At 42.9% G+C, this 547,624-nt stretch overlaps 1 protein-coding gene and 1 pseudogene across 3 annotated transcripts; both read left to right on the forward strand.

Moving 5' to 3' along the window:
• Nucleotides 1–83,316: 83,316 nt before the first annotated feature.
• Nucleotides 83,317–150,508, forward strand: LOC145342457 (WW domain-containing oxidoreductase-like; annotated as a pseudogene).
• Nucleotides 150,509–165,446: 14,938 nt separating this feature from the next.
• Nucleotides 165,447–432,933, forward strand: mid2 (midline 2). 3 transcript variants are annotated; one of them, XM_080187569.1, is made up of 10 exons: nt 165,447–165,599; nt 307,307–308,022; nt 374,292–374,387; nt 383,979–384,086; nt 392,696–392,844; nt 396,875–397,002; nt 402,273–402,416; nt 417,366–417,527; nt 429,471–429,678; nt 431,765–432,933. In XM_080187569.1, exons 2-10 carry the CDS (start codon nt 307,363–307,365, stop codon nt 432,168–432,170), a joined length of 2,061 nt encoding a protein of 686 aa, XP_080043695.1. In that variant the 5' UTR covers nt 165,447–165,599; nt 307,307–307,362; the 3' UTR covers nt 432,171–432,933. The 3 variants fall into 3 exon arrangements, with proteins under 3 accessions (XP_080043695.1, XP_080043694.1, XP_080043696.1); XM_080187568.1 differs by lacking the exon at nt 165,447–165,599 and adding an exon at nt 288,526–288,674; XM_080187570.1 differs by lacking the exon at nt 165,447–165,599 and adding an exon at nt 288,526–288,674 and having other exon boundaries at nt 307,307–307,908.
• The last annotated feature ends 114,691 nt before the right edge of the window (nt 432,934–547,624 follow it).

Genomic DNA, 547,624 nt, shown 5'->3' on the forward strand with positions numbered 1-547,624 from the left:
CATCCTCTGTGTGAAGAAACTGCTCCTCGGGACTCTTTTGTATTGCTCCCCTCTCACCTTAAACATACGCCCTCCCTTTTAGACTCCCCTACCTTTGGGAAAAGATGTTGACACCTCTACAGTCCAAACCAAAGCACACAATCTCTCTGATATATCTTCCAAATCATACTGGACATACAGCATCTAATATCTTACGGAAAAGTCCAGTGGCTCATCATTTGACTCAGTTTCTGGATCTCCTCTGACATTTCTTCAAGGCTTTTGACAGGGTACCGCACTGTAGGTTGTTGCAAAAGATTAAATCTCACGGAGTCCAGGGTGAGATAGCCAAATGGATACAAAATTGGCTTGATGACAGAAGACAGAGTGTATTTGTAGAGGGTTGTTTTACAAACTGGAGACCTGCGACCAGTGATGGACCTCAGGGATTGGTGCTGGGTCCTCTATTATTTGTCATTTATGTTAGTGATTTGGATGAGAATTTAGGAGGCATGGTTAGTAAGTTTACAGATGACACCAAGATTGGTAGTGCAGCGGAGAGTGAAGAAGTTTATCTCGGATTGCATCGGGATATTGATCAATTGGGTCAATGGGCTGATGAGTGACAGATGGAGTTTAATTTAGATAAATGCAAGATGATATATTTTGATAGATTGAACCAGGGCAGGACTTCACTCAATTAATAGTGGGGTGTTGTGGACAGTTATCGAACAAAAAGATCTAAGGGTACAGTTTCATAGTTACTTGAAAGTCACAGATGGACAGGTTGGTGAAGAAGGCATTCAGCGTGCTTGGCTTCATTGGTTAGAACATTGAATACAAGAGTTGTGACATCTTGTTGAAGTTTTTCAAGATATGGTAAGGCCACACTTGGAATACTGTGTACAGTTCTGGTCACCCTATTGTAGAAAGAATATCATTAAGCTAGAAAGAGTTCAGAAAAGATTTACTAGGATGCTACTGGGACTTGACAGTTTGAGTTACAAGGAGAGACTGGACAGACTGGGATGTTTTTCCCTGGAGCATAAGAGGCACAGGGATGATCTTATGGAGGTCTATAAAATAATGAGGGGCATTGATAAGATAGATAGTTAACATTTTTTCACAAAGGTAGGGAATAGAGGACATTGGTTTAAGGTGAGAGGGCAGAAAGACAAAAGGATCCAGAGGGACAATATTTTCATATACAGGGTGGTGAATTGCCAGAGGTGGAAGAAGCAGGTACAATTTAGTCTTTTAAAAAACATTTAGATGGTTACATGAGTAAGATGGGTATCGAAGGATATGGACCAAATGCAGGCAATTAGGACTAGCTTAGATTTAAAACAAGGGCGGCATGGACAAGTTGGGGCGAAGGGCCTGTTTCCATGCTGTAAACCTCTATGACTACTGCCTGAAACTAGCTTCACCGTATTCCAGAAGCCGCATGTGTGGTTGTGAAATGCCCTCATCAGATATTGCCTATCCTTGTCTCAGTGTATTAACCCCTTAGCTGCCAGTGTTGCTACCTGGGGCAGAGAGATGATGTGATAGTACTTTAGGAGGCGGGTAAGATGGTGGACCCTGTACAGACAGGGAAGGCAAACAGTGGCCTGCTTGCTAAGCATTGTTTTGGTCATGGGCTTGCAAAATGAAATCAAGCAAACAGTGTTAGTCGTAATTTTACACTTACTTAAGGAGAACTGTGCCACAATGTCAAAGCGAGGCAAAACTGGAGGCCCTGAGCTTTCAATTCTAATCCTGTATGAGGATAAGGTTTTCCTGCTCTTCTCACCTGAAGTCGCCAAGTCAATTGCAGAGGCGAGATTGAAGGAAGGTGTGGGTCTGGTGAGAGAGCAGATGGCTGAAGCTGGGACACTAGGGGACAAATTCAAGGCTCTAAGTAATACTGCCCAAAACACAGTGAGCAAAATATGGAGTAAAGAAGTTGTACTTACACTATGGAAGATGTGGTAGTCCCAAGGTTCCGCTTACAAAAGACTGCTGAAAGAGAGCTGCAGTGAGAAAAAAGGCTGAGGTTTTAAAAAAAATCAAAGGTCAAGAAGGAACCTGAAGAGAAAAGTAAAAAAAATGAAAAAAAGGAAGTCTGCAGAGTTTTTAAAAAAGAATTTCTAGGGTTGGCAGCTCCAGACTTTAGAAGGAGAGCATACCTGCTGAAGCTTGCTGAGTGCGGGACAATCAAAGACAGGGAGAAAACAATCCCTTTAAACATAGAAATATAGAAACAAAGAAGATAGGAGCAGGAGGAGGCCATTTTGCTCTTTGAGCTTACTCTGCCATCATCACAATCATGGCTGATCATCCAACTCATTAGCTTAATCCTGCTTTCGATTTGATTTGATTTGATTTATTGTCACATGTGTTAACATACAGTGAAAAGTGTTGTTTCTCGTGCACTATACAGACAGAGCATACTGTTCATAGAGAAGGAAACAAGAGAGTGCAGAATGCAATGTTACAGTCATAGGTTGGGTGTAGAGAAAGTTCAACTTAATGCAAGGTAAATCCATTCAAAATTCTGATGGCAGCAGGGAAGAAACTGTTTTTGAATCAGTTGGTATGTGACCTCAGACTTTAGTATCTTTTTCCCGAAGGAAGAAGGTGAAAGAGGGAATGTCCAGGGTGTGTGGTGTCCTTAATTATGCTGGCTGCTTTGCTGAGACAATGGGAAGTGTAGACAGTGTCAATGGGCAGGAGGCTGATTTGCGTGACAGATTCGGCTACATTCATAACTTTTTGCCATTCCTTACAGCCTTGGACAGAGCAGGAGTCATGCCAAGCTGTGATACAACCAGAAAGAATGCTTTCTATGGTGCATCTGTAATTTTGGTGAGAGTCATAGCTCACACGTCAAATTTACTTAGTCTTCTAAGAAAGTAGAGGTGTTGGTAGGTTTTCTTAACCATAACGGCAGCATGGGCGGACCAGGGCAGATTGTGGCTGATCCAGACACCTAAAAACTTGAAGCTTTCGACCCTTTCTACTTCATCCCCATTGCTGTAGATAGGGCCATAATCTTTGATCCCATTCGTCCAAAGTGCTATATCTTGCCACCTCTTGAATATATTCAATTTTTTGGCATCAACTACTTCCTGTGGTAATGAATTCCACAGGCTCACCACTCTTTGAGTGAAGAAGTGTTGGGCAAAGAGCAAGTGAGCAGCAGTAGTAGGGGACTCGCTGGTTAGAGGCACAAATAGATGTTTCTGTGGCTGCGATCGAGACTCCAGGATGGTGTGTTGTCTTTCTGGTGCCAGGATCAAGGATGTCTCTGAGCGGCTGCAGGACATTCTTAAGGGGAGGGTGGGCAGCCAGAAGTCATTGTACATGTTGGTACCAATGAGATAGGTAGGAAAAAGGATGAGGCCCTGAAGTGTGAATATAGAGAGCTAGGCAGAAGGTTAAAGTACAGGACCTCGAAGGTAGTAATTTCTGGACTACTACCAGTACCATGTGTTACTGAGAGTAGGAAGAGGAAGATTAGGCAGATGAATGCATGGCTTGAGAGCTGGTGCAAAGGGCAGGGATTTAGATTTTTGGATCATTGGGACCTCTTCTGGGGAAGGAATGACCTGTTTAAGAGAGACTGGCTACACCTGAACTGGAGAGGGACTAATATCCTGGCAGGGAGATTTGCTAGAGCTACTCAGGAGGGTTTAAACTAGTTTGGCAGGACTCAAAGCTGTAGGGAGACAGAAAAGAAGGTTGAGGACTGCACAGAAGTTAAAGAAAGCACATTAAATAATAAAGGCATTGACAGCAATCCGAGTACTAGACAGATCAGGCAAAAGCAAGACAGGGAACAAGGGAAGTCCAGATTAAACTGCATTTATTTCAATGCAAGAGGCAAGGCAGATTAACTCAGGGTATGGATGGATACTGGGATATTATAGCAATTACTGAAATATGGCTAAGGGAAGGACAAGACTGGGAGCTCAGTGTTCCAGGGTTTAGATGCTATAGAAAAAATAGAACAGGAGATAAGAGGGAAGGGGGAGTTACACTCTTGATTCAGGAAAATATTATGGCAGTACTGAGGGGGATATATCTGAGAGTTTTCCCATTGAGTCTATATGGGTAGAACTGAGAAATAAGAAGGGGGAAATCAGTTTGATAGGGCTGTACTATAGGCCCCCAAATAGTTGGCAGGAAATTGAGGAGCAAATATATAGAAGTCTTAAAGTGCATCAAGGTAGATAAATCTCTGGGACCTGGTGAAGTGTATTCCAAGATATTGTGGGAGGCCAGTGAGGAAATTGCATATCCCTGAGGAGAATTATTTGAATCTTTGATAGTCACAGGTGAAGTGCCTGAAGATTGGAGGGTGGCAAATGTTGTACCTTTGTTTAAGAAAAGCTGCAGGGAAACACCTGGAAACTATAGATTGGTAAGCCTCACATCTGTGGTGGATAAGTTATTAGATGGTATTCTGAGAGACAGGATCTACAGGCATTTAGGGATGCAAGGACTGATTAGGGACAGTCAGCATGGCTTTGTGAGTGGAAAATCATGTCTTACAAAATTGATTGAATTTTTTGAAGGGGCAACTAAGGATAGATGAGGGCAGTGCAGTTGATGTTATCTACATGGACTTCAGCAAGGCCTTTGACAAGGTACCACATGATAGATTGTTGTATAAGGTTAAACCTCAGAGGATCCAAGGTGAGGTAGCCAAATGGATACAAAATTGGCTGGATGTCAGAAGATAGAGAGTGGCTGTAGAGGGTTGTTTTTCAAATTGGAGGCCTGTGAACAGTAGTGTCCCTCAGGGATCGGTGCTGGGTCTATTGTTATTTGTCATTTATATTAATGATTTGGATGAGAATTTAGTAGGCATGGTTAGTAAATTTGCAAATGACACCAAGAGTGGGGACAGTGAAGAAAGTTATCTAGGATTGCAATCAGATCTTGATCAATTGGGTCAGTGGGTTGACGAGTGGCAGATGGAGTTTAATTTCTAAAGATGCAAGATGATACATTTTGGTAGCTCGAAACACGGCAGGACTTACTCCGTTAATGGTAGGGCTTTGGGGAGAGTAATAGAATAAAGGGATCTAGGGGTACAGGTTAATAGATCGTTGAAAGTGGAGTCACAGATGAACAGTGTGGACATGAAGAAAGCATTCGGCATGGTTGGTTTCATTGGTCAGAACATTGAATATAGGTGTTGGGATGTCTTGTTGAAGTTGTACAAGACATTGGTAAGGTCACACTTGGAATACTGTGTACAGTTCTGGTTCGCCCTATTATAGAAAGGATATTATTAAACAAGAAAGAGTGCAGGAAAGATTTACTAGCATGCTAATGGGACTTGATGGTTTGAGTTATAAGGAGAGGCTGGTTAGATTGGGACTTTTTTCTCTGGAGTATAGGAGGCTTAGGCGTGATCTTATAGACATCCGTAAAATAATGAGAGGCATCGATAAGCTAGACAGTCAATATCTTTTCCCAAAGGTAGGGGAATCTAAAACTAGGGGGCAAATGTTTAGGGAGAGAGGGGAGAGATACAAAAGAGTCCAAAGGGGCAATTTTTTTACACAGAGGGTGGTGAGTTTCTGGAACAAGCTGCCAGAGATAGTAGTAGAGGAGGGTACAAAGTTGTCTTTTAAAAAGCATTTAGACAATTACATGGGTAAGATGGATATAGAGAGATATGGGCCAAACGCGAGCGACTGGGACTAGCATAGCAGTTAAAAAAAGGGTGGCATAGACAAGTTGGGCCGAAGGGCCTGTTTCCATGCTGTAAACCTCTATGACTCTAAGAAATGTCTCCTCACCTCCTTCCTAAATGGTCTATCCTGAATCCTTAGACTGTGACCCCTGGTTCTCAACTCCCCCATTGTAGTGTTTTTTTTAAAACAAGAAGTAGTTAAACATTTAGCAAGCTTGAAGAGGAGTGGAACAGTTGTTCCCCAGTGGTTACAAAAAAGCATGCAAATATTGGAGAAAAAAATGTACCTGCCAAAGTTTAAAAAAGAAACCTTCAGTGTTTGCAGGCAGCAATTGCTGCTTTTTTATTTTTAAACAAAAAAAGTTGAAACTTTAGAAAACTTACCAGAAACAAAAGAGTTCCATGACTGCCCAGATCTCAAAAAGCACAGTAAACATACAAATAAAGAAAATACACCAGTGGTGTAATGGCATTGTCACTGGTTTGGTAATCTAGAGTCTCAGGGTGATATTCTGAGAATCTGGGTTCAAATCTCACTGTGGCAGACCTTGAAACTGGAGTTCAATTTTAAAAGAATCTGGAACTAAAATTTTAATGATGACCATGACACCACTGTTGTTAAATCCCATCTGGCTCACTAATGTCCTTTAGAGAAGGCCATCCTTACTGATGATTTTTAACTGCCCTCTGAAATTGCCTGGCAAGCCATGCAGTTTCAGGGTAATTAGGAACGGGCAATAAGTGCTGGTTTTGGTACATGGCCACGTCCTCTGAAAAAATTTTAAAAAGCTGCAGTGACAGCCTGATGTTTAAAAAAAGCAATAGCTGTCTTAAAGTGGCAACATACTTAAAGTAGTAACTACAAGAAAAATCTAATAGCCATGGACAGAAAATTAGAAATTAGATTTGTGATAAGGAAATAGCTAGACACATAAGTAGTCTAGCACACTTCCAAAACACCGCAGAGGGCAACATGAGACTCCAGAGAGAGGGCAAAAAGGAAATAATCAATGGAAAGAATAGTTGACTCACCTTCAAGATCAATTGCAAAAGGAATGTGTGAGCATTTAGCTACATGAAGAAATGAAGACTGTCTTAAGCAGCAGAATGGAAGCATAACTCAAGACATTTGAGGTGACTACTGTATTAGAAGACAGCTCGAGATGACACATTCAAGCTTTGCAAAGAAAAGGAAACACTTGAAAGACTTTCACACGTTATGAGAATTTCTCAGGTCAAAGTTTATTGCTTTGGAAAATTACGAAGAGAGGGACAATGAATTCAACGTCACTCTGAGCAAAGCGAAGAGCTAGTTGACAGAGCACATTAGTAATGTTCCATATCCCAGGGAGAAGCCGGAAGCTACAAGAAACGGACCAATAAGCTGAAGAAGCAGTTGAATGAAAAAGAGGAGGGACATTAAAGTCATGGATCTTTCCAAGCTGTGAACAGATAATGAAGCCATAAAACAATTTCAGAACTGAAATAAGTCCGTCTTCGCCAGAGGCAGACCTGACTAACATTGAAACCAAAATGAAGGATGAGGACTAAATTTTGTTGCAGACAGAGAAAAAAAGAGGTGGAAATTATATTGGAAAATGTAAATCTGACGCTGAAACACAAGAATCTAACAGAAGGAAAAGCACTGGGCGGCATGCTGAGAACCATTGAGATGAATGAAAAGACTCATAAGCTTGCAAAATGATTTGAAAAAGCAGCAAACAGGTGTTAAGCTACAATTGTGAGACAAGTGAAAATGAATATTCCAATTACGAAATATGTGGGATCAGCAAGAACATGGTGGGCAACATGGGAGAAGAAAATCCAATTCCGCTGTAGGAATGAACGGAGCGCATATTCTTTTTAGAAGGAACAAGATGAACACACAATCCCTCCCCCCACGCCAAAAAAGCAGATGAGTTGTTAAAGAGAAAGAAAACTCAGGATGCAAAAGGCAAATCAAAAGCCACAGAGTGTTCCACATGTAATGGACAGCGATGGGAAGAACTGGCAAGAGTCAAAACCTTCTGAATTTACAAAGTCAAAGATTTGAAATGGGGAGTATTGCTAGCAAGTATGAAGATGTGATACTCCACTAGAATATTAAAAGGAAGAAAACTGGGGGTGATTCTGCCAAAAACATTCAAAGTGTTGAATTTGTGTGAAAACTGGAGTAAATCCCACATGTTTTTTTAGCAGAAGTATCAAAATGAGTCTCCCACACTCTGTGCACTGCAGATATTCACGCAAAAAAATCAGAGGGTGGTGCCTATTCCTGCTGGAGAGGGCAGCAGCATAGCACTGAGTGGGTCACTGCGCATGCAGAGATAAGTCAGCGCCGAACCCCATACTGCAGTAGCCCCATACAGTCAGCTCCCAATCACTGATCAACTTGATTTCTGGCTAGCCCCATGATCCCTGCGTTACTGTCCCTCTGACTCCACCAACCCCCCCCCCATGACCTGATCGCTAGCCCCCGGACGTGGTGGGGCCAGCCTCGACACATCCCCCATCACTTCCAGCCCACCTCAATCTCTGTCCTCATGGCTCCACAGTCCTCATCTCCCCCCCCAACCACTTCCAGTAATCCTGATCTTTTCCACCCCGCCCACCAGCAGCTCCAATACCCCCAAACCAATGCACGGTGGAAGTGGAACCCACAACCCCCACCAATCTACTCCCAGGGACCCTGTCCCTATATACTCAACCTCCATTTAGCCCCTTGACACTGCTGGGTGAACAATGCCAAGATGCCCCCGGACTTTGCCCCTTGGGCAATGCCATGGGGCTAGGCTAGCATTGCATAGCTGGCAATGCCCAAAGAGCACCCCCTGAACTCTTGGGGGATGTCAATGCCACCCCCCCCCCCCCCACCCCAACCACCCCCACGCACCCTCTTCCCTATCACTCTAGGAGTGAAACACTCTTGGTGGGGTGAGAGACTTCAGTCTCAGGTCAGCTAATCAAATGTAAATTATATTGAGATGATTATTTAAACAATTTATGCAGTTCTACACCGATTTTTTGCACGAAGCTGGCGACGTCAGAAATCAGGTGCCCGAAGACTCGCGGAGGCCATGCCGCCCAACGGGAAGCCCACTATATGGGCTCCGCTTGAGTCTCCTGGCCCGTTGCACAGCACAGTGAACTGGGAGAATCGTCCCCATTTCCTTTTGAGATGTTGTGATACGTGCCTGTTTGCCATTTTAATGTAAAGATACTTAACAGAGCAAGAGTTCACATGGAACTGGACAATAGTGTCACTATGGTGAGATGTATAGAGTCACATCAGAAGAGACTCAGAGAAAACAGTCTAGAACAGACCTCTGTATATAAGCAGGCAGCCTGCATGGTGAAAAGTTCTGTGCGTGATAGTAAATGAGAACTGTGAATAGCTAAAGATGAAAGCAATAAATTGTTCATATTTAAGCATACAAGTCCCAAGCTTTCCTTTTTGAGTCATCTAAAGAACTCATAACATATGATGGTAACAAACAACACCCACATTAGGAGCCCTTGCCCGGGCCATCTATGGAGGCAAACAAGCTTTAACTAAACAGCTCCACTATGTTAAGATCTTCAAAACATGTCATGGTGAATTGAATGCTATTCGTGATCAGTGACAAGAAACTACAGACGCGTCTGATAAACATTCACGCTTACATTAAATAAAGTCTGATCCTATAACCTGTTAAATAATGCTACAAATCTGCGCAAGATGCAGACGTTGCTGGATGACTCGATGCTGCCTCATGCCAGGTGGCCGTGGCTGTGACCTCATTCTGTGTCACGCTCAACGAGTTGAGATGCCAGACATCCCTCTCTCCAGCATTGATTCGGTGAAATGCTCACTCCCTTCGGGCTTTGAGGCTGGAAACAACCTTCGGCTTAGATTTGCATGATTGTCATTTTAAACATGTTCCCACATGGTTGGAGCATGAGTCAAAAGGCCATCCACTTCTGGGTACAGGTCTCGCCCACCGTGTATGAATATTTTATTGAACTCAATGAGTGACTGGGCAAAACAACTGAATAACTACAAAGGGACTGAGGAAGCGAGGGGGATTGAATATAAAAGTAGGGAGGTCTTGCTGCAGCTGTATAGGGCATTGGTGAGGCCGCAGCTGGAGTACTGTGTGCAGTTTTGGGCGCCGCACCTGCGCAAGGATATTTTGGCCCTGGAGGGAGTGCAGAGGAGGTTTACTAGGCTGATACCGGAGTTGAGGGGATTGAGCTATGAGGAGAGGCTGAATAAACTAGGCTTGTACTCGTTAGAGTTTAGAAGAATGAGGGGAGATCTCATTGAGACGTATAAGATGATGAATGGGTTGGATAGGATAGAGGTGGAGAGACTCTTCCCGCTCAAAAAAGACAGTAGGACTAGGGGGCACAGCCTCAAGATAAAGGGGAGGCGGTTTAGAACGGAGTTGAGGAGGAACTTCTTCACTCAAAGGGTGGTGAATCTCTGGAATTCTCTGCCCGTTGAAGTGGTGGAGGCTGCCTCGCTAAATATTTTTAAGAAGCGGGTTGATGGGTTCTTGATAAGAGAGGGGATTAAGGGTTATGGGGAGAGGGCGGGAAAGTGGAACTGAGCCACAACAGATCAGCCATGATCTTATTGAATGGCGGGGCAGGCTCGAAGGGCTAGATGGCCTACTCCTGCTCCTATTTCTTATGTTCTTATGTTCTTATGAAGAGTCCTTTCAAGAATTGAGAACTGTCAGGTTTCAAGTCAAAGCCAACACCTTATAATAACTATTTCCACTTTTTTGTGAGAATGTTATAATGGAAGGTTGTTGTCTTTTGTATGGAAACCTATGTATCATGGAAGTGGGAAACACATTTTCTAAGGGTGACAATTTGGAGAGAATTCTAATTTATTTATGATATTATAATGGAAGCTCCATGTCCATTTTGCACACATAAATTGTGATACGTACAGAGAGTAGTACTTAAACTGCTAGTCATAACTTTTTGTTGCATTCACCTATCCTGTCGATTAACAGAACAACAGATTGAATGTCACCCAATCCAAAATTTCCGTCAGATTAGAAAAAATGAGATTTAAGAGTATTGATTTTCAAAGTTCTTTCACAACGTAATTGAGCATCAGAAAATTGTAGGTCTGCAGCCAATGATTTTGCAACTCACTCACATTACATAGGCACCCATGTATTATGAAAATTCATTCTCCTAAAAGCTTATTTAAAAAGTATTTTTAATTTTGTCCATGTGATCATTCCTCATGCATAAGTTTTGATGATGAATGTGAAGCTTCATAAAAAAGTCAAACTTGATGAATATTTTTTCCTTCTTTGGCACTGGCTGTCTGCAATCAATTCTGTTGAATGTTGTGAGTTCCTCAAATCACCAACTTCAAGGACTTCCAAAGAAGGTAGTCTATTGTTATGCTCAACAGCTAAACATAACACGTGTGGTGTGCCCGAGATCCCGGGGATAACTCCCGTACTCCACATGACGTCTTATGGAACCACATCATCACCTTCTCACTTGACACTCGATGTATAAACTCTCCTGCTGTTGCCTTTGCTGAAACCAGTTAACTCAGCACAGATTTGGGGTCAAATCTAGAACATTGCAGGTGTTTTCTTAAATCATGAAAAGGTAGAAAAAGGGATTGTTTTGGTGTTGATGTACTGTACCTATTCCTGAAAAATATGCTATATTCTTATTTGTGCTTGAACCCAATGTTCCACTTTCCAGTATTGTGGCAGCACAGTGGTTAGTACTGCCTCACATTGCCAGGGACCCAGGCTCAATTCCTGGTTTGTGTCACCGTCTGTGCAGAGTTTGCACATTCTCCCCATCTCTGCATGGGTTTTCTCCAGGTGCTTCGGTTTCCTTCCACATTCCAAAGACATGCAGATTAGGTGAATTGGCCATCCCAAATTCTTCCTCAGTGCATCTGAACAGGCACAGGGGTGTGGCGTCTAGGGGATTTCCACAGTTACTTCATTGCAGTGTAAAACTACTTGTGACTAATAAATAAACTTTTGTCTTGTGTGAAAGCAAAGTTGAGACATTCCGGATTTGTGGATTAAATAAAAATGATACAAAGTGGACATGTATATTACACAATACAGGCAAAAAATTAGTCTGTGTGTCATTATTTTGTGTGCAGGGAATCATGATTCATGACATGCTCATATTTTTGAGGTACAGGTAGGCAAATTTGGTGCTGACTCATTATTTAAATGATGATAGTGTGTAGCCAAGAAGGTGCTGTGCTGTGTGCCTGAATATACAGCAGGGGTATTCCAAGCTGTGTGTGATAACAGCTTGTGATGCAGCCTGTCTTCTCTTCTTAAAGGTAGTCTTGTCCCTTGTGGAGGGAAGCTGCACTGAATTACAGCGGGCTATTGCCAAATACTATTACTGTAACTTAAACAAGAAAAGGACCTTTCTCCTTACTACGGACATTGGGATGCCACCCCCCCCCCCGGGCCCCCCCCACCATCTCCCCCCTACCTCCCACCTACCCTAATTGGCAGCAAGTTCCCCCCATCACCTCCCTGACGTGGGTTGCTGGCATTGGGGCATCAGGGCCCTACTGACAGATCCACTGCTGAACCCTGACATGCACCGCTCCCCATCATGACCCCTGAAATGTCCCACCATTATGATCCACCCCTGCTTGGTCCCTGTCATATCCCCCACTCAGGCCTCACCCACTTAGCACTGTCCAGGCACACACTGACAATGCCCAACTGGCATTGCTGGGGTGCCCAACTGGCACTGCCAGGATGCCTGGTGGCCACAGCCAGGGTGCCCAAGGGCACTGTCTGGTGGGAACTACTGGATGTACACCACAAGGTCATGCTCAGGGGCTTCAGTGACTTCTGAACACCCCTGTGCCCGCCCCCCCGCCCTGCCCAAAGTGGCCATCATGCCAGGTCTCCGCTAGCGAAGACCAGTAGACATTCTCACAGTTAATGCTCTGCGACTGAAGGCTGGAGGATTCCGTGCGCTGGGAATTAAACAGGCTATACATTCTTAAACACGCTTCTCGGCCTCATGCTCCTTCTGGGCACTGTGCACCATTGGAAAGGGGTTAGGCGAATTCAAACTGTTTGGCACTAGGCGCCAAACCGATTTTTAGGTCCAGGTGCTTTTCTCTAATTCTGGCATAATCTACGCCAGGCATAGCGAGTTTGGATAATCACACCCCACACCCTCCACCCCCTCATCAACCAACTGGCCTGATGTCATGACAGTGCCGGGGCAGATGCTTCCGGAACAAACAAGGGACACCCAGGTGGCCCCCATTATCAGTATGAGACAGTGTCCAGACCAGGTTGGGTTTGGCTGCAGGTATACCATGCCCCACTGTGTGTGAATCCAGTTTCTGATGGTGTTATGGGTTTGAATATTGTGGCCTATGTAAGAAAAGGTACAAATATCAAACATGGTGCATGGTCTGTTAGAGTCCATCACATTAAGAATATTTGGACCAGGCACAAAGTGCATTCTCATCATAGGAGTTTGTTCCATTCTTCTCTTCAATCATAATATCACAATAATGTGGGTTCTTAATTTGAAGATAAAGACACACACAGATAGAGATAACAATGAAACAATGGAAAGTATATCTAACTCCTTCTGCTGCAATTGGTGGACTGAATAAAAGTCATATGACTACTACATCACATTCTGTCAAGGTCATAGAATCCCTACAGTACAGAAGGAGGCCAATCAGCCCATCAAGTCTGCATCAACTCTGACAGACTATCTTACCCAGGCCCTTCTCCCCACCCTATCCCCATATCTCTGCACATTTATCATGGTTAAACCACTAACCTGCACATCTAGGGACACTAAGGTGCAATTTAGCATTATCAATCCACTTAACCTGCATATCTTTGAGAGGAAACTGGAGCACCTGGAGGAAACCCACACAAATACGGGGAGAATGTGCAACCTCTAGACAGTCACCCAAGGCTGGAATTGGACCCAGGTCCCTGACGCTGTGAGGCAGCGGGGCCGACTCCATATATCACATCAGTTTAACAATCAAGACCTTTTATAGTTAGCTGATGGGGAAGGGAATACCGTCTTTAAAATTTCCTTATAGCACCTAAAGAGGGGCAGCAGTACAACAAAAAGAATCATAGTACCATTTAGTGTATCATAGGACAGGTTCTCAGTGTCATGATGATATGTTTTAGATGCTTAGCTAGATCTGAATAGGTCTTCAGTACTTAGTAGCAAGGGTGTTCAGAGTAATAGTTATATCTCTGGAAGAGGATGCTTCACGACAACACTTGGAACCAAACTCTGACCAGTCCCAAAATCTTTAGTATATACTTGATCACCTACTTAGAATGTTTACTCAGACTTTATTGAATCATGGGCTGGAATTCTACCACCGTGCCCATCATAGAATCGGTGTGGGCAAGGGTCCAACAATGGAAATCTCTGTTGACCTCGGCTGGAAATTTCTGGTCTTGCCCAAGCGAGGCCGTAAATTCCTGTCCATTATGTTTATTTTACACACTCTGCTTCACCTCCAACTTCCCTGCCAAATGTAGAAACACCAGGTCCAAACTGACATGAATACATTGACCCATGAGCAGCTTAGCAGGAGCTACTCCAGTGATTATAGGATCATAGAATCCTACAATGCAGAAGGAGGCCATTTGACCCATTGAGTCAGCACTGACCACAATCCCACCCAAGCCCTATCCCCATAACTCCATGCATTTACCCTAGCTAGTCCCCGTGACAGTAACGGGCAATTTAGCACGGCCAATCCACCTAACCGGTACATCTTTGGATTGTGGAAGGAAATTGGAGCACCTGGAGAAAACCCATGCAGACACAGGAAAATGTGCAAACTCCACACAGACAGCGACCCAAGCTGGGAATCAAACCTGGGTCCCTGGTGCATTGTGTCACCATGCTGCCCCCATGTGGGGTTGTGCTATAAATAATAAGAAAATGCGTTAATTTGATCTGTAGGGATGCTGATGGTTGCTTATTCATGGCTGCTTGAAACATTTGCACAGCCTTCTCAGCCAATTCATTTGAGGAAGGGTGATAAGGTGCAGTACGTATATGCTTAGTGCCATCATCCCCTTCCTTTGCAAACACGGAGACAAAATATTCCTTTAAAACCTTTCACACAGCCTCTGCATCTACGCACAAGTTCCCTTCCTCATCTCTGATATGTTGACATTTTGGCGGTAAACTGAAATCATTAGCAAGAATAATTTTCAACCAAAAAGGTCCAGCATCTTGGTCTTGGGTTGTGAGACTGCAAAACAGAAGAGTTATTCGCAGACACCAAGATCATATTTGTTCATGGTATGACCCAGAGTTAGGAAAAGTGTCAGAGTCAGCAACTACTACTGATCAGATCAGAAGGTAATGTTGCTGTGGATGTTCACCAGGAAGTAACCAGTTGACTCTGCTGGGGGAGTGTAAGACGAACATTTATATACAGATTCTCAGACTGACTCTTCACCTACAATTCCAGATCAACTGTTACAAAATTCACCAGTGCTATCGCGAAGATCACAACACTACCGCAAAACCCCGGACAGACTTTCATGCAGTTAAGATGTTATTTCTGTTGCATTTCTAGCCTGATGAGGGACTGAAATTTAAGTTGGGGGGGGGGGTGCGCGGGGGGGTGGTGGTGGTTGTGGGGGGAGGGGTAAGGCGTAGTTGTGGGGGGGAGAGGTAGGAAGGAGGCCGGGGGGGCATGCAGGGAATGCTGTAGGGTGCCATTTTGAGTAATGAGTGTTCTTATAAGCCTATGTAGTTGTTTTACTGGCATCTGTTGATCATCTGCAGGTTTTCAGTCCACAAGGGGTGTTCTGCAAGGAAGACCTGTTTTACTTGTGCTCCTGTTTTCATAATTATTACTGTTCTGCTGAGTTAGTTATTGTTAAACTTTGGAATTTATTTGTATAAAGAAGATCATCCTTTAAACAATGCATTTGACTCCCTTACCACACAAAACGTCATTAGTCTCAATGATAGTAAACACATCAGAACCATGCCTTACCACTGAGCAGCAAATGGACTAGCTGAAAGACCCATCCAAACTTTCAAGTCAGGAGGAATCTTGGCAACCAATCTCACACTTCTTTCTTATGTACTATACTGCTCCACGTGCAATCATGGGAGTTCCACCAACAGAGCTGCTAATGAAATGTTGTATAGAACATAGAACATAGAACACTACAGCACAAACAGGCCCTTCGGCCCACGAGTTGTGCCAATCACATCAACACCTACCAACCTACAGACCTATCTATAACCCTCAATCTCATTAAACCCCATATACTCATCCAGAAGTCTTTTAAAAGACCCCAGCGAGTTCGCCTCCACCACCACTGACGGCAGCCGATTCCATTCACTCACCACCCTCTGAGTGAAAAACTTACCCCTAACATCACTTCTGAACCTCCCTCCCCGCACCTTAAATCTGTGTCCTCTCGTAGCAACCATTTCAACCTGGGGAAATAGCCTCTGAGAGTCCACCCTATCTATTCCTCTCAACATTTTGTAAACTTCTATCAGGTCGCCTCTCAACCTTCGTCTCTCCAGGGAAAAGAGTCCCAGCTCCCTCAACCTAACTTCATAAGGCATGCCTCCCAGTCCAGGCAACATCCTTGTAAATCTCCTCTGTACCCTCTCAATAGCTTCTACATCTTTCCTATAGTGAGGCGACCAGAACTGCGCACAATACTCTAAATGAGGTCTGACAAGGGTCTTATAAAGTTGCAGCATTACCTCCCGACTCCTAAACTCAATCCCTCGATTAACGAAGGCCAGTACACCATACGCCTTCTTGACCACCTCCTCCACCTGCGAGGCCGATTTAAGAGTCCTGTGGACCCGGACCCCAAGATCCTTCTGCTCTTCAACACTACTCAGACTTCTGCCCTTGATAGTGTACTCGTTCATCCCGTTGGTTCTGCCAAAATGGACGACTACACATTTATCTGCGTTGAAGTCCATCTGCCACTTCTCCGCCCAGTCCTGCATCCTATCTATGTCCTGCTGCAACTTTTGCCATCCTTCCAGACCATCCACAACACGACCAACCTTCGTGTCATCAGCGAACTTACTTACCCAGAACAAGACTGGATCTCACATTCCTATATGTGATGGTGAGGATAGAGACTGGCTAAGGTAACCTGAAAACAAGCCATGATTCATATCTCAGAGCATGGAAAATTTAGGTAAATTAAGCCATATATGTGAGAAACTTCAGTAGTTGACCAAGTTGGATCCCTGGAATTATTGTCTCTGAGACCAGACCCTTTTTTTAGTAAGTAGATATGGAGGGACAGATCTTTCATTAACATGTGGACCACTTGAGGAACAGAGAGATGCTCCAGCAGTCAGTGCTGCTATCAAGAAATGTTTCAAACGCTAACGTACCTGATCGACCTGTTGTAGACATAATTGATATTTTCATGAAAGCAGCTAGTGATGAAACACCTGTGTCGGAAGAGGTACCCATTTTTGCAGCTCTTGTTTAAGTTGATCCTATGGAATCATCTTTGATTACAGAGTTCCAAAAAACAGAAACACCCTCAAATATTCCATTTCTAATTGGTAGACTTTTGTATATTTTGTATATTTTGTATAGGGCATTGGTGAGGCCGCAGCTGGAGTACTGTGTGCAGTTTTGGGCGCCGTACTTACGCAAGGATATTTTGGCCTTGGAGGGAGTGCAGAGGAGGTTTACTAGGCTGATGCCGGAGTTGAGGGGGTTGAGCTATGAGGAGAGGCTGAATAGATTAGGCTTGTACTCGTTAGAGTTTAGAAGAATGAGGGGAGATCTCATTGAGACGTATAAGATGATGAATGGGATGGATAGGATAGAGGTGGAGAGACTCTTCCCGCTCAGAAAGGATAGTAGGACTAGGGGGCATAGCCTCAAGATAAAGGGGGGGCGGTTTAGAACAGAGTTGAGGAGGAACTTCTTCACTCAAAGGGTGGTGAATCTCTGGAATTCTCTGCCCGTTGAAGTGGTGGAGGCTGCCTCACTAAATATTTTTAAGACGCGGGTTGATGGGTTTTTGATGAGAGAGGGGATTAAGGGTTATGGGGAGAGGGCGGGAATGTGGAACTGAGCCATGACAGATCAGCCATGATCTTATTGAATGGCGGGGCAGGCTCGAAGGGCTAGTTGGCCTACTCCTGCTCCTATTTCTTGTGTTCTTATGTTCTTATGTATATTTGTTTATTTAGAACTTAGGACTAAGTAAATTGGTTAATGAGGGTTGTATAAAAGAGTTAAGAGGATGGAATGTCATGATTGTTCCTTTAAGGGCAATGTTAGTGGGAATAGGTCATGTGATCAGTACAACCAATCGAGAGCTGGAACGGGGAATCACTCTGGGGGGAGGGATTTCTTTAGCAGTAGAGTGTACTATGGACTAGCTGCAAACATACAGTTCATGATGCACTCTTGTAAAGGAAGTTCTTTTGTTCAATTGAAGAAGCCTCCGAGAGGACATCTTTACAATTTTACTGACTTATATCCCTGCTCTGCTTCTCTAAATTCTCACTCTCTCACTGATTCTGGACTGGAACAATTTTGGCATTAGGATACATTCATTAAAACAATATGAAACTGGTGTAAATGAATAATTTATGTGAATCTCCCAAACATTCCTGATCATCTCCAATTTCTATTGTTGCACTGACCCTTTAAATACAGCTATGATCATTAGCACAGAGCTGTTTGGTGAATGAAATATGGAGGTTAAAGTTAATTGGTTTAATTGAATTGAGGTTCTGGTCTCTCAGTTGACCTTTGTGTTTCTCCAATGTACTTCCACTTTCCCACTCTCACTCAGAAGCTACCTTCACATTAATAACAAGCTCTGCAAGTCAATCGGATATTTTAGCTCCAACCCAAGATAAATTCCAGTTAATGCTTGCACAAGAAAATTTTCTAAAAGGCATCACTGGGTGAGTTTTTCCATTCCTTTTTCTGAGATGATCAGGACAATTCCAGTACTTTAACTATCATGGTTGATTCTTAAATGCCCTCTGAAATGGAGGCAGTTAAGGATAGGCAATAAATGCTGGGCTAGCCAGCGACACCCACATCCCTTAAAATGAATAAATTAAAAAAGGTTAGAATAGTTCAAATAGCAAAACATGGATCTATACTATATGGGTGGGATTTTATGGTCTTGCTCATCCTGAAACCATAAAATCCCACCCGAAGCCAATGGGCCTTTCCGTCTCTGTTTCTTGCTCACTCCGATTACCGTGGTGGGCAGGACAGTAAAATTTAGGCCACAGTCTGTAAAACTCAGTTACACTTCATGGCTGGGATTTTCCACCCTTTTTTTGTTCATTCCTGGGACACATGCATCACTAGCTGGTCAGTATTTATTGCCTATCCCTAGTTGCCCTTGAAGAGTAGCTGAAAGTCAACCACATTGCTGTGGCTCTGGAGTCACATGTAGGCAGACCAGGTAAAGATGGCAGTTTCCTTTCCTGAAGGACATTAGTGAACCAGATAGGTTTTTTTGACAATCGTTCATTGTTTCACAATCATCAGTAGATTCTTAATTCCAGATATTTTTTGTTGAATTCAAATTCCACCATCTGCCATGGTGGGGTTCAAACCCGGGTCCCCATTTCATTAACTAAATTTCTGGATTAATAGTATAGCGATAATACCACTCGGCCATTATCTCCCTATGGCAAGTGGGAATGGCTGCACAGATAGGGACAATCCAGTAAGGATAACCATACATTTTAATATAAGTAGCCAGCTTTGCTGCTTTAGTATCTGCCCCCAAATTAGGATTCCTCATCTCCTCTGCTGACATGATTTCTCATCCATAGAGTTTACAAAAACAGTTTTTGTAACAAAGGAACCTGGCAATCAGAGTCAACAAGCAGTTAAGTACAGACCCCAGCGGGGAGAGAATCCTGCCATCTAGCACTGCCTTCGTGGGGAGGGAGGGTAGGGGGCTTCCACTGAGGAAGTTTGGGGTTGAGGATGGTATCCTGGGGGGGGGGCTCCATGGAAGTGGTTCTCTGGGTGGGGAGGGTCCATGGAAATGGTTCTCTGGGTGGGAGGGAGGCCCATGCTATCAGGGGGATCCTTTTATTATTTTTACATCAGGGTGCCCCCTCCTATCCCCTGTCACACCCTCAGTTTCTTGAAAGCCAAGGTTTGTGGCAAGGTGGGCACATTCAGAGCCCAGTCTACCAGCGTGACATTGTGTGACCCACCTCCAGCAATTTCTTTCCAAAGCGTTTAGAAATTCAGAAGGAAAAGCTGGCAGCGGGGCTGAACATTGCTTATGAAAAGAAAACCGGAAATTTCAACCCGTATTTGAGCCAATGAATAATAGCAAGAGGAGTATAATGTGAACCATTTACTAGATCCAAAGGAGAGATGAATTGTTAAAAGCATGTTAGTTAAGTTAATGAGGGGAAGCAGTAATATGTACCATACAGAACAATGGTCCAGAAAATTAATGAAAATATAAGGCAGGTCAACATGAAGGGTGCAGACCACCTCACTGGTGTCTGTTGTAATGATGGTCAATCCCCAACCTTTGTACGTACCCGTTCCATTCACCATCCCTGGAAGCCCTGGGGCTACACCCACTCCAGTTTACCAGCATCTGCTGTCAGTGCAAAAATGGGAGCCATGCTTAAGATTTGAAATTGTTAAGCTTACTGAGACGTTAAATCTACTTCTCTTGACAGATGCAGTGCCTGACTTGCTAAGTGTTCCCAGCATCTTCTGTTGTTCCAGATTTCCAGCATCTATATTATTTTGTTTTAAGTATTTAGAAGTCACTATTTGCATGTGTATTATTCAGAGTGAGTGAATAGTATGGCTTTGAGTGCACACCTTTCCCTGGAGTTCCCTTTTTTCAAGAAAGAGCTGGTGCTAGGCTTAGACTTATACTTGGAAACACAGCTTGATGTGACATGGCTTTTAAGCCCTTAAGGACATATAATCAAGCTGAGTGAGACTGCATAACTAATGCAGGGGTAAAGTTGCAGAGTGTTGCAGTTTTAATGCGTCACCTCTTCAACTTTGCTCACATACAACGATCAAATAAAAACTTGTTACTGTTGATTTAGGAGAATGTATGTCGAGGACCAAGTACAGAATCATGCAGTCAAATGTTTTCTTAGATCAGTTATATAAATTTTGAAAAATGGCTGTTAAAAATTTATGACATAACAAAGCGATTGGGTGAAATCAGATGTGATATTAGGATGTGAACATAATAAGAAATTTCTGTTAGTTTTTTTTTCTATGCTATCGTAATAGAGATTTTAACCAAATGATGGGCTGCATAGGATATTGAGTGGGCCAGACGAGTGGTCCTCCTTCGTCTCGATGGGTCATGAGTTTGAAATCAGGCTTGTTCATGAACTTTGATCCTTGAATAATATTGAATGCATTTAATACACGCCAAATATTTCATAACAAAGTTATAGAAAATGCTTAATGGCTCTCATGATCAGTGTGTGCAATCAACACACACCTCACTTCATGTGCCCTTGCTTTATGTGCATATCACTTTAGTCATACCAGTAGGAAATAAAACTACATGGATGGAAATCAGTGTAATGTGCAAGAATGTGGGGAACAGTCAATAAAATGTCTCCTGGGCCGCAATCAAAGCCTATTAATCTATTTTAAAAATAGCACTGTTTAAAATAGCAGATAATGGATTTTATACAACTACATTAACCTGTTCGCATAATAACATCAGACAATACATTTGGTCTCATGTGCCATAAGATTCTGATGTTGCTGTTTTGTAAAGACTTCATTAATGGTTTACACCAGTTATCAAGTTGTTTTGAATGTTTTAGAATGCTTATGACAGAGCAATTGGCTCGTGTGTACCAGTTTGCGTTTACAGGATCACAAATGTCAGTGGAGCTGACACTATTACTTGGCCCTTATTTTGCATTAAAAAATCAGCCAGACCGCTGCCACTTTAGGATTTTAGCTTTATTGATTGATTATGTAATATGCCACAGAAGTTCCCAGGCAAAAAATCTAATGTATTAGGTAATTGTTAATACAAAGAAATCATCAGTCTTTTCAAGGCTAGAAGTCCACATCTCTGTTCTCTACAGTAAAGCTACAATGCCTCCAATATACTGTTTCCAGAATCATCCTCCCCACCTGAAGTTGCTTTTTCTCATTTAAGTTTCACGATTTACACGTTTCAGTACCATCTACCTCCTTGATTCCAACTTCCTATGGATAGGGAGTTGGTACAGGGCTGTGGGAGAGGTGGGAAAGGAAGTGTCATACTAACAGCTGTAGTGAGATCATTAATTTTATATCTGTATTGTAACCAGGCCCTTGGTGCAATGTCGACAACATTTGAATATTACTTACATGGAAATATCCATCATGAATCACACACCAGTGTCACTGAGGAGGGATGGCAAACATGCTGTCCTCTCACGACCTAATCTATGACTGAAAAGCAAACTTGTGAGTTTCTGGAGAATTATTTAATGCTTTTTGATTAAACTTTTTTTTGTTCTTCAAAAATACTACATCTGGTTTCTGCGTTTTGCCTAACATAGTGGGGCCTCTGGCACCAGGTGGCAATGTTAGGGGAGATCACTGAGCAAGAGAACTGGTCAACCCCTATGGATCCCTCAAAGTTTGCTGCAGTGTCTTTGACAAGCTGAGGGGTGAAAAAGGAGGATGATGTGGGACTAAGCGGCCAACTTAATAGCATAGCAGAACCTGAAACGTCAGCCAGGGGTGGCCTAAGTGAAGAGGAATCTTTGGTGCAGGAAGAAGAGGCTGAGATATCTGACTTGGAACAACAACTGGAGGATGCTGTCGATCACATGATGCCTGGAGACATGATTCTACATGGCTGACCATCACACAGCCCGGGTGCTATTGGAAGTGCAGTGAGAAGTCTCATAACACCAGGTTAAAGTCCAACCAGTTTATATGATATCAAACCACAAGCTTTTGGAGTTTGCCCCTTCGTGAGGTGAGGGGCAAACCCCGAAAGCTTGTGGGTTTACTATCAAATGAACTGGTTGGACTTTAACTTGGTGTTGTGAGACTTCTTACTGCTTTACCCAAGTCCAACAGCGGCATCTCCACATTATGATGCTATTGGAAGTGCCAGGTCAAGAGATGCAAAGGTTATCTCGAGTAAATGCTGGATATCATCACAACCTGTACCATTTGCCTAAATCAATGATGCATGAAGAGACTGCTGCCACCAGTGTGGACTCTAATATTGTAGTTGTCATAGCTCAGTCGAACCTGCTCATCAGACAATTGTTCAATAAACAGTCACTGTGTGATATGTTCAGTTGCCAGAATAATAACTAATTTGTTCAGCAAGGCATCCAGCAGCAAGTGGTGATGTTGGGGTAAAACACTGAGCAGAGGAACTGAGCAGAGGGCCCCTGTGGGCCCTTCCTTGCAGGCAGTGTAGTCTTTGACAGGCTGAGGGACGGAGCCAGTTGCTGTGAGGGGCAGAGAAAGCAACATTGCCAATCACAAGCATTGGATTTGTCCATGTGACTGGGACCTAGCGCAGCTAGAAGATGTTGAGAGTGACTGAGAATCCAGGAACGGAATTCTAAACCTGTCAAACCAATGGGCAGCATCCCTGAGGCTGAGAAGCCTCATGAGAGAGTGAGTGAGAACAGACTATGGCCAGGGGTTGGTCAGCAGGACAAACCTGAACAAGCCTAGTATGCATTGAGGAGTCGATGTCCTAAACAAGACCAAGATCTGAAACAAAGGCAGTGAATATTCCCTGAAAATAGTTCGTTTCTTAGATTTTTGCTTTCTCTTTAGAGTAGATACAGCTTTGATGCCAGTGAAATAAATATACCCTGTTTTATAACCTTTGCGCAGTCCATGTGCTTAAATCATGTTACACTAAATACATTGTTTCAGATATTACCTGATGATCTCTCAGTCTCTTGATTGAACTTGTCTTTTGATCTTCGTAATAGTCAGTCTCTTGTGGTATGATCTTCCTTCTATCTATTTTCCATGCATCTCTCCATTACTATTTCAGGCAACCCATTATCTCAAATTTCTCTCTTTCTGTTAATAATCTCTTTTCCCTTGATTGTTTGGGACCTTCCCATTTTATTTTGCTCATTTCTGTTTTGCAGTCAGCTAAAAATCTGTGAAGATTTTCTGGTCCAATTTTAATCTTTCATTTTTATTTTAATAACTAAACCTGACACACACATTCCAGTATTTTTCTCCCACTTGTCTTGATTTTGATCACATACTGAAGCTTGAAAAATATTCCCCAGCCTCACCGCCTAGCTGCCTACTTGGATTGGAATTAGTTATGCTCCCTAGTTGAAATACTAGTTGAGTGGAATCAAGTATTTTGCACACAATTGTCTGTGAACAGTAATAAATTTAAAGAAATCAAATAAATTCAAGTGAATGCAGATCCCAATAGAATTCTGGGACAGGCCGTCAAAACATTATTTGAAATCAGCCTTTAAATTGCAGAACCTCCGACCGAGATCAGAGTCTTCGAGAATACAGTGGTGTTTGATCTGTCTCTTACACTGCTGGAAACCATTGCTGCCAACTATCCATGTGCTTAAATTTTGAACTTCTTTCATTCTGCCTCTTTTTCATTTTGACACAGACAGGGAAAAGCTTTGATTTTCAGAATTCCAGAAGGTCTAAACTTTGAAAAAATAATTTATATCTTTCAGGAAGTTCTGCAAGTGTGAGTAATTCTCAAATGATAGGCAGGACTTGGCCTTACATTTTGCTTCTGATGCCAAGGCTGGTATGACCATGCCCCCATTACCTTGGTACATAGATGTTCCACTCTCAGCAACCTAACATGCTTTGAACAAGCTTCCTCTGACTTTTGTATCGATTTCGCAATTCCTCACCACAGCCGAATCAAATGATGGTGGGAAATTGAGGGGATGTGGAGTTGGTCACAGTATTGGTTTACCTAAATTAGAAAGAAATTGCTGACAACAAATGAATTGTTGGAATGCTGTTTTTTACAAGTTACTCTGGCCTTCAAAGTTCTTGCAAACAAGTTCGCCTTAATACTGATTTTTATCCTGTGATCAAAAAGCATGGGTGGAATTTTCCCAAAGCTTGGTGCTACAGTCTTCTGACATCCTGTCAATATTTTTGACAGCTGGGAGCTTTGCACTGGTAGGGGTTGTGGTAGAGCCAAAGTGGGTTGGTGAAGCCAGGCTCAGGGCATTCGGGCACCATTGCGCAGGGTGTCCCAATCTGACTGTGAAACAGTGAACCACGAGATCTGCCCCCTACCCTATGGACATTGGATCCCTCCCAACATCATTGGCACTGCTATCCTCCATGCTAACACAGGTCACTGGTATCAGGGCATCAGTCCCCCTGATGAGTCCCTTGGCAAATCCCCATCATGTCCCTCCATCACAAGCCCCTCTGTATCCCACCCCTGCACATTCCCCATACAACTCCCCTTTGCATGACTCTTCCCCTTGCAGAGATCCCCCCTTGTAGAACTCCCCTCCCCCACATATGCCATCCGTCATTGTGCACACCCCTTCTCACCTGTCGTAACCTTACTGCCATTCAGGTTTCACCCCTACTTAGATACTGCCAGGGTACCAAGTGGGCATTGCCAGGGTTGCAGGTGGGCACTACCAGGATGACACTGCCCATCCAGGCCCCCAATGATCTAGGAGCTTCAATGGCCTCCAATTCTCTGGATTGGTGAAGGAGCCTGGTTTCCGATCCTGTAGAGCAGTAATGATTCTTGCCAGTCTGACATCTTGCTGGCAATGGGTGGAAGCAGCATGAGGGTGAAAGCAGCCTTGCCAGACTCAGTCACTATGTTTAAATGTAATCAATCCTATGCTAATAGGTTTTGCACCCCTTCTGGGTGCAAGCTATTCTCACCAGCAAAACAGCACCAGGTGCGAATTGGATTTTTGGCCTCACACACGATCTTCCCGGCTCACCATGCTGATCAACCGGCACGGTGAACTGATAAGATCGTGCCCCATTTGTTTGTATTTTTCCAATGTAGATTTCTATCTGGCTTAGTGTGGACAGATACAGGGTAAATCTAATGTGCCCTACTTAGTTCCAACGTCAGGAAACCATCCCAACCACATCAATGAGACATTTTCTATTTCTTATACAAGACAGCAGAGTAAAATTGCCACTTAATACAGAATCAGGATAGATTTGTGCTGTGGGCCCATCTGCACTAAAATAGATTGAGTTCATTTCAAAACAGACCTTCTCTAAATTTCCCATCCCGAGCATATTGAATTCAAAATCCTCATTCCCATTTAGAAGTTAACTCATGGCATTGCTTCATCTTCCGCAGCTTCCTCCAGCCTTACAATTCAGTAATCATTCTCAGTTCTTCCAACCTTAACCTATATTTATATAGACAACACAGGTGGAAGTGCATTCAGGATCATGACCTTACATTCCAGAATTCACTTTCTAAATCCTTTACCTTTCTACATTTCGTCCCACTATTAAAAGCTTCCACTTGGTGCCAGAGAAATAACATTTTTTAGATATTTCTAATGTGGGAAAAAAAGTCAAGCCAACACAAGGAGCTTGCTACCAATGATCAGGCCCACACAAGGCAGAGGAAGTCTTACGCAGTGATTTTTCATTTAATTTGATTTATTATTGTCACACTTAATGCTATACAAAGAAAAGCATTGTTTCTTATGCACTGTACAAGCAAAGCATACTGTTCAGAGAGTACATGGGGAGAAGGAAAAGAGAGGGTGCAGAATGTAATGTTATAGTCATAGCTAAAGTGTAGAGAAAAATCAATTTAATATAAGGTTGGTCCATTCAAAAGTCTGATGGCAGTGATAGTGGAGCCTTTATTTTCTGCATCCTTTCAATAAATCTTAATTGAGGTGAGTGCAAGTTAAGATGGCCCTTTCTGCAGTGGTTTAGGCTAAATTAGCATGAAACTGTAAGGTTTGTGAGACAAGTAGGAAAAATCAATATTCTCTGTACTTAGATCGTAGGAACTTGTTAAATATTCATACTCTTCTTGCTTTAATTTACAGGCATCTCCTGCAGCTCCCTATTAAAAAAATGTTTGCCTATTCCAGCCAGTGACAATCTGTCAAAAATGTTTCTCAAGAAACAGTCTGACACGGAAAAGGTTTCTCTTGTTTTTTTCAGCAATCATGAAACCTTGTCAAATCCTGGCAGTTAGAGACCCAATATAAAAATCTGTTAAAAATGAATAATTGATCATATTTTCCATGTATTCCCTCCGTGCTTCCTAAGTTCCATTGAAACAGAGGGAATAAGATGTTTTTTTTTTAGTAAGGAACCTTAAGCAACCTGATAAGATGTATTGGACGCTAAATATACATGCAAAAGTGATTTTAATCAACTGTTGTTGAATTAGTTGGACTAAATTGCAGTTGTAAATGCGCCTAGTTTGGGGGCGTTTAAGAGATTGGTGGATAGGTTTATGGACGAAAAAGGAGTGGTTTAGATTAGTGGGTCAATGTTTTTTTTTTAAAAATAAGACTGGTCGGCGCAACATTGTGGGCCGAAGGGCCTGTTCCGCGCTGTAATGTTCTATGTTCTATGTTCTATGTTCTAAATTCTATTTTATATTCTCAAATAACTCTGTGTTATTTCTCTTTTTCAAAATGGGTAATTTATGAAGATCATCTCACCCTTAGGAAAGGTACGTAGCTAATGAGACACAATGTAGTAAGATAAGAAATTCAATTTTAACTTAAATAAATTAGAATAATACTGGCATCAGCAATATCAGATAAAATAAAATGTTAATTTGCATTGTGCATGCATTATGCCATTTCAGCTCTTCTCGCTTTAAAATATATGGAATAAAGATTTTCTTTATCCTGGCAAACTTTTGCTTTATGATTCCGATCTGTAAAACTTAGCTCTAGCCTCTCAAACCTCGTAATGTCCTTCTGTGCATGGGTGATCTCCCAGTACTCCCAGAGTCAACTGCCTGAAGCATTAGCTCCATGAATGAGACATCTACTGGAGAGAGAGGGAGAGAGACTGTAAAGGAAAGCTGTTTCTTTTGTCTCTCTGTGGATCCTGCGGTCCAGCCTTTTCCCTGTTGAAGGGTTAAATTCTCTGCTCTTAGTAAGAGGCTCTCCATTGTCTGCTGAAAGGATGGGGTCATTGGTAAGTGACTCTTATTCAGATTAGCTTGGAGGCTTTATCCCAGATGTATCTGATAATCTGTGCAGTGCTATTTATAGAGGGCTATTCTGCGTTGCATTCAGACCTGATTTATCTGTAGCCAAAACTATGACTGCCTAACCAAGAGATAGCTTAAGAGAATATAAAAGGTAGCAATGTAACTAAGTATGTGAGCGTAATTGTGAAAGTATGAATAGAATGCGTGGCAGTGAGTGATGGTTGAAGTTTGAAAGTATCTTTCATGACATAATAAAGGAAGTGTGAAAGACTGTGTACGAATGTTAGTGGGAAAGTATGGGAGTACACAGTTACATACATAGAGGAAAACGAGAGCAACTCTTAGCTGATTTTATGAGCACAAATGTGCATAGCATGTGAAGTATGAGGTTCTCCGTAAAATGCTTGAAGACGTTGTATGTTGCCAGATACAATCCTTAAGATAATCTCATGTGCATTTTAACCTTGTGATTGCTGACTTTTTGTGGAATTAGCTGTTATTTTGTTCTCATCATGAATGCACCAATTAGTGAGCTGTGATCATTTGTGTAAATGGAAATGCTTAATGTGTTCACATGGTATTCTTGTGTTCAATATTTTAAAGAAGCCACTGATTCATCTAAAATAAATAGTGTATCCATAAAAATAACAAAGAAGTTTGACACAAAACCATCGAGAAAATTCTACCCAAAAGTACAACTAAGGGCCGAATTCTTCAACCTCACCTGCTGCTGGGATTCTCCGGTCCCACTGCAGTGAATGGAGTTTTGGTTGAGCGCCAAGTTCTCCGTTCTCGCTGGTAGGAATGGCGGGGCATAAACAGCCAGAGAATTCCAACCTAAGAGTAATTTTGGGTGAGAAAACCGAGGCAATTTGTGCCAGAATGTCCAGCATGAATCAAAACGCAATCGTCCCACACTTCGTCATTTCGTGGGAGTGGGGTGAGTTTTCCATCGGTTCGCAGAGGTGTGGAGCCTAAACACACCAACAAATCCAGCTTCACAGAGATCGGGTGCCGTTTTTAAAGGGCTGCCCGATCTCAAACTGAAACTGAAGAACCCCCCTTGCTCCCCCTTCCACATTGGAAACCACCCCTCCCATTGATGACATGTTCCTGGATTACACTGGGGTGCAGGGGCTGGAAGAATCCCAAAGGGGCTTTACACTAGCACTGAAAATACTAGGGCTCTCCCCTGCAATTCATTGGCACCATGCGACCTGAGCACGATCTATGCTTGAGCAGGCAGGACCAGAAAATTGCCGCCATTAAGGAGTTACCGACTGAGATGCTACACCCAAACTCTGAAGTCACCAAATTCACACTGGTTGTTTGATTATTTACAACCATTCACAACTGGATGTGATACGATTGAAGTGCTTAGACCTGATCTGTTGTGGAATCGCTTAGCTTGGTCTTCTGTTTGCTGCTTATGCCTGGCTGCTAGCCCAGATCTGCGGCAGATAGTGAGGGAACCAAAAAGGAAGTACATAACTGACGTCGTACTCACCAATCTGATTGCTGCAGATGCATCTGTCCATAACAGTATCGGTAGGAGTGTCTACTGCATTGTTCTTGTGGAGATGAAGTCCCACCTTCACATTGAGGCTACCCTCTAGTGTGGCACTATAACTGTGCCAAGTTGGATAGGTTTTGAACAGACCTAACAACTCAACACTAGACATCCATGGGGCACTGTGAGCCAACAGCAGGTTGATTGGTATGGCGAGCCAGTAAGAAGGGCCCAGGGGCACAAAATCAGGATCACACTCAGTCTCTCACGTCTCATGATCTTATTGGCACTAATTTGCTGGCAAAATCAACTTCATGTCCACAAAGGGGGCAAAGCCAATTTCAATATTCATGACATTATTTAAATATTATCAATGAGTACCGAACACTATTGTCTGGGTTCACTTGTACTCACCCCCTCACCAGTTGAGAGCGACATAAGGAAATGACAAGAACAGCAATCAAAGGGGTTGGTGGAACTCTGCAGGGATGGCAATCAGGGGATGGGTGAACAATGCCAGGCGTGCTGATCAGGGGGTGGGTGGAAATCTGCAGGGGCAGTGATTGGGAGGGTGGGGGTTGATGTCCAGGGTAGCAATCAGTGAGGGCATTGAATACTGCAGGGGCAGCAATTAGGGGAGCTGTGAAGGAGGATGATGTTGGGGTGGCAATCAGAGGGGTGGATGGAATAATGCTGGGACAGCGATTAAGGGGTCTGTAGGGGAAAGCAATGTCTGCGATGGCAATCGGAGGGATTGGTGGAACTCTGCAGGGGTAGTGGTTTTGGGGATGGGGGCAATGTCTGGGGTGGCAATCAGGGGGAGGGTGTTGCTGAGTGGAGGGGGGTGGAACACTGCAGGTGTGGCGATTGAGGGGGCTGTGGGGGTTTAGTGTGGTGTCCGGGGTGGCAATGAGAGGGGTTGGTGGAATTCTGCAGGGTGTTGTTCTAGGGAGCAGATGTCCAAGGGGTGGAGAATCTGGGTGGGGTTAGGGGTAACTTTCTGCAGTAGAGGGAGTAGAGGGGGGTGGAACTCTACAGGAGTGGAGATCAGGAGGGTGGGGTGGACCTACGTAAGGGATGTGATCAGGCGGGGGGAGCGCTGATGGTGAGCAATATCTAGGGCAGCAAATGGAGGGTGGGGGTTCTCTTTTCCAGGGCAGTGATCGGGGGTGAGGCTACAGGGACGTTGTTTGGGCAGCGATTGAAGGGGGTGGGTGGAACTCTGTAGGGGCAGCAATTGTGGGGGGTGAGGGGGGTACTAGCGCAGGAAGCAATCGGCGGCAGGTCCCATTATCCTTGGGGGGGTAGGGCCGGCCAGCAGGAGACTTCCCAGTATACTGGGAGATTGGGGTGTCTGTGTAATGGCTCCGCTGGAGTTCAGCAGCCGACTTCACTGGCAAGATTAGGCTCCACCCCTCCCCCTATTGGTGAGAATCGCATCATGGCTCTTTCCATTTAGTAAGTGCCGTACAATTGTGTCTGGGAACTCGCCTAAAAATTGGAGCGATTCTCTCCTGTTTTTGTACTCATTCAGCACTTAGAATATTTTCATAAAATTTCACCCTAGGTGTTATCCTGATGAAGCTTCAACACAGAATATCTAGTGTACCAGTAGCTATTTCCTCAGAACTTAGCCAGCTCAGTCTGCAGTGGTGCTACTGCACAACTCTTGGAGATGGACATTGAAGTACCCCACCAGAGTACGGTTCTGCGCCTCCAAGTGGCTCATCAACATGAAGGAGTGCTGATTCATCAGCTAAGGAGGGGTCTGTACATGGTAATCAGCAGGCGGTACCTTGCCCATGTTTGATCTGATGTCATGAGACTTCATGGAGCCTGGATTCGATGTTGAGGTCTCCAAGGGCAGCTCGCTGCCCACTATATACACTGTGCCATCCGCCACCTCTGCTGTGTCTGTCCTCCAGGACATACCAAGTGATGGATGTGTCTAGGGCACTGTCTGCAGGGTATGATTCAGTGGGTATGACCATGGCAAGCTGTTCCTTGACTAGTCTATGATACATCTCTGCCAATTTTGGCACAAGCATCCAAACTGGTACAATATATTTGTTAGGATGCTATTGTAGTGTTGTAAGCAACTCTAGGCACTCCATTATAAGGAGGATATTGCATTTGAGAAAAGAGTATTCATATTTAATATGAGATATGGACCTACAAATCAGGCAGCGCTGCCTCAGAACATGACTGAAAATCAAATGAAAAGCAGTTGTAAAATGATATTTTACAGCTATATTCAAGGTCCTGATTTTGACTTCAGATCCTTTCAGAAATCCCTGTGACACACTCCCAGACCTTGATTTTATTCCACTAAAATAAATACAATGCAAGTTTTCCACTACATTTTCTCAAAGGCTTGTTCCTGCTTAAAGTAAAAAATAAAGTCTGTGAAGCTTTGAGAAATTCTACTGCATTAGGTACAATCAGTCCACTGTCAAATTTTATTAACAACAACAAGTATTTATGTAGTACCTTGAACTCATAAAATATCCCAAGGTTCTTTACAGCAGCATTATCTCACAAAATTTCACACTGAGCCACGTAAAATCATATTAAGGCAGATGAACAAAATTTTTGTCAGGGAGATAGGTTCAAAGCAGCATCAAAAAGGATGACAGAGATGGAAAGGATTAGAGAGGGAATTCCAGAGCATATGATCTTGGCAGTTGAAGACAGGGCTGGATAGTGTAAAGACAGATAGTAAGAGTTTCTATAGATACCTAAATAAGAAAAGGATAAATGACGTGAGCATTGGTGCTATGGAACGTATGTCTGGGGAATTGATAATGGAAACTAAGGCTATGGCAGTGAATTGAACAGGTATTTTTCATCAGGGTCCACTATACAGGACATAAGTAACATCCCAGAAATAGCTGTGAATCAGGAAAATGAGCAAATTGTTTGAACTGCAGGCTGATAAATCCCTGGGTCCCAAAGGTCTTGAAAGTAGTGGCTAATGAGGTAGTCAATGCATTAGTTTTAATTTTCCAAAATTCCCTAGATTTGGGGCAATTTCTATGAGATTGGAAGAGAACAAATGTAATTTCTTTCTTCAAAAAAGGAAGGAAATGGAAAGCAGGAAACTATAGGTCAGTTTATTAGATTTCTTTGAAAGAGTTTCACATGCTGTGGATAAAGGGGAAACCAGAGGATTACTTTACTTCAATTTCCAGAAAGCGTTTGATAAGGTGCCATATTGAAGGTTATTGTAAATAGAGGCTCATGGGTAACATATTAGCATGGATTGACGATTGGCTAGTTAACAAGAAACAGAGAGTTAGCAGACATCTGTCTTTTACTGATTGGCAGGATGTGATGAGCGATGTGCCACAGGGATCAGTTCTGGGGCCCCAACTTTTCACAATTCATGTAAATGACTTAGGTGAAGGAATTGAAGGCATGGTTGCTATGTTTCTGGACAACACAAAGATAGGTAGGGAAGTAAATTATGCAGAGGACATAAGGAGGCTACAAGGGACATAAATAGATTGTGAGTGGGCAAAAGTTTGTCAAATGTGGACGAATGTGAAATTGTCCATTTTAGCAGCAGTAAAAAGGCTTATTATCAAAATGGTAAAAATTGCAAAACATTGATGTGCAGAGGAATCTGAGTGTCCTAGTGAATGGATCACAAAAAGCTAATATGCAAGTGTAGCAAGTTATTAGGGAAGCTAATAGAATGTTATTGTTTATTGTGAGGAAAATTGATCACAAAAATATGAAGGTTATGCTTCAGTTATACAGGGCATTGGTGCCCTTATTTGAGGAAAGATGTAAATAAATCAGAAGCAGTTCAGAAAAGGTTTAACAAACTAATATCAGGAATAGGCAGGTTGTCTAATGGTTGGAAAGATCAGGCTTGTATCCGCTAGAGCTTAGAAGAGTAAGAGGCAACTTGATCAAAACCTTTAAGATGCTGAAGGTTATTAACAGAATGGATGCAGAAAGGATTGTTCTTCTTGTCAGAGAATCTAGAACTAGGGATCACTGTTTAAAAATTAGGAGTTACTCATTTAAAATGGAGATGAGGAGAAAGATTTTCTCCCAGAGGATCTTGAGTCTCTGGAACTTTCTTGCTCAAAAGGCAGCAGAAGTAAAGTCTTTGAACATTTTTAAGTCAAAGCTAGATAGATTCTTGATGAAGAAGGAGCAAGAAAGATTATTGGGGATAGGTAGGAATGTGGAGCTGAGATTACAATCAGATCAACCTTGATCTTTTGAATGGTGGAGCAGGCTCGAGGGGCTGAGTGGCCTACTCTTGTCCCTAATTCATATGTACACATGTTCATAATCTGATGGTGAAGTGATTGAAATCTGGGGTGCTCTAAAATTGGGGGAGTGCAGATATCTAAGAGGATTTTGGGAGTAGATGAAATTACCGAGAAAGGAAAGTGCAAAGACATTGAACAATTTGAAACCAAGGATAAGAATTTTTAAATTGAGGCTTTCTTCAACAAGAAATCAGTGAAAGTCTGTGAGCTCAGGGATGGGAGAACGTAGTTAATTGCAAGTTAGTACGCACAGAGCAGTGTTTTGGATGACCCTCAGCAGATGCTGGTCCATGAGAATAGTCAAGTCTAGAGGTATTAAATGCATAGATAAGAGTTTCAGCAGTTCAGCATATGCTGAGGCAGATTCAGTCTTAATAATGGTGTAGTAATATGGTCAGTAGATTAACTCAGGGTCAGATATGAGATCAAGATTGCAACAGTCTAGTTCAGTCTCAGACAATTGCCAGGCGATGGCTGGAGTTGGTTGTGACAAAACAGTATTGGTAGGAATTGATGGCTTCGGTCTTTACAATATTTAGATGGAAAAGATGTCTGCTCATTCGATACTAGCTGTCGAATAATCTTGTTGGAGACATTGGAAGAGCTGAAAGTGGTGGTGGTGAAGGGGAGCTGGAAGTTGCCAGCACACTTTTGGAAACTAAAGTTGGAATTTTCTGATTTTTTTTTTAAATGAAATCCGTGCGCTGTACCGATGGCTTTTCCTGCCATATCTTTAACTACTAAGTAAAAAATGAAAGGGCAGATCTGATGGCAGCAGAGCCCATCCCACCAGCAATTTAGGCTCAAGAAACACTTGTAGAACAAATGTAGAAATAGAAAAAAGAAACGTCCTCCAAGGTATTGTCCAGGTATGTCCCTCTTTCGTCTAGGGGGCTGTACTCATCTGTGCAGCTCTGGCAGGTTCTGTTTGCTAAGTGCACTTCTTGGGGGATCTGCTGTGATTCACGTTGGCCTCATGCCGATATGAATGGACAGCCCAACGTGAGGGGACTATCAGGCATTTATGCATTGGAAATTAGATGTAAATAAGGATCCTGAGTCAGAAATCCTATTACATCATTAGGGGAGGTTGGTAGGGAGTGGTAGCTTGGAATAGGGCAGAGAGATCAAGCAGGGAAATCCAGTCGGCATAAAAGCCATTTTATAATCCTGCTCAATTCTCTGCCCCTAACCGTCGAAAACAGGTGCCGAAAATCCCCCCCAAGCCTATGTTTTCTGATCACATCACAAAAGGGCAGCATGTAGATGGAAACCATAGATCCTGGGGCTACATCAATGATAACTTTGAGGGAGCAGGAAGAAAAATCATTGTGGGTTATTCTTTGCCTACATTTGTATAGATAAGAATGGAACAAGGTACATGCAGTTCTAGCTAATTCGACAACGTTAGAGAAGCATTGAAGGAAGGTGAGTTACTGGGTCATAGGCTGGAGGTGGGTTAATGGAATAAGATGGGATAGTTTACCTCAGTTACTATCACATTGGGTATAATTTGTGACTTTGATAAAATTTAATTCAGTATTGTGGCAAGATCCTGATTGGAAGCAATTCTGATAGTTGTAGGTGTGGAGTTGCCGACATTGGACTAGGGTAGGTACAGTAAGAGGTCTCACAACACCAGGTTAAAGTCCAACAGGTTTATTTGGTAGCCTGATGAAGGAACAGCGCTTCGAAAGCTTATGCTACCAAATAAACCTATTGGACTTTAACCTGGTGTTGTGAGGCTACTTATGATAGTTAAAGGAGAAACAATGAAGCGGCAAAGGTATTTTGAGATAACAATGTAATTAATTAGGATACAAATTATTGGCGGGGATTTTCTATTCTCATTTGTGTTGGAAGGGTTTAGCAACAGGAACAGAAAGAGAAGGCCAAAACTTTTACATTGGCGTAAATGTATGATGTGATTGTCCCTATTCTTATGTCAGTGTCAAGGCATGTTTCCCAATGTTCAACATCAGGAACATCAGTTAAAAATATTAACGTATAATTACCAGGTCCCTATATCTGAATCATCCCCCATCAGAAAATTCGTATGCGTCCATGTGACTGCACAATAGCATAAACTGCTGAGTGCAATGCAGAATGGGGGGTGGATTATGCCCAGACATTGCCACCTGACAGTGCCACTGGCACTTTCCCTGGCACCACCCCAGCACTGTCTGGGCAGTTCCCAGGCAATTCCTGGGTAGAGTCACGTGTAGTGTCCAATCAATGCCAAGGAGCAGTGCAAGTTGAGGGGGCATCGGTGAAATCCTTTACACTGGGACGGCCTTTAAAAAAGGGCCCAATCCTCCAGTGACTAAGTTGTTGGCAGGTTGAACAATACCGAGGCCATCGGCCAGCAATATGTCATGGGACCAGCTCCTTTAAGGTTTTTCTTTAAAGTCCCAAACTCTGCGACTGAGAAAGCCACCATTGCTGTCGATGGATTCAGCTCTGCTTCTCCCACATGCTAATGGTCTTTGCTAATTTCCGGAAACACCTCACCTATTACCTCTATTGCTAAATACTCATTTCAAATCCAATTCACGACAAAGGGCCCGATTTACCATTTTCATTCTAAGTGCTGGGCGGACTTGAAACTCTGACTTTTAGACCCGTTCTCAGGCGTCCCTATACGCACTCCGCCTGCAAAAATATCAGTGATTCCGAGTCGTGCTGCAGAATCCTGTGGGAGGGGGTTAACATGCCCAAAATCCTGCAGCTCTGATCGGCACTTCCGAACGCACATCTGCTGAAAAAAAATGCTAGAATGCTGCTCCCCTGCCAACCCCTCCCTGGCTGGCTAATGCCCCACCCCAAGCCACCCACAGATGATGTCCCTCCCACAGATACTGCCTCACCCCCACAAAATTAATGACCCCCTTATTCCCACACTACCAAAAACAACCGTGGGTCCCTCCCACTTCCCTCCCCCCACTGATCTCAGGCAGAGTGGCAGTGGACACCCTCCCCCCTACTGATCACAGGCAGAGAGATCCAGCCTCCCCCCCCCCCCCCCCAGTCGATATCAGGCAGAGTGATCCACCTTACCCCCACTTCAGACCCTCCCGCACAAGGCTCCCATCTCCTCTGGAATCCAATGGCTGTATGACACTTCCCTCTCTCTCCCCTGTCTCTAGTTATTGAGGCACTGATCCAACCCACACTCCCTCCCCATCATCACCACACCTGCAAGTGCTCACTTGCCTTCCCCTCAATGCTAACAAGCAAACTGTATGTAATTTGCTGGAATGTTCTGCCAAACTGCCTGTAGCCGATCTGCCCTAACAAGGGGCAGCTCCATTAAAAACTCAAGAATGGACAGGCAGGTGGGCATTCCTACTCAAAATGTGCGCACGACTAGCAGCCCCCCCACCCCCACCACCAATTTTCTAAAGGTGACCTGGGCAGGCTGCTGAATGCAGCAGAGATTAGACGGGATATCCTCTTTCCCTCCCAAGAGGGTGCAGACCCTGGGAGCTGATGAAAATACAGCCTGGGAAGATGTTGCCGCCTTGGTCAGTGCCACAGCATTCCTCCCCTCCCACCCCCCACAAATCGCAAAGCAGTGCTGGAAAAAGTCAATGACCTCATCCGGGCCACGAGGGTGAATGCTGAACCCCATCTTGCATCCTCCCCAAATCTCCCCCAGACCTTCCTGTCCCCAGCACCCTGCATATTTCCTGAAGTGATCTCAGAGGCCCAGCATGTAGTCTGGGGCCTAGTGAATCCTCATCTCCTACATGCCAGAGGCCTTGGACATTCCCTCCTCCACCCAATGTACATTATCAGATGTGTCAAGCTCACTAGAAAGTAACCCACTAGGCTGCCCATTTGATTTGTAACCCCTATTCACACCACTAACTGGACACACCAATGTGTTGGTATCTGGGATGTTAAGTTGTGAGGTGGAAGCTGACACCAAAACGGTACCACGCTTCGAGGTCCCTGACTGCCAAGCAGCTCCTTCCTATTCCCCCACAAAACTCCCACTGCACTTGGCATCTAAGGGCCATCACCTGACACTCTGCAGGAGTCACACCATAACTTATTTCATAGCTCCTCTGTCTCCACGGGAGAAGACCACCATAACATCTGTGAGAGGCAAAAACAGGGGATGGTGAGCCAGACTTCTGGGTCCTCACTCCCTTTGAGGAACAGGTGCTGGAGCTCTCAAGAGAAGGAGAGATGAAGGCTGTTAGCGACAGCATGGTTAGGCTGCCGTCAAGATGTGAGCACCTGTCATTCCTCCACTCACTTTGAGGCAACTTCTCAGGGGTATGTGTTCCAGGTGCGAGGGGCAAAGTTTAAAGGAGATGTATGAGGCATTTTTATTTGCACAGAGAAGGTCATGGCTGCCTGGAACTCACTGCTGGGGGAGGTCACAGACACAGATACGATATTGACCTTTAAGGAGCATCTTTACAGCTATGTGAACGAGTGGAAATAGAGGCATATGGTTCCTGGAAGACTACAGGTTCCAAATCAAATGGGCAGCCTGGTTGCTACCTGGTTGGCGGGCTGAAGAACCTGTTCCTGTGATGTAATTTTCTTGGTGCTTTGTTCTATATTCAATGGAGAAATAGGAATCATGTGCTTGGCATTCTGGATTCCTCTCCCTCCCTTGCACTTAATCTTGTGTCCTGTGTTGCAGGGACAAACCTGGACATCCCGGGGCCTACTGGACTCCAGGCCCTCACCCATCCTGGTCAAGACAGCTTGGATGAGCCCTCTGAGGATATGGGTGAAGAGACCTCCAAGGGTGGTACCGTTTTGGTGTCAGCTTCCACCTCACAACTTAACATCCCAGATACTGACACATTGGTGTGTCCAGTTAGTGGTGAGGCTTCTGGGTTACTTGTTGGTGAGCATGACACATCTGATAATGTACATTGGGTGGAGGAGGGAACATCCGAGGCCTCTGGCATGTAGGGCCTGCCGGAAATGAAGATTCACCTAGACCCGGGCTACATGCTGGGCCTCTGAGATCACTTCTCCCTCAGCTGCTGAAGATGCAGCAACAGAGCCAGGGAATGTAGGAGGGGCTGACGGCCACACTGGACCAACTGCAAGGCTGTTGGGAGGAGTCCCAAAGCTTTCAGGCACACTAGCTATTGCCTGTCTTGCGTGTTCCCAGGCCAACACTGCAAGGGTGGCATCCAAGGTTCGGCAAAGGAACCTTACCATGAGTGGCAGACTCCGAGCGATGGCCACATCACAGCAGGCCACAGCAGAGTTCTGGAGGGCCATGGCTGAGTCACAGCGGGCCACAGCTGAGAGACTGGACAGGCTTCTTGAAATTCTGTGGCCCATGGCTGAGAGGCTCGAGAGCTTGCAGGAGACCAAGCGGGACAGCACTGAAACACTGCGGGCTATGGCAGCAGCCCTTGAGAACGTGGCCCAGTCACAGAGGGTCATGGCTGAGGTGTTGCAGAGCATGGCCCTGTCTCAGGGGGCACTTACTGTGGCCATTGAGAGGTAGCTCCCAACTCAAGTGGCCATCGCAGGTGGTCCTCCAGGACTGGCAGGGGCAGATGATGTCGGAACTTCTGGAACTCACTGCAGAAGCACCACCATCCCATGCAGTGACCCAGGGCCCACAGGAACCCCAAGAGAGAAGGAAAGACTCAAGCCATGCCGGGGCCTTCCAGCCAGGAGACTGTGGCTGTGGTTACACCTTCTGATGTAACGGGATGAAGAGGGTGCCACGGAAACATCCCAGACACCTGGAAGCAGGCCAGGGGCCTCAAGGTCCAGAGCAACCACAGGCAAAGGGACATGGTAGGCAGCTGGCCCTCCTCCATCTCTGTACACACTGGGGAGTCACTGAGATGTGGTGGTAGGCCACATAAGATTAGGAAGCTGTAGTTGCAGTAAGTTGGCGCAGGTGAAGGGCTGTACTCGTTAGAAAGATATTTAAGCACCTTAACATTTTCCGTTCACAAGTTTTTAATGTTAGAGCATCTTATTTAAACACTTTTTTAGTGCAATTGAATGTTATTGCACCACCCACTTGTTACTTATTTGTCTCAGACTTGTCTTGAATACAAATCCTCTTCTGTTGATGATCACCTGAGGGATGTTTCAAGTTGATGGCAGCTGGGGGGCTTCTCAATGCTGTGTCACTGAGAAAAGGAGGCCATTAGTTCCCCAGACCCCACAAGTGATTTTCTCCCATCCCCCACCCCACTCGCCCCAGGGTCCTATGAGGGGGTTACAGATGCCTTACCCACTGCACAGACGTGGGCCTAGGTTCTGATGTCCATGCAGAGCTCAGGTAGGAGTCAGACAGGGCATCATCATAATGATGCTTACTGAGTCATCATCACCCTCCTGCCTGCCAGAGAAACTCACTAACACAGAGTACCCAGGCCCATCACTCTGGTATGACAATATTGCAGGAGACGAAGAAATTTTGGCCGTGGGTGAGGGAGAGGACAGGGATGGAACCCACGGATACAAACCCCTAGCTACTGGCCCACCTGGTGATCAGGGCCTCCCTTGCTGCCTTCATGTGCCTCATTTGAGGTGCCAGCCCTCCAGCACCTGGTTGGTGTTCCTCAGTTCCCTTCTTCCTTCTCCTCCTTTTCCTCTTCCTCCTGCTGGTCATCCTCTCCAGCGACATCCGACTGGTCAGCCTCCGCATCCTCTTCCTCCTCTTCCTCCAATAGGTCACCTCACTGTGGAGTCAGATTGTGCACGGCACAGTACACGATCGCCATGCAGGTAGAGATCATTAGGTTGTAATGTACGGCCCCGCCAGAGCGGTCCAGGCACCGGAATCGCGTTTTGAGGAGCTCAATGCCCCTCTTCACTATTGCGCGGGCGGCTACATGGACCTCATTGTAGTGGTCTCCGCCTCAGACACAGGCTCCGCACAGGCATCATCAGCCATGTCCAAAGCAGGTAACCCATATCACCCACGAGCCAGCCCCGCAGCCTGGGCACCTCCTCTAGACCTCCGGGATGTCCAAGACAATGAAGGTGTCGTACACACTAACTGGGTGTCTTGCACAGAAGTGCATAATGTTCATATTATGGTCACACACCAGTTGGACATTCAGGGAATGGAACCCCTTTCTGTTGATGAATCTCTGTGGATTCTCTAAGGGGGCCTTGAGGGTGGTGTGTGTACAATCGATGGCCCCCTGAACCTTCGGCATCCCCGCAATTACTGTGAACCCTGCAGCCTGGGCTTCCTGATGGGCCTGGTCCAGGTTAAATTTAGTGTACTGCCCAGCCCGGGCGTACAGGCCTTCTGGGCCCTGCTTGATACGGGTGTGCACGGCTGACTGGGAGATGCCACAGACATCTCCGCTAGGAGTCTGGAAGGAGACAGTTACATGAAAGTTCAGATCGGCCATCAATTTGACAGCCACTAAGAGTGGGTGCCCCCCCCCACAACAGGTGGGACAGGTGTGGCGCTGTCTCCTTTCAGAGGCGGAGACGTCGGTGGCACATGGTGCCTGACATCAGTTCAAATAACACTCGGACAGGGAACTGCTGGGGTCTCTGCTCCCTCTTCCCCTGTGCGCTGGCCCCCCCACCCTGGGTGAATTCCAGCCACTACCTGCCTCTGGTGGTCGTCTCCCTCTACTCCTGCAAATGGTAATGCCCAGGCCTCCTGTACCCTCAATTCTTCCTCTAGCTCCTCCTCCTCAGCTCCAGCAGCAACCAAAAGAACAGCGAGATCAATTGGTTACATTGCAAAAGCCACCTGATCACTCTGAAGTTTGGGGAGTTGGAGGGTGGAGAGATGGAGAGGAACACACGTAGAGGTTAAGGAACGTTGCTTTCCCCTAACACACCAACAGTCACTGTCCATATTCCCACCAATTCCCCCAGCCACATGCTCCCCACAATCACAGCCCCCCCAATTCCCCCAGCCACATGCTCCCCACAATCACAGCCCCCCCAATTCCCCCAGCCACATACTCCCCACAATCACAGCCCCCCCAATTCCCCCAGCCACATGCTCCCTACAATCACAGCCCCCCCAATTCCCCCAGCCACATACTCCCCACAATCACAGCTTCCCCAATTCCCCCAGCCACACACTCCCCACAATCACAGCCCCCCAATTCCCCCAGCCACATACTCCCCACAATCACAGCCCCCCAATTCCCCCAGCCACACGCTCCCCACAATCACAGCCCCCCAATTCCCCCAGCCACACACTCCCCACAATCACAGCCCCCCCAATTCCCCTAGCGACATACTCCCCACAATCACAGCCCCCCCAATTCCCCCAGCCACATGCTCCCCACAATCACAGCCCCCCAATTCCCCCAGCCACATGCTCCCCACAATCACAGCCCCCCAATTCCCCCAGCCACATACTCCCCACAATCACAGCCCCCCAATTCCCCCAGCCACACACTCCCCACAATCACAGCCCCCCCAATTCCCCCAGCCACATACTCCCCACAATCACAGCCCCCCAATTCCCCCAGCCACACACTCCCCACAATCACAGCCCCCCCAATTCCCCCAGCCACACACTCCCCACAATCACAGCCCCCCCAATTCCCCCAGCCACATACTCCCCACAATCACAGCCCCCCAATTCCCCCAGCCACATGCTCCCCACAATCACAGCCCCCCAATTCCCCCAGCCACATACTCCCCACAATCACAGCCCCCCCAATTCCCCCAGCCACATACTCCCCACAATCACAGCCCCCCCAATTCCCCCAGCCACATGCTCCCCACAATCACAGCCCCCCAATTCCCCCAGCCACATACTCCCCACAATCACAGCCCCCCAATTCCCCCAGCCACATGCTCCCCACAATCACAGCCACCTGAAAAGTTGAGAGGCTGCAGCAGTGCAATTTGCAAGGGCTTTGTGCACATCCTTCAGCTGGAAGTGAGCTGAGTGCACTAGGACTCAGCAGCACCACAAGATCCGAGGTCAGTGCTGAGACCTGGGTCTGTGCTGCAAGTCAGACATCGGAGATCCTGCTGAGCAACAACACCCCACACACTAGCAGAGCCGCCACCAACCCAAGAAAGAAAATTGTCATAACAAAAGGACATGAAAGTGAGTACCAGAGAGCTGTTGGATGCTACACACTTCCCTCCTCACAAACACCCCACTGATGGTGTGTCCGAAACGGACTTTTGTGGAGCCTGTCTGTTTCATGCCGATTCCTTATTGGCAAACATGGTGGCAAATGGGGAAGTGCCGATAAAGTTGTGTGTGCAGCCCATTAATTCAATTTAAATGCATTCAAATTGCTGTTGTGCCCGTTTCAGGCATGGTCCCGATCGAGTCCATTTTTGGACCACGGCAAAAGGGGAACCAGAGTGGAGCTGGGTGCAGATTGCACTACTCGCCTCATGTCCAAAGCTACCAATTTTCCGTGGCTGAAAATGGATGCAACTTGATGGTAAAATTGGGCCCAAAGTGTTGCAATATTTCTTAAATGTTGAAGACATGGGGAGATTTAAAAGGTCTTAAGGGGATTTTAAAGTTTCAAAGTAATGTGCCAAGGAGAGTGAAGTAACTGGAAGGTCCTGGATCTGAAAGATTGGATGATAATGCCACAATATCGCTTAATGATATATAACGAGAGAAACTGAGGGATTGGTTAGTTCAATTGATTCAAAATAACACCAACAGTACAAGTTCCAGCTGAGATAGACCTGAGACCTGCCTCCTTGTCCTATCCTTGAGAGTGGTAGGCAATGGCAAACAGACCAAAAATGCTAAGATAATAGTTTAGGATGAAGCATCAGTGGACAACAAGCAATTAAGGAATCTGCCTTTTGGCAGAGCACGCATGAATGATCAAAAAGAGAAATTATATGCTAACATAGAGATTAACGAGCTGATATTTATTTCACTTTTGCATATTTAATTTGGAGGGAATTCTGTGCCTTTGTGATGAATGGTTTGACAAAGGGCTTCCTTGGAGCATATCCCCTCATTCCTCAACATTTCAAACAGAAAGCTTAGCTGTTTTTATACTGGGCTCAATAGGACACTGCTGCTAATAATTCCTGATATGTGTATATCAATAGCTGGAAGGAGCCTCAGAGTAAACATGCCTGATTTGCTGGAGGTAAGACGTGACCTACGTATGACAAAAAAAGTTTCATTGTAATGATACATAGGCCAGCCAACCACCAGCTTTTTTTTTTCATTTTGTCTCCACTGTGAATTTGCTTTACATGTTGAATTGAAAGGTGAAGCATGAGTTTATTACAGTGAGGCAGATTGCTTTTCTCAGTCTATACCTACCAAAATGACAGACTGAAAATCCATTGAAATGTAAAGTGCTTGAATTGCTTTCCTAGTGAAAGATAGGATGGCATGAGAAAAATGACAAAATTATAAAACCTGAGCAACACCTGACAAATCTGCAGCATGACAGATGGGCTGAAGGTTTCTTCTGGGCTGCCTCAGGAAAAATCACAAATTTGTTTTCAAAGATTTTGACTTGCCCCAGTGACCAAGAATCCTCAGCATAAAAATGCACTCAAATTGATTATTCATCAGCAAGATATACTAAATTGAAATGTTGCCCCAGTACAGCAGGGGGTGTCCTTCCCTTGCATGACAAGACAAGGGCTTGTCTTTCTTACTGCACCTTATCCTTTAATATGTGCAGCTACCTTGAGTGGAATATGTTAGCTTCTCGTTAGTGTGTCTCATACTTCCAATCTGGCACCCAGGTGAAGAATCTATTTCAAGATTACAGCCTGATTATCAATTCTCTGAGATAAATGCTAATCATTGCAGATTTGCAAAGAAAACCTTTTTAGAACAGTCAATAAGAGTAAAGGTTTTTAGTAATAGGAGCTGAAATAGTTGGGTCAAAGAGTTCTTCACCTGTCAAAATTGTTAAAGAAAGAAAGGTAACTCTCAAGAGAATCATATCATGACAAATCATTTTGGAACACTACCTTTTAGATATTTGTTCCTGTATGTTTTACTGGAAAATATTGCAACAATCAGGCTGCAGTAAAGTTCAGGGAAACAATTTTATCCTACATTATGTAGCAATGATAGCACTGAACAGTTCCACATCAGCATAAGACAATAATGCTCATTCTGCATTGGCCCATCAAGCAGTCCCAAGGAACATATATAACGTCGATTTAAAGTAGAGGATGACATCTACTCAGAGTCACAAATTTCTGCCATGGGTCTTCATGTGACTGAAGAGGCTGATTCTCGGCCTGCAGATCTTTGAGCACATAGCCCAAGATGTGCGCAAGATAGTGGGATCTGGAATGCAAGATGTACTTCCTTTACTTCACTGCTGCCACACTCACTCCTTTATCATTAAAACCTTCTGACTCAAAGAGTGATGCAGCCTCATACACAGAAGGGCAAATTTTCCCGTTCCGTCCACCATGGGAAATGGAGCAGACCACGAAAAGGTCCATTGACTTCGGGCAGAGTTTTCTGATTTCGGGGCGACGTGAAGGAAAATCCTCTCCAAGTTGTAGCAAGCTCCTCCCAATTATTAGTGTCAATGCTGCCAAATTTCAGCGGGAGCTTCAGAGTGCCTTTGCAGCATTTCCTTTGTCCTTCCCTGGAATGCTGGCCATTCTAAGAGTTGAGAAAACAGGACTAGGAAAGTTCTGTTTCAGCAATCTGTGCACAGTGTCCAGTCTAACAAAGTTGATTTTGTCGGAGTTCTGCTTGGGGAGCGGGCCTCAGGAAGGACACTAGTGTTTGCTTGATGGTCATTGTAACCAGAGAGTACGGTGGAGACAATGCTGATGGGATTTCCATCATGCCCTAAGGTGTAGCTAACACACCGTCTAGGTGTCAATGCAGAATAGTAACATGGTGACAACATGTATTCTGTGCACAAGGACTTTTGTTGAGGTCTTTGTTGTCATTCACTTACTGCTGTAGTTTGTAAAAGACTGAGCTGGCATCGCTGATCCAATGCTGGATTTTCTTGTCATTCGTGGCCTATTGGGAGAAGCAACTGTCAGAGTTGGGGAAGTGTTCAATATTTTTCAGAATCTTTTCTTCAACATTTATGGGAGCTGGAATATTTGGCTGACCAGGTGTGAGTTTTGTTTTGGCAACATTCAAGGAGGATGGGTTTCTAGTGAGAGAGATTGAGAGTGGTTTGCAAATCTGGCATAGTTGGGCAGCGTCGCCAAAAAGGCACATGCCAAAAAGAAGTTACTACATTACAATCAGGAGCAGAATTCTGATCTGATATTGCCATCACCTAGGCTGAGAGCAACTCCTCTGCACCAAACTAAGATTAGCACAGTCAGGGAATAAAGTCTAACACCTCAATTCCCTCTAGAATTAAGTAAGATACATGGCAGTGTATTTAACTAGTTTTGAAAACTCTCAAGAGAAAGTTAGCGATGAAGACTGATTTAATCTTCAGTGATGATCCCGTAATTATAAAATATACCTGTTGCTTGCATTATGGTTGACTGTCATATAGCATTCAAATCTGCCATTTATTGCACTCCTGAGGCAGATGTTTCAAATTATATTAAAAAAGCAATGGATTTAAAACTCACTTTTGAAGTCTCTGGTTGCTAGGTTGATATCTATTTAAAGATCTCAGAGGACTAAATTAATTAGCGCTTGTCTAGATCATGCTGATTATCACAGTGTGTCTCCTTATGAATCGTAGAACAGAATTCAGACAGACCCCATGAGGCCATTCAGCCCATTGAGTCTGCACTGAAACTCTGACAGAGTATTTTACACAGGTTCTCTCCCATCTTATATCCATAATCCCATACATTTACCATGTCTAATCCATCTAAACTATACATCTTGGGACACTAAAGGGAAGTCTAGCATGGCCAATCCTTCTTTAGAATGTGGGAGGAAACTTGAGCACCCAGAGGAAAACCACGCAGAATAGGGAGAACGTGCAAACTCCACACAGACAATCACCCGAGGCTAGAATTGAACCCAGGTCTCTGGTGCTGCAAGGGAGCTGTGCTAACCACAGAGCCACCGTGCCACTTGTATGATGTTGATCGTTATAAAACAGGACCAAATTTAAAGGAAGATGCAAGCAAATGAATCCAGAAACAAAACCAGATGCAGTGGGTGGCACAGTGATTAGCTTTGCTGCCTCACAGCACCAGGGTCCCAGGTTCAATTCTGACCTCGGGTCACTATCTATGTGGAGTTTGCACGTTCTCCCCGTGGCTGCATGGGTTTCCTCTGGGTGCTCCGGATTTCTTCCACAGTCCAAAAATGTGAGGGTTAGGTTAATTGACCCTGGTATCAGGGAGATTTGCAGGAATAGAGCCAGGATAGGATTGTGGTCAGTATAGACTTGATGGGCCAAATGGCCCCCATCTGTACTGTAGATTCTATTCCACTTTACACCGTCACCACAACACTCAAAACCAATGAATAAAAATCTACCAAAGTTCCAACTAGAAAAGGGAAAATTCTTAATGAATTGAGAAATATCTAGGAACTCAGGTAAATATGTTTGGACTTTGGAAAAATCCATTAAAATCCTAATAGGATTCTGATATCTCTGAGTAGGAATGTTGCAATACAAAAGTAAATACATCTTCAGAGCTATATCTGAATATGATATTTCATAGAATCATAGAATCTCTACAGTACAGAAAGAGGCCATTTGGCTCATTGAGTCTGCACTGACCACAATCCCACCCAGGCCCTGCATCCATATCCCTACGTATTTACCCACTAATCCCTCTAACCTACACATCTCAGAACACTAAGGGGCAATTTTTTTTAGCATGGCTAATCAACCTAACCCGCACATCTTTGGACTGTGGGAAGAAACCAAAGCACCCGGAGAAAACCCACACAGACTCAAGGAGAATGTGCAAACTCCACACAGACAGTGACCCAAGCCAGGAATCGAACCGAGGTCCCTGGAGCTGTGAAGCAACAGTGCTAACCACTGTGCTACCGCGCCGCTACCGTAAATTTGTTAATTTTTTTTCCTGGGCCTTTTAAAGGAATGTGGTTTGATTTTAATATTTCCTTCAGGACTATTGTAACCGTAATGATATATTTACCTTGATGATATCTTAGCCAGGAAAGAGCAAGACGGCAAAATTCAACTCCCAACGCTGTTTCTTCATCACTCTGGGTATTGCTTTCTGTGCAAAGTGATTTTAGTGTAAAGTACACGCACTTCAGGTGAGGACCACACTGGGTACCATTTTAATGAAGGTGTTAGTGTGGGATTTAGGAACAATGTCTGCCATAGGTAGCAGATTGTGGGAAAGTCAATGGGTAATGGGATAACACTGATTTGACACCAGCACCGCCATTTTGAAGCTCAAAGTTTGAGTTGTGAGGACCCAGATGGATGACCTCAAACAGTTCTGGCCCTAGAGAGTTTGCTTCAGGCTGGACAACCTCGGCTTATGTGGCAGCAGAATGAGTTAGCTGGCTGCCAGGTGACGACAAGGGCACTTCTGGGTTAACATTGATGCCAGGATGAATGTTGTTTTCCACTGAGAGGAGAGAAGGATCAAAGTCAATTGAACTGTCGCCCTGCTGGTGCCTCAGCAATCTGAGCAATGTGTCGGAGGACAGATTTCTTCAAACCCCTTTGTACAGTACAGCAGTTGGAGTCCACTTGGCAGCAAGCTGCTCTTGCGTGGCAAGAAGCTGAGCTGACATGACTTCAGTGCAAGCTTCCACTGCAGCACTCAGCCATTGGGTAGCTTCTGCCTGTGCTGTAACAGAAGCTGAGACAATCAACCATCAAAAGCTGTTTCATAGTTGGATCGACAAATGTGATAATGGAGCTGGGCTCTGTGCAAAACACTGTGCCAAGTTGTTTCCAGAATCCTCCATGCTCACTGACAGTGACAACAGGCTATCTAGCATATCTGCCAATATACCATTTTCCTGAGCATATCTATCAGCCTTTTTCTGTAAACTGTCCCATCAAATTCCTTGTATGAATGCCTGCAGCAGATCTTATGAGCAGCCATGCCCTGTTTTTAATCCGGTTCCTGCAATACCCTATTCCCCTGCCTTGGCTGTAAGCCATTTGTCCTCAAAGACTCACCTTGTGGAGATCCCACCCCTCTACCAGCCTCTAAAGCACCTGCAGTTCAAATATCTGTGAATGTGAGATCGAGTGATGGGGTTTCATCATCATCTGTCTTTTTCTTGTTGCTCCCACGTAACTGTCTGGCCAGGCTGCAGTTCCTGGGTATCTGAAAGTAGAAAGGCACAGGGATACAATTGAAGTGAGTGGAGGTGAGGATGTGGGGGCAGAATTAAAAGACTCATACATATACTATCAGCAGTTTTTAAATCAGAACAGAATGTGGGATTTGAGGAAAGTGGGTTGTGAGAAGGAGGATTCCATAGGAGCGTACCATCATTCTTGATACTTGGAGAGCCCCACTGGTCATGTCCTCAGTTGTTTCATATGTTGGTTGTGTGAGTAACAATGGTCCAACTGCAGAGGTTTACTTTAAACTGTTCTATTAACACTATATGCTCAATATACATGGTGAGCTACTGGGTAGGCACTTTAAATCTTGAGTACAGTCTATTCCAGCTGCCCCAGAGTCTCTACCTCATGGCAATTAATGTCACTGGTACATTGTGATACACATCATTACCTCATCTCCAACAGGATGGAAACCAACCATCTCCCCTTGGTATTCACTCCCCACTTGCCTGGATGAGTGCAGCTCCAATAACACTCAAGATGCTTGACATCATTCAGGTCAAAGCAACCCATTTGATTGGCACCCCATGCATTGCCTCCGATATCCATTCCCTACACCACTGAATCACAGTGGCAGTAGTATAAGCTGTCTGCAAGATTTTTTGCAGGGATTCACCAAAATTCCTTTGACAGCAGCTTCCAAATACATGAACACTATCACCTAGAAGGATAAGGGCAGCAGTCACTTGGGAACACCACTACCTGTTCCCCTCTAAGCTATGTACAATCCTGACTTGTAACCATATCGCTCATTCTTCAAGTTACTGAAGCAAAATCCTAGAGCTTCATCCCTATAGCACTGTGAGTAAACCAATACCACAAGGCTCAAGATGTTGAACCTTCCCAGGGCAATTAGGGATTGACAATAAAAATGTTGATCTAACCAGTGATACCCACATTCCACAAAAGAATATTTATAAAATTGACTGCATGGCAATCTGTTCACTTTGCCTTTTGAGAGTTTGGCTGGACAGCTCCCTGGTCCCCTGTGCAAAAAGGGGATTTTGGCCTCCTGAATCATGACCTCCACAGTTGTGTTGTGCAAATTTGGAACCCAGTCTCTGCTATGTTGTACCATTTCTGTGCCTTTCCCAGAACAAATTCGCTTAGGCGATGAATTCCAGGCACAAAAACAGAAAATGCTGGGAAATCACAGCAGGTCTGACAGCATCTGTGGAGAGAAAGTAGAGCCAACTTCTCGAGTTCTGGTTTGGGTCACTGACATGGGGAGAACATGCAAACTCCACACAGACAGTGGATTTCCTTCAAGTGTTCCGTTTTCCTTCCACAGTCTGAAAGATGAACGGGGGGGTTAGATGGATTGGCCATGCTGAATTGCCCCTTAGTGTCAGGGGACTAGCTAGGGTAGGTGCATTGGGTCATGGGGACAGAGCCTTTGTGGGATTGGGGTCAGTGCAGATTCAATGGGCCAAATGGCTGCCTTCTGCACTGTATTATTCTGTACAAATCTGGATGACCCTTTGTCAGAACTAAGAGCAAAGAAAATCAGAAAAGATTCATACTATCTGGGTGGGGGTGCTGTAATAGGATAAAGGAAATGTAAATGAGGATAAAGATAGCTCAGAGATGTGCTAAAAGTGTCCATTAAGAGGTTAGAATGTGTGAATGGCAAAACAGAGGTACAGATGTTTAAGACAGTTGGCCTGAAAGGGCAGGGGGAGATTTTGGGGGGAGTGGGGTTGTGGGGGGCAGAGGGGCAAGAAAGAGAATGGGAGAAATGGAAGTGAGAAAGATGGGTGATAAAAATAGATGAATGAAATGAAAAGAAAGAAATAAAATAAATGGAAATGGGGTGAAGGTGGAAGGGAGAGTTGATGCTCTGAAGTTGTTGAACTCAACGTTCAGTACGGAAGGCTGTAAAGTGCCCAATTGGAAAATAAGATGCTGTTCTTCCAGTTTGCATTCGGATTCACTCGAAAACTATGCAAAACACCAAAGGCAGATTCGGACTGGGGTTGGAATCAGAATGGGATGGAAGTTTGGGGAAGTGGAGCTGAGCCGAGGGTGACGGAATCAGAGATGGGGTGGAGTAGGGTGATGTTGGAAGCGGATGGGGGCAGAATTGGACTGGGGATCTGGGCTCAGAGTTGGAATGGGGTGTCAGAGTCTGAATGGGGGTAGACATGGAGGACGGAGCTGGGGTAGCAGGGAGACAGAGTAGGGTGGGGTTGGAGTCAGACTCAGAAGAAGGTGTTATAATCAGACGTGAAGGAAGAGGCCAGAGTGGGACCGGGAGAAAGCACACAAGGTTGGGATTAGTGTCTGATCCAAAGAAGATGTCTGAGAAGTTAGAGATTTAAATGGTTTTTTTGATGGTTCCCAGCCCAAGGCAATTTGCCGAAGGAAGGTTTGGCCTTCTGGGCAACTACCGGATAAACCCCTGCCTGGGAACCTCAGAGACGAATTCCTCTGAGTGTTATTGGGATAGTCCCAAATCCAATGCTGGGGAACTGGGTAGTTGTGGACCATAGACTAACCCTATGATATCAATTTGGTGTTAAAATTCCATTTTGCTCCATGCATATTGACAGAGGAATTGGTGCTGTGATATTAATATGCAAGTGCTTTGGCAAGTGCACAACAAATTTATATCAGAAAGCATCTATCTGGAAGAAGATCAGGAAAAATGATTGCTTTAGTATAGAAAAATCACAATTTCCACTTTTCAATTCACAAGGTATCTTTGAAGCATTTTTGTTGATTTGCTGATAAGACAAAACAGAACAGTTTGATTTTAAAAGAAATAATTCTGTTGCCAAGCACACAGGAACTTTGTTTCCCCAAACACAATGCACTTCCCTAAATAATTTTGATGTTTTAAAAAAGTGGGTTCATCAGCCAACAAACCAACAGTCTTTTGATTATTTTCCAAAGTGTATTAAGCCTTTTCACAATGGGTGTAAAATCTTGCTTTATAAAGCAGCTACCACTGTTGAGTCACTATATTCCTCCTAAAGTACAATATACAGTTACTTGCTGCAGAAGTCCTTTGTCGTCACCTGTGCATAATAAGTTGGTTTAACCTTTAATATCTGCCTTTTGATTTCAAGTGATCATTGTTGATTAGTGCAAATTGTGCACAGCTCTGGCATATCATAAAATGCTTAAAGATCATAGGATTTTTTTAAACCTGAAATGTGTTATTCAGGAACTTGAGGCTGGATTTTGTGAATGAAATAGGAAGCCTGAGTCAAGAAAGTCCCAGACACCACAAACTTGTCTCCATTAAGGAGGCACCAATCCACTTTTGTTCTGGTGAGGCATGGGCAGGACAGAGTTGAGTGATGAATTGACTGTGACTCTTTGGGGGCAGGGGGGTGGAAGGGGCCAATGATTAAGGTGGGGGGAGCCCCTGAGACATACATAGTGGCTGGGGGAGTGGAGAAGCTTTATTGCTGTTCTAGTCGGGGCGCCCTTTAAACATGGTGCCCCGAATTCCATGCAGCCAGGTTTTGCTGGTGTGTTTCCACTCTACACTCTTGCATGACAGCATGAAAAAGGCCCAGTTACTTCTTTGTGATGGAATATGTTAATAACTGGAAAGAAAACCAACCTGTTTCTCTGGAGAGAAACATTTTCCCACAGAAACAATACTCTGCCACCTTTGTGCAGATTTCACCCATACTTTTGATAGAAAAACTGCTCAACTTACAACCTCTTTAAGGTCTCAATCAACCACAATTGTATTAATATCAGAGCTTTCATCCACTTCCCATCTCTGAGAAACAACACTAAAAGAAAGATTAACTTACTATAAGGCAATAAATATATCAATCAAACAAACTTGTACTCCCTTCTATGATGTGGAGTTGGACTGGGGTAGGCACAGTACATAGTCTCACAGCACTAGGTTAAAATCCAACAGGTTTATTTGGTAGCATGAGCTTTCAGAGCGTTGCTCCTTCTTCAAGTGAGTGGGAGTCGTGTTCACAAACAGGGCATATATAGACACAAACTCAATTACGAGATAATGGTTGGAATCTGAGTCATTACAGGTAATCAAGTCTTTACAGGTGCAGACAATGTGAATGGAGAGAGGGTTGCGCACAGGTTAAAGAGGTGTGAATTGTCTCCAGCCAGGACAGCTAGTGAGGTTTTGCAAACCCAGGCAAGTCATGGGGGTTACAGATAGTGTGGCATGAACCCAAGATTCCGGTTGAGGCCGTCCTCGTGTGTGCGGAACTTGGTTATCGGTTTCTGCTCAGTGATTCTGCATTGTCATGTGTCGTGAAAGCCACCTTAGAGAACACTTATCCAAGAACAGAGGCTGAATGCCCTTGACTGCTGAAATGTTCCCAACAGGAAGGGAACATTGCTGCCTGGTCATTGTTGAGGGGTGTTCATTCATCCATTGTTGTAGCGTCTGCATGGTCTCACCAATGTACCATGTCTCGAGACATCCTTTTCTGTGACATATCAGGTAGACAGCTTCTACAGTTGTATTAACATTGGCTGCTGAACAGAGTGAATTAGCCATTCTTAGAGCTCAGCCAACTATTCAGGATGTGTTGTTTGCAACTATATAAACAGATGCAGGCTGAATGGACATTTGTTTTTCCAGATAGCCTCATCATTAGTGTTTGGTTGAGCTCTAAGAACAGATAATACACTTACCACTGCAGGAAATTTTGACATAACTGCAAGGAGAATGATAGGTTTGTTTTATTGACATACATATTATCTTGTAATAACTTGATCTTTCTTTGAAGAGATTTTCAATGCCAGTGCATTTATTCACACAGATGATGAGGTGTGATGTGGATGACAATGTTTTGTCATTGGTACAAAATTGATTGACAGGTTTATGGGAAGGTCGGAGGGTAACATATTTCAAAGGCAATGTTAAATGGATATCTTAATTTTGGTTTTCAACTCAAGACTAGAGTTCCTCCAAGATTTGCGACTCTTCTGAGATGCCATGAAGCATGCCTATTGACAAAATGGCCAGGGTGGGAATGCAGCTTTATAGCTACACCCTCATTTGACACCAGCAAAAAATTCTGGAAATAGGGTGTGAGAATCATGTACTTTGGTCCCATTCACAAGATTGAAGATAATAAGAAGTTGATGACAGCTTTGAAATGAAGTTGACTAAGTAACAGGAAAAAGAAAATAGTGGTGAATGATTGTTTTTCACACTGAAGGAAAGTACGTGGCAGGGTTTAAAATTTGGATTTAAAATTCTTCAGTCTTTTACATTGGTTAGTTTTGGGTGAATTATGCTTTGTTTCCAAAAGCTTTCCCACACTGGGTTAAATTGTCTGGCCTGTAGCTATTAGATATACCCTTACAACCTTTCCTGAATAAGACTGTGATCTTTTCAATACTCCAGTTGTCTACTACAATCTCGGTGTCTCAGGGGGATTGTAATATCATGGCCAGTATCTCTGCAATTTTGACCCTTACTTCCCTTAATATTCTCTGATGCAACCCATCCATTTTTGAGGAATTCTCAATTTTAAGTACAGTCAATCTTTCCAATACCTTGTCTTTATCAATTTTTAATCTGGTGCCTCACCTGTTTCACCTTTCATCAGGACTTCGATAGCACTTTCCTTAATAAAGAAAGCAAAATATTCATTTGGTGCATTAACCATGCCTTGGTCTTCATGTATGAATCCTCATTTGGTCCCCAATTGGCTTTACGCCTTTTACCTCATTTTTACTTTGTGTCTGTTAGCTGCCAGTCTCTTTTCATACTTCCTCTGTTTCATTTTATCTTGTTTCACTTCTCTCTGGGCGTTCAATATTTGGTCTGATTCTCCTTTGTATCATTAGTATGACATCTATCATATGCACCCTTCCCCTGTTTCATCTTACTCCTTATCCCTTCATAATTCAGAGACCTGTGTCAAATATTTCTTCCCCATATGGGAATGTACCAAACTATCTCCTCTTTAAAGGCATCACCTTGGTTTGCTTTGCCCAATAATCTTTTATCTTAATTTACCTGAATCGGATCTGTTTTCATCCCATCAGAATTGGTCCTCTTCTAAGTAATTATTTTTACTCTGGATTGCTCCTTGTCATTTCCCACAGCTAACATAAATCACTATGAATTCTGCCCCCTAAATGTTCCCCTATGACACTTGCTCCACTTAATCACATCTTCATTCCCCAGATCCAACAAAACTTTGTTCCTTACTGGACTGGAAACATAGTGATTGAGAGAATTCCCCTCAATACACTTATACATGTTTGCATTATTACCAACAGAATAATACTATATAAAATGTGTTATGACTGTTTGTGATACCAACAATTTGTAAATATGTGCACATCAATCAACTTCACTCATGTAGCAGCTTTTACTGTTCTGTTCTGTGGTACTGATATTCCTGCAGAATACTCAGTGTTCTCCCAGGAACTTCCACTCATTCTCTGTTTCCAAAGCTGCCCTTTACAAAATGTTCTTGGTAGCATCTGATCTGAACCCAGGAGAAGTTAGCAGTAACTTGTGTAAATCAGACTGCCATTCCCCTCAAATTCAGTATCAGAACTGTTTCTATTCAATGGAAAGATTATTATATCATTAATATAATGTATGGAAATCATTTAGTTCCACCTTTTTGTAAGTTATCATAGAACCCTATAGTGCAGAAAGAGGCCCTGCAGCCCATCAAGTCTGCATCGACCACAATCCCACCCAGGCCCTACCCCCACATCTCGATATATTTCCCCTAACCTACACATCCCAGGACATTAAGGGGCAATTTTAGCATGGCCAATCAACCTAACCCACACATCTTTGGACTGTGGGAGGAAACCGGAGCACCTGGAGGAAACCCATGCAGACACGAGGAGAATGTGCAAACTTCACACAGACGGTGACCCAAGCTGGGAATCGACCCTAGGTCCCGGGAGCTGTGAAGCAGCAGTGCTAACCACTGTGCTACCATGCCGCCCATGGTTCTACAGCCTGCAATATACAGAGTGGTTTGTGAAACACATTTTCAATGTAGTAATGTCAAAATTACAATTCTTGGCCTGCTTTAGTATAAAATGATAAAATTCGGTTTAGTTTATCATTGGAAAGTTCTTGTGGCAAAAAACTGCAGCAGGCGACGGTGCAGAGGGACCTCGGGGTCCTTGTGCATGAGTCGTAAAAACCCAGCTTGCAGGTGCAGCAGGTGGTCAGGAAGGCGAATGGGATGCTGGCCTTTATAGCGAGGGGGATTGAATATAAAAGTAGGGAGGTCTTGCTGCAGCTGTATAGGGCATTGGTGAGGCCGCAGCTGGAGTACTGTGTGCAGTTTTGGGCGCCGCACCTGCGCAAAGATATTTTGGCCTTGGAGGGAGTGCAGAGGAGGTTTACTAGGCTGATACCGGAGTTGAGGGGGTTGAGCTATGAGGAGAGGCTGAATAAACTAGGCTTGTACTCGTTAGAGTTTAGAAGAATGAGGGGAGATCTCATTGAGACATATAAGATGATGAATGGGATGGATAGGATAGAGGTGGAGAGACTCTTCCCGCTCAAAAAAGACAGTAGGACTAGGGGGCACAGCCTCAAGATAAAGCGGGGGCGGTTTAGAACGGAGTTGAGGAGGAACTTCTTCACTGAAAGGGTGGTGAATCTCTGGAATTCTCTGCCCATTGAAGTGGTGGAGGCTGCCTCGCTAAATATTTTTAGGACGCGGGTTGATGGGTTTTTGATAAGAGAGGGGATTAAGGGTTATGGGGAGAGGGTGGGAATGTGGAACTGAGCCACGACAGATCAGCCATGATCTTATTGAATGGCGGGGCAGGCTCGAAGGGCTAGATGGCCTACTCCTGCTCCTATTTCTTATGTTCTTATGTTCTTGTGAAATTATAGTTTTCTGCCTATTTAGTATGTCGTGCAGTCTGCTGTGTGCATTTTCCCTCAGCAAGTAGATTTGCATCCATCACCTAGAATTTTTGCCACACAATTCCCTGCAACATTAACTCAGTTGGAATGTGCAGGGATTGACAATTCAGTGATCCAAGTCCCAAGTAACTCAGGAATAGTGCACAACGCTGGGGATTAGAAGGTACACAAGCCAAGAATCAATACAATAATTGTGATAAGTCATAGGTGCTAGAGAATGTTATAAGATGAATGGGCTGTGGGGTGGTGTGGTGTCCATTCAGCAATGTGCACAGCTCATGGTGCGGTTGGTAGAAAGTTTTGCATTCACTGACCTTGACCAGTTATATAAGTTTATTGACTTTTTTGCACCACCGCATCTGCACCCTCAGGACTTGCGTGCCTGCAATGACCTGGGTGACTATCATTGAGAAGTTTCTCCAGAGAGCCTCTTAAACTCCCTCTGGTTAGGTTACATCTTTCCTCTTCTTTATATCCTCCACAGGGCAACCAGTGAAGCTTGGAGAATTTCTCTCTCCTGTATCACAATTGACGCTACTTTCGGCTCAGAATCCCTTTCACCAACACTTCCTCCACCTGCTCCAGCCAGAATACACCTCCTATTTAAGTGATGCAGGCTAGCTTGAAGCGCTGCTAGTCTCAAATGAGTTTGGATCTCTTGCTGAGGCTTGTCAGGATGTTTAGTGCCAACTGCATAAAGCAATCATGTAATTAAGTAAGCAGCACAGGTTTATATGGTGTCTGTATCCAAAGGATATCGAAGTGTCAATCGCACATCTGGATCAACTCAGTCATTTTCAGGGACTCTCACATATTTTTCCACTGCGTTTCACAAAAAGTCACCACTTGCACTATTGGAATTTAAACAGTAACGCAAGCTCATGATTCCCATGATTACAAACCATAAGGGCTTTTTAGATTCAGCTACTTTATAACATCCTTCAAATATCTGATTGAGTAACTGTGGAATATCCAATATCTTCAATATTTTGAGCATTCAGTACTCTCCATTAAACTTGCTCAGAGCGGTTCACAATCTTCTCCGTAACATTAAGGGAAAATCAATATCTTCAATATAATTCACCGAGGAGAGTTCAATATTGGTTATTTTCTCTTTGCTCACCACTCCCATAATTGGAAAGATCTCATTCTTTTTCTGATCAGTCCAGATGTTTGGCTGAATCAGTGTTTTTTTTTAACTAATTGCCTTCAGTTGATCCTTCAGGAAAATTTCAACTTAAGGGTCAACACTTCAAGCAAATCCAAGACTTTTATTTACTTCATCCCTTAGCAACAGATTCCAAACAGGAAGAATAATTTCACTGACTCAGCTTTTATAAATAGGCTAAAATCTAATCATGCAATGTATTGATCTTACAAAGTTAGGCAACATCCACCATCTTGAATTCAGGAGATGAAGCTGTATTTAACCCTTTGATTGCCAGGTTGCTGTTTGAAACACAAAAATGAAACAGGACTAAAATATTTCATTTTGTGTTTTTTTAATTTAGTAAACAGTCCAAAGGTGTGAGGGTTAGGTTGATTGCCCATGTTAAATTGTCCCCTAGTGTCACGGGTCCTAGCTCGGGTAAATGCATGGGGTTGTAGGGATACGACCTAGGTAGGATTGTGGTTAGTGCAGATTCAATGGGCCAAATGGTCTCCTTCTGCACTGTAGATACTATGAAATCTTGGGTGGGACTTCCTGCTGGGGTAAGGAACCAACATGAGGAACATTTCCAGGACCAAACCCCATGCAGGTGAAGGCAGCCTCCCAATTGTGGCACAGATGAGATTCTAAATGGCTGGACAATGGGCTGGGTGTCCATTGGCAGCTACATGGGTTAGAATGAAGGTGGGACTGAGTAAGTTTGGGCCCAATTAAAGAGCTATTGCTGTATTTAACTTCAAAGATGCAAACAGAAAGTACTCAGAAGCGTGGCAAAGCCTTCAGTGCTTTGTCAGATGCTGACATGGACATCCTCCTTGAGGCACTGAGGGAGAGGAAGAATGCCCTTTCTCAGGAGGATGGGAGGAGAAGGCACTTTCCCAAAACAAGTTGGGATCGAGGTGCAGTAGTGATTGGAAACATGAGCAGATAAAGTGGGGTGAGGAAGAACTGGTCCAGTTTTTCAGGTGAGGTGAGTACAATGCCAGACCCACATGACAAGCCTCTCAGTATTCAATCTCCAGCAAATCCTCCAGCTGAGGAGCACATGCTGGCCCTAAACATGTGAGTAACATGTGCCCAAGTACATATTGATCCCTTAACAAGTTTCAAAACCAAACTGCTGTGAACGACTTGCCAGCAGTGAAACATGCAGCTCCACCCAGCACCTCCATGATGGGAATAACCACTGCAAGTATCTCAGCTGCAAGTGGAGACAATTAAGCATTTGTCTCCCCCATAGTCGAGGCCACAAAAGGGGTTGCTGCATACAAGTAGCTAAGAGTAGAGGCCACTGCCCTGAGTAGAGCACAGAGTGGTTTACTGGGATTTCCCTCACCTGTAATTTCTCTATCTTTTAACATTATGGAAATATTAACATGACATCAGACAAGGGATCTTCCATTCTTTAGTGGTGAAGCAGGAAAAGAGAAACAAAGCAATGAAGAGAAACAAGTGTCTTTTAATGGGGATAGTGAAACATCTAAACATATAACTATTCGCAAAAGGAGTGGATCTATCCCAGGTTGTATCTCAAAATGAGTTCTAGCCCATGCTGCCCTCCTGGGTTAGGATTGATAAGTGCCTGGATCAGGTGATCCCTGACACTGAGGGCATCCTGTTGAGAGCTTTGAACCTTGACTGGGTCCAACAGCTTTGCCATGCAACTGGGGCACTTCTGTGTTCTGCATCTTTCTCCTGCTGTTCTTCTTCTTCCATTGATGAGCCCTGACATTCCAGGGCCTCACCCTCTTCAAAGTCCATGTCTCTCTGGAGAGTCATATTTCAGAGAATGCAGCAGATCACTGCAGTACATGAGGCTGCAATCTGACCGGTCCAGACATCGGAACCATACCCACAGAAGCCTGATGGTCTGCCTGTGTCTTTGTGAACAGATAATTTTGGTTATTGTAACTCTATCTCAGAGTGGTGTAAAGGAGTGAGTAGCATTTCTTTAGGGGGTAATTCCTATTATCTAGGCCTTTTACTCAGCCAACCATAGCACCCATAAATTCCCACGGCCACCCCAATCTACGTCCAGGAGCAGCGGGCCTGTCCACAGCTAAAGTTGTGCCGTTTGAAGCACTTTGTCCTGAGGGAGTTGCGACAAGTCAGGAAATTTCACAACTTGAGCTACTTGCCTTGGGAGCGAAAATCAGGCCCCAGGTGCCCTCAGGACTGCTAGATACTGTTCAAACCTGCGTATAATTATCTCTTAAAACTGCAGCCATCTGAATTTCTAAAATTTTCAAATTTAACTGCTGCAAGAACATAACAATGAAGGCATATTTTGAACAGCAGAATTGAAATTTTAGCCAGGCAGTGGAATGTTGTTTATTTATTTGCGCTTATCAAGATGAAGAACAGTAGTGTAAAAGATGGGAATATTTTTCATCTTGAGCGTTGGTTATTGACATTCCCAGGACAGATGTTACATAGCTAGCTGCAGAGTTAAGTTCCTTTTGCACTGCTCTAATGATGAACCTGAGCCAAGAAGAAATTCCCTTTTGCAGCAAAGTGACATTTCCTTATTTTTCACAGTAGCAATCCTGTAGCCTCTGAGTAACGCTGGGAAATCTGTTTTGTTTGAGCATGGAAATGAGGCAAACAAGCTGGGTATCATTTCCACCATGACGATTTCAGTTGTAAGTGGGACAATTTATATTATCTCCACATCGGTTTGGAGAGAAGCAAAATAAAATGGTCATTATTACTTCATGAAGGTACAGTCCCTTTATTACTGAACTTGAGAGTTCAGTATAGACCCAATACACAACCATATGTGGCCTCTCAATAAAGGATGTATGGCACAGACAGGAAAATCCATTCATTACAAACTGCTAGCAGCTAAGTGAAGATACACCACAGATGGCAGGAAGAAGCAGCATAAAACATGGCAGTCAGTTCCCTCAAACCATTATTTAATCATCATAAGTAGAAATTAGAGCAGACGTCACATACTAAAAGAATATCTTTAATAACGCACTATGGCTTGCAGCCTTTAATCTAGATTGAGGCAGTCACTTTATTATGTCTGCCGGTGCTGAAGCAGACACAATATTAACAGGAAATTGAATTGCACATGACTGCATTATCAACATGTGGCAACATTAAACTATCACCCCTTCACTGTTCAAAGGTAAATTGTATTGTTGGTCATTAAATTTAAACATTTTATAACTTTAAATATACAGGAGAAATATAGGGAGGAATTTTTACAATGTAATGAGTATATTGACCACAAAAGTATTTCTCTTTTAAACCCTATGATTGATTTTGCTTCAACTTTCATATATGCAAAAGGCCTCATACTTGCTTCAGGCATGGATAAAATGTATGTCTTAGACTGTAAGATGTAGGAGCAGAATTAGGCCATTCAGCCCATCGAGTCTGCTCCGCTATTCAATCATGGCTGATATGATTTTCATTCCCATTCTCCTGCCTTGATCAAGATCATATTTATCTTTGTCTTAAAGACACTCAATGACCTGGCCTCCACAGACCTCTGCAGCAATGAGCTCCACAGATTCACCACCCTCTGGCTGAAGAAATTCCTCCTCATCCCAGTTTTAAAGGAACATTCCTTCACTCTGAGGTTGGGCCCTCGTGTTCTAGTCTCTCCCACTAGTGGAAACATCCTCTCTACACCCACTCTGTCTCATCCTCTTAGTATTCTGTGAGTTTCAATTAGATCCTTCCTCATCCTTTTAAACTCCGTTGAGTAAAGTCCCAGACTCCTCAACCGCTCTCATATGACAAACCTTCATTTCTGGGATCGTTCTTGTGAACCTCCTCTGGATTCCCTCCAAGGCCAGCACATCTTCCTTTGGTATGGGGCCCAAATGCTCACTGTATGCCACATGGGGTCTGACCAGAGCCTTATACAGCCTTAGCAGTACATCCCTGCTCTTGCATTCTAGCCTTCTAGAAATGAATGCTAACATTGAATTTGCCTTCATAACTGCCAACTGAACCTGCATGGTAACCTTAAGAGAGTGTTGCCTTTACCCAATTTGGTAGGCAGTGCATTTTCAAGCACCATGTTTGGGCTATGAGTTTAAGTGTCAGCACCTTTAAAGTGTAGGTGGGATCCTGAGTTCACTCTTTGTCCGTGAGATCACCGGTGGGAGCTCAACATGCGGTGAAACCCAAAAGTTGTGGATTTCACCAATGATATCGCGACTTCCGATTTTCGCCATCCCTCACTGGCAACGTAATTGATTCATGCCTAAAATGGACATGAACCTATTTATATACATTTTAATGCATTTGAATATGATTAACCCACCCCCTTGTCATATATTGATCCCACGCTGCATACTCACACCTCATCGATGTGACATCGCATTACAACAAGTTCGCCCAGACGTGAACCAGTTGTAGGGATCTTCTTGGAATGTAAAGGTGAGTATAGTCCCTAGGGAAGAGAGACATGGCTGGGCAATGCCCTGGCAATACCCTTAGTGCCAAATTTACATGGTCAACCCGTGCCAGGGAGCAGTGCCTGGGTGGACCCTAGAGAGAGCCTCATTGAGGAGAGGGAGGATTCATTTGTATGTGGTGATGGTCAGCAGTGGACATGGGAGCTTGGGATCCCAGCAATGACTGTCTGTGGGGAAGGGGGGATGTTGTTGTAGGGGGGGAGCAGAGATGGGGGAGAGGTGCCGTCTACGATCATGAGGGTGGATAAGAGATGCTGACTCCTATCACAGGCTGGGAAAGAGATGCTGACTCTGTTTAGGGTGGGGGAGAGCCCCTTAGATCTCCATGGTGGGCTGGGGGGAAAGATCATGCACATCCCTTGGTGTCACAGTCTCAGTGCAGTTGGGCTTTGTTGACACATTGAGGTTCCACCGCACACACATGACCGTGTGAAACATGCCCAGCTGTTTTCTTTTGGCAGTGTGTAGTAAGACCTGGAGAGAAAGTCATCCTGTTTCTGGAGAGCAACCCTTTCAGGCCAGAACCAACACGGTGCTAAACTCTGACAAGTTCATCCCTGTGTGAGAGCTTTGAAGGGAGAAATGTCAGATTGGCACCAAGACCATAAGAAACTACAAAGGCTCATTAACGTAGCCCAACCGATCACGCAAACCAGTCTTCCATCCATTTACTCTGTCTACATTTCCCGCTACCTCAGAGAAGCAGCCAGCATAATTAAGGACCCCAAACACTGTGGACATTTTTTCTTCCACCTTCTTTCGTCGGGAAAAAGATACGAAAGTTTGAGATCACGAAACAACTGACTCAAGAACAGCTTCTTCCCTGCTGCAGTCAGACTTTTGAATGGATTTACCTTGCATTAAGTTGATCTTTCTCTTTACCCTAGCTATGACTATATCAATACATTCTGCACACTCTCGTTTTCTTCTCTATGAACGGTATACTTTGTCTGTATAGCACGCAAGAAACAATAGTTTTCACTGTATGTTAATACATGTGACGACAATAAATCAAATCAGATTGAATGGAGCAGAAATTTCAGGCATTTAGAATAAAGTAGGGAAAAAAGTATTCAAAAAGCAATCATTTTTTTAAACATTACGTGATTCTCCAGTGTAGCATAATGGGCTATACAAATGACTATTTCACTCTGGCGGCCTTCCGCCACGGTACTATGTTAAATTTAAGTGATTTGTAACCCAAGTGAGGAACAGGTCGCAGAAAGTGCATCTGAGAAAATCACAGGCCAGATCCCCTGAGATGTTAACCGGGCGAGTTCTACTCTTTACTGGGAGCATGAAACCATGAAATCCCACCTCCTTCCCCCGCACTCCCCCTGAACCCCTACTACATCCCCATCATCCCAACCTTTGAAACTGCCTCTGACTATAACTTGAAGTATATTAAACTGGTAGCCATGCGTAAATGGAAAAGAAGGGATGCTTCAGCAGCAAATAAAATGCCACCCTGATCTGGTCAACCTTGCTTTATAAGGCTGAATGCTATTACATCAGCAGGGGCCACAAGAGGGAATTTTTATCTCTGCTGGACCTGACCCTGGGGTGCTTGATTCAAACATTGACACAAACATTTTCTGATTGGCTTTGTCCTGCTTATTTTAATGTCGATTATTTTAAATGCTTTAATGTCAGCATTTAAAGAAAAATGATCAGAAAATCAAAAGTGCAAAATACTTATCCATCGGCATTGATATCCTCACCTTGTCAAACCCAAAACCTCACTCAAAATCCATCAAGATGCAGGATGAAAATTAATTTCCCTTTCTACTTGCGAATGGTGCAATGATTATGGTTTACATTTAAAACCCTGTATTTTGCTCTCCGACAGTTTCAATAATTGTATTTTGTTTCATTGTTTACATTTAATCCAATGGATGGGAGTCTTCCTGACATTCTATCCTCCATGTCAGCCTTTAATTAATTATCCATTATTTGAAACCTTTCAAAATTACTTGGAACTACACACAATGAAATGTAATACAATATACTATCAGCAGCTTCTCAAATTAATTAAATGACCACCACTTCTCGCCAGCCCCCACCCACTCAATACGCACATGTACAAACTGAACACATAAATCAGATGAATGCAGTTAGCCAAAAAATTTGAGCTCCCGCACAGAACAACATAACCTCAATAAAGTCCTACTACCACAATGGGTCGGTTTTTCACACCTAGAAGTTAAGAAAAAAATCTGAACTTGAAAAATCTTAATTTTTATAGAATTAACATCCTGTCAATCTCCTGTGGTATTATAGATGGTGGCTGAGATTTTCTTCGAATGGTGTAGGCCACAATGTTGGGACCGTGACAGCAGGACTGTGGCAGCAACTTTCCATCAATGGCCTCTTGTAAACATTTCTCTCCATGCAGCAAGCACAATAAGAGGGCCAGTGGCCCCACAGCTTTGTTAGTACCACCAAGGGACCCTTACTGAGGATACAAGGAGAAAGAGAGAGTGTAACCATTTTGAGTGGACACTGCAAGGAATTTACAATATTTATTTTCTCTGCTGGGACCAGGCAGCCAGGCTTTGGCAATCAGAAGGGAACCACTGGTAGACTCAATGTGCCATGGAGGGCCCCACGTTGGACTTTGGAGCCCCCTAATGTGATGGCTCATTCCCACCTCCGAGGGGAGCCACTAGGAGGCTACTTCCATACCGTCCAAGGTCTCCCCACTCGGTGAGGTCTGATCACTGAAAATGGTCCTCAATTGGGCCTTTAATTGCCCAACTGTCTGCAGTGAATAGGGGGCCTTACTGGCTACCATCACTGTGGCTGATAAAATGGCTGAGCAGCAGTGTTGTGTCAAGGAGCCTTCCTGTATTGGCTTTCTGGCATTTTACTGGCCCGCTCCAACACTTAGCCTGCCACCTGCTTGCCACTAAACTTTCACCTAGTATTTCACAAACTGATACTTTCTTTCTTGACTCTGACTCTGCCTTTTTGTTGCTGATTTCCTTTCAATGCTGCTCCTCTCCTGCTCTCTGCCTCTCCTCAATTCTTCTTTGTGCTTGTCTCTCCCCTTCTGTTTCTTGTTCTCCTTATTTTCATTTCAGGCAGTGTTCATTGTAACGGTGTGCGTGGCACAGAAAGGAGACACAAATGGCTGCAGATGGATTTGGGGAGAATGTTTCCTGTTGCCATTCCTTTCTCATCACTGTCCTCCAATCACAGACCAACTGGATCACTCCCATTATACCCCCTGCTCCATCATCTCTCCAGAGCTTTCTCCATACCCTACAGCCGTGCACTCTGTGCATTGACAATGTTCCCACTGCACAGCAAGCCATGGATTATTAGAAACAAGTTAACGGTAATGATGATTGATGATTTTGCTAAGAAATTTCTAAGAGCACAGTATCTCAACCTGAATGTCTAGGCATCTATTCACTTTTCCCACCAATCTCTCAAAAGGAGTATCCAGGAGATTGCAAGGCCCCTCAATGGAAATTTTACCTGAAGAAAGTTTTCAAGACCTTTCCTCTAATTTCTCTTTACCTGGTTTGAAAAACAGCATGATCTAAAATTGTTAGAATCTAAAGAAAAACCACGCAGCTGACTTAACAGTACACAGGGGAGAATTTGTATTGGATACGCTCAGACTGAACAGTCTAAATTCGTCCCCATTAGTCCAAGATCAGTCTTTTGGGAGAGACCGAGGCCTCCAAATCAAAACCTAGTAAAAGTACTAAAAGATGCAAAATTCAATGAAATGGATAATTTAAGTCATTGTTTTTAAAATTTCCTTCATGGGATGTGGACATCACTGGCTGGACCAGTATTTATTGCCCATTCCTAACTGTCCTTGAAAAGGTGAGGTTGAACCACCTTCTAGAACCACTGTAGTCCATATGGTGGAGGCATACCCAGCAATAGTGAAGGATCAGTGATATGTTTCAAGTCAGGATGATGAGTGGCATGAAGGGGAACTGCAAGGTGGTGGTGTTCACATGTACCTGCCATTGTGTTCTTTTAGATGGTAGTGGTTGTGGATTTGGAAGGCAATCTCTAAGGGACCTTGGTAACCTCTTTTGTGCATCTTGTAGATCATACATTCTGCCTCTACTGTGCATTGGTGATAGAGTGAATGAATGTTTGTGGACAGGGTACGAATCAAACAGGTTGCTTTGTTCTTAATGATGTCGAGCTTCTTGGGAGTTATTGGAGCTGCACTTATCCAAGCAAGTGGGGAATATTCCATCACATTCCTGGCTTGTGCCTTTTAGATGGTGGTCAGGCTTTGGGGAGTTAGGAGATTAGTTGCTCTCTCCAGAAATTCAAGCCTCTGACCTGCACTTGTTGCCACAGTATTTATATGACTGCGCCTATTCAGTTGCTGATTGTAGATTTCCTTCCCGAAAAACAGTATTAAACCACATGTGTTTTTATGACAATGATTTCATAGTTATTATTGGACTTTTAATTCCAGATTTTCATTGAATTCAAATGTTACCATCTTCCATGATGGGATTCGAACCTGGGTCCAGTCCTCAGAGCATTAGCCTAGATCTCTGGATTACAAGTCCAGTGACAGTACCACTATAACATTGTCTCCCTTGAAATGACTGAGAGTAGACTGATGGGGTAATAATTGGCTGAGTTGGATTTGTCCTGCTTTTTGTGTACAGGGCATACATGGGCAATTTTCTACATTTCTGAGTTGATGTCCGTGTTGTAGTTCCACTGGCTAGGAGCGCAGCAAGTTCTGGAACACAGGTCTTCAGGATTATTACTGGAATATGATCCAGGTACACAACTGTTGCAATATCAATGCATTCAGCTGTTTCCTGATATCACATGGAGTGAACGCAATTGGCTGAAGACTGGCATTTGAGATGCTGTGGTCCTCCAAAAGAGGCCGAGATGGCTCACCCACTCGACACTTATATTTTCATGGAATAAATGAAAAATGGAAAATCAAATATTTTACTGGAGTGAAAATGCTCAGAAAGCATTTTTAATTATCTCTTGTGAAAATATTGCAGGAACATATGGCAACTGCTTTATATGGGCAATTTCAGTTATCGTTATGGATATTAGAGGTCCGATTTTTCTTTGGTTGCAGATACACATTTCGGTGCATGAATGGATACATTTCCTCTTATTGGAGGAAATGGCACATTCCACTGCATACACAACCCTGTGCCATTTTATTTTAGCCTTTGTGCAGGTCGGGAATCCAAAATACACACGCGTCCCCACTGAGGTTGGGTATTTTATTTCAAATGGAGCAATAATATTAGTTTCCTACTACCCACCATTTTTTTAGGTGGTGCGAGGGTTTTGGAAGCACATTAGAAGCTCGTCAGTTTTGAGCGGTCATGAAGTAAATGGAAAGCCAGCGAAGGAACGTGCAATATTCTGAAATCATATTGTAAAGTGTTTTCACACCTGCAAATGTCACATTAGCAGGTGCTGAACTGTAAAACACGTGTGTCTTTAATGCAAAGACTCATCATAGAAACATGGACCAGAATATTATGATCTTTGATAGCACACACACCATGAGGGGAATTTTTCTATTCTGCTCGCTATGGGAATCCTGGGGGGTAGGGGAACTATGTAAAAGTCTGTTGACTTCAGGCAGGATTTTCCAGTTTTGGGGTGAGCATGTCTGGAAAATCCACCCCATGGGTCCCAGCAGCAGAGTAAATCCAATGGGGAATCCCATTGACGATAGCAGAAGATGCTGCTGTCAGCCAATGGCTGACCACATTCTGTTTCATGAGTTTTAATAACAAGTTGACTATTACATTGACCAGCCTAATGTGTTTGTTCACATAGGTTTTTTTTTCATGGAGGAAGAACCATAATGCAGTGACAAATATTGCAGAATGTTCTGTCAGTCAGTGCTGTCATCTTTTCTACAATGATTTAATAAAGAACTGGGTTTGATACTTCAGGCAGAGTTTTACCAGTTTGCCCCCACTCCCACCATTGATGAGTAGAGCAAGCCGGTAAAATCGTGTGAGAGCTGAGAAATCAGGACTAAGCCCAATTTCTCAGCTCTCGTGATCTTACAGGAGCCAGATTTCTGGCGCAGTCAGCCTCTAACCCATATCTGGTGAGAGGCGGAATAAATTATTTAAATCTATTTTAATGATGGTTTACATGGCGTTAGCAAACTCGGCACTCAATCATCTGGGCTCGCTTGCCTTTATGGCCTCAGCGGGTGACGTTCTCTCTGGCAAGGAAAACATCTGCTCTCCATGAACAGGGAACAGTTGTGTTGGCCTCACTGGTAGAATCAGAGGCCATTGAAGCCCCCCAGGGAGGCTGAGGACAAAGGGGTTGCTGCTTGGGCAGTGGCAGACTGGCACTGCCAGCCTCATACCTATTGGGCACTTTGATACTGCCCACCTTGCAGTGCTGGAGGCGGGGCCTCAGGGTGGGCTGGTGGGGGCGGGCCCAGGCCTGGGAAGCCCAAGCAGTGGTGCAGGTAGGGGCAGGGCGTGGGGTCCCCCGCCACTCTGCCTGCGATCGATGGGGGTGGGGGCGTGATCAATCTAGGCAATGGGGCGGCAGTGGGGGCTACATTTCCATGCAATGTGGGGCTCACAATCGACTGAGTCCTCATAGTTGTGGGGGCAGCTGTGTTCAGGCTGGTTGCAACAGCAGTGGCTTGACAACACTCTCTGTCAGACATCTGCTGTCGCTATTGCGCATGTCTATACATGCACAATAGCTCCCTCTACAGGCTAGCAGTGAATTAAGTCCTGCTTACTGCTTGTAGCAGCTACAAACAGTCCAGCTGATGTTTTTCATGTGCTATGTGTACAAGATTGGGCATAAAAACTTGCTGCAACTCTCCCATTTTCACAATAGCTGCATTCGTAATCAAAGATGAAATAGCGAGGCATCTTGAGAAGAATTGTTTGATAGAGCAGGTGCAGCACGGATTCATTAAGGGGAAGTCGTGTCTGACGAATTTATTGGAATTCTGAGGATGTGTCTAGGGCAGTGGATAGAGGGGAACCGGTGGATGTAGTGTTTCTCGATTTTCAGAAGGCGTTTGATAAGGTGCTGCACAAAAGGTTGTTACAGAAGGTTAGGGGGCATGGAGTTGGGGGTAAGGTATTAGCATGGATAGGGGATTGGCTGTCAAATAGGAGGCAGAGAGTGGGTCTCAATGGGTGCTATTCAGATTGGCGGTTGGTGACTAGTGGAGTGCCCCAGGGATTGGTGCTGGGGCCTCAGCTATTTACCATTTATATAGATGATCTGGAGAAGGGAGCCGAGTGTAAGGTTTCAAAATTTGCCAATGACACAAAGATAAGTGAAACAGCAAATTGTGTGGAGGGTGTAGAAAGTCTGCAGAGAGATCTAGACAGGCTGAGCGAGTGGGCGAGGACCTGGCAGATGGAATACAATGTTGGCAAGTGTGAGGTTATCCACTTTGGTAGGAATAATAGTAGGAAGGACTACTACTTAGAGGGCGAAAAGCTGCAGCATGCTACGGTGCAGAGGGACCTGGGGGTCCTTGTGCATGAGTCGCAAAAACCCAGCCTACAGGTGCAGCAGGTGGTCAGGAAGGCAAATGGGATGCTGGCCTTCATAGCAAGGGGGATTGAATATAAAAGTGGGGAGGTCTTGCTGCAACTGTACAGGGCACTGGTGAGGCCGCAGCTGGAGTACTGTGTGCAGTTTTGGTCGCCGCACTTGCGCAAGGATATTTTGGCCTTGGAGGGAGTGCAGAGGAGGTTTACTAGGCTGATACCGGAGTTGAGGGGGTTGAGCTATGAGGAGAGGCTGAATAGACTGGGCTTGTACTCGTTAGAGTTTAGAAGGATGAGGGGGGATCTTATTGAGATGTATAAGATGATGAAAGGGATGGATAGGGTAGAGGTGGAGAGGTTCTTCCCACTCAGAAAGGACAGTAGGACTAGAGGGCACAGCTTCAAGATAAGGTGGGACGGTTTAGAACGGAGTTGAGGAGGAACTTCTTCACTCAAAGGGTGGTGAATCTCTGGAATTCTCTGCCCGTGGTGGAGGCTACCTCACTAAATATATTTAAGACGCGGGTAGATAGGTTTTTGGTAGGCAAGGGGATTAAGGGTTATGGGGAGAAAGCGGGAAAGTGGAACTGAGCCGCTTCAGATCAGCCATGATCTTATTGAATGGCGGGGCAGGCTCGAAGGGCTAGATGGCCTACTCCTGCTCCTATTTCTTATGTTCTTATGTTCATTCTCATGAAATTCTGCCCTTTAAAAATCTAACTACGTTCTCCTTTACATTCTGGTTTTGATACTTAGGAAAAAAAACAAGGGATGTAAGGTATTTTCTAATGTTATGATTTGGAGTCTGAGGACTGTACATAATGCATACTGGCTAAGCAGCTAAAGAGGATTCATGGGGGGGCATGAAGTGGCATGGGGTGGCATGGCTGATTTGTGGGGGCATAAAGGATACATGGAGCATCTGTATGGCATAATCTGAAAGGGTATGGAGGATACATGGGGTTATTGAGGTAGTATGGTATTGCATAGGTTATCTGAGTGATGACACGAGGTGAGGGGGCATGGGCATAGTGGCTTGAGCTGACTGATTCGTAATGGGCATATGTGGGGGGAGGGTGAGGTGTGAAGATAGGGGGCCTTTAAGCACTGTCAGGAACTGGAATACTGTAGTGGAGAACCAAGGTGGGCCTTCTAATCTGCCCACCTTCCGACCCACACTCCTCACACTCTCCAGCACACCTGGCTAATTGCACTGCAAACTCCATACCCTCTGTGAAAAGACAAAAATGGTGTGTGATATCACACATGGGCCAGGCATGCAGTTTGTGAGACCTGAAAGTGAGCATGTTGAGATTTCCCAAGCCCAAAGGAAAATCTGGCACAAGAGTAATAAACAGGGAGTAAAGGTTTGTAATTAAGAAATGCGTGCAGATTTAACATTACAGATAAAATAGAGACCGGCAGAGTAAACAAAATTAAATCCTCTGTCTCCCAACTGCATTTCCCCACAAGTTTTTTCATAAAGTAAATGCACTATTTTGTTTGGTTACTGTCAGTGAAATCCCAACACGTCTCCATAATTGCAATCTGATCCATGTTGGAACAGAGGACAAGTCAGATTACAGCAAGTATTGTTCACAAATCAGAGAATTTATGATATTTTGTGGGGTCTGTGCCTTGGTGGGCATTTTTACTTTGTATTATAGTTGATGTTGTTTGTCAGTGTATTACATGAAGCTAGTGCACTCTGACTTTTTCACCATTTTATTGATTACTGTGCTTATGTAGTCGTTGCAAAGGTTGCAGAATAAAACAGTCAATGTACATGAACAAAATGCAGCTATGGAATTTAAAATGGTAGAACGTTGCTTTCCAACTGTCAATCCTGGGGCTTTAAAATCACAAAGCCATGACTGTACGCAGTCTATGTTCAAGAGATATTAGTTGGTCTTTGCTTCATGCCCTAACATGAGCCATTGGCAAAAGAAATGCTCCCTGTGGTCACCCCCTGCTCTGAGAATCTATGGAGTGTAAGGAAACATCACCTGGCAAGACAGATGGCACTCTTCTATGACTGAAGGCTCAGCTCAATTTGTTAGTGCACAGCATATGGGACAAGCCTGATCAACACCTGATACCCAAGATTAAAGTAGCTGCTTCAGTGTTATTGGTTAAAAATGTATTCAGGAGTATAAATGGCAACACTGACATTTTCAGAATTTATACTTCTGTTGCTATAGTGATCAATGAAGAAAATGTGTGCTCTAATCTTTGAATGCCATGTCACTTTTCTTGATGACTGGGGCAACTCTCTGAGAATTATAGTCTTCTCCACAACAGAAAGAGTGAAGTATGGTGACGTTTCGGGTTCTGTAGTACAGTCAGACTAACTAGCCAATAAGTCACTAGAAACCAAACTTCCTTTGTTGTTTAAAGTTTTATTGAGGACAAAATTTTAAAGCATTGAGATTACCATTTGGGCCTTCATCTTATTTCTAGAGCTTCAACAGTTTGTGTCAATCATTGAAACCCGAGCTTTCAATGTTCCCCATTTCCATTGCTAAGAATCAGGATTCTGTGAGGCAACCTGTAGTCCAGATGATCTGAGATGAACAATATTGTTCTTATCATCCCAGATGAGGTTATACAACTCTCTGCATGCTTATTTATCAATCTTCTTAGACATTTGGCAGAAGAAAGGACATGGTATAACCTTATTAGAATGGCTTTAATTTTAAAATGAAAGCCCACTCGGGAATACATAAAATCTACTCACCCAGCCCTACCAGAAAATTTTCACATTGACTTTGCATTCAATTGCATTCGCAATGATCCGTATATAATTTAACATCAAAAGGCATAATTTGGAATGAGCTTTGATTACATAAATAATGACCATTCATCACCAAAAGTGCACAAATGCCATCTTTAAACATCATGATTACTATTGATCACTCCTACTTTTAGCAGTCAAATGATGTGACGGGGCTCTCAATCCGTCTCCCCTCACTCTGCTCTCACTTCTTTCCCTCCCTCCTAAAACTATGATAGAGTTCCCTCATTTTTCATCCCACCAGCCTTTACATTCAAATAATCATCCAGCATGATGGTACCACCAAACACAACCACCCCTCACCAACCACCATCCACTACCCTCCCCCACGACTCTTGTGATGTGGAAATTCAGCGACCCTTCCCGTGGTCCACTGGCTCATTCATATGCAAGAAGTATGTCCAACTGCAGCTCCTGTTAGACCGTTTGACAGCACTGGAGCTCTGGAGCTGTGGATGGAATCACTTTGGAGCACCCACGATGCTGAGGAAGTCATGGATGTTTTCAATTTCAGACCCAAATCTCCGTACTCTGTGTCCTGCAGAGGTCACAATCATGAATATCATTAAACGCTTGAGGGGGTTGGGGCCTATTCACGCCAAAGAGCCTGAAATTGGCAGGATGAGCGGGAACCCATGAATGCGCATATCTCTGGGAGAAAACCTCCCAACATCCAGATCACTGCCAACCAACCCTCACAGACATCGCTGGCCTCATTGCTGGCCCCCACAACCCCCCTAACAGATATTGCTGCTGCCACCCACCCCCCCCCCCTCCCTCATACAGACATCACTGCCCCCCTCCACACAGACATCTCTGGCCTCATTTATGGCCCCCACGGCCCCCTGACAGACATCCCCTCCCCATACAGACAACAATGCCCCTCCATACAGAAATTGCTGCCCCTCTCCTCACTCCCCTACCACACACACACACACACACACACACACACACACACACACACACACACACACACACACACACACACACACACACACACACACACACACACAGACATTTCTGGCCTCCACACTCCCCCCACAGACATCACTGGTCCCCACAACCCTCCGCAGACATCACAGCTCTCCATGCAGACATCGCTGCCCCCACCCCCCATACAGACATCACTGGTCACATCGCTGGTCCCCACAACCCCCACACAGACATCGCTGGCCCCCACCCCCACACAGACATCGCTGGCCCCCACCCCCACACAGACATCGCTGGCCCCCCTCTTTCCCCACACAGACATGGCTGCCTGCTCACCCCATGCCCCCATGGATCCAGATAATGCAGGTACCCATCCCTCCATCCCTTGAGCATACTGACCTCACTGCTGCCCTGCAGAGAGCCAGCTTTGTGCTGATATGCACAATCCCAGCTTGCGAGCATTCCCTCTCTTGAATGGGAGCCCTGAGTATTGCATCCCCCCTGCACCCCTGACATGGCAGCCAATCAGCACCCAGAGGGAAGCAGCTTTCAAAATTTCTCACAAGTATTTGTTGCTAACGGGCCCTGACTGCACCCGCACATCCCTAATAAACCAGAGCTGTACATAAGCTGCAGGAGTGGACACACAGCCAGTCATATCACAAAGGTGTCTAAACCTGCACCCAGATTCACAAAGGCGGACTAGGAGCATCTGCTAGATGCCATGGGGGAGAGGCGTGAGCGGATCATCCCCGGCCGGGGCCCTCACTCAAGGGGAGCATCCGCCAGGGGAGGATGTGGCAGAAGTGGTGAATGCCAGGAGCCTGACACTGTGCTCTGGCCCAAAGTGTCGGAAAAAAATGTACGACCTTCTTGTTGCAGGAGGTGGTGCCTACACAGTGTGTGAACCAGGCCAACACAGCAAGGGTGGCGACTGCAGTGGAAAGTCTGGCTCAGGGTTCCATCCTCAAGGGTGACAGTGCCCAAGCCATCCTGGAGACACAATAGACCATGGGCAAGGGCAGTTGCCAGAATCCAGGAGGTGCAGCGTTCCATGGCCGTGGGTGTTGGGGACATGTGAGAGACACTGCTGGCCACGGCTGGGACACTCACTGGCATTCTGGAGACACAGCAGGCCGTGCTGTGAACCTCAACAACTTAGCCCAGGCTCAGAAGGCTACTGCTGAGGGGTTCCAGAGCCTGACTCGCTCACAGAATGTCTCAGAGGGCCAAGGCTAAGGGATCACAGATCATGGGGGAGACACATCTGGGCCTCCAGGGCTGGCAGAGCCAGATGATAGTGGAGCTTCTGGAGTTCATTCCAGCTACCCTGGTGGCCCATGGAGTGTCCCCTGGGCCTCTGGGCATCCCAAAGGAGGAGGAAGGGCTCAAGCCCATGCCAGGGCCTTCCACTGAGGAGATGCTGGAAGTCCTAAGACTTTCCAATTTCCCCTTTCCTCGCACTAGGGCAGCTCAGAGATGAACAGGGTGGCACAGAAATAGTGGCATCTGCAAGTCAGCTAGGGCCCTCCAGGTCCCGGCCACCCAGGGGACATCCACCAAGGCATCCCCAGCAACAGGGCGTGCACCACCTCCGAAGTGCATCCTGGGGTAGCACCTAGAAGAAGCAGTAAACCGTACAAAGTTAGAAAGTTGTAATTTGCTGAGAGGGCACGGGTGAAGGTCACCAGTAGTCAGGGTTTATTCATCAATAATGTTAAGAACACAATAAACTTTATTTGCACCTCACAGCTGTGGCTAACGTGTCTCTGATTTCTGCCCCTCCTCAGAGCTGAGTGGTTCGCATTCCCACACAGAGGTGCTGTCTGTTGTATCTTGGAGACTCAGCCACATGTTTCAGAGTGCCTGCCCTACCTTCTCCAACATCCAACAGACCCTTGGTGCAAGTTTCTCCTCCCACCCTACTGGCCAAAAAACATGTGTCTCCAACCTAAAAGTGATTGCAACTGTGACACATTCTGTGGTCTTGGTGTCTCTTGGATCGCTGTCATTTTCTTTCTACAGGCCATGGTTATCTACTATGTGCCCTAAATAACTGATAGATGATTCACAAAATTCATACGTTTCTTTCTTGCCAATAAGCTTGTGCTTCTCTGGACACTTCAGTGTTTGTTCTAAGTTTTACTCAATGTAGATATTCATTTTGCCCATAATTAGAATGTTGACACTATTCAGCCATTTAGGATTTGATCTATGGATTTTTGGACTAAGGGTGGCTCAATATTATTCCGAATAGTAGGTGTTTATTCAACAATGATCACTTGTGAGTAACAATCATGAGCAGTTGTGATTTAGCTGCCATTTTCCCTTGCAATCTGTATTAATCTCAACATCTGGGCGTAATTGTTAAAATAAGGAGGGAGTAAATGTGTATTTTCGATCTTTTCATATTTAGCATTTTCTTCTTGTAGTTAAAAGTAACTTATGATCCTATGAATCGGTTCTTCCACATTCCAAAAAAAATTACAATATTTTGGAACCAGGGTTCCATTTTGGGATCTTCCTATTCAGTTATAACACAATCGGTAATCGTAAAAACTGACGGAGAGACTGGGAGAATGGATTAGAGTCTTTACAGGAAGCAGAGTGGGAGGAAGTGTAACTGAAATAGCCACAGGAATCAGTTATCTTATAATAGAACATAGAACATAGAACATAGAACATTACAGCGCAGAACAGGCCCTTCGGCCCACGATGTTGCGCCGACCAGTTTTTTAAAAAAAAACTGACCCACTAATCTAAACCAATCCCTTTTCGTCCATAAACCTATCCACAGATCTCTTAAACGCCCCCAAACTAGGTGCATTTACAACCGCAGCAGGCAGGGCATTCCAATCCCTCACCACCCTCTGGGTAAAGAACCTACCCCTGACATCCGTCCTATAACTACCCCCCCTTAATTTAAAGCCATGCCCCCTCGTGCTAGCTTTCTCCATCCGAGGAAAAAGGCTATCACTATCCACCCTATCTAAACCTCTAATCATCTTATATGTTTCAATAAGATCCCCTCTTAGCCTCCTTCTTTCCAGCGAAAACAACCCCAAATCCCTCAGTCTCTCCTCATAGGACCTCCCCTCCATACCAGGCAACATCCTGGTAAACCTCCTCTGCACCCTCTCCAAAGCCTCCACATCCTTCCTGTAATGTGGGGACCAGAACTGCACACAGTACTCCAAGTGCGGCCGCACCAGAGTTGTGTACAGTTGCAACATGACGCTGCGACTCCTAAATTCAATCCCCCTACCAATAAACACCAAGACACCGTATGCCTTCTTAACAACCTTATCTACTTGATTCCCAACTTTCAGGGATCTATGTACACATACACCTAGATCCCTCTGCTCCTCCACACTATTCAAAGTCCTCCCGTTAGCCCTATACTCAACACATCTGTTATTCCTACCGAAATGAATTACCTCACACTTCTCTGCATTAAACTCCATCCGCCACCTCGCGGCCCAGCTCTGCAACCTGTCTAAGTCACCCTGCAAACTATGACGTTACTTGACAGTCTATCTTCACAGATGGAAATAGAGAAGTTGAAGAAAGAAAAAGTCAATGATGAACAATGTGAAGGCAATGAAAGAACAGAAATTGGAAGCAAAGTTAATGAAACTTTCCAGTTTAAGATGAGAGCAGGAAATAGTATCAATACAGAAAAAGAGCTGAGGGAGGGACCCTGAGTAAAACTAAAACAAAAAAAAATCACATTTTCCAGGAAAAGGCAGACATAGTTAGGACCCATAAAATTTGTTTGTAACACGCAGAACGTTTTTCACTCTTCATACTTTCCGAGATTATATCTCTTGCCTTTCCTAAAAAATGGAGTGACATTGACAGTTTTCCTATCCAAGGAGACAACTCCTGAGTGAAGAGAATTCGGAAGATCATAACTTATAGAACATAGAACAGTGCAGCACAGTACAGGCCCTTCGGCCCTCGATGTTGTTCAAGGCTTTGTCCAAAACCAAGATCAAGCTATCCCACTCCCTATCATTCTGGTGTGCTCCATGTGCCTATCCAATAACCGCTTGAAAGTTCCTAAAGTGTCCGACTCCACTATCACAGCAGGCAGTGCATTCCACACCCCAACCACTCTCTGAGTAATGAAGCTACCTCGGACATCCCTCCTATATCTCCCACCATGAACCTTTCCTCACCAACTTCTTTGAAAGTCCTGGATGGAAACCATTGAGTCCTGGTTTTCATCTGTCTTTAATAACGTTAGTTTATCCACCATTGTTCTTTACTACAGTGAACTCAGTTAGCTTCTTCCTTAGATTTATTTTTATCATTCTTTGCAACTCTGTTATTTTATCAATATCCTTTTCTGTGAAGACTGATGCAATGTAACTATTGAGTAAGCTGCCAGTTTTTGATTTCCAACTACAGTATCACTGCATCTTTATTAAGGATGACATTATTTTCAGCAATCTTCTTTTCCTTATTATATTTATAAAAAGAACTTTAGTTGATAATCCTCAAAAGTTTTACTTGTATTCAGTTTCCAAACTCCATGTATTTACTTGTATTCAATTTCCAATCTCAATTTTACAATCTTCAAACTCCGTGGCCTGGGCCTCAGTACCTCCCTCTGTGACTGGATCCTGAACTTCCTAATTCACAGACCACAGTCTGTAAGGAAAGGCAACAACACCTCCTCCATGATCATCCTTAGCATTGGTGCTCCAGAAGGCTGTGTTCTCTGTCCCCTACTATACTCCTTATGCACCTATGAATGTGTGGCCAAATTCCTCTCCAATTCAATTCTCAAGTTTGCTAACGACACCACCATAGTGGGTTGGATCTCAAACAATGACAAGACAGAGTACAGGAATGAGATAGAGAGTCCGGTGAACTGCTGTGGCAACAATAATCTCTCCCTCAATGCCAACAAAACAAAATAGATTGTCATTGGCTTCAGGAAGTGTAAAGGAGAATATGCCCTTGTCTACATCAATGGGGATGAAATAGGAAGAGTTGAGAGCTTCAAGTTTTTAGGAGTCCAGATCCCCAACAACCTCTCCTGGTCCCCCCATGCCGACACTATAGTTAAGAAAGACCACCACCGCCTCTACTTTCTCAGAAGACTAAAGAAATTTGGCATGTCAGCTACGACTCTCACCAACTTTTACAGGTGCAACATAGAAAGCATTCTTTCTGGTTATATCACAGATTCGTATGGCTCCTGCTCTGCCCAAGACTACAAGGAACTACAAAAGATCGTGAATGTAGCCCAATCCATCACGCAAACCAGCCTCCCGTCCATTGACTGTTTACAAATCCCACTGCCTTGGCAAAGCAGCTAGCATAATTAAGGACCCCACGCACCCTGGACATTCTTTCTTCCACCTTCTTCCTTCAGGAAAAAGATACACAAGTTTGAGGGCATATACCAACTGACTCAAGATCACTTTCTTCCCTGCTGCTGTCAGACTTTTGAAAGGGCTTAACTTGCATTAAGTTTATCTTTGTCTACATCCTAGCTATGACTGTAACACCACATTCTGCACTTCTCGTTTCCTTCTCTATGAACAGTATGTTTTGGCTGTGTAACATGCAAGAAACAATACTTTTCACTATATGTTAATACATGTGACAATAATAAATCAAATCAATTTGCAGTTCTCACCATTTTTATATTCCTTTTTGCTCTTTCTAATCTCAGCCAATCAACAGGATCTCGGTTGTTCTTTATCTTTTAATACAAACTTTTTGCTTTAATTCTATAGAATCTCTCATTTGCCTTATTGACTAAGGTTTAATTATACAAGTAGATTTTCTCCTTTAAGGGATCTGTCCAGGTCCTGTATTCTATCAAATGCTTCTTTAAACACCTCCCAGTTTTATCTCTAGTTTTACCATTTGCTCGGTCTGTCCAGTCTGTTGGCTTTGGAAAAATTGACAATGTCCCTAAATAAAATTCTTTACAATATCTGTTCACAAAGGGAAAAAGAAGAAAAGTTGAGTGGTCAGCAATTTAGTGGAAATGGGATCAAAGGAGCAAGGAGTGAGTATAATGGACAACGTGAATTCCAAGAAAACATGAGCGAGATAGGAGAGATACTTAAAAGAGAATTCTCCGGCCATTCATGCCAGTGGGATTCTCTGGTCCCACTGATAATGCACCCCCACCCATGAGTTTCCTGGCAGCGTGGGATGGCTTCAGTGAGAAAATCCCATTGACATTAGAGGGACCAGAGGATCCCGCTGCCAACGAACAGCGCGATGTGCCCTGCCACCGAGAAACACACGGCTGAGAGGCCAGAGAATCCGGCCCATGGTTTCTTTTTTGGGCATTGGAGAACTGGGAGGCAATTTGAATTCGTACACTAGGCAAGGACTGGGAATCGGGATGGGGAAAAGCAGCTCAGCTAGCAGGTTGGAAAGTTTCGATCTTAGTAACCAAAAGACTAGGAGTACTGCAGAATATTGAAAATTCCATTATACGTTTGTCTACTTAAGGCTCCCATACATATGCCAGCAGAGGTTAAAAGGAGAATAAAGGTTCCATGTTTTAATGCATGCATCTGCAGCTCTAATTTTGAATGCTTCATATTGAATCTTAATGCTTCTTCCTGAAAACATCACAATGGTCATGAACAGTATGAAAAATAGAAAGCATTGTTTTTAGTAACATAACTTTTGGAAGGTGTTTGTTTAATTTCTGAAGAAATAATTTTAAGTTAAGGGAAAACATGTTGGGCCCTGTTTTGCCATTTAGATTCTAAGCACTGGAGGACTTTAAATTAGGGATGTTTCAGATCCAACTTTTAGACCCATTCTCAGATGCCCCCATATGCACTCTGCCTGCAAAAATGTCAGAAATTCTGAATCACGCTTAATGCGCCTGAAATCCTATGGCTCCAATCGGACCTCCAACTGCACATGCGCAGAAAAAAATTTTAAAATGCTGCTCCCCTGCCACATAATGCTTTCCCCTGGACCCCACATACATTGCACCACCCCACAACATTACTAACCCTCCACCCCCCAACTCAGACTGAATGCGGGCCCCTCCCCCTCCCCCCACCGATCTCAGGCAGTGTGGCAGAAGACCCCTCTTCCCCCGTCCCTTCCACCAATCTCAAGCAGAGAGCATCAGATGCCAGGCACTTACCTCTTCCTCGGTGCACCCGAATCATACTTATGTGGATCATGTCTGTTTCACACTGATTTTGGATGGGCAAGCACGGTGGTAAAGGGGGCAGCATCAGTAAGGTTGGGTGTGCAGCCCATTAAGTCAATTCAAATGCATGTAAATGCATCTAAATGGCCATCGTGCCTACTCCCGTCCTTGGTAAAGGAAAACTGGCAATGAGGCCGGCACGGGCTAAACTACTCACCTCATACTCAACTTTACCAACTTTTCGTGATTGTATTTAACATAGGATGATCTCGCAAAAATAACCTTCCAATCAAAGAGCAAATCTTAGGTCACAACGTGGAAGTTTTTCCTTTGTAATCCTTGACGGTGATCACGCTCTACATTGCTGATCAAGATAGCATTGTCTTTGCATAATCTACCATGTTTTGCAGCACATTCAAATGCACCATCTGTATTCTCATGTTAGCAAAACTGACGGCAACATGTCAAAAATGCAATGTCAGTTTTTGCAATCACAGATGACAACAGGGGAAAAAGACCTTATTTCTCCACTATGGAGTTAAAGTATTGGAAGAAATACTTGAGAAATCTATGCCTGCTCAAGATAAAAGTGACCACAACTCAGGAAAAAAATGTGCTAACAACCTATCATCCCGAGAAAAGCAAAATATACAAAGCAATTATCTTCTGATATATGAAACAAGAAGTAAAAGAGACAACTGAACAATACAGCACATGACTGAGGCAAATAGTTACCAGTCATTGCTTGGTGATGCTGAACATGTCAAATGGGAAATCAAAACACAAATAATCAAAGGTTGTCTCTCTATGCTGGAAAGCACTTAAGAAAGACACAGTGCCGCTGGAGCTGCTGGAGTTAGTAAGATCGTTATCGCTTTCAGAGGCCAGAGCCACTGAAGTTGAAGCTGCCAACACTATCACACTCCAAGTTATAACTCCTGGGAACACTATTCATTGCTCATGTGCCAGGAAATTATCCAAAGAATGTTTCTACTGTTGTAGTGCCTACCTGTTTAAGTGGTGATTAGCCATCTGGCAGAGGAAGAAGCTGGAATAAGTCTGTCTCCAAGGAAGGTTTATACATAAAGCCCAATATAAGCCAAGTGCAAATTACTTTTCCCTTCCTCATAGCTCCCTCACACAGGTGGAAACTGGTCCTTATATATGAGTCCTCACTCTTCCCAATTAGTATCAGCTACTTTTAATCACAGCGAGATTAAAAGTAATGTTGCAAATGTCACAACATTTGCAACATTAGTATTCAAAGTTTAAAGTTTTAAAGTTCATTTTATTTGCGTCACAAGTACGATTACATTAACACTGCAATGAAGTTACTGTGAAAATCCCTTAGTCGCCACACTCTGATGCCTGTTCAGGTACAATGAGGGAGAATTTAGTATGGCCAATGTACATAAACAGCACATCTTTCAGGCTGTGGGAGGAAACCAGAGCACCTGAAGGAAACCCACGCAGACATGGGGAGAATGTGCAGATAACGACCCGAGCGGGGAAATCAAACCAGGGTCCCTAACACTGTGTGGCAGTAATGCTAATCACTGTGCCATTGTGCTGTCACTATGTGCAGGGACGCCTCCCACTGGCAAGGACACGTGCCTGCTCACTGAAAGCAGAATTGAATCCTTTGGTCATGTGTTCAGCAGTGAAGAGGTTTATCTGAACCACAGAAAGTTGTAACTATTGCAAACACTGTAGTTCCTACAAACATGCAGGAAATCTGGAGTCTCTTTGTCATCAAGAACTGTAGTCACTTGATTTCTGCCTTCATATGTTATCTGCCCTTTGCACAATCTGATAAAAGAAACCACCAAGTAGAAGTGGCCTAAGTTGTACAAAAAGGCTATTATACCAGATCAAATGACAATTATCAGCAAGTTGCACAAATGTCTATTGTGATCCTGAGACAACCACCCATGGATGAAAGCCTGTTTGGCTTAAATGCAGTTATCATTTAGGAAGGCACAATAGGTAATCTATCAATTGTTGCAATGGCAAATAGATCAATGTTATTTACAAGCAGAGAGAAGTGCTCCCAATCACATGGAGTATCTTACATTTTCATCCCTATGTGTGTGGAAGTGAGTTTCAAGTAATAATCTATCATAGACCATAAGTAAATTGTACAATAAACGACCAAGTCAAACAAAGCATTAGATACTCAAACGACAAGAAGTCAAGTTCTATGTTGAGTATCACGCTAGGATGCTCAAGTTTGTGAACCACCTTTCACAAAATCTGTTGCTGACAGTCAATCCTACTGGACATGAGGAAAAAGTTGCTGCACAACGTCTTAACAATATAAACCAAAGTCGCTGGAAATAACTGACATTAAAGCAGAAACAGGACAAGATGAGATATTACAACTATGTATCATGGCAATGGAGTCACAAAACTGGAAAGAGGTAATCAAGAGAGATCTACAAATGAAATCGCTCCTATATTACAGGATCACAATGTTTGAAATGAGCTCAATGTTACAACCAAGTCTGATCTTATGTTATGGGAATGCATTGTCATTCTGCACACATTGAGGGAATGTGTTGTAGACATAGCACATGAAGGTCACCAGGAAATTGTCAAAACCAAACAACTTCTTACGGAAAAGGTATGATTCTCAGAAATTGACTGCACGGTTGAGCCTAACATCTGTCATAGACAAAACATTAGAAGCCATTATCAACAATATTGAAGCCAACCATTTGGAAAACTTTAAGGTAATTAAGTAAAATCAACATTGTTTTGTGAAAGAGAAATCATGTTAATCAAAAAAAGCGGAAGTGGTGGATGTGCTGTACTTAGATTTCCAGAAGGCATTTAATAAGGTATCACTTGAAAGGTTATTGTGGAAAAAAGAGCTCTTGGTGTAGGTGTAACATATTGGCACGGATGAAAGATTGGCTAGCTGACAAGGAACACAGAGTTGGCAAAATGGGGAATTTTTCTGGTTCGCAGGATGTAGCAACTGGTGTGCCATGGGGTTCAGTGTTGAGACCTCATCTTTTTACAATTTATATATGAAGAGACTGAAAGTATAGTTCTAAATTTGCTCATAGGTAGGAAAATAAATTGTGAAGAGTGCATAAGAAGGCTACAAAGGAATATAGATAGCTTAAGTGAATGGGCAAGAATCTGGCAAATGGATTATAATGTGGGCAAATTTGAAATTGTTCATTTTGGCAGGAAGAATAAAGAAGAAGCACCTTAAACGGTAAGAGATCACAAGGCTCTGGGGTGTAGTGGGATCTAAGTGTCCTGGCGCATGAATCACAAAATGCTAATATTTTGGTAAAAGGTACAGCCAAGCAATTAAGAAAGCTAATAGAATATTAGCTGAGGAGACTTGATTATTAAAGTATAGAGATTATGCTTCAGTTTTACAGGGCATTGGTGAGATCACATTTTGAATATTGTGTACAACATTTGTCTCCTTATTTAAGGAAAGATGTAACTGTCTTAGAAGCAGTTCAGAGAAAATTTACTAGACTAATACCAAGAATGGGTGGGTTGTCTTATGAGCAAGGATTGAAAAGGTTAGGCCTCTGTCCACCAGAATTTAGAAGAGTAAGAAGCAACTTGATTGAAATCTTTAAGATGCTGAGGGGTGGATCTGGAGACAATGCTTACTCTTGTCAGAGAATCCAGAATAGGGGGTCACTGTTTAAAAATAATGGGTTACTTATTTACAATGGATTTGAGGAGAATTTTTTTTTTCTCTTAGAGGATTGTGAATCTCTGGGACAGTTCCTCAAAAGGAAGCGGAAGCAGAGTCTTTGAATATCTTTAAGGCAGAGCTGAATAAATTCTTGATTAACAATGGGGTGAATGGTTATCAGTGCTAGGCATGCATGTGGGATTGAGGTTACAATTGGATCAACCATGATCTTATGGAATGAAAGAGCAGGCTTAAGGGGCTGAATGAGCTACTTCTGCCCTTTTGCAAATAGTGGGAGTCTGGAAGGAGAACAAAGGAATCACTGTTCAAACAGCAGATGCAATTCTGATTCTGTACACCTGTTAATAAATCTTCGTTTTTTTCCCCCAATCACCACAACTGTTGAAGGGGAGGGTGGAAGCAGGGAAAAGGGTTCAAGGAGACAGCAGGTCAGAGACATAAGAATTCAGAAATTATTTTTGCTTTCCTGGATGATTCTGAAAAGATGATTCTGGCACACAGTTCTGACAAAGACAAGTGAACCAATAATACTTTATACAGTCCTACTAAACCTTGTGATGGATGGCTGAAACAGTTACTTTATGCTAAAACAAAGATGGGCATCATGCCATAGGGACAATGAATTCAGAGAGATGAATCAAGGGCATCAAAAGTGAAGATTAGGAAGTTATGGCAGAAGTATCTTGCCATAAGCAATCTCACAACAGCAGGTTAAAGTCCAGCAGGTTTATTTGGTAGCAAAAGCCACTAGCTTTTGGAGCACTTGCTGCCTCTTTGTCAGGTGAGTGGGAATTCTATTCACAAACAGGGCATATAAAGACACAAACTCAGTTTACAAAATAATGATTGGAGTGTGAGTCTTTACACCTAATCAAGTCTCAAAGGTACAACCAATATGAGTGGAAAGAACGTTAAGCACGGGTTAAAGAGATGTGTATTGCTTCCAGAAAGGACAGTTGTGAAATTTTGCAAGTCCAGGCAAGTCGTGGGGGTTACAGATAGTGTGACATGAAGTATGGCAATTTTGGGAACCTTGGATAACGAGAGATACTGTGAACCTAGTCAGTGAGAAAAAGGAAGTATTTGACAAGGTTAGGGGACTAGGAACACATGAAGCAAGTTTGGAATACAAGGAAAGTGGAAAGAAACTTAAGCAAGGAGTAAGAAAGGCTAAAAAGGGTCACCAGAAAAATCACTGGTCAGCAGGATTAAGGAAAATCCCAAGGCTTTTTATACATATATGAAGAGCAAGAGGGTAGCCAGGAAGCGGGTTGGCCCACTCAAAGACAGGGGAGGGACTCTATGCATGGAGCCAGAGGAAATGGGTGAGGTATTAAATGAGTACTTTGCATCAGTATTCACCAAAGAAAAGGACTTGGTGGATGGTGAGTCTGGGGAAGTGTGTGTAAATAGTTTGAGTTCAAAATGTTGAGATTAAAAAGGAGGTATTGGAGATCTCAAGAAACAATAAGATAGACAAGTCCCCAGGGCCTGATGGGATATACCCCAGAATACTGAGAGAGGCAGGGAGGAAATTGCTGGGGCTTGAGAGAAATCTTTGTATTCTCACTGGCTACAGGGGAGATCCCAGAGGATTGAAGAATAGCCGGTGTTGTTCTTTGGTTTAAGAAGGGTAGCAATGATAATCCAGGTAATTATAGGCTGGGGAGCCTTACATCAGTGGTAGGGAAATTATTGGAGAGGATTCTTCAAGACAGGATTTACTCCTACTTGGAAATAAGCAGACATATTAACAAAAAACAATATGGTTTTGTGAAAGGGAGGTCATGTCTCACTAACTTGATCAAGGTTTTTGAGGAAGTGATGAAGATGATTGAGGGTAGAGCAGTGGATGTTGTCTACATGGATTTCAGTAAGGCCTTTGACAAGGTCCCTCATAGCAGACTGATGCAGAAGGTGAAGTCGCACGGGCTCAGAAGTGAGGCAAGGTGGATACAGAACTGGTCAAAGAAGACAGAAGGCAGCAGTGGAAGGGTGCATTTCTGAATGGAGAGCTGTGACAAGTGGCGTTCCTCAGGGATCAGTGCTCAGACCTTTGCTGTTTGTAATACATACAAATGCTTTGGAGGAAAATGTAACTGGTGTGATCAGTAAGTTTACGGGTGATACAAAGGTTGGTGGATTTGCGGATAGTGATGAGGACCGCAGAGGATATAGCAGGATATAGATCAGTTGGAGACTTGGGCGGAGAGCTGGAGCTTAATCTGGACAAATGTGAGGTAATGCATTTTTGAATGTCCAATAAAGATAAGAAATATACAGTAAATGGCAGAACCTTTAAGAGTATTGATAGGCAAAGGAATCTGTGTGTACAGGTATACAGGTCACTGAAAGTGGCAATACAAGTGAAGAAGGCTGTCAATAAGGCATACTGCATGCTTGTCTTCATCAGCCGGGGCATTGAGTTTAAAATTTGGCAAGTCATGTTGCAACTTTATAGAATGTTAGTCAGGCTGCACTTGAAATATAGTGTTCAATTCTAGTCGCCACACTACCAAAAGGATATGGAGACTTTGGAGAAGGTACAGAAAACGTTTACCAGGATGTTGCCTGATATGGAGGGCATTAACTATGAGGAGAGGTTGGAGAAACTTGGTTTATTCTCACTAGAACGACAGAGGTTGAGGGGTGATTGCAAGATTATAAGAGATATGGACAGAATGGATAGTCAGAAGCTTTTTCCTAGGGTGGAAAAGTCAATTACTAGGAAGCACAGGTTTAAGGTGCAAGGGGCAAGGTTTAAAGGAGATGTACGAGGTAATTTTTGATGCAGAGAGTGGTGGGTGCCTGGAACTCGCTGCCAGGGGAGGTAGTGGAATCAGATACGATAGTGATTTTTGAGGGCTGTCTGGACAAATGTATGAATAAGATGGGAATAGAGGGATATGGTCCCCAGAGGGGTAGGGAGTTTTAGTTCAGTCGGGCAGCATGGTCGGTGCAGGCTTGGAGGGCCAAAGGGCCTGTTACTGTGCTGTAATTTTCTTTGCTCTTTGTTCTTTGAAATTGGGAAAGCAACCCCCACTACCACACTCCCCCGTCCTCTCCCCACTACCCCAGGACACATTCTATACAAATAATTTACATTCAGAAGTCCAGGGAACATAAAAAGAACCATGTGAATGAACTACTGTAGTTTAAGATTCTCCTGAAATTGAAGCCTTTTGTTTAAGATGATTTGATGTTTCATTTTAAATGTATTTTCTAATCTATAAAGAGAAAAGTTTTCTGGGCACCATGTTGAAATATAATTTGCGAATGATCTAAATGCCACTGATTCACATCTAAAGAAAGGTCACCTCATTGAAGGACAGGGTTATTAATGGAATGTGATTTTGATCTGTCTGATTCATTGAACTACCATTTAAGAAGTCAGACATACAAAAGAACAATCTAATTGCGCCAGATTACTTCAACTCAGTGTGCTTTGTCCCTCATTAAAGAGTTTGGCATGCTACAGTCAAACAGTCTTGAGCCCACTTAGCATAACTCATTTCACAATAGATGCTAAAGAGCCGGAAAGTTCATCAATTGGAGTGAAAATACTGAAACACTTATCTTCCATCAATAGAACTCAATAATTGCAGGCTATCATGCAGAATGAACAAGTGTAGATTCAATGACCTCTTATAAAATTGTAGAAAGAATGGAAATGCAGCCATCTATCTGCAGTGATACTGTGATGCAAATGAATGAATTGAGAGTTATGTTAAAATATTAGTCTTAATGCAGTGCTGTAATGATATAGCTGAACAATTTGAAGGCAAAAATGATATGCCACCCTCCCTTTCCCCCCGCCCCAGCCCTCCCTTTCCCATCTCAAGAACTCTGTTCCCACAACAACATCCCTCCTCACACTCACGTAACAAATCTCTTCCACCAATCCCCCCCCAACTCAACAACCCTCTCCTCACTCAACAACTCTCTCCCCTAACACCACTCAACAAACTCTCCCCTCTCCCCATCCAACAACCATTTCCCCTCCTCCTCACTCAACAACCCCCTCCCCTTCCCCACTTAACAACCATCTCCCCTCCTCCCCACTCAACAACCCTCTCCCCTCCCTCACTCAACAACCGTTTCTCCTCCTCCCCCCACACAATAACCCATTCCCGTCCCTGCCACTCAACAACCCTCTCAACCCCACTCAACAATCCATTCCCCTCCACCCCACCCACTCAACAACCCTCTCCTCTCCCCTACCCAACAACTGTCTCCCCTCCTCCCCCACTCAACAATCCTATCCCTTCCTCCCCCCCACTCAATAATCCTCTCCCTTCCTCCTCCCACTCAACAACCTTCTCCCCTCCTTCCCCACACAACAACCCACTCCCTTCCCCACCACTCAACAACCCTCTCCCCTCCTCCCCCCCACTCAACAACTCTCTCCCCGTCTCCCCCCACCCTTCACCACACCTCCCCCTCTTCCCAGCTCAACAACCTCAAACCAGCCTCCGATCCATTGACTGTCTATACTTCCTGCTGCCTTGGAAAAGCAGCCAGCATTATTAAGGGCCCCACCCACCCTGGGCATTCTCTCTTCCACCTTCTTCCATCAGGAAAAAGATACAAAAGTCTGAGGTCACATACCAACCAATTCAAGAAAGAACACCTTCTTTCCTGCTGCCATCAGACTTTTGAGTGGACTTACCTTGCATTAAATTGATCTTTCTCTACACCCTAGCTTTGAGGGTAACAATATAATCTGCACTTTCTCGTTTCCTTCTCTATGAACAGTATGCTTTGTCTCTATAATGCAAGGAACAATACTTTTCACTGTTATGTGACAATGTCACTTGCGACAATAATAAACCAAATCAAATCAAGTCCTCTCCCCTCCCCCACTCAACAACCCTCTCCCCTCCCCCACTCAACAACCCTCTCCCCTCCCCCACTCAACAACCCTCTCCCCTCCCCCACTCAACAACCCTCTCCCCTCCCCCACTCAACAACCCTCTCCCCTCCCCCACTCAACAACCCTCTCCCCTCCCCCACTCAACAACCCTCTCCCCTCCCCCACTCAACAACCCTCTCCCCTCCCCCACTCAACAACCCTCTCCCCTCCCCCACTCAACAACCCTCTCCCCACCCCCACTCAACAATCTTCTCCTCTCCCCCACTCAATAACCCTTTCCCTTCTCCCCCATACTCTCCCCACTCTCAACAATTCTCTCCCCTCCCTCCATTCAACAATTCTTTTCCTTCCCTCCCCACTGAACAACCCTCTCCCCTCCCCCCTACTCAACAACCCTCTCCCCTCCCCCCACTCAACTACTCTCTCCCCTCTCCTCACTGAACAACCCTCTTCCCTTCCCTCCACACAAAAGCCCTCTCCCCTCCTCCCCCTCTACTCAACAACCCTCTCTCTTCCACCCACTCAACAACCCTCTCTCCCCTTCCTCCTCATTCAACAACCGTCTCCCCTCCTCTTCCCCACTAAACAACCCTCTCCCCTTCTCCCCTCCACTCAACAATGTCTCTCCTCCTCTTCCCCACTTAACAACTCTCTGCCCTTCTCCTAGCCACTCAACAACCCTCTCCCCTCCTCCTCCCCACTCAACAACCCTCTCTCCTCTTCCTCCAATTTTTTTTTTACATCGCTTTTGGGCTAGCTTCAAAATCAGGTATGGTTAGCAAATCCTTTGTCTTGTGTGTTTCCTAGTCTGACTTTGAAAGTGGTTGCATCTAGAAATAGGGAAAGATTGCTTCTGTCCATACATTCCGCACATTAATAAAATAATATAGTACTTACATGTGAACCACTTCATATCTTGGAGCTGCTGCCAACAATCTTTGTTTCAAGCTGAACACTTGAAAATTCCTGATGTTATCCCTGAAAATCTAGGTCAAAATGACCAAAGTGAAACACTCCACTATGTGTAGCTAAGTGTGTATCTGCATTTCTGCAGGGAAGGTTGCCTCTCATCAGTACCAGCAGCATCAGAAACAAAGGTTGAAGGTTTTCTATGTGAGCTATTCCAGGGAAGTATAAAGGCATTCAAATATTTGCACTTCCACAAGAAATAGCAACAAAATGAATGCTTCTGCTGCATTTATATTTTTTGGCCTATCATTCATCTGCATCAATGTTTTCAGATGTTTCAATATTTGTTTTACCATGAGTATGACATTACAGAACAATAATTAACATTCAAAAATAATCTTTAATTTGTGCTTGTTAATATGGGTCAGTATTTTTCCGTTCTCCTAATTAAGAACTGTCCTACTATCCAAAGGAAATCTGAAATAAAAATTAGAAATGCGAGAAATACTCAGCAGGTCTGGCAGCGTCTGTGGAGAATGTTTCAGGTTGTTACCTGTCTTCAGAACTGGAGAAAGTTAGAGTTGCCACAGCTTTTAAATGGATGAAATAGGGAAGTGTGGAAAAAGAACAAGAGAGTGGGAGGGGGTGTTTTTACCATCGTGTTACACCTATCTTCAACACAACGCAGTCATAAAGTGGGGCGTTAAGCAATTTGCGCGATTGGTGCCATTTTATGAGTGCCAAATATCTGATGCAATCAGCCTCTCACTAGAAATTGATGAGAAGCTGGTTAATTTATTGAAATTCAATTAAAGAAGCACTTACATGTCATGAGATGGCCCAGCACTCAATTGTCCGGGTTCACCTGCCTTCAGGACCTCACCAGGAAAGGTTCTCACTGGTGAGGAATTGACATGCTCCCCATGAACGGGGAGCAGTCGTCTAGGCCTGGCTGGTGGAACTGGAGACTGTTGAGGCCTCCCCGAGGAAGCCGTGAACAAGGGGGAGTGCCCTTGAGCAGTGCCACCCTGGCACCTAGGCAATGCCCACCAGGCAGTGCCAGGGAGTGGGATTAATGGAGGAGGATCCAGTGGGGGTGGGGCCAGTGGTAGGATGACCAGTAGGGGTGGAGCTAATGGGGGAGAGACCAGTGGGAGCAGGGGGGCTAATGGGAGGGGGGGCATTGCCACTCTGCAGCGATTGGTGGGTGGAGGGAGGGAGAGGGGGACCACTGCAGTTGTCAATGGGGAGGGCAGCGGGGGTCATAATTGGTGGGGGAGGGAGGGAGTCATGATCAGTCTGGGCGAAGGGGCAAGGAGTTGGCAGGAGCTCAGGCCATGGGCCCCAGAGATTGTGGAGGGTGGTGTGCTTCATGCTGCCTGCACTGTTGGGGGCCTGATAGCTCTCTCTTTGTCTGTCAGATCCCTGCTACTGCAAATCCGCATGTGCAGCATCAGAGGCCGGTACATGTGTGCTACCTTCCTCTGCAGGCTTTTGGGCACATTAAACCCGGCCCACAGGCTTCTGCAGCGAGCGCAGGCTTGCTCAGAATCTTGCAGGCAGAATGTGTATGAGGGCATCTGAAAACAGGCCCAAAAGATGGATTTGAAACTCCCCCAGTTTCGAGCCCACCCAGCACTTAGACAAAAAATGGTAAAATACTGCCCAAGGTCTGTAATGGGGTGGAAAACAGGGGACATGAAATTGCTAAAGAGCTTGTGGGGCAGAGCCAAAAAGAATAGTAATGGGAGAGGTAGAGAAACAAAAGAGAATCCGGTGGAGAAATGAACTGCAGAATGATAAATAGCTGCCATCTAAAAGGAAATAAGGGAAATAAAATTAAGGCTGACACAGGCAAGGAAAGGGGAATTAAATGTGGGAGCAGAGATAATGGTCTGAAAGTGTTGAACTCAATGTTGATCCAAAAAATGTAACGTATCTAATCCAAAGAGGTGGTGCTGTGTTCAAGCTTACATTCAGCTTCTTTGGGACACTGCAGTATTCTAAGGACAGGGACGTCAGTGTGAGAGCAACCTCAATGGAAGAAAAAAGCAGGGAAAGACTAAACTGATCCAAACTGGTCAGGGAAGGTGGAGAATTGAAATGACAGCCCACCAGAAGCTTGGCTCTTGCTCATTTACTGAACTAAGGCATTCTGCAAAACAGTCACCCAACCTGTGTTCAGATTGTTTCAGTTTCACCAATGTAGAGGAGACAGCATTGTGAGCAGTGAATACAGCATGCTATATTGAAATAAGTGTAACTCACTGCTTCATCTGGAAATGAAGAGACAAGAGGTAAAAGTGCAAGAGTTACATCTTCTGCACTTGCAGCGAAAGGCTTCATGGGAAAGTGATGGTGCGTCAGAAGTGATGAGAGAAGACTAGTTGTATTTGCGGAGGGATTGATCTCTTTGGAATGCTGAAAGGTGAGGAGAAGTTACACTGGCATCACACAGGAGGTGGCAGAGGTCAGTCTGTATAAGGCTGGTGGGTAGAAAATAATAACAAGGGGAAAGCCCACTTGTGGTAGTGGGAGGGGAGGAGGAGGGATCAGATGTGGTCAGAAGTGATGTAAATCATGGCAATAACCCTCAGTTGAGAAAAGAAAATATTTATTGAAAGTATTGATGTGGAAAGTTGTATCATCAGAAAAAAGTGATGGAGGTGGAGGAACTTCAAGAATGGAAAGGTATTTTTACAGAATTCAGGGTGTGAAAAATTATAATTAATGTAGCTGTAGAAGTCATAATGAATATTAGTTGAGCATCTATTCCCAAAAATAGAAACAGAAAAGTAAAGTAAGGGAAGGGAAGAGTTGGTGATTGACCATGTGAAGGGAGAGAAGGATGGAAATTGGAAGCAAAGTTGATGACGCTTTCCAATTCAGGATAAGAGCAGGAAACAGCACTCATTCAGTTATTAATGTACCAGAAAAAGACTTGAGGAAGGAGACTTGAGTAGGAGTGGAACAAGAAATGTTCCACGTATTTCACAAAAAGTGAGCATAGCTCATACACTTGGGGTAACCATAGCAACAGCTTTTATTTGAATGAAATAAGATGTGTTAAAGGAGATGCTGTTCAGTGAGTGAAGAAGTTTAGCCAGATAGAGGAAGAAGGTGGTGGTGGTTGGAAAATGGTTGGACCTCTGTTCAATGAAGAAGCAGAAAGAGGTCAGACCTTCCAGGTAGGAAATGGATGTGTAAAGAGATTAAATGTCCATGACAAAGGTGAGACAGTTAGCAACAGAAAATTACAAACTGTTTAAGTGACAAAATACATCCTCCCCACAATTTCTCTGCCACTTCATTACCTGGGTCTGCTGTAAGCACACACACTCCATTTCAGGGAATTCCTTAGAAAATGTAAATGGAGTGACAATGCAATACATTGGCTCTCTTGTCACTTGTTCCTATCCTTTCTCTTGGTAACTAAGCTTTACCTATACACTTTAAAGAGAAATATCAGGGCTACTATCTGATTAGTCACTCACTGTTTATAAGAAATTGTCCATTGTGTTTGCCCGCTTAACATTTTAAAATATTTTTGTTAACTGTAAAAGCACTTTGCAATCTCCTAAAGATGTGATACAGTAAATGCAAGATTCTTACTCAAGATTCCCAATCCATCAAATTCATTCCCTCCCTTAGTCTTGTCTTCCTCCTATGAGTTATTTTTAAAGACTAAGCTTGCCAAGAAAACACTATGATTTGATTAATCTCATCTTTGCTCCTGATAGTTTTAACAAGTGTTCTGAAATAGACATTAGGGTTTCACCTGGATTTCTCAATTAAATGAAATACAGCTGCCAGTACACAGAGGATTATCACATTTTCACATCAGGGCTTATGCTTTCCATGTAAGTGCTATTGAATTGCCTTAATGACAATGTGGCAGTGCTGGGAATAATGTAGCAAATTAAGCATGTTTTAAATTAATTTTCATAACAAGCTCATTCCCCTTTCAGATTTATGACTGGGGTGCATGTTTCTCTGGACAGTTTTAATTTTCAATTTAGTTTCAGTCTTCAAGGGGGCTCCTTTAGCTATGATCTCAGAGATCCAATTTGGAACATTTCCCAGACTAAATTTGATGTAGTGCCTGATTTTTGGCACTAGTCATGTTTTTCTTACATTTTATAGTTTGTATCTGTCACACAGCTGTTCTCCAGGCCTTGTTGCTAAGTGTTGGAATGTCCCGGTGTGACTTCCCCTCATGGCACCACCTCTCAGGATGTCTGTTTTGCAGCTTTATGAGCAGCAAGGGAAAGAATAATCTTGACATCCTGCAATTATGATTATCTGGTAAAGATTTATGGCCCTAGAGGTCGGTCACTTTTCTACAATACTCCCCGGATAAAATCAGAAATCCAAATCCTGATTGAAATACACCAGATCCTTGTCTTAGAATCATAGAATCCCCATAGTGTAGAAGGAAGCCATTCAGCTCATCGAGTCTGCACCGCCAACAATCCCACCCAGGCCCTATCCCTGTAATCCTACATATTTACTCCGATTATCCTGCTAACCTACGCATCCTGGGACACAAAGGGGCAATTTAGCATGGCACATCTTAGGACTGTGAGAGGACACCGCCAACAGTTGAAGACAGATCTTGGAAGGAGTGTAACCTTCATACACTCTTTCCAAGACAAGGCAGCATTAACACATCATTTCTTCTGGACTACCTGCCTTGGTCCTCGGTGAGACCTGGCATATAGTTAACAGATGTAGGCCTGGCCAAACCAGGGAGGAGGAGGAAACGACTTGGATTGGGCTGGGATTGAAGCCTGAACAACCTCCTTCCCCACCAACCACCACCCCCACAACCAAAAATGGAGCAGCACTATCATTTCTATTGGGTTCTAATTCTAATTCTCTTCCTGCATCTCGTGGTGCACTAAGTTTTCTAAAGCTAGTAAATCCCGGAACAGGTCTATCACCAAAGGCCACATCAAGTGTGACTGACCAGGAGTCTCTCCCACTCTTACAGACAACTATTGGCATGTTTGGAAAAATTTTCAGGTTGACACATTCAACCTGTTTGACTGCATTATGAATGTACCTTCCTTGGCTACCTAGTCCTGGAATGGGACTCAAACCTGGAGCTTCTGGCTCAGCGGCAGGGAGGTTATCCACTGCACCTTAAGACCTTCCTTCCACTGGGTGTTCTAGCATGTCTTATATAACACATGTCCTAGTTAAATTCCTGGTTGCTAGACTAAGGGGAAATAATCCTCTTTCAAGTTCAGCAGCATAGGCTCTGCATACATGCATCCTACCATTTCTGCAGTATCTGCCATCCTGGTTTTTCAGTGAGGGATTCATGAGTTTTTAGATTTACCACTTTCTTTCATTATTTTGATACCAAAATGAAGCCCTTTTCCTAAGTTCCCTTCACACTACAGAGATGATGCTTTCTGGGTTTGGCTTCTTGAATAGCTGATTTTATTTTTCAGTTGTCATCAGGTCTTGGGAGCATAGTACCAATTGGATTGCTATTTCAAAATTTACAAATTCAGGCGGCCTATCTTAATATGGATCAATTCCAAAAATAAATGAAATTTAAAAGAACAACTGGAACTACCTTATCCCAAAATGAATGGTATGTTGAAAAATGAAAAGAATAGCTACCATGCACTGTCAAATTAGGAAGTGTCATTTACATCATCGTAACTCACCCAACATAACCTCAAATTTCAGGAGTAGCCTGTATAACCTCCTCTCTACATTTCAGTATGTAGCCTCCTCTCTACATTTCAGTGTGTTTAAGTAGTGGCATACATAGAGTCCTTGGACATTGTAATGATATAATGAATAAGGAAAAATAAAGGTCTGTTGCTTTGTTTCTTTCTGGATGAACCACACACAATAACATCACCCAGCGGTGGTTTCAACATTTTTATTATACTCAAACATCTAAGCTAAAGGAAGGATATTCGAATTTGTACTTCCCATAAGGGAGGTGAATGTGAATTCATGCTGTGTAATTTCAATTGCTTGAAACCCAAGGGCACATCTATCTTGCTACAGTATTTCACATTCACAAACTGTAAGTACCATATGATTTAGAAACGAGACGTGGTTCCCTTTAAATTTTCAGCTTTTAGCCCTGTCGATTTATTGCTCGTCATTCTCTTTCATCAATAGTTACTATTATTAGTTGCTGTTCTGAGATTGATCTTTTTAAAAGACTCAAATCCTTCATCTATCACCACAGGTATTGAGGGTCCTTATGCACCAGCAATGCACGTTTCTTTTATTGGTCTGTGTGCGCTCATTGATCACTTCACCTGAACGTGCAGTCACTTATCATATAAAATAAAAGCAGAAAATGGTGGAAATGATCAACAGGTGTGTGGAAAAAGAGCTAACATCTCTGTGAACTTTTATCAGAACTGGAGAAAGTTAGAGATGTGTTAAGTCTTCAGTAAGTGAAAAGGGGAGGGTGGGACAAAGAATAAAAGTCTTGTGATTGGACAGAGGGCAGAAGAGATTAAACTACAAAAGATTTCAAGATGCTGGCCAAAGAGATGTCAATGGGATAGAAATAAACAAACAAAGAACAAAAACAGCCCAGGAAACAGGCCCTTCGGCCCAACGAGCCCGCGCCCTCATTTTAACATTACCAGTCCCCCCTCCACCCATGACCCTTATCTATTTTTTATGGCATTCCACATTGAGGGAAACTAATTTAGGGACAATTTATTACCTCCAATCAGCCTAAATAGCACATCTTTGGGGTGTGGGAGGAAACCGGAGCACCTGGAGAAAACCCACGCAAGCACGGGGAGAATGCGCAAACTCCCACAGACACTGGCCCAAATCCGTGTATCTGCACAGCAAACAGTCATAGTCACTGAGATGTCATCTTGCCCAGTATCTGGTCCAGCTTAAGCACACACTAATGACTTGAAGCACTAGGCTACTCTCGAACATCCAAGAGCAGCCCCAGTGCGACCCATCACGTGTATGCCCCTCGTTGGACAACAAGGCGGACCGACTTAAAACCTGTGAATTAAAAGAGGAAAACATTAGTAACATCCTTTTACATTACCAGGGACGTCCCAATGCTAATGAACCTTAATTAAAACAATCTCCTATATCCACCCATCTCCAACCCACTCATGTGCCTGCCTAAGTTACTCTTAAACAACTCCAGTGTGCCTGCCTCCACCACCTTACTTGGCAGAGCATTCCATACCCCCACTACCCTCTGTGTGAAAAACCTCCCTCTAGAATCCATGTTATACCTCTCCCCCCTCACCCTAAGCCCGTGGCCCCTCGTACTGCGTGTCTCTAACATAGGAAATAGCTTACCTCTGTTTATCTATACCCTTCATAATCTTATATACCTCTATTAGATCCCCCCTCAGTCGCTGTCTTTCAAGGGAAAAAAGCCCCAGTTTGCTCAATCTTTCCTCATAACCCAGTCCTTCCATACCAGGCAACATCCTGGTAAACCTCCTCTGCACTCTCTCCAGAGTCTCCACGTCCTTCCGGTAGTAAGGCGACCAGAACTGGACGCAATACTCTAAATGTGGCCTAACCAACGTTCTATACAACTGCAACATTAGACTCCAGCTCTTATATTCTATACCCCTTCCGATAAAGGCTAACATACCATAGGCTTTCTTCACAACCTTCTCCACTTGTACTGCCACCTTCAAAGACTTCTGCACTTGCACCCCCAGGTCTCGCTGCGTTTCTATACTCTTTATAGGCTTACCCTTTATCATATAACTCCCCCCTACATTATTCCGGCCAAAATGCATCACCTCACATTTATCCGGATTAAACTCCATTTGCCATGTATCTGCCCAATATACCAGCCTACCAGACACTGCTCCTCACTGCCTGCCAATCCAGCCATCTTAGTGTCATCTGCAAATGGAAAAGAAATGAAAGATATAGCTAAAGGAGGAACGATTGGCAGAATCCTGAATAACTAACACTTGAAAGAAAAGTCAAGAAAAATAGAGGAACAAAAGAGAAAAATAAACAATCCAGTCGAGGAAAATGAAACACAATAGGGGCAGAGGTTATGATCTAAAATTGTTGAACTCAGTGTTGAGTCATAAAGGTTGCAAAGTGCTCCAGTGAAAGATGCTTCTCAAATTGAGGAATGCTGAGGAGACCAGGGATGGAACAGCCAGAGTGGGAACTGGTGGAGAATTAAAGTGGCAAAAGACTGGAAATGCACGGTCATATTGACAGGTTAAACATAACTATCTACAGAACAATCATCCCCACCTCTTCATCCCAGAAAATGAATGAAATGCAGGAAATCCCAGAAATGGATGAGGTTTCTAACCCAGCATTTCCCATCTTCATGGGAGCAAGGCTGAAGTTTGGCTGTGGTCCACGCATGCATGATTTACCATTTACACCACAAGTTCTCTCCTCTGAAATGGGATTTTTTGAATAGATCAGGCAAGAAAGAGGATTCTTGGAAAGCTAGGGTATCATTTGGATATGATTCCAGGCCACATTTAGAGAGGTAAGGCATGCTCTGGGGGAGGTAAGGCACCCTTAGGCATTATTAAAATTGAACATGATGGTGCACTTTTTACACAAAACTCACTGAGACTGCTGTCATGGAACTGCCAAACTGTCTAGAAAGTGTCAAAGCTGTCCAAGAAATGGCAAAAGATACTAGATGAGTTGACATGAAGGGGATAAGGGCAAAGAGTGGTGAGTGGGAGGTATGGGGTGACATACGTTGGCTCAAAGTTTGCATAAGGGATATGAGGGCCTTATGGTTGGGTAGAGGAGCATAGATAGGCATAAGGAGAATGAAATGCCATAGATGGTGAGTAGAAGGGAATGGGCTGGCTTTGGGATTATGAAGGAGCATGTGGTGTGTATGGGGGGGTATGGGTTGATATAGGTTGGCATGGATGAGGCAGTGGGAGTGTGTGAGAGGGTGAGGGGTGTTTTTTATTTGTAAAAATATGAACACAGTGCTGAGCAGAGAAGCAGGTCTACTGCCCGGCTCACCTGCAAACCTGGCAACTTCCACATTCATTCTGGGATTGCCCTCCCTAACTCCCTACTTTCGCTCAACCATTCCCCCAGGAATCACATAAAATAACTTTTTTGAATAACTTTTTTGTTTCGGTCTTCACAGAGGAGGACGTGAATAATTTGCCGGGTGTTAGAGATGGAAAGGTGGTAGGACTGGAGGGTCTCAATGACATTACTGTTACTAGAGAGGCGGTGCTCGACAGACTGGAGGGGCTGATTGTGGACAAGTCCCCAGGACCGGATGGAATGCATCCAAGGGTTCTGAAAGAAATGGCGGAGGTGATAGTGGATGCCTTGGTGGTTATTTTCCAGACGTCACTGGATTCCGGGGAAGTGCCGGAAGATTGGAAAACGGCTAATGTTACGTCGTTGTTTACGAAGGGTGCCAGGCAAAAGGCAGGGAATTATAGGCCGGTTAGTTTAATGCCTGTTGTAGGTAAATTGTTAGAATCCGTCATCAAGGAGGAAATAGCGAGGCATCTTGAGGGGAATTGCTTGATAGAGCAGACGCAGCACGGTTTCGTTAAAGGGAAGTCGTGTCTGACAAATTTACTGGAGTTCTATGAGGATGTGTCTAGGGCGGTGGATAAAGGAGAGCTGGTGGATGTGGTCTTTCTTGATTTTCAGAAGACGTTTGACAAGGTAGCTCACAAGAGGTTATTGCAGAAGGTCAGGGGACATGGAGTTGGGGGTAGGGTGTTAGCGTGGATAGAGGATTGGTTGTCAAATAGGAGGCAGAGAGTGGGGGTCAATGGGTGCTATTCGGATTGGCGGTTGGTGACTAGTGGAGTGCCCCAGAGGTCCGTGCTGGGGCCTCAGCTATTTAACATTTATATAGATGATCTGGAGGAGGGAACCGAGTGTATGGTGTCGAAATTTGCTGATGACACCAAGATTGGTGGAACGGCAAATTGTGCGGAGGGTGTGGAGAGTCTACAGAAGGATCTAGATAGGCTGGGTGAATGGGCCAGGAACTGGTAAATGGAATTTAATGTTGGGAAGTGCGAGGTGGTCCACTTTGGTAGGAATAATGGCAGGAAGGATTATTACTTACGTGGCGAAAAACTGCAGCAGGCGACGGTGCAGAGGGACCTCGGAGTCCTTGTGCATGAGTCACAAAAACCCAGCCTGCAGGTGCAGCAGGTGGTCAGGAAGGCAAATGGGATGCTGGCCTTCATAGCGAGGGGGATTGAATATAAAAGTGGGGAGGTCTTGCTGCAGCTGTATAGGGCATTGGTGAGGCCGCAGCTGGAGTACTGTGTGCAGTTTTGGTCGCCGTACTTACGCAAGGATATTTTGGCCTTGGAGGGAGTGCAGAGGAGGTTTACTAGGCTGATGCCGGAGTTGAGGGGGTTGAGCTATGAGGAGAGGCTGAATAAACTAGGCTTGTACTCGTTAGAGTTCAGAAGAATGAGGGGAGATCTCATTGAGACGTATAAGATGATGAATGGGATGGATAGGATAGAGGTGGAGAGACTCTTCCCACTCAGAAAGGACAGTAGGACTAGGGGGCACAGCCTCAAGATAAGGGGGGGGGGGCGGTTTAGAACGGAGTTAAGGAAGAACTTCTTCACTCAAAGGGTGGTGAATCTCTGGAATTCTCTGCTCGTTGAGGTGGTGGAGGCTACCTCGCTAAATATTTTTAAGAAGCGGGTTGATGGGTTTTTGATAAGAGAGGGGATTAAAGGTTATGGGGAGAGGGCGGGAATGTGGAACTGAGCCATGACAGATCAGCCATGATCTTATTGAATGGCGGGGCAGGCTCGAAGGGCTAGATGGCCTACTCCTGCTCCTATTTCTTATGTTCTTATGTCTCAGCCAGGGAAGAAAATCTGGAACTCAGTTGCTGTACTGCATCCAGTTTAAAATGTACTACCGTTTTATTCACCTTTGATTGTAATGTTCAATCTCTCCAATGTGTTTGATTTGAAGGTTATGCATCCATATAAATGTCCTCAAGTCACTTTCACAGCACTTTTCTTAATTTTTACTATTGCAAGATTTACAAAGCTGCTCAGTGATTATTCCTGCTACATTTTATGTGTTCTGTCCAAATGTTGAGAAATGTTTTATCTCATCTTCATTTTATTCTTATAGTTTTCATGGGTACATTTTAATTCTTTGGTCAGTGGAGTAATTCTTTTTCTTTATTACTGCCTTAATGGTTCCAATTGCTCTCACTGTAACAACTCAAGCTCACTCTTGTCTGATTTCAACTGACCTAGAAACTTGTGGGGCTGTATTTGACTTCACATCTTTCCCTTCTAGCAACTTTTCTCTAGATCCATTCATTTTGTCACAATTATTTTATCCCAGAATACCGAATTGACATTTCTTATTTAAGATCTTTCACCATCAATTTCCTCAGGAAATCTCTAGACAGGCGATCATATCTGGTGAAAGATTGGTGAAAATCTCAATTTAATGGTCTGGGTATCTATCCTTATGGTGAGTCACAGGAGTTGGGAAAATTCCCACAAGGATGGGATTTTCATTCTGGGGATAGGAGTGGGCTGCAGTCAGACCAGCTGACCCAAGAAATAGGTCACAGGCAGTTAGAGGGGCTGCCAGTTGCTGAGGGTGGACTATTTAAAGGGCTGGCCTCAGTGATGTGAGATTTCAGCTTAATCAAAATTAAAAGGCCCTCTTGTCCACACCTCATCACTCCCCCACACCATTTCCTGCTCAAGCCTTTCTCCTGTCCGCATCCAAAGTGTGGCCTTCACTCCTGGCCTTCAAAGTGTGCTCCACCTAAATATTCTTGTGGCTCCTTATGCCCAGCTATGCATCTCCAGCCATCATCCATGCTCTTCATCCCCCATCTGCCAAGTTATGTCCTTCCACCAGAAAGGTGTATGAAAGGTTCAGAGAGCTAAGAGATGTTAAGGATCTAGAGGAGTATAAGGCTTGTAGAAAGGAGCTTAAAAAGGAAATTAGGAGAGCCAGAAGGGGACATGAGAAGGCTTTGGCGGGTAAAATTAAGGAGAATCCCAAGGCGTTCTACAAATATGTGAAAAGTAAAAGGATGAGAAAAGAAGGGATAGGACCTATAAAAGGTGAAGGGGGAAAAGTCTGTGTGGAACCAGAAGACATGGCAAAGGTGCTTAATGAGTACTTTGCCTCAGTATTCACGGTGGAAAGTGATCTGGGAGGTTGTACTACAGGTTTGCAGCAGACTGAAAAGATTGAGTATGTGGATGTTAAGAAAGAAGATGTGTTGGAACTTTTAAATTCTATCAAGATAGATAAGTCACCGGGACCGGATGGGATGTACCCTAGGTTATTGTGGGAGGTGAGGAAAGTGATTGCAGAGCCCCTGGCGATGATCTTTACATCGTCAATGGAGACGGGAGAGGTTCCGGAGGATTGGAGGATTGCGGATGTGGTTCCTATTTTCAAGAAAGGGAACAAGGATAGCCCGAGAAATTACCGACCGATGAGTCCGACAAGATTTATGAGCATTTAGAGAAGTTTAGAATGATCAGGAATAGTCAGCACGGCTTTGTCAAGCCTTACGAGCCTAGTTGAGTTCTTTGAAAATGTGACTGAACACATTGATGAAGGAAGAGTGGTGGACGTGGTTTACATGGACTTCGGCAAGGCGTTTGATAAGGACCCCATGCAAGACTTCTTGAGAAGGTGAGAGGGCATGGGATCCAGGGGGCTTTGGCCTTGTGGATCCAGAACTGGCTTGCCTGCAGAAGGCAGAGAGTGGTTGTGGATGGGTCTTTTTCTGCATGGAGGTTGGTCACCAGTGGAGTGCCCCAGGGATCTCTTCTAGGACCCTTGCTGTTTGTCATTTTCATAAATGACCTAGATGAGGAAGTGGAGGGATGGGTTAGTAAGTTTGCCGACGATAGAAAGGTTGGTGGTGTTGTGGATGGTCTGGAGGGATGTCAGAAGTTGCAGCGAGACATAGATAGGATGCAAGACTGGGCGGAGAAGTGGCAGATGGACTTCAACGCGGATAAATGTGTAGTGGTCCATTTTGGCAGGACCAACAGGATGCAGGAGTACAATATCAAGGGTAGGAGTCTTAGCTGGGTTGAAGAGCAGAAGGATCTTGGGGTCCGGGTCCATAGGACGCTTAAATCGGCCTCGCAGGTGGAGGATGTGGTCAAGAAGGCATATGGTGTACTGGCCTTCATTAATCGAGGGATTGAGTTTAGGAGTCAGGAGGTAATGCTGTTTATAGGACCCTTGTCAGACCCCACTTGGAGTACTGTGCGCCGTTCTGGTCGCCTCACTACAGGAAGGATGTGGAAGCTATTGAGAGGTTGCAGAGGAGATTTACAAGGATGTTGCCTGGATTGGGAGGCATGCCTTATGAAGATAGGTTGATGGAGCTAGGTCTCTTCTCCCTGGAGAGACGAAGGTTGAGAGGCGACCTGATAGAGGTTTATAAAATGTTGAGAGGTATAGATAGGGTGGACTCTCGGAGGCTATTTCCCAGGGCTGAAATGGTCGCTACGCGAGGACACAGGTTTAAGGTGCTGGGAAGCAAGTACAGAGGAGATGTTAGGGGTAAGTTTTTCACTCAGAGGGTGGTGAGTGAGTGGAATCAGCTGCTGTCGGTGGTGGCAGAGGCGAACTTGCTGGGGTCTTTTAAAAGACTTCTGGTTGAGTATATGGGATCTAATGGCATTGGAAGTTACAGATAGTTCTATGGCTTGGTAGGTATAGATGTGATCGGCGCAACTTGTGGGCCGAAGGGCCTGTTTGTGCTGTAGTGTTCTATGTTCTATGTTCACCCAATGCATCATGGCCTCACATGCATCTATGCTCTGTTACATCTGTCTATCCACTACTGTGCTCCCTCATATCCCCAATGCCAAGCTGTACGACTTCACAAACCCTCTCATGCCCTCTAACTCTCCTATACCGAGCTGTAGCACTTCAATGCCCATTGACTCATTACACACTCTCGAGAATCATGAATCCTATAGTAATGATACGATGTGTAAAAAATATTTTAAGACAACGATCATTCATAACATTTCATTATGTTCAAAAAATACATTTTACTGCAAGATCAGTGTAAGTTTCAACCACCCAGTCTCCTTAAAGTTTCAATAGCTGCAAATGCAAGTACTTGAAACCTATTAACATTGATTTGATTTGACTTTTTATTGTCACATATATTAGTATATGTGTGTTATACAGACAAAGCATACCATTCATAGAGAAGGAAAGGAGAGAGTGCAGAATGTAATGATACAGTCATAGCTAGGGTGTAGAGGAAGATTGACTTAGTCAGAGATAAGTCCATTCAAAAGTCTAATGGCAGCAGGAAGAAGCTGTTCTTGAGTCTGTTCATACGTGACTTCTCCTGATGGAAGAAGGTGGAAGAGAGTATGTCCAGGGTACGTGGGATCCTTAATTATGCTGGCTGCTTTGCCGAGGCAGCAGGAAGTGTAGACAGGGTCAATGGATGGGAGGCTGATTTGTGTGATGGATTGGGCTACATTCGCAGCCTTTTGTAGTTTATTGCGGTCTTGTGCAGAGCAGGAGCAATACCAAGCTGTGATACAACCAGAAAGAATGCTTTCTACGGTGCATCTCTAAAAGTTGGTGAGAGTCATAGCTGACATGCCAAGTTTCCTTAGTCTTCTGAGAATGCAGAGGCGTTGATGGGTTTTCTTAACTATAGTGCAGCATGAGAAGGACCAGGACATGTTGTTGGTGATCTGGACACCTAAAAATCTGAAGCTCTTGACTGTTTCTACTTCATTCCCATTGATATAGACAGAGACATGTTCTCCACTACAAATCCTGAAGTCAATGACAATCTCCTTTGTTCTGCTGATGTTGAGGCAGAGATTATTGTTGCCGCAGCAGTTTAACAGATTTTCTATCTCATCCCTGTATCTGTCTCATCATCGTTTGAGATCTGACCCATTATGGTATTTTCATCAGCAAACTTGAAAATCAAGAGGGAGGTGAATTTGACCACAGTCATAGATGTATAAGGAGTATAGTCGGGGGCTGAGAACACAGACTTGTGGGGCACCGATGTAGAGGATGATCGTGGAAAAGGTTGCCTATCCTTACTGATTGTGGTCTGTGAGTTAGGAAGTTCAGAATCCAGTTGCAGAGGGAGGAGCCAAGGTCCAGTCCACAGAGCTTGGAGATGAGTTTCATAGAAATAATGATGTTGAAGGCTGAGCTGTGATCAATAATCAGGAGTCTGACATAGGTGTCCTTGTTATCTAGGGCCAGAGACATGATATATGCTGTGGACCTGTTGGAGCGGTGAGCAAACTACAGTGGATACAGGCAGTCCGGGAGTCAGAAATTGATTTGTGCTATGACTAGCTTTTTGAAGAACTTCGTAATGATGGATGTCAGAGCCACTGGACAATAATGCACGCTGCTTGGCTTTACTTTGGTACCGGGATGGTGGTTGTCTTCTTGAAGCAGAAAGGGACCTCAAATTGTTGTAAAGAGAGGTTGAAGATGTCTGTGAATACCCCCGCCAGCTGATCCACGCAGGATCTGAGTGCTTATCCGGGTACCCCATCCGGGCCAGTCGCTTTTCGTGCATTGACCTTTGAGAAGGCTGCTCTGACATCTGGAATGGTGACCTTGGAGACAGGTTCATCCGAGGCTTCCAGGGCAGAATGTGTGCTTTTGCTAACCTCTTGCTCAAAACAGGCATAGAATGCATTGAGCTAATTGCTTACTTGTGTAAATAAACATTGTACAATTGTAGAGATCAGAGAACCAGAGCTCTCAGTCAAGCAATATTTTCCCTGGGGTTCAGTGCTGTTACAGAAAATTTGAATTCAGGGATCACAGCAAAGCACAATTCTGTATTTTTTTCTGCTGAAAGCTCAAATGTTGATTAGAGTACTGTGACAATAGCGCCCTATATTTAAATATAATATACATATTATATAGGTTTCTATGTTAAAGGGGACTGTTCACAGATTCTATTCTGTAGGCTGTCAGTGTGTCTGGGAAACATTTAGCACAGATGCTGGGAGAGCAGGATAATTGCTCATTTTAACATGCTGCGCTTACATATATTAGAGCTAATGGATTTTTTTCATAGATGGAGATTTCCTCTGGGGTTTTGATTAAAGGAATGAAAGATGGATTTAGGTATGCAGGGGCATGTGCTGAGGTGCTTGATGGGAGGAGCTAGGTCTGTAGCAGAGAAGCAGCTTTTCAGTACTGGTTGGGAATTGCTTGAAAACAGAGGTTTTCTGCAAGTTGCTGAATCATATTCTCTCTCTCTGAAAGCTTCAAGGCTGTCTACATTTATTATAGTATGTGTATCTATGGGTTCTACCACTATCTAAAGTGGTATTGGAAGTCTGTAAGAGAAATGTTGCTTATTTGGAACTGAAACATAAGAAATAGGAGCAGGAGTAGGCCATCTAGCCCTTCGAGCCTGCCCCGCCATTCAATAAGATCATGGCTGATCTGTCGTGGCTCAGTTCCACTTTCCCGCCCTCTCCCCATAACCCTTAATCCCCTCTTTTATCAAAAACCCATCAACCCGCTTCTTAAAAATATTTAGCGAGGCAGCCTCCACCACTTCAACGGGCAGAGAATTCCAGAGATTCACCACCCTTTGAGTGAAGAAGTTCCTCCTCAACTCCGTTCTAAACCGCCCCCCCTTTATCTTGAGGCTGTGCCCCCTAGTCCTACTGTCTTTTTTGAGCGGGAAGAGTCTCTCCACCTCTATCCTATCCATCCCATTCATCATCTTATACGTCTCAATGAGATCTCCCCTCATTCTTCTAAACTCTAACGAGTACAAGCCTAGTTTATTCAGCCTCTCCTCATAGCTTAACCCCCTCAACTCCGGTATCAGCCTAGTAAACCTCCTCTGCACTCCCTCCAAGGCCAAAATATCTTTGCGCAGGTGCGGCGCCCAAAACTGCACACAGTACTCCAGCTGCGGCCTCACCAATGCCCTATACAGCTGCAGCAAGACCTCCCCACTTTTATATTCAATCCCCCTCGCTATGAAGGCCAGCATCCCATTCGCCTTCCTGACCACATACTGCACCTGCAAGCTGGGTTTTTGCGACTCATGCACAAGGACCCCGAGGTCCCTCTGCACTGTCGCCTGCTGCAGTTTTTCGCCAAATTAGAAATTAAAGTTGTTTCCTTTCAGTTTCAATTATTGTTCAACTGTTAATAGTTGATCTGCTTCATTTATTAGAGTTATAGTTAAACTGTGTTATTAAGTAAAGTTTGTTTTATTATAAAAGATTCCTAATTTGTCAGTGGAGTTACTCTTAGAGCAAAGCATCCTAGGAGAACCCCCAAGGAATTCCTTTAAGCATATGGTCACAGTTGCTTAATTCCATGTCTTATTACATTTGCCATAAGCATCTTATGTGAATTTGGAACAAATATTTCAAGAAAACCGATATAACATTTCATTTTCTTATCATCACTTATTTCTTTGGTAAGATTGTCATGCAAGACCTACTTTTCAGTAAGTAATCCATGTCAAATGGCTTTGATTAGTACATGTTTCTCCAGGTACTCAGTAATACAGTTCCCATATTATCTACTCTAGTCACTTATTAAACATTTAACAGGGCTATAATTGGACTATAAAATCTTTCAATTTTTTGCAGGCTTTCCATTTATTAAAGAATTGGATTAATGTGGCAGAATTTCCATTTTGTGATTTTGTGACTTTGCTCTGTGATTTTTTTTAACAATCCTTTAGCCATTTTTTTGTGACATTTTGAAGGCTGGTAAACCTATTTCAAAAAGAAAATGATCTTTGAAATCCAAGACTAAATTGACCAAAAGAAATAACATGGGGAAGGTTTTTTTCATACTAAACATCTCACAGTATTTCAAATGTGACAAACATAACTGTAGTTTCAATGTTCGAACTGTTGCAAACTGTCTCGAACCTGCAGTTTAATTGAAACATTCTCTTGCAAATCATTTTCTGACAATGTTTCTAATTTATGTACTCATGCTGTAGCGAAGTGTTGGTATTTGCTGAAGGAAGAAAATGCTGAAAAATGATATAATTACCAGTTTCTCAGTGCAACTGCTCAAGAAACTCTTAACCTTTCTCAAAATCATACTCAGCCCAAATTGTTCATTTGAACCATCAACAACCATCACGTAATTGGAAGGAACAATCTCATTTCTTTTTAACAAAATTATCAATTAACATTTCATGAACACCAGCACACATTATGCACCATCATAAATATTCCCAAACTGCTGCAGGATGCACTGTAAATAGAACAAGTTTTCTAGATAACAACTAAATGCTGATAAACATCCTCTTTCCCAGAAAAACAGGGCTTAACTCTTTGAGGTTAAAATGACATGAAGCACACAAAGCACACAAAATCTCACATCCAATCTTGAGTTTGTGTACAAGATGCAAGTAAATATTTCTCCATGGTTCACCATGTATCGTGCAATGATATCCTTTGAGAATACTTCTTGTTTTCCCATTCAGTCTTTTTCTGCTGCTGGTGGAGGCAGGCTGTTGCAAATCTCTACACGTACAAGGGGTCTGTTGTGATTTCACATCCAACTGGCTTGCTGGGCCAATCCAAAACCTACCCCACCATAAAGTCTGAGATTCTCCTTTCCTGTGGCACCAAGTGTACATAGCCTCAGTTGCAAACCTGTTTGTCCACCTAACGCCTTATTCTGGTACCAAGTGGATAGAAAGCCCTCCAGGTCCTTCCTCCAACACCAGTATGCCACCATAAGCATTCCAGATTGTGCTAACCAGTCACTTAAATCAATGCTTTACTGTGATGTGGTACTTTTAAACCATAATGTCATACCACATCAGTTCCATGAGACTGAAATCTTAAAGACGTCCCTAAAAATTTGTCTTAAGTATTCACAGATTCATAGAAAATCAGACTAATGTTTTTGTAAGGGGTATAAGAGGACTGATTATGATTTTGCTGTGTCAGCAACATCTAATAAGTATCAAGTAGCTTGCCTACTCATGATAAACATGAAGTCATGTCAGCCTTGTTATCAAAACTAATACATATTGCATGGTACAGTACTGAATTAAATACATGCGTCACCTGTAACAAAATTATACAAGAATAACATAGAATATGCAAAATAGATGGTCATTCCACCCATCTAGTCTGTGTTGGTTTTTATCCTCCATGCAAAACCTCATTCCATTCCATCTACCTGCTCTTAACTATTTCTTTCTATTCCCTGCCCTTTCTCTCATCATCATTTAGGGCCCGATTTTACCATTGCATTGCAACTGCTTTTGGGCGCAAAAATGTGGTGAGGTCGGATGTGAGGCCGTTAGCATGATCCGCGTCCACTTTCACGCAGATGGCCACTTTATCGAAACCCGGGAATGGTGGCGATCCGATTCATGCCCGAAATGGATGCAAAGGCGATTTAAAAGCATTTGCGTGTAAATTAATTGAATTAATGAACTGCCTGCCCAACTTTATCAGCATTTCCCCCTTTACTGCTGCGTTCGCCAATGTGGAATCGCACCTGCTGAATAAAAGTCTGAATCGGGCGGTCCAGTTGCTGAAGAGCGAGCTCAGAGCTTCCAATGGCTCTCTGACTCAGATCAGTGGTGGGGAGGAAGGAGGGAGGTGGGTCAGATCATTCTCTGGTTGCAGGGGGAGAGAGGGGAGTGAGGCCAGATCGTTGTCTAGTTGGGGATTGGTGGGGGCGGTAGGAGGAGGGTCAGATGTATCTCTGTTGAGGAGGGGGAGAGGGAGGCTCGATTGTTGTCTTGTGATGGGGAGGCAGGGCTGATCGTTGTCTTGTACTTGTCGGGGGGGGAGGACTGATCATTGTCTTGTGGTTGGGAGGGAGGAGGCAGGTCAGACATTCTTCTGTGGGAGGGAGGAGTGAGGCCAGATTGTTCTTTTGGTGGGGAGGATGTGTGAGGCCAGATCGTTGTCTGCTGGGGGAAGTGGGGGGGGGGGGGGGGGGGTGGTGTGAGTGAGGCAGACCAGTCTCTGGGGTGGGGTGGGAGTGAGGCCAAATCGGTCTCTAAGGGGGGAGAGGAGGATGGAGGTGGATAAGATGTATCGGGGGGGTGGGGGGGGGGAGGCCTGATCACTCACTGGTAGGTGGGGTGGAGGGCAGATGGATCTCTGGAGGGGGAGGAGGGCTGAGGGGTTCGCTGCCACTCTGCGGGCAATCGGTGAGGTGGAAGGAGGCAGAGGGTCACGATCGGTCTGCGTATTGGGGAGTGAGGGGTTGATAAGGGGAACAGTGATGTGTGTGGGGACCATCACTCCCACTCTTTGCTCCCGGGCCACTTTCTCCATTTTTTGTGGCCCAGGAGCAATCTGACACAGGTGTGCTTTTTCAAATTCTTTTCTAACTGCGCACGCACAGTTCAGAGCTCCAATTGTTTTGGGCGTGAATGGGACCCATGATTTTTTTTCAGGCTAAGTGCGTATTGGGGCACCTGAAGGCAGATTTCCAAGCTGAATCTGAATTACGTTCAGATTCAACACTTAGAATGAAAATGGTAAAATCAGGCCCTTAGTTTCCTTTTGAAAATATCTAAGTTATTTTCCTCAACCACTTCACGTGGCAACCAGTTCCACCTTCTAACCACTTGAGTAAGGAAAAAACCCTGTGGGTTCCAATGGGATTCATTAGTGAATATCTTGTACTTATGGTCCTTAGTTTTAGATTCTCTCACAAATGGAAACATTGGACAGAATTTTCAAAACATAGCTCTCCTGAAAAGATTGGGCCATTATGATTTGGGAATCCTTTGGAATTTCCCAGCAGATTTTGTCATGGCTCATTAACTGAGCCCTGCTTCAGATTTCTTCACCAATCAGAGAGGGCAGTGGGAATCACATGCCTGATCTGTAAAAGGAGAATTTCTAACTAATGGCCTCCTATCTGAAACTGAATTTCACATGGGTTTTGAGGCTGCAGCAATCAAAGAACGGAAAGGGGACCTGGGAATTAGGCTGGGCATCTCACGCATTCCTGGATGTTCTGCTATGGGATCTGAGGGGCTAAGGGAAGCGATCTCTCCCAAGGATGAGGGGAAGAGGACAACTTCTCTAACCAAGCAGACATAGATGGGAGTGATTGAGGAAGTCAGCAGCAGAGATGTGCTCCCTCCAACCTGGAAACAGTACACCAAGAGGATCTAGGACAACAAAAGGGTGAAAAAAGCGAGTGGCATAACCCATCCCCACACACAGCATGGCACAGAAGGAAATGAAACCGCACTCAGTTTCAACTGAGCAGACAATACTCACGCCGTCATCCTATTGTCTTTCCATACCTATGCCTCACAGTCACGCTCCACAAATACTGTCCATCCCTCCTCTCCTCACAAACTGGCCACGATTCTCCCAAAAGTGATGAGAAATTGATGAGAAAACTGTTCTCGATCCCCACTCTTTTGTCAGTTAAGCTTCACACTCAAATCTCCCCACTCTGTGCACTACAGAGATCCTAGTCATGAATCTCATTAAAAATCCAGGGTGGCGGGGCCTATTAACGCCAGAGTTTGACAGTTCTGGAACTCTGCACATGCGCAGTAGCCCTGATCTGTCAGACTCCCTGTTTGCTGGCCAGCTCGATTGCTGGCCAGTCTGGGACCATCGCGGTGTTGCCCCTCCAGCCCCCTCCCATGGCCTGATCATGGCTTCCACAACAATTCCTGATCCTTCTGCCCTGATCCCTTTGCCCTGAAGTACAGCCCACCAACCTCCCCCCCACAACCCCAGCGATGCCCCAATGCCTCTCACCCCAGCAGACCTCCCTGCTGATCCCTGCTGGGATTAGATCCCCCCCCCCCGGAGGCAAGCGCCCCCCCGGCAGACCCACCTCTCCCCCGCTTCCAGCCCATCCCAGTCACTGCCATCCCTCTATCCCAGGCTGGTCCTATCTGTAGATTGGCAGCACATCCCCCCCTCCACCCCACCAATCGCCCCTAGGCCCCACCAAAATAAGCCCTGCCTCCTTGCATTTTGCACTTGAGCACTTTGTACCTTGGACAGTGCCAGGGGGCACAGGCTGGTACTGCCAGGGTGCCAATGACGAGGGGCACCACCTCACTGCTGCCCAACCCCTTGGGGGCCCCAATTGCCCCCCTTCATTCCGGTGGTGTCTCCTGCTAGTTCCCCGAATGTGGAGAACTTGGCCAGAATGAAGTACTCCTGGCAGGGTGGGAGCTTTAATCAGGACTGGAAAGTTCCCAATAATTCGATTTAAACTGCATTTAAAGCATATTTTAAAAGGATTCAAATTACTTATCTGCCTTCCTGCCAGTTTCTAGTGTGGTCTGACTATCAACTGTTTGCCATCTCTAGAGATGTGCATGTGTTCCTGTCGCATGAGCAAATCCCAGAACAAGGCTGGCGATGCTCATCTCTCACCCCAACCCACCAGAAAAGTTGCGCGTCGCAATGGGAGAATCACAACCACTATTTCTAACACTCATAGTTCTCTGCTTTCCCTCCTTTCAGGGAAACAAAGCACACGCTTGTAAAATTCTGTGATTCAGTAAGTCTGTCATTCTGCAGTCAAGCAGAGACCAGGGCGTTGGAGAGAATTAGTGGGACCATACTGACGGGCATCATGAGAGCCACTGGCAATGTTTCTCCTATCAAAGTGCAGCACGTTTTCTGAGATCTTCTTGAATTAAATTGCATTGTTCCGTGGTGTTAGCTATGCTCCCTCAGGTTGGTATCATCAAATTTTGGTATTGAGTTACCTGCGCTCAAGTCCAAATCATTAATGCAGCAATGAATAATAAAAGCACCAATACTAAATCTTGTAGATCATCCTCCAGTCTGAATAATTATTCTTTTTCCATATCCTCGGTTTCCTTTTTGTTAAGCCAATTTGCTATTCATTCAGCTGTATGTCCCCTGACTCTAAAAGCAATGCACGAGGAAGGATCAGTTACCCCATCAAGCCTGCCCACCGCAAATCAAAATGTACAATTTGTTTAATAATGAATGCAACCTTATCCATTAAATCGAATGAGAGAATATCCTGCATAAGTATTCTGGGAACTAATTTCCCTGGTGTTCTCAATTTCCCACTGTAGCTTCGGCAGAAACATGTCATTAGTGAGAATTGTGATTGTAAAACCTCTACCTATCCATAATGCAAATTAAAAGTGCAAAGAGCATCTTATAACTATGTACATCAGCTTAAATTTCATTATTCAATCCAGTTTCTGATCCATAAATTTTCTGCAATGTGAAACAGTTACTTCAAGCGCTGATGCTGTTTTTCCAGAGGTTCCAACCATCTTCTGCTAAAACTATGGCAGTATATCAAAAACCCTCCAGAGAACTTGCATATCAGGAAACCATCCACAGTGCCTGTAATCCCAAAGATAGTTAATTAAAATTCTAGAATATCTACTGATCCCATGGGCTCAAATTTACCAGCCTTCAGGAATGGTCTAAGAGGTAGTGGAAGAAGAGGCAGCTGTAAATTGGAGTGAAGTGCCCATCGTTTTCTTGCTAACATGCCATTTTCCAGCAACAAGGAAGGAAGAGAACAGTTGCTAGTTATGGGCATTTTCTTGCTTCCGCTGTCATTTAAACAGTTAACACAATGGTCCTTCTGCCGGGTGGAAGACTGTCTGGTGAACCATGATGGCCGCCCTACAGGTTCAGGGGTGAAGGTCCCTCTTATTCAGGCTCAGGGTAGCCCCAGGAGGAGGCTCCCCTGGCAGCAATTGTCTGCCTTGCAGTAAGCCCCACCCCAACCCCAACCCCCTGCCACTTCACCAATTGCTCGCTCTTACCATGTCCTGCTGGCCCTGGTGTCCCCAGATTCCACTTAGCTGGTTTGGAGGGTGGTGTCCTCTTTCATCCAGGCACAGTCCCAGCAGTGGCCACCATGCCTGGCGGTGCTGCTGAGTTACAGGCCTTCTACTTAACCGGCAATTTCTGTGACTGACTGTTGTGCTGTAAAGGGCAGCCACTCCAATGCTATGTCATTAGCTGTAACTAATGTTTTGATTGACAGATCAAATGAACCCAGGAGTCTTCAAAATGGCTGAATCAGGATGGCCATTAGTTTTCTGACCCATATTAGAACCCTTGCCGTGACAACTTAATTCAACCCTAGATTTCAATACCCTTGCCTTCTCACAGACAAAAATCTCCATTGCTGGCTCCAATTGGACACAATGCAATGTTCCATGAAATATTCCATCAGTTCAATGAATACTTAGACCAAAACCCTAATCCTAGTCCCAATCACGAAACTGGTTTCAGAAGGAATGAATTGACAGAGAATGATTAGCTTGTGCTGGTGGGATAATGTTTCAAGTCAAGTGAAATGGCTGCTCACTTCACAGATACTACCAGAAGTAATGGTTTATCTTTGCTTTGAGTTGTGAATTGCCTCCGCAAAAATAATCTTGCAAAACATTTTCCATACCTTCAGCGGCCTTCTTTGTTTATATTTCAGCCTTCTTATGTGCACAGTCTGCAAGGCATGTAGCAAGAATGTTAGTTCAGTTTTCTCTTAATACAAGAGTACATGTAAAGGATAATCTGGAGCAATAAATATAGAAGACATTTTCGGAACTGATAGCACTAACATTTCTAAAGCACATTTTTTGTTTGCAATCACTGTTTTTATAATATTCCATTCAATTCCATTGAGTTTCAACTCTGAGTTCTTCTTCAATGGTTCTATTGAGGCCAGAGATTGCTTTGGTTTGAGTGTATAACAATGAAAATATAATCTATTAATCTCAGCTCTGATGTGATATCTGTGACAGAATTTCTGACTAAGAGCATTTCAGAAGGATAGAGGTGACTTTTCATTTTCCCTTCAGGCATCACATATTTTTATCACCAAACCGTCTCACACTGAAGGTTGTAGTGTACTTGTTAACAGTGATTTTTAAGTTGTTTCCCTAACAGAGAAACAAATGTTTATTTCTTAATCTGTAGTCAAATTCTTTTACACATAAATAATTGCTGTGTCTCTGAGGTTGTAAGTCAGCAAGCTGGAAATTATTTTCAAAAGTCAATGCAGATGAGCTCAGAGTTGAAGCTCAGTGGGAATGAATGGAATATTGTAACAACCATTATAGTTTTAAAAAAAATTCAGTTGCACAAATACCATGATGGACAAGTGAGGAGAGACAAACTAAAGCCACTGACTCCCTTCGCCATAATTAGTGGATTAATTTCAAAATGTAGATGTGTGTGTTTTTAAAACTTCATTCATGCGTGGTCAGTTTAAAATACAAGAAATAAACTTTGGTGGGTTTAAACAACTGCAATTATTTCTTCATACACTCATCCCAAAAGATTACATCACTATTTAAATACTATCATCAAACTTAGGTCTGGGAATCTCACCAGAAATCCGGAACCCCTAAGAGGAGAGAGACCAGGCACAAACCACATTTTGCGCCTCTCATGCAATCTTACCTTTTACTGCTACATCTGTCACACACAACACACACTGCAGCAAGATGCCATTAAATAAGATAATGCACTTGTAAAAGTACGAGCCAAAATAGTTGTTAATAGTTTACATTCTCTTGAGAGTCCAGAGAAGAAGGAAGCTTGTCCCAGTTTTGAATTGCTGTTCAGGTAAATTCAGATGGCTGGGATTGGATAGCAGGATTACTGCAGGATTTCTTCACTGAGAAGAACATTCAGTACATCATGAAGTCAGGCACTTGTCATTATTGGGAGGGATTTTCCAGTCATGCCCACCCCCAGACCAGATATTCGCATGCAGGTCAATGGACCTCAAAATGGTCCACCAAACTTTCCATCCCATCCACAACGATTCTGACAGTGGGTGGGGTCAGACAATTTGCTCCATTGTATCAGGTGGTCAAATTTCTTTGCAGATGAAATCAGAACTTTGGAATCAGGCTGAGATGCTTATTAAAAATACTTATAAACCTCTCCATGTTACAATGTAACCAATGGTAGCATGCTGTGAGGGGTCAGCTGGTCAGTTGATCCAGTAGGCAATGTAACCAATAGCAAAATGATGCGGTGGTCAGATGACCAGCTGATATGGTATAAACAGAAAGCAGATGGGGATTGTGGGGAGTTAGTGTGGTCCAGGATGTGGCCTAATTGTTGGTGTAATGAAGTTTCTGTATTAAACCTTTTTTAAAAATTTATTTTGTGAAGTTAGTTCTTTTATTGCTTGTACCTGAAGTATCCTTACTGTCAGATGAACAAATTGTTCCTAAAAGGCAAAGGTGACAAAATCTTTCTCTGCAATTGTTGTCTTGCCAATGTTATTCTGTAGACTCCCCCAAAGTTTGTCCAAGTTTTGGGATTCAAGGATTTCAATGTCAGACAACCAGTTTTAGTCACATAGTCAACTCATATGTTCTTTCGCATTCAACTTGCGGATAACTGGTTTCATCAGCTTCCCTTTGTTATATTGGAAACCTAGAGACATATGGGGCAACCTTACTAGCTCATCACACTGGTCGAAGGGCAGAGTGAGCCATTAAGATTGCGCGAGAGGTGCAAAATCTGATTCGCACCTGTTTTCTCGCCTCTCGCGATTTTAGGGGACCTGGATATCTAGTGAGATTCCCAGGCTTAAGGATGATGATAGTATTTAAATAGTAATTTGTATATTATTAGTGAGCCTGGGACGCAATTGTCCAGGCTAACCTGCTTTTGTGGCTTTGCCGGTGACGATCTGCACTGGCGAGCATCACATATGCTCCCCATCAACAGGAGTTTATGTGATAACCTTGTCAGCAGAATCAGAGGCCAGTGAGGCCCCCTGGAGGGAGTTGCCCCTTGGGCAGTGCCAATGTAGAACATTTTTGGTAAGATCGTCCCCATTGAGTCTAGGAGTCCACTGAGTCTGCGTTTTGAAGTAGGCTTTGAACAAAGACAGGTGCGAATCCACAAAGGAGTGTTATCCAGTCAAGTCCATGCAAGAGGAAAGACCCTCAACCATGTGATTCAGCTCAGAGCTTTCTGGAAGTTGGATAGTCTGTGGTGAAGTTGAAAGGTCATCTGACTCCCTTGGCAACCATCTTAACTGTTCATCATTGCTACTTTTAAATAAATAAAGGCAGTTCTAAAAGCTTCCATACGAGCATCGTCCATGTTTAAGGTTATGAATATGACATGTCTTTTACTGCACATGGCAATAATATTAGGCATGATTAGGTTTTCCATACTGACGATCTCCCTTTCACACCTGATGGTGCTGACTGTTGTTGGAAAACTTTCCATGGCACCACTCGTTCTCTGGTAAGCACCCAAGTAACCACATTTCACACATGAACTAAGTAACGAGGGAATGATGATAACCTTACCCATCTGGTAGTTTAAATCACCCAGGTTGTTCACTGGCCCAGGAGATGCCAAAAGTTGAGCGTGCTGGATTTAACTTGCTCAGCTAAATATGGCCAAGAAATATGTCTCACATCAGCAGTTTTAACTGTACAGCCGGAGTAGGAGGCTGCAGTGAGTTAGCAAGCCAAGCTATGGTTAAAAAAGCTATGATATGGAGATGCTGATGTTGGACTGGGGGTAGACACAGTAAGATGCCTCACAATACCAGGTTACAGACTAACAGGTTTAATTTGATAGCACAAGCTTTTGAAGCGCTGCTCCTTCATCAGATGAGTGGAGTATTGGGTTCACAAACATGACCTATATAGACAGAGACTCAATTGCAAGATAATAGTTAGAGTGCGAGTCTTTACAGATAATCAAGTTTTTACATGTACAGACAATGCAAGTGGAGAGAGGGATAATCACAGGTTAAAGAGGTGTGAATTGTCTCAAGCCAGGACAGTTGGTAGGATTTTGCAGGCCCAGGCCAAATGGTGGGGGTTACACTTAGTGTGACATGAACCCAAGATCCCAGTTGAGGCCATCCTCATGCATGCAGAAAAGGTTAATAAAGACCAAGAAAGGGAGATTGTTCTCAAAGATATTGAGGGCCACCCTAATTAAGTTTTTGATCGCTCTTCTTATTGTCAGTTTTTTTGGCTCAGTGTCCATTTTATCTGTTAATAAATTGCAAGACCAAGATTAAACTCTTCATGAAGGAAGAACCTGATGCCACTCATGTCTGCAAGCTTTCATTTGCAGAATGAACATTTGAATAAGGTGCCTGTAAGCAGCCAGTGCCTATGCAGACAAGTCTCTTGCTAGCTTTAAAAGGGAAGGACAAATGAAAAAGTGTTGAGTCAGTTTCCCTTGAATTCGGATTATTTTTCTTTTAATTAACAAGGAAGGCAGTGATCACCAGTAATTGCAAATGCACTTGGATTTAATGGAAAAAAGCAAATCACACCATCAATAACCAGCTGCATACAGCCTTTCCTGAAACAATAGGACATTGGTGGCCTTTTTCTTTTTGACAGTTAATTTTAGAAGGACAAAAATGTGTTTCCTGCGGCTCGAGAAAAATGACTTTAGTTGCTGGAAATGCCAAAGAGGAATATGCATATCCTCTATTCAATTTTTGTGATTTAATGCACAGTTCTTTCAAGTAAAACCGTGGATATTGAAATAGTCAACATGAGAGCTTCAGGAATAGGTCAGTAATCTTTGACTGGTTTCTCTGTTTCTCTGAACGTAGGATCTGTACCACAATTTCTGTCACTACCACTGGAGATTGAATGACTCAGATTGAGCAAATATTTGAGATCGACAAGTGTATGTGTATGAAGGAGAAAAGCTTTCTCTTGACACATGGGTATGTTTCATCCCACAGTTGCTTTGATCAAAGATAATACCAGATAAGATTCAGACAGTGAGGAAAATCAAGGCGAATGTGGAAAATTCAGGGAATACAGTAGATCTGTGCAATGTCTAAAATGGTGCTCTTGGTAGTGCAGTTTCCAGTCGAAATGAAAGTGCAAGGCTAGCAACATTGCTGGGAGCGAAGTGTGACCAATGTTCTGTGATGAATTCAGCTGATGAATTATTCATAGCTGTCCATGTAGCTTTGACCTTGTGCAGGGAGCAAATCATAGAGTATCCTGAATTTAAAGCGAAGGGCCCTCAATTATAAATGGCAGAAATATGAGTGCAACTGTTGAAACATATTTGTCATTCAGAATAGGGACTTAGAAGGAAACGGTAGCAGTCAAAATAAAACAAAAGGAAAGCCAAATCCCAGCCCTCAGAAAACTCTGCCTGGTGAAGCAGAGCTGACTAAAGGACGTCTTATGCATCATGGCCAAGTGAACATGTGGATCCACCTACATAGGTAATCCGAGTGTAGACAGCCCTCTTTCGTACAGAGGGACAATCAAAGTTTGGAACTCTCTTTATCCGAAAGATTTGGACACTAAGACAACTGGAGCTTCCAAGACTCAGTTAGATTTTTGTTAGTCAAGGAGATCAAAGGACATCGAGAAAAAATGAGAAAGCACATTTCAGATACAGATCAACCATGATCTAACTGAACTGAAGAGCAGTCTCAAGAGGCTGAATAACTGATTCAAGTCCCCATGTTCACCTCATCCCTTTGTAATCCCTCCTCTCACAGGGCAAAAGGAAATGCCGGTGGAATGAGCAACCACGTAAAGTATTATGTTCTAAAATCAAAAGCAATTGCTCCTTGCTAAGAGAAATAAGTTAAATGTAAGGAATAATGTGCAAGGATGCCACAAAAATACACTAAACAAACTACAGCAAAAGAAAATATCAAAGAAGCAATATCTCATTTAATCCCAACGCATTTTCAAATTATTTTATGGTATGTGGACATCACTGACATGGTTCGATTTTATTGCCCATCTCTAGTGATCTTCTAAAAAGTGGTAGTGAGTGGTCTTCTTGAATAACTGCGTTCGATTTGGTGTAAGTACGTCCACAGTGCTGCTAGGAAAGGGATTCCCGGATTTTGATCTTGCAACAGGGAAGGAATGGTAACATGATTCCCAGTCAGAATGCTATGTGGCTTGGAGGGGAACTTGCAGGTGGTAGCTTTTCCATGCATCTTGTCCTTGTCCTTCAGGTGGTAGAGGTCGTGGAGTTCAGATGGTACTGTCACAGGATGTGGAGATGCCGGCATTGGACATATAAATGACTAGCTAGTGCTGCCATATAAACCCATTGGACTTTAACCTGGTGTTGTGAGACTTCTTACTGTCACAAGGGCCTTGGGCAGTTGCTGCAGTGCATTGTGTAGATGGTACACATTGCTTTTACCTGCATGGTGTTCAGCTCCTTGACTATTGTTGGAGCTGCATTTATCTAGGCAAGTGGAAAGTATTCCATCCCACTCATGACTTGTGCCTTGTGGTTGATAAACAGGCTTTGGAGAATCAAGAGGTGAGTTTTTGATTTGATTTGATTTATTATTGTCATATGTATTGGGATACAATGAAAAGTACTGTTACTTGCCACAGGATTCCTACCCTCTGACCTGCTCATGTACCCAGAGTACTGATATGCTCCAGTTCAGTTTCTGGTCAATGTAAATGGGTGTTTTTCTGAATGGCAGTATGTGACTAGTGGGGTACCATAGGGATCAGTGCTTGGACATCAGCTGTTCACAATATAAATGACTTGGAAGAGGGAACCAAATGTAATATTTCCAAATTTGCTGGTGACAAAATTAGACAAAATTGTGAGTTGTGAGAAGGATGCAAGGAGGCTTGAAGTGATTTAGACAAGTAGAGTGATTGGGCAAACACACAGCAGATGTAATACAATATGGCTAAATGTGAAGTTATACACTTCAGTATGAAAAACAGAAATAATTTAAATGGTGACATACTGGGAAATGTACATGCACAAAGAGATCTGGGTATCTTTATACAACAGTCAAAGAAAGTGGAGAGGCAGGTGTAGCAAGCAATTAAAAAGGCAAATCCTCATTGCAAGAGGTTTGGAGTTCAAAAGTAGAGAAGGCTTACTGTAGTTGTACACGGCCTTGGTGAGAGGACACCTGGAATATTGCGTGTAGCTAAGAAAGGACATACTGGCTGTAAAGAGAGTGCAGCAGAAGTTCACTAGACTGAAACTGGGGTTGGCAGGACTGTCTTATGAGGAGAAATTGGTGTGATTGGGCTTAAATTTAATGGAATTTAGAAGGATGGGAGGAGATCTGATTGAAATTTATAAAATTCTAACAGGGCTGGACAGACTAGATGCTGGGAAGATGTTTTCCCTGGTTGGGGAATCCAGAACCAGGGGACACGGTTTCACATCACGGAGTAGACTATTTAGGACTGAAATTAGGAGGAATTTCTTTACTCAAAATGTAAGTAACTTGTGGAATTCTCTATTACAGAAGGCTTTGGAGGCCAAATCACTGAAGGGATGGGATTTTTACGGCCTTGCTCGACCCGAGACCGGAAAATCCTGTCCGAAGTCAACAGACCTTCCCATTGTCTGCCCCTCGCTCACTCCAATTCCCCTGGTGGATGGGGCACTAGAATTCAGGTGAATTGTTCATGAAAGTGATAGATAATTTTTGTATATTTTAATGGCATCAATGGCATGGGGGGGAAAGCAGGAATGTAGTCTTGAAATGGACAATCAGCTGTGATCATATTGAGTGGCGGAACAGGTTATGGGACCAAATGGCTTACCTGTTCCTAGTTTATATGTTATCTGATGGCTTATGCACGAGGTTTCTGCAGAGACAGTTGCTGGCTATGATCTTTCAACGTTTCTTAGATTTGGGAATGATTCCATTCGATTGGAAGTTGCCAAATGTTACACTACATTTTAAGAAAGGAAGGAGAGAGAAAACTGAATTACAGATCAGTTAGCCTAACATCAGCCGTTGGGAAAATGCTGGAATCTATTATTAAAGAAATCTTATCAATGCACACAGAATAGCACAGTATAATTGGAACAAGTCAACATGGCTTTACTGAAGGGAAGTACTGTTTGACCAATTTATTTGAGATTTTTCATCATGTAGGGGAATCAGTGAATGTAGTAAGCCTGTATTTCCAAAAGGCATTCAGTAATGTGTCACACAAAAAGTTAAGAGACAAGGTAGGGTTCATTCGGTTGGTAGTAATATATTAGCGTTGATAGATGTTCACAAATGGAAAGCAGAAAATGGGCATTAACAAGGATTTTTCAAATTGCCAGGTAGCAAATAGTGAAGTACTACAAGGATCAGTGCTGGGACCTCTGCTATTTGTTAATGACTTAGATGAATGGAAAGAGAGTAATGTACTTGCATTTTCTGATGATAGCCAGCTAGTTTGAATGGTAAGCTGTGGGAAGACACAGAAAGACTGCAAGTAGATACAGACAAGTTAAGTGAGTGGGCAACAAGATGGTGGATGGAGTATAACATGGAAGTGTGAAGTCATTCACCTTGGTTGTTAGAATTGAAAAGCAGAGTATTTTTTAAAATGAGTAAAACTTGTTAGTGTTGATGTTCAACGAGCTTTAGGTGCACTCAGCAAGAATCGCAGGAAGTTAGCATATAAGCCCAACAAGAAATTAGGAAGGCAAATGGTATGTTGACTTTTATAATAAGGTGATTGGAGCACAAGAATAAAGAAGTCCTGCTACAAATAGACAGGCTTTAGTGAGACCACATTTGGAATACTGTGTGCAGTTTTGATCTTCACATGTAAGAAAGGATATATTTGCTTCAGATGTGGTACAGTGAAAGTTCACTAAATTGATCCCTCAGATGAGGGACCTATGGTGAGAGAGTGAATATATTGGGACTTTGTTATTTAGAATTGGAAGAATGAAAGGCTATCTCTTTAAAACCTACAGAATTCTGAAGGTGCTCAATAGGGTGGATGCTGAATATTGTTTCAGCTAGTCAGGAAATCTAAAATGTAGGGGGGCATCAGGAAAAGGGGCTAATCATTTAGCACTAAAATGGAGAGAAAGGTTTGTGAATCTTTGGAATTCTCTACTCCAAAGGCTTGAGAATGTTCCATCACCCACACATTTAAGCTGGGATGGATAGATTTCTGTCCCTCAGTGGGTTACAGGATATGAGTTGGTTGGAGATGGAGGAATGGCACTAAAGCTCAAAATCAGTCATGATTGTACAGAATGGCAGAGCAAGCTCAGTGGACCATGTGGTCTACTCCTGCTCCTATTTCTTGTATTCTTGTCTCTATCCAAATGTTTCTATTATTTTTATTCCCCAGTGAGAAATTGCATCTTAGAATGAGCTTTAGCCGACTGGCTGACAGCTGAAGGATTATATCCCCATACATCTTCATTGACGTAATGTTCTAATGTATTCTATTCATCTCACATTGTAGGAAATGCTTTTATAGAACAATTGTGTGGCCCCAAGAGAGTGTTTTCCACCCTATTCTATTTTGGAATGCATTTAGGACCCGGCTAGGGACACATCTGTCTTTAACAATGCAATACAACCCCAGTAAACAGTCATTTGAAATATTTCTCCAGACCCATTAATTATGTATGCAGCTGTTTAGGATTTTGAAGAAATTTATGGAGCACTAATGCCCAGACAATATTAAGTTTTTATAGACCTTTTTGATACTGCCCTGCGTCAGAAATGCCAAGAAATGCTGGGACCAATGTTTTACACAGCACCATCTGGAGCGAGTCTTCAAGGTCACTCTCAGATGTTTGTAATTATACAGCACCAATTCTTTCTTCCTATTAGTTTGTCCAGAGAATGGTCAGCAGGACAAAGAAACCTGAAATGGGACAAGGCACATTAATTGCCCACATAAGGGCCTCGAATGGCATTGTGGTAGGAAGACTATCCACAGACTTTACTAGCCCAGATTTAATCAGGGCAGAGGCAGGAACTTGGCAGGGTTTCCACCTGATCAAATGCTCCCACCTGTCTTAGACCAAGCTCATCTTGGAGAGGGCGGTAAATTCCATTCCAGTGCCATGTTTTATTAAGTGTGCCCAAGTAACCTAAGCAATGCCCTCCACCAGTTAACCTCAGTTGATGCAATTAACGATTCATATCTAGGTCCCAGTTTCAAGCAAAGGTTTAATATTACTTCCAATAGGAAGGAAGCTTTGACAACTAATGGCTTACAACAGAAAGTTAGACGTATGCCATCCACAAAGTTTCTGACTGTTGGAGCAACTGGTCCTGGCTAGCATATGGGCTAATAGAATCACCACTCATATTCCCAACGAAGTCATTCTTTAGCCATCGGATGCGAGAAACAAGATTGCACAATGAGCTGGACAGTTAAGCCCTCTCTTACACAGTTCAACTGTTCCCCAGTCAGTGTTTCTTAGATTCCAGCACCAGGAATTCACTGCCCTGCCATAGCGTGTCTCCCATTGGCAGGTGTGGTAGGCAATTTAAATTGGTCTTTGTTTTAGCTGGATTGGATTATCCAGCCAGTTGGGAGGGCCCATAAAATCCCAGCCCAGAGTTTCTGCCTTGAATACATCATCTGAAGGATCATTTCATACGTTGGTCACTCTTCCTGGCATCAACATTAGGACTGATATTTGTGAACATGTGTCCCATTGCTCCAGTGTCATAGTTTAACCTCAAATAGATTCTATACTCCTTTCTAATTATTTTCCAAAAGCTGAATTGCAGTCAGGAACTCTGTGTATAGAGGAGATTCAAGCTGAATTCTAGCAGTTATTACCATGGTGAGTCACACAAACCCACTGCAACATTAAGCTAGGACAGGAACAATGGGCAAAATCCTACCTAAAAAGGGTAGGATATTGTTTCTGGCGAGAAAACTGATGTATTTTCCTCGAGAGAAACTGGTCAGTTTTCTCTCCCGTGTCCATCTTGGGGGTGTCAACCTGTACAAGGGGCAGTGCCAGTGGACATTTCTAGGGCACTGCCTAGCCATATCTCTTGTCCCTCAGAGGCTATACTAACCTTTGCACCCCTGGACAGACTCCCCATGACAGGTTAATGTCTGTGTGAACCGTTGTAAACTATGTTGTCAGTGTGTTTTGGAGAGAGTGAGGGGTCAAGATGTGGTGGGGGCGGGGCTTAATTATATTAACATGCATGAAAATACATATAAATCAGGTCAATGCCTATTACGGATGTGAGCCTGATGATATCGCCGGCAAACGGCAGGGAAGATCCAAAGTTGCATTCTGTCTGGTAAGAACTGTGATTTCCAGGTTTTGAGACTCTGCCGGCAATTTGCAGATGGCCAACATGGGCTCAAGATACTACCCAGTGTGTTTCAATCCACTATATTAAATTCATGAAGGATTACTGGCTGATCAGTTGCAGAAATTTCCTTGACATGCGAACTTCCAAAGACTTCCTCTCTAGCTTTCCTCCTTGTTGTAATAGCAATTCTTGATTAGACCAGTAGGGTGTGCAGTTCAGTTTGGAAAATAGGAACAAACTGAGAGCAGCCATGATGGGCCACACAGCAGTTTTGGCCTGTGGCCTCGCTGCATTAATGTCTAATTGAAGGGTGGCACAAGAAAGTGCTCGGGGATATTTATTAGGCAACAATCTCACCTGGCAAGGTAACATGTTTAACAGATTTGCTTCAGAAGATGCCACCTGTAACACTGCTACATGCCAATGTGGCACCTGCAATACCTTAATCTAGCAATATGAATCATATAGCACCTTAATCTAGTACTATGATTTCTGTAGCACTTTAAACTGGCTGTCATATTTGTGTCATTTACTGGGGTTTAGCCTGGCAATGTGACAGGTGTAACAGCTTAACCATGCATTCAGTGAAAGGAAAGTGCAGGAAAGAGTCTCATGTGGAGGATAAAGACTGGCGTAGACATATTGAGCTGAATGATGTGTTTCAGTGCCATAAACACAATGCAATTCTTGAGTGTCCCACGTAACATTTTAATACAGCAATGCATAATATAATGTATAATAATAGTTTAACCAATCTGACGCATGAATAATTGGCTCAGCTAATGTGAGCTTTGTAACACCTTAACCTGATATTAAAATCTACTAGAATCTATCCACTATCAATGATCCTGTCACATTTTAAGTTGACAATGCAATGCTCTCCAGTCTAAAGAGACCCTTCCAATCCCATAATTTGATATGTTCTACAGTTATGTGGAAATTGAACCATCCTGCAGCTCAGCAATAATGGAGTGCAATGCAATGGTATAATGCTTTATTGTAATATGGCACTGTGCCATGAATTAAACACTATTATTGCCTACGTTATATACTCACCATTTCAACCTTGGTGTGAAATCCAGATACTTCTTCACTATGACAGAGTAAAAATAAGAAGGCAGTCACAGCAGACCCTTTCAAGACAGCCAATAACAGTTGCTGCTGAAACCAAAGATATGCAGGATGACATTTCCCAGGAATCAGGCTCCATGAGAATATTCCCCATTCTGCAAGCTAACAGGCACTGCAAGCAAATACCAATGGGTATTTTATATTTAGCAAGTCACAATGCAGCATATATTACAATCACCAGTTCCTAGAATATTGGCTGCTGTGTTTGATATATTACACACAGTGACAATACTTTTAAAGTGCTTTGTGCTTTGGGACATCCTGAGGTTGTGGATGGTGTTATAGAAATGTAAGTCTTCCCATTGTTTTCAAATGCCCTCAGCAAAACAATTTGACAAATGCTGCAATGCTGAAGGCTATTCTTCACTCTCCCAATGATTTAAGGGTTCTTGAATAAAGTCGACTGTTTCACAGAACATAAACAGATGTAGCCCAGTTAACAAGTTTCATGATGGATCTTGAATAAATACTCCAGCTGCCATCGGGGTTCTTCACTAAATGTTCTAATTTACATTGCCAAATCAAATTGCATTGTTAAGTCAGTTGGTCATGATACTGGTGCAGCAAAAATAATACCTGGCTTTTTTTTTAGCACTTCCTTTTTTCATGACTTTAACTCTAGGTTACTTTAACACCCAGGAATGAATCCAAAAAAGGAATCATCTCTGAAGTGGGGACAAAAGCAAATATAGCTCAGGAGAACAGAGCAGGCATTGAGATCAGCTAATGACAAAGGAAGTTGTAAATACCAAAGTACATACAAAAAAAGGAACAAAACTGGTCAGACGACTCGACATGTACCTGGTCACCGGAAATGCCAATGGCAAACTTAGTCTTGTCAATACTGCAAAATCCTCCTCGCTAATATATGGGGGCTTGTGCCAAAATTGGGAGAGCTGTCTCACAGACTCATCAAGTGATAGCCTGACATTGCCATACTCACAGAATAATACCTCATAGACAAGGTCCCATACTATTACTGCCCCTGGGTGTGTCCTGTCCCATTGACAGGACAGACCCTTCCCAGGTGACATGACACAGTGATATGCTATTGGAAGTGAGGTTGCCCTAGGAGTCCTCTACATTGACTTCAGACCCCATAAAACTTCATAGCATCGGACCAAACAGAGAAAGGAAACCTCCTGCTGCTTACCACCTACACCCACACCCACCCCTACTGCACCTCTGCTGATGAATCAGTGATTCTTCGCATTGAACACATTTCAGAGGAGGCACGGAGGGTGGCAAAGGCACAGATTGTGTTTGAGGTGGGGGACTTCAACATCAATGTTCTTCATCAAGAGCAGCTTAAGAGCACCAATACTGACCAAGTCGGCTAAGTCTTAAAGGACATAACTGTTAATCTGGGTCTACAGCAGGTAGTCAAGGAACTAATAAAAGGGAAAAACCTACTTGACTTTGTCCCCATAATCCAGCTGTCATGATGCCTCAAGCCATGACAGTATTCATAGGAGTGACCATGGACCAGTTCTCATAAATGTTGTGAGCAAGTGAGGAAGAGTGAGCTGGCTCCAGTTCTAATCAGCATTCTTGGTTGATCACAACAAGGGCATTACTTATTTTCTTCCAGAAATGGCTTTTCCAATCCAAATTTATTTATTCATCAATACTGAGTCAATCAAACCAGGTTTTCTTGAGTCAATGAATCAGTAAGTTTATCAGTTACTAAACCCGAGTAAAATAATAAAGACATGATGACACACACATACGGAGATCAGGGAAGAGAAAGGTAGAGTCCAATTAAAGTTCAAATAATATACAAGTCCTTTTGTTGTCTTTGAGCTATAAATTATTCGATGTTGTGGCTGTTTGAAGTTAATAGGTTTAAAAAAATTCTGGAGTTGATTTGGTTCAGGACTGTAATTATTAGAGACAGTGGGCAAAATCTTACCAAAATCTGGTTCAGAATGTTTCCCACTAATGACGATGATGTATATTCGGGCCAGATATAATGCCTCATTAGTGATCATTTTAAACCCATGAGTATCATACCACAAATGCAATGTGTTCCATCTGATCTGCCCATCCCAGTTAAGTTGTTAAAACCTAACTGCTGCAGCCACTGGGAGCTCCATTTAAATATTTCCCCAACACCTGTTTCACAATGACTGCAGGGGACGGCAAGCAAGAAGCGCCACTGCTCTTTTCAGAGGGGCCCTCTCCAGGATGCTGGGTAGAGTGAGATTGATTTTTGTCAGAAAACACTGACAAGTTGATTGGCTCCACACAGGAATGAGATGGAGCTCCCATCGACAATATTGATGACCAGACGTACTGGTGGAGGAAAGGTGAAGATGAATGAAAGAGGAAGTGATTTCAATGTAGGAGTTGAGGTAACTTCTGATAATAATTTTGATGAAAATGTAATTGTTGAACTTAAGTTCAAGTTTCTTATCAGGGCCAGGCCAACAGGCTCAGACAATGAGGTTGCACTGTCCAGCGGAGACATTGAAACCATGAAGGCAACAACTGGCACCTGCATGTCTCAGTGGGTCATGGAGTGGCCATAGCATAGCCTCCCAACATCCTGTCAGGAAGCTGCAGGAAGGCTGCCAGGGTATGCCTGGTGGTAACCCCACGCTGTGGTACCTCCTCCCTATGCAAGTTAAATGCCTGTGAGGCAGGAGGTGGTCCTTAGTTGTCATGTTGCTGAGATTCCCATCACTGGCAATATGCTGCAATTATATGAGGATGTTGTACTCACTTCCCAGTGCCTTCCACCACCATTTTACCAGCCCTCGCAGCCTGAAATTGTGACCCTAAAACCACCAGCTTGTCATAAAAGTCCACCTGATTCTCAAACATCCTTTAGGAAAGGAAATCTGTCAGCCTTACCCAGTCTGGCCTATAAGTGGCTTTGGAACCATAGCAATTGAGTTTTAACTGTGATCTGAAATAGCCTAGTAAGCCATTCAGTTGCATCAAAACACTGCAGAAAAGTCAAATAAAAATAACACTGGACACACCAGTCAGCATCAAGCTAAACACTGGAAATGTCAGAGACACACCCTGCCCAATCAATGCCACTGAATCTTCCCCATTAACATCTGGAAACTTGTGCCAAAAGTGGATGAGCTGATCCACAGACTAGTCCAACTTGACATAATCATACTAATTGCATCATATCTCCCAGCTAGTATCTCAGACACCTTCATCACTATACGTGGATATGTCCTATCCCACAGGCAGGATAAATCTACAACAATAGTGTACAGTAGGGAGGGATTATGAGACCTTGTGACACAATGAGTAACACGTCTGCCTCTGAACCAGAGGCTCTGGCTTCAAGTCTCACTCCAAAACTTAATGGCCAAGGAAAGTGCATCTGTAATGCAACTAACCAGGTTGACTATCAATCTGTAAATCCTCCCAACATACATTAATGGCAGGCAGCAAGAGTGGAAGAGATTCCTGGTCAGCCAGGAGATGGAAAAAAATTGGAGTTTCGATCGCCTCTATTCATAGTTCTGGATCGCTTGTAAAAATGCATGTTGCCACGGCAAACAGATTCCTTTACTCAGTTGGGTTAGTGCCAACAGTATGGGGTCCAAATCCTATTCCGGCTGAGGTGGAGTCAGGATACGTTTCAATGCCTTACCCATGGCACAGTTAATGTGCGTCAGGCCTGCCTTCAGACAGAGAACTGAAGAAGGAGAGAGAGTTTGACTATGGGAGTCCTCAATATTGACTCTAGACCCCATGATATCCCATAGCATCAGTTTAAACACAGGCAAGGAAATCTCATGCTGATTACAGCACAATACTGGCATCGATCTGACACTAGGGAAAATTGCCATGTTAATTCCTGTCCACAATGGGTAGGACTGATCCAATCTGACCAATTGCTGACCCATTAGTCTAATCTCAATCATCACCAAAGTGATGGAAGGTGTTACTGATAATGTTATCAAGTGGCACCTACCCAGCAATCACCTGCTCACCAATGTTCAGTTTGGGTTCTGCAATGGTCACTCATCTTCTGACCTCATTACAACTTTGGTCCAAACCCAGACAATGCCAAAATCCAATGGTGAGGTAACAATGACAGCCTTTGACATTAAGGCGGTATCTAAATGAATATGCCATCAAAGGATGCTAACATAATTGAAGTCAATACAAATCAGGTGGAAACTGTCCACAGGTTTGTGTTATACCCAGCATAAAGGAAGATAGCTGTAGTTGTTGATGGCTAATCATCTCATCCCCAAGATACTTCTGCAGAAGTTCCTCAGGGTAATAACTTGAATAACTTTTTTGTTTCGGTCTTCACGGAGGAGGACGTGAATAATTTGCCAGGTGTTAGCAATGGAAAGATGGTAGGACTGGAGGGTCTCAATGACATTACTGTTACTAGAGAGGCGGTGCTCGACAGACTGGAGGGCTGATTGTGGACAGGTCCCCAGGACCGGATGGAATGCATCCAAGGGTTCTGAAAGAAATGGCAGAGGTGATAGTGGATGCCTTGGTGGTTATTTTCCAGACGTTGCTGGATTCCGGGGAAGTGCCGGAAGATTGGAAAACGGCTAATGTTACGCCGTTGTTTAAGAAGGGTGCCAGGCAAAAGGCAGGGAATTATAGGCCAGTTAGTTTAACGTCTGTTGTAGGTAAAATGTTAGAATCCGTCATCAAAGAGGAAATAGCGAGGCATCTTGAGGGGAATTGCTTGATAGAGCAGACACAGCACGGTTTCGTTAAGGGGAAGTCGTGTCTGACAAATTTATTGGAGTTCTATGAGGATGTGTCTAGGGCGGTAGATAGAGGAGAGCCGGTGGATGTGGTCTTTCTTGATTTTCAGAAGGCGTTTGACAAGGTACCTCACAAGAGGTTATTGCAGAAGGTAAGGGGGCATGGAGTTGGGGGTAGGGTGTTAGCGTGGATAGAGGATTGGCTGTCAAATAGGAGGCAGAGGGTGGGGGTCAATGGGTGCTATTCGGATTGGCGGTTGGTGACTAGTGGAGTGCCCTAGGGGTTGGTGCTGGGGCCTCAGCTATTTACCATTTATATAGATGATCTGGAGGAGGGAACCGAGTGTATGGTGTCGAAATTTGCTGATGACACCAAGATTGGTGGAACGGCAAATTGCGCGGAGGGTGTGGAGAGTCTGCAGAAGGATCTAGATAGGCTGGGCGAATGGGCCAGGAACTGGCAAATGGAATTTAATGTTGGCAAGTGTGAGGTGGTCCACTTTGGTAGGAATAATGGTAGGAAGGACTATTACTTACGTGGCGAAAAACTGCAGCAGGCGACGGTGCAGAGGGACCTCGGGGTCCTTGTGCATGAGTCGCAAAAACCCAGCCTGCAGGTGCAGCAGGTGGTCAGGAAGGCTAATGGGATGCTGGCCTTCATAGCAAGGGGGATTGAATATAAAAGTAGGGGGGTCTTGCTGCAGCTGTATAGGGCACTGGTGAGGCCGCAGCTGGAGTACTGTGTGCAGTTTTGGTCGCCGCACTTACGCAAGGATATTTTGGCCTTGGAGGGAGTGCAGAGGAGGTTTGCTAGGCTGATACCGGAGTTGAGGGGGTTGAGCTATGAGGAGAGGCTGAATAAACTGGGCTTGTACTCGTTAGAGTTTAGAAGAATGAGGGGAGATCTCATTGAGACATATGAGATGATGAATGGGATGGATAGGATAGAGGTGGAGAGTCTCTTCCCACTCAGAAAGGATAGTAGGACTAGGGGGCACAGCCTCAAGATAAAGTGGGGGCGGTTTAGAACGGAGTTGAGGAGGAACTTCTTCACTCAAAGGGTGATGAATCTCTGGGATTCTCTGCCCGTTGAAGTGGTGGAGGCTGCCTCGCTAAATATTTTTAAGATGCGGGTTGATGGGTTTTTGATAAGCGAGGGGATTAAGGGTTATGGGGAGAGGGCGGGAATGTGGAACTGAGCCACGACAGATCAGCCATGATCTTATTGAATGGCGGGGCAGGCTCGAGGGCTGGATGGCCTACTCCTGCTCCTATTTCTTATGTTCTTATGTTCTTATGTAATGCCCTAGATCCTACCATCTTCGACATCTTCATCAATGACTCTTTATCATAAAGTCAGAAGTGGGGATGTTCTTTGGTGATGGCACAATCTTTAGTCCTATTCAAGTCTCCTCCGATATTGAAGCAGTCCATGTCCATATGCAGCAAGACCTGGGCAATACTTAGGCTCAAGCCTCATACTACACAAAAGCCAAAAAATGACCACCTCCAGCAATAGAGAATTGAGCTCCTAAACATTCAACAACATTGAAATCACTGACTTCCCTTCAATCAACTTCCTGGGGATACTGTGAAGACAAGTACAAGTCAGAGACTGGGAATACTATGGTGAGTAACTCACCTCCTGACTCCCCAATACTTGTCCACCATCTGAAAGGCACCATTCTTCTGGAATATTCTTCACTGCCCAGATGAGTACAGGTCCAACATCACTCAAAGAGCTTGAAACCAGTCAGGATAATTCAACCAACTTGATCAGCATCCTTTCCACCACCTCAGACATTTATTCCCTCCACCAATGGAGAATAATGCAGTAGAGTGTGTTATTAGAAAACATGTTATAACAACTACCCAAGCCTTCTTTGACAGAATCTTTCAAACCCACAGCCTCTACCTCCTCGAAGGACAAGGGCAGCAGAAATATGGGAACACCATGACCTGCAATTTTCCCTTCAGGGCACACGCTACCCTGATTTAGAATTATAGCACCATTCTTTCACTGTTGCTGGCTAAAAAACCTAGAGCTCCCTTCCTAACAGCACTGTGAATATACCTACACCATATGGACTTCAGTGGTTCGAGAAGACAGTTCATTACCATCTTAACAAAGGCAATTGGATGGTCAACAAATGTTAGCCTTGCTGGTGACTCTTACATCCTACAAATGAATAAAGAAAAAATCCTACATTTTTGGCCTTCAACATTTGGAAATCCCTTTCAAGCTTTTCGGTACTTAAGCTTCTCTCAAATACCCACTGCCCGCTTCCAATTCCAAGTAAAGGAATGTTGTCTGGATCTACCCCTTGTGTTACAAAACCTAAGGAATTATTCTCAAGTGTCAGCAATGTTCCTACATGGTCATATAAATGTTTCATTTTAAGGTTTTGGTCAACTTTTGCTGATTCTTTAGCTTGGTGTATATGAGTGCCTCCTGATGCATTAGAATTGCATGGGAGTCAGAACATGCCAGCTTCAATATCTCATTAATGCTGAATGAACTAATCTCAATGACAATTGATTTTGTTACCCCCCCCCCCCACCTTGGTTTTGCAGTTAAAGGATTAGATAGGATTTGGGGTGCTAGTTGGTGTCCAATAATCCCAGCTGGGAAGTGTACATGTCTGCACTCTAGTAGAGCATGATGAAGGTCACCAGTGGTACTCCTCATGATCAAATACTTTGCTAACAGTCACTGACAATCATGAAGAATGACTACTTGTTCAAAATACTAGAGAGTTGCCAATGTCTGTGAAAAAGAGCCAAGACCTTCAGGAGAACTGGGGAGAAGAAAAAAAATGCATGTGTGATTTACACACTGAATTATACAGAGACTCAAGCTGGTCGTATAAAAGAAAATAATTACTGCCAAAACAAGAAACTGGACAGTTATCATGAGCAAATGTTGTGTTGTAATATCCGATCTGGTAAGCACTATTGTGATGGCAGTGATTCCTCCCGATCCTAAAGTGTCAACAATTACATTCAAAGTTTCCTTCCATCTGTAATAGAATACAAAATATTAACATTACTGATGGAAAGAAAAAGTCATTTTACAAATCTACAGCATTATTTTTCTGATTTAACTGAGTACAAATCTTGGATGAGGCATAATAATGAAACTACAAAAAAGAATTTATTGAAAGACAACATTCACTGACCATTGCAAGTTTGTAAGAAATATTGAACAAAGAAGATCCTCACATATACATTTTCGAAGGATACTTCTGAAAATAAGACTGAAAATGTGTCTGCTATTGTTGAGCAATATAAAAGGAGCCTAATTATGCCTTAAACTTGTGTTTTTACTCATGCTGACATTCTGATTAAAAATTTCAAGTGTTACAATTCCTAGAACTAGTATCAAATGCTTTAATCGACCATTTATAGATCGGGAGAAAAACAATATGGATACTGTGATGAAGGATGTGTTACACAGCGAGGGCAGTGTTATTTGGGAACTGTTATGTCTCTACATTAATACAGCAGCCAATATTTGATTGTGAAGTCAAAGTCAGGGATTATGAATAGTTTTACTGGATGGAAAGTGGTTTAGTCTCAATATCCTCTTATGTGCCTCTGAAGGTGCCTCCTACAATGCTTGTATGTGTGGTGAGCCTTTATAATTATCCATACATATAATTGTCTCCTTGGGAATGAAGCTGATAAATATGTGACAGTGTTTGGTTACAGTTCAGACATTTATTTTATTTGGTTACTCATAGTCCCTTTGACAACTGTACAGGAATGATATGCTGGTGGGAAATTAACATTTGCTTTGACAGTTCTTTTGAACAATGAGAGAGAATTTCAATCCAACTGCTGACTTTATAATTGATCGTCGGATTTGAGATCCCCAGAGACAATATCTTCATGTGTCTGTGACAGATTAGACAGCTGTTTCTGTGCCTGGGATTATCAGAAGTAATAATACTACGCAATTGTTCATTTCCCAAAGGGTCATTAATTCTGCATAACACAAGTTTTGTTAAAGAAGTCACACTTCTGGTGTTAGGCCAGCAAATGGGCTGACCATTATTGTCCTATCAAATGGAGTAAATAGCTTCCTGCAGAACTGATTAATTCTGAGTCTTTCAACTTCACCTTTTATTCCCATTGAAAAGTTGTCAGGTTGGGTAAGATGTGCTTTGCGGCTTTCAAATGATGGGAATATTCCGCCCACATACTGTATTCATAATAAAATTAATTATAATAGAGAAAGTATTCCAGATATGAAGTCACTTGCTTGTAAAACAACCTCCTGAATATTTTATTGTTTTCTTTTTCCTCTCTCCGTTGTTGCCTAATGTTATCTGCACAGCGAGACACACTGCAGAATGATATCTTTATATTTCCAACCCCAGAGAGGAAAAGGTCAGTTATGTTCCTAGGCTCCAGGTTAAACCTCAATTTCTCCATTAAAATCTTCCTTTTCTCTCTCTCTCTCTCTCTTTCTCTTTCTCTCAACATAGTACAATGACTGCTTACCTGAATTGCTGCAAATACATTTTCCCTGCAAGCTATTCCTGCTAAATGCTTCCTCACGTTGTTGAAAAGTATGCTTATCATGTCATCTTTTAGACCAACTGATTCTTTACCAGACCTAAGAACTGTGTGACTGCTCCATCCCTCAATTTTACCTCCTAACCTACAGGCTTATAAAAAAAATTATTTTAATGTCATCTAAATCATTATTTCTTGATTTCTCCCATCTTTCCAAACTTAAAGGGTTTTTCACCTAGACTTCTTATTAAGTACAGTGGTATCCTGTGGGTAACTGCAAAGAATTAATCTCAATGGAAGCTCAAACAAAATAAATTGCTGATCCATTTCACTTTGCCATTCAGGTTCTGCTTCAGGACACAAACTGACTACCTTTCATCCTTTTCCAATTCCAGATGCTTGTTCTGGCATCCCCTGCTGAGCTAACATTTGATCAGCTGAGTGAATTTGGTTCCTGCAACCTTTCTTCATTATTCATGTTCAATATTGTTGCCCTATTTAAAATCCTTTCCACTAACTGGGCTGAATTTTGCCACTGACATGTCAATCCCAATATCGGGATAAAAGATGTGATCTCTCAGGGGATTGCGAATTAATAAACCACCTTGTCCCACACTGTCAGTTACAAATTTTTAGAGTAGACATAAATGCTCATAAAGGGCAGATGAGGCCTATGGAACTGTCAAGCTGCCATGTTATTTAAATAGCCTGCTCTTTAAAAAATGTGCACAACATGCAAGGTGAGTGCTGTCTGACTGAGAGGAGTGCTTTTGGAGTTGGATAAACACGGAGTTATAAGGAGGTAAGTAGTCATTAAGCTTGTTTTTAGGGTGAGCTTAATTAATTCTTATTTGGGAAGTTAAAACATGTACTTCTGTTTGTTTGTACAACTAATTAAAACTAGCTCCAAGGCCTTGTAAGTTGTGCCTATAAAAACAGAGGCCTCAGAGTGCTGCTCTGCTTGCATGGTGAGTGCTGTTTGACTGAGAGGAGTGCTTTTGGAGTTGGATGAACACAGGCAGCAGAAGCTACAAGTGAGAGTGCTGGCTGGTATTTTTTTTTCTTTTTGCTTTTGGCATTGTAGCTGTAGTACACGATTATAGTGCTTCTGTGTAATTTCTGTGGTTTATAGTTTGAAAAGGTTATACCTGGTAGTAACAAGGAGCAGGAAAGAATGGTCCTAGAAAATTGTATATATCTGAAATAAAACATCTTTCAAAAGTTTAATGTAAAAAGGTAAGACATGACAGGAGAGCTCCAAATTGTGGCTTGCTCCTCTTGCTCCATGTGGCAAGCTGGGGACAGTTCCAGTCCCCTGGGTCAGCACATATGTGGGAAGTGTCTCCAGCTACAGCTCCTCGAAGCTTGCATTTCAGAGCTGGAATGGTGGCTGGAGACAATATGGAGTACTGGGAGTCAGAGTATTTTGGAGAGCACGTATAGAGAGTTGGTCACACAACAGGCTCGGACTCTGCAGGCAGGAAGGGAATGGGTGACTACCAGACAGAGCAAGAGAGAAAGGCAGGTAGTGTAGGAATTTCCTGTGGCCATCCCCCTGCAAAACAGATATATTGCTTTTGATACTGTTGAGGGGAATGACGTCTCTAGGGAAAGTAGCAGCAGCACCACGGTTGGTTCTGCTGCAGAGGGGAGGGGTAAAAAGTATGTAATGCAATAGTTATAGTGGATTCAATTGTAAGGGGAATTTCTGTGGCTGCAAACGAGACTCCAGGTTGGCACGTTGCCTCCCTGATGCTAGGGTCAAGGATGTCTCGGTGGCTGCAGGACATTCTGAAGGGGAAGGGTGAACAACCAGTGGTGGTAGTACATGTTGGTACAAGTGACATAAGTAAAAAAATGATGAGGTCCTGAAAGCAGAATACAGGGAGCTAAGAAGGATGTTAAGAAATCAGACCACAAAGATAGTGATCTCAGGATTACTACTGGTGCCATGTGCCAGACAGAGTAGAAATGAGAGGATATATCGGATAAATGTGGTTGAAGAGATGGTGTCGAAGGAGGGTTTCAGATTCCTGGGGCATTGGGACCAGTTCTGGGAAAGGTGAAACCTGTATAAATTGGATGGGTTACACCTGGGCAGGACTGGGACTGATGTCCTAGGGGGAGTGTTAACGAGAGCGGTTGGGGAGGATTTAAACTAAAATGCCAGGGGATGGGAACCTATGTAAGGAGTCTGAGAAGGTGGAAGAAAGGACAAAATATGGGGAGAAAGTTCCAACTACATCAAACATCAGGAAAAAAGTTAAAAGGAAGGAGAACTCAGATGTTATTAATGGAAGTGTTAGAATTCAAAAAGAAAGTACAAAAACTAGCATAAGGGCACTTTATCTGAATGCTTGTAGCATTCAAAACAAGGTAAATGAGTTGACAGTACAAATCATTGCAAACGAGTATGATTTGGTGGCCATTACAGAAACATGATTGCAGGATGGTCACGACTGGGAGTTGAATATCCAGTGGTATCAAACTGTTCAGAGGAACCAACAGAGAGCTGGTATAGCTCTGATATTTAAGGATGATATCAGGGCAATAGTGAGAGATGATATAGATTCAATGGGGGGAAAGAAAAAGCTTGAATCCTTTTGGGTGGAAATTAGAAATAGTAAGGATAAAAAGTCAAGATAGGCATAGTCTATAGGCCCCCAAGTAATGACATCATGGTGGGACGAGAAATAAACAAAGAATAACTGATGCACGTAAAAATGGTACAGCAATTATTATGGGAGATTTTAATCTAAAGATCAATTGGTCAAACCAGGTCGGTCAAGGCAACCTTGAGGAGGAGTTCATAGAATGTATCCGTGATAGCTTCCTTGAACAGTATATAATGGAACCAACAAGGGAGCAAGCTAGTCTAGATTTGGTCCTGTGAAATGAGACGGGAATAATTAATGATCTTGCAGTTGGGGATCCTCTTGGAAGAAGTGCTCATGGGATGGTTGAATTTTAAAAGAAATACAAGGGGATTTTCATTGTAACTTCATTCCAGTGTGAACATAAGCCTACTTAAACTTAACTGTTAAAGGTTTAGCTGTCCTTAATGTGGGGTCATGAATACACATTTGCTTTAAAATGGATTAATTACTTGAGGGGATTTGAATGTATTGAATGGGCTTTCGTGAATGGGATTTTTTAATATATTATGAAGTCTATAGTATATATTTAGAACTCTGTTTTATTTCATCTCAGTAGAGCTCTTGGGGTCTGCTTATCTGGGATACTGCATAATTTGGCATGGAGGCTGTAAGAGCAAACAGTATTTTATTGGGCATTTTAGTGGGTTGGCACTAAGTCAGCATAAGGCATATATGAACACATGGAATTGGGTGTTAATTGGCACTAAATTGGTATGAGCTATAAAGGACATGGATGTGGGTGGGAATCATTTGGCATGAATTGACGCTAACTTGATGTAGGGGCTCTAAAAGGCCATGGGGAGAAGGCATATGTGGGCATGAGGAGTGGGTGACAGTCTGAGAGGGTGTGAGGAATTAGGCCTACAGGGCCTAATATATAACAAAACAACTGGAACAAATTCCTAGAGATCTGAGATAGGCTTTTCAACCAGCCTGCCTGGGCATTTGGCAACCCCTGTGGTTGCCTCTAATGTGCTTCCAAGAATGTCAGGCCCAACTCTCTTTCAGACTAAAATGAAGATCCCACCACTCAGAACATGTTTTCTCCAGACATATTCAGTGAGATGGGAAATTTTCTGACTCTGTATACTGGCCTCAGGAGAAGAAATCCAGGCCGTGGAGGATACATACATTGCAGTAAAAATATTTTGCAGTGTAAAAAAATTACAGATAAGTGGCTCATTAACCGCCTTTATTGACTTCCCATTGTTGGGTCACCTAGTCTGTCTCTGGGAGAAATGCCTCTGGGAGAAATGTACCAAGACAAGAACTTGTCAGGAAGCCAACCCAACAAGCAACTTGGAATCCCTGCAGTGCAGAAAGAGGCCATTCAGCCCATTGAGTCTGCATTGTCAACAATCCCCCTTAGGCCTTATCCCTATAGACCACATATTTACCCCATTAATCCTTCTAATCCATGCATTCCATGACACTAAGGGGAATTTAGCATGGCCATTGCACCTAACCTGCAAATCTTTGGAATGTGGGAGGAAACTAAAGCACCCAAAGGAAACCCATGCAGACATGGGGAGAACATGCAAACTCCACACAGTGACCCAGACCACGAATTGAATGGAAGTCCCTGGTGCTGTGAGGCAGCAGTGCTAATCATTCTGCCGTTGTGCCACCTATCTTCCCAAATTTCATTGTGCCCTGCCTTCAAAGTCATCTCTGTGGGCATTGGAACATTCTGGCTACTATTTATCTTTGTTTTCAGTTGTCATTGTATTTAATGATCCATGCATGGTCAGCATTCTCTGAATTCTGTGATTTTACTTACATTTTGTGTACCATCTTGGTCTCCTTGCCTCAGAATATGTGTCAGAGGCAGAGCAAAAAAGGTTCTCCAAGCTGATCCCTGGGTTGATGGGAACACAGTAAAAAGTCTGACAACACCAGGTTTTAGTCCAACCTATTTATTTGATAATATACTCACAAGCTTTCGAGGGACACCCTCTTCGTCAGGTGAATGGAGAGTTCTGGCCTCAGACAGAGCATATAAAGCACAGACAGTTTAGAGATTACTGATTAGAATGCGAATCTTTACACCTAACCTGCTGTTCAAGACCTGAAGTGGCTGATAATGTGAGTGGAAGGAGCACTGATCACAGTTTAAAGAGATGTGTATTGTCTCCAGACAGTACAGTAAGTGAGGTTTTGCAAACCCAGGCAAGTCACGGGGGTTACAGATAGTGCGACATGAACCCAAGATCCCTGTTGAGACCGTCCTCATGTGTGCGGAACTTGGCTATCAGTCTCTGTTCAGCGACTCTGCGCTGTCGTGTGTCACGAAGGCCGCCTTGGAGAATGCTTACCCGAAGGTCAGAGGCTGAATGCCCATCACCACTGAAGTGTTCGCCAACAGGAAGGGAACAGTCTTGCCTGGTGACTGTCGAGCGATGTTCATTCATCCGTTGTCGTAGCGTCTGCATGGTCTCCCCAATGTACCATGCTTCGGGACATCCTTTCTTGCAACGTATCAGGTAGACAATGTTGGCCGAGTTGCAAGAGTATTTACCATGTACCTGGTGGACGGTATTCTCACGTGTGATGATGGTATCCATGTCGATGATCCGGCATGTCTTGCAGAGGTTGCTGTGGCAGGGTTGTGTGGTATTGTGGTCACTGTTCTCCTGAAGGCTGGGTAGTTTGTTGCGAACAATGGTCTGTTTGAGGTTGTGTGGTTGTCTGAAAGCAAGAAGTGGGGGTGTGGGGATAGCCCTGGCGAGATGTTCGTCTTCATCAATGATATGTTGAAGACTCCGGAGAAGATGTCGTAGCTTCTCCGCTCCGGGGAAGTACTGGACGACGAAGGGTACTCTGTCCACTGTGTCCTGTGTTTGCCTTCTGAGGAGATCGGTGCGGTTTTTCGCTGTGGCGCATCGGAACTGCCGATCTATGAGTCGAGCACCATATCCTGTTCTTATGAGGGCATCTTTCAGGGTCTGGAGGTGTCTGTCACGATCCTCCTCATCTGAGCAAATCCTGTGTATACGGAGGGCTTGTCCATAGGGAATGGCTTCTTTAACATGTTTAGGGTGGAAACTGGAGAAGTGGAGCATTGTGAGATTGTCTGTGGGCTTGCGGTACAGTGAGGTGCTGAGGTGACCGTCCTTAATGGAGATGCGTGTGTCCAAGAATGCAACTGATTCTGGGGAATAGTCCATGGTGAGTCTGATGGTGGGGTGGAATTTGTTGATACATCGATGACATTTTCTTCCTTTGGCCTCATGGTGAACAATCACTGAAACAACTATATGATATCAACAAATTCCACCCCACCATCAGACTCACCATGGACTATTCCCCAGAATCAGTTGCATTCTTGGACACACGCATCTCCATTAAGGACGGTCACCTCAGCACCTCACTGTACCGCAAGCCCACAGACAATCTCACAATGCTCCACTTCTCCAGTTTCCACCCTAAACATGTTAAAGAAGCCATTCCCTATGGACAAGCCCTCCGTATACACAGGATTTGCTCAGATGAGGAGGATCGTGACAGACACCTCCAGACCCTGAAAGATGCCCTCATAAGAACAGGATATGGTGCTCGACTCATAGATCGGCAGTTCCGATGCGCCACAGCGAAAAACCGCACCGATCTCCTCAGAAGGCAAACACAGGACACAGTGGACAGAGTACCCTTCGTCGTCCAGTACTTCCCCGGAGCGGAGAAGCTACGACATCTTCTCCGGAGTCTTCAACATATCATTGATGAAGACGAACATCTCGCCAGGGCTATCCCCACACCCCCACTTCTTGCTTTCAGACAACCACACAACCTCAAACAGACCATTGTTCGCAACAAACTACCCAGCCTTCAGGAGAACAGTGACCACAATACCACACAACCCTGCCACAGCAACCTCTGCAAGACATGCCGGATCATCGACATGGATACCATCATCACACGTGAGAATACCGTCCACCAGGTACATGGTAAATACTCTTGCAACTCGGCCAACATTGTCTACCTGATACGTTGCAAGAAAGGATGTCCCGAAGCATGGTACATTGGGGAGACCATGCAGACGCTACGACAACGGATGAATGAACATCGCTCGACAGTCACCAGGCAAGACTGTTCCCTTCCTGTTGGCGAACACTTCAGTGGTCACGGGCATTCAGCCTCTGACCTTCGGGTAAGCATTCTCCAAGGCGGCCTTCGTGACACACGACAGCGCAGAGTCGCTGAACAGAGACTGACAGCCAAGTTCCGCACACATGAGGACGGTCTCAACAGGGATCTTGGGTTCATGTCGCACTATCTGTAACCCCCGTGACTTGCCTGGGTTTGCAAAACCTCACTTACTGTACTGTCTGGAGACAATACACATCTCTTTAAACTGTGATCAGTGCTCCTTCCACTCACATTATCAGCCACTTCAGGTCTTGAACAGCAGGTTAGGTGTAAAGATTCGCATTCTAATCAGTAATCTCTAAACTGTCTGTGCTTTATATGCTCTGTCTGAGGCCAGAACTCTCCATTCACCTGACGAAGAGGGTGTCCCTCGAAAGCTTGTGAGTATATTATCAAATAAATAGGTTGGACTAAAACCTGGTGTTGTCAGACTTTTTACTGTGTTTACGCCAGTCCAACGCCGGCATACCCACAACATTGATGGGAACATCCAATGAGGAGACAAGGCCTGTATTCTTTAGGGTTTAGAAGACCGAGAGATGATCTCATTGAAGCATAAAAAAATTCTCAGAGCATCACAGTGTGGATGTAGAAATGAAATTCTCCCTGGCGGGTGGAAATCTAGAACATGTGGACAGTCTCAGAATAAAAATAGGCCATTTATGATTGAAATGAGGAGGAATTTCTTCACTCAGAGTGGTGAATCTTTGAAATGCTTTACCTCCGAGCACTGTGGAAGGTCAGTTATTGAGTATGTTAAAGACAGATTTCTAGATATTAAAGATATCAAAGAATATAGGGATGGTGCAGGAAAATACCTTTTGAGGTTGAAGATCAACTAGCTGAATAGTGGAGCAGACTCAAGGAACTGAATGGCTACTCCTGCTGTTAATTCCTGTGTTCATTGCAGCATTTTATTTTGTTTTCATCTGCTGTTCTACACCACAGTCATAATTAGTTTATTCAGCTGTTACAGTCCAGTAAGTTTTCTTGCAAACATTCATCAATTATTTTTTAAAAATCACAGTAAGGAACCAGCATCAATCCTTCACAACTGCAATAAATGAGCTTAATAACCTTTTTTGCTGATCCGTGCAAATTCCATTTACACATTATGACCTTCTCTACCCTTGCATTTCTTCGAGCAGAATATTAATAGAAAACAAATACCCACCATTGAACAGGCCCCAAGCTTCAGTTCATTCATCCCATCATGAGAATCCTACAGATCCAGTCATGTCTTTTAGAAGAGAGAGGAATGAGCAGCATTTCAGAACTTGTCCATAACTGAAGCTTCTCCCACATTGTATCCAAGATGTCTACACACACACACACACACACACACACACACACACACACACACACACACACACACACACACACACACACACACACTAGAAAATGCTAGATATTCCCAGCAAGTTAGGCAGCATCAGCTCAATAACTATTCACGAGAACTGGGAAAAGTTGGAGTTGCAAGAATGAGGGAGGGTGAACAAAGAACAAGATCAAAGGCTGTCAGTCTGTGGCCAAACTATCTCATCAACCTCAACAATAGTGAGGTCACTGAGAAGAACCACCACAACAGGGAGTTAGATGGCAGGTAGAAAGAGGAGAAGCTATGGTAGCAGACAATGGATATAAAGACACAACAAATTGTGTATGGCAGTTACAGGGTTTGCTGATATTTATTGCAAAGATTGAGATCCGAAACGTGCTGAGAGTAGAGTTTGGGGGCAGAAAAGAAAAGAAAGTTAACTTGGGAATACTGGCTACTTTTAACACACACTTACCCAGATTCTGTGTCTTTAAGGGTGTAACTATAGACCTGCAGGAATTGTAGGCCATTTGCCAATTATGGGTCAGATTTCCATATTTATCCAAATCCACTCCAATCTCAAGTCTAAAATCCTGACTGTTACTTGGTGATGTGAACAAGTGAAATCAATGTGCTGTTGAACCATTCTCTAGATTATTAATGAAAAGGGACTTGGCATTGAAGCCTGGGGCATTCTAGACCGCATTGGGAAGCCACTTCATTTAAAACCAGCTCATGTTTGCAGTCCTTAGTTTATATGATCTGTTATGCATCTTTCATTGCGACATGCTATACACCATGTGGCACAAGAGATCATTTCAAACTAACCCACCCAGTGAGTAACCGATGATCCAGTTGGCTGCCTGCCTTACACCAGGGCTAGTTATAATTTTTTTACTACCTTCTGAAGAACACCTCCAACAGAGCAATTCTCTCCTTCTGCTGCCAAGTCTCTGTTCACTTTCTATAAACAATGTCTTTAAACATGCATTTCCAAGCCAAAAGACTGGGCCTCAGGACAGAGATGGGGGCAGAAAGGAGGAAGAAAGATCCTCCCCCTCAGACCCAAAATGGCTGCCAGGCCACAACTGTGGGTCCTGGCTGTCCCTTGGCGGGGAGAACTTGCAAGATCATAACCCACATAGTGGGTTATGATCTTGAAAAGTAAAAATTAACTTGCCTTCCCTTCTACCCTACAGTCATGTTCAGATTGGCAGCTCCCATCTCAGCAGGTGGGACTACCAATCAATGTGCTGGAGAACCACCCACTCGATCTCCAGCATTGGCAGTCTGCCCTCAATGCTTGATTGGACAATGAAGCTCAGCTTCCAGACACTTCTACTACAACTCGTCTGTATTTATCCATTGATATAGGCACATATAAATATCTTGGCCTAGCCCGCTGTGGGACTTGTTACTGTCAGGGTGCTAAATATGATGAATAAATCAAAGTCCCATTGCCCTCGGGCAGGAATTTCCAGCCATAGGACAGGTGGGACAGGTAGGATCATACCTGGCATATAGGAAGATGCTTGTGGAGGGCCAATCATCTCAGCTCCAGGACGTCTCTGCAGAAGTCTCTCAGGATAGTGTCTTAGGCCCAACCATCTTCAGCTACTTCATCAATGACCTTCCCTCCGTCGTAAGGTCAGAAGTGGGGAAGTTTGCCAATGATCGCACAACGTTCAGCACCATTTGCAGCTTCTCAGATACTGAAGCAGTACATGTTCAAATGCGATAAGATCTGGACAATATCCAGACTTGGACTGACAAATGGCAAGTAACATTCACGGCACACAAATGCCAGGCAATGACCATCACCAATAAGGAACACTCTAACAACTGCCATTTGACATTCAGTAGTGTTACCATCACTGATTCTCCAATTGTCAACATCCTTGGGGTTACCATTGACCAGAAACTCAACTGCACTCACCACATAAACACTGTGGCTGCAAGAGCAGGTCAGAGGCTAGGAATACTGCAGCAAGTAACTCACCACCTGACTCCCCAGAGCCTATCCATCATCTACAAGGTACAAGTCAGGGGTGTGATGGAATACTCCCCACTTGCCTGGATGGGTGCATCTCCAACAACACTCAAGAAGCTTGACACTATCTAGGACAAAGCAGCCCACTTGATTGGCACCCCATCCACAAACATTCATTCCCTCCACCACCAATGTTCAGTAGCAGCAGTGTGTACCGTCTACAAGATGCACTGCAGCGATTCACCAAAGATCCTTAGACAGCACCTTCCAAACTCATGACCACTTCCCTTGAGGGACAAGGTGAGCAGATAAATAGGAGTATCACCACCTGTAAGTTCTCCTCCAGACACTCACCATTCTGACTTGGAAATACATCCAGGAAACTACACATTCTCCCTGTGTCTGCATGGGTTTTCTCCGGGTGTTCTGGTTTCCTCCCACAGTCTGAACGACGTACTGGTTAGGTTCATTGGCCATGCTAAATTCTCCCTCAGTGTATCCGAACAGGCACTGGAGCGTGACAGCTAGGTGTTTTTCACAGTAACTTCCTTGCAGTGTTAATATATGCCTACTTGTTACACTAATAAATAAACTTAACTTAAACTTAAAATACAGATAATACTGACCCTGTCCCCAAGTATTAGACCATGTGTAGAGGATGGACTGTAGCATTTGGAAATCAAATTATCAATTGGAATATGGATGTAAATAATAAATGTGTTGTTAGAGGAAAAAATATATTACTGAGCTACTCTTCTCCCAATACTGAGCAGCACAGTCCTCTCCACAGCATATATAACCCCCATTGAAACCTCTGCTCACATCCCACCAACACTCATCATCATGTATAATTCCTAGTGACAAATCCTCCTGTCCACCACTCCCTCTACAGTGACCACCACCAAAGTAGCCTAATTATTCCACCTGCCCTGGTAGAGCAAGTTATCTTGCCTTGCACCCAGATTCATCTGTCTAACAAGGGTGGCAGCAGTCTGGAGGAGTGAAAAACAAGGAGAGGGAAGAAAAAGAAAGTTGTAGGAGGGCAGGAAATGTACAAGGAGAGGGAACAGAGGAGGACTGGAGAGAAAGGGAAGAGGAGAAAAAGGAATGATGAAAGGAGCAATCAGAGGGGGGTCAGAATAGGGGAAAGAGAGGAGAATGGAAACAAGTGAAGAGAGGGCAAGGAAGGAGGAAATGGAGGGATAAAAAGGGGAGTGCAAAAAGAGAAGCAAGGGAGAAAAATGTTGGAGGAGAATGGTTGTTATGGTGACCCCTTTTCCTACCTCTTCCCCTTTTGAACTACTTGCTGAACTGCATATCGTTCACCACTTCCATTCCGCCTCATTTTCCTTCCCTTTCTCCCCCTTTTCTTCCTCCTCCTCCCATTGCCTGTGTCTCTTTCTGATTCCTCCCCTGCCCCCCTCTAGAGTACAGGGATATTCTAATGATCTGTGTGCGATAATGAAATGCAGTGTCGATTGCACTACAACAACGCAACAAATATTTTAGTTACCTGCACGTTGCTCTGGAACTGACATTTGCAGTTCAGAAGTTGCAACGATTATAGTGTCCAAGAACTGCTGAATAACTGTTGGCACATTTCTTAATGACGGATTCTGTGCACAGAGAATGCATAAACAGGTGGGAAAGAAGAAGAAATGAGGGAGTAACAACAATAATGTTTCAGATACTCTAAGCCAACAACAAGGGAAACCAGAGACAGATTCCAAGTAAAACAATTTAGAAAAATGTGGAATGTGACAGTGAGAACAGAAAAGCAAAACAGGATGTGAAAATCTAGGATTTTAAAAATCCCTATCTGTTTACGGCTGTGATAATCCTGCATTGTGAACACATGCACTGGAAAATGGTGCTTTTCAGTGTTTATTGATAAAGTCTCATGCCATTACTGTGTGTATCAATTTATAGAATCACAGAATTATTCCAACACAGAAAGAAGACATTTGGCCCATCTTGTCTACACCAGCCCTCTGAGCAACTCCCTGAGTGTTCATCCCAGCATCCAACCAGGGCCCTTTAGATTTTCAGTCCAATGCTCTCCCACCTGACCTACTTCTGCTTCACCATTCTAAAGAATGCTTTCAGAAACTACTCAGCGAGTTCCATCCTAATATAGTTCATTTGAAGTGGCTTTTCTTCCCACCCACACCTTTGTTACCACAGATATTCCCCAAGCATCTATCCTTAATCCTTTCCAATTCTTCATCTACATAATGCCTCTTAGAAATATTATCCAAAAAATATCAGTTTTCATACTTATGCTGATGATAACCAGTTAAAATGCATCATCATCAACATCTCTCAATGTCTCCTCTGCAGCTATAGAATCAGATTTCTTGTCCAATACCAGGTTTGTTCCAAGTATATACTCAGAAGACTTGACAGGCACTTAGTTCCTCAATGGAGGTGACTCATGGTTCCTGTTGGTTCTCCAGCCAACAGGCATGACACCCACTTCCTAAATGTTACTCCATTGTGTCTGATGTTTTCCTTTATTGCATCAGAACGATTCGTGGAACAACAGAGGCATTTGCTGTAGAAATATTTGTATTGAGCTGAGACACTGCAGGTGTGAATTCTGGTCTGTTTATTTTGTACAATCCTAACAACCAGAATCACAAAATAAACATATGCAAACGATTTTCCCAGCTTCCAGATCTTTCCGAATAGCTGAGCAAGGTCATACTGGCTAGCAGTCAAGAAACAGTTTGTATGTTCACCAGGACAAAACATCAGTAGCTCCACCAGTGATAGTATATTGTCATTCTTGTGATATCTAGAGATACATGAAGAAATACATCTTGATATGGGTCTCAGTAGATCTGAATTTAACAATGCCACCTGACGCATATTGCAATGTTAGCCTGTTGTCAGCAGCAACACTGTCATGGCAATGCTCCATGAAACTGGTTGATCAATAATGGAAATGCACTGAGGCTGTTTGATCAATAATAGAGATGCACTTAGACAAGTTGATCAATAATAGAGATGCATTGAGACTGGCTGATCCTTCAGTTTATATCAGCCCCATTTTGATGGGATGATGTATTGAGAAGAATCAATGATTACATGTTAATTTTATAGGTATGTAAACTGTTTAAATACACACAGTTAAATCTTTATTCACTTGACATTTGAATCCGCTTCATAAATTGATCAGTTGAAAATATAACTGGACAAGGAAATGTGAATTGAAACCATTATCAGGTGAGAAGCTAGTTTAAAATAGGAAAGATAGGGTGGCACAGTGCTTAGTACTACTGCCTCACAGCGTCAGGGACCCAGGTTCAATTCCCAGCTTGGGCCACTGTCTGCGGAGCCTGCATATTCTCCCCATGTCTGCATGGGTCCCCTCTGGGTGCTCAGGTTTCCTCCCACAGTCCGAAAGACATGCTGGTTAGCTACATTAGCTGTGCTAAATTCTCCCTCAGTGTATTTGAACTGCTGCCAGAGTATAGAGACAAGGGGATTTTCACAGTAACTTCATTGCAATGTTAATGTAAGTCTACTTGTGATACGAATAAACAAACTAAACTTTAATACTGGAAGACAGGAAAATGCATAGTACCAATGTTCAGTGCCTACTGACAAGGGAAATCAGGAAGCAATCATCCTGGAATACCATTTCTATTTGCTTTCAACTCTCCAACCCAGAGTGCACATGGTCTGGACACTGACGGAGGCCAGGTTGTGATGGTGCCCATGGTTGAATATCTTGCTGATATTTTCCATTTTGCAGCTTGCATGAATCTGAAGCAACTGACATCCAGAGAATCATATGCCAGGAAAGGCGTATGACCGCAGGTTTACCTGTAAAAAGAAGAAAATGGGAGAAAAAAAACCTTAGCACACACAATCATAAAATAGATTTGGATGATGGAAATCCCTCAGCCATTTGGTCCCAGCCTTCTGAAATACTGGTCAGGTTCTCTGATCTTGTCTGTGGCTGCCCAACTGCCAGTGAGACCGGAGAATTTGGCATTCCAGCCGATACTTCATTCACTTTCAGCAGCACCAGGAAATTGCAGCGTGAACGAGGATGGAGATTTTTGGCAACTGTCTCTGACAACCCTTTACAACATCTAATGCAGTGAATGCCTTGACATTAAGAGGTAGGTTTGTCTTCTTAATGTATTGATCTGTAGTGTTGGTGTGTTTGGTTCGTCATGGCAATTGACTGAGGATGGCCCAGAGACCACTTTTCAAGTCAATCAGTTGAGCCATTTCTCCCTAGTACAGCTGCTTCAGCGTGTTCTACGCCACTCAATACCTTCAAGGGTGATTATTATATACTCTGAATCACACAGATTTACTGATATAAAGGATGCATTGGGTAAGTTGAATTTTAGTCTGCTTTCTCCTGCTAAGAAAGATTACTGGGCCATGCTATGCTTTAACCAGTCATAGCTTTGTAATATTCTCTTTTTGAGCGAGCTGAACTGTGCTACCTATCATCCCATGGAGGAATATCCAATGTTTTGCATCCAGGCAACATGATGTACTCCACAGTACAGTGCAGCTCGTTGTACACTCTACTATTTGCCTTGGCTCATCCTTTTACCATGTCAGTGCAACAGGGAGCTGTCACTACTAGATACTGTCATTTTGCCCCAGGGCTGAAGGGCCTGGGAGGAATGTACTTCAACAACTGCTGTCAGTGCTCGCCGTTGCAGAAAGCCCAGGGTGAAGTATCGCCTCTGCCTTGTGGGAGCTGAGTGAGAGGCTAATTCAAGAATGAATTGGCAGCCAATCTGTGTAGCATGTAGCTTGGCTTCTGAAGATGAAACACAAGGAACCATGGGCCAGGAAACTGCCATCTGCACTTGTTCTCTCTTTCGGCAATCCTCTCCCTTTTTTCTGTTTCTTTGCTCATGTTATCAGTTTGAGAGATTGAGTAAAGCTTACCTTTCACTTTATCTGATAAGCTGTTGAAGGTCTTTGATACAAAGAAATAATTCCAGGTGCCAGTCCTAAACTTGCCCTTTACAATTCTGAATTCTATTGACTTATTTTGTCATCTGGATCCCTCTTTAATAACGTTAATGACCATTAATTCCCTTTGGAAAAAATCCTGTTTAAAAATAGATGCAATCAATCTTCACATTTTTCCCCGTTTTTGCTAATGACCCCATTAGGGAACTGGATTGCAGGAATTACTGAAAATGTGGAGGAATCAAATTAACATATATACAGATGAAAGAATCACCATGGATTAATTACTGTGCCTCTTCAGATATTAATCCAGTTCCTTCATGCTGTCAGAATGAAGGCTTCCTGCCAGCCTGTTTCCTGACTTGCCAAACATGTTAAGTAAAAATACTTTACATTCAATTCATTAATTTAACACAGTGAAATAAAGCCCTATTAAGTTGATCAGAAATCTATGAAACCTTGATTTTTGGATACTAGTGGTAAGACTGGCCCTTTAAAAGAGTTCCCATTGATGAGACGTAATTTTAAAAAGGATCAGACCTTTCTTTTGGTGACAATACCACCTCTGAAACACTCCATCTACCTATCTAGTGTGATGCTAAGAACAACTTGACTTAAATGTACAATTGGCCAGAACCCTGGTTTCAAAATCCCAACATGGAGGGGATGATTAGGTGCATTACTCTGATGCATCCCTTAATTGAGTTCAAGGAGTTCAGTGCCTGGTAGAAGATGTTGAAACCAGATAGGCTTACTGTCTTCATGATAAAGTGTTTCACATTATCTGTTTGTCTACAAGCAACCTGATTATGCAGATTGTGTTTAAAAATACATCACTGCCTCTCCTACAGGCAACAAAAGAACTTCACTCCTCTCTCTCTGGGCAAAAATAAGGCTGAAAAGTTTTTTTGAAAGGTGGTCACTTTGAACAAACTGCTCTAGATTTATTTTAGGATAGCTTTGGTGACAGCGATGATATCTTCCATGTCATTAGTAAAATTACAGCAGCACCAAAGTATCATCACCCCTTGCATAAACTCAGCTTGTTATTTGAGTCCATCATGTGGCTGTTCTCAAAACCCAATGTTTCAGACCCTCTTAGATTTCGATGTTTCCTATTCACTGGTGTATTCTGTTCAAACGCAGTGGACCGAAAGGGTTGTTTTTAATGCTGTTGTTTTGTGCTGGACAAATCAGTCTACTTTTCGGTTTATTAAAATCCCTTAAGGCACGAACCAGCGCTTTGTTTCCACTGATTGTGTATTTTGTCTTCTGTAATGGGAAATTTATGTTGTCAATCTATCATTACAGATTATAAAGATTAGTATCCATGCAAAAAAAAATTATAGCAGGAGGGGAAACTACACATTTTGTTAGCTGTTGACTTTTATCTGAAGGGCTTTGTATACTGGGAAGGGAAAGGGTTTAAAAACCAACAACTACAAGCCTCCCCTGGGACTCCCTCAAAGGGAACACTTTTGGATCCCGATAGCAATAATTCCTCTTCCCTTAAACTCAGCATTGTTCTAGTATTAAAATGTCAATGAGCAATTCCCTTTGCAGAAAAGCTATCAGTGTCAAGGAAATATTAACACTGACATTTAGAACAGAGACTATGATGTTGAGGCCATTATGGAGATATGGTTAGAACAGGGACAAGAATGGTTGTTGGCAGTTCTGGGTATAGGTGTTTCAGTAAGAGGAGGGAAGGCGGTAAAAGAGGTGGAGAAGTAACATTGTTAATCAAGGATAGTTTAACGGCTGCTGAAAGGCATTTGAGGGCGATCTGCCTACTGAGGTAATATGGGCTGAAGTTAGAAATAGGAAAGGATCGGTCACATTGTTAAGAGTTTTCTATAGACGCCCAAATAGTAATAGAGATGTGGAGGAGGAAATGGCAAAGCAGATTATGGATAGGTGCAGAGGTCACAGGGTAGTTATCATGGGCGACTTTAACTTTCCAAATATTGATTGGAATCTTTATAGGTCAAATAGTTCAGATGGGACACTTTTTGTACAGTGCGTGCAGGAGAGTTTCCTGACACATTATGTGGACAGGCCGACATGAGGTGAGGCCACATTGGACTTGGTACTAGCTAATGAACCGGGCCAAGTGTTAGATTTGTTTGTGGGAGAGCACTTTGGAGATAGTGACCACAATTTGGTGTCCTTCATTATTGCAATGGAGAGGGATAGGGTCACACGACAGGGCAAGGTTTATAACTGGGGCAGAAGTAATTATGATGTGATTAGGCAAGAATTAGGGAGCATAAGATGGGAGCAGAAACTGTCAGATATGGGCACAAATGAAAAGTGGAGCTTTTTCAAGGAACAAATACTGTGTGTCCCTGATAGGACTCCCTGGCAGGCAGGGAGGAAATGACCAACTGAGGGAACCATGGTTCACAAAGGAGGTTGAATGTCTTGTCAAGAGGGAAAAGGAGGCATATGTAAGGATGAAAAAACAAGGTTCAGTTAGGTTGCTTGAGCGTTAAAAGGTAGCTAGGAATGAGTTAAGGAAAGGGCTTAGGAGAGCTAGGAGAGGGCATGAGAAGTCCTTGGCAGGTCGGGTAAAAGAAAACCCCGAGGCTTTTTACTCTTATGTGAGAAATAAAAGAATGGCCAAGGTGAGGTTAGGGCCAGTCATGGATAGTAGTGGGAACTTGTGCATGGAGTCAGAAGAGATAAGTGAGGCATTAAATGAATACTTTTCTTCAGTGTTCACTAAGGAGAGGGGCCATGTTTTTGAGGATGAGTGTGTGATACAGTCTGAGAGGATGGACGAGGTAGATGTCCTGAGGGAAGATGTATTAGTAATTTTGAAAAACCTGAGTGTGGATAAGTGCCCTGGACTAGATGGGATGCATCCTAGGATACTTTGGAAGGCAAGAGATGAGATTGCGGAGCCTTTAGCTTTGATCTTTGGGTCCTCACTGTCCATAGGGATAGTGCCGGAGGACTGGAGAGTAGCAAATGTTGTTTCTCTTTTCAAGGAAGGAAGTAGAAATGACCCAGGTAATTATAGGCCAGTTAGTCTTTTTTCGGTGTTCGGTAAGTTAATGGAAAGGGTCCTGACAGATAGGATTTATGGCTGTTTGGAAAGATTCAGTTTAATCTGGGATAGTCAGCATGGTTTTGAGAGTGGTAAGTCTTGCCGCACAAATTTGATTGAATTCTTTGAGGAGGTAACTAAGTGTGTGGACGAAGATAGAGCAATTGATGTCATATACATGGATTTTAGTAAGGCGTTTGATAAGGTTCCCCATGGTAGGCTCATGAAGAGGATAAGGATGTGTGGGATAGAAGGAAATTTAGCCAATTGGATAAGTAACTGGCTATATCATAAAAGACAGAGAGTGGTGGTGGAGGGAAAATTTTCAGACTGGAGGCCAGTTACCAGCGGTGTACCACAGGGGTCAGTGCTAGGTCCTCTGCTTTTGGTGATATTTATCAATAACCTGGAAGAGGGGGCTGAAGGGTGGGTTAGTAAATTTGCTGATGACACCAAGATTGGTAGAGTAGTGGATGAGGTGCAGGCTGCAAAGAGACATTGATAGGATGCAGAGCTGGGCCGAAAAGTGGCAGATGGAGTTTAACCCTGACAAGTGTGAGGTGATTCAATTTTGGTAGGACAAACTTGAATGCAGATTACAGGATCAATGCCAGGCTTCTAAGGAATGTGGAGGAACAGAGAGATCTTGGGGGTCATATCCACAGATCGCTGAAGGTTGCTACTCAAGTGGATAGAGACATGAAGAAGGCTTATAATGTGTTAGCGTTTATTAACAGGGGGGTTTGAGTTTAAGAGCCGTGGGATTATGCTGCAACTATACCAGACATTAGTGAAACAACATTTGGAATATTGTGTGCAGTTCTGATCACCTCACTATAAGAAGGATGTGGAAACATTGGAGAGAATGCAGAGGTTACCAAGATGCTGCCTGGTTTGGAGGGTAGGTCTTATGAGGAAAGGTTGAGGGAGCTGGGGCTTTTCTCTTTGGAGTGGAGGAGTATGAGAGGCGACTTAATAGAGGTTTATAAGATGATGAGAGGGATTGATAGAGGGGACGTGCAGAGACTATTTCCTCGGGTGGATGTAACTGTTACTAGGGGGCATAACTATAAGGTTCATGGTGGGAGATATAGGAGTGATTTCCGAGGTAGATTCTTTACTCAGAGTGGTTGGGGTGTGGAATACACTGCCTGCTGTGATAGTGGAGTCAGACACTTTAGGAACTTTCAAGCGGTTATTGGATAGGCACATGGAGCACACCAGAATGATAGGGAGTGGGATTGCTTGATCTTGGGATTGGACATAGCTCGGCACAACATTGAGGGCCAAAGGGCCTGTACTGCGTTGTAATGTTCTATGTTCTATAAAGAAAATTACAGCACAGGAATAGGCTCTTTGGCCCTTCAAGTCTGCACCAACTATCCTACCCTTCCGAGGACCATATCCCTCTATTCCCAACCTATTCATGTATTTGTCAAGCTGTCCCTTAAAAATCACTGTTGTATCTGCTTCCACTACCTCCCCCAGCAACAACTTCCAGGCACCCACCACCCTCTGTGTAAAAATGTTGCCTCTCACACCTTAAGTCTATGCCCCCTAGTAATTGACTCTTCCACCTTGCAAAAAAGCTACTGACTATCCTCTCTGTCCATACCCCTCAAAATCTATAGACTTCTAACAGGTCACCCCCTCAACATCCATCATTCCAGTGAGAACAAACCAAGTTTATCTAACCTCTCCTCGTAGCTAATGCCCTTCATACCAGGCAACATCCTGGTAAATCTTTTCTGTATCCTCTCCACATCCTTCTGGTATGGCGACCAGAATTGAACACTATATTCCAAGTTCGGCCTCACTAAGGTTCTATAAAGCTGCAACATGACTTGCCAATTTTTAAATTTGGATTAAAGAGTGAGGAAAACTGTGTTTATGTTGTTACATTGTTCATAAAGAACTAGGAACTAATTATCATGTGAATATATATCCCAGAGTGCTACATTCACTGCCACATTTGAGTTGTACTGAATAACAATGCATCAGTTCATTATCTACACAAAGAGTAGCAAGAAATAAACCTATTGAAGCTCTAGCATTTTAAGTCCAAACTATAATTATTTCTAACTTTTGAGACCCAAAAGATATAACATGGTGGCAATGGGTTGTCAGTGAGTAAAATTAAAAATATTGCAAAATAAAGTACACTTAGATTGAAAAATCACCTAAATTAGGGCCAGAAGGAGAAAGAGAGAAAAAAAAACTGAGTGAATTATGTAAAAACATGGACCTGGCAACAATTAACACACAGCTCCAGCCCATGATGAATTGAGAGACTGATGCGGCTGATGGGTGGCATCGTGACACAATGGTTAGCACAATGGTTTTATGAAGAGGAAGTCATGTCTGATTAATTTGATCGAGGAAGTGATGAAGATGATTGAGGATAAGGCAGTGGATGGTGTCTACATGGACTTCAGTAAGGCCTTTGACAAGGTCCCTCATGGAAAACTGATGCAGAAGGTGAAGTCGCTTGGGTCCAGAGGTGAGCTGGCAAGATGGATATAGAATTGGCTCGATCATAGAAGATAGAGGGTAGCAGTGGAAGGGTGCATTTCTGAATGGAGGGCTGTGACAAGTAGTGTTCCTCAGGAATCAGTGCTGGGACCTTTGCTGTTTGTAATATATAAACAATTTGGAGGAAAGTGTAACTGGTTTGATCAATAAGTTTGCAGATGATACAAAGGTTGATGGATTTGCAAATAGCAATGAGGACCATCAGAGGATACAGCAGGATATAAATCAGTTGGAGGCTTTGGTGGAGAGATGGCAGATGGAGTTTAATCCAGACAAATGTGGGGTAATGCATTTTGGAAGGTCTAATACAGATAGGAAATTTATAGTAAATGGCAGAACCCTTAAGAGTATTGATAACAGAGGTATTTGGGTGTACAGGTACACAGGTCACTGAAAGTGGCAACACAGGTGGAGAAGGTAGTCAAGAAGATATACGGCATGCCTGCCTTCATCAGCTGGGGCATTGGCAAGTCATGTTGCAGCTCTATAGAACCTTAGTTAGGCCGCACTTGGAATATAGTGTTCAATTCTGTAGAGGCTTTGGAGAGGGCACAGAAAAGATTTACCAGGATGTTGCCTGGTATAGAAGGCATTAGGTATGAAGAGAGGGTGGAGAAACTTGATTTGTTCTCACTGGAACGATGGAGGTTGAGGGATGACCTGATAGAAGTTTTCAGGATTATGAGGGGCAAGGATAGAGTGGATAGCCAGAAACTTTTTCCCAGGGTGGAAATCAATTACTAGGGGGCACAGGTTTAAGTTGCAAGGGACAAAGTTTAAAGGAGATATACAAGACAGGATTTTTACACAGAGGATGGTGGGTATCTGGAACTCACTGCCGGTGGTGGTAGTGAAAGCAGACATGATAGTGACACTTAAGGGACATCGACAAATACATGAATAGGATGGAAATAGAGGGATAAGATCTCCAAAAGGGTAGGGGTTTTAGTTCAGTTGGGCAGCATGGTTGGTGAAGACTTGGAGAGCTCACGGGCCTATTCCTGTGCTGTAATTTTCTTTGTTCTTTGTTCACTGCTGCCTCACAGTGCCAGCGACCCAGGTTTGATTGTGGTTACTGCCTGTGTGGAGTTTGCACACTCTCCCTGTGTCTGTGTGGGTTTCTTCAGGGTGCTCTGGTTTCCTCCCATAGTCCAAAGATGGGCTGATTAGGCAGACTGGCCATGCTGAATTGCTTTTCATATACAAAGTTATGTAGGGTAGGTAGATTAACATGGTAAATGTGTGGGATTGTGGGGGGGGATGGTGGCAGGCCTGGAAAAGGTGCACTTTTGGAGAGTCTGTGCAGACTCGATAGGCTAAATGGCCTCCTTCTGTACAGTAGGGATTCAATGGAAATTGCAGAGGCATTTGAGAAGTTGAAACAAAATTAAAGATTGACATTCAATAGCTTTATAAAAGGCACTAGGGAAGGCAAAAGTGTCAGCTACACCCTTTTGTAGTCAAGAGAAAAGGATTAAATTTGCTTAATAGATGGTAGCTGGGTGACAACAGCAGGAACCCAGACAACATTTTTGAAAAAATCAGCACACATTGTCAGCCAAAGTCAAATTGTCAGATCTATTGATATGAGTTCAAAGCCTGAGACTGCAATCAGGTGAATTTGTTGACAATTTCATTAGATCAAAAAACGTAGCCAGAAAATGTAAATTTAAGATGAAAGACCGCAAGATCAATCCACTTGCATTCAGGCTTTGCATAATCGGAAGTGCAAAAGGAATTGATGGGAATGGACAAGGTGACAAGATCATAGGCAGTAGTCGCTGCCAGAGCACATGAAGCCATGAATAGACAGATGCAGACACTGGGTACCCACATGGTTAGTTAAGTCAAGAGAAAGGCAGCAGGGTTGATGCAGTGAAACAGCAATGGAAGAATGCTCATGAGAAAGAAAAATATATCCAGGAGCTGTAGATGACCATGTGAGTTCACAGGCAAAAGGAATTGCCCCACATATGGTCAAACTGCAGAGATTGTGAAGAGCAAAATCACTGGGAAAAGATGAGGAACAAAGGGAAAAGGTAGTATAAGATAGCCTCCGCAAGTGATCAGAGAAAGACCGGCAATAACTCTCTGATGCACAGGTGAAAGGAGGTCAACATTTCAACAAGCATGCCAGATCCCTTCCTGAGCTGTTGAGAGGACAAACTGCTCATGTACAGGATCCAATCATGAAAACCTGGATCCCAGTAACTGTTGTTGGTGAAGCTCAGACTCCATAGTCATGCTGAAACAGTAAGCAAATGAGAAAGAATATGTTCATCTACATGTACATGCAGTACATCTGAGCTGGGAAAGCAAAGATTTTCAACAACTCCAGCAACATCACTGACCAGTGAGAGAACCTCATCAGCAACATCAACAATGTCACCAGCAAGTGACACAGAATTAGCAATATCAAACACAACTCCTTCAACATCAGGAGCCTGCGCAGCATGCCAACCCATCACTGAGAACGAGGAGTGTCAAATCTGTAAGTTGGAGGCACAACATCCCACCACCTAAGTCATACTGTGAATAATGTACTTAGAACAGAGACAAGTTATAAAAGTCTCTTAAGGGGTTCAATTTATTTATAAAAGTCTATCTATAAAAGAGCTAGGAACTAATTGTTATTTGAATACTTATCCCAGCGCACCACATTCACTGTCACACTGTCTTCATGTGTCGAGTAACAACATATCAGCCTATCAGTCCACCAGTCACAAGAAATACACCTGACGAAGATTCAACATTTTTACTGTAAAGTGTGGTTGCTTATAACTTACAAAAATCAGAAAAATAATAGATTGTGAAAGGCTAATGAGAGTGGACTCCTCATCCTGCTCACCATGTGAATTGTAGTGGATGGGGCTTGCACCATGCAAAGGTCCGTTGACCTTGGGTGGGATTTTCCAGCCTTGGGGTGAATGCAGCCAGAAAATCCCACCCTTGGTCTACATATTCAGTCTGTCCATTAGAGAAGAGATTGCATGGCAGCATATGTTATCCTTTACACCATCTACTGGAGTGTAAGGGTCCCTAGTTTTCACTACTCCTTACCTAGATACTTAAACAAGGAAGGTACTCCACATTGTAAGGAATGTGGGATCAGTAATAAAGAATGTGACCAGCTTATAAAACAAGGATGTGACAGCTGATGAGAGATAAAGGAATTAAACTTGTTGGAAAAGTAACTGAATCTGGTAATACTAAGTAAATACCTTGCCTCAGATTTCACAGAGAAGGTAGAAATTTAGGGTTATACAGCCCTACACAGGGCAACATGGTGGCACAATTGTTAGCATTGCTGCCTCACAGCGCCAGGGACCCGGGTCCACTTCCTGGCTTGGGGCACTGTCCGTGCAGAGTTTGTACATTCTTCCCATGTCTGTGTGGGTTTCCTCCCAGGTGCTCCAGTTTCCTCCCACTGTCTGAAAGGTATGCCATGCTAAATTCTCTCGCACTGTACCCAAACAAGCACCATGGTTTCACATGGTTTAATGCAGTGTTAATGTAAGTCTACTTGTGACACTAACAAATAAGCTTAGACAAGCTCACAAAAGACACATGGAATCCTTGGCAATAACTTTTGCCTGAAGTTGTGAGACCCTCCCACCCACCAGCTGAAAAATCAGGTTGAGCCCACATCTGCTGGACCAAGAAGTCGCAACTGGATTTTACAGTAACCAGGCAATGAATTGCTTCAAATCGTGATTTCCTCCCTATTGCCAGGGGTGTGCTGACAGCTCTCCTGTCTCAACAGCACCATTGGGAATGTTGGGCATGGCTAGGATTATAGACAGTTCCTAACAAGCAACAGCTATGGAGGCCTGAGATCATTTGGACAGTTTCATCAGGGCCAGTCATGCAGTGAAGGGGAGGGGGGAGTGGGGGGACAGGGTGGGGTTGATCAGGATGCCAGTGGGATTCAAGCAGGAACAACTCGTTTTGCTAGGAGTGTTCTCTGTTGGACAGGAGGTGTCTGTGTAGGTGAAACGCACCACCCTCCCACCCCAGAATTTACTTGGCAGCGTCACCACATGTGATGGGCATCTGTCACTGATAAAATCATAACGGGAGCAGTGGGAGACTATAATGTGACCATTTATTGGCCACCTTAAGGGCCTCAGTTGGCCCAAGGCAGGCTGGCTGCCCATGACTAATAAAATAACAGCAGAGTGGCTAGGGATTGCATATGGGTGCCTGCCCCAACCCCCTCACCACCACCATCTCTCCTGCTTTTTCACCCCCTGCAATATGATGGCACACTGGTTAGCACTGCTGCCTCGCAGCTCAAGGGATCCAGATTCAATTCCAGCCTTGGATGATTGTGCAAGCCCCACACAAACTTTCTCCCTGTGGCTGTATGGGTTTCCTCTGGGTGTTCCAGATTCCTCCCACACACCAATAATGTGTAGGTTTGGTGGACTGGCCATGCCAAATTGAATTTTAGTGTCCCAAGTTATGTAGGTGGGATGGATGAGTCATGGTAAACGTGTGGTGTTGAAAGGATAGGGTGGAGGATATGACCTAGTTAAAATACTCTGTTAGAGTATGTGCAGTCTCAATGGCAAGAATTCTCACACAACCAGGTTAAAATCCAACAGGTTTAAATTGGCACTAGCTTTCGGAGTCTCAGGCTCCTTCATCAGGTGATCACTCATCTGATGAAGGAGCCTAAGCCACCAAAATCTAGAGCCAAATAAACCTGTTGGATTTTAACCTGGAGTTGTGAGACTTCTTACTGTGCTCACCCCAGTCCAACGCCAGCATCTCCACACCAGTCTCAGTAGGCCAAATGACCTCTTCTGACTGTAGGAATTCTATGATACCTGCTATCCCACTCTGGGAATGGGAAGGGATAAATTCTGGGCAGGTTTAGAGGCCTAGAAATTGGGCTGAAGGAGATCGACTTATCAGGTCTTATGCCAATTACTAAGGCCTCAAAAAGAAATTTTAAGCCATTAATTTTCTTTCAATTATTAATGACATGTGGGCTTCACTAACAAGATCAGCATTTTATAGCCAATTTTTAATTCATCCTGAAAAGGTGGCAGTAAGATACCTTCTTGAATTGCTGCAGTCATTGTGGTGTTGGGGCACCCACGGTGCTGTTAGGTAGGGAGTTCCAGGATTTAGTTCCACTGATGAAAGAACAGTGATATATTTCCAAATCTGGATGACATGTGACTAGTTATGGAACTATAGGTGGTGGTACCCCATACATGAAGCAGATGTTAAGCTTTTTATATATACAAATAAGGAGTCCATTGCCTGCTTGAGATCCCTGGTTTTTGAACCAGCCAATGGCATCATAGACTTCATTCAAGGAAAGCAAATCTACAGAATGCCTGCAAACAAGAAGGCATAACTTAACCGAATATGAAGCAAAGAGGAGCAGGAATGCTACTCCCCACACCACATTGAACTCAATTACTGTCTCTCTCAAACCCCCAACTCCCTGGCTCAGATTTCCAACCCCTGATCTCCCATCAGCCCTTAGACACTCAACGACCAATCTTCCACCTCACAACTCCAAATTTCCCTACTTCCAGACTCTGTGCCCCTGTAGCCCTCACCATTTGCCAATACTTTGCACTCTTAAAGTGTCCAAAAATAGGTGGGAAAGTATTGAAGCTATACAAAATGTTAGATCACAGATTTTGGACACCTCATTTGGGAAATATTTAAACTAAAGGAAATGTGCAGCATAGCGTCTCACAGATATTACTTGGGATGAATGTTAGAAGGATTTGACGAGGTGTTTTTTTCAGTGAAATTAAGCAGTGATCGGATAAAGGTCTTCAAGATTATGAAGAATTTGATAAGGTAAGTAATGATAAATTGTTTCCACTTGTGAAATAGTAACAAGAAAGTACAAATTAAGGTAATTACGTGAAGAATTATTGAAGGTCATGTCTTTACACAGGGGCTGGTTAGAATGTGGATTTCTGTGCAACCAAGCATTGCCAAAGCAGTGTTCATAAATTAATTGATAAGGAGATACATTGCTTCTTGAAATGTTAAGTGAACTGGAGAGCGGGATTAGATAACAGCTCATGCAGAGAGAAACACAGCTGCAGACCTGAAGAGCTGAATGGTCTGTTACTATATTGTAACTTTCTACAATTTATTGATTATGAATCCAAAAGCACAAGACAACACTTTGTATGGATATGTACAGAACATAATTGCAAGATGGATTTTAATGTAGGACCAGAATTTGACGTCAAAATAATAGCAAAGCTGATAGTGCTGGTTGTTATTTATGTACAAGTGGAACAACAACTTCAGGTGGGGAACAGATGTATTGGTAAATGTGGATGGTCTCAGGCTTTCTTAAGTTTAAACAAATAAGGATTGGTTTTTATTGAGTTAAAAACCCATCCAGTGAAAGATATAATACATTTCTAAAGGTTAACACGCCACGTACACCCACATGCACATATATGCAAACATGCAGAATGACAAGTTATATAGTAAGAAATTACTTTCTGAGCCAATTTAGTTTGGTGTTAAAAGGTTAAAAAATGGAAGTTCACTGTTTAAGAGTCTTTTGATATTTTTTCAACAATGTCTTTGAAAATTTGGAGTTGGAGACCAGATAAATTGCAATTTCTGGAGACAGTTTATTTCTTTTAAACATAATCTATATTTTCCAAGAGTTAATTTTTGCACCTGAAGTTACTTTCAATGAAATTCTCTGTCTCTCTGCTGAATTTCATACTGTCATAGAGATAGGGATTGAGAACTTTGGAGCAAAGTGGAGAAGGGGAGTATTACTGCCCCATTCACAGGTTCCTTCCAGAATACTGCTGAGCAGCTTGCATGTTGTAATAAAAAATTTCAAAAATTGTAGTTACATGATTTTTCTCCCCATAATGATTTTGGAAGGTATTTGCTTTTCTCATATCTGGATAGACTGTGGCTATTGTTTTATGACCAAGGTGATTTGATGCTGTAGAGTTCCAGCCATTAACTCCTGAATGATTCATTATCCACCTTGATGAGGAAAAGCACTTTTTCATTTAGCTATTAAACTCTGGTAGATTTTCTGTCTCCATTTGAGGTAGCCTCACAGAAATGCACACGTACAGTTTCAATAAATCTTAAAGTAGTTCTTCAAATCACCATGTGTGAAATTCTATAACAGTTTGTCTAGGCATTTCTTAACTGTAATCCACAATGAAACCTTCCATAAAACTGGTCAACTTGTAATACCAGATGTCAGATGACTTGTGACAGCCACCTTAAGCCAGTGCCTCATCTTGCTTTTTTAAAAATCACTTTTTAAACAATTCAATATATGTTTTGATCAGACAATGAAATTAGAGATTAACATTATACATGCACAAGTCAGACTATTGTGACAACTGTATGCAACATTCTATGCACCATTTATTTGTGAATTAATGAGTTGCATTTGAGTATATTCATATCATGATACACTTGGACATGCAAAATGCATAATTATCTGAGTAGTTAAGTTTGCATATGCCTCCATTTAACCAGATGTATGAACTTCACAAATGACAATCAATCTTTGATCACACCTGCCCAGCCCCAAAAGTCACTATAACACCAATATCTGTGCCCACCTCTCAGTGCCACCCATCACCAGTTAATTGGTAATTGCACAACCCAGAATAGTGCAGAATGATGTGATACAGGTGATGAAGATCCCAGGTTTAATGCCCAGTCTGTACATTAAACATATCTTGAAATTAGTTGAGTCCATCCGAGGAACTTTAATCAGCAGCAATGGCCTGGGAAGGTAAATGGTTCCTCACTGACTTGCAGCTAAGTATGAATGTAAATAACAGATCAAGTCAGTCAAGCTAGTTTGATACTCGTCGTAGCTGAATAGGCTATGAGAATTGCCCATGGCGAGGTATGGGAAGGATATGGAACTGGACTTGGAAGAAGGAAAAGAACCTTTATTTGCATAGCAACTTTCATTGCCTTAGGAAGTCCCAAAGTGCTTTTCAAGCATTGGAACCACTGCTATAATTTAGGAAATATGACCACTGATGTTCACATAATATAGACACTTACTAGATCAGTTCATAAAATCATAGAATCTCTTATGAAGAAGCAAACCATTTGACCTATTGAGTGCACTGAGTCGCTGGCAGAACACTCAGCCAGACCCTATCCCTGTAACCCCATGTATATACCCTGCTAATCCCTTTAACCTACACAATTTGAGACTTTAAGGGACAATTTAGCATGGCCAATCCACCTAACTTACACCTTTGGACTGAGAGGAAATTAGACTACCCAGTGGAAACCCACACAGACGTGGGGAGCAGGTGCAAACTCCACACAGACAATCAATTTTCTTTTGCTTATGCTGGTTAAGTAGAATGGTCGGGGAGAATTCTCCTGCTTTTCTCCCAAGTAATGCTGTCGGATCTTTTACATTTACCTTAGAGGGCAGCTAGAGCCTCAATTTAACATATTATCTGAAAGGCAATACATCTGACAATACAGCACTCCCTCACCACCTCATTGAAATGTTAGCCTGGATAATATGCTCATGTTTCCCTGGGGAGGCTCGAACCCATGATCTCTTGCTCAGAGGTGACAGAGCCAGCTAGAGTAAATGAAAAAAGAGGACACAAGAGAAAATCAAAGGGGAACTCTTAAAAAATAAATATAAAACAAACTCCTTAAAGCCTAGAAATATCCCCCACACTGCCAACCACTGACTCCCCCTGCCATGCCCCCTGTTGATGTGACACTGTTCTAGCCAATTGCTTAAGGCAATAAAATCTCTTTTTAAAATGAAGATTGCTAACAGCTCAAGTAATAATTTCCTCTGAGACTGTTAAAATGGATGGTGTATGACCATATATAGAAGCAAGAGAATTCGATTGTTTTTCCACTAGCCAGAATGTTTCCAGACAGTTGGATTAATAGCACAAAGAATGTTGGTGCTTCCTACAGAGCTAGAAGTAGGAAAAGGCAATCAATAAAGGGTGGGAGGATATCCGCGATCCAGCCAACTGCAGTGAAGCAGCATTTTAATTGATCCCAGCTGCCTGCGAGATGAAAGTCACTCTGGCAGCTTTCGTCACGTGCCCCCCCGGGAAGCTAGTCACTGAGCTCTGGGCTGTGTATCTCTGCTCCTGCTTTGCCATTTGCTGATGAGAGTGGGAACGGGGGGGTGGGGGGAAGACACAGAGTAAACGAGCACAGTTTGAAAAGCTCATGCACAGACCGTAGCACAGCAAAGGAACTCTGAGCTTCCTCACGCTGCTGCCAGCCAGGCGGCAGAAGGGAAAGGTAAATACAGACTGTTGGCAAGGGACGGATACACAGACGGATGAAGGTAAGAGCTAAAGAAGTAAAGACCGGAGAAATCTCCTGCTCCTAAGAGTGAGAAATCAGAAGCATGATACTGTATGAATGATTCAATTGTTGTCGGGCTTATCTAGCTTTGAAGAAAACTTTTAAGTATTGTGTAAAATACTTGTCTGACAGCAAGAAGTTTATATAAAAACCACTTATGGGAATGTTACTCCTGGCTATCCACGGCTTGGAATTCTGACAAGGAAAAAATATACACCTAAAGCTTTTAAGCTGGAATTTGATACTGAGCCAATGTTGAGATTTTAGTCTTTTCAGTGCCAGCGAGCAAGCTTTATCAAATGAGACAGGATGTTTGAAGGATGTGTTGTATTCTCTATTTAAACAGCCAGCATCAGTTACAGATCTGAACAATGACTTTCTGCATATTTATGGCCAGGGCTACTAACAGATTGTGCGGACCAAATGTGCTGGTGATGAAATATGCTCTCATTTTATAGAAAATAGAGTAGTAATTAAATTGAATGAGTTTCAACCATGCAATAGTATGTTGTAGAAAATTACATGTTAATAGGTTAGTTTTTATCATTTGCATTTTTCCCCACTCATCAAAAAAAAACTGTTCTTTAAAAGATCTTAATGTTCAGTGGGTCAGTGTGCAAAATGTTAGGTCCTGAACCACACCGATCAGCAAAGACACTATTACTCTATATAGATAGATGATTGAAGGTTGGGCAGCAGGGGTTATTATGGTTTCCTTAGTGCCTTCAATCCACCACACCCACCACAAGTTCCCAACAAACTGGGAAGGTAAAGGTTTGATGGTACTTGCATGTGTCTGGATGTAATTAAAGATAGAATTGAGTGTAATTGTGATGTCCCCCACAGTCTAACAACATGCTGTCACTCTCTATTTAGGCCCATGCATAGAAAATGGCTGACAAGTGAAATACTGGAGGACTGCCAGCACCTGTTATCCCATTGTAAGAGAAAAGATGATTAGAACATATCAGAGGAGTTGGAGTTACCACATAGTCCCCCAAGCCTGATCTGCCATTCAGTACAATCATGGCTGATCTTCTGCCTGAACTCCATTTTCCTGCCTGCTCCCCACCTCCCTATGTGACCAAACACCAGCCTATCTCAGCTTTAATCTATTCAAGAATGATGTATCCACTATGGTGGATGGCATGGTGGCACAGTGGTTAGCACTGCTGCCTCACAGTGCTAGGGACCTGAGTTCGATTCCCAGCTTGGGCCACTCTGTGTGGTGTCTGTATGTTGTCCCCATGTCTGTGGTTTTCCTCCCACAGACTGAAAAATGTGCTGATTAGATGCATTGGCTGTGCTAAATTCTCCCTCTGTGTACCTGAACAGGTGCTGGAATGGGGCCATTAGGGAATTTTCACAATAATTTCATTGCAGTCTTATTCCTGCTGTGATAGTGGAGTTGGACACTTTAGGAACTTTCAAACAATAATTGGATAGGAATATGGAGCACACCAGAATGATAGGGAGTGGGATAGCTTGATCTTTGTTTCGGACAAAGCTTGGCACAACATCGAGGGCCGAAGGGCCTGTACTGTGCTGTACTGTTCTATGCTCTATGTTTTTATGTTTCAGCGTTAATGTAAGCCTATTTGTGACACTGATTATAAACTTAATCTGAGGGTAGATGATTCCAAAGATTCGGGATCCTTTGAGTGAAAACTTCTCCTCATATCTCAATCGTCAACGATTGACCCCTTATCCTGAGATTGTGGCTAGAACTTTCCAGCTGTTCACACCAATAGCACCAGATTTTGGCACCTGTGCCTTTGGCAAGGATAATTAAAATGCTGAGGCAGGAAAGCGATGTGACTAATTGGGAGTAAAAGGTCCAGCCACTGATAGCTGTATAATTCTAACAAGCTAGGATAATTCTCTTGCAGAAATTTTCTCAAGGTAAGATTGAAGAGCAACTCAGTCCAAAGCTGTAGTAAGAATATGTGTTCAGTCGAGTAAGACACATAAGCATATGTATTGTTTAACCCAGAGGGTAAGTGTGGATGGCGATCTTCTCAGCCCCCTGCAATGTAAGGCTGGGCCTGGTACAACTACTGATCTCATTTTAGTTTCTCCAATGCAGATAATACAGAGACCTTAGTACAGGGTTAGGAATTAAACAGGGCATCAGATCCCAGGAGAATAAGTAAGGGGGTAGGGGAGTGGTGGAAGCACAGCACATCTTCACAATCAAAGTAGAGTTCGCCAAAGGTTTTGTTGAAAGCCTGGGTGAAGCAACATAATTGAATCTTTCCTTTTGAAGAACTTACCTGTGCATTTCTGGCCTTGATCTTGCTCACAGTCAGCTTTCCTCTAGACCTAAAGCAACCAGCAATCTCATTTCATCCTGCCATCCGGGAACTGTACAGAAGCAAAAATAGGACTTTGTATTTCCTCACCACCTTCCACACTTACATCATTATCACTGCACTAAAAGGTTCAGTGCATTCAAACTTAATAACTGATTGGCGGGAATTTTACCATCACACCTGCTATGATTCCAGGAAGGGCAAAGCATTCTCTTTTGGCCTTGAGCAGGATCGTACAAACCTCGGGCGGATGTGCCGGTAAAATCCTGCCCAACATATACAATATACGTGTACTTGATCAGTTTGTCTTTTATGGCCCATCCATCTAAATTGCATGGAGTTCATTTGTATAGACCATCAGCGAAGTAATAGCACTGGCTTTAAGATCTCCAGATTTTTGGCACTATACCACTATGGGTGGCACAGTGGTTATCACTGCTGCCTCACAGTGCCAGGGACCCAGACTCATGTCTCCTATCCTGTGTTTGCACATTCTCCCGGTGTCTGCGTAAGGTTCCCCCAGGTGCTCCACTTTCCTCCCACGCTCCTAAGATGTGAGGGTTAGTTTGATTGGCTATGCTAAATTGCCCCTTGGTGTCAGGGCACTTAGACAGTAAATACGTGGAGTTATGGGGATAGGGCCTGGATGAGATTGTTGTTGGTGCAGATGGCCTCCTTTTATACTGTGGGCTAAATGGCTTCCTTCTGAACTGTAGGGTCTCTATTATTCTATCTGGCACCTGCACACGAGTTAAAATTGGGCTTTAGTGTCTACATGATTCACCTGCTGAAGGAGCAGCACTCCGAAAGTTTGTGATAACGAACAAACCTGTTGGACTTTAACCTGATGTTGTGAGACTTCTTACAATGTCCACAAAATTAGCGTGTTAGTTACAGATGAATTAGTTGGTGCTGCATGTCTGATTCAATAGGCTAGACTGCTCGGTATTAACATGCCAGGACTGGACCTGTTATCAGTCCTTGCACACATTCATAGCTCAGTTCTTTGACTAGGCTAAATTGTTTGCCTCATTTGACTAATGACAGACAAACTTAATCAATATTATCTAAACCAAACACACCCACACAATGAGATGTTTGATCGATGATTGTGATGAGCAGCAAATCCAATTTGCTGAGATTTTCCTGGACTGTCAAAGAAAGACACATGCTCTCCTTTCCCAATGGGATTGTTCCAGCCTTCCCCCTGATCCCATTCATCAGCAAAGATCCAAATTAAATTCTCAATTAGCTATGTATGTATTCATTATAGATCGAATTATAAATTCCAAATGTCTCTAGTTTCCCAAGCAAAGGCACAGTCCCAAAATACTGCTGAAAATTGGAAATAAAAATAGTAAGTGCTGGATACCCTCATCAGATCCAGCAGCATCTGTGGAACAATAAACTGTGGGCTGGATTTATTACTGGTAGTGGGGAAATCCCATCACTGGCCTGAAAGCAATGGGGCAACCAACATGACCCTGGGCCACATGTTGTCAGCAGCAGTCAATTTATTTAACAGTTATCGATGAGATGTGCATGTCATTGGATGGGCCAACATTTATTGTCCATCCTTAATTACCCTTGAACTGAATGGCTTGCTAGGCCATTTCAGAGGACATGAAGAGTCAAACACATTGTTGTGGATCTGAAGTCACATGTAGGTCACATCAGATAAGGACGGCAAAATTTTCACAACAATCTCTTTTGTGTATCTTCTCCTCCAACTATCAACAATGGTTATTTGGTCATCATTCGACATTTATTTTCTCAGTTTTTTTTTAATTGAATTCAAATTTCACCATCATGGCAGGATTTGAACCAAGATCCATAAAACATTACCCTGGTTTATCTCTGAATTACTAGCCAAGTGACAATACCACCATACCACCACCTCTCCTGGCACCTGGACTGCCATTCACATTAAAGAGGATGCCTAAGCCCAAGACATGCTGGCAAATTAGAGGTCGAGTGGGGATTGAAGAAATGGGATTTTCCATAAGAACATAAGAACATAAGAAATAGGAGCAGGAGTAGGCCATCTAGCCCTTCGAGCCTGCCCCGCCATTCAATAAGATCATGGCTGATCTGTTGTGGCTCAGTTCCACTTTCCCGCCCTCTCCCCATAACCCTTAATCCCCTCTCTTATCAAAAACCCATCAACCCGCTTCTTAAAAATATTTAGCGAGGCAGCCTCCACCACTTCAACGGGCAGAGAATTCCAGAGATTCACCACCCTTTGAGTGAAGAAGTTCCTCCTCAACTCCGTTCTAAACCGCCTCCCCTTTATCTTGAGGCTGTGCCCCCTAGTCCTACTGTTTTTTGAGCGGGAAGAGTCTCTCCACCTCTATCCTATCCATCCCATTCATCATCTTATACGTCTCAATGAGATCTCCCCTCATTCTTCTAAACTCTAGCGAGTACAAGCCTAGTTTATTCAGCCTCTCCTCATAGCTCAACCCCCTCAACTCCGGTATCAGCCTAGTAAACCTCCTCTGCACTCCCTCCAGGGCCAAAATATCCTTGCACAAGTGCGGCGCCCAAACCTGCACACAGTACTCCAGCTGCGGCCTCACCAATGCCCTATACAGCTGCAGCAAGACCTCCCTACTTTTATATTCAATCCCCCTCGCTATGAAGGCCAGCATCCCATTCGCCTTCCTGACCACCTGCTGCACCTGCAAGCTGGGTTTTTGCGACTCATGCACAAGGACCCCGAGGTCCCTCTGCACCGTCGCCTGCTGCAGTTTTTCGCCACGTAAGTAATAGTCCTTCCTACCATTCTTCCTACCAAAGTGGACCACCTCACACTTGCCAACATTAAATTCCATTTGCCATTCCAACCAAAGGCAGTGGACTTTTGAATGATTCATCATATTTCACTGGGCTGGCCCTTCCCCAAAAGGACCGTAAAGTTCCGCTCTCAGTGATTACCTTGTCAAGCCCTCTCTAAATTAATCAGCTTTCATTCTCCTAAACTCTAGAGTGTGTGGAGCGCACATTGGCAAGCACTGCTGCTTCACTGTGCCAGGGACCTGGATTCAATTCCCAGCTTGGTTCACTGTCTGTGTGGAGTTGCATGTTCTCCCCATGTCTGTATGGGATTTCCTCTGAGTGCTCCCGGTTTCCTCTCACATGCTGAAAGATATGCTGGTTAGCTGCACTGACCCAAACAGGCACCGGAGTGTGGCAACTCGGGAAATTTCACACTAACTTCACTTGTTAATGTAAGCCTTACTTGAGACTATAAGTAAACTCTTTTTTAGTGTTGTTCTATTGAATCTCTCCTCAGTGGACAACCATCTTATCCCCAGATTCAATCAGTAAATAATCACAAATATATTTTTCCTTCAATACGGACCAAAACCGCACACAGTAATCAGTGTGTGGTCTCACAAGACTCATACAATTGCACAAGATTCCCTTACACTCACAGACCGATCCCCTTGCATTTGTCCTTTTTGCTTGCTGTACCCACAGATTAACTGTCTGCATATCTAGTATAGGACACCAAAATCCTTCTGATTATCAACGTGTAAGTTTTTCACCTGTTTAAGAAATATTCAGTTTTTCCATTTTTTACTAAGCGAATAACATCATATTTTCCCAGATTATACTTTGTCTGCCACTTTCTTGACCAGTCGCTTACCTGTACATATGTTTTTTCAAACTCTTTAGTCTTGTACTGATTTGCTAGCCAATGGGGAGTCCCAAGCCTATAGGGGCAGGTGACAAGAATGTGGCAGCTATTTCGCTAGTGGTGGTGGTGGCAGCCTTGGCAGTGCCAGCAATAAGAGGTTGCTGCTAAGGTTACAAGGGGAAAGAAAGAGTGAAGGCAAAAAAATGGTTTTGCAGTGTTAGTACCAGGGCAGCAAGCCCCAACCAACAGAGGTGTGACCCTTACAGCAACAGTATCCGGGACAGCCATTGGGCCATGGAGCTTCCCAATAAAAAGTCACAGCGAGGCTCTTTAATACAAGTGATGGGCTCCCAACACTGCAGGGGGATGTTCCGATGCTGGAAAATTGCTGGCCGCCTGCTACAATTGTAAACACTTTGATGGGCCAATTAATTTACTTGGCTGCTTGCCTCATCAGCAGGTATTCAAGTCTCTGCCAATTCCATCATGTTCTGTTGTGGCTTCCCTCCTGATGTACTTTGCCACCATTTTTCCATTTTCCCCATCTCCTAGCTCTTTTCTCATCCAAGTCATTAATACAAATCGTAAATGGCTCAGGCTTCAGTGCTGGTTCTTGCCGCACTCCATCAGTTATAGCCTGCCAATGTGAATATGTCTGTTTACTCGCTACTTTCTGTTCTTTAACCAACTACCAGGTACAGGAGGGTAATTATTTTAAACAGCTCTTATTACTTGAATCAGTTTCTGTCCAAAAACTGAAAGGATTTTAAAACTGTTTCCCCCTATAAGTAGTGGCCGATTTTCCCCACCATTAAATTTGGAGTGTTTCAGTCCTCTATGAAATCTTGCACAACAGACTCGAGGTAAGACAAAATAAAAGGCTTAGTTGGCGTCTCGCATACACAAAATGCAGGGAAGGGGTCTCCAATGCTCGCCCCTTTTGTATCAATTCACTGAAAGAGGGATCAAGGAAAGAAAGAGGGTTCATGGCAAGATCACAGTAAAAATACAAGTTAGAGTTTTACATTTGTCCAGAGAAGAGAATCAAAAGACAAACTGAGTGCTCCTTCAGAGAGAAGGTTGACTGTTGCAGAGTTATCCATCTTTCAAAACTGAAACATCCATCAGGGGAGAAGGCAAAAAAGGGGTGAATTGGGCTTGAAGGCACCAGTTCCACTATTCCAGTAGATTTCCCTTTAGATGAGAGCCAGATGACTGCACCTGATCAGAGTTCCTTCTGCTGCTACCTGTTTGATGGTAAGTAGGTGGCACAGTCTGTTGCCTGGAGTCAAATATACATATATAAAGTTCACAAGTCGGCTTATATTAATACTGCAGTGTAGTTACTGTGAAAATCCCCTAGTTGCCACATTCTGGCACCTGTTCGGGTACACTGAGGGAGAATTTAGTGTGGCCAATACACCTAATCAGCACATCTTTCAGATTGTGGGAGGAAATTGGAACACCTGGAGGAAACCCACATAGACATGGGGAGAACATGCATGTAACTCAAGTTGGGAATCAAACCCGGGCCCCTGGCACTGAGGCAACAGTGCTAAACACTGTGCCACTGCATTGGCCCTACTGTTACTGTTGCCTTTGGAGGTCAAAAAGTGAATGCCTGAGTTCACATCTACAGAGCAATATTACAGATTATGGATTATAGGGGGGGTCATGTTTTGGATAACAAATGAGGAACCCCAGTTGAAATCCATTGTGCTTGGGAACAGGTACAGTGAATTATTAAAGCATTCTTGGGATATTAAGAGTCACAAATAGTTGTCTTTGTCTATAGTTGGCTAGGACAGACATATCAGCTCTGCCTTAGGGTTGGAAAACAGTTGATGTATTTCTCTGGAATTTGATTGTCAGCAGATGTAGAGTGTAAAGGAAGGGAACTCACAGGGTGCGTTCTCCCATTTTGAGACTCTGCGGTGACAGGAAGCTCTGACAAAACCTGTTCCACTGTCCAGAATGGCAGGATCCCACACTAGATTCAATGTCTGGAATCTCATTAATTATGCGCAGGTGAGTTCCCTTCCTTTCTCCAAGCAGGCCAGCAGCTGATGGGTTTGAAGGTCCCAGCACCATATTTTAAACACCTACCTTGCACACTCGTATCACTTTTTCCAGACCACCTGTCTTCACCAGACCATGCAGGATATCAGCAAACCAGAAGAAAAAGATTAGCAGCCTCAGAAAGAAGTCTGTTCCTCGATTCAACCCCATTCCCTGCCACACTAAGTCTGCCCATGCTCACTTGTATCTCTAACTACGGTATCTGGAGTCTTCATCCATCCCCTTCCTGTAAATGCTGTAGTACCTTTTTGATTCCCTTGTTTGTCAGCTTTTCATGTAGACTTCTCAGGGTCCAGCTTCCCTCTCCTCACTCTTCCCTCTGCCTTCTATTGTTCATCTTCATCTACCTCTAGCCAACTGTTGTGAGCTTCACATCACCCTCATTTCCCCTCCACCCCACTCCTTGCACAGCCCTCCTTCCACATTATCTCCCCTGTTTTTTGTCAGGCTGCCTCACGTCACCTCACACCCAACCACTCCCAGGTGAACTTTGGACTTTTGTTGCAGTGGCTACATGAGTCCTGCAGCTCAGCCATGTTCATATAGACTCTGGTGAGTGGTACCAAGAGGAGAAGGAAACCGTTGTACTCCCCACCCCAGGCACAGTACTGAACAGAGAAGGTGATACAGGAGGGTCCATGGATCCAACAACACAGTGTTGTCCATGAAGTCCAGCTTAACATGGAGATAGCGAACAGGAACTGGTCTGCCCCAACAGCATCCTGAGCAGCACAGCTCTGTGGAGAGAGGCTTTGTTGCACTCAATGTTCATGCTACTCTTTTGTGACTAGATTTGACGCTGATGTAATTTCCTGCTGATGTGATGCGAGAATGGAAAGCTTGACAGGACACCAGCGGGCAGCTATTTTAATGAGTATTCATGAGATGCAAATGGTATTCACACCACCTGCCAGTGGGAAAACAGACCCAGCTTAAACTGCCACTGGGAGAAATGCAACATAATTTTACACTGGTGGGTTTCCCGCCAGGTTCTCTGTGCTTGCCCACCACCATGGACAGGTTGGCAGAATTTCAGTCTCTGAGGGTTTGAAATTCCTCTACTACGGGCCATGGCTATTCAGGGAAAACTTATTCATTTAAAATAAAAGGTAATCTTTTACAAAGTAGTTAAGCGGAGGTTTATGTATTTTGCTGCATCCCATTTCGGCCAGGGCACATTCTTCTATCCATGCCAAGATAACTATGGCCTCTTTTTTTATTCCAATTCAATTAAGTCAAGTCCAATTCAGAGTCTCAACAAGTTGAGACATTTCCGATCCGAGCTGACAAGACAGGGCTCTCACTTCCTGTCTTGGGCTTGATCTACATGATCCAAGCTGATTGGAGTGGGCATAGCTCCTCCTCTAAGACTTGATCTCATTTGCATTTTAGCCAAAAGGCCGAGATGCCGCTTTAAAAATTGCTTTAAATGAAGCTAAAATGTAACCTAATGACTTCAACCAAGCACAGCAAGTCGATACTACACTTGACCTTGGCCAAAAGGCTGAGAAGCAATTGTGTAACAACATTTCACGTAGCAACTTATTAAATTATTTTTGAAATGTTACTCCATCAATTGGTTTCCTTCTATCTGTCCTACAAGATAAATTCTCAGAACATTCTAGGAAATGATTTCCCTTTCATAAAACTATGTATGCTCTGTCTAATCAATTCCAATTTTCTAAATGCCCTGTTACCACTTCCTTAATGTTGATTCCAGCTTTTTCCTGATGAATGATTTTTCAGACTAAGTGACCTGCAGTTTTGACTTTTTCTCTCCAGCCTTTCTTGAATCGTAGTGTTACATTTTGCTTCCTTCCTGTCCACCAGGACAGTTTCAGAATCTAGGGAATGTAGAAAGATTATGACAAATGCATCTGCTATTTTTGCAGTAGCCTCTTTTTAACCTGAGGATGTAAGCCATTAACTCCAGAGATTTGTTGCCTTTTAGCTCTATATTCTCCAATCCTATCTTTTAACTGATATTAATTACTTTAGGTTCATCACTCTCATTAGCCCCTTGGCTCCCCACTATTTCTTGAATGCTTTTTGTATCTCCTACTGTGAAGACAAAGGCCAGAATTCTCCAACCTTATCTGTGGCTGGAGTTCTCCGGTCCCACTGCAGTGAATGTAGTTTTGGCTGAGCGCCAAATTCTCCATTCTCGCTGTATGAGGCCAGAGAATTCCAGCCAAATATAAAGTATCTGTTAATGTCTTTGTTCCCTTTCTTTGTTCCCCATAATCATTTCTGCTCTCCCAGACCCTAATGGACTCATAATTAACTTGACCAGTTGTTTCCTTTCCATATATCTCTAGAAGCTCTCACAATCTGTTTCTATATTTCTGGTTCATTTCTTCTCATTCTATTTCCTACCTCCTTATCAATTTTTTGATTTGGTATTTTTAATTTCCTCAATCCTCAATCTGATGACTTTTCTTGGCAATATTCCAAGCTATTTCTTTTAATCAAGTATAATCTTTAATCTCAGTAGGCTAAGCAGCATCTGTGGAGAAAGAATCAGAGTTTGTCTGCATCTTTTCATTCTGTGGAATGAGGGATGTCCTTAAATTACCCCTGATAAGGTCATATATCCCCTCTGACTCATGGGAAGCCCTGACTTGTGACCAGCAAAAATAGAAAAGTTTAAACTAGGAAGAGACTTCATTGGGAAAACACACAGGCAAAGTTAAGGCATTGGAAGTAGTACGCAAATCTCTAAAAAAAAAACTCATCTAACCAATCCTTTAAGTGCCACTGCCCACTAATGGCAGAGTCTAATGTCTTTAGTTAGCCACAATAGGATCTTTCTCATGGAATTTTTAACTTCTCAAGGTAACGTAAATTTGTTGAATTAAGAAACTTTTCATTAAATATTCCAAATTTCTTATCTGCTATCATACTTTTTAATCTAATTTTCAAATCTACCGTAGCCAATTCTCCCTTCCTACCTATGCAATTGGCTTTATTTAAGTTCAATACTCCAGTTGTGAACTTAAGTACATCGCTCTCGAACTCTTTATCTTCCCTAGATTTATCTTCCCCAGGGGATTCCTTATTCTGAGATTAGTAATTAAACCTAGATTCATTCTACAAAACAAGATTTAAAATAACATCTTCCCTGGTTGGTTCTACAATACATTGTTTCAGAAAACTTTCTCAAATGCATTCCATTAATTCATCCTCTGATATATTTTTACAAGTTTGATTTATCCAGTTCGAATGAAGATTAAAGTCCCTTATGATTATTGCATTTCCCTTGCTACAAGTTCCTCTTATTTCTTGACTAACATTCTGTCCACTAATATAGCTACTATTAGGGGGCCCACAACTGCTCCCAGCCAGTATTTTCTAACCATTGTCTTTCTTATCTCCACCCATACTGAATATGCTTCCTGCTCTTTGGGGTAAATTTCCTCCCTGCCATGGGTGCTGTGTTCCCTGCTGTTTAACATATACACATGATAACAATTCAAAGTACTGTTAAGATTACTTGATGGGACATGAAGACCATGGTGGTGAATAACAAGGGGCAGTTCTCACAGCCTGCTGTGCTTCTCCAGTAATAACTGGAAAGAAATCACTCCCTGCCCACCCCACCCCCACTGGGAAGTTTCCCTACAGCAGGGTTTACAACTGCTTCCCAGAGAACAGGTGGCCTGATCCTGCTGGTGGGAAGAGAGGCCATTAAGATCTACCTGGGAGGTCAGGGCATCAGGCAGTGTCACGAGGGCAGGGCGATTGGTGGGAGAGTGGGGGAGACCTGCTGCCACTCTGCAATTGGGATCACTGGGAGATGGTGTGAGTGGGGGGCATTAGGGCTGCCATCTAGGTGGGGGGGGTCATCAGGACTGCCAGGTGGGATCAGGGCTGGCCGTCCGAGTGACAGGTTTGGGGCTGGTCATGGAGGGGGAGGATAAATCTGCCCGGCGTGGGGCAGTGGTGGTGGATGTCAGGGAGATCAGGGCTGGCCAGGGTGAAGGGCCTGATATAAGGGTTGGCCTGGAGAGGGAGACTTAGCGGCTGGCCCAGGGAGGTCCGGGAGGCCAGCTATCAGGTGCTGGGGGGTGTCAGAAGGCCAGCGATAGTGGGGTTGTGGGGGCTGGCCAGCAATTGGGATGCTGGCAATATGGGGCCAATGTGCATGCGCCGATCCCTGTGCTGACAGATCGGCACACGTGCAGTGGTCCACTCAGCGTTATGCTGCCAGCCTATCGGCAGGAATAGGCACCACCCACCACTTCTCAGAATGAATCGCAGAGTGTCGGAGAGTCATTCTGGAAATCACACTAAAAAATTAGTGGGATTTACTCCCATTTTCCTGCACATTGAGCATTTAGAAGTTTTTGGGGAGAATTCTGGCCAAAGTTTACACACCCACTTAATATGAAGTTGTGGTGAATAATATTTGCTGCTGAGGGCTCATACTATTTTGCAGTCTTGCATATAAGCCCTGTGAGTGTCTGTTTCGTGTCTCTGCCATGTATGTTGTTCTGCTTCTCAAACTACGTAGATAAAGAAGGAACCTACTGGTTCCAGGCCAGTTCAGAAAAGTATGTTGCAATTTAAGATAAGTTCCAGGTGGGACATCAAGGAATAAGTCAACTGATTGATTTTAACTTTTTACTGTCTATAAGTTTCTGCTGGCCAACTACATCTAAACTCAACATTTAAGATCAAAAGAGTGGAAAATTTCCTAAACTCTGTTCCCCAACAGTGAAAGTGCTTAGCTTGAGTACAGTATGAAGTGCTGCTATTGTATTTTATATATCTTTGTAGGTGACCAAAAATATCTGCAATAGATTTTGGGTGTGAGAATGTATAAGGTACACCTGACAGTGACCTCTGGCACTGATACTGCCAATGTATGCAAGACGTTCACTATATTTGCATAATCCAGATTGCTGCCTGCACTACGAATGCATGACAATCAGGGGAAAAATTGAATGTTCTCGCATCCAATAACTCTGGGGAAAGATGCAGGATCCACCACCCCTCCTCAGAAAGAAGCCTTCAGTGCATCATCATGTCCAATTTGTACAATATGCCAGTCCTGGATCGCCAGTTTGGTCTATGTACTGATTGCTGTACCTCTTCTGACTTGGTATACTACCACACTGCTGCTTTGCCAAGCTCATGGGTGTAAAGAATGCTAATTTCAAGTCCTTTTCTGCAGTAGCATTGCCTCTGACATCAATGGCTATCTTTGGAGTGGGTGAAGATTCAATCATTTAAAAAAAGACCCTGTGGAAACTTAGAAGGAAAGCCTGGATCTGCATATAAGGGTCCCGGATTACTTTTCAACACCTTCACCTGAAGGCTTTGAAGTTATAATAAAAGAGCAAGGGTCTCAGAGAGCATTTGATGCTCAAAATGAGAGTAATCAATCTCTCAACACTAATATCTTTCCTTAAAAAAAAGGTTGTCTGGTATGGAGCAGTCATTCACCTTTGAGACTGTATTAACTATGAATGGCGACTCCATGTAACTTGTAAACAGTCTACTTGCAATTGATTATAACTACTCCGCTCATTTCAGCCTGGCTGAATGCCTAGCCAACTGAAATCAACATGAGCCTAAAGCCAGCATGAAAATTACTTTAATCAAATTGACAGATCATGATAAACATTGCCTGTGCAATAATCAATGTTATTTTGTGTGAAAATCCACTTTCGCCAAATTAACAGGTACATTTTAAAGCAACTAATTCATTTATTGAGAAGAATATCTCCACCAATTAACCATGTCTCTCTAGCACCTTGTGCAAGCAATGATCAATCCTGCTGTCAACAATCAGCAGTGGGGTGGCTAGCCTAGATGTTACAAATGGGGTGGATCCAGAGATCAGCATCATTGACATCAGCAGCTACTGGTGTGAAAATAATCCTCTGAAAGGGAGATTGCTAGCTGCTTGCCTGGAAATTGGTATTAGTCGGGAACTCCAACTTTCATGGGTAGAGATTAATTATGTAGACCACAGTTAAAGTTACAAAGAACATCTGCTATTAATTGTGACTATGGTTCTATCACCCTCCTCAACCTTTCCTAAAGCTCTGTAATCTTTGACAGAACCCATGCTCCTCCAAAACCTTTCCCCTGTTGTCTCGCTCAGCAGGAGGGTCTGTTCATGTTTCCACTCTTAGCTATTCAACTGTAGCCAGAATAGTTCCAGTAATGATTTCTCTTCCCATTCATATACCATTATCCATGAAGTCCAAGCAAGGGATATTCATGGCTTTCCTTCTTTAATTATTTGCTGCCCCTTGAAAGAAGTCACCCAAATGCATTTGGGAGTGGGAGGTGGTGGTGATTTTAAACTTGCTCACCATGTGGGTAAGGGACAGGCACCCACTTACACACAGCCTCTTATTTTACTTTCCACTCTTGCTGGAGTGTAGTCCCAAGACACCAAACAGGCCTCCCCAACTGACCTTTCTCATATTTGGGCAACAATTCAGAATGGGAACTTGGGTTGAGATTCCCCTCCCTAAGACAAGTGCATCCACACTTCTACCCCAACAGATATCAGCTGCTTCAACAAAAGCTGGGGCAGGATTTTTCAGCCTCATCCTTCACTGGGATCATTCAGTCTCATTTATAGTAAATGGACTTTTGGTTGAGCCACCAAAGTCATCTCCGTTCTGGCTGTGACAAAATTCCAGCTAATAATCAAATCCTGGCAATTTGTACAGTTTGACAGCACGATGCTGAGCCAGCTGAGAATTATTTTCTTCTAATAATCTTAAATTATGTTTTAAGCAATACTGAATATTAAAAAGCAATTTACCTGAGAACTACTACTTTTCTTTAATATCCATATTGCTAATGCATCAACTGACCCAGGAGTCTTCCAGAGATGGCCAATTCATCACTATATTAAGCTGAAGGGTCTTTACCTGTCACATAGAATCGATTTAAAGCAGCATATTTTACTGAACGAGAAAGTGGAATCTAATCGAGGCAGCCATGTAGAAAGATCAATTATCCTGGCCATTATATCTATAGATCTAAGAACACAGGCACTGTTAGTAACACTTGGCTCACCGGGAACATGCAAAGTTTATCTTCCTGCGAACATCTCCCATAAATTTATATTAATAATGTACACCATTGTTATCATTCAAATCTGCTCACAAATCACCATTTCTATTGCTTCTGGAATTTTCTTATTCAAAATTAAAGAAGTCAGACTGCAAATTGGTTGTAAGTTTAGAAATTTACATACTTTACCTTAATTTGTCATGACACATCAGCTCACTTCAACTGTTTCATATAAGAAAATATTTGCAAATCTTGATTTAAATGTGAACATATTTTTACAGAAACAAAGAAAACTGTGGGTTATGTGCAATATGTACTAAGTATAATGTAAATCTGGGGGAAACAATGGCCTATTGGGAATGTCACTGAGTGAATAAGCCAGAGACACAGCCTAACACTCTGACGAACATGCCATAACAGCTGATGGAATTTAAATTCAGTCAATAAATCTGGACTTCAAAAACTAGCCTCAGTAATAGTGAACCATGAAACTTCCACTAATTGTTGTGAAAACCACTAATGCTCTTTAAGGAAAGAAATTGGCCATCCTTGGACAACGTGTGACTCCAGACCTGCAGTAATGTGGCTATCTCTTTAACTGCCCTCTAAAATGGCCGAGCAAGCTATTCAGTTCAAATGCAATGAGACTTGATGGTACCAAATGCTGGCCTTGTCAGTGATGCCCACATCCAGTGAAAGAACATGGAAAAGAAATCTAGCAATGCATGTAAGTCATTGGTAATTAATTACTGCAAATATCATGCCATGCCCTCATTCACAAGCTTCTGCCCAACAAGTATTTTCTCATAAAACATACATTGTCTATGACAGGACATACTGCATCAACACCAATTGAGAAAACTATTCCACTTTAGTGGAAGTAGGATTATTGGTGGGGAGCCCCAAAGAGGCCTTCTCCCCCCTTACTTAACACCAGCCGGTGCAGTTGCCCATTTACCCACTTGGTGTCAGTCTCCCTCTGCCACGGGTAAAACAGTGACAGCATTAAATGAGGCTCTTAAGTAGCCATCAGAGCTCCATTAGACCCAGGGATATCCACGCCACAAACACCTCCATCAGCCACTATAAAATGGAAGGCGAATGTGGGATGTGTGGGAAGGTAATAGGCAGACTAGGCGTTGCATTTCACAAAACACCCACTAGGGCTTGCAGGGGTTCTTAAAATCTAGCCCACGTCTACAATATGACTGCTTGTCCTTATTCATGTGATAAACTATACATGTCCTAGAACTGGTTTCATTTCTAATAGGATGATGCATCCCAGCATAATGGCCTGGCCTTTGGAATTTCCACTTTGCTTCCAGTGAACTTACAGCTGGAGATGAAGGTGAAAATCCTTGTGGAACATTTGGCTGACTGTGCTAAAACAGCCGTCTCCTCTCTCACTGAATAACAGAATTGTCTATCCTGATAGTAACTGTGAGTGAACAACATTGACTGTCCTGACATTGTTTTTCACAGGACCAATGGACTAATGAGTAAACAAGACCAACTGCCCTGTCAATAACTATGACAGGACATGGCACGGTGTTGCAGCAAACTGTAGCATGGTGGCACAGTGGTTAGCACTTCTGCCTCTCAGCACCAGGGATCCATGTTCAATTCCAGCCTCGGGTCACTGTCTGTGTGGAGTTTGCACATTCTCCCCGTGTCTGTGTGGGTTTCCTGCGGGTGTGCCGGTTTCCTCCCACATTCCAAAGATGTGTGGGTTCGGTTGATTGGCCATGCTATAAATTGCCCCTTAGTGTCGGGGGGATTAACAGAGTAAATATGTGGGGTTTTGGGAATAGGACCTGGGTGGGATTGTGTTCGGTACAGACTTGATGTGCCGAATGGCTTCCTTCTGCATTGTGGAATACTATGATTGGATTCTGTGAACTGTGTGTAAACAGAACTGACTGCCCTATTACTAGCTGCGTGTAAACAGTTCCAATATTGACAGGCAGTTTCTGTAGATGGAATTGGAAAACTGGGCAGCAACATATTTTTGTGGCATTCCTGCTGATTTTCATGCTCATTATTTTGTCGTTAGGCAGCTTGAACATTCCTGTCCATGTTTGGGTTTACTGAAATGGAAATATGTTGCTTGGCACGTTTTCCATCAGATGACCCATAGTGCCTCTGGTAAAAGGAATAGTTATTGATTCCTGGATAGATTACTATGAATAACTAATTAAAATTCCAGTTGTTCAAAAGTGTGTGCATCGAATTGCTGAGTGAATGTGTGCATAGGCTTTGCTGTCAAGTTAAAGACGCACTCTCATGCCATTACAAGGCTAAATACCCTGGAGAAGCTGCGATTCCTACCACAATGGTACAGATGGTTCCAGGGCATATCTTCATGATAGCCAATAGCCCTACCACAACCACAAATGCCTAATTCCATGAAGCAGAAAGTCAGTCTAATGTACACTATTAGTATACAATAGTCAGTCCTGTTATTGAGTGCTTTGTCACAAAGATGATGTTGGCTTTTCAGAATTAATTCCTTTGTAAAATATTAACAATACCACTATCACTTTGGGTAGTTCTAAATAACAGAATATTAGCTAATGATGGACTCAGAATGTAAAGATACTTTTTATTTGTATTTCTGTATAAAATATCAATTATCAGTGGCTTCTGATTGCTGCTGTTCATTCTATTGCTCTTGTTACAATATTTTTGTTGATGTTTTATAATGTATACCCACTAAGGAGTCAGAACTAGTGTTTCATTATAAGACCATAAGAAATAGGAACAGATATACGCCATTCAGTCCCTCTAAACTATTCTGCCACTCATTAGGATCATGGTTGATCTTACATTCCTTGCATCCATTTTCTTGCCTTTTCCCCATAACCTGTGATTCCCTTACTGATCAAAAATCTTAAATATACACAATGATTCTGCCCCCACAGATCTGTGGCAAGGAGTTCCAAAAACTCTCAACCCCCTGAGAGAAGAAATTCCTCCTCATCTCAGTTTTAAATTGGCATCCCTTTATTCTGAGACTATGCCCTTTGGTCCTAGGCTCTGTCATGAGGGGAAACATCCTCTCAGCATTTACCCTGTTAAGCTCCTTAGTTTCGTTCTTCTAAATTTCAATGAGTAGAGTAACAATTTGTTTAACCTTACCTCATTAAGACAATCCCTCCATACTAGGGATCATCGTAGTGAACTTTCTCTGAACTTCCTCCAATTAAATAATGGCCAAAATTGTCCCGTCTCACCTACTGCAGGAATCGTAATGGGCGAGACAGAAAATTTGGCAGATCATTCAGAGTTCTGTTGAGCTCAGGTGGGTATTTCCAGTTTTGGGGCATGCATGGCCAAAGAATTCCACCCAAAATTTTTTGTTAAATAAGGGGAACAAAACCGCTCATGGTATTCCAGATGTGGTCTCACTAGTACCTCCTACAGTTGCAGCAAGACTTCCCTACTCTTATGCTTCAACCCCCTTGAAGTAAGAGCCAACATTCTGTTAGTCTTCCTGATTACCTGTTGCACCCATGTTTTGAGCTCAAGTATCCCCAAGTTCCTTTGTGTTGTGTTGGAGGTTTACTTGCTTGGTGATATTTTGCCAGTTATAGGATTGAAGTGTTTACTCTCAGAATTGTGAAGGTCACTTGGGTGAGATAAAGGACAACTTTCAGGAGCCCAGGATCTATTTCCCTGCTTCAGCTATCCCTATGGGTTTGCTGCCTGTGCCACTTTGGCAGTTATAAATGTAATGCTGAGAATTCTTTGCTGGACAGATCCTATATTTCCCCCAGGATAGATGGCAGGTAACTTATCTGCTGGATTCACCCGCAGATAGGTTTCCTCGTAAATCAAAAAGAGGGAAAACATTGCTGGGAGGCAGCTCAGGCAGAGAGAATGATCCTTGAACTGAAGCAACCTTGACTTGCATTCCTGTGGAGCTGCATCAGTGAATTTGTATGGAAGGCTTTTTCTGAAATTAGTAAATAAATTATGCATCAATTGACTGACATTAGAGTACTCCAAGATGTATATTCTACCAGCTGAATCAAATTTAGTTACAATCAAAGAAATCAGAATTACTTGCACCACAAGGATCTTTATGATTAGGAATGTTTTCTTCTGCAAGTGCTTTTGACAATCTAATGTGGCATGAAAAGTGATGAAATGGGTTTATTCAGATCTTGTCTCAATACTAACTCTAACGGCCCTGTTTTACCATTTTGATTCTAAGTGCTGGGTGGACTTGAAGCTGGCAATGTTTCAGATCTGACTTTTAGACTTGTTCTCAGGTGCCCCCGTACGCACTCCGCCTGAAAAAATATTAGCAATCCTGAATCGTGCTGCAAAAAAAGATAGAATGCTGCTACCCTGCCACATCCCTCCCAAAATGGATAAGCCCCTGAACCCCACAGACATTGCCCCACCCCTGCGACATTACTAATCCCCTTATTCCCCCAGCCTTGTCACCAAGACTGATCACAGGCCTCTTCCCCCCCTCCCCTTCTCCCCTCCCCCCACTGATCTCAGGCAGAGTGGTAGTGGGTTCCCCTTTCCCCCACTGATCTCAGGCAAGCAGCAGTGGACCCCCTTTCATCCCACTGACCTCAGGCAGAGTGACAGCGGACCTCCTTCTCCCCCATTGATCTCAGACAGAGTGGCAATGAAACCTGCTTTCTCCCCCACTGATCTCAGGCAGAGTGGCAGCAGAACCCTCTTCCCGCACCACCAATCTCAAGCAGACAGCCATTGAATGCTCGGCACCTATCTCTTCACTAACTGAAGCGCCTGAATCAAACTTTTGTGGAGCGTATCTGTTTCATGCCGGTTCTGGATGGATGAATGCGGTGATAAAGGGGGAAGTGCCAGTAAGGTTGGGCATGCAGCCCCTTAAGTCAATTTAAATGCATTTAAATGGCCATAACCCATTTTGGGCACGATCCTGGGCCTTGGTAAATGGGGAACCAGCACGGAGGCGGGTGTGGATCATGCTACTCGCCTTACACCTGACTGTGTCAAGCTTTTGTGCCCAAAAGCGGGCACAACACAATGATAAAATCCGGCCTTAAATGTGAGAAACAATTTCCATCAGAAATTTCCATCAACATGGAAAAAGCTGACGTTAGTAAATCAGATACACCTTGCATGAGTATGAAATAGAAAACATTTTCTGTTATGTGTTAAGTGGTTGCAACTCTTCTGGTATAATGTTACATGATCTGTAGTGACATAAGCAGAAAGATTTGTAGGCTTCTGTGGTTCTTCGATCTTAGACCTGGAATAGGCAACACCTTCATAATAAACCCGTGTGTTTTGGTACAACCCACAAGCGTGGCACTTCATTACATTTCTTATTTGTAGTAACTACCAGTCGATATGAAACAAAGAAGAACTGGCAACGAGGGTTGGAGTTTTTTTTTCAATTGGATTAAAAGAAACTAAAAGCTTGCTCTTCGAATTGTAAAGTTGAATGAAGACAAGGAAAAGAAACCTCCAGTGTACTACAGAAACGTTTAGAAAGAAAAGGAAATCATGAGGAAGCAAGAAACAAAGATTAAACTTCCATACCGTTAAATAAAGTGAGTATACTTCCAAGCTGTGCAAGCTGAACACATAAAGCGAAATGGGCTACGGGCACCTTCTAAATGGCCAGAAGGAGTGATCAGGAAATCCATAACTGCAGAAGACTGTTGCAAAGTTGGATAAAGTATTTGGTAGACCTGAGCAAACAGTAACAATGGGGACACGGTTTACTTCAAAGGAGTTTGAAGACTACTTGATAGGAAATGGTATCCAACACATCAAGTCAGCTCCATACCATCCAGCAACAAATGAATTGGCCAAGCGATTTGTACCGTCACTAAAACACTCACTAAAGGCATCAAAGCACAAAGTCACATTGTCAAGATGAATAAATAAATAATTATTATCCTACAGGAATGCCACACAGGCAATGACACAGAATTCTCCAGTGACGCTGGTTTTAAAAAGGAAGCTGAGAATAAAGTTTAACCTTTTGATACCACCTAATATTTCAGAAATTGTTGAAAGACAAGAAAAGCACAGATTCCTAGGAGAGAACAAAACTCCAGAAAGGGAACACTTAAGGGGAACGAATACTAGCAAGGAGCTACATGAATGATGAAAAATGCTGTTATCACAGCAAACCAGGTCCAACATCATACACCCTATAGACTGCTGGTAAGAGAGTTTGGTAACATCATACTGACCAGATATTAGCCTCAAGAAATGAAATCACTGAAGCTTCACCAGAACTATTTACATCAGAAATGTTAAATGGTGATACATCTGAACAGGCACTAACCACAGAGCCAAAATCAGATACTGTTTCTGAAGACTCTCTGATAGAAATGGACACTGAATGGAACATTGATGCAAATGAATACTGAAATAGTTCTCATGAAGAATTACCAACAGAAGAAAAAAGAGGACACTTCACAAGTCTCAAGTCACAAAATTCCAAAGTGTCAAAATTCCAAAGTACAACCTTAACTAAACAAATGCCCAGCAGAGAGACTGGGCCTGAATTTACCATTTCGACTTGTGTAAGTGTTGAATTCGGGCACAATTCAGATCCAACTTGGAAACCTGTTCTCAGGTGCCCCCATATGCACTCAGTCTTAAAAAAAAAATCACGAGTCTGAATTGTGCTATGGGACGGCTTATCATGCCTGAAACTGCTGCTCCGATCGGAGCTTGAACTGCGCACGCGCAGTGAGGAAAAGAAATGATCAAACACGCACCTGTCACATCGCTCCCGGGCTGAAAAAAGTGGATAAAGCGGCCCGGGAGCGATGGCCTTCACACATCGCCTCCACACCCACAACATAACTGTCCCCCTTATCCACCCAATCCCCACTACCCAGACCGATCACGAGCCCTGCCCCACTTCCCCCCCGACCAATCATTCGCAGAGGGGCAGCGATCCACCCTGTGTCCCCCCCCCCCCACCCCCCACCAGAGACCCATCTGGAACGCTTCCCTCTCCAAAGAGTCCTCTCCCACCAACACCACCCCCCGCCCCACACCACCAGAAGAGATACACCTGACCTGCCTTCCTCCTCCCCCTTCTCCCCCCAAGACCCCTCCCATCAAGAGTGATCTGGCCCTCCTCCTTGCCCCCTTCTCCCCCCCCCCACCCCCAAGCTGGCCTCTTCCCCTGCTCGTCCCTCAGGAGAGGATGATTGGACCTCCCTCCTCCGCATCCCCCATCAGAGAACAGTCAGGCCTTCTCCCCCCCAACCCCACCAGGGAGCAATCTGGCCCTCCTCCTCCCCCTCCCCCAACCAGAGAATGAACTGGCCCACCACCCTCCCCAACCCACCACTGATCTGAGTTAGAGAGCCATTAGAAGCTCTGAATTTACCTCTTCTTAAGCTGGAGTGCCTGAAACGGACCTTTGCCGAGCATGTCTGTTTTGCGCTGAATCTGGATGGGCGAACGCAATGGTAAAGGGGGAAATGATGGTAAAGTCGGGTGGGCAGCCCATTAGTTCAATTTAAATGCCTGCAAATGCACTTAAATCGCCATTGCGCCCTCTTCGGGTGTGGTTTGGATTGCGACAATTTTTGGGCCTTAGTAAAGTGAGCATTTGTACAAGCGTGGGTGTAAATCATGCTAATGGTCTCACGCCCAACTCTACCAAGTTTACGTGCCTGAAAATGGGCGTGATGCAATGGTAAAATCGGCCACGTTACACCATTATTTCCCATAAATAGTAAGAGAAAGTATCTACTGTTTAATTGGATCAGTCTTTGAAACAAAAAGCATTTGGGGATTGAAGAAGTAAAAGGGGAGGGATGTTATGTATTTAAAGTTATTGCATCACTTCTGGTATACCATCACATGACCTGTAGTGATGTAAACTGAGAGATTCACAGGCCTTTGTGGCTCTTCCATCTTAGACTTTGAATAAGCAATACATTCTTAACAAACCTGAATCTTGTTTTACTACAACCCTCTAGTGTGGCATCTCATTACTTTCCTTCTTTGTGATAACTATTGGTCACTAGGTAACATTTTCAAATAAGTGTTGTAATCAATCTCAAATCAGTAACTGATCTTCAATGTCTCGCCACCACCCCTTTCAATTCAAGTTTCACACTTTGTATTTTGATCCCTGTTTGTAGACTTTCTTTATTCAAAGGGGCACATCACTCAGGTGAAGTATCTTGAGACACCTTTGTTTCTATACAGAAGAAACCCATTATCAGGACTGGGAATTTGCTCAGCTGCTGTAACTTAAGTGGCTGAAGTATGGCAGAAAACTTGGCATAGTTTGGAACACATTTGAATGAATGTTCACCTCTCATTTCAACTTTGATAAAATTGTTCATAACATTGAAAAATCAAAACCATGTCAAAAAGATAGACCACAGCCGTCAAGCTAAACAGTTTTCAAGTATTCCCGCAGCTCTCCCTCTCAAGACCTCCCAGATTTGAACCAACACCATCTCTTTAAATATCAACATTTGATTGAAAAATGAAGTCTAGAAATGCTTGGAACTCACAGCATTTGAAGTTTATTTATTAGCCACAAAGTAAGGCTTACATTAACACTGCAATGAAGTTACTGTGGCATTCCCCAAGAATTTCTCCCAAAATCCCCTAAAAGAAGCATTGCCCTCATGCACACAATGTGATAAAATGCATACTATGCGTTGACTGACAGAAATCCTCAAAAAGTTATTGTTTCTTTTTTCTTGTGTAGGTTTTAAGCTATATGATTATGTAGGAAATTATGCCCAAGGTGTTATCATTTAAAATATCATATCTTCGGGGACACCATAATCCAGTCCAATTTTTATTCGATTCATGGCTGTATTTTACCATATTTCATTTGAAGGGTTCAACAGTATATCACTTCGCCTCATTTAAAGCTGCTTGAAATTTAAATCAGGACACTCTGGAGTCTAATACTCACAAATGTTTCTGCTTGCTTGCAGGCAGCACTGCTTTAGGTGGAGTAAAGTGGAATTAAACTAATAATTCAATGTCCTCCTAAATAGGTTTAACAGTAATTCCATATTGGGATAGTGACGAAAGATCACATTGTGAGATCAAACTAGAAATGGAGGCTTTTTATGTTTGAACACAGGTGACCAAGAGAATCTCTGACATATCCAATGCTGGAAATAAGCAACATTTGTGATAAATATAAACAACATTTCTTCTGATGAGAGAATCCAGAATCAAGAATAAAATCAGGGACTGTATGTTCACACAAAGGCGAATGAAACCTGGAGCACTGTCCAAAACACTGGATTTGGGTCAGTTGAAATTTTCTAGGCCTCTGTTCAGCAATGGTATTAAGAGTATAAAGAGATATGGAAGGAAAAATGGCTAAATGAAATTGGGGTACAGAGTAACAATCTATTGAAATGGGTTCAATTTTGAATGGTCCGATCTTGATCTCCCCGTAAGATCTTCAAAACTGGGTGCCATTCCCAACACCGTGTTTCTGACCCCACTGCAATTTTACCAGTGGTGAGGGAGGCACCAAAGGCTTACTCACCTGTGGGCCATTTGAGGCCCTGAAGTGACCAATTAATGACCAGTTAAGGCCCTCATCCACTGCTGCAGAGATTTTTTCCCATGACGGGGGAAGCCCTTGCCTGGTCACCAAGTAGCCTCGTAAAACCTGGCAACTTTGATACCGTGTTAGGTAGTTGACACATTGATGGGCACCCCATACCCATTAGATGCTCCAAGTTGTAAATCCCCTCCCTTTCATTCTCCCTTTTCAAAATGCACCTCAAGCTCTGTGGGCTGGTCAACTTGGCTCTGGTGAGACCCTGCACTTGCCTAACATTCTGGTTCCACCCTGTGACTCACTGTAGTTCCAGCATTGGCCACCATTTGTGGTGGTGCTGCTGAGATGTTGGAGTTTTGCCCCTCCAATTAGCTGGCACCTTTCTGAAGCAAGGCTCCCTCTTGGTGATGGGGGGACATCCTACCGAGCCACTCCTGGGACCGTCAGCCATCATGGCTGAGGAATCAGGCAGCCAAGTGGAAGTGGGCCCGGCCTCAGAATAAAATTCAGCTCTGTGTTTTGATGTTCCAAGTCATTCCTAACTTAAATTGCAGCTCAACTATTGAGGCATGTGGCCTGATATTGTTCAAAGTAATGACATAATCTGCCTGTAGTGACACAAGAGTTGCTGACAGCTTGTGCAAAAGTTTTCCTTCAAGTCCAAGACCAAATTTTGGACTGGTCACATACTTCCTAATTGGGACACAAACTGTCTGTACAACTCAGATTCTAGGAACGAAATTGGCCCAGAGAAATTTCTTTTTAAAGGCTTCTATCAGCAAGCAGCAATTTTTTTAAAAAAAAGTTGTGGCCTCACTCCCCAAAGATATCCTGACGGACTTCTTTTCCGAGGTACTAATGGAAAGACATCCTTTCGAAGAGACATTTCTACAGCAACACTCCCCGTTTATCACTGTCAAACACTAATCTCTTGTAACTGATTAAAATGCAATTTTCTGCAATTGCTAACTGCATTATATGAAAGGCAATTATGCCACATGTGTCAAAAAGAAGGGGCCTGGGTTTCAGCTAATCTTTCTAAGGAGTCAGAACCACCAAGCACTCGCCTCTGGACTCAGAATTAATCTTTGAAACAGCTGTGCTTCCTTTTAATGTGAACCAATTTGTTAAGTTCCAGCAGTGTCTCTCCCATCATTCCACCCCCTCCCCCACCCCTCCCTCCCTGGGATGTGACCTCCTGGACAGAAAACCCAAGGCAGAGGAGTAATTACTTTTTTAACCTTGAGCAAAAATAGGATACAGCACCTCCGGATATTCAATGACATAACATTTTTCATCTGTCTTATTAATGCAATTGGCCAGTGCCTTAAATAAAAACAATAAAAGAAGCATTTTGATCTATTTCATCAGACCCTGATTAACAATGTAAATGTAATCTCTCTCTTTGTGCTCTTGGCGTGCTCCAGTGCACTAAATGCATTAATGAGCAAATCAAATCACTCTTAAACATGAAAATAACAAGCAAAAGAATCAGCAGGGATCAGACAAGCAGACCAAGTACTGTGCACTTCTTCTTCAATCAACTCATTTCCGTGAATAACTAATTAAGAATTTGAGTAAAAAGGAATTAATTCAGGCAAACATGGTAGGTGAGAAATGATAACAGCAGCCTATTAGGTATTGGTTAATGTAAACAGGGTGACCTTATGGAGGTAAAATGGGATTATACTAGCTTGCCGGCACAATTTGACCACAATCTGTTTCCCACCAAAGCCCTTGGGTAAGTTTTAAGGAAGAGCGAGAGGGAAAGGGGCAATCAGGGTGATGGAGGGAGATCAGGAGGGAGTTGGTGTCATGAATGTTACAACATGTAACGGCATCAATCACTCATAAAGGATTGTGCAAATATGTTGTGGATTCATTTATTAAGACTGGGCACATGGAAACATTTATCCAGAGGCATAAAAGCTTAAGGCACCAGTGTCAGAGCTGTGTACTGTTCATTCATTCATGGGACATGGGTGTCGCTGGCTGGCCAGCATTTAATTGCCCATGCCCTGATGCCCTTGAAGATAATGGTGAGCTGCCTTCTTGAGTCACTGAAGTCCATGTTCTGTGGGTTGACCTGCAATGCCGACAGGGAAGGAATTCCAGGATTTTAATCCAGCAACTGCGAAGAAATGGCAATATATTTCCAAGTCAGGATGGTGAGTGGCCTGGAGGGGAACTTGCAGGTGGTGATTTTCTCATTTATCTGCTGCCCTTGTTCTAGATGGAACTGGTCATGGGTTTGGAAGGTGCTGTCTAAGGATATTTAGTAATTGCTGCAGTGCATCTTGTAGATAGTACACACTGCTGTTACTGAGCGTTGGTGGTGGAATGTTTGTAGATGTGATGCCAGTCAAGCAGGCTACTTTGTCCTGGATGGTGTCAGGCTTCTTGAGTGTTGTTGGAGCTGCACCCATCCAGGCAAGTGGGGAGTATTCCTTCACACTCCTGACCTGTGCCTTGTAGATGGTGGATAGACTTTGGGGAGTTAGGAAGTGAGTTACTCACCACAGTATTCCTAGCCTCTGACCTGCTCTTGTAGCCACTGTTTATGCGGTGAGTGCAGTTGAATTTATGGTCAATGGAAATCACAAGGATATTGACAGTGGGGGATTTAGTGATGTTACACCATTGAGTGCCAAAGGGCGGCAGTTAGAGTGTCTCTTATTGGTGATGGTCATTGCCCTGCATTTGCAAATGTCACTTGCTACTTGTCAGCCCAACCCTGGATATTGTCCAGATTTTTTTTGCATTTGAACATGGACTGTTTCAGTATCTGAGGAGTTGCAAATGGTGCTGAACATTGTGCAATCCTCAGTGAACATCCCCACTTCTGTCCTTATGATGGAGGAAAGAACAGTGGTGAAGCAGCTGAAGATTGTTCGGCCGAGGACACTATCCTGAGGGAATCCTGCAGAGATGTACCGGAGATGAGATGATTGACTCTCCACAACTACAACCATCTTCCTATGTACAGACATGACTCCAACCAGTGGAGAGTTTGCCCCCTGATAGCCACTGATTCCAGTTTCATGAGTGCTCCTTGATGCCACACTTGGTCGAATGCGGCCTTGATGCCAAGGGCTCTCACTCTCTCCTGTATGGTCTGCTTAAAAACAGAAGTGAAACTAAGACTGGATCACTTGACACATCCTAGTGATGTCATGCTGCAATCCCTTTAAAGGCACATTACAGCATCACTTTTTTATTTTTCCTTGATCTGAGAGTTAGGGATTGCACCATGCAATTCAGTCATTTAGCTACAGAGTTAGATCAAAGATAATAGGCAAAGAAATAGTATGATCAATATTCAACTTCTCTCACATCCTGAAATAGTTTACAAATAAATTATCTGTAGTGACCTCTCTAGGCGCACCAAATAAACTGAAAATAGTGGATAGGGTGTCCATGACAGTTATGCTTGATGTATTGAGCAATTGTCGAATGATAGGATACTTAGTAAAGTAGTCGATGGTGATGGATTCAGTGCCATGGACATGAAGTATGTTGGATGTGATAGGAAGGATGGATAGGGACTTCATGTGGAATCAATGGTTTTTTTGTCCAGACTCAGCATATGCACTTGACGTACCTCACACTACTTTAAGACAAATTCAACGTCATGTTCATCCCTGACCAATAGGCTATTACTCTTGTGAATCTACTTATCTGATCTATATCCATGTCAGAGTGAATGATGGCATCTTTTAGTGTGAATCATGTGTTTCCTACTCTTTGGCTGGAATTTTACCAGCACACCTGTTTCCAGGGGAGGACAAGGCTTGGAGAACAGCATTCTCTGTTGGCGTCAGGCAGGATGGTATGAACCTCAGGCGGACGTGCTGGTAAAACTCTGCCCCTTGTCTCATTGTGCACATTATCATCATGTTTTGGTTTGTGAAATGCTGCATATATATGCTACTGAAGGAATACCAGATGGCCATTCTCTTATTGCTTTAAGGTACCCATGGTGTATAGGCTGTTTAGATCAGTGCACAGTTCTTTGTTGCTGCGTCAGCCTTTGCTGTGGTGCACTACTATCACCAGTGACCCTTTCTGCTACACGCTTCACCGAATTCATTGAAAGCATGCAGAACACCACAATTTTCACATGACTCACTAGGTTTGGATGATCAAGTGTGTCAACAATTGGGATTATATTTTGGATCTGTAAGATTTGTCAACCAGTAAGTGTCTTGTACTTGTGTCCATCCTCCTGTAGATATTTTAAGCTATACGCTCCGGGCTTGTCTGATATATCTTTTTGGAACACTTCCATGGTAGCAGATGCAATTACTGACTCAACAATTCTGTCTGTTAGCTCTGTTTGAAAAATCGCAGCTTGTACCCTTTTTCTCTGCATCTGCTGATGAGGTGATCTGTGGATTCTACAGGCTGTTAATGAAATGATGCGAACTCTATTTGACAAATACAGAACTTTAACCTGACTCTGAACCAGTCTTACAATGTTGTCCACATCATTTGGGTACCCTTGAGCTTTTCTGCTGTCAACGTTGATGTGTTCAGCCTGTATAGACCTTCATTCTCAATTGCTGGGTAAACTTTTATGATTTGCTTATCTTGTTCAGACACACCTGAATCAAGAAACAGTAAGTCAGAATTTTCTGAATTTCTTTGCCCTTAGTTCTGAAGAAGGGTAATCCAGACTCGATGTTGTAAGACTTGCTGAGATTTTCCAGCATTTTCTGTTTTTGTCTTGGATTCCAGCAATAAACCGTACGTTGTTTAAACATTTTGAATTTGGACAGTAGATCAGCTGCATCCCAATCCAACCTTACCAATTTTGTGGACATCTTGACAATATTATTTTGGCCTTCTTTCTCTATAGCATCTGAAATGAGTATCCCCTTTCACACTCTTTTCCAAAGCCCATAATAATCATAACCATCTCTGGCCCAGTATTTGATGGCTTTGCATTTTTTTAGCTTGATCCTCGACCCTCACACTACCAATTCAGCCCTTACCCTCATCACTTGTCTTTGCTGCCTAAACTAACCATTTGCTGATCCTCTTGATATGCTGTCCTAATCACCACGAGGGATCCATCTGATTACCAACTCCTTACTTGAGTACTGTTCAGGCACTGTCTTCAAAATATTTCTGTGCAGTCAACACATTGCAATTTCAACATTCTCCAACACTGTAGATTCATTGTGGTCTTACCAAAACATTAAGGGTCATCTCAAGCTATGTAGCATGACCTAAGACTGTTCATTGTGTCATGGCTGTACATAATCTTGCTGTCAGGCTGAACATGCTGTTTCGAAGGAACCACTGTACACACTATGTTGTGCATGTTACAACAATATAAAGGCACCAATCGTTCATCAGGAATTGTGAAAACATGTGGGTTCATTTATTGTGAATAGGCACATGGGAGAATTAATACAGAGGCCTAAAGGTTAAAAACACCTGAAGTCTGGCATGAGGGGATGAGGAAGGTGAGGGGTGAGAGCTGGAAAGTCTTTGTTTTTATTTGAAGGGACATTTAAACAGCACACTTCAACAATGGCAACCCTGTGCATGCCTCCAACCATTTTCCCAGGTTGACTGGCTCAACTCCAGCTGACACTCCCCCAATTCCCCATGCTAATGAAGACCCTACCTTTTTGGGTGCTTCCTTCAGGGGCAGAAGGGCTGAGCCAGGCTGGAAACTTTTCCAACTCTCAAAACCTGCCTGTGGATGAAAATTCAAGCCTATATTTTTGATTCAAACACAGTTTGGATTGATATTAAAAACCTGCTATCTGACTGTCAGTATTAATTAGAATAAACTTAGATGGTGCCAACTGAACCCCTAATAGCCCCTGAACTAGCAAACCCAGCATTAACCTAGTACTAAACATGCACAATCCCATTTAACAAAGTAGCAAGAATGTCCGTCTTTCCCACACAAGCTAGCGTGAAGAAAAAATCCTCTGTTTGTAGCTATCCTACCAATATCAACACTCCAGCATACAAGCATAATGTCAGGACACTGCATCTACTTTATCACATTGGCAGCTTTAATATGATAATAGATTCAATTGGTCTATAGTTTTATGGCGTGACGATGCTGTTCATTTCTGGAAAGTTGATTTGTTTACACTGCAGTCAACCACATTCCCTCAGTGTAGAAATATTTTGAAGGAGGGATTTACATTGCAGTGCCTATTCAGCTTTTAATCCAATACTGACAAGAGGTCAGGGAGCAATAAGCAGCCTGTCACTTTATCCACTGGATAATGATTCAGGAGCAGACCTAGAAGAGTGTGAGAAATATAAACAAAGTGGAGAAACAACCCAGAAATGTACAAATATGCAGACATTTACTAAACACCCCCTCCCATTGTTTAATGGATAAATTCACTCTGTGATATGATACTGGATCATAAGTTTCCCTCAGGCAAAGCCTTGACAGGATGTAAGAGTGCTCGCATTGATCTCGGACTACCTGCTCCCAGCTAAATGAGACCCTATCAGTTAGAGTTACTGCTGGCTAGTGACCCCTGCTAAAAAGTCTAATTGTGCGAATGACAGATGAGGAAAGGATAAAGCTTGGTTGTCATGTCCTCCGTGATGCACTTCTGATGCTCACTGTCCCGGCTGATATGTGAACAACAGCCACCGCCAGTAGCCAACGGACAACATCAGGGGAGGAAAACAGGACATAGACATTTAATAAGAAAAAAAACGATGACTTGACTCTCCGATATTTGCAGGCATTTGTCAATGTGTTTATGGACACTGAGCAGTGGAACGTTGCTATTCCCTATAAGTTCACTATCAGGTACAAGGCTTCAAGCGTACATACTGTTTATATTTCTTGAAAGTCAAGAATATGGTTTATTTTGTCTAAAATAATGCGCTCCATATTAATAATAAACACTTGCTTTTGTGTGTTAAGTAAGGAGATAGCCAAGGGAGTAACGTGCACCATTCACTTCGCCCATTAAAACATGTACAGGCAAAGGTTGATTTTTCTGAACTCCTATAGGCAAAATGCATTAGTTACTGTCTCTCAAGATCATTTGGAATGAGCGCAGCAAACTTTCTGCCTGGAATTTCTGCAGGTGTTCTCTGTTGGGAGATCAATGCAATTCCCAAAGGAGCAACACAAAAGATTTCAAATGACCAACAGAACTTAATGGAAATTCCTCTGTCCCATGTTCATACAGGGTTAACTAATCCTCACTTAAGCAGCATTAGGTACCTTGCCTCTGACTTCAGTGCTCATGCAATAAGAAGGGAAAAATCATTAATGGCTTGCGTCCTTCATCACCTTTAGAAGAGGGAGGGATGACTTTATTCAAACATATGAGATCCTGAGTGGACTCAGGATATAGCTGCAAGGGACATAGCTACAAGATAAAGGGGCTGTCATTTAAAACTGGGGTACATAGAAATTTCTTCTTGCAGAGGGCGGAATCTCTGGGATTGTCCTGCCCCAAAAGGAAAGGGGCAAGATCATAAATATTCAGTCTGGAGGTGGATAAATATTTGATAGGTCAAGGAATAGAGGACAATGGGAAATGGCACAGAAAATGAGTTGAGGCTAGCATAGATCAGCCATGATCATGTTGAATGGTGGGGCAGGCTTGAAGGGACTGGTGGCTACTCCTACTTCTATTTTTGTTCTTGCTTCTGCTCCAACAACCCTGATGGAAGGATCAAGCATGGCTTTTGAGTGAAAACCAGAAAGGCCATGATATTTGGTCCTTTCCAGCATTCACTGGAATGGCTCACACAGGGCATAGCAAGACCTGTAATTTTAGGTAATCTCAATTATTTGTGTGTTTAACAAAATTGTTGAAATCACCTATGCTCTATTTAAAAGAGTCCTATTGACATAAATGTGACCCTAATGGTAAGAATTGTGACAAAGAGAGATTTGGGCCTGTATTCACTGGAACATAGAAGAAAATTGGAGCCAAAAGCATAAATAAATCAACTATGTTTAAAGGCAGGTTCAAAATGATGATATATAACATTCCCTATCATAATCCTTTTTCATAGATTTAAGAATTGTGGAGCAATTTTGGACTCCTAGAAAACATTATTAAATAAAGACTATTTTCCAAGATGTCCACTTTCCTTCTGTAGTCTTTATCCTGTGGATCACGTATGCATCCCTGACTGTTTCATGCTTCTAGACCTGATCAGATTATAAGATTTTATTTATTATAAAGGGAAAAGTCTGTTGTAAACACTTGCAATGTTTTTACTCAGTTGCTATGCACGGATAGAGTTACACACCAAGGGAGAGTTAGAGAAAGAGCGAACTGCCCTCAGACAAATGAGAGAGATACACAGTGGCAGAGTGGGAGAGATACAGATGACAAAAAGAGAGATAAGAGTGAACTGGTCTCAGACAGAGAGAGAAATTCATACTAACAGAGAGGAAAGAGGTAGATAAAGTGATAGATTGACATAGTCAGAGAGGTGCATGCTGATAGAAAGAGACAGACACTGACAGGGATGTGTAGATATCTACACCAATGGAGAGAGATATAGACTGACAGAGAAAGAGAGATTTACTGTCAAGAGATACACATTGACAGAGTTACAGAGAGAAAGAGCTGTATTCAATAACAGCGATACAAAATGACAGCACGTTACTTACCAAGATATAGAATGATAGAGTTTTACAAAGCAATGGAGAATGTTACAGTCAGAAAAAAATGCAGAGCAGAGGAGATACATCAACAGATAAAGACACACACACACACACACACACACACACACACACACACACACACACACACACACAACAATATACTCACTGAAAAACAGAGATACACACTGACTGAGGAAGGGAGAAAGAAACAAATACATCCTAACAGAGAGAGAGGTGTACATCAACAGAGAGACACACCAAGAGAGCAACACACTGACAGAGAAAACACACAAATACATCCTAACAGAGAGAGAGAGATACACATTCACTGATCCAGTGGGCAGGAGCTAGCCACCAACAGAGTAAATATTGATGTGCCTTTATAAATCTATAGGGAATTAGATGAGACCAGAACTTGCTGTCTGATTTACGTCACTCTGCATATTACTCTCACGAGTATCATCTCACCCTTAACCTCCCCGTTATTTTTAAGAAATCCCTGGACTTGCACATTGCTTTTCCATTAAAACTGCCACAAGAAGTTAAGTTTGATCATTCAGTGTTCACTTGCCTTTCTAATGCGGGCAAATAGCCAGTCCAATATTCCTATGGTCTATGAATCCAATACATCCAGGCATAGGACTACGAAAACCTTATCTTTGGACCTTGAAATGAGAGTTGCATTGTTCATTATAATCAATACAAGAAATCACCAAACATAAAAAAAGACATTGCTGTGTATGCTTGCTTCTGAGACTAAACCTATTTCGCAGAGTTCCCCACTATTGACCTTCTTCAACCAACATTTCTAATACCTGTACACTCTGAGAGCTTTATGTACAGATCAGTGCTGGGAGAATTTCAAAGCCTTAATTCAGCCTGGCAGCACTAACTATTCATTAGTGACCCTTGCAGCTAGCAATGATTGTGAGAATATTCCCAGGATTATTTTTATAAGTGTATTTATTTGTCACAAGTATGCTTACATTAACACTGAAATGAAGTTACGGTGGAAATTCTCTAGTCGCCACACTCCAGTACTGAGGGAGCATGGCCAATGCACTGGTGGGAGGTGGAGTGGGGCAGGGAGGGGGGAGTGGAGGGTGAATGGTGACAATAAGTGCTTCTTCCATTTTCATGAGGAAAAAAGAAAAAATGTGAAAAGTAAATCCTGCGAATGGTAGGAGATTAAGGTGAATCACTGGGACACAGATTTGTGTCCTTTGTTTTCTGGCCCATTCAGTGATGTGGAGATGCTGGTGTTGGACTGGGGTGGGTGCAGTAAGAAATTTCACAACACCACGTTAAAGTCCAACAGGTTTATTTGATAGCACAAGCTTTTGGAGCGCTGCTCATTTATCAGGCTACCAAATAAACCTGTTGGACTTTAATCTGGTGTTGTGAGACTTCTTATTGTGACTTTTAACTGACTTCTCAATGTTCAGAACATTAATGATTTGCTAAACATTAAAAAAGGTAAAGCCTATGTGATCAGCAAGATACTCAATAAGTTATCAATAGGTATGTTCAAGTGGTTTGAAAGTGAAGAACGTCGGTTAGGCAATGCCTTAGTGAAAAAAGTGAGATTTATCAAACAACTGATTCTATCTCCGCATAACTACTTCACAGAAAAGAAATGATGCATTTTAATTTTGGTTACCTCACGGAGTTATGCAAATGATAGAAATTTCCCTTTTGTAACAACAAAACTGCTTTGAAAAATCATTGATAAAATGAGGAATTGATGGTTTTATCACCAAGTAAATTACTGGGATAGAATTTTGCATAAAAATAAATGGAATGCACCGTTTCCATAACCAGTGATTAAAACTGGAATTCTGTAAAAGAGCTTTCCGAAATGTGGAGGAGGGAAGGAGAATACTTACTGAAGCAAAATACAACGGATGCTGAGAATCTGAAATAAAAACAAAAAACGCTGGAGATGCACAGCAGGTCAGGCAGCATCTGTGGAGAGAAATGTTTCAGGTCGATGACCTTTCATCAAAACAGAAGGAAAATAGGAGTGTGAGTTTTCAAGCTAGTAGAATGAATGGCTGGAGGCGGTAACAAGAACAAAAGGGAAGGTCTGTGTTATGTTGGAGGGGAGGACAGATTAACTAACAAAAGATTCCATGATGCTAAAGCTTGCCTGTTTAAGACTGCCTTCTTTTGTGGAATCTACATGCAAGTTTTAACAAATCAATTTCACAGCTGAGCAATGGGTAAAAACGTAATCATTTCAATGAGAGCTCACTGAAAAGCCCTGATTTCAGCAAAAAACACTGTAGTATCCAAAACCAGGTAACAGATGCAACCATCTTGGTAAACACTTATTTTTACACTTTAGAAATGAGTCTCCTCATGTCAATTCTCTAATTTGCTGGCAGCGTGTGTGAGTTGCACTTTATCATTACATCAACAATACAACTGGTAAATAATTAGTGCCAGGTCTAGAAGACATCAAAAGTGTTTTTCTTTCCCCCTGCTCTGCAGGATTGAATAATCTTCACTGGGTTGGCATATTGTCTTGTGTGTGTTGATTTCTCTCCAGCAATACCACCTCCTCCTCTGCTATTTTTTTCAAAGAGCCGGACTAGAAAGGTAAATAGACGTCTCTGAAATTGCATTAATTTCCATATTTATATGTGCCTGTCATTTGCTGGTTGCTTATCTTTCAATCTATATTTCTGATGTGGCTTCTGATGTGAGATTCCTGAACGTATTTAAATAGTGTTTATAAATCGGGAATTTAAGTCGTCATGTTGGTTTTATTCCTGTGCGGACCATGGGTATGAGTAAACAACCTAGGCTGCAAGAATAGAAAAAAATTGTATCGTGATCGATGTAAGTTGGTCTATAATCTTTATGATTTGATTGGTCTTTTGTATTTGTGCTGTCTATTTTCTTTGCCACCTCAAACTCCCCCACTCCATTAGGAAATTGAGAATGGTTTTAGGAATGATTGATGTATGCATTGCATTTCCCTCTGGTCTGTAAGACTACTCCGATGAAGGAAATTCCTGTGAATTAACTGTGGGCATGTATTCTTTAATTATAACTGTACAATCTTTCTGGCTTCAAAATCATTCCAATTGATTTACTAATGTTTAAGGGGAAAATGGAGATGAGTGGGACTGGAAATAAATCAAATCATCACATAATACGTGTAATAGTTCTCAGTAATACTTGTCAAAGAGTTAACCACCACTCTATCAAAATCACAGAAAGTTTGTCACTCCTACTGTCCTGTCCAATACCTAAGTAAGACAGCACTGACATTTAGGGAAATGCTAATTTACTCAGTGTAGCTTGAGTTTGTGGACAAACATCTGATGTTTTGTAAAAAGAATTTGATGTGTTTACGGATCCCTGACTATGAACAATGGCCAATCTGTCCAAAGTCAAACAAACCCGTGCAGAAGTTTTCTTTCAGTTTTACGGATGCTGTGTGATGTCTTTTGACATGATGTGGCGATCCTGGTGTTAGACTAGGGTGGGCACAGTAAGAAGTCTCAACACCAGGTTAAAGACCAGGAGGTTTATTCAGAATCATGAGCTTCCAAAGCACTGCTCCTTCCTCAGGTGACACTCACCAGATGAAGGAGCAGTGCTCCGAAAGCTCGTGATACCAAATGAACTTACTGGACTGGTGTTGTGACACTTCTTACTATGTCTTTTGACAGTTAACATTCATGTTTGTGCTTTGTGTTAAAATCATGCTGGAAGCTAAAAGAGCAGTTTATTGGTGATAATGGTCTGCAATTCAGCCCAGAGGCTGAAATTGTTTGTGGAAGGTGTTGTTTTAAGGTTCCCCAACGAAAGAATGTCCCAGGCATTCTATCACTTCTAACTCATTTAAGTTATTTTCTATCAGTTCCCCACCACAGGCAATCTGATTGAAAGGAGGGAGGCCTGCAGGAGGGAAGTCTGCAGCACAAGGCTGTAGGAAAGGAGAGCAGGTAGTCTACTGGGGCTCCAGCTCTGGGTGTCTGAATCATATGTGGTCCTGATCATGAGGGGAATGTCCTGATGTAGCTTGCTGGGGTCCAATCACAGACAGTATGATGGGGGGGAATTCTCCCAAAAAATTTCAAGTGTTGAATTAGTGGGAAAACTGGAGTAATTTACATTTTTTTGTTCAGTAGGAATTCACACTAGAATCTACCACACTCTATGCAATATAGTGGCCACAAGCACGAATATCATTAAACTTCAGGAGGCAGATCCTATCCACTGGAGAGCCTGAAACCAGTAGGCCTCTGTGCATGTGTAGTGGCCCCGAACTGTCAGCCTCCCATTTGTGGCCAGCTCAATTGCTGGCCAGCCCAGGACCCCCTGCATTATTGCCCCCCAACCGCCTCGCAGATACCCCCCCAACCATTGTTGGGCCAGCCCCAGCCCGCCCCAATCATTGGCCTCCCCCCTGCTCCCATCCATCCCAATGGCAGAGTGGTTGCATAGAACATAGAACATAGAACATAGAACATTACAGCGCAGAACAGGCCCTTCGGCCCACGATGTTGCGCCGACCAGTTAAAAAAAAACAACAATGACCCACTAACCTAAACCAATCCCTTTTCGTCCATAAACCTATCCACAGACCTCTTAAACGCCCCCAAACTAGGCGCATTTACAACTGCAGCAGGCAGGGCATTCCAATCCCTCACCACCCTCTGGGTAAAGAACCTACCCCTGACATCTGTCCTATAACTACTCCCCCCTTAGGTTAAAGCCATGCCCCCTCGTGCTAGATTTTTCCATCAGAGGAAAAAGGCTATCACTATCCACCCTATCAAAACCTCTAATCATCTTATATGTTTCAATAAGATCCCCTCTTAGCCGCCTTCTTTCCAGCGAAAACAACCCCAAATCCCTCAGCCTCTCCTCATAGGATCTCCCCTCCATACCAGGCAACATCCTGGTAAACCTCCTCTGCACCCTCTCCCAAGCCTCCACATCCTTCCTGTAACGTGGGGACCAGAACTGCACACAGTACTCCAAGTGCGGCCGCACCAGAGTTGTGTACAGTTGCAACATAACGCTACGACTCCTAAATTCAATCCCCCTACCAATAAACGCCAAGACACTGTATGCCTTCTTAACAACCTTATCTACTTGATGCCCAACTTTCAGGGATCTATGTACACATACACCTAGATCCCTCTGCTCCTCCACACTATTCAAAGTCTTCCCGTTAGCCCTATACTCAACACATCTGTTATTCCTACCAAAGTGAATTACCTCACATTTCTCTGCATTAAACTCCATCCGCCACCTCTCGGCCCAGCTCTGCAACCTGTCTAAGTCTTCCTGCAAACTATGACACCCTTCCTCACTATCTACCACACCTCCGACTTTGGTGTCATCAGCAAATTTACTGATCCACCCAACTATACCCTCATCCAGATCATTAATAAAAATCACAAACAGCAGTGGCCCCAACACAGATCCCTGAGGCACACCACTTGTAACCGAACTCCATGATGAATATTTACCTTCAACCACTACCCTCTGTCTCCTATCCGCTAGCCAATTCCTAATCCAGTTCCCTAGATCACCCCCAATCCCATACATCTGCATTTTGTGCAGAAGCCTACCATGGTGAACCTTATCAAACGCCTTACTAAAATCCATATACACCACGTCCACTGCCTTACCCCCATCCACCTCTTTGGTCACTTTCTCAAAAAACTCAATAAGGTTAGTAAGGCACGACCTACCCGCCACAAAACCATGCTGACTATCTCCAATCAACTCATTACTCTCCAAATAACTATAAATCCTATCCCTAATAATTTTTTCCAAAACCTTGCCCACAACAGAAGTGAGACTCACCGGTCTATAATTCCCGGGGAAGTCTCTGTTCCCCTTCTTAAACAATGGGACAACATTCGCTAACCTCCAATCATCTGGCACTATACCAGAGGCCAACGACGACCTGAAGATCAAAGCCAGAGGCTCTGCAATCACTTCTCTTGCCTCCCAGAGAATCCTGGGGTAAATCCCATCCGGACCAGGGGACTTATCTATTTTCAGACCCTCCAGAATATCCAGCACATCCTCCTTATCAACTGTAACACTGTCAATTCTACTCCCCTGCAACCCAGTGTCCTCCTCAGCTATATCCATGTCCCCCTGCGTGAACACCGAAGAGAAATATTGGTTCAATGCTTCACCAATCTCCTCCGGTTCCACACATAACTTCCCTCTGCCGTCTATAACTGGCCCTAACCTTGCCCTAACCAACCTTCTGTTCTTGACATACCTATAGAACGCCTTAGGATTCTCCTTAACCCTATCAGCCAAAGTCTTCTCATGTCCTCTTATAGCCCTTCTTAGCTCGCTCTTCAACTCCCTCCTAGCCAATCTAAAGCTCTCTAGTGCACTATCCGAGTGCTCACGTCTCATCCGAACATAAGCCTCCTTTTTCTTTTTAACCAGTGAATCAACTTTTTTGGTGCACCACGGTTCCCTAGCCTTACCAATTCCACCTTGCCTGACAGGGACATACCTATCACAGACTCGCAGTAGCTGCTCCTTGAAAAAACTCCACATTTCGGACGTTCCCAATCCCTGTAATCTCCTAGTCCAACCTATGTTTCCTAATTCTCTCCTAATAGCCTCATAATTACCCTTCCCCCAGCTAAAACCACTGGCCCGAGGTTCATGCCTATCCCTTTCCATCACTCAGGTGAACGTAACCGAATTGTGGTCACTATCACCAAAATGCACACCAACTTCCAAATCCAACACCTGATCTGGCTCATTTCCCAGCACCAAATCCAATATAGCCTCACCTCTAGTTGGCCTATCTACATACTGAGTCAAAAAACCTTCCTGCACACTTTGCACAAAAACTGACCCCTCTAACGAGCTAGAGCTATAACAATTCCAATCAATATTAGTAAAGTTAAAGTCCCCCATAACAATTACCCTATTACTTTCACTCCTAACCAGGATCGTCTCCGCAATCCTTTCCTCAACCTCTCTAGAACTTTTAGGAGGTCTATAAAAGACTCCCAACAGGGTGACCTCTCCTCTCCTATTTCTAATCTCCGCCCATACTACCTCAACAGACAAGTCCTCATCAAACCTCCTCTCTGACACTGTGATACAATCCCTGACCAATAATGCTACCCCTCCCCCCCTTCTACCTCCTTCTCTACTTCGACTAAAACATTTAAACCCCGGGACCTGCAGCATCCATTCCTGCCCCTGCTCTATCCAAGTCTCTGAAATGGCCACAACATCGAAGTCCCAGGTACTGATCCACGCTGCAAGTTCACCCACTTTATTGCGAATACTCCTCGCATTGAAGTATACACATTTCAAACCCTGCTCCACCCCACCCCTGCGATGCCATGCATTGCAGTCCCCATCCATGCACCCCTCACTTTCAACCCCTCTACTCAGGATCCCTCCCCCCCTCCGAATCAGTTTAAACTTCCCTGCATAGCCCTAGCAAACTTACCCCCCAGGATATTGGTCCCCTTCTGATTCAGGTGTAGACCATCCCTCTTATAGAGGTCCCACCTTCCCCAGAACGAGCCCCAATTGCTTCAGTACCTGAACCCCTCCCTCCTGCACCATCCTCTCAGCCACAAGTTCAAACTTTCCCTTTCTCTATTCCTCTCTAAACTATCTCGTGGCACAGGCAAGAGTCCGGAGATAACCACTCTATCAGTCTTGGCCTTTAGTTTCCACCCCAACTCCATAAATCTCTGCTTAATATCCCCTTCCCTTAACCTCCCTATGTCATGTGTCCCCACATGAACAATAACTTGGGGTTGATCTCCCTCTCCTCTAAGAGTCCTGAATACCTTTTCAGATACATCCCGGACCCCAGCCCCTGGTAGGCAACACACCAGCCCTGAGTCCCTACCTTTACTTCCGACCCTCCTATCTGTCCCCTTAACCGTGGAGTCCCCAATCACGAGGCCCAATCGTTTACAGCCCCTAACCACCTGAGCTTTCACACTAGGCTCACCCCCAGTGACCTGGTCCCTTTGACTATCCCCAGTTGTTTCCTCCTCAACTGTAGCCTCCAGGACCGAAAACCTATTTTGGAGGGGAACCGCCCCAGGGGATTGTCCCCCCGATTGCTTCTTTCCCCTCTTCCTGGCAGTGACCCAAGACTCATTTTTAGGAGTGACTATTTCCTTATAACTCCTATCGATTTCCACCTCTGCCTCCCGAATTATGCGGAGTTCCTCTAACTCCACCTCCAGCTCCCCCATTCCCAATGACCCCCATTCCCAACGATCGCCCCCCTGGGCCCTGCCCCAATATGCTCCACCCCTGGCGCTGTCTGATGCCTGATAGGCAGTGCCCAGTGTCCTCCTGGACATGGGCAGTTTGCCCCTTCAGCAGTGTCAGGGGCATAGGCTGGCACTGCCAGGGTGCCTATGCCCAGGAGGCATCCCCCTGCCACCCGACCGCCCCTGAGGACAATTCTCCTATCCTGCTGCATTGATCTTTTAGCGCAGTGGGCCAGGAGAATCACGTGGGGGGGGGCGGGCGGGCGGGGTGGTGGTGGCGACGATGCATGGGGTTCCCGCAAGCATTCACATCCCGATTGTGTCTCCCAGTGCCAGATTGCTGGCACGGTCAGCTCTGCACCAGAAATTGGTGAGGCTAGTATTTAAATGATATTTAAAATATCATGTCCAGCGGAGTCAGGCTGCCAGCATCCTGAAAGTGGGGAGTTACTCTAAACCTGTTGGAGGTGGTGGAGAGGCCACCAGGCCTGGAGAATTCAGTACTGAGCCTGCTAACAGCACTTACATGATATTTTAAATATAATTTAAATACTAGCCCCACCAACCCACCAGTTTCTAGTGCAGAGCAGACCGTGCCAGCAATCTGGCTCTGGGAGACACAATCGGGATGTGAATGCTTGCGGGAACCCCATGCACCACCCCCCACATGATTCTCCTGGCCCACTGCCATAAAAGATCAGTGCAGCAGGATAGGAGAATTGTCCTCAGGGTGTTCAGAGTGCAGTATGTATTGAGTTGCATTTTGAACCTAGAGAAACCAATGTTGCTCCTCCTGGTACACAAACTGAAAAGATATTTAGCTTATGGATTCAATCCTTCTCACTCCCTTTTGATGCCAGGTTTCCCTAAGCCTAGACATTCTCACCGAAAATGAGCTAAAATAAAATGACTACTAAAATAAAGGCAGATGACCCCATAATATTTAAAAGATCAAGCCATCTCCCTTGAGTAGATTGTTCATCAGTTAGAATCATAGAATCATTACAATGCAGAGGGAGGCCATTCAGCCCATTGAGTCTATACTAACCACAATCCCACCCAAACCATATCCCCATAACCCCACATATTTACCCTACCAATCTCCCTATCATCCCCCTAACACTAGAGGGCAATTTAGCATGGCCAATCAATCTAATCTACACATCTTTGGACTGTGGGAGCAAGCCCACACAGACACGGGGAGAATGTAGAAACTCCACACAGACAGTGACCCAAGCTGAGAATTAAACCCGGGTCTCTGGCACTGTGAAGCAGCAGTGCTCACCACTGTGCCGCCATGCCACCCCTGTTGCTTTTGTCACTGCCCTTGAAACAGGAAGTGGACAAGTTTGAGGTAAATTGTTGCAATTTTATGGAATTTTAACCTCTGACACAATGTCTAAGTAATTCTTTTTTGGGAATTATGTTTTGGCAGTTAAGACAATGCATCTATGTTCCCATTCAATTGTTTTGTGTCAGATCCTGTTAAAAACATTTGTTTACACACTTCTAAAGGAGCATTTTCAAAAAGTGGCTAATAAACCTTTGTTAATCCTGATTTCTAAAGAAATGACAAGGAATTTGTACTTGCTATGTGAAACATTAACTGTTGGAAACTTTAATAGATTTAATTTGGTGTTTAGACAGGCAGAATAAAGATCAACAAGTAATTCAACTCATTTCTTTGTATGTCACAAGTAAGGCCTACATTAACGTTGCAATGAAGTTACTTTGAAATTCCCCTATTTACCACATTCCGATGCCTATTTGGGTCAATGCACCGAAACAGTACATCTTTCAAACTGTGGGAGGAAACTAGAGACCCGGAGTAAACCCACACAGACACGGGGAGAACGTGCAAACTCCACACGGACAATGATCCAAGCCAGGAATCGAACCCAAGTCCCTAGTGCTGTTAGACAGCAGTGCTCACCATTGTGTCATCCTTCCGCAGTACTAATTCCTTATTACAGGTGTCCCCTCTGTTCACTTGGTATCATTCTTTCTCTGAATTAGATTTAAGTTCAGCTGAAAACTTAAGCACATAATCCAAGCCAATGTTTCAATACATTTGTGACAAATGTTGGAAACGTCTATAAGGCACTAAACCACCTAGCTGTTTAAGCTGACATTCTTTAAAAAAATCATAGTGCTATTCAAAGAAAAGCCAGGAATTCCCATTGTGTCCTAGTCGATCTTTACTGTTCACCAACGTTACCAAATGCATATTGGACATTCATTTACTTATGGCTTATGAGATTTGCCTGAATAAAGTGTATGTGTTTAGTAATCCATTGGACAGGAAGCTCATTTAGTGTGTGATAAAAGCTCTGCAAGTTCTGCTTTTCATTGTATAAGAAATAAACTGTACCTCAGCACAAACCAAACAATCATTTTATTTGTCTTGGGCCACAGTATTACCATTCACCTTTCATTTCCCTTCTTATACATTCTCCCAACGCCAATACAAAGTAACCAATCATGCATTATTTTCTGTCTGAACACCACACAGCTCAAATGATTGTATCAAATGTTTCATTACGAGACATGTTAGCAGCCTGCACCAATATCATTTCATTGAAATGGACTGGCCGATTAACTTGCACCAAACCTGTCTCACCAAGTGTTTGCTTGGACCATCTTTGGAGACATTGGAGTACACATGGACAAAGCATAGAACCATAGAATCCATTGAACTATAGAATCCCTACAATGCAGAGGGAGGCCATTTGACCCATCAAGTCTGCAAAATAGCATCATACCTAGGCCCAATCCCCTACCCTATCCCCATAACCCCATGCAATAACTGTCTTTGGACATTAAGGGGTAATTAACATGACCAATTCATCTAACCCACACATTTTGGGCTGTGGCAGGAAACCAGAGCACCCGGAGGAAATCCATGCAGACATGTGGATAACATGCAAACTCAACACAGACACCCAAGGATGGAATTGTGCTGTGAGGCAACAGTGCTAACTATTGTGCTACTGTGTTGCTGAATTATGATTATGCATTTTTCTTATTACATCCTTACGTCTATTAATTATGCAGATATAAGAGGAAGAATCAACTCTCATTAAAGCAGAGCACCCAAATCACTTACAGGGGTGATTGTTGTCATTGAACCCAAGAAAAACCTAGGCCGGAATCCCACCCACCATGGGAATCGGAGCGGGCGACAGGTGGAACATGAAAATGTTCATTGACCTCAGGTGGGATTTTATGGTTTCGGAGTGAATGAGGCATAAAATCCCACCCCTAGAGTTGACCTGAATTTGTAATTCTATTCTCTTAATGCATTTTACGTGGGTCAAATCATGAATGAATACTATTGTAATCACATCCAAAGAGAATTGTAATAACAGGAAAGATTGTTAAAACTGCCCAACACTTTTCTCTACTTTGACTACTCGGTAGGAAAGTTGCACAGTGCACACATCTTTGGTTGCATGGCACCTGCATTTCAGAATAACCTTGTGCTATTTCAGATCCAAAATTACATCCAAGCCTACAACGTGCTGCTGGTACATGTATATGCCATGCTGGGCAGTATTTTGGGTAGGTTATTAACATGAACACTGGGAGTGTGTACCAGTACTATGCAGAATAGTCAGATCGCAATATAAGTCAAATTGTAGTGCCTTTTGTAACTTGCCATTTGTAACTTCCTTTCTCCATCTAATGTCCTATCCTAACCTTGCACAGCTGGACATGCATTCAGTAGCAGGAAGGAAACTTCCAGCAGTGCTGTTACAGGAAACACTTTGAAGGAGAAGACTTTCAGCAAGTGGTCATGTATATCCACCTAGAGTCAGCAATTTTCCTGCCTGAGCCTCAGTGAGGACCAGTCTGTGTTGTATCTCCTTTTCTTTACAATAATGCTCACTGAATCCTGAACCTAGTGCAGGCAGAGCAGCAGCCTGAGAGCATGGTGAGGACAGCATGTCCAGTGACTGTAACAGTGATATGGTTATGACTATTTTCCTTCCAGTTGGAACAGATGATATTTTCCACGTGCTCTGTATAAAGGAGGGCTCTATGAGGCATTGAATACAAAGTGAGCTGAACCCAGGCAGCGTAAGCGCATGGTCTCACCAGGGTTGCAGGCTTCCCCATAGTGCAGGTTGTTGTTGATGGTGCACACATTATTTTTCGGCCGACACACGTAAACTCTGATGTACTGCACAGTCTCAACGTCCAGCTGGTGTGCAATCATGCTCAGTACATCATGCAGATCAATGCCTAGTATCCTGGTAACAGTCATGATGCCTTAATTCTGAGGCAGTCTGTTGTACCAGCTGCATTTAATCCTCAAGGGCAAACCAGAGATTGGCAGTAGGACAAAAAGGGCATCTTCCCAGCAACCAACCACTGGTTAGTCTCTGTGGTTCAGATGCAGTGGTTCAACAGGCTGCCTCAAAATGAAAGCATCATGACTGCTGCCAGTATACCAAGCATTAATCCAATCATCTGGTTTATGAGTGTGGGGCGTCAGGGTGGCACAGAGGTTAGCACCGCTGCCTCAGTGATCTGGGTTTGATTCCTGGCTTGGGTCACTGTCTGTACGGAGCCTGCATGCCTGCGTGGGTTTCTTCTGGGTGCTCCGGTTTCCTTCTACAATCTGAAAGACGTGCTGGTTAGGTGCACTGGCCATGCTAAATTCTGCCTCAGTGTACCCGAACAGATGCCAGAGTCAGGCGACTAGGGGGTTTTCACAGTAACTTCATTACAGAGTTAATACAAGCCTACTTCCGACACTAATAAATAAGCTTAACGTAAGCTACCATCACATTTTTTTTAAGTGTGAGCCGTGTTACTACACAAAATGTCACTGAGCAAACTACTGGTGTGCACAAGCAATAATTCCACTGCATGAGGACAGCTCTGAAGGATTTCTACATAACATTGGCAATCTATCATATTTCGTGTGTCTTGCTGTATCCTACACAACCTCCTTATCATGAACGTAGAACACTACAGCACAAACAGGCCCTTCGACCCACAAGTTGAGCTGATCACATCCACACCTACCAAGCCATAGAACTATCTGTAACTCCCAATCCCATTAAATCCCATATACTCATCCAGAAGTCTTTTAAAAGACCCCAGCGAGTTCACCTCTACCACCACTGACGGCAGCCGATTCCACTCACTCACCACCCTCTGAGTGAAAAGCTTGAAGGCTCAACCCTTGCTACCTGGTATGTATTGAGCAGCCAAAGAGGAGGAGGAGGCAAGAAGAAGGTAGAAGGAAGGAGGCACCCAACACATGGCCTTTTTGGCCATGAAAGTAGAGTTGTGGCCACCAATCAAATCAGCCATGATCTTATCAAGATGTAGAGGAGACTCAAGGGGCTGGCCAACTTCAAGTCACACCACGTGATATCAAAAAATACCGCAAAAGCTTTGGACCGTGATAATATTCTGGTAATATTTTCAAAGACTTTGTGCTCCAGAACTTTCTACGTCCCTAGTCAAGCTATTCCAATACAACCGCAACACTGGCATCTACCCAGCATTGTGGAAAATTGCCCAGCATGTCCTGTACACAAAAAGCAGAATAAATCCAACCAGGTCAATTACTGCCTGTCGTCTACTCTCAATCAGCAGCAAAGTGATGGAAGGGATTATCAACAGTGCTATCAAGCAGCTTTTGCTTCACGATAACCTGCTCATTGACACTCAGTGTGGTTCCATCAGCTCCTGATCTCATTACAGCCTTGCCATTAACATCGGCAAAAGAGGAGGTGAGAGATCTGTCCCTTTCAACTGAATGTGGCATCAAGGAACCCTAGCAAAACTGAAGTCAATGGGAATCAGGGGGAAAACTCTGTGCTGGTTGGAATCATACCTGGAACAAAGGAAGATTGTTGGAGTTCAGTCATCACAGCTCCAGGACATCACTGCAGGAGTTCCTCAAGGTAATGTCCTTAGCCAAAACATCTTCAGTTGCTTCATCAATGACCTCCCTTCCATCATAAGGTCAGAAGTGGGGATGATTGCTGATGGCCTAATGTTCAGAACCATTCAACTGGTCAGATACTGTCCAAATGCAGCATGACCTGGACAATGTACAGGTTTGGGCTGACGAGTAGCAAATAACATTTGCGCTGCACAAGTACCAGGCAATGTCCATCTCCAACAGGAGAGAACCTAACCATTACTGCTTGAAATTCAATAGCATTACAATCGCTGAATCCCCCACTATCAACATCCTATGGATTACAATTGACCAAAAACTTATTTGGATTATTAGACATAGGAGAAGATAGCCATTGAATCAATGTGGCTCCAGGGGCCTGTATGTAGTGCAGGAAGATGTTCAGCATCTGGAATTTGGTTGAAAATATCAGGAATATTGTGAAAAGAGAGATGTTGCTGAAGCTTTGTGTTTTGCACTCATCAGGGCATATGAAAGAATGCCAAATTTCAAACAGAGTCCTAGAATGAGATCAAACAGAATGGAATTTTCCCATCCTGCCCATCACGGGAATCATGGTAACCTAGACATGGATCATGCAAAGGTCCATTGACCCCAGATGGGGTTTTCTAACCTTGGGGTGAGCATGACCAGAAAATCGCGCTCAAAGTTTCTGGCTAAGAGACAGGAATAAACCTCACTGTGCCACCAAACATCCTCATTGAAATTGTTTCTAAACTTGGGCCTCAACTCAAATATGCAGCCATTCAACAGCACATTTAGTGCAGCTTGCATACTGCAATCATAGTAAGGAACAGACAGCATAGATTTAGTGAACTCCTTGAAATGGAAGGAATGGGCCTTAGTCAATGGCATATTATGATTTCTGCACCCATTTTTGGGGGCTAAACATTTTTGAGTCCACCCCTTGATTTGCATGCAGTAATTAACTTCTAAAAGTGGGACTGGAGTCTGCATGAAACCCTGTTTCAGGAGCCTAGATTAAACACTTTGTCGATTAAAATGAAATACAGCTTGTTCATTTCAGAACTAGTTAAAAAAATCTGTTTTCTTGGTGTGAAGTGAAACTGCATTTATCAAAATGCCAAGAAAAAATGTAAATACCTCTTGAAAGGTGATGTTTTAGTTGAGAAAGTGGGACATATCCTCTGGGGATTAAAAGTCTCCTTTAATTGAACTTTATGGAAGTAAAGAGACTGACTCTTGAAAGCCATTCAAGCTTATTTAGTGGCTTTAGTTAGCTGAAGCAACATTCCTTAGTTCTGCTGAGGAAATTGGGATGCTTGAACTTCTGGGTGACAGCATGTACCTTATATTTTTATAGAGGACTGAGAGACCGTGAGAACATTCCATTCACCATCCATGAAGGATAGACAAACTGAAACTGCGTAAAAGGCCAGTGTTTATGTGGTCGAGCTAAACAATCAGAGAACACATTTGAGAAGATAATACACAAGCACATTCCCCCGAGATAGAAAGCATTTCAAAGTTGGCACACAGCCTACGAAATAGTGATTATTATTCACACGTTGTGCTGGAATGAGTGCCAAAGTTATTTTGATCTTTTGTTTCCTGTTACTCTTCATTGTGTGCTGATCTCAGACTCGGGTTAAAACATCTGGCCTGTCTAAAAATAAATTTGTATAGGGTAACCTTTCGGGACCTTGCATTTCTACAACTCAGTTGTGTTTCTTCTCAATCCTTTAAGATTGCGAGCTGAATTTCGACCTGCCTTGGTATGACCTGTCACTTTATCTGAGACTACACAAAAATAAACAAAGAGGCAATAACTGTGTAAAGGAGAAGCAAGGTCATCCAAGCTGATCCATCTATTGTTCTAACTTCTCATCCTAGCAGTCGGCTGAATTTTGAATATTCATAACCTGTATCTTCATTATATTACACTCCATGTCAGAATTTTTGAGATTTTTTGTGATCTCTCTGATAAATTTAAATAGCAATAAAGAAAATTTCCTAGATCCTCTGCCTCATCATCATCACCATCTTCCTCCTCCTGTGCACCTTATTGTTTTGTTTGTGGACCAACAGGAAAGAAAGGTAAAAGTGAAGAATTAGTGAGCGTTACTCTCTTGGGATTAAAGTGATAGTGAAAATGAATGGATAATTACCTCTCAAAGGGATTTCAGAGTGACACTGTAGGCACTCAGTTCAGAACCTGATGCTAACAAGACGTCATAAACTTTCCCACATCCCACTGCAAGGGACAACAAAACACTTATGATCTTCATGGGCTTGTCCTTGCAGAGTGTGGGTGGTTTAAAGGTGGAGAGGGCTCCTCCTGTGGTCAGTCTTTGACAGACAATTTGTCCTATAAGAAGATCAAGTGAATGTGTTAAAGGTTATCAGTTGAGGATTATATGACATGTGACAGGGGACCAATGAGTTGTGAGATATCAGGGTATGAGACTGTTAAAATAGGCAGGAGTTTCTGCGTTGTGCATTTAATAATTGATATGGGGAGCTGGGTAGACTTTGTGGAAAGGGGTGAAATTCTCCCAAGCCTCCATTGACATGTTCAATAGCTGAGAGAGAAGGAAGAATTTGGCAGGAAGCCCAGAAATCTCTTCCCAGTGTGAATTTCCTGCAAGATCTTTCACTGGTGCCAACGCTGGCAGATCAGGAATCCCACTGAAGACTAGTGTGAAACTCGTTTGCACCCCACTGATGCTCTGCAGATGAAGGACTGATCACTGCCCGATTCTCCACGATGCCAGTGGGGAAACACTTTCAGTAAACATAGCGTGTATATGTTGGGACTCATCTGAACAAAGCCTGGGGCTGCCTCTGCAGTGCAGGGTGGAGGCTTCCCACAACGCTGGACCCCAGAATACCACTGCAGTGGACGGGGGAGCATCTACAGTTGGCATTTCCAGATTTGATGCCCTGGAAGGGAGTACATCTTCCAGCTTCAGAATGTTTCCTCCAAGTATATCTTCTTCAATAGTGGGTCAGTAACGTTGGCACCTTTTCATGATGGCACCTGGATAGGTGGTAGACTATGTACCGTGAGTCCTGTCCCACTTTAGTTGTGCACCTTGGGGTTTTGTGCCATATTCCAATGAGGTTGGGGCCAGAAGATTTGTCGTGTTTTCCCATCGGCCTCCACAGTGGGAAATGCACCATGTTCACACCCATCCATGGGGCTTAGTCCCATGATGGGAAAATTCTTCCCTACATGGGAGCCACCCCTAACTGGAGTAAAGTATGAAGGATTTGTTGTGGAGGGTAAAACAGGTGCAGCTGCTCTAGGTGGGCAAGGAATTGTGGTGGGGAGCTCCTGTGTTTTCCTCTGAGTGTAAGTGACATTGAGAGATTCCAATGCAAGCAATCCACCTTGTTGTTCAATCACAGCACTGAGATAACTGAGCCAAGATCAGATGGCGCTCACGGGCTGATGAAGCCTGTCAGCTTTGTATCTATTCAGCAAGTTCCAGTCCTGATAAACGTCCTCCCTTAACATTCATCAACTATACCCAGCAACTGGGGCTCTTGTGTGCTGATAAGAGTATGGACACAATCAAGGTGTAGCACAATTAAGGTATGTGACTCATTGATAAAGTCACAGTTCTTTTTTTCAAATTGTTTCTCCTTTTATTCCACTTTCCATGAAGGTAATCCTTTTTTCTGGGCTGTAATTTCACAAGTACCCTCCAATATCGTAAACAGGAGGCCTAGGTGGATAATAAACAATAGAAATCACAACAGAACTCAAGCCTGATTAGAGTTCATCAAATGTCACTGGAATTCAAAAAGGTTATGAGTAAAAAACAAACGACAGCTCTTGAAATAATCTACCTCATTTTGCACCAAAACTGATGTATTATTTTTATGATAAATTTCAATATTGAATGACATAGTTTCAGGTTTCTCTCTTAAACGTGCCACCCACTGATACAATCAGAAAAACTCAGTGGCGTGTAATGCCAGGATGTTCTTTAATTGACAAATACACAGCCAGATTCAAAGAAATTACTCTCATGGGCACACACACAACGTAAACCAATTAATAACTTTGTGACTCCAAAGTGAGAATGTTATGAATTTGAGGTCAATGAGAGGACTTGAATGCATAATTTAGTTCAGCATTACCTTGTCAGTGGTATATGGTCTCAGAAAGTATATTGAAATAAGGGCCCAACTTCTTCTAGGTGGTTTAAGTGGATTCTATAACAACTCATTGGCATCAGTTGAAGTAGACCTGACTGTTCTCTGGGCAATTTGGTTCATTTACTTGTGATAAAATTGGCATCTGGTTATCTACAGAAAGAAGTTTGCTGAAAATGAATGCATTGTATAGGAGATATTTTTCTCTATGGAATGTAATATGGTACCAGATAAAGGCAGGCCTAGTTTCTTGACAGTACCATAGTGCTATTCTGGAAGGAACTTTGCTGAACTGCATGAGAAGAGCGTTCTTGATCTCCTTTTTTGAATATGGTGATATTTCTAGCATCACATCCTGAAAAACAAGTTGTGTTATTAATTCAGAATTCAAGTGTATTGGCAATAAATCAGTTCTTGCAGATGCAGTTTATTAATGCTGAATAATGGAACTATTTATCTTTTTTTATACCTGTGTTCCTGTTAGCAGACTGCATTTCCCTCGTAGGTATAGCATTAATGCAGAATAGTACTCCAACAGCGTTACACCATTAAGCATTTCCAGGTCAGATAATGGTGTAGATAAGATGCAGTTTTGGCTGACTCTACACTGTCCCACTAAGTACTCTGAAGCCAAATAAAGCATTGTTAGATGCAGAATGAGGATCCCACCACATTGTCCCATTAACATACATCAATTCTGGCAACAGAAATGTAGCCATGACAGTATGACCACATATTCACAGAAATACATCCCCAGTGTGCAATTCTTTCCATTTCTGAGGCGACCTTGTGGTCTCTCTGAGTGCAGCTGACATTTTTTGTGTCAATATCTGCATCGAATTAAGGGTTGCTCCTGCTTGTAGGATCACTCCCTTTTGAATTGAACTGCTGTGTAGGTGGGTTGACTGACAATTGAACCTGGTTTGTGACCCATTGGTACACATTAAAAAAAAATCGCATGGGACGACAAAGAGTAGAAACTGAACTGGGAACAGAATGAGAATCATGCTTTAGAAACAGGAATCGCCTAGGTTAGAAATTTAATGGTGAGTAGAGGTAATTTGTTGCAAAGAAATGTAAATGTCAGTGCAGAGAATACACTTAAATTTTAACTATGACTCAAAGTAAGAATGGCAATGCAATGATTCCTGCATGTTGAGGGGATTGTGATTGGCAGAAATGGGGTGGCACGATGGTTAGCATTGCTGCCTCACAGCACTAGGGACTCTGGTCCGATTCCTGGCTTGGGTCACTTCTGCGTGGAGTTTGCATGTTCTCCCTGTGTCTGCATGGGTTTCCTCCGGTTTCCTCCCACAGCCTGAAAGACGTGCTGGTTAGGTGCATTGACCCTATTAGGCGCTAGAATGTGCAACTACGGGAATTTAACAGTAACTCAGTAACTTCATTGCAGTCTTAATGTAAGCCTTACTTGTGACTAATAAATAAACCTTTAATAAATACTTTTGTCTCAAATAAACACACCTGCAGCAGGTTTCACCCAGAGCAACTGCACGAGATCAATTGGAGGTGATTTTAAGAAGGATTTTCGTGGCAAGGACAGGCACCGCATTGAGGGATTGGGAGCTTGTGCTGGGTGGAATGTGCAGTCGCTAATCATTAGTCAGGGATGGGATGAAGCAGAAACACATATTGCAGATTGTTCTCTGCCACAGATCTGAAGGGCTCATTTCCTGCTCAGCAATTAAAAATCTGGACAGAACAATTAACATTTAAAATGGCACTGAATAAAAGGAGGATGAAACTAACCTTTCAAGTGGGAATAGGGTCGGAAACCTGGATACTTTGCAATTCAGACAGGGTGTGGAATTTTTCCATCCCACATGCCACGGGCAGGACAGGACCAGGCAAAGCCCCAATGACCTTGGGCGGGACCTTCCAGTCTTGGGGAAAACACGGCCAGAAAATTCATCCGAGGGGTCATGAATGCTTTGTTGTCTCCCAAATGCTAGGGTAAATGACATTTCCTTAAAGAATGCAAAGGGGAGGAAGAGCAACGTGTTAGCCATGATTCTCCCACCCTGCTGAGCTAATTCTTTAAACGCAGTGGGCTGGGAAAATCCTGCAGTGGCCAGTTTGTGGGGTTTGCGCAAGCATTCTGCACACGCGTTTGTGCCCCACTTGCATCCTCCAGCGATGGATTTCTGGTGGTGTCTGCTCCATGCCAGAAATCGGCAGGGAAATGCACAGACCATTTAAATGGCCATTTTAATATTAATTGAATATCATTGGTGGGTCTGGGACTGAAGTCTCTGGGCCCGCCCCACCAAAGTGTTTCACTCCAGCAGAGATTACTCCAGCTCCCCATATTTGGTGAAAATTAAATTGTCCACCGATTAGGCAGGGAAAAGAGATGAAAGGATGTGTTGACTTGAACCAACTTAATCTCAGGGAAAGGATTAACATTAATTACGAGGAAAGGAAGATAAAGTAATGCTCCGTGGGAGTTAAAGTAAACAAATTAAAAGCAATTAAGTTATAGAAAAATTGAACAGCACCCACAGACATTGCTGTAAAGTTAGCAGGTGTGGAAAATAAACATAGCAAGCTCTAATCTTTTTCAGAGGATGAAGGAAGGAAGGATAAGGGGAAATAGAAACCGAGTGGGCACAATGGATTAGAGTTGCTGCTTGTATGAGGGATAAAAAGCAATACGGGCTGGATTGAGTTCAATCATTTAACAGCCTATATCCATGTTGTAATTTTTATTCAATTCCAGGAATGAAACCAGGTGGAGATCATAGTGCAGTTATTTCACATGGAGTCCTCATGGTCAAAGAGGAACATTCCAACATTGTGTGTGAAGCTTAGACTGGCTTTGTAAATATTTGCACTGTTTGTTTGTTTGCCCACACGGAAGCTGTAAAGCCCTGGGGCTGGATTTTTGTCAGCGATGAGAATTGGGAGGCAGGATTAATTTTGAATTGCACCACCAACTCCAGCCTGCTACAAAGCACAATTTCCACAGCACTGGGGTCTTAATGACACCAGATTAGTGGCTAATTGGGTAGAAATGGATATGGGACACCAGTGAAGTGATTCCACTCTGGCCTGAATCTGCAGCCACTGTTATGTTTGCCATCTGTCAAAAAAGAGAGGATCGTCCTCTTTAAAATGGCCAGCGCAAATGAAGAGCTGGGCTATGAAAGACCAGTTAGAAGATGTTTACTGCTACTCAGTAGTATTTTGTGCAAACTTTCTTCAATTTGCGCCAAATTGAACTCATGCAGCGCTGCTGTACCCATCAGAATGCAGCTGGTTTGCTTCACGGAACTCCTAATCAGTACCCAACTCAATGAAAATCTTTGGCAGTCAAAGGTGAGCTCCCTCATGACTACAATCCACCCATTTAATGCAGCAGGCAATTTCACATTCCCACCCCTGCCTCTTTCCCCTTTGCCTCTCCATCCTCAGAATCATCAGCATTAGGGATGAAGGTGGCAGATCAGCATACAGGCTACACCCACACTGACCCAATTCAGGAAGATTCAATTCAATGTCTGGGTGGAGTTTGCTCATTCTCCCTGTGTCTGCATGGGTTTCCTCCCACATTCCAAAGATGTGTGGGTTAGGTAGATTGACCATGCTCAATTGCCCCTCACTGTCAGGGGGACTGGCTAGGATAAATGCATGAGGCTGTGGGGCTAGGGTCTGGGTGGAATTGTGATCGGTGTAGACTTGATAGGCTGAATGGCCTCCTTCTGCCCTATAGGATTCTGTGATTCTAGGAAGATTTAGCCCTCTATTCTCTATACGAAAGAGACCTTGAACAAATAAAGGACCTTGGCTCCAGTGCTTGGCTCCCTCTCTTGGATACATATGTGATTATTAAAAAAGAGGGAATGATTTTAACACTACCCACTCACCAGAAACTAAACAATTTGACAGCTGAGCCAGAGCTACTTATCCAATTTGGGGTTCCCACAATCCTGCTGTCTATGGTGTTTTTCTGTCCTGTCTGCCAAGAACAAGCTAGCAGGGTATAGATAGATATAGATAGATCAGACCTCAAATCAGTCATTCTTCATCTGATAATAATCCAGTTCAAATGGGGAATCAACTTTTATTTTCCTGTCAGGCTAACTTGGGGACAGAGTAGGATCAGAAGAGACCAAAACAGGTGAGTACTCCTCTTTCAATTTTAGTACCTCCATAAGGAAAACTTTGGTCCCTTACTTTGCAAGCTCCCCGGCCCATCTCCCTGCCCATTCCAGGTGGGATTATGGCTGGTGGGATATAATTGAGGCCCAGCTGTTGAAGTAAATCAGACTACATTCTGCTGCAGGCAGGAAATGTCACTCACTAGCTTTCCTGTTAGCAATTAAATAATCACAAGCCCTCCCGCCACTACATTGTAGAACTGTCATTATTGGTCAATTACTTGGGCTGAAATTTTTGCTTTGGTGATTGAGAAAGATTGTAATTGTAAAGTGAGGAAGTGGTAGTTTTGTCACTGACCTGAATAAATGATTTTTTTAAAAGTTTATTTATTAGTCACAAGTAAGGCTTACATTGACACTGCAATGAAGTTACTGTGAAAGTCCCCTATTCACCACAGTCCAGGGCCTGTTTGGGTCAATGCACCTAACCAGAATGTCTTTCAGAATGTGGGAGGAAACTGGAGCATCTGGAGGAAACCCACACAGACATAGGGAGAATGTGCAAACTCCACACAGACAGTGACCAAAACCAAAAATCAAACCCAGGTCCCTGGCACTGAGGCAGCAATGTTAACCACTGCGCTACCATGCTACCAGAGAAGCAATGTATTTGGTTGATGTATCCAATAAAGAAATTGCATTTTATAGCAACATTCATGACTCTCAAACATCTCAAAAAGCCCCACAGCCAATTACGTACTTTTGAAATGTAGTCCCTGTTGTAACGTAGGAAATGCACCAGCCAATTTGCCTACAACCAGCTCCCACAAACAGCAATACAGTCATGACCAAATAGTCTGTATTTAATGATGTTGATCGAGGGAGAAATATTGTTCAGATCTCTGGAAATAACTTTCCTAGCAAGAAGTCTCACAGCACCAGGTTTATTTGGTAGCACAAGCCACTAGCTTTCGGAGCACTGCTCCTTCGTCAGGTGAGTGGGATTTCAATTCACAAACAGGGCATATAAAGACACAAACTCAATTTACACCTCATTTTTATAAATTGAGTTTGTGTCTTTATATGCCCTGTTTGTGAACTGAAATTCCACTTGCCTGATGAAGAGGCAGCACTCTGAAAGCTAGTAGCTTGTGCTAGCAATTAAACTTGTTGGACTTTAACCTGCTGTTGTGAGACTTCTTACTGTGTTTACCCCAGTCCAACGCTGGCATCTCCACATGATAACTTCCCTATACATCCTCAAAATTGAGCTATTTTACATCCACCAGAGGATAAATATGAACTCTTAAACCAAGGTCTTCTCAAAGGCAGCCCTTCTGACAGTACAGTACTGGAGTTTCAGTCTTGATTTCTGTGCTCAAATCTTGGAGTGGTAACCTGACCCACAACTTTCTGACTAGTCCGGACATGGATCACTATCATAGAAAGGATTCCACACCTTCTTTAAATAGAAAGAAAATTGGATTTTCAATTTGTCAAAACATTTTTTGGGTAGGAACACAAGGTTATCCATTGGATCTTATCTTGATTCTCCATAAATAAAAATAAGATGCCTCTGAATTTTCCCAAGACAGGTTAAAATAATTCTCATTTGCATAAAAATAGTTTTACTCTAACTTCGACCAATCCTGTTGGAACGTGCTCTATATTTACGTACAAAAAGGCCTGTAATATATATGTGCTCAGAACATTTTGTGTTACAATAGTGAAAGCCATGTCAGCTGTCTGAGTGACAAAATGAGATTTTCATTCGTAAACATTTGCCCTCATGTTGTCATTCAAAAATTAAACAGATCATTTTATCTAAAGTGTTATCCTTAATGTGGACAAAAACCATGGACAGAATGCTGGCAAGGTGGTTAGTTGCCTCACAGTGCCAGGGACCTGGGTCCGATTCCAGCCTCGGATCACTGTCTGTGTGAAGTTTGCATGTTCTCCTCCTTGTCTGCATGGGTTTCCTCCGGGTGCTCTGGTTTCCTTCATAGTCCAAAGATGTGAAGGTTAGGTTGATTGGCCATTAGTGTCAAGGTAAATGTGTGGGGTTACGGGAATAGGGCCTGAGTGAGATTTTGGTCAGTGCAGATTCGATGGGCCAAATGGCCTTGTGTATAGTAGGGAATCTATTCTTTGAAAATTTGAAAACCCAGTTATTTACTAAGGGAAGAAAGCCACAGGATTCCATGGTTTTGAACAAACAGAATTTTTACTACATATGATTTAACAAAGCAAACAGTCAATATTATCTATCTTATACTCTACCATCCAGAATTAATAAGATATACATGAATTAATAGGCAAACCATAGTTAAATACATCACAAACTACGCACTAAATAGCAGACTCAACCAAGACAAACTCCACAAATTTTCTCAGCAACCCACCGGACATCAACCACAAAAATAATTTAAACCCACTTCCTTGGAAGACTTTTCAGTTCTGATCTTTCAAGAATTTACCTTCTGATTTTACTTAACCACAGCTCCAAACAGTCTAGAAGCTCTCTTGCCTCTTCTACCTGCAATGAGTTGTGTGGCAACCAAAGACGAGCTCAGACCCAGCACCAGAACTGGATGAGATGCATCCAAGGATATTGAAGAAAGTGAGAGTGGAAACTACAAGAGCACTGGCCACAATCTTTCAGTCTTCCTTAGCCTTAGGTGAGGTGTTAAAGGACTGGAGAGTTACAGACATTATGTCCTTATTCAAAAATGGATGCAAGGATAAACCCAACAATTATAGACCAGTCAGTTTAATTTCAATGATGTGGAAGCTTCAACAATCAATTATTCGGGATGGAAATTGGAAACTTTTATTGGTTGATTAGGAAGAGCCAGTAGGGATATCTAAAGGGGAAATCTTGTTTAACTAACTTGTTGGAGTTTTTATAACGTGTAACAGAAAGGGTCGATGAGGGTAATGGTGTTGATGTTGTATACAAGGACGTTCAGAAAGCATTTGATGAAGTGCCACACACCAGTCTTGTGAGAAAAGTTATAGCTCATGGAGTAAAAGGACAGTAGCAGCACTCCCCTACAGTGCAGTTGGAAGCAACTCAGCCCATTGAGTCTGCACTGATTCTTTGACAGAACATCTTATGCAGGCCCACTCTCTATCCCATTCCTTTGATCCTCACACATTTACCCATTAGTGCCCCTGACCTACACATCTTGGGACACTAAGGGGCAATTTAGCATGGCTAAGCCGTCTAGCCTGCGCATCTTTGGACTGTCGGAGGAAACAGGAGCACTTGGAGGAAACCCACGTAGACATGGAAAGAACACACAAACTCCACGCAGACAGTGACCTGAGGCCGGAATTAAACCCTAGCGCTGTGAGGCAGCAGTGCTAATCACTGTGCCACCATGCCGCCCAAAATTGGCTGAGCAGTAGGAAACAGAGAAGAATGGTCAATGGATATTTTTCAGGCTGGGGGAACGTTTTATAGTGTATTTCCCCAGGGGTGCTTTTCCTGATATAGATCATTAATATATATCTTGGTGCGCAGGAGACAGTTTCAAATTTTGCAGGTGACATAAACTTGGAAGCATTGTAAACTGTGAGGAGGGTGATGTAGTACTTCTAAAGGACATAGGCAAATGGAATGGGTAAATAGATGGCTGATGAAGTTCAATTGGAACAATGTGAGCCGATGCACTTTGATAGGAAGAAAATGGACAGACAATACAAAATAAGGGATAAAATTCTGAAGTAAGTGCAAGACCTGGGTGTATATGTGCATAGGTCATAGAAGGTAGACACAAACAGAGAGAACAGTTAATAAAGTATTTAGTGTTCTGGTTTTATTAATAGGGGCATAAAATACAAGAACAAGTGATTAGGCTGTAGTTTGCAAGACACTGGTTAGAACTCAGCTGGAGTATTGTGTACAGTCTGGGCACCACATTATAGGAAGGGCCTGAACGCATTGGAGAGAGCGCAAAGGAGATTTACACAATTTACAAGAGATAAGAAACATTCGTGATGAAGATAGGTTGGAGAGATTGAGACTGTTCTCCTTGGAGAGAAGAAGGCTAAGAGGAGATTTGATAGAGGTGTTCAAAATCATGAGGGGGCTGGACAGAGTCAATAGGAAGAAATGATGTTTCTGCTCTTAAAAGGATGGAGAACAAGAGGCACAGATTTAAAGTAATTTGCAAAAGAAGCAAATGTGATGTGAAAAAAAACACATTCACACAGTGAGTGGTTAGGGTCTGGAATGCACTGCCTGGAAGTGTGGTGGTGGCAGATTCAGTCAAAGCATTCGAGAGGACATTAGATTATTTGGAAAGGAGCTGTGCAGGAATATGGGGAAAAGACAGGAGAATAGCACTAAGGCATAATGCTCTTTTGGAGAGCCGGTATAGACATATATGTTAAATGGACTTCTCCTGCATCATAACAATTGTGATTCTGTGTTCACCTTCCAGCAATTCAATCACTTAGTTCAAGATTGGGTTCCCACAGAATTTGCCAGGCTGCGCAACAGAGTGTCTACTCAAGGACTGTTTCAGTTCCTTAGTTGCAATGCTGCCAAACTTCCATGCAGCCACTTCTGTGACACCAAGCCTTCATTTCTGGCCTTCATTGAGCACCAACTCCCAATTGCACTGAACAACTACTTCTCCTGGGCTTCTCTGAGCCTCAGTTGCATGGAGCTCATGATAGCATTTCAGTTCCATGGAGCCAATGATAGCATTTCAGTTCCATGGAGCCAGCCCTCTTCTTCTGCTTCTAGCTAACTGATAAGTGGACTCTCTTTCGCAATGCCCTGCCCCAGGTTAAGTTGTCAAATTTGGGCACTGTAAACCCTGTATCGCTGATCTCTTCCTCTGTATCCTTCAACAAGGACCCGATCTCAACTCTCACAAATACAATTTAAAAATAAGGAATTCCCCAAGGTCCAATGGAGCACCTGCAATACTGGTACACGCTGTCAACAGCAATCACAACAGCATTCTACAAATGAGTGAAGCCAATCATTCTGCTACACTCTGCACAGTAACAGCATCTATTCCCCTCTGTGCCTTGCAATTACTTTCACAGCACAACCCAAATAGTAGGCAGTAGTGTCAGATTCCTTCACAAAAGTACAGGCCCAAATCTTCCATAGAGAGTCAGAACTATTATGTCTGATGCTAAGCAGACAGAAAACTATCCTCTTGCCTACAAACTTTGAAAAGACTCCAATCCATGATGGAGAAGAGTCCCATCAGTACAGGAATCCTCATAGACAGCAGCAAGGGGTTTCTGTGCAGAAACTCCCTGTGTGGCTCCAAACTACCATAAGAAAAGTTCATATGTTTAGTGTAAGCATTAGTGAATGGGAAATCAATGAATGTTAGTGAATGAGTTATTGGGTGGGTATGATGGTAGGGTGAGTAGATGGGTGAGGTAAGTGTCTAAGTGGCTAGGAAGGGTGCAGGTGAATGAGGTGGGCAAGTGAGTGAGGTTGAGTGGGCAGATGTGTTGGGTCTGGAGGGTTGTCAGGTGTGAGCTAGTCAACTGGAGTTGTGTGGAGGGGGTGTCAATGGTGGTCAAGTAACGGGGGCTAGTCAGATAGGGTCAGGAGGTATGTCTGCAAGGTATGGGGGCAAACTGATGGTTGGGGAGGCTCATTGGAACTTTGGGGGTGGAGTCAGCTGGTGGGGCTGGTTGAGTCATGAGAAGAATCAAGGCTCAGGGTGCGGTAGATGATTGTGGGGGTCAGTTGTATAGTTACCCAGGAGTTAGGCTAGGACTTTGCTAACATTTTCTGGGTTACTATCCAAGGTAAATAAGATGGGACTGTCCAAAGTTTCTAACTCAGAGTTAGAGTTGGAGACATCAGGGAGTCCAGAGAGCAGGGGAATCACCCATTGGAATTAAATCCCATGGAGTCAATGCATCGGGACTTCAGCAGGGTCCCAACATTTGTCTTACATTGTTCATCCAGTCTCCAACAATCCAAAAGTGGAAGGTGTGGAAATTTCAACCTGGCTGAGGGCAGTCAAAGTCAAATTGACCCTCACAAACCTGATGGAGAAGCTTCTTCCAATGAAGGAGACAGTTTTATTTATCTCCACTAAGTCATCACGTGTAGCCAACATAACCCTCGCAGATGTGAAAGAGAAATTGGAACAAAATCACATTGCTGAACAAGAACCTCTTAATAGGCATCCATGTTCTATTGAAAGGTTAAAGGAGATAAAGTAGCATTCTTTGGAAAAGGTAATCTGAAATGATTAAATAATACGATAAAAGTGATTGGCAAACAAATGCTGGTCCTCAAAACTCTAGCCTTCAGAAGGAAAAATTAACAGCTGATATTATAAGGCATCAAGCAGGATCAGGTCTGTTTTGCTAAGGCCAGTCACAGGATAGTTCTCCCTCTCCTATGACCCTTTGAAACATAGGCCAGGATTTTACATTCTCATTCAGGTGTGTCTCCCCTAACAGAGATGTGGTGAGCCATTTAAATCCTTGCTTGGTTCAGTGGGACCCTAATATCCTTCCAAGCAGGAAGGACTATAAATCCTGACCATAGAAGAATATCAAGGTCATTTTATTTCATCTTCATATGTGAAGAGTACTGTCAGATCGCTCAGTTTGTGGTAAAATTATTGCCAGGTTTGTGATGTTGGCTCATACCCTTCCAAACCTGGGATTTATATTGCACTTAGCACTTTTGACACAAGTCTCTTACACTATAGCCATTAGTAATCGTAAAGAATCCTTTTAGACTCAGTTGTGTTAATCTATTTAGCGCTCTCCCTAGAAATTCAGAGTTAAAAGAACGTTATGGGTGGAAGGTGGAGATAAAATTCACTTCAGTAGATAATTTGTACATAAATATGTCTCTCAATAACTGAGTCACATGTACCTCAGGGATGCGATGGCCTACTTTGGTTCGTAATGAGTTTCCAATGCTCTGAACGTATAACTGCCTCTAGAACTGGAGAAATAGAATGAACAATTTGTATAACATTAATAACAGGTGTCTAGTTTGAATATGGACAGGTTTCCCAGGTGTATTACCATAAACAATGTTATTTTTGCATTAGTAAAGAGCAGAAGAGAATAAATCATGTCATAGAGAAGGGAAAAGAGAGAGGTCCAGAGTGAGAGCTAATTGCTTGGCCTATTTACTGTCACAGTTCCCCTTAGTAAATAGAGTAGTGAGTCTCTGTGTGGAGCTTTGTAGTAGTGGTTTCTGACATTTGTTAAACATACTACCCAGTCTCCAGTTCAACCACATTATGAAATAGTTAGGGATTTAGAATTGCGCTTGTTCATTCGCAGCTCTTCCATTCAGAATAAATCCATATTCTACCCATTATAAAAATAAATTGTTCCTGAAGTGATTTTACAGTGTTTTCCTTTTACTTGGACTAGAAGATCATTCTACATGTTGACCACTCGTCATGGTAAGTTTTGAATTTGTGTGATAGTGTAAGATGGATGATGATGGATCAAAGAACATTTTATATCTTGGCCATTTTTTGCTTCCATAGTGGCAGAAATGCTAACATGTGTCCCTTTGTATGGAAGCAATCCATCTTCAGGGTTGAGCTACATTATTGTGTGCGCAATAAGCTACACATCTCAAACAACACCCCAGTGCAGTTCACTGGCTCTGTGTTCATGATGTATCAGGCAACCCAAAGGATGACCCAGCAAGACAATGGGTCAAAACAGTCCAATGTCTGCTTGTGAGTTCTGGAAGATTGTTCCTACTCTTCCTCACTCACAAAAATAATTTAAATGCTTACCATTCCAGACCTCTTATTCTGTCTTTCCAGTTTTGCTGAATTGATCAATTTCTGAATCTAAGCCCCACCTACCTGACTTGCATGATTTAACAAGGCTTCCACTTGTTGCGGGCAAGCACCTTGGCTGCCCAAGGAAACATGGAAGGGCAGATGATGGTGGGAAAAAATGTCTACTGCTGCAATATTAAATCACTGTCACCTGGTTCTTTCAGGCAGTGGAAGTAGAAGTCAAGCCCATATATGCTGCATTGGCCTGTGAAATAAATCTAGCTTTTGGATCTTTCCTTTGTATGCAGAAAGGATATTGGGTTATGTTTAAGTCTTGTGTTTTAAAACAAAATGATTTTAAAAAGTTTTGAAAACACGTGCTGCAGGCTTTAAAGATATGTTTTAAAGCCAGAAGGGCCAGGATGTGGAAAGTGACAGCTCAGAGTCTCTCTGAGTAATGCAGAGGAGGTCAATTCACACATTAGTCAGGACATCCCTCATTTTGAGCCCATCAGGAAATGTTGTTTGTAATCTCACACCCCAAGTAGTCCAGAAATGTGATCTTAAATTAAGCGTTCAAATCCTGAAATGGAGAATTTCTTACCCACAGCGTACCAACGCAGAGGTGAGAATGCTACCACGGAGCCAAGCTGGCAGTCTGATCATCTTGAAACACCACTTCACACTGCGCATGAGATCCAGTTATCAATGTACTTCAGCAAACAGGCTGTGCTTTGAGTCACATTTGACACATACATACGCAAATAGAAAATACATCAACTGAGTCTATTGAATTGATTAGTCTTGAAAACAAAGTCTAAGTGCTGCAGGTGGAAGGATAGGAGTACTGCCTCAACCAACTAAAGTAATTGCTCTCGTATGTATGTCACTGGTTTCCTGTACATTTCACATCTGGGATACAAATGGGAACCCACAACACAGGTCAGCCAAACTAGTCTGGACCATTTGTAATGATCTTTAAATAGCAACCCTATGTGAAGCATTCAGTCTTTCCCAGAAGTCGACATGTTTGAAAACCGATGGGAGATTTGGCAGTAGCCAAGTTCACTGTAGAAGTCGTTGTAACTGTTAGATAAATTATTCTAGTTAAAAAATGTGGGAAAACTTGTGTCCATGATAGCTGCAGTGAGTCAAGTTTCTTGAGCTAACATTTCTGTATTGCTGTGGAATAATTCATGGGAGGCAACAATCGACTAAGCTATGGACACATGTATACATCTTGCTAAATGTTTGTTGGAGCATACCATGCAGGTAATTCATATCAGAAAATTAAACTTGAAATTGGTAGGATTTGCATTAGGTTACTCTGAATAATTTTTGAAAAATTTCATTCAGTGAACTGAATGATTTGGTTTGATCTGATAAGTGTAAACTGTATATTTGGTCTTGGTTTTGCGTAACAAAGGTGATCTTAGCTGTCAAGATTCTTTCATTTGTTCCACGTCCTGTTCATCACCCAAGATAATAAGTAGATGATGGGCAGCATGGTGGCACAGTGGTTGGCACTGCTGCCTCAAGCCCCAGGGACCTGGATTTGATTCCTGTCTTGGGTCACTATCTGTGTGGAATTTGCACATTCACCCTGTGTTTGCGTGGGTTTCCCCCGGATGCTCCAGTTTCCTCCCACAGTCCAAAGACATGCGGGTTAGGTTGATTAGCCATGCTACATTGCCCCTCAGTGTCCCAGGATGGGTAGCTTAGAGGGATCAGTGGGGTAAATGTGTGGGGTTGTGGGGATAGGGCCTGGGCGGGATTGTTGTTGGTGCAGACTCATTGGAGTGAATGGCCTCCTTCTGCACTGTAGAGTTTCTATGATTTCTCTGATCCAGTGCCCTAATGGAAGTTTTTTTAACTGTTCCACTCTTAGGCTCCCACTTGGACATAGGCTCAGAGTGCTTGTATATTTATATTATTCATTCATGGGAGGCAGTGGCATTGTGTTATTGTCACTGGACAGCCAGGGTGATGTTCTGGGGACCTGGGTTCGAAACCAGTCATGGCCGATGGTGAAATTGAATTCAACAAAAATCTGAAATTGGAAGTCTTACCAATGACCATGAAGCCATTCTCAATTATTGTAAAATACATCTGGTTCATTAATGTCCCGTAGGGAAGGAAATCTTACTTAGTCTGACCTACATGTGACTCCAGATCTATAGCAATGTAGTTGACTCTTAAAAATGCCCTCTGAAACAGCTGGAAGTTCAAGGTCAATTTGGGATGAACAATAAATGCTGACCTGGCCATTGATGTCCACATCCCATGAACGAATTAGAAAAAAATGTGGACATCTCCACATTCCATGAATAAACTAAAAATAAATGTGAACACATCTGGCTAGGCCAACATTTATTGCCCATCCCTAATTGCACTTGAGAAGGTGGTACTGAGCTGCCTTCTTGAACCTCTGCTATCCACGTGGTGTAGGTACACCCACAGTGCTGTTAGAATGTATGCTACAAATTCTTTTCCTTTTTTAGCCCTATTTGAAGCAGTGCATGTCCCCCAGCTTCAATCCTTCATAAATTTTTAATGCAGTTGTATACCGATTCTTTGGATAGTACTGAATGCACACAAACAGAGCGTGCTTTGCATTAATTGCATTGACAATTCCAACTTTAGTCCATGAAAAACATAGTCCTGCCCATCCCATCACCTCCAGGCCTCTGGGCAATCTCAACTACATGTATAGTGCAGGCTCCAGTTACATAGACGTAAACCAACCCTAAGCTGCAAATCCCAAGCTCGCAGGTTCCATGTGACTAAAATGTTGGCTTTTGTCTTTGATTTTGGAAGAGTTGATGTACTGTATGCCACCTTTTTGTTTACTTCCATTTTTCAGTTTGTTCCCAGTTCTGAAAATCCCTGGACTCATCCATGTACTTGAAGTGACTATTTACCATGTGCAAATTTAGGCAAGCTATCCAATTGTTGGGCTCCTTGAACTCATTCTTGGCTGATTATTTTTCCCCCCACCTAATTCAGAGCACTGAGTTAGTTGTGTGGTTTACAACCACCCGGCCAAGAACTCAATTAACTCAGCACAAACCTGTATCAAACATGCCACTTTGGATCTGTATGGCTCAGCTATACACTGAACAGTGCACTTACTGAGCAATTGGGAGGCTAATATTCTTTTATTTGAGGGGTATTTGTAGAGGTGCTTCCATACCAAACATTCCTGATACAGAAAGCAATCAGATATGACAAAAAAAACTAAGTCTCCAGATGAACTTTATCTGCTCATGTTGGTATGATGGATGCCAACTATATAGGATGTAAGATAGACTTCCAAGCTGTGTGTATAGTCAATTAAAGAAAAGCTGTCCGTCTATGTTAAAGCAGCTAAAACTGTGATTCCTTCAGAGCAAGTTGTAGCCTAGTTACCCTCAACTGCAAAAGAAACAAACATTGGGTTTCTTGGTAAAGCAGCTGTCCTGTAATTTATTTTGTTTAACAGAAGTATTCTCCCTTCTTCAAATTCCTTCCATCTGTTCCCTGCACCGTTTATCGGCCAACTAAGCAGATGATCTCACCTCAGGCATTAAAATAAATCGGGTTTTGGACTTCACAATTACCAGAAGATGGCAGCAGAGTCAACTCAATCGGAAGCTGTTTTCAGTGGAGAAATATTTCAAGTTAGGGTCCATAATGGGGTCCCATGAATTTGTGATGGGAAATTTGGTCATTACAACCGAAGTGCCTCCGGACGAGGATATCCAATGCATTATAAATATTAACTGTTAGATATCAGTAGGCTGCATGTATTTTCAGCTCTTTTTTGAAATACCTGATTTACCCCCTGCCGTGCAGTAATTCTGGACTGAATTACTCTTCTAAGCCTGATTCTTAAGGTGAAGAAAATAGAGTTGCTTTGCATCCAAGGATGTTGTGTCCAACTTGAAAAGTTCTTTATGCTAACTCTGGGTGCTGGAAAGGGAAAATGTCTTTTTCTCAAACGCCAACAACCCTCACTGCGATAAACATAATGTTCACCAGATAAAGCAGTGACATGTGTGACAATATTCATTGTAGGTATATTAAGTGAAAGCTGTTTCATTCCATGTAGCTGGGATGGCAGTACTTGAGAGGTGTTAAAATATTTCATTGGCTGTATCTGATAACATCTTCTGCTGTCACGGGGTCATTATGGTGGAAAATTATCAAAATACTTTTCGTTACATCAGGGACAGCAAGTGTGACAACAAACGTTTCCCATAGTGAATGATACTGTTGGTCTAGCGAAGCAAATTGAATGTTCTACATTCTAACTTACATCCAAAATCTGAAGTTGTAGTGGCAGTAATCTCTCTAATGCCTAGTCTTGGCTATTTAAGCATTCTGTGCATCATAAGGATAGTGACCACTCTATGATAGCTCAGGGAAAGTGGCTATGCAGCCCTCCCCAGTAATATTGGGGGCGATTCTCCCAAAAGTGCTGAATTGGTGAAAAAACTGGTGTAAATTACGACTGTTTTTTCCGTGCAACTTCAGACCTGAATCTCCCCACTCTGTGCAATGCAGAGATCACAATCGTGAATGTTGTTAAACGCTCAGAGGGTGGGGCCTAATCACGCCTGAATCTGACAGCTGTGGACCTCTGTGCATGCATTGTGGCCCCAAACTGGCAGTCTCCCTATTTGTTGGCCAGCCTGGGACCCTAAAGCAAGTTATAAAGGAAAGTTTTTATTCATTAATCACAAGTAAGGCTTACGTTAACACTGCAATAAAGTTACTGTGAAATGCCCCGGTCACCATAGTCTGGCACCTGTTCGAGTCAATGCAGGCCCGAACCAGCACATCTTTCAGAATGTGGGAGGAAACCGGAACACCCACTAGAAACCCATGCAGAGATGGGGAGAACTTGCAAACTTCACACAATGACCCAAGCCAGGAATCGAACCTGGGTCGCTGGCGCTGTGAGGCAGCAGTGCTAAACACTGTGTCACCCTCACACTGCTGTCCCCTCCTAGCCCCCCACCGCCCGATCGCGACCCCCACAAGCATTCCCAGGTCAGCCCCCTCACCCTCCATTCCGGAGAGCCCCGATCTCTGGCCTTCGCCCACCCCACCCCATCTGCCCTAATCACTGGCCTCCCTCCAGCCCTGACCTGTCCCAATTCAGAGTGGCTGAGGGACTCCTCTCACCCCACCAATCACCCCCTTGACCCTGCCCAGAATAGGCCCTGGCCATGCTCCCTTGGCATTGCCCAATGCCAGGTGGGCAGTGCGAAGATGCTGTCTGGGCATAGGTAGTTTGCTCCTTGGGCAGTGCTGGGGGCACAGGCTGGCACTGCCAGGATAAACACAGTAAAAAGTCTGACAACACCAGGTTTCAGTCCAACCGATTTATTTGATAGTAAACTCACAAGCTTTCGGGTTAGCCCCTTCGTCAGGTGAATGGAGAGTTCTGGCCTCAGACAGAGCATATAAAGCACAGACAGTTTACAAATTACTGATTAGAATGTGAATCTTTAAACCTAACCTGCTGTTCAAGTCCTAAAGTGGCTGACAATGTGAGTGGAAGGAGCACTGATCACAGGTTAAAGAGATGTGTGTTGTCTCCAGACAGTACAGTAAGTGAGATTTTGCAAACCCAGGCAAGTCACGGGGGTTACAGATAGTGCGACATGAACCCAAGATCCCTGTTGAGACCGTCCTCATGTGTGCGGAACTTGGCTATCAGTCTCTGCTCAGCGACTCTGCGCTGTCGTGTGTCATGAAGGCCGCCTTGGAGAATGCTTACCCGAAGGTCAGAGGCTGAATGACTGTGACCACTGAAGTGTTCACCAACAGGAAGGGAACAGTCTTGCCTGGTGATTGTCGAGCGATGTTCATTCATCCATTGTCGTAACGTCTGCATGGTCTCCCCAATGTACCATGTTTCGGGACAAGCCAGGATGCCCATGCCGAGGAGGGGCATCAACCCCCCCCACAACCTGACCTGCTGGTGGGCCGCGATTGACCCCCCCTTCACTCCAGCGAGGTCTCCCGCTAGTTCTCCAAATGTGGGGAGCTACTCTACATCCCGCTACAGTGAAATACTTCTGGCAGGTGGGACATGCTATTGGACTTGGCGAATTCCGTACCAGCCCCTACAATGAGATTTAAAATACATTTTAAAAAGATTTGAATGACTAAACTTGTCTTCCCACTGGTTTCCAGTACAGCCCTGACTGCGTCAATTCTCTGGCTCTGGGAGAAGCGCATGCGTCAGGAATGCATGTGCAAATCCCACGATATGGCCGACATGTGATTCTCCCATCCTGTTGTGCCAAAAACGTGAGCGTTGGGATGAGCGAATCATACCCATCCTCTCTGATGTTCTACCAATTGACACAGAAATGCCAGGAAATTCAACATCAATGTATTTATTTTCTTGTAAATTCGTCGAAAACAAAATGCAGAACTGCATGCTAACCCTAGGCAGACAGTGCAACGTGCTTAGTCTCTGAGTGTCTAATTTGAATGCTCGTATAAAGATCTATATAACAAGAACAATATGGTGCATAAGATCTAAGATAGGTGGGAACCCACAAGGAGCAGTTCCAAATATAATTTTAAGTGTGGATTCATGTGTACAAAAGATATGCCAAAAAGTTTTATCAATTATTCAGAATTTTTATTTTTGGAAAGAGCAATATCCTTTGTCTCCTATAAATTTCTCCTCTTCAGAATGCAGTAATTGATTCTGTGCACCTTCCAGGTACTTTATCCAAGTGATGCGTGTCAATTGACATCTGGCCACGGAACATATCATCACTGAATTTAATCTAATCTTCACACAACATCCACACATGCATAAAAAGGAGATAAACTGATCAAAGAGAAACATGAAAGTTTGGCAAAGTGAAACTGTTTCCATTGGCCCATGAACCTAGTTTTAAAAAAACCTGCCAACATGTTGATCCAACAGAGGCTCTCAAACTCCAACCACTAATCCCTCTCCAAAGCCCATCTCACATTGACAGTGCTTCCCTGCTGCAGAGAAAATGACCAAAGTTATTAAAGTCAAAGTGCTGAGCTGAGTTTTGCTTAGTAAACGCAGAAGGCCAAAGAGAAAGTGATCAGAATGAGGGACATAGGCTGCCCCTTTGTGATATCACCTGAAAGCACAATGTTAGTATTCATATAATCTGACAACATCCAGCTCCACTTGTCACTACCTTTTGACTCCTCCACTAAGTTATCAGACTGCTTATCCAGTACTGGGTGAATAGCACTTTCCTCCAACTAAATATTAGGAAGAGTGAAGCCACTGTTTTCCGCACCAAAATTCCATTTCCCATTTCTTGATTTCAATCCTTCTCCCTGGCAAAATGAAACTAAATCACATTGTGTGCAACCTTGATCATATTTGACCCCAAGATGACCTTCTGACCACATACTGACAGCAAACCTAAAATTGCCTATCTCCACTTTGGTGACATCCGCTGCTGGAACTCTCATTCATGTGTGTTGCCTTAAGTTAAGGCAACACAGATGTTGCTTAATTCAGAACGTTCTTCATCAGATACCATGCCTAAAAGGGCATTGGCATGGACTTGCATTGGACTGATCTATGATTACGTTTGGCAGTGGTTTACGTTCTGCAGTATGGCTAACCAGGACACTCTCTCCCACTCTATAGCCTGCCATCAGATGTATTGGAAGGATTTACAGACTGATAATCAACCTGGCCACATTGTAAACACAAATCCCAGGGCAACCAAGTCCTGAAGTAGGACTTGAACCTGGAACTTCTGGCCCAGAGGTACCACAACTCCACAAATTAAGAATAGTGTTCACAATCTCAGAATAAGGGATTAGCCAATCAGCACTAATCTAAGGGGAAACTTCTTCACTCAACAGTGCCTATGAGCTGGTGGTTGGCAATGATTGCAGAGATTACACAACTGAGTCTTACGAAGTTTATTTATTAGTGTCACAGGTAGGCCTACGTTAACACTGCAACGAAGTTACTGTGAAAATCCCGTAGTCACCACATATCAGTGCCCCTTTGGGTACACTGAGGGAGAATTTAGCATGGCCAATGCATCTAACCAACACATCTTTTGGAGGAAACCCACATAGACAGGGGGAGAACGTGTAGGCTCCACACAGACAAGCCGGAGATCGAACTCGGGTCCCTGGCGCTGTGAGGCAGCAGTGCTGATAGAATTGAGTTAATTCGCTTATCCAGTTTGGGGAAATGACAAATTGATAATGGGGTTTTCAGTTCCACTCGATTCCTCTGCTCTGACTGAACCCATCTTACACACACAAGTGACAGACTGTGGAGGAATTCACTGGACCTACTTTCACTTGCCTCTCACCCAACTTTGTAAAATCCAAAGACGCTCTTCCCTCTGAAGGTAGCAGAGACCTGGCTCAATGAAGGGCAGGACTGGGCATTAAATACTCAATTCAGGTTATTCATGAAGGAAAGAGGGGAGTGACTGGCTGTTTTTATTAAGGATAAGATTGTAGTGCTGGAGAGAAAAGATGTAAGAACATAAGAAATAGGTGCAGGATTAGGCCATCTAGCCCTTCGAGCCTGCCCCACCATTCAATAAGATCATGGCTGATCTGAAGTGGATCAGTTCCACTTTCCCGCTTTCTCCCCATAACCCTTAATTCCCTTGTCTATCAAAAACCTATCTACCCGTGACTTAAATATACTTAGCGAGGTAGCCTCCACCACTTCAACGGGCAGAGAATTCCAGAGATTCACCACCCTTTGAGTGAAGAAGTTCCTCTTCAACCCTGATCTAAACTGCCCCCCCTTATCTTGAGGCTGTGCCTTCTAGTCCTGCTATCCTTTCTAAGCGAATGTCCCAGAATTATGAACAGAATCTATTTGGCCAGTGCAAAGGAACCAAAAGGAGGCCATTATATTCATTGGCGTAGTTTCGAGACCACCAACTAGTGGGAAGGATCTAAAGAAAAAAACTTACAAGGGAATAGAGAGGTACAAACATTATAGAGTACTTACGCTTGGATTATCTGAATATAAATTGAGTTAGCAGTAGTGTGAACAGTAGAGAGGCAAGAGTTTCTAGAACATGTTCACTAAAGATCTACAGCAGTATATTTCCAGTCAAACAAATAAGCAGGCACTGCTGAACCTGCTTCTTGGGAATGAGTGGACCAGGTGAATCAAGTGTCAGCAGGGGAACTTTTATGGACCATTGAATCGTAAGGTTTAGAGTGGCAATGGAAAAAGACAAGGCTTGAATTTTCAAGGTGGTGCTTGCCATTCCCTGCCGATTCAGGCAGACCCACTATCATTTTACGTTCGATTGAGCATTGATTGGCAGCAGCAGGGACTTCCACTTGCCCTTTGTGAGGAATGGTCTTTCAGAGAATTGGTGCAGACTCAACGAGCTGCATGGCTTCGTTCTATGGTCATTTTATGGGGAATGTATGGTCCCTATAAAAAAAAAGCATGGATATCATATTGGATGAAGGGAAACAAAGAGTAATGGTTAATTGATGTTTTCTAAACTTGAGGAAATACTCCAGGCTTGCTAATCGGGCCTAATGATGTGGATCTTGGTGCACAGGGCACAATTTCAAAAATTTGCAATGATACAAATCTTAGCAGTTTTGTAAACTATGAGGATAGCGTAGCAATTCTCTGGCATTTAACATCCCACTGCCAGCAAGAATGGAGAATTTGACGCTCAGCCAAATCTTCGCTCACAGCAGTGGGACTGGAGGATCGCAGCTGTGGGCAAGAATTGGTGAATCTGGCTTATAGGCAGGTTGGTGAAATGGGTGGATAGGTGATAGATGAAATTCATTGCAGGGAAATGCAAAGTGATTCATTTTAGTAGCAAGAATGCAGAAAAAAACAAAATAAAACAAAGTACAATGCTAAAAGTGGTGCAGGAGCGGAGAAACATGGGTGTATTTGTACATAAATAATTGAATGTGGTAGAACAGGATTTAGAGAGTGGCTAATAAAGCATTCAGTAGTCTAGACTTCATTAATTGGGGCAAAAAGCACAAGAGTAAAGAAGTCATTAAACTTGTATAGAACATTGATTCAGTCCCAATTGGTCTACCACATCAGTTTCTAGATACCACGCTATAAGAAGGATATGAAGACATTCGAGAGAGTGCAGAAAAGCTTCACAATAATTATGCGAGGGATGAGGAACTTCAGTAAGGCAAAATGATTGTAGAATTTAGAACCATTTTCCTTGAAAAAGAGAAGATTGAGAGGAAATTTGATTCAAAATCATGTGTGAATTGGACCGAGCAGATAGGGAAAAACTATTCTTCCTATTGGTTGAAGGATCGAGGCGAAGAAGGCTCAGATTTAAGGTAATTGGCAAAAGAAGCAATGGTGACATTGGAGTAGACAAAGGGGGTGGCACTGGGTGAATTGGTCTTTCAGCGGCACAGACACAGTGGGTCATGTAACCTTTTTCTGTGTTGTAACCATTCTGTAATTGAACATGCTTGCTGTCAGTCAACATTGCCATTGAATTGACAGCGTAAGTCAGCCATTCTTCCCCTGCCCAAATCCTCGCTACACAAGTATTAGTGCACCATAATTATTGAGGGCAAGCAATTCGCTACTGATAATGATTGACAGTCTGCTGACTCCCCGTCAGTGCACATGACAAGATTTCTGCTCCTCACCTCACCTTTAATTATTCCCTACATCTACTCAAGTTCAGTGAATCCAATTAAGTGCCTCAAACTGAAGCCTGAAGCCACCAAAGGAAATCATGTTAAACCTACAGAAGTGGAGCTGTCAACACCATTCTATTCTACAACTATCATAACAGCAAGCACTGAATAGATAAGGCCACTGTAGCATTCATCCAAATCCCCTTGTAAGTAATATAAAAAATTCCACAGTTGAGCCAAACTATTCACATGCAGATTAATTGAGATTAATGAAGGATAATTATGGGAGTAAGGACATTGTATACAGGAGAACTATGAATTCATTATTATTCAGGGGCAATCAACCTGAAAATGAGAGGTCTGTGAAGGTCTTTCAATGGCTGACCTTGCAGCAATATCTTGGAAGAACAGGAAGCGCATAGATTTAGCCAATGTTTCTATTTTTAGCAATTTGGTATTCAATCTCCTCCCTTTTTGAACTTCTTTGGTGATCAAGAAACTTCTTTAAATTGAACATAGAACAGGCCCATCAGCCCATTGCACAGGAACAGGCCCATCAGCCCGTGATGTTGTGCTGAATGGAATCAATGGGTGCTTTTCTGGTTGGCAGTTGGTGACGAGTGGAGTGCCACAGGGATCGGTGCTGGGGCCTCAACTGTTTACCATTTACATAGACGATCTGGAGGAGGGGCCTGAGTGTAGGGTAACAAAATATGCTGATGACAGGAAGATGAGTGGAAAAGCAAATTGCGTGGAAGGTGCGGAAAGTCTGCAGAGAGATCTGGATAGGCTGAGCGAGTGGGCGAGGACCTGGCAGATGGAGTATAACGTTAGCAAATGTGAGGTTATCCACTTTGGTAGAAATAATAGTAGGAGGGATTATTATTTAAAGGGCCAAAAGCTGCAGCATGCTACGGCGCAGAGGGACCTGGGGGTCCTTGTGCACGAATCGCAAAAACCCAGTCTGCAGGTGCAGCAGGTGATCAAGAAGGTGAATGGAATGTTGGCCTTTATAGCGAGGGGGATAGAATATAAAAGCAGGGAGGTCTTGCTGCAACTGTACAGGGCACTGGTGAGGCCGCAACTGGACTACTGTGTGCAGTTCTGGTCACTGCACTTGCAAAAGGATATATTGGCCTTGGAGGGAGTACAGAGAAGGTTCACCAGGTTGATACTGGAGATGAGAGGGTTGGCCTATGAAGAGAGATTGAATAGATTGGGTCTGTACTCATTAGAGTTTAGAAGGCTGAGGGGGGATCTTATAGAGACTTACAAGATGATGAAGGGGCTAGATAGGGTAGAGGTAGAGAGATTCTTCCCACTTAGAAAGGATAGCAGAACTAGAGGGCACAGCCTCAAGATAAGGGGGGGCCAATTTAGATCAGAGTTGAGGAGGAACTTCTTCACTCAAAGGGTGGTGAATCTTTAGACTTCTCTGCCCATTGAAGTGGTGGAGGCTACCTTGCTAAATATATTTAAGCCATGGGTAGATAAATTTCTGATAGACAAGGGAATTAAGGGTTATGGAGGGAAAGTGGAACTGATCACCTTCAGATCAGCCATGATCTTATTGAATGGCGGGGCAGGCTCGAAGGGCTTGATGGCCTATTCCTGCTCCTATTTCTTATGTTCTTATGTGAAGCCAAATTCAACTAATCCCTCCTGCCTGCCCTTGGTCTGTACCTCTCTATTCCTTGCATATTCATGTGCTTATCTGAAAGTCCCTGATCTGCCTGCACCACCACACCTGGCAATGCATTCCAGACACCAACCACTCTCTGTGTTTTAAAAAAACTTTCCCCTCACATCTCCTTTGAATTTTCCCCCTCTCACCTAAAGTTCATGCCCCCTAGTATCAACTCTGAGGAAAAGATTCTGACTATCAACACTATCTATGCTTCTCATAATTTCATAGACTTCTACCAGGTCTCCCCTCAGCCTCTGCTGCTCCAAAGAAAACATCTCTAATTGTCCAGCCTTTCCTTTTAGCTCATACCCTCTAATCCAGGCAGCATCCTGTTAAACCTCTTCTGCACTCTTTCCAAAGCCTCCACATCCTTCCTGTAATGTGGCAACTAGAATTGAATGCAATACTCAATACTCTGGCTGTCCAATGTATTGTCAGATCTTCTTTCAGGACAAGGGATTATTAAAGAGTAACCCAAATCTCTGCTCTGGAAACTTTTTTGAGCTCCATTGAGGGGAATGAACTCTTTAATCACGGGGTAAGATGCTTTCCACATTGGTAACTATATTACATGCAGCACTATTTTGCATTAAATTTCATAGCACTCATTCTAATTCCTATCTTGAGAGAGTGACCTACTTGTCTCATGTGCCTCCCTTTACACTTGCTGCCACATATTGACTTTGACAGGATAGATGGGCTGCATGCAGAGTAGAGGCCAATTGTCACAGAGAGCCAATAAACAGAATCCCTTCACTGCCAGATCTACCTTTCCTGCAAACCAAGTTGTTTCCATTTTAAAGGGAACACATTGGAAAGAAGAATGCCTGGTGGAATTTTCCACTCCCAGCAGCAGTGAGATTCCTGATGGATTGGGATGATAATTTGGCGGGAGACAAAACACCTGCTTCCTGACAATCGGATGGACAGTTGGAATTTTGTTCCTTTGATTTTCACAGTGGGTCGAGTTTCCCAATGAACAATATGGGGAACTCTATTTGCGTGCATTGGTACCTCAGGCATGCTCATAGAAAGGCCTTCTTGCCAGAATTAATTTTGCCTTCCAAATCAAGTTTGCTACCAGTGAGAAATTGGAGCATTGAGTTTTACAACTTTGTATAAATAGCATGCACCTGACAAGCTTCATTTCTTCCATGGTTTTCAGTTCAGTTGACATCAATTTCTCCTTCTTGGGGACCTACATAATTCTCCCAAATGCCATTAGCAAACTCTGCAATCAGGCTGGACAAGGGCAGCAGGCAATGCCTGCAAGGGGTGGAGCATTTTCACAGCCTTTTGGCTAAGATCAAGCATTAGATCAAGCCCAAAATGTGGTTCAATGCCTTACCTTGTCCATGTAATTCTTGTTCGTCTCTCTTGTAAGGACATGAATGGGATCCAATTTGAAATTGGCTTTTGGGATGGAAAGAAGATGGATATGGGTCTGCTTAATCGACTCTGAGCTTTGCCTTATAACTTCAACAGAGAAGTAAAAACATTTTGAAAAGTGGGTAGGGCCAAAGATAGACACAGGAGGCAGGCTTATAGAGGACGGGTAGGGAGAGGGGTTGGGGAAAGAGTGCCTGGGGAAATTGAGAAGCAGTGTCTTACAGGGCAGAGTTGATGATGTCGATGGTGCACATACGAGTCATAGTCAAAGAGTGGAATGGGGTGCAGTAAGGTAATAGGTTCAGAGTGAGAGTCTGGTTGGTAAAAGTCTTATTGTGTGGGTCATGGAGGGGGACAAGTGGCTCAGATAATAGGCAGGGCCCAGGTCAGGGTGATCATTGCAATGATAACGGGTGTCAGCTCCAAGGAAAGAAGAAGCATATGGAGGAGGACTGAGACGGGGTCCAGGGTAAGAGGAACATTCAAGGGTCACAGAGAGGAGAGGAATGGTGATATTGGGTATGTCAATGACATTCAGGGTAGTGGCAGATGGCAGGGAGAGGGTAGACAGTGTTGAAGCAAGTTTGAACGGTGACGGGCATTATTTATCCAATTTGACCACGCAGTTAGTCTGTCAGTGTGATTTCCCCTGAGGGGGGAACAGAGTCTTTTTGGGTGGGTGGAGTTCAAGGTCAGCACAAGTGATCATCTAAAAGAACACCCTAATAATTATGAAGCAACTGGATGTCAAAGATGCTGACTTGTGTTCTTTTCCATAATGAAGGCCACAGTGCAGCAGGTATGTTCCCGACTCATGGGTCTCATAACATCAAGATCCCAGCAAGGTGTGGAGCTGGAGTGCATTCTGTGCCATTTTCCATTAGCTGCAGTCAGAGGCAGGGAGAGAGGCGGATGTCCCCAAGGAGCCCACTCGTAGAAGGCAGCCAACTCATGAGGCTAAACCTCCATCCTCCTGGGTGAATGATCATGGCTGTAAGGAATCACGCAGCTAGTCTTTCTAAGATGCCAAAGCGATGGTCTCGATGGGCTCTCTATAGAGGTTCAAAAGTAATAAAGCAAAATGCACAAGTGACTGCATGAGGCTTCTTACACTTGGCTGTCATCGCCCTGTAATATCTTCATGCACATACTTGTATGAACAGGAGGAACACCCATCTTTGGTCCTCTAGGATGTCCTGTATCTGGAATGGGTGAGGGTCCCATGTAGAGAGAGAATTTCCAGATTTCCAGGTTTGTCAATCTTAACTCAGCTTCTCCATTGCAACATTGAAATGATGTTTAATATTCTAATGAAATTACAATAATCGCTCAAGTAAAACATTGACCAGGATTTTCAGGATCCTCCTTGCTGAAAGTTTTCAACTAACAAAGTTGGCTTACCATTGGCCACTGCTGGGATCTTCTGGTCTCACCAATGTCTATGGCATCCACGTGGATCAGCCATCCTTCCAGTAGGGAACTTGCTGCAGGGGGTTGCTTTCAGGCAGGACTGCAATATCCTGCCAGCGGGATGGGTGGCAACGATTGCCCATTGTCTTGAAACACAATGTATTAACCATAACCTAGATGTCGACAACAAAGATGGATCCCATAGCTGCCAAGTCTTAGGCTGGTATGAGACTTTGTTCATGAGATAGCAACATTTAAGGATTGGGAACATCCCAGGAAAGGCTTAACCAAGGCCACAGGATCTCAAACACCAGTCTGGGATACACCATATCCAGATCTGCGTCTTTTGGGTAACCAAATAAATTAAATCAACATCCAGATGTGGGAGTCTGCTAGAACTGTCAGGCAGTTTGATTTGTAATCCCTCAATAACTTATGGTTATTCCTCATTCATGAACCTAGACAGTCTGCCAAAAGGCTATTTGACATTTGGATATTATAAGACTGAATTATGCCTTAGCCTATTACACACACACACACACACACACACACACATACACATATTTTCAGGCATATACAAGTCTCAGATCCAACACTTGAATTGCATAATCGTATTGTCACTGGACTAGTAATTAAGATATCTAATGTAATGCTCTGGGAACCCAGGTTCATTTTCCACCACAGCAAATGGTAAAATTTGAATTCAATGAATCTGTTTAATTCAATATAGGATCTCTGTGAGGGGCTTTCTTTTCATTTATCCCTCAGTTTATTGATTTAGTTTATCCAAAAGAAACACATTCCAGCAGGGGTCACTAGATCATCATCAGGAGCTAGGAACCCAGCTGATCGATGTCTATTCAAACCAGGTGTGCAGAGTCTTCACAGTGGGCCACCAATTACTGCTGTGGATAAGATCAATTAGCTCAGTACAAACTGGAATGGACCGTGAAACCTTCTGGACATTAGGCCTTACTACACCAGCACGCAGTGTCCTTACCTATGAGACCAACAGTGCGCTAACTATAGCAAATGCATTTTTGTAAAATGATGTGGTTCAAGACTATTTCAGTGTCCAGTACTGTGTCACTTCAAAAATTTATCATATTCTATTAAAGCTATTCCCCAGAGTCACCACTGGTTCAAAGGCCTAGCGCTCCTAAAGGGAATGACTGATGTGTTTTTTAATACATATATGGAGTCCCTCCTGGTCTTTCAGAAATGTCAATGCATTTCTTCTAAGATTTTCAACAGTTTCTTTGTATCTCTCAATTTGGAAAAAAAAAAGCCCCCCTCATAGGAATAGCTGCAAGAGGAAGAAAGCAGTAAGATAAGCTGATAAAGTTCGATGAAGTACTGTGGAAAGAGATTCACTGTAGCATGAGCACCATTGCACTCGCCAGTTTGGCAGAAGATACTCATTTTGTACCGCAAATCCTATTATTGTATTAATTGTTAACTACCCTTAGTCTACATTTTTTGAAGTTGTGTTAAATTCCTTCTTGAGCTTGAACCCAGAGACCATGAACTTTCACAACACTGATAATTATGCCTGGTAAAAGAAATTCTAGCTTAGGCTGTTAAAAAACCTAGTGCAGGCTAGGAATACATCAGGACTTGCCAAAAGGAAAAGTACCATTTCCATTAGGGTTCTCTGAATCTGCCACCATTTCCTTGGTGAAAGATGTGTGGAAATCTCCGAGAAATAGCACAAATGTTGACAACATTTCTCCGGGGTTTTTGCTGAACCATCATTGAATTTAAGAGTAATACCAGAACAGTATCAATAAGAATTATATCCCCAAGACTCAGAGGCAGCATCACTATCAATTTAGCCAAAATGACACAAATGTCCCTGGCTCCCAGAAATACATTAGTTTCCATCTATATTCAATGTACTATTGACGTTAATGTGTTCACAAATCTGCCTGCAAGTACATGGAATAAAACTGAATAGTGACTCAACAAAATATACTGATGGATTCTTTTGAATAATTTGATATTTTATTCCTTATAATTAGAATTTTGCTCACTTTTGACACCAAAGAATTTTCTAAATTTCTCTTTCCACTTTAATCAATTCTCAGTTCACTTTTGTTGCCATTTCATGATTCTATTTGTTGCTTTAAATTTGTTTGTTTAATGTTACATATACTTTTTCATTTCACCTGTTATGTTTTCAAATTATGGACTTCCTCTTTAACCGCATAAATGGGGATTAAATCTCTTCAAGCTTTCCTTTAACTTAAAGTGATTATTATATCCAATATATATAAACAAAAAAGGGAAGAGAGCAAGTGTCATATTTTTCTATGAATGAAAATAAGAAAGAAGAAGCAAATAGGTAGTTCAGAGACAGGAAAGATTCTTGGGGCTGAAACAACATAAAAGCTGGAGTAGCATGAGATGTAGAACTGAAGGCAGAACACTGACAGGAATGAAGGAATTGGAAGAAGTAAAACAAGTCTCCAGGGTCTGATGGGATATACCCTAGAATACTGAGAGAGGCAAGGGAGGAAATTGCAGGGGCCTTGAGAGAAATCTTTGTATCCTCACTGGCGACAGGGGAGGTCCCAGAGAATTGGAGAATAACCAATGTTGTTCCTTGGTTTAAGAAGGGTAGCAAGAATAATCCAGGTAATTACAGGCTACGGTGAGCCTTACGTTAGTGGTCGGGAAGTTATTCTCCGAGACAGAATTTATTCCCACTTGGAAATAAGTGAATTAATTAATGAGGGGCAGCAAAGATTTATGAAGGGGAGGCCGTGTCTCACTAACTTGATCGAGTTTTTCAAGGAAGTGATGAAGATGATTGATGAGGGCAGGGCAGTGGACGTTGTCCACATAGACTTCAGTAAGGCCTTTGGCAAGGTCCCTCATGGCAGACTGTTGCAGAAGGTGAAGTTGCATGCGATCAGAGGTGAGCTGGCAAGGTGGAAATAGAGCTGGCTCAATCATAGAAGGCAGGAGTAGCAGTGGAATGGTGCATTTCTGAATGGAGAGCTGTGACAAGTGGCATTCCTCAGGGATCAGTGCTGGGACCTTTGCTGTTTGTAATATATATAAATGATGTTGAGGAAAATGTATCTGGTTTGATCAGTACGTTTGTGGACACAAAAGTTGAAGGATTTGCGAAAGCAATGAGGACAGTAGGAGGATACAGCAGGATATAGGCCAGTTGAAGGCTTGGGTGGAGTGATGGCAGTTGGAGTTTAATCTGGACAAATGTGAGGTAATGCATTTTGGAAGGTCTTAATACAGTAAATATACAGTAAATGGCAGAACCCTTAGGAGTATTGATAGGCAGAGATCTGGGTGCACAGGTACACAGGTCACTGAAAGTGACAACGCAGGTGAAGGAGGTAGTCAAGAAGGCATACAGCATGTTTGTCTTCATCAACTGGGGCATTGAGTTTAAAAATTGGCAAGTCATATTGCAGCTTTATAGAACTGCACTGGGAATATAGTGTTCAATTTTGGTTGCCACACTACCAGAAGGATGTGGAGGCTTTAGAGAGAGTATAGAAACAATTTACCAGGATGTTGCCTGATATGGAGAGCATCAGCTATGAGGAGAGATTGGAGAAACTTGGTTTGTTCTCACTGGAATGACAGAGGTTGAGGGGCAACCTGATAGGAGTCTACAAGATTATGAGAGGCAGGGACAGAGTGGATAGTCAGAAGCTTTTTCCTAGGGTGGAAGAGTCAATTACCAGGTGGCATAGGTTTGAAGTGTGAAGGGCAAGGTTTAAAGGAGATGTACGAGGCAAATGTTTTACACAGAGGGTGGTGGGTGCATGGAATTGCTGCCGGGTAGGTAGTGGAAGCAGATATGATAGTGATTTTTAAGGGGCGTCTGGACAAATACATGAATAGATGGAAATGGAGGGATATGGTCTCCGGAAAGGTGAGGGATTTTAATTCATTCAGGCAGCTTGGTCAGTGCAGCCTTGGAGGGCCGAAGGGCTGTAAATTTCTTCATTCTTTGTAATTGGATTTGGGGGAGAAGTGGAAAGTTTATTCTTAGAACAAAGAAGGTTAAGAAAAGTCTTGAAAAAATGTGTTCAAAGCCATGCATACTTTGATGGAATAAATAAGAAGCAACTGTTTCCAATGGCAGGAGAGTTAGTAGTCAAGGAACATAGATTTGAGGTGATTGCCAAAATAACCAGAGGCAACATGAGGAAATTTGTTTTGCAAAGGAAATGCCTGTAATCTGGAATGCACTGCCTACAAGGCTGATAGAACTGGTTCGACAGTAACTTTCAAAAGCACTTGAAAGGGAAAAACTGTAAGACAATGGGAAAAGATCAGGAAAGTGGGATTCATCCACCAAAAAGCTATGATGGGTCAAATGGCCTCCATCTATGTTTATTTCAATAACAGATTGATCAAGTTTTGTAAGACATAACAGCCTTAACTGTTTTTCGTTAGGTTATGACTTCTGGGAGTTGAATCTGACCACTTGGTTATCTTGCAACAACTCTTTACAGATGCCTCGGCTGGGATTCTCCCAAAAAAAATTCTAAGTCCCCAATTTGGGAGAAAATAGGAGTAAATCCTGGTAGTTTTTAAAATGTGGTTTCCAGAATGAATCTCCACCACTCTGTACATCATAGAGTGCCATAGCATGATTCACTCTGGAGATCTGTGGATGGGTCCCATTCCTACCCGAGAGATCAGCAACCCAGCACTGAACAGTTATGTGCAAATCTGTCAGCATGCATATCGGCGCATGTGCATTCTTTTCTCCACCCACCCCTCCACCCCGCTTCCCCCGCCCCGCCCCCCTCTCAACTATGTGCCAGACTCCTGATTGCTGGCCAGCCCCGCAACCCTACGTCGCTTGCCTACTGACGTCCCCCCAACCCACTCCCCTCCCCATCCCCAATTGCCAGTGTCATGGACCTCCTCAAGCAAGCCCCAATGCTCCACCCTCCCGGGCAGTCCCAAACTTCTGATTTTCACCCCACGCCAATGACCAGCCCCGGTCACCTCTTCCCTCCCTCCACAGTCACCCCAAGTGCAGTGTGGCAGCAGATTTCTCCACCCCACCAATTGCCCCTCAATAGGCCCCATCCCCTCTGGCCTTGTCCCTTTGACACTGCCTGATGCCTGGTGGGCAGTACCAAGGTGTCCCTTGGGCAGTGCCAGGGTGCCAGATTGGCAATGCCAAGCTGCACTACCCAAGAGGCACCCCCTTACCCCTTTTCCCGGCGGAGTGGCTCAGTGGCCTTCCTTCCCTCCAGTGAGGTTGGGCCATTCCCCGTTAATGGGGAGCAGGAGTAAAGTACATTGGAGGGAACCACTCCCTACCATGGGGGGTGGCGGGGTGGATAAGACTCTGGCAGACCCGGAGAATTCAGTCCCAAAGCCGCTAATGAAATGGAAATGCTGATTTCCCTATTGTAATCAGCCAATTGGAATGGATCAAATTACACTGGAAATCATAGTCTGGGAGGCTTGCTGAGGCCATGGCACTCAACAGGGACCCTGCGAAACAATATCTCTTGGCCCACTGTGCTGTTCCAGTAGTGCAGCCGGCTGGGAGAATCACCCCCACCCCTCACTCCTTGTTTCATTCAGTAGTCGATGAAAATTATAGTATGAGTGACTGAACTGTAAGTGGAGGGGCAAGATTCACCCAAGATTGGAAATATTCATTGGATGTGTGAGGTAATTAATGTACTCACTCTAGGCTAGATTGAACCCTGCTGCTAGAGTTGAAAATCAAAGTTTTTTTTTGAATTACATTTTATGAGGACCACAAAAAGCAAAAACCTGTACCACTTTTTAAAAAGATGTTCAAAACGCTGAAAGGCATAGATGATGTAGATGTAAGCTGGCGCCTTAGAATTTGAGCACAGAATTGGAAAATACAGACTTAAAATTAGCAAACTTAAAGTCAGACTAATACTTTGAAATTACACTCTGCAAAATTTGAGTGAAATTCCTGTTTCATTTTCACAACCTGGTTAAAGTAAGCGCTTTTTGTTGATGTTATGTGGCACCATCAATGCATAAGCGATTGGAAGAAATCTTGCATCCATAGAGTTCATGTTGAGAGGAAAGAAAGACTTGCATTTAAATTGAGCCTTTCATGACCCCAGGACATCACAAAGCACTTTACAGCCAATGAAGTACTTCTGAAGTGTGGTCACATGCAGTAATGCAAGAAAATGATGGTGGTTTGTGATGTTGTGGAACAAATGTTAACCAGGATACAAAGATAACTTCCCTGCCTATCATCAAAGTAATACCATGGAATATTTAGTGCCCAAAGGTGAGGCCTTAATTTCACATCTCGTCCAGTAAAGCACATTGCAGCATCTAGATTTTTGTGCCTGTCCTGGAGTGAGATTTAACCCATCACCCCCGACTCAGAGGCAAGAGTGACTTTTTATATTAACTCCTTTCGAAAACAATGGGATAAAGATCTGATTTGAAACAAAGTGAAACATACTGGAAAAAATACAAAAGCTAAATAAATACTTCGCGTTAAATTATCACTAAAAACTTTTATGCCGTTTCCAACCAAATATGCTGGGAACAGGAGAAGGATTAGGGATGGGGAAAAGAATAAAATACCATTTGTTTTTTAATATTTAAAAGTTACTGATGTTGAAAACTGGGAATTAATTCTTAGGACTCATGCTTGATTACCTTTATTATCCAAACAGCCTTTATCCAAGGGGAATAGTGTTAATTCCATGCTAGCCTTGTTTTAAAAGGAAAAGGAAAGGAATAGGTTAATGTGTTGAATTGCACTTTTGTAATCGATGCTTTATTTTCTTGTGTGAATATTCATGGTTTACTCTACAGAAGTATATTTTTCCTCAGTGCATCTTCCTCAAATTCCAATGTGGAGATACTATTAATGCAACCAACACCGCACAATGGTGCAGCAGAATGTCTGACCAAAGACAAAATATGGCAGTGTGCCTGTCAAGACCACTTTCACTATGTATATTTTAAACTGTGCATGTAATAATTCTCAATTTCCGTCAAAACAAGCAGACGGCAGAGTCTTATTCAACACGTGGGCCAACAGTTGCTGAGAAACACATTTCCTTAGGAAAACAGACATTTAAATATATCACCATAACAATCTACTGGAAGCTTCGTTCACAAGGAATTGCACAAAGTGGAGAGAAAACATCTATAGATTAATTGTCAATGTTGTGAGAGTTCCTCTTCCTTAAGAAAATAGGTGCTAAAGATGCAAGAAACAAAGACCAATTGAATTTGTTAGGACCTTGTTAAAAGTCATGAATGAGGAGCCTGCTGTAACTGAGGCACACTCGAAAACATTGCTTGCAAGTTCTGTCTTGGCTTTAACTGGGATTAGGTATGTTCACAGAGAAAGTGTCCTGTAATGAAGTTGACTACCAGGTCATGACATGAAGCAAAAACAATAAATGCATAACTCAGCATGCCTGGCAGTATCTGTGGAGAGAGAAACAATGTTAATGTTTGTTCTTCAGAGTCACGTGGACATGAAATGTGAACTCTATATCGTGATGTGAAGCAATGTCTCAAGAGGTTCATCAGGGATATTGTGTGTAAAGTATTCAGCAAAACCTGATGGGCAGTAAATGATTCATCACACATTGCCAGTGATATCAAAGAGCATCAAATAACCTCAATTTATAAACCTCCGGGATTTTCCAGGAGTTCAAAGCAAACTTCAAAGGCTTCAATTGTTTTGCCATTTCTCACATCAGCTATCTATTCCCAATATCAGTTGCAGGGAGATAGATGTATCAGCTTCTCATTGTTCCTACTTTTAGTGAGATCTGTAATCAAATATTATTTTTGTTGGCACATTTTTGCTATTTATCATCCCCGTTTAGTTACATAATTTTTGTTAAGCATTTGAACAATTTATGCTTAATTGCCTCCACAATGCAGGAATGAAAGTTGCAAGATCACCTGCTCTACACCAAGTGTTCCCCTTCAAAAGCACAATTAAGCACAGGAGAGGCTTTTATACATTGTGCTTTCCATTGTGGTACTGCATTTTCATTTTGAGATTAAGGTTACACGGCGTGCAGTGTGTGTTTGGTTTGATGATGTGGCTGGCTGGATTACAGACTACATCAAGGGGTAAAGCATCCATCTGAAAGGTTTTTAAGTTTCAAAAGATAAAACAACAGCATTTTAGACTGGCAATAGTTTCTGCATCTTACTTCTTGATCAGAATCACAGAATTGTCACAGCACAGAAGGAGGCCATTTGGCCCATTGTGTCTGCCCTCTTCTCCAAATAAACAATGCACCTGGTGCCATTCCCCAACCATCTCTCCATAATCCTGCATATTTTTCCTTTCCAGATAGCTATCCTCTTTTGAAAGCTTCAACTGAACTTGCCTCCACCATACTCACAAGCAATGCATTCCAGAAGTTTAAATGTCCACATGAAAATATTTTTACTCGTTGCTTTTGCTACTTTTGCCAATTACCTTCCATCTCAGCTGTCTTGTTTTTGATCCTTCCCCGAGTGAAAATAGTTTTGCCCAATCTACCGAGTCCAGACCCCTCATGATTTTGAATACCTCAATCTCTTCTCTGCCTTCTCTTCGCCAAGGAAAATGATCCCGCCTTCTCAACCTATCTTCATTACTGAAGTTCCTCATCCCTGGAACCATTCTTGGGAATCTTTTCTGTACTCTCTTCAATGTTTTCACATCTTTCCTAAAGTATGGAGCCAGTATTGGGTGCTATCCCTGAAAAATGATAGGCGGAATTCTCCCATCCCACCCATGGCAGGTTTGGTGACAGGTGGAATTGGAGAATCTAATGGGAGGGAAAAAGTCAGAAACCCGCGAGTATAAAATCATGCTGCAACTCTCCCAATGGCGGGTAAATGATGGGTTGCTCCTCCCACTAGTTGGCACAAACGCCACTTGCATTCATTTGCAACTCATGAATGCTCATTAAAACAGCTGCTTGTCAACATCCCTTCAGGCCTCCCAATCTTGCTTCATGCCAGCAAGCAATTACGTTAGTCTAAAACCCGACTGATAAAGCATGGCATGCATAGATAGGGCAGACCTTCGTTCACCAGAGATTTCCAGGCAGATGCAACAAAACCAACCTGCCTCAGTGCTGTGCTGCTCTTGATGCATTGTTCATCATTCTACTGCGGGATCCTGCCCTGCAACTCCATGCCGAGCTGGTCTTCATGCCGAGCTGGTCTTTATGCCGACCTGGACTTCATACCAAGCTGGTCTTCATACTGAACTGGTCTTTATGGCCAGCACTGTGCAGCTGGACCCTTGGACCTTCCTGAACCTCTGAGTCAGATCAATACTATGCCTGGATGGGGGGTGGTATTGACGTGGGGAAAACAAGGAGGCAATTTGAAAGGAGTGGGATGGGGAAAGGGTGAGGGTTCATGATGGCAGGCAGAGGACAAGAATGTGGATGAAGAAGCCAAACAATAGAGGGCGGAAGGAAGGGAAGCTGGAGTCAACAAGTCTGCATGAAAAGCTCACAAACAAGGGCTGTCAAAAGGATCTCATATCATTTACAGAGAGGGGATGGATGAAGACTTCAGATGTGGTGGGAAGAGTTCCAAGTGAGGCATGGGATCTTGCAAGTGATGGGCTCAGGGGGAAGGTGGTTGAATCAAGGAACAGACTTCTTTTTGAGACTGCTAATCTTTTCTTTTTGGATTGCTGACACCCTTCATGGTCTGGATTAGTGTTTAAATATAGTGCTGGGACCTTCAAAGACATCAGCTGGAGGGCAGGCAGCTGAATCTGTTGCCGGTCTGCCAGGATGATCAGAGGGGAACTCGCTCGACTGTATATAACTAATGAGGTTCCAAGCGCAGATGCTGGTGCAGGATCCTGCTATTCTGGGCAATGGAAAAGGTGCTACTGGAGCCTCCCATCATTGCACTTATTCTTTAAAATGGGAAAATTCTGCAACCTCCTTGCTCTTCTACTCCATGTCCCTAATACTCACTCACCTGATGAAGGAGAAGAGCTCCAAAAGCTCCTGATTCCAAATAAGCCTTTTGGATTTTAACATGGTGTTGTGAGACTTCTTACTGTGTCTATTAATAAAGTCCTTAATACTGTATACATTATTAACGCTTTCAAACCTGAACTGCCACCTTCAATGATTTAAGCCGATATACCCAGATACCTCTGCAACTACATCACTTCAGAATTATCTCCTTTATTTTGTATTGTCTTTTCATGCCTTTCTTACCAAAATGATTCATTTCACAATTCTCCCCACTAAACTTCATCTGACATCGATCTGCCCATACTACCAGCTTGCCCATGTTTTTTTTAAAGTTCTACACTATCCTCCTGACAGTTCACATCATCTGCAAACTTTGAAATTGTGCTCTGTACATCAAGGTCTAGGTCATTAAAATATGATCAAAGTTCTCAATATTGATGCCTGAGGAACTCTACTCCGAACCTTCCTCTGCATTAACTGCTATTCTAAGTCAGCCAATTTTGTTTCCATGTTGCTATGGTCCCTTTTATTTCAAGAGCTCTAAGTTTTCTCCCAAATCTATTGTCTAGCATTGTGTTGTGTGCCTTTTGAAAAATCCATGTACACCACATCAACAGCATTGCCCTCTTCAATCTTCTCTGTCATCTCATCAAAAAAATTCAAGCAACACATTTAAACGTGGGTTCTCTTAACAGTTCTATGCTGGCTTTCCTTAAATAACCCATGTTTGTCCGTGTGTTTTTTTTGTCCCAGATACCATTGTCTCTAGGAATTTCCCCGCCACTGAATATTACTGACTGGCCTGTATTGATGGGAAACTTGCAGGATAAAAGTAGTAGTTAAAATTGGGCACGTTCAAGGGACCGGAACCAGATAACCCTCAGAAGATTCTGGAACTGAGGAAGATGACAGAGATAGGGAGGGGTGAAGATGTGGAAGAATTTGAAAAAAAAGGTGGAAAACTTAATGCCAAAATGTTGCTAGATCATGAATCAGTGTAGATCAATGAACATTACAAGACTGATGGATAAATGGAACTTGGTGTAAGCAAGGCCACAGATAACAGAAATTTGGATGACTGCAAATATCCTGCATTTAACACATATCTTGGAATTTTCTGAATACTTATCTACAGAAATAGTTTCAACATGCTGTTATTTTTATCAAAGCATATTCGCACAAAAAAGATAAGTCAAGCTGATATCTAAACAATAAGGAATTTTTCAGCATGTTTGGCTAATCTTATCCACTCTGCTAAAAAGTCCTTTATCCCAGTTTACTTATGAAGGGGGAAATAAAAAAGACACATGTAGACACAAAAAGGAGAGCTTTCAAAAAGGAAGGTCTGTAAACAAAATCTGATTTACGAACAGGAAAACTGTGGTGTCCCTTTGTTGTGAAGAGTGTAGGAATGCTGGGGAATATTTAGACAGTACGTTGTTCAAATTGAGTAAGATGGCCTGCTCGGAGCACAATATATTCTTTGTTTTGTACCTCGCACAAAACTAAGTTGCACTGATTGAACTGTGTGAATCTGATAATTACTGCTGCTTTGCATATCCACTTGCTGTGAGGTAAAAACAGAAAAGGATGGAAACACTCAGCAGGTCTGGTAGCATCTGTGGAGAGAGAAACAGAATTAACATTTGGGGTTGTGAAGTAAACCTGCTTAATGATCTGTATCAAACTGCATCTCACCATATGTCAGCTCAGTCCACCTTTGGAGAGATTCCAGAAATAGTGTAAAATAAATTGGTATCTGATCCAGATCTCCACGGCAGGTGGGGTGGATGTTATTCTTACACCTCTTGGTTCACACAAATTAAATTAAATATACAGTAATGTGAGTCAAAATCCATAAACATAAGACCCCTTCCAGTAATGTCACTGAACCCAAGAACGTAGCTCCAGCAGACACAATTCATCATATACTGTACCTGACATGCACCTAAATGATACTGATGGTTGTTTAATGTGAAAAATATTTAATTTCCAAGCATTGAATGGCCACTATCGGCACTGTAGAATTCTATGATCTTATGATTCAAACCCATGACCACTTCCCTCTAGAAGGTCAAGGGCAACAGATACATGGGAACATCACCACCTGCAAGTTCCCCTCCAAGCCACTCACCATGCTGACTTGGAAGCCAGCCCCAGCCCACACCTTACTTCATTCTACCCACCCACCCACCACCCCCCCACAAGTCTTCATCCATGACAACACATGCCACCTCATTACTCCACTGATCCATCATGGCCTCTCATATATCCAGTATTACCCTTTGCCCAGCTACCCATCTCCTGTGGCCCCTTATACCCTCTATGCCAACCCATGCACCCCACTTAGCCTCCAGACCTTTATAGTTCTTATGCATCTTAGTCCAGCTCATACCAGCTCAGACCCCTTTTGCCCCCATGGGGGAATGAGACACTGGGCCCAATTTTACCATATTGATTCCAAGTGTTGAATTTGGGCACAATTCAGATCCGACTTGGAAAACTGCTCTCAGGTGTCCCCATACGCACTTATTCTGAAAAAAAAAATTGTGGGTCTGAATTGCGCTGTGGGCAGGGCTTATTGTGCCTGAAACATTGCAGCTCTGATCGGACCTTTGAACCGTGTATGCACAGTGAAAAAAAACAAATTGAAAAACATGTCCCTGTCACATCGTTCCCCGAGCACAAAAAGCAGGTAAAGTGGCCTGGGAGCAAAAAGCGGGAGCGATGGCCACCACGCACGTCACCCCAACCCCACAACGTAACTGTCTCCCTTTTCCACCCACACCCCATTACCCAAATCAATCGCAATCCTCTGCCTCTCCTTCCCCCAACCCATCGCCTGCAGAGTGACAACGGACACCTCCACCAGAGATCTATCTGGCCTCCTGTCCCTCAACCAAAGAGCAATTGGCCCTCCCTTCTCCCTCCCACCAGAGATACATCTGACCCGCCTTCCTCCTCCTCTCTTCCCACCAGAGAACCATTTGGCTTCCCTCCACCCCCCCCACATCCTCACCAGAGAATGATCTGTCCTTCCTCCTCTTCCCTCCCCACCAGAGAGTGATCTGGCCTCCCTTCTCCCCACCCCTCCACCAGAGAGTGATCTGGCCCACCTCCCTTCTTCCACCCGCCTCACCACCGATCTAAGTCAGAGAGCTGTTGGAAGCTCCGAACTTACCTCTTCAGAAGTTGGAGTTCTTGAAACAGACCTTTGCCAAGCATATTTGTTTTGCGACTAACCTGGACGGGCGAATGCAATGCTGAAAGGGGAAATGCTGATAAAGTTGGACGGGTAGCCCATTGATTCAATTTAAATGTGTGCAAATGCATTTAATTCACCGTTGCACCCATTTTGGGCAGAGTTCCGATTGCGGCCATTTTCGAGCCTAGGTAAAGTGGGCATCTGCACAGACGTGGGCACGGATCGCACTTATCACCTCACGCCCGACTTTATCAAGTTTTTGCACCTGATAAAATCAGGTCCACTGTTACTTGTCATGTCGCGACTGAGATGGCTAATGGGTGCTGCTACCCTCCCACCTTGCATTAAGGTGTTATGTGTGACACCTTTCTGTCACGGAGCGGTGAGAGTAACCTTGGTGTTCAATGCTTGGGGGCTCAGCTCCCAAAGGGTTAACCATTGGGCACCAATCAGTGCCACACTCAAGCATTGCAAGACTGATAAAATTGGCACAATTGACTCATTAAGGAAGGGTCAGGAAGTTGATCAGGCAACTCGCTTTCCTCATGTGGTTGGTGAGGCACACCTAATTCATTTTAAGACAGCAATTTGCAGTCACCTTCATCCTTAAATGGCATCCTCTTTCCCCCAGCTCTCACGAACTGTAGATAAAAACAGCCTCCCACCTTGCAGCCAGCCACCCTCTGATGGCCAGGCCTCCATAACCAGTGGCTTTTCCCTTCCAGACAACTCATGCCCTGAGAATGCACTTTACAGCCTAAGGTTGGGGGCTCATTCTGACTGTACTTGTTCTCCCCCATGCATGAGGGTCTTTTGCCCTCATGTCACTGTTAAACTGCCCATGCAGCCTGGCATTTCTTGGGACCCCATCCAAGGACCTCACAGTCACCCCCAATGCTGACCCAGTGATTGCAATCACTTGCACCCACTTCCAGCTGCAACTCTAGAAAGGCGAACCCTCAGCAGAGAAATGGCCACAAGCCCAGCAAGAGGAAACTGAGAAATGCTACTGTGCACACCAGCTAGCAAACTCCTTGAATCCTGGAGGACCACTGCATCGAAGGGCCGGAGAGGGCCATGGAAAATCAGAAAACGTGATCTTGCCGGAAAGAATCGGGTTACTTAATTTTTGTGGTATTTTGCATCCACGTAGCTGCTCTCGCTGACAGTTAATATGATTCAAAATGCTGCCCCTAATTTTGTGATACCCTTTTAATTTGCTCACAGTTTTATTGAAACCTCTTATGTGCAGTCTCAAATGCACTGTCAGAAATCTGTACAATAATTCACCTCAAACAGGACGCCATTTAATGTTGCCAAATTTTAATTCCAGCAATTCATCCTCACTGGAGTATTGTGTGCATCTGGTCAAATAATCATCGAAAGAATATTTTTCATTCTGAGAGAATGCAAATGTGAGCAACAAAGGTTCTCTAATTTATGAGGAAATGTTAAGGAACTTCTATGGGTTTTCTTGGGAGTGAGAAAACTGATCTTTTTCACATTCTTTTGCAGTTCCTCCTTTGCTAATGACCCTCTTTATTTTTTACCCTGGATTTTACTGTTTTCTTTGTAATTTTGATTTGTATAGTTTAAATGATCAGGCTGCTTCCTGTTTCTCTTCCTCTCAAAATGATAACTGTATGTGAGAATATTTGATGATCATGTCCGATGCAGTTCTTGAGCTCATGGTTCACAAGTTCTAGAATCCACCACTCACGCCAAACATGGGGGCTTCATCGTGTTGGCATTTCAGCTTGATTCTTCCTTTGTGTATCACCTCACACCTGCCAAAGTTGGAACCTATCCCTTATCCTTCATGCCAACTACTTAATTGTCCAAAATCCTTTTAAATCTCTCCCTATCCTGTACTGTAATTGCCTAACTATTGCATCAAGTGGGAGAATGTTGAATGCTAGTGACATTTCCAAAAGTAATGGCCTGCCTGAGCCTTCCTTTTACGTGAACCTTGTTCACCCTTTCAACATCCACTAAATTGAGAGAACATTTTTGTCTCCTTTTCACCTGCCTCTTCATTCATTTTTCAGAAATTTATTTCACGCAAATAAAGCAATGTCGGCTCTCTGGGGGTTTCCAGCCTGACAACCTGCAAAAGCATGTTGCCAGTGAACAGCCTTGACTGTGCTATTCTTTGGAGCTGGTGACCGGAATTTTATTGGCACGTCTGCCCTGATTCCGGGGACAGGTGTGGCTTGCAGAACGGCATTCTCCATTGGCCTCAGGCAGGATCGTACAAAGCTTAGGCAGGCATGCCGGTAAAATTCAGCCCAGTACTAATCACTTTTTGTAAGAGCCACAATCATATGATCATAAACAATAGGGACAGGATTGGATCATTCTGTCCCTCGAGTCTGCTCTGTCATTCTGTAAAATCATCAAAGCTCTGATTGTAGCCTTAATTCCATTCTCGTGCCTGCCTTTCCATAACCTTAGGCTCCCTTCGGGTTCAAGGGCAACTGGGGATAGGTAAAGAAATGTTGACCTTTCCAGCAAAGTCCACATCCCATGAAAGATAAAGGGTAAAGATGGCTACAGAAATAGAGGAAGCAGGACAAAAGTTATTTCAAGTTATACTGAGAATCACTGACAAATATTTCATGTTCTTTCAGAAGCTCATAAACATACAATTATTCCTGACATGAAACTTCAGGGCTGAACTCAATGCTACTTGCCCAGTGGAAACTAGGTTGCTGGGCTGATCCCACTGATCAATGATCCACCCTGAAAGTAGCTGACCTGCTGGGATTTTCACTATTGTCCAGGGAGCTGGGACATTCTCCTAAAGTGAGTTAGATCCTCATCCTTCTAAACAAATGCAATTCAGGTTGAATGACATAACTTCAACTAAATAGTCTGTCTAGGAAAGAGAAGTCAGTTTCTTGCCTGGTCAACCCATCAAGGGATTGAAACAAAGCTTGAAGAAGCCCTTAAGTACTCCTTCATGCCCAATAACAGAACCTTAGGCCTTGCCTGTGAATACCTCTAAAGTCTGCACTTAGCTTGAGCAGACCCAGCTGATCAGCTCAGCGGTCAGAGTTTGCTTTACATCCACATGAATCGCCAGAACTGTTTACTATCTCGCCTGATGGACATACCTTCCATACTGCATTTCTGCGTCAACTGAGTTTGTGTGCCCAAGCCTTAATGAGATTTATACTTAAATCTGCAGTCTGTTGACACAGAACCAAGAGAGCAAATTAATGAGGAAGCAGTCAAGAAATATCTAGTTTCTCTATTTTAAGCCCTCGCTCACCTTTTATTTTCATGTTTGCCATGTTTTTTTCTCTTGCTTCCATTTCTCGACCCAATGTTTTTCATGTTGTAATCAATGCTGAAGTATTTTCTGTAGGTGCCATTGGTACACTCTATACCTTGTTTAAGTGGCCAGTTATCTGACTTTTTAATCATGATAAAGGAATCATCATAGTTGAGCAGAATCCTGCCCCTTGTTCAGTATCCCTGCATTTGGCCACAAATAGGGAAGCAGGAACTCGAAATGATTTTTCTCCTCTCTAATCCAGGCCTGCAACATTTGTAGAATATGTATCACATTTTGAGCTAAGACAAACTAGCGCAAATCAGACAGTAGGGCCCATTCCTCTGAACAGACAAGGACAGCACTGCTATGATTTTTAAAATGAATTTCTTTTACTGAACAGAATTTAAAGAAAATTAAATCATTATAAAAGAAAAAGCAAAGTGAACTCAGGAAGATTGGCTTCTACTGCCATCCCCTGTGATGAGACACACTGAACTTGAAACAAACCTGCCAGCTGAACACATAAAGAACAACCCAGCACGGGAAACAGGCCCCTTGGCCCAACGAGCCCGTGCCGCCATTTCAACAAAGCATTTTCCTACACCTACCCTGCCCTGTGTGTATGTGAATGGTACCCCTAATGTAGCCAGATTCAGGGGAGAATAGTGTAGGGTCAATTTGGTACACCAATCAGCCTAAGAGCATATCTTTGGGGTGTGGGAGGAAACCGGAGCGCCCGGAGGAAACCCACGCAACCACAGGGAGAATGCACAAACTCCCACAGACACAGGCCCAAATCCATGTATCTGCACAGCTAGCAGTGATAGTCACTGAGCTGTTGTGGTGCCCGTCTGCTGGTCCAGTATTAATCACACACAACAACACGAAGTACTAGGCCACTCTCAAAACATCCAAGAGTAGCCCACGCACGACCCACCGTGTGCATGCCCCTTGTTTGACAAGGTGGACCGACGCCTATGGATTAAAAGAGACAAAACATTAACATGTAATACTACATTTCCAGTATCGTCCCGAGGCTCTGACCCTTTTTAATACTGTCCACTATAACCCTCCATCCCTGTTTCGCTCATGTGTCGATCTAAGTAAACCTTAAACAAGTCCAACGTGCCTGCCTCCACCACCCTACTCGGTAGCGCGTTCCATACCCCCACGACCCTCTGCGTGAAAAACCTTCCTCTAGTATCCAAATTATACTTCTCCCCCCTCACCCTTAGATTGTGACCTCTCGTAATTGTCCCCAATCTCGGGAAAAGCCTACCACTGTTGACTCTATCTATTCCCTTCATTATTTTATACATCTCTATCAGATTCCCCCTTAATCTCCGTCTTTCTAAGGAGAAAAGCCCCAGTTTACCCAATCTTTCCTCATATCCCAGTCCTTCCATACCAGGCAGCATCCTGGTAAACCTCCTCTGCACCCTCTCCAGGGTCTCCACGTCCTTCTGGTAGTAAGGTGACCAGAACTGGATGCAGTACTCCAAATGCGGTCTAACCAATGTTCTGTATAACTGAAGCATTAGACGGCAGCTCTTATACTCTATACCCCTTCCTATAAAGGCCAGCATTCCATAAGCTTTCTTCACAACCTTCTCTACCTGTGTTGACACCTTCAGAGACTTGTGCACCTGCACTCCCAGGTTCCTCTGTATTTCTATACTCTTAATCGATCTACCTTTTATCATGTAACTCCTCTCTGCATTATTCGTTCCAAAATGCATCACCTCGCATTTGTCTGAATTAAATTCCACCTGCCATCTATCTGCCCAATATACCAACCGATCTATATCCTGCTGTGTCACCTGACAGTCCTCCTCGGTATCTGCCAATCCTGCCATCTTGGTGTCATCCGCAAACTTGCTGATCACACCACGTACGCCCTCTTCCAAGTCGTTTATATATACTACAAAGAGGAGAGGTCCCAGTACTGAGCCCTGCAGCACACCACTGGTGACTGGCCTCCAGCCAGAAAAGGTCCCCTCGACAACTACTCTCTGTCTCCTGTTGCCCAGCCAGTTTTCAATCCACCTAGCTACCTGTCCTTGTATCCCATGCGCCTTAACCTTTTCTACCAGCCTACCGTGAGGGACTTTGTCAAACGCCTTACTGAAATCCATATAGATGACATCAACAGCTCATCCATCGTCAACCGTTTTTGTCACCTCCTCAAAAAATTCTACCAGATTCGTATGGCAAGACCTCCCCCGAACAAAGCCATGTTGCATACCCCTAATCAGATTGCAACGCTCCAAATGCTCATACATCCTACCCCTAAGAATTTTTTCCAATAATTTTCCTACCACCGACGTCAAACTCACTGGTCTATAATTACCAGGGTTATCCCTACTACTCTTTTTAAACAGCGGTACCACATTAGCTACCCTCCAGTCTTCTGGGACCTCACCTGTGTCCAAAGAAGAGACAAAGATTTGCGTCAGAGCCCCAGCAATTTCACCTTTCACCTCCCTAAGCAGCCTGGGATAAATACCATCAGGCCCCGGAGCTTTATCCGTTTTTACGCTACCTAAAAACCCTAGCACTTCCTCCCTCGTAATGAATATTTCCTTCCACTGATCTACAGCTCCCTCCAAGACATTACACAACACCAAACCCCTCTCCTTCGTGAATACCGATGCAAAGCATTCATTCAGGGTCTCCCCCATTCCCTCAGACTCGATACATAGCTCCCCTCCTTTGTCCCTAAGAGGACCAATTTTCCCTCTAACCACTCTCTTGCTCCTAATATAAGAGTAAAATGCCTTTGGATTTTCCTTAATCCTATCAGCCAAAGCCATTTCATGCCTTCTTTTTGCCCTTCTAACTCCCCTTTTAAGCTCCCTCCTACTCTCTCTGTATTCCTCCAGTGCAATCTCCATTCCCAGTTGTTTCAACCTAACATATGCCTCCCTCTTCTTCCTGACCAAGTCTTCGATACCCCCTGTAATCCACGGCTCTCTCATCCTGCCTTTCCCATCCTTCCTCTTTGCCAGCACATGCCTTTCCTGCAACATTATCAGTTTGCCCTCGAAAGCTTCCCACTTGCCAACCGTGGACTTGCCCGCTAACAACCCCTCCTAATCTGGCTATAGCTCGCCTTCCCCCAGTTCAGAACCCTCCCCTTCGGACGGCACTCATCCCTTTCCGTTTTTATCCTAAAGTAGATGGACTTGTGGTCACTGTTAGCCACATGTTCGCCTACCTCAACCTCAACCACCTGCCCCGGCTCATTACCCAACACTAGATCGAGTATAGCCCCCTCCCTAGTCAGGCTAGTTACGTACTGTTCCAGGGACCCTTCCAACACACATTTTACAAACTCCTCTCCCTCCATACCCCCAGCTCTAGGCACCTTCCAATCCACTCCAGGAAGATTAAAGTCACCCATTACAACCACCTTATTCTTTCTGCACCTATCTAAAATGCACGGCATCGTGGGGCTGGGGCGGAGCAGGGTTTGAAATGCGTATACTTTAATGCGAGGAGTATTCGCAATAAAGTGGATGAACTTGCAGCGTGGATCAGTACCTGGGACTTTGATGTTGTGGCCATTTCAGAGACATGGATAGAGCAGGGTCAGGAATGGTTGTTGCAGGTCCCGGGGTTCAAATGCTTTAGTCGGAGTAGAGAAGGAGGTAGAAGGGGGGGAGGGGTAGCATTATTGGTCAAGGACTGTATCACAGTGTCAGAGAGGAAGTTTGATGAGGACTTGTCTGTTGAGGTAGTATGGGCGGAGATTAGAAATAGGAGAGGAGAGGTCACCCTGTTGGGAGTCTTTTATAGACCTCCTAAAAGTTCTAGAGAGGTTGAGGAAAGGATTGCGGAGACGATCCTGGTTAGGAGTGAAAGTAATAGGGTAATTGTTATGGGGGACTTCAACTTTACTAATATTGATTGGAATTGCCATAGCTGTAGCTCGTTAGAGGGGTCAGTTTTTGTACAAAGCGTGCAGGAGGGTTTTTTGAGTCAGTATGTAGATAAGCCAACTAGAGGTGAGGCTATATTGGATTTGGTGCTGGGAAATGAGCCAGACCAGGTGCTAGACTTGGAAGTTGGTGTGCATTTTGGTGATAGTGACCACAATTCGGTTACGTTCACCTTGGTGATGGAAAGGGATAGGCATGAACCTCGGGCCAGTAGTTTTAGCTGGGGGAAGGGTAATTATGAGGCCATTAGGAGAGAATTAGGAAGCATGGGTTGGACTAGGAGATTACAGGGACTGGGAACGTCCGAAATGTGGAGTTTTTTCAAGGAGCAGCTACTGCGAGTCCGTGATAGGTATGTCCCTGTCAGGCAAGGAGGAATTGGTAGGGCTAGGGAACCATGGTGCACTAAAAAAGTTGATTCGTTGGTTAGAAAGAAAAAGGAGGCTTATGTTCGGATGAGACTTGAGGGCTCGGGTAGTGCACTAGAAAACTTCAGATTGGCTAGGAGGGAGTTGAAGAGTGAGTTAAGAAGGGCTAAAAGAGGACATGAGAAGACTTTGGCTGATAGGATTAAGGAGAATCCTAAGGCGTTCTATAGGTATGTCAAGAACAGAAGGTTGGTTAGGGCAAGATTAGGGCCAGTTATAGACAGCAGAGGGAAGTTATGTGTGGAACCGGAAGAGACTGGAGAGGCATTGAACCAATATTTCTCTTCGGTGTTCACGCAGGGGGACAAGAATATAGCTGAGGAGGACACTGGGTTGCAGGGGAGTAGAATAGACAGTATTACAGTTGATGAGGAGGATGTGCTGGATATTCTTGAGGGATTGAAAATAGATAAGTCCCCTGGTCCGGATGGGATTTACCCTAGGATTCTCTGGGAGGCAAGAGAAGTGATTGCAGAGCCTTTGGCTCTGATCTTCAGGTCGTCGTTGGCCTCTGGTATAGTACCGGAAGATTGGAGGTTAGCGAATGTTGTCCCATTGTTTAAGAAGGGGAACAGAGACTTCCCCGGGAATTATAGACCGGTGAGTCTCACTTCTGTTGTGGGCAAGGTTTTAGAAAAAATTATTAGGGATAGGATTTATAGTTATTTGGAGAGTAATGAATTAATTGGAGATAGTCAGCACGGTTTTGTAGCGGGTAGGCCGTGCCTTACTAACCTTATTGAGTTCTTTGAAAAAGTGACCAAAGAGGTGGATGGGGGTAAGGCAGTTGACGTGGTATATATGGATTTTAGTAAGGCGTTTGATAAGGTTCACCATGGTAGGCTTCTGCAGAAAATGCAGATGTATGGGATTGAGGGTAATCTAGGAAATTGGATCAGGGATTGGCTAGCAGATAGGAGACAGAGGGTGGTGGTTGATGGTAAATATTCGTCATGGAGTTCGGTTACGAGTGGTGTGCCTCAGGGATCTGTTTTGGGGCCACTGCTGTTTGTAATTTTTATTAATGATCTGGATGAGGGTATAGTTGGGTGGATTAGTAAATTTGCTGATGACACCAAAGTCAGAGGTGTGGTAGATTGTGAGGAAGGGTGTCATAGTTTGCAGGAAGACTTGGACAGGTTGCAGAGCTGGGCCGAGAGGTGGCGGATGGAGTTTAATGCGGAGAAGTGTGAGGTGATTCACTTTGGTAGGAATAACAGATGTGTTGAGTATAGGGCTAACGGGAGGACTTTGAATAGTGTGGATGAACAGAGGGATCTAGGTGTATGTGTACATAGATCCCTGAAAGTTGGGAATCAAGTAGATAGGGTTGTTAAGAAGGCATACGGTGTCTTGGCGTTTATTGGTAGGGGGATTGAATTTAGGAGTCGCAGCGTCATGTTGCAACTGTACACAACTCTGGTGCGGCCGCACTTGGAGTACTGTGTGCAGTTCTGGTCCCCACATTACAGGAAGGATGTGGAGGCTTTGGAGAGGGTGCAGAGGAGGTTTACCAGGATGTTGCCTGGTATGGAGGGGAGGTCCTATGAGGAGAGACTGAGGGATTTGGGGTTGTTTTCGCTGGAAAGAAGGCGGCTAAGAGGGGATCTTATTGAAACATATAAGATAATTAGAGGTTTAGATAGGGTGGACAGTGATAGCCTTTTTCCTCGGATGGAGAAAGCTAGCACGAGGGGGCATGGCTTTAAATTAAGGGGGGGTAGTTATAGGACGGATGTCAGGAGTAGGTTCTTTACCCAGAGGGTGGTGAGGGATTGGAATGCCCTGCCTGCTGCGATTGTAAATGCGCCTAGTTTGGGGGCGTTTAAGAGATCCGTGGATAGGTTTATGGACAAAAAGGGATTGGTTTAGGTTAGTGAGTCATTGTTTTTTAACTGGTCGGCGCAACATCGTGGGCCGAAGGGCCTGTTCTGCGCTGTAATGTTCTATGTTCTATGTTCTATGTTCTAAAATGCCTCTGCAAATACCTTCCTCCACTGACCTTGGGCTGTTGGGTGGCCTATAGTATACCCCTAGCATCGTAATCTCTCCCTTTTTATTCCTCAACTCCACCCACAGCGACTCAATCCCTATCTCCTCCATATTATCCTCCCTCTGCACTGCTGTGATGTGCTCCTTTACTAACAGGCCACCCCACCACCTCTCTTCAACCCTCCTCTGTCACACCTAAAACACTTATACCCAGGAACATTCAGCTGCCAGTCCTGCCCTTCCCTTAACCACGTCTCAGTTACTGTCACCACATCTAACTTCCTCACAAACATCAAGGCCCTAAGCTCATCCGTTTTACCTGTCACACTCCTCGTATTGAAACAGACGCAGTCCAACCCACCAGGGCCACTCAGAACCTCCTTCTCCCTGATAATTTTCCTTTCACCCAAACCTACCCTGACACCCAACTCACTCCCAACCCCAGTGTCTAATGAGCTATCAGTCTCATCCCCACCCCTCCTCCCTATTAGTTTAAAACCCTGCCTAAACACTCCAGCTAACCTCCCTGCTAAGACATTTGTCCCTCTCCCATTCAAATTTTCCCCATCCCTCCTGTACAGTTGCCCTTCTCTCACAAATACTTCCCAGTGATCTACAAAAGTAAAACCCTCTACCTTGCACCAATCCCTCAGCCATGCATTCAGCTGCATGATCTCATTATTCCTAGCCCTGCTGTTAATCGGCAGCAGCCCAGAGAATGCCACCCTGGAGATCCTGCTCTTCAGTTTGGACCCCAACTCCCTAAATTGCCTGCGTACATCTGCCCTATTCCGCCTTCCTACGTCCCTCTCCCCTACGTGTATTATTACTTCTGCCTGGGTCCCCTCCCCTTTCAAAATTCCCTCAATCCTTTCCGATATGTCCTGTACTCCTGCTCCAGGGAGGCAGACTACCATCCTGGAGTCACACCTCTGCCCACAGAACTTCCTGTCAATTCCTTTGACCCTCCCATCTCCTACCACTATCACATTGTCAGCCCCCTTCTGTCCCTCTGAGTCATTCTGGCCCTCCTGTCTATCCTTTTGTGCCCCTGTCGATGAATTTTGGGGGGCCACTGGAGTGGTCTTTGGACCAGGACTATTCTTCTTCTTCATCTTCTTCCTCTTAACAGTTGTTCACCCACCCTGCTCCTCAGCCCCTGGGACCTCCTCTTGTTCATGGTTCGTAGCCATTAACTCCTCATTCTCCCTGACCAGAAATGCATCCTCTAAACGCACCTTTAGTTGCCTGACCCAGGCCCTGAAACGCTGCAACTCTAAACATTTGACGCAGATGTGGGCCTTTGGGAGACGTGATAAGAACATAAGAACATAAGAAATAGGAGCAGGAGTAGGCCATCTGGCCCTTCGAGCCTGCCCCGCCATTCAATAAGATCATGGCTGATCTGTCGTGGCTCAGTTCCACTTTCCGGCCCTCTCCCCATAACCCTTAATCCCCTCTCTTATCAAAAACCCATCAACCCGCTTCTTGAAAATATTTAGCGAGGCAGCCTCCACCACTTCAACGGGTAGAGAATTCCAGAGATTCACCACCCTTTGAGTGAAGAAGTTCCTCCTCAACTCCGTTCTAAAATGCCCCCCCTTTATCTTGAGGCTGTGCCCCCTAGTCCTACTGTCTTTTTTGAGCGGGAAGAGTCTCTCTACCTCTATCCTATCCATCCCATTCATCATCTTATACGTCTCAATGAGATCTCCCCTCATTCTTCTAAACTCCAACGAGTACAAGCCTAGTTTATTCAGCCTCTCCTCATAGCTCAACCCCCTCAACTCCGGTATCAGCCTAGTAAACCTCCTCTGCACTCCCTCCAAGGCCAAAATATCTTTGCGCAGGTGCGGCGCCCAAAACTGCACACAGTACTCCAACTGCGGCCTCACCAATGCCCTATACAGCTGCAGCAAGACCTCCCTACTTTTATATTCAATCCCCTTCGCTATGAAGGCCAGCATCCCATTTGCCTTCCTGACCACCTGCTGCACCTGCAAGCTGGGTTTTTGCGACTCATGCACAAGGACCCCGAGGTCCCTCTGCACCGTCGCCTGCTGCAGTTTTTCACCACGTAAGTAATAGTCCTTCCTACCATTCTTCCTACCAAAGTGGACCACCTCACACTTGCCAACATTAAATTCCATTTGCCATTTCCTGGCCCATTCGCCCAGCCTATCTAGATCCTTCTGCAGACTCTCCACACCGTCCGCACAATTTGCCGTTCCCCCAATCTTGGTGTCATCCGCAAATTTCGACACCCTACACTCGGTTCCCTCCTCCAGATCATCTATATAAATGGTAAAAAGTTTCTGCCAAGCATCTTGTAAACACGGCTGCTATTGTTCGTCGGTGGTGGGGGACATTGAATGTTTGCAGAAGGGATAGCAATCAAGTGGGTTGGATGGTGTCCCAGCTTGCCCAGTGTTGTTGGAACTGCACTCATCCAGACAAATGGAGAGTATTCCATCACACTCCTAACTGGTGCCTTGTGGGCAGTTTTGGGGCTTGGGCTTGTCATGAGGTCAGCAGGATTCCTAGTCTGATTGCTCTTGTAGCCGCAGTATTTATACAGCTAGTTCAGTTTCAGTATGTCAATAGAGGTGCCTCCAAGAACTCCCACATGTGGCACCTAACACAGCTAACGCTCCTCCCCATAGCCCCTGCCATGTCCCAGCCTCACCTGGGTTTGTGTGTGCCGAAATGCAACACGGGAAAGATAGAAACTGCAACTCACCTCGTCTAAGCCTGCTCTCGCCTACGCCCAGCGAGCCAAAGCCCTTATAACTCTCACTCAGCTCCCACTCACTCCGCTGCCTGCTGTCTATCACTACCTTCTTTTTATACCCCCCGGTCTCCCTTCCCGACTATCCCCTCGCCTAACTTCTGGAACGGAAGTAAAAAGCACTGACAGAAACCCCGCGAACCGGAAGTGCAGACAGAAAGCGTTTTAAAGTAAATCCAACACTCACCAAGGCCACCAGGTACACTGCTCCGGAGAACAATGAGTTCCAAACATAGTTCCAAACTATGTTTTAATTCTTATCTCGTTACTGTATGTCCTTTGCAGTCTAGCTTTGTTAAGAAAAAACAGAATTTGCAGCTGTTGTTATCAAATCTTGTTTTGTTTGCTTTGTACTTTTCAGGAATGCAGTCAATTTTCAGCCAACCCAGCACGCCTTCTGAGTTTTAAAATGTAGTCAAATATTAGTTAACCCCCACAGTCTAGCATTTAAGTGTAATTGCATAGGCAGAAATATCTTAAATTTAAATCTTTGCAAAGATGAAATCTTCGCACAGACCGAAGCAAATAGGGCTAAGCATACAAAGGATCTCTGACAGACTAAGACTTGAATTTGAAAATTTCATGGTCTATGTATTTCACCACATGCATTAAACCAAAGTGCTGCTCCCATTTCCATTTTTAGGCTCTATGGAAGAACATTAACATGTCCTTTTAAACAGAGCTTCTATTAATAATAACTTCATTAGAATTAATTGTCTTCGAAAATGAGCTATTTCAATTCTTCATTGTTTGCAAACTGGCTTCTATGTTCTATGGATTAAACTATTCTTTTACCCAGAATGGAAATGTATGTTTAGAACAAAAAAAAATTGAATTTCTATTAAGTGTTAGATTTGCATTGCTCGTTCTTTTGAATTCAGCAGCTATCTTTGAAGTCTTTGGGAACTGCTTCAGATTCTAGTCTGTGGGCCTGACTATCTGAGAGCAGTCAAATGTGTGCTTTGTCCACAGCTAAATGTTCAAAAATCATATTCATAAATGTATAGATCCCAGTGATCATGTGGGAAAAAGGACCTTAAAAAAAAGGATGGGAAGATTTCCTCTATGGATTCAGATTTCTTTTCCTAATAAGTACAGGTATGATTCATGCACAGAAACCTTTCCCACAATAAATATATAGGCAGCAGTTATTATGAACATAAACAGGATTAATAGGGAATGTCAACAATGAGTGTACCTATCAATGTATGCAAAGCAGAGAAAACATACCTTTTGTCAAATGCAGCAACTTAATGATCCACTGGTATCCACTACATGCCAGAAACTTTGAAAGCAACAGCAAAAAGGTAATAGTAGGCAAGCAAATTAATTTCTAAAATATAACATTGCATCAAGTAACTGCAGAAAATTATTATCTGGAAGAAGCATGATATATACCCTAGTTTCAGCTTTGTCAGCCATTTTGTTTTTCAATTGACCTTAAATCCAACAATATAAAACAAAGTTGACAGCTTAATCCATCATCAACAAAATAAGCAGGATAATCAACTAATATATTGGAGAAGTGCCAGCTCTCGATCATAAGTGGGTCCCAGGTTAACACACCCAGAAGGAAGTTATTCGAAATTGACTGAATGGCTCAGCAGTTAGAGTACCAGTGGGTGTCAGGTAGGCCCCAAGTTGGGTTACTTGTCTGCACTGAGACACAGTGGCACAGTGGTTAGCACTGCTGTCTCGCAGCACCAAGGACCAGGGTTTGATTCTGTCTTTGATCGCTGTCTGTGCGGATTTTGCACGTTCTCCACATATCTTGTGGGTTTCATCTGGGTGCTCCAGTTTCCTCTCACAGTCCAAAGGATGTGCTGGTTAGGTGCATTGGCCATGCTAAATTCTCCCTCAGTGTACCCGAACAGATGCCGGAGTATGGTGACGAAAGAATTTCCACTGTAACTTCGTTGCAGTGTTAATGCAAGCTTACTTGTGACAAATAAGTAAAATTTGTTTTTTTTATTCATTTGTGGGACATGGGTGTCACTGGTTGGCCAACATTTTTTGCCCGTCCCTAGTTGCTCTGGGGCAACTGAGAGTTAACCACATTGCTGTGGCTCTGGAGTCACATGTAGGCTAGACCAAGTAAGGCAGATTTCATTCCCTAAAGGGCATTAGTGAACCAGATGGGCTTTTCCAACAATCAGCAACAGTTTCATGGTCATCAGTAGATTCTTAATTCCAGATTGTTTTTATTGAATTCAAATTCCACCATCTGCCATGGTGGGATTCAATCCCAAGTTCCCAGAACATAGTCTAGTGATAATACCACTCAGTCATCACGTCCCCATCTTTGTTAGCCTCAGCTAGGATAGTGGTTAGAGTGTAAAAATTGATTTTAATGTTCCTTGCCAGATCAAAGAGAAAGATTAGCCAAGGTTCCTGGTCCCAATTCAGGCAACATTGAGGGAGAATTTAGCGTGTCCAATACACCTAATCAAACTCTGGGAGGAAACCCACCTGGACAGGGAACAAACATGCAGACTCTGCACAGACACTGACCCAAGCCAGATTCTGAACCCAGGTCTCTCGCTCTGTGAGGCAGCAGTGCTAACCATTGTGCTATTGTGCCACTCCTGAGCTGAGTAATTGGGTGTGGAGATGAATGGGGGAGGTGAGTAAGGAGTGGCCATGGGGAGTAAGTAGGGTGCATAGGAAATATGAAGGAGCATTGAGGGGACTTGAAGGTTTGAAGGAGGCATGAGTAGAGTGAGGGAGTAATGAGATAAGGAGTGGGGAGCATAAAAATCATGAATAGATCTGACTGATGTCCCAGAAAATGGAGACAGACCTTCCATCCTGCCAGCCTCAGCATCTATGTGCCTCTGTTCCCACCTCAGGACTGCTTTGGGGTGGTGGCTCCAACTCCACCCACACTCTGAATCATGGGGGAAATAACATGCAGATTTATCTAAAATGTGTCATCAGGAAATGGCGAAACTCACTGTTCCCAACTCCGATTTGAAAATCCAGCCCCAAATATTTCCCACAGGAAAGGGGGAAAAGGTCATTGGACATGGAAATAATAACTGTGTTGGCTGCGTGAAAAGTATCTGACAGTGGGAGAAAAATAGAGAGAGACGATCTGACACAATTGGAAAGCAGATCCCTTCCATGATTTACATCGTTATGGCCAGAATTTTACATATAAAGTTTGGGCCTACAGCCATGCAGAAGTGTGTAAAATTGTGTGTAAAGAAGATGTCACACTCCAACACCATTTGCTCTTGTGCAATATTTTAGTAAGCATGTACGTGAGTTGGAAATGCAGCTGCCGACAATGAGAAAACTAATTTAAATTCATTAAGCAGCACGTGACTGGAATTTTGCGTGGCCTTTTATGGTTGGCAGGTGAGCCGATTGGCCAGGCAGCTTTTATGTTGATGCACGGTGGGATGAAAGTCGGGGCTCAAATAAAATCAACAAACGTTTCCGGGGACCGAGGCATGTGTGCAATTGTACTGCCTCGCCCCTCGCGGCACACTTATTCCACTGATATTTATTTTTCATGGATCAGCAGCTCCCTCGGACAGCTTCACAGTGGCTGTCCCTCTGAAGGAGCACATTGGAAGCGCCAGCCCACATGCTCCCTTTTCTCAGTACCCACACTCTTCCCGCACTCCCCACAGTACTCGGCCATATTTCACTCCAGAGAGCTGTTAATTGGCCAGCCAGCATAATATCACATTGAACAAAGCGATCTTGGACAGGAATAGATTTCACATGTGTTCCCATCGACTTTGTGCACAATCTTACCAGCCGTTCATGCCACGCTTTCGCTGCAGTGAGGTTGGAGAATTTAGCATCTAGCCAAATCTCCGTTCACCGTAGCAGAATGGGAAAATCCCATCATAGAATTCTGGCCATTGGGTTTACACTAAACATAATGTTCAACACTATGCTTCCACTAAAACTGCAGTGTGGGATTTTGATATTTGGACCACAGAGGCACATTTTCATTTAAATAAAATTCATTCAGGTAGATCTGTGGAAGTGTGAACACCGCACGGAGATTCTGGAAATGAGATTTATAGCCAGTTTTGAGGACCATTATCACTTTAGTGTGAATATTTCCTGTTGACAGTACACTTTCTGTTTTTGCTTCCTGTTTCCAAGACAATTTGATCTGATTACATGCATGGTTGAACTACAGCTGATGACAGGGCTATTAGCCGAATTGATTCTTTATCACAGGTGGTCTTCTTTTGCAAACATGTTGATTGAGTTCAGTGGTATGATCGATCAGAAACTTGATTAAATAGGTAAGAGTGTGTTTTCTGTCATCTAGAAAAATATTGAGCCATCAACGTTGAAATACGATCCAAGAAATAGAATCCATCAAAAAGAGTTGTGCAATGGTGGTCTGAGGAACCGGATGATCTGCTCTGGGACTGCTTGGAGTCCGTGGACTGGTCAGTATTTAAACAAACTGCGACTAGCCTGAATGAGTACATCGCTACAGTAACTAACTTCATTAATAAGTGTGTAGATGACTGTGTGGCAAAGAAACAAATCTGTGTGTTTCCTAATTGGAAACCATGGATAAACAGGGATATCCATTGCCGAAGTCCACGTCTGAGGTGCTTAAGTCAGGCAACCCTGACCTATATAAGAAATGATGTGGAGATGCTGGCATTGGGCTGGGGTAAGCACAATAAGAAGTCTCACAACACCAGGTTAAAGCCCAACAGGCTTATTTGACAGCACAAGCTTTCGGAGCGTTGGTTCTTCATCAGGAAGGGGACTTCTTACTGTGCTATACAAGAAAGCCAGATACGATCTAACAGACATCCATCAAAGATGCCAAAAGACAGTACCAGACCAAACTAGAGTCCCAGGCTAGCCGCATAGACCCCTGCCAACTGTGGCAAGGTCTGCAAGACATGACAAGTGACAAGATGAAGACATGTAAAATCGCTCCAATGCACCTTCCCTGGTGAGCTCAATGCATCCTATGCCCATTGTGAGCAAGAACACCAATATCAAGGAAACAACAATTTCATATTGTATGAGAAAAGGGTGCTGAATGGTTGGCAAATGGACTCTGGTCGCAGGGATGCTATGGATAATGCACAGTCAATGATGACTAGATACAACTGCTCTATCCCATGTCTCTTTGTTATGTACTTGTTTATAATAGAAGTGTTCACTTTTGCTGTGACATTCAATCTGTTATTTAAAGCTTAGAATCAGTTTTATTGCTAGGGTTTCCTAGGATCACTGATAAGGTACATAATGGTGTATGTATCTTTTTCACTACGCCCATTTATATTGTGAAAATGTTCCAGCAGTACAATTATGGATTTTGACCTTGTAGACCTGGCCTGTGCCTGGACAGAATGTTTAAGAGTAATGGGTTATAACTGATGGTGACCATATAATTATTCATTCCTCAGGGAAATGCCTTGATCAATCAGAATCAAGCTGCCTGGTTTAAATTTCAAACAATTTTTGGCAGTTAACTGTCAGTTACCATCAACTGGTACATTCTCTACAAGGACCTCTACAAATCAGAACTCTGTTGCTGAACGATCAGCTCTCTCTTCTCATACGCTGTGAAGTTGTTGTTTCCCCTGACATTGATAATCTTGCAATTACCCTGATGTTGCAAGACAAAAAGCTTCAGCAAAACGTATCTCTTCAGCAGTAGGTTAACTATTACCTCTAACTTTCACAAAGGGGCGGAACAGTGGTTAGTATTGCTGCCTCACAGCGCCAGGGACCCAGGTTTGATTCCTGGCTTGGCTTAATGTCTGTGTGGAGTTTGCACATTCTCCCCGTGTCTGCATGGGTTTTCTCCGGGTGCTCTGGTTTCCTCCCACAGTCTGATAGATGTGCTGGCTAGGTGCATTGGCCATGCTAAATTCTCCCTCTGTGTACCCGAACAGGCGCTGGAGTGTGGCAACTAGGGAATTTACGCAGTAACTTCATTGCTTACTTGTGACACTAAACTTCAAACTAGTCAAATTCTGTGCTACTGAATGGCTATTAATATTCTTTTAATTACATCATATTCACATTCTATTAAACATCATCAAGTTACTGCTTGTTTCCATGCAAATGTAGGCCTAAACAGAGGTGGTATTTATTTCAACCATATGATAAGTAAACAACTGAGCCTCCATCTATCTTCACCAATCGTCCACACACATAAACACTTCAGGAATTATCAGTTAATATGAGGAATGGGTCCCCCACTGCACCCACTGGACTTTGAGGCCTTTCTCATATCTTTTGTCTGGCTGTATCTAATTCAGAACTGACCAGTGATTGAAACCCAGTACCTTGCTTTTTATAAATAATATGTCTACCAGCTGAGTTATAGGGGAGCCTTTTCATTATATGATTTATTTGAATGCCTTATCTGCCAGGTTCTAGGGGTTAAATTCCTAGAAATGATCAGTCCATTCTAACTGTGTGAATATCAATACTTGGGGTGGGTTTCGAAAGCATTACACCCCCTGAAATGGTAATTTCTTTTCATCATTATTTATCGTGAAATGGACGTGTGGAATTACAGAGACATTCGCTGCTAGACAAGTACCATCTCACCACACAATCACTCCTTGGCTTCTTACACAGCAGAGAAAATCCATTGTACAGAGAACAAAGTGTAGGCATTGATAACAAGGTCCTGACAGGTGGTTTCACCCTATGTATTCAGTTGGGCTTTCAAATGTTCAGGCAGAACCAAATCATTAAAACATTCGTGGCCTGCCCATTCTGCAGCAGTTTTGGCAGAACGAGCTTTATGAAACGGTACTTACCTCAGAAAAAGAGGTACAAGTTTATTAGCGACTACAAGTAATGGCACAGATCAGTTTCCAGGTGCAACTATTCTATCCCATATCGCTTTGTTGTGTGCTTGTTTATAATAGAAGTGTTCTCTTTTGCTGAGACCTTCAATCTGCTATTAAAAGCTTAGAACCAGATTTATCACTAGGATTTATTAGGATCGCTGATAAAGTACGCGGTGGGTGTATGTATCTTTTCTCGGCAGGCCTATTTAAATTGTAAAAATGCTCCAGTTACGGATTTTGACCTTCCAGACCTGGTCTGTGACTGGATTGAATGTTCGAGAGTAATGGATTACAAACCTCACTTTGAAGGTAGTCATTCTAACCCACCTAGGAGCACAAAATACAACATTTTTAACAATCCCTGCGACATGTTTTCAGGCATGTTTTTTAATGACTGCAGTAGGCAATGATTTTTCATTCCAGCACAAGAAAATAAACCCATTTTGACATGGTCAAAAGAACAAAATGCTACAAAACATGCCAAATAAAATGTCAGAAATAAACATGTCCTAAAGGGGAGTTGAATATGGTCATATAATCTGCCATAAAATGAACTGCAAAGATTCAGTGCTCATATCCCTGTAAGTAATTTCTAAATCCACCATTGCTGAAAAAGGCATTTCATGTGAACTTTAGTTTTTTTTTCCCTCTGCAGTAAAACTGATGGAGTATTCGGTGTAATTGTGTAAATGATTACAAGCTATTTTCCCAGTTCACTTTCCAGCCCAGCTCCTTGTTGTCAACCACTGAAAAGACTTAAATTAAGGATTAAGGGGTCTGAACTTTTTGGAACTGTGCCATCTTTTGGCACTGTTACTCCATCTTAGCTGGTTTTCTACATTGTCATTAACATATTCTACAGTGTTAAATGGCTCCCTCTGGTTTGTATTCATCCAATTTGTGCTGTATGATGGCACAATAGTAATTCAGTACGCAAGAGATTTTTAATTGAGGAATTATTCAAAATCAACCAACTCCGTGGTTGATCCTCTTTATGACTTTACTTTCCTGATTTTGAGCTATTCTTGATAGCAAAGAAATCCTAAAGTTCATCAATTAAACAAAGAAGGCGCATCTATACCTTTCACGTACTCAGACCATCCCAAAGTGCTTTCCTACCAATTTGATGCTTCTGAAGCATAGCCACTGATGGAATACAATGGCAGCCAAGGTGCATGGAGCAAGACTCCACGCAGCAAGATGAGAAAATTACTAGATACTTTGAGGAATAAATGTTGACCAGTATCGGGGGAAATGAATGCCCAAAACCTTTTTGAATCTTGCCATGAGTTATTTTACTGGCACCCAAGACACCTGACAGAGCTTCAGTTTAATGTCTCACTAAAAGGTAGGACCTCCAACTGTGCAATCCAGCTCAAGATAGCACTGAATTGTCAGAGGTAGTATTCTGTGCCTCTTCCCTTAAGCCTATGGTATGGTTTAGACTGCAGACTGTAACCTGAGACATGCTCTCTAGAGACAACACTGTTATATAAAGAGGATTAGACAGTAATGGATTGATGACATTTGCTAACTGTAATGATACTAAAGCATTAAATAAGCCTGGTGGCATTGCATGTGGCTTCTAACCTTGCTGTAATTTAGAAAGAAACAATCAATGGGCAGTTACTGTTTGTAAATCACACATAAAGTCAAGGTGGAAGGAAACAGAACACAGGAAACTACAGGATGTCAGCAGGAGTTTGAAAGAAGGGAATTTAATAAGTAATCAAAGAAAATTGTCTTTTTAAAGGAAGACGCTTTTATGAAATTGAGAACAGAAAATGATGGATCTGTAGAGAGAGAAATACATAGTCTGGAATTCTACCACCTCGCCTGCTGAGGAACCAACGTGGGCAAGGGTCCAAAAATGGAAACCTCCATTGACCCCAGGAGGGAATTTTCAGTCTCGCCTGAGCGAGGCTGTAAAATCCCATCCCATAGTTTGTGGTCTGTGGCCTTTCATTAAAACTGGTCATCAGAATTTTAATTTTATCAAAATGAAAATATGTTTTCATTTCCATAAATTATGGGCGGTGGGGGGGAGTGGGAGAGAATGGTGGATGATCTGACTGCTGGCTGTGTGGGACTGCACCTGCCTACATCCATTCTATCCAGTTGTGGCCAGTGAATCACCTACAATGAAGTTTTGTCCCACTGCCACGACATTACACTGGTATCCACCAAGATTCTATTCTCCCTCACCCCCCATTTCTTGTCTACAAGCAGCAACGTGATGACAGCATCCAAAAGCACAGGACGAGATTTTTATGCCTCCATCCGTGCATGTTGGAATGGAGGCAGGCAGGATTAAAAACGGGAGGTGGCACCCATTTCCAGAATTGCCACACCTATTTGCATCATGTAGGATTATTGTGGCCCCAGGATAAGAGTGCTGGTAATGAGCCCCCTGCTCTTTCTATAGTGTTGGATTCACTTTGGTTGGACAAATACTTCAGGGCACTTCAGAAGAGTTGTGAATCATAGGGGGAAGCCGAGTCTGGCATCGGAACCTTTTCACAGGTAAGTTCAAAGGATATTGACAGCTTCATATGTTATAATGATAATGACTTCAAAAGGCTCTAATGTATTCAGCCCAGCATCTGTTCAATGCTTAAAGCATTGGAACAGAAAGCCAACTGTTTCAAACACTGAACAGATGGTTGTTTCTTTCAACAACATTAAAGGTTTTAATGTATTCAGCTCTGGAGATTTTGTTGACACAGCTCTGCAATGGATTCATTATGAATGTTTGACTGAGTTCCAAAGTCACTAAAGGATTGTTTTTTTTGTGGTTGACACAGCTCTCAAGGGGACTGACAATTTTGTTTTGTTGAACAGCTTTATTAACTGTTCATAGAATTAAAGTATTTTGACAAGGTTTTCTTGTTTATGTTGACAGCTTTATGACAACTAAAGAGGAATAAATGAAACTTTCAGTTTTATGAACTCCTCAGATGATTTTTTTTTGTATTTAAAGGATTCTAAATTGGTTTTTTTTTGACAGTTTTGTAAGCATCTTAAAGATTTCCCAATGTTATTATTGGGCTCTTGAGTTCTGCTCATTTTTGATAATGATTGGGGATATGGAAAGGTTTGTAGAGGGAATAGGGAAACATAAAGGGGCAAAGGGATATGGAAGGGACATGGGATGGTGGGAGTTCAGGGCTATGGTGCCGAACACTCATTAAACAGAACTGAGCTGATGTCACAGTGAACGGAAACAGACATTCCAATCTTTTGGCTTACACATTCACCATCTTCATTCCCACCTCATGCCTATTTTGAGAGGTGGTAGCCCCAATCCCAGCTTGCCCCAGCATCCTGCCATGAAAATAGTGGTGATGGACACAGGATGTAGGATTGCAATGTTGGGAAAAGGCCCAGCTCAGGGTTCCTGCTGCGAAAGATGAAAATCCAGTTCACAGTGTCAGTTTCCACATGTATTCTGAGACTATCTAGCTGTACTTCACCAACTCTCCTGATTCCTCCACTGTTTCTGAATTGGCTGGCATCTGAATAATCAGAAATTCCCTTCAGCAAAGATTGAGAAGAATGAATTCAGTGTCTTTGATCTTGACCATAAATTTCATTCCAAAGTCATTGGGCGGGATTTTCTGGCCATGCTCGCCCCAAGATTGGAAAATCCCTGGAAGTCAACAGACCTTTGCATGGTCTATGACGATTCCTATGGCGGGCAGGATGGATAAATTCCACACATCAACTCCATCCTTCTTCCTAGCACCTGTCTGAGGTGGAATCAGATTATTTGTAACCTCAAGGGCATATTTGACCTTGAAATGAGTCTCTGACCACATTTGTGAGCCATCACTAGGACTTCCATAACAATGCTTAATCTCAGTAAGGTGCCATTGTTGAAGGCTGCTAATACCAAACACTGCTTTGATGGGTGGAGATGAAATCATTGTGATCAGGATGGTGTCATCATGTACAGGGTGGCACCATTACATATAGAGATGCTGTCATCATACATGCAGATCCAATGTGGTTGAGGTGGAAAACACTGCCTACCAAGTATGTGAGAGAAGACGAGCAGTTGAGAAAGAAATAAATAAAAACCAACTGCCGCTTTTCATGGCCTAGCCAGATTGAGGCTGCTGCAGTTGAGGAAAGAAGCAAGCACAGTCCCTGCCGGTGCTTCACTGAAGTTACTGTACTAAGGCACAAAATACTGGATTTAAAGGCATCTAGTGCGGACAGTTACTAGCCTGACTAAAAGCCAAACTGGCATTTCCACCCATCATTTCTGCCTTGCTGACCTATATTGGTACCTGGTTTGGCAACTCCACAAATTAAAACATACCATTCTAGTTTTCAAATTCCTCCAAGACCTCACCTCTCCCGTCTCTGAAATTTCCTCCAGCCCTGCAACCCTCTTAAAATATCAGTGCTTCTCCAATTCTTCTTGAGATTACCCAATTTTAATCTCTCTACCACTGGCAACTCTGCCTGGGAATTTTCAGCCCTATCATGGTGGGAGCCCAGCCAATGATTTTTAGAGAGATCGGACAATCCTGGCGGCAGGCAAAGTCAGAAAATTCCACCCTGTGTCTTCAGTTGTTGAGACTCTAAATTCTGGAATTCCTCCCTAAGTCTGTCTACTTCTTTTTCTTTGTTTTCTCTTTTAAGAAACCACTTCTTTGACCAACATTTTTGTCACTTATTCCCACACCCAACATTTTCTTATAAGGTCTGGTGTGAAATTATAATTTGATAGTTCATTTATGAAATGTCCTGGGATGTGTTACTTCATTAAAGATGGTACATAAATACAAATTGTTGTTGTTTCTATCATGTGACACTATGAACACCTGTTTGCAAACAAAAGTGGCCCTTTAAGTGAAGACTGTCTCACTGTCAAATTCCCTTTTCAATTCAGGAATTACCTGTAAAATTATCACATCCAACCCATATCGGTTTGAACCTTTCTTCTTAAACAACTTGTGTTGTCAGTATCACTGAGACATCTGCTGGGAGAAATTGCTGGATGCAACTGAGCAAAGGAGCGACTGGAGTTATGGTCGTTAGCCGTGGGTGATTGTGTCATTTCAGCTTTGTGTGTTAATTCAGTTTCCTCGCCCTGTTTGGTTGATCTTCCTGGTCAGTTCCCTTGGTGATGCCACCAGCTCTCAATGTTTGAAATAAAAATACTCCAAAAAGAAGACGACAGTTAAATACAAAGAATGTTAAAGAGACGTCACAAGAACAGATGACCAGGTCATTATCTCATTGCTGTTTCGATCATTGCCTTCTACAAAATTGACTTCAAAAGCATACTTCATGGTTGTAAACATCATGTAATGTTTTGTATCAATAGACATTATTTTATTTCCAAAAATTTATTTCGCCATCTAATTTTTAAAGGAACGGTCTATTTAGAGTCCACTAAATCCACAGCACCCCTACAGTGCAGAAGGAGGCCATTCAGCTCATTGAACCTGCACCAAGAACAATCCCACCCAGGCCCTATCCCCATAACCCTACTTGTTTACTCTGCTAATTCCTCTGACACCTAAGGGGCAATTTAGCATGGCCAATCCACCTAACCTGCACATCTTTGGACTGTGGGGGGAAACCAGAGCATCTGGAGGAAACTCACGCAGACACAGAGAGAACATACAAACTCCACACAATCACCCAAGACTAGAATTTCACCTAGGTCCTTGGCATGGTGAGGCAGCAGTGTTAACCACTATGCCACTGCGCGGCCCTTGAAAACCTGCTTAATGACAACTAAAGAGGCTTAAATGTTTTTCCACATTAAGCGTTGACAGTTCTATGACTCCTCAGATGATTGACAAATCTTATTTTTGTCATTTTTGGGGGAGAGGTGGTGACATGGCAAGGATGGGGAGAGGTATGAAGTGTTTAGTCACAGTGTTCCAACCATCATAGTGTGGACCAGGCTTGATGGACTTTTTCTAATTATCAGTTTTGTATGTTTATATACCATAGACTTGACTATAACCACATGCCATTTGTTAATCACATTGGGTGGTTATAAAATAAAAAAGTTGCCAAAACTTTTTCATGAAAATAATGGTGTTTTTTAAAGGTTCCTTTTGGAAAAATCTGCTTTTGAAGTCAAATGTGGAGCAAACATTTGTGTCAAGCAGTTGTGAAATGCAGGCAACGTCACATAGTCCACCCACTTTACACATCAGTTGAAATCTAACTCCATTAACTGCACTGGAACCAAATATCAAACAGTGCGTAGATTAGACATTACGTATAACCGGCAGACGATCCAACATCATACATTTTGTGCCACTTCCCGAAGTGAATTGCTATCCCTGTTGTTATAAGAATTTTATTTTTATTTAAAGCCTTCTATTTATTTTCTTGTTGATACTTGTGGGGTATCTCGGCAAGTGATAATATCATTATGTCAGCTTCTGCGTGCGACTATGGGTGTTTAGGATTCAGTTACCAGCTGCTCTTCACTCCAAGGTGGCTTTGAGGGTGGGGTCATTAACCTCTGGGACATCACTTTTGAAGTAATTGTCAACCCTCTCCCAATGTTCCCCTTTCACAATGAGACTCATCGCATCCAAGTGGAAGCTCTTGTCAATTTCTGATTGCAAGGGAGGTAACAATCTGTGGGAACCTCTACAAATACTAATGGAGAAAATGCAGATTCACTGGCAACAACTCCTGGATTTCCACATTATTCTGTCCTTCCCTGAAGTTGCTGTCAGTTTTTCAATGGAATAATGATGGCGAACACTGACAGTTTCATTGTCATTACCACAATAAAATATGACTCAAGAGATACTATGTTGGGGTACACAGGCAGAATTTATTTTGCTACTTCAATTTACTTTTCCACTGTCAGAAGCCAGAGAGTGAGGAATGGAAATGTGTTGCAGATTCAGATCATGAATACTCTTGCCAATTAATGCTGGAAGATGTCTGCATTGAATGGGCATCAGAGCAAGGCCTATCCTCCTCACCCCTACCCAAGAAAGTTTAAGTCACATTGGTGCTAGACTGTTAAATTAGAATTTGGAGCATCATTTTGGCCAAGTGGACATTGAATTGAGACTAGTTTTATCCTGTATCTAAGTACCATCCACTGTGACAAATACACTATGCTGCTGTGACATATTATATATAGATCCACTTCCGAGACTCCGTGAAAGTCAATTACTAGTCACTCATCAATTGAGCACTATTCAAATCCAGGTTTAGGGTGGTGAATGAGCACGGCAGAGGAAATCTCAGTTCAGGCAGGAAGAAGTGCTCAGCTCATTGCAGACGTGCAACACTGTCCTGTGCAGCCAAGGTGAAGCAATGTCGGGCTTTGTGTAAACAGAGTCCTTAACTGACTGGCAAACACAGTGAACTACAAATTCAACTAATCAGCATTCATTAAAGCCATGCTAACACCACCTCTTAATGAATGACTTGTCAAATTCAGGTCGGTTTCATTAATTCAGAATCAGCCAAGCGCTGAAAGAAGCTAGGCTGAAATAGAAACAAGACCACATGTTTGAGAAAAAAATTCCAAACAAACAAACCACTTCTAAGTGGAATTGATTTTTGCTGAGATCAAAAATATACAGCAGAGAATTTACTTCAAATCTCAACCTCTTCTGGCACTGTATTTAATTAGGAGGCTGTCTTGCTGTCTTTTGCTAATGTGTGGGTTGTAATTTGAATCTAGTTCAACAAGTCAAAGCCTATCCCAAACAAAAATTCTCATTTATAAATTCCAGCAACCTGCACTTAACAAAGGGCTTTGGCTGCGTTAGCATAGTCTGTTATCTGGGACACTCTCAAGAAAAGTCACCTTTGAACTCAACTCTCGCTTTCCAAAAACTTAGTTCTCCTCCCTCCTCCTTAGGGTGTGCCCATGTTTGGGTAATTGGTCAACTTGAGGGCCTGAAATGAACTCTTTACATTCCTTCGCAAATTTTTCACAAGGACATTTTGTGAGATAAGATTGTGAAAACTTTCAAGCCGATAAATATGAACAAATGAAAAGTTTTAGTGTGCTGCACTGTACTGCAGAATGGTGGTAGTAAGATGGGACTTACTACTACTAATACATCTGAGATTGTCACCTGTTTGGGTAGGTTGCTTGAAAATTAACAAAATATAGACCAAATACATATGTCTATTGATCTTAAAGATTATCAGTCCACTTATAATGCTTTATGATTATAAGGCTTTTAACTCATTTCCCGGACATGTAAAACAATAATCTCACCTTTCCCTGCTCCTTCCAACTGTTTGCAAGGCAAGTGATGAAAACTTGAAATAATCCGCATTGCTAAGTTTAGCTTTGGCATTTAGTTTAGCATTTAGCTTTAAGATTCTTGGTCTGAAGATCAAGTGCATCCTTGTAGAAATGGACTGAAAGTCATGGGAACAATCAGTTTTTTCAGGAGCAGATACTTGTTATTTCAAAAGTTTGGAATAAGTTTTGTGTCCTCTTGGTCTCAGAACGTGCTTAGAGGATTCTATCTATATGGAATAATAATTTTGGCTCAGTGCCTTACATTCTCCTCTTCTATCACATTACACATCCTGTCTGCTAAGAGACAAACTGTTCAGAAACTTGTGGATTTTATAACCTGAGTGTTAGAGGCATGGACTGTCTCTTAGTCTTCAGAGACTCAGCACAGGTGGCAGAGGGATGGAATTGTCATGTCATGACATTTCACAGTAGCATCCAAACCCTTAACCAACTTAAGCATTTAAACCAACCTAAGAGTTCATAATAAGGGCAATTTGTAACCAAGCCAAGAGAAAATCCTTGTGCTGAAATTTGATGGACACCTAACCAGCAATGGGAGAAGCCTAGCCCCAAAGTTCAGTACCAAAAATACATGAACCAACTTCCACACAGCATTCTACAGGGATGGTTAATCCATTGGTGTTTTCCAGAAGTGTGTGCTAAAATCATTAGCGTCTGTTTAAAGTGAAGGGCAGAAGGAGGCAAATGCACAATTAATTGGTAGCACTCTCACCTTCCACTCAGAAGGTTGTGAGTTCAAGTTTCACCCTGAGACTTAAACATACAAATCTAGATTGACATTTCAGTGCAATTGGGCATGCTGCTTTGGCGGAGGTGCCATCTTTCTGATGAAACTTTAAACCAAAGCCCCCTCTGCGCTCTCAGATAGATGTAAAACCCTATTCTGAAGAAGAGCAGGGATGTTATCCCTGGTGACCTGGCCAATATGTATCCATCGATCAACATCACTTAAAAAAAAACAGATTATCTGGTCTTTATCACATTTTGTTTGTGTCAGTTTGCTGTATGCAATTTGGCTGCCACTTTTCCTTCATTACAACAGTGAGCATTGAATGACAACTTCAAAAGTACTTCATTGATTTTAAAGCACTTTGGAGCATCTTGAAATTGTGAAAGGCGTAACAGAAATGCACATCTGTCTTTCTGCCAGTCTGAAACTATATAATGTGAGTGTGATGTAGCTGAAAGATCATTAAAACTGAGAGCCTTGTAATGAGAATTGTGTAAACAGAGAGTTTTGAACTAAGACTTACAAATAAGGGTGACATATTACAGAACGTTTCACTGGGAGTTTTGTGTGCGTAGGCTGACAAGTAAATAGATGTCCCTCATTTAACAATAACACATTACGGAATTCAAATAGTAATTGTCCTGTTCTATTCTGTGTGTAACACCAACAACCAGTAGTATTCTATCCTGTGACTAATATCATCTACCTGTTTGTTGTCCTGTGCATAATGCATGCTGCTCTATTTAGTGCTCACATTATATGCTGCGTTGTGGCTCTAGCCTCTGCATGGGGCATCAATCTTTGTGTTATCCTGTGCATAGCAGCTACAACCCAAGAACAATTCTGTACAAAGCATGTACTGACCTGTGTGTTATCCTTTGTCAACTCAGTTTATCCTATTCTCAATCCTGTATCCACAGTACTATAATTAGGGAGCATAGGACTGAGTTGAAGAGGAACATCTTCACCCAAAGCGTTGTGAATCTGTGGAATTCTCTGCCCAGTGAACAGTTGAGGCTATCTCGTTGAATGTTTTTAAGGCAAAAATAGATTGATAGATTTTTGAACAGCAAAGGAATTAAGGATTATGTTGAGCGGGCGGTAAGTGGAGCTGAGTCCTGAGCAAGATTAGCCATGATCTTATTGAATGGCGGAGCAGGCTCGAGGGGCCAGATGGCCTCCTCCTGCTCCTGGTTCCTACGCTCTTTACTCGGATGCTACCCTGTGGCTGCTTTCTGAAATTCCATCAGAAGTAGCCTTAATAAAAACTGTTTCTAGCAATGTTATGCGAGACATTGAAATACAGCATGCTAATGAAGATGTATATGAGTTGAACTTACAGTTTTAATAATTGCTAGATTTAAAAATGTAACTCAATTATTTTCCAGTCTTATGTATTAAGAAAAGTCATTTAGTGGGGTACTGGAGTCAGAGAATCATAGAGTGGAGGCCATTCAGTCCATTCTGTCTGTGCTGGATCTTGGAAGGAGTAATTCATATGCAACTGTAACATGGTTTATGTCATCTCTTTAGGGCAAGATTAGGAAGAAGAATAAATTTAAAAAAGAAGAAAAGAAGTGACTTGGTTCAAACAGGCAGCTGCTACCATCTTATTTCAATTCACAATACAAAATGGTGATAGATGTAATAAGTGCCATTTTGGCTCAGATTTCGAATCAGGAAGGTTGTGGTATTAGGATTGGACCAGAAAACCTATCACAGATTGATACTGACGTTGTACTGAAGTGTTTTCAAAAGTAGTATCTTTACACTGAGATTATTTCTGTAATCCCATACAGCAGGAGGTTCTCTCAGTGCCCTCGCTAGCATTCATAACTCAGTCAATATAACAAAAAACCTCGCCTATCTCAATGCAGTTTATAGAACATTGCCGCGTGCAAGTTAGTCACTGCATTTTTCTACATAACCACAATGACAACATTGAACAGTAATTTGGGGCAATTCGATTTGTCTTGGGTAGCTTGTGATACAGTTGTTAATTGCATTAGTGTTGTAGTGTTGTACATTAGTAATTAATGTTCTTCAGGGTTTTTTTGTCTTGTTGTTTGGAACTTATGTTTCTCAGTGTGCTTATTTTTGAATTCACCTCTAATATTCCTGTCTGAGCGTGATACCTCTTCTGGGGTACAGTTGTGTGGGCACCTCTGATAAACTTGTTTATTGTTTAGGGACATGTGTGTGTATCAAAACACTCTTCTATCATGGGGGTGGGGAAGGGTCACATTTCAGTTTGACCCTCCCTGTGCTCACCTTTCCACAAACACATACTTTACAGCAGATGTCACTCGACAACAAACGGGAGGGATCCTTAGACAGATGATAGTCTCCTCCTAGTACTCTGAAGGAGGGCAGGGAGGTGGGGGGGGAGGGGGGGTGGAGAGGGGAGAGGGACTCAGAACTGACCCAAAACTGTGCCTGGGGTTTTCTGATCTCTTGTTGAGTCCCCATCAGAGCATTCCTTAGCTTTCCCACCCTTACCGATTCATTCAATCGAAATCTCCAATCCTGCAAGCGTTAATTTGTCAGGAGTTGTTGCTGGTTGGAGAGACCAGCTGGTTTTAAAATCATAGCAAGACAAACGGGGTGGAATGAACCTTCTTCAGTAATCCCCAGCCTATAGCAGTCAGAGGTCAATTATATTAGCTATGTGAGGCGGTGGTCACGGTCGCTAACAAGTGCTTTATTGTAGCTTTCCCACTCAATTTACATGGGGGGAGGATAAAGGAAGTAGCCCCCCTCAGTATGCGCCAGTAAATCTTGCAGCTCGCTCTCTCTCTCTCTCCCTCTTTGTGTCAGTGAGGTAAAGTGGGAGGAGTTGTTTTCCTGCAATTGTGTCGCTTCTGAAGTTGGATATTGCGATTCCAGCGCTCAGTCTGCCGCTGTCAGCACTCGGAGCGGCTGCTTTCTGCTGCCACCCTGTCTTCACATCCCTCTGTTCTGGCAGTTGTGTTTCTCTCTCTACCCCCTCCCGCCGCCTCCCCTTCTACCTCTCCACGATGACAGGACAGTCAGCCGCATACCAGAGTCAGCTGGTAAGTAACCCCTCCCACCAGGGTCTTCATGGGTACCAGCTTTATGTATCAGCCTCTTTATTGTGGGGTGGGGGTGGGGGGGGGGGTGTGAGAGTGAGAGAGAGAAAGGCACAGGAGCGAGGGAAAAGATCAGTAAAGACTTGTGACGGAGCAGAGGCAGCCTGAGCTCAGTTTACGAAGTACCTTTCTCCTGAAGCCAAGACTTGTCATGCTGTCAGTTCCAGCTTGGTCTCTAGATCTATTTGCATGCTGCTTTTTTCATTCAGAAAACCTGGCAAGTGTTTTAGGTTTATAGTATTCAATTGTGGTTTAATAGATTATTTTTTAAAAAAATCCAATAGTGTTAACCGAAGAGAGAGAGAGAGTCAGTAAACTGTACATTGACGGTAATTTGATCCCAATTCCGCTACAGAAACTTTAAAGTAGATGTTACTTCTGTTAGTGCTATCGGGAGGTCAGTGTCCTAGTCAGGATGATCTTTAAAGTGAGACCTATTCTCCCCCACCCCCCATTCTCGTTTAAGCTGTACATTAGGGAGCTATCAGTTGCTGATTATTAAGCCACTGCTGTGTTACAGTTATGATTCTATTGACAAGAATCAGAATATGACTGCCTCCTCCATCCCCTGTTGATATGACTTCTCCTTTCAAAGGGCCACACTGAGAATTAGTCTGGGGAGAGGTGTGGGGGATCCAGATGCAAAGATATAAGAGGGTGCGTGCTTATAAAACCGATTTACGAAAAAAAATCACTGCGTGAACGCGAATCTGTTAAGGAGAAAATCAGATGTGCCTCAAGAGGTCTGTCTCTTGCACCTTCGAGATTGAGCAGACGACAGCTTCTGGCTTGATATCAGTGAAATGATTCACTGCAGAAAGATGTATGCTGTTGGAAATGTGTTTACTGTATAAAAGCGCAATATCTCATTGGATAAACATCTGGGAAACAGTACTGTATTAGAACAAAACAAACATCTGGCGCCTGCTCGGAATCCTCCCCTCCTGCTGAATAACAGCAACAGTTATTCATCTCGCCCTCCTGCCAAAGTTGTGCAGAGCTTGTCCTGGCCATGATGTCCAGTGTAACTGGATTTATCTCCCATACGTGGCTCGCAATGTCCCCTCGAAACTTTCCTCGCTGTGTGCAGCCTGTTTATTTGAATGCACGATCCATTTTTTTTTGTTTCGTAACCGTGCGTGTGTGTAATCTCAGAGGGGGCAACTTCTGAGCGACTTGCACAGTGTTTGCTGGGTTGCCGTATGCCGCCGCCTTCCCCCCCCAACCCCCCATGAACTGTGAACTTCAGTAGCTTCATGTTGTTTCACATCCCGTTCCTGTCAAGCTCCTGGATCATTTTATTTTTGAAGGTGCAAAATTAATACAAATTGTCAGTGCGTTATTTTGTTTGCCACACTTAGAATATTGCAGGAATGCTGAGCCAACTTTGCCCCTTTCTCACCATGTGAAGGCTAAAACCCATTACAAATTCCCTTTGAAGACAATGGGCGTTCCTGACATTTCTGGGCAAGAAATGCATTGAACAGATGATCTGTTTGTGTGGATTAAATTCAAACCACATGCTAACCAGCGATGTGTTGTTCCAAGGCGCTGAGGCAATCGTGTCATAATGAGAGTGAAATTCGATAATTTCTGATGTTGGACGCTATGCTGAAAAGCGAACTAACTCCCTCGAGTATTCATTTTGATTTTCTTTCTTTTCTGTCATCATTACATCTGTTGGAGATGATTTCATGGGTGGCGTAACCCTCCATAACCCTTCCAGAGTGTCTGTTGTTTATATAATAGAATCCCTACAGTGCAGAAAGAGGCCATTCGGCCCATTGAGTCTGCATCAACAACAACCCCCGCAGGCCCTATCCCCGTAACCTCTTTTATTTGCCCTGCTAGTCCCCCTGGCACTAAGGGGCAATTGAGCACAGCCAATCAACCTAACCCACACATCTTTTGGACTGTGGGACGAAACCGGAGCACCCGGAGGAAACCCACGCTGTCATGGGGAGAACATGCAAACTCCACATAGCCAGTCACCCAAGGTTGGAATTGAACCCGGGTCCCTGGCACTATAAGGCAAACGTATGCAAACATAAATGAAGAAGTGGCAATAGGCTATTCTATCATGGAAGCATCATGGTCAAGCCTGTCCAATCCTCTCTGACAGCTGCAGTGGGTATTGTTGGATAGCCATCAGTGATAAGATCCTGCTTCATTTATTTTCCTCCTCCTTTCCAAGTGGTTTGAGGCTAGTTTTAATACTTGTTCCCTTCCATTGCCATTGTTGGGGTTGGTTAAGTCCAGGCAAGTCAAGATTGAGATAAAGGGTGGGTGCACTGTATAAAATCCAAAGCATGCAGGTGGCAGGAATAGGTGATGGGGAAATAGGTAAAAAGTCCATGACAATAAAATTGCAAGTGAGCACTGGAAATGACTTAAACTATTGTATCGAACTATTGTATCGAAACATCATACACAGCTGAGCTGTGGGAGATTCTGCAGCCAAGTTTTACCGTTAGTGAATATTGATGAGGAATGTTAACAGTTCTAAGGAGGAGCTTCCCGCAGTTTCTCAGCTCTGAAAGGCTCTGCAGTTATTAACTACAGAGAGTCAAAAGCTTCCAACTTCAATTTCTTCTGCTCTGTGTTGAGTTCACTAATCTCATCTGAAGAAACAGTCATATTACAGTTCCTGAATTTGGGATAGTAGGAAGGAAAGAGCTAGGTTTCCTGTTCAGTGTTCGACATAGTTCCACAGACTGCAGGAATTACTATGTGGCAAGCACAGCTACCCAGTTTAGATAAGGGCCAAAATTGTAAGATTAAAAGTTGTAAATAATTTTGAGGAATTCAGATAACGCTACAAAAATTGAGAGTGTATCAAGCAGGTTTCAGTTGTTCGATTGTGAAATTGTTTGAGCTACAACCATTTATACTTTTTATCTATTATATTTTCCAAGACATCTCTCTGTCTCAGAAGGTGGGTAAGTGCTATCTTGCCGATGAGGTTTGGGTGTGTAGATATTATCAATACTATTTTCTAAAACTATTCTTAGTCAATGTTTGAGAATATCAAAGCACCATTTTTCAAAATTAAATTGGACTGACTGTATTGGTAGAATGTGATTGCAGTGAATATTGAAATTGAGAAAGATTATGTACAATATGATTGGTACATGACAAACATTGGAAAAGAAAACAAGAGCAATGTAAACAATTGGGAGGAATAAAATTGTCATGCATGTTCAATGGACACAATGTAGATAACAAGGATTTGTAAATGTTATTCTGAAGATGGAGCTTTTACTTTGTGTAGTTAGAGTTATAAGATCAAATGATCCATTTGGACACCAATTTAACTTTTTATTCTTTCATGGGATGTGGGCATCACTGAGAATGCCAGCATTTATTGCTCGACCCTTTTAGCACCGCAGCTATGAATACCAATTGGCCCCGCTTCACATGCCAGAAAGAAGAGCATTGATTTAATTTTACAACACTAGGTTAAGATTAACTAAAATGTGAGGAGAATACTGTAAAATCAGACTGTAGGTCTGAAAACATTCCATGTTTTGAGTTTAATTGGCATTGTAAGTGGATTAACTGTTCATTCTTTAGATCGGATTATTGGAAATTTTGAAATATTTTGGTCCACTGTCTCCAGAGTCAAATCAGATGAACAAATGTTAATGGAGATTTTGTTTGGCCTATTAGGGCCATGTAAAGCTAAGAATAAAGTTGAGTTGATTTGATTTGCAATGGAAAAACTTCTGATTTGATTTATTATTGTCACATGTATTAGTATACAGTGGAAAGCATTATTTCTTGCACACTATACAAACAAAGCATACTGTTCATAGGGAAGGGAAGGGGAGAGTGCAGAATGTGGTGTTATAGTCACAGCTGTACTATGCCACGAGTGTCTGTTCAACTGAGCCACGACAGATCAGCCATGATCTTATTGAATGGCGGGGCAGGCTCGAAGGGCTAGATGGCCTACTCCTGCTCCTATTTCTTATGTTCTTATGTTCAGCATTTTCAAGCACAAACCTCAGCCCCAAGCACCTTTTTAAAGTTTACCTCAGCCCTGTCAGATCATCCTGCCTGGATCAAGGTTGTAAATAAAACATTAAGGCTGTCTGACCGTTCGACCCACCCTACAACTGGTAAAGCAGACAGGCCATGAAAAATTGCATCCAATTGACCCCTTTATGGCTAAATTACTTGTTTGAGTATTGGCAGGTACGCTTCCAACTCTTGTGTGTGCCTGCCAACCAAAATATTGCTCGAGTGCACAATGACATTAGGATGTGCACCTGATAGCTTCTCCTGTGATTTCATGTGCTTCCAGGTTGGGTGTTCGCCCGTCCAAGCAATGTAAAATTCTTCCCTGTATGTTTTAGGTGCAGTCACCAGTCAAAGTAATAGTCACCTGTAAATGGGGATATATCTGGACAGCATTCAAACAGTATCCGCTGTATGATGCTTTTTTTTTAGTTTCTGTTGTGCTATTTTTCAATCAAAGAAACGTTTTTATTTGTTTGTGGGACATGTGCATCACTGGCTGGCCGTCGTTTATTGTCCATTCCTAGTTGTCCAAGAGCAGTTGAGAGTCAACCAAACATTGCTGTGGCTCTGGAATCATATGTAGACCAGACCAGGTAGGGGTGGCAGATTTCCTTCCCTAAAGGACATTAATGAACCAAATGGATTTTTCCAACAATTGACAATAGTTGTCATGATACAAAGTAACAGTACATTCTAAATTCCAGATATTCTTATTGAATTCAAGTTCTACCATCCACCATGGTGGGATTTGAACCCACGTCCCCAGGATATTAGCTGAGTTTCTGGGTTAATAGTCTAGTGATAATACCACTAGGCCATCACCTCCCTAAATGTAGCAGGAGGTGGCCATTCAGCCCTTCATGCCCGCCGTACCCTTCATTATGATCATGGTTGATTTATCTAGCTCAATAGCCTGATCTTGACTCCCTCCCTACGCACCCCCCCCCCCATCCATTAATATCATGTTTAATATTTCTCCTTTGTGCTGCATGAGCTGGGTTAAGATAATTTAGGTTACAGGTCTCAGACAAGTTTGCATGACCCATTGTGGTAGGGAAATTATTGGAGCGGATTCTTCGAGACAGGATTTATTTCCACTTGGAAATAAGTGGACATATTAGCGAGAGGCAACATGGTTTTGCGAAGGGGAGGTCATGTCTCACTAACTTGATAGAGTTTTTCAAGGAAATGATGAAGATGATTGATGAGGGTAGGGCAGTGGGTATTGTCTACATGGACTTCAGTAAGGCCTTTGACAAGGTTCCTCATGGCAGACCGGTGCAGAAAGCGAAGTCACGTGGGATCAGAGGTGAGCTGGCAAGAAGGATACAAAACTTGCTTGGTCATAGAAGATAGAGGGTAGCTGTGGAAGGGGGTGTTTCTGAATGGAGGGCTATGACAAATGGTGTTCCTCAGGGGTCAGTGCCGAGACAGTTGCTGTTTGTAATGTATAAATGATTTGGAGGAAGTGTAACCGGTTTGATTAATGAGTTTGCGGAAGACACAAACGTTGATAGATTAGTGATGAGGATTGGAGGTGGATACATAAGAACATAAGAAATAGGAGCAGGAGTAGGCCATCTAGCCCTTCGAGCCTGCCCCGCCATTCAATAAGATCATGGCTGATCTGTCGTGGCTCAGTTCCACCTTCCCGCCCTCTCTCCATAACCCTTAATCCCCTCTCTTATCAAAAACCCATCAACCCGCGTCTTAAAAATATTTAGCGAGGCAGCCTCCACCACTTCAACGGGCAGAGAATTCCAGAGATTCACCACCCTTTGAGTGAAGAAGTTCCTCCTCAACTCCGTTCTAAACCGCCCCCCCTTTATCTTGAGGCTGTGCCCCCTAGTCCTACTGTCTTTTTTGAGCAGGAAGAGTCTCTCCACCTCTATCCTATCCATCCCATTCATCATCTTATACGTCTCAATGAGATCTCCCCTCATTCTTCTAAACTCCAACGAGTACAAGCCTCAGTAGGGTATACATCGGTTAGAGGCTTGGGCAGATGGACTTTAGTTCAGACGAATGGGAAGTAATTGGGCGGCATAGTAGCACGGTGGTTAGCACTGCTGCTTCACAGCTCCAGGGACCTGGGTTCGATTCCCAGCTCAGGTCACTGTCTGTGTGGAGTTTGCATGTTCTCCTCATGTCAGCATGGGTTTCATCCGGGTGCTCTGGTTTCTTCCCACAGTCCAAAGATGTGCGGGTTAGGTTAATTGGCCATGCTAAATTGCCTCTTAGTGTCCTAAGATGCTTAGGTTAGAGGGATTAATGGGTAATAATATGTAGGGATATGGTGATAGGGCCTGGGTGGGATTGTGGTCAGTGCAGACTCGATGGGCTGAAGGGCCTCTTTCTGCACTGTAGAGTTCTATGGTTTCCTGTGTAATGCATTTTGGAAGGTCTAATATAGATAGGAAAACTACAGTAAATGGCAGAACCCTTAAGAGCATTGATACGCAAAGGGATGTGGATGTACAAATGCACAGGTCACTGAAATTGGTAATGCAGGTGGAGAAGGTAGTCAGGAAAGCATATAGTATGCTTGCCTTCATCGGCCAGGGCATTGAGTTTAAAAATTGGCAGGTCATGTTGCAGCTTTATAGAACATTAGTTGGGCCACGTTTGGAATATAATGTTCAATTCTGGTCGCCACACTATCAGAAGGATATGGAGGCTTTGGAGAGGGTACAGAAAAGATTTATCAAGATGTTGCCTGATATGGAGAGCATTAGCTATGAGGAGAGGTTGGAGAAACTTGGGTTGTTCTCACTGAAATGACGAAGATTGAGGGGTGACCTGATAGAAGTCTACAAGATTATGAGAGCATGGACAAAGTGGATAGTCAGAAGCTTTTTCCCAGGGTGGAAGAGTCAATTACTAGAAAGCATAGGTTTAAGGTACGAGGGACAAGGTTTAAAGGAAATGTACAACGCAAGGATTTTACACAGGGTGGTGGATGCCTAAAACTCACTGCCGGGGGTGGTAGTGAAAGCAGATACAATAGTGACTTTTAAGGGGCATCTTGACAAATACATGAGTAGGAATGGAGGGATATGGTCCCCGGAAGGGAGAATGTTTTAGTTAAGTCAGGCAGCATGGTTGGTGCAGACTTAGAGAGCTGAAGGGCCTGTTCCTGTGCTGTAATTTTCTTTGTTCTTTGCTTAATTGTTATTAGTGTTCTGTTCCAGAAAGTAAGAAGTCTCACAACACCAGGTTAAAGTCCAACAGGCGTATTTGGTAACACAAGGCACAAGCTTTCAGAGCGTTGCTCCTTCATCAGGTGGTGGGAGTTCTGTTCACAAACAAGGCATATAAAGACACAAACTCAATTTACAAAATAATGGTTGGAATGCAAGTCTTTACAGCTAATCAAGTCTTAAAGGTATAGACAATGTGAGTGGAGAGAGGGTTAAGCACAGGTTGAAGAGATGTGTATTGTCTCCAGCTGGGACAGTTAGTGAGATTTTGCAAGCCCAGGCAAGTCATGGGGGTTACTGATAGTGTGACATGAACTCAAGATCCCAGTTGAGGTCATCCTCATGTGTGTGGAACTTGGCTATCAGTTCCTGCTCAGCGATTTCTGCTCAGCGATATCCCACTAACTGTCCTGGCTGGAGGCAATACACATCTCTTTAACCTGTGCTTAACTCTCTCTCCACTTGCATTGTCTGTACCTTTAAGCCTTGATTATCTGTAAAGACTCACATTCCAACCATTATTTTGTAAATTAAGTTTGTGTCTTTATATGCCCTGTTTGTGAACAGAACTCCCACTCACCTGATGAAGAAGCAGCACTCTGAAAACTGGTGGCTTGTGCTACCAAATAAACCTGTTGGACTTTAATCTGACGTTCTGAGACTTCTTACTTTGCTTACTCCAATCCAAAGACGGCATCTCCACATCTGTTCCAGAAGACCAGTTGCTGAATGATAGAGCTGGAGTGAATCTATGCACACACTTTTATTTATCTCATCACAAGCAGACACCACCTAACATAATACAATCATGGTTTTAGTCTGTGTCCTTGTATTGGGTGATGAAGTAGATCTCTAATTATTGCCCAGCACCTGTGTACAATTAACAATTAGTACCCCGATATAAACATTAACCTCTCCCTATTGACAGACTATTTATTCACAGGGGGGAGGTGATGGCCTAGTGGTAATATTGCTGGACTATTAATCCAGAAACTCAGCTAATGTTCTGGGACCTAGGTTCAAACCTTGCCATAGCAGATGGTGGAATTTGAATTAAATAAAAATATCTGGAATTAAGAATCTACTGATGACCAAAAAGCCGTAGTTGATTGTCAGAAAAATCCACCTGGTGTCTTAATGTTCTTTAGGGAAGGAAATCTGCTGTCTTTACCTGGTCTGGCCTATATGTGACTCCAGAGCCCCAACAATGTAGTTGACCCTCAACTGCCCTCCAAGGACAACTTGGATGGGCAATAAATATTGGCCTGCCAATGACGTTCATGTCCCATGAATGAATAAAGAAACATTCATTTCCATGGCAGTGTTTTTCTTCATGTGTGGCATATTCTTCTGGCCTTAATCATCTCCAATGTTCTTCCATATCTGCCTTTTGTGAGCTTACCCTTCAATTTTGTACGCAGCACTTTGTTGGGTCTTCACACTGTTTGCTACAGTCTTGGACCTGATGTATATGTAATAATTTACACTGTCAAGTACTCTACCCGCATTTCCCATTGAATCTACGTACTCTAAAGTAGAAACTGGCCCACAGTGCAGAACTTATTCCAGCTGAATCAATTCATTGGTTTTCATGTGTTTCTGATGTGCAGAATCACTTAGTTTGGTATTAGTGCAGCTAAGTCCAGAAATTGCACTGAAGAAAGTTTGTGGTTTTTTTAAAGTTTAAACACTGTTAGCTCTAATTTAGCATTCTAGCCTGCATGTTAATAGTTAGGTTCTCACCCAATGCTAGTTATTGGGAATAACATTCCTGCATAGAGTATAAACAATGATTATAAGTGGGAGAATCATAAGTTATCTTACAATCTCTTAATCTTATCCTGTTGTCATCCTTTGTTGAATTTGTGCAGTGTTGTTTAAGAATGCGTATCTGATTCCAAGTTATCCTGTGTTCTCATTATTCACTAAATGCTCTCATTGTCTAGTTTTAGTTTGAGTGGGCTGTGAGTTATATGGGAAAAATCCAGCAATTATAATGTTTTAGAATAAAATGTTTTGGTGTGAATGGCAATTTTTGTACTTCACAAAAGAAATATCTGAATACATAACAAAGGCCTCATCCACAGATTCCATCTTTTTCCCTTTCTTTGCATGTTACCCTTTGACATGGGATCAGCATCTATGTTGCTGATACTTGTAACTAAATCTCTGTCACCACACTTGATTTGAAGATCACCATTCTGTTGTTAGACTTTCTACCTGATATCAGTTGACAGATAAGCAAAAACCCTCTTCAACTTGGCATCGTGTTTGGTTCCCACCAAAACTCCCCCAGCCTGGCCTCCTGACTCTCGTCTCTCTCTCTCTGAAGCCGAATCTGTGTCCAGCAGATCCACCCCTTATAAACTGCACCTTTTATTCATCCCAAGGGTCTCTATCCCATTCCATTACTCATTCCTGTTACCTGTGTTACTTCCATCCTCAACCATGTTAATTATGTTCCCATTCATCAACAGTTAGAATTCCAGATTCCTCATTCTTGCTCTCTCCCCTACTTGTGGACACAATGACAATGATTAGCATTGCTGCCTCAGAGTACCAGGGAGCCAGGTTCAATTCCAGCCTTCACGGTGTGGAGTTTGTGTGTCCTCCCCATGTTTGCATAGATTTCCTCACGGTGCCCTGTTTCTTTCCCACACTCAAAGATATGAGGATTAGATGGATTGACCACAGTAAATTGCCCCTTAGCATCAGGGGGACTAGCAGGGTAAATGCATTGGGTTATGGGGATAGGGCCTGGGTGCGTTTGTGTCAGTGCAGACGTGATGGGCCAAATGGCTTCCTTCTGCACTGTAAGGATTCTATGATTTTCCAAAACCCTACATGCTATGACACACCCTCTTTCTGACTCTAACTCTCTCCTGCTCCTCCACCTTTTGAATGCAGTATTTTCTGCCATCTTTATCCCTCCACTTTGCCAATTTTTTTCCTCAAAGTCTCTTTAAAACCTGCTCCTTTAACTGTCACTTCAGTCACTTTCCCAGATCATATTTTACCCCTCATTCCTTAGTTGACCTTTTGAAATGCTTTAAGATATGTTAAATTCTATATTGCCTTTCATTTAAACTATTGCTCAAGCAATCCTACAGCAAAACCAGAAACTGACAGGAAAGGAAATAGTTACAGAATCTGTGGAGATAAAGGAACAAGACAGTTGCTGAGAGTCACTGGGGACACAGAAGGTAGAAAGAAAATGGGACAAGAAATATATAAAGAGAGAACCAAAGAAGGGAAAAGATAGAGAAGAGAGATACATAACATATAAGGAAGTCGACAAAAAGAAAATGGAGCTACAGACTTCAGAAAGATATTAACGATGAACGTGGAAAATATGAAAGAGAAAAATGAAATAAAAAGAAAGAAAATTAGAACCTGCCAGAGTATGGAAAGAAAGACAGAAATAGGCAGAAAAAAAACTGAAGTGCCCTGGCTAACAAACTGTTGCAATTTATTCATTTGAGACCACGTGGAAAACATAATCTATTCAACTTCAGGTTTCTGTGGGAATCAGCAAAGTAATAATTTTGAACACTGGCCTCATTCCTGAAGAGGCACTTACTTATGCTCGTATCCCAGTTTCCTTCAATGATTTATTGAAATATCGGCAATATGTCACGTTCATGGTGACAAAGAAATAAGAGTGAAAATATGTCGCATAGTAATGCCAGAAAATGATACGGCAAGTCCAAAAGCGAGAGTGGTAAACAATGGGCAATGGATCATAAGTGTAAAGTTTTTAGTCATGATTCCCATGCAAGTTGTTCACCATAAATTTGGCTAAGATTGCCAGCTTTTCCACAAGGCCTTCTTCTTTCTTCACAACCTCCTGGTTGTTGGTCAGTGCAGGTGTAGTATTGGTTGGATACAGGATTTTTTTTGTTTCGCAGTCAGAAGAGCAAGTGCTACTCCAATAATTCCATCCTCTATCTCAAAGTCATTATGGGTTTTGAATGAAACCAACAATATTTGCTAATTGGTACAAAATTGTGGAATGTGCCCAAGAAATTGAAGCAAGATCATTCTAAAATCATTTCGAACCAATCTTTACCTTACAGATAGCCAACTTTCATCTATTATGTTGTGGTTGGATTCAAATTAGACTCCAGTAAATGGAAAGACAGAGGAATAACAGATTGAACCATTCCGTCTCAGATATGCTCTAACGAAACATCTGCAAAATTATTTTTCTGTTCTGGTCGTGTCTGTCCACTTACATTTATATCTGTTTAAATCAGCGATCAACTTGACGTTAAATGTTTTGTTTTCATTTGAAGTTGATGCTCAGTCAAGAAGACAAGATGATGGTGTTTTCTTATTTAATTTATGTACATACACTGCAGATGTTTCTGTGTCCACCCATGCATCTCAAACATGATACTTCCTTGGCATATCAAGTAGTTTGTTTGCATTGTTCCCAGGTTATGGGTCAGGCTTTCCTGTATAAAATGGCAAAACTCATTAATCTATGGTGTTTCCTTTTCTGGATGACATCTTGCTATGCAATGAAGTCTTTTCCTTCCTCAGAACACTCTGATCTCACCATATTACGTCTGTACCATAACTCATAGCATTCTTTTCAAACTATTGAAAATCCAACAGCCATCTTGGAAATCATATAATATTCCCAAACCTCATTAGTTTTGTACTTTTTTTTGTATCCAATTTGACCAGGTTATGCTCAGGAAGGAATATAGACCTCTGAAGCTAGGAAAACATTGGATAATGTTTGCGTAGTTCAGTTCCACAAGTTGGAAAAGCAATCATTACACTCTCAATGCATAGTAAGACAATGCAAGCAGCAGGGAAGATCCCAGTGAGATATGATTCCTATTAATGAATGTAAGTCCTAAAGACTGACAAAAGGTTATCAGAAATGTTAATTTTGTTTCTCTCTTTGTAGATGTTCCTTGACCTGCTGAGTATTTCAGGATTTTGTGTTTTTGTTGCTTATTGTGACATTTCTGTTGCTCTCAACAGCCATCCTTAGAACAGAATTGTGAATTATTGAAATTTTGTTTTGCTATGCTAACTAGAGATTGCATATGCCTGGCCAAAATCTGCACAGCAAGATAAATGAATGGTTTTCATGTCAATCTTATTTAGATATGAATCTGTCCCACAAAGCTGAAAAGACCATGTGCTAAGCCTATCATGCTGCCTCCAATTTGTTTTTAAGCAAAACAAAAATAGATTTTGCTCCTATTAGATTGAGGTATTAAAGTCATTTATTTTTATCCCTCTCCTTGCCAGATTAGCAGGCTGGTGCCTGCACAAACACCAGCATCCCTGAGCTCCCATATGAAGCTATATCTGATTGCTGGTGAGGCCTAGACAGCACTGACAGACATTTTACATATGAGCAGAGTAATCGCTAAGTGCATGTTTCATACCCAAGGGAAAAAATAGAACTGTCATGTTCACGGTTGACTGATAGAACATTTTCTATTTTAATTTTGATCAATCTTCATATCAGTTTTGAGGTTGAGTAAAATTTGCAGGAAAACATCGCAGGAGTGAGTTTCTCAAAACAGAAAATGCTGGGCTTTGAATATTTATGGTGTTTAGAGGCAGCTTTTTCTCACAAAAGAAGATTATTCTGTGGGATAGACTGGCTTCCAATCAGATCACATTAAAGACAATTCTACATTAGATGAGCGCAAGAGATGTGAGATCACCTTGTGTTGGCTATACTCCTATTGTATCGAGCCAGATCTGAAGAGAACTTTTGAGCCACCAGTTCTCCCTTTATTTTTAGACAGGTGCTGGTGTGACATGTATTTTTGCATTGTGAAATTTCAAAAACTTAATGATTAAAGTAGCATACACATGGGAAATATTCAGGCTTGAGTCTGTTGGTACCTGGACTCTTGATAGATTCTAGACCGATATATTGGAGCACTCTTAAACTGGGTACAGCATTGATTTGAGTCCATGGTAAAGCTCCCACTTGGCCCACCCAAGCATTACCAAAGCAGCCATAGTGTGAATAGATTCAGAGGAAAAGTCCTCAAAACTACTTCATTTCAAGAATACATTGCTTATGCAGATACTCACCTCGCTGAAGGAAAGAACAAAGAACAACCCAGCACGGGAAACGGGCCCTTCGGCCCAACGAGCCCGCGCCGCTGCATCACCCTACACCTATTCTACCCTGCGTGTCTACGAATGGAACCCCTAACTTAGCCAGATTCAGGGGAGAATATTGTCAATTTGGTAAAACCAATCAGCCTAAGAGCATCAGGTGTTATGAGGCATGATGCAGCAGACATGTCACTTAACAAGCACAGAATGATACATATCACTGCTGATATTTCTAAGAATCAATGCTCTTTATGGCTCCGTCAATGAGATTGAAACAGTATTGAACTACAGGCAGCTCTAAGCTGTGACCTGGGTTGATACTGCTCAAATGCATTTCACATCTGTCTCACACAGCTGTCAACAAAGTCGAATTTAACTCCTTGGCTGGAGTGAAGTCTTGACAATAAAAAAAAAGCAAGTGTCCATAATTCATTAAATTACCCTTTGCCGTTAAATGGTTGTTTTTCCATTACCAAGAAATGTCTTTAGTTCCAGGGCTGCAAGTGTGACCCATGGTCAGAGATTCTCAAAACGCAAAACACCTGCTGAACCAAAGTGTTAAAAAATGCATCAGATGTCTTTTGGCTTATCATGTAATGAATCGTTTATACTTGCTTCAAACATGGGAATTATTTTACTAGGATATTAAACCTTGCTCCTGTTGAATCCACCTGGGCCCCATCAATACATGATTATCTAAGGCATAAAAAGCTTTTCTGAAGATTGTCTATCAGTCCACTGCCTATCTAATTGATTTTTCTCTGTAATAGTCTCCAATTTTTATTTAGTGCATTAATGTTTTTTAATCATTCTTTAGCTTTGTCCCTTTTTAAATTCTCCTCTTTCCCTTTCCTATAGCAAGAAATCTCACAACACCAGGTTAAAGTCCAACAGGTTTATTTGGTAGGACTCACCTGATGAAGGAGCAGTGTTCTGAAAGCCTGTGCTATCAAATAAACCTGTTGGACTTTAACCTGGTGTTGTGAGATTTCTTACTGTGCCCAGCCCAGTTCAACACTAGCATCTCCACATTATGCCTTTCCTATAGAGCAAGACAAAGACCCTAATGCACATTTTGAACATCTGGGTTTAGCAGGTCAGTGGTTACTGGTGTTTGAATGTCTCTGTCCAAGAGTCAAATTCACAAGTCTGGAACCAAAAGAAATTTCTTGCAATGGAAAAGCAACAATTTAATGACAATGGATTTTCTCCTTGTTGGTATAGAATACAACACTACAACATTGTCTGCCTGTATCTTGCTAAGTGGCCTGTAGTCAAATATGAGACTTTTTGGCAGGTTACTTCGCCAAGGAAATAGGTGCATCATACTAAGGTTGTTCCTGCCTCCCCCAACATTAGCCGAGATGCTCTCCAGGCAGCGACTGCTGGATAAGTGATCAACGATGTGGGTAAATAATCTGTAAAAACTTTAAGTGATCAACAACAGGAATCCTGGTTGACTTTCCCCATTTAATCAACCTAAGCATCCCTACATCTATGACTATTCTGAATGACATTGGGACTCAATCTTTAGGCCCCGCCAATGCAAGCACATAGGCAGACATTGTCCAATTTATCAGGCTGCTTTTCCAATGGCCTGATACAAGGCTGGTAATTTGATTCACTAATGATCTTTAAGGTTGGTAATGGAGGCTGAGTGGATTTTCCAGTCAGCCTCCAGTTTTCCAATGTAAAGAATAGGAAGGTAGCAGATTGTCTGTCAGTGGCAGACTGTGGTGCTGGCACTCACGGGGACTCTGCAGACCTGTATGATTGGGGATACAGCCAGGGCCACCTCCTTTAATTGTACAGGAAAACAGTTTCCATGCCATTTAAGAGTTCAACCATGTGAAAAAGCTTGACTTTAATCAGATTTCCACTGGGGGTAGGTTCAGGACCCTCAAAAAGTAGTCCCAACCCCTATTTTTCCAGCTCTCTGGAGAAAATTCAGTCACAGGTAATATCAACCTTGAATTGAATCTTTTATGTCTTAGTCTGTATGGGTCAACTACTTGATGTCATTCAGTGGGTTTACTCACCTTTCCCCTTTGACTGGGTTAATGGAATTATTGAAAGGTTACAGCACAGGAAGAGGGTATTCAGGCTGTCACATCCGCAACTGCTTTCAAGCAACATGGCTGGTCCCACATAGAATTATTACTGAATAGCTTTTCAGGTTGGAAGGCTGTTTTTGATGCAAGATACAATCTTCATTCACATAACCGCACTCTGGTTCCTGGGCTGCCATCTGATTATATACATCAAGTGAGTTAGATAAAGGGCCATTGCCACCATAAGCAGATCCAAATTTCAGCTTCATATGTTATTTTGACATGATACACAGCTAAGCGATATTCAATATTGAAATGCAGTGACAGTAGATTTAGCACTTGACATAGCCAGCCATGGAAACAACAATTGACAAAGAAAATAAACACTGAACTAACCAGACTACAAGTTGAAAGTTTCTCCCGTACCGCAGTTACTGGGTCAGAGCACATTTTAATTATAAGTGCCCAGTTTTGATCAGTGAGCTATGAGGAAACCTGGCCAGTATGTACTCTCAGGAATCACCAGGCTTCTATCTACTGTTGGGAGATTTGCATAACAAGGAACGATTGGATAATTGTTGACTCTTCATTGAAAGATGACTGTGAGGTGCCTTGTAGAAGTATTTAAGTTATTAAATAAATGGGTGCAAATAAAGTAAATTCAGAATACTACTTCCAGTTCAGCTGAAACAAGACAAAGGGTCACAATTGATGTCAGGAAGTTCTTCACCAGCTCTAATTGTTATTTTGAATGAATTTTCAGTTTGAAAACTTTGGAACTGCTTAATGAGTAATTGGGTAGATGTGGTATTGTACATTTTTTTGTGGATTGCTGAACCTGAATGGGCCAAATGGCCATCCATGTCCATAAGTACTTTATAATCTTGTGACAAGACACCAGCAATATCTGTGACAGATCTATCTGTTTTATTGGTTACAATCTTAGCTATTGCTTCAGGTATTTGAGCAAATTTGAGAACCCTGTCTAAATGTGGCTGAGAGATAAGGTGAGTGTAATGTATAAAGTGTAGTATGAAGTGGCAGAAGTCAGGTCTATAGCCTCGGTGTGTTAGTCTGTTGGGAGACACTGATAGGATGTAGAGGCATTTTCACCAAAGGAAGAAAAAGAGAAATCTGGCAGCTCAGCAATTCCCCAGAGCTGGGATTTTTTCTTGCACCTTTGCGTAAAACCTATATTTTAAAGGGGCAGAATGATGCACTTCCTGACTTGTCAACCTTGTTCCTACAAGAAAGATTGGCTCATGAGTAACCAACACTGTCTAAGATTACACCCATCCATTCAGACTAAGGGAAGGACCCAAGAAAAGACCTTGCAGTTTCAGTGGTGAAACACAGAAACATAAGTAGGTGCAAGAGTAGGCCATTCAGCCCTTCGAGCCTGTACCACCATTCAGTATGGTCATGCACTTCCAGTATCATTATTCTTTCTTCCTTCTATCAGTTACAGACTTAATTTTATTTTCTCCCCGACCCACAACTACAGTGCATCTTGCAATCATGTGTGATTGTCTTCTATTTCTGTCAAATTGCTTTATTCTCTACCTCTTCCAGTTAATGCCTGCCCTCTTACCTGTTTTCTAATCCCAGTCTGTCTGCTCTCAGTCTTATCTACAAAACAGTCTGGCCATTCATTCTCTGCCTTCACAAAGTCCTTTCCTTTTCCCAAAGCATGCTTTGGAGGAAATTAATGGCCAGTCTTGGATACAGACAGGAACAGAAAATGACTATTTTTGAAATGATAGAACTTACAGCCATTCATGCCTCGGAGTTTCCCAACTGGGACAGTTTATTGCACAGATGATCGCAGATTGTGCTGCAAAAGACGTTTTGAACTCCTTAACACGTTATTCCGCAATTCAACTTGATCTTGGGCTGTAAGCACAAGCCTACTTGAGTAAGACATACAACATTGCATAATGCATTGTATTTCCAATTTCCCAGGGTATGCAGCATCAATTTACCAATATCCTATGTTTACAATGAAACAGCAATATTTGCTCCTCTGAAAGACTTTCTTTGCTTTGGGGCCAAGTGGGAACTTATCAGCTAAATAGTTTTAATACATTAAGGTCATTAGTTCCAGTTTTTTTTCTGAAAAGAAATAAGTGGTTGATTACCGACCCTTTTCCCATTAGTTTGTAAGCCAATTGTTTGAAGCAGACTTCAGAATACCAAGGCATCACCTGCACATTATTTTCACCACAATGAGACACATCTCTACTGGCTGCTTTTCCACCCTAAAAAGAAAAAAGATTTGCCATGAGCATTTTATATGAAGATGCTCCCTCACCTGTACACCCACGCATGCCACTCCCGTTTTCTCTGACATGTTAATTCCTGCTGGGCTTGCTTAACACAGTAAGAAGTCTCACAGCACCAGGTTAAATTCTAATAAGTTTATTTGATAGTAAACCCACAAGCTTTTGGAACGCTGTTCCCTCGTCAGGTGAGTGGAAATTTCTGATCAGAAACAGGGCATATAAAGGCACACAGAGTTTACAGAATACTGATTAGAATGCGAGTCTTTACAGCTAAACTGCTATTCAATTAGCTGTAAAGACTCACATTCTAATCAATATTCTTTATATGCCCTGTTTCTGATCAGAACTTTCCACTCACCTAATGAAGGAACAGCGTTTCTGAAAGCTTGTGGGTTTACTATCAAATAAACTTGTTGGACTTTAACCTGGTGTTATGAGACTTCTTACTGTGTTTACCCCAGTCCAGCGCCGGCATCTCCACATCAGAATTGCTTAATGCAGTGAGCACCAGTGCCCTTCAATAACTTGTCTAAGTTCCTATGCTTTCCCTCAGAGACAGGACAGCAAATATTAGCAGGAAAGGAGAGAGTATCACACCCTCAGCGGATCCCCTTTTTCACATGATATGTATAGACAGGCAATTTCCATCAGGAATCAGCTGAGCTAGATAAAGAACACTTGTTCCTATTTTGTTGCTGTCAAGATTACACATAAATTAATGTCAGGAAACTTGACATTAACTGAGGATTAAATATAGGCCTTCAGGTTCACTAATGAATTACTAAATGGGGTCTCCTTGACAGGGTCTGAAACACTTTTTTGAATGTTACAGTTAAGTCGAGGGAAAGATCTTTAAATGTTTTAAATGATATGTACGATCAGCTCAAGTTGATTCTTTTTCTTATTTATTCTCCTAGGTAGCTGACCAGCTTCCCTGGGTACCCCTGATGATGCAAGCTTGCTTTGCCTGAAGATGGAAACACTTGAATCTGAATTAACCTGCCCAATTTGTCTGGAGCTATTTGAAGACCCTCTGCTGTTACCGTGCGCCCACAGCCTGTGTTTCAACTGTGCCCACCGCATCCTTGTCTCTCACTGCACTTCCAACGAGACAATCCAATCGATTGCTGCCTTCCAGTGTCCGACCTGCCGCTATGTTATATCCCTGAATCACCGCGGCTTGGAGGGGTTGAAGCGGAATGTAACTCTGCAAAACATCATCGATCGCTTCCAGAAAGCCTCACTGAGTGGCCCCAACTCCCCCAGTGAATGTCGCCGTGAGCGATCCTACAAGGATCCTGTCACCATGTCCTCTGAGAAGGTCCAGTGCCAGTTCTGCGAGCAAGAGCCGCCGCGGGATGCCATTAAGACCTGTGTGACATGCGAAGTCTCCTACTGTGACCGGTGCCTCCGGGCCACCCACCCCAACAAGAAGCCGTTCACCGGCCACCGACTGATTGAGCCCATTCCGGACTCTCATCTCCGTGGACTAATGTGTCTGGAACATGAAGATGAAAAGGTGAATATGTACTGTGTCACGGATGATCAGCTGATCTGTGCCTTATGCAAACTTGTAGGACGCCACCGGGAGCACCAGGTTTCCTCACTGAGTGATAGATATGAAAAGCTTAAGGTACAGTATATGAAGATTCATTATATGAGACCACTTTTAGAAATCAACGCGGATTCAAATGTTGTAACCTGAAATTAGATTATCAGTGACAGGATCGTTTAACCTATTCAGACTCACCCATTTTTGCAGAATTTCAGCTTTCCTCGTGCAGTTTTGAATGCCCACTGGAACAGGAAGGATGGTACCTCCACCAATGCAGCATTTTCTCAATGCTGCATTGCAGTGTCAGCCCAGATTATAACTCAAATCTTGGTGTAGGATATTAACCCATAGCCTTCTGCCCAGAAACAGGACTGTTTTCAACCACTATACATACATGAAAGGCAGTGCTTGAAGAACAACCTCAAGTGCATCGAAAGCTCCTTCAACAGTGTCACCACTTTGTTCACAATTAGGAAAAGTTTTGGCAGAGTGTAATTGTTTCCATTTGTAGTAACTGCAGGACACCAGTTTAAGATTATTAGCAAAAGAACCAGGGAGAGTGTTATACTTTTCCTTTTACACTGCAAATTATGATGATCTGGAAAGGATAGTGGAAGCAGAGTCAAGGGCAATTAAATATATGTCTGAAAAAGAAAACATTTCAGAGCTGTGGCAAAAGAGCAGGAGAGTAAGAATAATTAGATAACACTTCCAAACATCCAACATGGTGTACTAAATGACCACTTTTAGTGCTATATGGTTTTGAGTTAAGCAAGGATTATCAAGACAAGACAATATTGAAAATGTGACCCTGGTGTGAGTTCTAAATTTCTCTTTGCTGATGAATATTAATGAAGCACTTCACTGAACAAATAGTCAAATTACAAAAGTTAGCTGAAAAAAATGTTCAAATTTTGAAACCCTTTTTCATTTAAAAATATCAGCCCACTTTACCTGGTAAAAGCTTTCTAAAGCATTTCACCAGATTCATAAATAGAGTAGGGAAAAGCACAATCTTATATATGGAAATCATGTCACTTTCTTGAATATCTTGCCATTTTTTTTCCTTAAAAAGCATCTTTTCATATCTAACGTACATCGGATCACCCTTTCTCTTCCTCCAATCCCATTTCATTAACACTGTTCAAGAATGACACGCTCTAATAAAAAGCACATTTGTTTATTGCATTGCGCTAATGGACAAGTCATATGCTTGGGCCTGGTTGGGGAGGTGAAGCTGTATAACTGAACAAGTAACATCTTGGGAAGAAAAAATGCACTTGCTTTTGCTGAATCTGGAACTGCGCTGCACTATTTGTGGGTTGTACTTTTTTCTTGAATTTTTGTTTGTCTGTTTGCACATGGGGTACAAAATGATATGGCTTTTGCAAATAGTGACACTAAGGATCCAATGTATTTCTGTACATGTTGGCAACTTTGCAAGTTGACATTTTCATGTTCTACATCACTTCTATTTGATCCAGGTTTCATCATTTATTCGTGCCAATCTTGTTCTTTTCATCACCTTATCTATAGATTAAAATGGACTGTGTACTTACCTATAGATTGAAATGGACTGCATACTTAATGGAAGTAGCTGCTAACTGCTACTGAGTGATTATCATAGAATCGTAGAATTCCTAGAAGGAAGCCATTCGCCCCATCAAGCCTGGCCCTTTCCCTGCAACCCTACTCATTCCCTGCTAGTCCCACTGATGCTAAGGGGCAATTTAGCATGGTTAATCAACCTAACCCACATGTCTTTGGAGTGCGGGAGGAAACCGGAGCACCCAGAGGAAACCAATACAGACATGGAGAAAACATGCAAACTCCACACTGACAGTGACCCAAGCTGGAATTGAACCCAGGTCACAGGCGCTATGAGGCAGCAGAGCTAACCACTGTGCCACCATGCCGCCCAACAGAAAATAGGAGGAATTCATAAGCCCAGCAGATTTTATTAAACTGTTTTTTCCCTCCTTAATTACCCAAAAGATAAAAGGTAAAAGTTTATGAGATAGAAATTTAGATCTAGTCCAGAGTTCAAACCCCACCGTTCAGAGAGTCAGCAGACCGAATGCCATTTGATGACCCCATGAACTTTGATTGGCAGAAGATTGGCTGGTGGCTCTCCAGTCATTCCAAAAGTAGCGCTGGAGTGGCCAGAAGAGGTACTGCAGCTACCTAACTGTAAATATGCCTGGAATTGGAGGAAAGGTGAGTGGGAGGGGTTAGCAAAAGCCTGGGGAGTCACCAAGGGAGTGATGGTGGTCTTGGGATGGGGAGGGATGTCCAGCAGTCACCAATCCTAAAGGGAGGGTGTCCACAGTAGAAGAGGGCTTCTGATTGATGCCCCCACCAACTACTTCCTGCCTGAGTTCAAATCTTGTTCAATTTTGGGTTCCCCCCCCCCCCCCCCAATCTTTCATCTGCCTGCCAACCTAAAAAATGAGACTGGGAAGTGGCCATTAAGTGGTCACTTAAGGGCATTAACTGGGGCAAGGGTGGACTTCCCCTCCAAGGTTGTGCCCACCTCAGTATAAAATCATGACCAGGTCTGATGTTCCAAAGGGAATCCCATCCTTGTAATTTTCCACGATCTGTAGGTTCTCTGGTTCAATCCTTTGTGTGTCCTGAGTAAATTGATTTTCAGCAGGTCCAATATACATTGTCCTCCAGTGTCCTGGGATTTGCCACATGGCAGTTTGTAATGGAAATGTGAATGGGTCAATGCCAATGTAGGACAAAACCAAACTTGACTATGGTAACTTTCAGCCAACTGCTTAATAACATGAGAGGAAAAGCTCCTGGAATGCATATGCTGCCTGTGAAACTTCCCCATGAAGCCCTGATTACAGAATAAGACAAAGTGGGGAGGTAAGAGGATTTCAGTGACTAGGTAACCTATATCTGTTGTAAATGCAGGGGCTGAATGCTCAGCTAGATAAACAGAAGATATTCATTCATTCTCAATTAGCTTAGTGCAAACTAGGGATGAAACTTCATAAAATCCCTTCCATTATTTCATCAGAGAAATAGAGATTGAAGGAACTTTGTTTGAACCTGAAGCTCTGTAGAGTTAGTATGACAGTGAAACTGGATAGTTTTTCACAATTCCTTCTAATCAGACAGTGTAAAACCACATGTTGTCTACTGTTGGCTTCAAGGGTTGTTAATGATATGCTGTGGGCGTAGAATAGGGTCTGAGGTCTATGTTCCATTGGAGTTTAGCCAAGTCTGGAGAACAATTCTAACACATTAGCAGTTTCTTAGTATTATTGTTGCAAAAAAAAGTAGGAACTTGTTAACATTGTAAAAGTGGGAAAAATATATAGAATTGAACAGCTGGGAAGAAAGGCAGCATTAAGGTCATGATGGTAGAGGTATCCATGCATGCAAACACGAAGACCAGTTCCCGAGACTCCAATAGTACTTAGAGAGGCAAAGTGAGCTCCACTGTTGATCCGTGGGTAAGTACACTGCCCAGAACCATATGTTGAACCATGCAAACCAGTATAATAACAGTACTGCTGGTCTGTGCTAATTTAGTACAGGATTCAAGCAGGAGGTTGGGATTAGCACCTTCCCTGAGTGACACAAGGGAAATAAATCACTTGGTTCACCCGCCCCATGTCAGATCCCTCTATCAGGCACTGAGTGTCTTTGATTAAGGGACCCTGCCACCTGAGGTGGCAAGCCAGTCGGACTGTTTTAGCTGCCATTCAATTTGCGTGGCAACAAACCATCCTGCAGCTGGACTAATACCAGTCGCGGCAGGATGAGTTGGTCATTAATTCACCACTTAAAGCCTAAGAGAGATGTCACAGCAGACAGGGCGACTATGAGCCTTCCTGCCCAAGATGTTATTCTGACAGAGGCGGGAAGATGACCTGGTTCTTGTTTGTAGCTTCCAGTACGTCACCATCCCACCTAACTTATATGCCATTCCCACCTCCAAGCTCACCACCAGCAAGTGCAGACAATTCTTCCCTTGTGTTTCCTAGAGTTTTGACACAATCATGGCGGCTGATTGACAACAGAAATTTCCTCAGGGATATGCAATGTCCCAACTCTCTTGATTGAATGAGGTATGGGAGAAAATTGGCACCTGTTGAACCAGTACCTTAATTAGAAAGGAAGACCAGAAATATAAATGGGCAAAATTAAGCTCTTATTGCAGAAGGAAATTCTTAGCCAGCTTGAGGGAGTATTCAAAATCAAGCCACAAATCCTATTTGATTCACTTCAATTCAAAACATAACATAAAACTAGAAATTGATAGGTACAATGAAAACATTTTGTTTAAATGTAATTGTTGAGTAACATTGTGTGTCAGCTGCATTTTCTCTTATGATTTTCTGGATGTACTGATGGTAACACAATTACTTTTGTTTTTATTTAATTCAGTCATAGGACATGCAAATCGCTAGCTGGCCAGCATTTATTGCCCTTAGGGTGCAGTTGAGAATCAATGTTAATGATTTCAAGTATTAAGAACAGCAGAAGCACAGACAATAAAGTTATAGAATGGATTATAATCATTAGTTAAATATTCAGTAATCCAAGATGTACTGATGGGGTGAAAGCAGCTTTCTTTTGTTCTGTTCAGGGATGGCAATATAGTAGTGACAGTAAGAAGCCTCAGAACACCAGGTTAAAGTCCAACAGGTTTATTTGGTAACACGAGCCACAAGCTTTCGGAGTGCTTCCCCTTCATGGGGTGAGTGGGAGTTCTGTTCACAAACAGGGCATATATAGGTATAAACTCAATTTACAAGATAATGGTTGGAATGCGAGTCTTTACAGGTAATCAAGTCTTAAAGGTACAGACAATGTGAGTGAGGAGAGGGTTAAGCACAGGTTAAAGAGGTGTGTATTGTCTCCAGCCTGGACAATTGGTGAAATGTTGCAAGCCCAGGCAAGTTGTGGGGGTTCCGGATAGTGTGACATGGACCCAAGATCCTGGTTGAGGCTGTCCTCATGTGTGCGGAACTTGGCTATCAGTTTTTGCTCAGCTACCATCAAGACAATAATGAGCCAAACTGGGAGATCAGGGCACTTGAGCAATGGCATCCCTTTAGCTCAGCAGCCACCTTCGCAGGAGGGCTCAGGCTCAGCACCATTTCTCCCCTAGGTGTGTGGAATCATGACTCTGTAAACTCAGGAGCCAACATTTGGCCCAAGATTATAACAGTCTGAGCATTAGGTAAGGTAGTCCAATGATATCAGTGACTAGGGAATGGAGTTTGTTATGGGGAATAAGAACAGTCTTTACAAAATCTGTTGGAAAATATCTTTCCTTTATACAGTTAAATTTAATGACAGTGGAGTGGTTTTGATGATATAAAGCATGTGGAAACTGACATGCTTTCATATGATGAAGGGGTCCAGTGCACTGATAAGAATGTAAAGAAGAATAAGATGGCTACAAACTTATTTGTCAGTAAGGCAGGAAGCTTTTGGAAACTAGGTGGGCCATGTTTTTCCATTACAGGATAATGTTTGACCTACAAGTACTGAGCCACATTTTCCCGTTACTGGTTAATGTTTGGACCTGCAGGTACTTACCACTGTGCAAATTCATGTTTATGAGGTATTTAACACAGAGGGTGGAGGTATGTGTGAAACAGGGAGTTAGGCTGCCTTGGGCAACCTGAAGAACTACATTCTTCCAGCAGTAAATCAGAAATTAGCTTTTATCTACCAAGTAGGTATATTGTTGATGTAATCAAGATCATTCAGTGCTTTGCCACAGGTGGTATTCTGCTGGTATTTTGAAATGTAATACTGTAGAAGACTGAGACTAAAAAAACCTTGTTGACCCTGATATTGAGTGAAAATTCAGGCAAAATTCTGATATCAGGATTCATGCCCTTGTGCCCCCCAAAAGATAGAATTTCCTGAACTAGTATTTGTGCAGTGTTTTAGGAGAAGGCATACTCCTTCCAGCTCTACAACAGTGTTGGCTGCTACTGGCCACAGTTTTGTTTAATGGAGGAATGTTTGTGCCTCACAGTGTTATTCCCACAATGGTGATCAAGTGGGCAATATGGTGGCACAATGGTTAGCACTGCTGCCTCATAGCTCCTAGGACCTGGGTTCGATTCCTGGCTGTCTGTGCGGAGTCTGTACATTTTCCCTGTGTCTCCATGGGTTTCCTCTGGGTCCTCCAGTTTCCTCCCATAGTCGGAAAGACATGCTGGTTAGGTGCATTGGCTATGCTCGATTTTCTTTCAGTATACCCGAACAGGCACCAGAGCGTGGCAACTAGGGGATTTTCACAGTACCTTCATTGCAGCGTTAATATAAGCCTTCTTGTGACGATAACAAATAAACCTTTTAAAAAGTGCCATCACTGTCCTGGCCGCCTCTTACTTACCAATAAATCAGTTGGCTTTGAGCTTATCTGTATATTTGGCTAATTTTAGCTTATTATGTCTATATTTTGGAGTCAATTTTTCTTTTTGTGAAGCTGGCTTAATTCATTATTGCCTAAAACTGAAAAGCAAATCTAAAGACACTAGCCACAGAGTGCAAACACAAATCACACAATTGTGAATTGTTTGTGCTTGAGTAACAAACTGTGGCTCATTTCCTGTTGCTGAAACAGCAGTGTATGCACAAGCAAGGGTGCAGAAATCTAAAGTTAGAAACTGCTTTATCAGAAACAGTCCTGCTGGGGCAGAGTAAAACCATGTTTAATGAAATCTGAAAATTATCATGGACATTACAATGTTCAAGATTTGCAATATATTTGCTTCACCGCTTTTCCCCACTTTCTTTGGGACCCAGAATTGGTAGTTAATGAAATAATGTGTTCACTTTTTAAAATTCTTGTTCAGGTTAATTGATCTTCATCATCTAAGAGGTGCAAATGCTTTGTGTGAAATAAGTTTAGAGAATTGTATTTCCTAATCTCCCCCCAAATTGTTAGTCTCACTCAGATTTCCCAAAAATGGCCAACAACATTATAAATGAAGAATGTCACACTGGTGTATGAGAGAATAGTGTTTTGTAATTGAGAAATTTATTCTGATTTATTCTTGGTGTTGCGGTGGGGGGCAGTGGGGGGTGGGGGGGGGGTGGTGATAGAAATGCAAATTTGAAAACATTGCCATTTCCCAATACTACCATGCCTTAATTTCAACACAACTCAATGACTTATTTTATTTAATGTATTAACTTTATATTTAAGGTCCAAAGAGTAACTCATTCTGAATAAAAGTTGATGTTCTTGCTACATAAGTGTATATGGAACCTCTTAACACAGCTCAATGTCCTAGAGGCAGAAACAGAAATGGCTGTTAATGCAGGTTTCCAGAATTACTTTACACCATTTTATCAAAGCTGGAAGCTTGTAACCTGGAAGGGATAGACTTTTAAATTTTCATTGTGTGGAGCTGCAGCACGCCAGGGACCCAGGTTCAATTGTGGTCTTGGGTCACTGTCTGTGTAGAGTTTGCATGTTCTCCCCATGTCTGCATGGGTTTCCTCCGGATGCTCCAGCTTTCTCCCACAATCCAAAGATGTGCAAGTTAGGTGGATTGGCCATGCTAAATTGCCCCTCAGTGTCCCAGATATATATATATATATATAGGTTATGGGGGTTAGTGGGATAAATACATGGTTCTATGGGGATAGGGGCTGGATAAGAGCCTATCCAGATTCGATGGATCAAATGACCACCTTCTGCACTGTAGGCATTCTATGATTCTAACAAAATCATAAGGATTGCAGACACCAATGAAAATGTTTACAGTTAACTTCAGCATTGACATCAATACTAATGTGTAAGCAAAAAATCTTTCCATCAGTACCAATAATGACCATGGTTACTGTAAAGTTGGAACAATAGACTGGGGCTTTTTTTCCCTGGAGCGTAGAAGATTTAGGGGCGATCTTATAGAAGTCTATAAAATAATGAGGGGTATAGGTCAGCTAGATAATCAACATCTTTTCCCAAAGGTAGGGGAGTCTAAAACTAGACGGCGTAGGTTTAACGTGAGACAGGAGAGGTACAAAAGGATCCAGAGGGGCAATTTTTTCACACAGAGGATAGTGAGCATCTGGAATGAGCTGCCAGAGGTAGTAGTAGAGGTGGGTACAATTATGATTTTTAAAAAGCATTTAGGTATTTACATGGGTAAGATGGGTATAGAGGATATGGGTCAAATGCAGGAATTTGGGACTCGCTTAGTGATTTTAAAAAAAGCAGCATGGACAAGTTGGGCCAAAGGGCCTGTTTCCATGCTCTAAACCTTTATGACTCTATCATACAACTTTTCAACAAAATAATACATGCCCAACAATACCTAATCTACAAAAGTAATTTATTAAGCAAATTGGTTTGAGCTGTTAGCAGTGGGATACATTACAAGAGTGGCTAGACTTCAAAAGTACTGTAAATTGCATTAGGAGATTGATTTTTTGGAAGGTTCTAGGTAAATGTTTTCTCTCTTTCAAATATTCATTTTTAAAATAATTCAATGCAGGTTATTTTGTTAACCAGTTATGCTTTAACAAATTTGAATAAGTCACAGTCTGCTAGCAATCACTTTTGGACTGGATGGAACAGTCAATGACAGCCCTACAGAAAAACAATGTTCTCTTACATAGTGACTTAATAAACATTCCAAGGTGCTTCACAAGATTCAGAATTTAATACTGACACACATAATGAGATATTGGAGCAGATCACCAAAATCTTGGTCGAAGAGGTATGTTTTAAAGGATGTCTTAAGGAGGAAAGAGAGGCAAATATCTTTAAGGGAAAGAATGCAAAGGCTTAGGGCCTTGACAATTGAAGGCACAGCTGCCAATCGTGGAACAAATAAAATGCTGGATGTTCAAGAGGCCAGAATTTGAGGAGCCAGCTACCTTGGGAGGTTTATATGGACTGGAAGAGGTCACAGAGATAGGAAGAAGGTCCTGGAGCAATTTGAATGCAAGGGCGAGAATTTTAAAATTGAGCTGTCGCTTAACCAAGAGCCAACCTAGCTCAATGAGGAGATAGGGTTATGGCTGTATGATAATGGGTGTACGAAGATCTCAACATGGTTTCAGTCCAGATCAGAATAATAGGATGAAAATCTGACTGCTACGTGGCTGCAAAATGTAATAAGTCTGGGCAGTCTCAACACAGGTTCTAAATTGGCATGAGGCTCACAACATGCAAGTTCCTACAATACTGCACAAATGAATCATCTCATTGAATGTCAAGTGCAAATGTCACATCGTTACAGAAATGGGAACTCCAAAGTTGTGTTGAAGGCTATTACTCGGGCAGCTTAATGGGAACTTTAGCTCAATAATAAATGCTAGTAATTGCCAATTGATACAATACGTATTGTAAGAAATAATTTTGGGAGAGTATCAATTTCATTCCTGATTAAACTATGGCTGCAACTCCATACAATTAAAATTACAATGCAGATAATGCCTGAGTTTGGTTGGGATTTGGTGAACAGAATAACCTTCCCTCACTCCTCCAATCCCTTTTGCCTCTATCATCCATTTTGCCATTTAATCACTTCTGTCCCCACTTCTAATCTTCCTCTATTGCTCTGACACCAGGTTGTCACCACGTTGTCAATTTTAAATATAAGCATACCAGCATGGGACTCAAAGATTACCCCTCCAAATGAGTCAGCATTGTTTCTAAAATTTCAATATGAGAGATGCTACCACTATTGAGGGAAGTTTATTATGCAAGTGAAGAAGGAGGGAGACAAGCAATAATATATTCCCCGGAAGACTGAGGAAATACCAGGCTCTGTTAAAGGAAACACTGCTGGTCATTGGTCCCTTTCATGTAGGACCATGATTGGAGTAACATTTTCCCCTTCCACTATTAATTTTGTACAGAATTGTTAAAGAACAATATGTAAATGACAATGCCCCACCCCAGTAAATGCTTAATTATCTTTCTTTGCGTGTGCTTTGAGATTCTGAATCTATCTTTGGCTTGAGCTTTATATTATTCTAACTTTTTAGATTCAAACATTTTAAATTCTAACTTTAGAAAATGTTTCATATTTTAGTATGAGATAGACCCCTCCCCACCAATTCAATTTGGTTCCTTCTTCAGGCTGTGGAGGCAGTCTTTCACAAAACATGCTCAAGCTCCATCCATCCTGCATAAAGAGAATGTGTGTGAGATTCCTCAGAATGCTGACAGATTGCCAAACCAGCTTGCTAGGTGATAGAAAGGCTGACTGATCCAATCACCCATGAGGGTAACATTCTATGCTTCACTGGTGCAAGCTGCAATATACAGTGTATTTGAAGGGAGCTGATGTGGAAAGACTTAGTTTAACTGAAACTGCCCAAAAACTAGGACACATGATTCTGGGTGACATTGGCTGATGCTGAAGAAGGTTAATACCTTAAAGACAAAAGTCATCACAATATTCAGGAAAGCTTATGCTAGAACACTTACCAGGTTCAATTCAGGATTTAATTTCCTCTAGTAGCCCACTGGTTAGTGCATTTATGTACATTTATACATTTTTAAGTTTCTACTGATTAGTGACTTCATTAAAATAAGTACAAATAAATGTCACACAAATACATTAACCAGTGCACTGCGAGTGAAAATTATGTATGATCCCTTTCTATCCGAGGTTCCAAAAAACGTTCTCCCATAAGCTAGCTTCCCATGTTCCCTGACATTATCTTTAATGTCTGAGGATTCAATTTTGAAAAATCTACAATTGCATATTACAGATATTGTACTGAACTAATATTGCTGATTGACTGCAAATCTTGGAATCCAAAAAGCATGGCCAGGCTTTTGTTAGTTTGACAAAGGCTTAATAATGGGTCATAAGGTCAAAATATTGCATTGGTCAGTAATCCATTGGCTTCCAGCTAATTATAGGTTTTAAGAAAAAGGTAGAGTTGTGAAATTTTGCACTGTTGTCCCCCATATCCGTGCCAGCAATATAATATTGATGTGCTCGATGCTTCATGAAGGTAAAGGAAACTGAAACAGATAGTTTGGAGAGATCAGCAGACCTAAAAATATACCAGAGTGAAATCGATATGATATACAACCTATAGCAAAGAAAAACAGGATTGCAGCCTCTCCGTCGCTAAGATGTAGGCAGCAAGTTCTCTCATAAATATCACCGATTCTTAAAAAAATGTTTTGAGTGAGTCTTGAAGTTATTTTTCATGGGAATGCTAAGACTCATGTAATACATTATTTGCCATCATCTGAATGGTAGTCACCACTTCAAAAGCTTACAAGATAACAATGGGTGAGGAATGTTGGTTCACCATGCAGAGATCCAATATCCCTTCGCCGCATCAAACCTTCTTGTCATGCCTTTAGATGATTCCTGGGTGTTTCACGTTGATCACTGTTGAATGAATAAGGATTTCCTGGCATTATTTGTCCTAAAAGTACATACTAAACAGTGATAACTGTGTTCACAAAAAAAAGAGGAAATTTCAGAACAGAACAATTGAAGACATTAATGCAGGTCACATGAATATATTCCCAGCCAGTGAGAAGCAAAACAAACTCCCAAAGTTAAACCTATAAATTACTGCAATGTTCCTGATCACCTCTCTTCATACGTTAACACCTTTTCTTTCTGTCTGCACCATTATTCCATTCAGAGTCCTCTTGCTCCCTCTACTCTTTCTTCATCACAACCGCCTTTTCAATGTAAACTAAAGCTGAGGAGTTTTCAAAATGAGAAACATACTTCAGGGTTTCACAGCCGCAGAACCACTAGTGACCTCTCAAAATCATTGGGGAAGCCCAAAGATAATGTCAACACTTGTTTTTGCTGTGAAATAGGTGCAAACACAGAAATTCGATGTAATTAACTCTTTTCTAGTCATATCTATGCATATATTAGGAGTTAGGAAGGAGTTAGCTACATGGCCCACACATTAACCCCTGGTGAAGACACCGTCCCATGGCTCCTTACATTAACACATGGAATTAGCACCCACTTTAGGCGTGAGTAATCTAAAGTTTTCTGATTTTAATATATTTAAGTCTTAAGCTTTTGTCATTTTAATGGGAGGAGTGATGCTGGAAAGCTGATTCTCATGTCTGATACACACACACCTCTCTCCCTTTCTCCCTCACACACACCCCTCTCCCTCTTTCTCACATATACACATGACCACCCCCCCCCACACACACACTCACCTACATCTCCCTCTCTCACTCTATACACGTCCACATCTCCCCCTCTCTCTCTCTCTCACACACGCACACACACCAATCTCTTTATCAATTTACCATCGCCAATCATCTTAACCAGCACATCATTGGACTATAGGAGGAAACCGGAGCATCCGGAGGAAACGTATGGGGAGAATATGCAAACTCCACACAGACAATGACCCAAGCCAGAATCAAACCCAGGTCCCCAGCACTATGTAGCAGCAATGTTAACCACTGTGCCACCATGCCGCCCTCTCTTCCTGTTGCGTGAAATCCCGCTCCTACGTGCTGGCTATCTAAATTCCACTGGGACTCAAGAGTCTCAAATATCTTGGACCTAAGGCTGCGTAGGACTGACAATTTGCTGCCCACTTTGACCTACACCCGTAAAAACTAAAGCTCCCATTAAAAATAACATTGCTTATTCACTTTTCTGTGTTCTATAACTTCAAGTTTCTTTTGAACTATAGTCAATTGTAAAGCAAACATAAGGCATGATTTCACACCCTTATCCTAGCCTCCTTAGGCTGGAACCAAACCCCTCCCAGAAACTCTATTATGCAAACAGACAGATGTGCTTTCGGGGAGCAGAACTGGTTCTGCCAATTCCGATTGGATCTCAAACTGTGAAACATTATATTAGAGAAAACCTACACTTTTCCAGCCAGCAGCAGGGATAATCGTGGACTCAAAATTGCAACAGTCTAAATTTAGAATAATTGTTCAGAAATGACAAAATGTTTCTTAGAAGCCAGGCTGAGGAGGGTTCCCTAATAACAAAAGGTAGAATCTGTGGTGATTTAATTAATGCAGCTTCCTGCTACATTTCAAACAAAGGAATCTATAAACAAAGCTGACTTTAATTTTGTCTGCCAGCTACAGATATGCAAATGGTAATTCTTTAAAGGCTTCACATCGAAATCTCTCAACAGCTCATCTTTAAAGCAGAAAAAAAAGCCTTAGATAATGGGTAAGTGAGTTGTGTCAGAATGACAGTGTTCTAAAACACCACATTTAGGTCACAATTTCCCCTCCTGTGGAGCTATATAGTCAGTTATCTAAGATGTGGAACTCCTTCTCCCTCATAAAGCTGTTAAGGCTATCGGTCTATTGAAAATTTTAAAAACCGAGATTGGTCGATTGTATTAAGGGTTAAAATACCAAGGCAGGCAAATAGAACAAAGAAAATAGAACAAGGGCCTTTTGACCCTCCAAGCCTGCAACGACCCTGCTGCTTGTCTGAACTGAAACCCCATAACCTTCCACGGACCATATCCCTCTATTCCCATCCTATTCATTTATTTGCCCCATAAAAGTCACTATCGTATCTGCTTCCACTACCTCCCCCGGCATTGAGTTCCAGGCACCTACTACCCCCTGTTTAAAAAAAAAACTTGCCTCACATCTCCTTTAAACCTGGCCCCTTGCACCTTTAACCTATGCCCTCTAGTAATTGACTCTTTCACCCTGGAAAAAGACTTCTGACTATCCACTCTGTCCATGCCCCTCATAATCTTGTAAACTTCTATCAGGCTGTCCCTCAACCTCCGTCGTTCCAGTGAAAGTTTAAGATTTCAATCAGCCATGATCTAATGTCAAAACAGGCCCCCTTTTCCTATGTATCAAGTATCAAGTCGAATGGTTTCTTACAGGGTTGATTTTGACAAGTAGGTGAGTCATCTTTGGGACTTGAGAACAAATATGCATGTCTGATTCTTCCTGTTGTTGTTCATCATGTAGTTTAAATGGATTATAATTGGTCACAAACTGTGTTACTATGTTACAGAACTATCACTGAATTGTAAGTGGCATGTGAAAAATCAGAGTGGCTGTAGAGAACTAAAGTTTCTGAAATATTCCTTTTGATGACTAGCTGGCATGTAGGCCAGGCCGGATAAAGATAGCTGATTTCCTTCTCGTAAGAAACATTCATGAACCAGATAGATTATTACATTAATCAATGATAGTAATGATAACCATGACCTCAAGGCTAATTATCAATTCCAGATTTATTCATTAACTGGAATTTCACCAGCTGCTATGGCAAGATTGGAACCCATAGTCCCTTGAGCGTGGGCCTCTGGATTACGCAAGTGACCATACCATTAGGCCACTATCTCCTATATATTTAATTGTCAATAAATTCATTGTGAGGAAAAGGCTACCAACTCAGTAAACAAAATCAATCAATAAGATTAAAATTATTCAAATTGATATCTACCTTTCATCAAATGGTGAGAAACTTTTATGGAAGATGTTTCCTCAAGAAAATTTCAATTTTAACTTTTATTGTGTCAATTACAACTGCTACCCACCCCCCCCCTCCCCCGCACCCTCACCCCCATGAGGAAATGCTAATTGTATTTGCCAAGCTAACTGGAAGCACTGGGCACTTATAACTATAGGAAGTTTCTGACGTATTTGCTCGCATTGAATTCCGGTGAATGCCTTTTCTTTTTCAGATGTAAATCTTTTGTTTCTTCAGCTATCCAGTCAAGGTCACGCAGATTTCCTGACAACACACCAGAAAACACTGTCTTCCCCTCACCCAGTAAAAAGTCTGACAACACCAGGTTTTAGTCCAACCTATTTATTTGATAATATACTTGCAAGCTTTCGGGTTAGCCCCTTCGTCAGGTGAATGGAGAGTTCTGGCCAGAACTCTCCATTCACCTGACGAAGGGGCTAACCCGAAAGCTTGCAAGTATATTATCAAATAAATAGGTTGGACTAAAACCTGGTGTTGTCAGACTTTTTACTGTGTTTACACCAGTCCAACGCCGGCATACCCACATCATGTCCCCTCACCCTGACAGGCTATGTTTATTTCCCTCTCTTCAACTCTTGGAAATTGAGAGGGAAAGAAAGAAAGAGAGAAAAATCCACCCAATTCTGGATAAACTTAGCATCTGATCCAAGCAGGCTTCAATCCACTTTAGAATATTAGGATTTTGTTGTCTTCAACAAAGCACTGAGCATTGATTTTCATGCAAAATTCTCACCAGACATAAAATTCCAATTAGTTCCATGCATCCGTCTTTAATTGCAGGTAGAGATAGCATCTGGTTTTTAGTATGTAATGCCCTAATTTTGTCTCTTCTCAAAAACATCATCAAAGTAATATTTATATATTGAAATAGGGAAATCATATTCATGTATGTACACAGGATCAAAAATTGGTAGAAATAGATGTCCAAAGCTCATGCCCCTGGGAGAATTTGCCTGTTATACATAGGAATGGACTGCTGTTGCATGAGGGAGCTCACCTTAGGAAATAGGCTGAAAGGTCTAATAGCGGTCATCAGGTGAAGAGGCTTTGCAGTCATCCTCAAACAAAATGGAATTGTCCCACAGGCCTCTTTTGTAAGAGAACAGTATTTGTTTTTTAAATAGTTCATCTTTGGGAGTGAATGTGGACTGCGCTTCTGTTTATGATCAGTATGTTACGTCTGACCTCAGCTGAGAGAATTTTAGCACAGTGGCAATGTCACTAGACTGGTTACCCAGCAGCCTGGGCTAATGCCCCAGAGTCATAAATTCAAATCTCACCTTAGCAGCCTGAGAAACTTAAATTTAATTCATGAATTTGAAATAAAATGCTTGTCTCGTTAATCAATGATCATTAATTATTGTAAAACTCCATTTGGTTCACTAATGTGGGAGGAAATCTGCTGTCCTTGTCAGGACTAGGTGTGACTCTTAATTACGAAATACTTGGCAAGCCACTCAGTTGTATCAAACTGCTGCAGAAAAGTTGATGATGGCAATTATGGATGGGCAATAAGTGCTGGCCTTGCCTGTGGCAGTCACATCCCAAGAACAATGTTTTAAAAATTCTGTGCTAATCCTTTTTAACCAGGGACTCAAGAACTCCCAAAAATAGGAATCTCCTGGTTGATCAGCCTCAACATTCCTCAAATACCCCAACACAAGTCTAAGCCTCAACCTATCCTGATCCAGGCCAAATGTCTGGCATTCCTATATCCAAGGATTACAGTGCATGTGTATAGATAGATATGATTGTGTAGAGGAAGATAAACACATATATGTGTCATTGCTTTCATACTCAGTAATAGTAATGAACTCTGTATATTTTAATATAGAGGTTCTCAGCAATAATAAATGGCTAGAAGGGAAACCAGGAAGTAGCTGCATTTTGTAGTTACAATGGCCATTGTGAAAAGTTTGACGTTTTGAGTTCTCGAGTAGCTTAATGCTGTGTGTAGTTCTTCACCAGACAAGTTGGGAGGACTGTCGGTTTGATTCCTCAGCCCTGCTGAGTTGGCTAATGGAGATGACAGCAAAGAAGACTTCATTTGGCTGCAGGAGAGAAGGGAAGAAGTCTGGGTTCCTTCTGCTGATAGCTCTCATGTCACTGGCTTGAGGTCGAGTGTTAATCTCATTTAAGAGACCTACACACAGGAATCTGGACTGATGCTCCAGTGCAGTTGTAAGGGAACGCTGCGATTTCTGGGGGTGGTTTTATGCCCACATTCGCTGTGAGCGCAAAATCTCATGAGAATTGGAAGATGATATTTTCATTGGTGAGTTTTACATTTTCAGTTTTACCCACCCTTTGCCAGTGACATAACCAGGGCAGGAACATCATTAGAATGTACTTGAAGGGCTTTCCTGCAACATGTTGCCCCTCGATAAGGAATTCTCTCTGTCAGAGAGGTTTACAACAGCAATGACAAAACGGGATTAGTTGAGCTGAATCTGTCAGGGGCACAATGTTATATATAACTCTCGGAGGGAGAGGGATGTGCCTGGGCTGTGCCGTGGCACTGTCAGGATGACACTATAAGGCAGCTGTACCAAGGTAGGGCCCTCTGGGGAACCTCATTGAGGTTTTCCCCTTCTGTATGAGAGGATGCTCCAGTGCTTATTCGAGCAGTGGGGTTGCTCATTGTTCGTGTGGGTAGAGAGGAAGGAGTAATTACCTGTTGCTTGTGTTGGTGTGGGAAGGTGGAAGGAAATGGGAGAGTGGGAGAAGTTTCTCTTCAACGTAAATCTGGGCGTTGCTGGTTCCATCAGACCTGCCTTGCCAGCATGACGGTGGGAACCATGCCCCTAGATTCTCTGTACACAAAGAATATCAGAAGATTTTTCCCATTATCTTCTGGATTAAATGTTAAATCAAAGCCCCGTCTGCTTTTGCAGGGGTATGTTAAATATCCCATGGTATCATTTTGAAGAACAGAGGAGCGTTCCCTAGTGTCCTGGCCAATAACACTACAAAACCGAGCACTTGATTATTAACACATTGCAGTTTCTGGGACCTTACTGTGCACAAATTAGCTGAAGTGTTCCTATATTACAACAGTGTCTGCCTTTTAAAAGTACTTAATTGGCTGTAAAGTGCCATGAGACATGCTCAGGTTTGTGATATGTGCTATGTGAAGGAAATATTTCTTTTAACTATCCACGACTCCAGTTGGAACTAGAGCTGAAGATTGATTAAGGTTTGGCCGAAGGACTACCATTACACACATTGCAGTATTGCAGAACAAATAACTGCCAGTGGGAATGGCACCAAACAGGCTTTACTGTTGCTAACCACAAGCAAGGAAATGGTACGCTGGACCTTGAGTTCAGAGGAGTACTACCACCCTCTCAAAAGAGGGGTATCCTCCCTCCTATCACTGATCACGGGTCACCCTCCCCACCTCACGCAGGCATGACGGTGACCCAATTTGCCAATCTCTCTCAGGCCCTTACCCCTGCAGACCTCCTCATTCAAATCCCTTCTTCTTCAGAGAACCCTGTCAGCTTCCCTTTCCGCCACGCGTTTTGTCAGTGCCAACAACGTACTACCCCAGTGCCATGGCACTTTCACCCTAGCCTGGTGCCTTGGACCCCAAGGAGGCTGGAAGAGGTAGGTCCAGTGGCCATGTGCCCCTCTGCTCCTGCGTAGCTGCAGAGGAAGGATCCCTTAAGGATCCTGGGGGTTGGGTGGGCTCGGGGCTGGTAGCAAGGACTGGCCTCTTCACTCCACCTGAGATGGGGGTGTTGTGGCTGAATGGCCTCTTCTGGCCCTGAAAAATCTGAAGATCATCCCTGGAATGGTGATTTCAGACAGCCCCGTGATCAATTTCTGCATTTCTTTCGTCAGCTGTGAAAAGTTTGAAGTGGCTAGGTCACTTTAACCTTCTTGCCTCCGGTCATCTGGCAGGATTTTAAATCATTGCAGCATCCAATCTGCAGCAGAGATTTCCCATTCTCCCTTTCAGAAGCTGCGGGTGTGAGCAGACCCCTTTGAAGCCCTTCAGCAGGGGTGGGGTGTGGGGTCACAGGATTTTCTAGCTGTGCTCTCCCCACCCCACTTCATGGATCTTTGCATTATCTGCCCCTGCGTTAATCTTACTTCAATGATTCCGTCAAAACATCAACAGCCGACAATTCGCAACGGTCATATACTTTCCTCAAATGAGTTCCAAACTATGCTGCTGTCTCCATCTGTACACTGGCTGTGTACTGACACATCTTTGTTCATACAATTATGCGAATGATCTGTAATTCATGATTAGGAAGCCAATGTATAATCTAATTGAAGCATATTTTATGCTTCAATTAGAATCTTGCTTTTAAGCGTTCCTGAAATTCCTGTGGCCGGCTGGACAGGAAAATTCTGCTCGAAATGTCGGTTTCACCTGTGGGGGTTCCATCCTGCAGAGCAGTGCGCTCAGCCCCAATGACTGAACACAGCTTTGTTTTGAGTCTCTGAGGCTTCCTGGAAACCTTTGATCTCTAATAAATTCAAAGTGCAATGTCTTGAGAAAAATTTCAATTGCAGCTCTTCATTTCTATCAGGCTCCAGCCACCTGTGTTTATTTTAATTTCCCTTCATGCTTGAATACTCCTCAAGTACCCCATTGATCCTAACCAGAATGCTAACAGAAGACTCAAAGCCTAATTGACAGCTTATGGTTTTATTTCCTCATTTGCAAACCACAATCATTTCGATGAAGTGATTCTTTATTTTTTTCTTGCTACCCCTCCCATGTTTCAAACACCTTCTAAAAAGCCACCACTTCTATTGAGTTCAATTTTTTTTTCACTTTCCAATATCATTTTTGTAAAATACACTGGCACATTCTCTTGTGTACAAACTAATATATAAATGGAAATTGTTCCATTAAATTCCTCATCATATTGAATACTTAAAAGCAAGATTCTAATTGAAGCATAAAATATTGCCGGATTATACATTGGCTTCCTGATCATGAATTACAGATCATTTGCATAATTGTATTAACAAAGATGTGTCAGTACACAGCCAGTGTACAGATGGAGACAGCAGCATAGTTTGGAACTCATTTGAGGAAATTATAAGACCGTTGCGAATTGTCGGCTGTCGTTGTTTTGACTGAATCATTGAAGTAAGATTAACGCAGACAGTGTACACATATTTCTAAATTGAGTGGTTTTCTGGGGAGATTGTGAAAGTCTGTTATAGCCTGGTTCAGCTGCTGTAAGTTTTACAACAGAAAAAACGTTGTGCCGATAGTCTTGATGATGATTGATTGGCTTGGTTCAGCACTCTAATCTCCTGAGTCAGAAAGGTGGGGGTAAGATCCCTCTTCCATCAGAGTCACTAATGACCCTAAGTCAGAAAGGTGGGGAATAAGATCCCTCTTCCATCAGAGTCACTAATGACATCCTGTGCGGCCATAACAAAGATAAACTTTCCCTCCTCATCCTTCTTGATCTATCTGCAGCGTTTGATGGATTGACTACATCAACCTCCCCCTGCGCCTCTCCCCTGTCATTCAGCTGAGTGGAACTGCTCTCACATGATTCTATTCATATCTTTCTAATTTTGGCCAGAGCCACTTATAATGGCTCCTCTTCTTGCCGCTGCATTGTTGTTTCTGGTGTCATCCAATGGCATCTCCCACCGCACTAGGAGTATTTCACTCCAGCAGGGTTTAGAGTAGCTCCCTTCATTTGGGGAACTAGCAGGAAACCCCACCGGAGTGAAGGATGTTGGGCAATGGGGTCATGCTCCCTGGGTATGGGCACCCTGGCAGTGCCAGCCTGTGCTCCTGGCACTGCCCAAGGGGCAAAGTGTCCATGCTCAGGGGCACCTTGGCACTGCCCAGCAGGCATCAGGCAGTGCCAAAGGTACAGGGCCTAGGCGTTGATGGAAGAGGGGAGGTCCCACTGCCACTCTGCATGGGGATTGGTCTGGGCTGGAGGGAGGCCAGCGATCGGCGTGGGCTGGGGAGGTGGGGGTGGTTTGCCTCCCATTGAGGGGGGTCTGCCTCCTGTCAGGTGTATCTGCCTGGGGGGGGGTTGTTGGTCTGGGGGGTGTGGTCAGTGGGAGGGGTCTGCTGTGGTTTGGAGGAGAGGGAAGGGGGGGGCAGCCTGGAGATTCAGGCGCTCAGGGAAAGAGTGGGCGGGTCAGGTCTGGCCCAGGAATTGTCATGGGGGCCGCGATCGGGCCGTGGTTACATTGGGAGGGGCAGCACTGTGGGGTTTGCTGGTCAGCAAATGGAAAGACTGACAGATCAGGGCCACAGCACATGTGCAGAGTTCTGGAGCTGTCAGACTCTAGCACGAATATGCCCTGCCCCCCGGGTTTTTAATAATATTCACAATTTGGATCTCTGCAGTGCACTGAGTGTGGAGATTCGGGGTCTGAGGTTGCACTGAATAAACAATCATGATCTAGAACAGTTTTCTCACCAATTCAGCACTTTTAAGAGAATCGCCCCCGTTATTTCTGAACCATTGTCAACCTTTCTTGCCATCTTCAAAAAATTGTGAATAGCTGCAACAGTTGTAATTGCAGCTTCAAAGATTGGATACCCAAAAAAAACTTCACAATCCTGCATCAGTTTCATGACTGTGTTGAGTGGGAAATCTGAAACCGATGCCTTCTGGACTGGGGCTATGTAAGAGTGTGTGGTAATCCTTATATTATTTACAAGCTACCTGATAGTGGCCATTCACCTGATCAAAGATCAACATGTCCTCTGGTGTCAGTATCAAATATATGGAAAACTATTGAACCTCAGTCACCTCCATGCTAAAACTTAAAACTAACCCCCATAGATATTGATGATCTCTGATTACAGGTGACTGCAGTGCTGTTGCACTCTGCAAGACTCTCTTAATCTTTTAATTCTTTTTACAAGATTCATGACCTGTCCTTGAATGTTGCTAAAACAAAACTCATATCAATCCACACTTGCTCATTTTCCACCTCCCATATTTGTTGAAGGAGAGCCTCTGGATTAATGTGAAGCACTTCCCATTTTTAGGCAGCCACCTCTCTCAAAAAATCCACCAATGATGAGGAGATCCAACACTGGATTGGCTGCTCCAGTTTGGCCTTCTACAAATTATAGCAGCGAGTGTTTGACAACAAAGACCTCCACAAATTACCAACAGTCCTAGTGTGGAGAGCAATTGTTGTTACTCATATACATTGCAGTGAGACTGGAACTCTGAATCAGCAACACAGAGGTTTCAGAGAAATTCCATCAGCAATGCCTCCTCTGCATCTTTTGGATTCAGTGGCAGGACCATTGAAGCAAAGTTTATCAGCATTCTGACAAAGAACTTCTAAAATCAACTTTTGATGGATGAGACACTGGTGGGAGGAGGGGGAGGGGGCACGCAAGTGGGGGAGGGCTGATTTTCCACCAATGTTTCCAGTAGGTGGGAAAGGCGGTGGGGGCAGAGGATCAAAGGATAGTCCCAAAACATTTTTCAAGCCAGCGGGTTTTCCCTGTTGGATTACCCCTGCTAATGGTATACTGAGGACTTCCCTGCTGTATCACCCCCCTGCCATGTTAGAATTTCCCCCAGTGGGGATTATAACACTTTCTGACAAACGTTCCCCACCAGAGGCGCACAGCCCGCTGGGCAAAGAATTTCATGTGCTGGCAGTACACTGGCAGTGCCATCTGGAGGCGCTGCCAGAAGTCATTGCCAGGGGCATCCATTGGGAAGGTTGAGGATGGGGCGATCCCCTGGGAGATGGGGTTCCTGAGTCTGTTGAGGGGTGGAGGGTGATTCTATAGAGTCTTTATGGATCGTTCTAAATTTATATTGGTTTCAGATTTGAGCTAGAGCCCACCCTGTCAGGGTGATGCGGACGACGCCTCCAGGATTTTTTTTTTGACAATGTGTCAAAAAATATGGCGGTAAAAGCCAGCAATGCGGCTGGCAGGTCACATCCCGCTTTTCCCACCTAACTTGCCAGAAGAAGAGAAAATTTTGCCCACTGTGTCCAGATGGCCAAAAACTGTCTGGCCCACCCGGTCCTGTTTATAAGCTCTCAAGTGGGCAATGTTCCAGGCAAGGAGAAAGAAATCACTCTAACATTCTGCTTGAAGTGTAGCAGTGATGACCTTAATGGTGAAGGGGGGAGTTTGCCATATTGTGGCTAATCAGTTTGCTTTGATTGCGGTGTTTCTGAAGAACCAGCCTGTACCATGTTTAGTCAGACCTTCACACCCTTACCACAAGTAGAATGGGGCAGGCCTGCTGCACAAACTGCCCGACAAAGCAAGTTCAAAAGCAGGCGTGCATTTGCCGGCACCAGGTGGGAACAAAACCCCTCTTGTACATCATAACCTGTTTGCAATCCCTCAACAATATCTCTTTCTTCTCATCAGCCCTAATCAAACCCAGTCTGCTGAGTAACAAGATTATAGATGCAGAACAAAATTTAAAGAATGGGTTTAAAAAAAAGTGTAAGCCACTTGCTGGTGCCAAAATACACTCAAATAAGGTCAATAATGCAATGGCATGTTTGTCAAGTGCTGATGTGAACCAGCTCTCCCATGTTATGGTGTGGAGGCTTGCAGCTTGCAATGTGCTCGATGTGCAAAACAAGCCAGAATGCGCTCCTTATCTGCTTGGAGACAGAGCTGAAGGATGATTGTAATCTACAATCTTAACTGTTTGAGCAACCCCTATCACTCGTGATTGGCGAATATGAATGGGCCCAGGAATCTGAATGTGATATTAAAAAGGAACTGTGGAGGTTATTCCCTTCAGTTGGGTCACTGTTGTTAAAGATACATCGCTATAGGCATAGATCTATAATTACAAGTTCTGGAGGAGAAAGAGAGAAAGTATAACAGAATCAGTCATGCTTCCTGAGCCCTGGACTTCACATCATTGTGTATGTTACTGTTTAATGGCTATAGTCTGTAATGATTTTTATCCCTAAGTAGAAGAAAATAAACCTTTTTGACAGGTTCAAAAGAGCAAGATAGGCTCGCAATCGTTGTTGCCTATAACAGAAAAAAACACTTAACATGTTCACTTGATGCTTCTTTATCTGCAATTTTAATGACGTAAACGCATTTATTTTGACTTATTGAAATCTGGACAATCTTAAATATCAAAATATGTCTAATGCTTTTAAGAGTAATAATTTTTGGATTAAAACTCAAAAGTACCAGCCAGCAGCTCTGAAGCTGTCAACACTTGGACAAACTGAGGGAAGGTTTAGCGCTGTTAGTTGGAGCTTTTATCTTTCCAGTTAGAGCACTGGGAAATAAAGCTGAGCCCAAGTTTAACACTTAAGACAAGAAACACACCACAGCAGCTTTGGACTGCCCATGTTTTCTCTGTCCTGCTTTGTGCAGTTGAGTTTTTCTGCACACAGCTTCATGGTAGCAGAGTGGTTAGTGCTGCTGGCTCACAGCACCAGGGACCTGGGTTCAATTCCGGCCTTGGGTCACTGTGTGGAGTTTGCATGTTCTCCCCGTGTCTGCGTGGGTTTCCTTCGGGTGCTCCGGTTTCCTCCCACAGTCCAAAGATGTGTGGGTTAGGTGCATTGGCCATGCTAAATTGACCCTAGTTTCAGGGGATTAAAGGGTAAATATGTGGGGTTAAGGGAATAAGGCCTGGGTGGGATTGTGATCAGCGCACTCAAAGGGCCGAATGGCCTCCTTCTGCACTGTCGAGATTCTATGATTCTACACCTCTATGAATGTTCCCAGACTGTTCGGGCTACATGGTACAGGCTCCAGTGATTCCATGAAGTGCTGATGCAGAGCTACTAAATAACAATTGTACTGAGATGCTGTGAAATGCAAATCTGTTAAGCACACCCTTCGGCAGGTTGCATCCTGTAAATCCATTTGCATTCTCTTCTCCTTACTTGCATTCAATGCTTCAAGTGTACCCACTTCTGCAACTCACTAACCAATGCTCCCTTCCCTCACATTGTAATGAGGGAGCTTGTGATTCTAGCACCGGGCAATGATAGGCCTGAGCTGTGAACTATTGAATCTGTTTTGTTAGCTCAACCAAATTAGTCTTCTTGGAATCTGGAAATACAACAACTTGTATTTATATAGCACCTTTAACATAATGAAACATCCAAAGGCGCTTTGCAGGAGCCTAAATCATAGAAGACCTACAGTGTGGAAGGAGGCCATTCAGCCCAACAAGTCTGCCCCGACTCTTGAACAGAGCATCCCACCCAGGTCCTATCCCCGTAACCCCACATATTTACCCCACTAATCCCCCTAACATGCAGGTTTTGGGACACTAAAGGGCAATTTAGCATGGCCAGTCCACCTAACCTGTACAGTTTTGGATTGTGGGAGGAAGCATGAGCACCCAGAGGAAATCCACACTGACAGAGGAAGAATGTGCAAACTCCACACTCCTGAGGCCAGAATTGAACCAAGGTTCCTGGCGCTGTGAAGCAGCAATACTAACCATTGAGCTACTTTAAAATATGAAACCAAGCCCACCCAAGGAGATATTAGGTTAGGTGAACAAAAGTTTGGCGAAGTTCAGTTCCGAAGTATCTCAAAACAAGGCAGAGAGGTACAGGGAGGGAAGTCCAGAGCTTCAAGCCCAAGAACTGAAGCCACCAAAGGAGCAATTATAACCAGAATTGCATTAAAAGGAATAGAGGCTTGCAGGGATCAGGGTGGGGATGCTATGGGGCAGGAGGAGATTACAGAGATTGGGAGGGGCAAGGTCATGGAGGGATTTGAAAATCCATGAGATGAGAAATTAATATCAAAACGCTGCTTGACCAGGAATTAATTTAGTCAGTGAGCACATGTGGGAGGAGAATAGGGCTTGTTGAAAGTTAAGACATAGGCAGCAGAGAAGATAAAATGTGAGAGACCAATCAGAAGTGCAGTGGAATAGTTGAGTCCAAAGGCATGACTGAGGGTTTCAGTGGCAGATGAGCTGCAATGGAGGAAAGGTAGCCAATGTTACAGAGATAGAACTAGGCAGTCTTAGTGATGGAACAAGGTAAGTTTGGAAGCTCACCTCCAGAACAGAAAACAAACTAAGTTTGTAGTTAGAGAAAACCTTTGCACCTATGGCAGCAATGTTCAAAAATATCATTTGTGGAATATGTACCCTGCTGTTACAGTCAGCATTTATTGCCTATCCTAAGGGCCCTTGAAAAGGTGATGTTGAATGGTCTTCGTGAACCACTGCAGGTAGTACATCTACAGGGAATTCAAGGGTTTTCACCCAGTGACAGTGAAGGAACAGTGATTATGTTTCCAAGTCAGAATGGTGTATGGCCTCAAGGGGAACTTGTAGGTTGTGATGTGTCTGTGTGCCTGCTGCACTTGTCTTTCTAGGTGGAAGAAATGGGATCTAGAAGGTACATTGGCAAGTTGCTGTGGTGCATCCTGTATATGGTACATATTGCTGCACTGTGAGCCAGTGGTGGAAAACATGAGTGTTGCCAATTATGGATGGATTGCTTTGCCCTGGATAGTGCTGAGCATCTTGAGAATTATTGAAGCTGCACAGGCAAGTGGAGAGTATTCCCATCACAAACCTGATTTGTGCCTTGCAGATGGTAGACAAGCTTTGGGTGAGTTACTCCCAATGAATCCCCAGCCTCTGACTTCATCTGTAGCTAGCATCTTTATATAGCTGCTTCAGTTCAGTTTCTGGTTAATGGAAACCCCCTGGATGCTGATGGTATTGAACGATATGAGCACACATATGAGCCTGCGTGAGGGAATAAATGACTCTTTTGTCAACTTCTATTCTCATTGAGAATCAAAGGAGGCCAGACATGAACTCTCAAATTCATCCACCCCCACGTTGTCTTTCCGTGTAACTTTGTCTTGCAAATAGTTCTGAAAGGAGGAAATGAAAGAGATGATTGTGAGAAATTGTGTTCCAACAAAGTGGCCAGAACAACAGCTGCTTTTTTGTAATTGTGTGAACATGCAACTGTAAGAAACTCTGTGTTAGTTCAGTACTTGGCAGTGATAGCAAATGCATTCAGTGGTCCACAGGAACAGCACTGTGATACAGTAACATGAGCACTGTGAAATAGAGGCAACCGAGCATGTCTCAGAATTCACAATGATTAGCAATTAAAAAAACTCTGTGCATTATCCCTCTGTGATGTTTTATCCAGCTTAAAGTGAGAAACAAAAGGACAGATGCCAAGTCCATCTATTCAGATGATGTCACATCAATTTTGCAAAGGCCACAGTTTCTTTCTCGTCTGCCTCCAGATTCAGACAGGAGGTAAAACTGAGCTGACAGGGTCTTTTGCCTCATGCTGTTCTGGTTTTAATAGTTAATGCTGGTTGACCCCTTCAATGTAGAACTTCTGCAACAGGATTGCTGAAGTCTTTTTTTTATTCACTTGTGGGACATGGGCGCTAATGGCTGGTCAGCATTTATTGCCCATCCCTAGTCGCCTTTAAACCGAATGGCTTGCTAGGCCATTTCAGATGACAGTTGTGAGTCAATCATATGGTTGTGGCGCTGGAGTCACAAGAAGATCAGACTAGGTAAGGACAACAGATTTCCTTCCCTAAAGGACATTAATGAAGCAGATGGTTTTTCCAACAATCAGCAATGGTTTTGTGGTCATCAGTAGATTCTTAATTTCAGATATTTTTATTTAATTCAAATTCTACCATCTGCCATGGTGGAATTCAAACCGGGGTCCCCAGAACATTAGCTGAGGAGCTGGATTAATAGTCTAGCAATAATACCATTAGACTATTGTCCAGACCACCCTTGTCCAATGCACAGATCTAGGCTGATACCCAGCCTGCCAGTCTCTCTGTACTGCACCCAGGCAACTCTGTGGCCCACTAAGCCTCTCCAGCCTATCCCCAGGTCACTACCTGGTCAGCCAGGCCTCTCTATCTTGCTCCCGGGCCACTGACCTGCTTTCAAAATGTCAGTAAGTGAATTCAAAGATTATTCCAAGAACTACTCCTTCAATCAACAAACTTTCTCTGTTGTATCATTGACAATAGGATCACTAGTGAGCCAATCAGGAGCAAATGTGGGAGAGAACCAGTCTCTGATTGGAGACACAGCTTTCTTCAGCCAGAGGCCTCAAAATATTGCACAACAGGGAGGCATTCAGGGTGGGGGCAAGGGTCAAAGTGCAGGGGTAAAGTGACTGCTGGGCCAGGGGGTAAAGAAGTCAGGAAATGCTGGGTAGGGGGAAGAGCAACTGGTTGCTAGCTGGAGGGAAAGACTAGACGTGCATGTGTGTGCGCACGTGTGTATGCATGTAGCAAGTACGTGTGTGAAAAAACAACTGTGTGTGCAAGAATGTACAAACAACTTTGTGTGCAAGCATGTGAACAACTGTCTGTGCAAGCATGTATGTTTGGGTGCAAATATGTGTGGGGGTTATGTATATGGGGGGTGGTACATGCATGTATGTGTGTGTGCAGGGGGACATGAATGCATACGACTGAGTATGTGTGTGCATGAGTTGGAATGCACGTGTGAAGATGTCAGCGACTGTGTGCATGTGTATGTGGTTATGTGTGTGTGGTTGCAGTTGTGCATCTGTGTGTATGGTCGTGTTTGTATGTGCATGGTTGCGGATGTCCATGTGCAATTGAGTGTGTACACGTGCGTGATTGCAGGGGTGTGTGTGTGTGTGTGTGTGTGTGTGTGTGTGTGTGTGTGTGTGTGTGTGTGTGTGTGTGTGTGTGTGTGTGTGTGTGTGTGTGCGCACCCGCACATATTTGTGTAATTGCAAGTGTATATCCAAGCAAGTGTGTGTATGTAGTGAGTGTGAACAAATGTGAGAATGTGTGTGTGTGTGTGAGATCGAGAAGGAATATGTTTGAGAGTGAGAGAGAATGCGTGTGTGAGAGCCTGTCTCATGCTCCGTTTTAGGGTTTGCACTCACCCTCACCACGACACACACACACACAAAATTACATAGTGTGTGAGGGTGAGTGAATAAGTACTTATTGAATTTGATCCTTTCAACACGAATGTCCATCCTTATTAATTACTCATTATTTTAAATGATCAACTTATTGATTTGACACTGCTTTATTTTTAACCAGCAAGTTATTTATTTTCTTCATTCCTCAATATTTTATTTAAATTCATGTTTACTGTTGCACCAAATCACATCATTTCAAAATCAGCCCCTTGAGTGTAAAACAAATTGAAATGTGGCTCCTCGCACGAGAAGGCTGGACAAGCCTGGTCTGCACCAGAAATGGGGCCATTTTGTCACTCAGTGTAAAGGTCTGCTAGGAGTTCTTTAAGTCATGATGTGGAGATGCCGGCGTTGGACTGGGGTAAACACAGTAAGAAGTCTGGCAACACCAGGTTGGACTTAAACCTGGTGTTGTCAGACTTCTTACTTAAGGAGTTCTTTAAAGCAGTGTTGGAACAGGAAGCCTACTATCTGACACTTGTAGACTCCCAACACATCATTTGCGGCATTGGTGTGCTGGTAGATTATGTTAATAAACCAGTTCCTTGGGGCTTGAGTGTCACAGACATCCTGTGTTTTCTTTTCCATTCTGCTAGCCCATTTATTGACCTCTGTCTATCTATATAAATTAGCCTTCAATTAATATCAGGATACCCTTAATAGCAAATAGATCTTTCAACAGTCCAAGTTACACATGATTGCACCTCAGCTATAGAATAATAGATGGCAGTACGTGGTAACATGCTCCTGTCCATGTATTAAAACAAAATCTGTTTAAATTCCCCTGAATTCTATATTGGCTGTTTTTTTCGCTCTGTGATTGCCTGGGGAAGGGGGAGGGGGAGACACTGGTGCTTGTGTAACCAGATGATAAATATTTACTTGCCACCTGTTTACTGTGAATGTCAATGGATGCTAATTAGAAGCGCCACATTCATGATTTCAGTGGCGCGGATATGTAAGAATGCAAGATTGATGTAGGCCAACTCCCAGAGAAGGATGAAAATCTGAGACTGCTCATTATTCTATCAAATCAGAATGGAAAAATACTGCAAGAACACTAAATGGATACTGTTGCAGGGTGCCCAAGGTGACCGGTACTGCCCAAAATTTAGACAATACAAGACTCATGAGGCAGGTATCTCATATAAAAACGTAACTTTATTTAAACCAGCAGTTGCAGACATTTCTGATGAATCTAACACATACAGTCAAGAACAGATCAATTCTGCCTTTTTTTTATCAATCATTCCCGCATTTCAGTAACTTTAAATCAATCATCTTCAGGATACACAAATCAACAATAATACACGTCAAATACTTCAGCTAATCAAATTCAACCCCTTCAGCATAATAGTATTTTTATTAATCTGTGAATTCCGTAAGCTGACTGCTGTCTTGGCTGATCCCATACCCTTGTTGCCCAGTAGGCTAAGATGCTCAGCCCAAAGTTCAAATGAACGATTTCAGGGGTTTCCTTAAAGGTCACTGTCTAACCAGACTAACGCGTGACACCAGCCTCCCATCCATTAACTCTGTCTACACTCCCCGCTGCCTCGGCAAAGCAGCCTGCATAATTAAGGACCCCATGTACCCCGGACATTCTCTCTTCCACCTTCTTCCATGGGAAAAAGATACAAAAGTCTGAGGTCATGTACCACCCGACTCAAGAACAACTTCTTCCTTGCCGTCAGACTTTTGAATGGACTTACCTTGCATTAAGTTGATCTTTCCCTACATCCAGCTATCACTTTCACACTACATTCTCCACTCTCTTGTTTCCTTCTCTATGAACCCTATGTTTTGCCTGTATAGCACATAAGGAACAATACTTTTCAGGGTATGTTAATACACGTGGCAATAATAAATCAAATCCAATCAAATCACCATGTCTGGACAGTGAATAAACTTTATTCATGAAATGTGGTTAAGTGTTATAAACGCTCTTCCATCTGAAACTTTACTGATAAAACTTGCATATTTCCAAGGCCCAAATATTCTCTTTGAATACAGATTGCCCTAATGACTTTTACCATGATGCCTTTCAGTAAAATTCTTTTTGATCAAAGTGAGCAATATTCCTTAAAATCAATAATAATCCCTTCAAAATATCAGCATATGTGTTTTATAATCATATTCACTCATTAGAATCAATTACTGCATCTCATGTGTGTAAATTGCTTCTTGTTAGCTTATAAACTTATTTTAAAAGTCATCCAACTGAATGTTACTCGTTCTGTCAATGCCTTAAAGCTATTCCAAAAATCTTACCTCCCCATTAGGGGTTCTAGTTACAGATACAGATGAGGAATGCTATTCGACTGATCTTAACTCAGTCAACCATCACCAAATCCAGTCCCCTTTATCACACAATTTTCTCAGCCAGGATTTGGCCATGAGTGGCACAGTGGTTAGCACTGCTGCCTCACATCTCCTGGAGGCTAGGTTCAATTCCAGTTAGGGTCACTGTCTATGTGGAGTTTGCACATTTTTTCCCATGTCTGCATGGGATTCCTCTGGGTGCTCCGGTTTCCTCTCACAGTCCAAAGCTGTGCAGGTTAGGTGCATTGGCCATGCTCAATTGCCCCTTAGTGTCCTGTGACGCATAGGTTAGAGGATTAGCAGGGTAAATATGTGGGTCTGTGGGGATAGTCCTGGGTGGGATTGTTGTCAGTGCAGACTCGATGGGCTGAATGGCCTCTTTCTGCAGTGTAGGGTTTCTATGATTCTATGATTTTCCAGTCACACCCACTGCAAGGATCTTCCAGTCCCACCAAAGTCAATGGACCTTTTTGGCTGGCCCATCACATCTCCCATGGCTGGAAAATTCTGGCCATCATTTTAGTTGTAAGGCTGTTTGTCTCTCACTGAGAGGTCTGGGGGCTTGCATGATTCAACATAAACTGTTCATGAACTCGGGACTATGTACGTCTCAAAGGCTCTGCCCTCGATGGCGCTGGTTCCATCCTGGCTTCTGCTAGACTCAACTGCACCCAGTGGATTCATCATGTAACTTTCTATATCATAATGTGGGTAGTACTGTTTCTCATTAACCCATGCCTGTCCGAACATCCTGATACCAGTTCTTACTTAAATATATTTATAATGTAACTTTTGCTTTCATCCTACCCTTCACAGCAGTTTCATTATCCTCTAGCAGCTTTGAAAGTTCAATGGCTTTTCCTTTCAATGCCTCCACTTTTCTATTCAGCTGATTCTTCGGTTCTCCCGTTTATTTCTTGCATCTCTCGACTTCCTCCTGGAATGTTGAACATTGTCTTCTCCGCCAACTGGTTTCTTCAGTTCACTCAAAAGTGATCTATTAATTTTGCTTCTCCTTGTAATTTTCCAGAGGAACCAACTTTGACCTGAGGGATCCTTATGGCATACGAAGATTCTTCAACAAATTTTCTTTTTCTTTGTGAAGCCCAATTGCTTCATCTTGAGTTTTTTTGTAAATCTCCTCAACTTTGCTCTGTTGTCCATTGAAGATAATCTTCAGGCTTTGTCGCTACTGATTGTTTGAACATTTAATTTGCTGAAGTGACATTCGGCATGTTTTAGCTCCTCTTGTTTTTCCAGGGCCATTGTATTGATTCTAGAATCTTTCAGAGCAGCAACTTCTTTTGAGTCCTTTTCTATGCGCTGTTGTGCTTGACTGATCTCTGGTTTTGTTCAACCAACACATTTGTGATATGAATATTTTTCTGTGGAACAGCTTTACGTTCTTTTTGAAGGTCGTGTTTATTTTGGGTTATCTTGGGTAGCTTTCCTTCATTCACAGTAGCTGCTGCTCCACACTGCTAACAATGATTCATTGAATCATCTAATCCCTACAGTGCAGAAGGAGGCCATTTGGCCCATTGAGTCTGCACTGATCACAATCCCGCCCAGACCCTATTCCCATAACCTCACATATTTACCCACCCCCTGACTCTCTAGGGTCAATTTAGCATGGCCAATCAACCCAGCCCACACATCTTTTGGATTGTGGGAGGAAATCAGAGCACCTGAGAAACCCATGCAGACTTAGGGAGAATGTGCAGACAGTGACCCAAGGCCAGAATTGAACCTGGGTCTCTTGCGTAGTGAGGCAGCAGTGCTAAACACTGTGCCACTGTGCAGCCCCTAGCATCCCAAGGGAAATCTAGTGTAATTTCAGCATTTTCAAAAAGGTCTATTTTTAGGCTTTCCCACTGCCCTTTCTTTCTTCTGCACTAAACCCTTTGGCTTGTACACTTCCTTACACTGGCATGATCTGCAACCATGTTGCGGCTTGCTCAGGTATTGTCTCTGACAGCTTGACTCCTCCTGACTTCCTCGGCCTAGAGTATGCTTGCTTTTTTGGCGCTTTATAAGAAGCGTTCTAGACCTTTTTTTAAGATCTACATTCTCCACAACTTGGAGTTTAAAGTATTTGTCAGAGACCTTTATATCTCACCAAATGCAGCTGAGGATTTATTTATACCTTGCTTTAGGATTTACTGCAACCAGAAATCTACTAAAGTGTTCTTTTTTGACTTTTTACTTAATTCTGAATATTCCTGTAATCTGCAAATGTTCTTCTCCAAGATGCCCAATGTTCGTCTGATTGACGCTTGCCTGAGCCTAAATTGGTCTGTTGTTTTAATTTACTATCTATGGCCATTTTTACCTCTTCAAATTCTTTTCTTCAAGAGTCATTTTTTCTTTCCTTTGTCCTTCCCATGCTTCTCAGGTTTCAGCTGGCTTCCGTTGCACTGACAGGCTGATTTACCAACATTTTAACTCCTGCTCTCAGGATACCTTTAAAACAAGACCTTATGGTGACCTATTTGATTTTTTAAGCCTGACAATTAGATCAAGTTTTTAAAAAAACTCTACTTGCTGTTTTAACAACTTTTTATTTCATTCAGTCAAGCTAGTCACCACTTTCTACTGGTATCCCACTTTAACTGCCAGCATTTTATGCTGGAATTCTCTGTCTCTTACCTTTTCACTTCCCTTATTTGCTAACTTCTCCATTTTGAATTCCCTTTCCTATCATATTTTTCTTTCTTGCCCTCTCCATCTTTTTCCTTCACCTCCAATTCCCTCATTTGCAACTGAACTTTCAACAATTCAATTGCCTCCCCTTTTGGAGACCTTGGCCTCTGAATTATCCCTTGCAGCTTCAAATGCCTAGCTATACTTTTGATTATATCTGTTATCTTTACTCCTATAGCTAATCCAAATTGCAACATACCTACCAATTGCATCAATTTAGCTTTCATTACACTTTTCAAACCCTTCAAGATGCTATCCTCTACTACCAAAATAACTTAGCAATCACCCAAGCCATTTTGCAGCCACCTTACCTAAAATCTCACCATACCCCATCTAGTTCAATACTCTCCTCACTCTTATTACTTTTAGTATCACTAATTCCATTGCAATCAAGGAATTATGCTTTTAACATCCTGTCAAAATCTTCCAATTTAGTAAAGAACCCAGCCCCTATTAAATGCTGAGTTAATGCTGGTCCAAACCCAGAAAGGAAAGTTCAGATGCCAGTTCCTAACTATATTTTTTGTAATTCAGTACAATGTTAGGGAAGATGAGTGAAGACAAGTGAGAAGGCCCCAATCTTGTTGTAATAATTAAACGAAAGTTTTTATTAAACACTAAAACACACAACAAGAAATGCAACAAAAACGTATTTCACCATAATAATAGTTATGTATAATACCATGTATTGACCCAATTCAAAACACCTCTATTTTCCTGAACTCAGAGAGAAACTTTCCCAAACAATAACTCATAGGTTTTAAAATCAAAAGCACCATTCATTAATAGTTACCACGCTCAGCATCTTTATCTCTTCAGGATTGCTTCTGGTTTAGAATAGAAACAACTGGCAGTTCAAACAGTATTCCCTAGACATTGGCTTATTTGGAGTGAAGACAGCTTCCTTCTGTGTATAACTGTGATCTTGGACCAGTTCTGTTCAGCTCCCTGCCACTAATATACTGCTTTCTCTTTAGATCTTTTCTTTTATAAACTACTTGTCTTTGAGGTGCCTTTTAATGACATTTCTTACATGAGTTCACCCTTTGACAATGTGCAGAATTCACCCTTGGCTTCTCATTTAAACTTTTTACCATCTTTGCTGTAACTCCTGAAATACTGTGTCCTATTGTTATCTGTTTCTCTTGGGTAAATATCTGTTTACGTGTGGCCAGGCTAATCCGCATATCAAAGTCATGAGTCAATCTGTCTTTCTAACTAATTCCCATTTAAAAATAGCCTGCTCTCTTTTAATCAGACACTTGCCAGAGCACATTCCCATTTATTAGATTATTGCATTTGCATTTTATCACAACTGCTTGAAACCTGCATCGGCCATGAGCCATCAATTAGGATAATTCCTCAAAATCAAATGCTTTGGTCACATAGAGCTTGTCAGCCCTGTTTGGCAGCCAACCTTAGAGAAGGAAACCTCTATTTTTTAGATCCCCATATATGGACAACATGGTAACATCTTTAGTGGGCTGTCAGTGCAGTGTCACAACAATGCAGAATCGCTGAGCAAAAATTAAGGCAAGTTCCGCACACGAGGACGGCCTCAACTGGGATCTTGCATTCACGTCACACTATCTGTAACCCCCACACCTTGCCTGGACTTGCAAACTCTCACTAACTGTCCTGGCTGGAGACAATACATATCTCTTTCACCTGTGCTTAACCCTCTCTCCACTCACATTGTCGGTACCTTTTAAGACTTCATTATTTGCAAAGACTCACATTCCAACCATCATCTTGTAAATTGAGTTTGTGTCTATATATGCCCTGTTTGTGAACACAAGTCCTCACTCACCTGAAGAAGGGGTGACACTCTGAAAGCTTGTGCTACCAAATGAACCTGTTAGACTTTAACCTGCTTTTGTGAGACTTCTGTGAGGAACACAGGCAGTAATGGACTGGACTGTGATATGAACAGAACAGATGTGATATAGACAGAATAGGTGAGGCTCTTCAACTTGTTTATTAGCTTATCTAGGAGGAGGACAATTCTGAAGTTAAAACTTACATTCTTTGAGATGTTGGATTTGTGACACACATTATATTGGTGCAGCATTAACTGCCTCAATGAGAGAGTGAGAGCGACTCTGCACAAACCTCACCTATTTATAGTCTCTCCCCTTGGAGAATTGGTGTGTAGAATTGTTGAAATAATGGAAAGGTTTGCAGGTGGGTTAACATTCTATTCTCACCAACCTCCAGTTGCTGAACACCATGTACCCCAAGGCATTGAAATTAAAATTGACATCATTATCCCTAAATCTCTCTATGACTTTGAAGTTTCCCATCCTCTATCTGTATATGTCAACACACACTCTTTCTCTATGCATTTCCCTCTCTATGCCCAGCCTTGTCCTTTGAAACCTCACTGTTTTGCTACCTCTCTCACAACCTAAGGACACCTCCCCAAAAGAGTCCTTTTCAAGCTTGCCTTAGCTCACCTTTTCTAACTCTTCAGCATTCATGTGCATCTTTGAATTTGTTCAACATTCATTTGCATCTTTGCAAAGAGCTTTCAGATGTTTCGTTGTTTTAAAAAGCACTTACATCAATGTAAAGTATTGTTATGATCTTCAAATGGATTTTTTAAAAACGAATTGTGTGTCAAGACCAAGTTAAAGATGGTTCCTCATGCATGGTGGTCACTCCACTGAAGGGGACAGAATTGGAGTTTGTATCATTGTGAAGTAAAAGAACAATCTTTTTGGGTATAGCATTGCTCTCCCCAGATCAAGGAAGGATCATTGAAGCGTATAAACAACCTGCACTTGACAGGTCACTGCTTCTGGCTGGTTGCCAATCACTCCAATCAAAACATTAAAAAGAATCTAACTCAAAGGACACCTAATTACTGGATGACTCTTGGCTGATGGAATTTCAGAAAAGCAATCATGTCTGTTTCAGAACATTTCTAAGTAATCGTATAAGATCAGAGTACAGAACAGCTCTCATAGCCAGAACACTGGAAAGTCCCATATGGGTGTAGCTGCTCTAAGTGAAAAAAGGTTTATATTGTCTTATTTTGAAATAGGTGGAAACTACATATTTTACTGTATTGGCAAGTCCATGGACCAGTCTTGACAGTCAGGTCTTTACTGTTCGATCTGAATTGACATGTAAGCTTGACTTACTCCCCAAGTTTAACAATGGCTGACTAATTGTGCTTAGGAGTTTTGCTAAAAACCAGTATGCAAGACTGATCAGCACCTATGCACCAACAATGAGGCACTGAGGTCAAAGAAGCATTCTACAGTAGGATCACTGGAGGAATACCACACCAGGACAAAGGCACAATCCTTGGTGATTTCAATGCCCATGTTGGTACAGACCCAAATACATTTGGGGAGCACTGTGATACCATGGCATTGGAGAATAAAGTGCAATGACCAGCTTTCTTCTAAATGCAGCAAGCTAGACCATATCATCACAAATACAATCTCCAAAGTATTGTGATTAAACTGAAAACAATCTGAATGCACCCCAGGTCTAAACATTAGTTGGACTACATTAATGTACAATTGAGAGACTTCACATAAGTGTGCTTTACTCACTGTCTTAAAGATGCTGAACACCAACAACTTATCAGGAGCATTCTATCCTTGAAGATAACACTTGTGACACAGAGTCAGACCACAAAGGAAGCTTTATGGAACTATTCTTAAACCTTTGGTAAGTGAGAGGAACTAAAAGAGAAATTAGCCGTAGAGCTTGCTGGTATTCCAGAAGATAACATGGAAATAGAAGGTTCTAGGAGCAGTTAAGGAATGTCGCTCTTTGCACAGCTTTGGAGATTGGATTCACCAAATGGAAGCATCAAGATTTGTTTAACAAGAATGACCAAGTTATTACCAAATTCACAGAACCTTTATTTCTGAAAAAAAATCACCAGCGTGAAAAGCCAGATACCATCAAATAAACACACACTACAGGCTAAACAAAAAGATGAAAAAACAAAGATGGGAGAACAAGGCTGCAGAGCTTCAGGAAGCTGCCTACAGTTCTCTATAAAGGTCTCCAATGGGTCTATGACCCCAAGGTTAATGGCACAACATCCAACCTCTCAGCAGACATCAATCAGCTCCTAATTAACAGATATGAGATTCCCTCTCATAAGACAGTACACCTTAGTCATCTCCTGAACTAAGAATCCACAGTGTGGGAATGTACACTGAATCATTTCTACAGCATTCTGTTCTGGATAAACTTGCCCACAATGCATCTTGAGCTGAAGTCACCAAGGTTGTAAAGCAATTGCCTGTGGGTAAGTCCCTGGGAACTGATGGCAAGATTTAAGTAAAGAAGAGCTAACATGGTTTATAAACTCCCCAGCCTTTTCTACTTAACTGGGAACTAGGACCTTGTGCCCCAAGAATACAAGGGTGATTCCTTTACAAATTTACAAACTTACCTGTACAAATGGAAGGGAAGCAAGTCCATCTGTGATAGTCAGCATGGCAATTCACCCTTCTCCACAAAGGAAGCATTCTTTCAAGGGTTCTTCGCAACTGGTTTGGCACTCAGCTTATAGACTTTGTGTACCCTGAAGCACAGTGTGACTTTTGTGCTGGATATAGATCAGGTAACACGATATTTGCAGTGTATCAAATTCCATGAACAGAACAAAGATTTCTATATGGTGTTCATTGACCTGCCCAAGGCCACTTACACAATGAAGACTGGTAGAAGGTGCTGTATGCATCTGGCTGCCCTAATAAGCTGATCAGGCTCATCTGCTCATTTTTTGATATCTGGTATGATATGGAATGGTGCTCAATGCCTTCTGTCATCAGTGGCACCAAACAGGGCTGTGGTCTGGCTCCAGTTCTGTTTGCTGGCCGCTTTTCAGTCATGCTCTTGGATTCACTCAAGAATCTCAACAATGGAGTACACAGTTAGCTCAGGACAGATGGTAACTGCTTCAATCTGCAAAAGCTCAAGACTGGTTAAAGGTCACAGAACAGCTACTAAGCTTGCCAACCACAGTGCACACACTCTGGAGAACGTCCAGCTGCCTATTAACCCCTTTTCCCAAGATTCAGAAAGCTACAACTTTACAATTGGTCTGAAAAGGAGACATTTTTATACCAACCCTGCCCTGGCCATCAAATTCCAAGACCCCATAGTCACAATTAATAATAGACCCCTGAATTGAGTTGAGGTTCTGCTATCTTGGTAGTACCCTCTTTAACAACAGGGTGCACTGGATAGTTTTTTCACATCATAAGTCAATGTTCATAGCAGCAACAGACCTCAGTGCACGCAACAAATGCTTCTGTCTAAAACACTAAGTGGCAGGGCAAAACCTCTAGCTCTGAAGCTCTTGCAAGTGTGCTGCAGTGAGAGCGTGCTCAGCAGAGCTTGGCTTTACATGGAGAATTCCAGTATATCAAACCTCTAGTATATTTTAACAGCCTGATGAGCATGGGAACCCACACCACAGGGCATCCAAAACTTTGATGTGAAGCCAATTTCAGCACCTATAATTGAATCACTTTGCATGGGGAAAAGAACACCCCTGGATAGATCCGAAGTAGGGAATCTCTATCATCGAACAACCTCAGCATTTTGAGGAGAATAGAGTCACATCTCTGCAGATTGAGTGAGCAAACCACAAAGCCAGTGTCTTCACCCGCCCCCCCCAACACTGATTTCATCTGTAATATTTGCAATTGGATCTGCAAATTGATATTTGGCTTAGCATCACATCTGGAATGAGACCAATCTAGACAGTGAGCATTCATTGAAGAAAAGAGATGGAAAATCCTGCATGTTTTGTTATCCGTCATGGCAGTTGTGGTTTTTAGTTTGCCCTCAAGTACACAATCAAAATTATTACTTTAAAACCAATGGGAATTTCTTCTACATCTGCAGTCAAAAATGTAGCTATCCCTTTTAAGCGCAAACTTAAACATTAGCGTTGGCATTCACTGGAGCTGGATGCTCAGCTATGTCTCATTCTCACTTGCAGCGGCTGTACAGAGGCTAATCCCAGTTCTCTAATTTAGATGTTTATTGTCTTAGCATTTTGTCATTGCAAACTATCTTAAAAATAAATCTATTTAGTATCCTGCTTGCACAGGAGCACTTTGCAATGATGGTAACTAATTGCTTATGCCAAGAGTAAACTAGCATAAGATGCTTTTCTTTAGCAGACAGAGTCTTGGAGAAGTAACTGCTGCTATTCTGCCATTAGTGTTGTGCTGTGCAGCCAGTTTTCCTTCAAAGTAACCATGCTGTGGGCACCAGCTGGTTATGACATTTTAATCAGCGTACATGTATAGAGCACTGAAATTCTGATATTGCGTCAAGACTTCTTATCGACTAAATAGTTTGTACGCAACGGATTATTTGATGCTGTCATATGGGCACTTATCACTGCACCAATAAAGGGTGCGCTTGGCACATCAGGCCTATTGCAATTATGACTTGATCTCAAATTTCAGCTTTTATTCAATGTACTGGTGACTCAAGTTACACCTAGAAGATCTAGTGAGTTGCTTAGCTAAATACATATGTGCAATAAGCTGTGGACAGTTTAGCTGAGTCTGTATGGTAGATCTGGTTGAATGGTGAAATAAACCTTAAGTTTTGGTGACAGTGTTGCACTCCAACATGACAGATAAAGCAAGGGGTGGCACAGTGGTTAGCACTGCTGTCTCACAGCGCCAGGGACCCAGGTTCAATTCTAGCCTTGGGTCACTCTCTGTATGGAGTTTGCACATTCTCCCCATGTCTGCATGGATTTCCTCCGTGTGCTCTGGTTTCCTCCCACAGTCCAAAGATGTGCGTGTTAGGTTGATTGGCCATGCTGAATTGATCCTGGTATCCATGTGGGGTTACAGGAATAGGACTGGGTGGGATTATGGTTGGTGCAGACTCGATAGGCAGAACGGCCTTCTTCTGTACGGTAGAGATTCTATGAAAACTTCTCTCTGCTACTAAGCTTTGACTGCAACTCCATCCCAAAATAAAAAATAATGGCTGCCTACACTAACAAATGTCCCTACAGCAAGCACATTGGAACCACCTGCAGTTCCAGTCCCTGTCACGCACTATCCTAACTTTGAAATAAATTAATCTTCCTTCACTGTCAAAGGCCTGGAACTCCTTACCTTACAGCACTGTAAGAGTCCCATCACCTATAGAAGTTTAAGAAAGTAGTTCACCACTACCTTCCTGAGACCAATTAAGAATGTACAATAAAGGCTAGCCTATTTTTATTTATTAGTGTCACAAGTAGACTTACATTAACACTGCAATGAAGTCACTATGAAAATCCCCTCGCCTTGCAAGCAAAGCTTCCATTTATCCTGTTAATAAATAATAAAAAATATTGAATGGCACTCAACTGCTTCAGCATGAAGGTCAAAGGGTGCGTTTTTTGTTTGATTTCTGCTCTGATAAGTCGCCTACCATGTGATTGGAGGCAGAATTTATCCATACAGACTTCAAAAGTTATTTAGTATGGTTCCACATACGGTTATCTACGTAGAATTGGAGGTCACCTTGTGATATTGGTTAGAGATTGGTAGGAGGCAGAAAAAGAACCAAGAGAATTTACTTTGATTTGCCGGATAGTGAACCCACTGGTCATGAGAGGTCTGGGATCAGCTGTTCCGAGTGGGAATATTGTATGGGTTTTCAGTTATAGCATGGCTGAGCATCATGCTACATTTCTAACTTCAGTGGTATTCTCCAGAGATCTGTATGTAGACAGCCTCAACTTTTCACCATATATATCAATTACTTGGGTGAATGTATAGATGACACCAAATTAGGAGGCACAGTAATTTATATAGATGGGAGAAGAAAGACATGAACTACATGTGAATTAAATTATTAGGTAAAACTATAGTAGATGGAGTTCTGTGTGGAAAAGTGTTAGGTCACCTTCTTGAGATCTGCAAAAGACATCAGAATTGTTTTGTTCCCAATTGTTGTTACTTCTATTTTCAGGAATTTGAAATGGCAAGAGCATATCCATGTACACCATAAGACATACGAGCAGCATCTGGCCACTTGGCCCATCAAGTCTGCTCTGCCATTCAATCATGGCTGATATTTTTCTCATCCCAATTCTCCTGCCTTTTCCCCATAACCCCTGATCCCCTTATTAATCAAGAACCTATCTATCTCTGACTTAAAGACACTCAATGACCTGGCCTTCACAGCCTTCTGCAGAAAAGAGTTCCACAGATTCACCACTCTCTGGCTGAAGAAATTCCTTCTCATCTCTCTTTTAAAGAATCGTCCCTTTAGCCTGAGATTATGCCCTCAGGTTCTAGTTTTTCCTGCTTATGTAAACATTGGCTGGAATTTTACCGCCACGCCCACCCCGATTCTGGAACTTAGAGAGTGGCTTTCTCCAGTGGCCTCGGGCAACATTGTCTGAACCTCGGGCAGACGTGCCAGTAAAATTCCATCCATCCTCTCTACATCCACTCAATCCAGGCCCTGTAAGTTTCAATAAAATCCCCCCTTATTCTCTAAACTCCGAGTACAGAGCCAGAGTCCTCAACTGTTCCTCAGATGACAAGCTCTTCATTCCAGGAATCATTCTTGTGACCCTCCTCTGGACCCTTTCCAAGCCAGCATATCCTTCCTTTGATAAGGGGCCCAAAACCACTCACAATACTCTAAATGGGGTCTGACTAGGCCTTCGACAGCCTCAGAAGTACATTCCTTCTCTTGTATTCTAGCCCTCTCGACATGAATGCTAACACTGCATTTGCCTTCCTAACTGCAGACTGAACCTGCACGTTAACTTTAAGAGAACCTTGAACAAGGACTCCCAAGTCCCTTTGTGCTTCTGATTTCCTAAGTATTTCCCCATTTACAAAATAGTCTATGCTTCCATTCCTCCTTCCAAAGTGCATAACCTCACATTTTTCCACAGTGTATTCCATCTGCCACTTCTTTGCCCACTCTCCTAACCTGTCCAAGTCTTTCTGCAGCCCCCCTACTTCCTCGATACTACTGTCCCTCTTTATATCATCAGCAAACTTAGCAACGGTGCCTTAGTTCCTTCTTCCAAATCATAATGTATGTTGTGAAAAGTTATTGTCCCAGCACCGACCCCCTGAGGCACACCACTAGTCAGCAGCTGTCATCTTGAAAAAGACCCCTTTATCCCCACTCTCTGCCTTCTGCCAGTCAGCCAATCCTCTATCCATGCCAGGATCTTACCCTTAACACCATGGGCTCTTAACTTATTTAACAGTCTCCTATGTGGCACCTTGTCAAAGGCCTTTTGGAAATCTAAACAAATCATGTATACTGGTTTTCCTTTATCTAACTTCCTTGTTACCTCCTCTAACGGATTTGTCAGCATCTCCCCTTGACGAAGCTGTACTGACTCTGTCCTACTTTATCACGCACTTCCAAGTACTCCGCGATCCCTTTAATAATGGACTCTCAAATCTTACACAAATCACCAAAAGCCAATGCACAGATACAGAAAATAATTTTTTGAAAAGAGCTAATTGAATGGTAGAATTTGCATTAAGAACTTTTCAGTACAAAGGCCAAGAAGCAAAGAAGTGTTCAGTTGTAAAGATTCTTGGTTAAGAACATAAGAACATAAGAAATAGGAGCAGGAGTAGGCCATCTGGCCCTTCGAGCCTGCCCCGCCATTCAATAAGATCATGGCTGATCTGTCGTGGCTCAGTTCCACTTTCCCGCCCTCTCCCCATAACCCTTAATCCCCTCTCTTATCAAAAACCCATCAACCCGCTTCTTAAAAATATTTAGCGAGGCAGCCTCCACCACTTCAACGGGCAGAGAATTCCAGAGATTCACCACCCTTTGAGTGAAGAAGTTCCTCCTCAACTCCGTTCTGAACCGCCCCCCCTTTATCTTGAGGCTGTGCCCCCTAGTCCTACTGTCTTTTTTGAGCGGGAAGAGTCTTTCCACCTCTATCCTATCCATCCCATTCATCATCTTATACGTCTCAATGAGATCTCCCCTCATTCTTCTAAACTCTAACGAGTACAAGCCTAGTTTATTCAGCCTCTCCTCATAGCTCAACCCCCTCAACTCCGGTATCAGCCTAGTAAACCTCCTCTGCACTCCCTCCAGGGCCAAAATATCCTTGCGCAGGTGCGGCGCCCAAAACTGCACACAGTACTCCAGCTGCGGCCTCACCAATGCCCTATACAGCTGCAGCAAGACCTCCCTACTTTTATATTCAATCCCCCTCGCTATGAAGGCCAGCATCCCATTCGCCTTCCTGACCACCTGCTGCACTTGCAGGCTGGGTTTTTGCGACTCATGCACAAGGACCCCGAGGTCCCTCTGCACCGTCGCCTGCTGCAGTTTTTCGCCACGTAAGTAATAGTCCTTCCTACCATTCTTCCTACCAAAGTGGACCACCTCACACTTGCCAACATTAAATTCCATTTGCCATTTCCTTGCCCATTCGCCCAGCCTATCTAGATCCTTCTGCAGACTCTCCACACCCTCCGCACAATTTGCCTTTCCCCCAATCTTGGTGTCATCAGCAAATTTCGACAACCTACACTCGGTTCCCTCCTCCAGATCATCTATATAAATGGTAAATAGCTGAGGCCCCAGCACCGACCCCTGGGGCACCCCACTAGTCACCAACCGCCAATCCGAATAGCACCCATTGACCCCCACTCTCTGCCTCCTATTTGACAACCAATCCTCTATCCACGCTAACACCCTACCCCCAACTCCATGTCCTCTGACCTTCTGCAGTAACCTCTTGTGAGGTACCTTATCAAACGCCTTCTGAAAATCCAGAAAGACCACATCCACCGGCTCTCCTCTATCCACCGCCCTAGACACATCCTCATAGAACTCCAGTAAATTTGTCAGACACGACTTCCCTTTAATGAAACCGTGTTGCGTCTGCCCTATCAAGCAATTCCCTTCAAGATGCCTCGCAATTTCCTCCTTAATGACGGATTCTAACATTTTACCTACCACAGACGTTAAACTAACCGGCCTGTAATTCCCCGCCTTTTGCCTGGCACCCTTCTTAAACAACGGCGTAACATTAGCCGTTTTCCAATCCTCCGGCACTTCCCCGGAATCCAGCGACGTCTGGAAAATAACCACCAAGGCATCCACTATCACCTCCGCCATTTCTTTCAGAACCCTCGGATGCATTCCATCCGGTCCTGGGGACTTGTCCACAATCAGCCCCTCCAGTCTGTCGCGCACCACCTCTCTAGTAACAGTAATGTCATTAAGACCCTCCAGTCCTACCACCTTTCCATCGCTAACACCCGGCAAATTATTCACGTCCTCCTCCGTGAAGACAGAAACAAAAAAGTTATTCAAGTTAGAAGCTCATCTGGAGAATTGCATTCAGTTTAGGTGCTTCAATTTGCGAAGAATATATTGGCCATTTAATGGATACAGCACAAATTCACTAGCATTAGCATTTAAATGGTTAAATTATAAGGGCATACAATTTGCTTGAATTCTATTGAGCTGACTAAGTGATGTTATTGAGGTGTTTAACAATATTTTGTGATGCAATAGCGTAGAAACAGAAAAGCTATCTCCCCAAGTGGAAGGATCCGGAGCAATGTTTATTTTTATTAGAGCATTTAAAAGTAAAATCAAGAACATGTTCACAAGAAAACTTTCAAGACTGAAGTGTTGGATGTTCTCAGGTAAAGGTATTATCAAGCCTAGTTTTCAATATAACATATGAAATAAGTTACGAGTAGCCCTTTCAGTCTGCTCCGCTATTCAATACAATTACCTTAATTTATCAACTCCATTTTTTGCCCACTCCCCAACTCACTTAATTCCAAATGACAAAAAATCTGTCTATTTCAGTCTTAAATATATTCACTAATGGAACACCCACAACACTCTGGTGTAAAGAGTTCCAGAGATTCATATAAATCAAAACAAAAACTGCAGATGCTGCAAATCTGAAACAAAAACAGAAAATGTTGGATAAACTAAGCAGGCCTGGCTTGCGGAGAGAAACAGTCTAAATTATCCTTTTAAGGGTCATTTGGATCAGAAAGGGGTCCTTGTGCATGAGTCGCAAAAACCCAGCTTGCAGGTGCAGCAGGTGGTCAGGAAGGCAAATGGGATGCTGGCCTTCATAGCGAGGGGGATTGAATATAAAAGTAGGGAGGTCTTGCTGCGGCTGTATAGGGCATTGGTGAGGCCACAGCTGGAGTACTGTGTGCAGTTTTGGGTGCCGTACTTACACAAGGATATTTTGGCCTTGGAGGGAGTGCAGAGGAGGTTTACTAGGCTGATGCCGGAGTTGAGGGGGTTGAGCTATGAGGAGAGGCTGAATAAACTAGGCTTGTACTCGTTAGAGTTTAGAAGAATGAGGGGAGATCTCATTGAGACGTATAAGATGATGAATGGGATGGATAGGATAGAGGTGGAGAGACTCTTCCCGCTCAGAAAGGATAATAGGACTAGGGGGCACAGCCTCAAGATAAAGGGGGGACGGTTTAGAACAGAGTTGAGGAGGAACTTCTTCACTCAAAGGGTGGTGAATCTCTGGAATTCTCTGCCCGTTGAAGTGGTGGAGGCTACCTCGCTAAATATTTTTAAGACGCGGGTTGATGGGTTTTTGATAAGAGAGGGGATTAATGGTTATGGGGAGAGGGCGGGAATGTGGAACTGAGCCGTGACAGATCAGCCATGATCTTATTGAATGGCGGGGCAGGCTCAAAGGGCTAGATGGCCTACTCCTGCTCCTATTTCTTATGTTCTCTCCATAGATGCTGCCAGACCTGCTGAGTTATAGAATTATAGAATCCCTACAATGCAGAAGGAGGCTATTCAGTCAATTGAGTGTATAACCACTCAGCATCTACCCATTCTCATAGACCCCTAATCCACCTTACCTATACAACTTGGGGCACTAAGGGGCTATTTTGCATGGCCAATCCACCTACTCTGCACATCTTTGGACTGTGGGAGGAAACCACACAGACAAGGGGAGAATACACAAACTCCACACAGCCAGTTACTCAAGCCGGAATTGAACCCGGGTCACTGGTGCTGTGAGGCAGCAGTGCTAGCCACCATGCCCCCCATGATTCTTCATCCAGCGTTTTCTATTTTCATACACCATTTACCTTAATACTTGCTGTACCTGCATACTAATTTTTGTTCTCTTTGTACAAGTGCACCCAAGTCCCTCTTAAAAGGTGTGAAAATTGATATTCAAAATTACTTTTCCATTCTTATGGCCAAAATCAATACCGTCTAATTTTCCATCATCACACTATCTGCTACCTTATTTTCATTTAATCAGTCTATATCTCTTGTAGCCTCTTTGTCTCCTCATCATAGCTTACATTGTCATGTAGCTTTACATTGTCAGCAAACTTAGATACATTTCTCTCTGTATCTTTGTCTAAGTTATTAGTATAGATTGTAAATGAGTGAGACTCCAGCACTGATCGTTGCAGCATTCTACTGATCTTAAAAATGCCCTATTTATTGCTACTCTTTGCTTCCTGCTGTTAACCAATCCTTTATTCATACTAAGATATCATTCTCAACTATGAGCTCTTATCCTGTGAACTAATCTTTTGTGTGGCAACTTATCAAAATCTTTTGGGAATTAAATGTTATTACATCTACTAGATCCCCTTTCTTTTTTATCATCAAAAGACCCTAGTAACTTTGTCAAACACACATCCCTTTCATAAAACCACGTTGACTTTGTCTGATGATTTATAAGTGCATTGTTAAGACTTTTTTTAATAGATTCCAGCAATTTCTTGATGAATGATGTCAAGTTAACTGGCCTGTAGTTCTGCATTTTCTCTCTTCTTCCTTTTTTGAACAGTGGTGTTTGATTTTCTATCTTTCAATAAATTGGGGCCATTCCAGATCTTGAAGAATTTTGGAAATTATAACCAGCACACCCACTACATTTGCAGCTGCCTCTTTTTCCTGAAGGCCACTGCTGGTGAGGCAAGTAGCATAAAATTTGCTTTCTCAAAAAGGCCTGCTACCTGTGCTAGTCACTTCCCAGATTTATTGAAATGAGGCCCTCGGCTCAACTCTAGATTGCCTTGGACTTTTCTGCACTGTAGTCAGGACCTGAAAGCAGGCCCAGATGAATATCTGCCAAATGTTTCTTGGTCCAGCTTCCCGTTTTAAAATAGAGGCATAATTTATCACTCAGTTCACTATTCGTTGCTGCTTTTGGCTCGTTCTTACTGATATGTCTCAGAATTATATTCTGCATACTTGCAATATCAGGGATTTGCATCATTCTCATGTGTCTATTGGTCCCCAAATAAAGCAGTTGAAAAAAGTCCTAAGAAAGGAAGCTAACCATTTCTGCAAAGAGGTAACAGACGCTCTCATTTAATTGGCCATGCCCCAAATGATTGTGATGTACCCTCAGCTGAACCCCCACCGAGTGCTTTCTCCTGGATTTTTCCTTCCCGTTCCAAATGGTATTTAATCCTTGCTGAGATATGGTTCCTTGACTAGGTTATAATGGGGAGTTTGTATGGGGATTGAAGGACATTGCAGCCAATTTTAATTCTAACTGTGCTCCCACCCAATGTGTTTTCCATGTTCAGGAAAGCAGTTTAGAAAAAGAAATGCCTCAGGATTGTTATTTTTGTCAAGGGAAATTATTTTTTGAACTTCAGGCACATTTCTGAGCTTGTCCAATGCAAAATATTTTTGATGCCATATGATTGTGTCTGACCTGGATAATGACATAACTTGACATTTTAAGATTTAAGTCCGTGGTTCGATGCCTGTGCAAAATAGCTCTAGGATAATTTTACAGGAACACTTTTCATCATAAAGTTTGCTGCGAATAGGCATCCACCTGTACAAGTTACCAAAACCCCTTAATTGTTTGCCTGATTTAGTACGAGAAGTAAGAAGCATTACAGATGTGCTTGAAAGTCACTTGCCAAAAGCAGTAATTGGACAAAGATTAAAAAGTGAGAATGTTGTGAATGTTTTGTTCCTCTCCATTACACAAAACACTAGATGGATACTTGTAGGAACAATGAACATGGAATTAGCCTACATCAGAAACATAATTGCAGCGATTGGCAGCCTATTTAACAACACGTCTAATTATCTTTTCTACTGAAGTCAATGGAACCAAAAACTGACTAGAGTGTGCAAACAGCCTGCCAATTCACCATGAGCCCATTTCATGCTACTGACCCGAGCAAACTCCCCTGCAGTGGTGGTTGATGTGGTGGAGACTGAAATTCCTGAGGCAGAGAGGGAAAATAATTGGCTGTTTACCATTACGGGCTGCATTGCTACTTGGTGAACAGTATTAAGAGCACAAGATGGAATTCTAAAGGACCCCTTTGAAGTGTGGCTAATAAATTATTGAATAGCCGAAGGATTTTTATTCAGTTTCAGCTGCAAGAAGAATTTCAAGTGTTTCATGTACTGCAGACTTTTAAGTTTAGACTTAATTTAGTTACATATTACTAGATTTACAAATTATTTCATTAATTTACTGATAATTCAGCATGAACAGAGTCAATGCATAACCTGCCAAGTGGTTGAGGAAGATAATGTATTTTTCATTCCCTGATTTTTATCACTCAGGATTTGTATTGGAATGATAAACGCTGGGAATTTTCCACAATTTAACCATGGGCAATTCCTGGTTACTATGGTTACTGTTGCAGTTTAGAAACTTGATGGTACTTTCTGTAAGCAAACTGAATCCTGTGTCCTTTAAACGCCTCTGTAATATGTTGGTGCGGTACAGACCTATTTATTCACCTCGACCATATAATTTGCTTACTGAAAAACGAAATGCGTGTCTGCTACATCTGTCAGTTTGGAAGATGGAAAATATCGTAATGTTAGGCTAGTTTGTACAAGCTGAACTATTGTCCAAAGTTATTTGGAAATAATCAGTTCCAGAAGCAACGGTATAAATAAGAAATTCTGAGGTACACTCGGTAATATATGGACAGTTTATAAGAAATTTTATCACCCATTCCCTTCAGGCAAACATTTGGAAAGACAATGCTTACAGAGCTCAATACACTTTCTCTTTGTATGATGGCAGCAATGAACACAAATTGATAAGCACTACAGCTTATTTCACTGTGAGGATATATTCCCTTTAGCATAGTCAAAAAAACTTAACAATCACCCACCAAGCTTAATAACATTGATCACTTTGAAGCAAACATGAGGACCCAAAAATACAGATGGAAATCAGTGAAAGGAAAGTTTAGAACCAAGGTAATAGAGGAAAAAGCATCCAGATTATTTGAAATACCATCAGATGCCATAATGGATGAGTTAATGGATGATTTTCACAATTACTTCATTGCAGTGTATGTAAGCCTTCTTGTGACTAATAAATAAAAACTTTACCTTTACCTTAAAGTTAGAGCAGGATGAACTTTAAGAAGCCAGCTGGACTTTTCTCAGCCCCATAAATTTTTATGGCCACACTGATTGTATTTGTCACTAATAATTATCGGTACTCTTCAGTTCCACTGTTACGCACTGACAACATGGTGGATTCATGCTGGTTTTAGAGGAACAAATAGATCTTCAGCTACTGCAAGAATGCTCTAATGAGATGTCACTGCTTCAGTTGTGAAGTGCTGAAATATTGTATAATGATACTGTGTACTTCCCTTTCATTTCAATGTACCTCAGATCCCAAGCATTACTTTCTCTATAAGCCACATTCAGAAGCAAGGTTTGTCACTGGTTTGACATCATTTACTGTGGGTGCTTGTTATACAGATCCATCCTGTCTAATTGTGGCCAAAGTAATCTAATCTTTGCAATGAAGCCAGGAATGGAATCTGCAGTGTCTCACACTCATCAAGACTTATTACAGGGAGAATGCAATGAGATGAGACTACCTCTTTGCCAGGAAAGTCAAATTTAATCTTGTTGCCCTCCTCTCTGTTTCTACCAAAATGTACCACTCTCTACTTCCAACAGCTACCTATTCTTTCCTTAAAGGTGCATTGGGCTCTGTTTCAATGAGTTCCTGTGGCAAAACTTTAGAGTGATGAGCTTTCTTTTCAGTCTGACCCACTTACCTCACTTCAACACCCCATCCAGAAAGTGGTTTCAGGAAGCAGTTGGCATTGACCATATAGAAAGGAAGAGGCCCTTTTTACAGATGCCTCTATTAAGTTCTTGCCAGCTTCCTCTTACTCTTTGCAGCATTTGATATACTGGAGGTCTGGATGGTAGCGGACTTGATGATTCGTATTTCCTATTATCTGTCTAAACCTGCTGGAATCATATGACTGAAATTTGGCTGGCTTCACTCCCTATGGCTGCAACACATGGGAACGTCACCGCCTACCAGCTCTTCTCCAAATCGCATAATATCCTGACTGCTGTGTCCCTCTGTAATAGCAGTATGGTTACATCTACATAATATTTACTGCAGCATTTCAAGGACGCAGTTTTGCCATCTTCAAGTCTAATTAAGGATGGTCAATAAATGCTCATCTTACCAATGGAGTTCATAGCTCAAGAAAGGATAGTTGAAAAATAATGTTGGTTGTGGGAATCTCACCAGGTGACCTCAGTCATGGAAATGGATCACTGAAGAGGAAAATCCAGACAAGGAAAGCCAAACCAGAAGTCCTTGTCTTCTGATAAAGTAAGGGCAGGGCATAGTGGTCATTTTAATGCCTTACATTCTTACATTTATATTTGTAATGAAAACTATGCATTAATATTGCTGTATTGCCACTATTGCACTACTTCTGGTACTGCAGGTAATAGGAAAGTCTAGAGTTGTAGGTTTCTGTTAGAGTTGTACCCCTTTATTAAACTGTAGCCAGCAATACACTTATTGGGAGGTATATTGTGGTGCAGTGCGTAGCACCATTGCCTCTGAGCCAGAAACACCAGGTTTAAATACCATTCCAGCATTGATATCCATGAAAAGTCTACTCATAACACAGCCAAACAGGTTGAGTATCAACTTTTAAATCCTTCCAAACACACACCACGGTAGGCAGTAGAAGATTCATGGTCAGACACACGATGGAAAGAAAGTTGGAACTTCAACCATCTCTATTCGTAGCTTCGGGCTACAATGTGCTTGTAAAAGTGTATGTTGCAATGACCGGGACTCCTTGGGGAGCTATTTGGCTCAGTTGGCTGGCTGAGCAGCGTGAACCAGATTGGTGCCAACAACACAGCGTTAAATCCCTAGTCTGGCTGAGGTGGATTTGGGACCTACTGCTTGGTGGAGGTTATGGCACTGTGAGTTAGTCCTGCTTTTGGCCAGAGATGAAAAGAATGCATCAACCCAGGCCTTTTTTTTTAAACAAAAGGACCTCAGAGTCCAATGTCCCTTCACCGGCTTCCCTTTTTATTTACAAACTCTATTCCACTTATAGAGCATTTCTGAAACACAGAATCCCGAGTGCCAGAAAACCTGATACTCCTGGTTTTATATACAGGTGAGGCTTCCTGATTGAGGTCATAACTGTCTTACTCAATCAGGGAGTTCATACTCCCAACCTCATGTGCCTCGTTGAAGTCATTACATTTTTTATTTGTCGAATTTTGACAATTTTGCAAACCACAGGCTGCAGAAGAAATGGTGAAGATGCATACAATCTTTCTGTGTTGTGAAGCACAGTCAAAACACCCTCTGCTAGTTTGCTTAATCTAACCCTGACCTACCAGATACAAACAAGAAGTTTTTGAGCCATTGACTTAAACTTCTTGCATCAGTTATATTCGAAAAATTTAACATCAACTCTTGCTGGTTCAGCTCTGCTTAGTTGTGTCATAAATTTGAACTAGTACAGGATGTGGAGGGGAAATTGATGCAGTACATTGAAACTGAATGAGCTCTTCTTAACCCCTGGGGCTGTTCAATTTCCTTCAAGCCTGAAGCCAGCAGTGATCTTTTCCTCAGACTGATCTTTTTGAATTTGATACCATTTTCATTCCCAAAATAGACCAAGCTTTTACTTCATCTGGAAAAAACCTAGTATATTGCAGCTATTATTTCAAAACGTCTGCTAGAATCTTGCCAGAATGTTGTATTTTTCCTTTGACTTAAATGTTTTTTTTCTGCTACTGTTTAGCACCCATTCTGATTCAGTGTAGCTAGGTCAGGAGTCATTACCCGTGCACAGTGGGCACTTCACTCCATAAATAGCACAGTTTAGCTTCAGAATGTACAATTTTTAAGGTGCACATTGCAGCCACCTGCCAAGATCACATTAATAGTGCATTTTCCTCTGTAACCTTTACCACCAAGGAAAATAAGGTCAGAAAAATTGTGAGAAAACCAGCACCTCTAAGTTCTTCTCCAAGCGATACACCATTCTGTCTTGGACAAGTATTGCCTTTCTTCTTTCATTGCTTGCTCAGAATCCTAGCATCTCTATGAACATACAAAACAGGGACAGAAGTAGGCCATTTGGCCCCTCACACCTTCTCCACCATTCAATAAGATTATGGGTGATCTACTTGTGCTAAGTTGAACATTCCGCATCTATCCCCGATTACCTTAGATTCTTCAGATTTGTCCCACCCCTGCCTTAAAAATGCTTCCGGCTTCCACTGCCTTCTGAGGCAAAGAGTTCCAAAGTCATACAACCCCACTGAGAAAAAAATAATTCTCCTTATCTCTGTCCTATGAAGGCAGCCCCTAATTTTAAAGCAGCAGCCCCTGGTTCTGGAATCACCCACAAGAGAGAACATCCTCTCAACGTCCACCTTGTCAGTCCTGTTCAGGATCTTATATTCTTCAATCAAGTCACCCCTCAATCTTCTGAATTTGTGGAAACGAGCCCAGCCTTTCCAGCCTGTACTCATCAGATAAGCTCCTCATTCCAGGTATAAATCTAGTAAATCTCCTCTAAACTGCTTCCCACAGATTTATATCCTTCCTTTAAATAAAAAGACAAAATGGCACACAGTATTCAAGATGCGGTCTCATCAACCTCTGGTACAACTGAAGCATAACATCATTTTTTTTTTGTTCAGCTCCTCTCATAATAAAGGATAGCATTCCATTTGTCTTTTTGATTACATGCTGTACCTGCATACTAACATTTTGTAACTCACGCACAAGAACTCACATCTAAATCCTTCTCTACCTTAGCATCGTGCAGCCATTCTTCATTTAAGTAATTTTTTGCTTTTTTATTCTTCCTGCTGGAGTGAACAACTTCATACTCCCCCACTTTGAACTCCATTTGCCAGACTTTTGCCCACCCACCCAACCATCTGTATCCACCTGCAAACTCCGTATGTCTTCTTCACAACATACTGTCCTACCTACCTTTGTGCCATCTGCAAATGTAGCTATCATGCTTTCACTTGCTTCATTTAAGTTATTGGTGTAAGATGTTCAAGCCTCAGTAATGGGCTGAACTCCTACAGGATTTCATTCATGACACCCTGCAATGAGATAAAGACCTCTTTATGTATAGCCTCTGTTTCTTGTCAGCCAGCTAATCTTTAATCTAGGCTAATATGTTACCCCTTGCACCATGAGCTTTTAATTTTGCAATAATTTTGATGCGGCATCTTCTCAAATGCCTTCTGGAAATTCAGATATAAGGGGGAAAGTCTAAGGAGAGGAGGTTTCCACTAAATGTTCTTCCTCCAAATACAGATATTGGCTTCCTTATACAAGCTATATTGTCACACTTCTACAGGTGGTCCCATAAACTGGTCTCAATGGGGGCAGACAGGAAGGAATTGGAACAGAGCCAAGATGTATCTGCTTCACCCTAGTGTTATTGCACATCGTGCACAGGAAAGGGCTGGTCAGTGCAAGCTCAACCAGGATTGTAATCAAGATGGCATGAATTTATTTGGATAATTCCTGCTCTCCTTTATCATCTAGAAATTCGACAGTAATTAATTGAATTAATTAAGGAACAAGTGTAGCAGATCTGATGTAAAATTATTGACCCATCAACGTTCCTTAATTATCACTCAAAAAAAAACCCATTTATTCATTTCAGATCTCCTCTAACATCAGCCATTGACTGCATCAAACAGTGAAATTGTCAGTTTAGCACCCATTAGTCCTTCGGACAGTTTAAGTTTATTTATTAGAGTCACAAGTAGGCTTACATTAATACTGCAATGAAATTACAGTGAAAATCCCCCAGTTGCCACACTCCGCCACCTGTTTTGAAACATGAAGGTTGAATTTAGCATGGCCAATGCACCTAATCAGCATGTCTTTCAGACAGTGGGATGAAACTGGAGCACGCAGAGGGAACCCATGGAGACACGGGGAAAATGTGCAGATTCTGCACACATGGTGACCCAAGCCGAGAATTGAACCCAGGTCCCGGATGCTGTGAGGCAGCAATGCTAACCATTGTGCCACCATGCTGCCCTCTGCAAAATGTTTTATTCATCAGTGTGGGCTGGAATCAAATTCCCAATCCAACAAGCAAAGATTGTAAGAAGAAAAGAGAACACTGGAAAAACTTAGCAGGTCTGCCAGCATCTATCGGGAGAGAAACAGAAACTGGAACAAAATGTTGCAACATTTTTGTAGCAGTTTCTATATTCTCCCTCCTTTCAGTTCTGACAAATAGTCTATAACTCAAAATGTTAACTGTTTTTCTTCTGATAGATACTGGCAGACGTGTTGAATTTTCCCAGCATCCTCTGTTCTTGTTTCAGCATCCACGTAATCCCACATCTGCAGTATTTTGCTTATTTAAGCAAATGTTGTTGCTTATAAACTTACCCAGACTCCAACAGAGCAGCTCGTTCAAATACTAACTTTGTAAAAGTTAGAGGTAATAGTTAGTCAGAAAGAGAAAAGGAGATAAATATACCACCTTTGCAAAAAAAAGCTGGATTTTTTTTGTGTCCTGTATTGTAGATTTTAGTCCTGTCAGTGATTAAAAACCCATTGCTGAATCATTTACAACTGTAAAATATTTGTAATGCCAGAAGGTTGCTGCCCTGCTTGATTGCCATACATCCCCAACCACCAACCACCATGCTGGCTGATCCCCTACTGTTCCACTGATGCTAGTGCCCCATCTTCTTGGTGGTGACCATACATGATCCTCGCCAGTGACGGCTTTGACTAGTGCACAGAAAAGGACAAGTGAGACTGAACAATTTTGTCCAGGACTCACTAACTAGATGTAAATTACCTCATGCATATTGAAATCTGCTTCAAGCCCGGAAAGGGCATGATGCTAATTTGACTAGCAGAACATAGCCGGTAACATCACGAGAGGCGAGAAATGGGAGCCCAATTTTGCGTCTCTCACCTGATTTTCACCAGCTCACCGTGTCAATCAATCGGCGTGATGAGCTGGTAAGATTGGCCCCTAAGATTTTTATTAAATACAACGTGATCAGAAATATTTATTTAGCCTATGGAACCAAATCCGAACTCTCACTATTCCAAATAGCACCGTTAGAAATACTTAACAGAACTATGGGGCTGATGTTAACCCTACCTGCCTGATGATGGGCAGCTGAAATCTTTAATGTTACTTACTTGTCTTTCAGCCACCTTAATTTCAATCAGGTTTCTGAATGGCCAACTAAGGCACCACAAAAGTCAACAGGGACCGTCTTTAAATATACTCATCAGTCCAATGCCCTCATCATGCCCTGACCACAATTTGAACATACCTGAGCAAGGAAGCCACTGTGGTTTTCCCTTTAGACTGAAAAGTCAGGTTATTGCTGATGAACAAGTTCAACAGAGGGTTTTTAATCTTCCTTTGTGGGGCTCTTCTTTCTCATAAGACAATTCCAAAACCTTCTTTTCCACAGTTGCCTGTATTGTCTCCCAAATTTTCAGAAGCTCTCAATTGATTTCAATCCATTTCTTTCCCAGAGTAGTGGGAAGAGGATCAACAGTTAATAGCTTTCACCTCAATGTGCTACCCACTCTTAGAATTGGGTCCTAAGCACTGTTGTCTCACTGGGTAGGGGTGATTCTTAGTGCCGAACGAACATGATAACAGGAGATAATCACATCCGTTTCTTGGGTGAGCTCCCAGACACAATATTATGGCACTTAGAAGAAAAATCCCAAATGTGATTCTCACCAATAGGAGGAGTGGGCAGAGGATATTCACGCCAGGAACCCGGCTATTGAGCTTTAGGGGCGTCATTGTACAGGCACCCCGATCTTTCAGCGTACTGGCAGATCTGGCAATAGCATCCGCCCCCGGACATCATTCCCCTCCCCCGTCCAGCTGATTGCAGCCCCGGCCAGTCCCTGATGCAGAGTACACCACCTCTCGTCAGGGCCTGGCCTCTCAGCACAGACTCCGCCCATTTCCCTTAGGGCCCCTCTTGGCACTGCCCCATTAGGACCTCGCCCAGCAAGATTTTTAAGGCAAGTGAGCTGGGACAATTGCATCAGGACTAACTAATCATATTAAAATAATCTGATAAATATTTAAGTCAGCCTTGCGCCTTATGATTATGCCAGCAGAATGCGACTGGTAACATTGCGAGAGGTGAGAAACAGAGCGCAAACCCGATTTTTTCACCTCTCGGACTATCTTACCAGCTTGCCATGCCAATCAACTGGCAGGCCGAGCAGGTAAGGTTATCCCTTAAATGTTTCCTGTCAGGTATAACTGTGAATTTCTCCACTCTGCAAAATGTGACCCAGTCTGAGATAACCCAGATGTGTGCTTGCCATTGATGCAGGATTGGTCATGATGGCTATTAAAAAAAGCATCATTTGGTTTTTTTCCCTCCCTCATCCAACTCAGTGATTTAAAAGAACATTATTTATTAGTCAGAAGTAAGGCATACATTAACACTGCAATAAAGTTACTGTGAAATTCCTCTAGTTGCCACAGTCCGCGCCTGTTCAGGTCAATGCACCTAACCAGCATATCTTTCAGGTGGCGGGAAGAAATTGAAGCACCCAGAGGAAACCCACGCAGACAAGGGGGATGACATGCAAACTCTACACAGACAATGACCCAAGCAAGGAATCAAACCTGGTTCCCTGGTGCTGTGAGGCAGCAGTGTTAACCACTGTGCCACCGTGCCACTCTCAATACTCAATCTAATTGTAGTTACCCCACCACCACCACAACTAAATGGGAACAGGAATAAAAGCTTAAGAGTTTTTTGATTCATATGAGTGTTTAGAACTCTGGATTAATGATTGAACCCTTCATTAAGCTTATCTTCACTTTAAGGAGTCCTAACACAATCGGCCACCACATAATAAACATACATCACTTGTTAATTTCTGCAAGTTGCTTTAGCAAGAGCAGAAGTGTCTGATTGCACCATAAAGTGGTGTTCTTCTCATATTCTGATTTTTTGCAATCCTCCCCCAGTGCCCCAACTCACTCTGAGAAAAAACAAATCATCTACATAAACAACTTCATGGAAAAATAAATTTGAATCCTTTCTGCATTCTGTAATATAATTTTTCTTTGATCTTCGAATCTGGCTCTATCCCTCTCCTAATTAGTAGCAGCTTTTATGCCGCTATGGGAGGTTGTTTGTATCACTGCATTATTTGATACATTTGGCAGAGAAGCAACCAACTGCAAGATAGTGATGGCTCATGCATTAGTTGCACTGGATTGTTGGAGGGGTAAGCTGTAGAGCGTAAAGCATCATTCTAAATGTCTCATGTTTGAATTATATCATCGGGGAATAGCAGTAACACTGGGAAGTTAAAATGGAATGGCTAATTTGATTTTACATTACACTGTCTCCCTTAGTGTATTGGCTTCTCAATTCTCAGAGCTCATACATGATCATGATTTAGAATTTGCTACAGTGATTATCCATTTGGAATAAAATTCAGCAAGCACTTTGATTCTTCCATGTCCGGTCTCAAGGATTTGAGTCCTTGAATTTAAGGTGAATCATAAATTTACTCTTGTTTTAAATTGCTGACTTATACATGCCTGATGCAGTTGTGCAAATGCGGAACCTTGCACTGGTTTCAGAGAGTATAAGGCAATGTTTCACTTTTAGTGAGATCCACTAACGCCAGAGTTGTGTCTTCTGACAAGACATTAAACCAAGACATTAACCTGAATTTTACTAGTCCCCGGGTGGTAGGAATGAAAGCAGAATGTTTGGGTAACCAAGGATTTTGTAGCCAGAGGCATGATGGACAAAAGAAGGGGATCTGAATATAAGAGGGTACTCACATAGTCCCAAAATATCCACAGATTGTTGGCATGTTTTTCTACATTACAACAGTAACTGCAATTTAGAAGTACTTTGGCTGTGAAGTACTTTAGGACATGCTAAGGTTGTCATTGATATAGTTTAAATGGTAGATCTTAAAGTACTTGCACTTTTTTTGATTCAAACATTCAATTGTTAAAGAAGTTAGGTGTTGTGAAAGTTTCTCCATTACAAATGCGCTTACAATGGTACAATTTTAACACATAATACAAGAATGTGATAATGGGCAGCATAATGGCACAGTGGTTTACACTGCTACATCATAGGGCCAGGGATCTGGGTTTGATTCCTTGTTTGGATCACTGTCTGTGTGGAGTTTGCATGTTCCCCCTGTGTCTGCGTGGGTTTCCCCCAGGTGCTCTGGTTTCCTCCCACAGTCTGAAAGACGTGCTGGTTAGGCGCATTAACCTGAACTGGTGCCGGAGTGTGGTTACTAGGGGAATTTTGTAGTAACTTAATTGCAGTGTTAATGTAAGCTTTACTTGTGACTAATACTTAAATAATGAAAGCATAGATAGACGTAGTGACCTTTTAATAAGAGATATACTTCCATAACATTCATTCTAAGTTGCACTTTCTCAAGGGCAAAGATTTCCAGCTTCTTCAACCTTTCCTCAAGTCTTCTGCTGTCCAAATTGTTATGTAAATAGGCTATTCATTTGTTTGAATGGGAGAAGCCCAAAGATTCTGGTTTGTAATGAAACCTGCACTATAAGGTTCATAGGTTTTCTTTTCAACATATAGACATGCTGATTCCACTTAAGGATTATATAAGAGTAATCTTCACCACAGAAACAATGACCGGGTGTAGCACTTTGCCTGCCATTGTTGAACTTATATGATCTTCATTCCATTGAAATCAAATTGAAGATATGAATCTCCTTCCTTTGGTTTGAAAGTTCTATGTGAGTTATATTAGCCTCAACCCTGTTAATCATGGGCATTAGGTTATCCCATAGCAAAAGACTAGTAACGAATAACCACTGACCAGTCTTTAAGTGGCCAAATTTATTCAAGCCAGTAAACTGACTGTGGAGAATGAAGATATCTTCTTTATGCAATAGGGGCTAACTTATTTTGCAGCCAAGAATGATATACCTGACATAGGAGAGTCTGGTGGGGATTATTATGGATCTGACCTATGCTATGCTTAACTCAGGATGTTAAGTAGAAAATGCATCCTTTGTCAGCTCAGGTATGCTTCCAAGAAGAATATGCAATATATTAAAATGTTCAATTTTGAAAAAGATGTATTCTTCCAATATGGGCATTATTGTCATCCTGTCATCCCTAACACAAGTGAATGGTTTATTGGGCCTTTTCAAATAGATAGTTTAGAGTCAAGCAAATGTTGGCTAACATGGGCAAAGATGGTAGGTTTGTTTCCCTAAATAACATTAATGAATAGTTGGGTTTTTATGACAATCTGATAACTTTCATGGTCAGTTTCTCATTGATAACGGGAAGGGTTTGAATTTGCTTTTCCTTTATTATGAATGCAGGCCTCAATTAATTCAATAACATAACCACTGCATCAGCATGCTTTGTGACAACAGGAAATAGGTGTTACAGTGTAATTACGCCTTCTGACATTAGTATCCTGCTATTATGGTAATGTTTCTTCCCCATACATTGTAATAGGACCTCCCATAGTTTTGTGGTGATGTTTGTCACCTGAAGCAGTCTATTGGATCAATTACATTTGATGATCGAGAATACAATGTCAAAACTATCCGTTTAGCATCTTAACCATATACTGCCTCACATCCCTGCCTTTTTAAACTTTCATTATTATACTAAAACACAAGGTTAAAGTAACTTTCTGAATCATTTGCCAGAACTTTCCAGTTGTTCACACCAGCAGGATCTTCCAGTCCCACCAACAGTTCACGCCAGCCATGGGATTCCCGACCACATACAGTGGAGTCCATTGCCAAAAACCTAAGTCCTTGTTTGTGGCTGTCATTCTTTGGTGCCTCTGAAAGTGAATGGAGTTTTGGCTGGAATGCCAAATTTTCCATTTGTACTTGCAGGGGCTCAGCCATGGGTGAGATTGGAGAATCCCGGCCAGCTGGAAATCCCATTGACAGTGATGGGACCAGAAGATCTTGCCACCGGTTAATGGTGCGCTGCCTCCTGCCGTGAAAAACATACCACGGAGCAGCCAGAGAATCACACCCTTTCTGTCCAAAATGTTCAAAAGAGGCTGAAAAAGATGAAAAACTAAAGGTATAAATAATATTCCAGTCTCCCTAATTCAAATGCTGGTCTCGGGCTCAGGCTCGTACATAACCTCATAGCTTCAGGTTGCAAATGAGATTTCATCGCATTATTCCAACCAATATACATGAGGAATTTTGACTGCTGTAAGCTGAATCTCAACAAAAGCTCTGTCATATTGAGTATGCACCGTGTTGCTTGGGGATTTATGAATATTACTTATTCTAAACAGTTCGCTTTTCAGAGATTTTTCGGCACATAGCTCAGAAATCATTCCACCCTCCTAATGTTGAGGCAGACTTGAAGGAGCACATATTGAACAATCAGAGCTATCTGTGACCAGCCACTTCAAGCAGAAATATGAATTTACTTGATAATGAGCTGAAGTATTGGGATGACCTGATTTGTACAATGATATAATGAATATAAAGTGAACACAATCTTTAGTGGACCACTGCCTTAAAACACATCATATAAGTTTGAACATTGTAACATTAAATAGCATTAACGAGCAGCAATGGAGTGCAAGACTTCACACTGCTGCCTCATAGTGCCAGGGACCCGCATTCGAATCCTGGTTGAGTCACTGTCTGTGCGACGTCTGCATGTTTTCTCTGTATCTGCATGAGTTTCTTCCAGGTGTTCAAGTTTCCTCCCAAGCTGGTTGGGTGCATTGGCCAAATTTTCCCTTAGTGTACCCCAACAAGCATTGAGAATTTTGCAGTGTCTTTATTGCAGTGTTAATGTAAGCATACTTGCAACACAAATAAATAAACTTTAAAACTGAAATGATTAGTTAATTCTACAAAATAAAATTGATTTGTATCTGAAGCACAAATGTACATGAAAATGGACGCCATCATCTCAGTCAATAAATATATTGGCCCAAAAATCTACAGGCTGTGATCCTAAAGTTTCTGGGTCACCTACTATGGGTATATCTCTAGCTCCCTACACAGCTGGTAAATCAAGCATCTGCTTACCACTTCGGAGAGAAGGTGGAGGGGCTGGATTATGGAGTAAGCATTTCTCAAATCTCTCTTCGGCCACTGTGCAAAGTCCAGTTTTTGTAATAAGAAACGCTTCTTGTTCTGAAAACAATACATTTCAATTCTCAATACACTGCCTTCCAATGTTATGCCAGTTCCCAGAATCTCTGCTCCATGGGACAGGTTGATACTAATGGCATTGTAATAATTCCTGTTCCTTATTTGACTGACTAAAAGAACCTGAAATCAGTGAGGTCCAGCACATTGAACTCTGCTGTTTCCTGCTGGGCTCCAACAGATTCTCACTGGGGTCATGTGGCAGTCTAACTGAATCTCTCAAGTAATTCAGGTACGACACACTGCAAAGTGTACCTCCATAGGCTTGTCACTCGCGTTTCTGTAATGCAGAGGTATGATATTTTCGTGGTTAGGTTTTCCATTTCCTGACTTAAGGCGTGTGAGGTGCTCACTGAGTGCGAGGACTTGGGGAATCTACCCTACAATATAATCTCAAACTTCAACTGTGCATGGAGAAAATGTTTTGAATTATATATTTCTACTGAGGTACTGACAGGACTGTCATTGGTGGTGGAAATAAATAATACATTATTATAAGTGTTATTATTATTATATACACAGTAGACATATTATATAAATTGCAATTCAAATGTGTGCAGATGAGATGAATTGGCCATTATAAATTGTCCCTTAGTGTCCCAAGATGTGTAGGTTAGGGGGATTAGTGGGGTAAATGTGTGGGGTTAAGGGAATGAGGCAGCCATGAATGAACCAAAAGGGAGTAAGATACTCTGTCAGAGGGTCAGTGCAGACCCAATGGACTGAATGACCTCCTTCGGCACTGCAGGGATTCTAAGATTCTATACGCTTATTTAAATGTAATATTTGGCACAGCACTAAAGCATGGAATTACTGGTACAATTGTCTGTTTAGCATCTGGTACTAATCCAGTGACAAGACAAGCCTGTACGATAATGGTTAAATAGATTTAAAGAAATAAGTAGAACAATACTTATTATATATTAGGACCAGGTGAAAATAAAAACAAACTGGGCATGGTTTGCATCTCATATGAGTGCTTATTGATTTTACTAAATCACATTCAATCCAATCACATTTCATCATATTATTTGCTGAAGAGAGGACTCCGTGACACTGTATATTGCAAGGTCAGCATTCCAGATGATCTCCTATGCCAGCTGTTTTATTACCCAATAACTCAAAATGAATAGACTGTTCCTTCACTGTCTCTGACACATCTGGAATATGTGAGCAACGCGCTCAATTTGTGGGAACCATCTCATTATTTGTGTCTAACTTATGTGCATAATGTGTGATTTGGAATTAAACTCCAAACTTATACACAAGATAAACCACTTTTCTATTTCCATTACTGATATGAGAAAATCTACCTCGGTATTGATGATGGGTAAAAGGTGAAAGTTAGTTTATACACAATCCTCAGTGTCTGAAGAAACTGTATAAGTCATATAAATCCAAACAATCTAACTTGGTACTTCAATGCAATAGCGAAAGAATGCTGTATTGGAATCAATAGAAAGAGGTTAGCTCATCAGCAGGCGAGTATAGAGATTTTGTTCAAGATATACTGAGCTTTTGGCGGTTGCTCAAAATGTCGGCACAAACACAGTAACATTGGGCTGAATTTTATTGTCTGCCCATGGGCAAGAAGTAAGGTAGGTGGACTATAAATTATTGCATTGTACCATCAGCAGCCTGCCCACCCATACCCTGCCAGTTTGGGGTTAATTGGGTTTGGGACATCCATGATTTTGCTTCCTCTCTAGCCTGCAGCAATACCGGCAGTGACTACTGATCCAGTTGTGGCAAAGAGTCATTGGCCTCCAATTGACCAACAGTTCCATAAGGTGGGACTTCCTCCTGAGGACAAATGGAAATCCCACCTCAGATTAATTAAAGGACCATCGCCCAAAAAATTAAAGTGCAACAATCCAGCCAACTGAAGGCGGGTTGGTCCGTACTGTACGTGGGGGCCTGCCCTCTGTGTTTAATCCAGCCTCTTGAATATTTATGAACAAAAGGAAGCCATTTGGTCCAAAGTGATTGTGTTGACTGATAAAAAGCTATCCAACCTTATATCACTTTCTAGTTCTTGGTATGTAGCCCTATAAGTTGTGGTATTTCAACAGAATATCCCCATACTTTTTAAAGGTGATGTGTTTCTACTACTTTCAGAGAGTGAGTACCAGACCCCAACACCTTCAAGGTGAAAAAGATTCTCCTCAACTTCCCTTGCCAGTTATTACTCTATCGAGGTTCTTCATTATTTTATAAATCTCAACTAAACCTATCCTCAGCCTATTCTTTTGAAAACAACATTAGCATAGAATCCTTTCAATGCAGAAGGAGGCCTTTCAGCCCATCAAGCCTACACCAACAACAATTCTATCCAGGTCCTACTCTGTAACCCTACATATTTACCCTGCTAAGCCCACATATACTAAGGGACAATTAAGCATGACCAATCCATCTAACCTGCACATCTTTGGAATGTGGGAGGAAACCAGAGCACCCGGAGGCATCCCATTTTCATGTGGGGAGAACATGCAAACTCCTCATAGACAGATACCCGAGGCTGGAATTGAACACTGCTCCTTGGTACTGAGAGGCTTTGGCTCTGACTGTACTCCATCGAGGAACCAATATCCTCACCAGTATTCAGAACTAATCCCAATTAGAGAGCAAGACGCACATATCTGCCTAGACCTCCTAGACTGTCTGGTGTGCACCCATTCCCTCTCTTCTGCATACTCTTTAAGATGTAAGGTGACCATCTCCCTGAATGTGCTGTTCTCATCTCAGCCTCTGAGATGCACTATGGTGATGATGGTTGCTACTTGAGCTTCTCAAACTGATGAGAGAATGTTGAAAGAACATATGGTTGTCCAGGGACTCCTGAAGTTTCCACATGAAAGAAGATGAGCGTTTGACAAGACTAAACTGTCCTGCCATGCTTTGAATTTATTGGACTACCAACTAAAGTTCTTGGCTACACCACAGCCATGACTTAAAGAATAAAAGACACCAACCCATTTCTTGTTCTGTAATGTCTTGACAAGGTGAATGTGGAAAGGATCTTTCCCCTTGTGTGAGAATCTAGAGCTAGAGGTGGCTGTTTAAAAACAAGGGGTTGCCCATTTAAGACAGAGATGAGGAGAAATATTTCTCTGAGGGTTGTGAATCTTTGGAACTCTCTTCCTTGAAAAGGAGAGTCTGTAATTATTTTTAAGGTAGGAGTAGAGATATTCTTGCTGATCATGGGGGTGAAAGGTTATGGGGGTAGCCGAAAATGTGAAGTTGAAGTCACAATCAGATAATCTTACTGAATGGCAGTGCAGGCTCAAGGAACTGCATGACCTACCCCTGTCCCTAATTCATATGTCACCCCTTGATTGTTTTTAGATTTGTCAAACATACACTGCATCATCCACTTGGATCCATGCTCTGGGCCTTCTCTTCTGCCCTATTTTCACTTAACTAATAGATTTGAATCTTTGAACCAATTATTTATTCTTGGTTAAATTGTAAGTAGATTAAATGTTCACCTGTGATGCAAACCACTGCAAGTATTGAAAGTATTGCACCAGATTCCCACTTGCATCAAGTTCACAACTTTGGCACTCGTGTACAATGTAGTCTATTCTTCCACTATTCTGCTTTCTGCATCTGATATTTTTACATCTGTGATGTCTTATTCTATCACTTATTATATCCTCAAAACCAACATACAGTGCAGTAATATAAAATGTATAACTGTATAAAGTACAGTTGTTCCATTCTCCCAGACAGCTAGCAAGTAAAATGTAAAGTAGGCTGGAGAATAAAGAGATACGTATTCATTTGTGTGGTGACTACACCAACTTGAGATGGGGCATATTCCTGTAATTCCCCTCCACCATCCAATATTCATCATAAACTAATTGAGCTGATAGTCATTAATGCTGCATTAAAAGGTATATTTTAGAAAGATTCCTCTACATGCCTAAAATAAATAGCAGTGAGCATTAGGATTTAACATGCTTTGTCCAGCCTCTTTACATTATCAAGTTCAAGTTAAATATAAGTTGTGCCTAGATTGGGTGATCACATGTTAGCTGATCTTGTTTCAACTCTGAAAATTCAGTTGAATCTAGCCCAGATTGATGGGATTAAACGTCCTCCTGCCCTCTCTGCTATTATAATGTCCCTGTGGGTTTGGATTATTTTAAGCCAGGTGCTGGTGAGCATGAATCCAGTGCACACTGTGATCTTTTTAACAAGTTGACCAGTAGATGTGGATAAGTCCGATTGGTGCAGATGGAGGGACATTCACCTGAGTTTGGATTAATCTGCATTACTTTGGAGAAAAGTAGATTCATTTTGCAGGTTTTGTTTGATCTGTTTTTTAATGGTGACTCAACATGCCACAATTTGTGTGCCTACACCTTTCAACTTAATAAGCATAAAAATTCCTAATATGTAAGGACATAGCAGCAAATGGAAACTCACATGATTAATTCTTGTCTCACCACAGCAAGCATTGGAGGCTAACCTTACAAATCTGGTGAAGAGGAATACGGAGCTGGAATCACAGATGGGCAGACTCATTCAAATCTGCCAACAGGTGGAGGTGAGTTCTTTCTTCGGCTGGCAAGCTATTTAATTAATATCACTGAGGAACAAATTAATGCAAATAAGTGAGTTGTGGAACTTTACTGCAGTATGCTTGACATCAGTATTGTAGACTGAGAAAACTGTAATCATCTGGCTGTTAATAGATTATTGATTTATGGATTTAATCCTTATTAGAGGGTCTTATTTGTCTTCACTTCTGCTAGGGAGTGAAAACTTAACTGGAGGTCCCAGACCTTCCTGAACCAAGAGATTTATTGCTCACTAGTTGGTGAGGTTTCTAGGAGATTTTAACCAAATGATGTTTTGTTGAGTGAATTTATAGAGGGGACAATGATTGCCAAGTTCAGAGACCGCTTCTTGATTTAGTTGACGATTAGAAGTTGACGCTCTATGTGGAAGGTTGATAATGTTGTTTGGAAAGCAGGTACTTTAAAAATTGCTTTTCTGAAGAACTTGTGCTTCTCTGCAAATTGCTAATGCGTTACTTGATTATTTTAAAGTCTTGGTCTCCACAGTGCACTTAGAAGTACTACAATAAGTACAAGTAATAAACTATTTCAAATACACTGTTCGATATAAAATGCATTGTTTATAATTACCTATCAGAGAAAACATAAGAAACATTCAGGCCCAGACTTTCACTCCCAGACTGAGAGGGAAGAGTGAACCCAGCCTTTCAAAAATGGCTATCTGTTGGTCAGATTTTTGTTTCAAGGGGGGTGAGTGTGCTGAGGTCTGGATTAAAAGTTGGGCACACCACCTGTTATAAGAGCCATGGCTCCGGTGCTGAGTTGGTTTGCCAATGTGCTCCAGAACTGTGTGGATAAAATATTTTTTAAAAAGCAGCCTTCCAACCCTCACACCCCCTCCATGCACATTCCCCATGTTCCATCCATGCCAACCTATGCCACCTTACATCCCTAACACTCCTTTCATGTTACCCTTTATGTCAACCCTTGCATCTCCACCCAACCCCATTGCCTCTCACATTCCTATGACCCTTTACAACTTGGTGTAACCAATTCTGTACCATCCTTTATCTTTACCCCTCCATGCCAATTCACCTTGTATTCTTTTAACAACTCATTAGCAATTCCTTGACAGTCTTTGACAGCTCCTTGACAGCCTGACAGTTCTTTGACAGCATGGCAATCCTTTGATAGCCTGACAGTTCTTTGACAGCACAGCAATCCTTTGATAGCCTGACAGTTCTTTGACAGCCTGACGATTCCAATGGATTTATGCACTATTCATGCACATTCATGTTTCCTTTTAACATTTTCAAACGATGTTTTACCTCTGCTAAAGGGTGCCTTACTTCTCTTGATCAAATCTACACACAGAGTTTACATGCCTGGCCTATCAAATACCATTTTAGGGGAGCAGCTTATGTAAAAGTTCACTACACTTCAAAATAATTTACTGAATATAAATTATTTCAGATACTTATGAAGTAACAAAGCATTTTCTTCATTGATTCAACTGGTCAGTGCTTCATCAATAAAAAAAAATGCAATAAATTAACTGTATTTCCTTCCACCCTTCCTGCTACATCAGTGTTTGATACACTATCACTTACAGGAAAGCTTAAAGCTTGCATTCATCCGGTCAGTGCAGCATGGTCCATTAATGAGCAGCCAGTGTGAAATGTGTCCTGAGAAAAACACAGAGCTGCCAAAGGGAGCAGGAAGAGGGTAGGCACCTAGAAAACAGAGGGTGTAGGCTGACACTTGTATTTGGCTCTCACAAGCTGGGCAGCTGCTGTGGAGTTGTCTCAGGGAGCTGCAGACCTGTAAGTTAAAAGTAATGAAGAAGTGCAGCAAAACTGTTTCAATGCAGCACATCTGGCAGCAGAACTCAGAAAACATCATTTCAAATGTGAAATTCATTGTATGACTAAGTCGCCCTTCCAGAACTCTTGGAGTAATTGTTCTTGGATCACTCACCAGCAAATCTGACCATGCTTTTAAAAATTTCAAATGTCATGGGCATTAGTCACTTTTGTTTTAGTACGCATGAACACTGGACGCAGCACCTTCTTTACTTCTCTATAAAACACCCTCCTCCTTTTTTACAAAACCCTTCCTCTCAGTTGTTTAATTGCAGGGAGGCTCTGCTGCCTTGCTGAACTGCATACAAAGCAGTTTCTGATTATAAACAGAGTACTCTCTGTTGATAATTTGCTGTCTCCAAAAGCAGACTGAGAAATACAAACTCAATCCTAAGATGTAGTGCAGTCTCAGCAAAGCCTGAAATCGCTGGTCAAGCAATTGCTGACAGTAACTTAGCTGTGGGACATGGATCATTGGATGTATTTGGAGCTGATGAAGAGTGTTGTATAAGCAATACTTTAGCACCATTCCATGTAAAATCATTGAGCTTTATATAAATGCCTGAGGTGTAATTCATAATCTCTTTACTTATGAATTATTGTCAAGGAAATGGTGGCTTTATTGATAACTGCGTACCCTGGATCTTGGATTGAATTCAATATTAGGTTGTTATGAAAGAGTAGTCTCCCTCTGCTGGCTGAGAGCATTCAGTGGACAGAGTAAAGGCTGCCTTACAATTAATATCAGACAATATCTAAACCTGTTCAGAAAGCTTCACCCTTCCTCTGACTGCACTAAAAAAACAATGACATAGAAGCATTGGACAGAATTCTCTCATGGTGGGAGGGTGAGGGGTGAGGCGGGGGAGAGGCGGTACGATGGAGTGTTGCCCATTGTGGAGTTCGGCAGAAAACATATCAAATCTTCTGGCCCCCACCTTATTAATTATGCACCCGGATTTTTGTGCTATATTACATGGTGGGGCAGACCTGACGGTGCGAAGGCTGCCACTCTATCATATTGCCGTCTCGAAAAGACATCCAACATCGCTGACTCATTATTGAAGAAAGAAAGATGGACCTCCTGAAAATGAAAGTGGATCGCTGGGAGCCCTCTGAGGCTGGATGATGGACCCCCCTCCATGACATCAAAACTGGAAGATCCACCTGTAAATGTCCCCCCACCCCCACCCACCCCCACAGCTGTGGTGTTCCAGGGTCTGGTTTTGCTGACAGCCTCTATCCCAAACTCCAGATGCAACCCCAGGGGAGTCCAGCCATCTGCACACTTCGCACTGGCATGTGTTTTCCCATTGGCACTGCAGAGAATTGGGCATGGGTAGTGGAGCCTTCAAATGCAAGCTATTAGCGGGTTGCAAATGAATTTCACAACGGTCTCCAGCAGGATTCCTGTTTTGAAAAGTGGGCACCAGCAGAAGGTCCAGCCGTAAATTCAGGTCGATATAATAATAATTTTTGGACCACCTGCCAAATTCCAGATTGGGAGATTTTGATCCGTCTCACACTGACAGTAGGAAGTCTCACAACACCAGATTAAAGTCCAACAGGTTTATTTGGTAGCACAAGCCACAAGCTTTCGGAGCACTGTCCCGCCGGCAGCATAGCACTGAGCCAGCCACTGCACACGTGCCGATCTGTCAGCACCAAGATCGGCTCATGCGCAATAGCCTGCATTGCCAGCCTCCCAATCACTGGTCAGCCCCATGAGCCCCTCATCACTGACCCTCCAACACCCTCATGGCCCAACTGCTCGTCCCCCAAACACGTCTGGACCAACCTCCCCCCAGACTCACTTTGATCTCCCCCCCTCCCTGTCCTGCAGCCCTGATCTACCAATTTCTACCCCCCACCCCACAAGATAGACAACCCCAATCATTGGCCTCCGTCCCCCTGCTCACAATCCCTATGCAGAGTAGCAGCCGGACTCCTAACCCTCACCAATCACCCCTAGAGGCCCCACCCCATTGGCACTCCCTGATGCCCAGTGGGCTGTGCCAAAGTGCCCTTTGGGCATTGGTTCTTTGCCCCTTGGGCAGTCAGGCTGACACTATCAGGCCTGCAATTCCCAGGAGATACACTCCCCTTACCCCGAACCTACTGGGCGGCCTCGATGGTCCTCCTTCACTGCAGTGGGGTCAGGCAGCTAGCTCCCTGCAAGTGGGGAGCTGTTCTAAACCCCGATGGAGTGAAACGTTTCTGGCACGGTGGGGAAGGGGTGGAGAGTGGGTGGATGGTAAAGAGAGGCTGGCAGGCCCAGAGATTTCCATCCCAGGCCCACTAATTAGATGTAGAGGACATTGACATAGGTATTTAAATAATTTATGTAGCTCCTTGAGGATTTCTGGCGTGGAGCTGGAAACCCAGTTGCCGCAGACTCGTGGAAGCCATGGCACCCAGCAGGAAGCCTATGAAATGGCCTCCGCTTGAGTCTCCCGGCCCACTACACTATACAATCAATTCAGCGGGCGGAGACAATCACCTCCCAACACATCTGATAGACAATCACAAACCAGATCTTGAAAAGAATGAAAAAGGTAAGCAACTCATTGGAGTTTCCAGAATGGAGAAATGAGACTCCCTTTATATTTTTGTAACTGCCATAAATATTCCTGACAGAACCATTACATCTGGAAAGAGTTCACAAGATAAATTGGACTGTTGAAGTTTATATTTCCAAAGACAAAAAAGCAGCACATTTGTTTCACTGATCACTGAGTGCAGCCTGTGGTCTTTTTAATGTCCTTCTGAAAATAGGACCACTTCTCAACCACCAAGCCTTCACCAGCTCCATGATTAGTTTCGATCAGTGAAAACAATTGCCTCTCCGGTTTCATTGTGTACACACGAAGAATTATTTGGCTGGACATTTAAAACATCAACTTTGTTTTCTGCTGGACTACCAACAAGGCTCATGACTCCTTATTTGTAGGTTATTTTTCTGTGGCATTGCTCCTAAGTGCCTGGCTGCGTTAACAGGAAATGTATGGCCAGTATCCACCCCTCCCATTCTCAGGCAGTAAATGTGAGGCCCAGCTGAGCCTTGTCCAATTGTCTCAGTCTCCTTCTCTACCCTCACTCCAGCAGGCATTTATACAGCTGCAACTGAGACTATCAGTAAGCAATCCTCAGGCTGTCTTTTCTCTCTCTCTACAACATAAGAAGTAGTGAAGTTAATTCTATGGAACCAAATAATTCTGTAACTCTTATAGAATCCCTACAATGCAGAAGGAGCCACATGGCCCATCGAGCCTGCGCAGACAACAATCCCACCTAGGCCCCATCCTTGTTAACCCTGTGTATTCACCCTGCTAATCCCCCAACACTAAGGGGCATTATAGCATGGCCAATCATCCTAACCCACACATCTTTGGAATGAGAGGAAACTGAAGCACCCAAAGAAAACCCACGCAGATACAGGGATAATGTGCAGACTTCACACAAACAATCATCTGAGGCTGGAATTGAGCCTAGGCTCTTGGCTCTGTCAGGTAGCAGCACTGTGTCTCTGTGCCACCCGTTTTATTGACAGTACCATTATGACAAAAAGATACACAAGTCTTCTTCCCTATCAAACAAAAGGATTTTATCAATGATCATTAATTGCTTTTGAATAAGAAACAAAAGATGCTCTAATAAGAGCCTTTGGTTTGAGGAACTTATTTATCGAATACAGCTCAGTCTTCAATCGTTATTCCTATGAAGCTCATCTCCAAACTTCATAGCCTGAGGCTCAGGTCCTCCCTCTGTGACTGGATCCTGAACTTCCTAACCCACAGACCACAATCAGTAAGGATAGGCAACAACACCTCCTCCACAGTCATCCTCAATACCAATGCTCCTCAAAGCTGTGTTCTCAGCCCCCTATTATACTCCTTATACACTTATAACTGTGTGGCCAAATTCCTCTCAAACTCGATTTTCAAGTTTGCTGATGACACCACTGTAAAGGATTGGATCTCAAACAATGACGAAATGGAATACAGGAAAAAGATAGAAAACCTGGTGAACCACTGTGACGACAATAATCTCTCCCTCAATGTAACAAAATGAAGGAGACTATCATCGACTTCAGGAAGCGTAGTGGAGGAATGCCCCAGTCTACATCAACGGAGATGAAGTAGGAATGGTCAAGAGCTTCAAGTTTTTAGGTGTCCAGGTCACCAACAAGCTATCCTGGCCCCCCCCATGTCGACAGTATAGTTAAGAAAGCCCACCAATGCCTCTACTTTTCAGAAGACAAAAGAAATTTGGCATGTCCACTATAGTTCTCTCCAACTTTTACAGATGTACCATAGAAAGCATTCTTTCTGGTTGTATCACAGCTTGGCTTGGCTCCTGCACTGCCCAAGACCACAATAAACTACAAAGGGTCATGAACAAAGCCTAGTCCATCACTCAAACCAGCATCTCATCCATTCACACTATCTACATTTCCTGCTGTCTCAGAAAAGCAGCCAGCATAATTAAGGTCCCTAGGTACCCAGACATACTTTCTTCCACCTTCTTCCATCAGGAAAAAGATACAAAAGTCTGAGGACACGTACTAACCGACTCAAGAACAGCTTCTTCCCTGCTGCTGTCAGACTTTTGAATGGACCTACCCTATTATATGAAGTTGATCTTTCTCTATACCCTAGCCATGATTGTAACACTACATTCTGCACGCTCTCATTTTCTTTCTTATGTACGATACATTTTGGCTGTATATTGCACAAGAAACAATACTTTTCACTGTATACTAATACTTGTGACAATAAGGCATGGCCACAGAGCTAAAAATGAGACATCTAAAAACCTAATCAATACTAATCTTCCTTTTCTCCTCCGCTCTGTCTTCCACTTGGCAAAAGGTGGGGCCTCGCTGTCCCTCAAAAGGGAGAGCAATCTTTGGTCATCTGCAAATATGGCAACTTTACCTTTTCTTTCCTGTAACAGTGTCTTTATAATGTGAGCAGTTACTTAACTGTTTAACCTGACAATTTAAAAGAATATCGGTAGATATGAAGTTAAAAGCTATTGCAGGTTTACTGTACGTAATGGACACATACCAGACTGGCCTTCCACATCCTATCCTTCATAAAATTCACACCATCTACTTAAATGATCCTGACTTGTACCTGTTCACTAATTATCAATGAACCTACAAGCAGTTGAGCAGTGCCTCAATTTTTAAAATTATCATCCCTGTTCTCAAATCCCTCTATGGCCTCATTGCTCCCTTAGCAATCTCCTTCAGCTCTACAATCTTCCAAGATACTGACATCTTCCAACTCTGTCTCTTATGTGTCCTTGGTTTCAATTGCTCATGCTGTCAGCTGCCAGACCCATAGACTGAAATTTTTCTGTCCCGCCTGCTATGGTTCCCGTGGGGGGAGGATCATGCAAAGGTATGTTGACCTTGGGTGGGATTTTCCAGTTTTGGAGTGAGTGAGGCCAGAAAATCCTACCCATCGTCTCTAGAATTTCTTCCTTAAACCTCCATCTCACTATCTTCCTTTAAGATGCTCCTTGAAATTTATCTCCTTCATCAAGCTTTTGGCTTTCTGCCCTAATATCTCCTTGCATGGTTTGATGTCAAATTTTGCTTCATAACTCTGCTGTGAAACACCTTGGAGTTGTTCATTACATCGAAGGTGTGATATAAATACAAATTGCTGTTGGCAATTTAGTAATCTGTTTATTTCATGCAAGACAATTAAAAATTAGCTTATGGGATCGTTACAAATGCTTTTCAATTCCAAGAAGCTGATTCAAATTCATCTCATATGCATGGACAGGAAGTCTTCTGCAGTAAGAATTCTATCTTCTTCTAATGATAGTTCATCAATCTGAAATGTTAACCCTGTGTCTTTCTCGTCACAGATGCTGCCTGACCTGCTGAGTATTTTCAGCACTTTCTATTTTTATGTCAGATTTCCAACAACTTTTCTATTAGAATTCTACACGCAATGGATTTGGGCACTTCCAATTTCGTTCTCAGTACTTATGAACTTACAGCACAACATTGGCCTTACTTGTGATTCAAAATTGGTGATCTTATTCAGAGGGCCGCAAGATGTGTGATGTGAGACTTTAGTGTGAAATTAGGAAATTAGTACAGGACAAGGTGGTTTTCTGAAGATGTGGGCACATTAGGGTGAGTTTTAAATTTTATCACAGTAATGTCTGAACTAGCAGTTGCTTGCATTGTACAGTATTTGCCTGAATAAAGAAAAAAAGTACAATTTTAAGTGACTTTCAAATGAAAATATTTTCCAACCTGTGCTAAGACATTCTTAGTAAGAATGTTACCTGACTCTAGTTCTAAAGATTTTTAAGTTCATTTAATTTTGGGAATCCCTAGTATTTGTGACCATTGAAAAGATGGTGATTTTGTTTCTTAAACCTCTGTAGCTGATATGATTGTTGTGGTCCCACAATGCCACAATGTAGAGAATTCCAGCAATTTGACCCAATAATTTGAAGAAATGGCAAAATCTATGGTAGGAAGGACTATTACTTACGGGGCGAAAAACTGCAGCAGGCGACGGTGCAGAGGGACCTCGGAGTCCTTGTGCATGAGTCGCAAAAACCCAGCCTGCAGGTGCAGCAGGTGGTCAGGAAGGCTAATGGGATGCTGGCCTTCATAGCGAGGGGGATTGAATATAAAAATAGGGAGGTCTTGCTGCGGCTGTATAGGGCATTGGTGAGGCCGCAGCTGGAGTACTGTGTGCAGTTTTGGTCGCCGCACTTACGCAAGGATATTTTGGCCTCGGAGGGAGTGCAGAGGAGGCTTACTAGGCTGATACCGGAGTTGAGGGGGTTGAGCTATGAGGAGAGGCTGAATAAGCTAGGCTTGTACTCGTTAGAGTTTAGAAGAATGAGGGGAGATCTCATTGAGACGTATAAGATGATGAATGGGATGGATAGGATAGAGGTGGAGAGGCTCTTCCCGCTCAGAAAGGACAGTAGGACTAGGGGGCACAGCCTCAAGATAAAGGGGGGGCGGTTTAGAACGGAGTTGAGGAGGAACTTCTTCACTCAAAGGGTGGTGAATCTCTGGAATTCTCTGCCCGTTGAGGTGGTGGAGGCTGCCTCGCTAAATATTTTTAAGACGCGGGTTGATGGGTTTTTGATAAGCGAGGGGATTAAGGGTTATGGGGAGAGGGCGGGAATGTGGAACTGAGACACGACAGATCAGCCATGATCTTATTGAATGGCGGGGCGGGCTCGAAGGGCTGGATGGCCTACTCCTGCTCCTATTTCTTATGTTCTTATGTTCTATCCAAGGCAGAGTGGTGTGACTTGGACAGGAATGTGAAAGTGTTTTCATACAGCCACTGCCTTTGTCCATCTTGATGATAGAGGACATGAGTTACGGAGCTACTGCCAAAGAAGCCAGGTTGAGTTGCTGCGTTGCATATACTACACACACCATACACATTGCAGCCACAACCTGCCAATTGTAGACAGAACAAGTAATCTGTGCCAGTGGATGGGTTACAAGCTAAGCACAGTGCTTTGTCTTGAATTGTGCTATTGGAACCAAATCTCATTCACAGATGTGGGAAATATTCCATTACACTCGTGAGAAAACATCACACTCAAACTCTGTGCAAAAAATAACATGAATGGTGAATAACGGCCAAACCAGAATCTACTTCCATGTTTGCATTACGACTTGGAATACCATACCGAGAGTCAGTGAAATCTTGAAGAATAGGAAATAACAGTTTCATTGACATTTGTTGACAGGTAAACACTGCAATACAAGAAAGCAAACTGAAGGAGGAATGTGACGAGCTGATGGACATTATTAGGCAAAGGAAGCAGATCATTGCTGTGAAAATCAAAGAGGGAAAGGTAGGCACTTCTCTGAATAAGTTGTTCATTTAAATGCATTCAAACAAAGACCAGGCTTTTAGTTGTCAATTTTCTTCCTTCTATGGTTCACAATTCATTGATTTAAGCAGAAGACACAGTGTAGTATTTGGAACAGACTTTACGAATGACTGGTTTGTGTGACCAGCTCAATCAGAAAACAGGAGCTTTCAGCTTTAATTCCCATATTTTGAATCCTCTAAAGACACGCTCAAAGCCATGCTCCTATATTTTGTCTATATCAAAGGTACAATAAATAGATTAATGACTTTTCTATCTTAAAGTCTGAAAGATGTGCTGGCTAGGTGCATTGGCCATGCTAAATTCTCCTTCACTGTACCGAAACATGCACCAGAGTGTGGTGACTAGGGAATTTTCCCAGTAACTTCATTGCAGTGTTAATGTAAGCTAATACACTAATACATAAAATTAAATAAAACTGATTTAAAGTAACTGACATATGTCCAGCCCACCATTTGGAGATCCAGTCAGAAACCCATGTCACTCACCGGGGAGAGTCACTGTCAGGCACTTAAATGTCTAGCGACAGATCTTAGGAGTTAAGACCGTGAAATTCCACCCCTTGAGAGCTGTCGGTCAGAGGCTGGCAGCTCTCCAATGCCGCAGTGCCACCGAGAGAGCTGGCAGTGCTCCAAGCCCTCCCACAGGGATTGTTGGTGGAGTCAGGATTCAGCTGAGTGAATGAAGTGGGACGGATGGTGTTTGGAGACAAGAGCAGGGGGTTGTGTTTCAGCAGTCATACCCCCATTTCCCCCGACCTTCACAGTGCCCGGTCCCTCAGTCAGGCAACTGATTGTCTTTGAAAGAGGGACCCATCCTCAAAGACACTGGCTGCATTCAGAAGGTGAGCAAAAGCCATACCATTCACATTTAATCTCTGAACCTCAACTAAATTCCGTTGGACTCAGAATTAATTGTTGTCAACTCCCACAGTGAACAGGCAGATTTCCCCAGTGAATCCCACCCAGTCTTCAACTTAATTGCCTTATGCTGGATTTAGTGGGTCCAACCACCATGTTTCCCACCATGACAGGCTACATTGAATCCAGCCTTGTCTCTACATGAAAGCAGTTGTATCTGTTTATTTTCCTTAAAGGAGAGTTACTGACTCAATTGTTCCCAAACTCTTGAAGAACTGGCTTTATCAAGCATAGTTAATGAACCATCTACCTATATTTATACTCAAGTCCCTAAAGCTGAACATTAATCACTCATGATTAACATCACTACTCTCCCTTACTTGAAACAAGCACTTTTCATATCAGAAGACAAGATTCATCTGTCAACAATTTAAAGCCCTTGGGCAGGATTTTATGGCCTTGCTCATGTCAAAACAGTAATATCCCGCCCCAGATCAACAGACCTTCCCATTGTCCACCCCTCATCCGCGATTGTCCACTATTCCCATGATGGTAGAATTCCAACACATATCTTGGAAGGCCTAATGCTCAAGATACAAAAAAGTTCATTTTATTTATTAGTTTCACAAGTAGGCTTATGTTAACATTGTAGTTAAGTTATTGTGAAAATCACCTCGTCATCATACTCCAGGCCTGTTTGGGTACACTGAGGAAGAATTTAGCATGGCCAGTGCAGTTAGCCAGCACATCTTTCAGACTGTGGGAGGAAACTGGAGCACCTGGAGGAAACCCACCAAGACACGATGAGAATGCGCAGATTCCACACAAGCCAGGAACTGAACCCCAGTCCCTAGTACTGTGAGGCAGCAGTACTGACTACTGTGCCACTATGCTGCAGTCCTTTAAATTCTGCAAGACGGCCAAAATGAATCCCTTCAGAATGTTTAACACTGGTCTTTACATTTTAAAAAAGTCATCAGAGAGGAAGTATTGTTTCATTTAAAATGGCAAAAGCACGATGCCATTCTTTTAACAACACCAGGACTGGAATTCTCCAGCCTCTCAGCCACATCTTCCCCCCCGGTGGGAGGTGGTGCCTTGTTTGCTAGCGGTGGGATTTTCTGATCTCACTGCTGTCAATGGGAATTCCTACTGATGTCACCCCACACCGGCATGAAACCTGCGGGTGGGGTTGCGTTGCCGGCGGGACCGGAGCATTTTGCTGGTATGCACAGTCGGAGAATCCCAGCCCATTTCTTTTAACTCATTTTGCACTGAGGTTAGTGAACCAATGAGATTACTGATGGTCTACTACCATCAGTTGTTTTCAATGTTACTGTTTTAAATTTTAGTTTTAAAGTGATCAGAATTTGTTGTTTGCAAAGACATAGCAAGATGGTTTATCATATTTTGGAAGATTGAACTCCCGATGACAAGGCTCCTCAATTTCAATGGTATCTTAATGAGGTTCCATCTTTAATTAGTGACGACGAAGTTTCCTCTCAAAACAGCATCCCATTCTTGAGCCTGCTCTTCTGATGCAAAGTTTATCTTATTGGCTGTTCTAAAACTATTCATCTTAAGCGTTCCAGAGCTGACCAATCTTGTTCCCAACATTACAGAGTAGCTTAGTATTCAAAATTGTTAACAATTGTGAGTACAGTGAACTAAATTGGAAAGACTGTGGCAACCATTAATTGATTTTTGCATCTGCAAAGTTAATAATTTAAAATCACAAGTATTCTCCCCCACATCACCGTCATCACATTGCACTCCCTGCTGTTTAATGGAATGAGGTTCAGATATGCTTCAGATAATGTGTACATGGATTGTTTTGTTAGATAGACAATCAGAGATGGAATGGGCAGAACAAATGCAATATTTCAGCCGTTTATGCATCCAAATTCAATACACACTGAAAAGATGCTTGGAGATGAAAACAAAAATAAAATAATAATCGGAAATCTCAAGGCCTGATTTTACCATTGCGAAAACGGGCGCGAAAATGTGGTAAAGTCAGATGTGAGGCCATTAACACAATCCACACCCGTGTCTGCGCAGATTGCTACTTTACCAAGACCCAGGAATGGCTGCGATCTGATTTGCACCTAAAACGGGCACAACGGCGATATAAATGCACTTGCATGCATTTCAATTGAAGTAATAAACTGCCCGCCCAACTTTATCAGCATTTCCCCCTTTACCACCGCATTTGCCAATCTGGAACCGCGCCATAATGGATTTGCTAAATAAAAGTCTGAATTGGGCACTGCAGCTGCTGAAGAGCACATTCAGTGCTTCCAACGGCTCTATTACTCAAATCAGTGATGGGGAGGAGGAAGGAGGCGGGTCAGATGTATCTCTCGTAGTGGTGGGGGGGGGGAGGAGGAGGGCTGATTGTTGTCTGGGGGGGCAGGGAGTTATCATTGTCTAGTGGGGAGGGAGGAGAAGGTGGGTCAGATGTTCCTCTCGGTGGCTGGGAGGTGTGGAGTGGGGTGGGGTGGTGAGTGAGGCCAGACTGTTCTCTGGTGGAGGGTGGGTGGGTGGTGGTCAGATCGATCTCTGGTGGCAGGGGAGCGGTTGGGATGGGGCAGGGGGGTCCACTGCCACTCTGCGGGCAATCATTGGGGGTAGGAAGGAAGGCAGGGGTGGCAATCGATCTGAGTAGTGGGGGGGTTGATAAGGGGGACAACGATGTCTGTGGGTAGTGGGGAGGGGGGATGGATAAAGGGGACAATGATGTTTTGGGGGCCATCGCTTTTCGGTCCCGAACCGCTTTCTCCACTTTCTACGACCCGGGAGCGATCTGACACGGGCACGCTTTTTCAAATTTTTTTCTAACTGCACATGTGCAGTTCAGAGCTCCGATCGTTTCGGGTGCGCTAAGCCCTGCCCATAGTATGAATGGGACTAGTGATTTTTTTTTTCAGGCTGAGTGCATATGGGAGTGCCTGAAAGCAGATTTTCAAGTTGGATCTGCATTATGCTCAGAATGAGAATGGTAATATTGGGCCCTCTTGTCACATTACAAATTGTTGCACCAAATATTTCAGTCTTGGGAAGAAAGTAAGGACTTTGATCCTGGGTTTCGTAGAGTTACCCTGAGACATACTGAGCAGAACATGTGTAAATATATGTAAAATAATGAGAAATGTGATAAGTCTAGTGAGTAAGATGTAAGCATATTACTGCTCGTGTAGCATTTGCATTCTGTACAAATAAGGGGAATCTTAGAATTTATGCAATTTTTTTTACTGCATCTTAACAGCTGAATTATGTTCATGGAAATTCTGGGCCCACATCAATGAAAATAATCCAAACCAAATCCCTGAGCCATTTTGAAGGTTGGACCAAAAGGTGGGACCACCTTCCCACCACCACCAGAAAATGATCAGATCCGCATCCCGCCCCCCCACCCCCCAATCTGAGTCAGAGAGCCATTGGAAGCTCTGAACTCACCTCTTCAGCAGCTGGAGCGCCTGAATTTAGCACGTTTATTTAGCATGTTCATTTCGGCCCAATTCTGGATCGGCGAACGCAATAGTAAAGGGGGAAATGTTAATAAAGTTGGGTGGCCAGTTCATTAATTCAATTTAAATGCGTGCAAGTGCATTTAAATCGCCGTTGCACCCACTTCGGGCACGAATCGGTTCCCAGTCATTTGCGGGTCTCAGTAAAGTGACCATCTGCGCGGATGCGGGCACGGGTCACGTTAATGACCTCACACCCGACTTTACCACGAGTGCAACGCAATGGTAAAATCAGGCCCATTGTTTAGGATAGAGTTAACCAATCAATGCCTTTGATCACATCATTTAATCCTCAATAAGTTATTGTAAAATGAGTTAGCAGTAAATACATTTGTTACTTCACACCTCACTTATGTTCCTCACAATATTTATTGTTGGCATTATTTAATGATTAGACAGATTCAAACTATTCCAGAAATAAAAACAAAATGCTAGTTTTAAAATCAGAAATTTGTAGAAATATGCAGAGGTCAGACAGTGGGTGGAATTTCCACATCCCGCCCGCAAGGAGAATCGTAGTGAATGGGTCACGGACTATGCAAAGGTCCTTTGACCTCTGGCAGGATTTTCTGGTCTTGGGGTGAGCATAGCCAGGAAATCCCACCCAGTCCCTCCAAAGAGAGAGTATTTTTTGTGGATATCTTATCCATTCACGTGTCGGGTGAGATTAATTAATTCAGCACAAATCAGGAGTTTAATCTGGCACTACAACATATCACTACACTTGGGGTGGATTAACCATTTGGGAGGTGTGGGCAGTACCATCCAAAAATAGCGGGCAAAGACCTAGCATTGCCACTATCGTTTTGGCCAAGCCAACATTTCCTTAGTTGCACTGCTAGGGAGCTTCGAGTCAGACAATAGGCTCATTTAAATGTCCTTCCTGAAATATAGAACCCCAATTAGCATTTTTAGACTTAACAAATCAGAACATACTTTACTGTATAGTGTAATTCCAATCTTGGTTTCGCCTATTAAGAATTCCCAATGGATTCTGACATTCTATAGCAGATTTTTTTTCTAAGTGGTTCATATTAAAATAAGTATCCTGTAGGTCATGATATAAAAGGATTATTCAAAGCAATAATGAACCAGTTTTTCAACAATATTGCAAGATTATCTTTGACTTGTCAAGCATCCTCGAGAGAGCAATAATCATTCACTGCAGCATATTAATCAATGATTATGTAGCCTTAAGGGTCATGATTTTTGTTAAAGTATTATCACATTTGAAAACAGTCACTGCAGTGAACTTTACAGACAATTAAGCAAAATTTATTTTCCTAAATTGTGTTCAACACTATTTGTGTCGGTTTCTGTATTGCTGCATTAGTTATTTTCTTTTAATGACAATTCTGTAAGAACAGAAATGGAATCTGGTGGCATAGCATATCACCAAGCTTGGGAGTGAGTTTTCCACTTTCTCACATCCATTTCTCTCCGTTTCCTTCGAAAGATACTCATTCTGGCTCTGATAAATCTCCAATACCTGTTTTCATGCCCAGAGACATTGGTCAGAATTGTCTCATCCTGCTCATCGCTGGGCAGGGAGAGCGAACCACGTAAAGATCCATTGAAGTCAGGCAGGAATCATTTGGGTGCAGGTGGGTGGGTGCAGGTGGGTGGGTGCAGGTGGGTGGGTGGGTGGGGCGGGGGGGGAGCGGGGGGTTGCGGTGGGAGGGGAGGGGTGGGATGGGAGGGAAGATGGGCTAACAAGTGCATGAAATTCCTACACCCTTGTTTTTAGATGTGAATTTTTAAAAAATCACTTCCTAGCTTAAATAATAAATGCAGTCAGTATTCAATGTAAAATTAAGAATCTAGACCAGTGAGTTCAAAGTTCAGTCTAAGGATAATGCTGAGTTAACTTACCTAAAAAAAATTGCAATGGGTTGGGTGTGCATGGGTTGGCATGAAGAACATAAGAACTAAGAGCAAGAATAAGCCATCTGGTCCCTCAAGCCCCCTCCGCCATTCAATAAGATCACAGGTGATCTTTTCATGGACTCAGCTCCACTTACCCGCCCACTCACCATAACCCTTAATTCCTTTACTGTTCAAAAATGTATCTATCCTTGCCTTAAAAACATTCCATGAGGTTGTTTCAACTGCTTCACTGGGCAGGGAATCCTACAAATTCACAACCCTCTGGGTGAAGAAGTTTCTCCTCAACTCAATCCTAAATCTGTCCCCTTTATTTTGAGGCCATGTCTCATATATTGGCACTGGAAGGGTGCAGAGGAGATTCACCAGGTTGATTCTGGAGTTGAGAGGGTTGTCCTGTGAGGAAAGACTGAGTAGACTGGGACTATACTCATTAGAATTCAAAAGAATGAGGTGAGATCTTGTAGAAACATATAAAATTATGAAGGAAATAGATAAGACAGAAGCTGGGAGGTTGCTTCCACTGGCAGGCAAAACCAACGAGCGCGGCTGGACAATCCCGCCCAACGGGCCAGATTTTCACTTCCAGATCAGGTACACGAAGACGGGAGAATTCCCAACCTTACAAAGCCAACCTAAAGAAGTGTCAGTCCAGACATTGGATTTTAAGAACATAAGAAATAGGAGCAGGAGTAGGCCATCAAACCCTTCGCGCCTGCCCTGCCATTCAATAAGATCATGGCTGATCTGAAGTGGATCAGTTCCACTTTCCCCCCATAACCCTTAATTCCTTTGTCTGTCAAAAACCTATCTACCGTGACTTAAATATATTTAGCAAGGTAGCCTCCACCACTTCAACGGGCAGAAAATTCCAGAGATTCACCACCCTTTGAGTGAAAAAGTTCCTCCTCAACTCCGATCTAAACTGCTCCCCCCCCTTATCTTGAGGCTGTGCCCTCTAGTCCTGCTATCCTTTCTAAGCGGGAAGAATCTCTCTATCTCTACCCTATCCATCCCCTTCATTACCTTATACGTCTCTATAAGATCCCCCCTCATCCTTCTAAACTCCAACAAGTACAGACCCAGTCTAGTTAGTCTCTCTTTATAGGCCAACCCCCTCATCTCCGGTGTCAGCCTAGTGAATCTCCTCCCTCCAAGGCCAAAATATCCTTGCGCAAGTGCGGCAACCAAAACTGCACACAGTACTCCAGCTGCGGCCTCACCAGTACCCTGTACAGTTGCAGCAAGACCTCCCTGCTTTAGTCCCTATATCAGCTTCGTGCCAACTCATGGCTGTGCACATTTTTGGTCTCCTTATTTGAGAAAGGATATATTGGCACTGGAGGGGGTGCAGAGGAGATTCACCAGGTTGATTCTGGAGTTGAGAGGGTTGGCTTATGAAGAAAGACTGAGTATATGCATTAGAATTCAGAAGAATGAGGTGAAATCTTGTAGAAACATATAAAATTATGAAGAAAATAGGTAAGGTAGAAGCAGGGATGTTGTTTCCGCTGGCAGGCAAAACTAGAACTAGAGGACATGGCCTCAAAATAAGGGGGACAGATTTAGGACTGAGTTGAGGACAAACTTCTTCACTCAAAGGGTTGTGAATCTGTGGAATTCCCTGCCTAGTGAAGCAGTTGAAACAATCTCATTGAATGTTTTTAAGGCAAGGATAGATACATTTTTGAACAGTAAAGGAATTAAGGGTTATGGTGAGTGGGCAGGTAAGTGGAGCTGAGTCCATGAAAAGATCACCTGTGATCTTATTGAATGGCGGAGGGGGCTTGAGGGACCAGATGGCTTATTCTTGCTCTTAGTTTTTATGTTCTTCATGCCAACCCATGCACACCCAACCTTTTGCAATTTTTTTTAGGTAAGTTAACTCAGCATTATCCTTAGACTGAACTTTGAACTCACTGGTCTAGATTCTTAATTTTACATTGAATACTGACTGCATTTATTATTTAAGCTAGGAAGTGATTTTTTTTAAATTCACAGTCAAAACTATGGGTGTAGGAATTTCATGCACTTGTTAGCCCATCTTCCCTCCCATCCATCCACCACAACCCCCCCTCCCCCACCTGTTCCCAATGATTTTATTGGAAATTAATTGCAAAGAATGGGAGTTTTGTCCCCTATAATTTTACACTAATCACTTTTCTTCTTTCCAGCTTTCTTTCATAACCACTTCAACAATCAGCACATGAAGCAACACCATGATTACTGAGCCCGACAATTCAAATTCTAAGCCCTGATTATTTATTTTCTTTATTTCTATCTGTCCCACATCCAGGTTATGAAGTTGCGAAAACTAGCACAGCAGATAGCAAATTGTCGACAATGCTTGGAGCGGTCAGGGTCTCTCATCAGTCAAGCGGAACATAGCCTGAAGGAGAACGATCATGCACGATTTTTGCAAACAGCCAAAAATGTGACGGAAAGGTAGGCCAGACTTGCTGGAACTATTATTCATTCCCTGGTCCAACAGGCAAATTGTATCGATGTATTAAGCATGAAGCACACATTACCCATACATTGGAAATCACAATTCCTCTCTAGTTTTCTCAACTCTCCTAAGCTTGATGACTCATGTTAGAATGCAGTTTCACATGCACCACTCATCCTCCATTACCTTGTCCAAGTTGTTATTCTTCAATGTTATTTTGGAGAGTGACCAGAAGCAGATTAATTGGTCTCGAGATGCATTATAGTTGAGTGCAATCTTGTCTTCTCCACTGTGACACACAAGTGTTTTTCAGAAATGGGTAATAACAAGGGACAGGAATTCTAGTTGCAGCTTTTTTCCCTGGCCAAGGAGTACTAATGTTGATTGCAGCATTGTTAATCTAATCTCATCTGCAATCAGGTAGCTCAGCTTGATACTTGGGCATTCAGCTCACATGGCTCAGATACATGCAGAGCAAGGCATAGCCATAAAGACATTGGGAAGTTATTAATTGCAAATTTCTTAGCTCTTTTGTTTAATTAATTTGAAGTGCTCAATTATTAGCAAAATATTATTTCAGACCTTGTACATACTAGAACTTTATAAAATGGATGTCGTTATCTTTTAAGAGCTTTAAGTGATCAGTAGGTGGAACTTCTGACCAGGGACCAATAGTTTCTGCAGGTGTACAATTAGGACAAAAGCATTTCACAAAACAAAGAGTTTGTTATTAAATGCAGAGCAAGGTTTAAGGGCATGATTTTCCTGGCCTGCTGCACAGCAGGGTGAGAAAACAGGATTTGTGACCTGCTTGCCTGTCCAATTTTTTGGACGTAATCAGCATTTCCAATCATTTAGTGAATCTGGGAACAATCATCCAGACTTGCTAAAGTTTCAGGCCCCAGCAGTGGGGGTCCACACCGGTGGGGAATCACATATGGTCCCCACCAATGGGGACTCAGTGTGATGGCCTTGCTGGTGGGATCAGAGGCTATTGAGGACCCCCCAGGAGTTGGGGGCAAGGTGCTGGCACCCTGGTACTGCCCCCTGGGCAGTGTGGCACTATCAGCCCGACACACTGGCAATCCCTAGGGAATTGCCTGAGGAAATCGCCTGAGGAAATCCATGAAGCTAGAGTGAGGTTTGGGGGAGGGAGAATGGCAGGGAATGGGAAAACTCTGCCTGGGGTAAGCAGGGGCTGCTGTTGGGGCTGGTGCACGGAGGCTGGCTGTCAGGGATCAGGTGGGGGGCAATCTCGAGGCTGGGCACGGCCATCAGGAGGCCGGGATTGGCTATTGGGAGGTCAAGAGCGGCTGTTGGGAAGCCGGAGTCAGCAATCAAAAGTTGGGGCAGTCAATCAGAGGCTGGATCCAGCCATCAGAAGGCCAGCCATTGGGGGTTGGAGGTTCAGGGCCAGCGATCGGGCTACTGTCAACGTGGGGGTGGAAACACTTGTCAACCAATTGCCCAGTAAATTAGGAAATAGGCGCATGTGTGCTAGTCCCCACTGCAGTCTGATGCCGGCCCCTCTGGTGGGTTCAGACTCCACTCCCCCACCAGCATAAATCCCCTGACGGGCTCTTTATATGCCCTGTTTGTGATCAGAACTCTCCACTCACCTGACGAAGGGTCAGGTCCCCGAAAGCTCGTGGTGTTTGCTGCCAAATAAACCTGTTGGACTTTAACCTGGTGTTGCGAGACTTCTTACTGTGTTTACCCCAGTCCAACGCCGGCATCTCCACATCATGACTCTATGTTGCACAAAGTGCCATAAATCCATTCTACTGAACTCATTCAAAAAAAAGGAGAGAAAAACTCTCGTGTTCCCACCCATTAGGCTATTAGGTTTTTTTGGAAAATTATGCCCTAATTCTTTAATGAGAAAATAAACTACTGATTGAATCTACCAATACAATTTTAATTATGTTTAAATTTTCTCTCCGTTTTGCTTCTCTCTTGTCAAAGCTACTGAAGCAAGTTGAGATTCTATAACATAAGTGTCAACTTCCTCAGTACCAAATTTAAACGACCATTTGCGTTTGTAAACTGTGAAAGGGAGAGTATACATCATATCCTATGATAAAAGCCGTCTGAAGTTGGTACTGCCAACATTAACATAGGTCCCAATTTTTATGGGGAAGCATGAGATAGATTTCAAGCAAGAAATTTCATTCCTTATATTTGAGAATCGAGACCAGCAGTGGTGTCCCTGCCACTGTTATAGACACAATCAGCTAACACATCTTAGACTGCATGGCTGAGCTCCACAATGGTGGCAGATTTCCCATTGAGCCTCCAAGAGAGAACGCATGGTAGCTTGAAATAAAAATGTAATGTGACAAATTTCCATCGCCAAATGCTCACCGTGCAGCAGACCTACTGCAGTATCAATGTGCCATATTGTGCAATATGGTTGCAACAAAGGTTTTAAGTGAACTGTTCAGAAATTCAACATGCCTTTACAATATATTCCACATTAAGATGTGCCTTCAAGAATTGCATCTTTACCTCTGTAACTCCTGTAAAACTTCAATGGCTCACAGTTCAGTTGGCCATGGTATGTGACTGCAAATTTAATGCAGGAGGACAGTACACAGCATCTCAGTAACTCAGCAACTGTATTGTAGTAGTAATAATGCCTTCCAGCACTAAGTATCACGTGACAGAAAGCAAACCAGACTTTGCTGTTGTTTGTGTTTCACTAAGCAGCTACGCAAGATTAACCGCAAAGATTTTTGATAAACACTCCTGCATTTCCCCGTTCCAGGCCATGCTAATTAAATTTCTTATTAAAAGTAATTATATCCTTTGTCAGTGATTACATGTCACATCAAATTTTATAAAGTCACATAAAATTCAAGTGTGAGAAAAGGTCCTTCAGCCAATTTCCAGTACTCTAATGTCCCCATTTCAACATCAAATGTATTTCAACATTTCTTTCTTTCTGTGCCAAAGTTTATTCCAACTATTTCTCACTTGAGTAAAGAAGCCTTTCCAAAGACTGGCCCGTTTCCTGCCAGTGTGGGATGATACCATTGGGAATTCCCATTGACAGCGACCAGAGAATCCTGCCGCTAGCAAACAATGCACCACCTCTCACCGGCAGGAAACACACAACTGGGAAGCCGGAAAATCTCACCCAAGTTGTAAAGTGTATGATTTATACCCTCTACTTTTCTTTCCTGACTTCTTGTGAACCAATGCTGGAATTATATTATGTGCAATTTAATATTTCAAATAGCTTGGATTCACAACAATAATGTTTTCTGTAGAACTTAATCTTCCTTGCACAGCTCCCCTTTACAATTAGAATTAATGCTGTTGCTTTTCTTTGCATCTGATTCTATAGATGGCAATGAGTTTTTGTGGCGTTTTTAGCAAAATAAGGCTTTGCACATGCAATCTGACTACTTTTAATATATTCTCTGAAGACTTGTACCGTACTGTTCTACCTGTACATGCTGCATCATATTGTCTAGACATTGGACAATATTTTCCAGCCTTGTCTGCAGAAGATATTGTCGTGGGTGGGACGGGAAAATTTGGGAAGCATTCAGCCAATTTTCTTGTTCCGCTCCTGGTGAAAGCTGTCATTAGCAGGACCCAAAAGTTCCACCCATTGAAAATGATCCATCTGTTATGTCCAGTTTCTCGCATTGTCTTAATGTACTAATTCAATTCCACTCCATATATGGTTTGAATGTTGTAACATACCCATGTTACTGTCCCCAGAACAAATTAAAGATATGGAGGAAAATGTAAAAAGAATTCAACATAATAAATGTCATTTCTGGTTATTTTCCTCAACAGTTTGAAAATAACACCATGGTCAGTGCAGGCTTGGAGGGCCGAAGGCCCTGTACCTGTGCTGTAATTGTCTTTGTACTTCGTTCTTTGTAACACCAATTACATAAAACAATGAAGTCTTTGTCATATGACTTTAAAAATTGCTTTACTAGTAAGATACTTCGTGAAAATTATTTTCTGATTCTTGTTGATTCACTTTTGTCTCTTGGTCGCTGGCAGAGTCGCTATGGCAACAGCATCTTCTCAAGTTTTGATCCCAGACATCAATTTGAATGAGGCCTTTGAAAATTTTACTTTAGATTTTTCAAGAGAGAAGAAATTACTCGAAAACTTGGACTATCTTACAGGTAAACATATTAGAACTATGTTGAAGATCTTTTGGAGTATTGTGTTACACTGAAACACTCTTGGGACTAGCTCCACCCTCCATAGACCCTAAGTTAAAGTACGCCGTGTCGTCCTCACTTATGGAAATTTTCATACAACCAGCACAGTTTTCCTTGCGAAGTTCCATTAGCTTCCTATATCCCAGCAAATCAACTTCAGTATCTATGTCATCTTTTTCAAAGATCTCCATGATCTCATTCCATCATAACCAAACAATCTTGGTCAGCTGCATGCCCATAAGTATCGGATAAATGCTTACTCTCCATACTTCATCTCTATGCCCCTTCCCCTGAGATTCATTCCCAAAATCTTTTTCCTTTCCACCTTCAAAATCTCCAGCTGTGGCACCTTTGCCAATTCCAAATTCTTTCTCCCCCTTCACTAATTCCAAATTCTTTCTCCCCCTTCACTAATTCCAAATTCTTTCTCCCCCTTCACTAATTCCAAATTCTTTCTCCCCCTTCACTAATTCCAAATTCTTTCTCCCCCTTCACTAATTCCAAATTCTTTCTCCCCCTTCACTAATTCCAAATTCTTTCTCCCCCTTCACTAATTCCAAATTCTTTCTCCCCCTTCACTTCCAACATACTCAATCTTACAAAGCATTTTGAAGGGCTTTCTGTTTCAGAAATGCAGACTATTATTGCTCAATTATTGGGGCCACACAGTGGCACAGTGCTTAGCACTGCTGCCTCACAGTGCCAGGGACCCAGGTTCAATTCCCGGCTTGGATCACTGTCTGTGTGCAGTCGCATGTTCTCCCCATGTCTGCATGGGTTTCCTCTGGGTGCTCCAGTTTCCTCCCACAGTCCAAAATACGTGCTGATCAGGTGCATTGGCCATGCTAAATTCTCTCTCAGTGTACCTGAACAGGAACCAGGGTATGGTGATCAGTGGATTTTTGCAGTAACTTCACTGCAGTGTGAATGTAAGCCTACTTGTGACTCTAATAAATAAACTTAAACTGAAAACAAAGGCTCCCTTCAACCAGTTCTCTACAAAGTGGCTTCTCTCAATGTTGAACTTCACAACTGTTCCTTGAGTCCTTCACACCATCGGAGATTGGGGACAGGAGCAGTTAGAAGTTGATGGTAGAATGGGAGAGGAGAGAATAAAGATCAAGAACATGGTGAGAAGGAAAAGGAGAGGGTTAGGATTTAAAATTTTGTATGTGAGATCTTGGGATTTCTGTGCAATAAGAGCTTTTGAGTAAGAAGGAACATACCAAGAGGGAGTATGTGCACTCCATATTTAGGTACAATATGGGTATAAAACAGAAGCTAGGATTTTCCACCCTGCAATCTCACAGCGTGATATGTGTTGGCAGAGATAGCCTGCCATTGGCCGCCAATGTAATCTTCCGGTCCTACTGCTGTCAATAGCTTTTTCCATGGATTGCACCCTCTGCTGCTGGGTGGGGAACCCGTCCCAGGGAGCCGCTATTGGCAGGACTGGAAGATCCCACCAGCTGGATTAGCCAGAAAATTTCAACCAGAAACTCTACCTGTGTAGATTGATAGCACTTTAAAAGCTCTTCAACAGAGTGGTACATTTCCACCTGTTTCTAATGTCCAGCCGACCAAAATAAGACAGGATTGAACGCTAGTGGCTGAATCTCTACTAATGTTACTTCAGTTCTTGGTTCAAAGTGTCTGAATTAACACATTTTAAATAGTTAGGAACTGAATTGCTACAGTCACAATCTAGTTCAAACAATGCTGGGCTCAGTAACTTCTCTCAATGAGCATCCATGCTACAAACTTTATATCAATTGATATTAATCCAGGGTGCGCACATCCATCAGTTTCAGTAACTACTTTCTATGAACATCTGGTGTTAAAGCTGTGCTCATGTTAATCTTAACCTCTCAAGCTGCTGGGTGCCAGAGAACTGGATTAACTCCTTGGCCTAAAGACTCATGACATTCTCAATACTCTGTGTGGAGAATAATTTTGACAAGAGGATAGTAGACTTATTTCCAGAGTGAAGTCTGTGAGGTAAATTACTACTGTACTGTGAATCTTGCAGATACCATAGTCAGTAAATACACCAACCTAGCAAAATGTAATTATAGCAGTCAGCAGAGGAAGGGTCTGTAAGGGTTCAGCCTGGAGTTGCTAGTTCATTGAGCTTTGACGTTATATGATAATACAGCTGCTAACAAGGTGATACCAAGGTCATCACCTTGCTTGCATCTATCCAACAGTACACTATTAAAATTCCCACTCTCCCACATGCCTTCAGGTAAAACAGGATGTACGTGCTTATTATCTCTGAGGAACCTGGAGCAAGCTTAATTAGAGTCCTTCATAGTTGAACTACTGCAATTCAACTTCACAGGAGTGGCACATCTTCTTTACACTATGAGCCTAAGATTGTTCATGAGGTTGAATCCCACCCTTAACCATCATCATTTTTCATTGGCCTTTGGAAGAGTGAGAGGGGACCTCATAGAAAGTTATAAAATTCTAAATTAGAAAGGGTAGATTCAGAAAGAATGTTCCTGATGGTCAGGGAGTCCGGAACTAAGAGTCATAGTTTGAGGATAAGGGGTAGCTACCTTTTAGAGCTGAGGAGAAATATCTTCCCTCAAAGAGCAGCAAATGTGTAGAATTCACTACCACAGAAAGGAGTTGAGGCCAAAACATGGCCTGATTTCAAGAAGAAACTATTAGAGCTCTTAGGGCTAAAGGTATCAAGGGATATAGGAGGGAGGGGGGAATCGGGATATTGAGTTTGGTGATCAGCCATGATTAAAACAAATGGCGGAGCTTGTTCGAAGGGTCAGATGACCTATTCCTCTTCAAGTTTCTCTGTCTCTTTGTTTTCATTCTCAGATCTGGCCTACTCTTGCCCCTATTTCTTATGTATTTTACATAATTTTAAGTAGGTGCTGTATTAATATGAACATGGGGGTGAGTCTCCCAAAAGAATTCTATTTGCCAAAATCTGGAATAATTCACACTGATTTTTTTTATATATGCGGCATTTTCAGAACTAATCTCCCACACTTTGTGCACTGTAGAGTGCCTCAGCATGAACTGCACTGAAAATCAGAGGACGCGCCATGTTCCCACGGGAAGGGCCGGCAGCATAGCACTGAGAGGGCCACTGCGCATGCGCCAACCTATAGCACCAAGATCGGTGCATGTGCAGTAGCTGCCGGCATCCTGATCGCTTGCCAGCCTGCGGCCCCACATCGCTGCCCCTCCAACCACCCCCCACCTGCCGAGTGCTGACCTGTCTGTGACCCCACATCACTGACCCTCCACCCCATCTGATTGCTGGCCTCCTGGATGCTTCCAGCTGCCCCCCACTTAAATGGCCAGCCCTGAGCACCCCCTCCCATCCCTCTGCTTAATGTCTCAGCGCACAGTGGCAGCGATACCCCAACCTCCACCGGTTCACCCCCAAAGGCTCCGCCCCCTTGGCATTGCCCAGTGGGCAGTGCCAAGGTGTCTTTGGGCAGTCAGTTTGCCCTTTGGGGCCAAGGCAGCACTGCTAAGCTGGCATTGCCCAGGGACAGCCCCCCCTTCCCTTTGACCTCCTGGGGAGGCTCTATGGCCTCTCTTCCCTCCAGTAGGGTCGAGCCACTTGTTCTCGATTAGTGGGGAGCAGTAGTAAACCCTACTGGAGTGAACAACACTTGGCGTGGTTGTGGGGGAGATGCTAGTGAGCCCAGAGACTTCAGTGTAAATACCATTTTAAATATTGAAATCAGCTCCACATCAATTTCTGCTGTGGAGTTGATGACTCTCAATAACTTGGAGCCGGAGATGCATGGAGGCCGTGGTGCCCAGTGGGGAGCACGCTAAATGGCCTCCGCTGATGTCTCTTGGTCCGTCATGCTGCTCGAGCAGCACAGCAAGCTGGGAGAATTGCCCCCGCATGAGTTGGGTAGTTACTTTTATGTCATTGCCATTCGATCACGTACTATAGTAATGCTGACTTACAAAAATCTCCTTCTTTGCATTTGTACAACATCCCCAACATGTGAAAATGCCACGCGACTAAAAAATTCCAAATAATTTCAAATATATATGTACAAACTATTGGAAATGCACAAGTTGATAGCTTAGCTTTTCCTTTTTAGAGACTATTGCTTCTAGTAGGACCCTTCTTCAGAAAACCTGAAATTTAAGTCTACTTTTCTCTTTCAGATTCTGACCAGGCTGCTTGGTTCTGATTTTATTTCAGACTCCCATGTTTATGCTGTGTGGTTATGTTTCTATTAATAGAATTGCTTTTTCTACAGGTGCTGGAAGTAAGACAGGTAGATGTTGTTTGCATCCTGATCTGTGCACTGTCATCCCTAGATCCATCCCATCCACCCTGAGCAGAGTTCCTCATACATCAAAGCTATGTACAGTGACAGAACCTTTCAGATGATCTATGGGCTGCCTTTTTACACAGATAAAACATTATACAGTTTATCATTTACATTGGGGTCCCAGCCCTTGCCCTGATTATCTGGCAAAGGCAGATAGCTTGGCAAGTGATGGAGAGGACCAAGTTTTGATAGACACTGATATAGTCAAAGAGAGAGGATAGGAGAGGATGATTACTCATATTCATATGAATTATCTTTCCACTTGTGCTAATATCAAATCAATTTTAACCAAAGGAATCAAGTTCAAAATAAATAACATAGTTGTTTATGAAGATGAGGAGCTTACAAGTGGAATAATGAATAGCAACGATATATGTGTAAAACAAAAAATAAGATGCACCAAGAAAGTAGGCAAAGAAAAAGGGTAAATATAGAAGTAATTCATTGTCCAATTTAACCCCGTGGCTGGAATTCTCTGGCCTTCCAGCCAATTGTTTCCCGCCAGCAAGAAGTGGCTCGTTATTTGCTCGTGGTGGGATTCCCTACTCCCGCAGTTCTCAATGGGAATTCCCATTCATGGCACCCCACACTGGCATGAAACCTACAGACCGGGGATGCTGCCAGTTGAACTGGAGAATTCCCCGGCATGAATGGCCAGAGAATTTTGGTCCATATCTTTATGACAAAGGCCTATGCCTGGGTAAAGTCAGCAACCTCCAATATAATTGAAACTGTCACTCCCTCCTTTTTTTGTTCTCCTTCGCGACCTCTCTGCGTCTTTGACATCACTTCACTTCTTCTACCATTACATCGTATAGTGAAGCGATACGCCATCTCAATGGAAGTATTTGTACAATGCCACCCAATAAAATAATCACTTCAATCACTTTTTCTCTGCAGCCCCAAACCCTCCGAGCATTCGAGAAGAGCTCTGCACAGCATCTCATGACACCATTACTGTTCACTGGACCTCAGAAGATGAATTCAGCATTGTCTCCTATGAGCTGCAGTATACTATCTTCACAGGACAAGCAAACTTTATCAGTAAGTTTGAGGAAAAATTTTGGAAGTACAGTAAATTTGGAATTTTTGTATGGATATGATGGCAGTTGTCCATCTTGCTGTTGGTCAACTCTTCTAGTGACTTTTCTATCTATCCATTCCTATCTAAGGGAGATTGACTTGCGTTAGCCCCTTTATTCATTTGTGCAGCTGATGAGCGGCGCAGTAGCACAGTGGTTAGCACTACTGCTTCACAGCTCCAGGGTCCTGTGTTCAATTCCTGGCTCAGGTCACTGTCTGTGTGGAGCTTGCACGTTCTCCTTGTGTCTGTGTGGGTTTCCTCCGTGTACTCCAGTTTCCTCCCACAGTCCAAAGCTGTGTGGGTTAGGTTGATTGGCCATGCCAAGAAATTGCCCCTTAGTGTATAGGGATGCGTAGGGTAGAAGGATTAGTGGGTATAATATGTCGGGATTATGGGGGTAGAGCCTGAGTAGGATTGTGTTCGGTGCAGACTTGATGGGCCAAAGAGCCCCTTTCTGCACTGTAGGGTTCTATGATATGTGGAACTCAATGGAGCAGAGAATATTGAATCTAACTCAAAACATTTCTTTTAAACCCCTTCTTTGCCCATTGATTTTCCATTTCCTGCACATCCATCCCTCTCCCAAAGGTATTGATTTTTGTTGGGATATGAGTCCATGGACTTCAAGCTCTCTTTGTATCTTTCATATGGCCATTCTTCATGTAGCAGTCTGTAATATATGCATGTTGGCTCCAAGCTTGAAAAGCCTGTCAACAATCCCTGTCTCATCTTGACCGGATGTCAACAGATGCACTTCAAGCAAGTGTCACTGGGTATCGATCAGATCACAGAACCCTAGCTGATTATTTTTTTCCACTTCCAATCGAGGAACTCTGATAAATACTGATTGGTTTCCCTGCTGTGAACAGTTCAGTGCTAAACCTGGAACTCACAACTTGCCTGAGTTTGTAATCGTAATATGGCAAAAAGCCATCCTTCTGATACGTCTCAGACTGAAATTCCAAACTACTTTGCAACGATTGAAAAGCATTAAAGGTCTTACACTGTTCAAAGAATAAGAATTGTACTGGTTCATTTGATTGCTGTGTGGACTTTGGAAATCTAAAACGACTGCCTAATTTACCTAAAAAAACAAGAGTTATTACACCTCAAAACTCAGTGCTAAGAACGTTAATCCTTTTGGCATTATACGGCACTGTGGGGAGGGGCTAATGTAGTAATATTGTTACCGGGCTAGTAATTCAGAGACCCGGTTCGAATCTTACTGCCAATGATGTAATTTGAATGTAATAAAAATCTGTAATTAAAAGCATAATGTTAAATATAAGAATATAAGAACTAGGAGCAGGAGTAGACCATCTGGCCCCTCGAGCCTCCTCCGCCATTCAATAAAATCATGGCTGATCTTTTCATGGTCCCAGCTCCACTTATCTGCTCGCTCACCATAACCCTTAATTCCTTTAATGTTCAAAAATCTATCTATCTTTGCCTTAAAAACATTCAACGAGGTGGCCTCAACTATTTCACTCCCCAGAGAATTCCACAGATTCACAACGCTTTGGGCGAAGAAATTCCTCTTCAACTCCTACATCTGTGCCCCCCGTACTTAGAGAATATCCCCTAGTTCTAGTTTTACCTGCCAATGGAAACAACCTCCCTGCTTTTGTCTTATCCATTCCCTTCACAATTTGACATAAGATCCCCTCTCCTCTAAATTCCAATAAGTACAGTGCCAGTTTACTCAGTCCATGAGCATGAAACCATTGTCATAAAAAAAGAGGTTCGGTTTGTTTTAGGGAAGGAAATCTGCCATCCTTACCTTGTCACTTGTAGACTCTAAGATGTCCACTCAAAAAGAAAGGACCTAGGCACCATTAATAACCACATCAAAAACGAACTTAGTCCTGTCAAACCTGCAAAGTTCCCCTTGCCAATGTCTGTCTCACAGACTAGTCACGCCTGAAATTGTCATACTCCCAGAATCATACGCTACAGACAATGTACTGGACAATGCCATCACTCTACCTGGGTATATCCTGCCCCAACAGCGGATGGGGACCATGCAGTTGGGACGGAGTTGCCCCAAAAATTCTCAACATTGACTCCAGACCCCATGATCCTTCATGGAATTAGGTCAAACATGAGCAAGAAAACTTGCTGCTGATCAACTCATACCTGATGAATCAGTACTCACCCCTGTTGAACACCACCTGAAGGAAGCACTGAGGGTTCTCTCATCAAGAGTGACTTGGGAGCACCAATACGGATTGAGCTGACTGAATCCTAAAGGACATTGCTGCTGGACTGGCCTGTGGCAGGTGGTCAGGGAACTAACAACAGAGGAAAATATATTTGTCCTCAATCTCAGCAACCTGTCTGCTGCAAACACATCTGACATCGCCAGTATCTGTAGGCGTGATCACTTTGCAGTCCTTCTGGGGAGAAAATTAGTTGACATTGTAAAAGGTTCCTCTCTCTAGATACTGTCCCTACACATTAAAAACAGCTGTTATCACCTGCCTTGTTAAAAGATCCACCCTTGACCATTCTGCTATTATAAACTACCAGCCCCTCTCCAACTTCCCTAAACTGTGCCGCTGATAGTGGCCTCTTTACTGATAGAGGGTATCTCTCACTACTTTCAGATCAGCACTGATGTCTTTAGCTGTCAGACATTAGGTTCAGAAATCCATTTCTAAACTTCACTCTTCTTTGCGATCTTACTGTTTGCTTACACTTTTGAGAAACTTGAGAAACTTTGCTACATTCAACTGCTTTATATATGCAAATTATTATTAATTACGATAGTTCATTATATATGGAATAAAATTCCTAGACAGACTTAAAGGACACAAATAAATAGATCTGCAGGAGAGATGGTATTTATCCCAAAATGCTAAAAGTGACAGAGGAGATTTGAAAGGCACAGTTAGGCATTAGGAAGGAGTATGCTAATGCTAACCCACTGCTTTTTCTAGTTCTCTTCCTCAGTGTTGTCATGAGCAATTAGCTTTCTCTGCACTAACAAGATACTAGCCTCAGGCAATTTTTGATACTGCCATTAGGTTTTTGTTAAAAATGTTCTTTTTCAAATTAACTATTTTTGTTGCAAAGTATTAAATCACAGTATGCCTAGTAAGATCTGTTCTTCTTTACAATGAAATCCCTTCCCTACGTAAGAATTCATAAGTCAGCCTGTTTTAAGATGCCACCATCATTGGTAATTTAGTTCATATAAATTTATTTGAGATATTTTGTGAAAGAAGCATCTCTACCTCTGGAGAGCACTTACAAATTCAGAACATCGTATCAGTATTTAAAAGCTCTCAAGTGGTGACAAGGGGAAAACAAATTATTTACGTGGCATGTTATTGTCATTTTCATCTCTGCTTTAATTGCAACACAGATCCTGATCCCACTCACAACACATTTGCGACAATTAAGGAGGCAGCCATTTCTAGGAGCATTTCAAGCAGACGATGTTTTGTAACTTGGACACTTGTATTTATATTGATGTCAGATGTTGGTAATTCATAGTTTCTTCAGAAATTTTCCTGGCAATTCCACAGTAGTAAGCAAGGAGAAATGAACAGAGCCACAGCTACTAAAAGCTGGCATTCTGATCTTTCCAGTAGTTCTTTATTTGGACCTGTAGCCCTTGGAGGAGCATTCCTCTGAGGATGTTGTCAGAGTTGTGCTTCCTCCTACGTCACATGCACTCCTATGCACAGTAGCATATGGTTACTCGATTAATAATCCAGAGATATGAATTTTACTCCATGGCAGTTATAAATTTTAAATTCAGTTAATTGAATCAACCCGCAATAGAGAAAAACTAGTGCTGGCAAAGGTAACGCTGGATTTTCACAGAAACCCAATTCACTGGTGTTGTTTAGGGAGGAAAACTTGCCACCTTGCCCAGTCTGACCTATATGTAACTCCAGAATCTCAGCAATGTGGTTAATTCGTAACAGTCTTCAGCATTGAGTGACCTGCCCAGGCCAGTTCAATTGAAACTGCTATGGCAAAGGGCTACAATCGTTCAAGAAGGCCAATAAATGCTGATGTTGCCAGCAGCACCCACATTTCAGGATTATAAGAATAAAACTGTCTCAGCTAGTACAGCATTGCCTGCTCCAATTAAACTCACTGCAGCCTTCGACCAGTTTGCCTCCGGCTCCTTCCTGACAGCCTGAGGGAGTGTCAGTAACATCAGCCTTCTACAGTTCATTCTATGTTTGCTACTTCAGACACTTTTCTTACTTTCCCCATAGACAAGTAAAGGCAACAGGAGAAGTTTCTGTGGTTCACACAGATTGTAGGAATCTCACAAGAGTAAGTGTCATTGACTGCATTCAGGTCACTCAGTTGGCTCCTTCACATGCCCTCATTGCCTCCATAAACCACAGGCACTTCCACTCCATTTATATGTGACTGTGGTCTGATCACCACAGCACATCACACAGGTCTGCGCCTGCTTTTGTGGCAGCTGCTGTGATGCCTTTACTTTGCACCTAACCTGTGCCTCATTATACCTTACCCGCTGATTCGTGCAACTAATGCTAATCACTCCCATATTAATCTTCTGCCCCTGCCAAAATGGTTTTACTTGTACCAGGCATAAAAATCACAACACAGTGCAATCATTTTAAAAAAATAGCCTGCAGAAACAACCAAAGGAGCCAAGTTTGGTGCTGGCAGCTATATCCAATTACTTGCCCCTACTCCAGGGGTTGTCATGACACATTTTTATAGATTCATTTACCTGCCTGAGCTTCAGTGCTGGAAAGGAGCAACAGGGATCCAAACTGTATCAGATGTTTACAGATGTGAGGAGGGCCACCAGGCTTTCTGATTACTGATGATTAGGAAACTGTAGTGGAGGCATAGCATTTAAAGTTCCTGAGTATAAATTGCTCCACTGTTCTTAATCCTTCAGTCATTATCATAGAATCACTACAGTGCAGAAGGAGGCCATTCAGCCCATCAAGTCTGCGCTGACAACAATCCCACCCAGGCCTTAACCCCAACATTCACCTTGCTAATCCTCGGACACTTGGGTCAATTTAGCATGGCCTATCAACTGAACCTACACATCTTCGGACTGTGGGAGGAAACTGGAACACCCGAAGGGAATCCATACAGACACAAGGATAATGTGCAAATTCCATACAGGCAGTGACCTATGCCAGGAATCGAACCCAGGTTCCTGTGAGGCAGCAGTGCTAACCATTGAGCTATTGTGCTGCCCTCAGGATCCCAAGGAAAGTTAATCAGAGCTTTCCTTGGAGAAAAGAAGGATGAGAGGAGATTTGCTGGAGCTTTTCAAAATCAGCAGGGTTTTGGACAGAGTAGATAGGGAGAAACTGTTCCCATTCATGAAAGGATCGAGAATGAGAGGACACTGATTTAAAGTAATTTGTAAAAGAAGCAAAAGGAATAAGAGATATAAACATTTTCAGGCAGCGAGTTGGTGGAGTCTGGAATGCACTGCCTGAGAGTGTTGTGGAGACAGGTTCATTCGAAGCATTCAAATATGCAGGGTTACGGGGAGAAGCTGGAAGAATGGCACCAAGTAAATTACTCAGTTGGAGAACCGGTGCAGACACGATGGGCTAAATGGCCTCCTTCTGCACTGTACAAATTCTGTGAGTTCACTAGACTTGTCTGCACTGGCACACCTAGGAAACATTACCCCATGGGATAAACAATGTGGCTGAATGTCACTAACTTCCTTTGCAGTGATATCTAGGGCTTGTTTCTGTTAAAGGTACAAACACAGCTCTACCTCAACAGAGAAGCCCTAAGGCGATGTCAAAGGGAGGAGAGCCAAAAAAACAAGTCCGCAACCTTCTTTTCTGATCATTATATCCAGGCAAAGGCTTCTCAAGGACTAGGGTTCAGAAGATTGGTCTTTGCTTGTTAACATTAATAACTTCATTATAGATACTGTGGGCTGTCTGCCCATTTACTGCAGGGTGAAAAAATACCCTCACCAAGATACCTTCAACAAGCTGTCCAATTTATTGAGCAACACCAGGTAGTACAATTCCCACGTGCTTGAACGTGGTTACTTTTCTACATTAAGGATAACTCGATACAACTCCTATCAGATTTCTCAGTTTACCTCCAACTCTTGGAAATTTCACAAGTGCATTGACAAGTATACTCAAATGGTGGGGTTAATTGCAATTTAGGCAGAAGTTTCTCAATAAATAAGCCATTTAAGGAAATAAACATTCTCATAGACAGCGTGCAGATATGCTACAGAATATTTATTTGAAAAAAAAGTAAAAGTTTAACATAGCAACTGATTTGTTCAATATGATTTATTTCAAATATAGCAATAGCCTGCACTGATAATATAGCAACATGTCCCAAGGTGCTTCATAGAAATGTAATCAGACAATAATGGATTTGGAGACGAAGAAGGAGATATTAGCAGCAATAACTAACAGCTTGATCAGGGTTTAAAGAAGGCCTGAAAAGGGGGAGAGAAGGCAAGATGGGACAAAGGGATTTAGAGGGAGAATTCCAAAATCTGAAGCTTACAGGCTGAATGGCAGTTGCTAATGTGGGTGAAAAGAATGGAGCAGGGGGTGGAGATAGACAAGAGGTCAAACTCAGAGAATTGTGCCTCAGGGTAGTGGGAGGGAGGCAGTTATGTTAAGGCTAGGGAAAGCTACAGAGAAAAGAAGAAAAGTCATAGAGTAGTGTAAAAATGAGAATGAAAATTTGGAATTGGAGATGCTGGGGAATTGGGAACCAAATTGGGTGCCTCATGATAGACTGGTGCAGAAGGTGAAGTTGCATAGGATCAGAGATGAGCTGGCAAGGTGGATACACAACTGGCTCGGTTAAAGAAGACAGAGTGTAGCAGTGGAAGGCTATGTTTCTGAATGGAGGGCTGTGACAAGTGGTGTTCCTCAGGGATCAGTGCTGGGACCTTTGCTGTTTGTTATATGTATTAATGATCTGGAGGAAAATGTAACTGAATTGATTAGTAAGTTTGTGGATAATTCAAAGGTTAGTGGATTTGTGGATTACGATGAAGGCCATCAGAGGATACAGCAGAGTATAGATCAGTTGGAGACTTGGGCAGAGACATGGCAGATGAAATTTAATCAGACAAATGTGAGGTGATGCATTTTGGAAGATAATACAGATAGGAAATATACAGTAAATGGCAGAACCCTTAAGAGTATTGATAGACAAAGGGATATGGGTGTACAGGTACACAGGTCACTGAAAGTGACAATGCAGGGTGAGAAGGTAGTCAAAAGGCATACGGCATGTTTGCCTTCATCCGCCAGGATATTGAGTTTAAAAATTGGCAAGTCATGTTGCAGCATTATAGAACCTTAGTTAGGCCACATGGAATATAATGTTCAATTCTGATCGCCACACTACCAGAAGGATGTAGAGGCTTTGGAGAGGGTAGAGAAAAGATTTACCAGGATGTTGCCTGCTATGGAGGACATTAGCTATGAGGAGAGGTTGGAGAAACTTGATTTGTTCTCACTGGACCGACAAAGGTTGAGGGGAGACCTGATAGGAGTCTACAAGATTATGAGAGGCATGGACAGAATGGATAGTCAGAAGCTTTTTCCCAGCGTGGAAGAGTCAATTACTAGCGGGCATAGGTTTAAGGTGCAAGGGGCATGTTTAAAGGAGATGTACAAGGCAGATTTTCTACACAAAGAGTACTGGGTGCCTGGAACTTGTGCTAGGGGAGGTAGTGGAAGTGCTTTCCCCCCTTCAAATCAAGGAGCACAGCCTCTTTAGGTAGAACAGAGGCAGAAATGGAGGTGGGCATTTGCTTAGGTGACCTCTTGGAAGATTTGTCTCCATTCACTGGGACACTGGCCCAACTATATGAGTGTGTGAGGCCCTGTAACTTTCACCCCTGCCACCCCATTTACCCATCCCTCACTCCTCATGTCACCTGTCCCACATAACCTTCCATATTTCCATATCTATCCATAATCTTCATTTGTCTCCCATTCTCCCCTCACATCTTAATCTTCTTATACCCACATGCACAGTATCCACTATGTCCAGAGCTCTTGAGCCCTATAATAACATTAGGGAGTCTTTGAGATGCTCATGAAACTGTCAACATAGACAAAGATTTATTCAAAACTTATTTTAAAAAACATAACCTGATTATGTGGTCATAAAATAGTCAGGATCTCATGGTCTCCACGAAAGCTGTATCCACAACACTTCGGACTGAATGGGTGGAATTTGATGCTCCCATGGTGAGGCAGATTCTGGAGGTGGAGGGGATGGGGAGGTGGGGACATTTCTTCTGTTGGAAAGGTCCAGGAAGGAATCCCACCACCTTCCTTGCCTTCCCACTCAGACAACCCCCTATTGGCTTTTAATTGCTTTGGGAGTAGGTTGTGGGTAGGGGTGCTTGCTTAAAAGATGCTGCATATCTGATTGAGGGACCTGGCAGCAGAAACGATGACCCACCAAGAGTCACCTCATCGCCTTTCCTCCAGTCCCCTTGCTCGTGACTCCTATCCCTCGCTCACTCACCACTCACTGTGGATCCCTGGTGAAGGTCCAAATATATTGCCAGCAGCCTCCTCCAGTGGTCGTCGTATTGTTGGAAATGGAGAGCTGCTGGCCTCTGATTGCCTGATGTGATTTTTGCCACAGTGGGTGAAATGCAGCAATTAAATGTCTCCTGTGGCACTTGAAGCCTCAGCATCAGATTTCCTTTTTCCAATTAGAAACTTAGTCCCCCCAAGGTTGCCGGAGATCAGGCTAATGGTGGTATTGCCAGCTTCGGTGGCAGTCATCAAGCCCCCTGCTGGCCTTATTAAATTTTGCAACATTATTGGGGGTTTGGAACTCAAATAAGCATCCATTATGAAATTCTAATTGAATGTCTGTATCAACAACCCCTGCTGGGCTGAATCCATTAGTGTGTTTGCAACTTGGTGAAACATTCGTAATAGGATTCCATTGCACAGTGTACATAAAAAGCATCCAGTGTGAATGTATTAACACTTTCAAAGTCAGTAAAATCACTCAGCCATCTGGTTAACCTTAAAAGCAGGGGAACAGTGTCTAAATTTTAATTATGATTAAAGGATTAAATCACAGGGTACAACTGACACAACCAAATCTGAAAATCAATACAGTTCAATGCAGAACAACACCTTGTCCACTGGATAATGTGCTGTAATGCATCTGAATCTTTTCCAGTATCACAATGCTGGTTAATTTCATGTTCAATTGCCTTTTAAGACAAACCGCTATTATTAGTCACTGTATTTAAAATGTCATTAATTGTCATACATTATATTCTGATATGTGAAGTTACCAGCACCTTTTGACCTGGTACGAAAATTGCCACGAAAATTGCAGGGATTCTAAAATGCCTACTTCCGTAATGGAGCTGGCCAGGTAGGATGTTGTGTGCACCCTCTCCACCATGCCGATCAAAAGAGCCAGCAGCAGAATGGGACTGTGACCTCTGCTTTCCGGCCTCCCCTGTCTTAATTCCACCTGCTCAACGTGAGTTTGTCTTGCATGGGATAGGGAAATCTGGCCCAATGTCACCAGACAATGTGGGATGATAGAGAAAGAGAAACATGCCATGGATAGATCTGGAGGGGACTCTAAATTTAATGGGCAAACTCTAATTAAAAACACCTGTAACTCTTTACTCTCAAACATTATCAGTCCTTTAAAACTCTTCTATCTGAAATGTATATAATTAATCGAGGAAGAAAGTAAAATCTGATGGATTGGTTCTGGCAGATACTTGTCCTGTCCTCCAAGTAACCTGATTGATAGATAGTGACAACTTTCACTTCCAGTGCAAAAGGCTGAGTTTCTTGTGAAACAGTAACAAGCTGTCCCAAGGGCTAAAATGCTGTCAGCTTAAAACAATCCCTCTTTTCCCATGTGCACATATTTAGTATCCTGTACCTTATCTCAGCATGCCAGCCTGTGTGCTTACTGAGTGTCTTTCACTTCATCATCTTACTCTGGAAATCCTATTATGTAAGGTTATAACTGGTTCTGAATAAATAATATTCACTGAACATTCTCGAGGAGAAAATAAAAGTAAAAGAAATACATGTGACCAAAAAGCTTCAGAGTGAGCTCCCCACCAGCGGGCAGCTGGCAGCCTGACACCATTGGAGTAAAAGGGAGAACCCCAGGAGGTTAAGAGGAGGGGGGGTGCCTCATGGGCATTGCCAGCTTGGCATTGCCATCCTAGTCCCTGCACTGTCCAAAGGGCAAAGTGGCAATGCTCTGGGAGCACCTTGGCACTGCCCACCAGGCACAGGGAGTGCCAAGGGGGTAGGGCCAGAGGGGGTGGGGCCTAGGGGGAGATCAGCGGGGGTGCAGGGTTTCACTGCCACTCTGCACTGGGATCAGTGAGAGAGGGAGAGAGGCCAGCATTAGACTGGCCAGCGGGGTGGGGGAAGGGGCTGTCGGGACTGCAAGGTGGGCACCAGGGGAGGACAGGCAAGTCGGAGGGGATCAAAGGGGAGGCCAGCGAAAGGGGGCTCTGGGAGGGTCGGAGGGACAGCGATGAGGGGTTGCTGTGCTGGCCAGCAATCAGGAAACCAGCAGTGCAGAACTACTGTGTATGTGCCAATCTCCGCTATGACAGATTGGCGCGTGCGCAGTGGCCCTCTCAGCACTATGCAGCCGGCCTCTCCAACTGGAATAAGGCCTACCCACTGATTTTTAGTGTGATTCACCTTAGGGCTCTCTCTGATGCATAGAGTGTGGGAGATTCATTTTGAAATCCTGCTGAAAAGAAAACAGTGGGCATTACTCCTGTTTTCACACAAATTTTGGTACTTAGAAATTTTTGGGGAAAATCCCAACAATCACCTATCTTTTAAATAAGGCAGCTAATTGCCTATTAAGAGATATTTCTATTTTTTGTTAGGTCTTGAATCCTATTCCTTGTCAGCCATCCAAACTCCTTGGGTATACACATAAGAACGCAATGCAGTACAAAATGGAGCTCTGTCTTAATAGTTACAAATGGAAAGATATGTACTGAAATTATTTTCTTTGTCCTTTCTTTTATTGTATAAACATTGGTCACTCAGCAAATAAATATCTAATCTAAATATAATGGACAGTTAAGATTACTGTCTGAATCTCCACAGTTAATGACTTAATTGAAACAAATAAAGAGTTCCAAATAAAATTTTCCTGAGGTGGGAATTGACATTTGGAGTGAGTCAGGGCACAGTGGAGTTTGTAAAGATGAAGAAAGCAAACAGTGATTTAACAGGAAGGTTGTGAGATGATTGCTGATGAGTATTGCTGCTGTTTTATCTTTTCTCCAAAGTTAGGGACTGTGCCTAAGTAGCTGGAAAATTAAAAATGGAACTGTTCTGAAGGAAAGGGCTGAGTACAGCGTTCAGTTTTCCTATGTTTGGGTGTTGTTAATACAAAGGAAGGGAGTACTGGTGAATATTTCTCTTTTAAATAGTGAAGTCTATCAGTAGGTGCAACATTTACTATCTAATAAATGAGACGAGTGGCAGGGCAGATCCTGCCTCCTGCATGTACACTCTGTGCTATGTGAGGACACTTCCACATCCATGATAAGCAGATATACAGGAAGTGTCAGTGGTTGCAGCAGCTTGAGCTAGGTTTCGGAGCTTGGTAAGAAGTCTGACAACACCAGGCATAATTCAATCGCCTTATTTGATAGTAAACTCACAAGCTTTCGAGGTTCCCCTCTTCGTCAGGTGAATGGAGAGTTTCAGAGCTTGAGCAGCAGTTGGCATCATTGCACAGAATCTGAGAGGTTAAGTGCTTTGAGAATAGTGATGTAATCACCTCACAGCTTAAAACTATACAGGGCGAATGGGTGGCCACCAGGCAGTCGAGAAGAAACAGATAGTGCAGGAGCCCTCTAAGTGCATCTAACTTTATAACCAGTATTCAGTTCTGAATGCTAATGAAAGTGAAGATTCATCTGGGGGATGCAGCCACAGCCAGGTCCATGGCACGACGTTGACTCAGCTGTACAAGAGACATAAAGAAGATCGGAAGAACAATAGTGTTGGTTAGGGGAATACATGGGTGTTTCCGCAGTTGCAGATATGAATCTAGGATGGTATATTGCGACGTCAAGAGTGCAGAGTACCCTGAGCGGGGAGGAAGGTGACCAGCCAGTAGTCGCAGTCCACATCAATACCAATGATATAGGTAGATAGATAGATGTGTTCCTACAATCAGAATTTATGGAGTTAGGCAAGAAATTAGCGAGCAGGACTTCAAAGTATTCGTTTCTGGATTACTCCCAGTACCACGCACAAGTGAGTCCAGAAATCAATAAACCAGATGAATGTGTGACTGGAAAAGGGGTGCTAAAGAGAGGCCCTTGGCTTCCAGGGACATTGGAACCAAGTCTAAACAAAACCAGAATCAAAATGTCCTTGTGGGGAGATTTGCTAGTGCTATTGGACAGGATTTAAACTACTTGGCAGGGATGTGAAAACCAAAAAGGTCTGCATAACACTGGGAAAGACAAATGACACTCAAGTAGGAAATAATCAGTAAATTAGGTGGGTTCAGAGTAAGGAATAAAGTAGTAAAATCTAAGTTAGGGCTACTGTGCTAGTGTATGAATGTGCAGGGTGTGGTTAATAAGATTGATGAGACAGCCACACAGATGATGTGACTATAACACAGATATGGCTCAAAGAAGTACAGGATAGGTGGCACATTTTGGTGCATGGATGGCCACACAGGCTAAAGATTTTCCATTCCTGCCACGATGAGCATGTGGAATAGGAAAATTTGGGGATCGATCAAAGATGAACACTCCAAATATCCCCAATCGACTCGTGACAATGCCTACTACTGGAACAGAAAGTCCGGGTTAGTTTTTTTTGGAAGAAATTTGTTCTTTTTCCCCACATTCCAACCCAGCACCATTATCCTCTGGCATTTTTGCGGATCAGGAGTGTGTAAAATCTGCCTTTACTGACATTAAGGGGCAATTTACCACGGCCAATCCATCTTACCAGCACATCTTTGGACTTTGGGTGGAAAACCAGAGCACCCGGAAGAAACACACGCGGGCACAGGGAGAATGTGCAAACTCCGCACAGACAGTGACCCAAGCTAAGAATCAAACCTGCGTCCCTGGCACTGAGGCAGCAATGTTAACCACTGTGCCACCGTGCCACCCATCTTTTCTACTTTTTGTATTCATTCATGGGACATGGGCATCATGGCCAGACCCACCCTTAATTGCCCTTGAGATGGTGGCCGTGAGCGGCCTTCTTGATCTGCTGCAATCCATGTAGTGCAAGTATGCTGTTATAGCACTGTTAGGATTTATGATTTGTAGTTGACTGTGATTTAAACTGCTCTGGGTGATTAAAAAGAACAAATTTTCACACTTGAAATAAACCTAACTCTCTGTGCATCCATGTCGGTTCACAAGGACCCTGCTTGGAAATTTAAGTGAGCTCCTTCTGTCTTTTCCTTCCCAGAGTGTAGTTTATTATTTGGATAGCAGTGGCCAATATTAACACTTGACTGAGTTTCAAGTGATAATAGGGTTCAGCGCAATATGCAATTCAACTGACATGTTTCAAGATGTTGTAATAACAGACTGTCTCTTTGGTGTGATTTCCGGTTTACTGACAGAAACTCATTGGATCAATTAACTTAAAAAAAAATTCAATTCCTTAGCTTCTGAAATACAAAAAATTTTGAAATTGATCAGCAAACACATCAAGAATTGATTCTTCATGGATCCTGAATTGAAACAAGTTTAAACATCCTTCCTGAGGGCTCCCCAGGGTTTGGGGGAAATCTGTCAGGGTTTTCACCCGAATCCACTCCCCAGCCAGATGAGTTACGGATGTTGAATTAGGACGGGGATATCCTCAACTTTGATGGTTTCTTTGGGTAAATTGCAAAGTGACACTTGCTGTTTATATGTATACAGTTGGAAAGGGTTGCCCATGTCACTGTACTCCAACTAGAGTCACCAAATGTAATAGCAGACATAGGAAAAGAGAAAAAGGAAAAGAGAAGACAAAAATAAGCAAAGGAAAAGAAAACTTAGTTTAAATGATGGTTCTTCAAAGGTTGCAGTATTTCCTGACTTCTACAAAGGATCCACTTAAATTGGCTGAAGTACAGAATGGGGATACAACACAAACTGTCATAATTTAATTTTTTGCCATCACACTTATTCATCTTTTGAAATGTCATAGCAAATTTGGGTAACATTTTTATAAAATGAGTATGAATGAAAGAATGTCAAAGTCAGAATATCCCAAGTCAGAGTTAACTTTACTGATTGCCTTTAAAATAAATAAGTCAGGGATCTGATCTGCAGTAAGAATCCAAATTAAAATCAAAATTCACACAATCAGTATTCATTTTTCAACAATTCAACTCGGTACCTTAGCAAGGACCCAACTTCAATTAACTACAGAATAATTAATTGTGTATTATACAGCATGACACTCCTGTCCTTTTATAAAATGGCTTTTCATCCAACTTCAGTGGTTCCAACTTATTAGGAGCAATGTAGATGAAATGTGTTGCTCATTTAATAATCTAGGCCGCAATATTCCAGTTGAAAGGTAGAAGTCGGAAGGATCAGCCACAGTGGTAATCAAAATTGGGGTAGAAACCAAGATCTGCCAAATTTTGATTCTGTGCATTCAACAATTCAACGTCTTGTTAAAAGGTGCAGGTGAGTCTTCCGTCATATCTCACCAAGGCCATTAAGTACAATTCCAAAAGTCCCTCTCATTCTATATATGACTGAACGTCTTGTTTGTCAGAGTCATAGTTTATAGATAATAGGTAAATTCAAACTCTATGCTCTCCAATGGAGTTTTTTGTTCAAAAACAACTCAAATGTTTGATTATTTTGTTGTGCTTATTCCTTTATTTAGCCATAACTCTTCTCATTACAGGTTTGTACAATTCCATTGATAGTTGGATGATTGTTCCCAACATAAAGCAAAACCATTACACTGTGCATGGATTACAATCTGGGACCAGATATATCTTTATTGTGAAGGCAATCAACCAGGCTGGCAGTCGCATCAGTGAACCGGCCAGACTGAAGACTAATAGTAAGTATTCCCTGATGATTTCTTAGTTGTGTTGTTTACTCAAGACTGGTAATTAACTGATAATTAACTAGAAACCTCCAGTTGGCCTTATCCACTCCTTTGACAATTAACAAACTTCGGGACAGAATCATCCATTTGGTTAACAAGTGAATAAATTTTATTTTGACCTTCTTCCCTGCTGCCATCAGACTTTTGAATGGACTGACCTTGCATAAGGACATAAGAAATAGGAGCAGGAGTAGGCCATCTAGCCCATTGAGCCTGTTCCGCCATTCCATAAGATCATGGCTGATCTGAGTGGGTTCAGTTCCACTTACCTGCTCGCTTCCCATGACCCTTAATTCCCTTATTGGTCAAAAATCTGTCTATCTGTGACTTAAACACATTTAATGAGGTAGCCTCTACTGCTTCAATGGGCAGAGAATTCCAAAGATTCACTGCCCTCTGGAAGAAGGAGTTCCTCCTCAATTCTGTTCTAAATTGACTCTCCCCTATTTTGAGGCTGTGCCCCCTAGTTCTTGTTTCCATTCTAAGTGGAAATAACCTCGCTGCTTCTACCCTGTCCAGCCCCTTCATTATCTTATATGTCTCTAAGAGATCTCCCCTCAACCTTCCAAACTCCAGTAAGTAGAGGCCCAGTCTACTCAATCTCTCCTCATAAGCTAACCTCCTCATCTCCAGAATCAACCTGGTGAACCTTCTCTGTACCCCCTCCAAAGCTAATATATCCTTTCTTGAATAAGGGGACCAAAATTGTACTCTAAGTGCAGCCTCACCAATACCTTGTACAATTGCAGCAAGACCTTCCTGCTTTTATATTCCACCCCTCTCACAGTAAAGGCCAACTTTCCATTTGCCTTCCTGATCACCTGCTGCACCGGCAAACTGAGTTTTTGTGGTTCATGCACAAGGACCCCCAGGTCCCTCTCAAAGTAGCATGTTGTAATTTTTCGCTGTTTAAATAAATTCATCAAGCGTAACTTTCCCTTCATGAATCCATGCTGTGTCTACTTGATTGAACCATTCTTTTCCAAGTGTCTTGCTATTTCTTCCTTAATGATAGATTCCAGCATTTTCCCAACTACGGATGTTAAGTTAACCAGCATGTAGTTACCTGCCTTTTGTCTACCTCCTTTTTTAAACAGTGGCTGATAACTTTCATAATCTATCTTTTCTTTCTTTATTGCTTTCTTAGTAGTTCTTTGTTGTTTTTTAAAGCTTTCCCAATCTTTTAGTTCCCCACTAATTTTGGCCACTCTGTATGCATTGGTTTTTAATTTGATACTCTCCTTTATTTCCTTAGTTATCCATGGCTGCTTATCCCTTTTCTTACATTCCTTCTTTTTCACTGGAATATATTTTTGCTGAGTACTGAGAAAAAGCTCCTTAAAAATCCTCCACTGTTCCTCAACTGTCCCACCAACTAGTCTGTGTTCCCAGTCTACATTAGCCAACTCCACCCTCATCCTATCATAGCCCCCCTTGTTCAACCAGAGGACACTGGTTTGGGACCCTACTTTCTCATCCTCCATCTGTATTAGAAATTCAACCATATTGTGATCACCCATTCCAAGAGGATTCCTCACAAGGAGATCATTAATTTTACCTGTCTCATTACACAGGACCAGATCCAAGATAGCTTGCTCCCTCATAGGTTCTGTAACATATATTCGAGGAAACTATCTCAACAACATTCAAAGAACTCTTCCTCAAGTCCACTGTGTCCGACTTGAGTTGACCAATCAATATGGCTGTTAAAATCCCCCATGATTATTGCTATTCTGTTTTTACATGCATCTGTTATTTGCTTGTTTATGGCCCGCCCCCCCTCAAAGTTATTATTTGGGGGCCTATAGACTACTCCCACCAGTGACTTTTTCCCCTTACTATTCCTTATCTCCACCCACATTGATTCCACATTTTGCTCCTTAGAGCCCATGTCGTCTCTCACTACTGCCATGATGTTATCCTTAATTAACAGTGCAACCCCACTTCCTTTTCCTTCCTGTCTATCCTTCCGAATTGTCTGATACCCCTGGATATTTAGTTCTTAGTCCTGGTCACCTGGCAACCACGTTTCTGTAATGGCCACTAGATCATACCCATTTATACTGATCTGTGCCATCAACTCATTCACTTTGTTTCGAATGCTACGTGCATTCAGGTAAAGTGTCTTTATGTTAGTCTTTCTTACCTGGACCCGATTTGTTAGTGCATTCCTTTGTTTGCATGCTCTGTCCCTTCCTGTCACAGACTGGTTATTCTTCCCCAGACGATCTCCCTGCATTTCATTGATCACCTCCCTTCTCATGCTTGTCATCTTTTTTATTCTGTCTGAGATTAGATTCCTGCTACCTTCTATACTCTTTGTCCTATTACATGGCCTGGAAACTTTACTAACCTCTCCTGAGCCCTCGGCTCCTTTAACTAGTTGAAAGTCCTCATCATTAACCTGCACTCCTACCCTCTCCTTTACCTTTGATCTTGTAATTCTCCATACAACTGAACCCTCCCCCCCACTATTTAGTTTAAAGCCCTACCTACAGCCCTAGTTGTACGATTTGTCAGGACTCTGGCCCCAGCACAATTCAGACGAAGACCATCCCATCGGAACAGACCCCATCTTCCCCAAAAATTGCATTAAATTGATCTTTCTCTACATCCTAGCTCTGACTGTAACACTGTATTCTGCACTCTCGCCTTTCCTTCTCTGTGAATAGTATACTTTGTATAGCGCACAAGAAACAACATTTTTCACTGTACATGTGACAATAATATATCAAATCAAATCAACTTACTTAGCAATGGGCCCTCCTCAGGTTGATATAACCCTTTTGGATAATGTAAGCAATAGCTTGGTTTTGCTAAAAACCTAAAGACAGAATGTAGCTGAAGCATTTACACTTCCATTTCAGTTAGCTAATCTCAGCTAAGCAAGCAGGAGACATGTTAAAATGCCACCAAGAACCCCTTGGTTAGAGAGGGGGGGGAGCGGGGAGTAGCTTCTCCTCCTGTTGGCTATTCAGTGATTGCTGCTAGAAAATGCCTATGTGAATGATAATTAAGCTAGGATTAGGCTTGGAATCAGCCTCCAGAGCCTAGCAAAGTCACTTTGTAAGGTTTACTTGTTATCACTCTGTACCATGTGTATGCTGAATGGAATGCATAATGGAGTGTTGTGACAATATAATAATAATAAAAGATTTAATTTCCTCTGGTGGTACACTGGTTACCGTGTTTGAGTTATATTCCTTTGTGTGCTGTTTAAATGCAATTAACAGATCTATTACATTACAATTGCACACATAGGGATTTTACATGAATACAATAACCACGTGCAATTAGGAGGAAATGAAAATTCTCACCAGGACCCTTTTGAAGACTGTTCAAAAGGAATGTGAACTTTAGTGTTAATTTTTATGTCTATTTCTGTCAAACACACAGTAAATTTAATGAAGTAATCAAAGGCATGATATTTTTATTCAAAAACTATTTTATCACTGTTTATATTTGGGGTCAAATTTCAGAGCATGAAATCAGAGAATAAAATACAGAAGACTACTCATAAGCAAAACAGAACAAAGAGACGGTTGAGTCCTGGCAGTGCAAGGGAGATAGATTTACATGCCAAGTTGAAATAAGACATCACAGAAACATTTCTGAATGAGGTCTACTGATGTTGGTTGTTGTTGAAAGCAAAAATATTCAAAAACAATTCATTTTCCCCCTCCTCTTTCTCTAAGTCAACTCTCACAATTTCACAAGCTAGCAGCCCAATAGTAGCTCACACTATTCGCACTGTGGAAGTATCCAAGAGCTGTTCAATTGTGAGGAGGTGACACAGTAAATTCAATTCTATAATCGCCTAATGGTTATATGTCACACGTTCCAAAGGAAATCACTTGATAAATATCAGAAGCAGGAATCACGACTGATTCTACTCCTCCTTAACCAGGACTATGGTGGCTAATTCCTGCAGCTCAATAATTATTACAAAAAAACTAAGTAGTGCAGGTCAAAGTAAGGATCAAACCTTAGACCTTTTGATCTGTATAACTAAGTGTAATACTGGGAAGTATGTTTAACTACTTGGCAGTCCAAGTTCAACAGCCTATTTAAACAGTAGACTCTCTCTCCACAGGTGCTGTCAGACCTGCTGAGATTTTCCAGCATTTTTCTGTTTTTGTTTTAGATTCCAGCATCCACAGTATTTTGCATTTATCTAACCATTTAGCAACTCCATCTTAAAAAAAAATGGTTCTTCGTCCAGGAAGGTGACAATTCAGTTTGTCAGGACGGTATGGCCAGACGCTGTGTCCACTCAGTTAGAGAGGGTAAAAATCAGACTCTAGTCCCACTTCTAAAGAACCTCCAATCTGTGAGCCTTTGAAAGAAAAGATTTGTATTTCTGTTGTGCTTTCACAGCCATTGAACATCCCAAAGTGCTTGAGAGCCAATTAAGTGTCACCATTGTAAAGGTTGAACTGATTTCAGCTTTGATGCTCTTTTTATTCAACTAACCTGATGATGCTCAAGAATAACAAATGAAGAGAGATTGCTTGCACTAGACAGCACTAAGCCAAGGTGGATACTCACAGTTGCTCACTGTTATGTGGAGGAAGTGCTATGTTGTCAGAGGTGCCCTTTTACAGATAATTAAACAAACAGAGACTGTGACTGCTCTCCCAGATAGGTGTGAAAGATCCATTAGCAATATTTGAAGAAAGGGGTAAAGTATGAGGGCATTCCCATGATGTCCTAGACAAAAACTTACCACCCAATCACTAAAACGATTATTTGTCACGTATTTCATTGCAATTATTTAAGCCTTGCTGGGTCCAAGTTTGTTACTGTGCAAACTGACATTAGTCCAGCGATCGCATTTCAAAGTCTGCTTTATTGCTTGCACAGTTCTTTGGGAAGTTTTGTGAATGGCTATATTTATCTAAAGGAAACTGGGGTGTAAAATATTTTTTATATAATGCAAGGAGTGTAACTTTACCAAAATTATCTCCCAGTGCTGCAGAATGGTGTATGAGTTAGGGATTCAGTACCGTGAGAATGAGTCAGGTAGACTTGGTCCATTGAAGTCGTGGGCAGAATTTTTATTGCCCCAAGGTGATGGGCTTTGGCAGTGGGGTAAAGGCATCTAATCTAGGAAAATAGTGGGGAGCTGAGTCAGGGTAACTCCCAATGGATTTCTGCCACCAGAAAAGTTTCCCAATGGCCGACCGGGATGTGGATCAGCTGCTGGCACTAAGGAGGTGGGCAGACAGTTTCAATAATTAAAGCCCTTTCAAGGGGTGACTTAGAGAGTTGAGTGTCATTTTGTCAGTGATTGAGCTGTCCGCCACCTCTCTGTGGCAGGCTGGCAGCATCATTGAGTCCAGAGACCTCCCAAACTGGGGCTGCTGGCAACCATGGACCAAACATTATAGTCAGAGGGACTCTTCCCACCCCAGCAACACCTCCCCCTGCCCCCCCAATTCCAAAGGGCTTGCCTGATTGGCCCTTCTGAATTTGATTTTAAATTTATACCTCTGAGGCCACCTTAAGTTTGAGCCTTCATGGTTTCCTAACAGTCTAAGCACAGCCCACCTCTCTTGATGTGGTTGTTGAGGCTCTGGAGCTGGTGTTAGAGCTAGCAGCATCATTAGGAGTATGCTAATCTTTATTGGATGGTGAGTTAGGCCTACACTCCGCAAGTGCAGCCCTGATATTCCCATTTGATTCTGACATCAATGTCCTGAACATGGGAAAATCCTGCCCTGTGTACCTGAATCAGATATTGGTTTAAATCACAAGTACATCTATCAGGAGCTGGCTCTGTAACAAACTATCAACAGGACATAAACTGATCAGGAATCTTGGCAGGTGAAGAACACCATTAATCTTAGTAGTTATGTCAGGAGCTTTGTTGTCTAGCTAAGAAGATATCACAGGCTGAGGGATTAGAATCACTGAATCCCTTCCAATATAGTCATTCATGTTAAAGACTCTAAATTACACATGTATATCGGAGACCTGTTGCTACGGAGGCTGCTTTCATTCTGCTTTATTATCTTGTGATGGATTGAATGCCTGTATTCTCAAAGGAAAGCATCAAAATGAAACTGTTTAAAATTGCAACTCTAACTTGAGTTTGGTAGCTGCTGATTTTTAGGCATAGTATCTATCAGTAATATTTTATTTGTCTTTTTATCCTTATATGGGATATAGGCATCACTGAATAAAACAGCATTTATTGCCCATCTCTAGTTGCAAAGTGGCAGCCCATGCAGGAAGCACCTCTGACCTGAACACATCACCTCCAACAGCAACAAATACTGAGTTCCAAGCCTTTATTTTGAATACAGCTTGATGGAGAAGCATTGCCTCTGAATTGTGTCTCTGGTCAATAGTTTTATTGAGTTTAATGCCAGCACTGGAGACAGGGGGGGTGGGGGGTAGGGGAGGTTTGGGGGCAGCGATTCTCCCAAAAGTGTTGAATTGGTGGGAAAATTGTCCCAGATCAGAATGTTTCCTCAGTGCAGCTTCAGACCTGAATCTTCCCACTCTGTGCACTAAAGAGGTCACAATCATGAATCTCATTTAAAACCCGGGGTGTGTGGGGTGGTGGAGGCCGGGGTGGGGGGCGCTGCCTATTCATGCCAGAGTCTGACAGTGTGCCAGTACTCTGTGCATGCACAGTGGCCCCAATCTGTCAGACTCCCGTTTGCTGGCCAGCTCGGGACCCCCACAGTGCTGCCTCTCCAGCTCCCTGCACATCTGATCACAGCCCACACAACAATATCTGGGCCAACCCTGATTCCCCCCCAACCCTGGAACATCCCAATGTCAAGCCCACCTGCCCTCAGCAGTGGCGGTTCCCCCCACTCCCTCACCCCACCAGACCTCCCCCCTCCCCAGGGCAGCAGCCCCCGCCCCCAGCCCTCCCCGCAGACCACCATCCCCCCGCCAACCCTGATCTCCCTCCAGCCCAGATGCAGAGTGGCAGCGGGACACCCCCACCCCACCAATTGTCCCTAGGCCCCACCCATAATATCCTCACCCTAGGCACTGCCTGATGGGCAGTGCCAAGGTGCCCCCTGGGCACTTTGCCCTTGGCCAGTGCCCATGTCCAGGGGGCACCACTCCCATGCCGTCCGACCCCCTGGGGGGGCCCCGATTGCCCCTCCTTCATTCCGGCAAGGTCTCCCACTAGTTCCCCAAACATGGGGAGCTCTTCTAAACTCCGCCAAAGTGAAATATTCCTGCCAGGGTGGGAGGTATTCTCAGGACCAACAAATTCCATGCTGGGCCTGATAATCACATGCAAAATATTTAAAATACACTTCAAAAAGATTCAAATGACTTATCCCTCTTCCCACCGGTTTCCAAAGTGATCTCCACTGCAACTGTTCTCCGGCTCTGGGAGACACGCATGCGTTCCCAGCGCACGTGCAAATCCCGCAAAATGTCTGACACATGATCCTCCAGACTGGACCTGCCAGAAAAGTTGAGAGTCGCAATGGGAGAATCTGGCCTGGGGTTTCTGCTGGTGTCAAATATTAAACTGCAATAGAGTCAGCTACAAAATGGAGCCAACCATCTGGCATTGGCAACGTAAGATGTGCCACATGGCTCGCTAAATCAACTTTCATTGAGAATACATTTGTGCATATGTTATGCCTATTATGCACTGGGAGATAAGAGCGCATGCGCAGTAGTACCCTCTGGCAGTTAGCAGCCAGCTCCCCAGCATGAATAGGAGCATGGTTTAAAGGAGATGTACGAAGCAGATTTCTTACACAGAGGGTGGTGGATGCCTGGAACTCACTGCCGTTGGAGGTAGTGGAAGTAGATACAATAGTGACTTTTAAGGGCCGTCTTGACAAATACATGAATAGGATGGGAATGGAGGGATATGGTCCCCAGAAGGGTGGGGATTTTAGTTAAGTCAGGCAGCATGGTCGATGCAGGCTTAGAGGGCCTGTGCTGTAATTTTCTTTGTTCTTGTTCTTTGTCCTTTGAATAGACTCCATCCACTCACCCTCGTGGTGAGAAACCCATTTTGCCTTATTATTTTTTCTAAGTACCATAAAAGTGCGGCTGGGAGCTCACCCAAAAATGAATGTAATTCTCTCCCATTTTCACATTTGTTTGGCACTTTTTAAGAAAGATCACGCCCATGGAGTATAAGGAACAAATTGAAAGAATGACAGGCATAAATCCAACTTGGAGGGTTTGATATGGTGGCCAAAGCTGGCTCATGACTGCAAGGAGGTCATGACATGAGCAAAACCCCCTGCACCACACTCTGCCCTTGTTACTGATCCCCCTGTACCACACTCTGCCCCTGTTACTGATCCCCCTGCACCACACTCTGCCCCTGTTACTGATCCCCCTGTACCACACTCTGCCCCTGTTACTGATCCCCCTGCACCACACTCTGCCCCTGTTACTGATCCCCCTGCACCACACTCTGCCCCTGTTACTGATCCCCCTGCACCACACTCTGCCCCTGTTACTGATCCCCCTGCACCACACTCTGCCCTTGTTGCTGATCCCTCTGCACCACACTCTGCCCTTGTTACTGATCCCTCTGCACCACACTCTGCCCTTGTTATTGATCCCTCTGCACCACACTCTGCCCTTGTTACTGATCCCCCTGCACCACACTCTGCCCTTGTTACTGAACCCTCTGCACCACACTCTGCCCTTGTTGCTGATCCCTCTGCACCACACTCTGCCCTTGTTACTGATCCCTCTGCACCACACTCTGCCCTTGTTACTGAACCCTCTGCACCACACTCTGCCCCTGTTACTGATCCCTCTGCACCACACTCTGCCCTTGTTGCTGATCCCTCTGCACCACACTCTGCCCTTGTTACTGAACCCTCTGCACCACACTCTGCCCCTGTTACTGATCCCTCTGCACCACACTCTGCCCTTGTTACTGAACCCTCTGCACCACACTCTGCCCTTGTTACTGAACCCTCTGCACCACACTCTGCCCTTGTTACTGAACCCTCTGCACCACACTCTGCCCTTGTTGCTGAACCCTCTGCACCACACTCTGCCCTTGTTACTGAACCCTCTGCACCACACTCTGCCCTTGTTACTGATCCCTCTGCACCACACTCTGCCCTTGTTGCTGATCCCTCTGCACCACACTCTGCCCTTGTTACTGAACCCTCTGCACCACACTCTGCCCTTGTTGCTGATCCCTCTGCACCACACTCTGCCCTTGTTACTGATCCCTGGCACCACACTCTGCCCTTGTTACTGAACCCTCTGCACCACACTCTGCCCCTGTTACTGATCCCCCTGCACCACACTCTGCCCTTGTTACTGAACCCTCTGCACCACACTCTGCCCTTGTTACTGAACCCTCTGCACCACACTCTGCCCTTGTTACTGATCCCTCTGCACCACACTCTGCCCTTGTTACTGATCCCCCTGCACCACACTCTGCCCTTGTTACTGAACCCTCTGCACCACACTCTGCCCTTGTTGCTGATCCCTCTGCACCACACTCTGCCCTTGTTACTGAACCCTCTGCACCACACTCTGCCCTTGTTACTGAACCCTCTGCACCACACTCTGCCCCTGTTACTGATCCCTCTGCACCACACTCTGCCCTTGTTACTGAACCCTCTGCACCACACTCTGCCCCTGTTACTGATCCCTCTGCACCACACTCTGCCCTTGTTACTGAACCCTCTGCACCACACTCTGCCCCTGTTACTGAACCCTCTGCACCACACTCTGCCCCTGTTACTGATCCCCCTGCACCACACTCTGCCCCTGTTACTGATCCCTCTGCACCACACTCTGCCCTTGTTACTGAACCCTCTGCACCACACTCTGCCCTTGTTACCGAACCCTCTGCACCACACTCTGCCCCTGTTACTGAACCCTCTGCACCACACTCTGCCCTTGTTACCGAACCCTCTGTACCACACTCTGCCCCTGTTACTGAACCCTCTGCACCACACTCTGCCCTTGTTACCGAACCCTCTGCACCACACTCTGCCCTTGTTACTGAACCCTCTGCACCACACTCTGCCCTTGTTACCGAACCCTCTGTACCACACTCTGCCCCTGTTACTGAACCCTCTGCACCACACTCTGCCCCTGTTACTGATCCCCCTGCACCACACTCTGCCCCTGTTACTGATCCCTCTGCACCACACTCTGCCCCTGTTACTGATCCCTCTGCACCACACTCTGCCCTTGTTACTGATCCCCCTGCACCACACTCTGCCCTTGTTACTGAACCCTCTGCACCACACTCTGCCCTTGTTACTGAACCCTCTGCACCACACTCTGCCCCTGTTACTGAACCCTCTGCACCACACTCTGCCCTTGTTACTGATCCCCCTGCACCACACTCTGCCCTTGTTACTGATCCCCCTGCACCACACTCTGCCCTTGTTGCTGATCCCTCTGCACCACACTCTGCCCTTGTTACTGAACCCTCTGCACCACACTCTGCCCTTGTTACTGAACCCTCTGCACCACACTCTGCCCCTGTTACTGAACCCTCTGCACCACACTCTGCCCTTGTTACTGATCCCCCTGCACCACACTCTGCCCTTGTTGCTGATCCCTCTGCACCACACTCTGCCCTTGTTACTGAACCCTCTGCACCACACTCTGCCCTTGTTACTGATCCCTCTGCACCACACTCTGCCCTTGTTACTGATCCCTTGCACCACACTCTGCCCTTGTTACTGAACCCTCTGCACCACACTCTGCCCTTGTTACTGAACCCTCTGCACCACACTCTGCCCTTGTTACTGATCCCTTGCACCACACTCTGCCCTTGTTGCTGATCCCTCTGCACCACACTCTGCCCTTGTTACTGAACCCTCTGCACCACACTCTGCCCTTGTTGCTGATCCCTCTGCACCACACTCCGCCCTTGTTACTGAACCCTCTGCACCACACTCTGCCCTTGTTGCTGACCCTCCTGCACCACACTCTGCCCTTGTTGCTGACCTTCCTGTACCACACTCTGCCCTTGTTACTGAACCCTCTGCACCACACTCTGCCCTTGTTGCTGATCCCTCTGCACCACACTCTGCCCTTGTTGCTGACCTTCCTGTACCACACTCCCATGGCCTCCAACCCAGAAACCTCGCCCACCTTTAGGTACCTCTGGCCTGGCCTACTCTGCAATCCTGGGCCTCTGTTGAATCCACTTCCCATAGCCATCACCACCACCCCATAAGTCATAGCAGAACTGCTGAGCAAAAGAACCGTCATTCTCTGATTAACCTGCAGCTTTTAGTGGCCAGGACATCGCATACCCAGGGCCATGATCTTGTGGAATGCCTGCTTCTGATGACATGTTAATTACTTGCTTTGTAAATCAGCTAGCCCCCCCCAAAGGAGGCAGCTGGTCTTCTCACCGACTCTCCAACCAGCTTGCAAGTCCCCTATCACCTCCATAAAATTCCCTCCTAAATGTTACTAACTGAATTGTTAAGCGTTAGACAGACATCAATAGCTTTTCACCTATCAAACATATTAAGGGGTACAGGATGGGTACATTTATTTTACTGGTAGATTAGCCATGATCTCACTGAGTGACATAGCAGACCAGAGGTCAATTCCAGTTTCTGTGCTCTTAAGAAATGGGAGTTATAAATGAAACATAAATAAGAAAGAAATAATGTGAGGGAAAGTGATCCCTTTCTTTAGATGTACTTAAATATAAATATTTGAGAAATCCTGTTCTTATTGTAACTAACAGTGGGATTGAAATATTCTCTAATTACCTACTCCGCATTTGTTGAAATTTTGTAGCTATCATTAGAGTTGATCTCTTAATGATATCAGTCAATTATAAATAAATTGTACAGAGAAGTAGAATTCAACGTGGTGTTAATTGAAAAGTTAATGGTGAAAGTTTGTCCACATTTATATTTTTGTTCTTGGCATGCTTTTATCCAGGTCAACCTTTCAAACTGGATCCCAAAACTGCTCACAAGAAGCTGAAGCTGTCCAATGATGGCCTGGCTATGGAACGGGATGAGAATTCCATGAAGAAGAGCCATACCCCCGAGCGGTTTAGCAGCCAAGGGAGCTACGGAGCTTTGGGGAATGTATTTATCGACAGTGGCTGCCATTACTGGGAGGTTCTACTTGGAGGATGTACATGGTACAGAGTTTTGAATAATTCACATCAGACACCACTACCAATATCACTTTTAGAAAATTATAGGGAACGTGGATTTACATTTTTGATAAGCTCAGCTCCCAACTCTCAGTTGTCTTCTTGAAGTAGTAACTTCGACTGTGGTATGTTAAGCAGCTCTCCATTACCGTAACTAAATTTTCACATTAATCTGAACAGTAAATGGCAGCAAGCTATTCATCTGCGATACAACACCACTAACCATGACCTGATCCTCATCCAGGTACTGTCAAAGATTTTCCCATGAGAAATGTTCTGACCAATCCCAGGACAAGGTCACCTAACTTGTTAACTTGCCAAATGGGATCTCAATTTTGTTACGCTCCCGGGTGAGGAGGAATGAGCTGGCTCCCCTTCTTCATTCAACCTCTCAGCTGGTCATAACAAGATTAATTTAAAAGGATCCCTTTCCCCCATGAATGTCTTTCCCCAGTCCATCTGTACATACTGCAAGGCTTTCCACTCCTGTTCGAGTCAGGAGGGTTTGTCGGCAATTGCAGAAGATCTCCTGAGAAGGCCAAATGGTGTTTCATGTTGGTGTAAAGGCAGGAAGTAATTGGGGGGAGGAATGGGGAGGTTTGGAGGAAGCAGGGGGGTGGGCAAAGCCTGAAAAATCTGTTCCCCAATCCAAACCCACCAGAAACCCCATGCAGGGAAGGTTCGGAGTTGAGATGATAGTTTTAAGGAAAAGAATTGGGGGGGGAGGCTGGAGCGGGGGGGGGGGGGGGTGGTTTGGTGGTAGTATCTATCTTACAGGGGTCACCTCCCCAATCCACAAAGGACAACTCCTGAAAATAGAACCCCCACCCCCTTCCTTTCTGCTCTGACTCTGCCAAAAGTTTTGTGATGTGGGGAGCATATTACCAGGATCAGTTGGTTTAGTAATAAGCTAAATTGACCTTTATCATCTATTAAAATTTGGCAGGTGTGCTACCAATTTCAACACTAGTCCATCCCCTGTGCTATGGGGGTGAGCTCGGGGTTTGGTGGCAAGACAGTGTGGTGGGTTTCTGCCTTATTTTACATGTCCCCCTGCCAAAACCAAGCCCTGTGGAGGCACAGGAAATGCAACCCCAAGTGTTGGGAAATACGGCAGCTTCGTTGAGACAAGCACGCAATAGATGTCCTTACACCCGGGTCCAGGTGCCTGTCTGAGGCATCTCTGATGAGGCACGCTCACTACCCCGCACCCAACCACCTTCTTCTGAAAGATTTCACAATAAGGGCTCTAAAACCCCATTCCCAACAGCACCACCATCAGGCCTCCAATTTCCCCCTCAACACCACTCCTAACACCCCAATCTCCCAGCCCAGGCCTGCAGTCTTCATCACAATCTGGAACCTCATGACCAGGTAGCTGAGCATGTCCCGCACTCTACTATTACCACTGAGCCAGTGGATTAACCCCAGTTAATGAGAAATGTCGGAAATCATGGCAGAACCAGTCATACCTAAATGAGGTGCCAACCTAGTGAAACTATAACACAGGACTACATGCATGTCTAACAATGGAAGCAGTCCATGAAAGACAATCCACGTAAGCAATCCTGGAACCAACAGGTCAGATCAAAGCTCTGCAGTCCCGCCAGTCTCTAGCTAGAAATATTGAAATTCTCGCAGTTTGAAGATGAATGGTTAGGAAAGGCTTACATAAGATGATGAATGGGATGGATAGGATAGAGGTGGAGAGACTCTTCCCGCTCAGAAAGGATAGTAGGACTAGGGGGCACAGCCTCAAGATAAAGGGGGTGCGGTTTAGAACAGAGTTGAGGAGGAACTTCTTCACTCAAAGGGTGGTGAATCTCTGGAATTCTCTGCCCGTTGAAGTGGTGGAGGCTGCCTCGCTAAATATTTTTAAGACGCGGGTTGATGGGTTTTTGATAAGTGAGGGGATTAAGGGTTATGGGGAGAGGGCGGGAATGTGGAACTGAGCCACGACAGATCAGCCATGATCATATTGAATGGCGGGGCAGACTCGAAGGGCTAGATGGCCTACTCCTGCTCCTATTTCTTATGTTTTTATGACTTTTTGTTCTGTTTCTTTCTCCAGGTATTCCATTGGCATCTCATATAAATCAGCCCCGAAGAATGAGTGGAATGGAAAGAATTCATCTTCTTGGGTCTTCTCTCGCTGCAACAACAACTTTGCTGTCAGACATAGTGGCAAAGAGATGTCAGTGGATGCTAGCCATCAGCTGCGGAGACTTGGTGTCCTCCTCGACTACGATGGTAACACGCTATCATTCTACGACGCCATGAACACGCATCACCTGCACACATTTGACATTTCTTTTGCTCTACCTGTGTGCCCCACTTTCACAATCTGGAACAAATCGTTAATGATCCTGTCAGGGCTGCCTGTCCCAGACCCATTAGACTGCTTGGAGCAGCAGCAGGAATGCATTTGTAGACCCCAGGAATCTCCTTACACGTCAGGGATAAAAGTCAGTCAATAAAGGCCTGACTGAAATGGAGTCCTGGCACATCCACTATTGCCCTACACCCTAAATATTGCATTTCTCCAGGCAGGGCTAGACTATGCATTGTGCCTCCTCAAGATAGCACAAGAGCCGCCTTACACAGAATGACTACTATTGTATTGAATTTATAAATTATTTATGATAAATATGTTCACAGATTATGATTGGAGAGAGATTGTATTCCAAATGCACTTTCAAGACATGCTTTTAGATTGTGGAAAGCTGTTTTTAATATGTCAAAGCTGGAAGAAGATGTATTAAGTAGATCTGAAGATGTGGCTTCTTCAATTTCTAGAAACTCGTGTATTGTACACTAGACACACCTAACGACTAGAGTCTGAAACAGTGTTGCTCTCATTTGCTAAGAGAATCATCTGCACCACCAAGAAGAGAGCTTCTCACAGTGAAAGAAGAATGATTCCACCCTTCATGTGTCGCTCGACAGTAGAGCAGTCACTATGAAGGGATAATTAGCAGTTGCTGTAAAAACGACAGACAAGGTGTGCAGAGAATAGAGACAGCAAGCATGTTTAGACAGTGCCTCAAAGCAGAACTTAATTCCATCGAGAAATTTGTCCTGATATATTCATGGATTCATTATATTGTCATCTTTGTTGGTATTGTTTGTGAATGAAGATAATTCCATTCAAGGATGTGTATAAGAAACATGCTGTTGATATATGGAACTTTAATTGGTCTGTGTAATGTTAAAATGTTAAAAATGGTATAAATATTTAATGACAAACTGGTTGGTTGTTCTTTACCCAATTTGAAAAGAGGGATTATTTTCCTAGCTATTATTTTTGGAAGAGTTGCCATTGCAACTAAGGTTTAATTCTAGTTTAAAATATAAAGGAATGTATTAAAGGGTGGAGTCTGCAAAATTTGGATACTTGTGGGGGCAAAATCACTGCTCACCTGGCATCTGAGGAACACAGCCATCTTCCCCCATTGGCAAAATCCTCTCCCTCTCTCGCTCAACCACATTCACATGACAAGAAAGACATGGATATTCACATCCACATCATCAGGGATCCAAACACAGGCACCCACACCTTATAGATTAGAACTAACACCTGGGGAAGACAAAATGCATCCTCCCAGTTAGATAACTATGAAAGCCAAGTGCATGCTGCACCATTAAACCACCAGGGATAATACCATAAATACATGAGGCTGCACTCTCCATCCACAAGATCATCAGCGGGGACTCAAGAACTGGCAAAACTTACAAATCGCAAACCTCGCCTGCAACATCGTGATCTCTGATTTTCATCCCCCCCCCACCAGTGACATAATCAGGTTCACATCCGTAATGGGTAAGAACCTGATTTGAATACATGTTAATCTTATTAAAGACCCCCTCACTAGATAGCCCCCCTCATGAGAATCCGCATGAATCTGTCATGGTGATACCTATCCGGGACGCAAGGTGGGGAGATAGATATCGCCAGGTAATTAACCCTGGCAATCTGTCCACAGTAACCTAAGTAAGAAATAAAATCACCATCTCTATACTTGAAGTCATATTTAATTAAAACCTGAAAACAGCTTTTTAACTAGAAAAGCTGTAAGAAACTAGAAAACAGTTAGAATTTGTAAGATAAATTAGGTTGACCCACACACTGGATCAGGCAGCAGGTTTTAACATCAGGTAACGGCTTTTAATCCCAGCTCACAATCATAGGACATTTGGTGAACATATTTGTGTGTGTGAAACAGATTTAGATAATCTTAACCTATATCCAAATAGACAGAGACCGCAGAATGGTACCCCACAAAATTGGCAACTTCACTTAAAGAGAACAAAGGTGTCCATCATAGTAATGCAGTTAGAGATGTTGGTTAGGTTGAAATAAACACATTGCCAGAGTGGAATAAAAAATATTATTTATATCTAACTAAATCTGTACCAGATCTGTAAGTGTTCTGATACTACCATTGGATACTCACAACGGGAGAAAGCTCAGTATCAAGATCCTTGATCCTTGTAATACGGTTTGTAAATTACATTTATCATAAATCATTCTTTTACTGCCAAGGTCTCTAACATTGCCACAATATAAACCATTTTGTTAATTTGAACACTTCTAAGATTCCCTTTGTAAACGAACTTTCCTTTATGAAGATATCTCCAACTCATTGCTGCTGACTTAGATTTATTCAACCACTATGACAGCATAATATTGAATGTTTAATTGAACTAATATTCTGGATAAGGGACTTTATTTTCATCTGGAGAATAACATGTCATTACTACAAGCTCTATGGTTTGGGTGTTTGAGGTGGAAAGTGAAACAAATTGGTAAAAAAACATATTTTTATTTATCTTTGAGAAGTGGGCAATACTGTATTTATGCCCAGCTTTAGATGGCCTAGAAAGGTGACAATGGGCCTCCTTCTTAACTGAATGTGACCCTCGTGCTCATCCTACTCCCACCATGATGGAGAATCGATGAAGAAACAGCAGTACATATCCGAGACGAGCGATGAAGAAACAGCAGTACATATCCGAGACGAGATGATAGTTAATTTAAAGAAACCTGGAGATGGTGTTCTCATCATCATGATGCACCTGCTCCACTCGGGTTGTGGGTTATTACTGAAGGAAGCTTGGTGAGTTGCTGCAGTCGCTGCTGTAAGTTCTGCAGGGTTGGGTTATATGCGAGTTCCATTTCCAGTAGGAAAGTTTTACACTTACCTCACTTAAGTACTAACTGACAAAGTTAGAATCATAGAATCCTACAGGACAGAAGGAGGCCATTTAGATCATTGAGTCTGTACCAACCACAATCCCCCCCAGGTCCTTTTCTCATAACCCTGAATGTTTACTCTGCTAGTCCCCTGACACTAGGGCCAATTTTGTATGGTCAATCAACCTAACCCACACATCTTTGGGGTGTGGGAGGAAATCAGAGCACCTGGAGGAACCCATGCAGACACAGGGAGAACATGCAAGCTCCACATGGACAATGACCCACGCTGGAATTGAACCTGGGTCCCTGGCACTGTAAGGCAGCAATGCTAACCGCTGTGCCACCATGCTGGCCTTGTTGGGAGTGGACTAAAGGAAAAGTAAACTTATCAATAAGCAAGCATTTAGAATATTTAATCACTCTCTAATCACCATTAAGCTATACTGCCGTCAGTAATATATTTTGAAATGCATTAGCTCAGATATGATTATGCTATTGGGTGGTGATCTCCAAAAAATTGAGATAAAGTGTAAATCTACTCATCCAGAGTTTGCAATCATAAACTGCTTGCCTTCAGTAATATTACAGATTAGATGTCCCTTGATTCACAATCATCAATTTAAATGTGGTGTTCCAATCCAAGTTGTGGCATTTTATAACAAAAAACAACTTTTCATGCAGGTTCCAATTATACCCAACTTTATTTGATCTTGAAGGCTCCCTGTATTTTTCAATCAGGGCAGTTGCAGGGTAGGCTGGAAGTTATTCAAAGCAATCAGGTCAATTTGAATGTGGGTCTGGAGACTATCAAAGTTAGTCAGATCAGTGGGAGAATAGGGCTAGAACCTGCCTGGCCCAATCAGATTGATTTGGAATTTGCCGGTCATCAGAAGCACTTTGACTAGCTGAAGGACAGTGAACTGGAGCCTGTCAAAAAGTTTTAAAATGAAGCCAATGTCCTCTCCAAGTTACAATTATATTTACTGTGCAACTCTAAATTGTCCGTACCAGGTCAGCTACTAAGCTACAGCTTTTTAAAATTTTCCTTGAAGTGTTATCTGTATGAAGGTGTATGAAGGGGATTTTATTGAAATTTACAGGATACTGCGAGGCCTGAATAGATTGAACGTGGAGAGAATGTTTCCACTAGTAAGAGAAACTAGAACCAGAGGGCACAATCTCAGACTAAAATCCTTTAAGACAGAGATGGGGAAGAATTTCTTCAGCCAGAGAGTGGTGAATCTGTCAAACACTTGGCCGCAGAAGGCTGTAAAGGCCAAGTCAGTAAGGCAGAGATAGATTCTTGATTAATAAGGGGATCAGAGGTTATGGGGAAAAGGCAGGAGAATGGAGATGAGAAAAATATCAGCCATGATTGAGTAGCGGGGCAGAGTCGATGGGCCAAGTGGCCTAAGTCCGCTCCTATGTCTTATGGTATTTGCTCCCACTCTTCTCAGTAACTAGTTCAAGATAAAGAGGCTGTAATTGCTGCAAATGTATTGCTTTCACAGAAGTTGGTAACTTATCAGAGTTAGGAAATAAAATGGGTGGCAGTATTGGAGTAGTCATGTCTTTACCTACAGTTGAAAAGTTACAAATTTCCATGCTTGGGATTTTACTGTACACTATTGTGAGCTCAGTCAATACCTGCCATTGGACTACGGCATCAAAAGATTGCTTTCTATTAGTTTATATATTGTCATGGTGAGGATTTTTTTTGTCAAACCACACCCCCAACCATCAAACGAACAGGGAAGGGAACCCATTATGTATGTACTTGAGTGTGAATAACACACTCAATAAATTGTAAGCTTCTTAAATGGAGGCTGTAAATTGGATTCACCCAACTGCAGAAAATCCAGATCACCACGCTTGTTCCTGAAAGCCATATTTTCATGCACATTTGCTTGTTAGTAGATTTCAAGATTTAAAAGACAAAATCTTTGAAATTCACAGTAGGTTAATGATCAGTATCTAATAGGCAAACGTGCAAACTATGTGGGATTTTCCAGCTGTACTCACCCTAAAATCAGAAAATCCCACCAAGGTCAACAGACCTTTTTCTGTCAGTGTCCAACCCACTATGATCCCTGTGGTGAATGGGACAAGAAAATTCCACCCAATGTGGCTGTGACATTTCACCAAACTCAAAGATTTGCATTGCTGAAGGAGATAAATAAACCCATCTAATTCATGGGGGTTAATAAAAACTTACTCTTCCATCATAGTGTCCCACTTCCATAACCTTTTCTCTGAGACAGTTCAGGTATTGGGAGAAATGATTCATCACATCAGTGCTGAACTGGTCTTTACCAATTTGCAACTGTAAATAAGATTTGATTTTGATTTGATTTGATTTATTATTGTCACATGTATTAACATACAGTGAAAAGTATTGCTTGTTGCATGCTATACAGCCAAGACATACCGTTCATAGAGAAGGAAAGGAGAGTGTGCAGAATGTAGTGTTATAGTCATAGCTAGGGTGTAGAGAAAGATCAATGTAATGCAAGGTAAGTCCACTCAAAAGTCTGACAACAAAAGGGAAGAAGCTGTTCTTGATTCGGTTGGTATGTGACCTCAGACTTCTGTATCATTTCCCGAGGGAAGAAAGTGGAAGAGAGACTGTCCGGGGTGCGTGGGGTCCTTAATTATGCTGGCTGCTTTGCTGCTTCCTCCAAATTCCTCATTAGTTTCATTAGTCATAGCTTATGCTTATAACTGCTAGTTTTGATTCTCTCACAAGCAGAGACATGTTATCTTATGCTAACATAAGAAACTTCTAATTACACAAAGTTTCACGACTTGGGAAACATTTCTATTTCATTAAAACTTCCAGTAAACCAATTGCACTGCCAGGACTCTCTGCAGGGAAAGGAAGTAGTGAGAAATGAACTGAGGACAATGGTTTTGAAGGGGTTTTCAGAAAATAGTCACTTAGCAATTGAGTTGCTTGTGCTTCATCTTCTATGTCACAAACAATAGAATAAAGCAGCTTCTATCATGAGCTTAAGTCACATCTTTTTTCTATCTGCAGAAGTTCTATCAACTCACTACCTGGTAACAAGGGCAGAGAAAATCTTTCCTAAGTTGCACAGTTGTTATTGCAATTTTAATAATATGTTTGGAGGGAAACAAGAACTTGGCCTGTGAAACACTTGCTTTCTATTTACTAATCTTTATTTCATTATTTATCCTTTTCTTGCCGCTTGCAAGGAATTCAAATCAGTGGGCCCTATTTCACCATTTTGATTCTAAGTGCAGGGCAGACTTGAAACGGGGAGCGTTTCAGATCTGACTTTTAGATCTGTTCTGAGGCACCCCCACATGCAATCTGTCTGAAAAACTATCAACAATTTTGAACTGCACTGCACAAGCCTGTGACTGGGGCTTAACGCGCCTGAAATCCTGCAACTCCAATCAGCGCCTCCAACTGCACACACGCGGCAAAAAAAGACAGCATGCAGCTCCCTTGCCACATCGCTCCCAGGCTGGATAATGCCTCCCCTGACCCCCACAAACATGTTGTGGGTATGCCGGCGTTGGACTGGCATAAACACAGTAAAAAGTCTGACAACACCAGGTTTTAGTCCAACCTATTTATTTGATAATATACTCACAAGCTTTCGGGGTTAGCCCCTTCGTCAGGTGATTGCCCCACCCTCACAACAGTGCTGATCCCCTTATCCCCTCACCCCCCTACCACCTAGACTGATTGTGGGCCCCTCCCCTCTTCCGCCTCGCTGTTCATAGGCAGAGTGGCAGCAGACCCCAGCCCCCCCCCTTCCACCTCACTAATCTCAGGCAGAGTGGCAGTGGATCCCCCTTCCCCCTCACTTGTCACAGACAGTGTGGCAGCGGACCTCCTTCCCCCTCCCTGATCACAGAGGGAGCAGCAGCGGAGTCCCCTCCCCCCTCTTTCATCACAGGCAGAGTGGCAGCGAATCCCCTTCCCCCTGACTGATCACAGGCAGAGTGACAGTGGACCCCCCCTGACCTCCCCCACCCCCACTGATCTCAAGCAGAAAGCCGTTGGATCCATCTTCCACCCCCACCACCAACCCCCTCCCCCTCCAACTCCACCGATCTCAAGCAGACAGCCATTGTCGGGTACTGAGCACTTACCTTTTCAAATAGATCATAGAATCCTATACTGCAGACAGAAGCCATTCGGCCCATCAAGTCTGCACTGACCACAATTTCACCCAAGTCCTATCCCCATAACTCCATGCATTTGCCCTAGCTAGTTCCCCTGACACTAAAGGGCAATTTTACCATTGCCAATCCATCTAACCTGCACATCTTTGGACTGTGGGAAGAAACCGGAGCACCCAGAGGAAACCCTCACAGAACGGGGAAAATGTGCAAATTTTGTGCCGAGTCTGCATGAGTGAACATGATGGTAAAAGGAGAAGTGCCAGTAAGGTTAGGCGTGTAGCTCATTAAGTCAGTTTAAATGCAAATGCATTTAAATTGTCGTCGTGCCCGTTTCGGGCGCTTGCCTGACTGCGGCCATTTTTGGGCCTTGGTAAAGGGGGAACCAGCGCAGAGGTGGGCACGGATCACACTACTCACCTCATGCCTGACTTTATCAAGTTTCCACGCCTGAAAATGGGTGCAATTTGATGGTAAAATTGGACCCAATGTCATACTAATGAGCACAGTTTACTCATAACAGTGAAATTCACCGAGTATAAATGTCAACTCTGTTCGCTCTGAACAGTTTGGGTGCATTCTGCCTCTTTAAATGTGAAATTTAGGAAGAGATTTTAACTCACTCAAAGCCATAGTTAAAAATCAGGCCCCTAGTCAATAACAGGAGACACAAAAAGATAATACACTTTACAAGATCTGAGACTAGTGGACTCATGAAAGAGCAGTTTATGATTTTTCTTTTAAGTTTGGGAATTTCTGCCCAGCTCACATACAAGCCTGGTTTCTCCAAGTTACTACTGATTGGAAAGCATCATCCCTCAGTGGAAAATCATGAATGCAAAGCCAATTATTTGCCCTCCATTGGAATGACAGGATGGAAAGCTACACAGCTGTTCATGTTTTACTCATTTGTACAACTCATAAGGGTTTTGTGGCCCCATCCATTACCAGAATCATCCAGTCCCACCAAAAGTTGATTAACTTTTGGCTACCGTACTGCAGGTCACGTAGCAGATCTTGGCATGATCACATAGCAGATCTTGAAGCTGGAAAACCCAGGCAACTGAGTTAGCTGCAGGCAGTGTGAAGTCAAAACTTGGAAAATTAATTTTCCTACTTTGGGCTCTCACAATGAGTTTTTGTTCATTACATTGCTCCTGGTGAAATTGAATCGAACAGGTTAAAGACCAGAACCAAATCAGAAGCTCAGAAAACTGCACTCTTTCTCCCTCCCTCCCTCTGCACACACCCCCACCGCCTCTTCCCGCTCCACCCCCCACTCCCTTACTCTGTCCTTGGTTGTGTTTTGGATTTGCCAAAAGATGGCAACCAGTGTTTCCTTTACTGAGAAAGCACGACTATAGCCCTGGACTGCCATCTGTGGGACTTGTGATTAGAAAGACAACAGATTGCTCAAGCTGACAGTGACTAATTTGCCCCATTCTGTATTTTTATCAGCATGAATGCAGTTTGTAATTTCAATAACATTTCTAATTGGCAATGTGATTAAAAGGTCCCAGCTGTTTATAATGCATACTGTATAGAGGTTGGAAATTGCAGTACATTTTTAATTAAACGGATGGTTAAAAAAAACATTGGATTACCATTGCATTTTGACTAGTGATGCTTGGAGAACAAGCAACTGAATATTATAAAAGAACGAATGAAGCACTGATTTATTGGAGATAATTAGTATTAAGTACTTATTAATATTGCATGACTTGAGTCGACCGTATTAGAAAAATCACAGAATTACATCAAGGAATGCTAACAAGTAGGTTCTTAAAATGTATGGGAAAATGTCCTCTCCACTATTTGAACAGAGAAATGCTTTGAGGGATAGACAACTATAGCTGCGAGGATAGATTGGAGAGGTAGGGTCTGTTTGCCTTGAAGAAAAGGTGGTGAGGAGGCTTGATGGAGGCATTCAAGGTCCTGAAGTATATGGGCAGGATAAATAGTGAGAAACTATTCCTTTAAGAACTAGATTCAAGGTAATGGGCAAAAGGAATAGGGGTGATGAGGCAGCTGCGATTCTCCCAAAAGGGCTGAATTGGTGGGAAAATGGTTCAAGATCCCAATTGGTTTCTCAGTTCAACTTTTCACCCGAATCTTTCCACTCCGTGCACCGCAGAGGTCCCAATCGTGAATCTCATTAAAAACCCAGAGGGGCCGGGCCTATTCACGCTGGAGTTTGACTGTTCTGGAATTCTGCACATGCACAGTGGCCCTTATCTGTCAGATTCCCCATTTGTTGGCCAGCTCAATCGTTGGGCAGCCTGGGACCTCCACAGTGCTGCTTCTCCAGCCCCTCCCCACTACGGTCCCCATAATAATTCCTGGGCCGGCCCTGACACCCCTGATGTCCTGCCCACCCTCCAGCAGTGGCGATCCCCCCCATCCCCCTCACCCCGGCAGAACACCTCCACCACTGACACTCCTGGAGTCAGACTCCCCCGAGAGGCAGCCTCACCCTGCCCAGCAGACCAACCCCACCTCCCCAGCATGGCCCAATCGCTGCCCTTCCTCCATCCCAGACTGATCCCAGTGCAGAGTAGCAGCAGGACCCTCTCAACACACCAATCACCCCACCCACAATAGACCGTGTCCCCCTTGGCACTGCCCGATGCCTAGTGGGCAATACCAAGGTGCCCCCTAGGCATGGGCACAGGCTGGCACTGCCAGGGTGCCCATGCTCAGGAGGCCCCGCCATTCTCCAACCCCCTGGGAGGCCTCAATTGCCCTCTCCTTCATTCTGGCAGGATCTCCCGCTAGTTCCCCGAATGTGGGGAGCTACTCTAAACCCTGCCAGAATTAAATACTCCTGGCGGGTTGAGAGATTCTACTGGGACCAACAAGTTCCCAATAATTACATTCAAAAGACATTTAAAACAACAGATTCAAATCACTTACCCGATTTCCTGCCAGTTTCTAACCTGGGCTGGCCAGCAACCTATTTTGTCAGCTCTGGGAGATGTGCGTGCTTTCCCAGCACATGCACAAATCCTGGAACAAGGCCAGTGATACGCATCTCCCATCCCAACCCACCAGAACAGTTGTTGGTCGGGATGGGAGAATCACGGCCAATGTTTCTTCACCCAGAGGGTGTGAAGGGTGGTGGAGGCAGGTTCTATTCAAATAGAAGTCTGATGGCACAGTGGTTAGCACTGCTGCCTCACAGCGCTGGAGACCTGGGTTCAATGACTGGCTTGAGTCACTGTCTGCAAATTATCCCCGTGTCTGCGCGGATTTGGTCCCACAGTCCGAAAGATTTGATGGTTAAGTGCATTGGCCATGCTAAGTTCTCCCTCGATATATCTGAACACGTGCTAGTGTGTGGCAACTGGGGATTTTCACAGTAACTTCATTGCAGTGTTAATATAAGCCTACTTGTGACTCTAGTAAATAACCTTTAAACTTAAAAATCTAAAATGAATATCACAAAAGAATGTGCAAGTTTAATATAGATAAGGCACGAAAGTAGGATTAGGTAGAATACTCGTTCAGCAAGCAAGTGCAGATTCGACAGGTCGAATTGCCTCTTTTTGCATTAAGGTTCTATTGTTAATAGATTTATGCTTTTACTTACAAAATATAGAAGATATTTTAGATGTGTTTGTCAAAAATCCATCCAACAGTAATCCGTCAATACAATTTTTGAGCTATATAGTTTATTCTCATATCAGTGGCAATGTGTTTCAAACACTGTTACAGATTTACCTTTCCTTGGAGTATGAAACCATTATCAGCATGAAAAATGGCACTTAAATAGATTGTACTATTGAACAGATGCAACATGGTCAAGCCATAGAGTTGTTCAAAATAGGCTTCTACCCAACATTTTCCATTGATTTCTCCCATTCAAGTAAAAGAAGTCAAGTTTCTGAAGTTCTAGAAGCAAGTTGTCTGAACATTTTGACCATAGGTGTTGTGCAACCCAAAAGACACGAGGACTGGTAATGTTCAGTCGTTCTGATACCATCCATAGCCCATGGGGGGCTGTAGAAACCTCTTTCTGTTCACTTCTGGAATATTTCCATGTATCTTACTGGACACAATCCAGGTTGTAAACTTCATCCAGAGTTTCCATTTCGCATTGTAGGGGTGAAGTATTTATCCACTTCAAAATAATGCCAATCACATATTTGAATGCAAGGCGTCTCTGTAATGAAAGTTTCCATATTCCCAGCCTAAGACAGCACCTCATCAAATAAAGCACCAAATGGCAAGATGTGTGGGGGTTGCATTGGTGCTCAGGGCCCGGGACATGAACTAGAATGCAACGATTCTGCCAACAGCAGAGTACTCAATGCTGTTGCTGATGGGAGAAATCTTGTTTGGTAACCCTGTTGTTAAATGTCTTGGGATATTAGGGACATTATAAATTAAGCTGCCATTGTAGTAATTAAACACATCCTTAAACTGTAAACATTAATCTCATGCTTGTTGGGCCCTCTATTTTATCTTATGGCTTTTCTGGCACCTGCAAAGGCCAGTGGCACCAATTACATTTTAGAGGGCTAACCTGCAACATTTCTGCAAGAGGTGGAGTGGTGGATGCCATGCAAGTAAAACCACAAGAGGCCAAGGCTGAAAGTGAATTCCAGTTTATTTCTCAGCTATGTTAATGAAACTCCATGGCAGCCCTTATAATGACTGATATAGCTACTTGTGTGAAGCAAGCACCTTCCTCTGCTGAAGTCCTCATTCCATCTCCTCCAATGTAGAGCTGGAAGAGGTCTGTGCCCTTCAGCAGGCTATTTCCTGGGCAATATTTGCAGCTGTTCACTAACCAAGCGATTTACATCAGAAAACCCATTTTGGAAAATTGAGTCGCTTGTCTGAATTCTAGTCTTCCACAGATTACATATTCTTGTGCAAAAACAATACATTTCTCAATCACAACTTTAGGAATAATTATTTTGCCTGGAGCATTCAGATGTCAGGTTTTGGATGCTTGGACTTTGATTTTAAATTAATGAAACAAGGATAGACAGAAATGAATTAAGTAATTACAGTAACAATGTACATGAAATTAGACATCCTGCTCCTAGCCTTAGAGCTACAATATCATTGCACCGAAAAGAATCAGCTAATTATTATATATGCAGTATATAATTACAGAGTCTTTAGATAGCAGTGTTGTGATTTTTAAAAAAAAGTAGGGTGAGGATTGTATACATAATTGAACCAAATTGCTGCTTTTGTTTTTAAGATAGAAATGAAATGCTAGCACTAGGGGGAAAAGGACCAGGCAATTACTGATAACACTCTGCAGTGTCTAAGCCCAAGCTCTTTAGAAAAGAATTAGTGACAGAGACTTTAAGGATAATTACAACAATAGTACATCTATAATTAGAGCCTGGACCATTTTTGCAGAAGAATACTGCTGTAAGGAAAATGTCCAGCAATCAGGCGCTGTACGGATTGCTAGAAATTTGTTAAAATCAAGTTCTACTTATTCACTATAACAATCGATGTTCCTATTCTGAAGGTATCAACTAATGGGAGTCAACTAATGGTTCATGAACTGGAACCACCTTTTGTTACCTCCCCCGAACGGCCAATCCTCAAAAGTTAAATTAAACAGCAAGTGATTGCAGCTTATTTGAACACATGGAATCATCACAAACTGAACACAAATCCGTACAATATCCCCAGTCCCTTATATTTCAGCGTCCCAACATAGAATGTGACTCCTCCATGCTGACAGCACAGGATACAGATCCTATCCCAAATTCCGCAAATGGAGTGAGCTTGCCTACCGTTTCAATTTGGAACGCCACACAGCTATTACAGTAGAGAGGACCCAGAATCCCCTTCCAGCCCAATAAGCACCCGAGGGATCTCATCAGAACTTCGGGTCACTTTATGGTGCAAAGGATTGCAATCTGGAATAGATGATTTTTCTTTTATATCCAAGCTACTTCTTGCTAGACTGGCTCAGATTAGTTATTGCAATACAGACTGGAAATTTTAACCTGAGGCCCTTGCGGTTAACATGGTAGTACTATTTCTAGACGTGTATTTTAATAATAAGCCAATCAGAAAGTCTTTGAATTGCAAATTGCTCCAAGCAAATGTTGCAGGGGTGCGGGAGTTTCATATGCTACACTCCTTAGGCAATGCCTTGGGATCAAGGATAGCTTGCTTTCACTCCATTTAGATGGTGCCTCATATAGCTGACAAGTCCAGTGCATGATCTGCATACACTGTCGTATACCAGGCCACGGAGTGCATAAAGGGTCATGTAGGTGTGCACTCTCCAACACCTTGACTTTGCCTCTGCATGCACCTGACTAAGGGCCAGATTTTACCATCAAATTGCACCCATTTTCGGGCACGAAAACTTGGTAAAGTCGGGTGTGAGACGAGTAGCATGATTCACGCCCGCCTCCATGGTGGTTTCCCCTTTATCAAGGGCTTAAAATGGCCACCATCGGGACCACGCCTGAAACGGGCACGACATCAATTTAAATGCTTTTGCATGCATTTAAATTGACTTAATGGGTTGCACGCCCAAACCTACCGGCATTTCCCCCTTTATCACTGTGTTCATTCAGCCAGATCTGGCATGAGACAGACATGGGCCGCAAAGGTTCAATCCGGGCACTCCAGCTTCTGAGGAGGTAGGTTCCGAGCATCCGGAGGCTCTCTGGCTCAGATCAGCGATGGGGGGGTAGGGAGGTGGGTCAAATGGCTCTCTGGTGGAGGGGGAGGGGATGGGGTGTGCTGCCACTGCGTGTGATCAGTGGAAGGGAGGAGGGGGGGGGTCTGCTGCCACTCTGCAAATGATTGGTGGGGCAGAAGTGGGGAGGGACTCATGATCACTTTTGGTGGCAGGGGTGTGGGGGGATAAGTTATGTTGTGGGTGGTGGTGCAATGTCTGTAGGGGCAAAGGGGAAGCATTATCCAGCCTGGGAGCGATGCGGCAGGGGAGGATTTCTCTATCTTTTTTCTGTGCATGCGCAGCTGGAGGCACTAATTGGAGCTGTGGTGTTTCAGATGCTGGCCAATTGAGAGTTTTCCCTGAAGAAGTTCCAATAGCTCCAGCCCTTGTACGCAAGTGGTATATGGATTCAACAGTGTCATCTTCAAATAGGGAATCCATTTTGGAGTGATCAGTTCCCATTGGAATATTGGGAACTCCCGGAAAGGAGCCATTTTGAATAAACTCTTTGTTTGAAAACTTTATCTTGTCCACTTTGCCCTTGTTCCTTGGCAAGATGCTGATCCCAAATTCCACTAGGTCTCAGTCAACTTTTAAATGTTTAAATGATCCTGGATTTGGGACAAGGCTCAGGCATGATCAGTCACCAAAACTTTGCTCCATCACACTTCATTGCAAAGATGCCAGCATGTCTGAAGTTGCAATTCAGTCTCTAAAATGCACAAAAGTTGAGTGGGTCAAAGACTGTATCATACGATCTGTCAGCATAGTATGGAGCCAGATTTAGAAAGGATCTGGGTCTTCCCGGTCACTTTAAACGAGATTGAATATTTTTAATGGTAGAAAGCTGAAGAATCTTTAAAAGCCACTGTCGGGGTTAGACTTTACACACACAACCCGGAATCCCCTACAGTGCTGAAGGAGGCCGTTCAGCCCATTGGGTCTGCACCAAAAACAATCGTACCCAGGCTATATTCCTCTAATCCCACATATTTACCCTGCTAGTCCCCCTGGCACTAAGGGGCAATTGAGCATGGCAAATCAACCTAACCCGCACAGCTTTGGACTGTGAGAGGAAACCAGAGCACCCAGAGGAAACACATGTAGGCACGCGAGAATGTGCAAACTCCACACAGACAGTGATCCAAGGCTAGAATTGAACAAGGCCTGGCACTGTGAGGCAGCAGTGCTAACCACTGTGACGCCCCATGTCTAAACATATATTAGTGTGGTTAACAGCAAGACACAGCCAACACCATAACAGGTATTGGCACATGCATGATGTCTGCAGTGACAGACCTGACACTTAGTGCATTTAAGACAGCAAGGGCAATTTGAGAAGGAGAAAGCATAAAAGCTATTTTCAGCTTCTCATTGTTGGTGGGGGCCCTCATCAGGTGGCAATGCATCTTAGAAACTTGGGTAAGAGCACTGCAATGTTCCACAGCCTTTAGTTTGAAATGATCATTTAGGATACACGTTCTGACAGAAACAGTCAGAAAGTGACTTCCGTGACGCAAGTGTAATGGGAAGTCAGGGTTTATTCTTGTTGATAGAGAACCCTAACAATATATTTATAATTAGACCACAAATGATGTACAAAAATAAATGAGACAACCCCAATAACAATGTGTCTATAATTAGATCTCCTGTACTCTTTTGTTTGTTGGACTGATGTTTCCTGTTGTTATTTCTTCCCCGTTTCAGCAGTTAGGTCACACTGACATTGGCTCCTGGTCCAGCAATGCCTCAATTTCAAAATCCTCATCCTTTTCAAATCCCTCCATGGTCCCACTCTGCCCTACCTCTGTATTCTCCTTTATCCCCACAACTCTCCTGGATATTTACGTTCCTGGATATTCGGGTTCCTTGAGCATCTTAGATTTTAATTATTTCACCAGTAGTGGCCATGTCTCCAGCTGCTGAAGCTAAGACCTGGAATGCCCTCTACCACTCTAACCTCCTCTTTAAAATCCATCTTGCTAAACAAGCTGTTGGACTCTTGTCCTCTTGCTTCTTATTATGACTTGATGTCAAATTTTGTTTGATACCACCTGTATAAAATATTATGCAACATTTTATTACATTGAAAATATTACATAAATGCAAGTTGTTGTGGTTAGAAAGGGTTTTTGTGGAGCAGGTCAGAAAAGTCTTTGGTTTAGAGGACAAAAATTGGAACAACACTGATCAGCGACCACCTAAAAGAATAAGAGGCAGCTATTGTCTTACCCCAACTCATGGATTAAAAGTCAACCTTTCCATTACACCAGAAGCCAATCTTTCACATACTTCACCAATACTTGCTGAAGTTCTAACCTACAGCACTATAGAGGGAATTAAATGCCTGTCTCTCCCACAATGTTTGGAGGCAGCAGGACACTTAATTGGGCAGGATCAAGATGCTACCACACTCCTGCCTCTGATTTTTTAAACTTTATTCCATCCTTAAAGTTACAAAGCCAATGCTCAGAGTGGAACAGACGAACACAAATCCATTCCTTGCTTGCTCCAAAAACCAAATTCAAATTCCAAATGAACCCAATTCATGGTCTTTACAAGAGAGGCGAACAAGATCCAAGCTGACAAGATAAGCAACACATCCACCTGGGGCTTGATCTTAACCAAAAGGCCAAGAAGTGATTAAATCTACAGTGGGAACTGCAGTGCTGCCCAGCTGTTAATTAAGGTCCTGACTGGGCAACAAATGCAGGTCAGGAAAGCCAGAAAAGCAAATGCCATTGAGTCCTATTCCACTTCCATGACCCCGCCTCACTGCACCCTCACTGCCCTTTGACCTCGGGCCCTTCATTTATCCTGGGCCTACAGTGGATGTATAACCATAAGCTTCTGACACTCAGCAAAGGAGAACTGCCAGTCTCTGATTGACCAGCAGCCCTTCAGGATGGATTTCTGAATCCCTGCTGGCCATTTAAGTGACTGATGGGCCAAATTGACCATCTGTTTAACCAAAATGATGACAAATCTTCCATGGCATCAAGTCCTGAGATGAGACTTGAACATTGAATTTCTGACCTAGAGGTAGATACACTACCGTTGCACCACAAGGCCTCCACCAGAGGGGTATTTGACTTCTACCCATCTACTTGTTAGAATGAATGCTTCCTTATACTTTTCTGTTTACAGCAAAAGAAAACAAGTTTTCATTAATGTGTCCAGATGCTGCATGAACTGAAACTTGCAACTTGTTTAGCCCTGTGACACACTGCCCTATAATGCCATTCACATTTACCCTTTAACCTTGGCATTTTCTGCAAGACATATCATGAACTGCCTATGAAATTTCACTTAGGTGGGGGATGGATTTTCCGTCCTACCCACCACAGGAATCACAATGGGCAGGGGTGGACCATGCAAAGATCCATGACCAGGGGTGAGAGTTTCCAGTTTTAGGACGAGTGTGGATGGATAATCCCACCCCAAGTGTCTCAAATGTCAGACTATTGGCTGAAACTAATGACCAAATATATTTACAAATGAGATAATGACACAGAAAAAAAATTATATCACAAACAACTTGTACAGGTGTTGGAGTGTGGCAACTGGAGATTTTCACAGGAACTTCACTGCAGTGTTAAGGTAAGCCTCATTGTGACACTAATAAATAAACTTTTAATACGATATTTTACCTGGTACACAATATGCTGTCAATTTTTATTGGAAAGTTTTTTTGTCATGCTTTTCATAATCCCATATTGGAATCTGTTGCAAAGTTAAGCTGATAACAACTTCCCAGAGAATTCCTCTTTGTCATCCTAATGCGGAAATAATCAGCCAACACAGGATCTTGAAGCCTCGAGGGAAATTAGTTATTTCTTACGCAACTTTGAAAGCTCCAAAAATACATTTTGACACAACATCAAAGACATTCCTGCAAGTCAAACGCACAAATAGTCTGACACTTCCCTTGCAGTCTCATGCCTGCCAACATCAGAAAGAATACATGGTCGAGTTTTGAACAGTGTAAAACAGCCCGGATGATTGAGCCGTTAGATGTTTATAAAACTGGGCTAGGCTTGCACATACTCGCGCTGAGTTGAGGAAAGTTAATCCCACCTGTCTACACAATAAATAGGCAAAACAGGATTTGAATAACAGCACTATTGGCTGGAGGAGGGAGAAATTAATCTCTAGGTAGCAGCAACTTGTGGGCACCTTTTTGGCATTAATAAAATTGTTCACAGAAAATTTGGCAATTGTTGTTTGTGGTAGGGTGGTCCTTTAAATGGGCGAAACTTTGCAGATCACATGACTGGGCCAGAACCAATGGAGCCTATCTGGAGTGAGGGTTCACACCCCCAGGGCTGCAGTTGGAGTCAGGAATAGACCTGTATAGTTGTGCTGTTAAAATTATCATTATATAATCCTCACTTCTCATTCAATAAACCCTGCAGTTTGTTACTTGATGCATCAAGTTGCTTCGAGTTACTATCATTGCAACAAAGATAAACCAGATCAGTGAAAGTCACACTGCAGATTTAGAGGGAAGGAGATCAACCAAAGTTAAAGAAAAAAAAAATATAGATTCAGTTTTAAGGATGCTGCTTTTTGGGAAAACAGGGCCATTCGACTCTGAGACCGTGGGTCGGGCAGTACATTGAGATATTGCGGTATTCCTTTCGTGACAAATAAAATAACTGCCAAGGCAAAACAGAAGATGATACTGTTCACAGTCCTTGGCCCACAAACTTACAACCTGGTGAGGAGTTTAACGTCACCCAAAACGCCAGGTACAAAAACTTTCAATCAGTTAATCAATTTAGTTATGGATCACTATAATCCTGTAATCATGCAAAGGTACAAATTTCATCTGCAGTTAGGGAGCCAGGAGAGACGGTCTCCAGCTTCGTGGCCAGACTTTAATTGCCCTCTGAGTGCGGCAAGTTTGGACCATCATTGGGAGACATGTTGAGGGATTGTTTGGTTTGTGGGATCAACAACTCCAACACCCTAAAGAAGCTGCTGCTGAAACCAAGATTTCACTGGAGAACGCAGTAGAGGTGGCCCAAGCAACCAGCTGCAAGAATTATGTGAGTAACAAGGTATGCAGAGTGAGGTGAACCAGATATGACAGGAAAAGGCTGCTGCTAGGAACAGCTCGAGTGAAGATGCAGTGGAGCCTGAAAGGAGTTGTACAGCACTAGGGTCTGAGTAATGTTTTCGATGTGGGGGAGATCACCTCGAGGGAGGTGCTGGTGTAAGAATTTTACCCATTTCAGATGTGCAAATGGTTACCTGCAAGCTAGTGAAGCAGGCCACACAGAGCACTCCAGAAAAGGGAAAGGTGAATACAATCCCTGTGAATAAGCTGGCAGATGAACCAGATGGAGGATCCAAGACTTACATACTCAAGTCCATCTCAACAAGACATCACCCACCCATTGAAATTGGTTTAATCGTTAACACCAGCCCCGAAAATGGAAGTTGACACAGGCGCTGCGACCACTGTTGTAGGAGAAAGAAACAATTCAAACATCTCCAGAGGGGACTGCAATCCTTCAGCCTTAGTCATACTGTGACTTTGGCAACAGGTACTGGAAGGACTCTGAAGATGGTGGGAACAACCACTGTATCAGTATCCTTTAGGAACTAGTCAGCTCAGCTCCCATCATGGTGATTGAAGGTCAGAGGCCAAGTCTCATGGGATGGGACAGGATAAAACAAATATAATTGGACTGACTGTAAATATTTAATGTCCAGGAGGAAGCATTTCAAGTACTCTTATGCAAATATCAGGAGGTATTTCAGAGAGAACTGGGTCAGATAACAGGAGTTAAAGCAAAATGTACTTAAACCCTGAGGCAACCCTTTGGTTTTTCAAAGCTCTGATGTGGAGATGCCGGCATTGGACTAGGGTAGGCACAGTAAGAAGTCTCACAACACGAGGTTAAAGCCCAACAGGTTTATTTGGCAGCACTAGCTTTCGGACCCTCAAGCTCCTTCATCGGGGAAACTCGCCAAGTGCCATATGCCTTACATCAAAAAGTAGAGATTGAACTTAAAAGGCTGGAAGACCTAGGCACATCAATACTGTGCAGTTTCCAGAATGGGCCATGCCCATCCTGTAACTAGATCATTCCATGAAGATCTGCGGGAACTACAAACTAAGGTAAACAGTGGAGCCCAGCTAGATTGCTATCCCATTCCCAAGATAGAGAACCTCTATGGTTAGCAGAGAGCTGCAAATAAACAAAGCTAGACCTAAGTCATGCTCATCAGCAAATGGAACTGGAAGAAGACCCCAGAAAGTTAGTTACAATAAACACCTACACAAGGGGTTATATCAGTACACCAGACCGTGCCATTTTTCAATGCACAAAGGAGAGCCTGTTACCAAGAATCCCAAAGAGGATTCCTGGCACTTGGCGAGCCTCCCCGATGAAGGAGCTTGAGGCTCCGAAAGCTAGTGCTGCCAAATAAACCTGTTGGGCTTTAACCTGGTGTTGTGAGACTTCTTACTGTGCTTACCCTAGTCCAATGCCGACATCTCCACATCAGAGTTTTGAAAAACCAAGGGGTAGCCTCAGGGTTTAAGTACATTTTGCTTTAACTCCTATTATCTGACCCAGTTCTCTCTGAAATACGTCCTGATATTTGCATAAGAGTTCTTGAAATGCTTCCTCCTACAGTCAGTTCAATTATATTTGTTTTATCCCGTCCCACCTATGAGATTGGCCTCTGTCCTTCAATCACCATGGTATACTTAGACCATGTCCTAATTACAGGTGCATCTTCTGAAGAACATAGTTCAAAACTGGAAGAGGTTCTCGAAAGGCTTAAGGAAGCTGGCATACATTTAAAATGTGAAAAGTGTGTTTTTTGAGTGTAGGAGGTTTACTACCTCAGTTTCAAAGTGAATGCATATGGATTGCTTCCCCTCAAAGGAAAAGTGAAAGAGAGTTTCTGCACCCAGCAATATCATAGAACTGAAGCTTTTGCTACAAATGGTCAATTACTATGAATATTCCTGCCAAACCTTCTGCTTTTAAGAAAGGATCAGCAATGGAAATGGGAAAACTTGACAAAAGGACCTTTTGTCAAAGTCAAACAGGCTTTACAGTGGTCATCATTGTTCGTGCTCTTTGACCAGAACAAACCATTTGTAGTCACTTGTGAAGTCTTACCATATTGAGTAGGAGCATGTCCCACAGAATGGCAGATGGGACAGAAAAAACAATTGTATTTGCTTTGAGGATTTTGTCAGACACAGAAAAATTTGTTGCAAGTAGACAAAGAAAGCTTGGCAGTCAATCACACAGTGAAGAAATTTCAGCAGTACATTGACAGACAGCACTTCACCATTCTGTCAGACCATAGGCCATTGTTGGGGCTTTTCTGGGAGGATAAACTAGTGCTGCTTATTGCCTCAGCCAGGGTGCAGAGATGGGCCATGCTGCTGGCAGCATGAAGCTATACTTTCCAAAGATAACAAATATAGATGCATTGAGCTGCCTTCCACTACCACAGACCATACCATCACCATCTGTCCTGCAGGAGATAGTATTGGCCCTGCATTTTCAGGCACCCTGCTTGTCTCAGCAGCCCACATTTAAGTTGTGGACAGACGAGGACCCATTGTGTCGAAGCTCAAGGAAATAGTACTGACAGGGTGGCACTTTGACAGGCCAGATCAAATAAAGCCAAATTTGTAACACTGGAGTGAGATAACCTGCAAAGATAGGATGCTGTTGTGGGGTGGCCTCCCGTGTCATTGTACCGCCCCCCAAGGCGACGGCCACTACTCCAAGAATTACATGATGCTTATCCAGGTCAGAGTAGAATGTAAGTGTTACATGGGAGTTACATCTGGTGGCCATGTATTGACAGAGAAATAGAACAAATAGTCAGGCAGTGTGAAAGTTACCCAATCCAGCAAACATAACCACCAGTGAAAATGCACCCCCAGGAGTCGCCAGGTAGTTATGGCTACTGGATGCAGCAGAGGTGAGGCAGGATACCCTCTTACTCCCAGGAGGATACGGATCCAGGGGGGCTGATGGCAATGCGGCCTGGGAGGCTGATGCCACCTCGGTCAGTGCCCAGGCATTGGCCTCCCAAATTGGGAGGCAGTGCCGGATAAAGGTCAATGGCCTCACCGGGCAGCACAGGTGAATGCTGAATCCCATCTTGCATCTTCCTCCAAATCTCCCCCAGATCCTCCCAATCCCAGCGCCCTACATGCTTCCGATTCCTGACCCCCAAACACCTCCTTCCTATCCCCTCAAGAGCCCCATTGCACTTGCCCTCTAAGGGCTATCATCTGATACTCTGCAGGAGTCACGCCATCATTTCTTTCAAAGCTCCTTTTGTCTTCATAGGAGAAGACCGACACCCATGAGAGAGCGAAGGCAGGGGGTGGTGAGCCAGACCCCTCAGGTCCTCACCCTTTTTGAGGAGCGGGAGCTGAAGCTGACGAGGGAAGGAGAGATGCAAGTTGTCAGCGACAGCCCGGTCCAGCTGCCATCAAGATGTGAGCACCTGTCATTCACCCACTCACTTTGAGGCAACTTCTCGGGGGTACGAGTTTCAGGGCGAGGAGGAAAGTATAAAGGAGATGTATGAGGCATTTTTATTTGCACAGAGAGGGTAGTGGGTGCTTAGAATTCACTCTGCCTGAGGTCACAGAGACAGAAACAGTTGTGACCTTTAAGGACGGCACAGTCGCACATTGGTTGGCACAGCTGCTTCACAGCACCAGGGACCTGGGTTTGATTCCCGGCTCAGGTCACTGTCTGTGTGAAGTTTGTAAGTTCTCCCTGAGTCTACATGGGTTTCCTTCGGGTCCTCCGCTTTCCTCCCAATTCTGAAAGATGTGCTGGTTAGGTGCATTGTCCCGAACAGGAGCTGGACTGTGGTGACTCGGGGAATTTCACAGTAACTTTATTGCAGTGTTAATGTAAGCCTTACTTGTGACTAATAAATAAACTTTACTTTACAGTTACAGGAATGGGATGGGAATAGAGGCATATGTTCCCTAGAAGGGTAGGGAGTTACATATCAAATGGGCAGCCTGGTTGCTACAGGCTTGGAGGGCCAAAGGGCCTGTTCCTGTGATGTAATTTTTTTTGTGCTTTGTTCTATGTTCAATAATGAAATGTGAATCACTTGTTTTGCATCCCAGATTCGTCTCCCTCCCTTGCACTTGTGTCCTGTGTTGCAGGGACACATCCGGATACCCTGGGGTCTTCTGGACTCCAGGCCCATACTGCAGCTCCCACCCCTCCTGTTCAGGACAGCTTGGACCAGTCCTCGGAGGATATGGGTGAAAGGATCTCCGAGGTTGGCATCCACCTCACAACTCACTGTCCCAGATACTGATACATTGGTGAGTCCAGTTAGTGGTGAGGCTACTGGTCACTCGCTGGTGAGCACAACACATCTGATAATGTACATTGGATGGAGGAGGAAATGTCCGGGGTCTCTGGCATGCAGGGGCCTGCGTATTTTTTCTTTTTGTTTTGCTGCCCTACAACACTACGCTGAATGGTAATATTAAGGTCATGCCTGTAGAATTGCTAATGGGTCAGTCCTTGTATAGCTGTTTGGACCTAGTGTTCCAAATTTGTCCAGATGGGTGGAGGCTATGCAAGCTTCTCAGAAAGAGTATCAAAATTTGTTAGTGAGGATGATTTCATTTTGGCAAGGGATTCTGGTGGAGGACCTGCCTGGGTGCCAGGGAGAGTTGTGGAGGAGACAGGGCTGATCTCATAATGTGGAAGAACAGGGCTGACAAAAAAAAAGCAGCATGTTAACTAACATGCAAGAAAGTTGAGCCAACTCCAGGACACAAGCAAGTGGCACCTGCATCCAGTTCATATGTACCAACCTCCAAACCAGAGATTTCAATGACTGTGTGGGGGCCCCAGGTTGCCTCTGGCTGAGGAAGGGGATGGTAAGGGCCTAGTTCTGAAATGGTTTGCATGTCCATTCCATCAATGGATACTGTGTCATCAGCGGCTGAAGAACCACTGACAGAGTTGCAGTGTTCTGCAAAAGGTGGAAACCTCCAAACTGGCTGACGTTATGAGCTGTTTTCCCCTGGTGTCCCTATTGTCATATTGTTTTTTGTCTGCCTATGTGTTGTTTCTCTTTGTTTGACCATAGATAGTCCAATAAGGTTGTTTTGGGTGTGGGGGGGGGGGGGGGAGAAGGAGGTGTAACATAAGCCCTTTAATGGCAATTCTTCACAGGCTACAATCAATAGAGCACAAACATTGGCCTGTCAGGAGCGAGGGCGCTCATCCCCAGAGCTGAAGGCTGCAGTTGAAGTTGGGGTGTTGTTCAGAGTAGACTTGTATAGTTGTGATGTTGAACCCTTTGTTGTACATAGATTTTCTTATTCAATAAACCCTTTAGTTTGTTACTTGCCTCAGAGTCACCTTGAGTTACTACATTTGCAAAAACATTTAACTGCACAAACATGTGAAATAAGGCCGGAGGGATAAATGTTTTACTAATAATTGCCCAGATTTTACTGCCTTTTGACATGGACTATTTCGGTGTCTGCAGAATCACAAATGGTGCTGAACAAGGAAACTTTCCCACTTCTGACCTCATGATGAAGTAGCTGAAGATGGTTGGGCTGGGGATATCACCCGGAGGAACACCTACAGCGAGGGGGTTGGATTTTAAATTAGCAAAGGTTGGTTTACACAGTAAACAATTCAAAAGAAAAGCTGTCACTTTGTTACCTACCTGATAGCCTGTGTTTCAGGCTTTGAGTAAATTTGCTTTGCTACTACGTGGCTTCATAAAACCCAGTAACATATTAACTTGGTTTAGATGCAAATGAATCTCAATTTACTGCATTGATCTGTGGTCAGCAATCACAATCTTTCTTCTGACAATCTGCTATTCAACAACAGAATGCTTCAGGGCTCAGAACTGTTTTACAGCTGCAACAATACTTAATGAGACTAAAGAAGAGTCTTTAAAAAAAAGTCTACTAAACCCCTTGAAACCGGATGTCATCCCTCAAGCCATTATACAACACTTATTTGAGTTGATTCCAACAGCAGTGTTTTATTAGCATTGATCACACCGTTAACAAGGCAAGTGTGCATTTGTAATTAGTTGGTATGGTGTGATGGCTAATTTGTCAAATTGGAATTTGCAGCTGGAAAGTTCACAACCAATTAAATTGACATCATTTAATAATCCTATTAATATAATCAGAATATAGGCTACTTAATTTAAAAGCAGAGTTAGTTCAAGCCTACTGATTTCAGATTGGGATAATGATGTGTGTCCTATAATTGACTTCAGTGGCCCAAGGCCAGTAGAGAAGACAGTAAATGCCAATTTTTTTCTGTTTCCTGTTATTACTTTGCAGCTTTACTGAAAAGTACACATATGTGGATGTACTTGTTTTAATTATAACATTTCCCCCAGATCAAATAGACTTTTCAAAATTTTCAGAAACACATTGAAGTATTTGTCACTCATTGTCTTGTAACATAACTTCATGACCTCAGTATTCCCAGAACAAACATAGAGTATTTGCAATCCCACCTTAAAAGAGATACAATTTACTGCATCTTCAGCAGCTGATATTAGGACAAAAAATTATTAAATAACATGATCCATTTTATTGACACAAGAGGAAGATATTGTTGTCACATAATTTATTAAATGGGTAGTGAATTCAAATTGATTAAAACTTCAGTTTAAACAAATGCAATTGATATATGGGGCACAGTCTTATCACCTCACTGCACCCATTGATCAGTGTGGTGAGCTGGGAAGATAGCATAGAATTCCTCAGTGCAGAAGGAGACCATTCAACACATCGAGCCTGCACGACAATAATCACACTCAGGCCATATCCCTGTAACCCTGTTAGTCCCCCTGACACTAGGGCAATTTATAGAGGTTTACAGCATGGAAACAAGTCGTTTGGTCCAACTTGTCCATACCGCCCTTTTTTTTTGCAACCCCTCAGCTAATCCCAATTGCCTGCATTTGGCCCATATTCCTCTATACAAATGAAATTATCTAAATGCTTGTTAAAAGATAAAATTGTACCCGCCTTTACTACTACCTCTGGCAGCTTGTTTCAAACACCCCCCACCCTCTGTGTGAAAAAAGTTGCCCCTCTGGACACTTTTGTATCTCTCCCTTCTCACCTTAAACCTATGCCCTCTAGTTTTAGACTCCCCTACCTTTGGGAAAAGATATTGACTATCTACCTTATCTATGCCCCTCATTATTTTATAGACCTCTGTGAGGTTGCCCCTCAGCCTCCTCCGCTCCAGAGAAAAAAGTCCCAGTCTATTCAGCCTCTCCTTATAACTCAATCCATCAAGTCCCGGTAGCATCCTAGTAAATCTTTTTTGCACTGTTTCTAGCTTAATAATATCCTTTCTATTATAGGGTGACCAGAATTGCAAACACTATTCCAAGTGTGGCCTTACCAATGTTTTGTACAACTTTAAAAAGATGTCCTAACTCCTGTATTCAATGTTTTGACCAAAGAAATCAAGTATGCCTACTCTGTCCACTTGTGACTCCACTTTCAAGGAGCTATGAACATATACCCCTGGAACTCTTTGTTCTGTCACTCTCCCCAGTGCCCTGCCATTAACTGAGTAAGTTCTGCCCTGGTTCAATCTACCAAAATGCATCACCTTACATTTGTCTAAATTAAACTCCATCTGCCATTCGTCAGCCCACTGGCCCAATTGATCAAGATCCTGTTGCAATTGGAGATAACTTTTTCATTGTCCATTATGCCACAAATCTTAGTGTCATCTGCAAACTTACTAACCATGCCCCCTATATACTCATTTAGCATGACCAATCAACCTAACTTGCACATTGTTGGACTGTGGAAACCAGAGCACCCAGAGGAAACTCACGCAAACACGGGGAAAATGTACAAACTCCACGCAGACAGTCACCCGAGGCTGGAATTGAACCTGGGTCCCTAATGCTGTGAGGCAGCAGTGCTACCCACTGTGAGCTCAGTATTCCAATCAAAAAATCCAATACGTGCTTGGCGCGCGATGGTTTTCTTTCTTCCCAGATCCTGTCGATGCATTCTGCTTCATTACCAGAAAGGACATAAACCTTATCAGCATGAATTTGACTCAATATCATCAGCGAGCTCGGAACAGCTGCTTCCACCGTTCCAGATCTATCCAAGACCACAAAAAACTGCAAGGGATTGTGAACAAAGCCCAGTCCATCTTTCAAACTAGCCTCCCATCGATTGGTGCTGTTTACACACCCCACTGCCTCAGAAAAGCAGCCAGCATAATAAAGGACACCACACATCCCGAACATTGTCTCTTCCACCTTCTTTCATCAGGAAGAAAGATACAAAAGTCTGAGGTCACGTTCTAACTAACTCAAGAACAGCTTCTTCCCTACTTCCATCAGACTTTTGAATGGACCTATTTCGCATTAAGTTGATTTTTCTTGTACCCTAGCTACGACTATAACACTACATTTTGCACTCTCTATGAAGGGTATGCTTTGTCTGTATAGTGCCCAAGAAACTATACTTTTCACTGGAAATTAATACAGACCTTTTGTAGTTTCTTGCAGTCTCGGGCAGAGCAGGAGCCATACCAAACTGTGATACAACAAGGCAGAATGTTTTTTATGGTGCATCTGTAAAATCTGGTGAGAAACATAACTGATATGCCAAATTTCCTTAGTCTTCTGAGAAAGTAGAGGCGTCGGTGAGCTTTCTCAACTATAGTGTCAGTATAGGAGCCAGGACAGGTTGTTGGTGATCTGGATACCTAAAAACTTGAAGCTCTTGACTCTTTCTACTTCATCCCAGTTGATGTAGACAGGGGCATGTTCTCCTCCACCTCAGTATAGCCTTGGTTCAAGCATGGACAAAAGAAGTGAATTCCAGGACTTAGGGGTGAGTGACTTCCTTTGACATCGAGGCAGAATTTGACCAAATGTGGCATCAAAAAGTCCTAGCAAAACTGGTGTCACTAGAATCAGACGAAATCCTTTGGTTGGAGCCACACTTGGCACAAGGTGGTTCTAGTTGTTAGAGGTCAAACAGTATCAGGACATAACATAAGGGATTCCTCAGGATCATATCCTAAATGCAATCATAGGACAGAAATAAGGATATTCACTGATGATTGCCTATTGTCCAGAATCAATCGCAAGTCGTCAGATACAGAGGTAATAGCAGCAAGACCCGGGCAACATTCAAGCTTGGGCTGACAAGTGGCAAGTCATATTCATGCCACACAGGTGCCAAGCAACGACCATCTCCAACAAGAAAGAATCTAACCATTGACACTTGATATTCAATGGCATGACCATCACTGAATCTCCCACCTTAAACATCCTGAGGATTACCACTGACCGGAAACTTAACTGGACCAGCTACATAAATACCGTGGTTACAAGAGCAAGTCAGGGACTATCCCATGGCAAGTAACCCACTTCCTGACTCCCCAAAGCCTGTCCAACAATCTACAAGGCACAAATCAGGAATATAATGGAATTCTCTCTTCTTGCCCAGTGGGTGCAGATCCAACAACATTGAAGGGATCTTAACATTCAAGGGGTGCCCATTTGATTGGCACACCTTCCACAAAATCTCACTCCCTCCACCACTGATGAACAGTGACAATAGAGCCAGTCATCCATCGACAAGATACACTGCAAGAGTTCACCAAGAGTCCTTAGGCAGCACCTACCAAACACAAAATGAGCACCATTTAGAAGGACAAGGGTAGCAGACACGTGGGAGTACCACCACTTGGAAGTTCTTTCCAAGCCACTTATTATGCTGACTTGGAAATATATTGCTTTCACTGTTGCGAGGTCAAAATCCTGGAACTCCATCCCTAATAACACTGTGGGTGTTCCTACATCACATGAAATGCAGCTGTGCAAGAAGGCAGCTCACCACCATCTTCCCAAGAGCAATAGCTGCTGGCCTAGCCGGCAATGCCCATGTCCTAGAGCTGAGGAAGAGCCATACAGACTTGAAATATTAGTTCTGTTCTCTCTCTACAGATGCTGTCAAACTTGTTGAGATTCCCCAGCATTTTCCTTTTGTTGCAGATTCCAGCTTGGCAATTACTTGTTTTTATCCAAATCCTGGTACCTGTTTAATGGGATCAAAGAAGAACATGAAAACAGAAACCAACTGGGATTTAATTTTAATTTCATTGAATTCACTTGTGTGCTTCCCGAGATAAAACATTCATTAGAAATGACCTGCCAATAAAGTGACAAAAAAATCCCAATTTGGAAAACTTTGTAAACCTTTAATTCTGGAATAACAGAAATTTTGGAATTTAGGCATTAAGTAATCCTTCCAAGAAGATTAGTATTTCTTTCAAATGATTTTTATTTCTCGCATTTGTACAGCCAATGTCAGCAAAAAGCAGACTGCAAATTCTGTGTATATCTTTATAGAGTCTAATTGCCATTGTTTTCTGAGCACATCGGAGTTTCAGAACACATGATTAATAAATAATTACATTGGAGATATTCTTAGAAAAACAGCATGCTGTGATGTACATGATGAATCAAATAAATTAGTCCATCTCTTTAATTGCCAGGATTTTGTTACATATTAATGAGGAAGGTTTAACTTGATGCTTAGTTGTGGTTTTTTTAAAGCCGTAAATGACTGAGAAATGGATTCATTAACCACTCTGATAACATATTGTGAAGAAGATAATTTCAGTCTTTGTTTCTAACATTTTTCCATGTTGATTTATTAATATAATTCTGTATTTTTTAATAAACAACTTGAAGATTAATCAGAAAGAGACCAGTAAAATAAAGAAACCAGTAGAATTTATTCCATTTGATTGCAAACCAATAGCAACCAACTGTAAGTTAGTGTGAAATTTATTGAAAATTTCAGAGACCTTCAGCATTGAGGAAATTATTGGTTGAGACATGTTTATCAGGTAGTAGTTACATACTGGTTAGCACTCCTGTCTCACAGCGCCAGGGACATGGGTTCAATTCAGGCCTTGGGTGACTGTTATGTGGAATTAGCATATTCTCCATGTGTCTGCGTGGGTTTCCTCTGGGTGCTCCAGTTTCTTCCCACACTTCAAAGATGTGTGGGTTAGGTTGATTGGCCATGCTAAATCAGGGGATTTGCAGAGTAAATACATGAAGTTACGGGGATAGGACCTGGATGGGATTGTTGTCAGTGAAGGGCTGAATAATCTTCTTCTACACTGTAGGAATTCTAGAATACATCTCCTCTGCCAAAACCATCCAAAATTCATCCCTTTTTATCATATGCATGAATCAATATTTAGTTAACTTCCATTGCTACATGAAGTAAATAACAATATTTGATCCCAGTGCTCCTTTATACAAGTTAAAACTAATAAATACTATTTGTTGGAACATTAGTTTCCAATGGGTCATCTCAAGAAATTAATTTTAAGTCCTTTGACAAAATTCTCAGTGTAGGCATCATTGCCAGTGTTTATTGCCCATCTCTAATTGACCTTGAGAAGATGGTGAGCTGCCTTCTTGAATCGTTGCATACCATATAGTGCAGAAAGACCTACATTTCTGTTAGGAAGGAGGTTCCAAAATTTTGACTCAATGACAGTAAAAGAATGGCAATCCAGTTCCAAGTTTGTGTGGCTTAATGGGAACTCACGAGTGGTGATGTTCTTACGCATCTGCTGTTCTTACTCTTGGATGTGGTATTTACTGGATTTTGGAAGGTGCTGTCAAAGAAGCCCTCATGAGTTGTTGAAGTGCATCTTGTAGACAGTGCACACTGATGTTACAGTGTATATGTGGTGGGGGGAGCAAATGTTTAGTGGATGTAACGTCGGTTGCTTTGTTCTGGATGATGTCAGAGATTCCTGAGATTTAGCTGCATTCATTCAGGCAAGTGGTGCCTTGGAATCTTGTAGGTGGTGGACAGATTTTGGGGAGTTAGGAAATGACTTCAAGTTTATTTATTAATGGCACAAGTAAGCTTACACTAACACTGGAGTGAAAATCCCCAGCCACCACACTCCAGCATCAGTTTGGGTACATTGAGGGAGAATTTAGCATGGTCAATGTACCTAACCAATAAGTCTTTTGGACTGTGGGAGGAAACCAGAGCACCTGAAGGAAACCCACACACACACAGGGAGAATGTGCAGACACTGCACAGAGGTACCCAAGCCGGGAAACGAACCTGGTAGAGTGACGCAGCAGTACTAGCCATTGTGCCACCATGCTGCCCTATTCAGAATTCCCAGCCTCTGACTTACTCTTGAAGCCTTACTCTTGAAGCCACAGTATTCAACTAACTGGCCCAGTTCAGTTTTTGGTCAGTGGTAACCTATAGGATGTTGATAATGGGGGATTCAGTGATAGTAACACCATTGTATGTCAAGCTGACAGATGGCTTGATTCTCATTTGTTGAAGATGTTTATTGCTGGCTTGTGTGGTACAAATATTACTCACCAATTGTCAGCCCAAGCCTGAATGTTGTCAAATTTTGCTGCATATGGATACGGACTGCCTCTCTATCAAAGTTGCCACTAACAGTGCTGAACATGGTTCAATCATCAGGTCATTAGTGAACATGCCCACTTCAGTGATCTTCCCTCGACTACAAGGTCAGACAGCGCAGCTGAAGATGGTGTTGAACATTGTTCAATCCCTAACCTAACACAGCCACCAAAAGAGAAAAACCTGGATTCGATTCCTCTGTGTGAGTAAAGGAAAATAGAAGAAAAGAGTTATGAAATCAATAAAAAATTAATTTGATATTTAACTTGATCTGACAGAATGACAAAAATAAATCATTCATTATTAAAATGGGATCTAGCATTTATACAAATATTGTTGATTTAATGATTGTAATTATCTATCCAGAGTTCTAAATTATGTTGATACACAGGAGGTCAGATTAACTTCACAGCATACTCAGTGCAAGTTTAAACCTATATTCTATTAATACTACAAGTTAACAGCATTGATTAATTACACAAAATCTTCACAGAATATGGACCACAATTTCAGGATGGCATGTAGTACCATGATAAAAGATTCACCTTTCTACGCAATATTCAAGATCTTTAATGTCGAACATGTGATCTAATAGTGGAATACAAAAAGAGAAATAAAACTTCATCACATTTCCAGGATGATTATACATTTTGACCAGTAATTTTTGTTGTATAAGCAAAAAAAATTTGTCCCATACCCATTAAATGACAAATGTTAAATTACTGTTTTTTCTCCAAATTCATGATTGAAGAAGTGATTCTGATCAGCGCACAGAGAAAAATAGGAGAATCTCCCTTGCTCTGCCTCAACTGGTGTCAAGGGATCTTTTAAACCCACATAAACAGACAGACTGCCTTTTCACAGTTGCCATCTTTCAGATGAGACATTTAACTGAGGCAAATTCCCTTGGTACTGCATTGAAGTATCAGCCTAAATTATGTGCTCAAGTCCTGCAGTGGGGCATGAATTCATATGCAAGAGTGCTACCAACTAAGCAAAGCTGAAACTGGATTCCAGTGACTACAAACACAGTACAATTGTGTTATAGCTCTTTTAAGCAATGGTCTGGTATTCTATGCAAAGTGCAACTTTTTGTTTACTAAAGCAGTGACTCATGGTCACATAGTGCAGTACATTCAAGAGCATGATTTTACTCTCATAATATGTGAAGAGGTCAAGAGATGTTTTACGTTATTTAGTGTCTTTGGTAATGTTTCTGTTATGGAAAGAGGTCTGAGATGTTTTACTGTATGTATATGGTAAAGTTTCTGTTTAAATAGTATAGATAATCTCTTAAGAAGTATTCTTCTAAATCAGAATATCAAAGTACAAAAGGGTAACAAGCAAAGCATTTCACTCTGTATTCCATATTCTGACGTCTTTTTGATAGTGACTTTCTTTGAAGCATTTTATCTTGAGACAACATTACTAGCGACTTTCTCCTTACTGAGTACAGCATTCTACTCAAACCAGAAATGAAACAAAAGCTTCTGAGTGGCAAAAGAAGTGATGGTGACATGAGGAAAATCCTTTTTACGCAGCATATGGTTCAGATCTGGAATGCACTGCCTGAGATTGTGATGGAGGCAGGTTCAATCATGACTTTCATAAGAGAATTGGAAACATTTGCAGTGCTGCAAGGAAAAAGCAGGAGAGAAAAAGCACTAGGTGACACACAGTGTCACAAGCCACACTAATGCTATCTGTGAAAGTGTCTCAACATGAGACACCAGTTCATGGTAGTGTATAGTTTTGTTTTGGAGTGGTGTGTGGAGTCATGTGAAACCACCAGTGAGAATAAGAAGCCCAGTTGTAGTGTAACAAAGATTACTTATGAAAGAAAAGATACATACAGGCCTATAATGCTATAAGACAAGTAAACATCAGAAGTAATAAACATACACAATTTTATCTACAAATCAACCCTATATAAACTATATCTATGATACCCGAGCTGTATAGGATTTTCCCCATTCCCCAAACAGCATCTACCTTAAACCATATCTGGTCAAATCCAGCTTATAGTTACAACACAGTACAAAGTGGATGATTAATCATAGAAGAATCATAGAATCCCCACAGTGCAGGGGAAGGACATTTGGTCCATCGAGTCTTCACCAACCACAATCCCACTGCATAAACCCACATATTTACCATTCTAACCCCCTGACACTAAGGGGGGATTTAACCTGGTCAATCCACCTAACCTGCATATATTTGGACTGTGGGAGGAAACTGGAGCACCCGGATGAAACCCATGCAGACATGGGAAGAATGTGCAAATTCCACACAGTTACCCCAGGGCAGAATTGAACCCAGATCTCTGGCGCTGTGAGGCAGCAGTGCTAACCACTGTGCCCCCTCACCCTCCCATGCTATTTATTTATTGGTGTCACAAATAGGCTTGCATTAACACTGCAATGAAGTTACTGTGAAAATCCTCTCATCGCCACACTCCAGTGCCTGTTCAGGTACACTGAGGGAGAAGTTAGCATGGCCAATGCACCTAGCCAGTACATCTTTCATCTGGGAAACATCTTTGCCTGGCACAGCAATGATATTTAAATTGCCTTTCTGAAAGTTTCTGCACTAACTTGGTTGTAAGACTTTAAAGTGGCCTTTTGCTGTTAACCGGTTTGCTGTTTGATGTTAAACTGGCCTATCTGCTTCTGCAGGAATTGATAATTGTGTCTTCGTTCTCTCTTTGATTCTGCCAACTGTGTATTGGGCCGTCTTGTCTCTCTTCAATGATCGCTCAACCATCTAAGTTAGTGGCTTGCTGATGATAGGGCGATTTATCTCTGATTTTAATGAAGACATCTACAAATATTACTGGGAAAAAGGATACATCTCATCGTCCCTTTCTAATGTTGGCTATTGATGTTGCCAGGCATATTCTCCCCTGTTGCTGGTTAGATTGCATCCTATCAGTCCCTTTATTTATTCTGGGTCCTGCTGTTACAAGGCAAATCAATGACGTGACATGCACATGCATGCGCACATGCACACGTACACACTTATTTTGAAGTACATCACACATCATCATGTACAGAAACAGAACAGCTATTAAGCATAAGATGTCACAAATTGTAAAGGAACTGCCATCATTGTAAGAAATCTGAAACAATATAGGAACAATGGTTAGCTTTTTAACATTTGAATGAGGATAAATGAAAACAAAGGTAATATTTAAAAGGTAAAGTTAATTTAATGTTAGATTTTGATAAATCTTTCTAGTGATAACTTGTGTATAAATGCTTAAACAAATTTATGACTCAATATAGAGTAAGGGCTGAGTTAGCACATAAAGATAGAACAAGTAAATTGAATAACAAGTTAGTGTAGGATGTCGGCTTGTAAAACAACATTGCCATACTTTCAGGCAAGTCATCCACATGTATACAAAGCAAAGTTAATAAAGCATCAGAGACAGAGGCAACGGAAATAAGGGTAGGGAATGCACTCTGGTGTTTATACAGCACAAATAATGTCTCTGGGCACCACTAATGTTGTCATCATAATATTAATCATCGCCCCACAAAATTATGACTGTCGTAATCAGCATTCAATTATTGACAACAGTGAGCAAAATAGCCAAAATGTTTATTATTCCCCATGGTAACTGATCCTTTTCCAGGTGATGAGACTTGTTCTGAATGCACAACTTACATGGCACAGCAGCACAATGGTTAGTACTGCTGCCTCACAGCTCCAAGAACCTGGGTTCGATTCCTGGCTTGGGTCACTGTCTGTGTGGAACATAGAACATAGAACATAGAACACTACAGCACAAACAGGCCCTTCGGCCCACGAGTTGTGCCGATCACATCAACACCTATCTATAACCCCCAATCCCATAAAACCCCATATACTCATCCAGAAGTCTTTTAAAAGACCCCAGCGAGTTCGCCTCCACCACCACTGACGGCAGCCGATTCCACTCACTCACCACCCTCTGAGTGAAAAACTTACCCCTAACATCACTTCTGTACTTTCCTCCCCGCACCTTAAATCTGTGTCCTCTCGTAGCGACCATTTCAACCCGGGGAAATAGCCTCTGAGAATCCACCCTATCCATTCCTCTCAACATTTTATAAACCTCTATCAGGTCGCCTCTCAACCTTCGTCTCTCCAGGGAAAAGAGACCCAGCTCCCTCAACCTAACTTCATAAGGCATGCCTCCCAGTCCAGGCAACACCCTTGTAAATCTCCTCTGTACCCTTTCAATAGCTTCTACGTCTTTCCTATAGTGAGGCGACCACAACTGCGCACAGTACTCCAAATGAGGCCTGACAAGGGTCCTATAAAGTTGCAGCATTACCACCCGACTCCTAAACTCAATCCCTCGATTTATGAAGGCCAGTACACCATATGCCTTCTTGACCACATCTTCCACCTGCGAGGCCGATTTAAGAGTCCTGTGGACCCGGACCCCAAGATCCTTTGCATGTTCTCCCTATGTCTGCATGGGTTTCCTCCCACAATCCAAAGATATGTGGGGTTAGGTTGATTAGCCATGCTAAATTAACCCTTAAAGCCCAATTTACCATTTTGATTCTAAGTGCTGTGTGGACTTGAAACTGGCAATGTTTCAGACCTGACTTTTCAACCCTGACTTCTCAGGCACCCCCAAAACCAGTCTCAGGCAGGATGGGAGTGGAAACACCCACCGCACCAATTTCAAGCAGATAGCCATCGGACACTTGGCATTAACCTCCTCACTAACTGGAGTGCCCGAATCAGACTTCAATGGAGCGTGTCTGTTTCGTATTGATTCTAGATGGGCAAACATGGTGGTAAAGGGGGAAAGTGCTGGTAAAGTTGGGTGTGCAGCCCATTAAGTCAATTTAAATGTATGCAAATGGCCTTGGTAAAGGGGGAACTGGCACGGAGGCAGCTGTGGATTGTGCTACACACCTCATGCCCAACTTTACCACATTTCCACACCTGAAAATGGGTGCAACTTGATGGTAAAATCGGGCCCTTAGTATTCTGGGATGTGTAAGTTAGAGGAATTAGCAGGGTAAACATGTAGGGTTGTGGGGGTAGGGCCTGAGGTAGGATTGCTTTCAGCACAGATTTGATGGGCTGAATGGCCTCCTTCTGCACTGCAGGGTTTCTATAGCATTTGCTTTTTTAAAGCGGGTAATTTATTTTTACTGTTTGGTGCTCAGATACTGGTTACAAATGGTGTTCATAAAAATTGTTACAGAACAACACCTATTTACTATATAAATTGTAAAGGAAGAGCCATCATTATGTCAGCTACATAGTTACCCAGGAATTAGCTATGTGATTTTTTTCCCTAACATTTCTTGGATAACTATTCTGGCAAGTGTTTGAACCCTCCAAAGTTTCTGATTCTATCTCAGAATTGGAGACATTTTTGGTTCCTTTGCAAGGTCTTTTGGTTCCTTCCATCAGAAGTTGAAATTTCCCGAGCAATTTCCCCAGAGCCCAAAGACTCTGATTTCCCCAGAGTCTTTGCGCCTTCCAGGGGTTTACCAGCACCTCTTGTGAGGGTGCTTTAGGGGTCCGACCAGCAGAGAAGGAAGATGTTAGACAAAGTTCAGATTGACAGACAAATGTATGGTTATCCCATTTTACTTTCCATGAAGGTTTACAAGCAGCTGATCCAACATTTTGTCCACCCTAAAAACTATGCTCAACTGTGCACTTCTGTATTTGATTTTGGAGCTCTCTAATGCCCTTACTGTGTTAGGGGTTGTGAGTTTTAAACAAAAAGAAAAAAGACATGACTTGCACACGTAGATTCAAACTAACAAGTGATTTATTGAAGGAGCTGTTGCCTGTAAAGAATACAAACTTAAATTATCCAAGAGACTATGAAATATCCCAATGATATCGCCATCAAAACATGTGACAGGCTTTTACAGCAATCATGCAATCATTTAAATATATAACACTCTCTTTTAAGACTTGAACAGGGACTACTTGAGAAAGTAATAAGCAAGTATGCGTGTTTTTGTAACCTGCAGCATACCAGACCAGAACAATGATCAATTCAGAAACAGTCATTTTGACACATCACAATGAATGAATGAATCTAATCTGACTCTCCAATTTGAATGTTCATATTGTGTGGAAAAGCAAAACTCACCACAAATTGATTATTAGAACTGTATTAAATTTTAATGCCCCTGCTCATCATATTGATCACAAGTGCACACTCATTCACAAAGTAAAAATGTTAATAGCCTTTTGTATTACTAATCTTCAACTGCCAAAAAATGTAACAGTCATGGTAGACAATACAAAACTCATGAGGCAGATATCCCTGTATAAAGATGTAACATTTATTCAAAACAAAAATACAACAAGCAGCTGCTCGGAGATCACCAAAAGGGCTAAGTCGCTCTGAGATAGAGCAACAAAACCTTGCTAACAATTACAATCAAAAATAGATCATTTATAATTTTTCTTATTAATTATTCCTGCCTCATATTAGTTTAAAATCAATTACATTCAGTAAACATCAATAATAATCCCTGACATACACCTCAGCCAATTACATTTCACCATCTAGCAGAATGATGTCTCTTTTGTCCATTTAATCTGGACACTCACTCCCATCTTGGCTAAAGTCATTGCCTGGTTGCCCTAGATGCTTGCTACAGGGGTCAAAATGGATGTTCCCACCCGATCATTGCCATCCTGGATAAATACATGGTCCTCCGTACAGGCACGTCCTTATCCTGTGTCTAGGCAATGAATGAACATATTCATAATGTTGCAAGATGTGTTCCCTCATGTGAAACCTTCTGATGTGAGTTTCGCTAACTATGGGGTTCTCAGGCCTTTGGTTCTGATTTCTTCACTTGCGGTAACCTGCTTTTGGCTGAAGTGAGCAATGATTTATACAATACTTAAAATATATTTAAATAATCAACATAAGTTTTAAAATCATAATTTTTTGTTTAATGCTCTTACTGTATCCACATATGTGTAAACTATTTGTCTCATTAGTTTATTGATGTGTTCAAGAATCATTTAACTCTTTACTGGTAGTCTTGTCAATGTCTAAATATATTCTGTTATGAGTTTTATTAACTTACCACTTCAGTAACTCATAGCCACAGTGTACAAACCAGTCTGAGGCTGTCTGCAACTCCTGATACACCTCTTTGCTTTGTCACTTCAAACACTTTCCTGTTCCTTCCCCAAGATAGAATAAATGTGCTTATGGATCTTTTCCACTAAAAAATCAACCTTCATGGATTTAATATGAACCATTTAATTGATGCTTGACAGCTCAAAAAATGTATTATTACTAAGTCTGAGAGGTTGGGAGTAAATGATTGCTTTGCCACCTTACATGTGATGGTGAAATCTCTTAGTGAATTATATTTATTGTGATTTCTTTCCCCCTTAAATTGAGATCCTCCAAGGCCAGCACGTACTTGTGAAAAGTAAATTATTGGTAAAGATTGGACCTGAAACACATCAAAATGTAAAAGAGGGATGGACGTTGCGAGACAGCTAGTAAGGGGGGTGTATAAGTCTGAATCCAGTCCATGGGACAGCTGGTAATGGGGGTATGAATCCAGTTCCTGAGACAGTTGGTAATGACGGTGTGCAGGTCTGAACCCAGTCAGTGGGACAGTTGGTGATGGGGGTGTGCAGGTCTGAATCCAGTCAGTGGGACAGTTGGTGATGGGGGTGTGCAGGTCTGAATCCAGTCAGTGGGACAGTTGGTGATGGGGGTGTGCAGGTCTGAATCCAGTCAGTGGGACAGCTGGTGATGGGGGTGTGCAGGTCTGAGTCCAGTCAGTGGGACAGTTGGTGATGGGGGTGTACAGGTCTGAATCCAGTCAGTGGGACAGTTGGTGATGGGGGTGTGCAGGTCTGAATCCAGTCAGTGGGAGAGCTGGTGATGGGGGTGTGCAGGTCTGAGTCCAGTCAGTGGGACAGTTGGTGATGGGGGTGTGCAGGTCTGAATCCAGTCAGTGGGACAGTTGGTGATGGGGGTGTGCAGGTCTGAATCCAGTCAGTGGGACAGTTGGTGATGGGGGTGTGCAGGTCTGAATCAAGTCAGTGGGACAGTTGGTAATGAGGGTGTGCAGGTCTGAATCCAGTCAGTGGGACAGTTGGTGATGGGAGTGTGCAGGTCTGAATCCAGTCAGTGGGACAGTTGGTAATGAGGGTGTGCAGGTCTGCACCCAGTCAGTGGGACAGTTGGTGATGGGGGTGTGCAGGTCTGAATCCAGTCAGTGGGACAGTTGGTAATGAGGGTGTGCAGGTCTGAATCCAGTCAGTGGGACAGCTGGTGATGGGGGTGTGCAGGTCTGAATCCAGTCAGTGGGGCAGTTGGTGATGGGGGTGTGCAGGTCTGAACCCAGTCAGTGGGACAGTTGGTGATGGGGGTGTGCAGGTCTGAATCCAGTCAGTGGGACAGTTGGTGATGGGGGTGTGCAGGTCTGAATCCAGTCAGTGGGACAGCTGGTGATGGGGGTGTGCAGGTCTGAATCCAGTCAGTGGGACAGCTGGTAATGGGGGTGTGCAGGTCCGAATCCAGTCAGTGGGACAGTTGGTGATGGGGGTGTGCAGGTCTGAATCCAGTCAGTGGGACAGTTGGTGATGGGGGTGTGCAGGTCTGAACCCAGTCAGTGGGACAGCTGGTGATGGGGGTGTGCAGGTCTGAACCCAGTCCCTCATCTGTGTGCATGTTTTCCATATTTTCAAAACATTTCTGATTCTAAGTATTTTCAAACACTACTGTACGACTCCAGTAGATCAAGGAATATTTAATACCAAATCACAGAAGAGATACTAGGGCAGATGATCAAAAAGTATTGTCAAAGAGGTAGATTCGAAGTTGTGAGTTAAAGGAAGAGGAATTGAGGGAGAGACAAAGAATTCCAGAATTTAGGGACATGTCAATCCTAAGGCATTTATAATCAGAGATTTTTGAGATGTCAAATTAGAGGAATACAAATGTTTCGGTGGATGGAGAAGATTAGACAGAGACAAACAGGAGTGAGGTCATGGAGGGAATTGAAAACAAGGATGTGAATTTTTAAATTGAGATATTGCTTAACTGGAAGACAATGTAGGACAGCGAGCACAAAGTGATAGAGGGAAAAGAATGTGGTCCGAATTAGAATTTGGGCAACTTGAATCAACTGGATTTATAAGGGTGGAACATAGGAGGGCTGCCAGGAGAGTATAAGAATTGACAAGTCCACGGGTAAGAAAACCACGGATGAGGACTGCAGCAGCAGGCAAACTGAGGCACAAGGAAAATCAAATAACATTACAGAGGTGAAAATAGGCATCTTTAGCAGAGCTGTAGGAATGAGGTCAGTAGCTTCACTTGGGATCAATTATGACACCAAAGTGGTTTAGTCTCAGACTTGCCACGCATGTGGAGTTACTGCCTAGGGAACAGAGTTTGTGGTGGGAACTTTTGATAAGTACCGCAGAATGCCAATATTAAGTACAAGACTATTTTTGGGTCACCATTGCCCTAATCTCACTGTGTCAATCAACTTGAAATTAGGACCACAATGTAACTAAGCATTCCCTATCAGTGGATGAACTGGAACAGCACCAATGGAGGGATATAATTACAGTGCAGCAAATTTATCAATTACAGCAACTTGCACCTATATGGTGCAACTAATGTAAATAAATTCTAAGGCACTTCACAGAACTGTGATGAGAAATAAATGAGTGCCAATCAAAGATGGGGTCTCAAGAAGGGTGATCCAAAGCTTGGTCAAAGAAGTGTATTTAAAGAGTATCTTAAAAAAGAGAGTGAGGTGAAAGGTTTGCCTGTCACCCCAAGAATTCATAAAGACTATTGTTTATTTACAGACCTATATATGTAGAACCATAAAATGCCTACAATGCAGAAGGCAATTTGGCCCATTGAATCTGCACTGACTCTGTGAAACCGCATCTTACCCACCTTCCCCTATCCTCATGTCCCATCTATTTACCATGGCTAACTCACTTAACCATCTTGGACACTAAGGGACAATTTACCATGGCCAATCAACTTAACCTGCACATCTTCAGAAGTGGGAGGGAACCAGAGCACCTGGAGGAAACCCACACAGACATAGGGAGAATGTGCAAACTCCATACAGACAGTCATCCAAGGCCAGAATTGAACATGGGTCCCTAGTGCGGTGAAACAGCAATTCTAACCATTGTGCCACATTTCAGCACTCCACTTGTACCTCTTCTTCCCACAGTCTCTTATGCAGGTGTCATTGCACCACAGTTACATTAGAATCAGGTGCTCCTGATGTTAACCTGTTACTCTACAGGTACAGCAAAGAATGGAGGATACACAAGTGGCTGGAGTCAGAAGACTGGTGGCTTATCATTTTCAGCACCTACTGGAGGACCTATGGGCAACAAATGCTTGCTTGCACATCCCAATAAATAAACCTTCTAAAGTTTCAAGTCGAGAAAATCAGGCAAAAGTCTGTCTGTTTTGTTGTATTAAAACATACCCCCGGTTCCTCTATGCTCTTTGCACCTCCCTGCAATCTGCCTGCTAAGTCTCCAGTGCCTGTATTTATGTATATCTGAATGAGACCCAGTGGTGTAGCAGCTGCAAGTTTCCTGGGTTCACACTGTTAATGGATTCTGGGTAAATTACCCTCAGATAGAAGAGGCACAGCAGCTGCCAGAATATGCTGATTAAAGCGAAGGTCAGAGGCTTGAGAGTCTGGAGAGTTTAAACAATGATTTCTACAGCTGTGTATTCTTATTTTAACATTTTTGAGAGGTATTCTATATTTCTGATTACAGATACTTGCTTCTAATTGAATCAATTTACCAGCATACTTTCAGACCCCTGCCTATCAGGAATCACTAAACTGTTGATTTTATAAGCTTCACAGTCAGGACTTCTAAATAACATTCTCTAGGAGAATTCTCTCTTGCGTTATACCATGGATAAAGTTGAGCACAGGATGGAGTCGAGGGAGTCAGGCACCATTTGTGAAGAATGCAGCTATAAAGTATTAATTCCTATTGAATATACAGGCAGCACAGGGCAACGATCACCTATCTCAGGAGCTGTGCACAAGTAAACTATGCATCAGCTAAGAGGCAGTAGAGCATGTCTGTGACTTTTGACAGGAGGACTTCAAGTTACCTTCATCTTCCTATGCTTCTGTCAAAGGTTATAAATGTGACCACTGCAGTCAACTTCAAGATACAGGTGAATTTGAAGCCACCACAGGCAATTTCTGTATTGTCAGCCATAGTTAAGCATTCATTTGTCAGGTCACAGGAGAGTGGATCTTCTATTGTAGCAGCAAGACTGTGAGAATATGGACAGTTTAGGATTGTGTTTGCTGGCTTCTCCAAGGCCCATTCAGCAATCAATTACATCCTCATTGTTTTCAGGACATCCACATTCCTTCAACATCCAGACTGCATGTCAATACACTGATCCTCAAATGAAGCACATGAGCAGACGTTGTATTATAGTGTGAGAACAACACATCTCAGATGAATGAACAGTTATGGTCGGCGCATTGTGATTTCCTGCACTGGGACAACATATTCAGCCCATTGAGAGTATAAACAAATACTTACTTTACGAACTCATTCCACCCACCTTCACAAAACGAGGAAAGCAAATGAGAATAGCACAGGGATTGCGGATGTTAAAATCAATTTTGTTGAACTTCAAATACGTTTTTTGCAGCAGTTGGACAATCAGCTTTAACATCCCATTTAATAGTGGATGACTGCTTTGTCATGGTTAGACTTCATCTCCTTCATTTCAACTCTTCATGCATGAACTGCCACACAAATTATAACTCATTCTCAAGCAGCACATTTTACCATTTTAAAAGCTGTTAGCGCAGCCATCAACGGGAGTCTTTTGACAATTTGACAGAAGCTTAGGCTTTCCACTGGCCATCACCCACCAGTTCAACATTAATCAGGTGGACAGCAGCAGATTACCAGATGGAGATCGGCAGCACTGGATCTTTGCCTTGCTTTAGTGTGTGTGCCCTCATTTCTGCAATCAATTTCTGTCATTTCCATTTCATTTACATTGATTAATTTTTTCTTGTGTTTTATATGCATCCAGGGTGGCGAGTTATGATGGCAATAGCAGGATAGTGTTCAGAAGATGAGGATTGAGAATTGACATGTGCAATTAAAAGTTATTTCTCTGTCATTTCTTTTCAGTAATTACACTGCTGTGAACAGGTTTTATATCTGATAATATTACTTGCCTGGCTATTTACATAAGAGCAATCATTCTCAAAGCTCACCATTTCAGACAGGGAACAACAGCTTTCCTATGGAAAAAATTCCTCCTATCTTTGTTTCTTGGGAGAAGGAAAAGAGAATTGGAGGAATGCCAACTTGGTGAGAATGCAAGCAATGAATGCCACCAATTTCTCAATACCACTACAAAAGTCAAAGGTGCTTCTACTTGTGTTTAAATGAACAGCATGACCTTTAGAGCCTTAATTTCCTATGGAAGTCATCATTAGGTTATACCAGCTGTTGCAAGGAGGGCTACAGGTCAACTCCACCTCAAGCACCACGTTGACAGTAATAACAACAACTTGCATTTAGATAGTTCCTTTAATGTAGTAATAGATGCCATGATACTTGAGCATTATCAAACAAAATTTGACATTGAACTTGGAGGAAATAGTTGACCAAAATCTTAGTCAAAGCTATGTTTATTTTTATTCATTCATGGCATGAGTTATGATGGCAATAGCAGGATAGTGTTCAGAAGATGAGGATTGAGAATTGACATGTGCAATTAAAAGTTATTTCTCTGTCATTTCTTTTCAGTAATTACACTGCTGTGAACAGGTTTTATATCTGATAATATTACTTGCCTGGCTATTTACATAAGAGCAATCATTCTCAAAGCTCACCATTTCAGACAGGGAACAACAGCTTTCCTATGGAAAAAATTCATGTGAGGTGGTCCACTTTGGTAGGAATAATGGTAGGAAGGACTATTACTTACGGGGCGAAAAACTGCAGCAGGCGATGGTGCAGAGGGACCTCGGGGTCCTTGTGCATGAGTCGCAAAAACCCAGCTTGCAGGTGCAGCAGGTGGTCAGGAAGGCGAATGGGATGCTGGCCTTCATAGCGAAGGGGATTGAATATAAAAGTAGGGAGGTCTTGCTGCAGCTGTATAGGGCATTGGTGAGGCCGCAACTGGAGTACTGTGTGCATTTTTGGGCGCCGCACCTGCGCAAAGATATTTTGGCCTTGGAGGGAGTGCAGAGGAGGTTTACTAGGCTGATACCGGAGTTGAGGGGGTTGAGCTATGAGGAGAGGCTGAATAAACTGGGCTTGTACTCGTTAGAGTTTAGAAGAATGAGAGGAGATCTCATTGAGACTTATAAGATGATGAATGGGATGGATAGGATAGAGGTGGAAAGACTCTTCCCGCTCAAAAAAGACAATAGGACTAGGGGGCACAGCCTCAAGATAAAAGGGGGGCGGTTTAGAACGGAGTTGAGGAGGAACTTCTTCACTCAAAGGGTGGTGAATCTCTGGAATTCTCTGCCCGTTGAAGTGGTAGAGGCTGCCTCGCTAAATATTTTTAAGACGCGGGTTGATGGGTTTTTGATAGGAGAGGGGATTAAGGGTTATGTGGAGCAGGCGGGAAAGTGGAACTGAGCAGCGACAGATCAGCCATGATCTTATTGAATGGCGGGGCAGGCTCGAAGGGCTGGATGGCCTACTCCTGCTCCTATTTCTTATGTTCTTATGTTCTTATGTGGGCATCACTAGCTAGGCCAGCATTTATTGTCCATCCCTAATTTCTATAGACAGGGTGGTGGTGAGCTGCTTCCTTAAACTGCTGAGGTTTAAAGGAGAGTTTGAAAGGAGAAGTGTTAGGAGAGATGGAGAACCCTTCCAGGCCTTGGCAGTGAAGTTATGACAACCAATGGTAGAGTGATTAAAATCAGGATATGCAAAAGACCCAGATTTGAGAAGCACAGAGATCTCGGTGAATGATAAGGTTGGGGAGATTACAGAGATAGGGAGGGGCAATGGGAGAGGCCATGGAACAAGTTGAAAACAAGGATAAGAATCTTAAAATCATGTTACTGTTAAAATACCACTGCCTAAGTATCCCTCATACTCTTTCCCCAATGCCAGAACCGTATCATCAAGGAAAGATTTTGCTCTGTCAATACAAAGATTGTTTGTAACTGGTTTGCAAGTGAATGCTTCCTTCCCTGGCTATTGCATTGACAATTGCATTTTAAACCAGTTTGACATTCAATAATTCCAAAAGACAGTTCTCAGTATGATCCCCAGTTTCTACACTCCAGAGCCAAGGTTGTTCACTCTTCCAAGACATCAGATTCAAAGAATATGGAAAGAATGACAATTTTATGGATTTGAGGTTGAAGCAAAAAGAAGGGAAGACAGAATAGGCTGATCTAGCTGACAAGCTGGTTACATGTTCTGAAACTTTGGCTTTGCTGAAATTATGTAAAATGTTAACTCTTGTAGCCTTATTAAATTAGTCGCTCTGCAAAATAAACTGTTGAATAAATAAAGCTGAATTGCAAAACTTTAAGGATGCAGCTTTTGTTATAAATCTGCAGTATGCTGAAAAAACAAACTGGCCTTTGTCTAGAAGGGCTTTATCATGGCATTTCTCCTTTTTATATGATTAGTGATGTGTTGTGACTGCATAAAGATGGAATGGGGATTTAATAAATTTCACAGCTCATCGTAAGCTTCCAAGTTTTTCTTCACTTCTGATTTTTTTTCAATCTTTCTGGAGAAACAGTTTTAATTGGGAAAATACTGTGGCTGGAAGCTTTCCTATTCTAATGGAAGTAGGGAGGAGCACACTGTAGGGGGTAGTTGTCAACTTCCCGTTCTGATACTCATGCAGATGTACAGATTTTATAGTCCAACATTTATTTTAGAACGAAGCACATTGATTATATTAAAAAGTCATTTTTAATTTAAAATCTTAAACTCAATTTGAAGTCATTTCGTTCTATTGAAGCCAATTGAAAAAAAAAATCTGCTTTGATGTAAAATAGGCTTCCATTTCACAGTGAGCACGTTTTGCACTGCTGTCAAAAACAATTTTCAGCCATTTCAGATTCCTGTTCTTATCAAGGATATGGTTAATTAATAATAGCTGGAAAAAATCATTGAGGAAACACTCCATAAGGAATTCTGTGGATCAGTATTATCTTAGGACTGGATAGATTTTTCAATAATTGATGCGCTGTGTTACTATACCAGTTGATGATATAGCTGAAAATCTCAGAATTCAACCCTGGCTCAAAAGACCAAAACTTCAACACTTTTTAATAAAACGTGGAAGAAAAGTCACAGGACTGATAATTAGTTTTAACAACAAACAAAATATTCATTATAAAACATGGAAATAGTAGATTATGAGACAAAGCTATTTCACTCCCCCCCCCACCGCACTTACCTTAACAATTACACACAGATTTCAAGATTAACATGGATTATAAAATACATCTTAAACTACATTGGTCTCATTAATATAAAGTCCCATTTAAGCATATAAGATGACTATGGTCAGATACACAGACTCTGTTCTGAACCCAAGTTAACGTCTGTGGATTTTTTCTCAGCATCCTATTGGATGATCATCACACAAGAGTTTCCAAATCCCACTTCCAAAAACACATTTTAAAATCCTCTCATAATCATGCTTTCTGTGAGAAGTTTGCTTTCTGAAATCCAACCCAGGTCTTCCGAATGACATTTTTAACAGTGAATTCAGTTCAGAATTTACACCACACCCTTTATGACTTCTTTGGTCCCAATTTTATCATTACGTTGCACCAGTTTTTGGGCACAAAAATTTGGTAAAGTCAGGCCTGAGGCTAGTAGCACAATCTGCACTCACCTCCATGCCATTTCCCCTTTTACCAAGGCAAAAAAATGGCTGCAACTGGGACCATACCCGAAATGGGTGTGATGATGATTTAAATGCATGCACTTAAATTGACTTAATGGGCTGCATGCTGAACTTTACCAGCACTTCTCCCTTTGCCACCACCTTCTCACCATCCAGAATCGGTACAAAACAGACATGCTCCATATATAAGTCTGATTCGGGCACTCCAGTTAGCGAGGAGGTAAGTGCCTAGTGTCGACAGCTCTCTACTTGAGATTGGTGGGGTGGAGGGGAGGGTCTGCTGCCACTCTGCCTGTGATCAGTGGAGGGGAAGGAGGGATCTGCTGCCACTCCGCCTGAGATCAGTGGGTGGAAGGGGGAGAGGCCTACTATCAATCTGGATGGTGGGGGATGGGAGTATAAGGGGGTCAGTAATGGAGTGGGGTAGGGCAATGTGTGTGGGGGCCAAGGGGGAGGCATTATCCTGCCCAGGAGGGATGTGGCTGGGGAGCCTCATTCTATCATTTTTTTTTCTGCGCGTGTGCAGTTTAAGACTCCAATCGGAGCTGCAGGATTTCGGGTGCATTAAGTCCCATCAATGGGCTTCTGCAAAGTGACTTGGAATTGCCGATTTTTTTTCAGGCAGAGTGCATATGCAGGCACCTGAGAACGGATCTGAAAATCAGATTTGAAACACTATCAATTTCAAGCCTGCCCAGCACTTAGAATCAAAATGGTAAAATAGGGCCCTTTGCCTTGACTGCTATAGAAAATGTTCACAACTACAGTAATTCTCGATTCCCAGACATTTCATTTATCTCCAAAGTTTGCTGTCTCACTTTAAATCTGGTTACTGCAACTTGAATACTTGGTTTACTTTTCCTTGAATTCTTCTTTTAAATATCTTGGGTTCTGCTTTTTTTTTAACTCCAGTCATCTTAGAAGTTTTTTCTGTCCCAATTCACCGGTTATCGGTACTCTAACCTATTCCTCAGGAAGCCTGAATTTTTGCAATTTTTTTTCACCAAGTCAGAAGCATCTTAACCAAAATGGTGCCAGAGCTCCAATTCCAGGAATGCCATCCACCTGGTTTATATAAAGTTTTTTGAATCCTCCTGCTGTTATTGAGTTATTTATTAGAATTGTCAAATAAAACGACAGAATGTAAAAACAAATAAATAAATGATCCAGAGGTGTGATGGAGGTGGGGGAAGACACATGGACCAGCAAGGGCTATTTTTAACTGTTGCCTGCTTCCAATCCCAACCCTGGCAAAGACCGAACAGCCAGCCCACAGTTACAAGACAGGAAAGACATAAATGTTTTGTTATATCTGTGAGCCACTGCAACATATTCAATCTGCTCTAATTACTACTCTATCAAATACTGTAAATAATGGAAATATAAGATTAATTGTACATGTCAGGAAGCTGCTTTGAATCTTTCAAGTGAAGACTTTTACTGCAATTATCAAGTCTTTATAAACCCGTGGTGTAGAGTTGAGCTTAAACGTTTCCCACTGGAATAATAAAACGATCACTGTTCTTATTTTAATGAAGATACCTAGTTTTAATGATCTACATTCAGCAGGAAGTAGAGGCACAGATGGTGTGTAAAACTGCAAACACCTGCTAGGAATTAGTAGCCTCTGGGTTCAGTATACTGGCAAGCTTTTAATTAATCATGATTGAATGGAAAAATAATTTAAATTGATTCCCATCACCTGGCCTGTCATTTAGATTCATTTCTATTTAACTGTTCAACTAAGTTGAGGCTGATTCTGCAATGGGCCTAATGAATACAAAACGTGTTTGACCAATATGAATATACTTTAGTGCTTTCTTTCATTCTTGTGGTATGGGCTTTGCTGGCAAAGCTGATAGTGCTCACCTCTAGTTCAACTGAGAAGATAGGGAGCCATAATGTTGACGTGTTGGAGTCCATGTGGTGCTTGCTGCCTTTCGTATGGCTTGTTAGGCCAGTTCAGGAGGCAATTAAGTATCATTGTGGGATTAAAGCTATTAGATCAGCAGAGGCAAGTATCTTTCCTTTCTAATGATTAAGTTTTTGATTTTATAGCTTTAGGATTACTTTTTACTGGTTCCAGCTTTTTATTTCTTGAAGCTAAATTACATTTTTCAAACAGTCAGAATGGGATTGAACTCCTAGCTTGAAACCTTCCTATCCTGCCTGTGGCAGGTTTCTTGGCTGGTGGGAATGGAGAATCTGCAGAGAGGCAAAATAATTGGATTCCCACTATCAAGACAATAATTCACAATTCCCCTGACGACTCTTTACTGGTGGGTTAGGTAGGCTTCTAACTGGTGATGTGAATGCCATTTGCATTCATTGCCATGTCATGAGCGTTCATTAAATGTGCTTCCCGATGGAATTACAATCTGCGTCATTCCAGCAAGGATTCTCACCAGTCTGTTTCTCTTTTGAAAAGGAGTGGCAAGTAGACCTCACTTGCGCCTTTGAGGTGAGTGCAACATTCAAATCCTACCTGCACCGCTTTAGTTGCAATGCCAGTAGAATGCCACTTTCCTTGGGATTGGTCTGCTATCAGGGGATTCCTCCATAATCTTGGAAGATATCACCATGCAGCAGTGCTCACGCAAAGCTGCATCTTCAAAGTGAGACCAGCATTGAGTGCAGTGTAGGGTTCTAAGTCAGAGTCCTCAGTCTGGGGCTAACAGGTAGGTGTGAGAGAGTTGAAACATTCCTGTGGCTCTGTGGACAAGGATGAGAGATTAAAGGCAGTCCTGGGGTACAGAGGGCCAACCTACATGGCTGCCAGCCCAGCTGCTCAGATCCGGTGGGAACCCATTGATTATGCAGAACTGCCAAGTTGAATATAATTAGCGAACTACATACCCAATTCAAAGCCCTCCCACCATTCACCCACCTCCTCAGTGGGATCTGCATGAAGTGGGCTTTGGTGCTGGTCATGAGCCTCATGGACCTGGTGTGATGGACACCGAAGGGGGTCAAGAATGTAATTGCAGTGCTCATGTGCCCCTCTGCCACTGCAGATGGAGCACCTCTGGGGCTTGGGTGCCTCAGACTGGGGGCATTGGGTTGACCTTGGCACTATCCCCCAGGATGGGGGTCTTGGGGCTAGACTGCCCCTTCTAGGTTGCGGAAATCTGAACATTATTCCTGGCATGGTGATTTCAAGCAGCTCTCTGATCACAATCTTCATTATGATCTGTGGACTATGAAAAGTTTGCCCCGGACAACTGGAAGGTTTTCAAATCACAGCAGCACTCAATTCCACAGAAGGATTGTGCTTTTCTGCAATTCCCCTTCCTCCCTTCCCAGCCCAAACTCACCAAATCCCCAGGACCCCTGGAAATGGCAGAGAGGAACTAGGGCACTGCACTTACCTCCTTAACCCCACCTTGGTGTCCACCATACCAGTCCACAATATTCACAACTAGAATCAAAGCCTGCTTGGTACTGTTCCAAGGGGAGGGCTTTAAATTATGCTTCAAGCCTGCTAATTACATGTAGATCAATGCTTTGGCATAATTATCAGTTTCCTATCCACTGTGGTCAGCAACCTGAAGTGGAGCAAGCTGTGTGAAGAGGAAATGCATTGACGCCCAGCAACAATCCCATTTTAGCTCCAATGTCCTATTCAGTGGGCCATCGGCATTCCTGCTAGGAGCAAACGGGCCCAGTGATCCCTCCCAATATTAGCTCTTCAAGCACTTGCTGCACAAGCACCATTTCCCTTTACTGCAGAAGGGAATAAGCATCTTTAAGACTGAAAATGTTAACTCTGTTTCTCTTTGCACATGCTGCCAGGCCTGCTGAGTTTATCCAGCATGTTCTGTTTTATTTCCTTTCCTGTAGTGGCATAATGGAACTCAATTTATTCTGCAAAAATTAGAACAATATGTAGTCAAATCAAAACAAGCAGCAGAGTGTAGAAGTGGGACTAAACTGACCTCCATTTGTGACTGCAAGTGACATTTCAGATTTTCTAAGTGGTTGAGCAATAGTCATCTAGCCCTACTGGCTACTTCTGTGGCTAACTTCTTCAATTCATCATTCGGCTGTAAGATTTATCTTATAATGTGTAACCCCTTGTGCAAGAACCACTTGCAATAATTGATTTTCACTTGCCTGTAAGCTAGAGTTATAGAGAGGGATTCTGTGAGCCAAAGATGAAAGATCACATTGCAATGTCTGGGTGGTCTTGCCTACCTACCACATTACAACCAACCTTCCTGAAAACTACCCTGCAATTAACCCTATGACCATATAGGTCTTTCAAGTGGACTTCACTTCATTGTGATTATATTTTCCTCTTTGGTTCTGTTTTTCATTGCATTCCCCCTTGCAAGATATTAAATTCATTATGAACTCTGTTGGTGAGCAAATTGCATATTCACTGCAGTCCCAGATAGAACCTAAAATAGACAGAACGATGTCATGAAAATGAACAACTTTACCACTAGTTTTCAGTTCTTAGCAAGTAGTTAAAGGGGCGTGAGCTTTACAAATATTGAGGTACAATGACAATTGGCCTCAAAACATGTCCTTAAAAAATATTATTTTATTGCTGTGGCAAACACATAGCAGCCCTACCTCCCCAGTCATACAGACAGTCTAGTACCTCCTTAACAGAAAATGACAAGACCCAGATGCATTGCAGGGAAACAAACAGAAATAAGGCAGCAAATGTACTTTGGGAATTAAATAAAGAGACAAAAGGATTAGTTCAATGTTTGTCTGGCTCCAGGATTAAAAGTAAAGCATTTCTGAAATTTCACTGCCAATGAACATTAATACAGTTAATCCTGTTTATAAAAAGTGCTTTAATCTAGAAATATTTATTGTACTAATATAAAATAAGCAATTACATTTTGTAGATATTGAATATATTTATTGGGTTGATGTTGATATGTAACATTAAGTTATATGTTAAGAGGCCACATTCTCAGATATTGAAGCAGTCTGTGACTTGTACAACAAACCTGGGCAGTATCCAGGTTTGGAATGATAAGTGGCAAGTTCATGCAACACAAGTACCAGGCACTTCTCCAACAAGAGAGAATCTAACAATCACCCATTGACATTTAATGGCATTACCATCACTAAATCCCCACTATCAACATTCTAGGGTTTATCAATGACCAGAAACACAACTGGAATAGCCATTGAAACACTGGGCAGGATTTTCATCTGCGCTCGCCACAAGACCGGAAAATGGAAAATCCTGCCTGAGATTAGCCGACCTTGCATGGTGTTCCCACCGCCCCCCCTCCCCAAACCCCTTCCCACCCTTACCCCCACCCCCACCTCCTACGATTCCCACCCCTACCCCCACCCCCCCACCTGCTACAATTCCCGTGATGGGCGGTACAGAAAATTCACCCACTGTGTCTACAAGAGCAGGTCAGACGCTAGGAACCCTGTGGCGAGTAATTCACCTCATGACTCCCTAAAGTTTGTCCACAAATCAGGAGTGTGATGGAATACTCTTCCCTTGCCTGGATGAGTCCAGCTCCAACAACACTCAAGAAGCTTCTTATCATTCAGGACAAAACAGCCATTTAATTGGTACCAAATCCACAAACATTCACTTCCTCCACCATCAACGCATGGTGATAGCAATGTGCACCATCTGCAAGATTCTCTACAAGCACTCACCAAGGCTCCTAAGGCAGCATCTTTCAAACTCATGATCACTACTGTCTGGAAAGACAAAGGCAACAGATGCAGGATACACCACCACTTGGAAGGTCCCTCCAAGTCACTCACTCTTCATCCTGACATGCAAATCTATTGCCATTCTTTCACTGTCGCTGGGTCAGAATCCTGGAACTGCTCCCTAAGAGCACTATGGGTGTAGCTTTAGAGACTGCAGTGGGAGTGCACTCTAGCTTGCCACATCAGTGCAGTACTAACAGAGTGTTGCATTGTTAGAAGAGCTAGCTTTTGAGTAAAATCTTAAATTGAGACTTTATCTAGTCTGTGAAAGAAAAGATCCTATGGTACTATTTGAAGAAGTATGAGTTGACTTAACTAACATTTAAACCAGAACCATGTCACCAACAACAGATTGCATGGTCATTTATTTCATTGTTGTTTGTGGGACCTTGTGTGCACGGACTTGTTGCTTTGTTTCTCTACATTGCAACAAAACTTCAAACAATATTTCACTGACTGGAAGATGCTTTAGGTACTGCCTGAAGCCATAAATGACAATATATACATAATCTCTTCCTTTCAGTTTTACTGTTCAACATTATTCATACAGTTCTCTGTCACATTTCTTCTCTTTCCCAAAAAAAGTGGATACTATGGATAGGAAAGTATTCAATTAAATCAAAAAGATGATCCTACAATCAGTGATGGCCCCTCCTATGACTGCATCTGTAGAATGAGGGCATGTTGATGGCCTGGCTTGCTCAAAGTGGGGTCAGGCAGGTCATTGCGGCAGTGGAAACCTCTCTTTAGACCAAGGAGTGCCCAAAAAGGAGAGTCCACTTCGCAGAGGGCCCCTCCAACAGATGGGAAAAGGCCGGCAGAGGCAGGCAAAGAACTTTAATTGGCCACTTAAGTGGCTAAATTGGGCTTCAGTAGGGCAGATCACCTGCCAATATTCCCAATGATTTCCTCTTTTTCTTTTATTTCTTCAATGTCTGTGCACAAATCATTCCTGTATTATCTCTTCCTCTTTCACACAAACGCAGTTCATCTTGGTTCAGCTTCCTCTTCCTGTCCCTATGCTTGCGTAAGCTTGTTTTTGTTTTGCTCTATCATTTCCTTCTAATCTAGTTGTCTCTGAATCATTCAATATTTCAATCTCTTTTTCTCCTTTGGCTTGCTTCCAATTCAATCTTAAAGTACTTTAGCAATGGAATGTGCCCCTACAGTAATAGAACAATGTTTAATGAGCCCTGACATTCTACACCAGGTCTTCAGGAATAGGCTGTGGCCTGGTACCAGCATCCTTCCCACTTTATACAGACTGTAACTGCTGGCTGAATACCTTCTGAATCAATCAGTGAGTATTTGGGGATCTACACAGGAAGCTGAAAGGAGATATCACTGCTGTTATCCAGAAGAGCATCAAAGGAAGTTCAACTCAGGTGAAATAACTCACATAGATGCAAAGTTACAAAATATTTGAAGCCGGACAGATCAAGAATCAACATTTTGACTCCTGCCCTACCAGTAATGATCAGAGAAATGTCAGACTTTACATGGTTATGAATAAAAATGTACATGCATATACATTTCACAAATCAAGCAATTCTGACAGTCAATATTATCTGTAATTCACTCAGATACAACTATTATGCAACACAATTGGATTTCAAAAGTAAATATAGTCCAATTATTTTTATGTAACATTGTATTATGTATATATCAAGTTGATGTGTTGAGGATTGAAACAGTTTTTATTTTCTCTCTTCCCACAGTAATATTTGTTTTTTATTCTTTCATGGGACATGAGTATCACTGGCTGGACCAGCATTTCTTGCACATCCCTAATTGCCCTTGAACTGACTGCTGTGTTCGGCCATCTCAGAAAGCATTAAAGAGTCAACCACATTGTTGTGGGTCCTGAGTCAAATGTAGGCCAAACCAGGTAAGGACAGCAGGTTTCCTTCCCTAAAGGGCATTAGTGAACAAGATGTGTTTTTACAACAATCGACAATGTTTCACGATCATCATTGACTATTAAATTCAAATTTCACCATCTATCATGGTGGGATTCCAACCCAGTTCCCCACAGCATTACCATGAGTGTCTGGATTACTAGTACAATGACAATACCATTGCTGGCAACAGGATTTCATCTCCCAGTACAGTGATAGTGTTAGATAAAATCTAAATGGAAATTTCACTGCTTTGTTCAAAGTGTTTTAATCCTAATTTCACAAATGTGCCTCTTATACCTGCAGTCTGATATTTACAAACAATTACCAATTCGTTTTAAAGTTTTAAAGTTTATTTATTAGTCACAAGTAGGCTTACATTAACACTGCAATGAAGTTACTGTGAAAATCCCCTAGTTACCACACTCGGGCGCTTGGTCAGGTACACTGAGGGAGAATTTAGCATGGCCAATGCACTTAACCAGCACATCTTTCAGACTGTGGGAGGAAACTGGAGCACCCGGAGGAAACCCACGCAGACATGGGGAGACCATGCTAACTCCACACGGACAGTGACCCAAACCGGGATCTAACCGGGGTCCCTGGTGCTGTAAGGCAACAGTGCTAACCACCATGCACCATGCCACCCCAATTCCTCTCAGCTGAAGGGGAATATATTGGCAAAGCCAAATTTAACATTTACATTTAACAATTATTTTGTCACTTTTTTCATCTATTTCTGTAACATACAACTTGGCCGGGATTCTCCCAAAAAAATTCCAAGTGTCGAATTCACGTGAAAACTAGAGTAAATCACATTGGCTTTTTCAAGGAGAGTTCAGAGAAGAATCTTCCACACTGTACACTTCTGAGTGCACTAGCATAAATCACGTGAAAAATCAGGGCGGGGTCAATTCCCACCCAGGAGGCTGGCAGCAAAGCGCTGGGTGGGTCACTGCACATGTGCCGATCTGTCAGTGCCGAGATCAGCACATGTGCAGTGACCTCTGTCTGCTGGCCAGCCCTCTGTGACCCCCTCAACGCCAGTCCTCTGTTCCCCACAGCCCAATCACTGATCCTGCAAACATGGCCTATCCAGTCCCGACCCACCCGCCACCAACTCGCCTCGATCGTTCCTTCAACCCTCCCCCTGCAGCCCCGATAGCTGACCTCACTCCCTCTGATCATGATCCGAAAGTACGGACTAGCAGTGGGACACATCACCTCATCGATCACTCCACATCAGGCCCTGCCCCTTTGGCATTGCCTCATGCCTGATGGGCAGTGCCAATGTGTCCCTTGGGCATTGGCACTTTGCTCCTTTGGCAGTGCCAGGGGCCAATCCCCCCCCGCCTGACACTCTGGGGTGGCTACCTACCTGGAAATGTCAGTTCTAGGCCCATTAATAGCATTTAAATTTGTATTTACATAAAATATGTGGCTTTGCACCGATTTCTGGCGTGGAGCAGACAATGCCGGAAATGCAGTGCTGGGAGGCTCTGTCAGGTGACCAGCTCAGATCTTATGGATCGGTTTTTGCCTAAATGTCCTGGCCCGCTGTGCTAATAATCAGCATAGTGGGATGGGAGAATTGTTTCCCCCCACCCCCCCCTTGTGTTTATATGCATTTCTAACATAATGAAACACCCCCTCATGGTGGAAGTATAGAACAAAGTAAAACACATAATGGGCAGAATGGGATTTTGGTAGATGGGACTTGTACCTGGAAGTGGCTGGAATGCCAACTCCCACCGCCCCCATAAACTACCCTGACTCCCCACACACACACACACACACACACACACGCTGCTTTAATAGCTTGCCATGTAATATCATCCAATGAATGGCTACAGAGTGGGCTTTCAGTCCGTGGAATCACTGGATTGTCATCCTCCCCTCTTCTTGAAGGAGATTGCAGGGCACTAACTTAAAGGGGCACCTGGCACGGGAGTGGTCACGTCTCTTCTGACTTCCAAAGTCAGAAGGAGGCCTTTGATTTCGGCATTGTCTGAAGTATTATTAATACGAATAACATTAGAAATACTGCAGAGGCTTACAATTAATTGTTTTTGGCTGGGAAGACAGATGGCATGCATTCTGATCATCTACATAATATTAAGATCTGAATATTGAGCAGCTGCTACATTGTAACATGTTTTCCTCCGTAGATAGCCAAGAGGAAGAGCGAGCGGAGACGGAGGTTAGAAGATCCTGAACAGCCCCGCATTGAGCTGATGACTCCCTCCTCCGGGTTGGGTCCACCAGATATGAAATCCTGATGCCAGATACAGGAAGAGGAGACCTCCCTCAATCACCCAACCTGCCAGGGTAGAGCAAAAATCAACAGCATTGGTATGGTGACTGGCTAAATGACCTTTTGATACCCACAATGGTGAGTAAGTCCTCACTCTGTGTATTAGTGTGCAAGGAAGGTACGTGGGAAGTTTGAAAATGCTTGAGCCTTGAGAGTGCCTCTGGAGTCCAAGGTAACATCACTCATCAGTGACACCCTTCATAGCGCCGATGATTCTGTGGAGATATTGCTGTGGTTCTGAGGTGGGATGGGAGAAGGGGGTGGTGTGAGGAGTGTGTGAGTGGGTCATTGGCCTTAGACTTGAGAAAAATACAGAGTGCATTGGCTGCTAGTTATTGTGCATTCCTGAAATGGAATGTGAGAATAATCACCAGTGCAATGTGACAGGAGAAGTGGGCCCACAATGCCCATGAAAGAAATAGGATAGGCATGCCTGAGCTACCTATCCTCACGTGGCTGGAGGAAGAGATTCTGTTTCTGTTCTCCAAAAAGCTGAACTGCTCCATTGGCAGAGGGGAAGTGCTGGGGCTGCTAGGATGAATTTAGTAAGAAGTCTCACAACACCAGGTTAAAGTCCAACAGGTTTATTTGGCAGCAAACGCCACTAGCTTTTGGAGCACTTGCTGCTCCTTCACCAGGTCACCACTCACCTGACAAAGGAGCAGCGCTCCAAAAGCTAGTGGTGTTTGCTACCAAATAAACCTGTTGGACTTTAACCTGGTGTTGTGAGACTTCTTACAGTGTTTACCCTAGTCCAAAGCCAGCATCTCCACATCGGGATTACTTTATCCAGATCTGGGACACAGAGCGGGAAGAGGGCTAGGGGGAGGGGGACTGAGGTGTGGTTCCAGGAATTGTACGTGTGGTTTATGTGTTCAATGGTTGGGAGGCTTCCTGATTGAAACATTGTGAGTTTCTGATAAGTGGTTTAACGGTTCCAAGATTTCATATCTCATAATCTGCACATTGATAATAGTTTTGAATATTGTGAACTTGTGCACCCCATGAAGACTATCTTCTGTGTCTCCAGCTGAGGTGAACTTTCTTCTGCTGACCCTGCCAGACCTAAGGGAACAACAGTTGCCTCCAAGGAGGAAAAGGAAGCTTTGGAGTGCACTGGGTCACATCCTCTCCCTTCATCAAGCACCAGCACAGATATTGGTTCTTTGGCGGGGATTAGCATGGCAGGACAAGGGCAAGCACCACATGCAGCTGCCAGAAGGTCTAGTGGAGGAAGATTCTGACAGTCAGAGGAGTGGTCAAGGTAATTCAGAGACTGAGTCAGAATTGGATATTGAGCCTCTGGAGTAGATGTTAGACATTTAGCCTGAGGTGTATGGAGATTTAGCAGATATATCAAAGGGGTTGCATGCTCTGGCTGATCTGTGGAGCTGTCCATCCAGGCTATATCCACTACCAGCTCTTCAGAGCTCTGAGCTTCCTCTGTGGACAGACCAACGACTGAAGGGAGGAGTAAACCCGCTGTATTGCACACACAGTTGTGGGGATATACTCGGAACAACACATCATTACCCTAGGGGCCCAGAGTCATGGCGATGGGGGACTGGGAGCCCAGCTCCTGAGCTAGATCTGGGACCTCAGAGGCTGACAGGGGGTACGAATCGGTCCATGTGGCAGAGATGAGCAGCAGCTGCCACCAACTGGAAGCACCTTTCACGGCATTCTGATGGGGGCAGCCTCTCCTCCACTCTTCAGCCATTGGCACAGACCTCTTTGATTACCATGGCAATAAAAGGTCCTCCTGCCACTCAGCAGGAGTCCTCTAACATTAGCAACTGCAGTGAACGTTGATCAAAATGCAACAATGTCTGAGGTATTGATATGCTGAGTATGCTGACAGGATTTTCTTAGTGAAATCTGTCTTAATATTGAACACAGGAAACACACGCTTCACAGTGGTCCAAGAATGCCTGACCTACTGGAACCTGTGTCTGACCATGGCCTCCCTTGTGCCACAATCATCCATCCACCCCTTGTGTCTCTCCATTGGCTTCTCATCAGAGGAATTCCTGAGTCTCTTTTTCCGCCAGGGCAACCGCTCTCTAAATGGCGAGGTTATGCAGAGTGCATCACACAATCACCATGAGTGACACTCTGGTTAGCATGTACTACAATACACCTCCAGATCTATCCAAGCACTGGAACCTTACCTTTAGCAGCCCAATTATCTGTTTGAAGATGGTTCTGTGACTGTCACTGTAGCTCCTCTCCACATCTGTTCTAAAGATCCTTACAGTTATCATGAGCCATTTCTTCAAAGGATACCCCTGTCATCCAAAAGTCAACCATCCAGTGCATTAGATCCAGTAAACATGCCTAGCACTTTGAGGTCCCGGGGAATTAAGGAATTGTGGCTACTATCTGGGTATCTAATGCATACCATCATAATCTTCAATTGTGGTCATAGGTTAACTGGACATTTAAGGAGTGATAGCTTTTCCAGTTAATTAATGTACAGGGCTGAACTGGTGGAGCCTACAGTGGCATGAATGCAGTCTGTTGGAAACTGTGAATGCTACAAAGCCTCTGACTGGTTCAGGTTGACTGTTCATTGAAAATGCACTATACTGTCCCACCCTTTGGAGCGTTACATCTGTAAAGATCTTTATGTAGTGATGTGCAGCAGGCTGCATAATGCCACAGAAGTCTCCACAGGCAATCTGAAAGGATAGAGTGGCAAAGAAATTCAGTGCAACACTCATCTTGTTGGTCACTGGCATTAGGTGACCACCATGCAGTTGGAAGCCATTTTCCCACCAACATCTCAGAGAGAGATCACTTTGAGGTAGAGTTATGGGAATTCTAGAGCTTTGGGCTTGGGAACGAAAGGCCAGCCACTAACAGTGGAGCAATTATGTTTGGGAAAGCAAAAGAGGCTGGAATTAGAGGAGCACGGATGCCTTGGAGCATTGTGGGTTTGGAGGAGATTATAAACATATGGAAGAGCAAGGCCATGGAGGGATTTGAAAACATGGATGAGAGTTTTAAAAGCAAGATGTTTGATGGGATCGAACAAGGTCAACAAGCACAAGAGTGATAGGGAATAAGACTTGCTGCAGAGCTTTAGATGACCTCAAGTTTACGGAGGGTAGAATATTGGCGAGCAAGTGGGAGTGGATTGGAACAGTCAAGCTTAGAGGTGATAAAGTCACAAATGATAGTTTCAGCAGCAGATGAACTGAAACAGGAGCAAAGCTGAGTGATGCTGCAGAGGTGGAAATGGTGGTCTTAGAGGTGGCATGAATATGAGGTCAAACACTGACACCAAGGTTGCAAATAGATTGGCTTAATCTTAGACTTTTGCCAGGAAGAATGATGAAGTCTGCAGCTAAGTAATGGAGTAGTGAGGACTGAAAATAATGACAGTAGTCTTCATTTAACTGGAAACAAATCTAGGTTTCATCTTTCTGTAGTTAGTATTATTGTTCATATTCAGTAAGTTTTTTCTTGATTATTTTACCTTTTTCTCATCTTACATATTACCCATCTTGTACCAAACAACAGCTAAAGGCAACAAGCTTGTGGATAAGTTGAAGAAAAACTGTTCATGCTGTAAAACAGGAGGAACAGATGAGTTTAAGTTTTTCAGTGTTTTCATGGATGGTAAAATCTTTGAGGAAAATGGAACTTCCTGTCTTTATCACATTTCTTGGCACAAGCCACACTGACTGAACGAATTCCAGTCTGCCTGAAGGTTTGCCAATTTTCTCTGTTCTATCCCAACTCCAATCAGTAAAGGGTGATTGGCATAAGTTCAACCATCTTCAATGATATGATCCATCAAAGTTGTTCAAGGTAGGATTCCAACTGGGATAACAAAATCCTATTTTCAGTGAATGCATGCAATTCTGAACATATTTTCAATGCGAAACATTTTATTGCTGACATAGGTATATTGAGTTAGTCCTGCATTTTTACCAGCAGATATGCAGTAAGAAGCAACCCATAATGCTCACAAACACAGGGCAATATAGGTCAGGCCCATTATATTTTCAAAAGCAGCCAAGAGAAGCATTGTATTGATTGAACTCTGATAAAGCACCCAAAGTTCACACTTCAACCAGTCAATGTTTAAAGAAGCAACAATGTCATACCAGTACATTTTACAGTAGCTGATGCTGGTGATGTGATGATGTGAATCATATTGGGTGTTAAATTTATGATTTTGTCTCAGTCTTAATAATAATTGAACATAAAAATATGAAATTGTGTTCAAAGAGATCGGGGAGATCTTACAAGAAATTGACAATGTGTTGGTTCTAGCGAGAAGAATGGAATGAATCCCCCTGATGGCTCCGGCATTATTACCTGACTGAATCTTGGGCCTCATTAACCAAAGATTTTATGGCCATAAGAATCTCACTGTGCCTGCAACAGCCTCCCTCCGATTCATCCACTGCTCCTCAACTCATTCTCTGCAACCACTGGGGAGCTGCATACAAATGGTTCCCAGTAGGTGGGGTCGGAAGTCTCCCTTGGAGCTGCTCCTTTCAATTGAGTAAGAAGTCTCACAACACCAGGTTAGAGTCCAACCAGCTTATTTGATAGTAATCTCACAAGCTTTCCAAAATGGTGTTCTTTCGTCAGGTGTGTGGAAGGTTTCAATTGAGTCCAGGGGGCATGAGAATGTTCCCAGCTCGGCTGTTCTGTGTGTAAGAGAAAGGAGGTAGCATTAGTGCGTCACAGGGTATAAATGAGGGGACACTGATTACTCAAATGAGACTTGGACAATAAGTGAGTGTGTTGAGGATTCTCACTCTTGTCTGGTGCCCCTACTTCATCATCAATGTGGGTGTGCCCTTCCAACATCCCGTCAGCTCAAGAACTCTCTCCTTGAAAGCTGCGCGGGTTCTGAGCCCCGGCATTACTCTTGTTCATGCTTGTTGTGGTTGAGTTTGTCCTGCAATGACACAGATAGGGAGAATGTAAGTGATGTCCATAACATTTTCGATGGCGATGAGATGTGGCAGGCATGACTGGGAGCTGGAGTGTGAGGATTTTGGAAACAAGTAAGGGGAAACATAATGATTAGAGGAGGAGAATGGAGGGCCTCCTTGCAGGTGTCAGCAAAGGCCGAAGTGACTGGGTGAGAGGTGAAGCTGGAGCTATGAGGGGGTCCAGAAAAAGCCTGCATGAAGCTCGCTTATCCTGGCTGAGTGAACATCATGCACCATCTTGTGACACTGCTCCCTATCCTCTTTTGTTGTCAGCTGGCCTCACCAGGGCTGCCACTGCATCCCAGGTAGGGGGTGGTGACCTTGCTGGAAAGCCATTTCCTGGAGCCAGAGTAGAGTGTGTCCCCTTCTGCTGCACTCCACCCAGAAGTGGAACTATGAGGTGGGAAGTTGAAGCAGGTGTCTTTCAGCATTCCTCCTTGCCTTCCAGAAATCCATCCAGGGATCTGGCTGTTCAGATCCACAGTTCCCTAAAAGTAGCAACACAGAGGGCTAAGGTGATTCAGGAGGCATATAGCATGCTTACCTTCATCAACTGGGGCATTGAGTAGCAGATTTGGAAAATCATGTTGCAGCTATATAAAACCGTGTTTACGGTGCATTTGGAGTATTGCATGCAACTCTGGTTACCATATTACCTAAAGGACATGGATGCTTCGGAGAGAATGCAAAGAAGATTCACCAGGATGTTGCCTGGATGTTGGCTATGAGGAGAGGTTGAATAAACTAGGATTGTTTTACTGGAAAGATGAAGGCTGAGAGGAGACCTGATAGAGATCTACAAAATAATGAGAGGCATAGACAGGGTGACTAGTCAGAGGCTAGTCTGTCAGGTGAGGGGTTGTGGGGGGGGGATCATCACTTCTGGAGGGGGAGCTGGAGATTGGGGCACTCTTGGATTGGAAGGGAGGTTGGACCTGGCTCGGGAAAGGTTATGGGGTCACAATCAGGCTGTGGGAGGGTTGGAGGGCAGCTTTGTGAGGGTTCCAGGCTGGCCAGCAATTGGGTTGGCCAGCAAATGGAAGGCTGACAGATTGGGGTCACTGCGCATGTGCAGAGGTCTAGAACTGTCAGACTCTGGTGTGTATAGGCCCTGCCCCTGCTAGGCTTTTACTGATATTCATGATTGCGGCCTCTGCTGTGCAGAGTGTAAGAGATTTGAGTCTGAAGTTGCATTGATAAAACAATTATAATTTACACCAGTTTTCCCGCAATATAGCACTTCAAATTTTTTTGGGAGAATTGGGCCCGAGTAGTCTGTTGACATATTCACCTTTTTCCTGTGTGACATGGGTAGAAATCCAGCTGTGTCTGATATGATGAGAGCAGCCTCAACCTTCTGTTGCAAGATTCTAGCTGGCCCAGGCACATTATTTATTCAGTTTGATTCTCAGTCTTTTAACATTCTCTTAGGAATGGATTATGTTGGAGAAATGAGGGCATGGAAGATCCCAGGATGATTGCAGGAGATAAATCCAAATTGGAGAAGTTTCTGATTTATATGTGATGTACTTACTTGATATTTGGGTAAATAATTAGAATTCTGCATATCATTGAATGCATATGCTTTACTAAATGAGTTTGTGGTTGAGTTTTACAGATAATGTTCTTGTGATGATGTGTGCTCTGCCCAAGACTGCAAGAAACTACAAAAGATCGTGAATATAGCCCAATCTATTACACAAACCAGCCTCCTCAACCATTGACTCTGTCTATAGTTCCCACTACCATGGCAAAGCAGCCAACATAATTAAGGACCCCATGCATCCCGGACATTCTCTCTTCTACCTTCTTCTGTCAGGAATATGATACAAAAATCTGAGGTTACGTACCAACCAACTCAAGAACAGCTTCTTCCCTGCTGCCATCAGACTTTTGAATGGACCTAACGTACATTAAGTTGATCTTTCTCTATACCCTAATTATGACTGTAACACTATATTCTGCACTCTTTCGTTTTCTTCTCTATGAAAGGTATACTCTGTCTGTATACTGTACTAGAAACAATACTTTTCACTATATGCTAATACATGTGACAATAATAAATCAAATCAAGTTACTTCAGTATTGTACAAGGTCCAGCAGGCATGTAAATACAATGTTGTTAGCCCCTGGCTGTTATCAAAGTAAAGTCGTACTATGATTGTCCTGCCAATATTGCCGCCAAAATTGTTTTGAAATTTTACTTCCTTTTTCTAAATATTACGAAGAGGATTTTGACTTTTCATTTCGCATTTCAAATAAAGTTTGGCTTCACCTGTTAATTTGGCTAAATTAAATACATTCCAATCTCCTTTGCTCTGAATTTTTTATATGTGTCATATATCTTGATCTGATGCATGGACCAATTTAAGATTGAGGAAAACAGGCAAACATGTCGAGAGGTTCCAATCTAAATCCTGTGAGGATAAAAGAATTTTCAATTCCCAAACCACTTATTTTTTATTACTGTTCAATCTTTTCACTGCTCAGCTTTCACTAATTCGTTTTCTGGAGTGAAATGCGCCCAGGGCAATACTAACTAATATTTCAATTTCTGCTGTTTTCTACAACATTCCCTGAATGAAGTACACACTGATGCAACACCATCATCATTTAATACACCAATAAAATAGAAAAAAGATGGCACCATCCCTGCCTGCCAGACACATCATGGGTAAGGCACCCAACAACACAGCTATCCTTAGGCCTCTTGACATTCTTTAGCAGCCAATTATTTCCCATTTAAATGCCTCAATCCATCTCGACTGCCACAATACACTGGACAGTGAAAGGTGGGCAAGAATGGGAAGGCTGTTTTACACCCAAGTTGGTATAAATGCTGGTAGAAAGGGGGGAAGGAGTTAATCCCTTGGGTGGGGAAGGAGGGAGGTGCCCTGTGCGCATCAGAGACAAAGATCCTAAGATCAAACCCCCACAATCCCATCCCTGCCTGGTCTTCCAAAATTTGACCCTGTGCCTTCTTCTGGGTGATTCTAATGTTAAGTGGACAACATATTAGGATGGAGGTTGATACTAGTGCTGCTGTATTTTTATTTATTGGTCTATTACATAACAACAAAGCTGAAGCATCTTCCTTTTAAACAGCTGACGTGATTTTAAGGTGATACATGGAAGGCAGGTGCTGTTAAAAGGTTATACTATGGTCAACATCAAGTTGAGTGGACAAACAGCAGAGTTGCCTTTCCATTTGGTCTATGGTAATTTTCTGTTTGGTAGTTCATGATTAGAGAAGATATGGTTTAACTGATATGCTGTCAACTGGCTGGGTGAGGTCAAAACAAACATACAGCATCTTTTGGACAAATACAAGAGTGAATTCAAAGCAACGCTTGTCTCAATGAAGAGAATTCAAGTCAAACTCAAGATAAAGCCTAATAGTCAACCAAAAAAGTCTAAAAGCAAGAGCGGTGGCATATGCAATTTGTTCCAAAGTCATAGAAGAATTAGCAAGGCTTGTTAATTCTGGTATGTTAGAACACATTAAAATGAATGACTGGGCTACCCTTGCCATACCTGTCATGAAACCACATGATTCAGTTCATATTTGTGGTGATTTTGAAACAACCACAAATCTAATATTGTATGTTAATCACTACTTGCTTCCTTTAGTTGAAGATTTGCTTCCTGCATTATCAGGTGGGCAGAAATTCAGCAAGATTGATCTTCACCTGTAGAATTACAGATGAATGTAGCCACTGAATCTCAACCGTTACTTACCATTGATATTCATAAATGTCTTTTCCATTATAAAAGATTATTTTTTGGAATAAAATCCGCTACAGCCCAATTCCAAATATCGCTGGATCATACGTTAAGTGGTCTCTCTAGTGTACAATGTTACCTGAATGACATTTTAATTACAGGGCCCAGTGAACAAGAGGACTTGAATAATTTGGAAGCAACATTGGAACGTCATCAAGCGCATGGCCTGCGAATCAAGAAAAAGATGTGACATTTTCCAGATGTCAGTCCAATATTTGGCTCATATTCTTAATGGCAAAGGCTTACATAAAGCATCTAAAATGATGAACGATATTTTAGAAGTGCCACATATGATGAATGTAATGCAATTGAGATCCCTTTTAGAGTTAGTAACTTATTATGGCAATTCTTTTCCTAACGCAGCTACATTACTGAAGACATTGCAAAATTTCCTATGTGTGAAACAATCATGGGACTAGACACCAGACCGTGAGAAAGTATACAAAGATGTCAAAGATGCTTTGCAAAAATCTGAAGTATCGGTTCATTTTAATCCGAGCTACTATTGCTGCAGCTGTGAGCAAAGGCAGCTGCAGACAATTTCAAAAGCAGCTTAGTATGTTTCAACTCCTCTGTAAGTAAATTGCAGTTAGGAACAGCGAAGGATACTTGAGATGCATTCAACTGTGGAAAGAAAGATAAACAAACAAATCTGACTGCATAGTGTCTAAAAACCATTTGGCTATTCAAAGGAGATTTGAAAGGACTTGACTGAAATCAAATGGAAACAAGGTTTTCAAAGGGTTTGAAATGATTTCAAAGGCTTGCAACTTTTTGTGAAGGCTTAGATAATTGAAATAAAAGCTGTGTTAAAAGAATGGGGTTAAGTGAGTAGTTGTGGAGAAGGGCATTGCCCCCCCACTCCTTGTCAAAGTGACTCACTTCTATCAATCAGACCACTTGAAAGGGGACTCCTCACACCTGCAGCTTCCTGCGGAGAGAGAGGGGAATCCCTTCTGCCCAATGGAATGCTGCTGGAATTTGGAAGCCAGTGGAGATTAAAGTGACCAGCCCACTTCAACGTTTTCATAGCCACAGACCAGAATGAAGACAACATGTCTGAAATCGCTATGCCAGGAGTGATGTTCTGGTTGCCCAGGGCTAAAAAGGGCAACCTAGTCACGAGACCTCCATCACAGGACAGAGTGCGGAGGTCAGTCCCTTGCCCTCAGCTCAAGCCCACCAAATACCCAGAACTCTTGACAATCCCTCCCTCTGCAGCCTGGCAGTGGCAGAGGGAATATAGACACTGCATTTTCCTCCTTGACCCACTTGTGGTCCAGCACACCAGGTCAGGGTGTCACTGCCAAGGTGCAATGGGGCAATGCACTGTTGGCAGTGGCAAAAGGGGTGACCTGAGGGGCAATCATGGAATTGGCTCATTGAATCCCAAGGAGGTAAGTCCAGTACCCATGTGCACCTCTGCCGCTGCTAAGAGGGAGGGTCTCCAAAAGTCCTGGGGGATGAGTGGCCTCAGTCTTGGGGTAAAGGATTGACCTAGCTACTCTCCTCCCCACCTCACCCGCCCCTCGCCGGGATGTGGTCTTGTGGCTGGACTGCCCCTTCTCACCCTGGGAAAACCCTGTTTCAATTTCACGTGAATTCAGACATCACCATGGGGTGTGTTACTTATTATTGTCTCTGGCCCCTAAAACTTTTGAAGTTCCCTAGTCACTTTGCTCTCCATGCCCCCTGGACAGGCTTCCAAATCACTGCAGCAGTCTATTCATCAGAAGATATGAGAAGATCCCCTTGAAGTCCTCTGACTGACAGTTGTTGCTCACTTTCACTGGGGGGGGGGTGGGTTTCCCATCACCACAGCTGTTCATTCAGCCTCATTGTTTTAATACTGCATTTATTTCAAGTTTTAAGCCTTCATAGAAAGTTCAGAGTCTTTGAATATCTTCCAACCCTTTGAAAGTCTTTGTTTCCATTCCATTCAATGTCAGTCCAGTCCTTTGAACTTTAATTTGATTGACAGCTTAATGGTTTTATTCAACCTCCAGTCAGCTGTGTTTATTTACCTTTCCCTTCATGCTTGCATGAGTCTCATATACCCCCATTGTTCCTAACTGCAATGTTTACACAAAAGAGGAAGGGAAAAGCACTTAGCTGGTTTGAAGCTGGCTATAGCTGCTTGTGGTCACAGCTGTAGGCAATATCAATTTAGATCTCTGGAATTATTGTCTCTGTGACCAGACTGCTGTCGTATCCAGCACACATGGAGGGATGGATTGTTCATAAACATGTAATTCACCTGAGGAGTACAGACATGTTCCAACAGTCAGTATTGCCATCAAGAAATGTTCTCAAACCAGTAAGGACCAAGTACATGATCAACCTGTTATAGACATAACTGATGTCTCCATGGAAGCAAGAGGTAGCGAACTGCCTGTGTCAGAAGAGGTACCTGTCATTAGCAATACCAATGGAAGAGTCTCAGGCTACAGAATTACATCTTTCTACAAGAAACAGCAAAACCCCCCAAACTCAATTTATAATTGAGCAAATTGTTTACTTAGATTTAGGACTGAGTAACTTGGTAATTGAAGATTATATAAAAGTGTTAAAGATGAAGGGATGTGTTGATTTGTGGGGATTGTCTTTTTAGGATAATACAGCAGAACTCAGTCACCTGGTTTAAGGGACTAATTAGGATGAGAGTGGGTAATCACCCCAGGGGGTGGAGCTCTATCTTTGGCAGAAGATGGTCTGAAGACATGTAGAAGACATACGCGGACTGGAGCAGCTAGTGAGTTAATCCAGGGCATCCGGGAGGATGTGGGCCTCCATACAGAGCTTTTCCCTATTAATAAATACCCTTTGTGCTCCTGATGAGGTCTGTAGCAAGAATCATTACACTCTGAAGGGCAGGAATTCTTCCACTGAGGGGTACAAATCCCAATCTCTGCTTGTTAAGGCCACGTGCAGCATGTTACTGATCGGGCAGGTTTTTTTTAAAGTCCGAAGGGGTGAGAAGTATACACTCCTCACAGCCCCCACCCCAGACCCCCATCCAATAAAATTCAGCCTAATATAACAGACTATAAACATAGGGACAGAATATATTGGGAGCCATCTATCAGAGTTAATTAAGTTATTGTCCATTCATTCCTAGGGAATAGGTTTGCGTTTAGTCTTGATTCATTAGCTGCAAGATTCCTCAGTGGTTTGATTTTTAACAGTCTTAACTCAGTTCCCAGTGGCTGTGACTCTAGAGAACAAAACTATCCCTTAGTTTGGTACAAAATCATAGCCTCACTTAAATAAACCTTCAAATAATTAGTTGTGAAAATTAACTTTTGTAGTTAATTCTTTCCTCCTCTGTTTGAGGAGATGGTATCTTTGGTTTCAAATTCATTTGCCAATTTATGTATTTTATCATAATTTTGAACAGTTGTTTTAAAATATATTTGTTTCAATTTTGCTAGAAATATTCACAGACATAGAATCCCTACAATGCAGAAGGGGACCATTCAGCCCATCGAGCCTGCACCTACAATAATCCCACCCAGATTCTAGCCCTGACACTAAGGGTGAGATTTTATGGCTTCGCTCATCCCGAAACTGTAAAATCCCACCTGAGGTCAACAGTCCTTTCTATGGTCCACCCCTCGCCCACTCCGATTCCCATGGCAAGCAGGACAGTAAAATTCCAGCCTGAGACTCAATTTAGAATGGCCAGTCAACCTAATCTGCATATCTTTGGACTGTGGGAGGAAACTGGGAGAATGTGAAAACATGCAAACTCCACACAGACAGTGACCTGAGGCCAGAATTGAACCTGGGTCCCTGGCAATGTGTGTTTATTTGATAGTAATTACTAACAAATAAACTGGTTGGACTCTAACCTGGTGTTGTGAGACTTCTTACTCCTGCTAATAGGCAAGAATTCAGCAGCGCAGTTGCGGAATTTTAAACCCATTTAAATACACTTGTGAAGATTTCTCTGTTCAATATGAGTGGCACGGTGGTTAGCACTGCTGCCACACATTGCCAGGGACCCAGGTTCAATTCTGGCCTCAGGTCACTGTCTGTGTGGAGTTTGCATGTTTTCACATTCTCCCAGTTTCCTCCCACAGTCCAAAGACATGTAGTAATTACTATCAAATAAACTGGTTGGACTCTAACCTGGTGTTATGAGACTTCTTACTGTGTTTACCCCAGTCGAATGTCGGCATCTCTACATCATATTAACAGGAGTCCAGTGGAATGGTGTAAACTTAGCTGGGCTACAAATACACTGCAGGGTGAAATTTCAGATCGGTTTTGTGGGAACTGTACCAACATTATTATAATTCTGCAATTCCTATATCACATGGTTTTGCCATAATACTTGTGTTCTTTTTCTTCCTCAAGGCAAAAATAAGTTGGGCTGAATAATTTTTTTCTTGATGGCATCTTTAAATAATGAAACATGCTCATGCAGATGACAGTGTTAAATCGTTTTCTAATCCAAAGGTCATATTAATTTCCTGTGCATGCAGTGATGTATACCCTTTGTTAACATTGATATTTTCCAACCTTTATGATGTTTCTCTTTGTTCTACCACCACTTTAAAACCTCTGGTTTAAACTACTGAATTAACACAGCCAACGAAATCAGCTCCAGAAAGTCCCTATTTAGCAATCCCTTGAGCAGTAAACCAAAAAAAAGGCTTGTTAATAAAGGTCATCCCAAATTTCAGTATCGATTCGGTATTTAACATGTGCAAGAGAAATGTGATTATGTTTCAATCACCTGTAATGCGATTTGCCTATAAGCTGCTAAAAGAAAATAACTGAACATGATCTCAATTAGCACCTACAAACCATGTATGAACACAGAAAGAATGCAAATTCTACTTTCGTATTCATTTCATTTTACATAACAAAAGCAACTACACTTCAAAGGGGCTTCATTGACTCTGAAGTTTTTGGGATGTCCTGAGGCTGTGAAAAATGCTATATAAATGCAAATTATTTCATTTTTGCTTTCTTTAAGTTGTGAAGGACTCTTTTCCATATAACTCCCCATCTTCACATTTATCAAACTGCCTCCTGACACCCAATAGCAGAATTGTATTTTTTTTATATTTTAGTGTCACAAGTAGGCTTACATTAACATCGCAATGAAGTTACAGTGAAAATCCCCTACTCGCCACACTCTGCCGTCTGTTCAGGTAGAGCTTCTTCCCTGCTGCTGGTTTACCTTGAATGGACCTACCTTGAATTAAGTTGATCTTTCTCTACACCCTAGTTATGACTGTAACACTACATTCTGCAGTGTCTCGTTTTCTTCTCTACGAACGGTACGTTTTGCCTGTATAGCGTGCAAGAAACAATACTTTTCGCTGTATGTTAGTACGTGATAATAATAAAACAAATCATATCAAATCAAATCAAATCTGAGGGAGAATTTAGCATGGCCAATGCATCTAACCAGCACATCTTTCAGACTGTTGGAGCGCCCGGAGGAAACCCACACATACTTGGGGAGAATGTGCAGATTCCACACAGACAGTGACCAAGTCAAGATGTGAAGCTGAATCCCTGGCACTGCGATGCAGTAGCTCTAACCACTGTGCCAGTGTGCCGCCCATATTTTCTATATATTATAGAAGGAAGTTAAATATAGCCTTTTTCCTTTCTAGAATGTTAATGAAGGCTGGATTCCATATGGATTAATGCATCTTTCCTTTATAATAGCCTAAAATGATCATTGTAGCATTGGGGGCATGCTGCATGCATGTTCCCTAGATGAGTCATTAAAACAAAGCTGTAATGTCTATTCATATTGATCAGTTTGATACAGAAGATCCCTTGACACTGCACCAAGAAGTGACAGGAAATTTTCTGTTACGTGGTCTCGACCAGCACTACTTGCAGTATTTGGTCAGACATCTGACTGCAATTTCAAAGGGCTTGCTCTGTGCAGAATGGTAGCTGTACTTGGCTACACAACAACACATCAAATTAACCCACTGTAGATCAATGCTGAGAAATGTTAGGGAGACATGATTATGTACTGTATTGATACATACTTGTCTTGTCTTTCTCTATAATTTAGAAAGAAATTGGAAAGTGTTCCCTTTGCAATTGAGCAGTCTTGTCGCTTTTAAATAATTCTGCTATATTTCCTGGAATGTCTTTTCTGAAGCCTATGCAACACAGTTTTATTGGCTTTGATGGAAGCTTAGCAAATACTATATCCCATTTTTGACACAATGGGCAGAATCTTGAGCCCAGACTTTCTGTGAGCCTGAACAGCAGCATGGGCTCAGAGTGCTGAAAGACCATGAATCTCATCAGCAAGATCACATTTTCCGATTTTGAGATAACCTTGCCAGCAGAGTGATGTCAAATACATCGGGGAAGGGTGGAAGCCTAATTTGAATGAATCAGCATATCATTAGCAAGCACTCATGCCGGATATTGAGGCCACGATAAATATTCAGCTGGCACTGACATGTCGTCATGCCAACTACGTTTACAACAGCTCTACATAAGCATGAACCTAGCAACTTTACCTCCGAAGCAACTCGGGCAGCCATTACTTCTTGGGAAGTCTAAGACACAAGGGGCACCAGGGAGAATGCTGGGGATGTACAGAAGTGCAGCTTGGGGCTGGGTCACTGGTGAGGGTCACTGTTGTCATCTAGTGGGGTTGGGTTGATCGCTCACAGGCCTTACCTTCCCTTCATATCAGGTCGCCCCTTGCTCCAAGAGGATGTGCCGGCTGCCAAGAAGGCATCACCTCCCGGTTCCTCCATGCTGGGATTGTGTTCAAACAGTAGCAAGCTTTTCCTTGTTGGGAGCTGCAATAAAGCTGGGAAGAGGTCACAACAGAAGGGCAGCACTGTGGGCAACTATGAGGTCCTGGGTCCTGCTTTGGGTGAGGCATGAAGACCCCCTCACTTGGGGGAGGGAAAGTGCAGTGAAACTTACAACCCTCTCTATGAAAATATGTGCAGCCAGGGGGGATGACCAGACAGCAAGTCTAATCCACTTCTCTGCAAACTCTATCAGAAAGAGCAGTTAAAGGGTGTATATATTTCTCATGCAAGCCTGTTTAATTGAACAACAATAAAGACCTTTGAGAATGAGGCTGCCCTAGAGAGAATTGCTTGAAATGCTAATTGCATACCTCCTAAGATTCATCTATGTCTCATCAAGGTGAATGTTGTTGTCAGAGTGACTAACTGATGATTTCTTGAGCAGCTCTGTATGCCAGTTTAACAAGCTGGGCGGGCACAGTAGTTAGCACTGCTGCCTCACAGAGCCAGGGCCCAGGTTCGACACAGACAGTGGGTCACTGTCTGTGTGGAGTTTGCACATTCTCTCCGTGTCCACGTGGGTTTCCTCCAGGCTGTCCAGTTTCATTCCCATAGTCCAAAGGTGTGTGGGTTAAGTGAATTGGCCATGCTAAATTAACCATAGTGTCAGGGGGACTAGCTAGGGTAAATGCACGGGGTTGTGGGGATAGGATGGGTGGGATTGGTCAATGCAGACTTGATGGGCCAAATGGCTTCCCTTTGCACTGTAGGATTCTATGATTCTACGAACATCCAGAGTCAGATCTAGTCACACAGTCTGAAGACAAAAGTTAACCCTTTGGAAATCAAAGCCCCAAAAATATAGAAGTGTTTCTCAAGTCAAGCCTCATCAGTACACAGATCACACTGTGGAGAACTCTCTGACATATGGTAGGATGATGATCGCTGGCATGATATTCAGTGTCATGATGGGCACCATCTTTGAGGTGCCCCATCAGGATGTGGACCTTGCGGTCATGTAGACCCTCTGAAGTGCTTTAACACTTGGCCAGGTCAGGATTAACATGGGGGAGGTGAATATGAGAATCAGATGCCACAAGACAATGGAGGCGCAACATTATTCATCCTGCTGGAATACAGAGGAAGCTATGTGGGGATGTGGCTGTAGTGTCGGAAGGGGTAGTGTGAGGGAGAGCAGAAATTCACGCAAGTAATGGGAAGCACTGGGCTGGGAGTCACAGACACTTGGAGTGATGAGGTTCAGAGCTCTGTTAGGATTCCTCAGTGCTCACTGTGGTGTTCTTACTCTTTCAATACCTGATCATCAGAATCATGGAGCCTGTTGAGTTGGTCTTTCTATTGGTCGAAGTTGACCAGCAGCAGAGACAATGATCTGCTTCACGTTGCCAGCAGCAGCAGCCTGCAGCTGTTCAGGGTGCAGGAGCACACATGGAGAAGTAACATCAGAGACAGTACCGGCCAAGAATGTTCCAGTGTTGGTGTTTCTGTCTTCAGTTGTCCAGGATGCAGTGCCGGGGAAGACTGTGTCTGTCTTAGGGGACAGTGGGCCACCTCTGCCACGTACTGCACAAGCTGGCACCCCATGTAACTGGAGGACACCCAATATCTGTGGCTCTTAAACGTAAAGTCGCTCTGAACTTTTATGCCAGTTGTTCATTCCAGGGCACTAAGGAACAATTTAGCATGGCCAATCCACGTAACCTGTACATATTTGGCAAGGGGAGGAAATCAGAACACCTGGAGGAAACCAACGCAGACACCGGGAGCATGTACAAACTTCACGCAGATAGGGAATCAAAACACAGGTATAAATCACAGCTTCTGATCCATGAAAAGGGGTACTTCTCTTATCTGCAGTGATATGTCTGACTCCTACCTAACACAGAGCTGCACGCTCTTCCTCCTCCCTGCTAAGCTCAAGGGCTCTCTCCTTAAATGGCACAAGGGTCCTGAGCTCTAGCATTACTCTGGTTGTGTATGTTTGCTAACACTTGTTGCGGTCAATTTTGTCCTGCAATGACACAGATAGGGAGAGTGAAGGTGGGAGCACAGACATTTCAGATGGTGATGAGATGTGGCAGTAGTAGTTCTTGAGTTGGAGCTTGAGTGTGAGGAGAGCTGCAGTGAATAGATGGGAACATGCTGATTGCAGGAGGGTGGAGGAGGGCCTCTTTACAATGTTGACAGATGTGGAAGTGGCTGGGTAAGAGATGAAGATGGGAGGGGTATGCAAGGGGGGTCAAGAAAAGGACTTCATGAGGCTCACTTACCCTGGCTGAGCGAAGGTCATTCAGCTTGTAAGGCACTGCTGTCCCATCCTCATCTGTAGTGAGCTGGCACTCACCAGGGCTGCCACTGCATCCTAGGCAGGGCTGGTGACTTTCATGGAAGACCTTATTCTGGGATAGTAGAGTGTGTCCCCCTTCTGCTGCAGATCATCCAGCAGTTTGCTGAGGCTGTCTCTGAGGAGTGAGGTGTGGGTTTCCTGGCTGTCATCCCCTGTAATCGATGTGGAATATGTTCTGGGAAGTGTTGGAAGCTGTTTATATGGAGCTCTGCAGTATTTGCAGCAATTAAGTTGAGCCAGGGTAAGCGAATCAGAGGGAGGCTGCCGCGAACATGACACTATAGCCATAAATTCTTTGGTCAATAAGGCTCAAGATTTGATCAGAAATTACACTGGAGCTATCAGAATTCACTCCTTTTTTTTTGCCAGAACCGAACATTGGTTGTCAGTAAGATCACGCCCCTCGTTCAACTCCACCCCTCTCCCAGCCCCCTGCACCCACCCTCCCCCTGCCATGTTATTTGCCTCAACCAACTCCTTATGGAAGCACTTTTCACATTCTTACCACTCTTTGGATAGAGATGTTTCTCTTGAATTCTCTGCCAGATTCATTTCAGACCAGACTAGCCTATCGAATCCTTTAATTTTCTAATTATCTGTATCACCCCCTCAACCTTCTGTTTTCTAGAGTAAGTATTCTCAGTCTGTTTAAACTTTCCTGGTAAGTATATCCTCTCAGTACGTTTTGAGACTTGAGTTGGTTATGGACTTTCACCAATTCTTCTGTATCTTTTTTGATAATATGGAGGCTAGAAATAGTCTCAGCATTGCAATTATGGTTTATCCTACATTCAATACAAACTTAACGTCATTTAATGCTTAATTCTAATTTCTAGAAATTATCCTAGTACTTTGGTTTGTGTATCTGTACTCCTAGATCTCTTGGCTGCTCTCCCACAATGAGACTTATCCATGTAGTAGGTGGCTTCCTTAATTCTCTTACCAGAGTCCTCCATCTTACATTTATCAATACTGAAGTTAATTTGCCAAATATACACTCATTCTGCAACCTTGATAATGTTTTCCTGTGTTTTGTCGTATTTTTCCTTTTACACTATTCCTCCCACTTTGGAGTAATCTGCGAATTGCGAAATCAAGTGATTGTAGTGAACAAATTGAACTGGGGCAGGCAAATCAGAGGGGGGTGTTATTCTTGTGGCCAAAAGTACTTTGTTTAATCAGGCTCAACATTCAATCAGAAATTACGCCAGAGAATAAATGAGCCGCATGCAGCACAGTAGCACAATGGTTAGCACAGCTGTCTCATAGTGCCAGGGACCCGGCTCGATTCCTTGGGTCATTGTGTGGAGTTTGCACATTCTCCCCGTGTCTGTGTGGATTTCCTCCGGGTGCTCCAGTTTCCTCCCACAGTCAGAAAGACATGCTGGTTAGGTGAATTGGCCATGCTAAAATTCTACCTCAGTGTACCCGAAAAGGCGCCAGAGTGTGGCACTAGGGGATATTCACAGTAACTTCATTGCAGTATTAATATACATCTACTTGTGACACTAATAAATAAACTTTAAACTTTCAATTGCCGAGTCCAAGTCATTAATGTACAACAGGAACAACTGATCTCTGTGGTTCTTCCCATCTTTTGCCAGCCTGAGTAGCTACCATTAACCCTTGATCTCTGCTTTCTGTTTTGTAGTCAGCACAACTCTTACAACATAAGTTCAATCAGCAGACAGTCACAAATGCCTATTGATAGACAAGCTACTCTTCTTTGTGGAACCATATCTCAGCTTGATGTCACTTAGCTCCTCATTCTTCATCTACTTTATGTTCTTCCAATTTATCTTCCTTCACTTCAGTTTGTCAACTTAAAAGTATGTTCTCAGATTACCATTCACTATCATGTCAAAATAACTCTTTGAAGCATGTAGTGATTCTGTAAGATAATATAGCCATAAAATTGTTTCCAGGTTTGAACAAAATTCAGCATATTGCACATTTTCTTCTGTGTAACCAAATCCACAGAAGAAACCCTATAAAATTAGAAGTTGCCATGCTTTTCAGCCCTTAGGTTTTATGCAGTGCCTCTCAATTGAATGTGGAAAATTAGAGCAACCATTTTCACAAGAAGCTGAACCTGGAACATAATCTGCATTTTCTCTCCACCATCTACATCAATATATTAGTTTGACACTGCCCTTTTCACTAATTGTTCCAGTTGTCTTTTAATGTCTAATTGGGAATTTAACCAAGGTTATCACTCAGAGCTAGATTGCTTAACTCCACAAATAGATGAAATAACATTCCATGTTCATTTTTAGTAGAATATTCATATTTAGTCATCTGTTCCATGGTTGAAGTGGATCTTAATGAATTAATTGTAAATATTGCAAATGGGTATTTTGACAATATGCTTGTATCGCTTTGCGCTTCTTGTATCTCTGGATCAATTCTCAATGAACTACCTTAAGCTTTAAAACTACCAATTAACAGTAACCTGGAATAGGCATTTTTTTACAGGAATTGTCATCCTGTACTATTATGAATGGGGAAAAACATCACCCACCATTTCCATTCCTGACATCGCTGCAGCTGAGTTTTCTGATGCCACAGCTAAAATTAATCATGCAAATACTGGATCTGAGGTTATCTCTGGCTGACAATGTTAAAGCGCAATATTAGACAGGAGGTTGCTCAGCGGTAGTGATATAAATGCACAGCTTTATGACACTTCAAACTGTATAACAATTCAATAGAATGATAGGAATTATCTCATTCAACTGTCCAATTTACTATCAAGGCAAGTTGTTCAATACCTAATGTTGTAACTGACCTATCACTGAGACATACCAACCTTCCAACATGTGCCTGCTTCCACCACCTCCTCTGGTGATGTATTTCTGGCACCCACCACTCTCCTCCAGCACATCTCCCTTAAAATTTCCCCCTCTCACCTTGAACCAGTGTAATTGACACTTCCACCCCAGGAAAAAGCCTCTGACTGTCCACCCAGCCTTTGCCTCTCACAATGTTGTAATGCTCTACTAGGTCTCCCCTTGGCCTCCATCTTTCCAGTAAAAGCAATCCTACTTATTTAATCTCGCCTCATAGTCAAACCTTCAAGACCAGGCAATATCTTTCTTTCCACTCTCTCCAAAACTTCCACATTCTTCTGGTAGTGTGGCGACCCGAACTGCACACAATACTCCAAATGCAGCCTAGTTAAGGTTTTATATAGCTACAACATGGGCCACGATTCTCCCAAAAGCACTGAATTGGTAGGAAAACTGTTCTAGATCCTGACTGCTTTGTCAGTTCAAATTCTTACCCGAATTTCCCCACTCTGTGCACTGCAGATGTCCCAGTCGTGAATATCATTAAAAACCTTGGGGTGGGCCCTATTTGCACTGGAGTTTGACTGTTCTGGAATTCTGCACATGCTCAGTGGTCCCTATCTGTCAGAGTCTCCGTTTGCTGGCTATCGATAAAATTCTCTCTATTTCCCAACAATTGCTTCCATGATGGTAGTTACTGATTGAATTGAAAATAAAGTGAGAAAGCCTGCACCTACCTACATGAGTACATGAACACATGTATGTGTCATGTGAGTGTATACCCTACTTTGCTGGGATGTCAATTTTCCTTTTTATTCCTACTGGTATTTTTAACAACCCTGCCCCAAAAGTGCTAAATTGGCAGTTAAACAATGTAATATAAAAGGTTTCGCTGAAGAGTAATCAAAAGGTTTTGTCTGCATATTTAAATAAACTTGATACATGCTTTGTAGATGAATGCATAAGTTAAGATACAGATGTATGACCTTGCTTTCATGGTGCTAATGTCCTTGCCAGTGGGTGCCTCGCAATAGCTTTGAACAAAAGCCAAGATGAACCATTAAAAAGGATAGCTATCAGTTTCTTAATCCTTACAACATATAAAGAAAAACTAACAGTTCCCTCTGCTCAGTAAAATGCATGATTTATGGAGATGCACCATATCTCATTTCATGGAAGCAACTGCTCCTTCAGCCTTCTCATGCGACCTCAATATCTATCATCTCTGGCTTTTGCAAATGTAAGAACACACGTGTGGTAAGGGCAATATCTCTAACTGATACTCTTAAATCAGATCTAGTACCTGCATGTGGTAAAACCTTTGACAATCATCAGTTTAATATTTGAAAAGAGACAAGAACTTGCCAAAAACACATTCTTTACATACTCTGAGAAAATATTATTCAAGCGGTTGAAAGGCTATTGGATAAGAATGTCAAATGCCACTTCACGAAAATCTACTAGAAAATAATTTCAGAGAAAAATATATTCATTTGGCTCTGAAGCGATTAGACAGAGATGGATTGCCCTACTTTTTCACAGTAAACCAAACTGCCACTTCTCTCTCTATGTCCTGCTGGGATCGATTGATCTTGTTTACCTTCTGCTTGAGAGGTAACTAAATATTATTTGTGGCATAGTTGGATCCTGAAATCCGCATGACCATTATATTCTGTTTAAATCAGGATTATGTTTAGGCTTGTATTTCTGTAAAGCCCAGATATAAATAGCCTCTTGCAAGTCTTTGAACCTTTCATTCAATCACTGAGCAACTCAGTCATACAAAAAAATGAAAGTGCTGAACATAAACAAGACTTTACATCAAAGTGATTGGATTTCTAAAATAATCACTTTTACATGAAATGTGATCAGGTATTTATGTGCTGTGCATTAAAAACAAATCATTGAGAATTGTTATCAGCATTTTATCTTTGATAATGAGGCTTAGATGGAGAATTTTGAAGTATGGTTCGTTAGGCAAATATATTTTTCCAGCTGAAATGTGGGAATGAAGAGAAAGTGGTATGGTCTCTAGAATTCTCAACATATTAAGTGGATGAGCTGGTGTTTGGATTGTAGGATTTCAATAGGCGGAAGTTTGATAGCTCCAACAACATTCAAGAAAATTGACGTCATCCTGGGCAAAGCGGCTCACTTGATTGGCATCACAGAACTGAATCACAGAATTGTTACAGTGCAGAGGAGGCCTTTCAGCCCATCGCATCGGCATTGTCTTTCCAAATGAGCATCATTACAGCGTCATCCTCCAACTTTTCCCCATACAGTGGCACATTGTTTCTATGCAAATAATCATCTAATGCCCTCTTGAATGCCTCCGTTGAACCCACCTCCACCACACTTCCAGGCAGTGCATTTCAGACCTGAACCACTCATTGTGTAATGTTTCTTTCCACATCACATTTTCTTCTTTTGCAAATCACTTTCAATCTGTTGCCCTCTCGCTCTTGATCTTTTTACAAGTGGAACGGTTTTCCCTATTGAATCTGTCCACACCTCCATCCCCACACACACGCCCGCATCCCCACCTCTACCTACAGTCTATTAAATACTTCCTCCTTATTAATTTTGAACCTTTCCATTGACTTTTTTTAAAATCACTGGACGTGGGTAGCGTTGGTTGGGCCAGCATTTGTTCCTCATCCCGAATTGAGGAGGGCAGTTTAGAATTGCTATGGATCTGGAGTCACATGTAGGTAGACCAGACCAGGTAAGACTGTGCAGATTTCTTTCCCTCAGTGACATTAGTGAACCAGATGGGTTTTTACGACAATGGTTTTGTGGTCATCGTAAGATTTTTAATCCCAGATTTTTACTGAATTCAAATTTCACTGTCTGCAGTGGCAGGATTTGAAACCAGAGCATTGTCTTGGGTCTCTGGATTATTCGTCCAGTGGCAATACCACTACGCCACTGCCTCCCTTATCATCATGGTCCGGATAACACTGACCTCTGTGATAAAGATGGATGCAAAATCTTCATTTAATACTGTAACTATGTTCCCTGCCTCCATGTGTAAATTCCCTTTTAGATCCCTCATCAGTTCTCCTCATTCTTTTATCACCTTTTTACAATTTGTATGTCTATTGAAGACTTTGGGATACCCTTTATGTTGGTGTTTTCTCATAGTCCCGCTTCACTTCTCTAATATGTTTTTACATCTCCCCTCTGAATCTCCCGTATTCCTTTTATTCCCAATTCTACTTGACACCTATCAGAAGCACGCTTTTCTTTTTATCTTAATTTCTATCTCCTTTCTGATCCAGCAAGCTCTGGATTTGTTTCCTTTACTGTTCCTCTTCAGGGAACATATCTTGAATGTGTTCAAAATATTTATTTTAGACTCTCTTACTTTGACTCCACCTATTAACTTCCTATTCTCCAAAATGGTGCTATCTGTCTCACCCCTGCTGAGTTAGTTTAAAGTATTCCCAAAATGCCCTGCAAGGAATTCAGTCCCAGTTCTGTTCAGGAGCAGCTCATCCAGCTTGTATAGGTGTCATTTTTCCCCTGGGCCAATCCCAATATCCCAGAAACCTAAAGGTATCCCTCCTTCAATATCTTTCCAGCCATGCACTCATCTGTCCTATCCTGCTGCTTCTGTACTCACTTGCACGTGACACCAGGAGTTATCCTGAGATTAATACTTTTGAGACCCTGCTTGCTCATTTTCTACCTAGCTCTCTAATTCTAATTGCAGGACCACATCCCCCTTCCTACCTAAGTAATTGGCACCAATGTGGATCAGGCCTCTGGCTGTTCGACCTCTCCAAGAAGAATGCCTGCAATCACTCGGTGACATTCTTGACTCTGGCACCATGGAGATAACGTGCTATTCTTAGTCACATCTACAGAAACCCCTGTCTGTTCTCCTAACTAAAGCTCCCCCTATCACTATTGCTCTGCCTTCCTTCTTTCTTCCATCTTACAGCTGAGCTGCATGGTGCCACCAATCTGGCTCTGACAGCATTCATCTATGGGACAAGTGTCCACATTCGCTTCCAAAATGGAAAATCAATTTGTGCGTGGAATCCCAGGGGATTTCTGTACTACCTGCCTTGCAAGGACAGCTTGGCAGTCACCCATTCCCTCTAAGCAGCTTTTGACCACCTCTCTGAACTTGACATCTGCGTGTGCCACAGTGACTCCAGCTGCCACTCAAGCTCTATTCAAGTTTCTGAAATTGGCAGCTCTTCTTGCACATATTGTTATCCAGGACATCAGTTGAGTCCATGACTTCCCACATATTATAGGGCATGCATTCCACTTGATAAAGCTGCCTTACCAGGTCTTAATTGTCTTCTCTTCTTCACTTTATTTTACTTTGGATTACTTATTTTACTTTTTTATGTTGGCCCTGACTTTCGCTTATTCCTGCTGTTTGTCATTTAAATCCAAGTATAGCTATTTCTTTAAAAAATAATACGTTTTTCTAATCTACTGTGATTTAAAGACAATGCCTACCAGCAGTTTCTTACCAACTAATGAACTTATTGTTTTCCTATTTGTTTTTTCACTCTCCTTTCGAACTCAGATCCAGCTGACTCTGAGTAGCTGACTGGTTTGTTGCCTCTCTAACTCTCAGGGAAGTGGAATGCGACTGCTTCATTCCAGAGTCACAGACTGGAATGAATTGGATTTTCCAACTTTTCTAAGCAGAGTTTACTGCCTGTGAATCTCTTTACCTGCTCTCCTCCACAAACATACATTTGCTCCACCAGTGGATAGTGGCAGCCATGTGTGCCATCTGCAAGATGCACTGCAGGAACTCACCAAGGCTCCTTGGAGAGCACTTTCTAAACCCATGATCACTAACATCTAGAACGTGCATGGGCAGCAGACACATGGGAACAATGTCATCTGAAAGTTCGCTTCCAAACCTCTTACCATCATGACTTGAAAATATATCACTGTTTCTTCACTGTTACTGAGTCAAAATCCTGGAACTCCCCCTCTAACAGCTCTTTGGGTGTTCATGGACTGCAGCAGTTCAAGAAGGCTTCTCAAGGACAATTAAAAATGAACAATGAATGCCGGCCTCAGTGATGCCACATCCCATAAATGGATAAAAAAGTGCATTTAAATTGTATTTTTGATGACCACCAGACAGCCCAAAGCATTTTACAGACAAAAAGTACTTTTGTAGCCGCTGTTGTAAAACAGAAAAAACAGCAGCCAGTTTGAGTACAAGAAACTTCTAAATTCTGGCATGGACTGTTGGGTAATTGGCCTGTTTTGAAATAGTCTTATCTGAGAAGGCAGACAGGGCCGCTGAGTATTGTCTCATCCAAAAGGCAGTACCTCGAACTGTCAGCACTCCCTCAGCACTGCACTGCAATGTCAGCCTCAATTTTGTAGCCCTGTAGAGGTAAGGTTGCTACTAGCTGAGCAATAGTTGATAGTGTGCACTTATATTCATCGAGTCATGGAATCCTACAGTGCAGAAGGAGGCCATCTGGCCCATCGAGTCTGCACCGACCACAACCTTCCCAGGATCTATCCCCATAACCCCGTACATTTACCCTAGCTAGTCAGCCTGACACTAAGGGGCAATTTAGCATGGCCAATCAACCTAACCCACCCTTCTTTGGACTGTGGGAGGAAACCCACACAGACATGGGAGAATGCGCAAACTCCACACAGACAGTGACCCAAGCTGGGAATCGAACCCGGGTCCCTGGCGCTGTGAGGCAGCAGTGCTATAGCTAATTCTGTACGATGGAAAGAGAGTGGATCCATTGGAAATCTGTAGCATGAAAGCGCAACTTTCGATTAGTTAGAAAAAATATAATGAAATATATACTTTAAGAAAAATCGATGTGTCTCTTTAAGATGTAAAGCTCTGCAGATGGTCTTTTCATCAAATAATAATTGTACTCTGGTATGAATCAATCTGTTTAGTTTCTGATACATTTTTACTGACTGAACATGCCTCATAGATGCTTGATCATGCATTAATCATCTTTTGCAGCATTGTGCATGAAATGTCAAGCTGATCTTCACATCAAAGCAAGCTTTTGATGCACAGACATAAACTCAGGACCCAGGATTGTTCCAGATTCACAATCCCTTGCGGTAATAATCTTCTTGTCCGCAGTGTTTAATGAGAAGCCAGTGTTTGAAGTCAGTAATACGATGGAGGCATTGCTGCTGCCGTTAGACTAAATTATTTTCATTTGAATCGGGTGTTACCATGCTGCTGGTCTAAGTGCTTTTTTCTCCAAGTGATGGTGTCCTCACTGTTTTAGTTGCTCAGTGTTTTGACTGCTTTAACTTATCTTTGTCAAACAGCCATGCTTGCATTCATCTCACTGTCAGTTATAACACTTAACCTTCCTGTTTTCCTGGAGCTCAGTGACACAAGTAGAAGTAGTTTCAGAAATGCTGTGTTAAGCCACTTTTATACAGGCACTGTTCAAGGCTGGATTTCAGAATTCCATTGTCCGTGATAGCATTCCTAGCATTCACACTGTTAAATCCAACTTACTTATCCCAGTTGCAGATTCATAAAATCACAAAAAACTCAATCTGCCGTAGGGATAAGTGAATTGGATTTTATCAAGGTTACCAGTGTAAATGAGTGTCCCACAGAATCTACAGTAAAATAGCAACAGTATAAAGGTGGATTTGGTAGCAACAGAATAAGCACCTCTTATCTTGGAGCAAAATTCTGAAGCTCTGGAGCATAATTACATTTTTAATAAGTTTTAAACCTTCCCTCACTCATAACTTGCTTACTTGATATAAAAACAAAAAACTGCTGAAAAATACCCTACAGTTCAGGCAGCATCTATAGAGGGAGAAACAGAATTATCAGGCAGGAATTTCTGGTCACACTAGCCCCAAAACTGGAAAATGCCCCCCCCCACCAACTCACCCTCGTGGTCAGTGGACCTTTGCATGGTCCTGTCCCGCCCGTTACAATTCGCTTAGCAGGTGGGGCAGGAAAATACCGCCCAACATATCATATGGAAAAATTTAGAGAAGGAACAGAGTTTAAGCAAGTTCAGAAACAGGGAAAAGGGGTGGGGAGAAGGAACAAAAGGCAAGGTCTGTGATAGGATGGAAGGCAAGAGTGAAAATTGCAAAAGTAATAGCAGTAAAAGGAGCTGTTAATGAGTTATGTCAAGAAACAAAATAAGTGGATCTAGACTCTAAATGAGGTGTAAATGAGAATAGCAGAATTATTATTAACAGCAATTGTTCAAAAACAGCTATGATCTGAAATGCCTCATTTAAAGATGTGTTATGGTTCCCCAACTGTGGCTTCATTGGAACAATGTAACAGACTGAGGGCAGAAAGATCAGAGTGAGAGTGATTCAGAGATTTATAATGACAAGTGATTGGAAGATTAGGGTCATGCTCATGGACGTGAGCACAGGTGTTCAAGAAAACAATTACTCAATCTTTATTTGGTCCCTCAAGTATGGAGGAGACTGCATCATGAGTAAAGAATACAGAACATTAGGTTGAAAGAAGCAGTAGGCACATCAGAAATGGGTGTATGATTCGCTGGACAGTAAATAATAAGGAGGTAAAAGGGCAGGGTTGCATCTCCTGAGCTCGCAAGGAAGGTGCTGTGGAAACGAGAGGGAGAGTTGGAGGTGATTGAGGAGTGGAATAGTCCTTTTAGAATGCTGAAATTTAGTAGTAACACCAGTTGGGTTGGTAATAAGGGAAACATTATCATAGAATCACTAAAGTGCTACAGGAGGCCATTTGGCCCATTGAGTCTACACCAATACACTGAGGGAACAACTTACCCAAGCCCACCCCTCTTTCCAATACCCGTAATTCTGCACATTTACCATACTAATTCACCTAGCCTATACATCTTTGTGACACTGGTGGGCAATTCACCTAACCTTCACATCTTTGGATTGTGGGAGAAAACTGAAAACATTGGAGGAAACCCACACAGACACAAGGAGAATGTGCAAACACCAGACAGGAACCCAGGTCCCTGGCACTGTGAGGCAGCAGTGCTAGCCACTGTGCCATCGTGCCACCCATTCTGGGAGAAAATATAAGATGAGAGCAGAAGTATGGGTTTACAGTCTGACCACAGTGAAGAGAAATCTTTACTAATCAAAATGAAAGACATGTCAGAAGTACTGCTATAGAAGGTGGCATCATCAGAACAGGAATCATATTAAACCAAATTATTAATGTTTTTATGGGAGTAATGAACAAGGATGATAAAGGGGAGTTTTTAGATTTCCAGAAGGTATTTGAAAAGGCGCCACTTCAAAGCTTACAACACAAGATAAATGTGGCGTGGGGTGGGATGTGCAACATTTAAGCATCGATAAAGGATCATTTGTCTAACAGTAAGCTGAGAGTAGTGATTAATGGGTCTTTTCAGATTGGCTTTCTGTAATGAGTACCATAGAGATTATCGCTAAGGCCTCAACTATTACAATCTACATAAATGATTTGGATGAAGGGACCGATATACACTATAAATATGATGATGAGACCAAGATAGGTCAGAATGTATGTTGTCAAGAGAGGTTGAGAGTCTATAAAGGGATATAGACAAACTTATTGAATGGGGGGAAGATGCCCCTTGGAATATAATGTGGACAAACGTTAACTTGTCCACTTTAGCAGGAAGAATAGAAAATCAGTATACTATTTCAACGGAGAGAGATTGCAGAGTCCAGTGGTATATAGGGATCTGGGCATTCTCGTTTTCTCCCTGAAAGCTTCAAGACTGTATACACTCATTAAAGCAAGTATATTTATAGTTGCTAACTATATTTAAAGTGGCATTTAATTCTGTAAAAGGAATATTGCTTATTTGGAACTGTTAAGTTAGAAATTAAAGTTGTTTCCTTTTCATTTTTAAATATTGTTCAACTGTTAATAGTTAAGCTACTTCATTTATTAGAGATATAATTATACTGTGTTACTAAAAAGGTTTGTTTTACTATAATAGTTCCCTAATTTGTCAGTAGAATTAGTCATGAAGCCTATCCAGATATAGTTTGGCATCCAAATGTAACTTATTGTTCTGGTCCAGTACCCTAACAAAACCTATGCAAAATCAATGAGGTGTCAAGCAGACAATTGCGACCAATCAGCAAGAAGCCAGCTACTAATCCTACCTGCCACAACGCTTAGTCTGCAGAGTGGAAACCACCCAAAATGTTAACACTGTTTCCCTCTCTGAAGATACTGCCAGACCTGATGAGTATTTGTTGCCTTTTTTGCCTTGATTTCAGATTTCCAGCATTTGCAGTATTTTGCTTTTGTCGAATTTCTGCTTGCCAGCTATGAAGTGCACAATCACACCCTTGGCAACATATCCCATTTATCTGACTTCAGAGAGCTTACATACAGCTTGCCAACTTATCAAATGCCAAGTGTACAGGAGTTAAAAATGTTACAAACAATTTATGAGATTTAAAACATTGATAAACATACTGATCCAGTTAATCCAGACAGGGCCACTATATTCATTAGAACATTGGTACATATGAATATGAAGAGGACAGACAATCCCAACTCCCAGTAAAAGCTTCAACCCTCCAGACCTTATTAATGAGCCAGGTTTGCTAATCAATTATCAAAGATGCTTTTAAATGCGATTATTATTGTAAGTGACTATTTGACCAATGAACTATGTTAATTTTTGAAATGCTTTGTGGGGGATCTTACCAGAATTCGGCAAAGTGTCGGTTCCAGTGAGGAAAACGGAGTGAATTACATCCATGGCACTACTGTAACTTCTGAATAAATGTTAAGCAAAGATTTTACACTATGAGAATCATGCCATGCTCGCGGCAGCCTCCCTCTGATTTATGCGGCACATGTGAATTTAATCACTGCAATCACTGGGGAGCTACATTGAAAAAGTTCCCAGCGTTCGTTCCATAGCTACTGCAGGGAATGGCAGCTAGGAAGCCTCATTCCTCAGAGAGAGCCCTGAGCAAACTGCTGGATGGAGTGCAGCAGAGGCAGGGTGCATGCTACCCCCACTCCAGGAGAAAGCCACCAAGGTCACCAGCACCAGCTGGAATGCAGTGGCATTCATATGGTAAGGATGGGACAGCAGTGCCTCAGGAAGATGAATAATTTCTTCGCTCAGCCAGGGAAAGTGAGCCTCATGCAGTCTTTTTCTGGACCCTCTCACACACCCCTCACAACTCCACCTTCATCTCTCGCCCAGCCAGTTCTGCCTTTGCCAACACTTTTAAGGAGGCTTTCACTCCCCCCTCTCCCAATCACCATGATCCCCCCCGTACTCACTTCCATGCTCCTCACACTCCAGCTCCCACTCAAGACCCACACCTGACACACCTTATTGCCATTTGATATGTCAAGAATCTCCCATGCGAGTCATTGCAAGACAAACTCAACCACAACAAGCGAGTATGCTCAGCCTGAATAATGCTGGAACTCAGAATCCTCAGACCATTTGAGGGGAGATCTCTCACATTGGCCGGGGAAGAGGAAGAGTGCCCCTACTCTGCTGGTAAAAAGGGGGCAGCAGAAGAACGTGAGACTCCTCAACACACGCTGTCATTCTCCAAGTCCCAAGTGAGTAATCAACATTCCCTCATTTATTCCCTGGAATGCACTAATGCAATCTCCCTTCTCTTATAGGCAAAGCAGCCAAGCCAGTACATCCTTGTGGCCCCTGGACTCAATGGGCACGAGCGACTTCAAGGCAGACTTAGAATCATAGAATGCTACAGTGCAGAAGGAGGTCTTTTGGCCCATCAGGCCTGCACTGACTGCAATTCCACCCAGGCCCTATCCCCATAACCCCATGCATTTACCACAGCTAGTCCCCCTGTCACTAAGGGGCAATATAGCATGACCAATCCACCTAACCTGCACATCTTTGGACTTCTCAGACCATACAATGGAAGAGGCATCAGAGCTGTCACCCTCACCCAGCATCAGTGCAGGTTCTCACACCTCAGTAGATTCATTAAGCAGACAGGCTTCTGTCATTCCCTGGTGAACACCTCACAGCTGAAGATCCACAGCAGGCAGAGGAGGAAGGAATGTTCCAGGAAAGTAGCACTCAGAGGGATACCAGAGGCCACGACTCTGTCAGACCCTGACCAATGATATGCCCTGGGTCTGGTCATTCCAGAGCTGATAGAACTGCAAAGGCAGAGTTGCGAGAATCAGAAAGAGATGACAATTGCCCGCTCCTCGGAGTGCAAAGCCAACTGGGGGAGATCCATCACCTTCTGCCTGAGGAGATGGTGCAGCTGAATGAGGCCAACACTGCAAGGGTGGTGTCCACAGTGGAGACCTTGACGCAAGATGTGCACTCCATGACAGGAGATGTCCACAACATGGTTTAACTCATGACTGCCATGGCTGAGGGCATGAATTCCAGGGTGCAAGGCTTCAACTGCATGGTGCAGACACTGGTGAGAATCCACAAGTGTCAGCGTCAGAGGACAGCAAGGCTTCTGAATCTCGCTCAGTTGCTCTTCCATCCCATGGAGGATCATCAGAACTTTTGGGCACCCAAAGGGATGAGGATCATCTGGGTCACAGTCTGGGGTCTTCCAGCCAGGAGACCCTGAGGGTGTCCAGCCTATCTACTATCACTATCGTACCCCTGCCTGGGGGCTGTCCCGTGTGAGTTGAGAGCTACTGAGGCTTGACTTGAAATACACTTCTGCATTCTTGGGGTTTCATGTTCTAAACGGTTAAAATTTGTCTCCAGATTGTGACCATAGGTCTAGATCTGGATGTTAACCTGCCATGCTGGGCCAGTGCTGGTCAGGTAGCCACATTGGCTGCAAGTATCTTAATGAGACACAGCTGAATCTTAAGGGCATGTAATTAGCATTTCAAGCAATTCTCTACAGGCCAATCTCATTCTTCCAGGTCTTCAAATGCTGTTCAATTAAACACTCCTGCATGAGAACAATATATGTCCTTTCATTGCTCTACCTGACAATCAGAGTTCACAGAGAGGTGGGTTTGAACTTCCTGTCTAGTAATCCCTTTTGGCCTCTCAACATTAATAGAATGAGGTTTCACTGCATTTGCTCTTCCCCAAGAGAAAGGATCTTTCTGCCTCATGAGGCAGGATAGCTCCCCATCACCAATGCCCCACACTATCCTTTCAGCCTGGCCTCCAGGATTCCAGGACTTTTGTCACCCCTAATACTGCTCCTCTGTTGTCACTGCCTCTCTCCCAGTGCTGGGCTTCCAGCCTGTCTTCTTTAACACCATCTACATCACCAGTGCCAGTCTGAGTCTGATTGGCACCCTTTGCCAGGTCATGCCAAAAAGGAGACCTGGCTACTATAGATTCAGCCAGTAAGGGACGCAACACTTCTAAAATGTTTTTTTAAGTTGAATAAAATATTGTGGACAGAATTCTCTGGCTGCTCATGTCCCATCCCTGCTGCTTGAGAAAATGGAAAATTACGCGCTCAGCCAAATCCCCATTCACTACAGTGGGACCAAAGAATCCCAGCTGCGGACGAGGTCAGAGAATCCAGTGCTACGTTTTGTGTTATTGATTAATGCCCACAGTGAATCTGATTTAAGAATGTATTGCTGTTTCACTCATGATGCTCAAGCTGTGAGTTTTGTAAGATGCCTTTTAACATTTGAGGTTGGGAGGTATAAAAGAAAAGCAAAATATTGCAATTGCTGGAAATCTAAAGTTTAAAAAACCCAATTTGAATTGAATGAAGATTTGGATCCCAAACACATAAATGTTACAGAATTGCAGCTATCATTATGATCCATTTTCCAAATGCCCAGAGAATCAGTTTTGCTTAATATGGACATTTCTTTTAAGTGAGCTGTTATTTTTTAATTAACACTCCTGTCCTTGAATCTATCAAGATAAATGTTGAAAGTTTCAGGTAGCAGGGCTTTTATTTCTAATCATTAGGATGAATTTGTCATTCTGTTCAATTATGCAGCTCTTCACAGAGATTAACAATGTCCAAAATACACAGGCAACATTGAATTACCCGGTATTTTAAAACAAGCAATGAAAATAATGACAGCATGAGAATTTAGTAATAAAATGAAATGATCAAGTTTAATTAATTAATTAAATTCTATTAAGTTAAGACGAGTAGACTGTAGAGCGATATTTTATTCTACCACTATTGTGTTTAACCTGATATGAGAGGTATTTGATGGTGACCAAAACTAAACCAAACTGATTTTGTTACGAACTTGAGAGTACTTGATAGGGCTTTATCCTACATTTATTTATTTATTATTACTGTTACAAGCAGGCTTACATGAACACTGCAAAGAATTTACTGTGATAATCTCCTAGTTGTCACACATAGTGTTCGGGTACACTAAGAGAGAATTTAGCACGGTCAATGCACCTAACCAGCACGTCATTTGGACTGTGGGAGGAAACCAGAGCACCCAGAGGAAACCTATCCAGTCACAGGAAGAACGTGCAGACTTTGCACAGATAGTCACCCAAACCGGGAATCAAACCTATGCTCCTGGTGCTGTGAGGCAGCTGTGCCATTGTGTCCCCCTGATGTTACACATGGTCCAGATGTATCAGTTTCAGTCTTCATCAGGTGCTCAGGTCAGGTACAGATATAAGGTCATTTTAATTCAAAGTAAATTTACTTCAAATAACTTAGATCATTTCATTTTTTGTTTTACATTTTTAGCATTAAAATAATTTTGCTGTTATTTCCATTGATTAGTGCAAAAATAACAAAAAATAAGAAATGTGCATTTTCCCAGCATCTTGATGAGAGCTAACGTTAATCCTCAAGGTAAAAATTAATTAAGGAAGTATTTTTGCTGTTCACAGTCAAGGAATTCAGAACAGCAACTCAAACCTAAATCATCTCACAGAAATCTGGCAGCTGATGAGCCTAGCATCATGACAATGTGCTCTGAGATTGAAAGATCGTATTTCCAGTCGACATTTTATAGAAAACACCTGACAATCTGCTTTATAATGCAGTGGTGATGGGGATAATTACCTAGCTGGCTCCTTAAACCCAACAGACATTTAAATAACAACTAGAGTAAATATTTAACCATTACGTACAACAAGGTCAAATAGCCAACAAATTCTATTAGGGGTATAATGTGACAGAATGGCTGGGGACTAGTTCAGAGAGTTTGTAGATGAAAATATTCAGGATATCAAGGTTAGCTTTTCAATTTGCTGACAGAATACCATTTGCTCTCCACGTCACTTTCTTTCTTTCTGTGAAATATTAATGATCCCTGGAGCGGGAATGGAAGCGATGTTCAGTCTAATCCGATTTACTCAGCAGTTTCGTTTTTGCGCAGTGTTTTCAGGATAAGATAAAAGACTGAATAAAAATCAAAGAAAACTAACCCCACTGAGAGGTGATTTACAATGATAAAAGCTGTACACCTGGTGACCATTTCCTACCCATCATACTTGTCTCTTCCTGTCAGTCACAGTTCAATATTTGTATCCACACATCAAAAAAATGTGTAAAGAAACAGAGGTAATCATTTCCAAAGTACAGGGAAATTCTATACCAAGAGCAATATCCACAGCTTTTTATTTATCTTAGCAATCACCAAGAAATAGGTGAAAGAAGGGTACGGTTGAGACCTGTATCTAAAATAGCAATTGTAGTCTAAATTATCTTACTTAGTGTTTAACTAACCGTAATCTAATGTTATGGTTTTGTGGATTTAAAGGGATACGTTTCTATTTTCACGACAAAAATTATACACTCTGCAATATATGTGCACTGATGTTTGATTGGGCCACAGAAACAGGAATCCAGCCCTTTGCAGCTTCTGAGATGCGTACCCATTTCCAAACCCCATTCTCAGACTTTTGTCCATGAGAGATGTGGGTGGGGAAGGCCTGGGATTTACAAATTGCAAAGCAGTGCAGGCAGAGTGTGGGACAAGTGCCAATGTGGAGGTGCATCAGTTAGAAGACCTGCCTCAGTTCTCAGGGACAGCAGCTCAACTTCCCAACATTATGCCCCTTAAACCTCACCCTCCACACCTCAGCCCTCAACTGCAGACCTTGAGTGGGGAGTGCCCGACATGGGGAGGGGTCCAGAGCAGAGTCACCTGTCAGGCTTCCCGCTTCCCTTGCCTGACCCAGAACGTCACTCGACAGCCTCAAAATGGATTTCACTGAAAGTTCAAACAAATGGAAGTTTGGAACTGAAGCGAAAATTGCAGATAATCTCCAAAAACACCCACAACTTATTATTTAATGGTGTTCATGGGAGTCAACTTTACCTTAGTAACTGATAAATAAATTACAGATAGGAGTCGTTGAAAGGTGAGTCCCCCCCAACTCCCATAACCATAACTCCCCAACACCTGCCCAGTCACCCAAAGGTCGGCCGGTATCTACACCAAACACGGCAGTCTCATAGAAATTTCATTGGCCACTTAAGGGTTTCAGATGGGTGATGGTAATTGGACAGTTGTCAACATCAACTGTGCCCCTCACCAAAAAAAATTGCAGAGTTTGGAAATGGACTGAAGGCCAGTGCGATGGTTGTTTCCTCACCATACCCCCTCCCCCCACCCCCTCATCCCCACCCCTGAGTTTTATAAGCAAATCCACCAGCGGATAGAAATAAAATTCTGTCCTGTGTATTATATCATCTGACATGCCATAAGCAATGCCATGCAATACCTGCCAGCATTATAAAACAGTACAGCTGCATGTATTTCCAATCTATCACAATACATTTCACTCCATCACATCACAGTTCTGTCAAAATTGCTGTATCAAATATGTCAAATATATTCCAATTCTGAGTCACGTTTATAGCTAACTATTTCATTCCTATTTATTCCAACTCAAACAAAAGTTCTTCCACGCCATTGGTACATCTATTAATTCCCAACTGCATTGCAGAGATAAAGAATGGCAAATTGCATGTAGACAAGATTAATGAAAATCCACAAGCTCCTGAAATCGTTCCCCTCCTGGTGTCAGCTATGGTTCATTTGGTAGAACTCTCAGTTCTGTTCAAAGTCTATTCCATTTAGTGTGGCAGTAGTGCCACACAATATGGTGGAGGGTATCCTCAATTTGAGGGTAGAACTTCATCTCCACAAGGACTTTGCAGTAGTTACTCCTTTCGATACTGTCATGGAAAGGTGCAACTGCAACAGGATGAGGTCAAATGTGTTTTTTTCTTCTTGTTGGTTCCCTCACCACCTGCCTTGTCCCACTTTAGCAGTTATGTCCTTTAGGACATGATGTGGAGATGCCGGCACTGGACTGAGTTAAACACAGTAAGAAGTCTCACAACACCAGGTTAAAGTCCAACCAGTTTATTTGATAGTAAACCCCCAAGCTTTCAGAAACGCTGTTCCTTCGTCAGGTGTGTGGAAAGTTCTGGTCAGAGAAGGGCATATAAAGGCACACATAGTTTACAGAATAATGATTAGAATGCAAGTCTTTACAGCTAACTTGCTAATCTAGTCTTAAAGGTGCAGACAATGTGAGTGGAAATAGCATTAAGCATAAGTTAAAGAGATGTGTATTGTCTCCAGACAGGACAGTAAGTGAGATGTTTCAAGTTCGGGCAAGTCATGGGGGTTACAGATAGTGCAACATGAACTCAAGATCCCTGTTGAGACCGTCCTCGTGTGTGTGGAACTTGGCTATCAGTCTCTGCTCAGCGACTCTGCGCTGTTGTGTGTCGTGAAGGCCACCTTGGAGAACGCTTACCCGAAGATCAGAAACCGAATGCCCGTTACCGCTGAAGTGTTCGCCAACAGGAAGGGAACAGTCTTGCCTGGTGATTGTCAAGCAACATCCATTCATCCATTGTCGTAGCATCTGCATGGTCTCCCCAATGTACCATGCTTTGGGACATCCTTTCCTGCAGCATATTAGGTAGACAACGTTGGCCAAGTTGCAGTAGTATTTACCGTGTACCTGGTGGATGGTATTCTCACGTGTGATGATGGTATCCATGTCGATGATCCGGCATGTCTTGCAGAGGTTGCTGTGGCAAGGTTGTGTGGTATTGTGGTCACTGTTCTCCTGAAGGCTGGGAAGTTTACTGTGGTCAATGGTCTGTTTGAGGTTGTGCGGTTGTTTGAAGGCAAGAAGTGGGGGTGTGGTAATGGCCCTGGCGAGATGTTCGTCTTCATCAATGATATGTTGAAGACTCCGGAGAAGATGTTGCAGCTTCCCCACTCTGTGGAAGTACTCACTTACTGTCCTGTCCAGAGACAATACACATCTCTTTAACCTACGCTTAATGCTATCTCCACTCACATTGTCTGCACCTTCAAGACTTGAATAGCAGGTTAGCTGTAAAAACTTGCATTCTAATCATTATTCTGTAAACTATGTGTGCCTTTATATGCCCTTCTCTCATCAGAACTTTCCACACACCTGACAAAGGAACAGCGTTTCTGAAAGCTCGGGGATTACTATCAAATAAACTGGTTGGACTTTAACCTGGTGTTGTGAGACTTCTTACTGTCTTTAGGACATGGCCAGCTTGGTGTTTTGTGGTACTACCAAGCCACTCTTGGTGACGGACATTGAAGCCACTCACCCAGAGTACATTTTGCATCCTTGCCACCCTCAGTGCTTTCTCCAAGTGGTGTTCAACATAGAGGAGTACCTGTTCGTCAGCCGAGGGAGGACTGAATGTGGTAATCAGCTAGATTTTTCCTTGTCCATGCTTGGCCTGAAGCCATGAGACTTCACAGGATCCAGATTCGATGTTAAGGACTCTCAACTGTATATTACTATGCCACCACCTCTGCCTGATCTGTCCTGCCAGTGGGACAGGACATACCCTGAAATAGTGAAGATAGGGTCTGGGACAATGGACAGGATTTTATGGCCTTACTTGTCTCAAAACCATAAAATCCTGCCCGAGGTCAATGGACCTTCTTATTGTCTTACCCCTCATCCCCTCTGATCCCTGTGGCGGGTTGGTGCTAAACTTCCAGCCTATATCTTTAAAGTATGATTATGTCAGACTGTTGCTTGACTAGTATGTGAGACAGCTCTCCCAATTTCAGCACAAGCCCCTAGATGTTAATTAGAAGGAATTTGCAAGGTCAACAGAGCTGGGTTTGCTGTTGCCATTTCTACCGTCTAGCTCGATGTCAGATGGTCTGACCGGTTTCATTCCTTTATGTTCTCTTTGTAACGGTTGACCACAACTGAGTTGCTCGCTAAACCATTTCAGAGACAACCACATTGCCATGGATCTGAAAACCCTAATTGTGAAGAACATGGTTAACATTCCAATTGCCCAAAATATATATGTACCAGGGTTTTTATAAGCCACCATTACCCCACAATGGCATTGATATTGGTTCAATAATCTAATGTCTTCCCATTGTAACATTTATAATATTATAATTACAATACACCAGCCAGACATTTAAATTATTCCAAACTCAAAATTATTGAAATCAATTGTAGAAGTATGAAGTATTTTTATAAAAGTAACAAGAATCTATTTCATTTGATAGAATACGTACAACATCTATTCATTCATTCCATTAATAACAAGTAATGTGACAGGCGCTGAGTAAGGTTTACTCACACAAGGGTTTGTTTACTTTTCTGTTTCAGGTGTACTTTATCAACCCACATTAACCCACAGGCTGTGCACATTCATCATCTCATTATCAAGACAGTAACATTGCATATACCTCATGCAACGTGGGACTGTTAGTCTTCCATATTACAGCACTAATATACTAAATTAGAGCTAACTGATCTGAGGGGTGAAAATGCTCTGGTGATTGTCACAACTTTTTCCACATAAGGTTCCCATTCCTTTATCCTTTGTATCAAAAATTGAAGAATGCCGATATTCGTATGGGATGAATAATAGAACAGAAGACCCCTGAAGGACGTCATTTAACTGTTGCATTGCATATTGGGCTCAAAGGCCTGCAATGTGGTCAAGTTGGCAACTCTCTACCCCAATGCAGCATGGCAGCATAGCAGGGACTGAGGTCTTACACAAAGATAATCAAGGTTCTGAATTTCTATTCAAATCAGGGCCATCCGTAATGAAAGTTTGAAGTTCATTTATTAGTCATAAGTAAGGCTTACATTAACGCTGCATTTAAATTACTAAATTCCCCTTGTCATCACAATCCGGCAGCGCCTGTTCAGGTCAATGCATCTAATTGGTACATCTCTCAGGATATGGGAGGAAACCAGAGCACCCAGAAGAAGCCCACACAGATACGGCAAGAAAGTGCAAACACTACACAGACAGTGATCCAAGCCAGGAATCGAACCTGGGTCTCTGGCACTGTGAAGCAGCAGTGCTAACCACTGTGCTACCATGCCGTGGTGTTTCACTTCCATAATATTTGATGTAAAATGTGTTTGTATGTCACATGACTCTCTTCATACTAGGAAGTCCTGCCAAAACCACTTTTCTGACTGTTGGGGCATCATAATGCAGAAAATTTAAGGTGCCACATGATGAAGGAACACAATGCATTAATGTAACCCTTGCCATCTCCTTTGAGCAGCGTGCAGCGTTGTTCAAAAAATGATGAAAATGTAAATGAATACCTTGAGCAACACTGTAATCCTGAGAAGGGTACAAGTGCAGTCTATTGTCATTCTAATAGTACCTTCATGGTCAGTTGTGGGGGAACCCCATGGCAGTATAGGGCCAGACACAGAATTGGATCCTCTCAAGACATTGCAATTGAAGCTACGCAAACCTTGGCCACTCAGTTCCTGGAAGCACTCACTGCTGGCTTGGAGATGACAGAGAATGGTTCTTAACAGTAATGATGGCAGGTCATGGCTACATTGGATACGCCCTTTGCATTATTTTGATGTAGTTAGACAGGCTGCAATCTCTGAGGCCTAGAAACATTCCAAAGTATCCTTCTCTTGGGTGGTCACACACCATTCTATTTATACCCCTGAAGGGATGAGCTAATGTCAGAAAGCAAGCAGCTTTCCGGCAGCCACTGAAGTGTCACGAGCGTCTCTGGCTTTTGGGGGTCCTGCACCCAGAGGTACAGAGATATGATCATCTAGAAGGATTATAACACCTTTACTAAGTCAAAGTCTTCAATATCCCTTCCTAATAGTATGGTGGGTGCACTTATACCGCATGGACTGCAGTGAATCAAAAAGGTGGCTCACCACCATTTTTTGTAGGGATCAATAACCAATGCTGGCCTCGCCAGTGAAGCGATGCCCATGTCCTGTGAATTAATAAAAAAAGTTCCCTCTAATTTTTCATCCATATGCGGAATGAACTTTGTTTTTCCACCAGTATCAAGGTAATGTACAGAGGAGAGCCACCAGATGGAAAGGAAAAAAAACATAAACTTGTCTTGTTTCTTTCTTTAACCCTTCATAGTCATTCTGTTGCATAACCATTTACACACAGTGCTATTAAGGAGGGAGTTCCAGAATTTTGACCCAGCAACAGTTAAGGAAAGGTGACATATTTCCAAATCAGAATTATGAGTGACTTGGAGAGGAACTTCTGGGTGGTGTTGTTCCCATGTTTCTGTTGCCACTGTCTTTTTAGATAGTAGTGGGTATAGATCGTGCTGCGTAGGACCCTTGGTGAGTTTTTGCAGTGCATCTTTCAGATGCTACCACTGTGTTTCGATGATGGAGTGATTGAATTTTTGTGGAAGGGATGCCAATAAAGTGGGTTGCTTTGTTCTGGATGGTGTTTAGCTTCTTAGGTGCTGTTGGAACTGCACGCATCCAGTCAGTAGATGGTATCCCATCACGAGCCTGACTTGTGCCTTATAGGATAATGGACAGGCTTTGGAGAGTCAGGGGGTGAGTTACTTACAGCAAGGTCTCTAAACTTTGGCCTGCCCTTGTAGCTACAGTATTTAGATGGCTAATCCAGTTCAGTTTCTGATCAATGAAACTCAGTGATGATGCCATTGAATGCAAAAGAGCGATGGTTAGATCCTCTTTTGTGTGGGATGGCCATTGCATTGCACTATGCTGCAGCATGATTACTTGCCACTTGTCAGCTCTAAATGCTAAATATTGTACAATCATCAGCAACATCCCTACGTCTTATAAATGAAGCACGTTGATGAACACTGAAGACAGAAGTCCTGCAGTGTTGTTCTGGAACTAAGGTGATTGACCTCCAACCATCACAACCATCTTCCTTTGTGCTAAGTATGACTCCAACCAGGGAAGAGATTCCCATTAATTCCAGTTTTTTTAGTGGTCTATGGTGCAACACTCGGTTAAATGCTGAGTTGATATCAACGGCAGTCACTCTCATTTTCTGGAGATCAGCTCTTTTCCCATGTTTGTACAAAGACTATAATGAGGTCAGGAGCTGAGTGATCTTGACGTCAGTGAGAGTTTTATTGCTTAGCAAGTGCCACTTGATAGCACTATTAGTGACCCCTTCCATCACTTTGCTGATGATCGAGACTGATGGGGCAGTAATTGGCCAGGTTGGATTTGTCCCATTTCTTGAGTACAGGACATACCGGGGCAATTTTCCACATTGCCGGGTAGACACCAGTGCAGTAGTTGCACAGTTTGAGTAGGTGCATGGAAAGTGCTGGAGCACATGTCTTCATTGCTATTGCCAGAATATTGTCAGGGCCCATAGCCTTTGCAGTATCAGGTGGATTGAATTGAATTGGCTCATTTGTGATGCTTGGGACCTCTAGAGGAGGCAAGGTGGATCATTCATTTGGCACTTCCGGCTGAAAATTGTTGCAAATGCTTCAGCCTTAGCTTTTGCACTGATGTGCTGATCTTTTGCCATCACTGATGATATTTGTCATACCTCCTTCAGGGAATTGCTTAATTCACTACTATTCAGAGCTAGATTGCAGAGCTTAGGTCTGAACCATTCATTGTGGATTTGTTTAACTCTGTCTATCATTTGCTATCTATACTGTTTGACACACAAGTAGTCCTGTGTTGTAACTTCACTAGGTTGACAACTCATTTTTAGATAAGCCTGGTGTTGCTCCTGGCCTACCCTCCTGCACTCTTCATTGATCCAGGATTTATCTCTTGGCTTGGTGGTAATGGTTGAGTGGGTAATGTGCTAAGCCATGATTCCAAATCTTGACCACTAGCTGCAGAAATAAATGTTTCTCAAGTTACAGAACCACAGAATTGTTACAGCACAGAAGGAAACCATTTGACCCATCAGCCAGAATTTTACTGCCTTGCCCATCCCAGAATCAGAGCGGGCGAGGCTCACAGGGTGGCATTCTCTGGTAGCCTCAGGCTGGATCTTACAAGCCTTGGGTGGGTGAGACTGTAAAATTCCTGTGTGGCTCTTTATATGAGCAACTCATTTACTGCCATTCTCCCACCTTCCCACTATAACTCTGCACATTCTTCCTTTTCAGATAATAGTCACATTCCCTTTCGAATGCCTCGATTAAATGTGCCTCCACCATGCTCCCAGGCAGTACATTCCAGACTTTAATCACTCAGTGTGTGAAAAAGTTTTTTCTCAAAAAAAGACACTTTTGTTTGTTTTTTCAATTACTTTAAATTTGTACCCTCTCGCTCTCAATCCTTTCATGCATGGAATAGTTTCTCAATATCTATGCTGTCCAGACAGCTCATAATTTTGAATATCTCCATGAACTCTCCCCTCAACTTCTTTTCTCCAAGGAAAACAGTTGTAACTTTTCCAAGCTATCTTTAAAACTGAAGTTTCTCCTCCAGGGACAATTGTTGAGAATCTTTTCTGCGCTCGTTCTAATGCCTTCATATTTTTCTTAAAGTGCACTACCCAGACTGAAAGCAAACTTCATCTGAGGCTGAACTAGTGTCTTATGGTTCAACATAACCTCATTGTTGTTGTAACACATGGGTAAAGCCTAGGATATTGTTTGCTGTATTAACTCCTCTCACAACCAGTCCTGCCACCTTCAGTGACTTATGTGCACATAAACTAGTGACCCTCTACTCCTGTACCCCCTTTAGAATTGTACCCTGTATTTTATCTTGTTATAATTGCATCCTTTAGTTTTTACCATGTTCTTCCTACCAAAATGAATCACTTCACATTTCTTCACATTGAACTCCATCTGTCATTTGTCCACCCATCTCACCACTTACCTATGTCCTTTTGAAGTTCAAAACATGTAATCATTGGTTCATTTGTCAGTCATCTTTCTGCTTCTAGACCCCTCTGCCAAACAGAAAAAAAATTCTCTCTGCCTATATTCTGTCTAGACTCCACCTAACTTTGAATAATTTTGTCATTTTTTCCTCCCAAACTTCTCTTCTAAGAACGATCGTACTTAACCAGTATTTCCTCAAAACTAAAACCTCTCATTCCTGGAACCATTCTTTAAATCTTTTGTGCGCCCTCTCTAAAGCCTTCACATCTTGACTGAAGTGCAGTACCCAGAATTGGACATAATCCCTATGAGAGGCCAAACAGTGTTTTATAAAGGTTCAACCTAACTTGCTTTTCTTACTCTGTGTCTCAATTCATAATGTCCAGAATTTCATATATTTTTAATCACTTCCCCAACCTGCCCTTCCACCTTCAATAATTTGTGACCCCAGGTCTCTGTTCTTGCGCCCATTTAGAATCATAGCCTGTAGCCTCTATTCATTCTCCCTAGCAAAACATAATATTTCACATTTCATTACCTTCAATTTCATCTGCCACTTATGTGGCCATTCCACCAGCCTTTCTATGTCCTCTTGAACTCTATCATCCTCCTCTTTGACATAGTTTAATTATTTCAAAATTAGAGAAGCACAGAGTTTATCAAACTATTCTTCAGTTTGAACAGAAGAACAAAGAACAAAGAAAATTACAGCACAGAAACAGGCCTTTTGGCCCTCCAAGCCTGTACCAACCATGCTGCCTGACTGAACTAAAACCCCCTACCCTTCCAGGGACCATATCCCTCTATTCCCATCCTATTCATGTATTTGTTAAGATGCCCCTTAAATGTCACTGTTGTATCTGCTTCCACTACCTCCCCTAGCAGCAAGTTCCAGGCACCCATCACGCTCTGTGTAAAAAAACTTGCTTTGTACATCTCCTTTAAACCTTGCCCCTTGCACCTTAAACCTATGCCCCCTAATAATTAACTCTTCCACCCTATCCATGCCCTTCATAATCTTATAAACTTCTATCAGGTCACCCCTCAACCTCTGTTGTTTCAGCAAGAACAAACCAAGTTTCTCCAACCTCTCCTCATAGCTAATGCCCGCCATACCAGGTAACATCCTGGTAAATCCCTTCTGTACCCTCTCCAAAGCTTCAACAACCACAAAAATTTGTATGCATATAGCGGCTCTGTCAAAGTAAAACATCCCAAAGCACCTCACATAATTGTGGTAAAATAAGCTGACACAGTGACCAAAAACTGGGTGAAAGCGGTAGATTTTTTGAAGCATGGTTCACAGAAATCCGAAACCAGCACAATTTCACACACAAATAGAAGAGTTGATATCGAGTGTATTTCTCCAGATCTCATGTGTGCTGCAGAATGATTCAATATTGCTTTGGTACACTGAGAGTGCAGTAATAAGGCATAGCTTTCAGAATTTACATGAATACATGCACACAACAGTATTGTTCCTAAATCTTTTTGAATATTTTCTCAATATGACAGTTTTAAATAAGAAGAAAAAGGTAGAGAGTTGGAGCGCTATAGGGAAGGAATTGCAAAGCTTAGGGAAAAACTGGCTAAAGACACAGTTGCCAATTACGGACCAAAATCAGGGATTCAGAAGTGGCAAGAACTTGAGGAATGCAGAGGTCTCAGATGGTCATAAGGCTGAAGGAGGCTACAGAGATGGAGAAGAGTGTGGGTATGGAAGGATAAGGAAACAAAGATGAGAATTTTAAAATTGAGGTATTGCTAGATCGGGAGCCACGCAGGACATTGAGCATAATGGCTGAAAAGAGCTTGTTTTGAGTTAGCACACAGGCAGCAGAATATTAGATGTAAAATGTTATTCTATAGAGTGAACAGAATATTGTGCACCTGAAGAAAGTATCACTTTACAATGTATTCTGAAATAGTTCTTGAAGCATATACCAAAATTTTCAATAAACAAAATCTCACAACAAATGGGTAACTTTCTTTAATGGTCTTATCAATGATCTGCAAAATCTAAATGTGCCAGTGAAAAAATCTTCATCAAGCAACAATGAAAATCCACTTCTTGCTAATGGCATTTATGCCTAAACTAGCATATGTCTTACGTGCCAGTCGATTCTCTTAAAGACTAAGCCATGAGTCCTCAACAAAATCATGAATAAATGACTGCAACAAATTACTGCTTAGGATATAGATTCGTGTTTTTGCCAATAATCATAGAATCTAGAAGGAGGCCATTCGGCCCATCAACCTGCACTGGCAATAATCCCACCGAAGCCCTAGCCTCATAACCACTCATAGCACTGCTAACCCCCTGACACTAAGGGGCAATTTATCATGACAAATCAACCTGACCTGCATGTCTTTGGACTGTGGGGGGAAACTGGAGCACCCAGAGGAAACCCACGGAGACACGGGAAGAATGTGCAAACTCTACACATGCAGTCAACCAAGGCCAGAACTGAACCCAGATTCCTAGTGCTATGAGGCAGCAATGCTAACTATTGTGCCACTATGCTGAAACTTAACATTCTCAGAACTCCAAAATCATACTATGGAATAGCTTCACTCAGTGCATGTTCTGCCTTGGGGATCCTCTCAGGCAACATTATCATTTCAAATTCTGCCCTTGCATGCAAAACACAACCATCATTTACTGAGCTGTATTAGGCAAAAATATGTGCATTAGGCTTCAAAAGGAAATTTGTATTTTGCCTATTGCTTCCCTGTTACTGTGGCTCCAAGATTTTCCATTCCCTGAGCAACAACCAGGATAAATTTCATGAGACGTTTGTCTTTGTTACAGTGGTGTCTGTTCTCAGCTAATTATCTAATATATATATATATATATATATATATATATGTGTATAATATATATTAATATATATATACAATGTGTGAAAAGCTAGCAGACTGTACTGTCAGCAATATTATCAGCGCTGTCAGTCACCTTCATTGCATTTTTGAATGAACACTGAAAGGTAATGACTAAGAAAGCTTCTATGCTTATTGCTTCATCTTTCTTCAATCACTATTATTGCTTCGCTGCTTCCTCACAGCTTTGGATATTTTGCGAACAGTTGTGTCTCTTCATGATATTGTATCATTATCTCCCGAGCATTGCTGCACAGCATATCATTTGGATGCATATTGCAAATGAAAATAAATGAATTACAAAATAGAAAAAGACTTCTAATGTGTAAACTCTGCAATTGACAGTTTCTTTGAAAACATTTGAAGATGATGTGATAAATAATGACTCAAACAATTCCACAGATGGCAATTCTGGCAGTGACTTCACATATCAATGACCTTCTACATTGAACCCAGCCAGAATTGCAAAGTCTGGGTTATCCAAGTTTCAGTGTGGCCTGTAGAATGTGTGTTCATATATATATTTCAATGATCTGTATAGCAAGTGATGTGTCAGTAGCATGGAAGCTCTTGCCAGTACAGCCACACACTCAACATGTAAGCTGCTAAAGAAGTCAGAGTAAACCGCTTATCAGCATTTACAAACAACCCAGCAACTTTACACAACCAATGAGTACAAATGCCACTTTAGGTACTCCTGGCTCCCCAGTCTCTCAAGGTACCAGTAGTCTGGAGTAGCTGACCTCCCCAGAAGAGAGTGATCACCTAACCCTACATCCCATTCACATCCATACACTCCCCCAAACTGCAGCATAGCTTCAATCTGCAGCCAGCACAAAGGGTCAATCCAGGATTTCTTTTACACTTGAGGTGTACCAGCCTCCTCAAGTGCACTTTTTTTAGTAAATCACCATTCAGGCCTAAAAGTAGGAACCCGCTCCCGTCATAGGATGTCTCTGGCCCAACTACCATGTCCCTTTTAAGTAGTGCATGAAAATTACACTCCTTATCATGCTGAAAGTGTCAGAGGTCTTGTGAAAAATTACGTAACCAGGTACCCTCAGCTTCTTGAATGGGATGAGAACTGAAGAGAAGTACTTTGTCAGTCTCTCTCTAAAGCTACGCCTGGAGACTGGTAGTTGTCTTAATGGAATCTCAGAGCAGTTCTGTAAAATTGTTGAAAAAGTGGCAAAACACCATGCAAACTGTACAGAGAGTAGACTAAATTAGTTACAATTAGGTCTTGACAAAAGCTCTACAGTAAGTCCTCATTTAAAATCATCCGACACAATGTTGTTTCACGTAAATGCCTCTCTCCAATTCGAACTCTGCATTCGCATTATCTTGCTGCTGTTTCGTGTTAATGTTGCTGTATGGCTACTTGTTCAAGTGTAACTCCAATGTGAGAGCGGGGTCTCGGTTCTCAGGTAGGATGGACCAGGAAATCCTGCGAGGGTGTTATGAATCTCAGACAGATTGCTTCACATAGAGTCAGATTTACAGTGATGTTATGACAGGACCTACTGCAAACAGATAGATGCAAATGCAAAGTAACACCAACCTTAAGTGAAGCAAACAAAGTCACCTCCTTTAAGCAGGATTTGCAACAGGGAGACATTCAAATGTCCTTACTGATACTTGGTGCTGGTATAATTTAGAGAGGGTTGAGGAAAATGGTCAATGGATTTAATAATGCTAACTTTAGCATGTTTAAATGTAGCAGGGTAAGCTCCAAATGGATTTTAGAGGGTGCTAGGATTTCCTTCTAGATAATGCCTGTGTGAGAGAGATCTGGTGGTTAGATGCTGTAAATCATTGGAAATTGCGGGGATAGATAATGTGGACACTGGAACTCTTGCTAAAAAGTCATAGTTTAACCATACAATAGCCAGTAAAAAACTGTTAAGGTTTTCTGGATTTTGGTGGATCTTTTGAAAAGGATAGCTAGGTGGCATGGATGGAGACTAATCAGTGATAAAGTCCGTGACTAGTACCAACATAGTTTTGTGTAGACACACCCTCATTAAGTCCTACTATATGTGGAAGCGTATTTTTTGCCCCATGCTTCCTGGTACAGTCCAGACTCTAGATGATTCCTCAGTGTGATGGCTCCCGGTAAAATTGATTTAAATTTAGTACCTGAAGTCTTTATGGCAATGGGTGATATATTTAGGACTTCTATTAAGTGAGCACTGCTGCAGATGTCCTAAAGGTATCAGTTGCTCATATCTGAACTGCAATTCAGTGAAGTTATCAAATATGTAGCCAGATCAAGGCTGTGAACTTGCCACGTGAGTTGTACATTCTACAGGTATATGAACATCTATAAAGGAATCAATAAATTATCAGACCGTAAGAACTAGTAGCTGTGGTATTCAATTCAACCCCTTGATTGTGCTCTGCCATTCAATATGACCAAGTCAGAAAAGGTAGAAGAGAGAAATGCTCACCTAGCAAACACCTCCCAGTGATATCACAAGGGTGTGTACACTCAACGTTATAGGACCATTGCGGCTTACGTCCCAGATCTCGAGCCGTGGTCTGTTCCAGTCCCAATGATCTGCGGAAATCATTAAGAAAACAAGACACAGCAATACCTCACTCCCCTACTTCCCGAAACTCCTACACTTCCCTGAATTTCCAAGCTTCACTCTCTGCAGCTAACACTCCATGCTGAGTTGTATTCTAGGCCTGTTCTTATACTCCCTGCCTCTCTTGTTTCAGGAACCAGTCATAACCAGTTTATTTCCTTGACTGTCTCAAATAGCTCCACTGGCTTCTCCCACAAGGAAAGCTTGTTTGTTTTTACTCTCCTTAAGGCTCTCCTTTGGGCATCACAGTGGCACAGTGGTTAGCACTACTGCCTCACAGTGCCAGGGACCCGGGTCCAATTCCAGTATTGGGTCACTGTCGGTGTGGAGTTTGCATACTCTCCCCATGTCTGCGTGGGTTTCCTCCGGGTGCTCTGGTTTCCTTCCACAGTCCAAAGATTTGAGGGTTAGGTTGATTGGCCATGTTAAATTGACCCTGGAGTCAGGGGATTAGCAGGGTAAATATGTGGAGCTATGGGAATAGGGCCTGGGTGGGATTGTGATGGTGCAGACTTGATAGGCTGAATGGCCTCCATCTGCACTGTAGGGATTCTATGATTCTATGACAATGCTAGAATTTAAGAAGGCAAGAGATTAAGGTTTATTCTCAAACTCCCACACTTGCCTCAACTCCCAAGCTCCAGTCTGTGCAGCTTGGCTCACTTGGCTGAAGTCTTGCCTTTGTGTTCAACCATCTGCGTTGTCATTTTGCAGCAGTACTGAAGTAGTTTCACATGATCAGATGCTATCTCTGATTAGAAACCGAGGCTCACTGCCTGATTTTGTGGTCACAAAAGATCCCATGCCACTATTAAATAAAATGCACAAAGTTCTTCTAGTTATCTGCTCCTTGATCTTCCTTGAAACAACATATCCATGAGGTCAATCATTCCATTTGTTGTTGGTGGAACTTTGCAAATTGGTTGTGTGTTTACCTGCATGACAAGAATGGCAACATTTCAAAAATATTGCAGCTACCTTCGCGATTTTCCAATATAGAATATGACCATTTCACAATGCAACCAGTAATGATGCTGCATTTCAGAAGCATATCACATGGTTATCAAACTTTGAATAAAGCTTACCTTTCATAGAATCATAGAACCTACAGTGCAGAAGGAGGCCATTGGCCCATCAAGCCTGCACCAACAACAATCTCACCCAGGTCCTATCCCCACAACCCCACATATTTACCATCCTAATCCCTCTGAAACTAAGGGAGAATTTATCATAGCCAACCAACCTAACCCGTGCATCCTTGGGACTGTGGGAGAAAACCAGAGCACCCGGAGGAAATGCACGCAGACACGGGGAGAATGTGCAAACTCCATACAGACAGTGACCCACAGCCAGAATTGAACCTGTGTACCTAGGGTGCAAACCACTGCGCTACTGTGCCACCCTGAAAGTTCTAGAGCACCCAGTGTAGCCCAGACAGCCAAATCATGCAGGATACAGCCAGTGCATTTTCTGTAATTCTCCCTTCAAGCCAGGCATTTACATATGTTATCAATACAAACCTGAGGAAAGTGTCTACACAGGACCTACTTCCACCTCACCTACAAGGACCATAGAAATGCATGCATTGGAATTTAGAATTGGACCCCAATGGGACATATGTTAAATGCAGTATGGTATGAATGTTAAAGTGGATCCACCCTGAAAAAACTGGGAACTTAGAACGACAATAGTATTGCTATAAATCAGAATTTGAGGAAATCATCTCTTTGAATGAGAACTGGATTCCCACAATACATACTGAGGTTGCAGAAATGAATCTAAATCATGCATCAAGAATAGGAAATCAAATCGTCCATTGCTTTGCTTTCTAATTTCCTGTATACATGTATCTCGAGGCACTAAGAGCAAGAAGTCAACCATCAGTTTCAGTCATTTCAGCTATTATCTTTGTTACTACCTTACAATATTTATGAATATTTGCTAAGACCCGTTGTACAGGTTTAATGTAGCGAAAGGCACACAGTCTTTGAACATCCATACACTGTCTGCAGAATACTATAGCCATGTCCCTAGGGTCTTTCAGCCGCAAAATCTTGTAAGAGCCTGGAGAAATCTGCTTTAAATGCAAGCAATGGATGAATCTTATTTGCATAAGATGTGTCCATTTACATGACGACATGTAGCTACACTGACCAAAATAAATTATGCATTACATTCTATTGTGGGCAATAAAAACTTATGTCATTGTTGAAAATAAACTAGATTAGAATATATTTTCGAATGGTGGGGTGTAACTGCCTCAATCAAATGGTTTGAGCATTATTATTGCACTGATTTAATCAAAATTTTCTTATTATCACAGGGCTCCAGAGTCCTGATCATTTTCTGTTTGTTCCTGGCAAAGACAGATAGATACTTACGAATATTTGCTTAGACCCGTTGCAGAGAGATAGACGGGTTTTTGATTAGTAAAGGGATCAGGGATTATGGGGAAAAGGCAGGAGAATGGGGATGAGAAAAACATGATTGAATGGCAGAGCAGGCTCGATGGGCCGAGTTGCCTAACTCTGCTCCTATGTCTTATGGTCTTATGGTCTAAAGGCATGAAAGCATGATAGCAACCACACTGTCTCTGTACTTAAAGGAGTACTCTTTCCATAGTAGCTTGATGAAAAGCCCTAGACCATCCAAAACTAGAAACTGGAATAGTACCTGTCTTGCACTACAAAAAGGCAAAAGATAAAAGGCTGCCACAGCCAGCTGATTTTTTTTCCCCTCAGGCTTCCAAACTCTTTTCCCTCCCTGTGACATATCTTGTAACTCATGATTCTTGTCTTATGACAAGGTACCTCACAAGAGGTTATTGCAGAAGGTCAGGAGACATGGAGTTGGGGGTAGGGTGTTAGTGTGGATAGAGGACTGGTTGTCAAATAGGAGGCAGAGAGTGGGGGTTAATGGGTGTATTCGGATTGGCAGCTGGTGACTAGTGGCGTGCCTCAGGGGTCGGTGCTGGGGCCTCAGCTATTTACCATTTATATAGATGATCTGGAGGAGGGAACCGAGTGTATGGTGTCGAAATTTGCTGATGACACCAAGATTGGGGGAACGGCAAATTGTGCGGAGGGTGTGGAGAGTCTGCAGAAGGATCTAGATAGGCTGGGCGAATGGGCCAGGAACTGGCAAATGGAATTTAATGTTGGCAAGTGCGAGGTGGTCCACTTTGGTAGGAATAATGGTAGGAAGGATTATTACTTACGTGGAGAAAAACTGCAGCAGGCGACGGTGCAGAGGGACCTCGGGGTCCTTGTGCATGAGTCGCAAAAACCCAGCTTGCAGGTGCAGCAGGTGGTCAGGAAGGCAAATGGGATGCTGGCCTTCATCGCGAGGGGGATTGAATATAAAAGTAGGGAGGTCTTGCTGCAGCTATATAGGGCATTGGTGAGGCCGCAGCTGGAGTACTGTGTGCAGTTTTGGGAGCCGTACTTACACAAGGATATTTTGGCCTTGGAGGGAGTGCAGAGGAGGTTTACTAGGCTGATGCCAGAGTTGAGGGGGTTGAGCTATGAGGAGAGGCTGAATAAACTAGGCTTGTACTCGTTAGAGTTTAGAAGAATGAGGGGAGATCTCATTGAGACGTATAAGATGATGAATGGGATGGATAGGATAGAGGTGGAGAGGCTCTTCCCGCTCAGAAAGGACAGTAGGACTAGGGGGCACAGCCTCAAGATAAAGGGGGGGCTGTTTAGAACGGAGTTGAGGAAGAACTTCTTCACTCAAAGGGTGGTGAATCTCTGGAATTCTCTGCCCGTTGAAGTGGTGGAGGCTACCTCGCTAAATATTTTTAAGACGCGGGTTGATGGGTTTTTGATAAGAGAGGGGATTAAGGGTTACGGGGAGAGGGCGGGAATGTGGAACTGAGCCACGACAGATCAGCCATGATCTTATTGAATGGCGGGGCAGGCTCCAAGGGCCAGATGGCCTACTCCTGCTCCTATTTCTTATGTTCTTATGTTCTTATGATCAGTCCTCCATTTTAAATAATAAATCATAAAGCTAGCAATATTATGAATCTACTTCACACAATTAGTTACTGTTGATGTACAATGAATGTTGTTCTGTAAGCAAACACAGCAGCTCTTTGGCACAAGCAAGATTCCACATGCAGTAATGGGAAAACTGACCAGTTAAACAAGATTTTTGCTGATAATTAGATCAGAAAATTTTGGAAATTTTGGTCTTAAGGGAAAACCAGAATTAACAGTTCAGGTAGTGATCTTTATTAGAATGGTGATGTTTGAATTGTAGTGTCAGAGAATGATATAGCCATTCAACCCATCATGTCTTCACATTGAGGATACTCTCCATTGTATTGTGTGGCAGTACCACCATGCCAAATGTGATAGATTTAGAGCAGATCTAGCAACTCAAGACTGAGCATCCAAGAGGTACTGTGGGCCATCAGCAGAAATATACACAACCACAATCTGTAACTTAGTGGCCTGGCATATCACCCATTTTACCATTAACTTGGTTCAGTGAAGAGTGCAGGAGGAGATGCCAGGAGCAGCACCAGGCACACCTAAAAATGAGGTGTCAACTACTTGCATGTCAAACAGCATAAGCAGCATGAGATAGGCAGAGAGTGGTGGGACAAGCAATGGATCAAGTGCAGTCCTGCCACATCCATTTTTGAATGGTGGTGGATAAGTAAACAACTCACTGAAGGAGAAGGCTCCGAAAATATCCCCACCTTCAATAATGGGGTAGTCCAGCACATCAGTGGGGGAAAGATAAGGCTGAACCATTCACAACAATCTTCAGCCAGATTTCCATCTCAGCCTCCTCCACAGGGTCCCAGCATCACAGTTGCCAGTCTTCAAACAATTTGAGTCATTTCCCATCCTATCAAGAAATGGCTGAAGGCACTGCACCCTGCTAATATTCTGGTAATAGTACTGAAGGCTGGTGCTCTCGAACTTGCTGCACCCCTAGCCAAGTTGAGAAGGTGGTGGCATAGTGGTATTGTCACTGGACTAATAATCCAAAGGCTCAAGGTAATGCTGTGGGGACCTGGGTTCAACTCCCATCATGGTAGATGGTGAAATTTGAATTCAATAACAATCCAGAATTTAGAATCTACTGATGATCATGAAATCATTGTTGAGTGTTGTAAAAACTCATCTGGTTCACTAATATTTTTTAGGAAAGGAAATCTGCCATCTTTACCTGGTCTGACTTACATGTGACTCCAGATCCACAGCAATGTAATTGACCTTTAAAATGTGCTCTGAACTAGCCTAGTAAACCATTCAGTTCAAGGGCAATTAGGGATGGGCAATAAATATTGGTCCAACCAACAATGCCCACATTCCCTCAATGAATAGAAAAAGCAAAGCTACAGCACTGGCATCAACCTGGCAATGTGGAAAATTGCCCAGGTATGTTACTTGTACAAAAAGCAGGACAAATCCAACCCAGCCAATTACCATCCTATCAGTCTACTCTTAATCATCAGCAAAATGATGGAAGGGGTCATCAGCAATGGTTCTTTTGTCAGTTACCTTAAATCTCCTTTGGTTACCAATCCACTACCACTAGAAGTAGTTTCTCGCTCCATCAAACTATCAAAATCCATCAAGATTTTGAACACCTCTATCAAATGTCCTCAGCCCTCTCTGCTGCAAGGAGAACCTTTCCAGTGTCACTAGTCTCCCTACCTAACAGAAGTCTTTCATCTCTGCTACCATACTAGTAAATATCCTTCGCACCCTCTCTAAAGCCATGTCATCCTTCTTTAAGTGCAGTGCTCCAAATTGCCCATACCAGCTGGGGTGTTAAGTAAAGGTGTAGCATTACTTTATTGCTGTTATATTCTGTGCCACTATATATAAAACAAAGGATTGTGTTAAATCTTTTAACAGCCATCTCAACTTGTCTTGCCACTTTCAATAATGTGTGTACATACCAGCAGGTCTCACTGTTAGCGCATCTCCTTTAAAATTGTAATACTTAGTTCAGATTGCCTCTCCTCAATCTCCCTACCAAACTGAATCACTTCACAGTTTTAAATTAAATCTCTGCTCATTTCACCTGTCAATCTACGTGCTCTGAAGTATTTTACTATCCTCTTCATTGTTTATACATTGCCAACTTATGTGACATCTGCAAGCCTTCAAATTATGTCCTGTTCCCAGACCTAGATTATTAATAGATGATGTTAATACTGGTTTGTTAGATACTAACTTCTATATACTTTTAAGAAACCATGAGGGCAAGATATTGAACAAATTCACAGGAATGTGTTGATGAACTTATAACAAAAACAAACGTTTATTAAAACAATAAAAATAAATTATGTTACACCAGACAAAAAGGTTGGAAAGATCTCAATACAAGCACAAGGAAATGATTCAAATATTCACTATTTCTTCACCCGTTATATCTTAACAGACACAAAGAAATTCAGAAAGATCAAGCAACTTACCATATCTATTTGATCCTCTACTATTCAGGGTCAGTGTGTGTGGTACATATGAATCAACTGGCAAACTGTGATCAAACAGACTCCAAATTAAATGACTGACATGACCAAAGCGAACTCTATAGATTTCTCAACAACCCACCAAGATGCTTGTTATACCATGAGCTAACCAGTCTCACTGAAACTCTGTCTTTCTCACAGAGTTTCCAATCTCCACGTCTGAAAAAACTCACCTTGGAATTCTGTTCAAATGTCGCTCCCATTTGCATAGCTTCAACAAGAATCCACCTCCAGGGTTTCAATCTCACCTTCTGAGATTCATTTCCCCTAGATTTCTGGATACACTCAAGCTCCACCATCCAAGCTTATTTTCAGATCTTAAGCTGTGTGAAGCAGAACACAACAGTTCCAAAAGTGTATTTTACCTCTTACAGCCTGCAGCATGGAGAAACCAACCTTCAACTTCATCCTCAAACCTTCTGGACTTCTCACAAGCATACTTCACTTTCAGCCTGTTCCCTTTTAACTTGGAGCCTTTCTCTGTGATCCTTTCTTTTAACTTTATTTCTGCAACCTCTTTATGATCCTTGTCTTTGACCCCACCTGGACCTTCTTTGGCAACTTCTTCCTGCCCCACTGTCCAGTGAGGGACCTTCTCCATACTGAAGCCAGTCTTCCAACACCAATCACCCCTTATTTACAGTTCTGAACACTACCCAGCAGCTTCAGAGTGCAGGTCAGCCCCAAGTCTATTGACTAGCAGCCTGAGTGGAACCAGTTGGCTTTAACAACTCCCCCCCCCCCCCCACCCGTCATTGTTCCTTCCCTATTGGGCAATGGTCTATTTGCCTAATAGGGGAGCTCGAGGCCCACAGGGAGATCTATTGATGATCACTTGTGGCCATCAGAAAAAGGGCCTTCTCCCTCTTCCCCTCCCTGTGTCCTGGTCCCGGTAGTACCTTCAGCACAATGGTGCTCCAATTGAGGTTACCTGGTGCTGTTTCACCTCTTTGTTTTCTTTTCTTCCATGCACATGTGCAGAGCTTTTTCCTGGCCTAAAAATGTAAAAATGAACAAACTGCGTATGTGCAGCCACTTCCTGGTTGGTATACGTGCAGAAGTCACAAGGCCTACCGGGAACAATAATTCCTGAACTGTGACTTTGATTTAAACTTGGTAAATATTCATATTTTGTCACAAGACCAACATGGTACACAGTATTTTGGATGCAGCCTTAGCAAGGCACTATACATCTGCAACAGAACTTCTCTACTTTTAAATACTATCCCCTTTGCAATAAATACCAATCTTCCATTTGCCTTCCTAATCATTTGTTAAGCCTGCATACTATAACTTCTTGTGATTAATTTACCACTTCAGGCAGAAGATCAGCCACAATTGTATTAAATGATGGAGCTGGCTCGAGGTGTGTGTATGTTTGGGGTGGGGGGGCTGTGGTTGCAGGTAAAGGGGCCAGGAGCTATCAAGCTACCCAGTTTATATTTTTAATGTTATTACATTTTTACGTCTCCACTTTATTCAGGATGTCTTCCTTGAGATTTGGTACTGGCTGCAGCCACAACAACAGCCTCATTGCAGGAAGAGTATGGCATTGCTATTGACGATGAAGGTGATTGTGACCATGTGTCTGACATCTTCCATGATGAAGCAGATGACATTTGCAACATCTCCCAATTTTCTGCCTAATATTGCAGAAGGGAGAACACTGAAGCTCTATATTCCAAGGAACTGAATATATTTAATTTTCCCTTCCCAGAGTGAGCATGCAGTTTTGTAAGGATGGCAGATATCTCAATGGTGCAGGATGCACACATGTTGCTTTGCGAGTAATGCACATCAGCTCAGAGAGGTACCGCAACTGTAAATGATTCTAGTTCCTCAATGTCCAGCTGGTGTTTGATGATAGACCAAGTGTCATTCAAGCTGGTGCCCAGTTTTCCACAGCAGTCATGATGTCCTTCTCTTTCTGTGGCAGTTGCTGTGCCATCTGCACTTGAGGCACTGTAACAAACTAGAGGGTGACAATTGGGTAATAAGTGCTTTACTTTGATATCTTGACCCATGACTCTGATGTACAGCACACACATAAGCCATACTGTCACAAGAGATGTAACAAAACAGATAGCCAGAGTGCTCAAACAATGCTTCCATTGTCTGGACCACCCTGGAGGAGATCTGCAGTACCCAACAAAGTGTGTGTCGAGAATCCTGATGCAATGCTGCATAACCTCAGCATTATGAGGATACAGCCCTTGTCATCAGTTAGACAACAACCAACTGACAAGAAGAGGAAGAGGAAAAGACAAAGTAACCAATAGAGTCCCTTCATGCCCAGCCAGTCCGTGATCAATTCATCCAACTCCAATATCAGGCACAATCCCAATTCCTCTTCACCAACATTTCCATAGCTTCACAGCTTTCTCTTGGCCACATAAAAAATTAAAAGTCACCATGAAAGAACTATTCCAAACCAAATTCATAGATCAAACCATGTCATATAATATACAAGGGTAAAGAAATGCACTGCCTCGGTTCTTGTCTTCCTTGCACCTGTGGCAGTCCTGGTGCTCCTGCAGATGGTCTTGGAAAACAAGCTTGAGTAGCTCGGACCAAAAATGCCCAGCTTCAAACTGCACCATCTCAGCATGGCCACCAACAATGTGGAATAGCTGCTGACAAGCGTCAGGAAGGGCAGAAGCAGAATGGCAGTGGTGGTGCTTGAATGCTATCATCCTACGGGAGGACTGCAGGTTCATGTTCCACGAAACCACTACCACACCTCTGTGGCAGCCCCTAAATGGTGCTAGTAAGTTGCTAAGGGACAAAATACTGGGCTGCTGTGACACCCTGTAAGCCTCTCACTGCTACACACATTATAATGGCAGCAATCTTTGGTTGCATAGCAACAAGCTATTCTTACGTGATTTCAGTCTGA

Source organism: Carcharhinus amblyrhynchos, chromosome 4, assembly GCF_965287045.1.
Source record: "Carcharhinus amblyrhynchos chromosome 4, sCarAmb.v2.hapA, whole genome shotgun sequence".
In the NCBI taxonomy this organism is placed as follows: Eukaryota; Metazoa; Chordata; class Chondrichthyes; order Carcharhiniformes; family Carcharhinidae; genus Carcharhinus; species Carcharhinus amblyrhynchos.

What these genes read in the sequence shown, in the direction of transcription:
- mid2 (XM_080187569.1), top strand. Translation starts at nt 307,363, where the DNA reads ATGGAAACACTTGAATCTGAATTAACCTGCCCAATTTGTCTGGAGCTA. An exon ending in GCCAAAAATGTGACGGAAAG is followed by an intron (nt 392,845 to 396,874) that starts GTAGGCCAGACT and finishes GGTCGCTGGCAG; the next exon opens with AGTCGCTATGGCAACAGCAT. An exon ending in AAACTTGGACTATCTTACAG is followed by an intron (nt 397,003 to 402,272) that starts GTAAACATATTA and finishes TTTTCTCTGCAG; the next exon opens with CCCCAAACCCTCCGAGCATT.